The 487871-nt window shown below is 40.6% G+C and overlaps 3 protein-coding genes, 1 long non-coding RNA gene, 1 other non-coding gene and 4 pseudogenes across 13 annotated transcripts; 4 read left to right on the top strand and 5 right to left on the bottom strand.

Annotated features, from left to right (window-relative positions):
- The first annotated feature begins 73684 nt into the window (after window positions 1–73684).
- Window positions 73685–75332, top strand: LOC143682976 (elongation factor 1-alpha 1 pseudogene; annotated as a pseudogene).
- Window positions 75333–127744: 52412 nt separating this feature from the next.
- On the bottom strand, window positions 127745–129304 carry LOC143682975 (SHC-transforming protein 1 pseudogene; annotated as a pseudogene).
- A 15838-nt stretch (window positions 129305–145142) lies between these two features.
- Window positions 145143–358819, top strand: CIT (citron rho-interacting serine/threonine kinase). Of its 9 annotated transcripts, none has more exons than XM_077159980.1 (49): window positions 145143–145351; window positions 146875–146983; window positions 150801–150942; window positions 164678–164853; window positions 170061–170162; window positions 182375–182517; window positions 183331–183424; window positions 187324–187527; window positions 188967–189120; window positions 242057–242240; window positions 257989–258094; window positions 258990–259133; window positions 260382–260501; window positions 267364–267534; window positions 267825–267875; window positions 268388–268441; window positions 270095–270235; window positions 272041–272166; window positions 275569–275664; window positions 279661–279777; window positions 280663–280772; window positions 281828–282002; window positions 285880–286077; window positions 295474–295527; window positions 301931–302128; window positions 302570–302790; window positions 304950–305085; window positions 306925–307029; window positions 311438–311578; window positions 312035–312142; window positions 313753–313870; window positions 314151–314315; window positions 316905–317042; window positions 317587–317767; window positions 317947–318038; window positions 318531–318635; window positions 318873–319042; window positions 319738–319782; window positions 320233–320313; window positions 320468–320603; window positions 321911–322050; window positions 330919–331011; window positions 332901–333009; window positions 333102–333230; window positions 333956–334036; window positions 347037–347115; window positions 347234–347413; window positions 355084–355387; window positions 356452–358819. In XM_077159980.1, exons 2-49 carry the CDS (start codon window positions 146888–146890, stop codon window positions 356473–356475), a joined length of 6237 nt encoding a protein of 2078 aa, XP_077016095.1. In that variant the 5' UTR covers window positions 145143–145351; window positions 146875–146887; the 3' UTR covers window positions 356476–358819. The 9 variants fall into 9 exon arrangements, with proteins under 9 accessions (XP_077016095.1, XP_077016102.1, XP_077016097.1 ...); XM_077159987.1 differs by lacking the exon at window positions 145143–145351 and adding an exon at window positions 145700–145794 and having other exon boundaries at window positions 302597–302790; window positions 355087–355387; XM_077159982.1 differs by lacking the exon at window positions 145143–145351 and adding an exon at window positions 145700–145794 and having other exon boundaries at window positions 302597–302790.
- Window positions 177020–177126, bottom strand: LOC143685274 (U6 spliceosomal RNA). The gene has a single exon (XR_013176522.1). It is a non-coding gene; the product is annotated as a U6 spliceosomal RNA (small nuclear RNA).
- Window positions 292949–311705, bottom strand: LOC143683712 (uncharacterized). Its single transcript, XR_013175623.1, has 5 exons — window positions 311435–311705; window positions 310502–310626; window positions 295467–295525; window positions 293847–293986; window positions 292949–293136 (listed from the first exon to the last, which is right to left on the bottom strand). It is a non-coding gene; the product is annotated as an uncharacterized LOC143683712 (long non-coding RNA).
- Window positions 358820–364479: 5660 nt separating the features above from the next.
- On the bottom strand, window positions 364480–393622 carry PRKAB1 (protein kinase AMP-activated non-catalytic subunit beta 1). Its single transcript, XM_077159988.1, has 7 exons — window positions 393145–393622; window positions 390763–390926; window positions 389745–389838; window positions 389387–389501; window positions 384852–384985; window positions 365419–365487; window positions 364480–364693 (listed from the first exon to the last, which is right to left on the bottom strand). Exons 1-7 carry the CDS (start codon window positions 393301–393303, stop codon window positions 364616–364618), a joined length of 813 nt encoding a protein of 270 aa, XP_077016103.1. The 5' UTR covers window positions 393304–393622; the 3' UTR covers window positions 364480–364615.
- Window positions 373010–374989, top strand: LOC143682134 (2-iminobutanoate/2-iminopropanoate deaminase pseudogene; annotated as a pseudogene).
- Window positions 385115–387457, top strand: LOC143683710 (NACHT, LRR and PYD domains-containing protein 9 pseudogene; annotated as a pseudogene).
- A 23349-nt stretch (window positions 393623–416971) lies between the features above and the next one.
- On the bottom strand, window positions 416972–454763 carry TMEM233 (transmembrane protein 233). The gene is made up of 3 exons (XM_077159978.1): window positions 454479–454763; window positions 427454–427590; window positions 416972–419649 (listed from the first exon to the last, which is right to left on the bottom strand). The coding sequence occupies exons 1-3, from the start codon at window positions 454662–454664 to the stop codon at window positions 419643–419645; spliced, it is 330 nt and encodes a 109-aa protein (XP_077016093.1). The 5' UTR covers window positions 454665–454763; the 3' UTR covers window positions 416972–419642.
- Window positions 454764–487871: the final 33108 nt, after the last annotated feature.

The raw sequence follows: 487871 nt of genomic DNA, 5'->3' as shown, positions 1-487871 counted from the left end.
TGTTGTATCTATAGAGAAGAGTGGTATATTGAAGACTCTTACTATTATCGCTGAAACATCTATTGCTCCCTTCAGTTTTGCCAATGTCTGTCTTCATGTACTTTGGCGCTCCTTGATTGGGAGCATAAACATTTATGATTGTTATATCTTCTTGATTAATTGACCCTTTAATTTAATATAATGTCCTTCTTTGTCTTTTATGATGTCTTTACATTTAAAGTCTATTTTGTCCAATATTAGCATAGCTACTCCTACTTTCTTTTGGTTACAACTTGCATGGAAAATCTTTTTCCTCTTTTCACTTTCAATCTATTTGTATCCTTGTGTCTAAGAGGAGTCTCTTATAAACAGCATATAGCTGGATTATGTTTCTTAATCCATTGTGCCAATCTGTATCTTTTAATTGGTAAATTTAGTCTATTAACATACAAAGTTATTACAAAAGGCATTTCTTGAATCCCCCATCTTATCTTTTTTTTTTTATTTGTCAGATCTATATATTCTTTTCCCTCTTTCTCTTTGTATTCTTTAAATTACCTTTGGTGGTACTCTTCAATTCTGTGCCCACTCCAGACCTCCCTCTCCTGTCTCTTTTTTTTTTTTTTTTTTTTTCCAGCTGGCAGAACTCCTTTTAGTATTTCTTGTAGAGCCAATCTCTTGTTAACAAATTCTTTCAGGACCTCTTTGTCTGTGAAAACTTTAATCTCTCCCTCAGTTTTGAAGGATAATTTGACTGGGTACAGAATTCTTGGCTAGAAGTCTTTCTCTTTCAGAATCTTGAATCTATCATACCACTGCCTTCTCGCCTCCAGGGTGCTAGTTAAGTAGTCTGAACTCAGTCTTATTTGGTTTCCTTTGTATGTAGTAGATTGTTTTTCTCTTGCCACTTTCAGGATTTTCTGTTTCTCATCAACATTGGACAGACTGATTAGTATGTGTCTTGGGGAAGGCCTATTTGGATTTATTCTGCTTGGAGTGCATTAGACTTCTTTGACTTGTAAATTTATGTCCTTTATGAGGGTTGGTAAGTTTTCCTCCATTATATCCTCGATGACTCTTCCTAACCCTTTACTCCTCTCTTTCCTTCTGGGATACCGATGATTCTGATATTTGTACACTTTGTTTTGTCTACTGTTTCCCTGAGATCCAATTCAAATTTTCCTCTTTTTTGCTATTTGCTGTTTTTAGTCTTCAAAGTCAATTTTCCTGCCCTCTATATCACTTATTCTTTTTCCTGTCTCTTCAAATCTGGTGTTTTGTGTGCCTCTAGTATGTTTTTGGTCAACAGAGTCTTTAATCTCTGTGATATGTGCTAGTTTTTCACTTATTCTTTCAAATTCCTCTTTATGCTCTTTTACTGTCTTATTAATCCCCTTTATATTATTTGCTATCCAACTTATTTTATTAATTAGAGTTGTATGAACATCTTTGATTAGTTGTTCCAACATCTGTGTCTCCTCAGATGTTTTAATTTGGTCATGAGGCAGGGCTATATCTGTCTTCATTGTGATATGCTTAATGATCTTCTGCTGTCTTCATGGCATGTAAATATCTTGATTGATATAGTTTGGGAGTTGATTTCTTTCAGTGGTCTAAGGCCTTGTGTTTGCAGGCTGGTTGTACAGTAGGGAGTAGGGTAGGCGTGGGCATTCAGTGTAGTGATTTGCTTCAGGGCAGGTACAGGCACAGGTTCAGGATGTTATGCTGATATTTGTGAACATGGGTACCCAGTGGCCAGGGAGGATGTAGCTGTGTGGGTGTACCAGTCTGGGGGGCATAACCCTAGTGTGCATTGGCCTAAGGCATGCGGCCCTTTGTGCACATGTGTAGAGCTGTAGCAGCAGGTTGGCATTATGCCTTCATGGATTGGGGGCTGAGCACTTTCTCAGAGCTGGGAAGTGTGGCTGAGGGCCATGCACATGCATAGTTCTAGGACTGTTCCCAATCCCCAGTTCCCATCTGTGCACTCTTGGGGCTCCATGCGTCTATGCCAGACTCCAGCTTTCTGCCTCTCAGTTCATTGGCCTCTACAACTAGGGCTGCCCTATGTGGTGTTGAAGGCTCTCCCAGGTCAGCTGCACTCCTGAAATGCCACCTCAGTCACCCTCCTTTTCTGTGGAGCAGGGCTAATCTTGAGCTACTCTATTTGGCCATCTTCCCAGAAGTTCCCTTGGAGTTTTGACTACTGTGGCTTTATAGTAAGCTTTAAAGTCAGGAAGTGACAGACCTTCCAGTTTGCTCTTCTTTTTTAGGATATCTTTAACTGTTCGAGGTCTCTTTCTGTTCCGTATAAATTTGATTACTAGCTTTTCCAAGTCTTTAAAGTAGGTTGTTGGGATTTTTATTGGTATTGCATTGAATTTGTAGATTAGTTTGGGTAGGATTGACGTCTAGATGATATTCAACCTTCCTATCCATGAGCTTGGAACATCTTTCCATCTATTTAGGTCATTTTTAATTTATTTTAGCATTTTTTTGTAATTTTCTGTGTATAAGTCCTTAACATCCCTGGTTAGACTTATTCCTAGATACCTAATTCTTCTGGTTGCTATTCTGAATGGAATTTTATTCTTAGTTGCCACCTCAGATAGGTCATTGCTTGTGTATAAAAACATTACTGATTTTTGTACATCAATCATGTATCCTGCCACTTTGCTGAATTTGTTTATTAGCTCAAGTAGTTTTAGTAGATTTCTCAGGACTTTCTAAATATAGGATCATGTCATCTGCAAATAATGAAGGTGTACTTCCTCCTTTCCTATTTGGATGCCTTTTATTTCTCTCCCCTGTCTAATTACTAGTACTTCTATACTATTGAATAATAGTGGTGACAATGGGCATCCTTGTCTCATTCCCAGTCTCAGGGGAATGCTTTCAATTTTTCACTTTTAGGTATGATGCTGGCTATGATTTTTTCACAGATGCTCTTTATGATATTGAGAAGGTTTCCTTTGATGCCTAACTTTTGAAGTGTTTTTAACAGGAAAGGATGCTGGATTTTGTTGAATGCTTTTTCAGCATCAATTGATGTGATCATGTGATCTTTCCATTTCTATTTGTTAATGCACTGTATTACGTTGACTGATTCTCTTATGTTGAACCACCCTTGCATTCCTGGAATGACTCTCACTTGATCATGATGTGTAATTCTTTTAATGTGTTTTTGGATATGATGTGCTAGTATTTTGTTAAGAATTTTTGCGCATCTTTATCCAATTTTGGTATTAGAGTTATATTAGCTTCCTAATATGAGTTAGGTAGTGTTCCTTTTTCTTCATTTTTTGGGAAGAGTTTGAGCAGAACTGGTGTCAATTTTTTTTTTTGAAAAGTTTGTTAAAATTCTCCTGTGAAGCCATCAGATTCTGGGCTTTTTTTTTTTTTTTTTTTTTTTTGGTTAATGACTGATTGGATCTCTACTTGCAATTGGTTTGTTGAGATCTTCTATTTCTTCTCGAATTAGTATAGGTAACTCATGTGTTTCTAGGAATTTGTCCATTTCATCTAAGTTATCTAGTTTGTTGGCATATAGTTGTTCATAGTATTCTCTTATTATTTTTTAATTTCTTCATGATCTGTGGTAACAACTGCCCTCTCATTTCTAATTTTATTTCTTTGTAACCTCTCTCTTTTCTTCTATGTTAGTCTGACTAGGGGACCATCAATTTTATTAATTTTCTCAAAGAACCAACTTTAATTTTGTTGATTCTTTCTATTGTTTTATTGTTCTCCAGTTTGCTTATTTCTGCTTTAGTCTTTATTATTTATCTTCTTTTATTTGCTTTGGGGATTAGTTTGCTGCTCTTTCTCTAAATTCTCCAGGTGAGCTGTTAATCCTCAAGTTTTGCTTGTTCTTGTTTTTTAATATAGGCATTTAGGGCAATAAATTTCCCTTGCATCATTGCCTTTGCCACATCCCATAAGTTTTGATATGTTGTATTTTCACTATTATTCATCTCCAGATATTTACTCATTTCTCTAGCAATTTCTTCCTTGACCCATTGATTATTTATGAGTGTATTGTTTAATCTCCTTATATTTGTGAAAGCTCTTAATTGTTCATCATTTCCCTAAGATCGAATGACATTTTTCCCCATCTTTCTTGCCATTTGTGCTTTTGTGCACTTAGTTCTACTGTTCTGTCTTCTAGCTCACTTATTCTTCCTTCTACTTCTTTGAGTCTGCTATTGTGTGTCTCCAGTATATTTTTTATCTGTTCTACTATATCTTTCATTTCTGTGAGATCTGCCATTTCTCTATTTAACCTCCTGAATTCTTCTTTATGCTCTTCTAGTGTCTTCATGATATCCTTTATTTCTTTACAAATATCCTTGGGTAGTTATTCCATATTCTGTGTCCCCTCTGGAATTTTGATTTGGTCATTTGACTGGGCAATTTCTGCTTGAATCTTCATGTGTTTTGTGATTTTCTGTTGTGTTCAGGGCATTTGATTTTCTTTTTCCCCCCCAGCTTTTAAAAAGGGAATTTAATAAGTTACACATTTACAGTTCTAGTACCAAGGTGTCCAAACTAAGGCAGCAAGAAGAGATTACCTTCACTCAAGAAGGCTGATGCCATCTGGAAAGCCTCTGTCAGCTGGGAAGGCACATGGCTGGTATCTGCTGGTCCCTTGCTCCTGAGCTCCATTGTTTTCAGCCTCTGTTTCTTGTGGGGTTTCCTCACTTGGTGTCTGTGGGCCTTCATTTAGCTCCTCCAGGACACCACTCTGCATTCTGGCTTGCTTAGCATCTCATGAGAAGGCACATGGCAATGTCTGCTGAGCCCTACATCTCCAGATGTCTGGGTCTTGTGTTGACTCTGTCAGCTCTGCAGCAGCTGTTCTCCAAGCATCTGTATTGACTCTGAGGTTTCTTCAAAATCTTTCTCCTTTTTTTTTTTTTTTTTTTTTTTTTTTTTTTTTTTTTAAAGGAAAGACAGAGAGAAGGAAGGAAGGAAGGAAGAAAGGGAAACATTTTTAAACATTTTCTTGTTTTATTGTATTCTGTTTCTCCGTTTTTGTTACATGGGCTGGGGCCGGGAATCGAACCGAGGTCCTCCGGCATAGCAGGCAAGCACTTTGCCCGCTGAGCCACCGCGGCCCACCCCAAAATCTTTCTCCTTTTAAAGGACTCCTGTAAACTAACCAGATCCACCTTGAATGGGTGAAGTCACATCTTCATCTGATCAAAATGTCACACCTACCCCTAGAATGAGCTGAGACCCAGCATCAAGGGATTGAGAAAACCTTCCCGACCAAAAGGGGGAAGAGTAAAATGAGACAAAGTGGCAATGGCTGAGAGATTCCAAACAGAGTCGAGAGGTTATCCTGGAGGTTATTCTTACGCATTAAGTAGATATCACCTTGTTATTCAAGATGTAATGGAGAGGCTGGAGGGAACTGCCTGAAAATGTAGAGCTGTGTTCCAGTAGCCATGTTTCTTGAGGATGATTGAATAATGGTATAGCTTTCACAATGTGACTGTGTGATTGTGAAAACCTTGTGTCTGATGCTCCTTTTATCTACCTTGTCAATAGACAAGTAGAACATATGGAATAAAAATAAAGAACAGGGGGAACAAATGTTAAAATAAATTTAGTATGAAATGCTAATGAAAGCGAGGGGTAAGGAGTATGGTATGTATAATCTTTTTTTTTCTGTTTTCGTTTTATTTCTTTTTCTATTGTCTTTTTATTTCTTTTTCTGAATTAATGCAAGTGTTCTAAGAAATGTTGAATATGCAACTAAGTGATGATATTGTGAATTACTGATTATATATGTTGATGTTTTAGTTCATTTGTTAAATTTTTTAATTAATAAATAAATTTAAAACAAAAACAAACAAACAAAAAAAGTCACACCCACAATTTGGTATGCCTCATCTCTGTAGAGATAGTCTAATCAAAAGTTTCCACACTACAGTATTGAATCAGAATTAAAAGAAATGGCTGCCCCCACAAGATTGGATCAGGATTAAAACATGGCTTTTCTGGGGGTACATAATAGCTTCAAACTGGTATACCGCCAAACTGCCTTCCAGAGTGGTTGCATCATTTTACATTCCCACCAACAGTGGATTAGTGTGCCACTTTCTCCATAGCCTCTCCAGCACTTGTTGTTTAACTGTTTTTTTGATAATGACTGTTCTTGTGGATATAAGATGATATCTTGTTGTGGTTTTGATTTGCATTTACCTAATAGCGAAATTGAGCATCTTTTCATGTGCAACATGTCGACATCTGCTAGCTTTTTCCCCAGGCTTATTTCATGAAGTTCCCCATGGGCGTTTTCCTTCTTCATTTCCAAGGTCTCTGGCTATGTGGGCTCCCATGGTTCTCGTGGCTCTAAATCTTTTTCCAAAATGTTTCCTCTTTTAAAGGATTCCAGTAAATTAATCAAGACCCACCTGGAATGAGTGACATCATATCTCCTTTAATCAAAGGTTAATACCCACAGTTGGGCACATCACATCTCCATGGAGATAATCTAATCAAGTTTCCAACCTACAGTACTGAAGAGAGATTAAAAGAAACAACTGCCTCCACAAAATGGATCAGGATTAAAACATGCCTTTTCTAGGGTTCATAAACCTTTCAAACCAGCACAGGTACCATGAAAATGGAAAAAAGATGTCAGAGAGGATATGAAGAAATAATTACTAGGATTTGAAAACTGTATGTTAGGGAGTGGAATTGAGAAAAAGGGAGGATGCAAAGATGGCTCTGAGATTACTAACCTGAATGACAGAATGTGGTGCTATTACCACAAATGGGAAAGCCAGAAAATGAGAGATAATCAGACAGGCCCTTTGAGTGGCTGTAGCCAAGGACATCTGGCCTATATAGAGAAATAAGACTAGCTTGTAATCAGTATAAATATAGCAATTGTAAGAGTCAGTTGAAGAGATGTTGGTCAGGAAATGTATCAATGGGCTTGAAAATGGAAAAAAAAATGTTTTTTCCTCATCTAGAAGAAAGCTTCCCAAAGAAAGCTACAGTTTATGGAGTAGAATGGAATAGGGAGATTACTGTCTGTGTGTGGAAAGGCATTGGTGAAGGCTTGCAGGTGAGAGATAGAGAGCTAAACATGGCTCTGTGCCTGCTGGAATGGTAGTACCTCTCCTTTATGGGACTGACTACAGGTGAAGAGACCCATTTTCCCATCTTCTTTAAGTCCCCTCTGCAGCTGAGAGCTTTGAGTTTCTCTCTGTGACAGCCCACTCCCCCCCACCCCCCACTCCCAATCTCATTAAAAAAGGGATTAGGGAGAGAAGCAGGTCTTACTGATGGGTTTGGAAAATATTTGCTAGAAGAGAACTGTATGTATGTTATATTATACATTTGCATTTTCACATATCAAGAATTTGAATTTATATTCAAGTAGACCTAAAAAATTTCCCAATTAAAAGAGGAAACGATGGCAAGGGCTCAAAAACTGGTTACAGCATTTAATTTAATTGAAGTAAAACTAAGCAGTGCATCAAAGGTATAAATCTGCATCCCTCTGGGGTCTCTGAGTGATTCATCTTTTTTTAGTAAGTGGGTCAGAAAACTGCTAATCCTGTAATGATTTTGTTCAACTGCACTCAGCTGGTAGATTTGTTTCTTGCAGATGTAAGAAAACATGTTAAGATTGTTGAGTTGATGTCACTTCAGTATCAAATTGCTTTGTTTATCAACCATGAATACTGCATTTAGTAAGTCTGAATTTAGAAAGTCTATCTTTCTAATTATTGAGTAGTGATTATATTCCTTGTGATTTTGTGTTGAAATGCAGTATTCTATACAGTACAACTCTGGTATTGCTGATTCAGTGACACCATAAGATGAGAAGTCTCAGACAGAATGAAGTTCAATGGGAAAAACCCGTTGCATTACAATATTGGGAGCTGATATATTGGGTTTGTGAAAACAGAACTCAAGTTTAAAAACACAGCCATGAAGCAGCATGGAAGACTATTTTTAAGTCAACTGACATTGGGATGCATTTACTTATTCATTTCTTCTTTCAACGAATGTTATCAAGGATTTGCCTTGTCCAATGACTGTGCTAGAGCTGCGGAGTTTATAGATAAGGCTAATTTGGTGATACAAAACGTTGAGATCTATAAAATAAATAGATTACATATCAAAATAGAGAGATTCAGTCAGTTCTACACCAGAGCAAGGCTTGAACTCAGGGGTTGAACATAATTTTTAAAAAATTTGTCTATTAGAAGGGGAGTTGGTCTATTTTGGAAGCATAGAGAAAGAAGTATCACAGAGGCAAATATTGGGAACTCTATTAAAACACAGTCTAGGGCGGGCAATGGTGGCACAGGGACAGAGTTCTTGCCTGCCATTCTGGAGACCTGGGTTCGATTCCTAGTGCCTGCCCATGTAAAAAAGAAATTAAAACACAGTCTATGCGATAATGATATATTCACATAGAAAAAAAATGAAACGTGACCGCCCCCCCCACCGCACAGTATACAAAAAAAAAAAAGCCCAACACACCCTAGAAATGAACTTCTTTTATTATTGTTACCCCAAGAAGAGCAGAGTGTCTCTAAAAAGTTAAGCCGAGGGATGCCTTTTTAGCTTATTCATCTAACTCTCCTTATTCTAATTATATGCTCCTTATGCTGTACTCTGATTGCAATTTAGCATCTCTGCCTACAAAGAAAGAATGCTTTTAGTTGTGCTAACTTCAGCAATGTAGTCTTCAAGAGCTTAAATTTCTCATCATAAATTAATAGTTTGGCATTATAGTCTTAAACATTGGACTTAGTAACCTCTAATTAATGTGTATTATAAAGCAAAATGAGAGAAATTAAATTTCTATGACTTTCTGCTCATAGATCAGGGCCAGACATAGACCTGTCTGAGCCTCAGTTTCCTGATCTACAATATGGAAATAAAATTAGTGCCTACCTTATAAGTGTTGTGATGATTAAATAAATAAATCCATGCGAAGTATTTAGAACAGTGTCTGGCACATAATAAGCGCTATATAAGCATTAAATCTCATTGGTGGGAAAACAATCTCCTAGGTAATATTACATTATGAAACCTCTTGGTAGACAAAGCCTGAATTCAGAGTACAGATACCTCCTTTCTTTTCATATCTGCAAACTGTTGTTCTCAAAGTGCCGTCAAAGTTGTGAAGGTTTTATCTTGTTTGTGTTCTTTGGTGCTCTTCCCCCTGCTTCCAAGCACCCCACTCCCTCAGGACTTTCTACTGTGCTGGCATCCCACTGCTAGAACCCTCAGCTCTGACCCAGCTTGTGCGTTTTCAGGCATTGACAGAGTCACTGTAGTCAGTATGAGAAATTTACTGATGCCAGCACAGTCATAGTTGATGATGGCTGTAGATTACCTTCCTGGAAATTCACTGCCAACATCCAAAGAAACACTCAAATTGTAGAATTTAATTGAATGAGAAAGGTTAATAGGGAACAAACTTTTGGGTCACATAAGGCCCATTTGATACCAAATCTTCCAGGTCTATTGTTTTATCTACTGGCCCTTTTAAGAATTCTGGACCCATTAGGTAATGAGAACTTCTGGTCTTATGTGACCTCAACGGGTTTTATGAGACCTGCAGGGGTTTCAGGTAAGACTGGAGAAGTTCTGGGCTAAATTCAGGATTCAGGTTTGAGTGCGTGACTATATAGTAAGTATAAGGAAATTCAGGGTGGGGGGGGCGCAGAAAAAGAACATGAAATACTACAGATCCGGCTCTCAGGCAGACTGTCTTTCTTTTACAGCAAAACAAAGCTTGGCTCAGGAGAGCTGAAACAAGATGAGCTAGTCACCATTTACTTTGTTACTTCACAATTGAGAGTTAGTATACGATGCAGAAACTTGTTCATAGAATCACAAAATATGATTGAGCAATTGATAAATAGAACTTACAAAGAAAATATGAGTGAATAGAATTATTTAACCTGAGATAAGTGATAATATGCCCTGTGTTATTATATTGAAGTTCAGAGAATTACAAAATATGATTAAACAATTGATAAATAGAACTTTCAAAAAAAAGTGAGTGGATAGAATTATTTAAACTGAGGTAAATGATAATATACCCTGTGTTATTATACTGGAGGAGGTGGTCAACTACTCTTTAATTGCACTGAAACATTTTATTATATATTAAAGAAAACTGTCTGAAAATGCTGGCTGCTGGACTCTGGAATCACTTCTGATTTTACAGATTCTGGACAGGCTTAAAAAATTTGGGTGGGGAGATAGGATGCAGTTTATGTAGGATGGCTTGTGTGTGGTCCTGGTGAACATCTAAATATTGAGTGATACACAATGATGTTTTCATTCATCTCCTCTGCTTTAACATTCTATAATAATTAACCTTAGAAACTGAAATTAATCTATGTTAAACTAAACTCATTCACTGTTTTGGTCATTTATGTCAAAATGGAGCAACGACCTTCTCAGAAAGTTCTTGCCCTCAATTCAACACTTAGGTTGTTATGGTGACTGAGCTTCTTTGAGGTGTCTAAAAACAGATCTGATGGCTTGTTTCAGCTCTAGGAAGTTTTGAAAGTGAAAAATGAAGGCTACAATTTTATATCAAAGACAGCTGCAACTTCCATGATAAAAATTACTTTTCTTTTCATACAATAGAATTTGACTTTAAGACTAAGATTAAATCTCCAGGGCTTGAGCTGGGTTATGGAAGCTTATTGGACTTTTATATAATAGATATTTCAAATTAGGTCCGGCCACAAACAAGCCCTTAAACATTTCCTAGGAGCTTGAAGCTACCTGGGGAATTATGAAAAATGCATTGTTTAAACAGGTTCAGGCCATGAACCACACTTCACTTCCATTTACTTTTTACTTTGAAGTTCTGGGTGACTGGAATACTATTCTAGAAGGGAGAACGCAACTATACAAGCCAGAGAGCAAAGAGTAGAATTAAAATGAGGAAACTGTGCAGGTTGTCAGATCAGGGCCAGCTGACTCCATAAGCTAGTAAGCTTTTATAGAATCAGAAACTCCAATTTACATTTTTTCAATTTAGCTTTTTCCTTTTCTTACTTTTGTTACTTCCTTTGCTTATCAGTGAAATTTCTTTTGAAAGCTACGGATGATCTCATCTTTGCTAAAGGAAATACTTTAAATTAGTCCATGTTTAAAACAAGGTTTATGGGGGAATTGTGGAGAAAAGTCAGAGTTTTATGTTTGTTTTGTGTTTTGCCAATTTCTTTTTCTTGTTGTAATGAGCACCAGGCAAATCATTTTAAGGTTTAGAATCATGGTACAAAACTGAGAACATATACAGTATCACATATAATTGCCCTCACAAAAATGGATATGCCTAGAGGATAAAGTTACAGCTCACTAAAAATTGACCTCAACAATGTAACTTTCAGGGTTGATTAATCTTTTCAGAACACATTCATGGGAGTGTCCAGCATAGTTGTCTAATATTCTTTCAATTATGAATTTTTTTTCATAATTAAATGAAAAAAATCATTTTTTTTCTTTCAAATGATTTTAAATAAGTCTTTTGTGGTGTGAAATACATTCTGTTATTTATTTTTTACCTTCTTCTCAACCACCGTGGTTCTGCTTATGTTAGGAAGTATGCACACAGTTTTGCCATTAATGTATTCAGTATCAATTATCCACTTGCACACAGCTCTGTGTGGGTGAATTTCAGAGTTGAGAATTGCCTTAAGAAAATGAAGTCTGTGTTTTAAATTTCCTTTTATCATTTTCCCATTTCAGCTTGCTACCTGGGGCGAAGTAAAGCTCAAAAGACATATGATATGGCTTTTAACTTTCAGTTTGAGCCATGCAGATTGAGTTTAACTTTAATAAAAACAGCAGAAATAAACCCTAAAGTATATGTGTTTATCCCAATTTATGGGCCCTAGACAAGAAGCCTGAGCTGCTTTTAAAACTTCTAAAGGAAGACAGTTTTCATTCTTGATCTTTGAAATCACAGATACTGTTTAGCCTAAGTCTACAACCAGGTCAACAACATAATGTACTGTTAAGTTCTTAGCAAAATTTTCTTCAACTCTGCCCAACCTCCCTTCCCAGTTTCTCCCTCTGCCATGTTAGCCTTCAATTTCCCCTTCATCACCACGAAGATATCCTTATCAACTTCAGGGTTATGAAATGAGCTGCCCCACTGCCCCCTGCACCCCCTTCCACTTAGCCTTATTTTCTGTCATTGTAGAGACTATTTCTCAAAGTCCTGTTTGTGATTAACTAACCTTGGAGGCCGGGATAACAAAAGGTGAAGCAGGTTCAACGAGTGAGTGGGAAATTTCCTATACAGATGGTTTCTTCCCTTTTGGTGGAAAAACAGAAACTATTGGCAGCCTATGTTGGTTTAAAATTAATCATGAACCAGGCTTCATATCTATCAATTTTACCCCATCAGCATGTTCTGACTTATCAGACTTGCCTCCCTAATGTGACAATAGGTAGTCCACCCTCATGTCTGTCTGGGCCTAGAAAGAATGAAGCCAATGAGACATAAACCCATCTTGGAAAATATCTTGGACAAAAACGTTCTGGAAGGAGTCAGTGAGAAACAGCTTGAAGGGCTGGTATTGAAGAGGCAGGGAGAAACAAGCATGGGTTCCCAGACACAGATGGGGCAATTGTGGTTGGTATCACCCAGATCCTCCCTTCAGGACTGAAGGACACTTTCCCTAGCTGCTGGGGAAACTGACACACTACAGTTGCTAGCCCTCAACTGTTAGCCCTTTTTGGAAATTGCCCTGTGCTGAAGAAGCCATCTTACCCAGTATCTCACCTCCCTTCCCCAAGGAATAACAGATAGATGCAGGGGCCAGCCTCCTCAACTCAACTGAGGACGGCTCTGAAGAGGAAGCTGTAGTTGTGAATGGATTGCAACTTCCAATCTGTCCAGTCCTCCTTTCTTCACTTTCCCCACAGGTGTTGATCCCCAGAACTCTTCTTGATAAACTTTCTACTGCTAGACTCTAGAGATGAGGGTCTGAATCATATCACCAGGTAAGATACCCAGAGCCAGCAGAGGTGGTAAGTGAGGCTGAGGGCAATCTAGAATGGATAGTGGAAAAGGGAAGGGATAAGTATCAAGTGTGGCTTTGAGACCAACTGAAGCAGTGGGGCCTCTTCATCCCACTATTCTCCTTCTCTGAGTTTTCCCTCAGGAAGAGAGGCCCACTAAAACCACAGAGAAGCTGGTCACTGCTTGTGTATGGACACATAGATCTGAGCAGTACAAGAGGTGGACTCTGGTAGACCCTGAGGTAAACCACTGATCCCTCTTGAAGAGAGGGATCTTCAGCCAGGCTGACAGAATGAGCCCACGAGCTCCCTGCCAGGCTGCCAAGACTTTGTCAGGCTTCCATTGCAGATGGACATTTTCCTCTGCCCAACCCTGCTTCCTCCTTTATTCCTTAAATATCTTGCCTCCCACACTCTATCTCCATCTCTGCTTCCAGAGAACCCAACTGACAACACAGGACTGTGCACAGTGGCCTTGGTGGCAGGATGGAGACCATGCATGGCCCAAGAATATAGACTTCCCCTCACCTAGGACACTCTAGCTATGCCGATGCCAATTATCCAGTTGTTAGCAGGAAAAAACCAATTGACACCATTCCTCATGGGGATTAGTCACAGCCACTGGGTGGCAGTTTCAGGATGTCAGTCAGAGCTCTTCCATATTGGTGAAATTAGAAATTCATCCTTATAAATTCAAGGTATGGGTTTGCTTCCTCCTTCCAAGTGGTGCTAATGGCACTACCATTGAATGGGTTGCAGATGTCATATGTTGGCGTAATATTCCACACAACCTTTTCTTTTACCAAGGGACCCATTTTATAGCAAAGGAAGTATGAGCATGAGCTTTACTGGTTTTACCATGTACCCCATCACCCAGAAATAGCTGGTCCTATAGAATGAAGGAATGGCCTGTTGAAAGCCCAGGTGATGTGTTGGCTGGTAACAAGATATTGCAGGGTTGCATACTATCTTGAAGGATGTGGTACATATCTTGAACTAACAACTGATATGTTGTTCTGTATCCCTATAGAATTGGGACTGGGAATCAAGGAGTGGAAATGGAGGTGGTTTTACCTCCCAATTACACAAAGTGATCCACTTACAGATCTTGTGCTTCTCATCCCTGTAAACTTGGGCTCTGGATAAGAGATCTTAATTCCTGGAGAAATACTAAAGGCAGGGGGCACAAAAAGGGTTCCACTGAATTGTACATTGTAACTTTGTCTGGCCAGTTTGAGCTGCTCATGTCATTGAAGCAACAGGCAGAGAAGAGATTTACTGAACTGCCTGGGTTAATCAGTTCTGATTGACAAGGGAAATTAGAGTTGCTGCACCCAGCAAGGGCAGGAAAGGGAATGTCTGGTTCCCAGAGGATTCATTAGTGCATCCCTTGATACTTCAAAGTTTGGGATGACTGTTAATGCATGGTTACAACAATTGCAACCTGGAAAAGGCATATAAATGCTCACACCCTTTGGAGATGAATATCTGGGTCAGCTCACCTGGGAAATTACCCAGACTGATGACAGCGCTGGCTAAAGATGATAGAAATCTATATGGGGAGTGAAGAAGGGAGATGGTAATTTACAATTATGTCTTCAGGATTAGTTATAGCAGTAGAGGCTATATATTAGTTTCCTGCTATAAAAGATGACCACAAACAGTGTATTAGAACAACACAAATGTATTCTTTTTCGGTTCTATACATCAGAACTCAATTCAGCAGGGCTGCATTCTTTTCTGAAGTTTTTAGGGAAGGATATATGTCCTTGCCTTTTCCAGCTACTAGAGGCTGCCCACACTCCTTGGCTAGTGGCTGCTTTCTCAAGCTGCAAGGCCAACAATGTAGCATCACTCTGACCCTTCTGTTTTGTTGCTCTGTTTCTCTCTAACCACAGTTGAGAAAGGTTCTCTGATTTTAAGGACTCATATGATTAGTTTGGGCTGACCTAGATAATCTCCCTAGCTCATAGTCCTTAACCTTAAATCACTTATGCAAAGTCCCTTTTGCCATGTAAGGTAGAATAGTCACAGGTTCCAGGGATTAGGACGTGGACATGGGAACTGGAGGTGGTCATTATTCTGCCTACCAAAGTCCGTTACTTGTTCCATTAACCCTCTTGCTTCAACCTGGAGTTGGTGATTCGTCATTGTATTAGTTTGCTAATGCTGCTGGAATGCAATATACCAGAAATACGATGGCTTTTAAAAAGGGAATTTATTAAGTTACAAATTTACATTTCTAAGGCCATAAAAATATCCAAACTAAAACATCCAGAGAAAGATAACTTGACTTAAGAAAGGCCAGTGTCTGTCACATGGGAAGGCACATGGCTGGCATCTGCTCATCCTGTTCCCAGGTCCATTGCTTCCAGCTTCCGATGCTGATGGTTTCCTCTGTAAGCATCTGTGGGCCTTCACTCAGTTCCTCTGGGACACAGCTCTGGGTTCTGCATTGCTTAGCAACTCATGGGAAGGCACATGGTGACGTCTGCTGGACTCAGCATCTCCATTTGTCTGTGTCTAGATATCTGCTCTCTCTGTCAGCATTCCAAGCATCTCCAAGTGCCTGTGTCTCTGTTAGCTCTGAGGTAACTGTTCTCCAAGCATCTGACCTTCCTCAAAAATGTTTCCACTTTTAAAGGACTTCAGTAAATTAATCCAGACCCACCTTGAATGGGTGGAGTCATATTTCCATCTAATCAAAAGGTCACATCCACAATTGGGTGTGTCACATCTCCATGGAAACAATCCAATTAAAGCTTCCATCCCACAATACTGAAACAGGATTAAATGAAACATGGATGCCCCTATAAGATTGGATAGGAAAAAGGATGTGGCTTTTCTGGGGTACATAACAGTTTCAAACTGGCATAGCCATCTTTTTGAGACAGCCTCTATTACTGACTGGACTTGTCCCTCCCCTCTTTGGGAAAGAGTGGAGACGATTTTGTTCTTGCTGGTAAAATGAGACCCAATATTGTCCTATTGGAAGGCATGAATGGACCTAAGTAGTGCAAGGGGATTGTATTGTTCATACACCTTATAAACCTTCCCAGATTCCCTTGGCCACCTTCTTCTTTCTCTCTCCAGGGCAGCTCCCCACCCACACTGAGTTACCTTTCTACTTTTGGAATTGATGCTATGCCATGCCATGGGAATTTTCCAGCCTGAGATGGCTGCCCAGATGCCAGGTCACACAACCGGGAAGTGGAGGGGAGCTAGTTTATGGAGGGATGAATTTTGACCAAAGGGAAGTGAGCAATGGGAGATAGCTGACCAGATACATTCCCTCTCCTTTCTCCCCACCATGGACCATTCCTAGATATAGTTTCTCCTTATGGCCACTTTGGAAAAGATCTGTGTGCCAAGCAAACAAGACTGCTGAGCAACCTGCTGTGGTTGGTTAGGATCAGTGATCAGAGTGGTAATACATCATGTTGCTTTGCATCTTCCCTTGTCTCCTGTTTTAGTTTCCTTACTCCTAAAACAACTACCACACAATGTGATGACCTTAACAATGGGAATTTATTGATTCATGGTTTTGAGACTAGTCAAAATCCAAAGTTGAGGTGTGTGTCAGTAGGACAAAGCTTTCTCCCTCAAAACTGTGGTATTCTGGGGCTAACTCCCCAAGATCCTTGGTCCTTGGCTTTTCCAGCACATGGTAATGCACATTGCAGCATTTTCTTATTTCTCTTCTGAGTATTATTGATTTACATCTTTTGGTGGCTCCTTGTGGTTTTTTTAGTGTGTCCAATTTCCTTTGCTTATAAGGTCTTCAGCCTTATTGTACTGAGCCCCAACCTCATTCAGTTTGGGCATACCTTAACTAATTGCATCTTCAAACTTCCTGTTTACAAATGGATTCACATCCACAGGACCAGGGATTGGGAACAGAACATGCCTTTTGTGGGGTACATAATCCACTCCCCAACAGCTCCTTTCTAATCTTCCGTTGTCATCATTTCTGTTGGCTTTTACTTCTCCATAAAGTTGTTTAGCACTTTAATCCTTGTTTCAGGCTTTATTTTTTAGAGGACTTGGGCTAAAAAAGAAAGACCCAGGAAAGGAATTATTTGATTATGATAAAGGAAATACCTACAGTATCAGGCATCTAGATATTTAGGAAGAGGGTGATAAGATTGGAGAGAACATTAAGGAGGAAAGTCCTAAAGACATTTCCTCTCCTCCCCTCCCCAGCTTAACATCTCTATTGAGTCATACCACTATAATGGGGGATAAATAATGGAAGGTAGCTGAAATGGTTCAGTTCATGTATCAGCTCAGTCAGGTTATGGTGTCCAATTGTGTGGTCAGCAACCACAGGGCTAATTGTTATTGTGTAGGACATTTCGTGGACCTAAGCCATCAGTACATTGATTGCATTTATGGCTGATTACATCTACAATCAACTGGGGAGACTGCCTATAACAATGAGAAAAATCTCATACAATCAGTTGAAGGCTTTAAAAGGAGAAGTGATGCTTTCAGCAGTCAGAAGATAGAATTTCTATTTCTATTTCAACCAGCCAGTTTCTCCTAGGGAGTTCATTGAAAACCATCATTGGAGTTCCCAGCTTATATCCTGCCCTGTGGAATTTGGACTTGCCCATTCCTGCAGGCGTGTGAGACAGTTCTTATAAAAATTTCACAATATTTACAAATATCTCCTATCAGTTTTATCTCCCTAGATTACCCTGATTAATACAGTGGCCCATTCAAAGCCACAGTGACACAGAGAATGTCAGGACCATAGGAATTCAAAGCTTAGGAGAGGGGCACTCCATGAAGTCTTTCCTCCTGTAAGCTACGATCTAGTTTTCCTTCCTTCCTTCCTTCCTTCTTTCCTTCCTTCCTTCCTTCCTTCCTTCCTTCCTTCCTTCCTTCCTTCTTTCATTCCTTCCTTCCTTCCTTCCTTTCTTCCTTCCTTCCTTCCTTCCTTCCTTCCTTCCTTCCTTCCTTCCTTCCTTCCTTCCATCCATCCCCTATTTATTGAGCATTACCTATGTGGCAGGTACCATTCAGAGGAGACAGCAGTGAAGAGATAGATAATTGTCTTGATCCTCACAGAGCTCATTGTTTAGCAGTGAAGACAGAAAGGAAAAATCTAGAACAGAAAAGTTTAATGAGAAGTGCAGGGTGTTGGGAAATAATTTGTTCTAGGAGCTTTTGGTGTCAAGAAACCTATTGTCACAACAAGCAATCTCACCACCCTCCCCTATCTACGTGGGACATGACTCCCAGGGGTGTGGACCTTCCTGGCAACATGGGACAGAAATCCTAGAATGAGCTGAGACTCAGCATCAAGGGATTCATAAAAACCCTAGACTGAGCTGAAACTCAGCATCAAGAGATTGAGAAAACCTTCTCGACCAAAAGGGGGAAGAGGGAAATGAGACAAAGTGGCAATGGCTGAGAGATCCCAAACAGAATCGAGAGGTTATCCTAGAGGTTATTCTTACGCATTAAGTAGACATCACCTTGTTAGTCAAGATGTAATGGAGAAGCTGTAGGGAACTGCCTGAAAATGTAGAGCTGTGTTCCAGTAGCCATGTTTCTTGAGGATGATTGAATAATGATATAGCTTTTACAATGTGACTGTGTGATTGTGAAAACCTTGTGTCTGATGCTCCTTTTATCTACCTTGTCAACAAACGAGTAGAACATATGGAATAAAAATAAATAATAGGGGGAACAAATGCTAAAATAAATTTAGTTTGAAATGCTAGTGATCAATGAAAGTAAGGAGTAAGGGGTATGGTAGGTACAATCTAATTTTTTCTGTTTTTGTTTTATTTCTTTTTATATTGTCTTTTTATTTCTTTTTCTGAACTGATGCAAATGTTCTAAGAAATGATGAATATGCAACTAAGTGATAATATTGTGAATTACTGATTATATATGTTAATGTTTTATTTCATTTGTTAAATTTTTTTTAATTAATAAATAAATTTAAAAAAAATAAGAGGAAACATTTTGGAGAATGAAAGATTCAGAGAGAGCAAAGCAGAAAGACATAGCCACGAGAAGCAGAGTCCACCAGCCAGCAACCTTTGGAGATGAAGAAGGAACATGCCTCCCAGGGAGCTTCCTGAAACAGGAAGCCAGGAGAAGAAGCTAGCAGATGATGCTGTGTTCACCATGTGCCCTTCCAGATGAGAGAGGAACCCTGTGTTCACCATATGCCTTCTCACTTCAGATAGAAACCCTGAACTTCATCGGCCTTCTTGAACCAAGGTATCTTTCCCTGGATGCCTTAGATTGAACATTTCTACAGACTTATTTTAATTGGGACATTTTCTCGGCCTTAGAACTGTAAACTAGCAACTTATTAAATTCCCCCTTTAAAAAGCCATTCTATTTCTGGTATTTTGCATTCCTGCAGCTAGCAAACTAGAACAATGGCCAAAGCCCAAATACCCCTAAAGAGTGGGATAGAAAGATCAATGGTGATGGTGTTATACAGAGAAGGTTAACAAGTGAATATGACTGCTGAATTATTAAGTTGATATTTTTTTGTCTCCAGTATCTTGGAGAAACTAGAAGTAAAAACCTAAAATTGTGGAATTGTAACCCATACCAAACTCTGAAGTCTATTCTACAACTAACTGTTGTGCTTTGAAATTCATTGCTTTATTGTATATGTTATTTTTCACAAAAAAAATTTTAAAAAGTCAATTGTGATTAAAAAAAAGAAAAGAAACCTATTGTCTCCTATTATCATAAGGATGGATAGGAATAAGAAAGGCACAAATCACAGAGAATCCAGGTGAGCACATTCAGCTCAACCTCCCTGGATGAACTGAAGCCAGATCTTCCTGGATTTCCAAATGGTTAGATCCTAGACAGGAGCTGTAAGGCCCTCAGGATCCAGTGCAGTGATTCCAATTCTATTATTTCATGAGTAAGCTACTGTATTAGCTAGGGTTCTCTAGAGAAACAGAATCAGCAGGAGATATCTGTAGATATAACATTTGTAAAAGTGTCTAATGTAACTGGGAATGTAGAGTCCAAGGTCTGTAGGGCAGGCTGCAAGCTGGTAACTCTGATGAAGTTCCTCAACAAACGCGCAGGGGAGGCTGGCCGAACAACCGTGGGGATGGAAGAGTCCAAAATTTGTAGGGCAAGCTGTAAAACTGAGTACTCCGATGAAGGATCTGGATGAACTCCACAGGAGAGGCTCACCGGCTGACACAGGAAGAGTGACTGTCTCTTCTGGATCTTCCTTAAAAGCCTTCCAGTGACTAGATTAAGCATCACTCATTGCAGAAGACACTCCTCTTAGCTGATTACAAATGCAATCAGCTGTGGATACAGCCAACATAATCATGATTTACGTCCATGAAATGTCCTCATAGTAACAGACAGGCCAGCACTTGCCTGACCAGATGACTGGGCACCACCACCTAGCCAAATTGACACATGAATCTGACCATGATAGCTACCATAACAGACCCCAAAACACAGGGACTTAAACAAGTTAGAAATTTCTTTCTTATGTTCTAGTGCATAGGTGGGAGTTGGTCTAAGGAGATTAGGCAGCTCTGCTCCATGAAGCTGAATGGAAACCAAGGTTCCTTCAGTGTCGTTTCTCTGCCATCCCCTGGACAGATGCTGTTTTCATCTGCATAGTCCAAGCTGGCCCACCAGCACCACATCAGCATTCAAGCCTGTGTGAAGGGGGAAAAGAGAGGAATTGAAAGGGCATACTATTAAAGTGGCATGTTTTGCTTCAACTCACATTCCGCTATTAAGAACCTAGTCACATGGTCTCACCCAGTACAAGGGAAACAAGGAAATATGGTTTCTAACTGAGCAGCCATGTCATTTCCTAAAACTATTTTTGGGAGGTACTATTATTAAAGGGGAAAAAGAGAGAATGAACACCAGGGTTGCTGCATTTAGCAAACAAAGATACAGGACATTCAGTTAAATTTGAATTTCAGATAAACGACAAATAATTTTTTAGTATATGGTTGTGACATACTTATACTAAAAATTATTTGTCGTTTATCTGAAATTCAAATTTGGGTATCTATAGTTTATCTGTCAAGGTATCATTGTTGTCACATTAAACTGGTGTGTTAGTTAGATTCAGTTGTCAACTTGGTTAGGTGAAGGTGCCTAGTTATATTGTTGTGGACATGAGCCAATGGTACGTGAACCTCATCTGTGGCTTGTTACATCTGCAGTTGGCTAGGAGGCGTGCCTGCTGCAATGAATGATATTTGATTTAATTGGCTGGTGCTTAAATGAGAGAGCTCAACATTGCACAGCCCAAGCAACTCAATATACCTCATCTCAGCACTCGCAGCTCAGCCCAGGCCTTTGGAGAATTAGAAAGGAATCACCCCAGGGAAAGTTGCTGGAACCCAGAAGCCTGGAGAGAAGGCTAGCAGAGATCACCCTGTGCCTTCCCACGTAAGAAAGAACCTCAGTTGAAAGTTAGCTGCCTTTCCTCTGAAGAACTAATGAAATAAATCCCCTTTTATTAAAAGCCATTCCGTCTCTGGTGTGCTGCATTCCGGCAGCTAGCAAACTAGAACAGTTGGTTATGAGTAAGTTGTTAAGGCAACTCAGATTCAAGGGAGGGCATGGGAGACCCCTCCTGATATGGATGTGCCAAGGCCACATTGTAGAAAAGCATGTGAGATGGGAGACATGGTTGCTACCAGCTTTGGAAAATATAATTTGCCACATACACTATTATCTCATTTAAGCAATAAAATGTCTTTTCTCTTAAACATTTCATCTTTCTCTTGCACCAAGTCTCTTAAAGATTTCCTAAGAATGTGAAAAATGCCATTGGATAAAGTTACATTGCTCTTTTTTGGGAATGTCCCCTTTACACAGACTATTGCATGACCACTTTTTTCCCCCTTAAGATAGCCATAGGGAATTTCTATTATTTTTCAATTAGAAGTTTGCCAACAGTACTTTGTATAAAGCCAGGTTTAATCTTGAAAGAGGCATAAATGGCAGCAACTCTTTGGGGAATATTTGTCATTTCCCTTGAAGAATCTATAAAAAAGCCATCACTTTCGTCAGCAACAGGATTGAGTGTGTCACCATGGTTTGGATTTTATTGTTGCATTTAAAAAAGAAACTACCTGGGGACTTCTGGGGAAGATGGGGGAGGAGGGGGCTCCAGGACTCCTACTTCCCACCAAAACAATTGAACAGGCAGGAACTTTCTGAAGCAGCTATTTGGACCTCCAGGGTCCAGAAGAACACTATACAGCATCCAGGGAAGAGCAGAAGGAAGAGGCTGATAAATTACAGGAAAGAACTGTAAATTGCTCATTCCACATGGTGGCTTCCAGCACCCATCCTCCACTGTCTTGGCATGGCGCTATGGGGTCTAGTCTCTGGATAGCTACTTCTAACAGAAAGGGGCATAAAAAATCCTCTTTCTCAAGAGCTGGGGTGTATAAGGTTGGTCACTGGTCATGGCTTTTATTAGTGAATTTGGGTCACTGGGTCCCAGCTCTGAGGGCCACTATTGTTTCAGTCCACCTTGGAGAGGGGCAGAGGTGGTGGGGAGTTCAAGATGCAGAGTTCCCTCAGAGCTACAGGGGAGGTTACCTGAAGGGTTGTATTTCTGGGCAAGCCAGGAAAGCTCAGCTTTGGGGAGGAATCAGAACTGATTTTGGGGGACCCTTCCTGATCCCTACACAGGGAGCTTTGGAGCCAGTCTACACTGCTTTTGTGGGTCTCTGGCCACGTTTTAGCTTGGAAAGACTGATTTGGGAAAGTTCTTTCTATTATGCCCTCTTTCCAGAATTTGCCCTTCAGACAAAAGTAGCTTGAGACAATGAGAAGAGAGTAAAAACTATAGAGGCAGACCATCTGGGACAAAAGCCTGCCAGTTTTGGATACCTGGGAAGGGGGATTTGTTCCCTGGGAAACAGAGGAGACAACCAAGCACCTATAAACGGGAACTCCAAAACAACCAACAAGTGAAAGCCCAGTGGAAGATGGAGGCCCAGTAAGACACTGAAAACCCCCCATGCTGCGTTCACCTTGGGCAGACCTTCCTGATAGGAGGGCTGAAGCTCAAGAAAATCTGTCTTATCACCACCTTGTTACAAAACCAGGAACAGACAACCCAGGGAGTAAATCTCAGAGTTAAAATGTCAAAATATTAAAATGGTTAGTGTGCAAATAGAAGAGTACAAGACAGCAGGGAGCAGGAAATGATGGCTTATCCAAAGGAAGAGGATAGCAATACAGAAAACACCAATGAAGAAGATGAGAATGTGTACATACCAAACAAAGCCTTAAAAAAAAAATAGATCCTAAAAATGCTTAAGGAAATGAAGGAAAGTACAAAGAAAGAACTACAAGATATCAGAAAAATAATGAATGAACAATATGAGAGTGTAAATAAAGAGATATAAAATGTTAAAATGAACCAAAAAGAACTCCTTTCATGATAACTGAAATGAAAAATGGCCAGGAAAGTTTAAAGAGCAGAATGGAGCTGGCAGAAGAGAGAATCAGCGAACTTGAAGACAAGACCCTTGAAATGAGTCAGGAAGAGCAACAGAAAGTAAAAAGAAATATTAGAAGTGAAAATAGCCTTAGACAACTATGGGGGTATCATCAATGCACAAATATATAGGTTCTGGGAGTCCCAGAGGGAAAAGAAAGAGAAAGGGGGCAGAAGAAATAGTAAAATAGTAGTAATAATAATTGCAGAGAACTTCGCAGACTTAGCAAAAGACATGAATATGCACACCAAGCAGCTCAGAAAACACCAAAAGGACAAACATGAAGGAAAATACACCTCACCATATATTGCTACACTATCAAATGCAAAAGACAAGGAGAGAATTCTGAAAGCTGCAAGAGAAAAGCAATGTATTACATACAAGGGAATTCCAGTAAATTTGAGTGCCAATTTCTAATCAGAAACCATGGAGGCAAGAAGGCAGTGGGTTGAAATATTTCAAGTGATGAAAGAAAACAACTGCCAGTCAAGAACTATATATCCAGCAAGACTTTCTTTCAAAAATGAGGGGGACAACTTTGCAAGTGAAACCATTGCCCTCCCCCCTACGTGGGACATGACATCCAGGGGTGAAGGTCTCCCTAGTGGCATGGGAGAGCCCCCCAGGGATGAGCCAGGCCCTGGAACTGTAGGATCAACAATGCCATCCTGACCAGAAGGGGGAAAAGAAGTGTAACAAATAAGGTATCAGTGTCTGAGTGAGTTCATATAGAGTCAAGAGCCTACTCCGGAGGTCACTCTTACTCACACTTCAGCTAGACATTGCTACCTACCATAATTTGCCAACCCCCAACTAAAACCATTCCTGACAATCCTAAAGAACACCTAGGGCATTCTATAAGATTCTAAAGGTTCCATGCACTAGGGTATCTTTCCAGAAACCTACAACCTCCAGATGGGACCCTGGACCAGATAAATTCTGAAATCCAGAGGGGCCATCCTCTCCAGAACATAAACTAGTTCCATCCCCATATCCCATATTATTGACAACCCCTTCCAACATGAAAAAGTTAGAATTTGCATAGTCCAAATACCTTAAAGAGTGGGAGAAAGACCAAAGGTGATGGTGGAGTTACAGAGAAGGTAGGGTTTAACAAACGAGTATGATTGTTGAATCATTACATTGATATTTCTTTTAGTCTCCAGTATCTTGGAGTAGCTAGAAGTAAAAACCTAAAATTTGGAACTGTAACCTATACCAAACTCTGAAATCTGTTCTACGACTAATTGTTGTGATGTACTTTGAAATTTATTTCTTCTATGTATATATGTTATTTAAAGAGAAGGAGTGTAACAGAGAAGGTAGGATTTAACAAATGAGTATGAATGCTGAATCATTATTTTGATAATTCTGTTGGTCTCCAGTGTCTTGGAGCAGCTAGAAGAAAAAATGAAAAAATCATGGAACTGTAACTCATACAAACTTTAAAATCTATTCTATAACTACTTGGTAAAGGGTACTTGGGAATTTATTACTTATTCTGTATATATGTTATATTTCACAATAAAAAAAGGAAAAAAAAAAGAATTAAGAAGTGTAGTAAAGGTAGCCATTTGGGTAACTATAAATTCCAGTATTTTGTAGTGTATTTTATGGTATATAACTCCACTTCTTACTTTCTACATGTGCTAAAATACAAATACATAAAAAATATTGATAAATCTACATTTTAGGGGGTATACAATGCACAAAGATACAGGTGGTAATAAATTTTTAAAATGTTGGGGGGACAGAGGGTATAGTAAAATTTTATGTGCATGCTATTGAAGGTAAGTTGGTATCAAACCAAATATAATTGTTATATATTTAGTGTTAAATTTTAACACTATGGTAACCACAAGGAAGATAGATGAAAAATATATACAGATAGAAATGAGAAGGCACTCAATATGGTACAACACAAATAATCAAATAAATATAAAAGTAGGTATTAATGGAAGACTTGAGGGACAAAAAGTTATGACACAAAGGCTAAGTAGCAATATGGCAGAAGAAAATCTTGGATTATCAGTAGTAACTTTAAACATAAATGGAATAAATTCTCTAGTCAAAAGGCAGAGATTGGTAGAATGGATAAAAAAGCAGGACCCAAGTATATGCTGACTGCAAGAGACTCACCTTAAAGTCAAAGATACGAGTAGGTTGAGATTGACAGTGAAAGATATAAAAAAAAACATATATTCAAGTAGTAACCAAAAATAACAAATTCCATATGCTGGGCACAAAAAATGTCTCAACAAATATAAAAAATGTTGAAGTCACACAATGCATATTCTCTAACTACATAACAGAGGGTGAAATGGAAAATTCACAAATATGTGGAAATTAAACAGTGTACCTTTTAAATAATGGTTAAAAAGGAAATCAGAAATGAAATTAGGAAATATCTTGAGACAGATGAAAATGAAAATACAACATGCAAAACTTATGGGTTGCAGCAAAGGCAGTGCTGAAAGGGAAAGTTATAGCTGTAAATGCTTACATTAAAAAAGAAAAAAGACTTCAAATGTGACACCTAACTTGAAAAGTGGAAGAACTAGAAAATGAAGAGCTAACTAAACCAAAAGCAAGGAAAATGAAGGAAATGACAACGATTAAAGCAGAGAAAAAATGAAATAGAAAGCAAAAAGCAATAGAGAGAATCAATAAAACCAAAAATTGATTCTTTGAAAAGATCAATAAAATTGACTAACTTTAGCTTTAGCTTTGTTAGTCTACAAAGAAAAAAGAGGATACATATAACAAAAATCAGAAATAAAAAGGAAGACATTACTCCCACCCCTGCTGAAATAAAAAGGATTATAAGTGGATACTATAAACAACTATATGCCAATAAATAAGATAGCCTAGATGAAATGTGCAGATTCCAAACACATAAACTACCTACATGACTCAAGAAGAAATAGAAGAGCTCAACAAATTAATAATAAAGAGCATGAATCAGTCATCAAAAACCTCCCAACAAGGAAAAGCCCAGGACCAGATGGCCTCACAGGGGAACTCTCCCAAAAATTCCAAGAAGATTTAACTCCAATTCAGCTCAAACTCTTCCAAAAATGCAAAGAGGAGAGAACATTTCCAAATTCATTCTCTGAGGCCAACATCATCTTCATATCAAAGCTACAGACCAATATCTCTTAAGTATATAGATGCAAAATCCTCAACAAAATACTAGCATACTGAATCCAAAAGCATATTAAAAGAATTATACACAATGACCAAGTGGGAGTTATCCCTATTATAAGGGTGGTTCAACATTAACAAAATCTGTTAATGTAATACACCACATTAACTGAATGAAAGGAAAAAAATCACATGACAATTTCAGTTGATGCAGAAAAAGCATTTCATGAAATATATACCCTTTCTCAATATAAACACTTAGAATACTAAGAATAGAATGAAACTTCCTCAACATGTTGAAGGGCACATATGAAAGCCCACAGCTGACATCTTACTTACTGGTGAAAGACTAAGATCCCACTAAGATTAGGAATGAAATAAGGATGCCTACTGTCACCACTGTTATTCAACATTGTATTTGATGTTCTTGCAGAATAATTAGGCAAGAGAAAGAAATAAAAGGCATCCAAATTGGAAAGGAAGAAGTAAAACTTTCATTGTTTGCATATGATATGATTCTATAAACAGAAAATCCTGAAAATCCACAACAAAGCTCCTAGCGCTAACAAATGAATTCAGCACAGCAGTATAGTACAAAATCAACACCCCAAATCAGTAGTTTCTATATATAAGCAATAAGCAATTGGAAGAAGAAATCAAGAAAAAAATCCATTCACAACAGCAACTAAAAGAATCAAATATCTAGGAATAAATCTAATCAAAGCTATAAAGGACTTATACACAGAAAACTACAAAACATTGCTAAAAGAAATAAAAGGAGACCTCAATAAATGGAAGGACATTCCCTGTTCATGGATTGGAGGACTAAATATAATTAAGATGTCAATTCTACCCAAAACAATTTATAGATTCAGTGCAATCTCAATCAAAATTTTAACAGCCTTCTTTGAAGAAATGGAAAGGCCAATCATCAAATTTATATAGAAAGTTAAATGGCCCTGAATAGCTAAAGCCATTTTAAAAAGTTGGACTCACACTTCCCAATCTTAAAACATATTACAAAGTCATAGGAATTAAAACAGCACAGCACAAGGACAGACATAAAGAATAACAAGATAGAATTGAGAACTCAATAATCAACCTCACATTTATGGCCAACTGATTTTTGACAAGATGGCAAAGACTACTCAATTGGAAAGAATAATCTTTTCAGCAAATGTTGCTGAGAAAACAGGATCTCCATTTGCAAAAAAAAGAGAAGGAAGGCACCTACCTTACACCATATATGACAATCAACTCAAAATGGATCAAAGACCTAAATATAAAAGTTAGAACTTTCAAACTCCTAGAAGAAAATGTACAGAAGCATCTTCAGGACCTAGTGTTAGGTAATGGTTTTTAGACTTTATACCCAAAGCACAAGCAACCAAAGTAAAAATAGGTAAATGGGACCTCATCAAAATTTTTTAAAACCCCTTTTATTCCTCAAAGAACATTATCATGAAAGTAAAAAGACAACCTACACAATGGTAGAAAATATTTGGAAACCACATATTCGATAAAAGATTAAAATCTAGTATACATAAAGAAATCTTTCAACTTCACAACAACCCAATTTAAAAATGGACAGAAGACTTGAATAGTCATCTCTCCAAAGAAAATATACAAATGACCAGAAAGTACATGAAAAGATGATCAGCATCATTAGTCATCAGGGAAATGCAAATCAAAACCACAATGAGATACCTTTTCACAACCATTAGAATGGCTACCGTTTAAAAAAAAAAGGAAAATAACAAGTGTTGGAGAGGATGCAGAGAAATAGGAACTTCTTCATTGCTGGTGGCAATGTAAAGTGATGCAGCCACTGGAAGACAGTGGCAGTTCCTCAGAGCTGCCATAAGGAATACCATATGACCTGGCAATCCATCTACTAGCTATATACTCCAAAATATTGAAAGCAGGGGCTTGAACAGATATTTGCACATCGATGTTCATTGCAGCATTATTTGCAATTGCCAATAGATGGGAGCAACCAAAGTGTCCATCAACCTGTGAATGGTTAAATAAAATGTAGAATGTATACAATGGAGTATTATTCAGCCATAAAAGGAATGAAGTCCTGATATATGAGACAACATGGATGAACCCAGAAGACATCAGGTTGAGTGAAAAAAGCCAGACACAAAAGAATGAATATTGTACGATCTTACTGATTTGAAACAATTAGAATATGCAAACTCTAAGAGTCAGAATCTAGTATATAGGTAACCAGGGGATGGGAATGGAAGGTGGGGCATAGGGAATGGGAATTTAAGGCTTAAAATTTATTGGGTTCCTGTTTGGAATGATGGAAATGTTTTGGTAATGGAGTGGGATGATGGTAGCACAACATTGTGAATGAAGCTGACAGCGCTGAAATATGTATCTGGTTGTAATTAAAAGGGAAAATGTTAGATGCTATATATGGTAACAGAATTTTTTTAAATTTCAAATCCATAGAACTACACTAAAAAAGAGTAAACCCCTAAATAAACCATGGACTTTAATTAATAGTACAATTATAAAAATGTGCCATTATCAATTGTAACAAATGTTCCCCACCAATGCAGCATGTTAGTGGTGGAGTGGTATATGGGAATCCTGTATATTATGCATGATTGTTCTGTAAACCTACAACTTCTCTAACAAAGGGGAAAAAAGTTAAAAAAGAAAGTAAAAGAAATGACACAAGTCCTGTGATATAAATAAATAAGGGAGGTATAGGTTTATGGCTATAGTTATTACCTCAATATTTAAAAAATAGAGTTTGAAAAACTTCCACTATTGGACTAGCCAAGAACAAACTGGCCAATGGAAATTTCATTTTACTTGTTCTCTCCAATTTGATATGGGATAAAAAAAAACAAAATAAAAATCCAACAGTGGGCAGAGGGAAAGAAGAAACAGCCCAGACAATCTACAAACTAAATAATCATATTGGAATGTAGAAACATTAAAAGCAAGAAAAGCCAAAGAGATAATTCCAGATAAAGAAGAGTCTTGGTATTCAGGGGATAGTTCTGGGCATTAAGTGACATCAAACCTAGCAGTGAGGTTTAAAAGATAAACAAATAGGAGAGGTTTAGATAAGACTTAGGGGATTTAGGGAAACACTATATCTGTGGGGTATGATTCCCTGCAAGGAGTAAAGTGGTTGTGGGTCTTTTTTCTCTGGGGAATTGAAAGAAAAGCACAAATTGCTCTAATTTATCTGGGATGGACTAGGTGGGCTCATAAGGTTCCTTTGAGTCCTATCCTTGGGGTTTCCTAAGGTTTCTGCCCCTAATCATTTTAGCTGTTCTTTTAATACGTCTTAGTTACTAGGAGCTCAGTGACTGGTGTGCGTGAGCTCATGCCTCCTCAGCTCCTCTCCAACTCCCAGAACTGGTAGAGGGCTGATGGAATCATCAAGTCAGTTCTTGAACTTCAGACCACATTCTTCTGGATTGTCTCACTCCCTTCAGAAACACTATTAAAGTATCACAGTATGCTCAAAAGCATGGTGAACCCAACTATCATCCACAGCATGCTAATCATATGAAACAGTAGCAATCAGATTCATGGCCACCTCTCGTGAAATAGAAATGTGACAGTTAAATAAACAGGGACACTTCACCTTGAAAGCTTCCAGGAAGTGTGGGGAAGCCATGACCTATAGAAACAGAAGCAAATGATAAAAAATGTCACAGCCTCTTTGCCTATGAATGGTGCAGTCCTGTGTCATCCAATGCCATAACCTAGTGCTGTTAAGCACTTGGCTTGTGGCTAGTGGGACTGAGGAACCAAAGCTGTAATTTTATTTAACTTTAATTTCAATTTTTTAATGTGGTGTAATTTCACTTAACATAAAATAGCCAATTTAAAGTGAACAGTTGCATGGCATTTAGTGCATTCACAATGTTGTACAACTATCGCCATTAGTTCCAAAACATTTTTTATCACCCCACAAGAAAACCTGTACCCATTAATTGGTCACTCCCATTTGTCCCTCCTCCCAGTCCCATATATCCACCAGTCTCTATTTTGTTTCTATGATTTATCTGTTCTGGCTGTCTCATATAAATGGAATCATACAATATGTGACATTTTGTGTCTGGCTTCTTTCATTTAGGATAATGTAATTCCATTTTAAAATTTAAAACTTATACTCAATTCTAGATTCAGTTATTGAAAAACTTTTAAGTATGTTTGGAACCATTTGAATATATAAATCTCTTTTTTCAACTATAAATCTTATGAAATCTAAATACAGATTTTTACAACCTAGCTCAGTCTTAAGACCAAAGAATATTCCTGACACAGAGTTAGGCATGAATTTATTAGGACTTATGAACAGGAGGAGATTTTCTGTGGTGGTGGCTGGCCATAGAAAATGAAGGTTAGCATTCTACAAAGGGAGGGAAGGGCAGGTTATAAGACTTCAGGGCAAAGAAATTTCATAGGGCATAACAGCAGTTTCAGCAGGATCTCGTGACACAGGGGTTTGGAGGTTTGTTGGCAGCAGTGATCAAGGAAGGAGAGTTTCAATGCCTTTTATGATACCATTTATATATTCCCCCCAACCCGAGGAAGTCTGATGACCTTTAATATCAAAGACTGGTCAGGTAGGTGTCTATGTGCAATGAGCTGCTCTCAGTATGGAGGGGAATACTCTCAATATGGAGAGGGATCTGGCCCGGGACTCTACAATCTATCCCCATGGAGCAGACTCTCTTGACCATAGGACAGATGTTGCATCCATATTCCACAACCAAAACAGTATAAGATACAGAAGTACACTAGGAGTCCCCCATACTGAGAAACCAACCTGACAAAGAGATGCTTCCATGGACAAGAAAGGGAATTAAACCATTTAGACAAGGGGTCTACTGTTAATTGATCAATATTATGTATATGTTCTTGCATATCATTTAAAACTTTTGAAACATTGAACAATCAGAAAAATATACGCAGCACTGCACATTAATTAAGGCACAGGTGCCTCCCTTTGCTGCAGTGAGGATGTCTAAGGCCATTCTGTTTTGTAAAACTACATTTCTAAGCTGTGTGGTTTCTTCCTTTAGCAAGGATATAGCCATTTTGGAATCATTAAGAGCATGGGCAGTGTGACTGCCTAAAGCTGCCCCATGTTTTTCAGGAACTGTTGCAGCTCCACCTGGTGCAAGAATGGCTAACGGATACCACCAGGGATTGTATTTTATTCTATATCTTGCTTTAACCATTTCCCAGTTTCTAGGAGTACGGGGTAAAGAGTCATATAAGGTAGTGGGTACATAGGGCTCTCCCCATGTACAACGTCCTGTCCAGTTATAGGGTAAATAGTGCAAACTCTATTGTCCACAGGTCCATAGCCATCCCTTAGAGGAAGGATATGCTCCATGTTGGTTGGAGATATCTTGTCAGTGGAAAAGACTATTATTTTGTAGCTTAACAGTAAAACTTCATAATTTGGGGGATAATCACCCCACATCATGAATTCCATCATGTCATTTCATACAGACAGGGAAATGTGGTCTACTTGTTCAGTTTCTGCCATCAGTCATCCTAAACCATCATATAATGCATACCCCAGTACAGGTTGGGGCTTGTTCACCTGTTATTGTACAAGGGAGAAGGTGTAAGCCTTGGTTTTGTTATAGGATAGTAGTTGGATTTCAGTCTTAAATGAGAACATTCTTAACTAGTTTTTCCAATGTACTAAACTCTGCCAGGCCAGCAAGGTATTTCATGCAGTCCAATTCGTAGGGATCACAGTCCAAGGAAAGCCAGTAGCACCTGAAGATGACAAGTCCGTACAAACCCAACATTGGGTTCCATTGTGGCCATGAGTTACTGCTGAAGCCCACTGTAGGAAGGTGTTTGCTAGGGAACTATGGACAAAAAAAGATGTTTATGGAGAACAATAAAATGTAATTCTGGTTGATTTAACAATATACATGCTACAGTTCCATTGGTTGATAACAAGGTACCAGGCAGAGAAATATTACAGGGGGGTTTTAAATACCAGATATTTTCCCCTGCAAAAGTCCTCCACCATTACATCAATTGTTAATCTGGGCATAGGAAGGAGCCACATAGTCATACATAAAGATCCTGTCAGAATAGGAGGCCCCAGATTGGTGACAAAGATTTTAACAGATATTTTCTGAATAAATTGATGTCTTATTACAATACTTTGAATAACTCTATTCCCCAGGGAGTTAGGATTCCTAACCAATGCAGCCGCATAGCCTAGCATCAAAGCCAATTGACCTCGTTTTCCCTATTTTGTATGGTCTGAGGAAAAGACAACAAATTATTACTATTTCCCCGCTTAGACTGTAAAGTGACTGTATTTTCAGTGTCTACATCAGAGAAAGGGGGCAGGGGTGGCAGCCTGTGCCTTGCATTCAAGAAAGTTAAAGCCCTGGTAGAACCTGTTAGTCTACTGCGCAAGAACCTCTTAACATCTTTTAGCTGTTCCTTTAACAAAACTATTCAGTCTTTCAATAAGGCACACACCTGTGGGCTTGTAGAGCAGATGGAATGTCCCCATGATATCCTGATCAATGGCCCAGGATTGGGCTATCTGCCCAGGAAAGGGTCCCCCAATCATTGTCTATCTGTACAGTGTTCATCTTTTCCAAGCGTCTGATGGTGGCCCTCTGGTTAGCCTTACCCACTGGGAGAGCTAACAAAAGTCCTGTAGCTGTGCCTATAGCAGTAAAAGCATACCTTGCCCCCTCCAAGAGCAGAAGGGGATCGATGTAGTACACTTACTACTGGGTCACCCAGATTTGTGACCAGCCAATGTGTCCCATCTGATGTGGTAGCCTATGTGGTCAATGCAGGGAGCATGAAGGGCATTCTCTAGTGATGCCCATCAGCTGTTGGGATGTGATTGGCAGCTGGAGCTGCTGGGCCAGACACGACAGGGTTTGATACCTTTGGTGTCCACTTTTCCAGTGAAACCATTCCATTGCTTCCCTGGTTTTAGCTGTGCTGCTCCAAACCCATGTGAGTGCATCTTCTACATTTTTGGGTATCGTGTTGGGAGTGTGGGCAGTGATGTGACAAACAGTTACCTTTTGTCATTGGCAGGCATCCCAGATGTCTTTCCACAATTCTTGTCCCCAGAAAGGGTAACCTATGACTGTCCATTGCTCCTGTTTCCAGGTTTCCTCCAGTTTGTAAGGCCTTTGTAAACAGCCCAGCCATCAATACAGATAGTTAGTGTGTCTCCTGGTTCATGCACTATTACCGTCCACACTGCTCTTAACTCAGTCCATCGACTGCTTTGTGTAGTGCCAATCTCCCACCATACAGTGTCAGTACTGGGTTATACTGCCACAGCTATCCAGGTGGGAAGCTGTCTACTAGCAGAACCATCAGTGTACCAAGCAGACTTGGGAATGGTAATTTCTATAGAAGGCATTTCAACAGCTATTTCTGTAGAAAGCATTTCAACAGCTATTTCAGCAGTGACTTTACCTGTTGAATCTTCTACGTGTGTCTAAGAATTTCATGTATTTCTGCACTCAGAGGGCTGGTATTGAAAATGATGCATTGTAGCAGGTAGACTTTCCATTTGGTCAGCATGCTCAGTTGGACACTGCCAGAACATAGCTTAGAAGCCATGTCAGTTATCCACCCCTTAATAGGGATGGTCAATTTCAAGGTGACCGGGCATCTATGTCAGTCCCTCCACTTGTAGTAAGGCATTATATGCAGCGCACGATTGCTTTTCTGGGGGCTGTATCTCAGTTTGGTCCCTTTCCATAATTGTGACCAAAAGCCACGGGGTATTTGTTTAGAATGTTTCTCTGCCACAGATCCTACCCAAAGCCAGTATCACTGCTGGCTACATCCAACTCAAAGGGTAGGTCTGAATTCACTCACCAGTGCTTGTGGCTGTGCTATTGCTTTTTTTCTTTTTTTCTGTCTTTCCAAAAGCAGCCTATTGGGAGGTATCCCATTCCTAGGGCTGGCCTTTCCTAATCAAAACATACAAAGGTTTTAACCTTTGCGCTACTGACGAACAAAAGGTCACCAATACTCCAACAACCCCAAGAAGGCCATTAATTGTTATGGCATTTGTGGTGTGGGGAAACATTGCACCTCATCAATTACAGCAGAAGGTATAGTTTTTGTCCTACCCAAACATACAACACTCAAGAATTTGACATAACAGCCAAAGCCTTGTAGCTTGTTACAATTAACTGCCCATCCCCAACTCTCAAGGTAAGATAGCAATGAGCCTGAGGCTCCTTTTTTTTTTTTTTTAGCTTTCTTTATTGTATAGTTTAACATATATAGGAAGCAAAGAAATAAAAAAGCAATAGTTTTCAAAGTACTCTTCAAAAACTAGTTACGGGATAGATCCCAGAGTTTGTCATGGGCCACCATACAATCCTCTCATATTTTTCCTTCTAGCTGTTCCAGAATATAGGAGGCTAGAGGGCTTAAATACTTTTTATCCTCACAATTGACTTTTTTTTTCTTCTTTCTTTGTGAATAACAACATATATACAAAAAAGCTATAAATTTCCAAGCACAGCACCACAATTAGTTGTAGAACATATTTCAGACTTTGACATGGGTTACAGTTTCACAATTTTAGGTTTTTACTTCTAGCTGCTCTAAGATACTGGAGACTCAAAGAGATATCAATCTAATGATTCAGCGTTCATGTTCATTTGTTAAGTCCTATCTTCTGTGTATAATTCACCCATCACCTTTGATCTTTCCATACCCATCATTGGGGTTGTTTGGGTAGTGGCAATTCTAAATTTTTGATATTGGAAAGGTCTATCACTAATGTGGGGTAGGGAGATGGAACTATCTGATGTTCTGGAGAGGCTGGGCTAGGTTTCAGGACTTATCTGGACCAGGGACCCATCTTGAGGTTGTAGGTTTCTGGCAAGTTATTCTAGTGCCTGGAACCCTTATGGAATCTTATAAATTGCCCTAGGTGTTCTTTAGAACACCTATTTGGGGATTGGCAGGTTATGATAGGTAGCAAGGTCTACCTGAAGCTTGCGTAAGAGCAACCTCCAGAGTAGCCTCTTGACTCTATTTGAACTCTCTCTGCCACTGATACTTCAGTAATTACACTTCTTTCCCCCCATTTGGTCAGGATGGAATTGTTGATCCCACAGTGCCAGGTCCGGATTCATCCCTGGGAGTCCTCTCCCACGTCACCAGGGAGACTTTCATCCCTGGATGTCATGTCTCATGTAGGAGGGAGGGCAATGATTTCACTTGCAGAGTTGAGCTTAGAGAGACTGAGGCCACATCTGAGCAGCAACAGAGGTCCTCCAGAAGTAACTCTTAGGCATGCCTACAGTAGTCTAAGCTTCTATGCTACTTACATAAGCTTCACAAGAGTAATTCTCATGATCGAAGGCATGGCCTATTGATTTGGGTGTCCCTCAAGTTTGACACAGTATCAGATTCCCTGATGTTAAGGTTTAATAGTTTCATATTCTTTCTCCCCTCTCTCAGAGGACTTTGCCAATACTTTTTGATAATCTCCTTAATATACTCTAAGATGTTTCCAGGCATTACAATAATCTATACAGGATTAAGGGAACTCTTTCTCATTCTGTGCTGTCCGTGTTTCAGTTGTTCAAATGAGCCATACAGGTAGGTTGAATTAGATTATGCACTACAGGAAATTTCAGTTCCAGATCAAATAGACCTTTCTTCCACTGGTCTTGAAGGGTATGTGTGGTTCTAAAATATAGACACTGTCTTCCTTACCCTTATGTTCTGTATTACTTTAACCCCAACCTGTTCGGCTTCTTTCTTATCTCTAAATATCAGGTTATATATATAAAATAGCCTCTCAAAATCCAGAAATAATAATCACCACTCCGGACTTAATGTTTCTGCTCTAAAAACTTACAATCTAGGCCCCTGTTTTATCATAAGCATTTTCTAAAGGCGACCATACCATTTTTGTTTTTTTGTTTCTGGCTTATTTTGTCTCACCAACTATCCCACATGTTCATTCACATCGTTGCATGCCTCACGACAATGTTCCTTTTTGTAGCAGCACAGCCTTCGTTCATAAGGACACACCATCGTTCGCTGTTCTACTTCTCCGTCAGTGCATCCTACAGCCACCTGCATTCATCGGGCATCATGTAAAGGACCCAAAGTCCACAGTCCATCAACATTCTCCATTTTAGATAATTTCATTGTTCCCGAGAGACAGAAAACCAATAAACACACTAAGATTCCTTTTAATTCTGAAAGAGAGTTACTGGTTAATATGACATATAATGAAATGTTATCATGAAATATAATATATCTTGAAAAATATATTGAAATTAAATGTATACAATGAATATCTATATAATCAATAGCAATATAGATATTCATTATTTATAAAATGAAATGGAGTTATACATGTGAGATATTTCCATGTAGCCAACTTCTTTGCCATAAGATGGGACATATGGTTGGGCTATGTACATAGCTTTGGGGAAGTGCAGTAAAAGTCCATTGTTGGCCTCCCCAAGTGAAGGTGAATGCAGACTGGTTTGATTTTTCTAGAGAGATACTAAAGAAAGCATTAACAAGATCCAATACAAAGTGATAGTTACACAATTGGGTGCAATTTCGTATAATACACTAGTGATATTTGGGATGCTGCATACAAGGTGGTGTTACTTTAACTCCTAGTAATCTACTGTCATAAACCACATCCCATCAGGCTTTCCTACTGGTCATATAGGACTATTGAAAGGGCTCTGGGTGGGTGTTAGTATCCCCACCTGCTCCAACTCTTTGATAGTGGCTGACATGTTTTGGTGCTCTCCTGGAAGTGTATATTGTTTTGTAGCCATGACCTTCCCAGGTGGGAGTATTTTTGCAGGGGACCATTTTGCCGCCCTTTTAAGACCGCTTCGATCACTTTATACCAGAGGTGGAATTCCCTTATAGTGGTCCGCATTGTGGCATTTCGTAGAAGATCAATTACTAAAATGTATTCCAGTATAGGAAAAATATATATCCTATACATGACAGGGAAGGGGAAAGTCTCCCAATATACAAGATCACATTATGCCATTTGTTTCCAATTGTCTTTCCCCTATAGCCATCTATGGCCAGCACAGGTCCATTAAATTGGGCTACATTTTCATAAATTAAAGTACATTTGGCTCCTATGTCTACCAGCACTAACACTTGCTGTTGGTTGGTAGGGGACCAGGAAATGGTTAATTCTATGTGTGGCCTCCAATCCAGGTGTCCCTGGCTATTGTTTGCATCTGGGGATCTTGACTTCCCCTCAACAGAAGAGAGAAAGGGGCTTGCCAACCCTCTTCCAGGGGGGCGGAAGGCTCCCCAGCTCAGTTGTCGACCCATGGCTTCTTTCGTGGCTTCCTTTCTCCCTCAGAGGCTTGGGAGCTTACTTCATTAAATCTTTGGTCCTTTGGCAGTTTGCTCCATCGTTTTACCAGGACTGCATTAGGCTGCCTATCTGTAGTCCCTATTTCTTTGCCTGCAGTGAAGAGATCTGCCCACATTTGCTTGCGAGGATACCCAAATAGGGCTATCGTGCCCCTCAGGGAGTTTTTCCCATTGCTGTTACCCCTGCCCTGTCTTTTCACAGCCTCTCCTCCTCCCTGAGCAGCAAGGGAGACGGGCTGTCCTGCTAGCGGGCTTAGGATAGACATATGAGGTACATTGTAATGGTTGGAGGCAGAATTTAATACCGTGTTTTTCATTGTTAGGGTAAAAGCTTCACTGTCAGGACCTATGAAGGTCACGGTATAAATGGTGTGTTTCATTCCCAGACCTTTTAAAACATCTTGTAGCTCCTCTATATTTTGCCAGTGGGGGATATCATGTGGTCTATCATTAGGCCGTACAGCCTTGTACCTGTCAATGAGCCATACCAACAAGGAGATGGTTTTTGCATCAGCTGACGTAGTGTACAAGCATTGTCAATGCCATAGCAAAAGGTGGGTTGTGATAGACCCCCGTTTACTCATCTCTACTCAAGAAAGCACTATCCGCTCTGCTCCAGTGTCCCATAACATCAGAAGCCAATTGGGTAGGGACTCCCTGTTGTTTTGTCTATACCACTGCCCCAAACTCCTCCATTTGGCAGGGTAAAATCTCTCATAGTAACATGTAATTTCTGTTCGGGAGATTCTAATTACTAAATCCCAGGGGGCTGATCTCCTCCACCTCCCATTCTTCTTCTCCTCTTCTTCTGAGGAAGACTCTATGGATTCCCACATTTTGGGGTCCCATCCTGGAGTAGCTAAAATCCTCCAGACTTGAGCCTAAGGCAATTTACAGCCTCTGACTCAGGCATATCTGCATGACAGAATCTCTAACTGACCATCCACTGGCACAGGCGGTCACCAAGAGAGTCCTTTTTTTTTTTTCCCCACCCAGGAGAGGTGCATATCTCTTTCTAGTTTAATCTTTTTCCAGTTAATTCCTTCTCTAAATGGTGCGCGGTAACTTCTGCCATTTGTTCTGCCTCGGTAGCGTTCGCAGGGATCCTAATGGGCCATGCTACAGCTGCTGCTACTTGGTCATCCCTTTACTTCTTACTCAAATTTAATTGTCCTGCCATCTGTTGCAAAATAGTTAGCAACCCCGCCGGAGTTTTCAGGGCATCCTCATACTCTTGTGGCAGTCTCCATTCATCTGGGAGGGCAGCCACACCTTCCCACCTGGACGATAGAGGCTAATTTGGGATTTCCCCCATGGATTCTCCCTTCCCAGAACTCATGCTTACTATGGCCTGTGGGTCCCTGGTCTCCTAACTGACTCTCAAATTGTTGTAACCCAGATCAGTCCTAAGACCAAAGGATATACCTGGCATGGAGTTAGGCATGAGTTTATTAGGACCTATGGACAGGAAAAGATCTTCCATGGTGGCTGCCTGTGAAAAATGAAGGTTAGCACACCGCCAAGGGCAGGGAATGCCAGAGGGCGGCTTATAAGGGCTTAGGAAAGAAATTTCATATGGTGTGACAACATGGTCCCGTAACATAGAGGTTTGAAGGTTTGTTATCAGCAGTGATCAGGTGAGGAGAGTTTCAATGCCTTCTTTGTGATACCATTTGTTCATTCTCCCCACCGTGAGGAGGTCTGATGACCTTTAATGTCTGTCCCAATCATGTAGGCAGCCACATGCAATGACTTGCTTTCAGTGCAGATGAAAATACTCTGAATATCGAGGGAAATCCTGGGCTCTGTATTCCCACCAGATCAATTATTTCAAATTCAGAAAGGAAGCCACATGATGAGGCTATGGTGAGCAAAAGTGAAAGGGATAAGAGATGAGTTTGGCAAGGTAGGCAGGTGCCAACTCATGCAGTACCTGGTAGGTCATGTTAAAAAGTCTGGGTTTTATTCTAAGGATAATGGGAGTCATTGAAAGTTTTAAAACACAGAAGTAACCAGGTATGCTTTTTTATGCAGAAGATCCATGAGTGGCTTTAATGGATAGCTCGCCCTGTTCTCTAATTATTGCCAGAGAGAAGACCTAAGAATGTATTCATTTTGGTAGATGTCCTCCAATATTCAACAGAATTTTAGTTAATAATCCTTTATGCCAAAACACTTTGTACATTTTGCATGGATCTCATTTGCATGAGAGACCCAGCAACTTCCCAGGAGATAGCTCCTCAAAAGGAAACACAAGGGTCAGTCAGACAAGCTCGACTCAAGACAAGGGATATTTTGGCATCCAAAAACCGTTTGGATGGCTGTTTTTGAGGACAGTGGGATGACTGTCACTCATTAGTTCTCAGGATCGGTTCCTACCATGTCTAAGTTATATATGGATGTGATTGTAAGTAAAAATTAAAGGGGTGTTTAATGTAAGCCTGTTTTTGGTCTCCAAGCAACATTGTTCTAGCATCTTGTCCACATGGTAGAACACATTGTGAACAGGAGGAAAACCCCTTTACTGAACATCATCACTGAACACCAAACAGCTTTGACACCTTGAGCCATTTTGTAACAAATAGGGGACAGCAGTGCTTGGTAGGAAAGGTGGTACCCAGTAGTACAAGATGGGGAATAAAGTGGAAGTCAACCAAGATAGTGGTGAACAGTAGAAAGGACAGTATGCCTTGTATGGAAACCAGAACGAGAGAAAAGGAGGTAACTGACTAAGCTTGTTTCTGAACATGTGTAACTCTTCTTAGGCACTCTCAGAAATTTTAACAGGAAGAGAACTTTGCAGGAGAAAACCTGGAGTTCTGCCATAAACAGCAATTAAGGCTTAGAGAGTTGTCCTGTATTGGTTTCTGTATTAGTCAGGGTTCTCTAGGGAAACAGAACCAACAGGAGAGATTTTTAAATATGAGTTTTATAAAGGTGCCTCACATAGCTGTGGGAATGGAAGAGTCCAAAATCCACAGGGCAGACTGTGAAACTGGAGCTCTGATGAAAGGTCTGGATGAACTCCACAGGAGAGTCTTGCTGGCTGAAGAAGCAATGAAAAAGTCTCTCTTTTTTCTTAAGCCTTCAATTGGTTGGATTATCTCATTGGTGGGAGACACGCCTTAGTTGAGTGTAGATGTGATCAGCCACAGGTGCAATTAACTAACTGATAACTTAATACACCAGCCTTCCAGTTTATCAACCAGTCATGAAATATCCTTGCAGCAATGCTCAGGCCAGTGCTCACCTGACCAGACAACTGGGCATCATCACTTGGCTAAGTTGACACCAGAACCTAACCATCACAGCCCACCACTTGTCAACTTGGCAACTATACACATCACCTTGAAACATGCTTAACTTCCAAACAGAACACAATAACAGACATATGTTTCACCTAACAATACTCAACTGTCCTGCATACAACTGGGGATACACCACAGTTTTCCAGAACAGGGTGCAAGTCCTTAGGTAACATTCACTCTTAGACTTCATATCCGATGACTTATATACTATAACATGAACAATACAACTTATGTCATAGATAAAAGGAAAATAAGATATTTGCTTATGTAAAAATGCAAACATACTCATAACAAAATAGGGAGGAAATATTTATACAATCATTGTCCTCATTTCTATAACTGGTCATGTGGTTGTAGTTCATATTTATCACTACCTTCTTCTATGACCTATTCCATGTTCCCTTTACCCTCAGCAAGCACTTCAGCTGGCCATAGTTCTTTGCAAGGTGAGGTGACCCAATCCTTCATTCCTGATGTTTCTAAGCCATTGGTAGTCCTGCCTGGATTGGGTTGTTGCAGTTTTCCATTTACTTTAATCACAGGGCATGGTAGTACTAAGAAATGCCTCAAGTGATCTCCTGTATTCCAGGAAAACTTTACTTTACCTTCATTGTGTAGTTGCAGTCCTATTTCCCCTTGATAGTCAGGATCAATCACCCCAGACAGAAGAGTAATCCCCTTTCATGCCTATTGATTCAGTGGCATGAGAAGCCCAAAGTGGCCAGGTGGTATTCTTTTTTTTTTTTTTTTTTTAACATGGGCAGGCACCGGGAATCGAACCTGGGTCCTCTGGCATCGCAGGCAAGCATTCCTGCCTGCTGAGCCACCATGGCCCGCCCAGGTGGTATTCTTAACTATAGTTCAATGGAATCATTGCTGTGTCTTTTGGTAGGAGCCCTCTCCTTTTGGAACTAAGACCTGTAGAGGAGCAGAGCTTAAGGTTTCGGGAACAGGAAGCAAAAGTTCTCCTAGTGGATCACTAGGGATGATAGTGAGTTACTCCCATTTCCATGGCTGGATTCCTGGAGCCATGAATCCTGGCTATGGGAGAAACAGCGCCATACAGTGGATGCTGATTCAGAGCATATAGAGCCTCCTGGAGAACATTGCTCCAGCTCTGCAAGGTATTTCCACCTAGTTGCCACCATAATTGGGTCTTCAAAATGCCATTCCACTGTTCTAGCAATCCAGCTGTCTCTGGATGATGGGGAACATGGTAAGACCAGAGAATTCCATGAGCATGTGCCTATTCCCGTACTTCATTTGCTGTGAAGTGGGTACCTTGATCAGAAGCAAAACTGTGCTGAATACCATGAAGGTGGATAAGGCATTCCATAAGCCCACAGATGGTAGTTTTTGCTGAAGCATTGCTGGCAGGGAAGGCAAACCCATATCTGGAGAACATGTCTATTCCAGCTAAAACAAATCACTGCCCCTTCCATGATGGAAGTAGTCCAATGTAATCAACCTACCACAAGGTAGCAGGCTGATTACCTTGGGGAATGGTGCCATATCAGAGACTGAGTGTAAGTCTCTGCTGCTGGCAGATTGGGCACTCAGCAGTGGCTGTATCCAGGCCAGCCTTTGTAGGTGGAAGTCCATGTTGCTGAGCCCATGGATAACCTCCATCCCTGCCACCATACACACTTTGTTCATGAGCCCATTGGGCAATGACAGGAGTGGCTGAGCAAAAAGGATGACTTGTATCCACAGAATGGGTCACTTACTCACTTGATTATTAAAAACTTCTTTTGCTGAAGTCACCCTCTGGTGAGCATTCACATGGGACACAAATATCTTCATGTTCTTTGCCCACTCAGAAAGGTCTGTCCATATACCTGTTCCCCAGACCTCTTTATCACCAATTTTCAATCATGCTTCTTCCATCCAGCCAAACCATTAGCAACAGCCAGTCAGTATACAAATACACTTCTGGCCAGTTCTCCTTCTAAGCAAAATGAGCAACCAGGTGCACTGCTGAAAGTTCCAGCCAGTGGGAGGATTTCCCCTCAACACTGTCCTTTAAGGACATCCCAGAATGGGGTTGTAGTGCTGCAGCTGTCCACTTTTGGGTGGTCTCTGCATTTTGCAGAACCATCTGTAAACCAGGCCCAGGTTTTCCCTTCCTCTGTCAACCGACTATAAGGAACTCCCCAAGAGGCCTTAGATCTGGTCTGGGAAAGAGAAGGTAATGTGGCAGGAGTTGGGGCCATGGGCGTTTGGGCCACTTTCTCATGTGACTTACTTGTGCCTTCAGGACCTGCTCTGGACCTGTCTCTTATATATTATTTCCATTTTATGATGTAATGCTGCTGTGCATGCCTAACTTTATGGTTTGGTGGTCAGACAACACCCAGCTCATGATAGGCAACTCAGGTCTCATGGTAACTTGGTGGCTGATGGTTAAACATTTAGTCTCTATTAAGGCCCAGTATCAGGCTAAAAGCTGTTTCTCAAAAGGAGAGTAATTATATGCAGCAGATGGTAAGACTTTGCTCCAAAATCCTAAGGGTCTGCACTGTGATTCTCCTATAGGGGCCTGCCAAAGGCTCCAGAAAGCATCCCTATTTGCCACTGACACTTCCAGCACCATCAGATCTGCTGGATCATATGGTCCAAGTGGCAGAGCAGCTTGCACAGCAGCCTGGGCCTGTCACAGAGCCTCCTCTTGTTCCGGTCCCCACTCAAAACTAGCAGCTTTTCTGGTCACTTGGTAAATGGGCTGGAGTAGCACACCCAAATGAGGAATATGTTGTATCCAAAATCCAAAGAGGCCGACTAGGCATTGTTCTTCTTTTTTGGTCATAGGAGGAGCCAGATGCAACAGCTTATCCTTCACTTTAGAAGGGATATCTCAGCATGCCCCACACCATTGGATTCCTAGAAATTTCACTGAGGTGAAATACCCCTGTATTTTTGTTAGATGTATCTCCCATCCCCTGACCCACAATTGCCTTACCAGTAAATCTAGAGTAGTGCTATTTCTTGCTCACTAGGTCCAATCAACATGATATCATAAATATAATGAACCAGTGTGAGGTCTTGAGGAGGAGAGAAATGATCAAGGTCCCTGCGGACAAGAATGTGACATCGGGCTGGAGAGTTGATAAACCCCTGAGGCAGGACAGTGAAAGTATACAGCTGAATGCAAACCGTTTCTGGTGGTCCTTATTGACAGCTATTGAGAAAAAAGCATATGCCAGATCAATAGCTGTATCCCATATACCAGATGATTTGTTGATTTGCTCAAGCAATGATACCACATCTGGAATGGCAGCTGTAACTGGAGTCACCACCTGGTTAAGTTTATGATAATCCACTGTCATCCTCTAATACCAATTTGTTTTCTGCACAAACCAAATAGAGTTGAATGGGGATGTGGTGGGAATCAGCACCCCTGCATCCTTCAAGTCCTTAAGAGTGGTACTAATTTTCTGCAATACCTCCAGGAATAGGGTATTGCATCTGATTCACTATTTTGTTAGGTAGGGGAAGTTGTAGTGGCTTCCACTTGGCCTTTCCAACCATAATAGCTCTTATTCCACAAGTCAGAAAACAAATTGTGGAGAATCTGCCAGTTGCTGAGTATGTCGATTATAATTATGCATTCTGGAACTGGGGATGACCACAGAATGGGTCTGGGGACTCACTGGACCCACCATGAGATGGACCTGTGCTAAAACTCCATTGATCACCTGGCCTTCATAAGCCCCTACTCTGACCAGTGGGCCAGAGTCATGTTTTGGGTCTCCTGAATTAGTGTCATTTCTGAGCCAGTGTCTAATAGTCCCTTCAATATCTGATCATTTCTTTTTTCCCAATGCACAGTCATACTGGTAAAAGGCTATAGGTCTCCTTGGGAAAGGCTGGGAGGAAGGTTAACAGTGTAAGTTTGGGGCAGTGTTAACGGGTCCTTCCCCAAGGGTACCTGGCCCATCCCTCATTCAAGGGGCTCTGGGTCTATAAACCATATCAAGTCTGTGAATTGAATAAGGGGCTGTGACTCTCTGTTTTGTAATTTGTTAGGCTTTGTTCACTTGACCTATAATTCTTCTGCTTATACTGCTCAAACAAAAGTTTAGTAGACTGCCCATCTATTTTACTTCTAGGTGCCCCATGATCTATTAGCCAACACCACAAGTCTCTGCAAGTCAGATTATTTTGACTGCTGCTTTGAGTCTGCTGTACAAAAGGCCATGCTCACCTTGTCTTAGGTGATTAACTGTTGCCACATGGCTTCTGCAAACTCAGGATCTGATCATCCCCATTGTGTTTAAGGATTTCACTTCAGTAACAGCAGTTCTCACAGTAATATCTGAACTTCAGAGGAGGTTACAGATGTAATCACCCACAAATGCAATCAACTGACTGATGATTTAATACACCAACCTTCTGGTTTATCAACCAGCCATGAATTATCCTTGCAGCAACAGTTAGGCCAGTGCTTGCCTGACCAGGTAACTGGGCATAATCACTTGGCCAAGTTGACACTAGAAACTAACCATCACGGGTTCCCCAAGAAGCTGACGTTGAGATATTGGGAGGCAATCTCTGGAAACTGCATTATGGAGCATGGGGAAAGGAAGACAGACAATAACTCATGTTGCCAAGTGAGTTACCACTATGGACAACTGGAGCTCAGTCTTATTGGGGAGCTTTGAGAGATTGCATGGGACATGCTTCAGTGATAGCTCAGTGGAAATGAGAGGAAGCTAAGTGCCCTAATTTACTAGTTGCCAGAATGCAATATAACAGAAACGGAATTGTTTTTAAAAAGGGGAATTTAATAAGTTGCAAGTCTACAGCTCTAAGACTGAGAAAAATGTCCCAATTAAAACAAGTCTATAGAAATGTCCAATCTAAGGCATCCGGGGAAAGATACCTTGGTTCAAGAAGACCGATGAAGTTCAGGGTTTCTCTCTCAAGTGAGACAGCACACAGCACACACAGTCAGGGAGTCTCTCTCATCTGGAAAGTCACATGACGAACACGGCATCATCTGCTAGCTTTCTCTCCTGGCTTCCCGTTTCATGAAGCTCCCTGGGAGACATTTTCCTTCTTCATCTCCAAAGGTCGCTGGCTGGTGGACTGTCTTGCTTCTCGTGGCTATGTCATTCTCTGCTCTCTCAGAATCTTCTGCATTCTCCAAAATGTTTCCTCTTTTATAGGATTCCATTAAACTAATCGAGACGTCTCCACCTAACCCAGTTTAACAACCACTCCTGATTGAATTACATCTCCAGGGAGATGACCTAATTATAGTTTCAAACATACAGACGGAATAGGAATTAGAAGAAATGGCTGCCTTTACAAAATGGGATTAAGATGGAAACATGGCTTCTCTAGGGTACATACATCCTTTCACACCAGCACACTGGGGCATTCATCTCCCAATTCCCATCTTTTATGGGGTGGAGGCTATTTCTAGGGACATGAACTCACTGACACTTCTGGGCCATTCTCTTGCTGAGCAAGTGGCTTCCTCATCCAGAACAAAGCCCTCATTCAGACTCCCAGGGTTACAGTGAATAGGCTTCAGTGTATAGAGTTGAGTATTGGGAGGCTCTGGGCAGAGCCCCAACAGCATCTACTCACCAGCATCTAGGCCAAGCTATCAGCCTACAGCAATGTATTGTATCTATCTCTCTGTTAGTCTCATTTCTGGCTCCATTTAAGTTCTTTTCCCTACCTCCTTCTCTCCTACCTGTAATTTATACTCTTTAGCTATATTTTATGTGTCTTTGTATGCCGGTTTGAAAGTATTATGTACCCCAGAAAAGCCATGTTTTAATCCTGATTCCATCTTGTGGGGGCAGCCGTTTCTTTTAATCCTTATTTAATAATGTAGGTGAGAATCTTTTGATTAGATTATCTCCATGGAGCTGTGACACACTCAATTTTCAGTGTTGACTTTTGTTTAGATGGAGATGTGACTCCATCCATTCCAGGCGGGTCTTGATTATTACTGAAGTCCTTTAAAAGAGGAATAATTTTGGAGAGAGCTCAGAGCAGACAGAGCCTATAGAAATGACAGAAGCCTCGGAGCCAACAGAGAGAGCAGTTATAGACACTTGGAGAACACTTGCTTCAGAGAAGAAACACAGATGTTTGGAGATGCTTGGAGCCCAGCAGCCATCACCATGAGACATTAAGCAAGCCAGAACCTGGAGAGAGCCAGGGAAGCCAAGAGATGAATGCCAGCCCCAGAGAAGCAAAGTGAGGAACCCCCACAGGAACAGAAGCTGAAAGGAATGGAACCCAAGAGCAAGGGAGCAGTAGATGCCAGCCACGAGGCTCCTAGCCGACAGAGGTGTCCTAGACCCATAGGCCTTTCTTGATTGAAGATAACCTCACTTCCTTAGAACTACAAATTTGTAACTTATTAAATTTCCCTTTTTAAAAGCCTTTCTAGTTCTCGTATGTTGTATTCCAGCAGCTTGCAAACTAACACACTTTGTAATGTTTTAATCTTTTCTGGAATATGGCAGGGTATAAATAAGTAAGTGCTAGTGAAGTTTAACATTTTTCATTTATTTATTGACCATTGTCCCCTTTCTGTAAACTTCTTGGAATAGAGCCTTACTAATCTGTGTCTAGCATTGAGCTGGGCGCATCAAAGGTATTTGGTTGATGGTCTGTGGAGTGATGCATAGCATTAAGATACACAGACTTTTTTTTAAAGCAGTTTTATTCAGATAGGGTTCACATACAATACAATCCATCTAAGGTGTTCAATCAATGGTTTTTAGTATAATGATAGAATTGTCCATTCATCACTACAGTGAATTTTAGAACATTTTCATTACTCCAAAAAGTATAACCCCATACCCCTTAGCAGTCACTTCTCAATCCCTCTAGACTTCCCTATCACTACGTAGCCACTAATCTTATTGTCTCTATATTTGTTTATATTTACATTTTATACAAATGGAATCAGACCAAATGTAGTACTTTGCTTCTGGTTTCTTTCACTTAGCACAATGATTTAAAATTATTATTACTTTTCAATTAGGGAAGTTATAAGTTTACATAAAAGTCACAAAAAAAATACAACATTTTCATATATCCCCTACTGTTACCACTTTGCATTGATGTGGTACCTTTGTTTCAATTGATGAAAGAATATTAACATATTACTGCTAACTATAGTTCATAGCTTGCATTAGGTGTATTTTCCCATATATCACCCTATTACTATTCCTTGTAATAGTATGTTTGTTATAATTCATGGAAAAGCATTCTTATATTCAGGCTATTAACCAGTCTTCATCCACAACAGGGTTGACTGTGCTCTACAGGCGCATGTTTTATCCTCTGACTTTCCTCCTAGTAATATACACCACCCAAAAGTTCCCCTTTCAATCAAATTCACAAACGATTCAGTGCTATTACACTGACAATAAAATACTACCGTCACCACTATACATTTTCAAACATTTACAATCAACCTAATTAGAAAGTCTGCACAAATTAAGCATCAGCTCCTGATTCTTTTCTCTGATTCTATCTCCTGGTAACCTATATTCTATATTCTAACTCTGAGTTTGCTTATTATAATTAGTTCCTATCAGTGAGATCATACAATATTTGTTCTTTTGTGTCTGGCTTATTCCATTCAATATGTTGTCTTCAAGGTTCATCCATGTTGTCACATGTATTAGGAAATTATTTTTTTGGACTCAATATTACTTCATTTTGTGTATATACCACATTCCTCAATTGATGGACACAGGTTGCTTCCACCTTTCGGCAACTATGAATAATGCTGTTATGAACATGAGTGGGCAAATGTCTAAGTCCCTGCTTTCAGTTCTTCTGGGCATATACCAAGTAGTGGGATTGCTGGATTATTAGGCAACTCTATACTTAGCTTCCTGAGGAACTGCTAAACTGTCTTCCATGGCAGCTGCACTGTTTAGCATTCTCACCAGTAGTAAATAAGTATTCTATTTCCCCACATCCTCTCCAACACTTGTAGTTTTCTGTTTGTTTAATAGTGGCCATTCTAGTAGGTATGAAATGATATCTCATTGTGGTTTTGATTTGCATTTCCCTGAATAGCTAGTGATGGTGATGATCTTTTCATGTGCTTTTTAGCCATTTGTTATTTCTGCTTTGGAAAAATGTCTATTCAAGTCTTTTTTGCCCATTTTTAAATTGGGTTGTTTGTCTTTTTATTGTTGAGTTATAGGATTTCTTTATATATTTTGGATATTAAACCCCTATTGGATATGTGGTTTTACATATTTTCCCCCACTGAGTAGGCTGCCTTTTCACTTTCTTGACAAAGTGCTTTGAAGGCCAAATATTTTGAATTTTGGGGAGGTCCCATTTATCTATTTTTTGTTTTCTTGCTTGTGCTTTGGATATAAAGTTTAAGAAATGGTTGCCTGCCACAAGATGTAAAGATGCTTCCCTACATTTTCTTCTAGCAGTTTTATGGTACCTAGGTCTTTGGTGTATTTTGAATTAATTTTTGTGTATGGTGTGGGATGGGGTACCCTTTCATTCTTTTGCATATGGATATCCTGTTCTCGCAGCACCATTTTTTGAAGAAACCATGCTGTCCCAGTTAAGTGGATTTGGCAACCTTGTAAAATATCAATTGGCCATAGATATGAAGGTCTATTTCTAAACGCAATTCAGTTCCATTGGTATATCTATATCTATCTATCCTTATGCCAGTACCATGCTATTTTAACCACTGTAGCTTTGTAGTGTGCTTTAAAGTCAGAAAATGTGAGTCCTCCAACTTTGTTCTTCTTTGACCAGATGTTTCTGGCTATTTGGGGTCCTTTGCTCTTCCAGATAAATTGGCTTTTCCATTTCTGAAATGGAATTTTGATTGGGATTGCATTGAATCTGTAGATCAATTTGGGTAGAATTGACATCTTAATGATATTTTTCTTTTAGTCCAGGAACATAGAATGTCCTTTCATTTATTTAGGTCTTCTCTGATTTCTTTTAGTAAAGTTTTGCATATTTCTGTGTACAAGTCCTTTACATCCTTAGTTAAATTCCTAGGTATTTTATTCTTTTAGTTGCTATTGTAAATGAATTTTTTTTTTTTTACTTTATTTCTTCCTCAGATAGTGCTTTATGAGTGTATGGAAACACTATTGGTTTTTGCCTATTGATCTTGTATCCTGCCACTTTGCTGAACTCATTTATTAGCTCTAGTGGCTTTGTTGTGGATTTTTTTTTGGACTGTCTATATATAGGATCATGCCATTTGCAAACAGAGAAAGTTTTCTTCCTTTGCAATTTGCAACTTCTAGCACAATGTTAATTAACAGTGGTGACAGCAGACATCCTTGTCTTATTCCCAATCTTAGAAGGAAAGCTTTCAAACTTTAACCATTGAGTATGATATTAGCTGTGGATTTTTCATATATGCTGTTTATCGTGTTGAGGCTGTTTCCTTCTATACATATATTTTAAAGTGTTTTTATCAAGAAAATTTGTCAAATGCCCTTTCTGCATCAATCGAGATAATCAGGTGTTTTTTCCTCTTTGTTTTGTTAATCTGGTGTATTATACTAATTGCTTTTCTTGTGTTGAACTACAATTGCATACCTGGGATAAAACCCATTTGTTCATGGCATATAATTCTTTTAATGTGCTATTGGACTTGGTTTGCTAGTATTTTGTTGAGGATTTTTGTGCCTATATTCATAAGAGAGATTGGTCTGTAGTTTTCCTGTGGTATCTTTTCTAGCTTTGGTATTTGGGTGATGTTTGGCACAAGGAATGAGTTAAGTAGTCTTCTCTCTTCAATTTTTTTGGAAGAGCTCCAGCAGGATTGGTATTCATTCTTCTTGGAATGATTGGTAGAATTCACCTGGAAACCATCTGGTCCTGGGATTTTCTTTTGGAGGAGGTTTTTGATGACTGATTCAATCTCTTGTAATAGGTCTGTTGATGTCTTCAGTTTCTTGTGTCAGTGTAGGATGTTCATGTGTTTCAAGGAATTTTTCCATTTCATCTAGATGATATAATTTGTTGGCATACAATTTTTCATAGTATCCTCTTATGATCTTTTTAAAAATTATTTGTGTGGGGTCAATAGTAATGTCCTCCCTCTCTCTTTTTTTTGTATGCCATATGGCGGAGTCACATTTCACTATTTTCCATGTGAGTATCCCATTATTGCAGCACTATTTCTTGAATTTTTGTTTCTTTGGTTGGTTTTTGTTTGTTTGTTTGTTTTGCTTGTTTATTTGTTTTTTGGGAAGTGCACAGACCAGGAATTGAACCTGGGTCTCCTGCATGGCAGGTGAAAATTCTACCACTGAACTACCCTTGCACATCCCCTCCACTCCACATTTATGATTTTATTTCTTTACATCTTCTTTCAATTTTTCTTTATCAGTCTAGCTAAAGGTTTGTCAGTTTTATTGACGTTCTCAAAGAACCAACTTTTGGTTAATTCTCTCTTGGTCTTTTATTCTTAATTTATTTCTGCTCTAGTTTTTGCCGTATCTTTCTTCCTGCCTGCTTTGGGATTAATTTGCTGTTCTTTTTCTAGTTCGTCCAGGTGTGCAGTTAGATCTTTGATCTCAGCTCTTTCTTTCTTTCTTTTTTTTTTTTTTAATATAAATGCTTACGGCTATTAATTCCCTCTCAGCACTGCCTTCACTGCATCTCATAAGTTTGATATGTCATGTTCTCGTTTTCATTCTTCTTGAGATATTTACTGATTTCTTTTGCAGTTTCTTCTCTGACACACTGATTGTTTAAGATTGTGTTGTTTAAATTCCATACATGTCTAAATTTCCCAGTTTGCCACCTGTTGTTGATTTCCAGCTATATTCCATTATGATCAAAGAAAGTGCTTTGTATAATTTCAGTATTTTAAAAGTTATTGAAATAGGGCCATGGGGGCTCAGTGGCAGAGTTCTCGCCTGCTATGCCAGAGACCTGGGTTCGATTCCCAATGCCTGCCCATGCAAAAAAAAAAAATATATATTGAAATAAAAAGCAAACACTATAAACAAAATAAAAAAAGTCATCGAGACTTGTTTTGTGATCCAGCATGTGGTCTATCCCAGAGAATGATTCATGAGCACTTGAGAAGAATGTACATCCTGCTGTTTGGGGGTGCAGTGTTTTGTATATGTCTATTAGGTCTAATGCATATTATGGATGTCTCTACAATAATAATTAGAGACTTCAATGCACTACTCTCATCAATGATAGAACATCTAGACAGAGGACCATTAAGGAAACAGAGATCTTGAATAATACTAATCAGAATGTCAAGTGTGAAAGATAAAGAGAGAATTCTAAAAGCAGCATGTATTTTTCATGTATTTTGAGGCACCGTGGTTAGGTGCATAAATATTTCCCTTTTGAGTATTTGCAGTGTATGCCTCACGTATTTTGGGGCATTCTGGTTCGGTGCATAAATATTTATGATTGTTATGTCTTCTTGTTGAATTGTTCCTTTTATTAGTAGATAGTATCCTTCTTTGTCTCTTTTAACTGTTTTACATTTGAAGTCTAATTTGTTGGATATTAGTATAGCTACTCCTGCTCTTTTCTGGTTGTTATTTGCATGAAATATCTTTTCCCAACCTTTCACTTTCAACCAATGTTTATCTTTGGGTCTAAGATGTGTTTCCTGTAGACAGCATATAGAAGGATCCTATTTTTTAATCCATTCTGCCAGTCTATGTCTTTTGATTGGGGAGTTCAGTCCATTAACATTTAGTGTTATTACTGTTTGGGTAGTACTTTCCTCTACCATTTTGCCTTTTGTATTTTATATATCATATCTAATTTTCCTTCTTTCTACACTCTTCTCCACATCTCTCTCTTCCGTCTTTTCGTATCTGTCTCTAGGGCTCCCTTTAGTATTTCTTGCAGAGCTGGTCTCTTGGTCACAAATTCTCTCAGTGACTTTTTGTCTGAAAATGTTTTACTTTCTCCCTCATTTTTGAAGGACAATTTTGCTGGATATAGAAGTCTTGGTTGTCAGTTTTTCTCTTTTAGTAATTTAAATATATCATCCCACTGTCTTCTAGCTTCCATGGTTTCTGCTGAGAAATCTACACATAGTCTTACTGGGTTTCCCTTGTATGTGATGGACTGTTTTTCTCTTGCTGCTTTCAGGATCCTCTCTTTCTCTTTGACCTCTGACATTCTGACTAGTAAGTGTCTTGGAGAACGTCTATTTGGATCTATTCTCTTTGGGGTGTGCTGCACTTCTTGGATCTGTAATTTTAGATCTTTCATAAGAGTTGGGAAATTTTCAGTGATAATTTCTTCCATTAGTTTTTCTCCTCCTTTTCCCTTCTCTTCTCCTTCTGGGACACCCACAACATATATGTTTGTGTGCTTCATATTATCATTCAATTCCCTGAGCCCCTGCACATATTTTTCCATTCTTTTCCCTATAGTTTCTGTTTCTTTTTGGATTTCAGATGTTCCATTTTCCAGTTCACTAATTCTAAGCTCTGTCTCTTGAAATCTACCATTGTAGGTTTCCATTGTTTTTTTCGTCTCTTCTACTGTATCTTTCATTCCCATAAGTTCTGTGATTTGTTTTTTCAGACTTTTCCATTTCTTCTTTTTGTTTGTTCCTTGCCTTCTTCATGTCCTCCTTCAATTCATTGATTTGGTTTTTGATGAGGTTTTCTATTTCTGTTCATATATTCTGAATTAATTGTTTCAGCTCCTGTATCTCATTTGAACTATTGGTTTGTTCCTTTGACTGGGCCATATCTTCAATTTTCCTGGTGTGATTTGTTATTTTTTGCTGATGTCTGGACATTTAATTTCCTTAATTAGTTTCTTCTGGAGATTGCTTTCACTTATCTTACCTAGGGTTTTCTTGCTAGATGAGTTTGTTGTCTATCTGTTCTTTGACCTTCAGTTCAGCTTTTTCTGGGCCTCTAGCTTAAGTTTTGTTTAACAGAGGGTAATTTTTCAGTTGTTGTTTTCTTGTTTCTTGTCCTGCTTGTAAGGTGCCTTTTCCCTCCCCACCCTTAGGAGGGTCTACATGGGTATTACAGACTCCAGCTGGGTTTTCCCGGACTAAACTGGCCTCCTTTGGGGGGTGGGAGAAGGAGTCACCTGCGTCAGTTTTCCCTGAGTGTGAGACCCAGGAGGTTGAAAGACTTTCCTGTGAAGTCTCTGGACTCTGTTTTTCTTATCCTGCCCAGTATGTGGCGTTTGTCTGTCTGTGGGTCCCACCAGCAAAAGATGTTGTGGCTCCTTTAACTTTGGAAGACTCTCCCTGCTGGGGGCGTGGTGGAGACAGAGGAAAGGTTGTAGACTGGTTTTAATGGTTTCAAATTGCGAAGCCCTGGGGTCTGAATTCCTTGAGAGAGGGATTCCACCTGAGTTATGTTTCACCCCTCCCCTGGGGAAGGCTCAGGTGGGAGACAGCCCTGAAAGCAGCCCATTTCTGCGTATGCCTGGGGCGGTTGCAGCCTGTGTAATCCCGCCGCTGAATCCAGAGGCAGCCAAGCCTCCGTAGAAACAGCCACAAAAGGCTCTGTTTCATCCCCTTTCCTCTTTTTCGGTTAGTCAATAGGCGACCTCTGCCTTGACCAGTTTTGCCTGAGCTGGGGGCCTATTTTTAGTAGTCAGAATTTGTTTATTAATGCCACAATTGGTGTTTGGTTGGACTCAGTCCCTGCTACTGTTAGAGTCTCTTTCCTTTCCCTCTGGGAAGCTGCCTGTGGGGGAGGGCCGCCAGCCGCTGGCCACCGTGGCTTGGGGAAATGCCGCGGCTTAGGGAACTCACTGTTCCAGAGACTCGCAGTCGGTCCAGCTGGTCCAGACTGGGGTACGCTGTGTGTCCGGTCACTATCGTGGTTCCGGGAGCTGTTCTGTACTGTTTCTGGTTATTTAGTAGTTGTTCTGGAGGACGGGCTAAAACGCGCACATTACTAAGCCGCCATCTTGGCCCCTACTTTTCAGGTGCATAAATATTTATGATTGTTTTTTCTTCTTCATGAATTGCTCCTTTTATTAATATGTTGTGTCCTTCTTTGTCCCCTAACAGTTTTGCATTTAAAGTCTATTTTGTCTGATATTAGTACAGCTACCCAAGCTCTTTTTGGTTACTATTTACATCTTTTTCTAATATTTTGCTTTCGTCTATTTTTGTCTTTGAGTCTAAGGCAAGTCACTTGTAAACTACACATAGTTGGATCATATTTTTAAATCCATTTTTAGAATCTTTGTCTTTTAATATGGGAGTTTAATCCATTAACATTCAGTGTTATTAGTGTAGAGGCAATACTTGCTTCAGGCATTTTATCCTTTGATTTTTATATATCATATCTTTTTGTTTGCTTGTTTTTATCTCTCTTTTTACCCGTTTAGTTACCCTTACTGATAATGTTCATTTCTTCATACTACTCCAAGCCATGCTTTCCTGTCTTTTCTTTCAGCCTGCAGAACTCCCTTTAGTATTTCTTGTAGGTCAGTATCTTGGTGATGAACCCTCTTAGCTTCTGTTTATCTCTGAATATTTTAAACTCTCCCTTGTTTTTGAAGGACAGTTTTGCCAAATAAAGAATTATTGATTGGCAGATTTTTCTCTTTCAGTACTTTAAATATATAATATCATTGCCTTCTTAACTCCATGGTTTCTGATGAGGAACGGACACTTAGTCTTATTGTGGATCCCTTGTATGTGACTATTTTTCTCTTGCTTTTAGAATTATCTCTTTATCTTTCACATCTGACATTCTGATTAGTATATGTCTCAGAGTAGGTCTGTCAGGATTATTCTGTTTAGAGTTCATTGTGCTTCTTGTACATGTACATTTATGTCTTTCACAAGAGTTGAGACATTTTTAGCCATTATTTCCTCATATATTCTTTCTGCCCCTTTTCCCTCCTCTTCATCTGAGATGCACATGCCATGTATGTTTGTGCACATCATGATGTCATTCAGATCCCTGAGACTCGGCTCAGTTTTTTCCATTCTTTTCTCTGTTATTCTGTCTGACAGATTTGATTGTCATATCTTCAAGTTCACTGATTCTTTCTTCTGTCTGTTCAAGTCTGCTGTTGTAGGCCTCTAGTGTATTTTTAATCTCTTCTACTGTGTCTTTCATCCCCATAAGTTCTGTTATGTTACTTTTCATACTTTCAAATTCTTCTTTATGTCCGCACAGTATCTTTTTAATATCCTTTATCTCTTTGGCTATATCTTCTTTCATCTCCTTGAATTGATTTAGGAGATTTGTTTGAAAAGCTTTGATTAGTTGGTCTAAAGTTTTAAGTTGTTCCTCTGACTGGGTCACACCTTCCTTTTTCTTAATAGGGCTTGCAATGTTTGGCTGCTATCTAGGCATCTGATTATCTTAATGAGTTTACTCTGTTCAGTTTCTCTTGCCTTGGGTTTTACTGTTGATTAGCTTGGTGTTAAGGCTTTCTTTGCACCTGGTCAACTTATTCTTAACATGGATTTCCTATACTTAACTGATCAGATTTTTTTCAGCTCTTCTTTATCTGATTCTTGCCCTAGGTATTATGTATAATTAAAAAATTGCACTATTTGTAGCAATTGTTTCACCCCCAGGAGAAAGCTTCCTCTCCTCTGTTCCATCTCCAGTAATCTTGATCTGTTATGTTTGTTTTTGTTTTGCCTCTATAGTTTTTTTTTTAATTATTATTCTTTTTCATTGCTTCTAGCTGCTTTTTCCTGGAGGGCAAATTCTGGAAGGAGGGTCACCCCAAAGAGAACTTTCCCAAGTCAGTATTTCCCAGCCAGAACAGAGCCAGAGAGCCACAAAGGAGGTGCAGACCAGTTCCAAAGAGCCTTGGGGAGAGAGTCAGGAAAGACATTGAAAAGTCTTTTTGATGGCTCCCTTAAGCTGCACTCTACTAGCCTGACCAATAGATGGCATTCTTCAATAAATTGTTCCCGCAGCCCTAAGGAGGACCTGTGTCTTTAAACCTCTACTGTCTTCACCTCTGTCAGGGGCGGGGTGAAACAAAGGTTGTGGTGGTCCCTGTCCAGAGCTAAAATAGCGGTTTAGAGCCAGGACCAGTGATCTAAATTTACCCATCAAAAGCCATGGTCAGCACTCAGCCAAGCTCCAACCTCTACCCCATACTTGGGGAAGAGGGCTTCCACATCCCTCTCCATCCACAGCAGCCAGCCAGTGACTGGACCCAAAGCAGCTTGCCTCGAGAGTGGGGAATGGGTACCGGGAGCTGTTGCAGAGTGATATGCTCACAGTTCTTTTCTGAAGTTTCTCAGCCTCTTCATCCCACTCTTCCTTGGATATTGTACAGTGTTCCTCTGGCCTCCAGGGCCCAAGAACAGTTGTTTCAGACAGTTTCTTCCTGTCTACTAGCTGTTTTTGGAGGAAGAGTGGGTCCTGGAGCTCCCTACTCCATCATCTTCCCTGGAACTTCCTCCGCAGACTCTTTATAAACTGACTCTGTGACCAGACACAGACGCAGAGGCACATTCCTCTCTGGTCTCTTTATTCTGAACCCAGTGCCCAGAACACTGCCTGCCACATAGTAGGCGTGCAGTAATTATTTGTTAAGTGAATGAATGAGGTGGATAGGACCTAAATACAGTAAAACCTTTTGTAGGCCACAAGTTAGAAATCCAGCAACATACTGGAATCATGTGTTTCATAAAGTCAAGTTTGCCCTTGAAACTACTGTAGTGTGAATATGCTTAGTTTCACAGGCAAAGCTGGGAGGTAGGGATTAAAGATAGATCTAGTGATGGCATTTTAAAATGTATGCCCAGCAGGCTATGCACATCTAAGAATATCCAATGGCAATTCAAATGCAGCCTGTTCATGAACCTAATCTTTGCTGGTGGGTGTCCTGGAAAACTGTTCTTGATAACACTCCTATTGAGAAAAGAATTACCAGCGATGCTGCAAACTGGGCTCATTTACAGATGCTAGAAGTTCATCCATGTTGTAGCATGTAACAGAACTTCATTCCTTTTTATGGTTGAAAACAATTCTATTGTATGGCTATACCACATGTTGTTTTTCTATTCATCAATTGATGGAATTTGGTTTGTTTCCACTTTTTAGCTATTATGAAAATGCTGCTATGAACATTTATGTACAAGTTTTTCTGTGAACATATGTTTTCAGTTCTCTTGGATATATACCTAAGAATGGAATTGCTGGGTCATGTGATAAGTCTATGTTTAACTTTTTGAGGAACTGCCAAACTGGTTTCCAAAGTGGCTGCACCATTTTACATTCCCTCCAGCAATGTGTAAGGTTTCCAATTTCTCCACATCTTCACCCACACTTATCATTATGGGTTCTTTTGATTATAGCCATCCTACTGAGGTGTGAAATGATATTTCATTGTGGTTTATTTCTGTTATTTTTGAAAGATGTAATTTCCTTCTGTCCTATCTGAGCCCATCTGAAGCATTCTGTCCTAAAGCATCCCATTCACTAGTTTTTTTTTTCCATTTTTCCTCTTTCATATATTTTAAAAATAGTTGTAACTTTTAAAAAATGATTGATTAAAATTAATTCAGGTTCATTGTAGACAATTTGCAAAATTACCTTAGTTTGGATTCCCCCAAAACAAACCTGGGATAAGAACTTGGGTGCAGGTGGTTTATTTGGGAGGTGAGTCCAAAAAAGTACATGAAGCATAGGGAAGAGTGATACAGGGAAAGAATAAATGTCATTGATGTTTGCATTTGTGGGTTGTTTATAACTGAGGGCAATGAGCTCATCTTGCTGGGGACCCTTTAGGAACCATGTAGAACACACCCCAGAATTGCCTGTCTAGAGAATGGGGAGGGTTGGGCATTTATCTACCAACTCCCAGCCTCCTTTGGTTGAGAGGTGCCCCCAGGGACATTTCATGACCTCCCCCTTCTGCATCATACCTGCTTGTGGGTATAAGGTAGACTTGAGGGGAAAAGCTGTCAGCATTGAAAAACTGTACTGCCACTGTAAATGAGCTCAGGTGGGCTGTTTGCTATGAGATAGGGCATCGACAGTATCTAATTATATGTACTGAGATGAAGAAAGTAGATCACCCATAATTCCACCACTCAGGATAAATAAGGTTAACATTTTGGTTATATTCTCACTCATCTTTTTTTCCCAGTCAACAAGCATTTATCGAAAACTGAACTATGTAGTATCAGTGCTCGTAACATAGTATACACTCAAACAATATTTGTAGACTGCCTGATTAATTCTAGCAGGGGGAAGAGTGGATGAATTCTTGCTTCTGGCTGCTAATAGTCTAGATGGGGAGACAAGATTACCTGGAAGAGTTATTCATATAGGACCTTTCATTTTTACTGAACTGCTATAAGGCTTGAAACACAGAGTATGAATTATAAGGGGGGAGGTCACCATGAGTTCTAAAAGTCATTGAAGATGAGGAGACCCTTTGGCTTGACCTTGAAAAGTAGGTAGAATTTAGGTAGCCGCATCTTTTCCCTATATACAACCCCTCAGAACACCTTGATCCTGTTAAGTGCTAGCAACCTTTCTTCTACTGTGCATCTTAAGGCATTTTAGGACACATGTTCGGGGATGGGAGAGGAAAGATATGAATTATCTGGCAACACTGAAGGAGATGAGAAAAATTTGGAACTGGGAAGGAAGGAGTGAAAATAAGAGAGGGGAGGGCAGAGTTGGTGAGATAGAAGAAAGCCTCTTGTAATTAGTTTTGATCCCCTAAATGATCAATACATTCTATTTAAATTCTTGAGGAAATGGTCCAAGGATGAGTTTTGTGTCTGGGTTCATGGGGAGAGCAGCATCATGTTCGGAATAGATACTGGAAGACAACAGGTGGTCTTTGCCACTCTCACAATCAACTGGTGGCAAGATAGGTATGATGGTTAATTTTATGTGTCAGTTTGGCAGGCTATAGTACCTGTTATATAATTGAACATGAATCTGGATGTTGCTGTGAAGGTATTCTGTAGATGTGGCTAACATCTACAATCAGTTGACTTGAAGTAAAGGAGATCATCCTTGATAATGTGGATGGGCCTCATCCAATCAGTTGAAGGCCTTAAGAGAAAAATTTGAGACACCACAGAGAAGAAGAGAAGCTGTCTCAATATGGCAGCATGAATTCCTGCCCTTTGGATTTTGGACTCAGAACTACACGACCAACTCCTGCCTGTGTCTCCAACCTGTTGGCCTGTCTTGCAGATTTCAGACTTGCCAGTCCCCACAATTGCATGAGCCAATACCTTAAAATAAACAATATATTTTATTGATTCTGTTTCTTTGAAATATCCTGAGTGACACAGTAGGGACAGAGGAGGCCTTATTGGGGACTGAAGCCAGGCCTGACTTGCTCTATGTGGTGGCTTCATTTTCTCAGGCTGTCCCCAAGAGGGTGGCTTTGTCAACATGCAAAGGCCATCCACTCTATTTACCAAAAATTCTGGATAACAACTGTGGTTGGCTGTGCCTGGACGGGTCCCTCCCTGGACAAATTGCTGTGTCTGGGAGGGAGGTACATGACTGGCAAAGCACATGGTTGGAGTGGGAGAATGACCATTTCTCCCAAAGGATCTTGATGAGCAGAGCAGATGTGGCCATTAGGGAAGAAAAGAGGATCATTGTGTACAAGGCAGTTGCCTAAGTGTGTGTCTGATATGGTCTATGATTCTAAAAAAAGGTGGGGGATGTACTACCAAGAGGCTAAGTCGGAAGTTTTGAATCTTGAATTAGGTCACTTCTTTAGACCACACTCCCTGCAGCTGTACAGCAAGGACTTCAATCATGGCAGATGTGGCTGCATGTCCCTGTGACCACTGCGTGAGCAAGGTCCAGTTGCCCATTTAGGAGCTGGCTTGATAACACATTCTTTTTGGCTGCCTTCTTTGTTCTGCTTTTTTTTTTTTTTTAAAGACAATTCAACCCATAAAGTCATGTTATTGGAGTCCATATTATTCAGTTCATATTTGTCAGGACTCCATGGTTGCAAGAGACAGACATCCAAGATGAATTTATTTGAGTGAAAAGGGGAAATAAAAGCTGTCTCTTCACCTCTTGTATGAACTACCTACATTCACATTCTTATCTCATGGTATGCTTCCGGGGAAAAACTGAAACCAAGACATGCCCAACTCACCTTCAGATTTCCTAGGGTCAGGTCTGTTGGTTTCCAGTTATGTAAGTTCACCATTCTTGAGTCACATTTACTTAGGTGTGACTTAAGTCCTTGTTTTCTCAACACAATTCCTGTTTCATCTGTTGCCCTGGTGTTCTATTCAGTTAGTGTCACTTTTTCTCTTGAAAACATACTGGGTTGGATGATACATTTCGTGATCACTCAACCATTCTTTGACGTGAGTGATCCTTAATAAGATACATGGGCAGGAAAAAGTGTTTAGTTTTGATCTTGAATATCATCACCTCATTGCTTATTTCGATGAATCGTCAGAGCGTAGAGCTGGAAGCAACTTTCGGGATTAGCTGATCCGTTGACTCTCAACCTTTTTTCTGTTCTGATACACATGGTCGAGTGTTCAATGGATAACAAACACTCCCGTGGGAATTCTCAACATGCCAGTTGCAACTTGACTTCTTTTGCTTCCCCTGGGAAAGCATATTGAATGCTGGTGAGAATGAGATCGTTATAGAGATAATGTATTATTTTTAAAAAAGACTAATCATTCTCAAGAACTGACTCAAACCTTTGGCATCAAATCACTCACCACACAGCTCATGACTGATTGAGAGATGGCTGATCTTGTTCCAAACCTCTGCATTACATTAAAAAAAAAAGTCACTTAGCCTCCTGGGACTCCCATTTTCTCACCTGGAAATACGGATGGTAAAATCTCCTTTCCTGTCTGACCTGAGTTGTGGTGCTAGGCAAGGAAGATAATGAACATGAAAGTTTTGAGAAGTAGAAAACCTTTGAACAAACGGGGGTCATTGTAATGGTTATCTGTAATATGCTAAGAGTCAGGCTGGAAGCTTTCGACAGCCACACCAGGATTTACAAAATAGGCCCACAGGTGAATATGCATCTATTTAATTTGCACTGAGATTCCTTCCTAAGGACTCTTAAAAGTAAAAAATTTACTAGAGATGCTGGTAATAATATGAGTTCTCTACATCTTTGCTAAGGCCTTGTCTTCAGCTTCTTAGTGTTGCTACAACAAATCACTGCAAACAGGATACCTTAAAACAACAGAAATTTATTGTCTCACAGTTGTGGAGGCTAAAGTCCAAAATCAGCTTGTCAGCAGCACCATGCTCCCTCTGAAAGCTGTAGGTGAGAATCTGTCCTTGCCTCTTCCTAACTTCTAAGAAATTTCTCACAATCTTTGGTGCTTCTTGTCTTGCAGCTGTAGCACTTCAGTCTCTCCCTCTGTCTCCCTTTTTCAGGTCTGTCTTCTTGTCCAAATTTCTCTCTTATCAGGACACCAGTCATGTTGGATTAGGGCCCACCACAATCCAGTTTGGCCTCATCGTAACTAATTACATCTTCAAAGACTCTGTTTCCAAATAAGTTGTCATTCAAAGGACTGAGGGTTAATTTTAGGAAGACAACTCAACCCATAACAGACATATCACTGGAGTTCATCATATGCACTCTATATTCGTCAGGACTCCATGGTTGCAAGAGACAGAAATCCGGTATGAATTAATTTGAGTGTGAGGGGAATTATTTTGGCTCACAGAATGAAACCATGGGTCTGCCCTGGGTGGGGGTGGCCACAGGGATGCCCAGAATCTGAGGCTCGTACATCAAAGGATTCTCTGTGTTTCTCACCAGTGCTACTCTATGCGTATTGGCTTCCTTTGCTCAAAATAGCTTATTCACTAAGTGGGGGCATGGCTTCATTGGATGGTGGGCTTCCATCTTCACAGCCTTGTAAACTGGTAGGGAAGAGACCTTCTTACCCCTCCTCTCTCCACCCCCATCCAGTTAGAAGAATCCTGGGGAAGTACTCGAGCTCATCTTTGGACCAATCACTGTAGTTCAGGGAATAATGAGTAGATGAAGTCAGTTAAGACAAATTTCCACACATTGGATCAGTTACCCAAGGGCTTCCCATGTACATGGTTACTGCGGGGCTTGTTAGAGACTGGCAGCCATCGGATCTGTGTCTATTGCTCAGGGAAAACACTCTTATACATTGTCAAAGCTTTATTCCTAATGAATCCATTACATTTCCATGGCTATAAATAGTAAATCTTTTCCCTCTCCTTCCAAATGCAAATATTTTGAGCATTTTAATGATCGCTTTCCAACGCTCACTTTCAAAATTATCTTTCAAAAGGTTTGTGCCAACGTTTACTCTCACAAACAGATGGTGGTGGTCATTTTTGTTTTGTAAGTTGTCATTGCTCTATACTGACAATTCTCAATTGAGGGTGATTTTGTGTGCCCAGAGGACAATTGCTGATGTCCAAATGGAGACATTTCTAATTATTGCAACTTGGGTGTGTGTGTTTGCACGTGCACCATAGGCATCTAGTGTGCAGAGGCTAGGAATGCTGCTAATCATTCTGCAATGCATAGGACAACCACACACAACAAAGAATTAGCTGGCTTGAAATATTAATAGTGCCAAGTTGGAAAAACCCTGGGCCTTTACAAACATGGTCCTTATCTTTGGATATAAAGTAACCTCAAGTGTCTGGACAAGAAGATTTTGCAGCATGCCTTATGACTGGTCTTGGCATATTGAGGTACACTTGAGGTTCTGTTTTCTAGTTTTGGGGGGAGGGCATTGAACATGGCAGGTTAAAGTTTCCAAGGTATCCATTTGAACTGCTCAAAAAACTCACTCTTCCAAGCACTGCTAGACCCTTTCTGTTAGGGGTAGCATTTAGCAAAAGAAGGCTAGATCAGGTTTCAATTTTTTTCAAAGCTAAATATATATATACAAAGTGTTATAATTTTTTGAGATATATTTCATATGCCATAAAATTCACCCATTTGAAGTGTGCAGTTGAATAGTTCTAATATGTTCACACAATTGTGCTCCATTACCATGCCTAACTTTTGAATACTTTCAACACCCCAAGAAGAAACCCTGTACTCATTAGCAGTCACTCTCCATTTCTGTGCCCTGCCTCCACACCCCAGCCTTAGGAACCCACAAATCTACTTTCTGTTTTTATGAATTTGCCTATTCTGGACATTTCACATAAATTGAATCATACTATACATGGCCTTCTGTGACTGCCTTCTTCAATTAAAGCTAGTATATTTTTATTCCACTTTATATTAATTTTAGTGATATTCTCTCAGTTGTAATAATGGAAAGTTGGAGCATTGCAGAAGAAAACTGAAACTCTTCCAATACCTTACCTTTACTTCATGACTCTATTGCTCTATCAGCTGTGGCTTGATGAGGGGTTTCTAGTTATGGGTAGCAGCCATATTATATTAACGAGGTGGTTATAATTTAGTAGTTGGGGAAAATGATCAGTAATAAATAAAGTAATTTCAGTGATTTATTTATAGATCAGGTTATAGTTTAATGTGAGAATTACCAATGTTTGGTTTCTTTCTATTCTGACCCTTAAGGGCATTTAGTGCAGAACAAAATAGACCCCCCCAAATAAAACAAAACCAAAAACCTCCCACTATGAACATGGTTTGGTCTCAGCAAATTCATACAACAGAATAATTTCTCTTTAACTTTAAAATTCCTTATTTTGCATCTTTCTCCACTCAACTAACTGCTTCCCCTCACGTGACAACCCCAACTAAGGGTAATATAGTAGATTGGATAGTGTTACCCCCAAAGTCATGTCCACTTGTAATCTCAGAACATGACCTTATTTAGAAATAGGGTCGTTCCAGATGTAGTTAGTTAAAGATCAAGATGAGATCAGACTGGATTATGGTGGATCCTAAATTCAAAGCCTGGTGTCCTCATAAGAAGAGGAGAGGACAAAGAAAGACACACAGACACAGAAAAGATGGAGACACAGAGACGAAACCCATGTGGAGATGGAGGCAGGAACTGGAGTTAGGCTGCCACAAGCCAAGGCTCGCCAAGGACTGCCAGGTGCCACCAGAAAGCTTCAGAGGGAGCACAGCCCTGTGGGCACCTTGATTTTGGACTTCTGACCTCCAGAACTGTCAGAAAATAAGTTTCCTGTTGTTTTAAGCTGTATTAGTTATTAAAGCTGCCGGAATGCAATATACCAGAAATGGAACAGCTTTTAGAAAGGGAAATTAATAAGCTGCAAGTTACAACTCTAAGACTATGAAAATGTCCAAATTAAGGCACCAAAGGAGGTTACCTTCACTCAAGAAAGGCCGATGCCATCCAGAATACCTCAGTCAGCTGGGAAGGCACGTGGCTGGCATCTGCTGGTTTCTTTCTTCTGGGATCCATTGATTTCAACCTCTGTTTCCTGTAGTTTTCTCTCTGAGCATCTGTGGGCCTTCACTTAGCTCCTCCAGTACACTACTCTGGGTTCTGGCTTGTTTAGCATCTTATGGGAAGGCACATGGTGACATCTGCTGGGATCTGCCCATGTCTTGGCATCTGCTTTCTCTGTTGGCACTCTAAGCATCTCTAGTATCTGTGTCTCTGTCAGCTCTGAAGCAACTAAGTGTCTGCATCTGAGGTTTCTTCAAAATGTTTCTCCTTTTAAATGACCCTAGTAAACTAATCAAGACCCACCTTGAATGGGTAGAGTCACATCTCCATCTAATCAAAAGGTCACACCCACAATTGGGCATGTGATATGCTCTGCAAAGATATTCTGATCAAAAGTTTCCACCCTACATTACTGACTCAGGATTAAAAGAAACATCTGCCCCCCGCAAAGATGGGGTCAAGATTAAAACATGGGGGTGGGCCATGGTGGCTCAGCAGGCAAGAATGCTTGCCTGCCATGCCAGAGGACCCGGGTTCGATTCCTGGTGCCTGCCCAGGTGAAAAGAAAGAAAAGAAAAAAAGGATTAAAACATGGCTTTTCTGGGGCACATAATAGTTTCAAACTAGCACACAAGCTATCCAATTTGTGGCATTTTGCTATGGCAGTCCTAGGAAATTAACACAGGGGCCACTATCTTCTCATTTAGAAGTACTATAATGAGGGAATAAAGAGCAGGGATTTTGGTTTCTTCCTACCTGAATTTAAATCCTGACTCTTTGTGTGACTTTGGGCAAATTACTTAAGTAACCTTAGCATCCTCCTATGTCAAATGGAGGTAATAAAATAACTCCTTATAGGGTTGTTGTGAGGCTTCAATAGTTAATATACATAAAGAACTTAGAATAGTGCCTAGAATATAGCAAATGCTATGTAAGTGTCAATAATATTATTTTCAATGCTGTTTTCAGTTCAGTGATTAAATATGACCATCATTTTCCAAGGCTCTGAATAGAAATAAACTAAACATTGGTAATTCTCACACTAATTTGTAATCTAATCTAGCCCTCTTTTGCTAGAGTACTTCAAATACCATCCTTAAGGCAAAGAATTCAACTTTACCACTTGATCAAACCCTTATATCACACCTATAAGCAATATTATGTATATAGGTTATATAGTCTTATGAATAATAGCAGCCTAGTATGGGATGGTGGAGAGCATCTCTGGGTTTAAGAACTTGAGGTCTCAACCAGGACAGTACTTCGCATATAATTCAACCAACACATTTTCAGTATATACAGAAAGTTTATCCAGTAATAGAAATACTGTCTAGAGCAGGGGATAGATGGCCTGCAGGCCAAATCCTACCAGCTTCCGTTTTTGTAAATGAAGTTTTATATGAACACTGCCACATCCATTCATTTACATTTTAGCTACGGCTGTTTTCATGCCAAGGGCAGAGTTGAGTAGCAGCAACAGAGACTGTATGCATGCCAAGTCTAAAATAGTTAACTATCTAGACCTTTACAGAAAGTTTGCTGACCCCTGCTCTCAACCCTTTGTACTCACTGACTGAGCAGCATCATCAGCATTACCTGGGAGCTATTAGAAAGGCAGAATCTCAAGCTTCACCCAGGCTTACTGCATCAGAATTTGCATTTTAACACAATCTCTAGGGGATTTATGTGCACACACACACGCAAAAAAAAAAAAAATTGGAGAAACTCTGGTGTAAAGGACTCTCATTTTGGTAGGGAGAGTAATTATGTGACTTTGGTAGCTTGGAGCTTATGTACCCCAGAAAAGCACGCTCTTAATCTTAACCTATTCCTGTGGGTGTGAACCCATTATTAATAGGACCTTTTGATGAGGTTAGTTCAGTTAAGGTATGGCCCAATTGAATGAGCGTGGGTCTTAATCCTATGACTGCAGTCCTTTAAAAGCAGAATGAAATTCAGACACAAAGAGAAAAAGGTGCAGGGAGCAGCCAGAAGTTGGAAGTCAAAAGAATCTGTGTTCTAGTTTGCTAGCTGCCAGAATGCAACACACCAGAGACAGATTGGCTTTTAATAAAAGGGGATTTATTTTGTTAGTTCTTCATAGGAAAGGCAGCTAACTTTCCACTGAGGTTCTTTCTTACGTGGAAGGCACAGGATGGTCTCTGCTGGTCTTCTCTTCAGGCCCCTGGGTTCCAACAACTTTCCCGGGGGTGACTTCTTTCTTCATCTCCAAAGGCCTGGGCTGAGCTGCAAGTGCTGAGGTGAGGAATGCCAAGCTGCCTGGCTGTGCTACGTTGTGGTCTCTCGTTTAAGCACCAGCCAATTAAGTCAAACGTCCTTCATTGCAGCAGGCACGCCTCCTAACCGACTGCAGATGTAAATCAGCAACAGATGAGGTTCACGTACCATTAGCTCATGTCCGCAGCAACAGAACTAGGTATGCTCACCTGGCCAAGTTGACAACTGAATATAACTAACACAACCTGGAAGAGAAAAGAGAAGTTAGGAGGAGCTGTCATGGACACTGCCTCATGTGATGGCTAAGTTCATGTGTCAACTTGGCCAGGTTTTGTGTCCAGCTGTTTGGTCAAGCGAGCATTGACCTGATTGTTACTGTGAGGACATTTTGGAAACTTAAATTGTCACTAAATTGATTGCATCTATGGCTGATTACATCTATAATCAACTGAGGAGATTGCCTTCAACAAGGAGAGAAGTCTCATACAATCAGTTGAAGGTTTTAGAAGGAGAAGTTATGATTTCAGCAGGCAGAGGAGAGAATTTCCATTTCTGTTTCAACCAGCCAGCCTTTCCTGGGGAGTCATTGAAAACTGTCATCAGAGTTCCCAGGTTGCAGCCTGCTCTGGAATTTGGGAGTGACCATCCCCACAGTCGTGTGAGTCAGTTCTTATAAAAATCTCATAATATTTACAGTTATCTATTATTGGTTCTATTTCCCTAGAGAACCCCAACTAATACATTATGTGACAGCCAAGGACCAAGGCTCACTGGCTGCCAGCCACAGAATACTACAGTCTTCTGGGAGAAAGTATTGCCTTTTTGATGCCTTGATTTTGAACTTCTCCTAGCCTTGAAACCATGAACTAATACGTTCCCGTTGTTTAAACCAATCCATTGCATGGTATTTGTTCCATCAACCAGGAAACTAAAACAGTGCCTTTCAGGGTTCCTTCAATGCCAACATTCAAGTGAAGAACTTAGTTGATCTTTTTTTTTTTCTTAGTTGATCTTTAATTTGTCTTTCACTGATGTTAAAAATTGGAGCTATAACTTGAAATTGATAAGTTTAGAACTGGAAAGAAATTTAGAGATTGCCATTTCTTTCTTCTCTCCCGTTTAGGACTATTTCCCCATTATTTTTCATTTCATCAGGGTCTGTGAGCTTGCAGTGCTGGAGAACTTAGCACCTGAGTAAAACCAAGTAAGACCTGTTTAGTTGTAGTCAGTGAACTAGGAATCAGAAAACCTGGGTTCCAGCCTCATCTACACTCTACTCTTGACCAAATACCAGACGAGAGTCCTAGCATCCTCATCTGTAAAATGGAAACAATTTTACCTGCTTGGAGTTTCTTTTGAGGATGAGTTGGAATACTATATGTGAAAATGCTTCATCATTCATAGAGGAGTATAAAAGTATAAGAAATTATGCAGCAATTGCATGGCACAGAACTTGAACATAGAAATTGCTGCCTAATTGTCATTGGGTGGCTATTTTTTCCTGTGGGAGCTAGTCCAATTATAGCCACTAGATGTCAGCAAAGAGTAAGCTTCCCCTCAGAGACTACCCTGGCTGAGAATGAAAAGCTTTCCCTGATTTCAAGTTAATTCCCCTTCAAGCACATATCACCCCACCCAACACTTCTCTACTCCAGACCCATCCAAATGTCTTTTGTGTCTGTCCAATTCCTACCATAAGAACAATACAAACAAAATGCTTTGAGTTGCAAATTGAAAGTGACAGCAATTTCCATGTTCAAAGGCTGAAGTTTACAAATAGAGATTAAACCTGGGGGGGTTTATGAAACATGGAAAAATGAGTGAAAATTGATGAGGTAATGGGAAAATGAAAATATTTAAACAGATTACTTGCTCTCTAAGCCCCTGTCCAAACTAGGCCATCCATCCACCCATTGTCCATTCAACAAGACATATATATTCGTGGCTTGGGAATATAGATAGATACACTCCCAACTCTCTTGGAGAATCCAGAAAAGCATTAATTATACATGTGTTGAGAGCTAAGATATCTAGGGAACCATGTAATGGGAGTGATGTAATTTTTGGAGTGGATTAGGAAAGGCCTCCCAGAAAATGATGTCCTCCTTGGAGGTGAGACCCAAGGATGAGTCAGGGTTGGCAAAGGGAAGGGGGCACATGAGGGAGCAGGCTGCTTGATGGTTCACTGACCGCCATATAATTTTAGAGCACTCAGATCAAGGAAAGGCGTAACGACCCCAAATTACTGTGATTCAAAGACACAGCTGAATTCTATGGTACTTATTACAACATCCTCTCCGTACATTTGCAAACTTCTCATCCATGTACATGGAAGGCAATATCTACTCAGTTTACACAGGGGCAACTGGTTGTCCAGATTTCATAGAGTCCTCATGATAACTCAGTGACCTCCAGGATTACACAGGGCACAATCTCTGTCCTCAAAGAGCTTATAGTTCAATTACAGCAGTAGTTGTCTCTGCAGTCCCCTCCCTGCCACTACACACATTATCTTTAACAGTTCAAGGGGTCGCTTATATTGAAACATTTCCACGTTTTGTTCATGTGTTTCCTGGATCTGTTTCTGTTTCTCTAATCATATTTCTTCCACCTCTTCTCCAACACTCATCAGAATGGAAGTTTCAAATTGGGGTTCATGAGCCCCTAAGGGGACTCTGGCTACAATTAGACATCTGTGAACTTGGATGAGGTGGGGAAATTACTTTGTTTTTAAAGAATTAAAAAAGCTATCCATTTTCTGCCTGCAATTTAGTATTTCTCCTTCCATTATTAATGAGGGCAATAAACCAGAATTGTTTTAGTGGTCCCTGTGGTTTTGTCACCAGTAGAAGCCACTTATGTTTGCATATCATGTGTAAGGTTGTTACTGATATCTCAGAATTAATGCTCATCATGGTCATTGCTATATCTTATTATTAGTGCATTAATAAACACATATATTGCTATATCCCAAATTGGTTTTTCAAATTATTTTGATAACGATTTCAATATAATTGGTTCCTTTGTAATCCTATGTGTTTTATTGTAGGCATTTACAAATATAGTTCTGAAAGGGGCCCTTCAGCTTCATATAGCTGCCAAAAGGAATCCATGGCACAGGGAAGGTGAGAACCTCCATGTGAAGTGTTGATTGATGTTCTTCGTCTTGATCTGCATTCTTGTAGGTATGAACCCATTGTACTTGGGATCTCTTTTTTTAAAAAATTTATTTATTAATTTAAAAAATTTGACAAACGAACTAAAACATTAACATATATAATCAGTAATTCACAATACCATCACTTAGTTGCATATTCATCATTTCTTAGAACATTTGTATCAATTCAGAGAAAGAAATAAAAAGACAACAGAAAAAGAAATAAAATGAAAACAGAAAAAACAAAAGATTATAATACCCCTTACCCCTCGCTTTCATTGATCACTAGCATTTCAAACTAAATTTATTTTAATATTTGTTCCCCCTATTATTTATTTTTATTCCATATGTTCCTCTCATCTGTTGACAAGGTAGATAAAAGGAGCATCAGACACAAGGTTTTTGCAATCACACAGTCACATTGTGAAAGCTCTATCATTATTCAATCATCCTCAAGAAACATGGCTACTGGAACCCAGCTCTACATTTTCAGGCAGTTCCCTCCAGCCTCTCCACTACATCTTGGATAACAAGGTGATATCTACTTAATGCATAAGAATAACCTCCAGGATAACCTCTCGACTCTGTTTGGAATCTCTCAGCCATTGACACTTTGTCTCATTTCTCTCTTACCCCTTTTGGTCGAGAAGGCTTTCTCAATCCCTTGATGCTGAGTCTCAGCTCATTCCAAGATCTCTGTCCCACGTTGCCAGGAAGGTCCACACCCCTGGGAGTCATGTCCCATGCAGAGAGGGGGAGGGTGGTAAAACTGCTTGTCGTGTTGGCTGGAGAGAGAGGCCACATCTGAGCAACAGAAGAGGCTCTCTTGGGGGTTACTCTTAGGCCTAAATTTTAAGTAGACTTGACCTATCCTTTGTGAGGTTATGTACTTGCGATCTCTTGAAGATTTTTTTTAGTTAAGGTATGGCCCAACTGAATGAAGTTGGGCCTTAATCCAGGTTACTAGAGTCCTTTATATACAGAAGAAATTCAGACATAGAGAGAGAAGGCCACAGGAGAAAGCCAGAAGTCAGAGGGAACATTGCCATGTGACGGGAAAGCCAAGGAACCCAAGGATTGCCAGCCAACCAGAATGCTACCGACCCTGGGAGAAAGCAAGCCTTCCAGCCTCCCAAACTATGAGATAATAAATGTAAGTCAACCCATTTGTATTGTATTTGTCTCAGCAGCTGGGAACCAAGACATTCTGAAGACTTCAGAGTTCCTTAACTTGACTTGAACTCAGCTCCCCTCCATCTGGGTGGACTCACAGGACACATCATGACTCACTTTGCCTTTGTGGGCCCCTTCCTCCATAAAAGATACTAATTTTTTTTACATCTATGTTGGTATAAAGATGAATATAATCCAGGCTGGATTTCATCATATATATTCATTATTATTATTATTACATATTTTTTCTTCTGGTTTTAAAAGCAATTAAAAGACTTTTTTTCTGGACCCTGGGCACTGTGCCTACTGTGCTTAATGGAGAAGTCAACCCTGAGTGAACTTGTCCATTTCCATTTCTTCAGCTATTACCTATGTCCTAAGGACATTTTTGTTCTCTCTCCAGCATCGTAATCTTTCTTGAATGGCAGACCTAACTGTACAGTCACTCAGTGAATATCCCTACTGGCTGTCCCAGAGATTTCTTAAATGCATCAAGTCCAAAACTGAATGCACTGCCTTTCCATCCAAACCTGCTGTTGTACCAGAATCCTTATTTGCACTACCATCCAATTAGTCCCAAAATGAGAAACTTCGGAGTCCTCTGTGACTCCTTCCTTTCCTTTCATTCTTTAAAATTATTTTTTTATTTTGGGATAATTTCAAACTTACAGGCAAGTTGCAAAATAATACAAACTACATACATAGAATTCCAGCATACCCCCACCTAGATACCCTGACTCACCAATTTTAACATTTTGCCCCCTTTGCCATATATCATTCTATCTACCCATCTATCTATCTGTATTTCTATCTATCTATTTTCTGAACACCTGAGTGCAGGTTGTATGTCATGCTCCTTGAATACTTAATCTGCCCATGTACATTTCTTAAGAACAAGGGTATTCACTGATGTAACTAACTTAAGTTCAATGATCAGGTTCAAGAAATTGAACACTGATATAAAGGTCACAATTTATATCCCATTTCCCAATAATGTCCTTTGTCCTTTCCTTCATTCTTCATATCCAATCACTTATAAAATCCTTTGAACACCACTTCCCGCATCTGTCACAAGTCTAATTCCTATCATCTATTCATGATATCAGTGACCTACACTGGGGTTGAATCTTGTGCCTGGAATTCTCCCACAGCTCCTAACTAGTTTTCCTGTGTCTCCAGAGTCCTCGCTGTCTAGAGAAATCTTACTGTGAACGCTGGTCTGATCATCTCCTACCATTGCTCAGTCTTTGTACTATTTCCTTAATCTGCCCTAAATTAGCAGTGGCTCTCAACCCAGGGAGTGTGATAAAAGTGCAGATTTCTAGGTCACAGTGCAGAGATGAGCTTCCAATTCATCTACTGGTGGATGGAGACCTGGCATCTGCATTAAAAAAAAAACAAGTACCCAGGGTGGGCCATGGTGGCTCAGGAGGCAGAGTTCTCACTTGCCATGTCGGAGATACGGGTTCGCTTCCCAGTTCCTACCCATGAAAAAAAAAAAAGGCACCCAGCTTATTCTTTTGTGGGGCAGTTCTTGGATCATGTTTTGAGAAACACAGTAATACCAGCTAAGTATAGCATGGCAGTCAATTTCCTTTCTGACCCGCCTCCAAACTATCTTCGTTGTTGTTTTATTTTTTCATTTTGAATTAATTTCAAACTTACAGGACAGTTGCAAAAATAATACAAAACCCAGATTTTCACAATGGGTTTGCCACCAGAACCCAGATATTTTGAAAAACATTGCTAAATCTTAAGCCAAAATGGGAAAGGAAAAGATTCATATCAGTCAGAATTGCCATCATTAGACGTGTAGATTCAGGCATGTCCACCAGATCTACAAATGTGATAGAATCAACAAAAGAATCACGGAAAAACTTGAAAAGGTAGCTGCTGAGATGGGAAAGAGTTCCTTCAAGTATGCCTGGGTGTTGGACAAACTGAAAAGTTGAATGTGAACGTGGTATCCCCATTGATATCTCCCTGTGGAGATTTGAGGCCAGCGAGTATTATGTGACCATCACTGATGCCCCGGGACATAGATACTTTATTTTAAAAACATGATTACAGACACATCTCAGACTGCTGTCCTGGTGGTTCCTGCCGGTGTGGGTGAATTTGAAGCAGATCCATGGGCACATCCTTCTGGCTTAGACATGGGTGTAAAACAACTAATTGTTGGTACTACAAAGTGGATTCCATGGAGCCACCCACAGCCAGCAGAGATATGAGGAAATCGCTAAGGAAGTCATTACCTGCCTTGAGAAAATTGGCTACAACCCCATCACAGTAGCATTTTTGCCAATTTCTGGTTGGAATGGTGACAACATGCTGGAGCCAGGTGCTAAAATGCTTTGATTCAAGGTATGGGAATTCACTCCTTAGGATGGCAATGCCAGTGGAACCATATTGCTTGAAGCTCTGGATAGCATCCTGCCACCTACTCATCCTGCTAACAAGTCCCTGCGTCTGCCCCTCCAAAACTGGTGGCATTGGTACTGTTCCCATAGCCAGAGTAGAGACCGGAATCCTCAAACTGGGCCTGGTGGGCACCTTTACTCCAGTCACTAGTACAACTGAAGTAAAAGCTGTTGAGATGAACCGTGACACTTCGAATGAAACTTTTCCTGGGAACATCATGGGCTTCAATGTCAAGAGTGTGTCTGTAAAAGACGTTCATCATGACGATGTGGCTGGTGACAGCAAAAATGACCCACCAAGGGAAGCAGCTGGTTTCACTGCATGGGTGAACCAACTTAGCCAAATTATCGCTGGGTGTGCACCTGTGATGGATTGCCACACCGCTCACATTGCTTTGCAAGTTTGCTAAGCTGACGGAGGAGATTGATTGCTGTTTTGGTAAGAAGGTGGAAAATGGCCTCCCCCAGTACTGAAATCTGCTGGTGCTGTCATCAATGCTATGACTCCTGGAAAGCTCATATGTACTGAGAGTGTCTCTGACTCTCCTCCTTTGAATCATTTTGCTGTTTCTTATGGGAGGCAGACTGTTGCTGTGGTGTCATTAAGGCAGTGGACAAGAAGCTGCTGGGGTTGGCCACTTCACCAAGTCTGCCCAGAAAGCTCAGGAGGCTGAGTGAATATTATCCATAACACCTGTCACTCCCTCTTAGTGGTGGGAGAACAGTCTCAGAAGTGTTTGTCTCAATTGGCCATCTAAGTTTAACAGTAAAAGACTGGCTAATGATAACAATGCATTGAAAAACCTTTGAAGGAAAGGAATGTCTTATGGACCATTTATTTATTCTGTATGGCAGTTGTAAGTTATTAGCTTTTTAAAATCAGTGCTTTTTAAATTGGAAACAACTTGGTCAAAAATCTGTCACAAAAAGTCCCTTGAGGGACAGGAGAGAAAAAAAATGAGACTATTAAGCTTTACCACTAGGGAAACCCCTGATATTGTTTCAAGCATTAGGGACTCCCAAGCGAATAGGCCAAGCCTATTGAGGCTTGCTCTTGTGAAGCTTATTTCTGTAGCGGAGAAGCTAAGTTGATCTATAATTATGGCTAAGAGTTGCTTCCAGAAAACTTCTTTTGTTGCTCAGATGTGGCCTCTCTCTCTAAGCCCAACTCTGCAAGTAAAATCAGTACCCTCCCCCCTATGTGGGACATGACATCCAGGGCGAAATTCTCCCTGGAAAAGTGGGACATGACTCTCAGGGATGAGCCTGGCTTTTATACCATGGGACTGACAGTGCCTTCATGACCAAAACGGGGAAAATAAATGTAACAAAATAAGTTATCAGTGGCTAAGAGAGTTCAAATAGAGCTGAGAGGCTATTCTGGAGGTTTCCCTCACTGGCTTCAGCTAGATATTGCTAATTACCAGGGTTTACCACACCCCAACCAAAACCATTCTTGTAAACCTTAAAGAACACCCAGGGCTTTATCTGAGATCCTATAACAGTTTCATACACTGAGATTACTTTCCAGAAACCCACAACTTCAAGATCAGTTCCGAGGCCAGATAAGTCCTGAAACCCAGACAGACCAGCCTTTCCAAGAACAGCAAGTAGTTCCATCCCCTATCCTATATTATTACTACCTCCTTTCCAACATGAAAAAGCTAGAATGGGCATAACCCAAATGACCCTAAAGATTGGGAGAAGGATCAAAGGAGAAGGAGGAGTTATAACAGAGAGATAGGATTTAACAAATGAGTATGACTGCTGAATCATTACATTGATATTTCTTTTAGTCTCCAGAGTCTTGGAGCAGTTAGAAGGAAAAACCTAAAATTGTGGAACTGTAACCCATGCCAAACTCTGAAATCTGTTCTAATAACTACTTGTTACAATGTACTTTGAAATATATTGCTTTTTTGTACATATGTTATATTTTGCAATAAAAAAGTTTGAAAAAATCTGCCACAGAATGTTGAGACCCATTATAACAAAGTTTAATGAGAAACCTGACTTATTTTAAAAGGTCAACCCTGAATTACTTAGGCAAAAGATTTAATATTGCCCATAAAAATCTATTTCTGGGGACTTCCGGAGAAGATGGCGGCTTAGTAAGATGCGCGGGTCTTAGTTCCTCCTCCAGAACAGCAACTAAAGAAACAGAAACAATACGAAACAGCTCCCAGAGCCACGACAGAGACCAAAAAGACAGTGTACCCCATTTTGGAACGACTGAACGGGCAGGGAGAATCTGCTGCGGTGAGATACCCGAGGGGCGCCCGCTTTCCCGGGCCGGGGAGGCGGGCGAACAGGGTCCCTTCCACACACGTGGCTTCCCGGTCCGACTGGTAACGTTGGATAGTGGGGCCCTCCCGCCACACTTGGTGTCTCGGGCCAGCTGGGCAATTTGGACCGGCACTCCCCCAGGCCGCAGTGGCCGGCGACCCCCCCTCCATGCGCGGTTTCCCGGGCCGACTGCGAGATTCGGATTGGCAAGTTAAAGGAGCCACAGCATCTTTTACTGGTGGGACCCACAGACAGACAAGCGCCACGAGCACCACCTACTGGGCAGGAAAAGAAATATAGAGCCCAGAGATTACACAGAAAAACCTTTCAACCAGCCAGGTCCCACACCCAGGGAAATCTGATCAAATGCCCAGACACCAGCAGAAAATAACGGATCACGCTCGGAAAATTGAAGATATGGCCCAGTCAAAGGAACAAACCAATAGTTCAAATGAGATACAGGAGCTGAGACAACTAATGCTGAATATACGAACAGAAATGGAAAACCTCTTCAAAAACCAAATCAATAAATTGAGGGAGGACATGAAGAAGACATGGGCTGAACAAAAAGAAGAAATAGAAAATCTGAAAAAACAAATCACAGAACTTATGGGAGTGAAGGACAAAGTAGAAAAGATGGAAAAAACAATGGATACCTACAATGGTAGATTTAAAGAGACAGAAGCTACAATTAGCATCTGGAGGATGCTACTGGAGGATGGAACATCTGAATTCCAAAAAGAAACAGAAACTATAGGGAAAAGAATGGAAAAACTTGAGCAGGGGATCAGGGAACTGAATGACAATATGAAGCGCACAAATATACGTGTTGTGGGTGTCCCAGAAGGAGAAGAGAAGGGAAAAGGAGGAGAAAAACTAATGGAAGAAATTATCACTGAAAATTTCCCAACTCTTATGAAAGACCTAAAATTACAGATCCAAGAAGTGCAGTGCACCCCAAAGAGAATAGACTCAAATAGGCATTCTCCAAGACACTTACTAGTTAGAATGTCAGAGGTCAAAGAGAAAGAGAAGATCTTGAAAGCAGCAAGAGAAAAACAATCTGTCACATACAAGGGAAACCCAATAAGACTATGTGTAGATTTCTCAGCAGAAACCATGGAAGCTAGAAGACAGTGGGATGATATATTTAAATTACTAAAAGAGAAAAACTGCCAACCAAGACTTCTATATCCAGCAAAATTGTCCTTCAAAAATGAAGGAGAAATTAAAACATTTATAGACAAAAAGTCACTGAGAGAATTTGTGACCAAGAGACCAGCTCTGCAAGAAATACTAAAGGGAGCACTAGAGTCAGATACGAAAAGACAAAAGAGAGAGGTATGGAGTAAAGTGTAGAAAGAAGGAAAATCAGATATGATATATATAATACAAAAGCCAAAATGGTAGAGGAAAATATTATCCAAACAGTAATAACACTAAAAGGTAATGGACTGAATTCCCCAATCAAAAGACATAGACTGGCAGAATGGATTATGACCCAGCAATACCACTGCTAGGTATCTACTCAAAGGCCTTAAGGGCAAAGACACAGACGGACATTTGCACACCAGTGTTTATAGCAGCATTATTTACAATTGCAAGGAGATGGAAACAGCCAAAATGTCCATCAACAGACGAGTGGCTAAAAAAACTGTGGTGTATACCTACAATGGAATATTATGCAGCTTTAAGACAGACTAAACTTATGAAGCATATAAGAACATGGATGGACCTAGAGAACATTATGTTGAGTGAGTCTAGCCAAAAATTAAAGGACAAATACTGTATGGTCCCACTAATGTGAACCGACATTCGAGAATCAGCTTGGACTATATCATTGGTAACAGAGACCAGCAGGAGTTAGAAACAGGGTAAGATAATGGGTAATTGGAGCTGAAGGGATACAGACTGTGCAACAGGACTAGATACAAAAACTCAAAAATGGACAGCACAATAATACCTAATTGTAATGTAACTATGTTAAAACACTGAATGAAGCTGCACCTGAACTATAGTTTTTTGTTTGTTTGTTTGTTTGTATCTTTTGTTTTTGTTTTTTCTTTTTTCTTTTTTTATATATATATATTTTTTATTATTATTATTATTTTAATTTTCTTCTCTATATTAACATTCTATATCTTTTTCTGCTGTTTTGCTAGTTCTTTTCCTAAATCGATGCAAATGTACTAAGAAATGATGATCATACATCTATGTGATGATACTAAGAATTACTGAGTGCATATGTAGAATGGAATGATTTATAAATGTTGTGTTAATTTCTTTTCTTTTTTTTAATTAATAAAAAAAGTTAAAAAAAATCTATTTCTGGTATTTCATCTGCTGAAATCTGATAAGAATTTGATAGTTCAGGGATACCCGATTTTCTTAAGAACAGGAATTGAGGGTTGTTATGTTTTTTAGAGATCATCTCTAAAAGTGATTTAAATACTTACTAAAAAGCTTATGAGAGTGGTTTGCCAGTTGTAATGCTTATTTAGGACAGAAAAGCAAAGGGCATCTTGTAATGTTTTAAGCTCCCTTATAAGAAGCCAAGTTCTGTAGTAAAAGCCAGTGTTGCATATAGATTTTAATTTTGTTGTAGTTATATTAATTAATATTGAGTGAATTTGAGTGTTAATTGTTTCTAGGTTTCAGGAAAGATAAATATACTGGAAGTTGAAAAAAAGCAAAATCTATACAAAGAACTACAACATACATCCCACCCAGATACCAGATCCACCAACTTTTAAGATTTTGCCACATTAACATTCCATCCATCCATCCATCTATCCATCCATCCACCTTTATTTCTCTCTCTATTTTCTAAAAATTCGAGAGTAAGTCGTATACATCATGTTCCTTGAACACTTAATACTTCAATGTACATTTCATAAGAACAAGGATATTCACTTATGTAATCATCTTAAGTACACTATTATGATGTCATGCTGCCTACCACTTCTCAATACTATTTCTGCCTCTGTCCCTTTGCTCATTCTGCTCCCCTTTCTGTTTAAATGCCTTTCTATCCCTATCTGATGAAACCACCTTATCTTTTGGGTTCATGTCAAAGGCTACATTTTTTCAATTCCTTCTTTGATGCCTCCAGGTAGAATTCGTCATGTTCTTCTCTGACCTTCCATGTCACTTCGTACAGACTTTTAGGATCACAATGTCATGCCTAGGTGGGGGAGTGATATTCAAAATAGCTAACAGTAGTATGGCATATTGACCACACCAATCACAACTCAGAATATTGAGATCCTCTAGTATCTGGTTTGTGGGGAGAGTCCTGCCCAAGAGGGGCTCTGGGTAGTTGTAGCAGAGGGTGGAGGGGAGGAATAAGTTTTGAAAAGAGCAGTTACTTACTAATTGGTAGGGACATGTTTCAACATTTTAACAATCAGTATAGGCATAGTAGTTGTATTAGCTTGGGTTCTCTATAGAAACAGAATCAGCAGGTGATATCCATAAATATAAAAATTTATAAAAGTGTCTCATAAAACCATGGGGATGTAGAGTCCAAGGTCTGTAGGGCAGGCCACAAGCTGGCAGCTCTGACAAAGGTCTTCAGTGAACTCTTGGGAGAGGCTGGCTGGGCAACCTTGGGAACGCAAGGGTCCAAGATCTGTAGAGCAGGCTGCAAGTTGGCAGCTCCAATGAAGGTCCTCCACTCTCAGGAGAGGCTGGCTGGCTGAAGCAGGAAGAGTGACTGTCTCTTCTGAATACTCCTTAAAAACCTGCGGGTGATTAGAGTAAGCACCACTCATTGCAGAAGACACTCCCCTTAGCTGATTACAAAGGCAATCAACTGTGGATGCAGCCAACGTGATCATGATTTAAGTCCATGAAATGTCCTCATAGCAGCAGACAGGCCGGCACTTGCCAGACCAGACAACCAGGCACCACCACCTGGCCAAGTTGACACATGAACCTGACCATGACACTAGTGAATAGTAGTGGCTAAGTAGTAGCTGTTTGTATGAAGCGTGTGTGTGTGTGTGTGTGTATGTGTGTGTAATCCCAAACCTCTTCATTTAGCTCACTCAATGAGCTTTGGACTGACTGCTAGGAAATAGCAACACTGATGGATTTGTGTCTTGACTCCTTTCCCTTTTTTTTTCTATCTCTTGCAAATATGACTGGGCACCTTTAAAAAAAAATGAAGAACAAAACTTAAATTAACAGAGGAAGAGGGCATCAGAATTCCTTGGATTGCTAGTTAAAAATGCAGAGTCCAGAATCCCACCCTAAGCCCATCAAATTAGAACTTCTGGGATGGAAACCAGGACTCTGAATTGCTTTAAAAATTCCTCTAAGTGGTTATGATGCATGCTAAAGTTTAGGAACCATTGGTTTATGATGTTTTTCAGATCTCGTTGCATGTTAGAATTATCCAGAGAGTTAAAAAAATGCAAATGACCAGATGCCATCCTAAACCAATTAAATCAGGATTGATGTGTATAGGGCCCAGACATCTATATATTTTAACATGCCCCTGATTATGGTTTGCAGTTAGAATTGGGAACTACCGGTTTAGGAAATTCTGAAACTGGATAAACAGCTCCCGAACAAAGGACTTTTATGTTTGTTGTAGTTAATAAATAATTTTCTCTCTGGAATTTGTTCTTATATCTTGCTTTTTTTGTTGCAATGGAGGAAAACTCATTCCTATTTGACTGCTGTCAGTGGGGAACTGCTCAGTAAGTCATACATTTCTATTCCATGCTAGGCACGATGATTATTAAAGTCTGGAGATTGTCTTGAGTGTGGGCAGAGATGGAGTCTGCCTACTTGTCATTCAGTGGCTTCATGTTAATCAGTGGGGCAGATGACTTTGAGCCTTTCTGCAGTATCTGATGATTACAGACTGCTTTGCACAGCCCCCTTGTGAAATAACAGACTTCTTTTCCTCCCCAGTTCATGGAAGAAAAATAAGATGCAGAAACTTAAGGGAGATGCTCCAAGCCTATTATTATCTTACAAGCATCAAAGTCAAGATTAGAGTCTCTGAAGCCAGGTTATACAACACAAAGTGGTGATCTGATAATATTCTAGTCAACTGGGCATTGAGAACAAGTATTTTGGATGACTTAGACCCCTGCCTTCACCCACTATCCTTGCACCTTTTCAAAATTGTCATTAAACGAGCTGAAAGCACAGGCCAAATTTATTACTTAATTGCTTATTATCCAGTTTGCTAATGTAGACCTGATCTAACAGAATAGGTTAAGTTCTCACTATCAGAAGTAGGACCTGGGCCTGAATTACATAGTTGTTTCAACAATGGGAGCCAGCAAGAGTTAATCGTGTGCATTTCTTCCGAATTCCATGTTCAGTGGCCTCAGGTTGGTAGCTTGAAATTAGCCATGATGGGAATATTTACACCACAGAAGTTGGGAAACACAACAAATCAGGTTGTTGGCTTTGTGTTTTTGTTTTTGTTTTTTTACTTGAAGAGAGCCAATTGTTAAACATTTACCAGCATGCCACTGAAACAAGGTCAGCATAGAAATTTATTCAAGCCCTATAGGTTTTCACAAGTGGTAGAGTCAACGAGCAGATATGAGGAGAAAGACAGATCTGATTTAACCTACTTTAGGTTTTCTCTTTAATGCAGACTACCATGTAACAGTTTTCGATGTGAGATTATTCCTCACCTATCAGATTGGTTTAAATGAATGATGATAAGCCTCAAAATTGGCAAGGGTGAGGGGAAAAGGAGACTCTAACTCACTGGTGATGGGAGCATAAATAGCACAATCTTTCTGAAGGGCAACTGACAAAGTCATAACCAAAGCCCTAAGATGTGCCTGCCTTTGGAATTTATCCTAAGGAAATATTTAGAGAAGTATTCAATATGTTCACTGCAGCATTATTTACACCAGTGGTTCTTAATCCTGGTTGCATGTTGCATATTTGACTCACCTGGGGAATTAAACATAGTATAATCAGAGCAGTGAAGGTGGGGAGGGAGGAAGCCCATTTTGTCTCCAGGGGTTATTTGGCAATATTTGGGCATATTTTTTGTTGTCACATGTCAGGGAGAGGGTGCTACTGACACTGAGTGGGTAGAGGCCAGGGATTTTGCTAAACATCCTATAATGCATGGATGGTCTGTCCCCCCACAACAAGGACAGGTCCAAAATGCCAATAGTGCTGAGACTGTGCACTGCTGTTTACTGATGTCTGGGCCCTGCCTGAGATCCAATTACATTAGAATGGATCTTTGGGGAGAGCACCAGTATCTAAATAATGACAGCCTCTGAGGTGATTCTTTTTGCAATGAGAATTGAGACCACTGATTTTCATTTTCAGGAATTTGAAAATAACTTATGTAATCAATAGTAAGATACCAATTTCATAAATTCTGGCACACCTTTATAGTAGAATACTACACAGCTGTAGTAGTTAGGTTCAGGTGTCAACTTGGCCAGCTGATGGTGCCCAGTTGGTCTGTTGCTCGGGCCTTAAATCATCAGCATGCGTGTTCTAGTTTGCTAGCTGCCAGAATGCAATACACCAGAAATGAATGGCTTAAAAAGGGGAATTTAAGAAGTTGCTAGTGTACAGTTCTAAGGCCAAGAAAATGTCCCAATTAAACAAGTCTATAGAAATGTCCAATCAGAGGCATCCAGGGAAAGATACCTTGATTCAAGAAGGCCAGTGAAGTTCAGGGTTTCTCTCTCAAGTGGAAAGGCACATGGCAAACATGGTCAGGTTTTCTCTCTCCTCTGGAAAGGCACGTGGCAAACACAGCGTCATCTGCTAGCTTTCTCTCCTGGCTTCCTGTTTCATGAAACTCCCTGTGAGGCGTATTTCCTTTTTCATTTCCAAAAGTCTCAGGTTGGAAGACTCTCTGCTTCTCGTGGCTATGTCATCTCTGCTCTTTCAGAAATCTTTCTCCAAAATGTTTCCTCTTTTATAGGATTCCAGTAAACTAATCAAGACCCACCCAAATGGGTGGAGACGCACCTCTACCCAACCCAGTTTAATAACTACTCTTGATTAAACCACATCTCCAGGGAGATGATCTAATTACAGTTTCAAACATACAATACTGAATGGGGTTAGAAGAAGCGGCTGCCTTTACAAAATGGGATTAGGATTAAAACATGGTTTTTCTAGGGTACATACATCATTTCAAACCAGCACAGTGTGAAACTCATCCATGGCTTATTACATCAGCAGTCAGCTAAGGGGAGTGCCTTGGCAATGAGTGACATTTAACTTAATTAGCCGGAGGCTTAAAAAGAAAGCTCAGCAGAGCTCAGCACGGCCGAGCACAAGCAGCTCAGCTCAGCAGCTCAGAGCCCAGCAGCTCAGACCCAGATATTTAGTGATGCAGAAAGTGAATCGCTCTGGGGAAAGCAGTTTGAACCCAGAAGCCTTGCAGAGAGGCCAGCGGAAATCCGCTGCATGTCATCCCACATCAGTAAATGTGTACATAAATAAATCCCCTTTATAAAAGCCATTCCAGTAACCTCAGCAAACTAAAATAACAGGCTAAAAAAATTCTTATATTTTTTTAGAACATGATTTCTTTAGTAAACAAAGAGATTAAATATCAATAAGAAAACTGTAACCCAGTGGAAAACTGTGCAAAGGACATGGAAAGGCATCTCAGAAAAAGAAATGCAAATATATCCAGCTTTCTAGCATTTGGGGAGATAGAAATTCAAACAATAGTGAAATACAATTTTTTACCTATCAGATTAACAAACAGTAAAAATTTGATCATACACAGCATTGGTAAAAGGATTGAGAAGTAGGCACTCTTATAAACTCAGTGAAAGTGAAAGTTGGTATTTCTTTTTGGTGGGCAGTTTTGTAGTAACTACTGACATTTAAAATGCATTATTAATTCTGTACCTGTTTTAGTTTCTCGGCTGCTAAAACAAATACCATGTAATGGGTTGGCTTAAACAACGGACATTTATTGGCTAGGAGAAGTTCAAAACAAGGCATCAGCAAGGCAGTGCTTCTCCCCAAAGACTGGCATTCTGCGACTGGCTGCAGGCATTCCTTGGCCCTTGGCTTTCCTTGGCCCTTGGCTTTTCCATCACATGGCAATGCACATGGCAGTATCTTCTCCTTTCTCTTCTGGGTTCCATTGACATCCAGCTTCTGGCTTCCCCCTGCGGCTTCTCTCTCTAAATTGCACTCTGCTTATAAAGGACTTCAACCACAGTGGATTAAGGCCCACCCTTATTCACTTTGGGCACACTTTAATAACATCTCCAAAGATCCTATATATAAATGGGTTCATGCCAACCGAATATGCCTTTCATGGGGGATACAATTAAATCCCCTATAGTACCTTATTAACTTACTAAATCTGTACCTGGAAATGTGTAGATTTCATAGTATACAGACTTAATGTCTGTACTTTAAATTTTATTAGATATTGCCAATTGGACTTCCATATATGTGGATGGATGGATATATATATATATATATATATATAAATAATAGAGAACATTGAATCGTTGTTTGTAATTCAGTATCCTTCAAGAGGAAACTGGTTTAAAAATATTTCATACGTATACAATAGAATACCATGCAGCCATAGAAAGATGTCTGAAATAAATTGTTACAAGTAAATAATAAGTTGCTGAATAACAATATAGTGTTTTTCTATTATATAGAATATTTTCTAATATTCCAGTCCAGAATAAATGGAATATTCTGGAAGTATTCCCAAGAAAAATTTAGCAGTAGGAATAGGATGAAGTTTTTTCCCCTTTCTCTTCTGTACTGTTTGGAATTTTTACCATGAGCACATAATTTTATATAACTAGAAATTATTTAAATTGATTATAATATGTGAACATTCTTGTAGAAGAATATTAAACAAATGACAATATCCTTGATACACCGCTAAGGGGAAACTGCAGCTCCAAAACAGTTCATTTGGCATAGACTCATTTTAAAAACATTCCTAGAGAAAAGACTAGAAAGTCCATACATCAAAAAGTTCCACTGTTAGGAAGATGGGTGTTTTCTTTATAGTTTTTTTTCTCTATTTTCTGAATTTTCTGCCATGAGCTTGTGATTCTTCTGAGATTAGATAATTTAAAAACCTACAATCAATGTTATTTTCTCCAGGAAGTGCATCAACCCATAACCACTAGGACATTGTGCATAGTTCTAGCATAGTAAGTGCAAAATTAATTTGACTGTTAGTACAATATTTTGCCAGGCATCTGTGGCGAGGCTGGGAAGTAGATCAGCTGGAATGCTGACCCTGAGAGCCCTTCGTTAAAAATGGCTACTTCCTCCACACATGCCTACCAGATGCATTGCAGTTTTGGATCCATTTACGTAATGTGAAAAATGTTTCTGCTGTAGAAATTCATTGTTATCTCATGTTTATAGAGAAGATATTTTCTTCTCAGGGAGCAGCCTGCCAATATCTCAAAAGGGAAGCAGAATCTTGAGTCCTTCATTCGGTGTATATTTTTAGGATGCCAACTTAGACTTTAGATATTGTTCTAGGTGCTTAAATTCTGGTGCCTAAGGAGACAGACAAGGTGCCTGCTCTTAGGAAGATGATATTCTAGAGGTGGTGAGAAAGCTGATAAACTAGTGAACAAGGTGGTCACAGAGAGTAAAAACTGCCAGGGTGATGGTAGAGCATACATAAGTTGGGGTGGCCAATTTTGGTTTGTGTGGTCACCCAGAGAAGGGCATATTTGAACCAAGAAATGAATTATAAGATGGAACTAGTAATCTGCGAGGCTAGTGGATGAGTGCTTCAGGCTGTGAGAATAGCAAGTGCAAAGGCCCTGAGGCAGGAACGAGTTCGGAAATAGAAAGAAGGCTAATATGGCTTTGGAGTGGTGAGTGAGTGAGGAAGGGAGGAGAAGATGAGGTGGGGGGTAATGGGCAATGTTCAAGCCGGGTCTTGTAGGTCACTGTTAAATAGTTTGGATTTTATTCTAAGTTTAAACTTCTATGCTAAGTTGCAACAATGCAGTAGCTTACACTTACTGAATACCTACTTGTTGTAGGTATTTGTCTAAGCATTTTAATAGCATTATCTCATTTAATCACTACAACAACCCTATAAAGTGGGAATTACTATTATCCTGATTTTTCAGATAAGATAATAGATGTATAGAGAACCTAACTTACTTCATATTACACATATAATAAGTGGCTGAACAGGAATTTGAACTCTGACATTTGGACTCTGAAACCCACACTGCCTACCTCTGAATATGTCCAATAAGCCTATCAGATGAACCCTACACCTAATTTAGCCTGCAACAAAAAGCTTGCTACAAATTGTCCAATCTTTACAACAGGGTTTACTTTCCTGCTTTCCTAGAGTTAGATGGGACCATGTGACTTGCTTTGGATAATGATTTCAGAATGAAAGAGATATCAGATCTGGTGGGACCTTTCAGAACCAGCTCATGATTCATCACTCCTTTTTTTCTCTTTGGCATGGCAACCAACATCTTTCAAGGCAGTGGCTGTTCCATCAGCCTGAATCCCTGAGTAACCATAAAGATCAGAGTGGCTTGTCAACAGAACTTGGACATTTTATATAAGCAAGAAATAAACTTTTGTAGTATCAAAACATTGAAACTTTGAGATTGCTACCTTGGTATAATCTACCCCAGTGGTTCTAAAACTTGTGCATGTTTGGAATCTGCTGGAGGGCTGGTTAAAGCACAGGATGCTGGACCCCTCCCAAAGAGTTTCTGATTCAGAACGTCCGGGATGGGGCCCAATAATTTTGCATTTTTAACATGTTCCCAGGTGATGCTGATGATGCTGGTCCAGCACTTTGGGAATCACTGACCTAGTGTCCTTACCAATTCAATTTGATCCCAAGGAAACTGTAGCTCAGGCAAAGTTCATTCATTCTTCTACTAATTCATTCATTTATGCTCAGGGAATAGTTACTAAAGTCTACTATATGCCAGGCACTATTCTAGATTATTAGTGTTAAATAAAGCAGACATTGGTTCTTGCTCTGAAGTTCCATAGACTAGTGATTTGCTTGATGATATGCAGTTAATGGTAAAGCCAAGACTAGAATCTCTGTCTTATTCCCAATCTAGTTTTCATCCCACTATGCAACAAAGCAAAATTAACAAACACCTTAGTTACAATTTATTATCCCTCTCAATACCTTCTAAGGAGGTAACATTTGCAGTAACTCACTGACTCTTTTTTTCACGGATGGGTTTGTATTTGCAAGTTTGGGGAGAGATATTACAAAGGGGAAAGGAATTTGATGGGCCCTCAACACTGTGAGGAGGCAACAGATAAAAGGAGCATGCCTAGTGGCAGCTGGGGGAAGAAGGAAATGACTGAGGAAGTATGGTAGACAATGTGATGGATTGTCCAGAACTCCTTCTAGAATGAAGTACTTACTCCTCCAGTTGCTGGGAGTTCTGTTGATTGACAGTCCTCAGCTGCCACCTCCTTAAGGGGACTGTCTCTCCTAAAGGAATGTGCTCTCCTAATGACTGATTTTTAGGGGCCACAAGGGCCGGGCTCCTTGGGACTACTCTGAAGGACCATTGCAACTCCAGAGCAACCCCCCTGGGGTTGGCTGAGGCCTTTGATGGGATTGCATCACAGCTCAACTCCAATCCTGCTTTCTTCTCCTGCCTTCCACAGTTTTGATGCCAAGATGATTCTCTAATAAATGTCCTGCAAGTTTATCTCCATCTCAGAGTCTGCTTCCTGGGAACCCAATCTGTGACAGGGGATTTTAAATTGTGTGCTGTGGGATGAATAATTTAAACCTCCTCCTCCTCCTCTCTTTCAAAAGCTTGGATAAAATTTGCATTGCTCACTAATGCTTTTGTGAGACAGTATTCTTATCTGGAAGAACTAAAAGGGGAAAATGAGGCAACAGCTGACCACTGTAAGAATGGAAATGAAATCCCCAGTGCTGAGAATGTAGTAGACATTTCATAAATGCTTGTTGAACTAAACTTAACTGAATGCTACTAAAAGGGAAAGGCAAAGTTTACTATGAGTTACCTTAGGAGAGTTGTTGTTTTCTTTGGACCCTGGGTACATGGGCACTTAGGAATTTGCATATTTATTCATGATATTTGATTCTGCTTATGGAGCTATGGGAACAGCTCTATTCATTTTTGGATAATTTTAATAATTCTTTAAAAGTCAGCCACTAATGAGGTCCCTGCATTATTTTAATATATTGCATGTCCAGATCTTTTAACTAGATTTATAATTTTAAAATGCCCTTTTACGCCCAACCTCGTTTTTTAGCTGCTTATCCTGGTCTCTCAGGAGCCTCTGGTTCTATTTTTAGGTGTCTAGGCAGGTTGATAGTATATCACATTATCATGTGAAAATAAATCACAAAGATGATTTAAGATCTCAGTGCAGCATCCAATGAGTGATTGCGCTTGCTAATGCTAGAAAAGTAGCAGGTAATCCTTATAAGAGAAAAGTTACCAGTGAGGATGTTTTTTATTGCATTCTAACTCCAGATGGCTTAAACAATATAAGGAGCTTCTTATTTATTTGCTTACATAACTGGGAGTATGTAATAGGCACCAGGTAAGGCTTGGTCCAGTATCTCCTAGAATATTATCAAGAACTTCTTTCTTGCTGGCTCTCCTCTCTAACTCCCATAGTGTTGGCATCATTCTCAGATTCCACCCAGAAGTTTAGAGGCTCTCTCCTTTTTAGTTTATCTTCTTCATACTGTACCATCCAGGGAAAGACAGAATATATCTTGACATCTCTTACATAAGTTCTGGGATTCATCCTTCTTTAGTGACCTGAACCCAGCCATTTTCCAATTCCCAAACTAATCACTGTTGCCAGGAGATGAGAATCAGGGACCAAGAAGCTCTCAGGAGTCAAACTTCTTTCCTCAGGGTTTCTTTTTCAGATGCTATGCGGTCTCTCATTTCATTCCCCTCAGCATTTCTACTTTGTTCTTTCTTTCTGCCCATCAACTTTCTCTATTTTTCTCTGTGTATTGTGGAAGGTGATGATCCTCATTTCTTGAGTTTACATGGCTTCATTTGAAGGCTAGAGAAGACTAACAGATTCTCATGTCCCAATTTCAAGTCCTGGAACTAAAAATCTGATTTGGCTCAGTGGGGTCAAGAAGTTAGAATCACATGGTCTAGACATGGTCAAAGAGGCCACCACTGGGGTTGGGGGTGGGGACAGGACGGTTGTCAAGAGCTTGGCAGACATCCCAATAAAAGTCTACTCCACTCTAACCAGTGCAGAAAAGTGAGCATACACCCTTATACCCCTAGGTTTGGGAAATGTCACCACCTCAGTGACCCAATACATGTATCAATGAGGATTCTTCTGTTGCAAGTGACAGGAATCAACTTCAGTAAAAGGGGTTGGGGAAAAAGATAAATCTCCTCCTCTCTCTCCTTTTTTTTCTTCTTTCCTTCCTTCCTTTCATCCATCTGTCTCTCTGTCTGTCTGTCTGTTTGCCTATCTATCTTTCTTTCAGTACTTATTTATCTGTAGAGCATATGGAGATCCATGAGAGTTTTTAATTAGAGCCGCTGGGTCACATACTGTGGTGCATCATTGTAACAATGTTCCTCAATGGCTCACACTTTCCTCAGCCCATCTCACTTTGCAATGTGATGTTGCTGTTCCTCCCATTGAGAGATGGAGTTTGTTTATCCAATCCTTTGCATTGGAGTCAGCTTTATGACTTCCTTAACCAATAGTCGTGGCAGAAATGATGTGTTGTGGGCTCCAGAGTCCAGGAATTAGGAGGCCTTGCCTCTTTTGCTATTGCCCTTCTGGAGACTAGCCCTGCTGTGAGAAAGCAGGTCTAGCCTATTGGAGGATGAGAGGAGAACTGAGGCTCGCTGACTGCCCGTACCCCCTACCAGATGTTGAGCAAGACCATCTCAGGCCTTCTAGCCAAGCTGACACCAGCTGAATGCAGCTATTTGAATGAACCCAGGTGAAGCCAGCAGATCTGCTCAGATGGTTAACCCACAGAATTGCAAAAAATTATAAATCATTGTTTTAAGCCTCTAAGTTTAGGGTTGTTTGTTACACAACAATAAATGAATGAAACACATGTCCACCTCCTGGAGCTAAAGAGGAGGGGCCTCCCTAAGCTCCTTTTGGCTTCCACAGTGCAAGGGCTGCATACATAGATACTGTCCCACCTACTGCCCACAGTAAAGGATATGATCATCTCCACTGATCCAGAAATGGTCTTTTGCAAAATCCAACACCTTTTCAGGGAAAACAAAAACAAAAACATGCACACATTAAAAAATAGGAATAAAAGGGAACTTTCTTAACACAATAAAGGATATTTATGAAAAGCCCAAAGAAAATGTTATATTCAATGTTGAAAGACTGAAAGCTTTCTCCTTAAGATCATGAACAAGACAAGGATGCCTGCTTTCACCACTGCTATTCAGCATTATACTGGAAGTTCTCGCCTGAGCAATTAGGCAAGGTAAAGAAATAAAAGACATCCAAATTGAAAATGAAGAAGTAAAACTATCTTTGTTCACAGGCGACATGATCCTATATATACGAAATCCCAAAGAACATACCAGAAAGCTATGAGAACTAATAAATGAATTCAACAAAGTTACAGGATAAACTATCAGCATGCAAAAAATCAGTTGTGCTTCTATACACCAACAATGAACAATTTGAAGATATCAAGAAAACAATTCCATTTATAATAGCATCTAAAAGAACAAACTATCTAGGAATAAATTTAATCAAAGAGGTGAAAGATGTTACACTGAAAACTGCAAAACATTGCTGAAAGAAATTAAAGAAGATTTAAATAAATGGCAAATCATCCTGCATCCATGGATTTGAAGATTTAATATTGTTAAGATGTCAATACTCAACAAAATTTTAGGAAATTGAATCCAATGATATGTTAAAAGAATTACACCTCACGACCAAGTGGGATTTATATCAGGAATGCAAGGGGGTTCAACACAGGAAAATCAGTCAATAACATAATATAGCACATTAACAAATCAAAAGGGAAAAATCACATAATTGTATTGATTAATGCTGAAAAAGCATTCAACAAAATTCAGCATCTTTTTCTGATAAAAATACTTCAAAAGGTAGAATCAAAGGAAACTTCCTCAATATCATAAAAGGAATATATGAAAAATCCACAGCCAGCATCATTCTCAATGGTGAGAGATTGAAGAATTCCCCCTACGATTGGAAACGAGGCAAGGATGCCCACTGTCACTACTATTATTCAACATTGTACTGGAAGTTCTAGCTAGAGTGATAAGGTAGGAGAAAGGAATAAAAGGCATCCAAATAGGAAAGGACAGAGTAAAAATTCCATTATTTTCAGATGACATGGTCCTATGCATGGAAAATCCTGAGTAATCTACAATAAAGCTACTTGAGCTAATAAACAAATTCAGCAAAGTAGTGGGATAGAAGATTAAAATACAAAACTTAGTAATGTTTCTATATATAAGTAATGACCTCACAATTAAGGAAAAAAATCCATTTAAAATAGCCACTAAAAGAATCAAGTATTTAGGAATAAAGTTTATTAGGAATGTAAAGGATCTGCACACAGAAAACTACAAAACATTGCTAAAAGAAATCAAAGAAGATCTTAACAGATGGAAAGATATTCTGTACTCATGAATAGGAAGGTTGAATGTTATTAAGATGTCAGTTCTACCCAAATTGATTTACAAATTCAATGAAATACCAATCGAAATATTAAGAACTCATTTTGAAGACTTGGGAAACCTAGTTCTTAAGTTTATTTGGAAGGGAAAGAAACCTCCAATAGCTAAAGATATCCTAAAAATGAAGAGCGAGGTGGGAGGTCTAATACTTCTTGACTTTAAAACTTACTGTAAAGTCACAGTGGTCAAAATAGCATGGTACTGGCACAAAGAAGTATTGGCCAATAAAACGGAATCGAGAACATGGAGAGCTACAATCAAATCTGTGGTCAATTAATCTTTGGCAAGGCCTCCAAATCCACCAAATTCGGACAGAATGGTCTTTTCAGTAAATCAGCTTGGGAGAATTGGATGTCAATAGCCAAAACAATGAAAGAGGACCTTTAGCTTATACCCTATACAAAAATTAACTCAAAATGGATCAAAGATCTAAATATAAAAGCTAGTACCATAACACACCTAGAAGAAAATATAGGAAACATCTTCAAGACTTAGTTGTAGGAAACAGATCTTTTGACCTTCAGGCTAAACCTCGAGATGGTGACCCTGAACACTGGGTCCCGTAGCTCTTGCGGAACACTGCAGGTGGCTCGTCTCCTACAAGGAAGCTTTGAAAGATAAAAGGGCTGGGGGCTGGAATGTGCTTTACTTTGAAGAGATTTCACAGATAAACAACTTAGCTTAAAAAGTTTTGCATTTTCTTGTATTTTACATATTGGCATAATTGTAACTAACATTGAAGATTAACTTGGTGTTATTTCCTCCTGCCTTTGGAAGGAACCACTAATAAATAGCTGGAGCAAAACTAGTAAAGGGCTCTTGGCTCTAGAAGTTCAAGAGTCTCCTGCTCCCATTTTCGGAAATCTGTGTCTGTCTTAATTCTCGCGTCGCCCTGTCAGCAACACCTAGTGATAAGAGGTTTCTTCTTGAACTTTACACCTGAAGCACAAGCTATGAAAGAAAAGCATGATATATAGGAACTCCTCAGAATCAAAAGCTTCTGTGCCTCAAAAGAGTTTCTCAAAAAGATGAAGACGCAGCTAACTCAATGGGAGAAAATATTTGGTAACCATATATTGGGTAAAATCTTGATATCCTGAGTTATATAAGGAAATTATATAACCAAACAATAACAAAAAAACAAATAATTCAACTACAAAGTGGGCAAAAGATATGAATAGACATTTTTCTGAAAAGCAATACAAATGGCTAAAAAAGCACATGAAGAGATATCCATCTTCATTAGCTATAAGGGAAATGCAAATCAAAACTACAGTGAGATATCTCACACCTATAACAATGACTGCTATTAAACAAACAGAGAACTACAAATGTTGGAGTGGATGTGGAGAAACTGGAACAATTATTCGCTGTTGGTGGGAATGTATAATGGGTCAGCTGCTATGGAAGACAGTTTGGTGATTCCTTAGAACATTAAATATCGAGTTGCGCTGTGAGCTGGCAATATCACTACTTGGTATATACCCAAAAAACCTGAAAGCAGTGTCACAAACAGACATTTGCACACCAGTGGTCATAGCAGCATTAGTTACAATTGGCAAAAGATGGAGACAATCCAAGTGCCCATCAACAGACAAGTGGATAAACAAAATGTGGTATATACATATGATAGAATACTATGCCGTAATAAGATGAAATGCGTTCCTGAAGCATATGACAACATGGATGAACCTTGAGGACATAATGCTGAATGAAATAAACTAGACATAAAAAGGTAGATACAGTATGATTTGACTATTATGACTCTGGTAAAGACAGCAAACTCCAAATCATATGGCTCAGGAAGAAAATCTGTACTCACATATCGCAATGAACTTGATGTTACATGTCTGCAGCTAGAGTATGCAAATGACTTCACAAGTAATGGCTTCCATATGTGTCACATTTTTAACATTGACCATTCATAATAAAGATTCTATAAAAGAGAAAAAAAGAAGCCATATATAAATGAGTATGTATTATATACTTTTATAAAAAGAAAAACTACCATCCAAAATTAGACTCAATTTAATCCCATCAAGATTCCAGCAGCCTTTTTTTGCAGAGATGGAAAAGCTGATCCTCAGATTCTTATGAAATTGAAAGGGGTTTTGAATAGTCAAAACCATCTGGAAAAAGAAGAAGTTGGAGATATCACACGTTGATTTCAAAACTAGTACAAAAACTATGTGGAATTAGAATAAGGACAGACATATAGACTAATGGAATAGAACTAAGAATTCATAAATAAACTCATACATCTGCTGCCAGGTAATTTTCAATAAGGGTGATAAGTACATGCAATGCAATGAGATAAGAATAATCTCTTCAACAAATGGTGCTAGGAAAATTAGACATCCACCTATAAAAGAATGCAGTTGGACTCTTATGGCATACTCAAAATGGATCAAAACCTTAACATAATGCTAGTGGTACATGAAAGCGAGGGATAAGGGGTATGGTATGTATAGTCTTTTTTTTCTCTATTATCATTTTATTTCTTTTTCTAAATTGATGCAAATGTACTAAGAAATGATGAATATGCAACTATGTGATGATATTAAGAATTATTGATTGTATATGTAGAATGGAATGATATCTTAATGTTTTGTTTGTTAATTTTTTTTAATTAATAAAAAAAGTTAAAAAAAACACAGAACCTTAACGTAAGAGCTTAAATATAAAACTCTTAGTCTCTTGGTAGTTACCTTTGATGCCCAATTTTTGTGTGTGTGAAGTCCAATTTGTGTATTTTTGTGATGTTGCTTGTGCTAGTAAATCTTCATGACCTTGGATTTGGCAATGGTTTTATAGAATTGACACCAAAGCATAAGCAACAACAACAAAAATACGCAAATTGGACTTCACACACAAAAATATAATTGTGCATCAAAGGAAACTACCAAGAGAGTGAAAAGACAATCCACAGAATGGGAGAAAATATTTGCAAATCATATATCTGATAAAGTTCTATATCCAGAATATATAAGGAACTACCACAACTCAATAATAAAAATTCAAATAACCCAATTAAAAAAACGGGCAAAGGATTTGAATAGACATTTTCCCAAGAATATATAAAATAGCTACCAGGCATACAAAAAGATGCTCAATGTCATTTGTCATTAGGGAAATGCAAATCAAAACCGCAATGAGGGGTGGTACAACGATGGCTCAGTGGCAGAATTCTTGCCTGCCATGCTGGAGACCTGGGTTCATTTCCCGGAGCCTGCCTATGTAAAAAACAAAATAAAAGAAGCAAAATACCTCAATGAGATACTACTTCACACTCATTAGGTTGTCCATGATCAAAAACAAAAAACAAAGAAGAAGTGTTGGTGAGGATGTGGAGACATTGGAACCTTCATATATTGCTGGTGGAAATGTAAAACAGTGCAGCCACTTTAGAAAACAACTTGGCAGTTCCTCAAAGATTTGCCATATAATCCACCAATTCCACTCTGATGTACATATTCCATAGAACTGAAAACAAGTATTCCCACAATTACTTGTACACAAATGTTGATAGCAGCACTATTTATGAAAGCCAGAAGGTTTAAACAACCCAAATGTTCATCAACAGATGAATGGATAAATAAAATGTGTTATAGCCATATAATGGAATATTATTCAGCCATAGAAAGGAATGAAGTACTGATACATGTGACAGCATGGATGAACCATGAAACCATTATTATTCTAAGTGAAAGAAGCCAGACACAAAAGGCCACACATTGTATGATTTCACTTTTATGAAAGGTTCATAATAGGCCAAACCAAAAAGACAGAAAGTAGATTAGTGGTTTCTATGGGATGAGTGGAGGAGGAGAATGGGAAATGACTGCCTAATGGGTATGATGTTTCCTTTTGGGGTAACAAAGTGTCCTGGAACTAGATAGAGGTGGTGGTTGCATAATACTGTGAATGCGCTAGATATCATATTGAATTGTACACTTTCAAATGGCTAATGGTTAATTTTATGTTAATTTTAACTAAGCTAAAAAAAAAAAAAGCAAGGTGCTGTTAGGGAGAGAGAAATATATACCTGGCAGTAAAAAACAACAAATATCCACTCTGTTTTCCTTTGTGCTTCTTGGAAGTAGAGCTGTATAAATGCTCCAAGTACCTATTTCATGTTGTCTTAAACCCATAGTTTTGAAATAAATACCATTGGGACATTGGTATTTATTGAATTAAGTAGAAGAGATAAAGTCTGTGACATCTGCAATTCTCCACTTCTTCTTGGCCCAATTTGAGAACACACACACACCAAATCACAAGCGAATTGCTGATTTAGGATGCCTTAAGTAAAGCAACCTGTAAGGTGTCAATACTGAGCACTCTAAGACAAGATCCAGCACAACTTCTCTACGTGTAGACTAGGCATGTGCTCAGCCACTAAATACTCCCAGAAGCAGGCTCAGCATAACTTCTCTTTATTAAGTAAACTCTAACACAGTGGTTCTGGTCCCGTGATGATTTTGACACCCTCCCCCCTCCCCAGGGACATTTGGCCATATCTGGAGACACTTTTGGTTCTCAAAATTGGTGGAAAGGGGAGTGGTGCTACTGAAGCCAGAGGTGCTGCTGAACATCCTACAATGCACAAGGAGGGACACTCGTAACAAAGAATTATCCAACCCAAAATGTCAATGGCACTGAGTTTAAGAAACCCTATGCTAATAGAGAAATAATTGCCAGGTAGGACAAGAGTCATAAGCACATCCCTCCCACTGGACCTTAGAACAGTCATGAATAACAACTCTAAAACCTTGCTGCTCACCAGTGATTCCACTCCTAATTATTAATCCAAGAGAAATGAAAACGTATCTCTGGACAAAGAGTTTGCACATGACAGTTTGTACCAGCGTTATTCATAAAAATCAAAACATGGAAGCAATCCAAATGTCTGTCAACTGGTGAATGGCAAACAAAATGTGGTCTACCATACTATTCAGCAATAAAGAGGAATGAAGTACTAGTCTATGCTATAACATGGAAGAACTTCAAAAAATTAACCATTATGCTCAGCGAAAAAAGGGAAGGAGAAATCATTTGCAGAGACTACAATGATATCATCATCATCATTCACCATCACTATCATTATTACTCTCTGATCACACACACACCTCTACCTACTCACAGTCTGTGTAGTTCGGGAAAGTTGACTTCCTCTCCCTGTCTCCAAATATGAGCACACAACTCCGACTTGAATAACCATTGGATTCTGCCCCCTGACCACTGTGATGGGTTCAGAGACGAGCATGTGAACCATTTTGTCTCCAATGAGACCCAATCTTGTATCTTCTGTGGGACCATTGGAAAAGCAGGCCTTCTTTTTCTACTGTGGTTACTAACTTGGTTAAATGGCAGCTGATAGCTACCTTTGTCAGCCTGTGAGGAAACCTCACCTGTGGATGAATCCTGGGCAGAGGAAAGAATAGCTGAGATAGGGAGGGACAGATTCTTGATGTTATCTGAGCACCCGGATCCATCCATGCCTGAAGACCCAATGTGGACTTCTCAGTGACATAAGCCAATTTATTTCCTATTAGTATTTAAGCCTATATAAATTAGTTTCCTTTACTTATGACCAAGAAGGTATTGAATAATACACGTGAAGGAGCTAGCTAAGGGTCATGATAGTGCATTCAGTATACACTAAATTTTAGGGTTACACAATATAAGTTCTATGAGAAATCAGAGGGAATGACGAATGCATATTGAAGTAAAGGGGAGATTCTACATGAAGGGGGCAAAATGGAAACTGAGTCTTCAAAGGGTGAGAAGAAATTGGACAGGTGGTCGGTAGCCAGTACTGTTTTCTTTCTCTTGACCTAGCTGCCTGGATTTGAATCCAGGGAAACTGATTAGCATCCATAATTTTACTGTCTAATCTGGCTCTCCGTGAAAAAAGGCATGGCTATTTAAATAAGGCACATTATTTAAAACCAACCACTTCTTGTGATGGTAGCACAACATTGTGAACATAATTAACTGCTCTGAATTACATGTTTGAATGTGGAAAGGGGGACATTTTAGGTTGAATGTATGTTACGAAAAAAATTTTTTTAAAAAACAAAAAGACTGTACAACCATTGAACCGTAATGAAAAGAATGGACTATAGTTAATAGTACAATTATAATAATATTCTTTCATGAATTGTAACCAAGTTAATGCAGAGTTTTAATAGGAGGGGTACATGGGAACTGTGTATTTTCTGCATGATTTTTCTGTAAAGTACAACTTCTCATATATATATTAGAAGAAAGCCAAAAACAAAGCAATCACTTCTCTCTCCACCCCCGGCTCCCCAGCCCCTTACTGCCACTTTCTTGTTCCCAGCCTTGGGCCTTGGCTTTCCTACTGGGGTAGCCATAGGAAGCCATATTTATATCCCATTCGAGGACCATTTCCAAGTCCACACGATCAGCACTAGCTCAGAAAGGAACCCCGGGGCATGTTGGAGCTAATGGTGTTCTTTTTATACAGCCCATGTGGGGAAGTGAAGCAGTATGTTTGAGGTTTCTGGTCAAATGTAGAAAAGTGCTGTCAAAGGTCTGAAATAAAAGCACAGTTGAAGGAAATAAGCAGTCTTAGGGAGCTTACTTTCCATAACAAAAGAGTCTTTTCATAACAGGCCCAACTGGTTCATATTATGCTCAGGGACACGTCCCTCCTTTAAGCCCAGGAAGTCTCTGCACCATGTTCTACTCTCAGGTCAGGTAATTAAAAAAATAAAAAACAAGAAATAGCTTTTGCTTATTACTCAAATAATGAATGCTCATTATTAAAAAGTCCAAACATTACTGAACTATGTATAGCCTAAACATGGCAAAGCACTCAAGGGTAGCCACAGCTCTCACCTGGGCCCACCTTGAAGCTGCATTCAGCACTTAATTTGGATGCTAGGAAACCAGGTCCTATCTGCCACACATGAGCAAGAAATGCAGCTTTTGCAAGAGATTTTTTGAGATGGCTGGGAAGACGGATTGCATTACATATGACATGGCAAAACCCTACAGCAGATTTATAGGAAACATCATCGCTTGGCTGAAATCTCCTCTCTAAGTGGCAGCTTCCTCTCTTCCTTCCTTGCTGTCTCTGCACAGCTCAAAATCCCCCTATTGTCTAGAACAACTCAGTTTGAGCTCACATATTGCCTATCCCACTCAAAAAGACAAAAAGTCCAGTAAATGATCTTTTGGGGGATGCTTTTTAAACAAAGTAGCTCATTATCTGTTGCATCTCACTGAACCAACAGCGGAACTCTCCTCAAAAGGAGAAATAGAGGGAGACCCAGAGGGACTGCCCTGAATCTGCCCCACAGAGGAGCCTGTTGAGATTCCCAAGAGGCACTGAACATCAAGGTGGTCAGTCCCCTAACTTGCCACAGACAGCAAGATGGCAAGAGGTTCTCTCAGGTGTGTCCACACGTTTGGCAACCACTCTTTAGGTAAGGCTGGGGGACAGAGATGGCTGAATCCCAGAGGCTTGCGTGTGCAAGTTCTGGGAAAACATCTGAGTAGGTGCTCTGTTCTCAGAAAAAGATGCCTTTGGGGCAGGCAGTGTTTAGGGGTTTAGCAGTTAAAGCTCAGCCAGCTTCCAGGGAGTTCCCAGGAGGGATGCCAGAAGAGGGGGACGGAAGGAGGAATGACGACAGTCCTCGTTCAGGTAGGAGATGCTACATATACCGGCCAATATCTATCAATTATTTCTCGAGAATGGTTGGGGTGGGTGCTGGCGTGGCTCTCACAGGCTGGGAAGACCTAATTGTGTCCTACTCTTCCCAGTTCTGCTTACAGTGACATCATGTTGGTGGCTTGAAATTGACTGTGATGGGAGTATTTACACCATAGAAATCCACAAATGGTATAAATCAGGGCTCAAACACCCCTCCCCCCTCCAAGAAAACTACTTCTTAAATATTTACTGGACCCTCTAATATGCATATCAAAGTTTTTAACAAATGAAAATGGGTTTTGTTCTGCCAAGGGCAATGGGGGTTGTTAGGTCGGGGGAACGGGGAAGGGCACTGCAACTGGAGCTGCGGAGGCTGTGTCACCCCTCCCAACCTGACTTCCGGAACTAATGAACCGCCCCTTCCGGACGTCACCTGACCTCCATCCTTAAAAGCTGCCCGCGTCAACGCTCATGTGTGCACTCACTTCCCTCCATCTTGGATTTGGTGAGCTTTACCCGGGAGCCCAGAAATAACCGACCCCCCCCCCCCCCACTTTAAATTTCCCAGTCTACCTTCCTTCTTTCTCACCCTTCTGCCTCCTTTTACCACGGGTGGGGGTGGTAAATTTTGATGCCAAGAAAACAAAAGTTTCTCCATATTGTTATACATTTAATATAGGAAGTATAATTCTCATTTCTCTCCCCTCCCACATCACATATTCCCTCTAAGGTAGTAATTTTTTGTATATATTTCTCTCATTTTCCCCAAGTATATACTCACAGATGTTCACGTCATGTGTATGCCGTTGTACTGTACATCCTGTTTGGTATCTTCTTTCAGGGTGTGTCTTGGATATTTTTCAATGTTAACACAATCACTTAAAAAAAACCGGTAGATGCATAGTATTCTATTGTGTGAATGTACCTCAATTAATTTAGCCAAGTTCCTGTTAAAGGATGTGTGACTTTTTTACAGTTATTTCTTTTCTCCTGTAAAAAAAAATGTTCCATTTTTTCTGTAGGGTAAATTTCTAGAGGTATAATTGCTGGGACAAAGGGTATATGATTTTTCATTTTAATAGATATTGACAAATTCTGTCCAAAACACATGTGCTGATTTAAGTTCCCACTACCAATATAGGATAGTTTTTTTTTGTTGTTGTTGTTGCTGTTTTTTTTTTTGTTTTTTTTAATTTTTATTTTTTTATTAACGGAAAGAAAAAAAAAATTAACACAACATTTAGAAATCATACCATTCTACATATGCACTCAGTAATTCTTAACATCATCACATAGATGCATGATCATCGTTTCTTAGTACATTTGCATCGGTTTAGAGGAACTAGCAACAAAACAGAAAAAGATATAAAATGTTAATATAGAGAAAAGAAATAAAAGTAGTAATAATAGTAAAAAAAAACAAAAAAAACAAAAAAAAACCCTATAGCTCAGATGCAGCTTCATTCAGTGTTTTAACATGATTACTTTACAATTATGTATTATTGTGCTGTCCATTTTTGAGTTTTTGTATCTAGTCCTGTTGCACAGTCTGTATCCCTTCACCTTCAATTACCCATTGTCTTACCCTGTTTCTAACTCCTGATGGTCTCTGTTACCAATGACATATTTCAAGTTTATTCTCGAATGTCCGTTCACATCAGTGGGACCATACAGTATTTGTCCTTTAGTTTTTGGCTGGACTCACTCAGCATAATATTCTCTAGGTCCATCCATGTTATTACATGTTTCATAAGTTTATCTTGTCTTAAAGCTGCATAATATTCCATCGTATGTATATACCACAGTTTGTTTAGCCATTCTTCTGTTGATGGACATTTTGGTTGTTTCCATCTCTTTGCAATTGTAAATAACGCTGCTATAAACATTGGTGTGCAAATGTCCGTTTGTGTCTTTGCCCTTAAGTCCTTTGAGTAGATACCTAGCAATGGTATTGCTGGGTCATATGGCAATTCTATATTCAGCTTTTTGAGGAACCGCCAAACTGCCTTCCACAGTGGTTGCACCATTTGACATTCCCACCAACAGTGGATAAGTGTGCCTCTTTCTCCGCATCTTCTCCAGCACTTGTCATTTTCTGTTTTGTTGCTAATGGCCATTCTGGTGGGTGTGAGATGATATCTCATTGTGGTTTTGATTTGCATTTCTCTAATGGCCAGGGACATTGAGCATCTCTTCATGTGCCTCTTGGCCATCTGTATTTCCTCTTCTGGTAGGTGTCTCTTCAAGCCTTTTTCCCATTTTGTAATTGGGTTGGCTGTCTTTTTGTTGTTGAGTTGAACAATCTCTTTATAAATTCTGGATACTAGACCTTTATCTGATATGTCATTTCCAAATATTATCTCCCATTGTGTAGACTGTCTTTCTACTTTCTTGATGAAGTTCTTTGATGCACAAAAGTGTTTAATTTTGAGGAGCTCCCATTTCTTTCTTTCTTTCTTCAGTGCACTTGCTTTAGGTTTAAGGTCCATAAAACCGCCTCCAGTTGTAAGATTCATAAGATATCTCCCTACATTTTCCTCTAACTGTTTTATGGTCTTAGACCTAATGTTTACATCTTTGATCCATTTTGAGTTAACTTTTGTATAAGGTGTGAGATACGGGTCTTCTTTCATTCTTTTACATATGGATATCCAGTTCTCTAGGCACCATTTATTGAAGAGATTGTTCTGTCCCAGGTGAGTTGGCTTGACTGCCTTATCAAAGATCAAATGTCCATAGATGAGAGGATCTATATCTGAGCACTCTATTCGATTCCATTGGTCGATATATCTATCTTTATGCCAATACCATGCTGTTTTGACCACTGTGGCTTCATAATATGCCTTAAAGTCCGGCATCGCTAGACCTCCAGTTTCCTTTTTTGTTCCTCAAGATGTTTTTAGCAATTCGGGGCAACCTGCCCTTCCAGATAAATTTGCTTATTGGTTTTTCTAATTCTGAAAAATAAGTTGTTGGGATTTTGATTGGTATTGCATTGAATCTGTAGATCAGTTTAGGTAGGATTGACATCTTAATTATATTTAGTCTTCCAATCCATGAACACGGTATGCCCTTCCATCTATTTAGGTCTTCTGTGATTTCTTTTAGCAGTTTTTTGTAGTTTTCTTTATATAGGTTTTTTGTCTCTTTAGTTAAATTTATTCCTAGGTATTTTATTCTTTTAGTTGCGATTGTAAACGGGATTCGTTTCTTGATTTCCCCCTCAGCTTGTTCATTACTAGTGTATAGAAAAGCTACAGATTTTTGAATGTTGATCTTGTAACCTGCTACTTTGCTGTACTCATTTATTAGCTCTAGTAATTTTGTTGTGGATTTTTCTGGGTTTTCTACGTATAGTATCATATCGTCTGCAAACAGTGATAGTTTTACTTCTTCCTTTCCAATTTTGATGCCTTGTATTTCTTTTTCTTGTCTAATTGCTCTGGCTAAAACTTCCAACACAATGTTGAATAATAGTGGTGATAGTGGACATCCTTGTCTTGTTCCTGATCTTAGGGGGAAAGTTTTCAATTTTTCCCCATTGAGGATGATATTAGCTGTGGGTTTTTCATATATTCCCTCTATCATTTTAAGGAAGTTCCCTTGTATTCCTATCTTTTGAAGTGTTTTCAACAGGAAAGGATGTTGAATCTTGTCAAATGCCTTCTCTGCATCAATTGAGATGATCATGTGATTTTTCTGCTTTGATTTGTTGATGTGGTGTATTACATTAATTGATTTTCTTATGTTGAACCATCCTTGCATACCTGGGATGAATCCTACTTGGTCATGATGTATAATTCTTTTAATGTGTTGTTGGATACGATTTGCTAGAATTTTATTGAGGATTTTTGCATCTGTATTCATTAGAGAGATTGGCCTGTAGTTTTCTTTTTTTGTAATATCTTTGCCTGGTTTTGGTATGAGGGTGATGTTGGCTTCATAGAATGAATTAGATAGTTTTCCCTCCACTTTGATTATGTTGAAGAGTTTGAGGAGAGTTGGTACTAATTCTTTCTGGAATGTTTGATAGAATTCACATGTGAAGCCGTCTGGTCCTGGACTTTTCTTTTTAGGGAGCTTTTGAATGACTAATTCAATCTCTTTACTTGTGATTGGTTTGTTGAGGTCATCTATTTCTTCTTGAGTCAAAGCTGGTTGTTCATGTCTTTCCAGGAACCCGTCCATTTCATCTAAATTGTTGTATTTATTAGCCTAAAGTTGTTCATAGTATCCTGTTATTACCTCCTTTATTTCTGTGAGGTCAGTAGTTATGTCTCCTCTTCCATTTCTGATCTTATTTATTTGCATCCTCTCTCTTCTTCTTTTTGTCAATCTTGATAGGGGCCCATCAATCTTATTGATTTTCTCATAGAACCAACTTCTGGTCTTATTGATTTTCTCTATTGTTTTCATGTTTTCAATTTCATTTATTTCTGCTCTAATCTTTGTTATTTCTTTCCTTTTGCTTGCTTTGGGATTTGTTTGCTGTTCTTTCTCCAGTTCTTCCAAGTGGACAGTTAATTCCTGCATTTTTGCCTTTTCTTCTTTTCTGATAAAGGCATTTAGGGCAATAAATTTCCCTCTTAGCACTGCCTTTGCTGCATCCCATAAGTTTTGATATGTTGTGTCTTCATTTTCATTTGCCTCTAGGTATTTACTAATTTCTCTTGCAATTTCTTCTTTGACCCACTTGTTGTTTAAGAGTGTGTTGTTGAGCCGCCATGTATTTGTGAATTTTCTGGCACTCTGCCTATTATTGATTTCCAACTTCATTCCTTTATGATCCGAGAAAGTGTTGTGTATGATTTCAATCTTTTTAAATTTGTTAAGAGTTGCTTTGTGACCCAGCATATGGTCTATCTTTGAGAATGATCCATGAGCACTTGAAAAAAAGGTGTATCCTGCTGTTGTGGGATGTAATGTCCTATAAATGTCTGTTAAGTCTAGCTCATTTATAGTAATATTCAGATTCTCTATTTCTTTATTGATCCTCTGTGTAGATGTTCTGTCCATTGATGAGAGTGGTGAATTGAAGTCTCCAACTATTATGGTATATGTGTCTATTTCCCTTTTCAGTGTTTGCAGTGTATTCCTCACATATTTTGGGGCATTCTGGTTCGGTGCGTAAATATTTATGATTGTTATGTCTTCTTGTTTAATTGTTCCTTTTATTAGTAGATAGTGTCCTTCTTTGTCTCTTTTAACTGTTTTACATTTGAAGTCTAATTTGTCGGATATTAGTATAGCCACTCCTGCTCTTTTCTGGTTGTTATTTGCATGAAATATCTTTTCCCAACCTTTCACTTTCAACCTATATTTATCTTTGGGTCTAAGATGTGTTTCCTGTAGACAGCATATAGAAGGATCCTGTTTTTTAATCCATTCTGCCAGTCTATGTCTTTTGATTTGGGAATTCAGTCCATTAACATTTAGAGTTATTACTGTTTGGATAATATTTTCCTCTACCATTTTGCCTTTTGTATTATATATATCATATCTGATTTTCCTTCTTTCTACACTCTTCTCCATGCCTCTCTCTTCTGTCTTTTTGTATCTGACTCTAGTGCTTCCTTTAGTATTTCTTGCAGAGCTGGTCTCTTGGCCACAAATTCTCTCAGTGACTTTTTGTCTGAGAATGTTTTAATTTCTCCCTCATTTTTGAAGGACAATTTTGCTGGATATAGGAGTCTTGGTTGGCAGTTTTTCTCTTTTAGTAACTTAAATATATCATCCCACTGTCTTCTAGCTTCCATGGTTTCTGCTGAGAAATCTACACATAGTCTTATTAGGTTTCCCTTGTATGTGACAGATTGTTTTTCTCTCGCTGCTTTCAAGATCCTCTCTTTCTCTTTGACCTCTGACATTCTAACTAGTAAGTGTCTTGGAGAACGCCTATTTGGGTCTGTTCTCTTTGGGGTGCACTGCACTTCTTGGATCTGTAATTTTAGGTCTTTCATAAGAGTTGGGAAATTTTCAGTGATAATTTCTTCCATTAGTTTTTCTCCTCCTTTTCCCTTCTCTTCTCCTTCTGGGACACCCACAACACGTATATTTGTGCGGTTCACATTGTCCTTGAGTTCCCTGATACCCTGTTCAAATTTTTCCATTCTTTTCCGGATTGTTTCTGTTTCTTTTTGGAATTCAGATGTTCCATCCTCCAAATCACTAATTCTATCTTCTGTCTCTTTAAATCCGTCATTGTAGGTATCCATTGTTTTTTCCATCTTTTCTACTTTATCCTTCACTTCCATAAGCTCTGTGATTTGTTTTTTCAGTTTTTCTATTTCTTCTTTTTGATCAGCCCATGTCTTCTTCATGTCCTCCCTCAATTTATCGATTTCGTTTTTGAAGAGGTTTTCCATTTCTGTTCGTATATTCAGCATTAATTGTTTCAGCTCCTGTATCTCATTTGAACTATTGGTTTGTTCCTTTGACTGGGCCATATTTTCAATTTTCTGAGCGTGATCCCCTTATCTTCTGCTGGCGTCTGGGCATTTAGTCATATTTCCCTGGGTGTTGGATCCAAAAGTTTGGAAGATTTTTCTGTGAAATCTCTGGGTTCTGTTTTTCTTATCCTGCCCAGTAGGTGGCACTCGTGGCACACGTTTGTCTACGGGTTCCACCAGTGAAAGTTGCTGTAGGTCCTTTAACTCTGGAAAATTCTCGCCGTAGGGGAGGTTCGGCAGCCGAAGCATCTTGGAAGAGTGCCAGCCGGCCGGGGGTTCCGAACGCGGGGAGGGTCGCCCGCCACTGCAGCACGGGAGAGCGTCCGGCCGAGTTACCTAGTCGGCCTGGGGCACCAAGCGTGGCGGGAGGGCACCAGCTGTCTCAGCCCGGGAGAGTGCACTGTTCCCAGCCGGGCCGGGGAGTCACGTGTTTGTAAGGGACCCCCCGGTCACTGTTCTCCGCAGTCTGGGGATTTCCGACCCAACTCTCTCAGTTGGTCTGGGGGGCCTCGCGTGGTGGGGTCGCCAGCCGCCGCAGCCCAAGGGGACCGCCTGTCCAATTCTGCCAGCTGGCCTGGGAAGGAGGAAGGGAGGGACTCCGGCCGTTTGCCGTCCCACCCAGGAAAGCCCGCGCCCCTCGGTGATCTCACCGGAGCTGGTTCTCCCAGACATTCAGCCGTTCCAGGATGGGGTACGCCGTCCCTTTGATCTCCGTCGTGGCTCCGGGAGCTGCTCTGTATTGTCTCCACTCCCCCAGTAGCTGTTCTGGAGGAGGAACGGTGAGGGTGGCAAGGCTGTCGAGGCCGGTGGCGGAGGAGCCGGTGAAGGCGGAAGGGGGGAGAGGAGGGCTGGCGGGTCGGCTGCTGCGGGGTGTGGGCGCCGCGCGGCGGGCCGGTGGACAAAGAGCTTGTTTTGTTTTTTAAATGACTTTCCAGATAAGATTTCATGTTCTGATCTTAGTTGCAACCATACTGGGGACTTACCAGTGATGACTTGATTGATTTTCCCATTTGCTTTTTGTTTTGTCTTCCCTGGGCCCTTATTTGAGCCATTACCCAAAGTGGAGACTCTTTCCCCACAGAACTACATCCCACCCATTCTTCCAGATTTATCTTAAATCCCTTTTTAATCCACAGGTTCTTAAGTAGGGGGTGATTTTTCATGCCACCCCCGGCAACATTTGCCAAACAGCTTTTGGTTGTCATAATTGGGGGGTGGGGTTGGGTGCTTCTAGCATATAGTGGGTAGAGACCAGGGATGCCACTAAACATCCTGCAATGAGCAGGATAGCATCCCTCTGCCCTAACAAAGAATTGTCTGGCTCAAAATATCAAAAGTGTCAAGGCTGAGAATCTCTGCCCTAGCCGAATAGATTTCTCCCTTTTTGGAATACTTGAGGCACTTTGACACTTAATAGTTTGCTTTATTTTATTAATTACCCTCTGTATCAGTTAAGATTCTTGGAAAAGAGAGAAATTTCAGCTTGTATTAATTTAAATAGTAAAGGGGACTTATTAGCTCACGTAAGTCAAATGTTCTGTGATCATGCTGATTTTAGGTGGTATTTGGTCTGGTGGCTCCAATGAGGTCATCAAGGACTCAATTTATTTCCATTTCTCCTGCTATTCTTTAGATGTGGTCAGTTTCATCCTGAATTTCCTGTCCTCTGTAGACTTGTGTTATCACTTATCACAAAGTCTATAGCAGATCCAGTCCTCACACTACAGTGACCAGGCTGCACTAGCCAAATAAAACTCTTTGAGAAATGTGGCTAGGCTGAATCAAGATGCGCTGTTATGAATGAAGCTGATCTGGATAGGATTAAGGTAAATCAGACTGAAGGGTAAAGGATGATATGGTCTATATTTTAAAACTTCGATTTCATGTGGGACTAAAGGAAGAGATGTTTAATTGGTGCAAAATTTATATCTTCGATAGCACACTATCTAATTTAACTGGTATGGTCAGTTTATTCAAACACCATAATGGCATGGAATCTTGAATAGCAAGTGAGATCTTATTGGTTTGTACAGATAGTGTGATGCCCTGATATATTGCAGAGTAATGTGGGCAGAGAATGAAAATGTATTTGCAAAGTCCCCTTGCGGGGCTGGTGAGAAAGGAGGAAAATATTAAACTTCAGTTAGATGGCCAAAACCATTCCAGCCAATCATAAAGAACACCCAGGGCATTATCTAAGATTCTACAAAGGCTCCATGAACTAGGGTAACTTTCCAGAAACCTACAGCCTCCAGATGGGTCCCTGGACCAGATAAGTCCTGAAACCTAGAGGGTCCAGCCTCTCCAGATTTCTGCTGTACTGAAGGACAAATACAAAGATTTGAAACAGTTGGTATGGAGGCTGCAATTGATGCAGGAATACCTAGAAGTTACTTACCTAGGACTGTAAGACCTGCTTCAGGGAAAGACTCATTCTGCTACAACTTCAGGTGATTTCAGGTGAAAATAATCTCACTCACTGAAGATGATCATTTGCTCTCCAGGACAAAACTTGGGCTATTTCCATTCCAGAATAGCTGGGGACCTACTATAAGCACTGCATAAACTACTTTATCCCTTGAATAGCTGCCTGACTTTGTGCTGTTTCAGGATATGTGCACTGAAGAAAAACAGAAAGTTTGTCTGAAATGAATAAAGCTTTTCATTTTTGTTTTTCTACATAGAAAACAGGTGTTTAAAAAATAAGCATTGATATGCTTAGCACAGCTATACTGATTCTAATCAGAGTAATCAAATAAAGTGACTTAGGAAGAGTTAATATTTAAAAATTAGAGGAAAAAGGATCAAGTTTCTTTACTTCAATTGACAACATAAAATTAAAAAGAGGGCCATACGACATAACTGTGAACCCGACTTTTGAAAGCAAAAAAATTGGGCTCATTTATAATTATACCATCATACAAAATAATTCTTGGTTCCCTTCCATTGGTAATGGTGCTGTTGGTTGTTAATGGAGAAATGGAATTTCAGAAAACTTAGCGGATTGAAAATATTAAATTTTTAAATATGATATAATGTCTCACTAAATTTTCAAAAATTTAGTTTTTGTCATTATTGACAACCTCTTCAAGGATCCATTTCCATAAATTCAGAATGCCCAGATATAAGCTGGGAATACAGGCCACAAACTGTCTTGAGCATATTAAAACTTGTCTACCACTTATAAAAGCTTACATTTTAACATTTTTCAGTACATGTATATAAATACCATTGTCTTCATGATAAGTCTTTAGAGAATTTAACTGACAAAGAACTTTAATACTACATGTCTTCTGCTGAAAATATGTTTCAATATACTTTGTTTATGTTCTTTAAAAATGTTTCAATATAAGAACAAAACAAAAACTGTATATGAGGTTCACATGGCATTTGTCTCAAGCAGCGCTGGTCCAAGGGAAGAGACTCTTCTTGTCCCTTCCTCAAGAGGGAGGGGGCATTTCATTTCTTGCCCCAGAGACCACAGTAAACGTTTCCTTGCCTGTCGTTGGCTTTTGTTGCTTTTTTCTTTCTTTGCTTTGCATGTATGTTATATTATACAATAAAAAAAAATCCAAACACAGTGGACAAAGGGCTCATGTGAACAGTAAACAGGAGAATCCTGCCTCGCTGTTCTTTGTGTCACCAGTAATGTCTGATACTGCTGTGCCCACCAGAGCCACTGAGCAGCTGGGGTGATGAAGGGGACGTCCAAGTTCACTTAGTGACACTCCTGAAGATGCTGGGCCATCTCTGGGCAGTGTGCAGGCGTAGCGGGCAGGGAGACGTGCCATAGAGCAGCGTGGGTCCTCGGTATTTGGAGGGGAGGTAGATGGGGAGACTGTTTTCATCATTCCGAACTAAAACTCATTCTCTGGTAACCAAGTGTGCTGGTTTGAAATGATGTATGTACCCTAGGTAAACCATGTTTTAATCCTAATCCCATTTTGTAAAGGCAGCCGTTTCTTCTAATCCCTATTCGGTATTGTATGTTTGAAACTGTAATTAGATCACCCCCCTGGAGATGTGATTGAATCAAGAGTGGTTGTTAAACTGGATTAGGTGGAGATGTGTCTCCACCCATTTGGGGAGGTCTTGATTAGTTTGCTGGAATCCTATAAAAGAGGAAACATTTTGGAGAAAGCTAGAGATTCAGAGAGAGCAGAGCAGAATGACATAGTCACAAGAAGCAGGGTCCATCAGCCAGCGACCTTTGAAGATGAAGAAGGAAAACGTCTCCCAGGGAGCTTCATGAAACAGGAAGCCAGGAGAGGAAGCTAGCAGTCGATGCCATGTTTGCCATGTGCCCTTCCAGATGAGAGAGAAACCCTGACCGTGTTTACCATTTGCCTTTCCAGATGAGGGAGGAACTCTGCGTTTGCCATGTGCCTTTCCACTTGAGAGAGAAACCCTGAACTTCATCAGCTTTCTTGAACCAAGGTATCTTTCCCTGGATGCTTTAGATTGGACATATCTACAGACTTGTTTTAATTGGGACATTTTCTTAGCCTTAGAACTTGTAAACTAGCAACTTAGTAAATTCCCTTTTTAAAAAGCCATTCTGTTTCTGGTATATTGTATTCTGGCAGCCAGCAAACTAGAACACCAAGATTCTGCTTTGTCTCTATGAATTTGCTTAATCTAAGTACTTCATATAAGAGAAATGATATGATATTTGTCCTTTTGTGTCTAGTTGCTTTATCAACATGATATCTTCAAGTTTCATTCATGTCATAGCATGTGCCAGCACATCTCTTCTTTTTATGACTGAATAATATTCCATTATTTGAATATGCCACATTTTGTTTATCCATTCATCTGTTGATGGATACTTCTATTGGCAATTTTGCATCATCTCACTATGAACATTGGTGTGTGAATGTCTGTTTGATTATTTTAGTATGTACTGACTGAGGAGTGGAAATCTTTTAGGTATATACTGAGGAGTAGAATTGCAGGGTCATAACACGATTCTATGTTTAATTTTCTGGGGAACCACCAAACTGTTTTTCACAGTGGCTGCACCATCTTACATTCCACCAACAATGTACGAGGGTTCCTATTTCTTGGCATCCTACCAATATTCATTATTTTCAATTTTTTAAATAACAGGCATCCTAGTGGGTGTGTGAGATTTAACCCGTTGTGGTTTTGATTTGCGTTTCCCGTGTGGCACCTTTTTATATATTTATTGACCATTTGGATCTCATCTTTGAAGAAATGTCTATCTAAATCCCTGGCCCATTTTTTAAATTGGGTTGTTTGTCTTTTTGCTTTTGAGTTGTGTAAATTCTATTCTCGGACCAAAGGGTGCATGGCAGTGGATGGTGTCTCTCAATCATGGGGAAGGAGATCTTGGCATTTAAACTAAGGTGATGTTGGCAGCTAGCCTGCATAGTGTGGGGGACAGACTCTAAGGCAGTCCCCATGATCCCTGACTTCTGCTATTCAAATCTTTGTGTGATCCCCTCCCACTGAGTGGGGGCCAGACCTGTGACCTGTAACATGACAAGATGTCAGTGCCGTGATTACATTACATGAGATTATAATGTCTGTCTTGCTGAGAGATGACTGCTGGCAGCATTCAGTTCCTGAAATCTGTAGGATCGAGGGTCTCAGTTCTTGCTGGCTGTCAGCTGAAGGCCACCCTCAGTTCTTGCCACAAGGTCCTCTCCACTGGACAGTGCACGGCATGGAGGCTTGCATCCAGAAGCCAGCAAGGGAGAGAGTATCTCAGCAAGACAGACATTATAATCACATGTAATGTAATCATGGCACTGACATCTTGTCATCTGTTACAGGTCACAGATCTGGCCCCCACTCAATGGGAGGGGATCACACAAAGATTTGAATAGCAGAAGTCAGGGATCATGGGGACTGCCTTAGAGTCTGCCCCTCACACTGTGCAGAGTGGCTGCCAAGATTCTTCAGGTGGTTCAGTGGCAGAATGCTTGCCTTCCAAGCCAGAGACCCGGGCTCAATTCCCGGACTATGCACCCTTACCCACCCCCCACCTAAAAAAAAAAGCAGACCCTTTGCCAGCTGAGCCTTGAGATAAGCTTGAATCCCTGGCAACACCTTGATGGCACCCTTTAAATAACCCAGCTAAACCCGGCCTGGACTTCTGACTCACAGACACTGGTGAGATAATAAATGCATGATGTTTTATGCAGTTTAAGTGGTGATATTGGTATGTAGCAAAAGGTAACCAATATAGTTAGGCCTGGGTGACTGCTATATCCAATTCGCAACAGGAGTCCAAAAATCTATAGGGTTGTCCTCATTTTATTTACTAGTATTAGTGAATACAGAGACACTCTAGTGAAAACTAAAAACTATCTCTATAAGTTACCATAGAAACATAGGCCCTGATTTCTGTTATTGATTGGCAGTAATGAAAATTTCTAATACATTTCAACTCTTAATGCTTTCTTGTTCCTTAAGGAATCTTAGCTATACAGCATGAAAAAATTGGCGGAGAATCTCAGACACATTGGCTATTTGTTAGTGCTAGAAACAGTTTTTACTTGGCAAAGGAAAGTGGGCTGGAAATTGTGCCCTTGAAAGAACCAGAGTATTTCCACAGTCTGCTTTTTTAGCCCCTGCTAATGGGGAATGGAGAGACAGCAGCCTTGGAAGAGTTTTCATCTTTGAACTACATTATCTTTTGATGAGAAATTTTAATCCTAAAAATATACCACTATGTACATCAATTGAAAGAGAAATGTCTTAATGGTTGTGGGAAATTCTTTTTGCCCAGAAAATTGGTCACATTAAGGCATGCTCTTGCTTTTGTTTGCAGTGAGCACAAAGTATGTGGATGCATCAATCCATTGTACTTCCTTTTTAAGTGTTTCATCCTAAATAACAGCAGACTGCAAGAGTTTAAAAAAAATCAATTCATCTCTATTCTCCTGTTTCCTACTTAGTGTGTATCGGAGTCTACCATTTAATGTTTGTACATGCCCCCTCTTAAATATTTACAATTTATTTTGGCTTATAGGTCACCTTTTTTTTTTTTTTTAACATTTTTAATTGTGAAATATATATGTTAAAAAACAATAAATTTCAAAGTACATTTTAACAAGTAGTTATAGAACAAATTTCAAAGTATGGTATGGATTATAGTGCTACCATTTCAGGTATTTCCTTCTAGCTGCTCTAAGATGCTGGACACTAAAAAGAAATATCACTATAATAATTCATTTGTTAAATCGTATCTTCTCTTTTACAACTCCTCCTTCTCCTGTGATTTTTCTTCCACTCTTTAGGGCTATTTGGGCAATGACCATTCTAACTACTTCATGTTGAAAAGGAGTGTGGACTTGATGGGAGAGGGGGATGCAACGGGTTGATACTCTTGGAGAGACTGGTAACTGTGGCTTTCAAGACTTATCTGGCCTAGGAACCATCAGGAGATTTTAGGTTTCTAAAAAATAAATGCAGTGAATGAAACTTTGATAGATTCTCAGATAGAGCCCTGGGTATTCCTTAGGGTTTATAGGAATACTGTTGGTTGGGCCTTGGCATACCATTAGGCATCCCTTGTTCTTATGCCAAAATATAATGTATTCTCGGAGACCCCCATGATATAAAGAGTATCTTAAAATAGTTTGAGCTTCTTGATTGCCTTTTGTAACAGAAGGAGGCAGCAGGGCTCAAAGCTGAGGACTAAGAATCTTCAATGACCCTATGATTCAAAGAGAGAAGAAAACAATTGGAGTCTCTCTGTTCTCTTAAGAAGGAACAAACTCAGGGTATAGTAAACAGATAATAAAAAAATATTGACAAAGTCCCTTGAGGGATGGAAGAAAATATATTGAACTATTAAGCTTTACCACAAGGGAAACCCCTGATACTATGTCAAACATTAGGGATACCCAAATCAACAGGCCAAGCCCTTGATCTTGAGGCTTGCTTTTGTGAAGCTTATTCTATGTAGTGGAGAAGTTTAGCCTGTCTATAGGTATACCTAAGAGTTACTTCTGGAGGACCTCTTTGTTGCTCAGATGTGGTCTCACTCTAAGCCCAACTCTGCAAGTGAAATCATTGCCCTCCCCGCTATGTGGGACATGACTTCCAGGGGTGAAAGTCTCCTCTGGTGTGGGAAATGACTCCCAGGAATGAGCCTGGCCCTGGCACTGTGGGATCAACAATGCCATCCTAACCAAAAGGGGAAAAAGAAGTGTAACAAATAAGGTATCAGTGGTGGAGAGAGTTCACATAGAGATAAGAGGTTACTCTGGAGGTCACTCTATGTTAACATTACTACCTACCATATCTTGCCAAACTCCAACCAAACCATTCCTGCCAATCCTAAAGAACACCTAGGGTGTTATATAATATTCTACAAAGGTTCCATGCACTAGGGTAACTTTCCAGAAACCTACAACCTCTAGATGGTTCCTGGACCAGATGGGTCCTGAGACCTGGAGGGGCCAGCCTTTTCAGAACATCAGCTAGTTCTCTCCCCCTATTCCATATTATCGACAGCTCCTTCCAACATGGAAAAGTTAGAATGGGCATAGCCCAAATACCCCTGTGGAATAGAAAGCTCAAAGGTGATGGTTGAGTTATACAGAGAAGGTATGGTTTAACAAACAAGTATGATTGCTGAATCATAATATTGATATTTCTTTTAGTCTCCAGTATCTTACAGCAGCTAGAAGTAAAAACCTAAAATTGTGAATTGTAACCCATACCAAACTCTGAAATCTGTTCTACAACTAATTGTTGTGATGTGCTTTGAAACTTATTGCTTTTTTGTATTTTATTTTTCACACTCAGAAAATTCCTTATAGCCTCCAGTGTTTTGGAGCAGCTAAGAGGAAAAATCTGGAATAGTGGAATAGTTACCCGTAACAAACTCTGAACTCTGTTCTGTAACTACTCATTGAAATGTACTTTGAAATTATTGTTTTTTCTTTCTTTTCTTTGTATATATGTCATATTTAACAATAAAAACATTAAAAAAAAAAAAAAGGAACAAACTGCTGTGGTTTACCCAGTAAAGAATCTCTTTTAGAGATGGAAGGTGCCTGCCAGAAGGGAGAACTGCTGGCATCTTGTTCCCTGAGGCTTGCCATGGGTTCTTGGGCTTATTTTATTTCTTGGCCGTTCTCCTGCATTTTTTCTTCCCAAAGAATATTATTTTCAATTTCTTAATTCTTTTCCTCACCTCACCCCCAAAACTCAAAAGTTCGGGGGTTTGGAATTGCATTTCAATTTGACTTACATTTCATTTTTCCAACTTTATTGAGGCATAACTTACATACAACGAAATGAGCCATTTTAAGGATACATATAGATGAGTTTTGACAAATGTATATACTCATGTAACCCATCAATGCAGGCAAAGTCTGGAACGTTCTCATTAGTCCCCAAAAGGTCCCTCATGTCCTTTTGCAGTTATTCCCCATTGACATCCTAATTGCCATCACTTTTCTTCCTTTCTAGAATTCCGTATCAGTGGAATCATACAGTATATACTCTCTTGTGTTTAACATCTTTCATTAAGCAGAATGATTTTGAGATTCCTATGTTTTGTCATGTGTTATCAATAGTTCATTCCTTCTTACTGCTGAGTAGAATTCCATTGTATGGATAGAACACTATTTATCCTGCTTTGCATTTTTATGTTAATTTGGAAAGAAAGGGAAATGTTGACTCTCCCTATTAAGGGATAAGCCATGTCTCCCTATTTTCTTATTCAAGTCTTATTCTTATGTTTGTAGTCAAGCTTATTTATAGCTTCTTTATATGTTCCTACTCTTTTTTTGTTGAGTGTATTTATAGGAATTTTATAGTTTGCTGTTATTGGAATGGAATCTTTTCTTCCTTGGTTCAATGGCTGTTGCTAGTATATTGCAAAGCTACTGATACTTTTATATAGTCATATGGGGCCATCTTTTGAAACTGTTGTGGTTCTGATTTCTTAGTTGAGTCTTTTAAATTTTTTTAGGTTTATAGTCATCACTTATGAATAATGATAATGTTATCTCCTTTTAAAAAAAGACATACCTATTCCATTTTCTTACTTTTGTGATCCCTGATACTTTTTAAAAATTTATTTATTAATTAAAAAATTAAGAAACCAGATAAAACATCAACATATATAATCAGTAATTCACAATATCATCACTTAGTTGCATATTTATCATTTCTTAGAACATTTGCATTAATTCAGAAAAAGAAATAAAAAACAACAGAAAAAGAAATAAAACGAACACAGGAAAGGAAAAAAAAAAAAAGATTATACCTACCATACCTGTTACCCCTCGCTTTCATTGAGTACTAGCATTTCAAACTAAATTTATTTTAACATTTGTTCCCCCTATTATTTATTTTTATTCCATATGTTCTACTCCTTTGTTGATAAGGTAGATAAAAGAAGCATCAGACACAAGGTTTTCACAATCACACAGTCACACTGTGAAAGCTATATCATTATTCAATCATCCTCAAGAAACATGGCTACTGGAACACAGCTCTACATTTTCAGGCAGTTCCCTCCAGCCTCTCCATTACATCTTGAACAACAAGGTGATATCTACTTGATGCATAAGAATAACCTCCAGGATAACCTCTCGACTCTGTTTGGAATCTCTCAGCCATTGCCACTTTGTCTCATTTCCCTCTTCCCCCTTTTGGTCGAGAAGGTTTTCTCAATCCCTTGATGCTAAGTCTCAGCTCATTCTAGGGTTTTTCTGAATCCCCTGATGCTGAGTCCCAGCTCATTCTAGGATTTCTGTCCCATGTAGCCAGGAAGGTCCACACCCCTGGGAGTCATGTCCCACGTAGAGAGGGGTAGGGTGATGATAGAGAGGGGTAGGGTGGTGAGACTGCTCATCGTGTTGGCTGGAGGGAGGAGCCACATCTGAGCAACAAAAGAGGCTCTCTTGGGGGTGACTCTTAGGCCTAAATTTTAAGTAGACTTGACCTATCCTTTGTGGGGTTAAGTTTCACATGAACAAACCCCAAGACTGGGGGCTCAGCCTATAGCTTTGGTTGTGATCCCTGATACTTTTTGAGGAAAGGGAAAGGAAAACAGGAGGGAGATGACAAAGGGAAGAGAGGTGGAGAGAGGGGTGCAAAAATGAAGCAGCCTGGACTTGTGGTACATGGCAGGGCAGGTGTGGAATTGAGTGGACACCTTAGAACTTAGAACTTGAGAAGGGATGGCTAGAAAAGTTCACTCGGGAGCCCATTTCCCATTTCAGGAAACTGTGTAGGGTGTAACGCTTCTTAAATTCTGGTCTTGCTCCAAAAAGATGAAAGGAGGGAGGTGACATGAAAGAGCAGATCACTCTCCCTCTCCCCTCCAAAGCCCAGCCTGTTTGTGGGTAAGAGGTTGGGGGTGGGGTGGGGTGGGGGAGGTAGTTTATCAGATGGAGTTACATAGGACTTTGTAAAAACTGAAGGTACCTGAAAGCTCTGGGGTTTGCCAAGAATGTCTTTTAAAGGACAGAAAAGGGAGATTTGATGGGGAAGGTTTGAAGGGAGACACTGCAAGACAAGGAAATTGTTTCTTTTGTACATTTTGCTTAACAAACAGTTGCATTTAAAATGTCAGCTGTGTTTCTATTATTGCTATTTTAGGAAGGGGTATAATTATGAGCAGACTGGAGACGGCATTCTTATTTGGGGTGTGAACCCCATTTGGGGTTTTTAATATTTATAAAAACATGCCAAACTGAATCAAACTTGAGCCTTGCCTTTCATGGGACTACCTGAGGGCCATCACCAGGTAATAAAATATCCTCAACGTCGGTGTTGGGAGAGGCACGATGAAAATAGGGGCGGCACCTGCCTGCAGTTACTCGATTTAGCCACTAGATAGCGCTTCTGCTTCGGTGAGGCGAAATGCAAACCAAACAAAGGTGCTTTTTAGGTGGTTTAAAGATAAAGAAAGCAGGATGGAAATAATTTTGAATGTAGGTGCCTCAAGTCTATTGAAAGTGAAGTATAGGTATTCATTAGGGAGTGTAAAATAAGCATAATCTGGCTAAATGCCTGCATTCCATATAAAATTTTTCTATTGCTACATGAGGACATGAAAATTGGATAAGGTATTGATTGCCCTCTGGTATTTTTCCTTGAATAAGAAAGTTGCTCCTGTTATTTTGCCTTAAAGACATACGACCAAGAAGACAAATGGATTTTTAACAAAAAATTTTTATGGTGTAATATGACATACATGGAAAGAAAAAAGCAATAGTTTTCAAAGTACTCTTCAACGAGTAGTTACAGGACAGATCCCAGAATCTGTCATGGGGTACCATACCATTATCTGAGTTTTCCTTCTAGCTGCTCCAGAGCATTGGAGGCTAGACGGAAGATCGATATGTAGCGCGAAAACCAGGAACGAGGCCACAGGCCTCCAGGAACGTTCCGCGAAGTTAGAACAGGCTGAGACTAAGGATCCACAGTTTCGGGAAGTAGACTTTATTAGCTCCTGCGCACGAGGGCCCAGCTAAGTCACCTCAAAAGTCTGAGCCCCAAACAAAAGGCAACCGTAGCTTTTATAGACTTTTTGACATGATAAAGACAAGGTACACAATTGGCTGATTTAAGTTGAGAATGGCCCAGAGCTGAACCACTGATGGGCCCCCACCCCAGGAATGTCTTCTTTTGCCTATGTGCATTTTTACCAGTTCCTGAAGGCTAGGGGAGGGGGTTTCTATACCAGGAAATGAACATTATCTCACTTGCCTGCAAGGAGAGGGGGTTTGGGGATTTTTCACAGAGAGCACAGCTAAACCAGAAAGACGGAAAGGCCTGCCTGCTACAGATATATTTTATCATCACTTTTTTTTCTTTTTTTGTGAAAAATAACATATATACTAAAAAACAACACATTTCAAAGCACAGCACAACAATTTGTTGTAGAACTGATTTCAGAGTTTGGATGGGTTACAGTTCCGTAATTTTAGGTTTTTACTCCTAGCTGCTCTAAGATACTGGAGACTAAAGGAAATATCAATACAATGATTCGGCAACCATACTCATTTGTTAAACCTGACCTCTGTATAACTCCATCATCACCTTTGATCTTTCTATTCCAGTCTTTAGCAGGTAACAAATGGCTTTAAAATGTGTGAAAAGACACTCAGCTAAAACTCTCCTGAGATAGTACTTACCAGGTTGGCAAAAGCAACATATTTCAACCACATGCTATGTGGGCGAAGGTGAAGGTGAAGGAAAAGGCAGCATTGCACGTTGCTAGTAGAACTGTAAAATAGCATGGCCACTCTGGAGGAAAATTTAATGATTTCTGTAAAACTAAAGTTTTGACCCAGCAGATATCACTTCTAAAAAATTTATCCTAGAAATTTATAAACTTGAATATGTGTGAGACGGGATATATAAAGGTTAATCTTCGCAACATTATCTGAAATAGCAATAAATTAGAGATAATCTAAAGGTCCATCAATTGGGCCTAGTTAAATGAAATTTGATAGAACCATACAAAGCACTATGTAGCATTAAAAAGGGAATAAGGAAGCTCTTTATGTAGTAATATGATTATCGTATTTTAAGTGCAAAAAAGCAAATTGTGGAGGTGTGTACATCACACTATGCTATCGTTTGTGTAAAAAAATGTTCTAAAAACCCAGAATATATAAATTTATGATTGTATTTGCAAAAAATGTCTCTGGGAGGAATTATATGAAACCTCCTCATTGGTTGCCTCTGGGAAAAGGAACAGGATTCTGGGCAGCAACAGGAAGGGATACTCTGTTGTATTTCAATCTCTTTGGAATTTTGTATTACGCAAACGTATACTTTGTTCACAAATAACTACATAAATGTAAACCATGTGACAAATCCCTAAGATTTCATCCATGGCTAGTTGCATGGAGTTATAAGAAAAGGGGGAGACGTGAACAAAGTATTTTAGAAAGTAATGATTTTGACATTGATCAGAATAATTGAGCCAGTATTTAAGTGCTCTTGGTATGGAGGGCTTTGATTGTAAAACAGTGTGCTCACTATGTAATAGGCTGAAAAAACAGCCTCCCTCCAAAATATATCCACATCCTAACCCTGGAACCTATAAATGTTATCATATTTGGCAAAAAGTTTTCTGTATGTTTAATTAACGTTGGGGTCTTGAGAAAGGAAGACTATCCTGGATTATCTGGGTGGAACCTAAATGAAATAACATGTATCCTTATAAAAGAGAGAGGGAGGTTGGAAACCCACAGAGGAGAAGGCAATGTGAAGACAGAGCAGAGAGAGATTTGAAGATGCTGGCCCTGCAGATTGGAGTGATGTGGCCACAAGCCAAGGAATGCCAGCTGCCACCAGAGCTGGAAGAAGCAAGGAACAGATTCTCCCACAGAGTCTGAGGAGGTAGCACAGCCCTGCTGACACCTTGATTTGATTTAGCCCATTGACACGGACTTCAGACTTGTAGCTTTCTGAACTGTGAGAGAATAAATTTCAGTTGTCACCTCATTTGTGGTAATTCTTTACAGCAGCCATAGGAAACTAATAGACATTTCAAACCAAAACATTTAACATAACCCCCACTTACGTCTCTCAGCTCACCCCTCACCATGTTTCCCTTGCACTCTGAGCTCTAGGGACACTGTCTTCTTTCAGTTTCTTGATGCCCATACTCCTTTTTGCTACTGAGTTTCCTCATGGGCTGTTCCGTCATTTAAAACATTTTCCTTACCCCTGGAAACAGGGGTACATCTGGAACATTTTCCTTACCACCATTCCTTCAGATGGCAGCTCAGAGGGTACCTGTGTAGGGAGCATTTCCCAGCTACATTTCAGCTTTGTATATCCAGATGAGCATTCTCTATGCCAGAGAACTCTGAAAGAGGCCAGGCTTGGGGTGGGGGTAAATTATCTAATATATACCTTACAACATCACTGTGAGATAGGTATTATTATCTCACTTTGTAGATGAGGAAATTGAGACAAAGAGAGGGTAAGTCATTTGTCTAAGAGCACACAGAGAGTAAGTGGCAGAGTTGGTATTTGAACCCAAATCTGCTAACTCCAGTGCTTATCATAAACACCAGCCTCTACTACTGAGAAACAAAATGCTCAGAGATTGAGCTGGGAGTGGACTCAAAGTTTTAGTCACGAAAGGACTTTGTTTAGGACTCTAAGGACCTTGGGAGGCAGGTAAGATTTCCGATGTCAGGGTTCCTCTCTTTCTAGATCCCTTGCATGGTTCATGGTAATCTCCACTTCTGCAGAAAAATAGCTTCATGGGCTGAGGTCCAGGGCACAAAGCCTGTGTGGATTTAAACTACAGTGGGGTTATTAAAGATCACCAGAAAATCCCCAAATCAGACCTGGGAACTTGCCCTCTCACAAGAACAGATGAGATGAACAGTTTGAGGCAGAAAGAGTAACATTCACTTATCTCTTGTTTATAGTCCCTTTGTTTAGGAATCCAGCTTCAACTCTCTTTGGTATGTTGGTCAATGGTCCGTAATGAACCATAGCCCCTGCCTGTGTCCCCAGCCCTTTGCCCCTTCCCTCAAGGGTGATCCCTCTTTCTCCCCTCCCTGGACCTGGACTGGCCTTTTGACTTTGTTTCACCAATAGAACTAGATGGAAGTGACACTGCAGGAGTTCCAGAGCCTCCGCCTCCTGTGGCCTGACAGCTTCTACTCTGGGAATCCTGACAGCACTGTGCCAGGAAGATGTCCAGTGTAGCCTGCAGGAGGCTGGAAAGCCAATGGAGAGCTGTGGTGTGCCAGTGACAGCCAGGGCAGACTAGGAAGTCCCCCTGAACCCTCCAGCGCCAGCCTAGCTGCCTGTTGAGAACAGATGCATGAGTGGTCCCAGGAGAGGCCAGCAGCAGATCCGCCCCAATTGCCACTTAAGTTTAGGGTAGTTTTCTGCCCAGCAATAGATACTTGAAACACCTGCCAGAGGTTAGAACAAAAAAAGAGGCGGGTGCAGGAGTAGTTGAATGGTTAGAATGCTCGCCCTCCATGTGGGAGACCCGGGTTTGATTCCCGGACCATGCACCCAATTACAAAAAAAAAAAAAGAGAGGAGATTGTAATTAGGTTTCCCCTACAAAACCTGCTCCAGGGGAAGTCATGAAATAATCAGAACACCCCAGGCCTGGCTAGAAGGGTTACAGCTGGAGGTAAGGATCCTCTTCACCCATCCCTCCAACCACACTGGCCCCAGGCCCAGGACTTTCCCGATGATTGAAGAATGCTGCCTTCATGGGGGCGGAGGCTGATGCAGCGAGGGTACCCCCCATCCCCAGTACTGTCCAGTCCAGGCAGTGTTAGAAGGGAAGAAAGAGTACGTGAGACCTTTGGACTACCCTGTGTCTTGGCGTCTTGGAATCTACATCTCACTGCTACTGAAAAGGAATTGAGTTTTGGCAATAGATGGTGGCCGAACATCGTGAATGTGGTTAATAGTACTGGATGTACACTTCAAAAATGGTTAAAATGACAATTTTTTGTTATATATGTGTTACTATAATAAAATAAAATAATGTTTTAGAAAAAAAAAGAATTAATATATTATCTGACCCATAGAAGGGGGACATTCCCCCAGTGGGTAAGTTCCTAAAATGCAATGATTCAATGGATGGTGGTGGAATTGGATCCCACACCAATTTCTCTTCTAAATAATTACATCCCAAACCATGGCGGGATCTGAACCAAGTCAACAGATTGGTTGGCTCTCCATACTTGCCAGACAATTGCTTAACTCATTGTTTCTAAAAACTTTGTTTGGGACCAAACCACTCTGTGACAAACTGAAAAATAAGGATAATGTGTATAACTGATATGAGAAGTTAAATGTCCTTTATTGAGAGAGAGTGTCCCAGATGCAGAGTTTACTATTGGGCTCTTTTTGTTGTTAAAAGTCATTTCCTTTATGAAACGATGATGAAAGATGTTCTTTTATAGAAAAAACAATGTTCTTATTTTTTTACTTAATTGCCAATAAGTTATTGTAATTATTTGTTGTTAAATGTATTTATACATATGCGTTCAATATGTGCGGTCCATAGTTTGGGAACTACTGGCTTAACCATCTATTTGCTTTAGTTTATTTTTGGGGGAGCATGACTCATTCTGTTTCTATCTGGTTCCCCCTTGACAGATCAGGGGCCTTGGGAGCAATTCCAGGGGGGCTGAACTGGAGGCCATGTGTTTCGCAGAATGTGCTACCCAAAATATAAATTTTGCACCAAATAAACATCTCTCCCTTTGGTCTTGCACAGAGGTTAAAGTTTGAAAATATGGGCTATATTATCCTTTACCTTAGATTTCTTCAGATCAGCTTCATTCATATCTTTAGTAGAAGTCTGATCACTTTTTTAGCTTTTTTAACAGTTGCTGAGTTGCATAGCTTCAAAGCTCTAACTCTGAGTCTCAGGTGTCACATAAATACCCAAAGTTTCAGGGAACAACCAGATTATATACAAATAGCTCAATATCTCAGAATTTAGAAATATCGGCTACAACTCCAGAATAGATGTGACTGCTATAAGAGCTTACAATCTAGGAAACTTTTAATAGACCTCAACCTGAAAACCCATGCTCTCGACTTCAATTCTCTGAGTCTGTATATTATAGTTAGTCCATAGGATTTTGAGCCATGATAATATTTGTCTTTTTGTTCCTGACATTTCATTCAACATATAGTCCTTAAGGTTCATGCACCTAGTTGCATGCCTCACAACTTCATTCCTTCTTGTGGCTGTTCAGTAGTCCATTGTATGTGTACACCACAGTGTCCCCTTCCATTCCTCAGTCATTGTACCCTTAGGCCACCTCCATCCATTGTGAGTCACAAACACTGCAGTCATAAACACCACTGTGCAAATGTCCATTTGTGTCCCCACACTCGGTTCCTCCAGGTATATACTGAACAACAGCGTTTCAGGAGAATATGGCAACCCCACTCCCAGCCTCCTGTTGAACCACCACACTGCTCTCCAAGGGGCTGCAACTCTCTTTCCCTACCAACAGTGAATAGGTACATCTCTTTCTCTGCATTTTCTCTAGCACTTATTTCTGTCCATTTTTAAATAGTTTTATTCACACATCATACAATCCAATGTAAGTATATAGGCATCCACCATAATCTAAATGAAGACATTTCCTTTTCTTCCACAAAGAATCCATATGCCTTCCCCATGCACCCTGCTTGTTGACATCTATTTTTGGCATAATGCCTGTGTTACATACAGTGGAGGCATATTACAATATTACTGTTGACTATAGACCCCAGTTTGAATTGACTGTATTTTTTTCCCATACCATCAATTTTCAGCACCCTGCAATATTGACATTCATTTGCTTTCCCTCTTGCAAAAACAATTTAATTGAGTTTTGAAAATTTATCTTTCCTTGTTAGAAGATTTGTTTAAGGTCAAAGAAGGAACAAAAAACATGTTTGTTAAATGCTGCTGGAATGCGAGATACTGGAAATTGAATGGCTTTTAAAAAGGGAATGTACTAAGTTACAAGTTTACAGTTTTAAGGCCATAAAAATGTCCAACTAAGGCATCCAGAGAAAGATACCATGATTCAAGAAAGGCTTATCTGGGAAGGCATGTGGCTGGCTGGTGCCTGTGGACCTTTGGCTTCTGGTTTCAAACAGCTTCCCCAGGGGCGTTTTCTTTCTGCATCTCCAAACATCTCTGTGTAGGCTCTGAAGAAACTGCTCTGCAAACATCTGAGCTTCCTCCAAAGTGTTTCCTGTTATAACAGACTGCAGTAAACTGCTCAAGACCCACCTTCAATGGGCGGAGTTACATCTCCATCTAATCAAAAGGTCACACCCACAATAGGGTGTGTCACACCTTCATGGAAACAATTCAATCGAAGTTTCCACCCTAAACAATTGGTCTGTCCCCACAAGATTGGATTAAGAAAGAAAACATGGCATTTCTGGGGTACATAACAATTTCAAAGCAGCATACATAGATAGGAAATCATTTTGAAGTTGGAGACAACATTTGGAACGTAGTGGTGTTGGAATGAAAGTTCCAACCATCGGTTAAAATTGTCATGACTTTTAATATCTGAGAAAAGGTATTTTTTTATGCGCTCCATTGGCTTAATAAAGCGCATTAATGAATTCATTGAGAATTTTCACATCATACAGTTACAATAGTGGTTCTCAACTGGTGACAAATGTCTTCCCAGGGAACATGGGCCATATCTAAAGACATTTTTGGTTGTCGCAACTGGGTTGTCTGCTATGCAGGAGCATCTAGCGAGTAAAGGCCAAGGATGTTGCTAAATATCCTTTAAGGCACAAGCCAGTGACCCCCACAAGAAAGAATTATCCAGCCCCAAATGACAACAGTGTTAGGGATGAAAGACCCTGAGTTACATTTCTATACAGTTTTAGTTTTCTTTTTTTTTACATTAAAAAAGCTATACTTCACAAACCATAAAGCCCACCCTTTAAAAGTGAACAATTCAGTGGATTTTGGTATATTCCTGAGGTTGTGCAGCCATGACCATTTTCTAATTTCAGAACACTGTCATCACCCCCAAAAGAAACTCAGTACCCATCAATAGTCATTTCCCATCCCCTCCTCCTTCCCTCTCCTTGGCAACCACTCATCTACTTTCTGTCTCTATGGATTTGCCTGTTCTGACATTTCAATACAATTTGTAGTGCTTTGTGCCTGGATTCTTTCATAATGCGGAATGTTTTCAAGGTTCATCAATGTTGTAGCATGTATCAGCACTTTATTTCTTTTTTTTAAGAAGAAATATGGACCTTAATGAGGATAATTTCCCTTTGGTTTAAGTAAGACCTGTGAAAACATCCATGCACAAAAAGAAGGAGACAAGAATTAAAAGTTAACTCTCCCTTGTCCACAAGGCCTAAACAAAGAGTCGGGCCTCTTCGTGGCCACACTGGGCAGCACCGGGCATGTAAAAGGTGCTCAATAAATAACTGCAGGATTTAATGTTCCCTTTCGTGAAACATTTCTTCAGCCAAACGTCTACCTTCTGGCTTCGGTATAAGAGGCTCAGGTCTTCCTAGTCCTGGCCCTTAATTTCTCTTCTGTAAAAAAAAAAACGAATACTGCTGATTCCAATTCCCTCATGGGCCAGGGTGAGGGAAATGCTGATGGCTGTAGAAGGCCTTTGAAAAGCTGAAGAGGTGAAATAAAAACGTAATCGACTATCATTCTGTTCTCAAGAACAAGCCATAGAAAATAAAATCAGAAAGTAAATCTATAGCCCTAAAATACATGTATATGAAATAAAAAATAAAAGCATTTTCACATCTAGAGATGGTACTTGGGGATTTCCTACTTTAGAGTCTCAAAAGCCTTGTTCTCTCCTCTATAAAATCCTCCTGAGAAGAGTTAAGTGTACAGGGGACCTAAATTCAGTCCTCCTCTCCCTAGCAGGGAGAAGAGGCAAGGCAGGGGCCACCGAGAGGAAGGGCTGCACTCTGACTGTAGAGTAGAGCATGCACGCAACACATTGGAGCAGGGCCCGTGAAGCTTATATATAGACCGCTTCCGTGTGTAGTCCCAGTCAGGAGACCTAAGCAAGGGAGGGGTCCATTTCCACTCTGACAGGGAGGGGAGCTCTGGGATGGTCTCTAAGGGTTATACATCCCCCATGGAAAGGGGATAGCTGGCACTCCTGCCTCTATTCTCCCAATCCAAATTGGGGAAGGTTCTGAGCAGGGAGACGATAGGGTCCCAGAAGCCAAGGTGTCAGGACCCCTGTTCTTGACGTCAGGGGCCCTAGGGGAACTCCTTGGATAAAATATCTTCAGACTGAGAAGATGGTCAAGGAACAAAGTTTAAACACCGGGCGGGAGTGGCGACGGGCAGTGGTGATGGTGGGGGGTTGTTGAGAGGGATCTGGGTGGTATCTTGAGCCCTGGGGTAAGACCAAAGTTGTGATTTGTTCCCTCTTCCCTGGAAGGCCCTGCTTCCTCCTCTATACAATCCTCCTGGGAAGAGTTAACTGTGCGTATCACCACAGGATGTTCTCCATTACAAGGAGGTACTGCCCAGGCCTCAAGCATCCACTTTCTTGGGAAGAGGGAATCAGGGTGGCTCAGGCAAGATCCAGGGAAGGGGCTACTCTTGACAGTATTACTTTGGTGAGGTTTAGGGAGAAACAGGATTCCACCCCAGTCTCCCGATTAAAATCCTCTTACTCAGTGGGATGCTGAACCCAGTGTCCACACCACTTCTAGCTCCTACACAAGGCCAAGCCTACAGAATGCTCCCGAGAAGTCCTGAGAGCCAGGGATAAGAGCTGATGTGGCTGGAGGGTATCTTCTGGGAGGATGCACTGAGATGGATTGCAGTTTCTGCTCTAGAGGCTGTTGGAGACAGTTTGCCACCCTCAGAGATGATGGACAAGTGATGTACACGTGGTAGCTGATGAGGTGACTGATGCTCTTAAAATGGTGACCCTTTGCCTGAACCACAACTTCAGGGTCCACCAGTAGCAGGTACTCAGGTTGCCCATTCTGCAGGCCTCTGAGCACACATTGGCTAGGTGTGCCCATCTCTCCTGTACCAGGAAGTCCCCTTTGGGCTGCAACAGAGACTTGGCCTCCTGCCAGTTCAGCTTCCTGTGGAACAAGGGCTCAGCCAGGGACAATGACTTGGGAGGTGGAGGCACCCAAAGAGTATCTTCAAAGGACTGCATGTCAAAGAGGTCATGGGACATGTCGCCACTGATGGCAGGATTGAGGGGCCTACCTCTGCTCCCCACTTCCCTAGCCTTGTCTAGGTTCTGGACATTGACATAGGAGGGATCATCAAAGAACTCTCAGTCTGGGCAGGGTGCAGAGGTGGCATCTGTTTGCAGACTTTGGGTCTCTCCCCATAGGCTGCCCCATGGCAGTGTAGCCTCCAGGTGGCTAGGGGTTTGGGCACGGGGTGGAGTGGGTTGAGCAGCTCTGGGTGGCTCCTTCCAATAGGGAATTCCTTCTCTGGAAGTTCATAGGATCTGGTAGCTCTTGCCCTTCCTCATCCCAGGCTGAGCCATCATAGCCGGCCATCCTGTGATGGGGGATGACTAGCTTGGGTTGATTTCTGAGGTTTTGTTTAAATGCAACTCAAAAGCCTGGCCAGTGGCACTGATGACGTTCTGTGCAAGCCCTTCAGGGCACTGTAGGATGTGGCAGGTTCTCTGATTCAAGGGATTTTTTAGCAGCATAGGTGACATACTCAGCTGTGTCCAAGTCCCTGCCAGATGTAAATGAGACGGATTTCATGAGGTGGTTGGTGATGATGTGTTTGCAATCTGCAGCTAAGAGGTTGAGGCTGCTAGTGGAGATGGTAAGAGTGATTGGCATTCCAGGTTACTCCTCCCCAGGGTGGAGCTGAGCAGACTTTCTCCTCCTTGCTGACCCCTTAGTACCAGCACTGCCTCAAACACCAGACTGATGGCCTCCTTGGTGACCTGAGTCCAGGTTTTGAAGTCCAGGACATGCACTGACTGCAGAACCTCCCCACAGCTCATGTACCCAACCAAGTAGGAAACCCAGGTCCCATGTCTTTGTTGTTGGAATACAGCCAGCCCCACATGGTCTTACTGATAGGGTTCACTCTGCACTCCCAGTGTGTCCCCCTTCCATCAGAGTCCTGCAATTGCCACCCTCTTAGCTTGTTAATGTCCAGGACCTATAGAGTCTCCGTACCACACTGCAGGCCGATGTGGTTCTAGATTACGCTGCTGTCTCCCTAGGTCGCTGCACCAACTTTCTCCCTAGGCCTGGCCTCCCTGGAAAAACTTTATTGCACTTACTTCCAGTCTCACTAAACCTCACTTCATTTCTTTTTATGGCCAAATAATATTCCATTGCATAGTTATAGCACATTTTGTTTATCCATTCATCGATTGATGGACATTGGGTTCTCCATTTTTTGTCTATTATGAATAATGTTGTCATGAATACTTGTGTGCAAGTTTCTGCATGAACACATGTTTTCAGTTCTCATGGTGTTAAATGTAGGAGTGAAATTGCTGGGTCATATGGTAACTCTGAACAGCCAGACTGTTTTCCAGAGTGGTTATATCATTTTGCATTCCCACCAGCAACGAACAAGTGTTCCTATTCTCCACATCCTCTCCAACACTTGTTAATTTTTGTTTTTTCAATAATCATTCTAGTGGATGTGAAATGGTATTGCAATGTGGTTTTGATTTGTATTTCCCTAGTGGCTAATGACATTGAACATCTTTTGATGTGCTTTTTTGGCCACATGTATGTCTTCTTTGGAGAAATGTTTATTAAAGCCTTTTGCCCATTTTTAAATTTGGTTAATATTAAACCCTTATCAGACATGTGGTTTCTAAATATTTTTCCAATTCTGTAAGTTGTCTCTTTACTTTCATAATGAAGTCCTTTTTTGCACAAAAGCTTTGAATTTTGTTGAGGTCCCATTCATCTATTTTTTCTGTTGTTGCTCACACTTTTGGTGTAAGGTTTAAAGAAACCGTTGCTTAGCAGCAGGTCCTCAAGATGCTTTCCCATATTTTCTTCTAGGAATGTAATAGTCCTGGTTCTTATATTCAGGTCTTTGATCCATTTTGAGTTAATTTTTGTGTATGGTGTGAGGGTCTGTCTTCATTCTTTTCCATAAGGATATCCAATTTTCCCAGCACCATTTGTTGAAGAGACTATTCTTTCCCAATAGATTGAACATGACACCCTTGTCCAACATCAATTGGCATGTTTAATTGTGATGTTTAACAGACATACATGCTGTTTAAGATGACACTTTAAAAATAAAATTCCCGGGCGGGCCGCGGTGGCTCAGCGGGCAAAGTGCTTGCCTGCTATGCCGGAGGACCTCGGTTCGATTCCCGGCCCCAGCCCATGTAACAAAAACGGAGAAACAGAATACAATAAAAAACAAGAAAATGTTTAAAAGATGTTTCCCTTTCTTCCTTCCTTCCTTCCTTCTATCCTTCCTTCCTTCTCTCTGTCTTTCCTTTAAAAAAAAAAAAAAAAAAAAAAATAAAATTCCCTCCTAATGATGACTTGAGCCCTGCCACTTGATGGGAGAATCAGCAGAACCTGTAGGATCTTATTTGGAATTGACATTTTCTCTTGTAATTTTGTTCCTATTTATTTTTATTTTTATTTTATTTTATTATTTTTTTTATTAATTACAGAAAAAAAAGAAATTAACCCAACATTTAGAAATCATTCCATTCTACATATGCAATCAGTAATTCTTAAAATCATCACATAGATGCATGATCATCATTTCTTAGTACATTTGCATCGATTTAGGAAAAGAACTAGCAAAACAACAGAAAAAGATATAGAATGTTAATATAGAGAAAAAAAACAATAATAGTAAAAAAAAGAAAAGGAAAAAGAAAAAAAGACAAACAAACAGATCGAAAAAAAAAAAAAACCTATAGCTCAGATGCAGCTTCATTCAGTATTTTAACATGATTACTTTACAATTAGGTATTATTGTGCTGTCCATTTTTGAGTTTTTGTATCTAGTCCTGTTGCAAAGTCTGTATCCCTTCAGCTCCAATTACCCACTATCTTACCCTGTTTCTAACTCCTGCTGGACTCTGTTACCAATGACATATTCCAAGTTTATTCTCAAATGTCGGTTCACATCAGTGGGACCATACAGTATTTGTCCTTTAGTTTTTGACTAGACTCACTCAGCATAATGTTCTCTAGGTCCATCCATGTTATTACATGCTTAATAAGTTTATTCTGTCTTAAAGTTGCATAACATTCCATCGTATGTATATACCACAGTTTGTTTAGCCACTCGTCTGTTGATGGACATTTTGGCTGTTTCTATCTCTTTGCAATTGTAAATAACGCTGCTATAAACATTGGTGTGCAAATGTCCGTTTGTGTCTTTGCCCTTAAGTCCTTTGAGTAGATACCTAGCAATGGTATTGCTGGGTCGTATGGCAATTCTATATTCAGCTTTTTGAGGAACCGCCAAACTGCCTTCCACAGTGATTGCACCATTTGACATTCCCACCAACAGTGGATAAGTGTGCCTCTTTCTCCGCATCCTCTCCAGCACTTGTCATTTTCTGTTTTGTTGATAATGGCCATTCTGGTGGGTGTGAGATGATATCTCATTGTGGTTTTGATTTGCATTTCTCTAATGGCCAGGGACATTGAGCATCTCTTCATGTGCCTTTTGGCCATTTGTATTTCCTCTTCTGAGAGGTGTCTGTTCAAGTCTTTTTCCCATTTTGTAATTGGGTTAGCTGTCTTTTTGTTGTTGAGTTGGACAATCTCTTTATAAATTCTGGATACTAGACCTTTATCTGATATGTCGTTTCCAAATATTGTCTCCCATTGTGTAGGCTGTCTTTCTACTTTCTTGATGAAGTTCTTTGATGCACAAAAGTGTTTAATTTTGAGGAGCTCCCATTTATTTATTTCCTTCTTCAGTGCTCTTGCTTTAGGTTTAAGGTCCATAAAACCGCCTCCAATTGTAAGTTTCATAAGATATCTCCCTACATTTTTCTCTAACTGTTTTATGGTCTTAGACCTAATGTTTAGATCTTCGATCCATTTTGAGTTAACTTTTGTATAGGGTGTGAGATATGGGTCTTCTTTCATTCTTTTGCATATGGATATCCAGTTCTCTAGGCACCATTTATTGAAGAGACTGTTCTGTCCCAGGTGAGTTGGCTTGACTGCCTCATCAAAGATCAAATGTCCATAGATGAGAGGGTCTATATCTGAGCACTCTATTCGATTCCATTGGTCAATATATCTATCTTTATGCCAATACCATGCTGTTTTGACCACTGTGGCTTCATAATATGCCTTAAAGTCAGGCAGCGCGAGACCTCCAGCTTCGTTTTTTTTCCTCAAGATGTTTTTAGCAATTCGGGGCACCCTGCCCTTCCAGATAAATTTGCTTATTGGTTTTTCTATTTCTGAAAAATAAGTTGTTGGGATTTTGATTGGTATTGCATTGAATCTGTATATCAATTTAGGTAGGATTGACATCTTAACTATATTTAGTCTTCCAATCCATGAACACGGTATGCCCTTCCATCTATTTAGGTCTTCTGTGATTTCTTTTAACAGTTTTTTGTAGTTTTCTTTGTACAGGTTTTTTGTCTCTTTAGTTAAATTTATTCCTAGGTATTTTATTCTTTTAGTTGCAATTGTAAATGGGATTCGTTTCTTGATTTCCCCCTCAGCTTGTTCATTGCTAGTGTATAGAAATGCTACAGATTTTTGAATGTTGATCTTGTAATCTGCTACTTTTCTGTACTCATTTATTAGCTCTAGTAGTTTCGTTGTGGATTTTTCCGGGTTTTCTACGTATAGTATCATATCGTCTGCAAACAGTGATAGTTTTACTTCTTCCTTTCCAATTTTGATGCCTTGTATTTCTTTTTCTTGTCTAATTGCTCTGGCTAGAACCTCCAACACAATGTTGAATAATAGTGGTGATAATGGACATCCTTGTCTTGTTCCTAATCTTAGGGGGAAAGTTTTCAATTTTTCCCCATTGAGGATGATATTAGCTGTGGGTTTTTCATATATTCCCTCTACCATTTTAAGGAAGTTCCCTTGTATTCCTATCTTTTGAAGTGTTTTCAACAGGAAAGGATGTTGAATCTTGTCAAATGCCTTCTCTGCATCAATTGAGATGATCATGTGATTTTTCTGCTTTGATTTGTTGATATGGTGTATTGCATTAATTGATTTTCTTATGTTGAACCATCCTTGCATACCTGGGATGAATCCTACTTGGTCATGATGTATAATTCTTTTAATGTGTTGTTGGATACGATTTGCTAGAATTTTGTTGAAGATTTTTGCATCTATATTCATTAGAGAGATTGGTCTGTAGTTTTCTTTTTTTATAATATCTTTGCCTGGTTTTGGTATGAGGGTGATGTTGGCTTCATAGAATGAATTAGGTAGTTTTCACGCCACTTCGATTTTTTTGAAGAGTTTGAGGAGAGCTGGTACTACTTCTTTCTGGAATGTTTGATAGAATTCACATGTGAAGCCGTCTGGTCCTGGACTTTTCTTTTTAGGAAACTTTTGAATGACTAATTCAATTTCTTTACTTGTGATTGGTTTGTTGAGGTCATCTATGTCTTCTTGAGTCAAAGTTGGTTGTTCGTGTCTTTCCAGGAACCCGTCCATTTCCTCTAAATTGTTGTATTTATTAGCGTAAAGTTGTTCATAGTATCCTGTTATTACCTCCTTTATTTCTGTGAGGTCAGTAGTTATGTCTCCTCTTCCATTTCTGATCTTATTTATTTGCATCCTCTCTCTTCTTCTTTTTGTCAGTCTTGCTAAGGGTCCATCAATCTTATTGATTTTCTCATAGAACCAACTTCTGGTCTTATTGATTTTCTCTATTGTTTTCATGTTTTCAATTCATTTATTTCTGCTCTAATCTTTGTTATTTCTTTCCTTTTGCTTGCTATGGGATTAGTTTGCGGTTCTTTCTCCAGTTCTTCCAAGTGGACAGTTAATTCCTGAATTTTTGCCCTTTCTTCTTTTTTGATATAGGCATTTAGGGCAATAAATTTCCCTCTTAGCACTGCCTTTGCTGCGTCCCATAAGTTTTGATATGTTGTGTTTTCGTTTTCATTCACCTCGAGGTATTTACTAATTTCTCTTGCAATTTCTTCTTTGACCCACTCGTTGTTTAAGAGTGTGTTGTTGAGCCTCCACGTATTTGTGAATTTTCTGGCACTCTGCCTATTATTGCTTTCCAACTTCATTCCTTTATGATCTGAGAAAGTGTTGTGTATGATTTCAATCTTTTTAAATTTGTTGAGACTTGATTTGTGACCCAGCATATGGTCTATCTTTGAGAATGATCCATGAGCACTTGAGAAAAAGTTGTATCCTGCTGTTGTGGGATGTAATGTCCTATAAATGTCTGTTAAGTCAAGCTCATTTATAGTAATATTCAGATTCTCTATTTTTTATTGATCCTCTGTCTAGATGTTCTGTCCATTGATGAGAGTGGTGAATTGAAGTCTCCAACTATTATGGTATATGTGTCTATTTCCCTTTTCAGTGTTTGCAGTGTATTCCTCACATATTTAGGGGCATTCCGGTTCGGTTCATAAATATTTATGATTGTTATGTCTTCTTGTTTAATTGTTCCTTTTATTAGTAGATAGTGTCCTTCTTTGTCTCTTTTAACTGTTTTACATTTGAAGTTTAATTTGTTGGATATTAGTATAGCCACTCCTGCTCTTTTCTGGTTGTTATTTGCATGAAATATCTTTTCCCAACCTTTCACTTTCAACATATGTTTATCTTTGGGTCTAAGATGTGTTTCCTGTAGACAGCATAGAGAAGGATCCTGTTTTTTAATCCATTCTGCCAGTCTATGTCTTTTGATTGGGGAATTCAGTCCATTAACATTTAGTGCTATTACTGTTTGGATAATATTTTCCTCTACCATTTTGTCTTTTGTATTATGTACATCATATCTGATTTTCCTTCTTTCTACACTCTTCTCCATACCTCTCTCTTCTGTCTTTTCATATCTGACTCTAGTGCTCCCTTCAGTATTTCTTGCAGAGCTGGTCTCTTGGTCACAAATTCTCTCAGTGACTTTTTGTCTGAGAATATTTTAATTTCTCCCTCATTTTTGAAGGACAATTTTGCTGGATATAGGAGTCTTGGTTGGCAGTTTTTCTCTTTTAGTAATTTAAATATATCATCCCACTGTCTTCTAGCTTTCATGGTTTCTGCTGAGAAATCTACACATAGTCTTATTGGGTTTCCCTTGTATGTGATGGATTGTTTTTCTCTTGCTGCTTTCCAGATCCTCTCTTTCTCTTTGACCTCTGACATTCTAACTAGTAAGTGTCTTGGAGAATGCCTATTTGGGTCTATTCTCTGGGGTGCGCTGCACTTCTTGGATTGTAATTTTAGGTGTTTCATAAGAGTTGGGAAATTTTCAGTGATAATTTCTTCCATTAGTTTTTCTCCTCCTTTTCCCTTCTCTTCTCCTTCTGGGACACCCACAACACGTATATTTGTGCGCTTCATATTGTCCTTCAGTTCCCTGATCCCCTGTTCAAATTTTTCCATTCTTTTCCCTATAGTTTCTGTTTCTTTTTGGAATTCAGATGTTCCATCCTCCAAATCACTAATTCTATCTTCTCTTTCTTTAAATCTATCATTGTAGGTATCCATTCTTTTTTCCATCTTTTCTACTTTATCCTTCACTTCCATAAGTTCTGTGATTTGTTTTTTCAGTTTTTCTATTTCTTCTTTTTGTTCAGCCCATGTCTTCTTCATGTCCTCCCTCAATTTATCAATTTCGTTTTTGAAGAGGTTTTCCATTTCTGTTCGTATATTCAGCATTAGTTGTCTCAGCTCCTGTATCTCATTTGAACTATTGGTTTGTTCCTTTGACTGGGCCATATTTTCAATTTTCTGAGCATGATCCATTATCTTCTGCTGGCATCTGGGCATTTAGTCAGATTTCCCTGGGTGTTGGACCCAACAGGTTGAAAGATTTTTCTGTGAAATCTCTGGGTTATGTTTTTCTTATCCTGCCCAGTAGGTGGCGCTCATGGGACTCGTTTGTCTGCGGGTCCCACCAGTAAAAGGTGCTGTGGGTCCTTTAACTTTGGAAAACTCTTGCTGTCTGGGAGGTTCGCCAGCCGAAGCGGCTTGGAAGAGTGCCAGCCGGCCCGGGGATCCGAACGCGGGGAGGGTCGCTGGCCGCCACAGCCCGGGAAAGCGCCCGTCCGAATCTCCTAGCCGGCCCAGGGCGCCAAGCGTGGTGGGAGGGCGCCAGACGCCGCAGCCCAGGAGAGTGCACCGTTCCTAGCCGGACTGGGAAGCCACGTGTTTGGAAAGGACCCCGGTCACCGTTCTCCGCGGCCTGGGATCTCCGATCCAATTCTCCCAGTTGTTCTGGCGGGCCGCGCGTGGTGGGGCGGGCACTAGCCACCACGGCTTGAGGGGACCGCCTGCCCAATCCTCCCAGCTGGCCCGGGAAGGAGGAAGGGAGGGACTCTGGCTGCTTGCCGCCCCGGCCCGGGGAAGCCCATGCCCCTCGGCGAACTCACCAGAGCGGGTTCTCCCAGCCAGTCAGCCGTTCCAGAATGGGGTACGCTGTCCTCCCGATCCCTGTCGTGGCTCCAGGAGCTATTCTGTATCATTTCCACTCCCCTAGTAGCTGTTCTGGAGGAGTAACCAAGACCCGCGCGTCTTACTAAGCCACCATCTTCTCCGGAAGTCTTATTTTTATTTTTTAAAAATTTGTATTTATTTATTTATTTTAACCATAATCATTTTTTAAATTTATGAAACAAGCACATACAAACACAAACATTTTTACCATATGATCATTCTATTCTTGTTATATAATCAATAACTCACATCACCACATAGTTGTAAATTCATCATCATGATCATTTCTTAGAATATTTACATCAATTCAGAAAAAGAAATAAAAACAGAAAAAAAATTCATACATATCATACCCCTTACCCCTCCCTTTCATTGATCACTAGCATTTCAATCTACTAAATTTATTTTAACATTTGTTCCCCCTATTTTTTATTTATTTTTAATTCATATGTTCTACTTGTCTGTTGATAAGGCAGGTAAAAGGAGCATCAGACACAAGGTTTTCACAATTACACAGTCACACTGCAAAAGCTATATTATACAATCATCTTCAAGAAACATGGTTATTGGAACACAGTTCTACATTTTCAGGCAGTTCCTTCCAGCCTCTCCATTACATCTTAACTAACAAGGTGATATCTATATAATGCATAAGAATAACCTCCAGGATAACCTCTCGACTCTAGAATCTCTCTAGGATTTCTGTCCCACGTTGCTAGGAAGGTTCACACCCCTGGGAGTCATGTCCCATGTAGAGAGGGGGATGACAGTGAGTTTGCTTGTCATGTTGGCTGAGAGAGAGAGGCCACATCTGAGCAACAGAAGAGGTTCTCTTGGAGGTGACTCTTAGGCCTAAATTTAAGTAGGCTTAGCCTATCCTTTGTGGGGTTAAGTTTCTTTTGAACAAACCCCAAGATTTTGGGAGGCTCAGCCTATTGCTTTGGTTATCCCCATTGCTTGTGAGAATATCAAGAATTCTCCACTTGGGGAAGTTGAATTTTCCCCCTTTCTCACCATTCCTCCAAGGGGACTTTGCGAATACTTTTTAATTCATTGTTTAAATCACTCTGGGATTTATCAGGGCATCACTCTGGACAAACCTACAAAATCTCATCCCCTACTCAAGGTTCCAAGTATTATGATGTTCAATTAAGCTGTTCACATAAGTTATATTAGGAAATGCACTAAAAAAAATATAAAATTGTACCAAATAAACAATTTTTCTTTAGTCTCACACATAAGTTAAAGTTTTAAAATATTAATTACCATCTATTTTCAACACCATCCAGTTTTGACATTCCTTTGTGCTTCCTCATGCAAAAACATTTTTAAATTTGTACATTTAGCCACTATCCTTATACACTCTAGGCATTCCTAGATTATACCATCTCAGTCTTTATCGTCTATCTTTCCTTCTGATTTCATTTGTGCCCCCAGGCCTCCTCCCTCTATCATTCTCGCATTCAGCTTCATTCAGTGTTCTAACATTATTGCATTACAGTTAGGTAGTATTGTGAATTTTTATAATCAGTCCTGTTGCACAATCTGTATTCCTTCCACTCCAATTACCCAAAATCTACCCTATTTCTATCTCCTGGTGGTCTGTGTTACCAACTGAAATTCTCCAAGTTCTTTCACTAATGTCAGTTCATATCAGTGGGACCATACAGTATTTGTCCTTTTGTTTCTGGCTAATCTCACTCAGCATAATGTCCTTAAGGTCCATCCATGTTGTTACATGCTTCATAACTTTATTCTGTCTTACAGCTGCATAATATTCCATTGTTTGTATATACTACAAAATATTTTTGTTTCACTGGACATGAAAGATGATACTCAGTTTTATTTTTTATGCTTTTAATATTTTTATTGATAAAACTTAACATACAAACACACAAACATTTTTGACATAAAAACACCTCATACATAGTGTACAATCAATGGCTCATTATATCATCACAAAGTTGTATACTTATCACCATGATCATTTTTTTGAACATTTCCATCACTTCAGCAAAATAAAAAAGAAAAAAAAAAAAGCCTCATACATCCTATGCCCCTTACCCCTCCTTCTCACTGACCACTAGTATTTCAATCTACTCAATTTATTTTAATCTTTGTTCCCCCCATTTTTTAAAACTTTTTTTATTGTATAGAATAACATGTATATAAAGCAAAGAAATAAAAAAGCAATAGTTTTCAAAGCATTCTTCAACAAGTGGTTACAGGAAAGATCCCAGAGTGTGTCATGGGCTACCATACGATACTCTCATATTTTTCCTTTTAGCTGCTCCAGAATATAGGAGGCTAGAGGGCTTGAATACTTTATCATCATAATCTACTTTTTTTTCTTCATTTTTTGTGAACAATAACATATATACTAAAGAAGCTATAAATTTCCAAGGAGAGCACCACAATTAGTTGTAGAACGTACCTCAGACTTTGACATGGGTTACAATTTCACAATTTTAGGTTTTTACTTCTAGCTGCTGTAAAATACTGGAGACTCAAAAACATATCAATTTAATGATTCAGCATTCATATTCATTTGTTAAGTCCTATCTTCTATGTATAGTTCCACCATCACCTTTGATCTTTCCGTACCTTTCTTTGGGTAATACTCCAAAGTATTAATACCCAGTTTTAAATATTAAATGTATACAAGTTGCTTTGTTACAACAAAACTAAATGTGTAAAAAAAAAAAAAAAAAAGGGTTTCTGAACTCTCAATTTGATTCCATTGGTCTGTATTTCTGTCTTGCCAGTACCATGCTGTTTGGACCACTGTAGCTTTGTAATAAGTTTTTAATTCAGTATGAGTCCTTCAACTTTGTTCTTCATTTTAAAGATGGTTTTGGCTGTTTGGGGCTGTTTGGGGCTGCTTTACTAGCTCCTGTAGCTTTGTTGTAGATTTTTTTGGACTTTCTATACATAAGATTATATCATCTCCTTTGCCCATTAAAAAAATTAGTGTTCTTATTGTTGAATTGTAAGAGTTCTTTATATATTCTGTAAACTAGTTCCTTTTTACATACATGATTTACAAATATTTCTTTAAGCCTGTGGGTTGCTGGCTTTGGATTTTAGATAGCATTTTCACAACTCTAAATTTCACAATGACTAGGCTTAAATTTAGGCATCAAAAATTTTTGATGACAGGTTTTTCCATTTCTGCAAAGAAGGCATTGAAATTTTGATTGGGATTGCATTGAATCTGTAAATTACTTTGGGTAGAATTGACATCTTGATAATGCTAATTTTCCAACCTATGAGAATTGGAATGTCCATCCATTTGTTTAGGTCTTCTTTAATTCATTTCAGTGGTGTTAATGTTTTGTAGTTTTCCATGCTTAATTTTGTTATATCCTTGGTTAAATTTATTCCTAGATATGATCCTTTCAGCTGTTATTTTAAATGGATTTTATTTCCTCTTCAGATTGTTCATTAGTACAGTGTTTAGAAACACTACTGATTTTTGCATGTCGATCTTGTACCCCGTCTTTCATGGTTTGGAGGTTTTATGGACTCCAGAAAAGATCATGGTCTTAAAGCTCAACCATTCCTGTGGGTATGGACTATTGTGGGTGGGAACGTTTGATTAGGTTATTGCAGTTGAGGCATTTCCCAGGTGAGTCTTAATCCTCTTATTGAGCCGTTTTTAAGAGCATGAAAAGGAGAGAACTGAGAGTAGGCAGAGAAGCTAAGAGAGGTAGAAGTTGAGAGAGAATGACATGAATAAAAGCTCAGAAAGAAAGCCACAGGCAGCAGAAAGAGGCTGAAAGCAAAGAAACCTGGAAGAAAAGAAAGAGACCAGCAGATCTGCCATGTGCCTTGTCATGTAACAGAGGAATCCCAGATCGCCAGCAGCCTCTTTAGGAAGAAGGTATTGCCCTGTTGATGCCTTGATTTGGATATTTTCATGGCCTCAGAAATGTAAACTAGTAAGTTAATAAATCCCCATTGTAAAAGCCAACCCATTTCTGGTTCATTTTATTTTGGAAACTTTGACTAACACTGCCATTTTGCTGGATTTGTTTATTAGCTCCTGTAGCTTTGTTGTAGATTTTTTTGGACTTTCTATACATAAGATTATATCATCTCCTTTGCCCATTAAAAAAATTAATTTGTGTTCTTATTGTTGAATTGTGTTCTTTATATATTCTGTAAACTAGTTCCTTTTTACATAAGTGATTTACAAATATTTCTTTAAGCCTGTGGGTTGCTGGCTTTGGATTTTAGAAAGCATTTTCACAACTCTAAATTTCACAATGACTAGGCTTAAATTTAGGCTTAAAGATGTTAGATGGTATATGTAAAATGAGAAGCCAGTTCATTTATGAATTCGATAAATTTTTATTGAGGGCCTACAAAGTTAATTGTTGGCAGGCTAGAAAGAAGTGGGAACAAGTCTCTAGGATTTGATTTACATTTAAGTTTAAACTCTCTACTTAATAGGGCATCATTAGAGTGAAAGATAGAGAGGAAGGAGAAAAGAAGAAAAAAGATGCAAGATTGAACCTTATGCCCCTTACTTGTGTGTATTGCTTGGGAATCTCTCCCTTTTGTATACTCATCTTCACTCCAGGCTCTAAATGTTGAAAAAAAAATTTCAGGTCAATTGCTAATTTAAGCTGAGTATAACCTATTTTTCGTTTTCCTTCTGTTAAATTTCTTGGCTATCACCCTCTTTGCTTTCATCATGGTGCATCATAGAACTAAGGCTTGGAAGGCCCATCCCAAGATCTTCAGGTAACTGCAACTTAAGAGAGTATGAGAGCTGGTTCCCTCTCTCAGGGACTTATCTTGTTAACAAAGACTGATCGGTAAAGCCATATTGCTGGCTTATTACAATGTAAAGTATTATTTGACATTTGTTAGTAGGTATCTGCTCTCTCTAGGTAAGAAGTTACTGATGTTGGCTGTACCTTGGGGCTACCTGGGGAGCTTTTAAAACTTCCAATGCCCAGGCTTCACCCCAGAACAATGAAATGTGAATCTCTGGTGGCAGAGCCTGGACATTAGCATTTTTTAAAGCTTCCCAGGTGATTCCAATGCTGAGGATCACAACTCCGGGAAAAGATATATGAGCCATCAAATTACAATAAGCTGAGCATGGAATTAGACTTCATTTATTCAGCAAACCTAAACAAATATTTAGGAGAATCTATTATGAGCTAGGTGCTGGATAAACATGAAGGCAGTACAATTTGGTGGCTGTCAAAATGGGCCTTAGAGCAAAAGTTCAAGTCCTGGTTCCATCATTGATTAGTATAACATCTCTAAATTTCAGTTTCCCCACTGGTAAAATGGAGATGCTAATAATACTGCCTCTCTCAGGGGTTTGAGATTATGCCAAATAACGCACCGTCTCTTTTCAAGATTTTTTTTTTTTTTTGCTATAACTGTGTACCACTTGCACTACTGATTAACATTTTATTTGTTTTTCCTTCTTTAGCCTTACTCAAAAGTGAGATCCTCTATGAAATACCTGGTTTGATGGACCAAGCTATAGGTTTTCCTAATACACAGTAATTATACAATTTTAGGAATTATAGCATTTGTATACTACCCAAAAGCATCTCTCATATAGCGGTGCGCTACATATCTGTGGGAAACTGGTAATGCCTAGGATATGCCTAGCACCTAAGAAAGTACTCAGTTAATAGTGACTTTCATTATGTAGAAGTTACCTTTGGCTAAAATTGCTTGAGGCATTCTTCCTGGCAAAGGAGACCAGAACGGCTTTGTCTTTTCATATCTCAGATGGGATCAGCTTCTCAGATTCCTTTTCTGTTGTGTGTGAGGTGGGGTTGGGGTGGGGGAGGGGAGCAGGGAACGTGTATATGATTCTGAAGATCCTGCTAAGCCTAGTTTGAGACTCTCATTCGTTCCTTCTGTCTCTTTAAGGTGCCTTGGTATATCTCTTTGTTATCTCCCAGTTGAACACTCCAAGGGCTATGACATTTCCTAGTTTGGGGTGGGGGTTTTTGCTGTCACATACCACCTGCCCTTTCCTTTAAGGCCAGAGCCCTTTGTATCCTCCACTGTTACAGGAAATTATCACACTCTTACCCAATTGTTAATTTGCAGGTCAGTTTCCACACCAGACTGGGCTCTTTAAGAACAGACAAGGAGGGTGTCTTTTTATTTTTGACCCCAGTGCTTGGCACCATAAATATTTGTTGAATGAATGACTGGATGCAAGAACATCTGAATGTTCTTCATTGTGACTCATTTATGATGAAGTTCTTTCAGAATCCCCATTGCAGTCATCACCATCATGTTCTGCCAGGGTCTGATCGTTGATTTATTTTGTGTAAGAACAAAGTTTCAGGTTTCCTGTTATCTAGCTTTAATATTTCATTCTGTTTGGCAGCATCATATCCTTTTAGTATCAGCACAACCACTATTGCTCCCTCCTAATTCTCTTTCCTCATAAACTTTCTGTGCAGTTACTTATACCTGAAAGTAAATTGATGGAATTGATGTGGTTTCTGCTTTATGGTTATTTTTAATTTTTATCTTGATTTTTTTTTTTTAATTTATTTTACATGGGCAGGCACCGGGAACTGAACCCGGGTCCTCGGGCTTGACAGGCAAGCATTTTTACCTGCTGAGCCACCGTGGCCTGCCCGTTATTTTTAATTTTATTACCTTATTTACTGTTTATTTCTTGTCTTGTTCCACAAAGGATTTGTGGAGGCCAGAAAGTGTTCTAATGGGAAATTAGTAGGATATCTAGGCTGGGTTCAGGGCAGTGCAAAATGGTGCTGTTAACATGGCATTCTAATTATGATGAGCAAGTCCTAAGATTCTGGTAAGGCTTTTATTAGTGACACCTGGAAACTAACAGGTTTGGATGGACTAGAGAAATTAGCAGAAGCATTGACAAGTTCCATATTCATGGTTTCTCTGAGATTCCTTATATCAAGCCAACAGCTGGTTCCAACAGCCTACAACTTACTTTGCCTCACCACTCACCTTCTCCAAACTTTAGCTAATGTCCTCACTGTATGTCATTGGGGGCATTTCTGACTAGTATACATTTTTCTGGACTGGGCGAGCCATTGCAACCCAACAGAAGTCACTGGAAGAAATACCAATACCTCCTGAGCAGGTTTTGTGTAGAGGAAAAGATTTTGAAGTAAGATTGTCCAGGAATTTCAAACCCAGCTCTATAACCTAAAGCAGCATGACCCAGAATTAGTCACTTTACCTCTCCTGGCTTCAGTTTTCCCATCTGTAGAATGTGGACGATATTTCCTTCCTCTCAGGGTTATGGTAAAGATTAAATGAGATAAGGTGTTTGATTACAAAAAAAAAAAAACAAAAACAACAACAACAACAAAATGGGATGCAGCTTGGATAAATAGTAGCCAACATTATTATTCCAGGAATAAAGAGCAAGTTTTGTCTGGAAAAAAAGGAAACAAACCATGTATTATGCAAGTTTTTAGGCTTGAGTTTGTACTGATGCTTCTGTGTGGTAACACATCTCCAATTCTAACTTGGTTAGGGGTTAAAAGAATACAAAAAGGACCGCACCCTTAGTTTTTTAAATATACAGAAGAATCTCTCAATAAATATATGATTTAATAATTATAACTCAAACATACATATAATCACTGTTAAGAAGTTATAGCAGCATCCTGAAGGGCCCCCACCCTCACCCCAGGTAACCACTATCCTGATTTGTGCTTTGTAGCTTTAGCTCAGTATGTACATCCCTAAACATCACAGACATCTTGTCTGTTTTTGAAATTAATACATGGAGTCATACTTGATTCTACTGTCTTTGCTCAGCATTGTTTTGAGACTCCTCACGTCACTGTGTTTAGGTATATAGTCCATTCCTTTTCATTTCTATATGAAAACACCGCAAATAAAAAATGTATCCTGTCTACCGCTGATTGACATTTGGGTTGCTTCCATTTTTTTTTTCTTTTTGCTATTTTGTAGTGCAATACTATGTGTACATTCTTCTACACACCTCCCGGTGTCCATAGTGAGACGTTTCTCTGGAGTGTATGTCAAAGACTGTATCATAGAGTGTGCATATTTTCAACTTTAGAAAATAGTGTTAAGCTTTTTTCAAAGAGATTGTACCAGTTTACACTCATCAGCTAGGTATGAGTGTGCGTAGCTCTACATCCTCACACCAACGTCAGACCTTTTCTCTCTTTTTTTGGCCATTCTGAGGGTGTGCGGGTTACTGTAAACCACTGGGTTTAAATTTTCGTATTTCCTGATTACTACTGAGCTTGAGCACCTTTTCACACGTTTGTTGACCATTTGGATTTCCTCTTTAGTGAGGTACCCGTTTAAATCACTTGCCGTCAATTTCTTTCTAAAGAAAGTCTTTTCAGACGTGTCAGTGACCTTCACCACCTCGCCGTTGGATAATCGCCCTGGAGATGCAGTCGCAGAGGCAAGGCGAAGTTTCCAGCGCCAACAACCTGCAGCCGCAGCTCTAGCAGATAACTGCCAGGTAGTCCCACGCGACAGGTGACTTTAGCTGGGTTAAAGGTCAGAAAGACCAGGTAGAGCAACCTGGCTGCCATCCTCCTCCCAGGAGGCCAGGAGAGGAGGGCGAGGCTCTCTGGCGACCTCCCCAGGGACCAGAAACACAAAACAGACGCGTCCCTAAGCTCCGCATCCTCAACCGTCAGTTTCAAATTTCCGCGACTAACCCTGCCGGTTTGCCTGTGCCCTTCTCCCATTGGCCACGAGTCAAAGGAAGAAGCAATTAGATTGGCTCTTCCCTGAAGGGATTGGGCGGGGCCTGGCAGAGACGCAGTCATCCGTCCTAGGATCGGGCACTCTGATTGGTCCAGGCACGGCTAAGCCCCACCTGCGCCGTTCCCCGGGTTCAAACGCGGCGGCGGGAGGCGCTGGGCGGAGCAGCGTGCGGACTCGTAGGGGCGGCGGAGCGTGAGTCTGACCCCCCACCCCTCACCCCCCGGCCCTCCGATCCCGAATTCTCCCCGCATCCCGCTCGCCTCTCACCTTCAATCCAAGTTTCCTCTCCCCCCCAGGGCTGCCAGACGGCGGGGGAATCCTCTCCGTGTCCGCTGCGCGCGCGCCCACACTCCCCGGGAGCCCAAGGGTCCGCCGGGTGGCGCCTGGGGCGGGCGGGGTTGTTGGGACCCCACCCAGCTCGAGAAACTGGGTGTGTCGTGCTCTGCCGCCTGTCAACATCACCTGCATTCCGTCGACCCCTCCTTTATATTATAAACAACTTTATGAGCAAGATAGTGTGCCCTGTGCCCTTATCAAGTTGCTTAGTTCACCTCCCTGTGCTTCAGCTCCTTCGTACTCTCGGTCCCCTCCTCATTATCTCACCTCCTCCTGTCTCACGCCCTTCTCACCCTGCTCCAGGCCCTCTGCCCTCCCTGCTGTTGTTTGACAAGGCCAGGTTCTACCTAGGGACCAGTGCCCTGGCTGTTCTCCCTGCCAGGCTTACCTTTCTTTTCCCAGATATCACCAAAAGCTTGGTACTCGCTTCAGGTTCAGGTGTTTCTTTCCTAGCGAAGTCTACTCTGACTATACTGTGATTGCACACACACCTGTCATCGCCCTTACCCTGCTCTATTTTTTTTTTTTAACTCCTTCCAACATACAGATCATTTGCTTATGTCATCCATCCAATAATTATTTACTGGTACCTACTATGTGTCAGGTTAGGTGTTTCTCCACTATTTGGGAACAACAACAACAACAAAATCCCTGCCCTTTTAGAGCTTACATTCCGAAGAGGGCATATAATAAGCAGCTCTATAAGTAAGGTAGTATGTCAGATAAGTGTATCACCTCTTGTTCCAGTGAGTTACAACCTGGTTTTTACTCTCCATCATCAGACTGAGCCACCCAAGGCCAGCCCATGTCTGATTTTTCACTTCTCTATTCCTGATTTCTTTGAGGGAGTTCAGGGTTGAGAGACCCTCTTGCTCAAAATGGCAGGTGCCCTAGGGATTGTCGGTACACACCTGATGTTTCTCAATTTTCCTTCAGCACCTGTGCAGAGATGTTGAAGTTCAAATATGGAGCACGGAGTCTGCTGGATGCTGGTGCTGCTGAGCCCATTGCCAGCCGGGCCTCCAGGCTGAATCTTTTCTTTCAGGTAACTGGCTTCCCTGTTGCCTTTGTTCAACTATGTTGACATTTGAAAACTCCTTGATACTCACCTTTTTTTTTTTTTTTGTATTTGGGTGCATGGTACAGGAACCTTTAATTTTATTATAGTGTAGAGACTGATATTCGAAGAGAATTCCTGTTTAGTGCTTTGTGTGACTGATCACATTGGAGGAAAGGAGCCACCATGCAGGCAGGAATAGATAGCTAAACTTGTCCTTGAAGGGAGATCTTTTTATTCTCACACTTCACACTTTTGTCCTTTTATTAAAAGAAGAATAAAGATAGTCTCTGAACAAAAATGTCTGTAAGTGTAATCCTATTTCTTTTTCATTTAAGAGATGTTTACTTTTTAGCTCTTTTTACAAAAATGATTTTTATGAGTGTACACACCTGTGTAACCCACAGCTCTGCCAAGTTATAAAACATTTCCTTTGTTATGGAAGTGTAATACTATGCTAAACCCTCATGCCATGAGATTATTTCCAAATAGAATTCTAACCATTTGTTTCTGATATATAGGAAACACTGTTGAAGTAGAGATCCTCGTTTATGTATTCATAAGTCATGGGCCAATATAGACTGTTGTAAAGATTTTGATTCAAATCCTGGCTCCAGCACTTGTTAACTGTATTACCTTGGCTGAGTCATTAGCCTTCTCTGAACTCATTTATTATTCTTTAAAATAGAGGTTATAACACCTAATTTGCAGGATTGTGAGGATAAAGTGAGAAAATCCATATAGAAACTTAGCATGTTGCTTGGCAGTGGCAGCTATTGTTAATACTAAGTGTATAAATAGTATTAATTATAATACTAAATTTCTGTTCACTTAGCTGTAACTATATTTAGGAGCATATTTAGGTAGTATACCTGTGGTGATAAATAGTAATATATTTTTGATAAAATATCTTTTAAAATACTGGTGTTAGGGAATGTACAAACAGATCAGAGTGGAAACAAATTGGAAAGCTTAGGTCACAAGTTTAACTCATGGGCTGTTTTTTACAAATAAGCTGTCTCTAACCTGCCTAAAGTTCTTGCACTTTTTAGCCCCTTGATCATTTTACTGCCAAACTGCTGCAACTTATTACAGCAGCTCATTGCTACTGTTTCTTAAGTGCTTAAAATGTGTTGATTATATCATGGTTATTGATGGCTCTCAGTGTGCCAGGCACAGAGGTAGGCATGTGCTTCTGATTATCTCACTTCAGCCTCTTAACAAGGTAAAGACTATTCTTATTTTAAATAGGACACTGAGGTAAAGAGGGAGGCAAGGACTTGCCCAGGATCATAGATCCTGTAAATGGCAGAGCCAGGTTTCCCTTTAGGTCTGTGTGACTCCAAAGCCTGGGTCAGAGTTTATTAAATATATCTTTCAATTTCATCATAGCAGTAGGGATTGTAGATGAACCCTAGTACATCTCTTTTTAGTGATGTGTTTCCCCTGGCTTCCAGGAAAAGTGTGATGCATGCTTAACAGTTGGAACAGCTGAGGATACTGTTCCTTTCTCATACAATGCCTTTTTAATCAGGTTTAGAAACAGTAGCAATTTGGTTTTTCATTTAAGCAAGTGCTTCCACCTGGGTCATAGTATCTTTTTCTCTCATCTACTTAACAGTACTTTCCAACAAGTTCTAGGCCAGTGTTGGCACACTTTTGGATTTTTGAGCCAGCAAAATTTCACAGATTTGCCAGGCTGACATAGGTTTGCCAACTTTTCATTTTGCTGAGTAAGAATACAAAAAACAGACAGAAAAAGAAAAACCTGTTATCTCCTGGCCCTTTTATTTAATAAAGAAAGGCCATTTTGAGAAACGCCCAGAGAAGAAGGAGATCATAGAATAAAGGACCATGTTTTCATTTGAATACCTTTAACTTTATAAGCAAGTGATCAAGTGCTGCTCATTTTCTCTCATTTTACTGCAGGCTGTTGAAATCTGGTTAAGAATCAGTACTGTATTTGGGAACCACTGCTGGTTGGTCTGAACTCACTGAAGGAACAGAATAAACATCTTATTTTTCTGAGTTAGTGGCGGAACTGTGACACTTTAGTGATAGATAAGGGCCCCTTGTGACCTAGTGCTTCCCAAATCTGGCCAAGTTCTAAATCTCTTGAGCTTGGTAATAAAACAGAGTCTACTGGCTGGAAAATTTTAATCCAGTAGATTTGGGGATAGGACCACAAAATTTGCTTTTTTAAAAAATAATTTGTCCAGGTTTTTCAAATGTATATTTCTATTATCAGACTCCCAAACTCAGTGGTTGAAGGTAAGTATTTTTTTCTAATGATTCTGTGGGTTGACTAAACTCAAGTACACGGTTCTGTCCTACTTTCTAACATCAGCTGGCATCACTCAGGGGTTCCAATTCAGCTGGGACCTTGGTTGGGGCTAGAACATCTGGGTGCTGACTGCCAGAAAGGGTGCCCCAGGGCTCTTTGATGTGACTCTCCATGAAATTTTCATAACTCAGTAGTCTATTCCAGGAGTTGTAAATTTTTTCTGTAAATAGTGAATATTTTAGGCTTTGTGGGCTCTGTGATCTCTGTTAGAACTATTCACCTGTGCAGATGAAAACAGTCATGGATAATATGTAACTGAATGAGCATGGCTGTGTTCCAATAAAACTTTATTTATAGAAATGGGTGGTGGGCTAGACTAATCCTATGAGGCATACCATGCTGACCCCTGGTGTAGGCCAAGCTTTTTTATATGGCCTCTGGCTTCCCTAAAGAGTAAAATCAGAAGCTGCCAGGCTTCTTTAGAACCCAAGCCTGTACTGGCCCAGTGTCACTTATGACACGTTCTGTTAGTTGAAGTGAGTTGCAGGGGCAGCACAGATGCATGGGAAGGGGAAATAGTTTCCAACTTTTGACAGAGGAGCAGCATGCACATACAGGGATGAAGGTTGTTGGCAGCTCTCTGCAGACGGACCTCTATACAGTCCATGGACTGGCACATGGGAACCGCTGGTGTAGACCAGAGGCTGTAAGCTCATGCCCTTGGGGGCAGGTAATGAGTATGAATGAGTCAAGTGAGACCAGGTGGAAGACTGGGAGTCAGGTCAGCTGTGAACTGTAGAATACATCCCCCATCAAGAGAGGGCAGTGTTATTTAGCGCCTGCTCTCTCTCTGATGAGGCAGAAATGTGGGCCCAATGTTGGCAGTTCTACCAGTTTTCCAAGAGAAGCCAGAAACCCCAAATTTTATGTGAAATTCCCTGATTTATAAATATTGGCAGATAATTCAAATTATTTTAGACACTACAGGCCAAACAAAACATGTCTGTGGGCTAGATACAGCCTGTCAGTTTGTAACTGTTTCTCTAGATCATGAATAAATTCGGCTTTAATCATAGTCGGTACACTCACACAACTCTGGATGGTCCAAATGATGAATTGAAGGAACTGAAATTGTATTAACAAACCTCTGGATACACAGGAAAAAAGAGACAATCTGCATCCTTTTGTGAAAACATGAAACAGAAGCAGCAGGGTCCAGAATAAATATTCAAGTCTCAGAACCACAAGAATAAAGGGCCTTTTCTTATTAATGGCATGCTTGTGAAGTTTTTTTTTTCCAGGTGCTGGTAAAAGAAACCCATAGAAATGAATCGTGCAAGTGATAACTTAATGACTCTCAGTTGATGTTGCTTTAAAGAACTGAAGCCAGAGAATCATGCTGATAGCATGCGTCGTGAACAGTTACTCAAGTTGGTGGCTTGTAATTTACTCTGTGCGGATGTTATTGATCAAAGCTTTTCATTATTGACAGTGTCTCCATCTGCTGTTTGCTGTTTTCAGGGGAAACCACCCTTTATGACTCAACAGCAGATGTCTCCTCTTTCCCGAGAAGGGATATTAGATGCCCTCTTTGTTCTCTTTGAAGAATGCAGTCAGCCTGCTCTGATGAAAATTAAGCATGTGAGCAACTTTGTCCGGAAGTGTAAGTTTGGGGAACTTTTTCTTGAACACTCTATTCGTTAAAGGAAACTAGATGGATGCTGTAGTCAGAATGAGTTAGTTGCTGGTGGTAGCGGGTAGGAACTCTGTTCTGGAGTAAGAAAGACTCAGGTGCAAGTTTAGGTTCTAAGTTGGAAGAACAGGTAAGTCAGGTCTCTTGGTTGCAAGTGACAGAAATTCAACTCAGACTAACTTAGGCCAAAAAATGAATTAAAGAAGTCATGAAACTGGGATATCTAGGGTTGGATCAAGCTTCGAACCTGGCTGGTTCCAGGGGCTTAAATAATATCTTCTGGCTTCCATCCCTGCCCTCACCCAGGGTTGACTTATCCATTAGACAAAGTATTCATGATATTCAATTTTTATTAATTTAAAATTGACCGTGTTTATGCACAGGCAAGTTATCATGTTGCCTGGCACATAGTAGACACTCAGTAACTGTTTGAATTAATTTAATTTTAATTTGTTTTAAAAGTATAAGAAAAAATGAATATAATATGTAATAAATCCAGCCTAGATTATGTGCCTTCTTACTCCATTGCAGTAATAAATGGTAATTCTGGCATTTTTTTATGGAAGAAGGGACCCATAAGGGTAAAAGTGCTGAGGGCCTATGAAAGTCATAATATGGCCCTGCCTTCATCCTATTCTTTGCTTTGCTTGACTTCTACATGGGATTGGATGATGCTGGGGAGTTGGCTGCTGATGCCTTAGTTTCCTTCTCTCTCACCTTACACCAGCGTTTTTCACCTGGAGGCAGTTTTAGTCCCCAGTGGACATTTGGCAGCTTCCAGAGACATTTTTGGTTATCACATCTATGGAGGGAGTGCTACCGGCATCTAGTGGGTGGATCCCAGAGATGCCGCTCGACATTTTGCACTATACTGGACAGCCCCTCACAACACAGAATTATCAAGTCCTAAATGTCCGTAGTGCTGAGGTTGAGAAGCCCTGCCTTATTCAACCTTGCTATACAACCAACCACCCTAAACTTTAAGGTGCTTAAAATAACAGTCACTGTAGCAACTCTCATGATTCCTTGCTTTGCCTGGAACCCCTTCTCCTCTCTTCCCTCTCCACCCCCACCCCAGCCATGTGGTCTTAGGGTCCTTTGCTTTCTATATGGCTTCCCTAGGTGGTCCTTGTACATCTGGGGTCAGCAAGCTGTGTAACCACCTGTTACGTAAATAAAGTTTGCTGGAACACAGCCATAGCCGTTTCTTTTTGTGCTGTCTATGACTGCTTTTGGGTTGCAGTGGCAGGACTTGTAACAGAAACCACACGCCCCAGAAAGCCTAAATACTTACTCTGGCCATGTGTAGAAAAGGTTTCTCAGCCTTTTCTCAGACCATGGTTTACATGGTCTGTGCAGCAAGGTTGCTGGACTCCTAGAATGGATATAGCATTTCTTCAGCTGTATTTTTTTGTTTGAGGTGAGACATAGCGATCAGATTCTGTATGGAAGGAAACTACAAGGACATGAATTCCAGGAGGCATGGTTCAGTGGGCGCCTTATTTGGAGACCATTTGCCATACCTAGTACAACTTTTATCTTCAATTATTCATCCCAGGGCCGATTCTGACAGGCTCTACTTTGTGTTATTTGCCTGCCTTTTGACCAGGCCCTGGTGGGGACATGAAGTACTTTGATTGTTATCTTCGGGGTACCCAAGGGAGTTAGGATACCATGAATACCAGGACCTCATGGAATGGGGAGACATGCAGTTACCCAAAGGAGCTAGGTTGCTGAGTAGGTAAAATCAGAATTATGCCCACTACAGTGGCTTTGAGTATTTTACATGTACTATGTCTGTCCTCAGTTTCTCCATCTGTAAAATGGGTATAATACAACTCTAATCAGGCTGTGAGGGGATTGAAGGAGTTAATGCCCAGGCTGGCTTCTCATGTTGCCTGGCACATAGTAGACACTCAATAAAAGTTACTCAGTTATGGTAAGAATAAATCTCCAAGTTTAACCTCAAAATTATCTTTAATTTGAGATGTATTTGGGGTAGTTGTTCATTATTCCATTATTTGAATAAACTTATTTTCTTGAATATTTAAATCTAAGTGGGGGGTGGAAGAGAAGGGAAGTTATGGGATAGACTCAGTTTTCTGAGCCATCAACAGGTACTTTTGTAAGTTTTGAGACTGCCTTTTATTTTCTTAAGGTCATTGAATCTTCTGGAATCATTCAGTAACCAAGGGGCAGGCCTAACAGAATGTAGATTTTTCTAACAGAACATCCAGAGAACAATTTCATACTTTTTAAGAGACTTCGCAGAAGTATGGTTGAGAGGCTACAGTTGAAAAAAAAAAAATTATATCCATTATTTCCCCTTTTCTCTTTTGAGATTCTGTTTTGGAACATAAGTTTTGAAGGGTCCACAAGCTGCTACTGCCCAAGTTTCTTGAGTCTCCCTGTAGGGATGGAGAGTTTCTTTGGAGATAGTTGAAGGGAATGGGACAAAAACCATGGTCCAGAAGCAGAACCTCCAGCAGAAATGTTCCCAAGTATGGGCTGAGGATGGGGAGAGAATTAGCATCTGGGGACCAAGAAAGGGATTTTTGTCTTTCTTAATTGCTGTTATGTCCCTGGTGCCTAAAACGTCTGGTACATAGTAGGTACTGAATGAATATTTGTCGAATGCATATATTGCTGAATGAACAAAATAGATGGTAAAACATTACGCAGGGGATGATATAGTTTATGTACCAGCAGCAAGTATGATACTAGAATATGCATGGAAAAGTGTTAATTGTTGAGATTGGGCTCTTCTGCCTTATTTAACAGAATAGCTGAAATTCTACCCTCTTTCAACTATATTCATTGAAGACAAAAGCTTCTGTATGTTCACTACTTTATTAATTATGGGCAAATGACAACTTTAGGAAGTTTTATATATATATCTGCAAACATAATACAAAAGTAAATAGAAGAGTGGTTCAGTGGTAGAATGCTGGCCTGCCATGTGGGAGACCCGGGTTCGATTCCTGGGTCATGCAAACCCTTCTCTCCTCCCCCACAAAAATACATGTAAGAGGTAAACTATAACATAGTAATGAGAGAAGATCCCTCAGAATCCTACCTGCCAGAGATAACCACTGTCAGTGGTTTGGTGTATAGTATTCCATTTTTATTCTGTGCTTAAAAAAAATTCTTTTCTACAAAAACTTGAAAAATGATGTCATTTCTAAATTAAGATTATGACAACAGAGATAAAGAGAATGGTAAAGTTTAAGTGAAGTAAAAATTAAATTAAAAAAGTAGAAAGGTCAGAAACTGATGATCGATAGGACATAGGTGAGGGAAAGTGAGTAATCAAGAAAGATCACCAGATTTGGGGCTTGTGTTTAGCTAGTTTACTTTTCTCCTATTCTTGTTAGTTCTGTTTTATCAATAAAACAAAAATGGTATGTTCTACATATTGCTATCATATGAACATCTTTCCATTCTAATAAATATGGTTCATGTACATAAATATCAATTTCAATAAAAACTATGGAAAAATTCCAAACATACCCAAAGGTAAAGATAATTAGTATAATAACCTCTTGATACCCATCAACTAGCTCCAGCAATTATCAACCTCCTTCTGTGCATTTTTAACATTACTCTTGTTGAATTTTTTTAATGTAAACTTTTACTGAGAATATCTCTTAAAAGGGTTTTCCCCTTTATTTTTATTTTCTATTTTTAAAATAGACATTAAAAAAAAGAAAACAAAACTTGTTCATAAACTAAGTAGATGAGAATAGAAATAACTTTGCTCTAATCCTGTTACTAAATTCTTTCAATTCCTGAGTAATATTGTAAAAAAGCACAGTTATCTGTGATCAAAAATGAATTAATTTGGGTGGGCCACGGTGGCTTAGTGGCAGAGTTCTTGCCTGCCATGCCAGAGACCTGGGTTCGATTCCTGGTGCCTGCCCATACAAAAAATAATAATTAATTTATCGACAAACAACTCGATTTGATTCTGCTTTAATTTTAATGCAAGTAAGAATTGACTCGAATTTTAAAATGGAGCATGTATGCCTATTATTTTGCCATTAGCTTTGCTCACTTCACAATAAATTTGTGCATTATTTCTTCAGCACTCAGTGTGTACTCGGTTCTGTTCTTTCTAGCATGAGCCTAATCTTTTACATGGGTGGACATTGAAATTGTTTCTAACTCTTGTTCATGGACTTTTAGGTTGTTCTGATTATTATTCTATTAAAATGCTTATCATAAGCATCTTTGTACATATTTTTTTGAGCACGCGTGTGTGTTTCTGTGAATGGTGAATTCCTAGAAGTTGAAATGTTGGATTACTGAGTTTCAAAAAAGAAAGCAATAGAATCAGCTGTGTTGGCTTTTGTCCTGTAGGTCCAAGTGTAAATTATTTGACAAAGCCGTTCTTTGATTGCAGTTTCATTATTGTGCTTTGGGTCTTTATGTCCACTTCAATATTAGCTGTCTATTGGGCCCTTAAATGCTACAAACTAAAAATGCACAGGGATGAAGGGTGATGTGCCTTTAGGGACACAGAAGCTTCTAGTGTGTAGAGAAGTTGTGAAGTTGTTTTTTTTTTTTTTTAGTTTAGTATCTCATCTGTTCACATTAATAATCAAAAACCTTTGCTCAAATACCCAATAAAAAAAAAGGCAAAGGATTTAAATAGATCTTTCTCCAAAGAAGATATTCAGATGGCCAGTAAGCACATGAAAGGCTGTTCATCGTCATTAGCCATCAAGAAAATGCAAATCAAAACCACAATGAAATATCTCTCCATATCCACTAGGATGGCTTTTATTAAAAATATGGTGAGCATGTGCAGAAATTGGAGCCCTCATACATTGCTGGTGGGAATGTAAAATGCTGTACATGCTGCGGAAAATGGTTAGGTTATTCCTCAGAAAGTTAAACATTAAAATTACATATAATCCAGCAATTGCATTTAGGTATAAACTCAAAAGAATTAAGAACAGGGACTTGAAGTGGCACTAGTACCCACTGATGTTTGTAGCAGCATTATTCACAATACTGAAAAGTTGGAAATTACCGAAGTATCTGTCTACAGATGAATGGAAAAAACAAAATGTGACATAGCCACACAAAGGAATACTTTGTAGCTGTTAAAAGGAGGGAAGTAGTAATACATGCTACAACATGGGTGAACCTTGAAATATGCCTAGTGAAGTAAGCCCTGCCAAAAAAAGGACAAGTGTATGATTCTACCTATAAGAAATATGTAGAATAAATAAATTCGTAGAGACAAAGTATATTAGAGGTTACAAGGGGATGGTGGGAGGGAGAGTGGGGAGTTATTTCTTAATGGTACAGAATTTCTGTTTGGGGTGACAAAAAAAATTTTGGTAGTGAATGTTTTAATTGGAAATTTAATTGTGAATATGTTTAATACCATACTTAATGCCACTTAAAATGTGAAATTCAAACTTAAAATAACTTAAATAACAAATTTTATGTGATATATATATTACCACAATAAAAGAAAAACAAAAAATAGTCTTTTAATAAAGAAACAGATTTAGAATGGTATCTCAGAATTCTGAGAGGGTAGGTAGTATGGTGGTTCTGCCTGCAGAGCAGTTTGTCTACTCTTGTGCGTGGTTAAGATGCCAGATAGCAGCTAGTGACAGATCCAGGGTTGTTTAATTGGACAACACAATAAACAACGTTGGGGCTCAGGATCTAATAGAGAATTAAGAGAGGTTGTCCTTGTGTGTAAGCAATAATGAAATCGGGTCCAACCCAGAAAAGTTGCAAGCCAGTGTTGTGGGGGAATTATGATTCAAAACTCAAATACTTGATCTGAAAGAAACTTGGAAAGGGACAGAGAAGAGAGATAGGGCTTGGCACAGCGCTGTTGGGCAAGAGGAAAATATCATGCAGCTTTCAATTTTGTTTCTTCTTTTTTTTAATTTATTTATTAAAAAAATAAAACAACATCCATAATCAGTAATTCACAATATCATCACTTAGTTGCATATTCATCATTTCTTAGAACATTTGCATCGATTTAGAAAAAGAAATAAAAAGATAACAGAAAAAGAAATAAAACGATAACAGAGAAAAAAAAGTTATACATACCATACCCCATACCCCTCGCTGTCATTGATCACTAGCATTTAAGCTCAATTTATTTTAGCATTTGTTCCCCCTATTATTTATTTTTATTCCATATGTTCTACTCCTTTGTTGACAAGGTAGATAAAAGGAGCATCAGACACAAGGTTTTCACAATCACACAGTCACATTGTGACAGCTGTATCATTATTCAATCATCCTCAAGAAACATGGCTACTGGAACACAGCTCTACATTTTCAGGCAGTTCCCTCCAGCCTCTCCATAACATCTTGAACAACAAGGTGATATCTACTTGATGCATAAGAGTAACCTCCAGGATAACCTCTCGACTCTGTTTGGAATCTCTCAGCCGCTGAAACTTTGTCTCATTTCCCTCTTCCCCCTTTTGGTCGAGAAGGTTTTCTAAATCCCTTGATGCTGAGTCTCAGCTCATTCAAGGGTTTTTCTCAATCCCTTGATGCTGAGTCTCCGTTCATTCCAAGATATCTGTCCCACGTTGCCAGGAAGGTCCACACCCCTGGGAGTCATGTAGTCATGTCCCATGTAGAGGGGGTAGGGTGGTGAGATTGCTCGTTGTGTTGGCTGGAGAGAGGGGCCACATCTGAGTAACAAAAGAGGCTCTCTTGGGGGTGACTCTTAGGCCTAAATTTTAAGTAGACTTGACCTATCCTTTCTGGGGTTAAGTTTCATATGAACAAACCCCAAGACTGGGGGCTCTGCCTATAGCTTTGGTTGTCTACACTGTTTGTGAGAATATCAAGAATTCAACTTGGGGAAGCTGAATTTCTCCCCGTTCTCAACACTCCCCGAAGGGGTCTTTGCAGATACTTTTCCACTCACTGATCGAATCACTCTGGGATTCATCGGGGCATCACTCTGGACAAACCAGCAAAATCTCATGTCCTACCTGAGATTCCAAGTACTTATGGCGTTCAATCAAACTATCTACAGAAGTTATATTAGGAACTGCACTAGTCAAAATATAAATTTTGTAACAAATAAACATTTTTTGCTTTAGTCTCACACAGAAGGTGACATTTTAAAATATCTATTTTCAGTACCCTGCAATAATGACGTTCCTTTGTTCTTCCTCATGCAAAGACATTTTTAAAACTGTACCTTGTACATTTCAGTATTATTATACACTCTAGGCATTCCTAGATTATACCATCTCAATCTTTAACATCTATCTTTCTTTCTGATTTCATTTATGTCCTCAACCCTCCTCCCTCTATCATTCTCACATGCAGCTTCATTCAGTGTTTTTACATAATTAGGGTTTTCGGCATATAGTATCATATCATCTGCAAACAGTGATAGTTTTACTTCTTCCTTTCCAATTTTGATGCCTTGTATTTCTTTTTCTTGTCTAATTGCTTGGCTAGAACTTCCAACACAATGTTGAATAACGGTGGTGATAGTGGACATCCTTGTCTTGTTCATGATCTTAGGGGGAAAGTTTTCAGTTTTTCCCCATTGAGGATGAGATTAGCTGTGGGTTTTTCATATATTCCCTTTATTATTTTAAGGAAATTCCATTGTATTCCTATCCTTTGAAGTGTTTTCAACAGGAAAGGATGTTGAATCTTGTCAAATGCCTTCTCTGCATCAATTGAGATGATCATGTGATTTTTCTGCTTTGATTTGTTGATATGGTGTATTACATTAATAGATTTTCTTATGTTGAACCATCCTTGCATACCTGGGATGAATCCTACTTGGTCATGATGTATAATTCTTTTAATGTGTTGCTGGATTCGATTTGCTAGAATTTTGTTGAGGATTTTTGCATCTATATTCATTAGAGAGATTGGTCTGTAGTTTTCTTTTTTCGTAATATCTTTGCCTGGTTTTGGTATGAGGGTGATGTTGGCTTCATAGAATGAATTAGGTAGCTTTCCCTCCACTTCAATTTTTTTGAAGAGTTTGAGCAGGATTGGTACTAATTCTTTCTGGAATGGTTGGTAGAATTCACATGTGAAGCCGTCTGGTCCTGGACTTTTCTTTTTGGGGAGCTTTTGAATGACTGATTCAATTTCTTTACTTGTGATTGGTTTGTTGAGGTCATCTATTTCTTCTTGAGTCAAAGTTGGTTGTTCGTGCCTTTCTAGGAAGTTGTCCATTTCATCTACATTGTTGTATTTATCGGCATAAAGTTGTTCATGGTATCCTGTTATTACCTCCTTTATTTCTGTGGAGTCAGTGGTTATGTCTCCTCTTCCGTTTCTGATCTTATTTATTTGCATCCTCTCTCTTCTTCTTTTTGTCAGTCTTGCTAAGGGCCCATCAATCTTATTGATTTTCTCATAGAACCAACTTCTGGCCTTATTGATTTTCTCTATTGTTTTCATGTTCTCAATTTCATTTATTTCTGCTCTAATCTTTGTTATTTCTTCCTTTTGCTTGCTTTGGGGTTAGTTTGCTGTTCTTTCTCCAGTTTTCCAAGTGGACAGTTAATTCCTGAATTTTTGCCCTTTCTTCTTTTTTGATATAGGCATTTAGGGCAATAAATTTCCCTCTTAGCACTGCCTTTGCTGCATCCCATAAGTTTTGGTATGTTGTGTTTTCATTTTCATTTGCCTTGAGATATTTACTAATTTCTCTTATAATGTCTTTCTTGACCCACTGGTTGTTTAAGAGTGTGTTGTTGATCCTCCACATATTTGTGAATTTTCTTGTGCTTTGCCTATTATTGATTTCCAACTTCATTCCCTTATGATCTGAGAAAGTGTTTTGTATGACTGAGAAAGTGTTTTGTATGATTTCAATCTTTTTAAATTTGTTGAGACTTGCTTTGTGACCCAGCATATGGTCTATCTTTGAGAATGATCCATGGGCACTTGAGAAAAAGGTGTATCCTGCTGTTGTGGGGTGTAATGTCCTATAAATGTCTGTTAAGTCTAGCTCATTTATTGTAATATTCAAATTCTCTGTTTCTTTATTGATCCTCTGTCTAGATGTTCTGTCCATTGATGAGAGTGGTGAATTGAAGTCTCCAACTATTATGGTAGATGTGTCTATTTCTCTTTTCAGTGTTTGCCTCATGTATTTTGGGGCATTCTGGTTCGGTGCATAAATATTTATGATTGTTATGTCTTCTTGTTGAATTGTTCCTTTTGTTAGTACATAGTATCCTTCTTTGTCTCTTTTAACTGTTTTACATTTCAAGTCTAATTTGTTGGATGTTAGTATAGCTACTCCTGCTCTTTTCTGGTTGTTATTTGCATGAAATATCTTTTCCCAACCTTTCACTTTCAACCTGTGTTTATCTTGTGTCTAAGATGTGTTTCCTGTAGACAACATATAGAAGGATCCTGTTTTTTAATCCATTCTGCCAGTCTATGTCTTTTTATTGGTTAGTTCAATCCATTAACATTTAGTGTTATTACTGTTTGGGTAGTACTTTCCTCTACCATTTTGCCTTTTGTATTATATATGTCATATCTAATTTTCCTTCTTTCTGCACTCTTCTCCACACCTCTCTCTTCTGTCTTTTTGTATCTGTCTCTAGTGCTCCCTTTAGTATTTCTTGCAGAGCTGGTCTCTTGGTCACAAATTCTCTCAGTGATTTTTTGTCTGAAAATGTTTTAATTTCTCCCTCATTTTTGAAGGGCAATTTTGCTGGCTATAGAATTCTTGGTTGGCAGTTTTTCTCTTTTAGTAATTTAAATATGTCATCCCACTGTCTTCTCGCCTCCATGGTTTCTGCTGAGAAATTTACACATAGTCTTATTGGGTTTCCCTTGTATGTGATGGATTGCTTTTCTCTTGCTGCTTTCAAGATCCTCTCTTTCTCTTTGATCTCTGACATTCTGACTAGTGAGTGTCTTGGAGAACGTCTATTTGGATCTATTCTCTTTGGGGTATGCTGCACTTCTTGGATCTGTAATTTTAGGTGTTTCATAAGAGTTGGGAAATTTTCAGTGATAATTTCTTCCATTAGTTTTTCTCCTCCTTTTCCCTTCTCTTCTCCTTCTGGGACACCCACAACACGTATATTTGTGCGCTTCATATTATCATTCAGTTCCCTGAGTCCCTGCTCATATTTTTCCATTTTTTTCCCCTGTAGTTTCTGTATCTTGTCGGATTTCAGATGTTCCGTCCTCCAGTTCACTAATCCTAACCTCTGTCTCTTGAAATCTACCATTGTAAGTTTCTATTGTTTTTTTCATCTCTTCTACTGTACCTTTTATCCCCATAAGTTCCGTGATTTGTTTTTTCAGACTTTCCATTTCTTCTTTTTGCTCATTCCTTGCCTTCTTCATGTCCTCTCTCAATTCATTGATTTGGTTTTTGATGAGGTTTTCCATGTCTGTTCATACATTCTCAATTAGTTGTTTCAGCTATTGTATCTCATTTGAACTATTGGTTTGTTCCTTTGACTGGGCCATATCTTCAGTTTTCTTGGTGTGATTTGTTATTTTTTGCTGGCATGTAGACATTTAATTACCTTAATTAGTTTATTCTGGAGATTGCTTTCACTTCTCTTACCTAGGGTTTTCTTGCTAGATGAATTTGTTGTCTGTCTGTTCTTTGACCTTCAGTTCAGCTTTTTCCGGACCTCTAGCTTAGGTTTTATTTAACAGAGGATAATTTTTCAGTTCTTGTTTTCTTGTTTTGTGCCCTGCTTGAATGGTGCCTTTTCCCTCCTCACCCTTAGGAGGGTCTACGTAGGTGTTACAGACTCCAGTCGGGTTTTCTTGGACTAAACTGGCCTCCTATCAGGGGGAAGGAGTCACCTGCATCAGTTTTCCCTGAGGGTGAGACCCAGCAGGTTGAAAGACTTTCCTGTGAAGTCTCTGGGCTCTTTTTTTCTTATCCTGCCCAGTATGTGGTGTGTCTGCCTGTGGGTCGCACCAGCAAAAGATGTTGCGGCACTTTTAACTTTGGAAGACTCTCCCTGCTGGGGGCATGGTGGAGACAGAGGAGAGGTTATAGGCTGGTTTTAATGGCTTCAAATTGCCAAGCCCTGGGGTCTGAATTTCTTGAGACAGGGATTCTACCTGAGTTGGGCTTCACTCCTCCCCTGGGGAAGGCACATGTGGGAGACCGCCCTGAAAGCAGTCAGTTTCTGCCTATGCCTGGGGCAGTTGCAGCTCGAGAAGTCCCACCGCTGAATCCAGAGGGTGCCAAGTCTCCATAGAAACACAGCCACTAAAACCTCTGTTTCCTCCCCCTTTCCTCTTTTTCCATGAGCCCAATGAGCAGACTCTGCTTGACCAGGTTTAGAGTCTTTTTCCTTTCCCTCTGGGAAGCCTCCTGTGGGGAAGGGGCGCTGGGCGCCGGCCGCGGTGGCTTGGGGAACTCACGGTTTTGGGGAGGCTTGAAGTCTGTCCAGCTGGTCCAGACTGGGGTACGCTGTGTGTCCGGTCACTGACATGGCTCCGGGAGCTGTTCTGTACTGTTTCTGGTTATTTAGTAGTTGTTCTGGAGGATGAACTAAAACGCGCGCATTGCTAAGCTGCCATCTTGACCAATTTTGATTCTTCTTGAAACTCTCTACCTAGACACATGAGATTTATTTTTTACAGAGGTCACCATGAATCCATGTGGTTCCACCTGTCTCTCCTGCCTGATTTCCAAAGAGACTAAGGGAGGGTGTTTTCAGGATGACTGGCTGAAGTGAGAGGTGTTCTCTGTGGTTGGAAAGACAGTACAGTGGAGACCATCATGTGTGCCTTTAATCCAAGTGTGTTCACCTCCACCCATGCAACAAAGAAGTGGGGGGTGGATAACAAAATCACATTGGCTAACTCATCACTGTTCCACCTATGGCTGTGGGTATGAATGGCTTTTCCCTTTGGCCTTGGTCCCTCTCATTGTGTGACTTGAGAATGTAGCTCCTAACTTTCCCTCCTGAAGGGTTATGTGCTCTAGTACAGAAGGGTTCCAGTGTCCATGTGGGTTTGCAAGACAGTCTCTTGAATGCCTCTTTTTGAGCCATTCTCCAGATAAGTATGATTATCTGTGTTTCTTGCCTTCCTTTGGAGTTACCCTCTTATAAGATGTAATTCCCCTGTAATGTACAGGATCACATTTTTATGTTAATCACTGCTGCCCACTTTCATTCTATTTTTTTAATTTTAGTAATGTATATAATATAAAAATTTACATTGTAACCACTTTTACGTGTACATTTCAGTGATGCTACATCAACATTTTCCACCACCAAAACTTTTTCATCACCTAAAGAGGAAACTCTGCACCTATTAAGCAATAATTCCTCATTCTTCCCATTTCTGCCCTTAGTAATCTCAAATTTTCTTTCTCTCTGTGAATTTGCTTAGTTTAGATATTTCCTATAGGTGGAATCAAACAATATTTGTGCTTTTTTGTCTGGCTTATTTCACTTAGCATAGTGTTTTCAAGGTTCATCCATGTTGCAGCATGTCTCAGAACGTTATTCCTTTTTGTAACTGAATAATATTCCATTGCGTGAATATACTACATTGTGTTTATCCATTCATCTGTTGATGAGTACTTGGTTTATTTTCACCTTTTGACTACTGTGAATAATGTTGCTATGAATGTTGGTGTGTATCTGTTTGAGTCCCTGCTGTCAGTTCTTTCAGGTATGTACTTAAGAGTGCAATTGCTGGGTCATATAATAATTCTATGTTTAACTTTTTGAGGGGTCACCAAGCTGTTTTCCACAGTAACTGTACCACTTTATGTTCCCACCAGCAATGCATGATAATTTCTAATTTCTCCATATCCTCAACGATGCTTATTTTATTTTTCAAATAATAGCCATCCAGTTGGGTATCAAATGGTATATTACAGTTTTGATTTTCATTTCTGTGGTAATTACTGATGCTGAGCATCTTTTTGCTCCCCTCCATTCTTGACAGTCAGTAGAGTAATGTTACATATAGTGAAGCCCCAGCTTAGTGTACTGTGCTAAACTCTGTTAGATTCCAAATATAGTATCCATTTAGTTCATATTTCATATATTGAGGGTCTCTGAGAGATTGTACTTGGATAAAAAATGAGATTCTATGCTAAGAAAAGAATAATAGAGAACCTTTCTAGAGGTGTAGCATGACAAACCTGCAGAGCAAATGTCAAGGCACCGATTGGTTCCTTGGGCTAAGGCTCCCCCCCCTTTATTGTTTTTAAGCACTGCCAAATATTAAGGCAAGGAAGGCGTTACTGTTACTGGCACAATCAAAGGAAGATAACACTTGGACCAGTGGGATAAAACTGATCACAACACATGGAGTCAGAATGGAATAATTTGGAAGTCATCTCCAAAGTCAATTGAAATGGGAATCGTCTTGCTTACATCACATCATAAGTCTGTTTTAGTACTGTCCTGCAGCCTTCAGAGGGTAATAAGAAAAGTTTGATTTTTGTCTTTCCCCCAATTTTCTAGGTCTATGGGATTCAAATCATAGCTACCATGGAAACTGTACTTTGGAATTTCTGGAGCCCTTAATTATAACATATAAAAACATTTTTGTGCTTATTTTATAATTATGCATGACAGATGAGGAAGTGACTAAACGTCTTTTGACAGTGAAGAAAGACATAAGAACACTTTCTTTCTTTTTTGGTTTTCATAAAGATGCATGTATTTGAAGTGCTTTCTTTATCTGGGTGTAACTCTTCCATCTTTTGCAGATTCCGACACCATAGCTGAGCTACAGGCACTCCAGCCTTCAGCAAAGGACTTTGAGGTCAGAAGTCTTGTAGGCTGTGGTCACTTTGCTGAAGTGCAGGTGGTCAGAGAGCGAGCAACTGGGAATGTGTATGCCATGAAAGTGATGAAGAAGAAGGCGTTGTTGGCCCAGGAGCAGGTAGGAGCATTTGAACAATCACGCCCTTTCCCCTTTTTGTACTGGTATTTTCACTGCAGAAATGATAACCGGCTGATTGGTGTTAAGACTGAGTTTGCAGGCTTTCCTCTGTGATCCTATAGTTAATTACGGTTGTGTGGGCAAAATGACCTCGTGTTCTTGGCTCTTCTTGAACTGCCACTGGCTAATTTTGAAGGGTCGCAAGTTCCTCTTGATTTCTTTATTGTATTTCTAGCGTTGCATTTTATTTCACAACCAACTTGGCCTTTTAAGTAATGAATTTAAGATGATCTCTCATGACTGTCAGTTGGGAATTCAGGGATCTGCATATTGTAGGGTGAGTTCGAATAGTGTTTGCTTTTATACATACTTGATATATTTGTGTTGTGAGTTTGTGTATTTGATTTTAAAACAGGCCTTTGGGGAAGTTAAATATAATTGTTATGTGACTGGGTGCTTGTTTAGAGCAGGTAAGAAATTATCTTTTCAGTCATAGTATTTGTCTTTATTTTAAACAAGTCTCTGTCTTGGGCATATTGATTCATTTGCTGTGTTTCTAGAGAGACGGCCATTGGCCTGGCAGTTCAAGGGTAATTTATTGGTTACAGATGTTGGAGTGCACGTTGTGTGCCTGACAGTGTACCTGGCCCTGTGGGAAGCCTGCAAAAGGAGTTTTGAAGCTCCAGGACTGTTACTCTCAGAACTTAGAAACAACCTTGGGAAGCAAAAGAAAAATGCAGATATATAAAGCAGCTGCTTACCAGCTAAAGCATCACAGAAGGGAGGAACAATTAGCAAATGCACAAACAATGGTGGAAGAAGAGATATGTGAATATACAGGTTGTCGGTGAGTCAGGGACGGTTAGGAAAGGTTCACAGAGCTGAGTGAGAAAACAGGTTCCGGGCAGAGAAAAGTGGCAAGAGTGTGCCAGGTTAGACATGTGGTACGTGTGAAGCTTTCAAGGTTTGAGTGATAGAACTCTATACAGGGGATATGCATTTTTTTGTCCCAATGTTTTAGAACAACTAGACTGGGAAAAAGGGAGAAAGGAGGACATTTCCATGGTGTGTTATGGGTCCCCAAAACGCTAGGTGCAGTGATTTGCTAGGAAGCCTCACATATAATGGTACTCAGAGCTCTGATGTTTGACAGTCAAAGAATACAAAGTGAAACTAGCAAAGGTAAGAGGCATGGGTCAAGTCAGGAGGAAGCCAGGCACAAGTTTCCAAGAGTCCTCTCCCATTGGTGTTACTTGGGATGTGCTCAGTTTCCCCAGGGAGGAGTTATTATGTATATGAAATGCTGTCAGCCAGGGATGCTTATTAGAGACTCAGTGCCCAGGAATATTTTTGGGCACTGGTCACAAAGGCACCCCTAACTATGTGTGGTACCCAAATTTTAGGCTCCTAGAAGGAAAGCAGGTGTGCAGCATAAATTCACATTGTTTGTACAAACTGTTTGGGAACCATGAGCTGCTCTTCTCCTTTCTGGGAATGGAACTCTCCTGAAACCCAAGTTCTCAGATGCCAACCAATGGCCAGCCTAGTAAGCAGACCTTTCTAAGGAGAGCAGTCAGGCCTGCTATGTTAACTCCATTCTGCACAGATATGGACGGAATACTTGTTGGGTTATCTCAAGAACTGTGGTTTTGAATTCTTGTTTAGTTTGTGAGGTGGTTGGGGATGACTTAGGTTTTTGGACGAAGGAGGTTGGGATCAGAGTCTGGTTCCTGAGGGCTCCATTGAGTTTGTGTGGCCTGGATTAGAGACACAGTAGAGGGCAGGCAGCTTCTTGTCAGGGTCCAAGATTAATGTGGACTGCATTTAGGAATGAAAAGTGAGCAGCATCACAGAAAACAAAAAGAATTGGACATCACAATAATTTGGAAGAGAGGAGTGAAATATGCTCACTCAGACTCCTAAAACCTAAAAAAGAACCATCTTTCCTTTGTTCACACTTACTGAGCATCTGTTGGGTTTGGCATGCTTTTAGGTCATTGGAAAGATACATTAATTAGATGGAGCCCCTGACCTTGAGATGCTTATGGTTTAGATGGGAACTAGTGCCTATACAAAGAAAATAATCCAGCACACTACCCTGCAAGGGAGCTGTAGGGATGCTCAAATAGGTTTGCCTACCTACAGGTGAATGACCTGAGCTGTGATCCTCTGTGAGATACGAGCTGGGGGAATAGATTTCAAAACGATACACACAACAGAAGTCAGTTAAAACCACCCATTCATTCCTTACAAGGGAAAATAAAAAAGAGAGAGGTATGGTCCTTAACTGAGGATTTGGAATTTAAGGACATGAGAGAGAGAAGCCAGCACAGGGAGTGAATGAAAGGAAATGTCAGGAAGTAGGAGAGAAGGTGGTGTCCTGCAAACAAGGACTGTCCCCTAGGAGAGGCCAGCATGCCTGCCCAGATTTCTGAGGGAACCGAAGACGTCCAGAGAGACCCTTTCCTTTGACGGAAGCTTCTGGGGTCAGATAGGGAGGTAGTGGTGAACAAGTGAAGGGGTAAACTGTTCAGACTGGCCAACCTGAATTGAATGCATTTTATGTACCAGCAAATCAGGTAGGGTTTGAGTTGATATTTCCCATATGTGTTAGGTGTATCATTGGTGGTATGTGAGATGGTTTTAAATAGTATATGGACAAACTGTTTTAAAATATTTAATAATTTAATAGTAACTAGCATACGAATTTGGAAACTGAACATAGGGCCAGGCTTTTACGGCGCTCCATGTGCCTCATCCCAGTCTGCGTTTCAGGCTCCTCGTCTGTAAGATGAAGATAGTGTCTGCCTGCTGGTGCTGCAGTGAGGGTTAGCTCACAGAGCTTCTCTCAGAGGACTGGGCACATAGTGAGAGCTCGAAGAATGGTCTCTGCTAACTACAGTGGCAATAGAGGGCATGCATAATTCAAAATGGAATTAAAACAAATATATAAAATGATGTAATAACAGTACACTGATTTATCTTGAATGGTTGCAAAGGAGATACAAGCATTATACATATTTTCGAATAATTTAACATAAAGCGGTAACCAATTTCTAAGCTATTAAAGCAAATTAATTCAGTGATTAAAAACAGTGCTAACGAGCATATCCAAACCTGTGACTTTCACAGATGTTAGAATAAATAAAAGGTGAATTTTAAATGCATTTTTAAAAAGTGTTGAAACAATTATGAACTTAAAGAAAAGCTGCAAGTACAGTATACAATTTTTTCCCCAAACCATTCAAAAGTAAGCTGCCAATCTGAGTCCCACTGCCTCTGAATACTGTAGTGTGCATTTCTTACAATAAGAATGTGCTCCCACAAAGCTACAGTATAACCATTAAAATCAGAAAATTAACAAATATACTTCATTATCATTTAATCCCTCGACCCCATTCAGGCTTTACCAGTTGTCCCAGTAATGTCTTTTATTTATTTATTTATTTTGCATGGGCAGGCACTGGGAATCGAACCCGGGTCTCTGGCATGGCAGGTGAGAACTCTACCTGCTGAGCCACCGTGGCCCGCCCTCCAATAATGTCTTTGAGAACAGAGGCATCTAGATCAGGATCATGCATGGCATTCACTTGTCCAGAATTTTCAGTCTCATTCTATCTGGAACAAGTGCTCAGTCTTTCCTTGGCTCTTGTGACTTTGATGGCTTTGAAGATCACAGGGCAGTTATTTTATAAAACTTGGATTTGTCTGGTGTTGCCTCATGTCAAGATTCCTCTTTGACAGGAGCATCATAGATGTGATTCTGTGTCCTTCTCATTGCGTCACAGCAGGTGACTCCCAATTTCAGTGTACTGCATTTATGATGATGTTCACTCTGAGCAACATGATTAAAGTGGTGTCTGCCAGGCTTCTCCCCTTTCATAATTGTATATTTTGTTGGGAGATACTTTAAGGAACTATCCCATTCCTCATGTGACTTTCAATTTATTCACTTATTTATTTATATCTGAATGGACCTGTCTTTTCTTATTTGAGTCGGTAATTACAATCTGTCACTGTATTTATTTTGATACACAAATTGTCCCCAGGTTGGTCAATGGGAACCCCTCAAGGGGCGCCTGTGTTCTCTTGACGTATCACTGGCATTCTTTGAGTATTTTCTTGTTTTCTGACATAAAATGTTCCAGATTTTTTTTTTTGTCCATGCCCTGGAAGCAGTCATTTTTCCAAGGAGCCCTGGTTCCTTTTGTTGGAAGAGGCATTTAGTGTCCAAGATCTGGGTCCCAGGTGTTCCTTAGGTGTTCTTGCTGTTCCTGGGCCCCCTTCAGTGGACAGAGTTAGGGAGGACATGTGTGTGTATACAGTATACCTGCACACACATGTGCACCCCTACACACACACACATCTGTATTTATCTCTCACTCTAAAAACTGGAAGCCATGAGATCACACCAGTACTCCAATTCCACTCCAGCTTCACATGGTTCATTCTCAAGTTTTCACCTTTTCCATGTATGGAACGCTCTTTTCTGACATTGCCCTTAATGTTTTTACATATTTTTTCAATCCCCCTGGTATATAGCTAATCTATCTTTCTTGCCATCCCCACTCCTGCATGGGTTCAGGTACACCTCGCTCCAGGCCATTCTGACACGTGGCTGCTTCCCCATCCTGCTTGGGCCCTGTGATGGATTGTCCTTCCCTCAGTCATGGTGCTGCCCTCCTCACTGTCCTTGGGCTCTGTTGCCCCACACTTAGCTGCCCTTCCATGCTTTTCCTTGCTGAACTTGGCCTCTGAGCCCCCAAGGTGCTTTTTCCCTCTCACCCCCCACCCCTAGCCTGGCACCCTGTCCTGGGCCATGGGGCTCCCTTTCCCTACTACCATTTCCCCACCACCAGCATGGATTTCTACGTTGTTTTACTCATCTTAATGAAATGAGTTTAGTAATGAATTCATTGTCCAGGAAAGGAAAATATTTAAATTAAAAAAATATGAGTTGACTCTAGAGAAAGATGCTAAGTAAATAATTGGACAGGTACTGTGTGGATTTGGCAAAATTTTTGAGCAAAATGGTGAATGACTGAGATTTGTAGAATGCCAGGCTAAGTGATGGCTTTAAAAAACACACACACACCAAAGCTAGAGATACCAGTTTAGGCTTAAAAAGTGAAGAAGGAGCATTTTTTCATGTTTTGTTCTTTTTTTGTTATAATTGTCTAAACGGCATCATCTTTTTTCTCCCCTAGGTTTCATTTTATGAGGAAGAACAGAACATATTATCTCAAAGCACAAGTCCTTGGATCCCCCGATTACAGTATGCCTTTCAGGACAAAAATAACCTTTATCTGGTGAGTCTTAATGTTGATCTCTATGGAATTAGTCTAGTGCTGTGATACACAGATATCATAGTCATCAAATGGAATGTGGTTTTTTGCCCTAGCGCTCCGTGTCATCTGGTGTTCATTCAGTTTCTCTCCTGACTTTGAGATGTGCCCTTTTTCTCCTCGTTCTGAAGATTAGAGAAATCTAGATGAGTTAGAGAAAGATTTCTCTAATCTTCAGAACGAGGAGAAGATTTAGAAACACGTCCATTTAATGTTGGGAATCATAGCTTGCTTAAAGGGCAATAATGAGAAGGCATTTATTTGGAAATAGTCCATTATTGCCTTAATTAGAATATTGCTTTAATCTTCAAAAATTGAGATGATAATATATGCTGATTATAAAGAAGTACAAAGGCTGTAGAAATATACCCGGTAGAAAGGAAAGTCCTCTGTCTTCCTTTCCTAAGGAAACAGATGTTATGTATCTTCTTTCTGAAACTTTACTGTGCCTAGTAGAAAATATCTGTCTGTATGTGTAATACATCTATATAATTTGCTCTACAAAAATTGCATGTTACTCTCTACTCTACTTGCTTTTTATCTTTGTAGAGTATGGGCATAGGTATGGGCATCCTTCTGTGTTAGTTTATACACGCCTGTCTCATTCTTTAGAAAGTTGACATCACTTTCTCTGATGTGCATATAACAGAACTTGCAGAATGCTGAAGGTTCATTTTGGGGCCTCGTTTGGTCTCTGGGTGGTTTACATTCCTCAGAAGTAGAAACAAGTTTTATGCTTAATTCAGCTCTTAAGATAACTATCCCATTGCCTTGGATGGAGATAGACGTCTATCTCCTGAGCTTACGCAGAAGAGAAAGGGCAACAGAGAGACAGACTCCCACCTGTCTTGAACTTCCTTGGGGCATTTTTTGGGGCATCTTCACTGTCTTTATTTCTGACCTAGAATGAATAGTTTATATGCCTTGATTTCCTATTTTTGAGAAGCCCAGCTGCCTGGAGAAATATTACCCAGCTCTGCCTAAGCCTTCTGAGCAAGGATGTTCCCGTGCACATGCAGAGGGACACTGGCCTTGCACTGACCACGTGCTGCTTTCAGAATGTCTACACCACATGTGTGAAACACTCCTTTCCTCGAATATCATCTTAGAGTCTTTGCTTCCTTGAGACATGGGTCATCAAGCCCTCATCTTCACAAATGACCTAGGACCGTTGTTGCATAGTGTGACTTGTGCCCTGTGCTCTCTGTATCCTTTGAAGTCCCGCATGTTTGGATATAGTAACAAGCCTCTTCATGATCCCTTAGAAAAGTTCCCTTGAATCATCAGGGTTTTTTGTTTTGTTTGCTTATTTTTTGTTGTTTTGGGTATTTTAATTGGAGCTCTTGAAGAGATTTAGAACACTAGTTTTTTTTTTTTTTTTTTGGTATGCTGTATGGTGGGGGTCATGTTTCAATCTTTTCCCATGTGAGTATCCCATTATTGCAGCACCATTTGCTGAATACTTTGTTTTTTCTTTCTTTTCCTGTTTGTTTGTTTTGGGAAGTGCGTGGGTCAGGGATTGAGCCTGGGTCTCTTGAGTGGCAGGCGAGAATTTTACCACTGAACCACCCTTGTGCCCCTAGAACACCAGTTTTTAAGGATAAACTTCATTCTATGATCTATATCACAGGCAGTTCTAGAGTTAGGAAGGGCATTGACTTTTGGCAAAAGCTGACAGTCCATGGTTTTCTGGTCTATCTTGCACCTGGTTTTGTAGGTATATATTTCTCTTCCTCTGGGTTGAAGAGCTCATCTTCTGAATATCTAGTCTTACACATCTTCTTCTTGAAAATAAGCATTGTTAAGATGATCCAGGATTTTCACACCATCAAGCTCAATTTTGGTAGAGGAGACAGTGACAAACTTTGGGTGTGCTGTTTGTAAAGGAGCTCAGTTGAGGGTGAGCGATGCAGCTCATGTGGCAAGCTACTGCTCAGTTCCTTTGGGGAAACTACCTGCTTGCCTCCATGGTGGCCAATGAGGATGAACAGACTGACCTTGGAAATGATACTCATGCACAGTTCCTGCTATGTTGTGATTGTAGTTGTGTGTGTGTGTGTGTTAATGGTTCAGGAGGATAGTACTTGGGCAATTTGAGAATTTTAATCGCTTTGGGATCCCCATTCTTCTCACTCCCAACCAACCTTGTTACAACTTTCCCTTCTTTTTGTTGAATCATGGATTTAGCTGCTGTGAACTTCCAATTAGACATAGCCTTCCTGGAATACCTTGTGGATTGGGAACACCTATTGATTCCTCTGATCAGGACAAGTTCCCAGCTGCAGGGCCTTCCTTTTATTGGACGTTTTTGAATGTGGGGCTTCCATCTTGATTTTGCCAAAAGTATCAGCATCCTTGTTTCGTGGCTGTTTTCTCCATTTTTTTTTTTTATCTGCCATGTTGCAAGATGGGAAAAATCTTGAAATGACTGTTTTCTGGAGTTCTGATTGCCTCAGCACATGAATACCTGGGTGCAATGACATTTGGGCACCTTTCTTTTAGTGACTCTGTTGGGTATGACTGATGGTATCTTGTACTATTTTCTTGTTTGTATTCTCTTCTTAGGTATTTTTGGTATTTTGGAGTAAAATGTTTACTGAGGGCAGAATTTTCATATAAAAATCCAAAATTAACATAGTAATTAAGATATGCCTATAGATCCACCCTCCCCTTTCTCCATTTCTGAAATAGCTAACACTCTGAAAAACCTGAAGTTGACAGCAAAACTTGACTTGAACGCAGCTTGTGGCAAAACATGACCCTAACTGACTTGAAGCTATTTGCAGTAATTATTCATTTCCCTTGGTGTGACCATTCTTATATTTTGCTGCAAAATTATGAATATGTTTGACTATGAGGTGTTGTCCCAGATCCTGCTGAGGGTGTTACAGAATAAATAGTAAATGCACCATTTTACCTTTCTAAAATCTGAAAAACTCTGAATCCAGAAATGCACTGTGCTGTAAGATAAGGGGATTGTCGCTCAATAGTGGCATTGTAAAGTTCTGAAATTCCATTGTACCCATTGGCAATTTAAAGGTTGCTAAGTCTGTGAAGTTTCGAGTAACTTATGAATCACATATACTCTTTTGGTAGTTGAAGATTATTTGTAATGCAACGGCAGTTTAATTGGAGATAATAATTTAAATCAACCAGGGAGAAAAAAGGATTCCACCTTTTCTGTCTCACCAAGCTGCCTGTTCTCCCCAGCCCTGCTTCTTCTGTGTGGGTTCAGGCCTTTACCCTCTCTTGCCTGCATTATTGAGATAATCTCCTAAGTGTTCTCGCTGCCGTCTGTCTTGCCCACCTCCAGGTCTTCTACAATTGCAGCCGAAGTCATCTCCCTATTAAAACCCTTCAAGACTCCCTACTGCATTATGGGTGGTGTCCAGATTATTCTACATGGCTTACAAGGACTATCTCATACATGCCTCCAGCCTCGAGGTCTGCCATTTCTCTCCTCACTTTACATTTGTCCTGACCTTCCCTTTAGTGCTTGGAATTTGCCTCTCATGTTTTTGCATGGTGTTCACTCTTTTACCCCTTATCTGGGTAACTCCCATTCCACCTTTTGGGCTTGGGTCAGATGTCACTGCTTGTAGAAACCTTTCCTGGACCTTCTAAATTCTAGGATGGGTGTCCTCTGCTGTATGTTCATAATGCTCTACTCTTCTCCTTCATGGGTGGGTGGTGTTCTCCACTAGGTACTTCCTCCACGAGGGGAGCAATTAATGTCTCCTTTGCTCCCAGTAGAGCTTCAGCAAGTAAATGCTTAAGAAATATTTATTAGATGAATACATGATTAATTTCATAGACATTGATTTACATACAAATATACTTACCATGTTAAGGAAATCATAACATGTTAGTAACATGAGCTTTGCTCTCTTAAGTATATAATTCAGGGTCATCTCTGAGATTTTAAAATTTTGGAATGTAGTGGAAGGAAATTGGACTTTGAGTCCTTGTGAATTTTGATGGTTAAAAAATTTTCATTTGTGGTTCTTACTAATGAATGTGGCTTATCATTTTCTGATATATCAAAAATTGTAGCAAACTCTGTTGTAGTGTCTGGTTCTATATAACAAGGCTAGTACTATGTTCTGGCAGGCAGCCCATGGAAACAGTGCTTTGTTGAATAGGTTCATGATGAAATATGTTCACCAATGTCCTGCCACGAAGGAGCTGATCTTTACAAAGAAAGCATTATTTTGCAACTCAGCGCTTGTAGTATTGTTATCTCTAAATTCTTGGTGAGAATCTTAAAGCTTGCAGACTTTGTATTGATGTTTTTCATACTATAGGTCTTTTCAGTCTACCCTAACTTAAAGCCCATAATTGATCTCTAAACCTTCTTCCCTGCTGTGACTTTACATTGACTTCTCTCTGTGCTTTCCATTGTTTTCCCCCAGTTGCACATAGAGATGTATTAGTTAAGACTAAGCTACTATAACAAAGAGACCAAAGTACAGTCTGAGCTGGTGGGGTGGCTCTGTTGTTTGCAATAATTTAGGGACCCAGGTTCTTTCCATCTTGTGGCTCCCCCATCCTTTTGGATATTTTCCTCCTTTGCATGATTGGGCCATGTACATGAAGTTGAGCCATTTCATATCTTTGTTCTAGCTGTGGATAGGAGGAAGGAGCAGAAATTCAGGGCAAACAAAATTCCTTTTACACAAAATGACATGAAAAAGTTGGATGCATCATTTCCTCTCACATTTTGTTGGCCAGAACTTAGTCACATGACCATGTGTAGCTGCTAGGGAGGCTAGGAAATGTACTGTCTAGCTAGCTGTGTGGTCTATATGTAGCTGAAATTCTATTACCATGGAAGAAGGAAAGAATGGATTTGGGGGTATAATTAACCATCTGCCACAGAGATTACACCACCTACTTTTGTAAGTAGTAAAAGGCAGAGTTGGGATTCAAAGTTAGGCCCTCTAGTCCAGTGCACATATGCTTACTAAATGCATCATATTGCCTTATCCCGAACCACTTCTAACAGGATCCTGGTTCTGGTGTCCTGCTTGGGATTAATTCTTTATATTTCTGGTCTCAGTTTCAACTCACAGCTGGACAATTTTGTGGGCAGTATTTCCTTTCTATGTAGGAAAAAATTGCAAGTGGGCTGCTTCCAGGCACTGACCCCATGGCCCATATGATCACCAACCTGTGCCATTGTTGGGAATCTGCATAGCATTAATGAATACAACTTCATCATTTATTTTAGTGAAATGTGGCAGTTTATGATAGTTTTGACAATGAGACATGTGCTGTTTTGATCTTTTGGGTAAGATTATCTGGTTTTCCAGCATGTCTCAAAACCTGCCAGCGTGTCATGTGTTGCTGCTACAGAAGCCAGGTTTGGAAGCTGGCTAGCCATCATAAGGAGGCTTCTGCTTGGCATTTTGTTCCTCGTTTGATTACTGCTCTTTGTTTGGTATCACCAGAGTCACTGGCTTTTTCAGTGTCAGTTTTCTCATTGGTGAGATGATATATTAAGACTTTTTATTGACCCCAATTCAATTGCTAAGTGTACTGTCACCACTGGTGGCAGGGGTGGGAGTGAGGTTCTGTAAGTTCCCCACACCTTCTAAATAGTTGTTCTGTGTCTTGATCTTTTGAGGAACCATATTTCAAGTGAGTACATTTAGAATTTTATCATTTTAGGAACCACATTTTTGTTATGTCCTGGTTTGCTGGACCCCATCCTCAGAGATTCTGATTCTGTGGGTCTGGGATGGGGCCCAAGAATTTGTGTTTCTAAGTCCCAAATGATGCATCCCCAGAGTGCAGCAGCATCACTTGGGACTTAGTTAGAAATCCATTGTCCTGTGGCTGTAGTGATGGTTTGATTTCTGGTTCCTGGTTCTTCCTTTGCCCCTTCCCACACCGGAGATCCCTTCCCTTGTCCCTTCAGGCCAAGGAATGGTAGCTGCTGCCTTGCTGTTACTTGGCCCTGAATAAATACCTAGTTTATTTCCTTTGATCCTGCCTAGGCCTTTGTAAATAGTCCCTTAATGAATATCCTCAACTACCTAGTTTGAGTGGCTGTTGGTTTCTTGCCAAGACCCTAGCCAATTCAGTGCTCAGTAAGGATTTTTTGAATGGAATGAATGAATCAGTCTAGGATTCATATATTCTAAAATAAAGGGACATCTCTCTTTTTGTTTTGGTTACCTTATTTTTTGAGAAGAGTAACTTAGGGTCTCTTCCAGGAGTCCCTTTGCTTAGAGGATTCCTTCCCTCCTCCATATCAAAGATCAGAAACACTGGGCCCAGCGGATAATGATGCCAATAGCATTTTACATTTTTATGACTCTCTTAGCTAAGCTGATCATAGTGCAAGCATTTCAAGGAGACATTTTCAAGAGGTTGCCAGCATGGTGTGCTTCTAATGATGCCATATGCAAATTGGAATAGAGTACTATAGAACTATTAAATATTCATAGCCCATGAATGCATGTATGTGCATAGAAGCATAGGTGTGCATGGGTGTGTGGACGCACTAGCATACTCGCAGTCCTGCCCTTCATTTCACATGTAGCACAACTGATGGAAATTGCCAATCCTGTTGGTTGGGGGTATAGATGCAAATACCAACAGAGAAGCAGCCGATCTTTCCAAACTGAACACATGTAAGATTTGCCCTTTAATTAGCATCTGCAGCTGCTGCCATCGTAAGGGTCTGTCCCTGTTTCCCTGAAAGCCTAACTTTTAAAAGAGCAAGTTCATTTTAGCTCCAAGCCAGTCTCATCTGTCAATTGCTGTGCTTTCTCTGCCATCACAGTGATGCCACATTATTTAAATTTTTTTTTTTTTTAAATATGGAGTGCTTCACGAATTTGCATGTCATCCTTGCACAGGGGCCATGCTAATCTTCTCTGTATCCTTCCAATTTTAGTATATGTGCTGCCGAAGCGAGCACAATGCCACATTATTTAGGGCTCTTTCACTGTAGGTCTTTTTTTTCTTCCCCCTTTGATTACCTTGCCTCCATGGTCACCATTTGGGTGATCTTGAGCTGTCCATTGTGTGCAGGATATCTGAATCCTGTCCTTGCAAGGATGAAGGGTCGTTGCCTCAGTGCTGATGGGCTGGGTATTTTCAGGCCCTTTGTTGATCAGTGACCTTCTCTTGACATATAAAAAGGCTTCAGGTAGTCACTGAAAAAATGTAAGCAGCAGAAGCAGTGGCTGTACAAGGGAAACACTGATGTAGATACGTTTAATCTTGGTTGGCCTTGAGAGGCACATTGGCTCCATAACCTCATCAACAGTGGGTCCTGGTACAGTGCTGGGCTAGTTGCACCGGAATCACCCTGGGAACATTCTTTTAAAAATGTCTGGACTCCACCATGAAGCTCGAGCTGTGAATTCAGGAGTAAGTATATAAGTATATATTTATATATTTAATATATTTATGTATTTTTAGTACAATTTTATTGAGATATATTCACATACCATATAATCATCCAAAGTGTACAATCAGTGGTTCGCAGTATCATCATGTAATTGTGCATTCATCACTACACTCAGTTATGGAACATTTTCATTACTCCAAAAAAAAAAAGAATAAAAATAAAAAAAGAACACCCAGAACATCCCATTCCCTATCCCACCCTATTATGTATTTTTTGTCTTTATTTTCTTACTCATCTGTCCATACACTGGACAAAGGGAGAGTCAGTCAGAAGGTTTTCACAATTACATGGTCACATCATAAAAGCTATATAATTAAATAGTCATTTTCAAGAATCAAGGCTGCTGGAATACAGTTCAAGTTTTAGGTATTTCCTTCTAGCTATTCAAATACACTAAAAACTAAAAAGAAATACCTATAAAATGCATAAGAATTATCTCCAGAATGACCTCTCATCTCTCTTTGAAATCTCTTAGTCACTGAAACTTTATTTTGCTTCATTTCTCTTTCCCCTTTTGGTCAAGAAGTCTTTCTCAATCCCCCTATGCCAGGTCTATGCTCATCCCCAGGAGTCAGGTCCCATTTTGCCAGGGAGATTTACACCTTTGAGAGTCATGTTCCACAAAATTGGGAGGGCAGTCAGTTTATCTGCAGAGTTGACTTTCAGAGAGAATTCACATTAGAGCAATGAAAGAGGTTCCCTGGAAGTGACTCATCGGCATAGTTATAAGTAGGCTTACCTTCTCCTTTGCAGGAGTGCATTTCGTAAGGGCAGGCACCAAGATTGAGGGCTCAGCCTGTTAAATGGGTAGTTCCCAATGCTTGTGAGAATGTCAGGAATTCCCTAGGTGGGGAAGTTTAATATTTCCACATTTTCCCCCAGCTCCTCAAGGGGACTTTGCAAATACTTTTTTATTTTCTGCCCAGATTACTCTGGGATGTGTCAGTGCCTCACACTAACCTGTACAAACCAACAAGATCTCACTCCTATTCAAGATGGAACCCATATTTGTAACAAGCTCTCTAAGTGGTTGTGATGAGAAGGACACATACTGCTTAATTAAAAAAATATGTATTTTTCATTTCATTAGAATGTTAGCTCTCTGATGGCAGGGATATTCATCTGTTTTCTTCACTGCTGTGTTCCTAATAATTTAGGATAATGCTTGGCAAAAAGTAGGCACTCAAATATTTGTTCGAATGAATATGTGTCTTTCCCATTTTTTTTTTTTTTGTTATGCTATATGGTAGGGTCACATTTCATTATTTTTCCCTATGAGTATCCCATCATTGCAGCACCATTTTTGAATTTTTGTTTTGTTTGTTTGCTTTGCTTGTTTGGTTTTTGGGAAGTGCATGAAACAGGAATTGAACCTGGGTCTTCTGCATGGCAGGTGAGAATTCTCCCACTGAACTACCCTTGCACCCCCTCCCATTTTGAATAAGTGTTCCCCAGTGATTTTGTTGGGGAGGTAGGCTTGGAAAGCCCATCCCCAGAAGAATTCTCAGTCTTATTGGGCTAGATGCCACATTTTGGGGGTGATCAGTGCCTCACTGGGCATCTTTGAGTAGTGGAATTCAGGGACAGTGTCACACTTTTGGACAAAACCAGATGTAGTAAATGGACTGTAGCACAGACTGGCTGGTGTCCTAATATCTGTTCATTTGTGCTGTACTTATTCTGGTCTTTGGTTCACAGCAAGTCTTGGGATACAAAGACTTGAGGACCTTTGTTTTGTGACTTTTGTTAATGCTTTTGAAGCCTCTTGATTTGGCTTTTTAAAAAGTCCAAAAGTGTTTCCTGAAGAGTCCTGGTTCTTTAATAGTTTTTAAGCTGAACAACATGATGATCAATCAGTCCTGGGTCAGCCATGAACGAGGCATCTTTCCCAGGGCTCCATTCACACCAGAGTGAGCAACCACCCTACAGGAAGAAAATTTTGGGATATGAATAACACCTTTACTTACTCACTGTCTAATCTCCCTTCATCTAATGGTCTATAATTGGAATATTCAGTGGGGTAGCTTGGATCATGTTGGTGAGTCAAGCTTGGTGAGTTTATTTGATAAGGATTCAATTTATTTAGAACCTTGTCATTTAGTATGTATTTTGACCTCATGTTGTGGGGCATGCTGCCTAGCAGCTGCTATAATTTTTGTTGCTTATTTTTTCCATCAACTCTGGTTTTTGAAGAGTGATGCATCCATGGAAAGTTGCTTGTAAAATGATTAATTTAGGTGCTGATTTTTAACTCAGGAACTTGGATTTTCTAAATAGGAGCAAAGAACACATACCTTTTTGTCTTTTCAAGAGGTTATTCTTATTTTCTGAACTTTTTTACTGGTCATTACAAATAGAATTTTCCAGATTAGCTGCTATGTACAAAATAATAATGGTCAGTTTGTAAGCTCTTAAAACTTGCCAGCGTTTCCTATGCATTAAACTTTGTCAACCTTAAACTTAGAAGCAGTCCTGTTTTTTTTCACATCTTTAATAGAATCAGATTAGAAAATTTGTAACTACATTTGGCGTCATAAATATGCATTGTTCTCATTTTAAGACATTTCAGTTCTAAAAGCGGAGTACTTTTGTTATTATCTGTGAAATTCTCTTTTTCTGTTGGGTGGTGAAGACACTTTAAGTGGAAATATATATTTAAAACATGTGCAATGTGACATTCACCCACATAACTAGGGCCGGTAGAGAACCAAGTTGGGGTGAGGGGGTGAGGTTTAGGCAGCCAGGTGGTTCCTGTGGGTTCCTACTGGGCAGGGACAAGTAGCCTACATGTGCTGCAAATTTTGGAAATAAATGTGCATTTTTAGCTATCACCCTTCTTAGGTGTTGCTATTCTTATTAGTTCGTACATCAAAATTTTTTGGCAAATACAAATAAAAAAGGTATTTCTGTTATCAGTAATGAAACCTTACTCTTCAAATGAAATTGTCAGGTGTCTGATTGAGTGTTTGCCAGGAGTAAGGTGTCAGGTGAATGGGGTGTACTATGAAGTTACATGGGGTCCTCAGAGAGCATGGGCAAGGCACTGTCTCCTCCAGGGGTGTCTGATATGGGGATGACTCGGTGTTAGGCAGTCTTCGTGGAGTCTTCATGGGACCAGGCTGGGGTCTTAAGAGATGTGTGCAGATGTTCCAGTTCTGGCTTGTCTAGAGCTTCCTTCCAATTCTAGACTAAAAGCAGCATGAGGTTGGAAGATGATACTGAGATTTAACATCCCAGAGTTGGCTTCTGGAATGCAGTAATGTGAAAGATGATGTTTTTTAAAGACATTTATTTGGATCTTGCTGTTTTCCAGAAAGGACTTGAGCCAACTTAAAAGATGTTTATAGCATGGCTAATAAAATTCAGCACGAAGGGCGGGGGGGAGAACACCATCAGGGTTAGCGTGGTTGCCTGGTGGTCAGAGTGGACCCTGCTTCTTGGCAGCCGGAGCAGAAGCGCGTGTGCAGCCAGGGTGGAAGGAAAGGAACTGAGTGGCAGCCCAGGACCACCCCTGTGGACCTGGTCCTGTGTGGTCTCCACATAGTGCTGTGAGCGGGTATCTTATTGCCATTCTATGGAAGATGGCATTGAAAAAGCCAGAGAGGGAGAGTCACTGAGTTGGAGTTTGAAGCCCCCCAACAACCAGCCTCCAAAATGGGTGTGGACTCAGTACTATCACTCCCACTTATCATCGAAAGAAGGAAGAATTTTAGCTCTTTGCGTCAGGGTTTTTGCTAATCAATTTTTTTTTTTTTTACCTGAGGTTTCACTCTATCTACTTCTACGTTTTTCCCCTATATGTGCCAACAATTGTAATAGGATTTTTCCTGACAAAAAGAGTTCATACTTTATCCTATATAGGATGTCACTTTATGTTATCATGAACAGATTTCCATGGTGGTATGAATGGATGGAAACCATCCTTTTTTTTTTTTTTTAACCCTAACTCTTACGTATATATAGAGGTAATCTGCATAGTGTTTACAAGATTTACAAGTGAAACATAGCTTTCATTGTGGCACTCAGTTAATGTTTGTACCTAGAAAATAAGTAAACAAACCATTCATTTTTAATATCTGCTTCATATTCCATCATTTGGCTATATCATGTTTTCATTGGTCAAATGTTGAATATTTATGTGATTTTTTAGATTTTCTTTTCCTGTTAAAGCAATGCTGCAGTGACTATTTATGTACTTAATTATGTGCAGACTATTTTAAGTACCTATAAAATAAATTGTTAGAAGTGAAATTATGTGGTCAAAGTGTGTATAGTCACATTTAAATTTTTAACAGACTCTGACTTGCCTTCCACACTGACTGTTAAAATAAATGATTGTATCACATTTATTGTTTGCTTCCTAATATCTGCTGGCTGCTGAGAATGCAAGAGAGTTTGGTACCCTCCAGGAATTTCCATCTATGATGTATACCTCATCTGAGAGAATGTCTGGGGTGTCAGCTGGTGTGGGTGGATGAGTGGGTAGATTTAATTCAACTTTTCAAGCTTGCCTTGCAAACATTGTACATGGTGTCTGGGAATAGTCTTTCATTATGTTGATTCTCTTGGGTAATGGATGTAATTTCCTTTGGGCAGAGACCTCATCCTTGGTGACTTAGAGTATGTCTCACACATTTTCACTGCGTTCTGAAGGCATTGCAATTACAACACGTCAGGCGGTATTTGAGGATCTAATCGAGGTGTTCCCTTTTTTCGTTTTGTTAAGAACTAATCACTTTTGTGTTCTATACAGGTCATGGAGTATCAGCCTGGCGGGGACTTGCTGTCACTTTTGAATAGATACGAGGAACAATTAGATGAAGCTATGATTCAGTTTTACCTGGCTGAACTGGTTTTGGCTGTTCACAGTGTTCATCAGATGGGATATGTACATCGGTAAGTGAGGCCCTAGCAGTACACTGCGAATTTATCCATATCACATAAGAGTACCTGCAATACAGTGACTGGGTAGATGATTTCAGATCAAAATAAGGCCTCATCCAGTTTTTACTCAGTCTTACCTGTAACTGGTTGAAAGTCAACTTTGAAAATAACGGATATTTCAGCTTGTCCCTTCAACTGTGTAATAGATCTAGAATTGTAATATTGTCAAGTTTGCTAGTAAGATCTGTTAATATAGCTAATACAATCAGGCACCCTTGCATGGATTCTTGGGTTATGTGATAGAATGATAAAATGTGATTTGCAGAAGGAAATGGAAAAACATGTAGAAATGGAAGACTCTGGAGTTGTAATTAATTGTACCCATAATTTACAAAGTTGTTCCATAAAATCCTCACTCAATAAGTGTTTCTTCACATCCTCACTCATCTGATGTTTTAGGTGTATTTGAGAATGTTATGGTAATGGAATGATGGCTAGACCAGGAATCATGAAATCTGGAATAGAGTCTTATCTTTCCTACTGACCAGCCACATGACATTGGGCAAGTCCCTTAGCTTTTTTGGCCTTAGTTTTTATAATATAAAATGTGTGTCTGTAGAAGAAATAATTCATCTAATACCATGTTTTTTTTAAAACTTAAATCTGTTCTGAAAATTTATGCTAATTTATATCAATCAATACAGAGTCTATATAGCAGAACATATAAACTAAGATTCTTGGCAGAATTGATATGCTGCATTAGCAGTTGCCCGCTGATTGGCTTAGAGAAAACCATACTAATTTGCGGCCCCAATTTTCTTGCAGAGACATTAAGCCTGAGAACATACTCATTGACCGAACAGGGCACATCAAGCTGGTGGATTTCGGATCCGTTGCTAAAATGAACACAAATATGATGGTAATGAGATGGAATGAGATAGCTTAATAGAGCATATACTGAATAGGTTTCTGTGGTCCCAATAAGTTTGGGAAATATTGAATTAAAGCTGAATGATGTCTTAAAACCTTCTTCTGCCAATGTATGAAATTATTCCATGAAAGATGGAGATGGGAGTATAGACTTGTTTCTCAGATTTATTTGACCTTGGAGTCCTTTTATGTGTAGTACTTGTCAATACCCTGTAAAATATTTTTAGAAACACTCTTATAATTTGGTTAAAAAAGAAAAATGCTTGTTTTGTTTTTCCTTAATTTTTTTTTGCTTGTCATTGGCTATCTTTGGTTATATTACTTGAAGTTATTTTGGTGAAAAAAAATACCTTTTGATAAAATGTAACCTTCTTTATCTTAAATCCTCTATTTCCCATGCAGCAAAATTGAAAGTGGTCACTGAAGCGTTCAAACTGAATATTCCTAAGTGTTAGGAACCGAATGCTCAAAATGTCATATGTATATTCTGGACCTTTGATAAAAATTAAACTGTATTCCACATGCTAATTAGGAAAACAGGAGGATAGCTGTTGAGACTAAGAGTGTGAGTGCTTTAGAAAATAGCAGGGTTAAAAAAAAAGATTTAAAAAAAATCTAAAAAAAAATCTTATAAAATTGGTACATACTAAAATGTGAATTTTGACGTCAACTACACAAAAACTGCTGAGTCTAAGAGAAAGACAACTTAGGTTTTAAGACTAATTTCACAATGGAGTCGTTTAGTGACCTAGACATATCCTTAGGAATTTGGCTATAACTTTCTCTAGAAAATGCTGATTCTAGTTAAAATGCATAAATTAAGAGGTTAGAGAAGCTGATCTTCAAGATTCCCTACCTTCGCCCTATCCCCCTTCAAGTTCCTTGGAAGAAAGATGGTTATTGCTAGTTTGATGTTAGAAGAAAGCCTGTGGTTGTGTAGCTCTTTGTACTCCAGTGTCTAGCTTCCCTGTTTTGCAGATCTGATATATACCTGAGATCATTTACGTGATGTTCAGGCCCTTGGAAAAACAAGCTCTCTATGCTGCCTAAAGTCTGAGTTTTTCAAGCTCAGCATGATAATTTTTTTCTTTCATGTTATGTTCTTATAATCAATTCATTTGATTATTATACTAGGAATTATGTTACCCAAAGTGCCTTATGTATAAAAATTTTTATGTATAAATCAGACAGTCATAAAAACTTAGGTATTGCATTTAGTGGAATAAATTCAATTAAATTTATTCAGAAGACATAAAGCTAGACCATGCAAAGATTTATCATCTGAGATTCAAAAACGTGTGTTACGTTAGTGACATTGATAAACTCATGCATCTAGAAATATATTGAAGCATAAGAACATAGTCTAATAATACAACCTCAGCACTATGACATTTTAGCTGGGCTGATTCTGTCGTGCAGGCTGTGCTGTGCACAGTAGGATGTTCAGCAGCACCCCTGGCCTCTCCCCAGTTCATGCTTGTAGCATCCCCCCCTCAAGCTGGGACAACCAAAAATGTCTCTAGATATTGTCACATGTCCCCTGGGGGATAAAATCACCTCTGGTTGAGAATCACTGCAGTAGACTGAGAAGCATCAAAAAGCCAGTTAATTTATAGCTGGCAACATGCATTTACAATAAGAAAACCTACTCAGAAAACTAGTTTCAGATCCACAAACACTGTTTTGTAAACAAATGGGAGGTGAGAGTAAAGCCCCATATCCATGCCTGGAGCCACTGTTAACAACTTTTGGTGGAGAGACAGAGTCCCTATACGTCTCAGGGTTTTATTTGTTAGTGATTCAAACCACCCTTTCCAATTTTGTAATCGTAGCAACCTTCACTCCAGGCAGGGAGCCTCCTGAAGGTACTCGGGTGTATTTGCACTCAAGCCTTGACCCCTGATTATTTTGGTCAAGGAGATATGACCTACAGTTCCACACACTTAACAATATTGCACCTTCTCTCCCCTGGGATAGAGAATTGTCTCTCTAGAATCTTGTGCTATTAGAGCCGGTATGCTGCTTTGCAGCTAAGAAAGAACTTTTAACATTGTTTTAAGAGAAAAGGTCTTTTTACGAAGAAGACCGTCACATAGTCAAATCAGGATTTTAGAATTATTCTATTGTTTTGTTATTTAAAAAATAGCTATTCTCATTTTTACAAAATCCTTGTAGTTTCATCCTGTGCTGAACTTGATAATGTTTACACACACAGTAAAAGAGAAAAGTCTTCTTAGACTTCCCAACATGAAGACTTCCCCTCAACTTAAGCTTTTTCTTAGTTCCTCGAGGTTAAGACACTCTGCTTCTGCCTTCGACCATGTTTTCCCTCTTTGTGCCCACTTTTCTCCATCAACACAGGCCTGCCTGTGGGTTTCTTGCATGGCGTGACCATCTGGTTTCCTTGGACTGCTTTCTGGGTTTAGGGTTTAGAAAAACCTATCCTGGAGTATAGGCCTGAGAAATGGATGAAAAGAGAGGGATTAGGCTGAATGGAACTATATAGGGCATCAAAAACTTCGATTGCTTCTACAACAACTTCCACAGTAGCTTCTGACACCAACTGCAAATATTGCCAGTAACTTGATCCAAAAAGATACTTGCAGGGTCTGTTTCCTATTTTGAGGGGATCTCATAATAGGGATGGCAAAGTTAAAGTTACAGGCTAGACGAGCTCTGTCTTCTTCGTGGGGAAAGAAGGCCTCATATTGTCCTCTCTAAACATTCACTTTCCCCCCCTCCCCAATTAAAACAAAAACTTACAGTCTGGATATAAAGCTCAGCCTGGAGAATGTGTGGTTGCACCCGCAAAATCTTTTGGTTCACATCTTTTAGTGGGAGAAGGTTCTTTTGTTCCATGTAACTACTGACCCGAGAGAAGTCCATTTGTGATGTAGGATTTACAGACCACTGGTTGCTATAGAATATTACTGTCAGGCCCTCTCGTTTGTTTTGATGGGGAAGAAGGTTAGAGAGGTGATCATTAGACTTCAGATTTCATGTCTCAGTAAAACTTCAAGGCAGTTTTGAGGACTGACACGTTTTCCAGCTTACTAGGTTGCCTGGTGTGTGAGGGGATGCAGAAAACCTACTCCATCCAGTATCGTTTCTAAAACAAGGAACATTTAATTACTAAAGTAATCAGAAGCACAAATTCTCAGGAAAAAAGGGCAATCCTTTAATTGGAATACATTTAGCTTTATAGAAAGACTTCATCTCCCTTGTCATGGTCAGGTGCTTGGTGCATTTGGGTTGGAAGGCCCTGGGTTTCTGAACCGGGGGGTGGGGGTGGGGGTGGGGGGGGTGCAGGAACAGCAGTGGGAGGGCTAAGGAAAATGGAGTCATTAACATTTGGCTCTTGATAGAAGTTGTTTAAGATGTCTTGTCCTGTGGGTGGGCTGGTTAAGTAAGAATGTTGATTCCAAATGCAGTTTTCCAGACTTTTTAAACTTAAGATATAATACATGTCTGTAACACTGTGTTGCCAGCTCACTGCCAGTTTTTCAGTAATGGGTAGCTTGATCTAATATATTCATCTTTAGAGTTTATTATAATTTTGCTGCTGTCATGAGTAAGAGACGTTCTGTCATATTGGTAACTGGTATCGCGAAAGACATTTATCAATCCAAAGATATTCCAGATCCCATTTGTGTAACCAAAGGGTGAATATCATCAACAACTCTTGCCCTTACTTGCAGACTCTATTATGTGATTTTTTTTCAACTAGTTAATCATTTGAGCGTTTGCATTTCCTGACAGTTGTACCACTCGACAGAAGGTTTGAGTGCCTGGGAGAAAAGTAATCAGTGGCAAATCAGTTTGTGTCTGAAATGTAGCTGTTGAGGGTAATTGAAGTTTTGCCATATTCATTTACTGATGGGTTTCTAGGTGAATGCTAAACTCCCGATTGGAACCCCAGATTACATGGCCCCTGAAGTGCTGACTGTAATGAATGGGGACGGGAAAGGCACCTATGGCCCGGAGTGTGACTGGTGGTCCGTGGGAGTGATTGCTTATGAGATGGTTTATGGGAGATCCCCATTCACTGAAGGAACCTCAGCCAGAACCTTCAACAACATCATGAATTTCCAGGTAAAGAACTATTACTAGATTTTGAAGTAATATCGAGAAATGTAGTTTTAAAAATTGTCTGAGTGGAAGTTGATATACGGACCAGCAGTACTGAATAATAATAATAGCGTATACTTACTTAGCACTTACTTTGTGCTAAAAGCTGTTCTAAATACTTTATTGATTGTAATTCATTGAATCTCAGCTGCCAGTAATTATGACTATGCCATTATTTTAGGTACCACTAGGAAAGAAAAATTGCTGCCAATTCATCTATATTTCGTTGACAATAAAATGCATCTTAATTTCAAAGCTGTTAAATGGGAATAAATGTGATTCTTAAAACTCATGAAACATAGTTTAACTTAGTAAATTCTCAAACGACACTATAAGGCGGGTTTTAAAATTTTCATTTTACAGACAAGGAAACAGAGGCAAAGAGAGGTTAAATAACTAGCCCAAAATAACAACCAGTCTGGCTTTGAAGTCTATTCTCTTGACACTTTGCTATACTGCTTGTTAGTACTATCAGATGTGATAGTAAAATTGAATGAGGAAATGAATTAAAAAGAAATACTGTCACATACATATATAGATAGAATTAAAGCTATTTTCAGATATCTCTACTTTCCTCTACATTAAGCCCATGTCTTAAGGATATTATAATAAATATATATTTGTTAGTTTCAACTAGAAAGCAAAAAGAAAACTTACTGATAGGTTTTTGTATCTCACCCAGTTTTCATCTTTGTGGAATGCTTAATACATTTATTTTAATGCACATGCAGAATTTGTTATTCTTGAGTTCCCTCTTGAATTAAAGCTTCCTTTTAAGTGAACTATTCGGGCTAATTTGTTTCCTCCATTTCAGTTTATGCATTCTATAAAAACTTATTAAGTACTTGCTATGTGCCAGATATATTTAGTTGCCAGGTTGAAAGTGGTGAGCAAAGAAGAGAAGGTTCTGTACCATCTTTCTTCATCATCACAAATAAATCACAATGCAGTGTAATGTCTCAAAACAGAATTCAGGGGGAGCATGCAGAAGAGAGGGATAGGATAGAAGAGGTGCCTAGGGAAGGCAAGGTAGGAACTTGGGGTGGTGTGAGCATTCCAGCCAGAGAGAACTGTATGATTTGTTCAGGAGCTTTAAATAGTGCATCACTGTCAGACATCAAAGGTGAGAGGGGAGTGTGGCAAGATGAGATGGAGAGAGGAGCAGGGGTCAAATCATAAAGGATATTGAACCCCTGTGGAGGAACAAGGCCTACTGATGTGAACGGGAATTTATTTTGGGAATATGCCTCAGTTCCAAAGTTAAGAGGGCATAAGACTTCCTTCTTTAAAAACAGCATAAAAAAAAAAACTTTCATTGATGAGGAATGCTGTCCTAACTTTGGGACACAAGAAGGTGAGTCATTGTTAAGGAAATCATTATTTTCTTTTTTGTTTTGGAATAGCGGTTTTTGAAGTTTCCGGATGACCCCAAAGTTAGCAGTGGATTTCTTGATCTAATTCAAAGTCTGTTGTGTGGCCAGAAAGAGAGACTGAACTTCGAAGGCCTTTGCTGCCATCCTTTCTTCTCTAAAATCGACTGGGATGACCTTCGTGACTGTAAGTAGAGCCCTGTTTCTTAAATGCGGGTGTTGGTATTAAGAAATACTTAAGAGCGCTCTGAAATTATTGTGGCCCTAAGTAAGTGGCATAAATTACACGAATAAAAGCTTCAGTTATCTATGAGAGATAATTAAATCTTTGAGTAATAATTCTGCTTTAAAATTGCTGTCATAGAACTGGGTCATTCATCAAACTGTATGTTTATGGGGCTTTCAGAATTTTATCCCTCAATAAGTTTGAGGCACAGATTAATGGAATTTGAAATTTGTTCCTTAATTTAACAGTTTCTTCCCAAAAGAGTAGTAGACCTAGGTATTTCATTTACTCAAATATACGTAGTCGAAGAATGGGATGAAGAGCTGAGAGACACCTTAGATTCAACCTCCTCATTTACAGATGAGGAAGAAGATTCAAAGAGGTCAGAAAATAAGCCCAGTGTTGCTCTGCTCATGGGCAAACCTGCCGTGAGACATAAATGCCTTGCTGTGTTCATTTGCTTCCTTCTGTGCTATTTGTCTTTACTCATAAACATGTAAAATTCACAAGGTGGACTCACTCATATCACTTTGTAGTCAATTAGTGCAAACCAAATTAATCTATTGAAAGCAAAACCTTATTTACTATCAACAAAACCAAAATAATTGTTTTTTTTTCTTTTTTTTACAGATTAGTTATTATTTTTTTAAATCTTGTTTTTAATTCTTGGATGTGTCATGATAGAGTGTGATCTAATGTTCTGACAGAATGATTAGCGTGGATTAGAGTGAGTAGGAAAGCATGTTTGAATGTTTGTTTTATTTTTGGTGAGAAATGGAACACATTTCTAAGTGTCAAAACTAGGCTTCTAATTGGAACTGTGTTGTAATTACAACCTCTGTTCTAGTTTGCTAGCTGCTGGAATGCAATATACCAGAAACGGAATGGCTTTTAAAAAGGGGAATTTAATGAGTTGCTAGTTTACAGTTCCAAGGCCGAGAAAATGTCCCAATCAAAACAAGTATATAGAAATGTCCAATTTAAGGCATCTGGGAAAGATACCTTGGTTTAAGAAGGCCAGCGACGTCTAGCTTTCTCTCCTGGCTTCTGGTTTCATGAAGCTCCCCGGCCAGCGTTTTCCTTCTTCATCTCCAAAGGTTGCTGGCTCGTGGACTCTGCATCTCATGGCTACATCGTTCTGCTGTCTCTGAAATCTCTCATTCTCCAAAATGTTTCCTCTTTTATAGGACTTCAGAAACTAATCAAGACCCACTCAAATGGGTGGAGACATGTCATCCCCTAATCCAGTTTAACAACCACTCTTGACTAAATCACATCATCCAGGGGGATAATCTCATTACAGTTTCAAACATAGAGTATTGAATAGAGATTATTCTACCTTTATGAAATGGGATTTATATTAAAACATGGCTTTTCTTAGGGGGCATACTTCCTTTCAAACCAGCACAACCTCTATGACTTCAGTGAAGGAGTATGAGCCATTCAGATTCAGTATTGTCCATTTGAAAGCCAATTTGATAGTTTCTTTAACCTCCTGCCAAAATGTTTAAGGAGGCAACGTTTCCATGAATCTATCTTGGTGGATTTTCCTTTTAAAAGCCACATGGCTTTATTTTTCAAATTTCTTGGCATCACCCCACAAATTTCCAAGGTTCAGACCTTTGAATCAGTTATATATTCTCTACATAGTCCTTTTTCATTTTCCAAAATACTTGATACGTTTCTTTTAGATGTTGTTCAAGTACTTAATATTTTCTTGTCTTGCCTTTTTATCTCTGTAATCTTCTTGAATAAGCAGTTAATTTTTTCATGTAAGCACCTGCTGATTATGTCTTAACGACGTATCTCTACTAAAGTCAGTCAGTGAAGGGTGTTAAATTACCGAGTAGTTGTATTTTGTGTTTCAGGGAACCCTGATGTTATTTTTGGTATTATGCCATAATTCCTAGGTATTGTTCTCATCTCTTCCTTTAGGCTGTTTACAGGTTTTCGGCTGATTTTGCTGATCAGTGTAACTGCTGTTCTTTAAATTATATGGCGCGTGCACAGGACACAAGCCAGTGTAGGACATGGTTCATGCTGTCCGTCATGAGGCCCAGTCTTCCTTTTGGGGTGAGATAACTTTCCGCTGGGTCACTGTCGTCTTTGGAAATCGTCACACACGCTGCTCTCATATATGATCCCTCCTGTCTACAGTGACCATCTGCCTAACTTTTCCTTATCAGAATAAATGCCCACTTAATTTTTCCTTATTTCTAGCATGTGTTTTCCCCCCATTAGCAACAGGGAATTCTCACCCATCTGATTCTTGATTCTTAAAATCTCAAACTTTTCATTTTTATGGGCCCCAGAACAGTGTTTCTAAAAAGTCAAGAAATCTGTTTGCCTTCTTAGAAAAATTTCTTTAAAAATTTTTAATAAACTTTTAATTTGCAAATAAAATTAGATTGATAGAAAAGTTACAAAAATAGTAGAGTATCCACATGCCCTTTACCCAGTTTTCCCAGATTTTAATGTCTTATGTAACTGTCATATTTGTCAAAACTAAAATTAATATTGGTACATTACTATTAACTAAACTTCAGACCTTATTCAGATGTCACAGGTTTTCCCACTAATGACCCTTTTCTGTTCTAGGATCCAACTAACAGTACCATATTGCAATTAAGAGTGTTAGCTTTCGACAGGACTGTCCCTTGCTTAGAGACTTAGTGCAGGTAGAAGATGGGACTTTTATACTCACTGAGGATTGGTTGGGTCTTTCCTGAAAGTTCTAGGACATTCCTGATTACACAGGTAGAGTGGTATTAATTTCAGTATCTCTGACCAACCTCTGATCCCTGCATATTTGCAGTCAATTCAGGATTTGGGGATTGAAACATCACTGAACTCCATGCCATTTGAGCAGTTTTCTAATGAGGTAATGCTAACATAAATTATGCCTTTGTCCACTTGATTTTCATAAGCATATGTTGAATGATTTCTGTCAACCAAAGCACCTGAAGTCATTAGGTTTTCATTGTTATTTAAGTGTCTCATGGTTTCAGGTTGGCCAGTATTTCCACTTTCCACTACACAAGAATGTCCCTTGATTTAAAACAACATTAGCCTCTCTGCTGTTTCGCTCCTAATTTTTCTTTTTCTTGTTCTAACCAGTGAAGGCAAGTACTGCTTAACACAGCACGTAGTAATCTTCTGAAACTTGTTTTCTCAAGAGGTGGTCCTGGCAGGATATATAAATGTGATTTAAGAAAGGGTTGGATGAATTTATGAATGATGGAACTGGATGTGTCTACTTAGAGAAACGAGGGCATGCTTTGGCTTTACATGAGGTCAGACAGAACATCTGAGCCCTCCTGGGCCCTGCCTGTTGGGAGTGCCGTGGGCAATGCCACATGAACCCTGGATCTGACCCAGTTCAGGGCTGCTTTTTTCCAAGCAAGTCATCAGGCACCCATTACCCAGCCTCAAATGATTGGATGTAAGTCTGGGTTTTTAGCCACTTATTATTTCAAGACCGCTTTCCATGTTTCAGTAGGGGGTTCCTTACATGTACCAGCTGCCCTGGGTTTGTGTAATTCTGGTGATGTTCCAAATGCTGAGCAGAACTCTGCCTGCACCAAGGCTGATTCTCTGGACTCTGAATAGCTGTTGCCAAGCAGAACCCTTCTTTCATGCTTTGCGGGTGACACCTGAGTTTCCTGAAATTGTACCTGCTCGTGTCAAGGGAAAGGTTTGGCTGCTGGTGTTCTCCTAGTATGCCTTTTAAAGTATCTTTCCCAAAGGTGTAATGATGTCAGTGAAATCAGAATGCGTCCATCTTTCATCCAAGACCGCTCTTCCTTGACAGTGAGAAATGTATAATGAGTGGTGATCGTGAATTATTTCCTTGAACATTTATGGCAGTGCTTTAGAGAACTGTACTGTCACAACACGGGATCTTTCTTTTGAGTTGTCCTATTATTTCCCTAAAGGCACAGTTCTTGCAAAATTATTCTGATTTTTCAGCCCTTGGCATTTGTTAGCGGAAAGCATATTTCATTTGATCCTGTATTGATTCAATATTGGTCTTGTATTGCTGATGCACTGAGGTTGTCCCCTTCCAAATACGTCTTGTTTTTGTTGTTCATCATTGCTTACTACTTGGCCCTGAATGACTAAAGCAAAACCTCAAAAGTAGAATTGTGTATTTGCTCAATATACCTGACAGATGACCACCTTTGGTTTAAAGAAGAAGGATGCTATAGCTTCCTAACCTCAGGTGAAATTCTAACATGTTGTTGCATGTAGAAATGAGCACTTTGTAACTCACTGGGTTTTTCATTCTGGTCCTGTAGTATGAAAGGAAATATCATTTAGGTAGTATTTTAGTTTCCTTTTGCTAAAACAAATACCATGCAATGGGTTGGCTTACACAATGGGAATTTGTTGGCTCACAGTTTTGAGGCTAGAAGAAGTCCAAATCAAAGCATCATCAAAGGCTGGTGATCCTTGGTCCTTTGTTCCTCTGTCATGTGGCAGTGCACATGGCGGCCTCTCTTGGCCTCTTCCTTCTCTTCTGGGTTTTGTTGACTTTCAGTTTCTTGCTTACTGTGGCTTCCTCTCTCTCTCTCTGAATTTTATTCTGCTTATAAAGGACTCCAATAATACGGTTAAGACTCATCCTGATTGAGTTGTTTGGACTACATCTTAATTGAAGTGGTCTCATCAAAAGGTCCTACTTACATTGGGTTCACACGCACAAGAATTAAGTTTAAGAACATTTTTTTTGGGTAAGTGCAGCTCCAAACCACCATAAGGAGCATCTATTCTGTTTTAACCACTCAGTATTTAAGTGTAAAACACTATATTTCTTCCCAGCAATTCTGTGAAATGTATGGATTATGATACCCATTCTATAGATGTGGAACTGAGGTTACAGAGAAGTAATTTCTCAAAGTCATATAACAAGTAATTGAGAGAATCCAGATTTGAGTTACGGTGTCTGTGCTTCCAAAGCTTGTCGTCTTTCTTTTTTAAGGCAGTGTCATGGCTGCCTTAAGTAACCGTTATTAATAATAATGTTTGTGGTGACAACAAATAATAAACTGTGCCACAGTGGAAAGTGACTTGAACTCTGGATCTGCTTAAGTACTCTGGATCTGGAATTGAAATTACTTCTGAGTCTACTAGGATTTATTGCAGTATTTGAGTATCTACAATGTGCTAAATGCCATGTTAGGTTAATGGCCTCTGGTGATAAACAAATATGGACATGGCCCTGCTTTCTTGGAGCTTATAGTCTAAGATCCTAACTGGTCCTTTTGCTTAAATAGAGCTGTGGTTGTTTTAAATTGTGTTGCCTCAAAATTGTTGAAAGTTTAATGCTCAGTCGAGAGTTCCTTGGTTTACTAAAAGCCACATATGCTTGATATTAAAATACAGACTATGACCCAGTGACTCCTTCCCCATAAATAGCATCTGATCTTTTTTGTTTAACTGTTAGCTTCCCTACCTGCCAGATAGCCCAAGAACAGACAACGTGGGGTGGATGGTCCACTTCCAAAATTGGAATTTCTATTCTTGAGCTGAATTGAGAGGACTCAGAATGTGGGTTTTCAGTTTATTTAGAACAGGGTTTTTCTAGCTTGGCACTATTGACATCTAGGACTGGATAATTCTTTTTTATGAGGCTTATGAATGGGATGTTTAACAGCATCTCTTGGCCTTTACCCACTAGATATGAAGACTACTCCTCTCCCAGTCATGACACCAAATATGCTTCCAGATATGGCACAATTGACCCTTGTTGAGCACCTCTGATTTAGAAGAATTGCCTGAGTTCTTAACAGAGAGAGTATAGAGGAATCTGAATCCACTTGAGTTTGCTATTGCTAACAAGGGATGGGACAGTTGACTAGAGCCAGTAGGACTTTGCTACTTAGAGTGTGGTCCATGGACCAGCAGATGTTCCCTGAACATCTCCTGTGAACTTGCTAAAGATGCAGAGACTCAAGCCCCATTCGAGACCAGCTGAGTCAGAAGCTGAATTTTAACGATTCCCAGGAGATCTGTGTGCACAGTGAAGTTTGTGAAGCCCCGTAAGAGGAGAGAACTACATCTGCCAGCCTTAAAAGTTTCTTATTCATCTTTGTGAAGTCTTCCTTATTTCTTCCTCTAGACTCAGGGTGAAGGGAAACTACTTTTTGGCTGTGAATTCCCACGGGTAGATAGAACTGCCTGGAATTGCCTGCTAATAGGTTCTGATTTTGAGGAATTTAAAGCTGATCTCTCAGACTATACATCCTTCATATCCTTCAAGATAACTGAACATGAACTAGTTTAACTAGTTCCGACTAGACTGAACATCAACTTGTTCCATCCCCCTACCCCATTATATAGACAGCCCATTCCAACATGAAAAAGTTAGATTGGCTGTAGCCCAAATATCTTTAAAGAATGGGAGAAAATTCAGAGGTGATGGTAGAGTTATACAGAGAAGTTCGGGTTTAGCAAATGAATATGACTGCTGAATCATTATGCTGATATTTCTTTTAAACTCCAGTGTCTTGGAGCAGCTAGAAGGAAAAACCTAAAATTGTGGAATTGTAACCCATACCAAACTCTGAAATCTGTTCTACAGCTAAATGTTGTGATGTACTTTTGCTTTTATGTATATATGTTATTTAAAGAGAAGGTGGAGTATAACAGAAGCTAGGATTTAACAAGTGACTATGACTGCTGAATCATTATTTTGATATTTCTGTTGGCCTCCAGTGTCTGGCACAGCTAGAAGAAAAAAACGAAAAATCGTGGAACAGTAACCTATACCAAACTTTAAAATCTGTTCTTATGATTACTTGTTAAAATGTACTTGGAAATTTATTGCATTTTTAAATATATGTTATATTTCACACACAAAAGAAGAAGATGGCTATTTAACCTAACCTCTTTTTATGTTCTTTCGTAAACAAATGAAGTGATATAGACGGTCAATCCAGTGAAAAATGTGTCCCTCCCACCCCAAGTTCAGTCCCTTTCCCTAAAGGGAACCACAGTTATCAGTTTCTTATAAACATTCCAGAATAGTCCTCCAACTTTTTCATGTTAAAAGGGGCTGTTGATAATAGGGGATGGGGGAATAGAACTAACTGATGTTCAGTCTCATTGGAACTAGTTGAACTAGTTGATGTTCAGCCATCTTGAAGGATATGCTAATATAAATATGCTATGCTAATATAGATACTAGTGCAGCCTGTATTCTTAACAGCATCCTTATAGTGGCTCCCAAGAACTCCGCAGTTTTATTGGCCATTTATTTTCCTGCATCATTGTAATAAATGAAGGAGGAATCTTTATTAAGACACTACTGTATTTACTCTTTGAATTTGCCACTCTGCCATCACTTTCTTCATCCCAAGTGAAAACCCCTTCTGGATTTAACATGAGAATATAATTTGTTTTAGTATTCTGCCTTTAGAATAGCACTATCTCAATGGCTTGAGCGTTTGTGTGTGTGTTTATTTGTTTGGGGTTTCTCCTCATTTGAGCAGGTATCTGATCATGTTTTGTTTCTAAGCTAGTTTGAGGAGGATTGGTTGATATACCTACCTGTTAGCTTTGCTTGATCCTTAAATATATCTATCTGTCAGATACCTGATTACTTCAGGGGCTGGGAGGAAGTGAGAAGAGGAGCTAGGGCTGTTTGGGGTATCAATATGGGGGAGGAAGGAGGATAGCAAAAAGAAAGGTGCTGTAACAGTGATGGTAGAAATTCACCTTTTTTAGACCAGCAGCATGTGGTGCTACCTACTAAAAAAAGGAATATTGAAGAGTTGTAGTCTATAGCTCTGACAGGCAAATCTTTATGTGTCTCCTATTGGCTATTCTTATTTTAGAGGGGAAAGTTATTGATAAGACAACACGGGGTAAAAAAAGCTAAATGCTTATGAATTAGTGTTATAGATTTCCCTCCTCTAGTCTGAATTTAAAAGCTACATCCAGAGATGTTAAAAGAATATGTAATATTCTATGAGATTACCTTTACCAGAGTCATAATAATGAAATCATACAGTATCTGTCCTTTTGTGTCTGATTTATTTCACTCAGCATTACGTCCTCAAGGTTCATCCACATTGTCATAGGTTTCGGAATATCGTTTTGTCTTACTGCTACATAATATTCCGCTGTATGTTGTACATCATATTTTGTTTATCCACTTGTCTGTTGATGGGCACTTGGATTGTTTCCATCTCTTGGCAATTGTGAAAAGTGCCGCTGTAAACATCGCTGTGCAAATGTCTGTTCATGTCGCTGCCATCAGCTTTTCTGGGTATATATTGGGTATTGGTATTGGTGGGTCATAGAGCAACTCAATATTTAGTTTTTTGAGGAATCCCCGAACTTTCTTCCACAGCAGCTGCATCTTTATACTTTCCCACCAGCAGTGACTGAGTGTTCCAATTTCTCCACATCCTCTCCAACATTTATAGTTTCCTGTTTATGAATATATATATATGTATATTATTTGCATGGGCAGGCACTGGGAATTGAACCCGGGTCTCTGGCATGGCAGGCAAGAACTCTGCTTGCTGAGCCACAGTGGCCCACCCTCCTGTTTGTTTAATAGCAGCCATTCTTATAGGTGTGAGGTGATACCTCATTGTAGTCTTAATTTGCAGCTCCCTTATAGCCAGTGAAGATGAGCAGCTCTTCATGTGCTTTTTAGCCATCTGTATTTGTTCTTCAGAACAGTGTCTATTATATCCTCTTTTATAATTGGCTTGATTGTTCTTTTGTTGTTGAGCTGTATAATTTCTTTACCTATAGGATATTACACATATTATGCAATTTTACACACATAGGATAAAGATATAACCAAGCCATTATCCTATATGTATAATGTTGCTGAGGCTCTTAGCCTCCAAGTGACCAAAGAAAATAAGAAATATGAACAAGTACAAGAACCTTAGTGTCCCATGGTGGGGGGAGGGGGGAAATACAGAATGCTTGCTGAGAAAAGGCCCAGCTTTTCTGGATACTGAGTCCTGAGGAATTTCACCATTGTGTTCCACATAAAAGAGACCTCCTGTGATGTGGTAGACCACGTCCATAGCAACATCCTCCAAAATGTGCCATGATAATATCCTTTTGACTGCTTGTTATAGTACCTCTCAGTCTCAGCCAATGGTACAGTGCCAACCGTCAGCTTAGTAAATCAATTCTAAATGGGTATATTCAAGTCTTTCCTTTGGGAAGATGGGAAAGTGGGGAAGATGTTTGTTGGAGAGCCCAGAAATTGGAGTTCTCAACCCTTAAATTCTCAATTGCTGAAAAACCTTTCACAACTGAGCAAGCATAGAAATGATTTGGCCAAGCATTCAAAATTATATTAAACATCTGGGACCGTATTTAGCAGCCAACTTTCTAGTTAATTCTGTGAAGTGTGGTGATTGCATTTGTGCTCATTTTCTGCAGGCAAAATGTGGATAGAGCAAAAGAGGGTGGTTGGCAGATGCCAAAAGATATTAAAGCCTAAGGACAAAGAATAGGAGGTCCAGGTGGTTCATGACTGAGGGTTTGGAAATGATTTTCAGAGTATTACTTCAGAGGAAATAAATATGGTCTTCTCTGTTGATCCCCGTGATAGAAAATATATGATGACATTCAGCTACAGCATTGGCAGTTTGGGGTGTAAGACTCACCCCTTCTGTCCTTCAAAATTCTGACTTATAAAGAGCATGCACAAATAACTGATAGCCATATAGGAGTCAAAATTATCTGCTTTATTCTTGGCTTAGTAACCTTTGATGCAGGGTTCTAGCAAATTTACCCACCCTAAGGAACAGAGAAGAGTGGTGGGCTTCCCTCCTGGACTGGAAGACTTTGTCAAGGTGGACTTGGTCTAATAAGGAGGACAAGGGTGGGACAGTAGGTGTCAGTGCCTGCCAGGCTGAAAATACACTGTGAAAGAAGTGTCAAGCCTGGTTCTTGCTTTCAAGGCATAGTAACTTGAAACTCTGCCTTCTAGTAAAACATGGCCCAGCGAATCCTCAATTCTGATGAATCAGATGAGCTCCTCCTTTCTTGGCAAAGAAATGAGTAAAAAGGTGAAACTATTAAATGCTTTTCCCTAATGGGGTGGGATGGAGGAGCCTGAGTGGAAGCTCTTTAGACCAGGAGAGGATTGAGGACAGAGTATTCTCCCTTCTCAGCAGTTGGAAAAGGCTGGCTTGAGGAATAATAGATATCCAATAAACCATACATATTTAAGTGTACAATTTGATAATGGTTGTCATCAAAGACTCAAGATAATGAATATATCCATTAAGCCCAAAAGTTTCCTTGTTTTCCTTTGTCCCCTTTCCTTCCACCCGTTCTTTTTTCACAGGTAACAGCTGATCTGCTTTCTGTCATTGTAGATTAGTTTACATTCTATAAACTTTATATAAATGGAATTAAACAGTATGTACTTTTTTTTTTGTCTGACTTCTTTCACTCAACGATTCTGAGATTTATCCATGTTGAGGTATCAGTAGTTCGTTGCTTTTATTGCCAAGTAGTATTCAATTATATGGGCATACCACAAGTTGTTTTTGTTCATTCACCTGCTGACAGGCATTTGGGTTGTTGCCGGTTTTGGGCTGTTGCAGATGAAGCTGCTGTGCACATTTGTGTCAAGTCTATGAACATATGCTTTCACTTCTCTTGGGTAAATATCTAGAAATGGAATGACTGGCTCATATGTTAGGCATGTGTCTAACTTTTTAAGCAATTGTCAAATTATTTTCCCGTATGGTTGTATTGTTTTACATTCTTACTAGCAGTGTGTGAGAGTTTTGGTTGCTCCACATTCTCGCCAATGCTACAGTTGAATTTAAAGTCATTTGTATCTTAGAATAGAGTGAGCTGTGGAGATAGGCTTAAAAAATTTTTTTTAATAAAAAAAGTAAGCATCCATTCACATATTTTTTTATGCCATTGACTTGTTGCATGAGCTGGGTCACTTCTTGTAGAATATCACGTGTTTTGGATTTGTCTCTGTCTCCTTGGGGTGGTTTTGTAGTTGTTTTCCAAACTCTGTAAACTGGAAGGTAGTTCCAAAGGTTCAAATGGATTCTGGCTTGACCTTTTCTAACAAGAAGGTGTCATGGTGGGGCTTTCACTGGCTTAAGATGGGACACTTTATGTATAAAAATACTGCTGTGGATTGAAAAATATCAAATATTTAAAAATTCCTAAGTTTGTAATGATAATGACAAAAAAATTCTCATTGGACTCTCCTGAAGTTGCTAAAGCCCCAATTTATTACTCTGAACATTGGTAAATATAGGAAAAGAACAAAGTATTTATCCTGCCTTCCTATTTGAACAGTATTACAGAGTAAGTAAATTGTTGATGTGCTAAGAAATATAGAAGGAAGAATGGAAATAGAAAACCAACACTTTACAGCCCTTAATAAAATAATGACTGTGGATAATGATTGTCAGTAGCTGCTGAAACCATTAGATGAAAGACTGAAAGGAGCTTTATGGTGGAGGGCTCAAGCTGGTATCATTGGAACCCATAGATCTTTAACATCATAAGAAGTGATACAGGCAGACTTTACATATCCTCTTACTGTCATACAATGGGAAGTAGACAACCCAAAATACTAAACAGTATTCTTGCCCAAAGAGTTGAATATGAATGTGTACCCAAGCCTCTGGATCTAATTTCCAGTTTGCATGAACATGTGGGACACAGCAATGAGTTAGATAGCAACACAGAGATACAGTCAACCAAGTCCAGAATGTGGGAAGTTCTACAAAGTCACATGATCCAATTTCTTCGACCAATAAATGGCCTTAAGAAAAAAGGGAGGGGCAGTGTTATAGATTAAAAGAGACTGAGGCAGTTCCCTCCTAGGTATATAATCCAAAGAATTGCAAGCATGGGACTCCAGCAGATATTTGTGCACCAGTGCTCACTGAAGCATATTGTTCTATTTACAATGGAACAAAAGATGGAAGCGATCTGTGACCATCAACAGATGAATGGGTAAGTGAAATGTAGTATATATATATAATGGATTATTATTTAGCCATAAAGAGAAATGACATTCCTGTACATTTGACAACATGGGTAAACCTTGAAAAACATTATGCCAAAGGAATGTCAGTCAAAAAAAAGGGCAAATATTGCATGATTCTATTTATATGAAATATTTAATTTAAGCAAATTCATAGAGATATAAAGTAGATTGGTGGTTATCAGAAGTTGGGGGGAGGGGAGAATGGTGTGCTATTTCTTAACCAATACAGAATTTGTGTTTGGGGAAATGAAAAATTTTGCTAATGGATGGTGGTGTTGATAGTACAACTCTGTAAATGTAATTAATACCATTGAGTTTACACTTAAAGATAGTTAAAATGGGAAATTTTGTATATATAATGATAACCCAATAAAATTTAAGACACAAAAAGAGAGAGACTGAAGAAAAACCCCAATCAAATCAATGTTGAACCTGTGTTGGATCCTGATTTAAATAAACCAATTTTGGGGCAATTGGAGATAATTGAATATAAGTATGTTATTTGCCAATGTTAGTAAGTCACTGTTAATTTGTCTTTTAGTATGATGAGAGTATTGTGATGATGTATATTTTATGGTTTTTTTAAAATTTATTAATTAAAAAAATTTTAACGAACCAAATGAAACATTAATATATTTTGTTTTTTAAAATGCAATTTTATTGAGATATATACTTATGCACCATACAGTTCATCCTTAGAATACAATTGATAGCTCACAGTATCATACATAGTTGTGCATTCATCATCCACAATCAGTGTTTTCTAAAAAACATTTTCATTACTCCAATAAAAACCCCAAACAACCAAAAAACCCTAATACACCCCATATCCATTATCTCCCCCTATTATTGAGCCCTAGCATTTGTGTGGTACGGTGGTTGCTGTTGATGAAAGAATATTAAAATTCTACTGTTAATTATAGTCCACAGTTTTCAATAGGTACATTTCCCTCCATATACCTTACTATTATTAGGTCCTTATAGTGACATACATTTGCTCTGTTCATGAAAGAACTTTTGTACTGTTAATCACAGTCATCTTCTTCCTCCGTATTCACTGTGTCTACAAACTCTTGTTTTAACCTCTAGATTTCCTTCTAGTGCTGTGTATAAGTCTAAACTTCCCCTTCCAACCACATTCACACGCAATTCAGCACTGGTAATTATACTTACAATAATGTGCTATCATCTTTCTCCATTTCCAAAAATTTAAATTCAACCTACTTAAAAATTCTGCATATTAAGCAACCGCTCCCTATTTTCTAGCCTCCTTCTATCTCCTGGTAACATGTATTCTAGATTTTATGTCTGTGAGTTTGTATGTACTTATATATAATTAGTTCATATTAGTAAGATCTTACAATATTTGTCCTTTTATGTCTGATTTATTTCCCTCAGTATTCTCAAAGTCCATCCATGTTGTTGCATGTATTAGGACTTCATTCCTTCTAACAGCTGCATAATATTCCACCATATGTATAAACTACATTTTGTTTATCCATTCATCGCTTAATGGACATTTGAGTTGTTTCCATTTTTTGGCAATTGTGAATAATGTTGCTATATGACCATCTGTGTATCAATGTCTATTTACATCTCTGCTTTCAGTTCTTATGGGTATATACCAAGTAGCAGGGTTGCCAGATTATAAGGCAACTCTATACTTAGCTTTATGAGGAAGAACCAAACTGTCTTCCACAGTGGCTGTACCATTTTACATTCAGTACAGCAGTGAATGAGTGTTCCTATTTCTTTGCATCCTTTCCAGCACTTGTAGTTTCCTGTTTGTTTACTAGCTGTGTTTTTTATAGGTGTGAAATGAAATCTCATTGTGGTCTTGATTTGGATTTCCCTTAGCTAGTGAAGATGAGTGTCTTTTCATGTGCTTTTTAGCTATTTGGATTTCTTCGTTGGAAAAATGTCTCATGTCTTTTGTCCATTCTAAAATTGGATTATTTATCTTTTTGTTGAGTTGTAGGATTTCTTTGTATATTCTGGATAGCAAACCCTTATCCGAAAAGTGTTTTTCAAATATTTTCTCTCATTGAGTCGGCTGCCTTTTCACCCTTTTGACAATGTCCTTTAAGTACAGAAATATTCAGTTTTGAGGAGGACCCATTTATCTATTTTTTTCTTTTGTTGCTTGTCTTTTGGCTGTAAGGTGTAGGAAACTGCCACCTATCGCTAGATCTTGAAGATTTTTCCCTACATTTTCTTCTAGGAGATTTATAGTACTGGCTGTTGGTTTTAGTTGATTAAAGCTGTTGCAATGCAGTATACCAGAAATGAATCGAGTTTTATAAAAGCGATTCATTAAGTTACACATTTACAGTTCTAGGACCTTAGAAACGTCCAAACTAAGGCATCCATAGAAAGGTTCCTTGACTCTGAAGAAAGGCTGTTGTCTGTCTTATGAAAAGGCATGTGGCTGGCATCTATCTACCGGTCCTTGTTCCTGATTCTATTGCCTTTAGCTTCTGATTTCTGTGGCTTTCTGTTTAGACTTCTGTGGGTCCTGATTTAGCTGCTCTCAGGCAAAACTCTGGGTTTCATTTCTTAACTTAGTATCTCATGGAAAAGGCACATGGCAATGTCTGCTGGGCTTTGATTTCTGTCTCACTTCTGTTGGCTCTCTCAGCTCCTGGCCTCTCCTGGGGCTCCTGCATTTCCAAATGTTGGTATCTAAGCTTTCTCCAAAATGTTTTCCCTTTTTTTTTTTTTAAATTTTTTTTTTATTAATTAAAAAAAAGAAAAGAAACTAACACAACATTTAGAAATCATTCCATTCTACATATGCACTCAGTAATTCTTAGTATCATCACATAGATGTATGATCATCATTTCTTAGTACATTTGCATCGATTTAGGAAAAGAACTAGCAAAACAGCAGAAAAAGATATAGAATGTTAATATAGAGAAGCAAATTAAAATAATAATAATAATAAAAAATATATATATAAAAAGGAAAAAGAAAAACAAAAACAAAAGATACAAACAAACAAACAAAAAACTATAGTTCAGGTGCAGCTTCATTCAGTGTTTTAACATAGTTACATTACAATTAGGTATTATTGTGCTGTCCATTTTTGAGTTTTTGTATCTAGTCCTGTTGCACAGTCTGTATCCCTTCAGCTCCAATTACCCATTATCTTACCCTGTTTCTAACTCCTGCTGGTCTCTGTTACCAATGATATATTCCAAGTTGATTCTCGAATGTCGGTTCACATCAGTGGGACCATACAGTATTTGTCCTTTAGTTTTTGGCTAGACTCACTCAGCATAATGTTCTCTAGGTCCATCCATGTTATTACATGCTTCATAAGTTTAGTCTGTCTTAAAGCTGCATAATATTCCATCGTAGGTATACACCACAGTTTGTTTAGCCACTCGTCTGTTGATGGACATTTTGGCTGTTTCCATCTCTTTGCAATTGTAAATAATGCTGCTATAAACACTGGTGTGCAAATGTCCGTCTGTGTCTTTGCCCTTAAGTCCTTTGAGTAGATACCTAGCAGTGGTATTGCTGGTCGTAATCCATTCTGCCAGTCTATGTCTTTTGATTGGGGAATTCAGTCCATTTACATTTAGTGTTATTACTGTTTGGATAATATTTTCCTCTACCATTTTGCCTTTTGTATTATATATATCATATCTGATTTTCCTTCTTTCTACACTTTACTCCATACCTCTCTCTTTTGTCTTTTCGTATCTGACTCTAGTGCTCCCTTTAGTATTTCTTGCAGAGCTGGTCTCTTGGTCACAAATTCTCTCAGTGACTTTTTGTCTATAAATGTTTTAATTTCTCCTTCATTTTTGAAGGACAATTTTGCTGGATATAGAAGTCTTGGTTGGCAGTTTTTCTCTTTTAGTAATTTAAATATATCATCCCAACCATGTCTTCTAGCTTCCATGGTTTCTGCTGAGAAATCTACACATAGTCTTATTGGGTTTCCCTTGTATGTGATGGATTGTTTTTCTCTTGCTGCTTTCAAGATCCTCTCTTTCTCTTTGACCTCTGACATTCTAACTAGTAAGTGTCTTGGAGAACGCCTATTTGGGTCTATTCTCTTTGGGGTGCGCTGCACTTCTTGGATCTGTAATTTTAGGTCTTTCATAAGAGTTGGGAAATTTTCAGTGATAATTTCTTCCATTAGTTTTTCTCCTCCTTTTCCCTTCTCTTCTCCTTCTGGGACACCCACAACACATATATTTGTGCGCTTCATATTGTCTTTCAGTTCCCTGATCCCCTGCTCAAGTTTTTCCATTCTTTTCCCTATAGTTTCTGTTTCTTTTTGGAATTCAGATGTTCCATCCTCCAGTTCACTAATTGTAGCTTCTGTCTCTTTAAATCTACCATTGTAGGTATCCATTGTTTTTTCCATCTTTTCTACTTTGTCCTTCACTCCCATAAGCTCTGTGATTTGTTTTTTCAGATTTTCTATTTCTTCTTTTTGTTCAGCCCGTGTCTTCTTCATGTCCTCCCTCAATTTATTGATTTGATTTTTGAAGAGGTTTTCCATTTCTGTTCGTATATTCAGCATTAGTTGTCTCAGCTCCTGTATCTCATTTGAACTATTGGTTTGTTCCTTTGACTGGGCCATATCTTCAATTTTCCAAGCGTGATCCGTTATTTTCTGCTGGTGTCTGGGCATTTGATCAGGTTTCCCTGGGTGTGGGACCCGGCTGGTTGAAAGGTTTTTCTGTGTAATCTCTGGGCTCTGTTTTTCTTTTCCTGCCCAGTAGGTGGCGCTCGTCTGTCTGTGGGTCCCACCAGTAAAAGATGCTGTGGCTCCTTTAACTTGCCGATCCGAATCTTGCAGTCAGCCCAGGAAACTGCACGTGGAGGGGGGGTCGCCGGCCACCGCGGCTTGGGGGAGTGCCAGTCCAAATTGCCCAGCTGGCCCGAGGCGCCAAGTGTGGCGGGAGCACCCCGCTATCCAACGTTCCCAGTTGGACCGGGAAGCCACGTGTGTGGAAGGGACCCCAGTCGCCAGCCACCCCGGCCCGGGAAAGCGCGTACCCCTCGGTATCTCACCGCAGCGGATTCTCCCTGCCCGTTCAGCCGTTCCAGAATGGGGTACGCTGTCTTTTTGGTCTCTGTCGTGGCTCCGGGAGCTGTTTCGTATTGTTTCTGTTTCTTTAGTTGCTGTTCTGGAGGAGGAACTAAGATCCGCGTGTCTTACTAAGCCACCATCTTCTCCGGAAGCCTGTTTTCCCTTTTAAAGAACTCCAGTAAACTATTCAAGATGCACCTTGGATGGGTGGGGTCACATCTCCATCTACTCAAAAGGTCCAACCCACAACTGGGTGTGTCACATCTCTATGGACATAATCCAGTCAAAACATCACACCCACACCTGGTTGTGTCACATCTCCATGGAAACAATCCAGTCAAAATTTCCGCTCTAAACAATAGATCTACTCACACAAGATTGGATTAAGGGAAAAACATGGCTTTTCTGGGGTACAAAACATCTTCAAACCACAACACTCCATTTTGAGTTAATTTTTATCTGGGATGTAAGATAGGGGTCCTCTTTCATTCTCTTGGATTTGGATATCCAGTTCTCCCAGCACCATTTGTTGAAGAGACTGTTCTGTCTCAGTTGAATGGCCTTTGGAGCCTTGTCAAAAACAATTGACCCTGGATCTGAAGGTCTATTTCTAAACTCTCAACTTGATTTCATTGATCACCGTCTATCTTTATGCCAGTTCTGTGCTATTTTGACCCTGTAGCTTTATAATATACTTTAAAGTCAGGATGTGTGAGTCCTCTCATTTCCTCTTTTTCAAGATTTTTTTTCCCTATTTGAAGCCCCTTATCCTTCCAAATACATTTGACAATTAGTTTTTCCATTTCTGCAAAGTAGGCTGTTGGAATTTTGATTGTATTATATTAAATCTGTAGATTGATGTGAGTAGAATTGACATATTAATGATATTTAATGTTCCAGTCCATGAACACAGAATGTCCTCCCATTTATTTAGGTCTTCTTTTATCTCTTTTAGCAATGTTTTGTAGTTTTCTATATACAGATCCTTTACATCCTTGATTAAATTTATTCCTAGATAATTTGGTTTTTAGTTGCTATTGCAAATGAAATTTTTTTCTTTATTTCCCCCTTGGATGTGCATTACTAGTGTATAGAAACACCACTGATTTTTGGGTGTTAATCTCTATCCTGGCCACTTCGTTAACCTCATTTATTAGCTTTAGTCACTTTGTTGTAGTTTTTTGGGGGGTAGCTTTCTAAATATAGGATCATGCTTCTGCAAATGGTGAAAGTTCTGTTTCTTTTTCTGATTTATATGCCTTTTATTTCTTGCCTGATTGCTGCAGCTAGAACCTCTAGCACGATGTTGAATAACAGTGTGACAGTGGACATCCTTGTCTTGTTCCTGATCTTGGTGGAAAAGCTTTCAGTCTCTCACCAATGAGTACAATGTTAGCTATGGGTTTTTCATAAATGCCCTTTATCATATTGAGAAAGTTTCCTTCAATTCCTACCTTTCAAAGTGTTCCAACAGCACATCAAAAGGATTATTCACCATGATCAAGTGGGTTTTATTCCAGGATTGCATGAGTAGTTTCACACTAGAAAATCAATTATGTAATACAGTACATTAATAAATTGAAAAGGAAAAGCCACAGGATCATCTCAATTGACACAGAAAAGGCATTTGACAAAATCCAGCATGCTTTTTTGATTATAGCACTTTGAAATACTTGCAAGTATTTGCTGAAGATTTTTTGCATCTATAGTCATTAGAGAAATTGGTCTGTAGTTTTCTTGTAGTATCTTTCTCATGCTTTGGTATTAGGGTGATGGTAGCTTCATAGAATGAGTTAGGTAGAGATCCCTCTTCTTCAGTTTTTTTGGAAGAGTGAGCAGGATTTATATTAATTTTTCTTCGAATGTTTGGTAAAATTCACCTCTGAAGCCATTTGGTTCTGGGCTTTTCTTTTTGGGGAGGTTTTTGATGACTGATTTGATCTCTTTATTTGTGATTGGTTTGTTGAGGTCTTCCATTACTTCTCGAGTAAGTGTAGGTTGTTTCTGTATTTCCAGGAATTTGTCCATTTTGTCTAAGTTGTCTAGTTTATTGGCATACTATTTGTATAAGTTAGAGTTCTCTAGAGAAACAGAATCAACAGGAAATATCTGTAAATATAAAATTTATGTAAGTGTCTCATGTAACCATGAAACGTAGAGTCAAAATCTATAGGGCAGCCTGTGAAGCTGACGACTCCAGTGGATGGTCTGTACGAATTCCACAGGAAAGGTTTATCGGCTGAAGCAGAAAGAGAGCCTGTCTCTTCTGACTCCTACTTAAAAGGCTTCCAGTGATTAGATTAAGCATCACTCATTGCAGAAGACTGTCCCCTTGGTTGATTACAAATGGATACAGCTGACGTGATCATGATTTAATTCTATGAAGTGTCCTCATAGCAACAGACAGGCCAGCACTTGCCCAACCAGACAAACAGGTACCACCACCTGGCCAAGTTGACACTTGAACCTGACCACGACACCATTGTTCATAGTATCTTATGATCTTTTTTATTACTATAGTGTCTGTAGTAATGATCCCCTTCTCATTTCTGATTTAATTATTTGCATCTTCTTTTTGTCTTTGTCGGTCTAGCTAAGGTTTTCTCACTTTTATTGATCTTCTCAGAGAACCAACTTTTGGTTTTATTGATTCTCTTTATTGTTTTTTGTTCTCCATGTCATTTATTTCCACTTTAATCTTTGTTATTTATTTCCTTCTGCTTGCTTTGGGATTAGTTTGCTGTTCTTTCTCTAGTTTCTCCAGGTTTTCAGTTAAGTCTTTGATTTTAGCACTTTCTTCCCTTTTAATGTAGGCGTTGGAGCTATAAATTTCCCTCAGCACTGCCTTTGCTACATCCCATAAATTTTAATACTTACTTGTATTCTTTTTCATTTGTGTTGAGATATTATACTGATTTTTCTTACAATTTTTTCTTTGACTCACTGATTATTTAAGAGTGGGTTGTTTAACCTCAATATATTTGTGAATTTTCCAGAGAAGAATATATATCTTGCTGCTATTTTTAGGTATAATGTTCTACATATGACAGTTAGGTCTATCATATTATTGTTTATCATATTATTTAGTTTTTCTGTTTCCTTATTGATCCTGTGTTTAGAAGTTCTCTTGAAGAGATGGCATGTTGAATTCTCACACTATTATTGTAGAGACATCTGTTACTCCCTTTAGTTTTACCACTGTTTGCTTCGTGTAATTTGGGGCACCTTGATTAGGTACATAGATATTTATGATTGTTATTTCTTCTTGATTAATTGCTCCTTTTACTAATACATACTGTTCTTCTTTTTCCCTTATAACTTTTGCATTTAAGGTCTATTTTGTCTGATAATAGTATAGCTATCCCAGATTTTTTTTTTAATTTACTGCTTGTGTAGAATATATTTTTCTGTCCTTTTACTTTCAACCTATTTGTCTCAAATGAGGCTTTTGTCAATAGCATATAGATGGATCATATTTTTTTTCATTCTGCCAATCTAGGTCTTTTAACTGGAGCTTTTAATCTATTAACATTGAATGTTACTACTGTAAAAGCAGTCCTAACGTCAACCACTTTATCCTTTGGTTTTTATTTGTCATCTATTTTTTTTCTCTCTTTTTCTCCTGCTGTTTACCCTTACTGAGGATCTTCATTTCTGTACTCTTCTCTCAGCTTCCTCTCCTGTCTTTTCTTTTCAGCCAGCAACTCCCTTTAGCATTTCTTGTAGGACAGGTCTCTTGTTTATGAGCTCTCTCAACTTCTCTTTATCTGTGAATATTTTAAGCTCTCCCTCATTTTAGAAGATGGCTTTACTGGATAAAGAATTCTTGGCTGGCAATTTTTCTCTTTCAGTTTCTTAATTATTTCATACCTCTGCTTTCTTGCCTCCATGGTTTTTGATGAGCAATCAATACTTAGTGTTATTTGGCTTTTCTGGTATACAGTGAATAGATTTTCTCTTACTCATTGCAGAATTCTCTCTTTCTCTTCAGCATTTGACAGTCTGATTAGTATGTGACTTGGAGTGAGTCTGTTTGGATTTATTCTATTTTGAGTATGTTGGGCTTCTTGGATTTGAATTTTTATGTCTTTTATTAGTGGGAAATTTTCAGCCATTATTTCCTCAGATATTTTTCCTGGCTCATTTACCTTCTTTTCTCCTTCTATGATACCCATGATGTTTATATTTGTGTGCTTCATGTTGTCAATCATTTTCCTGAGAACCCTGCTCAAATTTTTCCATTTTTTTCTCCATTTGTTATTTTGTCTGTTTTAATTTGGTTGCTTTGTCTTCTCGATTGCTGGCCCTTTCTTCTGCCTCTCTTGTTGTGTCTAGTATGTTTTATATATCATCTGTAGTGTCTTTCATTACTATAAGATCTGATAATTTTTATGTATTCTTTCAAATTCTTCTTTATTCTCACCCAGTGTCATCTTAATATCCTTTATCTCTTTAGGTATTTCATTGAATTTGTTTAGATTTGTTTGAACATCTTTGATTAGTTGTTTCAAATTCTTTTTCTCTTCTGACTTTTTAATTTGTCCCTTTGGGTCATATCTTCCTGTGTTTTAGTGTGCCATGTGAATTTTTTGTGTGATATCTGGTCATCTGATTATTTTGATAGATTTATTCTGAAGCTTGGTTTCTCTCTCTTGTCTGGGTTTTTGTTGTGATTGGGTTTGTATTAAGGTTCTTCTTTGACAGTAGGATCATCAGTATTTTCCAGCTGTAACAGAGACAAGTTTCCATGCAGAGACATAGACCAGACCCAGTGGGCCTTGGGAGAATGTCTGGAAAGAGTCCCAAAAAACTTTTTTTCCCTTGCACTTTCCAGCCTTCCCAGCAGATGCCGCTTTTCAGCTACCTATGCTACTCAGCCCTATGAAGGTAGGCTTTTATGGCTTTTTATCAAATATACCCCTGAAGCAGTTGAACCAGTGGTTTCTGGTAGTGTCTTACCAGGAGGTCGCTGAAACTGCAGGGAGTCCATGTTCTCACTTCACTGGGTAATAGCTGGTTTAGTGTTGGGGTGTGTCCCCCAGTACTTGGGGCAGGCTCCCATAGCCATCCCAATCTGCAGCTACCCACCAAACAAGCATTTGGCTGCCTACTGCTGCTTTCCTTGAGGGTAGGGGATGGGCTCCAGGCACTGCATAGGAAATTACTTGGTCTCTGACCACAGTTTTATTTGTCCTTCATGTCCCTAGGCATTGTACTGATCTTCTGTGCTCCCTGGATTCCCAAACTGTTGATTTGGACAGTTTCTTTTTTTTGGGAGAGAGTAGGTTCTGCCATTCCCTCTCTAATCCTCCATTGTAGACATTCTTCCTTGGTGTCCTTTTGTATTAAACACTCCTCAGAAGCTTGGGTTCTGCCCTGGGTATCTGTGGATTTGGGTTCCTGTGTCTGAACATGCGTGGTGATCTAAATCACTCCATGAGTAGTTTTAAACTCTCTGTCCCCGGTGGGAGGTGAGAGGGTTTCCATCTGCTGCCTTTGGACAGTTCCCATACTATGTGGAGCGAGTGAAGGAAGGGAAAAGGACTGGCCATTTCAGGATGGAAGTTTCCTACTTGACGTCTTTCTCCTTCTTTGATTCAGCATTTCTGAAATTCTTCTCAGTCTCTTCCTTCCTCTAGGTTTCTAAGCAAGTGAGATTTGTCCTTGTTTTTTTTTTTTTTTAACTGAATCTCTGGGGAGATTTTTCAGTGGATGTTTTTATGTCATTGTGTTGATGACATTACCTCTTATTATGTTTTTAAAAGTCTTTATCTGTTAGAGCAGTGGCTCTCACATGGGGGTGATATTGTTGCCCCCAGGACATTTGGCAAAGTTTGGAGATATTTCTGATTGCCGTTCCTGAGGGCATGTTACTGGCATCTAGTGGGTATAGGTGGAGGGATGCTGCTAAATGTCCTACAATGCATGCAACTGCTGCCCAGGCAAAGACTTATCTAGTTCCAATATCAGCAGTGCCTTGGTTGAGAAACTTGTGTTAGTGGTACCGAAGTTGTTATGGGTGAAATGATAGGATGTCTGGGATTTGCATTTAAGAACAAACTTACAAACAGGAGTGAGAGATGAGATGAAATATAAATGCTAGTGACTGGTTATTGAAGCTGGGGTATAGGCATGTGGGAATTATTTTACTACCTAATTGCTTTTGTGCGTGTAAAAATTTTCAAAATAAATATTTAAAAGTGAGTTTTAAAAGTGTTGGAGAGAAAGATACTGAAGAGGTGGTGGGGGGAGGGCAACAAAGAATGAACCTCCTCTGATGTGTCCTTGGGGCCTAGGTGTTTCAGAGGCAAAATCCGGAAGGGGGAAGTAGTCTGGGGCTAGAAGGGAGCAGTTCCTTGGGGACAGAAATGATGAACTAGCTCCTTTGCTAGTGTTTCAGTGTGTCCTGAGAGCCCCTACCTGGGTAAAAAAGTGATTGCATCCAAATCCAACTTTATAGAGAAATGCAGTCAGAAAAATGAGATGACTATTTGCAGTCTGTAAGATTCTCTCTTTTGGGTATTTTCATCCTGTGTAGGTGTTCCAGAGATCACTGAGTACCTGGTAGACTGAGACGGAGGGGGAAAAACACTGTAAAGCTAAGTAGAATGTTAAGTAAGAGCTCTGGCTGAAGTTCAATCCAGAATTGAGAGACATCATCTTTGAAAGTTTAAATCTATGGGAAAAATAATTACCCAGAACTTGATTATGAAGCAGCCTTTTAGACCTGGCTTTTGAGTGTATTGAGATTCAGATAAAGCACACAACTCCATTGAGAGCTAAGTGTCTGCCAGTAGAGGAAATCTGCTTAGCGGTTGGCAGCCAGACCCTAGCATTCTGGTGATTGGTTGAATGATTGAAGCATGCTTTTACTAATGCTAACTTCCTTATTCATTTGCTTTGAAGAAACCATTGTAAAAATTGATCATCAGCACAAATCAACAATTTAAAGTCTGTTTGTGACTTTTGGGAAGCAAAGAATTGGGACAATTTTAATTTACTTAAGTTAGTTGGAAGCCGGATCTGATTTGTCATCTCTTTGGATTTCTTATGCAGTGTGCTATTTGAACGAGCCATAGCTGACTGTTTCCAAATGAGAGGGGAGCAAGTGGGAAGCTCACCTGAAGCTCTAGGGAATGTAATCTGTTCTCTTGGACTAAATGGCATGTATTTAGCCACCAGCTCTATTTGCCAGCCCCCTATCTTATTCTCTTGGTTTATTCCTATGGATATCTTGCTCATCTTTGCAGCTTTTTTCTTATAATTGTTCCCATCACAAGAGTTGGTTGTTGATATTTCTACAGTCTCCACTCTTGCATCAGTTGTCGAGGTTTGTCCTTATTTTTGTGGCCCAACTCCTGTTAATCCACATCCTCTCTACTTCTGTTACCACTTCCAAAGTAAAAAATTTGTCATGTTGACTGCTGCAGACTTATACTTTAAGGGTTTCCAGCACTGACCTTTTCTGACCGTCACTGTTGAAATGATTCTGTCCGTCTCTGCCACTGACACAGACCCTGCTGTCTAAAACACTCTGGTAGTACATTGTGCCAGTCCAAACCAGGTTTTCCCGCTTCATGGCCCAGCCAAGATTTCCTTTTCCTTTATTCTCTACCTCATTACCTACAGCTCCTGAGCCACTGATCTGGCTTCTGTGGCTTTTCTAAAGTGCACTCTTCCCACTCTAGCCCACAGAGTTACCTTTTAATCAGCTCTTGAGATTGAGTTGCCTACATGACGTTTTCCTGCAGGAGCACACAAAATTCACTGAATCCATGACCACGAAACTTAACCATCACTGTGGTTATGTATTCTCTGCTTTTCACATCTGCACCCTGATTTCTAAACTATATAAACCTCTTGCTCTTCCCTTGTTTTTCAGTCCTGTCTTCAAAACATAGATAAGGGTGAATACATTGCTGCCTTGGATTTTAAGCAACTGGAGGATAAATATTTTTTGGTAATCTTTCTTTAGTTTTGTACATGGCATCTAGTCAATTACCTACTTCTTTCTGTGGTACAGAAACATCACGGTTGATAGAATGAAGTGAAAATGTTTCTTGATTTAATATTTATGAAATGCCCACTATGTTCCAGGCACAGTCCTGATTCGTGATGTCACACAATATCTATGTGTCTGGCCTTTATGGTATGATGCTGGCAGTAACTCATCTTCTACTACCACACACAGCTTAGCACCAGTGTCTCTAAACCAAAGTGATGATTAAAAGTCTTAGGAATTTTATGAGCTATATCTAGGCGCAGTTTTTTTTTTTTTTAATGTGCCAATTCTTCATAACTAAATTGGGTATTCTGAGGCATCACAATACTTTGTTTCCCGAAAGTGGGTGGCATGTTGCATGGAATAGCCCAATTAGGTCTAAAAAATTGCCTCTCATATAAGGTTTTTGCTATTCATTCATCCCGTTAATAAAATAGATATTGTACAGTTACTAAGGGCAACCAAATACTGTTCTAGGTGTTAGGTGTATAGTGGTAAACATGACAAAGTCCCTCCTTCACAGAGCTTATGTTCCAGTAAAGAAAGCAGACAATCAACACTGTACCAAAATTAGAAAATATTTGGTATTTTTAATATTAATATTTGCCTGGTATGTTGAAAAATGTAAGGTAGGAATAGGGTAAATGGAACGCAACAGAGCGTGTTAGAGAAGAGTAGAGCTTAGAGGACAAATCCATTTGGTATTTCTTTCTTGTTTTTTCTTTTTGTATTTTTTGAAGATGATAAAATTTTTTTTTTTACCCCAAAAGCTTCCAATAAATGTCAGAATGCAAAAAGAGAGAGGAAATTTATAGAAGGGAAATTAACTACAGCTCTTAAAATAGCTCTTTGTTTCTGAAAGCCCGGTTCTGCTGTCTTATCATTGAAAAAAAAATAAAACCCTCAAGAAGTTATTTGTATAGCTCCTGCTATTAAGGAGTATGTGCCCTGATGTTACCTCAAGCATAGACTGATTTATTTTAAAATATGTGCAAGGAAATATGTTTTCTATTTTTTTTAGTTGCTTTTACCAATGAACAATAGTGGCATCATCTACGACTTCTTGTTTGTCTTTGGTGAACGTAGTGGGAGAGTTGGGGGGTGCACATGATCTCATTATACTATATGAGAAAATATTATATAGGCACTTATCAATATATTTTTCTGACAGAGCAATGTAGACTTCAAAAGCTTCTTCATTTAATGTAAACACCAAGTACCTTCTTTGTGGCCTCTTTTGCTAGAAGCTTTCCTTTGTAAGGCCATTTTCTAGTTGTGTAATTATATATTAATTTAGCAAATATTTATTGTGGAACTACTGTGTGCCTAGTGCTATTCTAAGTCCTGGGGTGCCATGCATACCTCCATCAACACTCGCTCAAATAACGGCATTCAATTACCTAGTAACTTTATTTTTAAAAAAACACAAAAAACTTTATTATGAAATAATTTCAAACTTTTAGGACGGTTGTAAAAATAATACATGCCCCATACAAAGAACTCTAGCATATTCCCATCACCCACAGATACCCAAATTCAGCAATTTCAACATTTTACCCCCTTTATCTATATTTCTTCTGAACATTTGAGACAGGTTGCATATCTCATACTCCTTGAACAAATAATACTTCCATGTACATTTCCTACGAACAGTAATATTCTAAGTGCCATTAAAAAGTTCAAGAAATTTATCATTGATATGAAAATTACATTCTAAATTCCGTCTTTTCTTATGTCCTAATAATGTCCTGTTTAGCCTTCCTCCATTCTTAGATCGTATCCAGAGTCTTGTATTGTATTTAATTGCTGTTATCTCTTTAGTTTTTTTTCTCTCTTTCTTTTCTTTTCTTTTTTTTTTTTAAATTATAGAAACATAGGGCGAGCCATGGTGACTCAGTGGCAGAGTTCTTACCTGCCGTGCCAGAGACCTGGGTTCAATTCCTGGTTCCTGCCCATGTAAAAAAAAAAAAAAGGATTATAAATTATAGAAACATATATATAACAAATCTTCCCATTAACTTTACTAACTCCCCTTTGCCCCTGCCCTCCGCCTGTGGTGACCTATACTCTGTCTGTATGAGTTTGCATATGTTCTGCTTTCTTTTGTGGCTACCATGGGTCTTAAATTTAACATTCTAAATCTATAACAATCTTGTTTGCTTTGATACCAACTTAAGTTGTGTGCATAAACTATCTTCCTATACCCCTCTGTCCCACCTTTTTGTGATTCTTGTCACAAATTATGTATTTATACATTATGTGACCCAAACCTTCGATTTATTGTTACATTATACATTAGCCTTTTTGAACCTATAGAAAGTAAAAAGTGAGTTACAGATAAAAAATATGATAGTACTGGCATTTATATTTACCCATGTCATTATCTTTACTGGAGATCTTTATTTTTTCATGTTTCAGTCAGTTGTGTCTTTTCAGTCCAGTGTCTATTCCTTTCAACGTACAAAAATCCCTTTAGCAGTTCTTGTAGGGCTGTTCTAGTGGTGACAGAGTCCCTTAGCATTTATTTATCTGGGACCATCTTAATCCCTATCTCATTTTTGAAAGACGGTTTCATTGCATATAGAATTCTTGGTTGGCAGTTTTTTGCTTTCAGTACTTTAAATGTGTCTACCCAGTGCCATTTGCCCCTGTGATTTCCTATGAAAAATTGACACTTAATCTTAGGCTCCCTATTATATGACACGTTGTCTTACTTGTGGCTTTCAGACTTCTCTTTTAGTTTGGATTTCGACAATTTAATTATAGGATGGAACAATGTGGGCCTGTTTGGGTTAATTCTGTTTGGAGTTAGCTGAGCATCTTTGATGTGTATGTCCATGTCTTTCATTAATGGCTGAATGGATAGAAATGTCCAGCCGTTATTTCTGTGAACACTCTTCCTGCCCCTTTCTCTCATTCTCCTTCTGGGATAACATAGTTTATATATTGGTGTGCCTGTGTCCCGCAGGTTCTTCAGGTTCTTTTCTCTTTTTCTTCAATCTTTCCTCTTTCTGCTCCTCAGACTGGATGATTTCAGTTGACTCATTCTTCTGCCAGCTACAATATGCTGTTGAACCCCTCTAGAGAATTTTAAATTTCTGTTACTGTGGTCTTCAGCTCTGTTTGGTTCTGTTTCATGCTTTCCATCTCTGTATTGATATTCTCTTTGTACTCATCTGTCCTTTTCCTGATTTCCTTTAGTTCTTTGTTTTCCTTTGAGCCATGTTTTCCTCTGAGCCATGTTTTCCTCTGGCTGTTTGAGTATATTTGGGACCATTGTTTAAAGTCTTTGTGTGGAATTTCATATGTCTGATCCTTCTTATTGATCATTTCTAATGCTTTAATTTTCTCCTTTGCCTGGGTCATCACTTTCTGTTTCTTTGTATGTTTTTTAATCTTTTGATGAAACCTTGGGCATTTTGATATTTTAATGTGTTATTGCTAGAATTTAGACTCTGAGTGTGTCCCTTAAGCTTGTGCATCCAGCTAGTGTTATGGCAGAGCACTCCTTGAATGTCAGGCACTAAGGAAAAAGCAAAAGAAGGGAGGAAGGGGACCGGGAAGGGGAAGGAAAAAGAGAAAATACTTTTCCACTCTTGGCAGATTGACCTGTAGAAGAGTTCTCCTTTAGAGCTTTTTTATACAACAAATTTAGAGAAGAGCTCAAGGCCAAAGTATCAGGGGCCTCCCTGTTCCTTTCTGCATATGTGTCTTGTCTTAGGTTTGTGTGTTGGGTCCTCAGAATTTCCCCGTTTACCTAGTTCAGAATGTCTGCTCTTCCCTAGGACATAGTTTCCTCATGGTCCAGGGTACCGCACTGTGTGATGTGTAGTCTCTTGTCCCAGGTAGCCACTTGACTGCTCTCCCACAGTGTTCTGTAGAGCGCTGTGAGCTGCCTTCTGTATGCAGGGCACGTTTTGGGATGGTAAGTTCCTTAGGCCACCACCAGATAGGTGAGGCCAGACATATAATCTCCCAGTTGTGAACACAGGTTATTCTGCTTTCTCTGGAACTGGGACCAGGGACTACACTGATAACACTGGCTGACTCTGCATCGAGTCAGTGAGAGCATGAAATCCTACAGCTTTTAAGTGATCTTTTTTTGTTTGTTTTTTCATTATATTGATATTTATTTTAGTATCTAGTGTCTTGGAGCAGCTAGAAGAAAAAACCTAAAATTGTGGCATTGTAACCCATACCAAACTTTGAAATCTGTTCTGTAAGTAACTGTTGCAGTGTGCTTTCAAATTTACTGCTTTTTTGTACATTTATTTTTCACAATTAAAAAAAAGAAGGTATAAAGCACAACAACAAAAGAACAAACAACCCGATTATAAAATGGACAGAGGATATAGACACTTTTAAAAAAATTTTTAAATTTTTTAAAAAATTAAGTGACCTTTTTCTTGATTTGACGCTTGCCTGTTACTACAATCCTTTAACTGTTTTCTGAAGTTTTGAGAAAGGTGTTTCTGCCACTTCTTGCTGGTTGTTAAAAGCTTCTCTCTCTACTATCTTGATTGGAGCTACCCAATACCTATTTTTTAGGGGGTGGGGAGGGGGAGGAAATTATGTTTCATGAAAATCAAGAGAGACCTTTGAAAACTACAGCTCAATCACCCTAATGAACCTAGATGCAAAGATTTTCAGCAAAATACTAGCAAACAAATCCAATGATATATCACAAATTTCAAGAGGGGTTTATATCAGGAATGCAAGGGTGGTTCGGCACAAGAAAATCAATCAGTGTAATACAGCACATTAACAAATCAAAAGGGAAAAATCACATGATCGTATTGATTGATGCCAAAAAAGCATTTGGCAAAATTCAGTATCCTTTTCTGATAAAAATACTTCAAAAGTAGGAATCGAGGGAAGCTTCCTCACTATCATAAAGGGCATGTATAAAAAACCCACAGCCAGAATCATACTTAATGATAGATTTAAAGCCATCCCCCTAAGATTGGGAATGAGGCAAGGATGCCTGCTGTCACCACTATCATTCAACATTGTACTAGAAATCCTAGCAGGAACCATCAGACAAGAGAAAGGAATAAGAGGCATCCAAATAGAAAAGGAAGAAGTAAAACTTTCTCATTTGCAGATGACATGATCCTATACTTGGAAAACCCTGAGAAATCTATGACAAAGCTACTTGAGCTAATAAAAATTCAGCAAAGTGGCAGGTTACAAGATTAATGTACAAAAATTTCTATTTATAGGTAATGTATTTCTATACACAGGTAATGACCTGAAGAGATAATTAAGGAAAATATTCCATTCAAAATAGAAACCAAAAGAATCAAATATCTCTGAATAAGCTTAACCAAGGATATAAAGGACCTGTACACAAAAATCTACAAGACATTGCTAAAATGACTCAAAGAAGACCTAAGTAGGTGGAAAGACATTCCATGCTCATGGACAGGAAGGCTGAATGTCCTTAAGATGTCAGTTCTATCCAAGTTGGTCTACAGATTCAATGCATTACCAATAAATATTCCAACAACCTACCTCAAAGCCTTGGAAAAACTAGTTATCAAATTTATTTGAAAGGGAAAGAGACCTTGAATAGCTAAAGATATCCTAAAAAAGAAGCGTGAAATGGGAGGACTAACACTTCCTGACTTTAAAGCTTGCTATAAAGCCATAGTAGTCCAAACAGCAAATACTTCTACGAAGATAGAAATATTGACAAATGGAATTGAATTGACAATATGGAGATAGACCACCAAATCAATGACCAATTGATCTTTGATAAGGCCCCCAAATCCACTGAACTGGGTCAGAATACTCTTTTCAATAAATGGGCATGAGAGAACTGGATATCAATAGCCAAAGGAATGAAAGAGGACCCCTACTCACATTCTATACAAAAATCAACTCAAAGTGAATCAAAGAACTAAATATAAGAGCCAGTATCATAAAACTCCTAGAGGAAAATATGTCTTCAAGATGTAGTAATCATAGGTAGCTTCTTAGACTTTACACCCAAAACACAAGCAATGAAAGAAAAAATTGATAAATGGGAACTCCTTAAAATCAAAACTTCTGTGCTTCAAAGGACTTTGACAAACGGTGAAGAGGCAGCCAACTTGATGGGAGAAAATATTTGGAAACCACATACTGGATAAACCTTTGGTATCCTGAGTACATAAATTTTATAACTCAACAGCAAAAGAACAAATAACCCAATTAAAAAACGGGGGAGAGAAGGACTGCCGGAGAAGATGGAGGCTTAGTAAGGCGCATGGGTCTTAGTTCCTCCTCCAGAATAACTACTAAAGAACTAGAAACAGTACAGAACAGCTCCCGGAGCCACGACAGAGACCAGACACACAGCGTACCCCATTCTGGACCGGCTGGACTGGCTAAGAGACTCAGCTGCGGTGAGGTGCCCTAGAGGTGTGCACTTCCCCGGGCCGCGGCGGCTGGCGGCTGGAGTCCCTCCCTTCCTCCTTCCCGGGCTGGCTGGGAGCTTTGGATCTGGTTCCCCAAGATGCGGCAGCCGGCGCCCCTCCCCCATGCGCGGCTTCCCGGGCCAGCTGGGAGCCTTGGAGCGGCGGTTCCCCAAGCCGCGGTGGCCGGTGACTGGAGCCCATTCCACACACGCGGCTTCCCGGGCCGGCTGGGAAACTTGGATCGGCGGTTCCCCAAGCCGCAGCGGCTGGCGACCCTCCCCAACAGGCGACTTCCCGGAGGGAAAGGAAAGAGTCTCCAACAGTAGTAGAGACTGAGCCCAACCTAACACCAATACTGGCATTAGTGAACAACTTCTGACTACTAAAAATAGGCCCTCAGCTCAGGCGAAACTGATCAAGGCAGAAGTCACCTATTGGGCTAACTGAAAAAGAGGAAAGGGGGTGAAACAGAGCCTTCTGCGGCTGTTTCTATGGAGGCTTCGTTGCCTCTGGGCTCAGCGCTGGGATTACACAGGTTGCAACTGCCCCGAACGCAGAAACAGGCTGCTTTCAGGGCTCTCTAGCACCTGAACCTTCCCCGCGGGAGGGGTGAAACGCAACTCAGGGGGAATCCCTCTCTCAAGGAATTAAGGTCCCAGGACCTCACAATTTGAAGCCATTAAAACCAACCTACAACCTTTCCTCTGTCTCCACCACACACTCAGCAGCGAGAGTCTTCCAAAGTTAAAGGAGCCATAACATCTTTTTTTTTTTTTAAAGAAAGACAGAGAAGGAAGGAAGGATGGAAGGAAGGAAGGGAGGAAGAAAGGGAAACATCTTTAAACATTTTCTTATTTTATTATATTTTGTTTGTTTGCTTGTTTTTTACATGGGCTGGGGCCGGGAATCGAACCGGGGTCCTCCGGCATGGCAGGCAAGCACTCTTGCCCGCTGAGCCACCGCGGCCCGCCCCCATAACATCTTTTGCTGGTGGGACCTGCAGACAGACAAGCACCACATACTGGTCAGGATAAGAAAAACAGACCCCAGAGACTTCACAGGAAAGTCTTTCAACCTGCTGGGTCCCACACTCAGGGAAATCTGATTAAATGCCCAGACGCCAGCAAAAAATAACAGATCACACCAGAAAAATTGAAGATATGGCCCAGTCAAAGGAATAAACCAATAGCTCAAATGAGATACAGGAGCTGAGACAACTAATTCTGAATATATGAACAGAAATGGAAAAGCTCTCCAAAAACCAAATCAATAAATTGAGGGAGGACATGAAGAAGACATGGGATGAACAAAAAGAAGAAATGGAAAGTCTGAAAAAACAAATCACAGAACTTATGGGATTGAAAGACACAGTAGAAGGGCTGAAAAAAATAATGGAAACCTACAATGGTAGATTTAAAGAGACAGAAGCTAGAATTAGTGAACTGGAGGATGGAACATCTGAAATCCTAAAAGAAACAGAAACTATAGGGAAAAGAATGGAAAAATTTGAACAGGGGCTCAGGGAATTGAATGATAATATGAAGCGCACAAATGTACGTGTTGTGGGTGTCCCAGAAGGAGAAGAGAAGGGAAAAGGAGGAGAAAACCTAATGGAAGAAATTATCACTGAAAATCTCCCAACTCTTATGAAAGAACTAAAATTACAGATCCAAGAAGTGCAGCGCACCCCAAAGAGAATAGACCCAAATAGGCGTTCTCCAAGACACTTACTAGTTAGAATGTCAGAGGTCAAAGAGAAAGAGAGGATCTTGAAAGCAGCAAGAGAAAAACAATCCATCACATACAAGGGAAACCCAATAAGACTATGTGTAGATTTCTCAGCAGAAACCATGGAAGCTAGAAGACAGTGGGATGATATACTTAAATGACTAAAAGAGAAAAACTGCCAACCAAGAATTCTATATCCAGCAAAATTGTCCTTCAAAAATGAGGGAGAAATTAAAACAGTCTCAGACAAAAAGTCACTGAGAGAATTTGTGACCAAGAGACCAGCTCTGCAAGAAATACTAAAGGGAGCACTAGAGTCAGATACGAAAAGACAAAAGAGAGAGGTATGGAGAAGAGTGTAGAAAGAAGGAAAATCAGATATGATATATATAATACAAAAGGCAAAATGGTAAAAAAAGTATTACCAAAACAGTAATAACACTAAATGTTAATGGACTGAATTCCCCAATCAAAAGACATAGACTGGCAGAATGGATTAAAAAACAGGATCCTTCTATATGCTGTCTACAGGAAACACATCTTAGACCCAAAGGTAAACATAGATTGAAAGTGAAAGGTTGGTAAAAGATATTTCATGCAAATAACAACCAGAAAAGAGCAGGAGTAGCTATACTAATATCCAACAAATTAGACTTCAAATGTAAAACAGTTAAAAGAGACAAAGAAGGATACTATCTAGTAATAAAAGGAACAATTCAACAAGAAGACATAACAATCATAAATATTTATGCACCAAATCAGAATGCCCCAAAATACGTGAGGAATACACTGCAATCACTGAAAAGGAAAATAGACACATCTGCCATAATAGTTGGAGACTTCAATTCGCCACTCTCATCAATGGACAGAACCTCTAGACAGATGATCAATAAAGAAAGAGAGAATTTGAATATTATAATAAATGAGCTAGACTTAACAGACATTTATAGGACATTACACGCCACAACAGCAGGATACACCTTTTTCTCAAGTGCTCATGGATCATTCTCAAAGATAGACCATATGCTGGGTCACAAAGCAAGTCTCAACAAATTTGAAAAGATTGAAATCATACACAACACTTTCTCGGATCATAAAGGAATGAAGTTGGAAATCAATAATAGGCAGAATGCCAGAAAATTCACAAATACGTGGAGGCTCAACAACACACTCTTAAACAACCAGTGGGTCAAGGAAGAAATTACAAGAGAAATTAGTAAATATCTCAAGGCAAATGAAAATGAAAACACAACATATCAAAACCTATGGGATGCAGCAAAGGCAGTGATAAGAGGGAAATTTATTGCCCTAAATGCCTATATCAGAAAAGAAGAAAAGGCAAAAATTCAGGAATTAACTGTCCACTTGGAAGAACTGGAGGAAGAACAGCAAACTAACCCCAAAGCAAGCAAAAGGAAAGAAATAACAAAGATTAGAGCAGAAATAAATGAAATTGCGAAAAGAAAACAATAGAGAAAATCAATAAGGCCAGAAGTTGGTTCTATGAGAAAATCAATAAGATTGATGGGCCCTTAGCAAGACTGACAAAAGGAAGAGAGAAGACGCAAATAAATAAGATCAGAAATGGAAGAGGAGACATAACCACTGACCTCACAGAAATAAAGGAGGTAATAACAGGATACTATGAACAACTTTACGCTAATAAATACAACAATGTAGATGAAATGGACAAGTTCCTAGAAAGCATGAACAACCAACTTTGACTCAAGAAGAAATAGATAACCTCAACAAACCAATCACAAGTAAAGAAATTGAATCAGTCATTCAAAAGCTTCCCAAAAGGAAAAGTCCAGGACCAGACGGCTTCACATGTGAATTCTACCAACCATTCCAGAAAGAATTAGTACCAACTCTGCTCAAACTCTTCCAAAAAATCGAAGTGGAGGGAAAGCTACCTAATTCATTCTATGAAGTCAACATCACCCTCATACCAAAACCAGGCAAAGATATTACAAAAAAAGAAAACTACAGACCAATCTCTAATGAATATAGATGCAAAAATCCTCAACAAAATTCTAGCAAATCGAATCCAGCAACACATTAAAAGAATTATACATCATGACCAAGTAAGATTCATCCCAGGTATGCAAGGATGGTTCAACATAAGAAAATCAATTAATGTAATATACCATATCAACTAAATCAAAGCAGAAAAATCACATGATCATCTCAATTGATGCAGAGAAGGCATTTGACAAGATTCAACATCCTTTCCTGTTGAAAACACTTCAAAGGATAGGAATACAAGGGAACTTCCTTAAAATGATAGAGGGAATATATGAAAAACCCACAGCTAATATCATCCTCAATGGGTAAAAATTGAAAACTTTCCCCCTAAGATCAGGAACAAGACAAGGATGTCCACTATCACCACTATTATTCAACATCGTGTTGGAGGTTCTAGCCAGAGCAATTAGACAAGAAAAAGAAATACAAGGCATCAAAATTGGAAAGGAAGAAGTAAAAGTATCACTGTTGCAGATGATATGATACTATACGTCGAAAACCCAGAAAATCCACAGCAAAACTACTAGAGCTAATAAATGAGTACAGCAAAGTAGCAGGTTACAAGATCAACATTCAAAAATCTGTAGCATTTCTATACACTAGTAATGAACAAGCTGAGGGGGAAATCAAGAAACGAATTCCATTTACAATTGCAACTAAAAGAATAAAATACTTAGGAATAAATTTAACTAAAGAGACAAAAGACCTATACAAAAAAACTACAAGAAACTGTTAAAAGAAATCACAGAAGACCTAAATAGATGGAAAGGCATACCGTGTTCATGGATTGGAAGACTAAATATAGTTAAGATGTCAATTCTACCTAAATTGATTTACAGATTCAATGCAATACCAATCAAAATCCCAACAACTTATTTTTTGGAAATAGAAAAACCAATAAGCAAATTTATCTGGAAGGGCAGGGTGCCCCGAATTGCTAAAAACATCTTGAGGAAAAAAAACGAAGCTGGAGGTCTTGCACTGGCTGACTTTAAGGCATATTATGAAGCTACAGTGGTCAAAACAGCATGGTATTGGCATAAAGATAGATATATCGACCAATGGAATCGAATAGAGAGCTCAGATATAGACCCTCTCATCTTTGGACATTTGATCTTTGATAAGGCAGTCAAGCCAACTCACCTGGGACAGAGCAGTCTCTTCAATAAATGGTGCCTAGAGAACTGGATATCCATATGCAAAAGAATGAAAGAAGACCCATATCTCACACCCTATACAAAAGTTAACTCAAAATGGATCAAAGATCTAAACATTACGTCTAAGACCATAAAACAGTTAGAGGAAAATGTAGGGAGATATCTTATGAATCTTACAATTGGAGGCAGTTTTATAGATCTTAAACCTAAAGCAAGAGCACTGAAGTAGGAAATAAATAAATGGGAACTCCTCAAAATTAAACACTTTTGTGCATCAAAGAACTTCATCAAGAAAGTAGAAAGACAGCCTACACAATGGGAGATAATATTTGGAAATGACATATCAGATAAAGGTCTAGTATCCAGAATTTATAAAGAGATTGTTCAACTCAACAACAAAAAGACAGCTAACCCAATTACAAAATGGGAAAAAGACTTGAACAGACACCTCTCAGAAGAGGAAATACAAATGGCCAAAAAGGCACATGAAGAGATGCTCAATGTCCCTGGCCATTAGAGAAATGCAAATCAAAACCACAATGAGATATCATCACACACCCACCAGAATGGCCATTATCAACAAAACAGAAAATGACAAGTGCTGGAGAGGATGCGGTGAAAGAGGCACACTTATCCACTGTTGGTGGGAATGTCAAATGGTGCAACCACTGTGGAAGGCAGTTTGGTGGTTCCTCAAAAAGCTGAATATAGAATTGCCATACGACCCAGCAATACCATTGCTGGGAATCTACTCAAAGGAATTAAGGGCAAAAACTCAAACGGACATTTGCACACCAATGTTTGTAGCAGTGTTATTTACAATTGCAAAGAGATGGAAACAGCCAAAATGTCCATCAACAGAAGAGTGGCTAAACAAACTGTGGTGTATACATACGATGGAATATTATGCAGCTTTAAGACAGGATAAACTTATGAAGCATGTAATAACATAGATGGGCCTAGAGAACATTATGCTGAGTGAGTCTAGCCAAAAACTAAAAGACAAATACTGTATGGTCCCAATGATGTGAATCGACATTAGAGAATAAACTTGGAATATGTCATTGGTAACAGAGTCCAGCAGGAGTTAGAAACAGGGTAAGATAATGGGTTGGAGCTGAAGGGATATAGACTGTGCAACAGGACTAGATACAAAAACTCAAAAATGGACAGCACAATAATACCTAATTGTAAAGTAATCATGTTAAAATACTGAATGAAGCTGCATCCGAGCTATAGGTTTTTGTTTTGTTTTGTTTTGGTTTTTTTTACTATTATTACTTTTATTTTTTTCTCTATATTAACATTCTATATTCTTTTCAGTTGTGTTGCTAGTTCTTCTAAACCGATGCAAATGTACTAAGAAACGATGATCGTGCATCTATGTGATGATGTTAAGAATTACTGATTGCATATGTAGAATGGCATGATTTCTAAATGTTGGGTTAATTTCTTTTTTTCCGTTAATTAATAATAAAAAAATGGATCAAAGATCTAAACGTTAGGTCTAAGACCATAAAACCGTTAGAGGAAAATGTAGGGAGATATCTTATGGATCTTACAACTGGAGGCGGTTTTATGGACCTTAAACCTAAAGCAAGAGCACTGAAGAAGGAAATAAATAAATGGGAACTCCTCAAAATTAAACACTTTTGTGCATCAAAGAACTTCATCAAGAAAGTAGAAAATCAGCCTACACAATGGGAGACAATATTTGGAAACGACATATCAGATAAAGGTCTAGTATCCAGAATTTATAACGAGATTGTTCAACTCAACAACAAAAAGACAGCCAATCCGATTACAAAATGGGAAAAAGACTTGAACAGACACCTCTCAGAAGAGGAAATACAAATGGCCAAAAGGCACATGAAGAGATGCTCAATGTCCCTGGCCATTAGAGAAATGCAAATCAAAACCACAATGAGATATCATCTCACACCCACCAGAATGGCCATTATCAACAAAACAAAAAATGACAAGTGCTGGAGAGGATGCGGAGAAAGAAGCATACTTATCCACTGTTGGTGGGAATGTCAAATGGTGCAACCACTGTCGAAGGCAGTTTGGTGGTTCCTCAAAAAGCTGAATATAGAATTGCCATACGACCCAGCAATACCATTGCTGGGAATCTACTCAAAGGATTTAAGGGCAAAGACACAAATGGACATTTGCACACCAATGTTTATAGCAGCGTTATTTACAATTGCAAAGAGATGGAAACAGCCAAAATGTCCATCAACAGACGAGTGGCTAAACAAACTGTGGCATATACATATGATGGAATATTATGCAGCTTTAAGACAGAATAAACTTATGAAGCATGTAATAACATGGATGGACCTAGAGAACATTATGCTGAGTGAGACTAGCGAAAAACTAAAGGACAAATACTGTATGGTCCCACTGATGTGAACGGACATTCGAGAATAAACTTGGAATATGTCATTGGTAACAGAGACCATCAGGAGTTAGAAACAGGGTAAGATAATGGGTTGGAGCTGAAGGGATATAGACTGTGCAACAGGACTAGATACAAAAACTCAAAAATGGACAGCACAATACTACCTAATTGTAATGTAATTATGTTAAAACACTGAATGAAGCTGCATCTGAGCTATAGTTTTGTTTGTTTGTTTATATATATTTTTTGTATTTTTTATTTTTTTCTCTATATTATCATTTTATTTCTTTTTCTATTATCTTTCTATTTTTTCTAAATCGATACAAATGTACTAAGAAATGATGATCATACATCTATGTGATGATATTAAGAATTATTGATTGCATATGTAGAATGGAATGATTTCTAAATGTGTTAGTTAATTTTTTTTAATTAATAAAAAAAATTAATTGAAATAGAAAAAAAATGGGGGAAAGATATGAATAGACAGTTTTCCAAAGACAAAAAATACAAATGGCTAAATAGCGCATGAAGAGATGCCCGTCTTCATTTAGCTACAAGGGAAATACAAATCACGACCAAAATGAGATATTAGCCCACACTTATAAAAATCGCTGCCATTAAATAAGAAACAGTGAACTGAAAATGTTGGAGAGGATATGGAGAATTTGGAACACTTATTCAGTACTGATGGGAATGTTAATGTTGCAGCTGCTGTAGAAGACAGTTTCGTGGTTCCTTAGAAAACTAAATATCAAGTTGTCCTACAACCCAACAATATCGATACTCGGTATTTACCCAGAAAAGCTGAAAGCAGTGACACAAACACATTTGCATGCTGATGTTCATAGTGGTACTTTTCACAATTGCCAAAACATGGTTACAATCCAAGTGCTCATCAAGAGATGAGTGGAAACAAAATGTGGTATATACATATGATGGAATATTATGCAGTAATAAGATGAAACCATGTCCCCAAACATATGATAACATGGATGAACCTCAAGGACCTAATGCTGGGTGCAATAAGCCAGACACAAAAGAATAGATACTGTATGATTTTGCTATTATAACTCTGGTAAAGGTAGTCTCAGAGGTTACAGTGTAGAATTTAGCAGACCTAAAGGTAAAAAGGGCTAGAGACAGGGGAAAGGCTACCCAATAAGGCTGAATTTAAATGTAAGAGAACAGTTAGAAGTGGTAAAGCAAATTAGTGAGGTCATAAGTAACATTGCCATATTGAAGATGAATATGATTAAAAGGGAATGTATAGTATAATGTACCCCACCAATTAACTCTACAGTTAATATATAAGTTCTTGCATGAATTCCTTCAAAGGTTTGATCTTGTACAGAGTCAGTAATAGAGGGGTATGGGGGAAAACTAGTATTGCAAGCTATGGTCTGTATTTAACAGGAAGACATCAATAGTACCACACTAAAACCAGGTAATAATTGGGGGAAAGGGACAAGAGATTAGGGGAGGTTCACCCCCCCACCCCATGCTGTATGGTAGTGGTGGTGGGGACACATTTCATTCTTTTTCCATGTGTCTGTCCCATTATTGCAGCACTATTTGTTGATTTTGTGTGTGTGTGGGAGGGGAGAAGTGCACAGGCTGGGAATCGAACCTGGGTCTCCCACATGGCTGTAGGGGAGGTTTTGATTTGATATTTGGTGAGGCTGTGTTTATCAATTCTTTGCTTCTTTGGACCAATGAAAATTGTCTAAAATTGAGAGTGCTGCTGATTGTACAAACAAATGACGACTCTGTAAGACATGGTTTGGTTATTTTGGGCATTATCCATGATGCCCAGTGGATGGAGGGGACTAAAGGATATAATGACTGAGAAGCTGAAAGGTGAATGGATGGAAGACTGTGTAGTTACAAAAAGGAATGACTCCATGAGACATACAGTGAACCGAAAGAACCTCGGGAACAATGTGTTGTGCAAAATAAGCCAGAAACAAAAGAACAAATAGGTCTCTTTCAGCAAATACTTACAAGAAAATTGGAGCCTAGTTTGTAAGCTCTTATAACAGCCATACTTAGTCTGAAATTTTAAGCGTATTTCTAGATTCTGAGATGCTAGCTATATGTGTATAAGCTGGTATTTCCCTGGAACTTTGAGTATTTCTGTGACACCTAAGATTCAGAGCTGGAATTCTGCAGCTCTGAAAGTCAGTATTGCTATATACAATAACAGTTAAAATAACTGAAAAAGAGATCGGGCTTCAATTAGAGATAAAAATGAAGGCGATCTGGTTGGGACTAAGGTAAATCATAATACAGCTCAAAAGATGATAGTGTATCTACTCTAGAGCTTCATCTACTGTAGAAGACCAAAGGCAGAGGGATTTATTGTGTCTAGAACCTAAATTTTCTGTAACACACGATCTAAATCAACCTGCCTGGATAGCTCATTTAAACAGCCCAAACATATGGAGCCCAGAACATGAGCGAGGACTTGTAATTCTGGATGGCTTAATGTAATACCCAGAGACATCCCAGACTATGGTGGGTTGATAATTAAAAATATTGGTAGAGTCCCTTAAGAGATTTTAGAAAAAATATATAGCTATTAAATTTTCCCATCTGGGAAAACCCTTGTATATGCTGAAACATTAGGGGCTCCCAAGAAAATAGGCCAAAGCCTTAATTTTTTATTTTATTTTATTTTTAACTTTCTTTTAATTGTATAGTTGTATTATACAAAGCACAGAAATAAAAAAGCAATAGTTTTCAAAGCACTCTTCAACAGGTACTTACAGGACAGATCCCAGAGTTTGTCATGGGCTACTATGTGGTCCTCTCATTCATTCATTCTAATTGCTCCAGAATATGGGAGGCTAGAGGGCTTAAATATTTTTTTATCATCACAATCAATTTTTTTTCCTTTTTTTTTGTGAAAAATAGCATATATACAAAAAAGCTATAAATTTCAAAGCACAGCGCCATTAGTTGTAGAACATATTTCAGAGTTTGACATGGGTTACAATTTCACAATTTTAGATTTTTACTTCTAGCTGCTCTAAAATGCTGGAGACTAAAAGAGGTATCAGTTTAATGATTCAGCATTCATATTCATTTGTTAAGTCCTGTCTTCTCTGTATAACTCAACTATCACCTTTGATCTTTCCATCCCTCTCTTTAGGGGTGTTTAGGCTGCGGCAATTCTAAGTTTTTGATATTGGAAGGGTCTGTCACCATATGGGGGTAGGGAGATGGAACTGTCTGATGTTCTGGAGAGGCTGGACTAGGTTTCAGGACTTTTTTCTGGACAAGGGGTCCGTCTGGAGCTTGTAGATTTCTGAAAAGTTACCCTAGTGCCTGGAACCCTTGTGGGATCTTATATATTGCCCTAGGTGTTCTTTAGAATTGGCTGAAATGGTCCTGGTCAGGGGTTGGCAGGTTATGATAGGTAGCAAGGTCTATCTGAAGCTTGCGTAAGAGCAACCTCCAGAGTAGCCTCTCGACTCTATTTGAACTTTCTGCCACTGATGCTTTATTAATTACACTTCTTTTCCTCCTTTTGGTCATAATGGAATTGTTGATCCCATGGTGCCAGGTCCAGATTCATCCCCAGAAGTCATCTCCCGCGTTGCCAGGGAGTCTTTGACCCCTGGATGTCATGTTCCACATAGGAGGGGAGGGCAATGGTTTCACTTGCAGAGTTGGGCTTAGAGAGACTGAGGCCGCATCTGAGCAACAAAAGTGGACCTCCAGAAGTAACTCTAAAGCATACCTATAGGTAATCTAAGCAAAGCCTTGATTTTTTTAAAAAAACGTTTTTTATTGTGAAATATAAACATATATACAGCAAAGTGATAAATTTTAAAGTACAATTTAACAAGTAGTTATATAGCAAATGTCAAAGTATAGTATGGGTTTAAGTTCTACAATTTCAGCTATTTCCTTCTCGCTCTTCTAATATACTAGAAACTAAAAAGAAATATGTATATAATGATTTAGTAGTGTCAATCATTTGTTAAATTCTACCTTCTGTGTTACAAATCCTCCCTCTCATTTGATCATTCTCTCAATCTTCAGAGATATTTGCAAGCCCTTGATTTTCAGGCTTGCTCTTATGAAACTTATTTCTATGGTGGAGAAGCTAAGACGACCTATAATTATGCCTCAGAGTTGCTTCCAGAAAACTTATCTGTTGCTCAAATGTGGTCTCTTTTTCTTAGTCTAAGCCCAACTCTGCAAGGAAAATTACTCTCTCCCCTACATGGGACAACATTCAGGGGTGAAAGTCTCCCTGACAACAGGGAAATTACTCCCAGGGTTGACTCTGGCCCTGGCACTGTGGAATCAACAACGCATTCCATACTAAAAGGGGAAAAAGAAATGTAACAAAAGAAGGTATCAGTGGCTAAGAAAATTCAAATGGAGTGAGAGGCTCTTCTGTAGGCTTCTCTTACACAAGCTTCAGTTAGATATTGCTAATTGCCGTGGTTTATCATACCCCAATTAACCCTAAAGAATTCCCAGGGCTCGAACTGAGACTCTTCCAAAGGTTCATGTACTTACTTTACTTTCCTGAAACCTATAACCTCCAGATGGTTCCTAGGCCAGATAAATCCTGAAACCCAGAAAGGCCAGCCTCTCCAAGAACATCAACTAGTTCTACCCCCCTGTTCTATTTTGTTGATGTTTTCATGATGTTTTGTTTCATGTTTTCAACATGAAAAAGTTAGTATGGGCATAGTCCAATGACCCCTATGGATTGGGAGTAGACTCAAAGGAGAAGGAGTTATAACAGAGAAGATAAGATTTAACAAACGAGTTCAACTGCTGAACCACTATAATGATATTTCTTTTAGTGTCCAGTGTTTTGGAGCAGCTAGAAGGAAAAACCTGAAAATGTGGAATGGTAACCCATATCAAACTTTGAAATCTGTTCTGTAATTATTTGTTGATATGCACTTTGAAAATTATTGCCTTTTTTGTAGGTGTGTGTGTGCATATATGCATATATATATATATTTTTTTCCACAATTTAAAAATGTTTAAAAAAACAAAAAGAGAGGGGCTTTTTACTTAAGGTACAAGAAACAGGAGAATTAACCCCCTAGATATATACGGTTATATACTTGGTCGCCTTCGGAATACCTTTTATAATATCTTTTTATAATGTGATCTTCAGATTTTGTGCTAGTTCTCTGTTCTCTTACTGGAGCCCCTCTTAGATGTGCATTGGATCTTTTCCTTCTCTGTTTCCTAACCTCTCTTTCACGTTTTCCACCTCTTTCTCTGTATGGTTATATTCTGCGTGACTACTTCTCAAGCTGTAGCATGCATGAGAGTCACCTGGAGAATTTTTTTAGAATGCAGGCTCTGGTTCGGTGGATATGGAATAGGGCCTGGGAATCTGCATTTCTAACCAGCTCCCTAGTGATGCTAACGCTGCCAGTTCTACAGACCACACTTTGAGTAGTATGTTTCTATTTGACTTCCCCAGATCTAACTGCTAGTTTACTAATTTTGTCTTCAGCTGAATATAATCTGCTGTTTAATATATCCACTGTTATTAACTTTAAATTCAGTAATAATATTTTTCATTTCTAAAAGTTTTGTTCTTTTATTAGAATTTCTACTAATTTACCTTGATAATAAATTAGTTTATTTTATAGTCTCTTTTGAATTATATTATCGGCAAGTTTTTGAAAGCTAATTCTCCCATTTTATATGTCTGCTATTGCTCCTTTGTGTAGTTTACATTCTCATGCAGTTTATTTTCCTTGTTTTGTGTAGTTTTGGTTCTTACTTTTTTGTTGTCTTATTTACAGCAGGGATTGTGTGTGTGTATGTGAGAAAGTCCTGTGTGCTGTGGTCTGTGAGTGAGCCCTTACAAATTATTTTCCACTTGTGTCTGCTAGTACCCTTAGGATTCAGTGATCTCGGACTAGTATTTGTGTTTATTTATTTTAACTTTTTATTTTGAAATAATTTGAAACTTAAAGGATTGTTACAAAAATGATATAAAACCTATACAAAGAACTGCAACATACTGCCTTACCCACATGTCCAGAGGCACCAACTTTTTTTTTTTATTAATTAAAAAAAGAATTAACAAAACAATTAGAAATCATTCCAATCTACATGTACAATCAGTAATTCTTAATAACATCACATAGTTGCATATTCATCATTTCTTAGTACATTTGCATCGATTTAGAAAAAGAAATAAAAAGACAACAGAATAAGAATTAAAACAATAATAGAAAGAAAAAAAAACAAAAAAAAAAACAAAAACAAAAAACCTATACCTCACATGCAGCTTCATTCAGTGTTTTAACATAATTGCATTACAATTGGGTAGTATTGTGCTGTCCATTTCTGAGTTTTTATATCCAGTCCCGTTGTACAGTCTGTATCCCTTCATCTCCAATTATCCCTTCTCTTTTTTTTTTTTTTTTTTAATTAACGGAAAAAAAGAAATTAACCCAACATTTAGAGATCATACCATTCTACACATGCAATCATTAATTCTTAACATCATCACATAGATGCATGATCATCATTTCTTAGTACATTTGCATTGGTTTAGAAGAACTAGCAACATAACCGAAAAAGATATAGAATGTTAATATAGAGAAAAAAATAAAAGTAATAATAGTAAAATCAAAACAAAACAACACAAAACAAAACAAAAACCTATAGCTCAGATGCAGCTTCATTCAGTGTTTTAACATGATTACTTTACAATTAGGTATTATTGTGCTGTCCATTTTTGAGTTTTTGTATCTAGTCCTGTTGCACAGTCTGTATCCCTTCAGCTTCAATTACCCATTGTCTTACCCTGTTTCTAACTCCTGCTGAACTCTGTTACCAATGACATATTTCAAGTTTATTCTCGAATGTCCGTTCACATCAGTGGGACCATACAGTATTTGCCCTTTAGTTTTTGGCTGGATTCACTCAGCATAATATTCTCTAGGTCCATCCATGTTATTACATGGTTCATAAGTTTATCTTGTCTTAAAGCTGCATAATATTCCATCGTATGTATATACCACAGTTTGTTTAGCCACTCTTCTGTTGATGGAGATTTTGGCTGTTTCCATCTCTTTGCAATTGTAAATAATGCTGCTATAAACATTGGTGTGCAAATGTCCGTTTGTGTCTTTGCCCTTAAGTCCTTTGAGTAGATACCTAGCAATGGTATTGCTGGGTCGTATGGCAATTCTATATTCAGCTTTTTGAGGAACCGCCAAACTGCCTTCCACAGTGGTTGCACCCTTTGACATTCCCACCAACAGTGGATAAGTGTGCCTCTTTCTCCGCATCCTCTCCAGCACTTGTCATTTTCTGTTTTGTTGATAATGGCCATTCTGGTGGGTGTGAGATGATATCTCATTGTGGTTTTGATTTGCATTTCTCTAATGGCCAGGGACATTGAGCATCTCTTCATGTGCCTCTTGGCCATCCGTATTTCCTCTTCTGAGAGGTGTCTGTTCAAGTCTTTTTCCCATTTTGTAATTGGGTTGGCTGTCTTTTTGTTGTTGAGATGAACAATCCCTTTATAAATTCTGGATACTAGACCTTTATCTGATATATCATTTCCAAATATTGTCTCCCATTGTGAAGGCTGTCTTTCTACTTTCTTGATGAAGTTCTTTGATGCACAAAAGTGTTTAATTTTGAGGAGTTCCCATTTATTTATTTCCTTCTTCAGTGCTCTTGCTTTAGGTTTAAGGTCCATAAAACCGCCTCCAGTTGTAAGATCCATAAGATATCTCCCAACATTTTCCTCTAACTGTTTTATGGTCTTAGACCTAATGTTTAGATCTTTGATCCATTTTGAGTTAACTTTTGTATAGGGTGTGAGAGATGGGTCTTCTTTCATTCTTTTGCATATGGATATCCAGTTCTCTAGGCACCATTTATTGAAGAGACTGCTCTGTCCCAGGTGAGTTGGCTTGACTGCCTTATCAAAGATCAAATGTCCATAGATGAGAGGGTCTATATCTGAGCACTCTATTCGATTCCATTGGTCGATATATCTATCTTTATGCCAATACCATGCTGTTTTGACCACTGTGGCTTCATAATATGCCTTAAAGTCAGGCAGCGCGAGACCTCCAGCTTCGTTTTTTTTCCTCAAGATGTTTTTAGCAATTCGGGGCACCCTGCCCTTCCAGATAAATTTGCTTATTGGTTTTTCTATTTCTGAAAAATAAGTTGTTGGGATTTTGATTGGTATTGCATTGAATCTGTAAATCAATTTAGGTAGGATTGACATCTTAACTATATTTAGTCTTCCAATCCATGAACACGGTATGCCCTTCCATCTATTTAGGTCTTCTGTGATTTCTTTTAGCAGTTTTTTGTAGTTTTCTTTATATAGGTTTTTTGTCTCTTTAGTTAAATTTATTCCTAGGTATTTTATTCTTTTAGTTGCAATTGTAAATGGGATTCGTTTCTTGATTTCCCCCTCAGCTTGTTCATTACTAGTGTATAGAAATGCTACAGATTTTTGAATGTTGATCTTGTAACCTGCTACTTTGCTGTACTCATTTATTAGCTCTAGTAGTTTTGTTGTGGATTTTTCCGGGTTTTCGACGTATAGTATCATATCGTCTGCAAACAGTGATAGTTTTACTTCTTCCTTTCCAATTTTGATGCCTTGTATTTCTTTTTCTTGTCTAATTGCTCTGGCTAGAACCTCCAACACAATGTTGAATAATAGTGGTGATAGTGGACATCTTTGTCTTGTTCCTGATCTTAGGGGGAAAGTTTTCAATTTTTCCCCATTGAGGACGAGATTAGCTGTGGGTTTTTCATATATTCCCTCTATCATTTTAAGGAAGTTCCCTTGTAAACCTATCTTTTGAAGTGTTTTCAACAGGAAAGGATGTTGAATCTTGTCGAATGCCTTCTCTGCATCAATTGAGATGATCATGTGATTTTTCTGCTTTGATTTGTTGATATGGTGTATTACATTAATTGATTTTCTTATGTTGAACCATCCTTGCATACCTGGGATGAATCCTACTTGGTCATGATGTATAATTCTTTTAATGTGTTGTTGGATACGATTTGCTAGAATTTTATTGAGGATTTTTACATCTGTATTCATTAGAGAGATTGGTCTGTAGTTTTCTTTTTTTGTAATATCTTTGCCTGGTTTTGGTATGAGGGTGATGTTGGCTTCATAGAATGAATTAGGTAGTTTTCCCTCCACTTCGATTTTTTTGAAGAGTTTGAAGAGAATTGGTACTAATTCTTTCTGGAACGTTTGGTAGAATTCACATGTGAAGCCATCTGGTCCTGGACTTTTCTTTTTAGGAAGCTTTTGAATGACTAATTCAATTTCTTTACTTGTGATTGGTTTGTTGAGGTCATCTATGTCTTCTTGAGTCAAAGTTGGTTGTTCATGTCTTTCCAGGAACCCGTCCATTTCCTCTAAATTGTTGTATTTATTAGCGTAAAGTTGTTCATAGTATCCTGTTATTACCTCCTTTATTTCTGTGAGGTCAGTAGTTATGTCTCCTCTTCCATTTCTGATCTTATTTATTTGCATCCTCTCTCTTCTTCTTTTTGTCAATCTTGCTAAGGGCCTATCAATCTTATTGATTTTCTCATAGAACCAACTTCTGGCCTTATTGATTTTCTCTATTGTTTTCATGTTTTCAATTTCATTTATTTCTGCTCTAATCTTTGTTATTTCTTTCCTTTTGCTTGCTTTGGGGTTAGCTTGCTGCTCTTTCTCCAGTTCTTCCAAATGGATAGTTAATTCCTGGATTTTTGCCTTTTCTTCTTTTCTGATATAGGCATTTAGAGCAATAAATTTCCCTCTTAGCACTGCCTTTGCTGCGTCCCATAAGTTTTGATATGTTGTGTTTTCATTTTCATTCGCCTCGAGGTATTTGCTAATTTCCCTTGCAATTTCTTCTTTGACCCAGTCGTTGTTTAGGAGTGTGTTGTTGAGCCTCCACGTATTTGTGAATTTTCTGGCACTCTGCCTATTATTGATTTCCAACATCATTCCTTTATGGTCCGAGAAAGTGTTGTGTAAGATTTCAATCTTTTTAAATTTGTTAAGACTTGCTTTGTGACCCAGCATATGGTCTATCTTTGAGAATGATCCATGAGCACTTGAGAAAAAGGTGTATCCTGCTGTTGTGGGATGTAATGTCCTATAAATGTCTATTAAGTCTAGTTCATTTATAGTAATATTCAGATTCTCTATTTCTTTGTTGATCCTCTGTCTAGATGTTCTGTCCCTTGATGAGAGTGGTGAGTTGAAGTCTCCAACTATTATGGTATATGAGTCTATTTCCCTTTTCAGTGTTTGCAGTATATTCCTCACGTATTTTGGGGCATTCTGATTCGGTGCGTAAATATTTATGATTGTTATGTCTTCTTGTTTAATTGTTCCTTTTATTAGTAGATAGTGTCCTTCTTTGTCTCTTTTAACTGTTTTACATTTGAAGTCTAATTTGTTGGATATTAGTATAGCCACTCCTGCTCTTTTCTGGTTGTTATTTGCATGAAATATCTTTTCCCAACCTTTCACTTTCAACCTATGTTTATCTTTGGGTCTAAGATGTGTTTCCTGTAGACAGCATATAGAAGGATCCTGTTTTTTAATCCATTCTGCCAATCTATGTCTTTTGATTGGGGAATTCAGTCCATTGACATTTAGTGTTATTACTGTTTGGATAATATTTTCCTCTAACATTTTGCCTTTTGTATTATATATATCATATCTGATTTTCCTTCTTTCTACACTCTTTTCCATATCTCTCTCTTCTGTCTTTTTGTATCTGACTCTAGTGCTCCCTTTAGTATTTCTTGCAGAGCTGGTCTCTTGGTCACAAATTCTTTCAGTGACTTTTTGTCTGAGAATGTTTTAATTTCTCCCTCATTGTTGAAGGATAATTTTGCTGGATATAGGAGTCTTGGTTGGCAGTTTTTCTCTTTTAGTATTTTAAATATATCATCCCACTGTCTTCTAGCTTCCATGGTTTCTGCTGAGAAATCTACACAAAGTCTTATTGGGTTTCCCTTGTATATAATGGATTGTTTTTCTCTTGCTGCTTTCAAGATCTTCTCTTTCTCTTTGACAGAGGCACCAACTTTTAACATTTTGTCACATTTGTTGTATTGTTCCACCCACTCACCCATCCATCCATCTTCTAAACATTTGCAATAGATTGTATATATTATGCTCCTTGAACATACTTCCATGTACATTTCTGAGAACAAAGATATTCCTTATGTAACCTCATTAAGTACTGTTCACAAGTTCACACAACTTAACATTGATATAAAGCTAACATCTTATGTTCCAGTTTTTTCCGCTCCTTCATTAGTTTCAGTCCAGGGTCATGGATTGCATTTAAGTGTCATTGTCTCTTTAATTACTCTTTTTTTTTTTTTTTTTAATGTTGCTTTCCTGGTTTGTAGTCCTTGTCCCATGCAGACTACCGTTAAGGTACACCCCATACATGGATTATAATGTTGTACTAGTTGCCCTATTTCTTTCCTCCTAAAGGACCAGGCAGTGGTGAAATGGTGTGCTTCCTTGTCACTTCCTCATGGGTAAAGTGTTGCCAGTTTTCCCACTTCCCTTTTATTGAGGCTCTGGCTCTTTTCCCCACTGATTGTGACCCTTGGCTCCCTTCTTCCTTACAGTTTTCCATTACACTTACTGCCTGTCTAGAGGCTTATATCCTTAACTCTTATTCTGTGCTTCAAGCATCTTATTTGTCCCCAGTTGATGTATTTTACTTTGATTTTTCTTTTCTTTTACCTTGAAGATTATCTGGCCCTTTAAAAAAAATCCTGACCACATTGTGCTAGCTTTGAGCATGATGGAGTTTTATAAAATAATCTTGTTTTATTGTGTGGAATTTCTAAATCATAATTATTTCACTGATGTGTGGCTCCTACTCTTATATTAATCATATTCTTCACCCAGGATTGGGATTCTATTTTTGTTTCCTAAAGTTAAATTAGTATATAGTGGAAAGGGAATTAAATTTCTGCTAGGAGTTTGCTGATATGATATGATTAAGACAAACATCCACATGGGAGTATATGTGCCTTTTATAGGGAAGGAGAGTACAGATTTTGCTGTGTCTTATTAGCTTTCAATAATGGAAAGATTTGTCATAAACATGTATCTCATGTGAGCAATAATAATAATAGTACCTCATAGAGTTTTCTGTGTGCTAAGCCCTTTGAGATACTTACAATCATTATAGTAATGATATAATATCAAAACTTAAGATCAGAGAGATTAAGTGACTTTCTGAAGGTCACAGAGCTAGTAAGTGGTGGAGCTGGGATTTGGGCCCATCCAGTCAGGTTCCAGAACTTGTGCCATTAACTGCTGTGCTTCCGTATTAGTATCATCTGCAAATTTTTCTCCATAAATCTCAGTTTTTATCTGAGTTTCCTTATTTTGGGGTACATTTCCCATTTATAGAATGTAACTTACATATCTTTTTTCTTTTAAAAAGGCATTGGGTAATTGAAATTAGATTGGGTTTGAGCTTATGTTGATGGAGGTATGCATGGGATGTCGGCAGAAACAGTCAATCTGATTTTTCTTTCCATGAGTTAATTTTTTAAGTATTAAGCAAGTAGATCCTGACACAGGGAAGATTTTAATTCTGTTGAGAGAGCTTGGAGTTGTTAAATAATTTTCTGGTAGTGTACATTTTCCATTTTCCAACCTCATCTCACTCTACCTGGGCCTCTGAGAATGTTCTTTTGAACTCCCTAGGAGCAGCCAGACCCCTCGATTCATCTCCTTTCTCCTCTGCCCCTCTTCCCTACTCCAGTTACTCCAACACTGCTTGGATGTTTTCATTTTAGGAACTTTGAAAACATCCAGATTTTTTGAGTCTGTGAGCAAAAAGCAGACCTGGACTTGTGTTTGGCACACAGCTCTGTCCAGACAATGAAGAGTTAAAAAAAAAAAAAAAGAAGCCTGGTCTCTGAGTGGCTGTGATAACTGTCCTAGGGGGAGCTCTAGCCCAGGCGGTGACTCATGCTGCTCTGTCACTCAGATGGACCCTGGCCGCGGCCTCTCAGGGGGCCAGGCGGGGTTATAGCCAGAGCAGGCATGTAGGGAGCAGGGACCATGAAACCTGCACTGCAGGGGCTGTGATGCCGGCGCTGGGCTCCCCAACTTGTTTCAGCCGGCCGGCCACAGGCACTTAGGGGTGCAGCCGTGCAGACGCTTCTGGCAGCTACACCCACGGGAACCCACTGCAATGGGCTACGTCCTGGTGATGGATGGCCGATTGCCCACCTCCCTGACCAAGAGAGCTTAGTAGGTCGGCAGGAAGTGGAGAAGATGTAAGATGCCCCTAGCTGGGAATCATGCCGTAAAGAGGTAGGAACTGTGCCGCAGATGTCTATCGGTGCGTTCCCATTGCCAGCACGCAGGGCTGCTGTAAAGCACTGGGAAGAACTTTAGTTGGCTGGTGTTTCATTATGTTAATTAAACTGCAGTGGAGTCAGTGGGCATGATGGAGCTGGGGAGGAGGGATAACAAACTAAAAAAAAAAAAAAGTGGTTAATAAGATCATCTAGTATACTTAGGAGCATGTGAATGAGCCCGACTGCGGTGCTATCTGAACATGAGTTACAGGTCCTTACAAATCCTCCTGCCCATTAATCCGTGAAGTGTAAAAGTTCCATCTCATTTCAGCAATTATCACTAAATGCTAATCCTTTAGACCTGTCTGCAAGGGGGGATAACTAGGTTTAGGTCCTCTGGCATACTGACATTAGCCAGCTAGGGTTCTGTAGAAGTATTTTGGAAATATCCAGAATGAGCAACTGGCCCAAACGAGTTCCCAAGTGCTTTCACTTGAACAAGTGACCTGTTTGAGTTGATCCGTTAGCTAACCCCAGCAGGAAGGTAGCCTGTCTGCGGGGTGGTGGCCATGTTGGCAGATAAGGGGTTAATCTCTTGTTGCTGGAGGAGCCCTGGCTGGGTCTGCCTGTGTGAGCTAGATTGAAAGCAGGCGCTGCAGTGCCACGGAGAAGGCTGAAGGAGTAAGATGATTTTCTCTGCAACAGTGTTGAATCTGTCTGAATTTTTTTCTCCCCCACCTTCTCCTTGTTTTTCTTTAACCAGCTCCTCCCCCCTTCGTTCCCACCCTCAAGTCTGATGATGACACCTCCAATTTTGATGAACCAGAGAAGAATTCGAGGCTTTCATCCTTTCCTGGCCAGCTGAACCCCTCAGGTTTCTCAGGAGAAGAACTGCCGTTTGTGGGGTTTTCATACAGCAAGGCACTGGGGATTCTTGGTAGATCTGAGTAAGTGGAAATTTGACTTTCTAAGGGATCTGCATGGATGCAAGGCATGCAGAGGCAAAGGGGGTGGCAGTGGGAGGTTTGGGGGGGGTAGTGCAGTGGAGGGAAGCTTTTCATCAGCCTGCATTTGGAAAGCAGTTTACCTGTTTTGGTTGTGGTAGGGTAGACGGTTAATATTCTCATTTTGTTGTGTGGAAGGTACCTTGTTCCTGCCTGTAGCATCATCATAATTGTCTATTGGGTACTTTGGAATAGTTTTCTGTCTTTGATCTTCTTTAGAGAAGAGCCAATAGCGGGAGATTTCTGTCAGTTTAGATCCTTGGTAGAAGGAGCAGTGTACCAGAGTTCAGATGAGCTTTCCATCTATTTCTCCATCTCTGTGTTGCTCTGTCTCTCAGGTGGGTGGATGGGGGTTGCTATCTTTTCTGGATTGAAAGGATCCTAAGAACTGTGTATCCTTATGTTGGGCTTAACTGAGCTGCAAGTGGCTGTAGCAGAGCTCTGACAGGGAGCCGATGCTCAGCTCCCCCTGAAGTGTGCCGTTAGGTCAGGGATCTGGCAGCTGAACCTTTCTGAGCCAGCAGAGCACTGGCGGTCAGAAAAATCCCCGTGACCGCGAACTGCCGGTAGGGAATGTGATGTAGCAGAGTCACTGATTCACAGAAATAGGGCTTCACAGAGGGAAAAAAACCCACAAAACCATGAGCCAAGAAAATGGAGGTATAAATATCACTGTAAACCTCTTAGCCTGGTAGATCTTTGTCCGTTCTGGTTAAAGCTAATGAAAAACACATTAGTGTGGCACCTGGAATTGTAGGGTCCTGGCTTCAGCCTGCTGGAATGTCTCTGAAATGCAGTAGCCTCTGTGATTGAGGGAGCGCAGTGTCTTGCTTCATTCTCTCATGATATGATGACATTCTGTTTTCTGGGGATCAAGATCCCGGGGAAGCTGTTGGACTGGCTGTGCTATTCCCCAGCTGCCCTGGCTGAAGCTGTATGGGTAATGTTGGGTAATGAGTTGCTGCCCACTTAGGAGACCAGCAGAATCTGATTTTCTCCTCAGCAGCATTCAGTCCCTATTTGCTGTGCTTGTAGCTTAGAAATTGATTTGAAGAGATGTTGTGCTGGTTCCTGGATGGTGTCGCCCCATGGGTGCTATCTTGACAGTGCTGTTCCTGAAAAGATTTCAGACTATTGTGGGAATTAGGCATTAGATATTAAATAGTGTTGTGGGCTGTGATTGTATTGGAGAAATCTCGGTTTTTATATTGAAAGATGATGAGGTGGTTCTCCTTTAACTCCTTCCCTGGGGGCTGGGTTTAAAATTTAGATTATTTAAAAAGTGTTGGCTATGCCTTTCTGGCTGATATGCTCCACAACCCCAAAGCGATCTGTATGATGGCAGGAGAGGCAGAGAGCTAACTAGCTGTTGAATGTGCCATCAGATGAAGTTGAAATGGCCCAGCAGGCCTGGGAGGTTTGGCATTGGCTTCAGAGAGCAGGGCAGAAGGAGAGGCCCGTTGTTAAAGGATGCGTGGTTAGTGGTCAGCGTAACCTTGACACAGACGGCGCACTGAAGGTTACACATTGGTTTGGGAGGTGTATGGATTAGTAGAGAGCCGGCCAGGTTAGAATGAGAACCAGGAAGGATCGAGGGAGTTAAATGTCAGGAGCCCAGGCAGAATGATGTGGGGGAATTTTAGGCATTGCAATTAATCCAGAGCAGTATGTGATTAATAGCTTATTTTTCAGGAAGACTGTAATTGCATCTTTCTGCTTCTCACAGAAATCTCAGCTGAGGAGACACTCTGGCATTAAGGCCCAGGCACTGGAGAAATATCTGTCAATTTAATTGACTCATGATTCTTTCCCCCAGATTGTGTTAATCTTGCTTACTGTATTTGAAGAGACGCTTTCTCACCTTTGGTAGTTCAAGAATACATCTCCAGAACATAAAGTGAGCTCCTATTCATGCCCCAACAGAACACTTAATCAAGTTCTCATAAAAAAAGTACTTGTAAACAAAAATGTATATTTCTTATCTAGAAGATGGAATTAGACAATTCCAGTCTTTGGGCAAATTTCAGTATCTTTTCCATGGCAATTTGGGGTTGGGATCAGAAAGGTTTTCTTTCATCTATCTTTTAAGGTAATACTGCTGTCTGATGTGGCTGCTTGCTGTGCCATGGGGCAGTCCTGGGGTGAAACATACAGGGTTGTTTTAGAAATTCACCACAACTTTTGGATGTGGGTCACCCTGGACATGTTGGGTTATGATTATTTAGAAATCCCATAAACAAAAGATGCGGTAGCCAAGTTACTTCGCTTCTCTGTGTTTTTGTTGAAATATATTTATAATACTCATTTGGAAATAGGAGGGAGGCATTTTTCTTGGGCGCCACCTTTGCCACCAGAGACCTGGTGTTTCTTCCTAAGTTTCCTTCTTCTTTCCTTCCTGTTTTCATCATCCAAGGTTTCTGTTTACACACACTGATTACCTGTGCTACTTCCTATTCACACCACTGAGGAAATCGCAGATGCCGCTGCCTTGCTCTGTGTGAATTGACCCCAGATTTGTTACCAGTGAATTGAATGAAATGTTCCAAGGTGGAACTTAATGAATTATGAATGTTTGTGGAGATTCTCACGTTGGAAATGATTTTCATTGTGGTGATCACTTGTTATATGTTAGGATCCCTTTTCAGGACCCCAGATAATTTTGAAGCCAGTCACTGAGAGTGCATCCTTATTTTAAGTTGAACAAGAATCTTGCTGGCCAGCATTTCAATCTGTGAGGCATAAGGGGGAGTTCCTTGCAGCTTGAGTTGGAGGGAGCAGGAGAATTCTAGAGAACTAGGTTTGCTTGTCTTTTGGATTGAGAATCTGGCAAAGTAGTGCGGGAGTGCGAGTGAATATCTGATGCCTTTTTGCTTTTAAGCCAACAGTAACCCAAACCAAATCCCCAAGTCCTCAATGCCTGGGTGTCCCTCTGATCCTCCATTCTCTTGAACTTCATGATAGTAGAACAGTAACAGAAATCACTGTTATATGTTTAAAAATAAAATGGATACCAGCTTTCTTCCCTCCCCTGTCAGCATGGGGTACCTTTTCTTAATTCCTTCCTTCTTCCTCCTAGATCTGCAGTATAGCCCAATTTAAACTCTTATTGAAACACACTGTCAAATGTTCAGTAAAAACTTTAGAAGGAAGACACAGTGGTTTTATATTTTGTTTGTTTTACATTAACTGGTTTCCTAATTTTAGAAAAGTTGGAAATCTCAGGAGAGCCATGAAACCTTGATGAGAATAGAATTTGTAGGAGCACAGTCTCAGGGTAGACTGTTTTTATGAAATCTCTTTGTTTAGACTTAGGGTTTTTTCCTTAGCTTTGGGTGGCTCTGAAAAAAAGTTATGGAGCCAGCCCTTCAAACACCATGGAGGAATAGGAAGTGGCTGTCACCATTGCCTTTCCCAAATTTAAGGAAACCCACTTTTCGGTGCTTCTTTTTAGCTCTGTTGGAGTTTCTTTGCATGTCGTTTTCCGTAACTGCAAAGTAGGATAATAATGACACTTGCACATAGGGTTTTGGAAAGAATAAATGAAATATGGAAAGCACTTAACCCAGTGCCTGGCACATGGAAAAGCTTCCATAAACATTCACTGTTGATATTTTTGCTAATACTAATATGCTAGTGGATTTAGGGGAGTGTCCTCTATACATGCTAAGAGGCTATGGAAAGTATTCGGCAATACTTAGTCCAAAGTCATTCCAGACCAGGAGTCCAGATTGCAGCGATGCTCTTCCTTGGTGTGTCTGTCCATTTCTCTAAATAGATGTGATCTCTAGGGCACGACTGAGTCTTACCCATTCTGATTTTCTTATAACACAGGACATTCGTTGTAAAACCTTAGTAAGTATGTGTTGAAACATTGAACTTAGAAGTGTACTGATGGAAAGTACAATATTTAGCTCATCTTAAAAAAAAAAAAAAGAGATGGATTTGGCTTGGTGGAGGGAGGGATAGAGAGAGAATTTCAGGAGGGCAGAGTGATTTCAGGCTCCAGTCTGATTAATTGCCTATTTTTCAAGAAGACTGTAATTGCATCTTTCTGCTTCTCACAGAAAGCTCAGTTAAGGAGGCTGACATTAAGGCCCAGGCACTTGAGAAATATTTGTTGATTTGATTGACTCATGATTCACACTTATTAATTCATTTAATCTGCAGAACAGCCTGAGAAGGAGGTACTATTATTCCAATTTTATATGCAAGAAAACTGAGGCCAGAGGAGTTAAGGTACTTGTCCAAGGTCACAAAGCCATGAATGGCTCAGCTGAGACTTGAATCCAGGCAGTGTGGCTCTAGGCAGTGCTATGCTGCTATAGGTATAAATGCAATAGAGATGAGAAATTAGGAAATTCGTGTGGAGGCTTGTTGTGGGGGATGGTGGACAATGAGTTTGGGGCAGGGAGTAGAGATGAGAGCTGACAGACTAAACTCTGGGTTTTGTTTTAAATCTTGAGGAGCTAGATGTTTATTGAGTAGGTAGATTGTATAGCTCTCTGATTTCTCTCTCTTTTCACGTAAGAATTCTTACCTGGGGTCTACACACACATCACACCTCTTTCCCTACGAGTTCTCATTTGCTGGAGTGTAGGCTTGATGAAGACAGGGAATTGTATCGGCCTTGTTCTCCACCATGTCTTTGTACTGATTATATACACGCTGCTCAATAAGCATTTGGTGAATAAATGCAAATCATTTTTATTTCTGCAACTCTTGAATTGTTAATGATTCTGTGATCCATTTCTACTCAAATACATGTGTTGTACTTCTAAGTGCCTCTCACTCATCTATCCTGTGATGATTTAATCCAGTGGAAGACGGTTTGACCTTCTCCAATCAGTCCTACTTCCTTTTTCCAGGGGATGGAAGTATCTCCCCCTAAAAATTGTTCTCCTTTCCACATCCAGCCAAAGGTCATTGTGTGTGCCGCCTCCAGATTTCGACAGCAAAGATCCTCATCTGTCTTTTGATTTTTTAAATAGTTGGCAACATTAGTGTACCAGAATCTTCTCTGTACTTCCCCAAAACAAAACAGCAACAACAACCAAAAAAACTCACCTAATTCTTATTCATGGATACTGTCCTCAGACGCCTTATGTTGAGTTTGCACTCTGCCATTATGTGGATCACGTGTTAAACATTTGCCTCTGTGTGTTGGATTCTCTCTTCTCACTCATTCAGTTTTTCCTTTCTTAGTCAAGCATGTATTGTTTTCCTGCTTTCCTTATTTGTTTTCTATTTAGACTGTGTATACTTGCCTTGCAGGCCTGGCAGGACCATTCCGCCGCCTTCTCATTTGTCTTAAAGACACCTTTAGGAAATCTAATCCAAACCATCCTAGCCCAGTCCTGAACATCAGGCTCCAAAAGATCTGTCAAGTGCATTTTTGCTGGCCTACACATGCTAATTTGCATAGTTGCCTTGGATCCCTTAAGAAGACAGTAATTGACCAAATGGTGCTATATGTTCTCAAGCTCTGCGCCAGTTTGGCAACTATTTGTCAAAGTGAATTTCTCTCAGTTCTCTCTGCTTTGCTTGTCTTTAGCATCCTGACCTCTTGCACCTTCTTTTCTCTGACATACTTCCTGGAAGAACAGCTTACACTCAGTGCCTCTTTTTCCACCCCTACAACTCCAATGAAATTCCTGTCTCAGAAGCCACTGGTTACACCTACCCACCAAAACTAGTGATTTCCACCTCACCATGTGATATCAATAATTACGCATTTCTTCTTGAAAGTTTCTGCTTCTGCATTGTAGAGCTTTGTTTTCCTCCTCCCTATCATTCTCACTCTTTCATGATGTCATCCTCTGTTTCAGGCTCTTGAAATGTTGGCACTATCCCCTATCTCATACAGTTGCTTGGCTTTAACTCTTACTTTCCCATGTCCTTCCTCCCAGTGTGTGCTCCGTTCATTGTTGCCAGCATGTTTGACAAGTTTCTCATCATCCCCTGCCAACAGAAGATTCACTCATTTAATAAACCACAAGGTACCAATTTTTACTTTCTCATTTCATTTCAGAAACTACCACTTTCCTACCCATCTTGGCAGGTAAACAGAGTCATCTTAAACCCTTCTACCCCCTTCTCTACCATCCTATCAGTTGCCAAGTCCTCTAAGTTCTGCCTCTGGAATGACACTTGCATCCATGACCGTCTTTCTGTCCTTACCACCACTCCTCATGAGCTCTTGTGGTTTTCCCAGCTCTACTCCATTCCCCACAGAGGGCAGAATTCTTCTAAACCACAGGCTAGATGAGGCCATTTACCTGCTCAGATCTTTAATGGCATCAGAGGGTGCACGGAATGAATGGCTGCTCTTGAGCTTGGTATTCAAGGCCTGGTACACCTTGTCAGTTGTTTCTCCTTCTTGTCTCCTGTGTTCTGGCCAGGCTGCTTAAGGCTCACCGAGGGCCATGACCATGTCTTCTTTCTTTTGCCTGAAATGATGCTTTGCCCCTTGCATATCTTCAAAAAATATTTTCAGAAATGAATTAGTCTGGAGTGGTCAGGGATTTTACCAATTTCTTCTGCATAGTTTATCCAGCTGCTAATGGCACCGGTCATCTATTGAGTACTTGCTATGTGCCCAGAACTATGGTGAATGCTTTACGTATATTATTTCATTAAATCTTCAAAAAGTCTAGGAATAAATGTGGAAGAACTGATTTTCTTGAAAATTCATTCTGAACCAGACACTGTTCTAAGTGCTTGACAAGTATTCTCATTTTTTTAAAGAAAAATTTGGTTATTCATTTATTTCTTTTTGGGGGGGAGTGCATGGGCGGGAAACTGAACCCAGATCTCCCATGCTGCAGGCAAGCATTCTACCACTGAAGCACCCATGCATCCTCCACTATTCTCATTTAATCCCAACAATAACTCATTATTTTACAGATAAAGAAACTGATGATCAAGAAGCTTAGCTTATGTCTTAAAATCATGCAGCTTGTATGTGGCAGAGGGTGGCCAACTTTTCCAACTTTTAACCTTAGAGTTGACATAAGAATTCTTTATTTTTTTGGATAAGTGCTAACACATTCATTAAAAGTCCAGGCTTTGGAATCAAATGGCCCTGGGTTCAATAGTGGGCTCTACCACTTGCTAATTGTGTGAACCAGGCATTTAACTTTGTCAGCCTCAATTTCCTCATCTATAAAGTGGGGTTATAATAGTTTCCACCTGGTTGGTTTGTTGCGGGGCATTAAAGAATCAGAGCAAGTAGTATTAACACCTGCAGTAGAGCAGATGCTTATTTCATATTTGCTATCATTACATAGGGTGAGGATAAGACTAAATATGCTTTCCACTCCCCTTTCTTCTCTGCTCCCACTTTATAAAGACATCTTGTGAGTTTCTGCTTTTTGAGAGAATCGGGCACCATGTGAGTTAGGTGACAGATGTCCTAACATCTCCATCCAGTTTTTTACTCTGAGTAGAGTCTGTGATCTCTCTTTTAGACCATTGCCTTCCATAAAACTTTCTCAAGGCTTCTGTAGGATGTTTGAGAGTGTTTTTCTCCAGTGGAATCTAGAACTCAGACTGGAGAAGGGGCATGTTCACTATACCCAGCTGAGATGTCATGCATTCCCACCCACCTTTGAGGGCCTGAGCCTTCCTTGGGGGAGAGACTGTGTAGGTTGCAGTCACGCTGCTGTCCCACAATGAATGTTGGACATCTCCCGTGTGAGGGACAGAAAGCCATTTTGTGCCAACATTGCTTCAACCTGCTTTTCATTTTGGATTCCTTTGTCCCACTGTGACCTTTAAATTGAGGCTGTTTGGGGCACAGAAGTGCTTGGCACACCATTTATTCATTTATTCAACAAATATCTTATTCCATGCCATAGGGTGTAACTATGAATAAGACAGACAGGGTCCCTGCCCTCAAGAATTTAGCATCCCCTGGCGGGGGGAGGGGAGAGGGATGGAAACAGAGGGCAAGTACACAAATGAAAACATTTCAGATGGTGGTTTGGGGTCTAAAGAAATCAGAACTGTGATGGGCAGTAACTGGGGGTAGTTGCTTAGATTGGGAGCCCAGGGAAGGTCTCCCTGAGTAGATCACGGGGTATTTGTGCAAGGTGGTTGAGTTACTTCCCAGGGTCCCACAGCTCATAAGTCTGTGTTGAGTTCCAGATGCTATTAAAGAAGCTGGAGGATAGCAGTGACTACAAAACAGACAAAAATCCTGTCCTCATAGCACATACATTCTGGTTGGGGCAGGTGTTTGTTCATTTATTCATTCATTCATTTATTCATCCAACAAATATGTGAGAGCCTATATGTGCCAAGTACTTTCTAAGCACTGGGGATGTAGTAGTGAACACAAAAAGACAAAAAAATATCCCTGCCCTCACAGAACTTACATTCTACTGGAATTGACAATAAGGAGGCAGTTATAGAAGATAAATGGAAAGAATATTCTGGGCAGAGGGAAACAGGGCAGCGGCTTTGAGGTGGGACCAGCCTGTGGGTGTTCAGTGGATAGAAAGCACATGAAGGGATCCCCACCAAAACTTCAGGGTTTATCAGGAAAATGGTCTAAGTTGAAATAGGCAGGGCCTTGTAGGTTTGAATTTGGCTTTAATTACAACGAGTGGGAAGGCGTTGCAGGAATTTCATCAGGGATGAGAAATAGCTGGTTCTCATTTACAAAGGACTCTTCTGACCACTGTGTGGAGGGTGGGTCTTAGCAGTGGCAAATTTTGGATTCAGGGAAATGAGTCAAGGAGTTATTACAGTCATCCAGGGAAGAGGTGGAGGTATGTCAATGGGGATTGTATTAGAAATCACGTGAGTAGCTATACTTGTATAAATATATAATCATGTGAGTAGCTATACTTGTATAAATATATAATGGTTTTTAAATAACCATATAAAATAAGTGATTCTTGAGCTACATATTGATCATTCCAAAGCAAATTTCCTAATTCAAATGGAGAACACTACCAGCTGTGTGTGTGTGTGTGAGGGTGTGTGTCACAGATATGTATGTGTGTACTTATGTGCATGTGTGTGTCTATATGTAGGAGGTACACCAAAGCTGATGAGACTCTGAAACTCTTTTTTTTCATGGGCAGGCACGGGGAATCAAACCTGGGTCTCCTGCATGGCAGGCGAGAATTCTGCTACTGAGCCACCATTGCACCACCTGAGAGCAGTGTTTTTGATATTTCCGAGTGCTCATGATAAATATCTCTGTGTATTTTTAAATGGGTTTATAAAAGTTAGTTCATAAATTTCAGAATCTTAAAAGCCAGTATCTTTTTGGAAACAGAATGCCGATGATTTTTTTTTTTTTGAACCATGTTAAATCTTGCAGTTGCAAGTATTTTTAGAGCCCTTGGCCACAATTAAGGTAGGGCCTTCCGCTGAGCTGATTTTGATTCTTTCATTTAAGCCTCAACCACCCTTTCTTGGTTTTCTCAGTAATCTGTGATTTGGTAGCATCTTTTGCAGACATGGGGTCCTCTTCCTAAAAAGAAAAATGGATAACTGGATGCTTAAGCATGACCTTAATCATTATAGTAGTGATTGGAGAGCTTTTAACTTATATACTTGCTTTTAGGGTGGAAATAAAAATTGTATTCTTTTTTGCTATGAAATATTCTGCTAATAGGTTTATTAAAGGATTTTTACAGTTATGTGGCTTATTTATAGGCATATCATTGGAAAAATTCCATTTTATCATTTTTACTTATATGTTCAAGTCACATGTAAATCAATTTTTAGGCTGCATCTAATATATTTTAATAGATCTAGAACACATCCTATCTGTGGTGGCAGTAATGGCCGAACCCTGCCTTCCCTCTGTATCGTGTACCATCACCACTATTCATACTTTTTGGGCCTCTATAATTATAAAACAGATGTGTATATCAGGAAGAAATGTTGATTTCAGAGTAAATTTTTCTAGAAAATAGAAGCTGAAAAAAAAAGGAAAACCCAAACTTGGCTTCGTGCTCGAAGAGACAGTGCTGGTGTGTGGGTGGGTGGCTGCAGGCACCCGCTGCTCAGAAGTGCATTTTCTCTCCATGGGAATAGCTGGCTGTGTGTCAGAGATGTGGCCAGAGTAGGCAAGCAATGTGTGGGCAGGCTGCATGTTCTTTTATTAGCATCTTCTTTGTACTGCATCTCCTCAAGCCTGGAGCATGAACCAGCCTGGGCCTCTGAAATCTGCACTCTTTCCCATTTAATTACCCCCTCTGAAGCACTAAGCAATGGATTGAGCTGTTTCTGGGATGGCTGTGGACTGACCTGGCAGGAGATGTTCTTGATTGTCCTGGGCTCAGGCCTGGAATCACCTTGCCAACATTGAACACAACCAGTCATGGATAGAGGTTACCTTCTGTTGAGTGATCCGTTATGCCTTGCCTCTGTTACCTTGCTCTTCTGAGCCTCTGTAGCATTTTTCTTGGGTTTGTCCAATGCCAGTCAGCTAAGAAGTAGCAGTGTTGAAATTTGAACCCACGATTCTTGGATTGCAACATGTCAACTTTGAACCCCTAGCTCTCCTGCCCTGCACCCACACCCAAATGACCATGTGGTAGGAGGATGTAGAAGGTATGGGGTAAACTGTTCTTTACCTTCAGTGCAATAGGGATGATACCTGCTATATAGGATTGTTGGGAGAATTTAGCAAGGTAACCTATAAAGCACTCAGCACAGCACCTGACACAAGTGCTCAATAGATGGTCACTATGATTGTTGGCAAAATTGTATCACATCAGTTCTGTCTTCTAAATTGTCAGTTCCTTGAGGACAGGAATGGTGGCTTCCTTAACTTTATAGCCTCTGCATCACGGTTCTCAACTTTGGCATTTTTGATGTTTGAAAACAGATAATTCTTACTGTGTATGTAATTATCTCGAGCATTGTAGGATGTTGAGCAGCATCCCTGGCATTTGATACCATTAGCACCTTACCTCCAGTCTTGAAAATCAGAAACTCTCCAGACATTGCCAGGTTATCTCCTGGTGAACAAAATTGCAACCCCTGGTGAGCAGGGGTTGAGAATCACTGGTCTAAAGATATCTCTTGTGGGGGATTTCTCTGCCTCCCCCTGCCTCTCTCTCTCTCTCTCTGGCAGTTTCTCATCACAGACTCTGAGCCTTGGTTTTCCTATTGGAGTGGTCATAGGAAGCCATATTTACATCCCATTCGAGGACCTGTTAGACACATTTCAGTGCCATCCATCTACTTTCCAAGTCCATGGGATCAGTGGGAAGTGAGATTCTCGCTTCTTCTCTCTCCCTTTTTCTTTCTTTCTCACATGCACTCACAGAGGTGGTCAAAAAATATGTCAAAGTGACAAAATATGGAAGACCCTTTTTTCATCAGGTAACCTTATCCTGTTCCAGGATCAATGGAACTTCATAATCACTTTCTTTATTGTAATTCTGCAGTCCCTCACCCACACTTTAAAGTTGTAACCAGCTGTAGAATATTTTGCAAACTTCCCTTAAACCAGTAATAGTACCAGTTCTTTAAATAATACTCCTCTTTACAAAATGACACTTTTTAGAGTGATTCTAGACCAAAAGAGGGATACTGCTTAGAGAGGAGAAAGGCTGTAGTTGGTAATAGTCTACCCAGCCTTGGATTGAATCTCACAAGCTGTGATTTAAATTACCGTCAATTCTAGATTAATGCCAATGTCAGCAATAATTTGCATTGCTTTGAAAGTCAGAAAAAAGGTTAATGAAAATCCTAGAAAAAGACAGTAAGTTGCAATATTTCAGAATATCTTTAAGGAAGGATTTATTCATTCAAAAATACATATTGAGAGCTTACCACTGTCGTTAGGGATTGAATTAGTCTGTCTACATGGAAAAATAAGTAGAATATAAATATTTTAAGATGAGCCATACCTGCAGTTAGTATATTCCTTTTTTAGAAATTCATGGAAATGGTTATTTCAATTGACATTAAAATTGGGAGGAAATGGTTTTTAATCATTGTCTGACACCCTACAAATTGTCTTGAAATTCAGAGCACGCCATGATTGACTCCAAAATTGGGCTCCTGCTCAAAGAGGGACCAAAAGTCCCCAGTGTCAAATGGCCTGGCCAAAGTGCCACATAAACCAAACGCTTGGGCAGTCCTACCATGAATTCTAGATGCCGACAACTCGACCTCACACTTCCTTCCGATGGCCCCACGGTTCTCAGTCCTGTCTGCACATTGGAATCACCTGGGAAGTTAATGCACCTGATGACCAGGGGGGTGAGTGTGCTGATCCCCTTTTCTTTCTGTCTCTGATTCAACTGCTCTGAGTGGGCCCTGAGCTTTAATATTTATTAAAAGCTGCCCAGGTGTTCCAAATATGCAGTTGGGTTGAGAACCACTGAAGTTACAGAAAGCTGGGATAACTTTCCTCCCCTTGAGTTTCCAGCCTCATTGTCCAATCCCATCATTGTTTATGGGGTTGTCGCTACAAGCTGGGTTTAGTCATAGCATCCTTACCAGAGCTTTTTTAGATTGATTTTTATTTTTTTCTAAAAAAAAAAATTATTTAGCACCTTTATTCTGAAGAGCTTTTAATCGCTGTACTTAGAATTTCTAAACAGTGAACATTTGTCAAACATCAAAATAGCAGAATGAGGGAGTTGGACCTAGCGGGTCTAGGAGAGCTGTCTCATCGTTTCCCATGAGTGCTATGGGTGGGGGCTGCATAGCTCCTCCCTTCTGGGTCTCATTAATAATCAGTTTATACCCACAGGAGTGCACATTAAACATTAAGCACTGCTTGTGCCTGCCCTATCTGTGTCAAGGTTTTTGTGAGCAACTTCCCACCCCGCCATCATACTCCCATGTAATCGTTTTTCTTGCTAGTTTTGTGCTTGGGTGCAAAGAGCCGTGGCCTGCCTTGTCATCCCTGACTTGAGCCAGTACATAAGACTTAGTGAATGGTGGGTGACTCTTGATTGCTGAAGAACCAGGGACCCTGTCTGTGGCTCACCTTTCTCATGTTGACTGGCTTAGGTCTTGTTCTCTAGCCAGCCTCCAGAGTAAGCAGAAACAAAGGATAGAGCAAAGGCAACCAAAGTCCATTCCAGGCAGTCCATTTTTTCTTGTATTACAAAGAAAAAAATGTGTACGTGTGTGTTTTGGTAAGGTTTAGGATAGGAAACAGGCTACTGAGGGGTATAGCACTTGTTTGAAATTTTTAGCCCAAAGTGAGAATTTTAAGAAGCTTTATTTCTAGATTTCAGTGGTTTGTGTGATCCCTGTTGCCCATTTCTATGAATAAACAACATTTGTTTTTTTTTTTGTGAATAACAGCGCAAAGCATAGTCAGCCCCCTGAGTTTTACTATTTTAAACAACCAGTTATTCCCATGAGGCATGTGCTTATTCACAAAGCCACCTGGAAAATGGTGATAAAAGTGACAATGACAGTAAAGGTTGACATTTATTCAACCTTCCCATGTGCCAGGCACTGGGCTAAGGGTTTTATTTGTGTTATCTATCATTTAATCCTTTCAAGAACCCTCTGAAGTAGGTCAAGAATTACTCCATCTTACAGATGAAGAAACTGAGGCTCAGAGAGGGGAAATTCCTTGTCCGAGGGCACACAGCTAATGAGTGGAGGGGTCAGATTTTGCATAGAGTGGCATGATTGGCTGTTTACTCACTTGGCTGCCCTTGTGTGTATGTAGAGAGCTGACACTGGTGTAGCAAGCCAGTGCTATACCCCCCAGCCCTTGTCATCAGGCTGGGAGCTGTGGGGAATGTGGCATTCTGCATTGCTGCAGGAACCAGGCCTCTTTTAGGTAGAGAAATAACTCAGGGCACCATGCAGCACATCCGTCACCTTTTGGTCAGACCTCTGTGCTCACAGCTAGTTCCTGCAACTCTGTAAACAAGGCAACAAAGATGGACTGGGCTGGCTGTGATGCCGTCGTGGCTTCCATGTGCCCTTCTGTGCATTCGAGACTTTGTAACCTGTTGCTCGGACCCTGCCACGAATCCCAGTGTTTGACCAAGGTATCACCAAGAGATGCTGCCCGGGATGAGAAACTGAATCTCCACTCATAATGCATTGCTTCCAGAGATGAGGCACAGTGTGTCATTATATATGAGTGTGCTTTCTGTGGGAGAGCATACTTCCAGCCCACTCTCAGGAGGACATGCCACTTATTTCTGTGATATTTTCGTGAGAGTCACACTGACTGCTTCAAGCCAGTCTCTCCGGTCTGGTTCTCTGTTGAGAAACTGTTTATCAATGAGCAGGTTATTTAACCTCTCTGGGCCTCAGTTTCCTCATCTATAAAATGAGTTGTATCTGCCTTGTAAGTTGTTGTGAGGAGTAAAGCATTAAAACTGATCTAGTGTCAGAACAGAACCAGGCCTATAGTTAGGTTAGGACTCAATAAGTGTATTAGTTTCCTCTTGCCTCTGTAACAAATGACCACAAACTTAGCTCAGATTTGTTATCCTGCAGTCCTGGAGGTCAGAAGTCTGAAACAGGTTTCACTGGGCTTAACTTAAGGTCTAGGCAGGGCCATGCTTCCTTTGGAGGCTCTAGGGGAGAATCTGTTCCCTGGCCTTTCCCAGCTTCTGGAGGCTGCCTGCTTTTATTAGCTCATGGCCCCTTCTTCCACCTTCAGAGCCAGCAGTGTACCATCTTTAATCTCTCTCACATCTCTTCCTCTCCTCTCTGTTTCTGTCTTATGAGGATCCTTATGATTACTTGGGCCCACTCAGATTATCCAGAATAATCTCCCTACATCCTTGATTTAATCACACCTGCAAAATCTTTTCACATTTAAGACAGTGTGCTCACAAGTTCTGGGGGTTGGGATGTGGACAGTTTGCGGGGAGGTGAGTGGGGTGTGTGCTACCATAATAAGCATCAGCTTGTTTTTATAAAATGAGACAGAGTCAAACCATCTAGCCTGGGGATGGAATAAACAATTGTTGGAACAGTGTAGTAACTGACAACCTTTATTGTGCACTTGCCATGTTAGCTCTGTCCTACCTGAAGGCTTTTCATCCGTTATTCTCTCTCCTTGAAGCTTTCTTCCTTCCAGCTTTGAATGCCCAGCACCTTCGTATTCTTCAGGTCTCAGTTCAGATGTCACCCTCTCAGGAAGCCCTCTCTGACCAGCCTAGCCAAAGCAGGTGTCCCACTCCATTTCCTCTGTCCCATCTTGTCACTTGTTTACTTATTCCACAGGAGTTATCATCGTCCGGAATTGTTTTATGTGTCTTTCTCAAGCATTCTGTCTGCCCTCTATTGAATGTCAGCTACAGGAGGGCAAGGACTTTATCTTTCAGTCCATTGTGGTATCCCAGAGCCTGGAACAGTGGCTGGAACAGCATAGGTACCCAGAGCATCTCTGTTGAGTGAGTAAGTGAACAAAGTCATGTTAAGCATGATGTCATATGTTTAATGCTCATGCTTGCCTATATAGTAGACACTTATTATAAGGAAGAAACTGAGGCTCAGAGAGCCCAAATCATTGCCCAAGGCCAGTAACAACTGAATTTGCACCCAGGTCCACCTGTCTGCAGAACCCTTCCTTCCAGCCTCCTTCCTGCCTCATGCTAGGTGTCCTTAGAAGCTGCTTGAGCAGCCACAGAAGGCTGGCAGGTGCATCGTCTTTGCTGCTGTCTCTGAGTGCAGCTTCTCCAGCCTACCTGCTGGCCATCCTGATGGTTGCTTTTCCTCTATTTAGGTCTGTTCTGTCGAGTCTGGACTCCCCTGCCAAGACTAGCTCCATGGAAAAGAAACTTCTTATCAAAAGTAAAGAGCTGCAAGACTCTCAGGACAAGTGTCACAAGGTATTTATTTCCGCAGCCGGCCTCTCTCCTTGCTCCAGGACCCTCCCGTCAGTAGATGCCGAGGGACCGGCCCGGGGCCGCTGCCGGTGCTGAGCCACCTGAGCCGTAGAGGGCGAAGTACTCCCTCCCTCGCTGAAGTCGCGCTTCCAGCAGCTCTGAGGGAGATGAATTTGGGCCTTGACGTTGCTGTAGATCCTTTAAATCTTTTCCAGAGGAGGCCCTGGATTTAAAACGGCCCATTTCTCAGCATGACCTGCCCAGATGTCTGCTTCTTCCGGCAGGTGACGTGGGCTCTCACCTGTGGCCGAGTTGCACCCCATCTGCTCTGAGTGACGCGAGGTCTCTCTTCCTAGTCTTTAAAAACTGCTTATGTAACCACGGCCACTGTATTGATTATGCTCAACGGCTTTTAACACTCACTGTTCCTGCCCAGGGCAACTCTCTGGAAGCTATTAAAAGTCACTACTTGCCTGGGACTCCTAAGAGTGCAGACGAATAGATATCTCCTTGCCCTGTCCTGGATTTGTCCTCTAGATCTTTGCAAGGAGATGGGGGGAATCAAGATGGATTTGGGATAAAATTAAAAGTGACATCTGCAAAAACCAAACCAAAGCAACAAACAGGTGAAAAATGATTGTGGCTTCCTTGCTAACGGGGGTAGAGAAGTGAACAAGTGTGAACCCAAGGCTTGAATGAGAAGAGAGACTTAGCATTGGTGACTGTCCCTACGAAGAACTGTGCATTCCTGGGCGAAGAAACAATGGTATTTCCATCCCATCGTTTGGCAAATTAGCGATAGCCCAGACCACAAGGTGGTTTTGGAGACAACTTGAGATTTGATTGCTCCTAAAGAACCTCCTTGGGCCTTTTTAACCTGTTGATGTATTTATTTCAGATGGAGCAGGAAATGACCCGGTTACATCGGAGAGTGTCTGAGGTGGAGGCTGTGCTTAGTCAGAAGGAGGTGGAGCTGAAGGCCTCTGAGACTCAGAGATCCCTCCTGGAGCAGGACCTTGCTACCTACATCACAGAATGCAGTGTGAGCCTTCCCCAAAGTCCCCTTCCCTTGGAGGTGGCACTTCCTGTTGTGTGTGTCTCATCCTGTTTCATGACAGCTTCATGAGGCACATCACAGCCAATGACAGAGAGCAGAGAGAGGCAGGCAGCTCCAACTCAGAAAGTAAGACCTGTGATCTGCAGGGCCAGGTGTGAGGTTCCGGAGCAGTGAAGGTGAATGCCAGTAAGAAGTCCAGGCAGTCCCATGGCACCGCAGAGCCTGCAGGGACAGCAGGTCATCTCTGCAGTGAGTTGTAAAGAAGCCTAACATCTTATACCTCCACCTCTTCACTCTACCTCGAGTCTGATGTAATCAGACTCCCAAATATGTACAAGAAATGGATTTTTATCCTACCCAAAGTCAGTTTTCCATTGCCTAGAACCAGCTTAGCGACGAGGAAACCGTCTTTAAAACACAGACCCTCTGTCATTACTTACCATGTGACATTTTTTTTTCCTTTCCTTCACAAGAGTAGACTGTCTTCTCCATTGTCTTGTTAAATTTTTCATTCAGGTGTTTTTTTAATGTGCCCAGTTAAACAGTCTTAAGAAGTTGGATCACACATCTTAAAAGTTTTTCTTCACAAGGAAAAGGAAATCTATAGAGTGTGGCTGATTAAGAATAACTGCTATGTTTCCATTCCAGGCTTGGCTGCGTTACAGTGGTGGGTGAATTTATTCATCTATGCATTTCAGATGTATTCTTCAGTGCCATTGAAGCACTGAGGGAACCTTATGGGTGAAAGGTGCTCAGGAAACATTGGCCAGGAGGTGGAAATAGCCTAGTTGAGGTCATAAAAGATGGCCAGGCAGAGAATGAAGTCATTTCTACTTGGAAAGAGGGATACATACTTCAGAGTCCTTGAATAATTGATACTGAAGAAAAGACTTTGCCATTATCCAAATGGTGGTTCAAACAGTTGAGAGATTTTTGTCAGTATTTAGTCCGGAACATACAAGTAAGTATCTGCTAGGATAGGTAGATGGTGGTAGGAGATATACAATTTCAGGCTGGATCCATGAGGTCATAAGGTTGAGATGATGTTTTTTGAACCAAGGGGGCCTTTACAGGATGGAAACTGGAATCAGCAACCAACCTGGAAGTTGTAAACTTTGCTCCATCACCTGAAACCATCCTGGTATCCGCGAAGCAACTTGCTCTCTTAATTAATCTTTTCAAACATAGCAGGATCCACAGGGCATTCCCTATTAACGTTTTTGCTTTCTGCAGAGCTTAAAGCGAAGTTTGGAGCAAGCACGGATGGAGGTGTCCCAGGAGGATGACAAAGCACTGCAGCTTCTCCATGATATCAGAGAGCAGAGCCGGAAGCTCCAAGAAATCAAAGAGCAGGTATGACTGCTGGCCCAGGAGCAGAGCAGCTCCTCTGCCCACTCAGACCTCTAATTTTAGGAGAGGCATGCTTCAGAACAGAGGAGAGAACCATATACTGGTCATTTGAAAACTTCCAGTTTCCCATGACTCATATAAGTTGTACAGTGTTTGTTCCAACTGCATTTGAAGTTTAAGACCCTACTCTTTTTAATTGAAAATATAGCTTTTGAGTAGGGGTAGCAAACTGCCCACCACCTGTTTTCGATGGCCTGCAATCTAAGAACGGTTTTCACATTTTTCAGTGGTTGATAAAAAATCCAAATATTTCACAACACATGAAAATTACTTGAAATTCAAATTTCAGTTGTCTACATATAAAGTTTTATGGGAATGTAGCCCTTCCTGTTCATTTCTGTATTGTCTATAGCTGCTTTCCTGCTACAAGGGCACAGGCAAGTCACTGCAAAAGAGACATTGGGGCCCCCATAGCCAAGATAATTTGCCATCTCGCCCTTTACATAAAAAGATTGCCCTCTGCTTTAGAACATTATAAAAATAATAAAAATTTGAGATATTTTTATAGCTTTTCAAATCCACTTTAAGTTCCTGATGGAAGTCAGGATAAGTCATAATTTTACTCATTTAACGAAATTTTCTAGACGATGAATTTGAATAAGGCTAAGTCAGGATTGACATGGCACATCCGAGTGCATAAAGCCTTCTCCTTTGTGTTCAGAAAAGAGACTGAGACCTTCAGAAAGCCTACTTTTGTTTATCCTTTCTAAAAGGGTTTTCTTTCTAGATGGTTCATTTTTATATTGCCTCATTGTTTCCTTTTTAGCATGGATTTTTCTGTCTTTTGAAGACACTGTAAATAGAAACTAATGAAGAGATGGCAGTGAGTAATTGGAGCACTGAATTGTCAGCTGCGAGGCAGCTCTCACTCATTTCAGAAAACCTAATGGAAGTATTGATGGAAATGAACATTTTTTTCCCCTATGGGTAGCACAAATCACTATTTGGGTGGTATAAATGCAAGCAACTCCTGCAAATAATTTAATCCATTAATGATTACTCTTTAAACAAAGAATTATTGTCTCTTGGATTTTGACAGTATAATCTATCACCTTAATATTTAAAAATGATGAGTTAATATCCTCTTGTCAATGAATATAAACATGCATAGGAGACTTTACAATATGGTTATAGTACGACATTATTGATCTTAGAGATTTTTAAGGCCACACCTAACAGTTTTGAAAATCTGCTTTGACGGTTGATTCATGCCCCTTTTATCAACACAGTTTTTCATCCTAAAACTTTGCAGAGGTGGGATTCTTTTTCTCCTGTTAGTATAACATGTTTTGAAGTTGACTTTTGGTGACGTCCTGGGAAAATGGAAGCTGTGTTTGGCCACCAGAGGGAGCAGCTAGTGTCCACAAACTTCATAGAAACAGAATTATCAGGACATTTTGAAAAGGTATATGCTGGTGGTTGAATTGAAAGTAATGTCTTTTGTGATTCCTACCACAGTTCCCCTGCACGTGGCATTTTAGATTTAATGATGGCCAAAAGTTTAATGATAGCTAAAGTTTCCATTGCTGGGTAGAACTCCGTTTCAGATTTTAATTCTCATTGGAGGAAAGATTTATTAAAATGACTTTTGTTAAGTTTTGTGAGAGTGGAATTTTGCAAACCAGGAAAAAGTATTTAATGTTTTCAGCAAAATTCCAGTATTTGGTCTACAGCATATTGGTTTCTCCCAGGTTTGGCATTTCCTGCCCCCCTCCCCCAAAGCTAATTTTCTGTACCATCATTCATTTGCTCACATGGTCTGTCTGTCTCAAGTTGATAGTTTGCTTTCATGTACATTGCTAGCATTTGGGGGTTCCTCTCCAGCCCCTCCTCAGAAAGGAAACAAAAGTGTGGGTAACAGAAATCATTTGTGTTTCAGGATTTCTGATTAGGTAAGACCATATCTGATTGATGCTCCATTCAGAAGACTTGTTTCAGGTGGGCTTCCGGAATTGTCTATGCTCAGCTCCTACGTATGGTTCTTTCTGTGCCGCAGTACCATAGCTCTCTGTCAGCTGCCCGTGGAAATAGGCCTGATTATCTCCTCTCAGGTTTTTCCTGAAGCAGGGTTTTGGGTAGCTTTTGGACTTACAGGATTTCCTTAAAGTATCCAACATAATAATAGAGGATCAGTAAATTAGTTAGAATTCCTTTTGATGCTTGTGGCCGGCTGGCATTCCTCAGGAACCTGACAGGCTGATAGAGTTGTTTCTGTGTCCTTGCCTTCTTCCTCCTTCTTGCTGATAGCTCAGGAAAGAGAGATGCTGGGAGTGGGGTGGGGAGACACATTCACTCTGTTCTCATTCTTGACAAAATACAAAAATTGCATGGCCTTTCTGCTTACAAACCCAAGAAAGAAAAGGGAGTTTGAGGATGAAAACTTCCTAAGCCTCTCCCTAGCTCTTCTTCCCTCCCAGCTGGGTCTTCCTGCTACTGAGGTAGGCCTGACTCTATCAGGAGCAGATCCCCTGATATTCTCAGGAGTTAAATTAAGAGGGAAAAATGAATTTTTAGGTATAAGAATATTTTCGTTATATTTAAGTTATTTTTTTTTTTTTATGGAGGAAGGGATTTATGAAGCCACAAGTGCCTAGGGCCGTGAAAATCATAATGTAGCCCTGACCAAACGGTTTTAAATAACTCCACTGGAAGGACGTGCCATTTTGCATCATCTTTACTTATGTTCTACTCTAAGTTCAGATGATCGTGAGCAGACTCTAAGGTTAATTCATTATATAATCGCTTATCACCTGCTGATTAGATATCACCCAGGAAACCTATGTGCCCTTTTAGTGTTTGTTTTGTTTTTTTGTTTATGTTGTGTGTCCTTTTATCCTTGGGGTTACCCTTCAATAATAATATGCTTTTGGGTAGGAGGGAACGAAATGAGACCCACTCCCCACTTTGGACTAGTTTCTTTCCTTTCCCCTCTACTGATGATACAGGAGGGGTATACTTGCATGAGAATGATCCAATTTTCATAAGTAAATCAGCTCCCCTTTTTTGTATTCTGGGAGATGCTTGTTGCAATAGGGTGAGGGGTTTACTTTATGCCATGTTATTAAAAAATTCATAAATTGTATTTTATTGGTTAAAAAATAGTCCTTGCTCAGTTGATTCCTCACCAGGTATTTCTTGAGAGAAATGTTCAAAGGTGATCTTAATTCGATTCTATTGGGACTTGAACTGTACGCCCCCCCTCCCCCGCAAAAGGCAGGTCACAACCCTTGTCCTGTGGGTGTGAACCCATTTGTAAATAGGACCTTTGAAGATGTTATTAGTTAAGGTGTGCCCATGCTGAATGAGAGTGGATCTTAATCCATCATGGTTGAAGTCCTTGCAAGCAAAGGAAATTGGACATGGAAAGAGGAAGCCACTGGGAGCAGCCTAGAAGCTGAAAGTCAACTGAACTGGAGGATAAAGGAAAAAAAAAAAATGCCACACTATGTTTATTGCCATGTGACAGAAAAGCCAAGAACCAAGGATCACCAGCAGCCAATCCCAGAATGCCGCAGTCTTCAGGGAGAAAGCACTGCCTTTCTGACACCTCAATTTTAGACTTCTCCTAGCCTCACAGCCATGAGCCAAGAAATTCCTGTTGTTTAAGCCAACCCACATATGGTATTTATTTTAGCAACTAGGAAACTAAACCATCTTTGTCACTGGAAAATGGGGTTTTGCCATGACAAATACCTAAAAATGTTGAAACCTCTTTGGAATTGAGTAATGGGTACAGGCTGGGAGAATTTGAGGCACATGATAGAAAAAGCCTAGTTGCTTTGAAGAGAACACATTTGGTAGAAATGTGGATATTATAGGTACCTTCGATGAAGTTTTAGAAGTTGTGTTATTAAAAGGAATTGGGCAGGCCACGGTGGCTCAGCAGACAGAGTTCTCTCTCCTGCCATGTTGGAGACCTGGGCTCGATTTCTGGTGCCTGCCCAGGAAAAGAAAAAAGATATTAGAAGAGAGGTGATCCTTGTTATAGATGAACAGAGAACTTAATGAAATTGTGCTCTGGTGTTGAATGAAGGCAGAACCTGAAAGTGGTGAACTTAGATATTTAGCTAAGATTTCCAAACTGTGGAAGGTGCAGCCTGGTTTCTCCTTGCAGCTTATAGTAAAATGTAAGAGGAAAGGGGTAAGATGAAAATTAAACTATTAAGCACAAAGGAACCAGAAATTGATGATTTAAAAAATTTTCAGCCTATCCAGGTGTAATATGATCTGAGGTTAGAGCCAAAAGCGGTTCTTTCAGGGAAGTGAATCACCAGAAGACAGAGTTCCATGTGAGGGTTTAACTGAAACAAACTGATTGCTAAAGAGGATGTGACTGAACATGGATCCAGTTAGCCATTTCCATGGAAATTAGGTCTGGAAGTGCTGTTATCCAGAAAGAATCTGGAGATTCTGTTGTCTAATTGTTTGGACCCACTTAAAGTGCATATAAAGTCAACAAGGTTTTTGCAAAATTTGTATGAACAGATGCAGTGCTTTAAAAAGACAGTGAAGGGATGAATTGAGGGAATAATGACTTCAAGGGCAGAACTGTGGCAACAGAGGTCCGGATAGAAAAGATCTTTGGCCAAAGCAGCAGGCCCACCCATGTGTCTGGAAAAGGTGGGCCCATCCCTGTACTTGGAGGGGGCAGGCCTTGCAGCCTGTTGTTCAGAGAGAGCACTGCCACCCCAAGCCTCAGTGATAGTGTGGCTTGTGCCCTCATGTTCGAGAAGAGCCTGGCTGCCATCCCATTGCTTGGAGAGTGCAGGGCCTTTGCCCCGGTTTGGGTAGTGCATGACCGCAGTACAAGCACTTGGAAGGAATGGGCTCCATCAGGCCTGGAGAATAAGGAATCAAGCCTTTTTTTTTTCTTTCATAAGAGATATAAGAACAAGGAACTTATGCCTAGTTTTAAGTTTGTTCATACTTAAGTAATATCAACATGAAAATAATTTAAATGATACCAGTGGGAGTCTGTGAGAATTATTCCTTGGGTTTGTTAACCAAGCTTGAGAAAGACACACCATTTTATAATTTTGGAATTAACCTCTCACCTCAAGATCTGGACTTGTTCGGGACCTGTGACCCCTCTTTTCCTTCCACTTACTAGTTTCTGTCATGGGAATTTAGTTCTATGCTTGCCCCACCATTGTATATTGTTTTCTACTTCCATCAGACAGAGGAATTTTGCCCAAGGGTTGACCACACTCATAATGGATTGTGATCACCTTGCTACTGAAATGACTTAAGGCTTTTAGGATGTTGTGATGTAATGAATATATTTTGCATGTGAGAAGAACATGTCTTTTGGGGTACAGAGAGGGGACTGTTGGCAATTGAATCATGTGCTCTCCACAAGAAGCATGTTTAGGTCACAACCCCTGGTCCTGTTGGTCTGAATCCATTTGTAAAAAGACCTTTGGAGATGTTCTTAGTCAAGGTGTTGCCAAACGTGAATGATGGTGGGCCTTCATCCAACTTGGCTGAAGTCCTTGCCAGCAAAGGAAATTGGACATGGAAAGAGGAAGCCACTCGGAGCAGCCAGAAGCTGGAGGTCACCTGAACCAGGAAGAGAAAGGAAAAAATGCCACCAAGTGCCCTGCTGTGTGATGGAAAAGCCAAGGACCAAGGATCACCCGCAGCCAACCTCAGAATGCCAAAGTCTTTGAGGAGAAAGCATCACTTTTCTGACACTTCAATTTTGAACTTCAATTAGCCTTAAAACTGTGAGGCGATAAAATCCTATTATGTTAACCACCCCATTGTAATGTAATTGTTTTAGCAGCTAGGAAAATGAAACATGTCCCTTGTTCTTTTCACTTTGTATCCACCCAATGCATCTGAATTGGATAAACTCTCATTTGTAATCATTATACTGAGGCTTGAATTTGTTAACAGAGTATTTTTATGCTTTGTCTAAAAGTTTTCAAAACTATTGCCCATTTTTTCCTGATAAATCCGATTTTGAAAAACCTCTATTCAAGTGTTCTGGTTTGACATTAGAAATTGATTTTGGAAAAGGTCGGGCTGCTTGGATTACTTTATAGAGTTTGCTCTAGGGAACAAGATAATTCTGTCCTTGGAATTTTTCTCACAAGTTATTTTGACCAGAGCCAGTATTTTCTGACTTGCAAATTTCAGGGTGACTTGAAATTCATGAGCAATGTTAAGTTCATCATTCAGTTTTGGGTCCAGAAAAATAAATGATGAGAAACTGACATGATGAGTTTCACCTTCCAAGATTCTTTCCAATGAGATTTTCAATTACCCTCTCGTGCCATCTGAAAGGTTAATTTTAAAACTAGTACCATATCTAATTGTGTTAGGAGTACATGACTTCTAAAGGACAAATCTATATAAATGATTATCCTTGCAGGAAAAATGCATCTAAGCAGTTTCTCCTCCACGGTTAAAGAGCATGTCCTTTCCACTTTCCTGTCTTACAAAATAATGCTTTAACGTGCAAATGGTATGGTTAAATCATTTGTTTAAAGGATCTTATTACATGTGTTTCAGATGGTTTTACTTATGATACATATTATACAATCAATCAGTTTAAAGATTTAGTATTCTTTTCTCCCCCTTCTTCCTTCCCCACCTCGCCCCTTTGCCCCTGTAGAATCTCTTTGTCCTGTGTCCTGTCTTTCCAAGACTTTCTCTCTGGGTTGTTCTCTGCCAGTCTTTCTTCAGTGTGTGTCTTCCTTCCGTGCTGAGGAATGAATACTCAGTGTCCTTCCATCTTTCCTGCCTGATTTTGCTTTTAGCTGTTTTGAAGTTCACCTTTATCCCATTGCCTGCTCTTTAGGAGTACCAGGCTCAGGTGGAAGAAATGAGGTTGATGATGAATCAGTTGGAAGAGGACCTTGTCTCAGCAAGAAGACGGAGTGATCTCTATGAATCTGAGCTGAGAGAGTCTCGGCTTGCTGCTGAAGAATTCAAGCGGAAAGCAACAGAATGTCAGCACAGACTGATGAAGGTAGCCCACCATCCTCCAGGGGGAGATCACAGTGCTGCTATTTATTTTTAGGGGGTTGGGGGAGAGTCATGAGTGGTCTTAGCAAGAATAAAGGGTATCCTATCTCAATGAGCAAAGTTTGGGAAATAATGGATACCTTGGAAAGCTCTTCATTTGCAGACAATAACTTATTAGTATTTTCTTTATTGCTATTTGGGTCACAGAGACCAAGAAAGTACCACAGGGAATGTAGTCAAGAAGACTTCTGGGTTCCTAAGATTCCCCAATATGTTGTATCTTTTTTGTTGCAGGCTAAGGATCAAGGGAAGCCGGAAGTGGGAGAATATGCCAAACTAGAGAAGGTATTTTTCCATTACTGGTGTCCCTATTTTTGGTAGATATATATATATTTTATGTTACTATCAGTGGCCAGTCATTAAGGAGACACTTGAATAGAGAGAACCTTGTTCCAGATTTACTTAGGCCAATTGGTAACCACTTTCAGTCTCAGCTGTGATTCTAAAAGGGATAAAAGGTACCTCATTTTTGTTGCTATCATGCCTACTCACAGTAACAAATAAATCCAGACACTCTGTTAAATACAAAATGAAAATTTTTATTGTCTTAGGGCACTGGGAGACTTTTGTATGTCGTCATTTGTATGTTGCTGAGCATAGAGAAATAGTAAAGATGAATGAGCCCTGTGAAAGAGGTTTGCCCTAGGACCTTGCAAGATGTCTCTGATAGGCTACCCTTCTTCCTCTCCATTAACAGTTTCTGGAAAACAAACCTCAAGAATATAGAACTACAGTAAATGAAGCAAGTCATTAATGCCTTTTTGCTTTTTGCTTTATGCTTACAATCTTAATTATAGATCAATGCTGAGCAGCAGCTCAAAATTCAGGAGCTTCAAGAGAAGTTGGAAAAGGTAAGCCTGAGGTGATTTTTTTTTTGGAATTTCCAAATACCTTTCTTTGACTTGTCCTGGAGCACTAAAGATGAAAGGAACAAAATTAGTCACTCAGCACTGAGGAAAATGAAGGGGGCGTGAGCTCTTACCTGAAAATATCAGAGTTCTGAATACACTTTTTCTCCTGAGACATGTCAGCAGTGTTTATTTTTAAAAACCAAGCTGTGAGACTCTCACGTAAAAGTTCTAATTATACCATGCTGGGACCCGAGAAGCCACTTTCTCTCTCCCTGGGGGGTCAGGCTTCCCAGTTTGCACGTTCGTAAGAGAAGCATGTGTGTTGTGCATTACCCAGCTCTCTTTCAATCAGAAACTCTGTGGGCAACTTTGAAAAGCCTGTGCATTGGGCGGCTGGAGGTTCCATTGGCATCATGTGACTGGGAAGGTGGGGTGGGTTACAGTGTCCTAAAAAGTTACTGCTGACAGCCTTGCCTGTAGTTGAACGCTGGGGATGCTTAGTGAGAGGGCTGGAATGAATGTAGTCCTGAGACATGCCTTTCACATCAAGAATGTGCTATGCGCATGGTTTAACTGAGGCCCCTCCTCTTGATTCTTGAGTCCACTGCTCTCATTTAGCTAGAAGCTTGTGAAGGGATGCATGTTTTTATTTAGAACTGTGCTGCCCAATAGACATGTGATGTGAGCCGCAAACTGCATGTGTAACTTAACATTTTCTAGTAGCCACATTAAAGAAACAAAAAGAAACAAGTGAAGTAATTTTAATGATATATTTTATTTAGCCTGATATTTAAAAAATATCATTTCAACACGTATCATTATTTTGAAATGTATACTGCTTCAGTTTTGGCATTACTTAAAATTAATATAAAATTAATAATTAATTCCTCAGCCGTACCAGCCTCTTGTCAAGTGTTGAGTAGCCACATACAGCCAGCAGCTTCCAAGTTGGACCGTGCAGGTCTCAACATTGGAGTTTTCTTAGAGTTTCCACTTTTTAAAATTTTAATTTTAGGCAAAGAAGTGTGTTTGTTGACTTTAACTCAGATCTTTATTATAGTGCTATCAGAGCTGTAGATAGTTAAGACCCAGATACAAAAATAACTTCAAGAAGTTTGTTAGTTTCCATGAACACTATGGATGATTACGGTACCCTTTGAAAGGTATTCACTTGAAAAAAAAAGTTTAAATTAAAGCTTTTATTTTTTTCCCTTATATTAGTACAAATTCCCCATAGAAAAATTAGCAAATGAAATAATTAAATAAGAAAATTAGTACTCACAGGTAAAAACTCTTGATACCTGGGCAAAGAAATCCTTTTAGACCTTTTTTATTTGCACTCAGGACAATGCATTGAATTTAAAGTGCCAGTAACTGACAGGTACACCATTATCTTATGTTCCCCAAGCAAGAAAAAATGCTGCCAGTTATAATTGTACGATGCATCCCCAATTGAGGGATGTTAAAATATTAAGAGAAGAAAATGCACCTTAAAATATATGAAATACAGAATAAAATGTTTGCATGTTTTGAAAAATGTACATAGCATATGCTTATTTTGTTTTACCTGCTTTTTTTTGTTTAGGATATCAGCAACATCTTTTTACATCAGTAAATTTGGCCATATTTCTCTCCTTCCTTCTGTCCTCATAGGCTGTAAAAGCCAGCACAGAAGCCACTGAGCTGCTACAGAATATCCGCCAGGCAAAAGAGCGAGCTGAGCGGGAGCTGGAGAAACTGCAGAACCGAGAGGATTCCTCTGAAGGCATTAAAAAGAAGCTGGTTGAAGCCGAGGTGAGCCGGGGACCTTTAGCCCATGTGGACTAACCCTGGCCTCAGTGCAGCCGCCTGTGAGCACCTGTGACTGGCCGTCTGCGATGCCAAGAAGAAACTGCAAAACCATCACTTGCTCATGTTTGACCAAACTGCGTTCCTTCTGGAAAATCCCTTTGAAACCTGAGAGGCTTGGAAATGTTTTCTCCCAGAGGGGCGATAAGCTTGACACAGCAGCTTCAAATAGAAACGTTTTGAGAAAAACTCTTTCTTTCTGTTTGTTTTCCTCTGCCCTACTCATTCATCAGGGAGAACTTTCATTTATGTAGGTTAACTGTAACTCTGTCTCTGATTTGTTCTTTTTCTTCCCTTTGCACCCTTCACCCCCCCCCCTTGTCTTCCCCCACTAGTGTTAATAACAAATTAATTTTCAAGGCTTCTGCTATCACGGGCATGTTGACATCTCCCAGATCGATATTTTTTGGCCTTTTCTCTCCCTTAAATTCTTTGTTGTTGTTGTTGTTGTTAAATCATTTATATAACAATACAGGAAGTACATGGATGTCTTCTCATTATAAGAAACTTAAAACAGTTCTGAAGAATATAGAATAAAAAGTGGTGTTTCTTCTTTACTCCCTGTTCCCTTCCATCCCTCTCCTTAGTCTTTGTCCCATGGAAAGGATTGGCCACCGTTGATTTAGCCACCCTCCCACCCGTGGACCTTCGGCTCTCCCTATCACAGTTGGTGTGAACCGACTTGTACTTGTTTCTTTGGGGCCATTCTCACCTATATCCTAATCCCATATTTCCCACCGCTCCCCTAACATCTCTATTGGATGTCTGAACCATGCATCAAATTCAAAATGAATCAGTATCTTCCTGCACAAGCTGTTTTCCCTTCTCGATTTCCTCATCTTTCTCAGGGCCACCATTGTTCTGGTTAACCCAGACGTGACACTAGGGTGTCATCTGCTTTTTCTCTAACCCTGCCATTCAGTGAGTTACCCAGTCCTCTAAACATAGTCGCACCATCTCGCCCATTGTCTCCTACTTGCCAGTTCTCCTACTTGCCCTCCTGGAGGTCTAGGCCCTCTTCCCCTTCGCTAAGCAGATGTAGTCATCTTTTGGCCATCTTGCTTCTGGTCTCTTCTTCCTGCCATATAGCTCACACATGGTCCCCAAACACAAGGCTCCTTGGCACCCACTTACCCCATCAGGGTTCCATATCCCAATGAGTACCTAAACCTGGTACATGAAACTCAGTGTCACCCTCAAATGCTACCTGTCCACCCTTTCTCTTCCTATTTCTTCTATTTCTCCGCGTACCCTGAAGATACGCTGTGGTTCCTCTGGTGGCTGTACTGGCTCTTGACCACCTCTGTGTTTCTGCTAACACACCTCCCTTTGTGTGAAATACCTTCCCCTCTTCTGCTTTCCCTCCTCCAACACCTCCCATAGCACTTTCTATGTATTTCTTTTATTTTTCTTCTCCTTTTTAACCTATGTGTTGATGATTTATGTTTACCTTATCTTTTCCAAGGGTGGGAATTATGTCTCCTTTCACTCTATTTTCCATGATGCCTAGTGTGGTACTTTGTAGATAGTAGGTGCTTGGTAAATATTTGAATGAATGAATGCACTCTTGTAACCAGCCCAACTGAACATTTGAATTATAGAGATTAATATTCTTTGCTGTTGCATTGGGTGCCTGAGACTTTTCTTTCTGACCAGAGTGTATGCTTACTGAGGGCTCTTTCCCTCAGTGCAGGCACTATGCCCACAGCAGTTACTCCATTAAAACTCTCTGATTGATTCATGATCTACAGGAACGTCGCCATTCTCTGGAGAACAAGGTAAAGAGGCTAGAGACCATGGAGCGTAGAGAAAACAGACTGAAGGATGACATCCAGACAAAATCCCAACAGATCCAGCAGATGGCTGATAAAATTCTGGTGAGCAGGAATGAAAGTTAAAAAGTTAAAAGATAACAGACTAGGGGTTGCAAAGGGAAGGGGGTAAAAAGAAGAATTAAACACCAAAACAGGGGAGGCGTCACCAAGTAGGTAAATTGAGAGAGATGGTTTCAGCGAGCACCATGTTACAGAATAGTATGAATAACCACGTATTGGATATTAGAGCACTGGTAACAGATCCACAGCTTTTTTGCCCTGTTTGCTACTGCCTGGCATTTTTTCATGTGAACATGCATAGTCTTGTCATTTTTGACCCATTTTTTACGAGAGCATTTGTACTTCTATCAGCAGAGCTCTGGATGGCCATTAACTTTGCAATGCCTTTTATGAAGGTGAAGGAATTTAGACCTTTAGGACCGAAACCTAGATTCTTGCTTTTGGTGAAGAAAGAAATTAGTCATGCAGAATTGTTTTTCTTAGAGTAGTATTTGTCATAGATCCATGTTCACCCACTCACTTTCTCTGCTACAGTTGGGTTTTTTTTTTTTTCCTTTCAATTTCCTTAGATGTAGCAGGTCTTTTTTGGGTTTATAATTACCATGATTCTGTTTTAGGCTCTGATGGCCAAATTTACTTAATGAAGTAAGGCTCATGGTACTTACAGTTGGGTTTAAGTTCTGCCCCTGCTAGGGTGGAGGGCAGGTGAACCTTTGAAGGGCTCTCCTTGGATCTTAAGCCAGAAGCCAGAAATTGGATACATTTGAGAGATTTAGTGACTTGGACTCTATTCATAACCCCCTCCCACCCCACCCCCAGCAGAGACTTTGAAGTCAGCTTTTCTTCTCTACCATGAGAAGGCGAGGTGGGGAGCAGGTCCCTTCATCTCTCTCTGCATCCCTTCTGGGAAATGAATCACCAGCAAGTTCAAAATGAAGTTTGAACTTGAGAATGGCCCAGCTTAGTGGCCCACCATACTATAATTAAAAACCAACACTTCAACACTTTATATATCTATGTTCGTATATATTCATAAATATATGGAATGCTTTTGAACAAACAGATCAAAGAGACATTGGTTAAATTGTTTGGCTTTCACACAGTCTTGATATATATATATAAAATGTCTGCACATAAACACAAATGTGACTGTTAGTCTACCCTTTCTGTTCTCTTGTTCCGTCTTCAAAGTTTCTCTTGGCTGTTGTCAAGTGTATGAATTATACTTGTGTTAAAATCAGGTCCCACCAAGATCCCACCGCCACTATCCCTTACTTGGTACAAATGAAATGGTTAACGCTCTGTGGTTTTAAAGTGTTTCTATGTTTAAAGGTGATGTGTTCATTCATTCATTCAACAAATATTTAATGAGCTTCTACTATGTGCTAGGCACTGCTTGCTCTAGGGGCTGGAAATATAGCACAAACAACAGTGTTTGCATAACAGGACTGAAAAGTTGATCTAATGTCTTTATAAATGTAGAGGAAAGATATGTTTAAAAAAATGACAACAACAACAAAAAATGCTAAACCACAAAGAAGTCAGATTTTAGAATATCTGCTTTTCGAAAGGTTCACTTGCTATTAAGAGTTTTGCATTCTTGGATTGTGTGGTAAACTCCCATTCATATTTAGACCAAGAATCTACTCTTAAGCTTGTCAATCTCAGGTGCCTGAGTTTTCTACCTATTTTTAGACCTGATTTTCATTCCTGTGCTATCTTATAAGGACTAAAAATAAGAAAAGGTATTTATCAAGAGATTTCTAACTCTTAAAAGTAAGCAGATTTCTTTGTCCAAGTGTATGTTGTTACCTGCCTGAGTACCTGTGTGGTTGTGACTTTATTTATCTGAAGGTGCCTTTTGCTCAAGAACCCTGTGCTTAGGTTTTGCAGTATCTAGGACATGGACAAAGAGTGGTCCTTAATACTATTACATAATGAATCATGATGCTTGGGAAACAGATCCCAGAATGCCATTTGCTGTAAAACATTTCCCATACTGATAAAAACATTCCAGGCAGATAATTGGGGCTCATATTACAACAAAGTAGTTTGATTTAATAAAAGAAGTCACTACAGAGAATCCTTTGGTGGGTACAAAGCCCTTAAAATATGTTTTCATTAATTAAAATCCTATTTACCCTCAGCTTTTCAAGAACACATCTGTTAGATTGCAGGAGATCTTGTGCACCTGCTCTGAAGATTGAACACTTTAATAGCCCCCAAAGCAAGATCTGGGTTGATAGACTAGAATTTCAAAAGCTTAATCACTAGTATTTCATGTGCATGTGAATCTAAAAGTACTTTTTCCCATTTTTTGGACATATCCTGTATAATTTCTACATTCTTCAAAATTCTCATAATTGCTTCCACTTCAAAGAAAAATTTCATAATAACTTAAAGAGATGAAAGCATGGAGTAATGGCTTTTGATATTAGTGATTAACTAATGGGTCCAGATTCATAAGAATTAATGTAGATGCAGATATATGTGCATCTAGAGAATGTTTCAGTGAATTGGATGTTGTCTTTATAAGATTGACTTAAAATACATTGGTAAATGAATTGGCATAATTTTCAAATAAATTATATTTTTTTTAGAAGGAGAAAATTAAGCAATAAAAGAACAAAGGGAACATTATATTTGGACTATCTGTATTACTCCAAAATTTCTCCCCATCTTTAGTATATATGCATCATTATTAGTGTATTTTTGTTGTTGTTTTGTTTTGCATGGGCAGGCACCAGGAATCAAACTCGGGTCTTGGGCATGGTAGGCGAGAACTCTACCTGCTGAGCCGCCGTGGGCCGCCCTCATTATTACTTTATTTTATGTTCTGTTTTCTTACCCTTAGGATCATATTTCATATGAACCTCTTCAAGTGTTCACATAATCCACACATGAGACAGAATATTCATTCCAAACTAGAAGTATATGAATTGTAATACTGGTTTTCCTTCTTAGCTAGGGTTCTTGAGCAATAATTTTGTTAATCAGGAAAATTCAAAATATTTTTTTCATAATGAATTAAAATTACTTTTCTCATTTAAGGCTGTCATAGCAGTGAAAATGGAGTGAGACTCAAAGATAGTTGTCAGGGGCTTCGTGCAGCACTAAACTTTCAGATGTTGCCTTGTTACACTTACTCTTCTATGGAAAGATGAAGAGCTACCTTTATTTGACCTTGGCATACTGACACATTTCTGATTCCAGCCCTCACAGCCCAGTAGGTGTGTGTGTGTATGTGTTGAACTTGTACTTGGAAAACCCCAGGGCTGAAACTCAGTGGTGGCCTCCTTCTCAAGAGCCTTTGGGGAGGTAATGGAGGAACAGATGCGTGTTACCTGTAGTCCTGTACCAAAGTCATGTTTCCTGCGAAAGTCTGACATACTTTGGTTATGGCCTCCCCTTCACATACCTGACCATTTGTTCTTTTGTATCCAGGAGCTGGAGGAGAAGCACCGGGAAGCCCAGGTCTCAGCCCAGCACCTAGAGGTGCATCTGAAACAGAAAGAGCAGCACTACGAGGAAAAAATTAAAGTAAAGACACTTTCTCATCTTCCCTGGTGTGCCTCTTATAGCCCCATACAGCTTTTCTCTCTTTCTGGGCAGTTTTGGCTCCTTCTTCCTAAGCCAAATGATTCTTTGGAGTAAATGCTGTCCTCAGTCCCCGGTGGGAGGTTGTGGAGTGTTACCCATGCAGGTCTTTAGAAACCTGAAGTACAAAATTTATTTATTTATTTTTAGTTGGTCTTTGTGTATCTTTTAAACTTTTTTTTAAACCCACTGTCATTCATTCTGTGATAGTTTACATTTAACCGTATCTTCACCACATGCTTTGCTTCTAATTTTCTTCCAGCATCTTAGACCTTGGATCTGGTTCATTTTGTTTAGAGAACTTTCTTTAGTGAGGCTCTGCTGGTGACAAGGTCTCTGTTTTGTTTGTCTGAAAATGACTTTATTTTACCCTTATTCTTGAAGATGTTTTACTGGAGAAGAATTCTAGATTGGCAGTTATTTTATTCCAACACTTTTCAAAGATGCCATTCCACTGACTTTTGTTTTTTTATTATGGCTATTGAGAAGTTAGCTGTCTGTCTGCTGCTTTCTTTGAATGTTATCTATCCTTGTCTTTGGCTGCTTTAAAATTTTCCTTAGTTTTTAGCTTTCTGCAGCTTTACTGTGATGTCTAGATGTGAATTTCTTTTTCTTTATTCTGTTTGGGGCTTTGTTGGCTTTTTTTAATAGAATGGCATTTTATCAGTTCTGGAAAATTGTCTTCTATCTCAAATATTGTCTCCTATCCCTTCCCTCTTTCCTTTTGTTTTGAAACTTTGATTAGACATTTCTTAAATCACCTGCAATCTATCCTTTTTATTCTCCCTGTGTTTTCCATTTTCCTTTCTTCATGTGCTACATTCTGGATAAATTCTGACTTATTTTCCAGTATACTAATTCTTTCTTTGCTTGATCTGAACTGCTATTAGAACTATCTACTGACTTTTTAATATCAGTTATTTTTCATTTCCAGCTGTTCTATTTGATACTTTCTCAAATTTAGTGTATTATTTAAGATAATAATTTTCTATTCTCTGCAGTCATTTTCAAACTTGTCTTTTATTTCTTCAAATGCATAAGCATTCTTATTTTATGATCCGTATCTCATAATTCCAGTATCCAATGATTTGAAAATTTGTTTGTGCTCTATTGTTTCTGGTTCTTTTTCATGGTGTTTATCTCCTTGTATTCTTGGTGAGCTGCTTGTTTTCTTTGGAAAATTATTCGTGGCAATTACAAGGTCTGATTTGAAAATGTGTACCCACCGTGGGAGGTAGCTCTGGACTTTGACTTCCCCTCTTACTCTGAGTCTATCAAAACTGAAGTGCACATTTATTTGGTGCAGCAAGTGTCTCAGGTTAAAAGTAGCTTTGTGCCCTTCTTGCCTCTCTGGGTTTCTGCTCTCATTTACATTTTGGTCTGCAACGACTTATTCTCTTGCCAACTTTTAGAAAAATGTTCTTCATATTTTCTATAGCATTCAACATCTTTATCAGTAGGAGGGCTGCCCTAAATAATCTAGCCCATCGTAATGAATGCCTGCCTTTCAATTTCCTTTTAAAATCACGACATGTTTCCATTATGATTTTGGACCAAGTCTTTGACTCATTCTTATGTTCTTGAGAAATCAGACATTGAACGAGGCTCGTCATTTTTCTGACAGTCCTGTTACTGATTTGGTTGGTATTGTCAGAGTCAAATGTCCCTTTTTTGGGGAACCAAACTGAATACGTGCATACCACCGTCACCGTTCTGGTTCATTCTTTCTTTTACCCTTAGTGTTACTTTCGGTTATTTTTCATGAAAAGAAATGTATGAAAATAACCCTGAAATGGTATCAAGGTATTTAAATCTGAGCCCCTACTTTAAATGCTATATACCAATCTTACTGAATTCCAGGCTTTTTTCTTTGTATTATACTAATTTTCAGAAAAATATGAGAATGTATATGGTGGGCCATGGTATATTTGCATAATGAAAATAACCTGTGTAAAATTTATCCTGTGATTTGGGTGATTATATTGAATTTCCTGTTTTTTTTTTTTTTTTTAAAAAAAAACATGTTCTGTTTTAGATTGATAACATGTCTACAGTAAAATCTCCCATTTCAACAAACCTATAGTTTCTCTCCCCTTATATATCTTCTTGTTCATTCTTCTTCCAGTTTAACCTTTTTAGGGTTGAGATGCATACATTTTTTTTTTTAATCTTTTTCTACATGGGCAGGCACCAGGAATCGAACCCGGGTCCTCGGGCATGGCAGGCAAGCACTCTTACCTGCTGAGCCACCGTGGCCCGCCCGAGATGCATACATTTTGATAGAGGTTTCTTCTTCTGGTTCTCACTTACTCCACCACTGCCAAAGCTGAAGTTTTCTTTTGAGTAGGGCCATCTTAAAATGTGTTTTGTTGCGTTAAGACCTTATTCAAAGAAAGAGCATATCCAGTCCAGACGTTACTGGTCTCTGCTACCTTCTAGTTGGAAAGAACTTTGTTTTCTAGGTCCCAGAGAATGTTAGAGAAAGATCTGTTTTATTCTCTCTTCCCTACTGGAATTTTTATAAAAATTTTTTTTTTTTTGCTTTCACTGCTTTGTGTTTCCTATTCCAGCCTCTGTAAGGCCATTTTAGTAATGGTTATGATCATATCCTAGATTCTGTCCTTTTCTTGCTCATAATTTTAGAATCTACCCTGACATCCAAGAGAGTGGGCCTCTTATCCTATTGAGCTTCTTTCCTCCCCCCTGTAACCCCATTCTCCACCTTTTGTTCTCTTCTGCCAACTCCCATTCTACTTTTTTCATCAGGCCATGCTAGATTAAAGTCCTCTTTGAAATCTGTCCTTTCCTTTCTTCATCATATATACCCCTCCCTGCTGTCTGGTTCTTTTTAGGGAAGTGTTCCCATCAACTCTGAAGGCCTCTTCACAGTGAACATCATGGGAAAGGCAGATTCCTATCTCTCCTGTGACCCCAATTCTGTCACCTTTAATTCCCAATATCCTGTTGTCCTTCTTGATGCGTTTGGTGTCATTGGAATAGCAGAGGACTCTCTGGTGAGAAACACAGGGCTGTGGTCAAAGGCTCAGACAAATTACAATGCTGTCTTCCCTTCTCCCTTTGCTTTTCTGCTTGCTGTATGGCATCTGACTTGGCTCTGTGTGCCCTCAGAACATTAGAGCAAACTGGTAGGTGGTGACACCATTGCTGTTTTATTTTTTGCTCTTAGAAACAGTAGGTGCTTTCTGTGCTATTGTCAGCACTAAGAACATGTGGTTTCTCTTCCCCTGGGAAAGGTTTTTCTTCCCATTGACCTTTTTTCCCCATCCCTGCTGGACCTGAGGATAGAAACGGAGGAAAGAGGCATTTTGTTCTTTCTTTTATGTTGTCTAATGGCTGTTCCCCTGCTCTATTGGTGGACAGAGTTCTCTTGTCCCGTCCTGTTTCTCTGAGCATTGGCCTTGGTTGCCAGACCTCCCTGGTGTTCAGCCTTCTCTCCCTCCTCATGTAGCTCAGGGTTATCTAGAATTAGTTTTGTAAAAATTAAGAGTAAGGAATATTCTGAAAGATACTGGTGCATCAGCTAAGAAAAAGATATCCCCAGGGTAATATCTGCAAATTATAGGACTTGATTCTCTAGTTCCATATCTCTAGAGAGATCTTTTCTCCTCCCATTTTGGCGTCCACCTTCATTTTGGATATACTTCTGTAGTCTTTGGGCTGCTGATTTCGAAGTAAGTTTTTAGTTCACTTCCACACCCTGCCTGCCACTTGAGGATAATAATTTGGTTCCTCCGATCCTCATCCTGGCTGTTAGACCCCAATCCCTCCCTCTACCCAGGAGTCTACAGGCATGGTCTCTTCACTGCTTCTTCTCCTTTCCTGGTTTCCTCTGCAGGACCTTAAGCAAGTGCCCTGTTCAGGTGTTCCTGCTCGGCTTTGCTGCTCTAGGACACTAACATCCTTTTTTGTTTCCCATAGGTATTGGACAATCAGATAAAGAAAGACATGGCTGATAAGGAGTCACTGGAGAATCTGATGCAGAGACACGAAGAGGAGGCCCATGAGAAAGGCAAAATTCTCAGTGAGCAGAAGGCGGTAGGTATAACAAATCTCAAAGCTAATTTTCAAAGGAGGGTATGAAAATCAACCATTTTATCTGGTCAGTTATTCTTTCTATTTATTCGTGTGGAGTTTGTTACTAACAGGAAGCTCTTTCTGCAACTACTTCCTCTCTTAAATGCAGGAGATGATGGCTCTGGGCAGCCAGTTTTCTTTCTTTAAGAACTGGTGGTCTGCTTGCCACAGGTAGAATGCTGTCCTTCCAAGTGACCCCCTCCCTGGAAAATGCCCACTGGCTTTTGGTCTCCTATTTTGTCTTCCTTGTACTTTGCTTTTCTAAACCACATGACCTGTTATTTAAGAACCTTGCTGCCTATAAGATTCACCTGTGATACTTGTCAGTCAATGTGTTATCTCAGACCTCTCTGAGATTTTCCACATAGGAATCTCTGAGGGTGGGTCCTGGGAAGTTGTATTTTTAACCAGCATCCCACCTAATTTTTATGATTCATTAAGTTGGGGAAAGTTTGATGTAGAGAATCTAGGGCAGGGGTGGCTGGATGAAGACGAATAACTCAGGAAATGACAACTCCCCAGGTAATGATAACAGAGAACTTCCAGATTGCCTGTTATTGGCCCCACAGGCTCAAGTGGCCCCACAGGTAAATTACATGAGAATTTAACTGATAACTGACCAAGTCCTTTTGCATATTTTTAATGGCAGACACTTAGGTGGCATGGGATCATTTCATCGTTGCTTGTAAAAACAGCTGAGGATATTCGTTTGTGTAGTAACCTTTGTGATCCTCATGGTAAAGACTGAGTCCCTGGTTTCCTCTGGCCACCTTGACCCTGGTCCATGTAACACCCATCCTGGTGTAATATCTGCATGTGATGATTAAAAGGACCCCTTTGTTCCAGATGATCAATGCTATGGATTCCAAGATCAGATCCCTAGAGCAGAGGATTGTGGAATTGTCTGAAGCCAATAAACTGGCAGCAAATAGCAGTCTTTTTACCCAAAGGAACATGTAGGTATTCAAATTCTAACTGCATGTGTAATTGCACTTCGGTCTTCTCTCCTGGGGCATGAACTCTGTTCTTTTACCTGGTCGGGCTGGAGTGGATTTAATTACTTCTGTAGTTCAGCCCACCCTGTATGTACTTTTGTAATTTTGGCCTCTCTTAAGTGGTCTCACTCTACTGTGTCACGGCTTCTCTTTTGAGTTGGATTTTCTTAAATGCCTCAAATTACCTTCAGATTGCAGAGTGTTTTGGTCTCTTTAATGAGGCTATTTATAGTTTGCTTTCCCAAAGCTACAGTTCTTGTTCTCCATGTTTGCCTCTTGTAATTAACCAGAAATGATCTTGTGTGCCCAACTGGACCATCAATTTGTTGTCATGAGGTTAGGCCCTAGGGAGCCCAGCAAGGACTGTCAGATAAGATGAGTTGCAGCGGCACTTTGAGCTTAATCTTTTTTTCCCAAAGCCTTACAATCTCCAGGAATTTTCCTCTTAGGTTTCTCTCTCCAAAGATCTTACAGAATATTCCCATCTTAATTCAAATCAGCTTGGTAGGCTGTTTTTTTTTTTTTTGTCTTCGTTGTTGTTGTTGTTGTTCTGGTTTCTGATTCTTCCAAGCGCTCTCATGGAGAAGTGAAGGAGGCCTGCGGAGAATAAGAAGGCTTTGTGTTCTTTCTCGGCACTGCTCCTCCTTCCCCTGGACCTGCCCTAAAGTGTTATGAGGGTTGGGTCATCAAGCACTCTTGTTCTCTAGGGAGGACCCTTCTCCCCTCCACAGACTCTCAAAAAACATCTACCAAAGGAATGAAATGTTAGTTCTCTCTCACATCCCACCCCCTTGATTATTCCCACAGGGAAGGGGACTCAGAGCAGTGATGGTTAAATGGTCCCCAGGTTCTCCATGCTGGAAGCATGCACACGAGGCCAGATTAAGAAGAGCTAACCTGGGGATGACCATGTCCCTTTAATGAGGATGCATCTCTTTCTTTCTATCTGTCCTTTGGAAGTGACATGCTCACCTCTAACAAAATTCTTTGTTTGGATCCTCCCACTCACCCACTAGGAAGGCCCAGGAGGAGATGATTTCAGAACTCAGGCAACAGAAGTTTTATCTGGAGACACAGGCTGGGAAACTGGAGGCCCAGAATCGAAAGCTGGAGGAGCAGCTGGAAAAAATCAGCCACCAAGACCACAGCGACAAGAATCGGCTGCTGGAGCTGGAGACAAGGCTGAGGGAGGTGAGAGTGCTGGGGCAATCTCCTGAAAGGATTTTTTCGGGGGTTCGGACAAATAAAAACCCATGTGAAAGGCATTGTGCATAACGGTGAAGAGCTTAGATCCAACTGTACAGACCTGGGTCAGAATCCACGTCCATTAGGGCGTCTTCCATAATCTCTTCATGCCTCAGTTTCCTCATCTGTAAAATGGCAATGATAAGGTACCGTTTGGGTCACAGGGGGATTATATTAAGTTGGTGAATCTGTCAGATAGGGGCAGAGCTGTTCTTCCTGTATCGGGATTTAATGAGGATCAAGCAGCATGGCTTAGTGACGGTCTCCTGACGAGACAGCATGGTTTCATCAGGATAGTGGGAAATTAAAAGAAGAAAACAAATTTTGTGTCTCAGTGATCATCAGGGAGGAGGGTTCTCTTAATGGATTTAGGGAAGCTAGGAGGGGCAGCCAGTCCTCTGGGAGGAAAATAACCACAAATATAATTGTGATCTGCTGAGGTTGTAGTAGTCACACACTCACCCACCGTATACTTAAGAAATGCCTGCTCTGGGCCAGTTGGTAGGTTCGGTTTCCAGTGTTCACAAGACAGACCCAGTCCTTGATCTCATGGGATTCCAGCCTAGTGGGCAGGGTTGGCTGGCATTGCAGAAGCAGGGCTGGAGTTCAGAAGCACTGTCACAGCAAGAGCCTGAAGGCTGGGAAAGTCAGGCCTCCAGGTGCTGGGTGGAGACCAGCACACACTAGGTGCTCCTGTGTTGTAAGGGGATTCTTCAAAGAGCAGACAAACTCTCTTGAGGAAAAAGGCTTGTGAGCAAATATGTGAAGACTAACCTTGGGGAATACTCATGAAACTGGAGTATTAAGATACAGCTGGTTCTCCAAAGGAGAATCTTTCACATCTTTCAGGGATTGGCAGGGTGTGGACCCCTCCATCGGCATCACCTGGCTTGCTTGATGAAATGCACATTCCTGGGCCTGGTTCTTGGCTTTTTTGAACCAGAATGAGGAGAGTAGCAGAAATGTACATTTTTAACAAGGTGTTTCTTATGCTCTGGTGTTTTAAGTTTTCCCAAAGCCTTAGGTGATGGTTTAGCTTTTATTATCCAGGCTATATTTTTACTCAGGTAGTTTAACAACAAAATGTCCACATAGCCTCAGTGTTAAAGGTGTAAGTGTAAATAACCAAGATAGATTTCTTTAGGGTGGGAACACTGACAGGCCGGCCGTCTTTTGCCTTCCCTTTGCGCAAACGTCTTGCTTAGGGCGCCTGCCCTGGTCTGCTGCGGCTCCTGCGGCTCCTCTGGGCCATTGAAGTGTCCCAGGTGAAGCTCATTGCTTTTCCTTTTTCTTTTTTGACTCAGTAGAGCTAGCCCCCAGGTGGGTGGGAGATACTTAAAGTGCTTCATTAGAGGCTCAGGGCTTTACATTCTCCCTGGGAGTTTCAGAGGTAAGCTTTAAATATAACAAGGCCAATCCATCTTTCTAGCTGTCCCATTTTTCTAGCTTGAAGATGTTTAAGAAGAAAAAGCTGTGGCAACCCTCCTAGTTTTGCTACATGCTGCTTTTGAAATCAAGAACAGAGGCTTCAACTTGGCATATGAACTCACTGCCCTCTCCTCTACATGGGTCATGACTCCCAGGGATGTAAATTTCCCTGATAGTGTGGGATGTGACTCCTGGGGGTGAGCCAGGACCCTGTGTTATTGGGATGAGAAAACCTTCTTGACCAAAAGTGGGGAGAGAGAAATGAGACGAAATAAAGTCTCAGTGGCTGAGAGATTTCAGAGTTTAGAGGTTCTCCTGGAGGTTATTCTTATGTATTATATAGATATCCCTTTTTAGTTTATGGTGTATTAGAGTAGCTAGAGGAAAGTACTGAAACTGTTGAATTGTGTTCCAGTAGCCTTGATTCTTGAAGACTACTGTAAAATTATACAGCTTTTACGGTATGACCATGTGATTGTGAAAACCTTGTGTCTCATGCTCCTTTTATTTAGGGTATGGATAGATGAGTAAAAAATAATAAAAGGATAAGAGCAGAGGCTTCATCCCTTGGGTTAGATCTACCTTAAAAGGCCCTAGGCTTTCCCACTTTTCTGCCAAAGGTGGAGTGCTCCTGGGTTCTCTTTCCATCTTACAGCATCCTGTTCCCTTCCTCCACTGAGTTGCTGTCATCCTTTTCTCATGGTTTTGCCAGGTGGAATAGGTAATTTTCAGGTTTGCTAGTCAAGTGCAATCCTGCTCTGACTGCTGGCATTTTAACAAGACAGGGCATAGTGCTTATGAGCATGAACCTGCATTTGAATGCCGTTCTGCCATTTTTTAGCTATTTGACATTTGCTCAGCTGCTTAATCTCTTGGTGCCATAGTTTGCTTATCTGTAAAATGGAAGTAATAGCAGTATCTACCTCATTGGGTTGGTATGAAGATGACGGTGCTGGCATGTTGTAAGTACCCCATTTGCTGCTGCTAGATCATTGTCATGGCCACTAGATAGAGATCTCAGCTGTGGGATCAACCACCAATGATCTGTTAGGGACTCCTAGATCTAGACCACCAACCCAGACCATCCTCCTGAGTTCTTGGCCATTGTCCTAAGAGACATTAGACATCTCTACTTGGATGTCTCCTGCACCACTTAAGTTTAACACGTTGAGGCTGAACTTCTCACCTTTCCTTCCAATGTGCCTTTTCCTCTCATGCTCCCTGAGAGCCAGTGGTCTTACCATCTGTCTAGTTCTCTTGCTCAGAAACCTAGGAATCCCCTCTTTCCTTTGTTTTTGGCTCCCACCTGAGTTAGCCACTAAATCCTGTTGGTTTTCCGGGTTAAATATTTCTTCTCTTCCCCTTTATGTTCTTTGGGACTTGAACGTCCTTTTCTCTAGGAAACATTCTTTGGTCCTGTGAATCTGGACTGGATATTTCCTGTGTGTCTCTATGGCCTTTATACTTACCCCATCACCTCTTTTACCTGTCCCCAGTCCTTCTTAGACAGTGAGCACCTATTAATTGTTTGACATCCTCAATGCTCGACACAATGTCTGCTCCCTAGAATGACCTTGTCAGTGTTTGTTAGGTCAGTGAATGGACATGCCATGCTCCCCAGCTCCATACTTCTGGCGTCTTGCTTCTCCTGCCTAGAAGTTTTTCTCTCATACCTGCTTCGTTGACTCCTGTAAATTCTTTAATATACAGATTCAGTATTATCTCCCCGCCCCTCTGCTGTGTTACTACCACATTCCTACATGTCCTGACCTTTGCACTTGACCAGAATATATTTTAATAGTCTTCTCAACTTGAGGGCAGAGACTATCTCCATATTCCCTTTTATACAGAAGTTCCTCAATAAATTTTTCTTAGATAAGTGGATAAAAGGTTGAATAGACAGATGGATAAATGGACAGATAAAGGGAAGAGTGACCAGCTCATAAAGTGCAATTAATGTAGATCAAATTAAAAAATCAGAGCAGGACATTTAAAATAATTGGAGTTTAGTCTGTTCCATTTGCATTCTAGTTGTAAAGGTACCTTTTAGAAATATGATGTTATTTATATCCATTTGCTTTTAACTATTTTTCTAATGAGAGTAATTGTCAAGATTTTCATTTGAAAGTCTTGCTGCGTGGTTTTTCATTTGAACCCTTTCAGGCATTTGAATATTTGTAAGTAAGGGATAGTCTGTATATACAGCCTCTTACATGGTTTCCCTTCCCTTGATTGTTGAGAATTGTGGAAATCAGACCTGTTTCATTCCTCCCCCTTCTGTTGGATGCTGAGAATTTGTTTCTAAGACCAAGTTTAAGATGCAGGTCGCTCAGCAGGTTGTATTAGGACTTTCTCTTCAGTTAAGGTTAACCTAGCGTTTGTCTCTTTTTCTCAGGTCAGTCTAGAGCATGAAGAGCAGAAACTGGAGTTGAAACGCCAGCTCACAGAACTTCAGCTCTCCCTTCAAGAGCGCGAGTCTCAGCTCAGCGCCCTCCAGGCGGCCCGAGCAGCCCTGGAGAGCCAGCTGCGCCAGGCAAAGACGGAGCTGGAAGAGACGACAGCGGAAGCAGAAGAAGAGATCCAGGCACTCACGGTAGGTCCAGAGAGCAGCACCTTTGGGCTGCTGATGGCCTCAGCTCAGATAAGTGTGGTATTGAGAATATTTGCTCATGCTATGAAATTCTAAAGGGGAAAAAATGATCCACAGAGATTTTTAATGGGCAGAAAAAGGCTTATGTAGGCTTCTTCTTCAATGGAATGAGTATCCTAGATCAATTGGTGATATCAGAGGTTTCTTTAATATCTTGTAAAGTTCCTCCTTTATTTATGTAACTTCCTTTTTAAAAAATAATCGTGATATTTTAAATTTCACTTTTAGCTAAGTCCATTTACCTGGGTCTTTGATTTTAGTTTTCAATAATCATGGAAAAAAAAATCCATGTCTTAAAGCAGTCTTTCTACCATATTTGTTTTTTTCTTTAGTTAGCCTCATTTCTTATTTATTTATTTTTTGAAACTGCCAATTCTACTTCATGTCTTTTATATGCATCTGGTACAATTTTGGTGGAAAAGATTCCTCTGAATAAGGTCGTCTTTCTTTGAAAGGGTCTAGAGACCTGCCCTCTCTGAAAGACCAGCTTACTCAGCTGGGGTGTGGTAGTAATCTAGAGGAGTCACTGGATTTAGGTCTGAATTCTTTCTGCAGCTTCTTTTGATCCAATTTCCCAGAGTTGGTCCTTCTCATAGGGACTGATCCATGCTAACAAAACTCATAAGAATGTTATACATAACATGCCAACTTATCACCTTACAGTGGGAAATGTACTGCCAGGTGAACTGGAATAATCCGCTGGCTAATTTCACATTTTTTTCCCTGCAGGGAAGCTCCTTAGAAAATCAGATTACAAGGTTGCTTGGTGGACCCAGACACAGCATAGAAAGCTAATGAGTTTTAATGGCTAACGTTGTCCAAGCACATACATCTCTAATAGTTATATTCTGTACCTGCCAAATGGACAGGTACATTCATGTGTGCTGGTCAGGGTACCCTCTCCTGTGGGCAGGGCACAATGTGCTGATTAGTGGAGTATTTTTTTCTATGGTACCTAAATGGGTACTTCATTCCCAGTGATTCAACTTGGATGCATCCTCATCTCCATCAGGGAACATCTCTAAACATCTCTTAGAGTGCTGTTTTTCTACAGATGGCTAAGCTCTTTCATTGCTTATAATTTTCCCTGTAAAAATTGTTAGCAATTTTTTTTTAAACAACTTTCATTCTTAGAGTGTGGGTTTGGGAATCCTGTTATCTGAACCAAATTAGGAACATGAGCTGATAGTATGAGGGTCCTTATGGGATCAGTCAGGGACACGGTGAAGCCCATGTTTTGGGGGGTACAAAGTAACTCCCATATAGAGGCCACTTGTGCATCCCAGTTTTCCAAGATTTAAGCAGAGTTCAGATATTGACTGCACTGTTACATTTCATTGATTCTCTGAGAATACCCATAATTAAATGGTGTCAAGTGCCCCCAGTATTTGGTTTGGAAAAAACAGTCACAGTATCTCTTTATTTATGCTCTGCTTATTTCAAAATGGATTGAAAGCAGCTTGCTTACAGACAGTGTAGCGGGGTAAAATAAAGAAAAGGCAAAGAGAAAATAAGGCTAGAAAAGAAAAAATGGAGCCAGGAATGAAATTAATATAAAAGAGTATATAGTTGCTGGGAATATGATGGGTGGTGAGATAGACAGATAGCATTTCTTAGTTGTTTATGGGAGACAGTGAAATTTCAACCACTATTATTATTTTTAATGTATTGTGTATTAATATTTTCCCCTTGCAGAAACACCCACGCTCTGAAAGAAAGGGAAAGGGATATCAGTAATTTAATTCCTGCTTAACAAGCCTTTACTCTGTGCCTAATGCTGTGTCCTCAGCCTTTTCTACCCAGGGAATTGGTCTGTAATTCTTTAAATCCTTTTAGTTTGGAGGAGCTGAGAAAAGCACATTTATCTCGCTGCTTCATTGGAATCGGAAGGGAGGAAGGGTGGTTGCTATATATCTTATCCTGCCCCTGTTTGGAAGGAGGAGGGTATAAAATAGAGCATGTATCACAGCTGTTTGTCTGCAGGGGAACTGGTCCTTTAAACCTTGCCTTGCTGCAGGTTGCAATGTGCTGTATCTAATGGCTGCTGGAAGCCTAGCATAGCAGCAAGTCACGACTTAATTTAGTCAGATGAGATCACTGCCTCAAAGCTGCTTCTTAAAAAAAATAAACAAACCTGCCTAGGTCTAGAAGCCAGGGCTTACTGCTTGCACCGATGAAGATGTGGTGGAAAATAGAGCTTGTTCAAAAGGGTGGCAGAAGAGTGCCTTTGTTCAAACAGCTGTTTGTAAACTAAGCACCTGGGAACCCAAGCCCTGTATCAGTTTGCTTTGGTTCAGCTTTGAGGCCGTAGGATTTCCCCTTATTCTTCTCAATTTTGTCCTCTAACTCTGGTTATGGGCAGCATGTGGTTGTTACCTGAATGGGCTTGGTAAATTTGTTCTGAAGAACATGTTCTCCAAGAAAAAAAGAAAATGGTCACAAACGTACTCTCGTTGTTCAAGGCCCAAGTTCAGCCACAACACAAGCGTCAGTTGAATTGTCAGCTGGATCTAAAATGATCTCCTCAGAGGTTTGTGAGCTTCACAGGCTGTTTTATCAATAAAAGGAAATAGTCAGGTGGGCTGTTATTGCTTAATTCTTAAGAGGTGTCCATCTCCTAGCCTGGGAAATGAACAGTTACCCTGTTTGGCCCCCACCCCTGGGCCAAATTAGATGGAGACAGTTAAATTAAAGCATCTTGGCAGGGGAAGCCATTGCTGGCCTTCCTAATGCATTCTCTTTTTTTCCACTCTCATTTTACCTAACTTGTGAATTGCGCTTACACTGCAATTCACTGGCCATTAAAAGCTGAGATTGAATCAAGACAGACAGCAAGAAAGAAGTCAAATTAAAGGGGAAAAGCTATGCTTTTAACATACTTCAGTACTTGAGGTGGAAAAGAGGAGTTTCAGCATGGACTTGATACACAAAACCCCTCGTGCTCCCTTTTGTGGCAGGATGAAAATTTGAATATGTGTACTTGATAGCTTGCAGATAGGAGGTGTGTTATACTCTGAATGAGGCCGCAGAGCAAACGCTTGCTCTGTGGTTACCAGGAAAGAATGAGAAACACATTTTGTGTCCATGCTCTTGTCATCTTTTCCTGATTTGGTTACGTGACTAATGTTTGATACTTGGGTCTAAAGCTGGAGACACTAATGAAAGGAATTCTTTTTCCTTGTGCATAGCTTGATTATGGGATCCAAAAGCCGTTTTCTTTGACTCATTAAAAATTACTAATATGCACTCTCAATTTTTTGCACAAATGTCAAGCCCTTTGTTTAATTAGTAAGCCGTTGGTATTGTAGCCGACATGTGAAACTGAGGCATGTGACGTGATAGTCTTGCTTGGTACCTGCCTTCCTATGGACAGGGATGGATGCTTGGAAGTCTGTGTGTACTGGAATCCCAACCATGGACCTAAGCACTGGTTTATTTTCTTTATCTCTGCAGGTATTTTTGTTCATGAAGGCTGCATTATAATTCTCTTTTTCTTTTTCCCTCTTGTAACTTTCCTTAAAATTACTTGCACAGGTTTAAAACTATTGTGTTCCCCAAAAAGCCATGTCTTTAATCCTGATTTACTGTTGTAGGGTGAGACCTTTTGATTAGGTGGTTTCCATGCAGATGTATCTCCGCCCATTAAAGGTAATCTTCATCCGCTTACTGGAGCCTTTTAAGAGGGAAACATTTTGGAAAAAACTTCATAGCCTACAAGCTGCAGACATTTGTAGCTGCTTGGAGTGCTGATAGAGCAAATGCCTAGGCTCAGATATTTGGAGATGCAGAGTCCAGCTGATGTCGTCATGTGCCTTCCCATGAGATGCTAAGCAAGTCAGGACCCAGAGTTGTGTCCCAGAGGAGCTAAATGAAGGCCCAGATGCTCAGAGAGGAAACCACTGGCATCAGAAGCTAGAAATAATGGAACCGGGAACAAGGATCAGCACATGCCAGCCACGTGCCAGCCACGTGCCTTCCCATGTGACAGACCTTGGCTTTTCTTGAATCAAGGTTATCTTTATCTGGATGCCTTAGCTTGGGCATTTTTATGGCTTTAAAACAGTAAGCTTGTAACTTAATAAATTCCATTTTTAAAAGCTGTTCCATTTTTGGCATATTGCATTCTAGCAGCATTTAGTAAACTAAAACATAAATAATCCCTAAAGGCATAAATAATCCCAGAAGAGAGTGTATCTCTAGAAGAGAGTTTATCTCTGGACTCCAGGGAAGGTTGGTTGCAACCTGCCCATTTTACCTTGTTACCATCCATCCCTTAGGCCCGTCAATCTCAGAGTAGGGTCCACAGACCCCTAAGGGTTCCTGAGATCAAAACTATTTGATTTGAACACTAAGATGTATTTGCTGTTTCTCATTGTATTGACATTTGGACTTGTTTTAGTTTGCTAATGCTGCTGGAATGCAATACACCAGAAATTTGACTGGCTTCTATAAAGGAGATTTTTTGGTTACGAGTTTACAGTTCTTTGGAGGAAAGGCAGCTGGCTTTCCTCTGGCTTTCTCTGTCACATGGGAAGGCACACGGCTGCATCAGCTGGCCTTCCCTCCCAACTTCTAGGTTTAGACGGCTTTCCCCAGGGTAAGTCTGCAGCTCCAAATGTGTGGGTCCAAGCTGCTCTGAGTTGTTTCTCTCTTCTGACTTCTCCTTTTAAGCCTCACTCATTATGGAAGACACTCCTTAGCTAACTGCAGATGTAATCAGCTGTGGATGAAATTTACATGCTGATGATTTAAGGGCCCAGCAACAGAACAACTGTGGACACTTGACTCTAACTACTACAGCAGTGATGATGCAAAAACAATGCTACTGTTATTTTTAAGTAAATAAGAAACAACTATCTGAAAAAAATCTATTTTATAGTGTGATAAATAGATAGCTATATCCCACATAAACAAAAGCTCTTTCTAGTCCTCAGTAATTTATAAGAATGTAAATATGTATCCTCTTTAGCAGCTAATACCTAATTAACACTCAAATATTTGATTAAGAGAATCCAAAGCTTATCTTATATATTTAACTATCTTTATAGTTAAATATTTGTATTTGTTTTACAGCTTATTTCAAAGAAAGCATAAAACCTGTTTCTCACCATTTTCATCCTCAGATGGGTTCAATAATTCTTAATTGTTTATGGTATTTCTAGAAGCCTCAATAGGGTCAGTTTTATACTTTCTGTTTATATTTCACAATCATTAATAAATCAAAAGTCATAATGACTGTAGTTCCTTACCTTACACCTTCAAAGATGATTACCATTTGATTTGTCAAAGTGATCCTAAGGACCCATAATGAATGGTTAATTTTAATGACAATGAATCAGTAATACTGACTGAGATTTCAGACTCCAGTGGAAGACTTAAATGAGTTTTTAATGGTATGGTGTTATTTGTGAACTTTGCTATTAATAAGAAAGTGGAACAGGGCTTTTATCCCCACGTCTAGGACCGTGAGCTTTTTTGTGATCCTCACTTATGCTTTGAAGATATCTTCATCCTCAGCTTACTATTTCTGTCATTAAGAGATTTACACCAAATAGTCATTTAGAGCAGGGGTTGGCAAGATATAGCCAGTAGGTAGATTCTGTCTGCTCCCTGTTTTTTGTAAATACAGTTTTATTGGAACACGGTCACCCCCATTTGTTTACGTTATCATTTGTAGCTGCTTTCACTCTGTGAGAACAGAGTTCAGTAGTTGTGAGACCCACAAAGCCAAAAATATTTACTACCTGACCTTTTAAAGAAAAAGTTAGCTGGGCCTTGATCAAGAGACCTTATTCTTCCTCAAGGAAAATTCCTTGCCCATTGTCCTTGGTGATCATGGAATCCGCTGGAGGAGGTTGGCTGGTCCTTGGGGCCAGACCACAGAGAACAGGCTGCTGCTCAGTCCCAAAGGAAATTTCAGCAGTAGTGCGAATAGCCACATTCTCCCTCAGGATAAATAGTATTCCTATCCCATGAAATTCACAGATCTCTCTTATTCTTGCTGGACAAAAGGAGATTGATTTTTTGGAAAAAAAAATAAATTAGTCCATAAAAATATGGGCTAATTATTTGGGAAGTTGATTTTATTTATGAATCTGTTTGTTTATGGATCTGATTATTTATGAATAACCAGAAATGAGCTGGTTATTTAGGAATCTCTTTGAAAGTCTATCTGTGCAACTCTGTATTGTTTTACCATTTTTCCAGTGCTCTTCATTCCTTTGTATAGATCCTGATTTCTGGTTATTTTCCTTTTGCCTGAAGGACTCCTTAAATGTTACTTAGAGTACAGGCTTGCTGCAGGTGAATCCCTTCAGCTTTTGTAAGGCTTCATTTCACTTTTATTTTTTAAAGATATTTTTGCTGGGCATAGAATTCTAGGTTGATGTCTTTTTTTTTTTTCCTTTCAGTACTTTAAAGATGTTGCTCCACTGTCTTCTAGCTTATATTTTGATGAGAAATCTGCTGTCTCTTTTATCTGTATTTCACCATATGTTACGCCTTTTTCTCTGGCTGATTTTAAGATTTTCTCTTTATTACTGGTTTTATGGAGTTTGATTATGATATACTTCAGTTTAATTTTCTTCATGTTTCTTGTACTTGGATTTAATTGAAATTTTTGGTTCTGTGAGTTTTTGGTTTTCATTAAATTTGGAAAACTTTCGGCTGTTATCTCTTCAAATGTTTTTTCTGTCTTCCTTTCACCTTCTGTTTTGATTTACTAATGCTGCCAGAATGCAATATACCAGAAATGGACTTGCTTTTACAAAGCGGATTCATTAGGCTATGCATTTACAATTCCAAGGCTGTGAAAATGTCCAAATTAAGGCATCCAAAGAAAGATACCTTGACTTTGAAGAAAGGCCGCCAGCATCTGGAAGACCCCTGTCAGCTGGGATGGCACGTGGCTGACATCTTCTGGTCCTTGCTCCCAGTTTGTTGCTTCAAGCTTCTGATTCCAGTGGTTTTCTCTTTCAGCATCTGTGAGTCCTTACGTAGACTCTGTAGGGAAAACACAGGATTTCATCTCTTAATTTAGCATCTTTAAATGTCTGTCTTGATTTCATTTCTTTGCTCTCTGTGTTTGCTCTCTAAGCAGACCCACTCTGAATGGGGAGGTGTCACATCTCCATGGAAACAACCTAATCAAAAGATCCCACCCAATAATAGGTCTGCTCCTACAAGACTGAATTAGAACATGGCTTTTCTGGGTTACATAACAGTTTCAAACTAGCAAACGGAGATTGTAATTACATGTACATCAGGCCACTTGAAGTTGTCTCACAGCTCACTGATGCTCTGTTTTTCTCTTTAGTTTCTTTTTTTCTGTGTTTTAATTTAGATAGTTTCTACTGCTATTTCTTCAAGTTCACTCATCTTTTCTTCTGCATTGTCAGTGCCTAGTCTGCTGTTATAAACTTTTAATATCAATTTATGACAACATAGACATATTAAAGAAAACATCATGGCTCTAAAGCTTTTGATTTAGTTGTTCTGTAGGCCTTTACAGACACCCCCCCCCTTTTTTTTTGTAAGAGGACTTTTGCTTCTGCTTCAGCCTAGCTGCTTCTTTGGGCTTCTATATCTGAACAAATGGCACCACAATCCACATGCTCTCAAGTCAAAAGGCTGTTAGAACCCCCTTTACTCTTCTTTTCCCTCACTCCCCACATATATCCGCAAGTCCTCTTACTTGTGATTCCAAGAGATACCTTAATTTCATCCTTCTCTTCGTCTTTGTTGCCAGCTATTCTCCAAGCCACCAATCACCTCTTTCTTGAACTGATGGCAACTGGTTCCTCAATAGGTTTTCTGCTGTTTTGCACTTTTTCCCTGCTTTAATCTGTTCTTCCTGCAGTATCCACAACGATATGAAAACAGAAAAAGATCGTGTCACTCCCCTTGTTAAAACCTTTATTTTTCTTTCAATTAATTGCATTTTGAATGAAAGGTAAGCTTTTCACTGCACCTACAAGTTTTTTGGTCACTTCCTGCCTCTCTACCATCATCTTGGGTCTGCTTTTCCCTCTCTTGCTGGCCTCTAGCCAAGTAGTCAAACAAAAATTGTTTGACCTCAACCCACGGAAGAATGTATTTTACCTTTCAATATAATACAAAGGGATGTATCTACAGTATTTTGTTGATTCTAAAGGATCTGAGGTCAGGATGCCCCTTATAGTCATAAGACCATAGACATATAGATATAAACATGGCATTGTTTCACTGCATAGTTTTCATAATGTTACATAAAATAACGATAGGTCTTAAAATAGCAACTTAAATTTGATAATGAAATAAATCTACACAGCCACAAGAGTGCTTACCTTTACTTCCCCGGGTATATTCTGATGTAAGACGAACAAAAACCCTGTTTCTTGCAGCTTGCTACTGGGTCACAGCTGGAAGTTTGAAAAACTCTGCTGTAGCCACTCTGATCTTTTTATTTTTCTCATCAAATGCACTGACCCTTTCCCTGCCTTGGGATCTTGGCAAATGCTGTTTCCTGTGCTCTTTTCTGTTCTGGCTCCTACTCATCCTACAGGTTTCAGTTTACATGTCACCTCCTCAGAGAGGCCCTCCTTGACTACCCTATATAAGTAGGTTCCCATCTATCCCCCCCTTTTTTTCCTGGGCCTATTGGTCCTGGTTTATAATCAAGCACTTGCTTATTTTCTGTCTTCCTTCACCAAAGTGAAGGTGGAGGTTATGTGTGCCTATGAAGTATGATGACTGGATAGAACATGCACTCAAGAAATACTGCTGTTTTAGGGCAGTTCTGCCTTGGAGAAAGCCATTATATTAGTTTCATTAGGTCCATGCAGGGTTTCCTTAATCTTGGCAGCTTTTGTTGGAGAAAAAAAAAGCCCCTACTTTGACTTGGCTGTTGTCTTGTATGTGTGTCTGTGTGTGTGTGTCGTGTGTACGTATGTCTCTCTCTCAGGGAGTAAATTAGGGAGTGTTCAGTGAGGGAAGAGAGAAGGACGACTCATCTTCTTAAAATGGGAAATAAGACAAATGAAGGAGAATAAAAATACAGATTTTGCCTTTGTGGTCTGAATAGTTAAATGTTATTAACCCGGCATTACATGTTATTAACCCAGCATTACATGTTATTAACCCGGCATTACATGTTATTAACCCAGCATTAATGGTTTTGTAACTATTTCTGATGTTGGGGGATGGCTTCATTAATTAGTTTTTTTAAAAAACAGATGCTGGGGCCGCTGTGACAGCATTCTTTGCTTTCGAGGCAAATTGCTGTTCTCTGTGTTTGACCTATAGCATGTAAAATTGTATTCTGCCCTATGAAAAATTTATAATCAACTTCTTACCTTTTAGGCACATAGAGATGAAATCCAGCGCAAATTTGATGCCCTTCGTAACAGCTGTACTGTGAGTATGAACCAAAGATGATTAAAATGATATGAAACTAAAACAGAAGTAAATGGGAATGTCTCTTTATGATATATATAAGTGAGTGACTTTTGATTCAGACTTTCCACTGGAAGCAGTTAATGTGATCAAACTGATTTGGAGTTTTTGAGCCCTTAGTTAACCTCAGTTTCACAGGTTTCTGCCAGTTGTTTAAAAATGAAAACCATCCTTCATGTTTTAGGGAGGACAGTGGCTGGGCAAAAGAATTCTCACTGCAGAACCACTAAATAGGTCACGGTAGGTACAATAAAAGTCCCAAGGCAGTTCTGCACTCTTTTCTCAAAGTAGAAGGCTCCAAGGCCAGCCTGAGCGAGAGCTCTGCCCAGATGCCAAGAGGAGGCTCCCCCAGCCTGCTACCCGTGCACGGAAGAGCAGCCAGGGAGTTCTTCCTCCATGGCCTAGAAATTTTAACTTCCTAACATGCAACCTCAAGCTCTAGGATTCTTTGGCTGATGTTATTTTTTTATAGTGAGGGAAGTAAATTCTATGAGCAGATAAGTGTCATTAACAGATTATATAATAGGGTAGAGTCCCTTGAAACTCTATTTTTGGATTTACCAAAGGAACAAAGGACTGGAGTAGGCTTCTTACAGAATATGAGAATATTATCCTCATTTCATGGTTCCACCTCTTTTCTTTGGTCTTTGTCTTTTATTAACTTCCCAGTCAGTTCTGGTACTCCTGCCCCTGTTTGTATTATTTGCATTTGTGAATTTCCAGAAATTCCCCCTCGCCCCACTTTGTACATATTTCTATATATATATATATATATTTTGTAGTGAACTCTTTATTTCCTCTGTAGCTACTATAAGTGGGGACCTTGAATCTTGGGCATTTCAAATTCTTACCTGAATTTAGATATAACATACAGTAAAGTGTATAAAGGCACTAATCCTATGTGTACAGCTCAATGACATCTTTGCATGTATAGACAACTGTGTGGCCATAACCTAGATCAAGATACAGAATATTTTCAGCCCCCAGAAGTCTCCTTCATGGCTGCTTCTCAGCAGGACTCCCCTGCTCCTTAGATGACACCACAGATTAGGTGTGCCTGTTCTTGAACTCCATTCAGATGGAATCATAGAGGATGTATTCTTCTGGGTTCTCCTTCTTATACTTAAAGTATTACCTGTGAGATTCGTCCATGTTATTGTGTCTGTCAGTAATTTGTTCTTTTTTCATTGTTGTGTAGTATTCCAGTGTATATATAGAGAGAGACTGCAGTTTGTTTTTTCACTCTCCTGTTGATGAATCTTGGATTGTTTCCATGTGGGGCAGTAGTGAATAAAGCTGCTACAAAACACCTGTGCACAAGTCTTTTGTGGGTTATAAGCACTTATTTCTGAGGAGCATATGCCTAAGAACAGGATTGCTAGGTCATGCATAGTAAACAGCATTTGAACTGACGATCAGATGGCTGTGTTTGACTCTAGTGGGTGCCTGGCAGACTCTGTGTTCCCTGATGATGTGAGTCGGGGCAGAGACTGCCTTAGCAATGTCTGTTGATTTCTTCTGTGTTTTCTTGCCTTCCCTTAAGGATTTGCTTCATTCTATTCCTGTTTTCCTCTGCCCTAGTTTTTTAGAATCTTACTGTCTTGGTTTCTTATTCTGCATACTGAATAAAACAGATCAGTTTATGTTGATAATTTTTTTTATATTACTAATTGTTCATAAAATAAACTTGGATGTATTTTAAATGTGTACATTAATAATCCTGTTCCGTTCATCTGGAGTTTTATTTTCTCCTCTTTTAGTCTTTTTTGGCATAAGGACTTTTATTTTTACAGTTTCACTGAGGTATAACTGATACACAGTAAACTGAAGAGTTTTGACATGTTATGCACCTGTGAAACCATCAGAACAATCAAAATGACGAACATATCTATCACCCCCAAAACTTTCTTTGTCCTCCTTTGTAATTCACTCCCCATTTTTAAAATTGCAAATCTAGTTCTGATGGAATACACCAGTGTGTCAAATGAATTTGGTTGCTTTCTCAATTTATGAACTTTTATACTCTCAGTATCTCTCAAGTTTGCTTTTTCTGCAATAACAGCCTTTAATCCTTGCTTCACTTAGCTCTGGGGGCCTCCCCAAGTGCGGGGGGGGGGGACCTTGAGAGGGTGACCCCACCCATATTTCGAATAATGCTCTCGAGAACTTAGTGGCCCTAGCCATGTGCACGAGTCATGCAGACTGGATTCAGATTCCAAATTGGCCTCTTAGTAAACTACATGACATTATGCTCTAAGCCTCTGTTTCTTTATCTGTGAGATGGGAATGACATTGTACTTCCCGAATTCCAAAGCACTATTGATGGTAAGATGCATAATTAATTTGATAACTACTCTTTGGGAGTTGAGTGAGGGAAGGGAAACAGCTGCTTAGTTCTAATATACATTCACATTTCAGAAATATTAAAACTTAGAAAAGACTGTATCATAGAATTAGAAATTCGGTAATAGTAGCTGACTCACAGAATTGCTGCAAGAATAAAATGAGGTGAGGTATGCGAAGTGCTTGCACAGGACTGGCACATGTGAAGTATTAAACAATATGATCTTTTCTTTGGGAAATTGTTCTGCTACTTTAAAAAGTTTGAAAACCATTGCTTTAGAAAAATATTAAGCAACAGTAGTCAAAGTTGGTCTTGGTTATACCTTTGCAAGCTCAAAGGTCGCTTTAAAAACACTTCAAAAGCAAGTGGTGGCTGTTCCTTTCTTTTTAGAGCTATCCAGCATTGTCTTTGCTGGGAAATGTCATCTTCATTATTATGGGAACATGCAGAATAACTCAGTTGATAGGATCTCCCAGGAAGCAGCTTTTCCAAAGCTCTGAACAGAAAGATTTTCAAGCTCAGACCATTTCTATATTTTGAAGAGGTTTAAAAAAAGGATTTGATTCAATCTGGCACCTAAAACCCTACCTAAGTCTGTTTTAGAGGGGAGTTGGTGGGCAAACATATGACACAGTTTTAATTATGAATCAATCTGTCAGCTATAAGATTAAAAATAAATAATATGCAAATAGTTGCCTTCAAGAAAGAACTAGACATTAAAATAGGACTTCAGTCTGTATCTTTTTAGCCTGATGCTGATTATCTGACTGGTTTTCACACAATATGCCATTGGACATTTACGGGTAACACTTCCTGTGCTTGGTCTCCCAGGTAGGTGTGAGAGATTGACGTCTACTTCTTAGAATCATGAGGCTTACATGCCAGTCTTGAAAAGGCAACTGATAACCCCAAACAGATATTTCTTTTCTTTTATTTATTTTTTGACACTGACAGTAGATCATTTTTTTATATCCCTGTTCTTTCTTAGAACCGTACTGAGATCTTTATCTCAAAAAAACTGCATGTAAGAAAGCTCTGCTGGCTACCTGCATTATAAAAGCGTCTAGTCTCCCACATCTTTTTTACTGCTGAGATGGAATAGCTTTCAGTTTATCTTTTTTTATCCTCTCTTTGGGGAGTTGGAAGGTTAACAGGTACTTGATATAGTAAACAGATCAGTTGCCCTTGGTGTGGAGAGAATATAACCATGGCCACAAAGAAGACTTAAGAGTTCTCCTGGTACATTACTTGGTCCATGATCAAGGGGTGCTGTCTTGAATGGTAGATGCATCTCTCTCTATCACTTTGAGCTTCAAAGTTCTGAAAGAAACATTGAATAAATACTTCTCTCCTTATGTTCAGGGGATAGTATAATGTAGGGGTATGAGTGAAGGCTGGAGCCAGAGTGCTTGGGTTCAAATTCTGACTTTGTTATTGACTAGCAGTATGACATTGGACAAGTTATTTAGCCTCCTTCTTATGCCAATTTCCCCATCCATAAAATGGGAATAACGCGACCTATATCAAAAGGCGATTGTGAAGAAGGCCTTTTATTGTTGCATTTTTTAACTTACTAGACTTGGTATGTTTAATTTACTGCCTATGCCTCAAATTAATTTCATAACTCAGTAATGTGTGTATGGGTGTCTAACACTTAATACCAGAACCCCAGCAACTCAAAAACCAGGGCACAAGCTAAACATGCTGTGACTTGGGCAGACAAATGGAAAAAGTCTGAAAATATTAAAGTGCTTTAAATCCCTGTATGGGTGCTTCACACAAACAATAATTCTCCTCTTGTGAAAAGGGCCAAATAGGGACCATGACCAAATATGGAAGCAGCAACCACAAACTCAAAATAGAAATCAGAGCATGAGGATCCTCGAAAACCTATGACAATAAGGAAACAGAGCAACCCTTCTATTCTCATAGGCCTATCTCTATTGAAATGAGAAGAAATAATCTTGACACCCCATTGACTTTTCTCAAATGTTTATTCTTTAGTTCTTTATAATCTAAATTTTGGAGAAAGAGAAGAGGTGGCAGAAATGGACTCATAATAAGTTACATTTTTTTCTTCTATGAATCAGAGAAAGGAAGTAGGTACCCAGAGTCTTAAATCTGTCTTTGACTGGCAAGTAAATTATTTTGGCAGTGTATATAGTCTTATGTGAATAGAGTTTCTGTAGAGCTGTGTGGTCCCCAAGAGGCACCATTGTAATCTTTAAGATGAAGCATCATCTTGGTCATCAGTTTTTATACCTTGTATTTTACACGATACATCAAGGTAGAACAGTGGTGTATGCAAGAAAAAAGATAGAAACAGATGAGGTAAGCACAAATCAAAAGCCCAGGTGGGAAAAACAAAACCAAACCCAGATGAGGGAGTAAATACAATATATATCTTCAAGACACAGGTGGAGAAGCCAATCTAGCAAGGTTCAAGATGGCTTATTGGGGTTCTAGAATCCATGGTATCTTCCAGGCCAGTTTGCCTCTGTTTTCTCAGTGCTCCTTGGGGAAGAGGTAGGAGGAAGCACAGCTTTTAAATGGACACGTTAATAATCCAGGTTGGAAAACTATCATAAATTATTGGTTTACTACCTACAAAAAAGGAGACCAAACCACCGGGCACCATTTATTCATCATTTCTGATTTTAAGACATTTACAGATGCCGCAGAAAAGGGAGTTACCAGGATCCCTATGAGGCATAACTAACTGCTAGAAATGACAAATTTGAAATTTCATTCTATTTTCTTCTCTGATAAAGAGTCGTAACTAAGAAACTGACCCCTCATAGCTGACAGTGTACTTCAAACAAGTGCATTAGGAGTTAACATGGCTTTTGACATTAAAAAAACAAATTACTAGCCCACTTACTCCATTAAAAGGTTAGCAACTCAGTTGCTAAAATGAGAAATTGTGTTTTCTGAGCCACATTGAACAAATGTACTTAATTGATTTTCTTTAATTCTGTGTGCTTGGAAAGATTTTTTTAATTGATAATCAAAGGGGGTAAAATAAGGGATTAATTGTGGAAAAAAATGGCAACACGTAAACTAAGTCTCCTTTAGGTTTGGAGATTGGAAACAGTAATCGTAGGTTTAAAAGCATTTCTTTTTAATTTGATCCTCTTTTGTCAAATAAAATTTAATTTACTGCCTGTGCTCCTCATTCCAACTATTATTAGAAAATTGTCCTTAAATTTCTAAAGCATCATATATAAAAGCTCTGGATATATGCTGATGCTGAACCTTCGCAAAGAGAACAGGAGCTGAATACACTGAAATTGAAGTCATTCTGCCATTGAGCAGAGAAGTGATTAACAAAACCAGATTAAATCTCTCTCACTAAAGTGACAATTTCATATACGTGCCTTTCCATTTTCTGATGGGAAACTGTATAGTAAAAACCATTAAAGTGATGTGATACTGTTTTATCAGGACTATTCTGAGCTTTCCTTGAGGTTTTTTTTTTTTCCTTTGTTACACAGAATTAAATTTATTGCCCATGACATTATTAAAATAACTCTTAATGCCCTTCTGTATCAGTCTTTCTTTGAGCCTTGGTAAGAACTTTATTTTGTTTTCTAAGACTGTGGAACCACCTCAAGTTATAAAGTTGTATACATGCTGTCATGGGCATTTTTAGCATAATCAGCTGTTTGTGACACCAATTTCTATTATTCCTCTTTCCTCAATTTGTGCTTCAACACATTATATTATCATTCATTAACTTGATCTCATTCAAAGTTGTCCCTCCCACCCACCAGTTACTTTTGGTTGATTTGCTTTTGCCCTATCTTCCAGATGAACCCTGAGTTAGAGCCTGAGACTTTTCCTAACAGCGCGTGTGTTAGAAATAAGTGGGTGGTAGTGGGAGCTGGGATTTGGCTTGCTGGGATGGATCTAGACACATTAGCTGCACATTGATTGGTTCACATGTCAATGGCTCTGGAAGCAATTTCATACTTAAAAGTGACTTTCTTGGTATTTAGCCAGATTCTTTTCCACTTTTAGGTGATCACTGACCTGGAGGAGCAGCTAAACCAACTGACAGAGGACAACGCTGAGCTCAACAACCAAAACTTCTACTTATCCAAGCAACTTGATGAGGCCTCTGGTGCCAATGATGAGATAGTGCAGCTGCGGAGTGAAGTGGACCATCTCCGCCGTGAAATCACTGAGCGAGAGATGCAGCTCACCAGCCAGAAGCAGGTGAGGAGGGCAGATGTGTCATGGGATCCATGGAGACTTTGAGCCCCTTCAGATTTCGGCGTCTCTCCCAAAGGCTCCTCATGCAGTAATTAGGCTCTTTCTGCTGTCATTTTGTTTGGTGGTAGGCTATGGGGTTTCAAAAACAGCTTTTAAAAGTGTTTGTTGTCTCTTAATTTTGAAGTTGAAAAATTAAGAGTAAGACAGAATGTAATGGGAGGCTAGTATAAGCCATTTTATTTTTAAACTGATCTCTTTCCTCTGGCCTTGCTTTGGTTCTGCCTGTAACATGGTGGCAGAAATGGCCTTTCATGCTTTCTTGTCTATTCCTCTTGAGCATAGAAGAAAAAAGTAAACTGTATCTCAGACTGTAGTTAGAAACTTGTGCTTTTCTGGAACTGATCCGACAAAAGTAACATCCAGGAAATCCTCATTTGATACAAGGCACAACTCAGTGGTACTGATTTGCAGACGATGGAGGCTCTGAAGACCACGTGCACGATGCTGGAGGAGCAGGTCATGGATTTGGAAGCCCTGAATGACGAGCTGCTGGAAAAAGAGCGGCAGTGGGAGGCATGGAGGAGTGTTCTCGGTGATGAGAAGTCTCAGTTTGAGTGTCGAGTTCGAGAGTTACAGAGGATGTTGGACACTGAGAAGCAGAGCAGGTGGGACTTCTTGTTTGTAGAAAGCGAATGACAGATGACTACAGCAGGTTCTGCTTGACAGTTTTAAATAGGGTGATTAGCTATCCCAGCTTGCCTGGGACTGAGAAGTTTCTTGGGACGTGAGACTTTGAGTGCTGAATGTGGGAAAGTCTTGGACAAACCGAGATGAGTTGGTCACCCTAGATGGGAGTATATACAGTGTCATTTGTTTTCTGTGTCAGTAGCTGTGTCCATTTATCCAGCATAGAGGGTTGGGAGTTAGAGCAAAGCAGGTATCCCAATGCTTTCCTTGCAGCGATATTTTTTATCAGGTTTCTTATCATTGTAACCACATAGCAAGACCCTCACCATTTTATTCCTGATCATGGGTAATGCTCATCTTTTCTCTACACCAGAGTTTCTCAACCTAAGCACTGTTGACATTTTGAGCTGGATAATTCTTTGTCGTTGGAGCTGTCCTGTGCATTGTAGAATGTTGAGCAGCATCCTTGGCTTCTACCTGTTACATGCCAGTAGCACACCTCTATCCGGTTGTGACAAGCAAAAATATCTCCAGACTTTCCTAATGTCCACTCAGGGGCAAAATCACCTCCAATTGAGAACAAGAATTATTTATTTTTCTGTTTTTTTTTCCCCCTTTCTTAGTAGGAAATAGTAATAAGGAAGTATCTTCCCTCAACTTTCCCTTTTGTGTTCCCACAGTTCTCTTAGCATAGAACCTTCTTCTTCCCAGGGCCATGATCGTGTAGGTTTATATTACTCTCTGAAGACATTTCAGATTGGAAGATCTTTTGTGACCATTTTACAGTTCATGGCAGGCATGAACTTTTTTGGTTCTAACAAAATCAGTATATTATAATATTTTCCAATACATGGAAATAAATTATCTTGAGGATGGATGCCTTTGCTGGTTCGCACAGAGGCACAATATGGGTTAGTGTCAGCCTTGTGACCCCATGTCTGCACAACTGAACTGTATCCTTCTTTCATGATATTGCCTTCTTCTGAACTTTAACTTCCTATGATACTCTGAACTTGTTAAGCAAGATAAACTGTGCATAGAAATATGTATCACTTAATTGGACGATATTGGACTCATTTTGGGAACTCCACATTTACTTGGCCGTAGTAGGAAAGATTGGAGGCAAAAGACAAAAATCCATAAATTTGAAGAGAAGCTGGTAGGAATCTTCCCTTTTTGGACGTCTTCCCATGAGGTTGTTTGTGGATAAGATTTTTGTTCCCATACCTGCTATGCTTGCGAAGATATTTCATGTCTACTTTGCAGAGTAATTGAGAAAGATGTCGCCTTTTTTTAATTTTTTTTTTTTCAATTTTGGTGCTGGGTGGGATAGCAAGATAAGTAAGATTAAGTCCTTAATCCTAATCCTTAAGAGGCTGAGACTCTAGTGGAGGAGATAAAGTATGCATTCAAATATTTGTCTCTTACAGTGTGGCATGTGCCAGGAGGGAATATATTTATGCTTTGGGAATACAGATCCAGGAGAGATAACTTCTGAAAGGAAAAACTGGGAAAGGCTTTGTGGAGGAGATGGCATTTGAATTAAGCCTCGAAGGCTGAGTAAGATTTGAGTATGTAAAATAGGGAAGGAGAGTATTTCTGGTGGAGGAGAGTAGATAAGCAAAGGTGTGGAAATGGGAAAACATAAAGCATAGATGGGAAAGGGCAGTGATTTTTCCAGTTTCCTTCTTAGTTTTATTTTCTCTAACCTTATTTACAGATACATTCAAGTTTGAGTTTCCTAATGAGCATCCTAAACACTTCTTTTATGTACTTTAGGGAGAAGAAATGTTTCTCAAATGAGGTCTTCCATGTTGCTCTGTGCCCTGTGGTCCCTTAGTGGGAGCAGGATTCCTTCCATTTCTACTCCCATCCTTTTTAGCCCAGCTGCACTAGGAAATGCCCTTTCCCGTTCAGCCTTTCCAAATGAGTACTCACAAGGCCTTTACCTTCTAAATGCATTTTTACCCAAGGACTTAAGCTGGTCAAGTATTTGCTCCATCAACTGTGGGAAAAGAAGACGTAATTTAGAACTAGGAATCACGGTTGGGTGTCTACAGGAATAGAGTTGGGTCAGCATCCTTTCTCCAAGTCAGATGGTGGGGTGTCTGAAAGCAGGCCTGTGTTTCTCTGGCAGGGCAAGAGCTGATCAGCGAATCACTGAGTCACGCCAAGTGGTAGAGCTGGCAGTGAAGGAACACAAGGCTGAGATTCTCGCCCTGCAGCAGGCTCTCAAGGAACAGAAGCTGAAAGCAGAGAGCCTTTCCGACAAGGTTAGCACCTGCTCCTTCTGCCTTTTAGGAAAATGTTTTCACTTCCTTCTTTTAGAGGGCATGCTAGACAGAAAGTCAAATGCAATCCATGGTAAGCATATTTTATAAACATACATTTGCTCACTCGAAAAATGTCACCCAGTGGCGCTTCATCCCAGGGCTTCCTTGATTGGCAGTAACCTTGGGTGGGTACAGGCCTTTCTTATTGGTTAGAGAGTTCTTAACGCTGGCCTGTCTGGGCCTCTGAAGTCTGAATATTGATCTGAGTGCCCAGCTGTCTTGTTTTCTGGCATCTTAGTTCTAGAAGGCTTCGTGGATTTAACGTCAAGCATCCTTGGAAAGTGCTTGGTGACAAGGACTGATAACGTTCACTTCTGTTACTCCACTAATAGGCAACTCACCTTCTCTGTATTTCAAGTTCAGGGGGCAGGTCAGGGTCTGATAATGGATGTGTGTCCTCAGAATTTCACATTAGAAATACACGTTCTAATTATACAACACTCCATGTTATATTTACCAAGCAATGTTCCAGTGTTTTGAAGATTTTATCTAATAGTCTTAAAGGAGCATTTAGAATAGGTATTTCAACTTATCTAAAGTGAAGATCAGAGGAATTATATATATACGCACAGAGAACACACACATATGCTTTCTCACACACATAAAATAAAGTGACAATCTGAATTTTGTATTTTTCATAATTCGTTATTTCCTGATTATAAGAGTAATTATTTGGGTTCATTGTAGATGTGGGAACTAACTGGAGATCCAACACCACTGTGTTTTATTGGTGAATTTATTTGCAGTCTGTCTTTGCACAAATATGTTTATGCATACGTATATGTACATACATACACAAACACACATCTTTTTATAAATGTAAGTTCTTTTTATATATACTGTTTTACATCTTTTTAACATATGTCTGGAGGCTTTCCCTGCATTACTGAATATTCTTTGAATATGTAATTTAAAAAAATCAACCATATAATGTTACATTGTATGGATGTACCTAATTTAATCATTTTACTTGTGTTGGATATTTAGCCTTAATCCAATTTTTTTTTTTTACCATTATAAATGACACCGTGATGAACATAAATATTTATGAACGTTTGTGGTTGTTTTCCTACCTGAAATTCATAGAAGTAGAATTATTGGATTCAGTCAAGGCTATAACTTGCCAGCCTTGAATTCTCTGATAAAAAGGCTTACCTTTTTTTTTTTTTTTAACCATTGGGATAGAAAATTTATTATTTGGAAATAAGATTAACCCTTCTATGTTTAACATGAAGACTGTTGTTTTCTCTTTCACTCTTCTTAAAGGGTTCTGTAGCAAAGTTCTACCTGTCCTTTAAAGCTTCAGACATTCTGATATCATTTTTTCTTGACCTCCTAATCGGGATGAATTTCTCTTCTCCATACCTCTCTTATCAAATAGTCATTCTTTATGTACATGTCTAATTATGGCCACCCTCTGCCGTTCTGACTAGATGCAAGTTGCTTGAGAGAGATTGTCTATCCTTTGATCCCCAAAACATTCAGCTGATGATTAATTAAATTCAGCTGAGGCTTGTCAGTCATCCTCTTAAAACACATTACATCGACATAATGACCCATTCCTTGGAAACCATTCCTTTTCTCATCTAATAACCTCTATAAGATTTAACTATGACACAGACTTTTGTAGTATATTTTTAAAAACAATAATAACATTTATTTTCCAAACTTTAGAACTTGATTATTCTTTATATATGTAAATTTGTGGATATTTATAAAGTTATCAGCATCTAACATTCCCTAACTGTGGTATCATGGCCAATTTTTCCAAATATCCAGCTCAATGACCTGGAAAAGAAGCATGCTATGCTTGAAATGAATGCCCGAAGCTTACAGCAAAAACTGGAGACTGAACGAGAACTCAAACAAAGGCTTCTGGAAGAGGTAAGTGTAAAATACTTGGTAAGTGGAACCAGGTGGAATTTCTAAAGTATATTCAGGTGGAAAATTTGGTATATTCAGGTGGAAAGATCCAAGTTAGACATTCACATTTTGAAGCTGTTATTTTGAGGAAGCGTAAGATAACAATGCATTCTTTTAAGGTATTTAATACATTGAATAATGTGTCATGAAGGCACATTTGTCATCTTTATCCTACGTGGTGCTTAAAATATTATTGAACAAATAGTAATAAGTGCCAAATAAAGTTCATTAAATATATGGGTGAATGAATATTGAATTAAATTGTCCTTTGGAGCTTATTTACAAAGTATATTTTGTTTTTTAGGCTGATAGAATATCCTTGTAAATTATCTGAATGTACAGGGCAGAGACTTGATCAGTTTATGCTAGGTAACAAATTTCATGAAGATGTTGGAACATTTGATTAATTCAATTTAAAAAAATTTGTGTCCTACTTTTGAGTCATAAAATGAAAAGCTCGAATGGATTTCCTAAACCCCATCTCTTTTGCTGTTTCCTGGATTTTAACAGAATTCTGAAAGTTGCTATTTAAATTGATGATTGTTGCCTATCTCCAACAATGCTGCCTGTCTCCAACAAAGCCCTATAAGTTGAATCATTAATGATTTGGTTTTAGACATCACAATGTCATGTCTAAACTATGTAACACCTAGTGAGCCTGACCTTTCAATTAGCCAGAATGTTCTGTTCTGGTTAATTGAGGTCTTCCTGTATGAAACTCATAGCTCCTAAGGTGCTCTGCTGATAGACATAATCTTGCTATGTTACTGTGTTTTAAACAGTAAGTTGAAAATTTCACAGGTCCATATGATGGTTTATAAAGTATGAGTGAGAAGTTTACCAAAGCTGACACCAAGAACCCTATCTATTAATAGGAGTAAAAAAATCAACATGGTGGTCAAGTAGTTAATTTCAGTCTTTAATCTGGGATGAATAGGTGAGTCCCCATTTTAGGCATATGTTGGAAGCAAAAATAAGGGAAATAACCAGTGATCTTGCCTGTCCTATTTCCTTTTGTGGAGGGAGAATTGGCCCTGATGGCTCAGTACTTTGGTCCAAGGTTACTTGGTGAGTCAGTGACAGCACTAGGAATAGAAAGTCACAATCCTGATTCAGTCCCCTCGTTCTCACTTCTAAACTATATGAGAACATTTCCAGTTTCCAGACAGCCTCACAGATAGATTTTGGAGCACAGACATCTGGCTGATAATTGAGTTTGAGGCAGATGTCACATTCAGTTGGAACCATTATGAAAAAAAGAACGACCTTTACTGTCCGAATGTGGTTAGGATCCATGGTTGTGGTGTGTGCTTTATAAACCTGAGCCAAGGGCTCAACTGAGGCGTCCTCTTCATAGGTACAGAGACTTTTAATTATTTTTTCTTGCATGGACAGGCACCAGGAAGTACAGAGACTTTTAAATGGGGCGAGAGGCAGAGTCTCAGAGTTGGGATGAATTTTTGTGTCTTCTGGTATGAATTCCTGAGTTATACTATTGTTCCCTTTAACCCTGCCCATGGCAGACTTTAAATGTCTCATTTGGGGCCCAAAATGGCCTCAGTAGCTTTCTCAACACGACACTTTATAGCCACTCTCAGGTCTTTGGAAGTAATGCCAGAAATTAAAATGTTAAATTAGCACTTACTCTGTGCCTGGTACCTTCCTTAATTCTTGACATGGACCAACTCATCTAGTCCTTGTGACAATTCTATGCGATAACTGCTTTTATAATCTCCATGACAGCCAATTAGATCTCCAAGTAGCCCTCCCACTCCAAATTGTCTTCTCTTTTCTAAATTAAATCAAATCTCTCTGATATTTGAATGCTCTTTTCTTATAGATTTTCTTTTTCAAAGAGACTTTCTAGAAGACCATGAGGTCAGAACACCATCAAATACAGTGGGGACAGCTCCACCTCCATACTGGGCTCTGCTAACCTGTGGCAATCACCTGTTTTGTTTTGTGTTTTTGCATGGGCAGGCACCAGGAATCAAAACTGGGTCTCTGGCATGGCAGGTGGGAACTCTGCCTGCTGAGCCACTGTGGCCCACCCAATCACCTGGCTTTTGAGTAGCTTTATCACCCCCAAGATACCCACCAACCTGTGAAATTACCACCCACTTTGCCGCACAGTTGTTCTTTTTTTTTTTTCTTAATGTCTTTATAATCTGTATGTGTTCACTTTGATTAAAAAATACTGTCCTTGTTGAACTTCTTTTTGTTGGCTTTGATCTACTCTTCCAGCCCATCAGGTTTCCCCTTCTGGTTCTGTCATCCAGCTCCGTCATTCTTTTTCCCAGTCTCCTATCTCCTTACTTCATCTAAGCCAGGAAAATTTAAGCCCATTCTAAAAGCCCTTCCTTTAACATGACACAGACCCATGAATAAGCCTCCATTTTCTTTTGTCTGTGAGGGAGGTGGATGGTTTTGAAAAACATTTCATAGAATGCAAATATCTATCTTACTTGTATAGTAAATAACAGCCTGTTTGTTGGACAGTTAATGGGCAGTTGTGTTTATTCTAGAAAAGTATTTTGGGCCCAGCTGTCACCAGATACTTGTCCCAGCACTTGTTTCTCTGTTTCCTACGTAGTAATTAATGTCCTAAAATAGTGGGAAGAAACTAAAGATAATAATTTGTAGAATAGATCACTTGTGCTTCAGGGGACTGATGGCTCCCTTTAAGAAATTATTTTAGCTTTTTAATTTTTTCCCCAGAATCTTAGGGGATTCTATGGTTTGATTCAGAAATTTTAGGTTGTACACACAGGCCAGGTGAGCTTTCGTTAGTAACAAATATCCTTTGCTTTGTGATAGGACCCCTCATAAGTGAAAATTAACTTAAGTTTTTTTCTATTCTCTCAAATATTCAGTCTACCTACTTTGAAAACTCAAGTTAGAGGGTACAAAATAGGATTCAGCAAATATTGCAGATATTTAACAAAATTAAAATCTTGTGTCATAGCCAATAAAAGGGAGGGGGAAGACTTGTGGAGTTGGATGGAATGGGAAAGATAGAGGGAGAAGTGATGGAGAGCATCTAAACTTGATAGAGGAAAGCAGGGAAAACAAAGGGGATGAAGACTACTAAAATTTATTAAGCACCTTCTGTATGCTGGGCACTCTGCTTGGTATGTCAGCCTGTGGGGAGAGGTATTATACCCACTTTCAGATGAAGAAACTGAGGCTCCGAGAGGCAAAGTGAGCTGCCCATGGTCAGAGTCAGGATTCAACCAGAGTCTGAGATCCCAAAATGCAGGTTCCTCCACTGTACCATGAATCCTCAAGGAACCAAGGTCAAAGGCAGGTGAGGAATAGATACAGAAAGAAAAGTATGGTAGAGAGAGGCAAAGTAAAACAGAGAGGGTCAGCATTATCTGAGGTCATCAGTAGTTCTCCGCCTGCTGGGGCTGTGGGCTTTGAGTTCTATTACCTGTTGAAAATTCTTGTGGCGACATTCATTACTTCTCAGCTGTTCTCTGTCCTTGAGTTTCCAGAGGGTTTAGACCACCAAGGAAGAGAAGATTTGGTCCTCAGTGACTATGGCTATGGTGTAACCTGAAAGTTAGATGAAATCAGACAGTCGCATCAGGATGGTTGCTCTTGCCTACTTTTTAAAAAGAAAGTAATTTTAAATAAGAGAGCCATGAAACCAGCATCTTAATAGCCTGCCCTAATTTGTGGTTGACTTTCATTGTAAAAATTGGAGAGAGATTTTAGGCACGAAACTATTTCCAGTATACTAAATTGAATTTTCTTCCCCTGGGTTTTACCACTACTAGTGAATCAAGGATTTTCCTCTTTCTTTCTCCCCACACTGTAATAATGTCTACTGTGATCAAGGTGTTTGTGCCCTTGTTGGGGTCCCTCACCCTCACAGGGTGCTTACTAAGTTAGCCGTGTTGGGATTTGCCTGTGTGTACGCTACACTGCCTGCGTGATTTCCCATATCAACAGTTGAGATCTTAAAAAATGAAGATGAATCATTGGAGCGTTGTCATGGCACTGAGTTGCACGGCCTTAGATGTCAATTCAGAAGGCTCACCCTCTTAAGGACCAAAACATCCTTAATTATCACTCTCTCTAGGAAGGCAGACTGTCCCTCACCCCCCCCCCCCCCCAGCCTGGACTCCCCATTACTGTGGGGTTCCTGAGACTTGCTGGCCATGGGAGGTTTCTGTGTAAACGCTTTTTAACCATGCAACCAGCATTTTGGAATAGAAGATAATTGGTAATTCTGGAATGAGACCATTTCAAAAGCTGAAGTTCTGGTGCCATGTCTGAAATTAGTTTGGTAAGAGGCACTGTGGGGAAAACAAATTGTGCTGTGTGTGATGTCAAGCCTTTCTCTGGCCCTTCCTCCTACCAGCAAGCCAAATTACAGCAGCAGATGGACCTGCAGAAGAATCACATTTTCCGTTTGACTCAAGGACTCCAAGAAGCTCTAGATCGGGCTGATCTGTTGAAGACAGAAAGGAGTGATCTGGAGTATCAGCTGGAAAACATTCAGGTGAGATCCAGCAAAGAGAAAACATTCAGGTAGGAACATACAGAGAATACACTGAAAAACTGCAGAGACTAAAAGCCATGTGGTGAACTTGTCAGCATCTTTATGTCATATACTCAATTAGGTGTTGTGAATCAATCCTTTTTCCCTCAATAATTTATTATGCAGTTTTTCAGACATTCAGAGAAGTTGGAAGATTTTTATAGTGACTGCTACCTGAATTCTACAGTTAGCTGTTAGCTATTATTTTTATTTTGAATTATTCATCCAACAATCAATCCATCATTCTTTTTTCCAATAATTTTGGTACTAAATAAATAAATGTTGACTCAGTGCAATATGTGGTGAGTTTTCATATGCTAATATCCTAATGACTTTACTTTTGTATTCTTAATTTACCAAATTTAACAGTATGCATCTTTCTGGATCTAAGGTTATTTTCATTTTCATGAATTTTAGGTTCTCTATTCACATGAAAAGGTGAAAATGGAAGGTACTATTTCTCAACAAACCAAACTCATTGATTTTCTGCAAGCCAAAATGGACCAACCTGCTAAAAAGAAAAAGGTGGGTCTAAGCGGGAGTTGAGTTTTGCCCAATCACTCATGGATTCAGTGAATAATACTATGATAGTTAATCATCAGTAGATAAAATTTGCACGTTCCTGTTTTAATTTTGGTTGAAAAATAGGTTTTGAGATGCTTAGAATGGCTCTTATTAGAGGCAATCATTTATCAAGTCAACAAACTATCTTACGTTCGAGGCCTTTAAAATTGCAGATCCTTCTCTGTTAAGGGAGCGATTGTTTTTCTGTGCAAATTGGAAGGGAGCTGGTATACACAGAGAAAGATTTAGGCATAGGTTATGCATACAAGATTCCAGGAGGGTTCTCAGGTCCCTGGATGGAACTCCAGAGAGGACTGCAGAGCTCACCTGGCGCAGTCCTTTGCATTAGCTAAAGAAGAGACTGAACTCCAGGAAGTGGAAGTGGCCTGCATGACTGAGTGGGGATCTGTTCCCATGCTTTGACTGAGTGGGGATCTATTCCCATGCTTTGTACCACACACACCCCTTTTAAGTTCTAAAAGACAAATTTAAAACCATGGGCAGGGTTATATGTGGTGCACAGAGGAAGGCTTATTTGGATAAGTCCAGTACGTGATTTCCTAACCATTAAAGCCCTCATCGTAGGGGCTTTAGTGCTCTCAGGTCGCAGTTCTATGAAGGTTTCTAAGGAGCTTGTGGTTTCCTTCCAATGGCTTTATAACACATGGGAGCAGTGGAGCTGTGGCAGAGGTTTTATAGGAAAGGCTTTGGAAAACCTCACAGTGGAAAACTGGTCAAAATTGACCTAAACATTTCCAGTGCTGTCTTTACCAAAGGGGGATGATAGCAGCATTTAGAGGCAGGTCTCCTTCATAAGGGATGGCTGCAAGAGGATTTTCTTGCATACTCTGTGACTGTTATGTTGTTGTACTGATGCTATTTAATCTTTTTTTGTTTTAGCAGTAGACTATTATGAGGTTATGTTTTTTGATATAGTTAGGGTGTTTCTGTTTTACTATATATTTTTAGTTAAATATTTTTTTACATTATTCTGTGTTTTACTTTTTTCCCCATATACAATGAATGTTTCCATCTGCTTTTTTTTTTTTTTTTTTTTTAAAGTAAGCCCCTTGTTTTGACATCACTTTAGTATTCAATTTCTTGGTTCCTTTTGAAAACATTCACATCCATGTCTTGTAACCAAACGTCATTAGACAAATTCAAAGGCAAGGGTAATTTCTGAACCATCTCTCCTGACTTCATACTCCACTTCCATTTTTTTGAGGGTAAAGACTATCAGGAAATGATTCCCCTGTCTTGGGAATGCTAAAGGAAGAGGTGGTGGCAATTCAAGTGTCTGTTACCCTTTTGGTGAAAACTTCCGCATCCCTATTTTTTTCCGCCGACTGGAACAGGCTGGGGCTCAGCCTAACCTTTTCCCCCTTCACATGCCATTTTTACTAAATATACTTACAGTGAGTATGTGCCTGGCTTTTGTGGTTTGCTCCTTCCAAGTCAGATTTCCTTTAGCTAGTTTAAAGTACCAGTTTCTAGGAGTTAGGAAATATCTCTGTTTCCATTGCTAGGGTTTATTTAGTCGACGGAAAGAGGACCCTGCTTTGCCCACACAGGTTCCTCTGCAGTACAGTGAGCTGAAGGTGGCCCTGGAGAAGGAGAAAGCTCGCTGTGCAGAGCTAGAGGAGGCCCTTCAGAAGACCCGCATTGAGCTCCGGTCTGCCCGGGAGGAAGGTAGGGGCTCTCTCTGCTCAAGGCCGCGGAAAAGGCAGAGGACCGATCTCAATGAGGTTGGTCGAGACTATGTAGCGTCTATATTTATGGCCCATAAGATTTCCATCCAGGCTTCCCAAGTCTGAAAATCTTGTGGCGTCCTTGATGTTGCCCATATGCTGCAATGAGGATCCTTTTGGTCTTGGGTCCTTGAGAGACAGCCCAGGCAGGGGCAGTCCACCTGGTTTAGTTCTCCTGCTGGACCAGCTAACCATCAGGCATCGTACTCATCTCTCTCCAGCTGCCCACCGAAAAGCCACAGACCACCCTCACCCGTCTACGCCGGCCACAGCGAGGCAGCAGATTGCCATGTCCGCCATCGTGCGGTCACCCGAGCACCAGCCCAGTGCCATGAGCCTGCTCGCCCCGCCATCCAGCCGCAGAAAGGAGTCTTCCACTCCGGAGGGTATGTCTTCCAGGGGCTCCTGGATTTTTGTTAGTTGTTTCTTTAATCGAATAAGTAATGCAGGCCTATGGTAAAAATTATAAAAGATACAAAGGGTTGGAGAGTAAAAAAGTCAGTTTCCTCCCTCCCCAATTCCTAGTTCTCTTATCCAGAGTAAACCTTTTTTCCAACATATCTATTCTTCATGGGCATCATATGTCTGTATTACTCATTCATCTTATATACGTATTTTAAAAGTCTGAAGAAATGAGTGTATATATTTTCTGCAGCCCCCTTTTCTCTTTTATAAAAATCCTACCATACTATGCTAAATGCTATAAGACCCTTTTCTTCTTTCATTTAAAATGTTATCTTAAAGGGTCTCACGTTAGCATAGACGGATGCGCCTCATTCTTCCAAGGTCTGCGTAGTATTTCAAATGTGCCAACTTGCCATTCACATGTGTGATAAGGCTCCTCTTGATGGACACTGAAGTCATTTCCACTCCCTTGTTATCCTAAATACCACCCTGGAGTGCATGAGCACCCCGCACCTCTGTGGGTGTTGTGTCTGTAGGGTGAATTCTTAGGAAACAAATTGATGGGTTAAAGGTTATGTGCGTTTTCAGTGTTGTGGCAATTTGTTTCTACCAACGGTGTAAACAAAAGTTTTGTGGTCTCAGAAGTACTCGTGTCCACCTGTAGCGGAAAAGGACTTAAACAAGGCCACAGAAGGTGGTTTAGAAAGCCTTTGGGAGAAAGGAGTAGAGCTCTGGTTTAGCCAGCATGGTGTCACAGCCAAACCTCCTGTCACTGCAAATCTTGATGACACTTTGTTGTTGTTGGTTTTTCCTCAAAGATGAAATCATCTTGTTCCTATCCTTACAGGACATCTTGAATCAAAGAGCTTTGCTCTTAAAGGCTCAAAATGGTGATGGCAATACAGAGGCGATCTGCACGCTTCTAGCCAGGGTGTCTGTCGACAAGGCTGTGGGGGGCAGCTCCCCAAGTCGCTTCTGATACTCAAAGCACCTCCTTCATGCATATCCCATGTCAGCAGTTTTCAAAGTGCACCTATGTCAAGGAAAGGAATGATATTACAAGGGGAACCTACCAGAGTGGGATCAGGAATTTGCATTCTTTTCTCTCTATTAAAGGCTGCCTTTAACTAGGTCACTATTGAGAGGGAGCTTTTGAGTGGAAAAAGCAGTCTTGTTAATTTGAACAGGTTGGAAAATGAATGTAAGAATCAGTTGTCTGAGAATGAAAAGTTGGGGTTTTAACAAAAGGAGGTTAGTCATGAAAGAACTGCACATTAAAGGGAGAATTCAATCAGTTCAATAATTAGACATTCTATGGTTCATATAATGGTTTTTAAACTGGGTTCTGAAAAGCTTTTAGATATTTTATCCAGTAGACAAAGCTTTCACACTAAAATATTTACAATATTAGAAGGTTTTGTGTTTTTTTATTTCCACAAACATCTGTGCCATCCTATAGCCAATCTACTACCAGTAATGTGTTCTTAAATAAAACTTAATTGCTAATAACTGATAATAGAGATTTTAAGTTGATTGACATAAATCTGTGTTCATCTGTTAGTGTTAAAATAGTTTCACAATCTATACTAACCTGTTCTAATGATTTTTAAAGTTTTGAATTCCATACAGTTCACCCATTTAAAGTGTACAATTTAGTGATATTTTAGTAAGTTCACAGGATTGTGTAACTGTCGCCACAATCTAATTTTAGAACATTTTTATCCTCCCAGAAAGAAATTCCATACTCATGAGCAGTCACTCCCCCTTCCCCTCCTTCTAGCTCCTGGCAAGCACCATCTACTTTCTGTCTCAATGGATTTGTCTATTCTGGACATTTATATATGTGGAATTATACACTATTTTGTAACTGGCTCCCTTTAGTTAGCATATGTTTTCAAGGTCCATCCATGTTGTAGCATGTCTCAGAATGTCATTCCTTTTTATGGCTAAAGAATATTCCACTATGTAGATATCTTGCATTTTGTTTATCCATTCATCTGTTGATAGACATTTGGGTTGTTTCCACCCTTTGGTTATCATGAATACTGCTATGAAGATTTATGTACACTTTTTCGTGTAGGGATGTATTTCCATTTGTCTTCAGTATATACCTAGCATTGGAACTAATGGGCCTTACGGTAACTCTTATGTTTCACTTTTTGAGGAACTAGCAAACTCTTCCAAAGCACCTGCACTATTGTAAATTCCCATGAGCACGTTCTCTAGGTCCCTACCAACACTTGTCATTGTCTGTCTTTTTCATTATAGCCATCCTGGTGGATGTGAAGTGGTATTTCACAGTTTTGGTTTGCATGTCCCTAATGATGAATAAGATTGCAGTCATGCTTATTGGCTATTTGTGTATCTCCCTTGAAGAATAGTCTGCTCAGATCCTCTGGCCATTTTAAAAACTGGGTTGTCTTTTTATTGTTGCGCTGTCGGAGCTCTTTATATATTTTAGATACAAGTCCCTTATCAAGGATTCTCTCTCCCATCCTGTGGATTGTCTTTTCACTTGTTTGGTGACATCATTTGCAGCACTCATGATTTTTAAAAAAATTTTCTTCCAGAATTTAGTCGGCGTCTTAAGGAGCGCATGCACCACAATATTCCTCACCGATTTAATGTAGGACTGAATATGCGAGCCACCAAATGTGCCGTGTGTCTGGACACTGTGCACTTCGGACGCCAGGCATCCAAATGTCTCGGTAAGGGCAGTGGCTGTGCATTTGCAGTGGGCCCCTGTGCCTTTTCAGCTAGCAAATCCATCAGGTGGAGGGGTGAGGCATTTTTATTTCTCCTTATATAGCACTTTCATTTTCAAGCTTTTAGCGTCAATGGGAGGAAAGTATTTCTTCCCGTTAAAGGAGTGAGTTTATGCCTGTCTTCGGCTCACAACAGCAGCTCACTCTGCAAAATGCCTTTGGCTTTGGTAATTTCCACCCCCTTTTTTTGTCAGGCTGATCTCTCCCTCCTTTCAGGCTCTGCTGAGATGTGCAGACATGCCCTCTGCACACCTGTTTATGGGCAGTCTGGGGAGAAGCCAGGAAAACTGGGTCAAGAGTGCTTGGCTGGCCTGTTTCCTCTCTGTAGGGGCATAGCACCTGGGAAAGCACAGGGATTGCTTGGATGGCTATGCCAGACTTCTGGGGCCTGGCAGAGGCTAGAAGAGCCTTGGGCTTGGCTGTGGAAGAAGGGGACAGTCCAGGACTGACTGAGTGGGTTTTCAGGTTGCTAACTGCTCTTCCCTAGAATGCCAGGTGATGTGTCATCCCAAGTGCTCCACATGCTTGCCAGCTACCTGCGGCCTACCCGCTGAATATGCCATGCACTTCACTGAGGCCTTCTGTCGTGACAAAATGAACTCCCCAGGTCTCCAGGCCAAGGAGCCCAGCAGCAGCTTGCATCTGGAAGGGTGGATGAAAGTGCCCAGGTATCACTGGAGGGTGGCTCGGGCTGGAGTGGGTGCTGGCATGGAAGTTCACAAGCTACTTAAGTTTCTGGTGTTTCTAGGCATGTATCTTTTCTAGGCTTCCCTCCCCACCCCACTCCTTCCTCCAGCCTGAGTCATCTAACTTTACATGTGTTTCCTTTAAATCTTTATTTTTCCAGGAATAATAAACGAGGGCAGCAAGGCTGGGACAGGAAGTACATTGTCCTGGAAGGATCTAAAGTGCTAATCTATGACAATGAAGCCAGAGAAGGTAAATTAATAATTCAGGGGGACTTTCATTGCACGTGGTTAACCCAGGTCTCCGAGTGTTGGTGTGAAGGCTTTGTTTTTTGGACTGCATTGAAAGCCTTCTACGGTTTTCCAGTTTTGAAAATTAAAAGCCAAATGACTCTCTAAAGGTTATTGGTACGATACTCGCATCTATAGGTCTCCCCTCTGAAGAACCTGCAGGGTGCTGCCCTGAAGATTCTACCTGCTAATACACCTTCAGAGAACTTCTGCCTCAGTCAACTAACCCATAAATCTGCATCGTCATCAGAAAGTTGACTGTGCTACTCATCTGACACATTTTATTTTTTTTATCTTCCCTCTCTGCCTTCTCTGCACACCTTCTCCCCTCTTCTTTGTTCTCGTGTGCCTCACTTTATATGCGTACCCTGTCCCTCTCTCTCTTTCTCTCTTCCCCCCTTGTTCTTGTTCCTGTTCTTTTGTTTTTCTTTCTGCCCTTCCTCTTTAAACCAAGCTGGACAGAGGCCGGTGGAAGAATTTGAGCTGTGCCTTCCCGACGGGGACGTGTCTATTCATGGTGCCGTTGGTGCTTCGGAACTTGCAAATACAGCCAAAGCGGGTGAGAAGGAGCAGGGGGGAGCCCCAGCCTGGAGGGGGCTGGGCTTGATAATTCAGAAAGGGCAGGGGGTTGGGGAGATGGAGCTAGCTCTGCAGAGGAGATCCTTTTCCTCAGCTTCCAGTCCTCCAGTGACTGTGACTCTTGTGGTCTGGTGGGGTTTCTTTCTGAGCGCCATCCCTCCCAGCTGGAGTGGTGGAAATCCACACCCAACCCCCTCGTCTCTGTGAAATCTCCTAGATGTCCCATACGTACTGAAGATGGAATCTCACCCGCACACCACCTGCTGGCCCGGAAGAACCCTGTATTTGCTAGCTCCCAGCTTCCCCGACAAACAGCGCTGGGTCACCGCCTTAGAATCAGTTGTCGCAGGTGGGAGAGTTTCTAGGGAAAAAGCAGAAGCTGATGCGGTAAGTATGAAAACGGGCCCAGGAGCTTGTATCTGTAATGTGGGCTGACTTGAAAGATGGGACTCCATCCAACTGTCCTGATTTCCCTCGGGTTCCTTCTCTGTGCCGGCTCCAGGCTTGTCCTGAGAGGGAGTTTTGTGGTGATGAAGGCTCTGAGGGATGGAATGGGAGAATCGGCACCATTAGCCACCTTTTGGGGCGTAACAGGTCTTGGCTATGGCAATGCTGCAGCAAATGTCCTCAGACAGAAGTCCTCTCTTGTTTACTCTCATGGTTTAAAGGTTTGAGTTATAAGCACTTTGGCCATGAAGCAGCACAAAAGGCTGCCGACAGTGTGACTACTTTAGGAAGGCTTTCTATAAAATTCTCTGAATGTTTGTTCTTCTGATTCGAAATCCTATTTATCTTTAAGATGTTAGAGACGTAGGTGTGGCTTGATTGGCACTGCTCTGCCTGGAACATTCCAGGATACAAACAGCACTCATTCCTCATTGGCCTTTGCTCCACTGCAGATCGAACAGCTCTTTAAGACACTTAGCTCCTAATAAATACTTTAAGTGCCAGCAATCGGAAAATTCTTAACTGTGAACCTACTAATAAGAACTTTGTTCACTGGGTAGACCTGTTTCAATGACCTTTTTTGCAATTACCATGTAAGCCTCTTACTGAAATCTATGTTAATATGTGTACAACAGGCCCATGACTGTGTTTCCTACGAAGTTCTGCCTGTGTGGGTTCAGGTAAAGAGATTCAGAGCCTTGTTGGTTTGCTCCAGATGCTTTGCAACCTGGAGGGGAAGGGGCCTCCCATGTGGCTTATTAACCCTTTGCAGGTGGAATCTCTGTAGCTTTAGCCTATTTCCTATTACAGAATAGCACTCTACGCCTACTACACTCACTTATTTCCACATCCAAGCCAACCTGTAGCTTACATGCCAATTAACAACCACCCCATCCCTGAGATTCCAGTTACGCTCATGTCTTGCCATCTGAGCTCAGTTCAAAATAAGGGGCAAGCCAAGAGCAGATGTGTGTTTCTGGGCATTTTCAGGAGTGACTTGCCTTATTCTTGGCACGAAACTTCTCTTGGTTCTTGCTTGTGTCTTTTTTTAATGGTTTGGTCATGAACTCTGCAATCTGACCTTGCCGTCTTTTCTCCCCCCACACACCATTTTCTTTCACATTGAAAAGAAATTGCTTGGAAACTCCCTGCTGAAACTGGAAGGTGATGACCGTCTGGACATGAACTGCACACTGCCCTTCAGCGACCAGGTAACATTGCCTGGGCACTGCCAGCTGGTGTCCGGCTGTTGCCATGCACAATCAGGCAGAAGAGGGTGTGGCAGGCTTTGCTGCTCTTAGCGTTGGGGATTACGATGGTGTATGATTATGCTTATGTTCTGTCTTTGGACTTCTGCCTTTGCAGGTGGTTTTGGTGGGTACCGAGGAAGGGCTGTATGCACTGAATGTCTTGAAAAACTCCCTAACCCATGTTCCAGGAATTGGAGCTGTCTTCCAAATTTATATCATCAAGGACCTGGAGAAGATACTCATGATAGCAGGTGTTGGGCCAAGGACTTGGCACTTTTTCTTTACTCTTAAGGCAAACAATTTGAAAGCCACTTGCATTTGTGAAGCATTAAGGCTGGTCCTCCTGGCTCTTTCCTCTGTCTCTGTGGACGCCTAACGCTGAGCTGATGGAGCCTTTCAGTGTCCAGTTTAGTGCATTCTCATATCCCCAGGCAGCGTCTCACCATTGTGCCACGTGAGGACTGGTGAGCCTCAAAGACTCATTCAAGTCCAACTCTGTTTTGGCAGTTGCACCCATACCAACGTGGGCTGTGACTTTCCAGGAGCTTGCCTGCTCTGCCAGTGTATCTCTGCTCTTCCTTCTCTAACTCTCATGAACCCTTCATCTAGATTTACCCCCTGTTAACATTGGCCACATTTATTTCCTCTTTCTCCATAAGTGAGCACACACACACACATATGTGCACACACTTGTACATATAGCACACAAGTATTTTTTTTTTTAACCATTTGAAAGTCAGTCGCAGATACCATGACTCCAGTGCTTCAGCGGTTTCACCCTGAGAACAAGAGCATTCTCTCACATAACCGTGGTACAATTTTTTTTTGTATGTTGTGTGGTGGGGGTCACATTTCATTCTTTTGCCATGCCACTATCCCCTTATTATTGCAGCACCATTTGTTGAATTTTTGTTTGGGGGTTGAGAGGGAAGTCCATGGGCTAGGAATCAAACCCAGATTTCCTGCATGGCAGGTGAGAATTCTACCACTGAACTACCTTTGCACCCCTACGGTACACTTTTTGAATTCAGGAAATTTAACCCTTGCCATAATACAATTATCTGATATATAGCCCAAGGTAAGATTTTATCTGTGACCTCAATAATGTCCTTTATAGTATGTATTTCAAGATTTGTGATCCAATTCTGAATCATACATCACATTTAGTTATGTGTCTTTGTTTTCTTTTAATCTTGGAATACTTCCTAGGCCTCTCTTGGTTTTTCATGACATCACCATATTGGAATGGGCACATCGTTGTTTTGTAGAATACCCCCCAATTGCTTTCTAATATATTCCTTCTCTATTTTGGTGTGAGCACATTTGAAAGTACTTTCCTTGATTTTGTATCAGAGAATTTTCTCCCCTAGAATCTCAAAAGGCTGAAGATTTCATTTTAGATTGAAAATTTAGACCTGAAATGTGTTCTGAATTTTGTGGAAAATTCAGTCCGTTGCATTGGCTGCCCACAGCTTTTATTGTTCTCAGAGAACTAGAACCACATCCTTGCGTTAACAGCTTCTCACTGACAACAGAGGCTGTTCCTTTTCCAAAACAGGAGAAGAGCGGGCCCTGTGTCTTGTTGATGTGAAGAAAGTGAAACAGTCTCTAGCGCAGTCTCACCTTCCTGCCCAGCCAGATATCTCACCCAACATTTTCGAAGCTGTCAAGGGCTGCCACTTATTTGCCGCTGGCAAGGTAAGCCTCTCCTCAGGGTCTCGGCTGGTGGAATGTTGTAGAACTCAACCCTGCCTTTGTCCACACAAGGCTTATGATTCAACCTTGAAAACGGCACATCTTCAAACTGGGTTCAATTTTTATTGTTTATTTTAGACACACGAAATAATTTGTGTAGCCATGACGTGCACAGGCTTCTCACTTAAAGGAAATGTCAGAGAGGAAAATGAGAGTAAAATAAGCAAAAAAGAGGATGATCCATAGTTTTACCAAAGCGTGTAGGTATGTAGTGGAGTGTTTTGTTTTGTTTTGTTTTTAATGAAATCTTACTTGGGGATCCCTATATCTGAACTAGATGAAAAATTTTATTACTAGAAATTTGCACTTTGAATTTATGGCATTTACAATAACAAAATCAATAAGACAACTTAATTTTTTTGTAGTTTCCAGCTTGTTAAAATGTGGCACATAAACACATTTGCTTGCCTGCTGCACAGAAAATTTTTTTTCATTAAAAAATTGAGTTTATATGAGTGTGTATGCTCATTTCCAAAAAACTTCTGTGAAATCTGAATCAGGAATTTGTAGACCTCTGAGGCTACTGGACTTCTGCTGGTTGAAAACCACAGCCTTTCATTCCTCAGGAGATAGCTCGCTGGGCGGTTGTTCATTTAGCCCCTCAGTAACTAACATTTGCTGAACATAATTCTGTGTGCTTGACTGAGCTTCAGAGGTGCTTGTTCTGAGTTGGTGGGCGACCATTAGCGTCCTCTGGAGCAGGCACTCTGCCTGCAGTTCTCTGAATGGTTATGGGCTCTGGACCCTCTGGCTATGTGGGAGTCACTTATGTGGGTGATGGGATTATTTCAGTGTGCTGAATGAAAAGAGAGGGAGGACAGAATGTAAAATGAGGGAATGGCTGACCCAGGAAGACTTCTTGGAGAAAGTGCTTCTTAAAGGGCCTGTTAAGTGGACATTGCCAGAGGGAACTGGGAATTTCAGCCAGTGACCAAGTCAGGGGATATCTCTGTGTCCTTCTACATTTTTTTTTTTAATATTTTTATTGACAAAACAACGTACAAGCACAAATATTGTTAACACATGAACATTCCATACTTGGTGTATAATCAATGTGCCCTTGTACATTTTAACAGGTTTTTTGTTTCTTCTGAAAGAGAGCACTTGTTTTCCTCTCCCTCCCCCCACCCTTTATGTTTTCTGTTCTATTCTTTTGTAGTAATTGCATTACCGTATTCATTTCTCATGTTACTTGTGCCAACTCTCTTATTTGTCTTACTTTCATCAGAGGTAGTCCGATTTTATTCATCTTTATGAATAAGGCAGCTTTGGCTTTATTGATTCTTTTATCTTTGCTTTTTCTTCCATTTTCTTTGGTTTTCCTCTGTTATTCTTTTTCTAATTTCTTACTTAGCTCATGAGTTTTTCAGGATTTTTTTTCTCTAATATGAGCATTTTAAGGCTATACATTTTCCTCTAAATACTATTTTAGTTGCACCCTGTCAGTTTTGATAGGTAGACTTTTTATTATCATTCCACATATTTTTGAATTTCTCTTTTATTTTGTTGAACTGTGACTTAGAAATGTACATTTTAGTTTCCAAAAATCTGTTTTAAAAATATATAAATTATTTTCATTACGTTTTAAATGCTTAAAAAATGTGTGGACGGTGCTGAACCTGGCTTAAGGCAAGCGGTGCTGAACCCGGCTTAAGGCAACCGAAGTGGTTTGTGATTGGCTTTCAATGACGCTGATCGCCTAGCTTGGGGTCCTCATATTTTGGTCTGCCTGAGAATCCTCTGCACCCACAAGTCACCTGCAAGAGACGCACTGGGAGGTTGTTTTGCAGACTCCTTTCTGCTAACGTTGTCTGCCTCGGTCAGGGCGCGGGAGCCTGAGTTTCTAACACCGCCAGCGGTTCCCACGCGGGAACCTGCAGACCATCCTTCAAGAAACGGCTGGGACTTCCGGAGAAGATGGCGGCTTAGTAAGACGCGCGGGTCTTAGTTCCTCGTCCAGAACAGCTACTAGGGGGGTAGAAACGATACAGAACAGCTCCCGGAGCCATGACAGAGATCAAGAAGACAGCGTACCCCATTCTGGAACAGCTGACTGGCTGGGAGAACCCGCTCCGGTGAGATCGCCGAGGGGCGCGGGCTTCCCTGGGCCGGGGTGGCAGGCGGCTGGAGTGCCTCCCTCCCTCCTTCCCAGGCCGGCTGGGAGAATTGGACAGGCGGTTCCCTCAAGCCGCGGCAGCTGGCGCCACCCCCCCATGTGCGGCCCCCCGGACCAGCTGGGAGAATTGGATCGGAGATCCCCAGGCCTCGAGGAGTGGTGACCGGGGTCCCTTCCAAACACGTGGCTTCCTGGTCTGGCTGGGAACGGTGCACTCCCCTGGGCCGCGGTGTCTAGCGCCCTCCCGCCATGCTTGGCGCCCCGGGCCGGTTAGGAGATTCGAACGGGTGCTCTCCCAGGCTGCGGCGGCCAGCGACCCTCCCCACGTTCGGATCCCCGGGCCGGCTGGGAGATTCGGATTGGCACTCTTCCAAGCCGCTTCAGCTGGCGAACCTCCCCCACGGCGAGAGTTTTCCAAAGTTAAAGGACCCACAGCACCTTTTACTGGTGAGAACCACAGACAAATGAGTGCCACGAGCACCACCTACTGGGCAGGATAAGAAAAACAGAACCCAGAGATTTCACAGAAAAATCTTTCAACCTGTTGGGTCCAACACCCAGGGAAATCTGACTAAATGCCCAGACATCAGCAGAAGATAACGGATCACGCTCAGAAACTGGAAAATATGGCCCAGTCAAAGGAGCAAACCAATAGTTCAAATGAGATACAGGAGCTGAGACAACTAATGCTGAATATACAAACAGAAATGGAAAACCTCTTCAAAAATGAAATCGATAAATTGAGGGAGGACATGAAGAAGACATGGGCTGAACAAAAAGAAGAAATAGAAAAACTGAAAAAACAAATCACAGAACTTATGGAAGTGAAGGACAAAGTAGAAAAGATGGAAAAAACAATGGATACCTACAATGATAGATTTAAACAGACAGAAGATAGAATTAGTGATTTGGAGGATGGAACATCTGAATTCCAAAAAGAAACAGAAACTATAGGGAAAGAATGGAAAAATTTGAACAGGGGATCAGGGAACTGAAGGACAATATGAGGCGCACAAATATACGTGTTGTGGGTGTCCCAGAAGGAGAAGAGAAGGGAAAAGGAGGAGAAAAACTAATGGAAGAAATTATCACTGAAAATTTCCCAACTCTTATGAAACACCTAAAATTACAGATCCAAGAAGTGCAGCGCACCCCAAAGAGAATAGACCCAAATAGGCGTTCTCCAAGACACTTACTAGTTAGAATGTCAGAGGTCAAAGAGAAAGAGAGGATCTGGAAAGCAGCAAGAGAAAAACAATCCATCACATACAAGGGAAACCCAATAAGACTATGTGTAGATTTCTCAGCAGAAACCATGGAAGCTAGAAGACAGTGGGATGATATATTTAAATTACTAAAAGAGAAAAACTGCCAACCAAGACTCCTATATCCAGCAAAATTGTCCTTCAAAAATGAGGGAGAAATTAAAACATTCTCAGACAAAAAGTCACTGAGAGAATTTGTGACCAAGAGACCAGCTCTGCAAGAAATACTAAAGGGAGCACTAGAGTCAGATATGAAAAGACAGAAGAGAGAGGTATGTAGAAGAGTGTAGAAAGAAGGAAAATCAGATATGATATATATAATACAAAAGGCAAAATGGTAGAGGAAAATATTATCCAAACAGTAATAACACTAAATGTTAATGGACTGAATTCCCCAATCAAAAGACATAGACTGGCAGAATGGATTAAAAAACAGGATCCTTCTATATGCTGTCTACAGGAAACACATCTTAGACCCAAAGATAAACATACGTTGAAAGTGAAAGGTTGGGAAAAGATATTTCATGCAAATATCAACCAGAAAAGAGCAGGAGTAGCTGTACTAATATCCAACAAATTAGACTTCAAATGTAAAACAGTTAAAAGAGACAAAGAAGGACACTATCTACTAACAAAAGGAACAATTAAACAAGAAGACATAACAATCATAAATATTTACGCACCGAACTGGAATGCCCCTAAATATGTGAGGAATACACTGCAAACACTGAAAAGGGAAATAGACACAAATACCATAATAGTTGGAGACTTCAATTCACCACTCTCACCAATGGACAGAACATCTAGACAGAGGATCAATAAAGAAATAGAGAATCTGAATATTACTATAAATGAGCTAGACTTAACAGACATTTATAGGACATTACATTCCACAACAGCAGGATACACCTTTTTCTCAAGTGCTCATGGATCATTCTCAAAGATAGACCATATGCTGGGTCACAAAGCAAGTCTTAACAAATTTAAAAAGATTGAAATCATACACAACACTTTCTCGGACCCTAAAGGAATGAAGTTGGAAATCAATAATAGGCGGAGTGCCAGAAAATTCACAAATACGTGGAGGCTCAACAACACACTCTTAAACAACGAGTGGGTCAAAGAAGAAATTGCAAGAGAAATTAGTAAATACCTCGAGGCGAATGAAAACGAAAACACAACATATCAAAACCAATAGACACAGCAAAGGCAGTGCTAAGAGGGAAATTTATTGCCCTAAATGCCTTTATCAGAAAAGAAGAAAAGGCAAAAATGCAGGAATTAACTGTCCACTTGGAAGAACTGGAGGAAGAACAGCAAACTAACCCCAAAGCAAGCAAAAGGAAAGAAATAACAAAGATTAGAGCAGAAATAAATGAAATTGAAAACATGAAAATGATAGAGAAAATCAATAAGACCAGAAGTTGGTTCTATGAGAAAATCAATAAGATTGATGGGCCCTTAGCAAGATTGACAAAAAGAAGAAGAGAGAGGATGCAAATAAATGAGATCAGAAATGGAAGAGGAGACATAACTACTGACCTCACAGAAATAAAGGAGGTAATAACAGGATACTATGAACAACTTTACGCTAATAAATACAACAATTTAGATGAAATGGACAGGTTCCTGGAAAGACATGAACAACCAACTTTGACTCAAGAAGAAATAGATGACCTCAACAAACCAATCACAAGTAAAGAAATTGAATCAGTCATTCAAAAGCTTCCCAAAAAGAAAAGTCCAGGACCAGACGGCTTCACATGTGAATTCTATCAAACGTTCCAGAAAGAATTAGTACCAACTCTCCTCAAACTCTTTAAAAATATCGAAGTGGAGGGAAAACTACCTAATTCATTCTATGAAGCCAACATCACCCTCATACCAAAACCAGGCGAAGATACTACAAAAAAAGAAAACTACAGACCAGTCTCTCCAATGAATATAGATGCAAAAATCCTCAATAAAATTCTAGCAAATCGTATCCAACAACACGTTAAAAGAATTATACATCATGACCAAGTAGGATTCATCCCAGGTATGCAAGGATGGTTCAACATAAGAAAATCAATTAATGTAATATACCATATCAACAAATCAAAGCAGAAAAATCACATGATCATCTCAATTGATGCAGAGAAGGCATTTCACAAGATTCAACATCCTTTCCTGTTGAAAACACTTCAAAAGATAGGAACACAAGAGAACTTCCTTAAAATGATAGAGGGAATATATCAAAAACCCACAGCTAATATCATCCTCAATGGGGAAAAATTGAAAACTTTCCCCCTAAGATCAGGAACAAGACAAGGATGTCCACTATCACCACTATTATTCAACATTGTGTTGGAGGTTCTAGCCAGAGCAATTAGACAAGAAAAAGAAATACAAGGCATCAAAATTGGAAAGGAAGAAGTAAAACTATCACTGTTTGCAGACGATATGATACTATACGTCGAAAACCCGGAAAAATCCACAACAAAACTACTAGAGCTAATAAATGAGTACAGCAAAGTAGCAGGTTACAAGATCAACATTCAAAAATCTGTAGCATTTCTATACACTAGTAATGAACAAGCTGAGGGGGAAATCAAGAAATGAATTCCATTTACAATTGCAACTAAAAGAATAAAATACCTAGGAATAAATTTAACTAAAGAGACAAAAAACCTATATAAAGAAAACTACAAAAAACTGCTAAAAGAAATCACAGAAGACCTAAATAGATGGAAAGACATACCGTGTTCATGGATTGGAAGACTAAATATAGTTAAGATGTCAATCCTACCTAAATTGATTTACAGATTCAATGCAATAGCAATCAAAATCCCAACAACTTATTTTTCAGAAATAGAAAAACCAATAAGCAAATTTATCTGGAAGGGCAGGGTGCCCCGAATTGCTAAAAACATCTTGAGGAAAAAAAAGGAAGCTGGAGGTCTCGCGCTGCCTGACTTTAAGGCATATTATGAAGCCACAGTGGTCAAAACAGCATGGTATTGGCATAAAGATAGATATATCGACCAATGGAATCGAATAGAGTGCTCAGATATAGACCCTCTCATCTATGGACATTTGATCTTTGATAAGGCAGTCAAGCCAACTCATGTGGGACAGAACAGTCTCTTCAATGAATGGTGCCTAGAGAACTAGATATCCATATGCAAAAGAATGAAAGAAGACCCGTATCTCACACCCTATACAAAAGTTAACTCAAAATGGATCAAAGATCTAAACATTAGGTCTAAGACCATAAAGCAGAGGAAAATGTAGGGAGATATCTTATTAAACTTACAATTGGAGGTGGTTTTATGGACCTTAAACCTAAAGCAAGTGCACTGAAGAAGGAAATAAATAAATGGGAGCTCCTCAAAATTAAACACTTTTGTGCATCAAAGAACTTCATCAAGAAAGTAGAAAGACAGCCTACACAATGGGAGACAATATTTGGAAATGACATATCAGATAAAGGTCTAGTATCCAGAATTTATAAAGAGATTGTGCAACTCAACAACAAAAAGACAGCCAATCCAATTACAAAATGGGAAAAAGACTTGAACAGGCACCTATCAGAAGAGGAAATACAAATGGCCAAAAGGCACATGAAGAGATGCTCAATGTCCCTGGCCATTAGAGAAATGCAAATCAAAACCACAATGAGACATCATCTCACACCCACCAGAATGGCCATTATCAACAAAACAGAAAATGACAAGTGCTGGAGAGGATGCGGTGAAAGAGGCACACTTATCCACTGTTGGTGGGAATGTCAAATGGTGCAATCACTGTGGAAGGCAGTTTGGTGGTTCCTCAAAAAGCTGAATATAGAATTGCCATACGACCCAGCAATACCATTGCTAGGTATCTACTCAAAGGACTTAAGGGCAAAGACACAAATGGACATTTGCACACCAATGTTTATAGCAGCGTTATTTACAATTGCAAAGAGATGGAAACAGCCAAAATGTCCATCAACAGAAGAATGGCTAAACAAACTGTGGTATATACATACGATGGAATGTTATGCAGCTTTAAGACAGAATAAACTTATGAAGCATGTAATAACATGGATGGACCTAGAGAACATTATGCTGAGTGAGTCTAGCCAAAAACTTAAGGACAAATACTGTATGGCCCCACTGATGTGAACCGACATTTGAGAATAAACTTGGAATATGTCATTGGTAACAGAGTCCAGCAGGAGTTAGAAACAGGGTAAGACAATGGGTAATTGAAGCTGAAGGGATACAAACTGTGCAACAGGACTAGATACAAAAACTCAAAAATGGACAGCACAATAATACCTAATTGTTAAGTAATCATGTTAAAACACTGAATGAAGCTGCATCTGAGCTATAGGTTTTTTTTTTGTCTGTCTGTTTGTTTGTTTGTCTTTTTTTTCTTTTTCCTTTTCTTTTTTTTTTACTGTTATTATTATTTTTATTTTTTTCTCTATATTAACATTGTATATCTTTTTCTGTTGTTTTGCTGGTTCTTTTCCTAAATCGATGCAAATGTACTAAGAAATGATGATCATGCATCTATGTGATGATGTTAAGAATTACTGATTGCATATGTAGAATGGAATGATTTCTAATGTTGTGTTAATTTCTTTTTTTTTCTTTAATTTAATAAAAAAAAATGCCTGGAACATGTGTGTGAATTATAAAATTTAATGTGGTAAACATCCACAAACCCACACCCAATCTACCACCCAACCCAAGAAAGAGAATATTAACAATAATTTACATTTTCCAATATATTCCTTCCCTGTCCTGTCCCATGATTCTACACCTATGCTTATAACTTCTCACCTTCAGTTCAAGACCAATTTGAGCAGTAAGCCTTTTTTCAATGTTGGTGAATGTCAAAGACATGATTGTAGGAAGTAAATAAAGAAGGACTGATCTATTCTGGGAAAAGAGAATTTTGTTGTAAGAACTCTTACATATATAGGACTTAGTTAAGAAGTCTCCCTTGCATAAAAATTTTCAGTAAATTTTTACAGCAATTTTTCCTGCCTTTGTCTCCCGTAGGATAATGTTTTCAAAAGAATTTCTCTCCAGCAAAAGACTAATAACATACAATGGATGTAGTGCCAGGTAGATCTATTGAGTTCTTTTCTCGCCCCAGGTTAAAGACCCTTGCTCTGAAGCAGTGGTTCTCTACCAGGGGCATCTGAACATTTCTGGATTTGGTTGTCCCAGCTAGGTGGAGAAGTGTTGCTGGACTCTCGTGGGTGGAGGCCAGGGGGCTGCTTGACCTCAGTGCCCAGGACAGCCCCCACAGCAAAGAATTACCCAGTGCAAAATGTCACTAGTGCCAAGGTTGAGAAGTCCTGCTCTAAATTGATGTTCCTTTCCTCATTTTGCTGTGGGGCCGGTGGACACACTGTTGACCATTCTTTTTCTTCTCCAATTGCTTTTTCAGATTGAGAATGGGCTCTGCATCTGTGCAGCCATGCCCAACAAAGTTGTCATTCTCCGCTACAATGAAAACCTCAGCAAGTACTGCATTCGGAAAGTAAGTCCTTGGCCTGCCGCTGATAAGCACAGGCCAACACATCCTGCTCTTCCTGCAAGCTGGTGTGTGCAAAGTGTGCTACCTGAGGGGGACAGTGTGCGCCTGGTCCCTTCCACCCTGCAACTTGGGCTGACCCTTCTTCTTGGAGGAACCTCCAGAGCTACTAGTACCTCAAGTTTTCCCTTTAACTTTTTTTTCTGTTTGTGAGCTGCCTCACCATCCAGCCCAGCGAATTCAGCCTTTTGTTAAGGGAGGAAGTCGGCTGACAGAGGATGCACATTTTTTGAACTAGTGGAAAAAAGGAAGGCGTTCTCTGAGGAGCTGACAGTCCCTACTGACACTTGGCAGATTCTCTCTCCACTCCTAGGAGTTTCCATTAATAACCTTTTGGAAAAACCCATGCTAGCTCTATTTCGATATGTAATTAGGGAGCTGGTCCTCAGAGCAAATGAGTTGTGATGGTGACTGCAGTGTGGACAAGGTACATATTAGATTGTTAAACGCACCTCAATCCCAGAGAAGGCTGTTTGCTGTCCCTAAATTAAGAATGTGTCATGAACTTGATAACTGTACTTAGGTTGGTTATCCTTGTTCTTAGGAAAAGTACATGGAAGTATTATGTGTTCAAGGAACATGATGTATATAACCTACATTCAAAAGTTTAGAAAATAGAGGATAATGGTTGGATGGATGGAAGGATGGCTGGAGAGATAGAATGATATAGCAAATGTGGAACATTTTTAAATTTTAAAATTTGATGAATCTGGGGATTGAGTTGGGGTGGTGGTGAGTATGTTGGAGTTCTGTGTATGGGTTTTGTTATTTTTGCTCTCCCATAAATTTGCTCTCCCATAAATTTGCAATTATTTCAGTTAAAGAAAAAGGGGAAAAAGGAGGTCCTGACATATTTCAGGTACTTTCTTGATTAGAGTTGCCAAAGTGAAATGAATGAGGGATGACTATATAAGCATCCTCACATGTAAGAGAAACTTTTTTTCTGGACAGGATGTCTTTAGTTTAGTTGGTGTTTGTATTGGTGTCAAGAACCGAGCTAGCTGTTTATAAACTTTTCACAGGAATTCTGAAAAGTAGGGGCTTGGTTATCAGGTAAAACTACTAGAACTTGGAGAGATCCTAAGCTACAAAGTTGAGACCAAAACCAAAGTTCAGTTTCCCCATCTTTTCACTGTCATGCTGCCAAAAAGTTTTCCCATCCCTAATAGTAGGTGATCAGTAACTATTGAAGGATGGCGATGATGCTGATTTGATTAGAATTTCAACTGTTAAACTTCAAGGATATTTGCAGAAACCCTTACTTCTTTATAATCCCTGACCACCATTTTGCATATGCACACCTAGGTTTTTGAAGAGTTTAGGATTGACTGAAAAGCAAGTAGATGGAGACGCAGGTTCGATTTCTGGTGCCTTCCCATGCAAAAAAAGAAAGCAAGTAGAAATAATAAGTAGGGAAAAGATAGTTAAGATATGATGATAATTGTCCAAATTAGAAACTTATGAGCTAGCAAAAAGTAGTAAACTAACCACCTTTGCTGACAGTCTTTTTTCTCTAATAAGAACATTGAATTTTTACTGTTCCATCTTTGGATGTTACCTTTTCATCAAAATGCTGTTTCTGGTCTTTTTGGAATGCAATTCAACCTTATTTTCTTAGTCTGGGATGGCACAAGACGATAGGAAGAAGTAGCAGATGGATCACCAGTCATCATGGGGGGCATGAGAGAGTGAGATGGGTTTTGTGTGACATGTGAATGAGTCTGGTGATAACTGTCTGTGGAGTCTGGCTAGATGCTTCGGGTGGAAACAGAATAGCCGTGGAAACTTGGCTGTTCTGTGTTAACTCTCAGATGCTTCTCTGCCCTCATCTCTAGGAGATTGAGACCTCAGAGCCTTGCAGCTGTATATACTTCACCAATTACAGTATCCTCATCGGAACCAATAAATTCTACGAAATTGACATGAAGCAGTATACACTTGAGGGTAGGGTTTGTATCCTCCTCCCAGCCCTCATTGCTCAGGCCTTGCTGAGGAGAGAGAATCCCTGAAGCCCTGCTTCTCGCCTGCTTTTACAGAATTCCTGGATAAGAATGACCATTCCTTGGCACCTGCGGTGTTCGCCTCCTCCTCTAACAGCTTCCCTGTCTCGATCGTGCAGGTGAACGGCGCGGGGCAGCGGGAGGAGTACCTGCTGTGCTTCCACGGTAAGTCAGAGGACACCACTGCTGGCCACGGGGCTGTCGCCTGGACATTGCGAGTTTGAGTGCTCGCAGGCACCAGGAGACCCGGTCTGAGGCCTTCAGGGTGGGGAGTGGTTGCTGGGGCTCTGGGCCAGATGCTGCTGGGCCTGGAGAGAATGTTGTCCCAGCACCCCTGAGGCTGCTGGGGGTTCCTCACCCCACACCGGGGCACTAGCCGGCTCTAGTTCCATCACATTCTCTCCGAAGACCAGGCGCTTCTTTCCTTCTGTTGCTTGATTTTATTCACTCCCTTTCCTTTTTCCCTTTTACTTTCTTCCTTACCTTCGTTCTCTATCCTTCTTTCTTCCTTTGTCTCTTGGTGTTTCTCTTCTTTCCTTTAATTTTTAATTTAAATCTCCGAGTTTTTCTCTCTCTCCCTGTCTTTTCTGATGTCTCTGTCTCTTCCTATCTGTCTCTTTTTCTTCTTCTTCTTTCTTGTCTCCCTACCCTCCTTCTGTCTACCTTTCTTTTCCAGTTTTCCCCCTCTCTTTCACGTGAACCCTATGTCTTTAAAAAGTCATTTGAGAGACAGTTCAGCTAAAGTCCTCAGGTTTCAACAATCCATTTAAATCTGGCCAGTCATCCGCTGGTCTCTTTTCCTTGTTGTTTTTTTTTTTGTCAAAACATGTCTCATTAATACCCTCTTCTTCTCGCTATGCTAATGCCCCTGAGCTCTTGACTCCCTACAGAGTTTGGGGTGTTCGTGGATTCTTATGGGAGACGTAGCCGCACAGATGATCTCAAGTGGAGCCGCTTACCTTTAGCCTTCGGTAAGTGGGGCAAGCGGCTGGTGCCCTAGGGCAGAGGTATTGGTGGAGTTCTGTCTGGCCTCAGCACTGTATTGTGGATTCCTTTAGACACCAAGTAGCATGTCTGATACTCGCACAAATAAATTTTCAGGGCAGAGATTTTGAGGTTTGTTGAAGAATTACCTGAGCTAAGTTCAGAAAGGTTATTGGGCACAATCTCAGCCCTGTGAAGTATATTAATATATACTCTCATGATACAAGGGAAATCATTGCCTGGGGGCTCACTTAAATCATTTTCCGGAGCAGCAGCCTATCCCATGGCATGGTTGAACACCTATTTATTTGACCAGTTCCCGTTAGCCAGAGCGGTTAGGCCGTGTCTGTTCTTTCTGTTAGTGTAAACAACACCGTGATGAACACCCTTGTACTAATCCTTGAGCACTTGTCAGATAGTCTCCCGATGGTAAGTCCCTAAAAACGAAGATGCTGGGTCAAAGACGTGAACACATATACATGTAAATATGTATGTACATATCTCTGCAAACGTCCTGAAGTGCCATTACGGCCTAAATACTTTTCACGGATACTTTATCTATTGCTGTATAACAAGCCATTCCAAAACTCAGTGAATTAAAACAACGTATTACTGCCCAGGATTTTGTGGGTTGACTGGACAGTTCTGCTTTGTGTGGTATCAGGCAGTTCTGCCTTGTGTGGTACCTGCTGATACCTGTAAAACTGTGCTTTCATCAATTGTAAAAAACGTTCCACACCAATGCAGGGCGGTGGTGGTATATGGGAATCCTGAATGTTATGCATAATTGTTCTGTAAATCTACATCTCTAATAAAAAATAAAATAAATAAAAAGGCTGACTTCATTGATAAGATATTTCTAATCTTAATACTATATCACAGTGTATGACTTGAGGTGATTTCTGCCTTAGAGGAAAAGGACATTATCAGTATTCCTTTTTTTAGGTGCCCTAATAAAAGTGGCAGCCAATCAGTACTGGCCTCAAGCCGTTTGCTCACCTGGGGCTGTTGCTTGGGGGTGGGGGTAGGGCAGTGGCCTCAGTTCTTCTCCACTTGGGCCTCTTCAAAGGGAGCACAAGTGAAAGCTGGCAGGCCTTTTCATTTCCACCCCGTTCCTTCAGTTAAAGCAATCCCAGGGCAGCCCATATTCAAGATGAAGAATCTACAAAATGGCTGAACACTGGAAGGCCTGGGTCTGTCTAATACCAAAGTAATGGTTGACCACAAGGAATATTGATAATGTCCTTTTCCTCTAAGGCAGAAATCACCTCAAGTCATACACTGTGATATAGTATTAAGATTAGAAATATCTTATCAATGAAGTCAGCCTTTTTATTTATTTTATTTTTTATTAGAGATATAGATTTACAGAACAATTATGCATAACATTCAGGATTCCCATATACCACCACCGCCCTGCATTGGTGTGGAACGTTTGTTACAATTGATGAAAGCACAGTTTTACAGTTGCACCAGTAATTGAAGTTCATGGTTTAATTTAGGGCTGTCTGTCTGAGTAGTGATTTACATGGGTTAAAAAAAAAATTTATTCTGTTACCATATATAATATAATATAGTATTTCCCCTGTTAAATCAGATATATATTTCAGTGCTGTTAATTACATTTACAATGTTATGCTATCATCACCTCCCTTCATTACCAAAACATTTCCATCATTCCAAACAAGAACACTGTATATTTTAACTTCCTGTTCCCTATCCCCATTTTGTTCCCTGGTAACCTGTATTCTAGATTCTGACTCTGAGTTTGCTTCTTCTAATTGTCAGAGCGGTGAGAGTAAACAATATTTACCCTTTTGTGTCTGGCTTATTCACTCAACATGATATCTTTTTTTTTTTAACATATAAAAAATTTTATTGTGAAATATAATATATACAAAAAAAGCAATCTATGTCAAAGTACATTTTTACAGGTAGTTATAGAACAGATTTCAGAGTTTGGTATGGGTTACAGTTCCACAATTTTGAGTTTTTCCTTCTATAGTTGCTCCAAGACCACTTCATTTTAATATACTTTTTTTTAACTTTTTTTATTGTATAGTATAACATGTATACAAAGCAAAGAAATTAAAAAGCCATAGTTTTCAAAGCACTCTTCAAAAGTGGTTACAGGATAGATCCCAGAGTTTGTCTTGGGCTACCATACAATCCTCCCATATTTTTCCTTCTAGCTGCTCTAGAATATCGGAGGCTAGAGGCTTAAATACTTTTTTATTATCACAATCAACATTTTTTCCTTCTTTTTTTGTGGATAATAACATATATACAAAAAGCTATAAATTTCCAAGCACAGGACAATTAGTTGTAGAACATATTTCAGACTTTGACATGGGTTACAATTTCACAATTTTAGGTTTTTCTAGCCGCTCTAAAATACTGGAGACTCAGAGATAGCAACTTAATGATTCAGTATTCATATTCATTTAAGTCCTAACTACTATGTATAATTCCACCATTACTTTTGATCTTTCCATACCTCTCATTGGGGTTGTTTGGACTATGGCAATTTTAAATTTTTGATATTGGAAGGGTTTGTCACTAATATGGGGTAGGGAGATGGAACTATCTGATGTTCTGGAGAGGCTGGGCTAGGTTTCAGGACTTATCTGGACCAGGGACCCATCTGGAGTTTGTAGGTTTCTGGCAAGTTACACTAATGCCTGGAAGCCTTGTGGAATTTTATAAATTGCCCTTGGGTTTCTTTCTTTAGGATTGGCTGGAATGGTTCTGGTTTGGGGTTGGCAGGTGATGATAGCTAGCAGAGTCTGCCTGAAGCTTACATAAGAACAACCTTCAGAGTATCCTCTCGACTCTATTTGAACTCTCTCTGCCATTCAACATGATATCTTCGTGGTTCATCCATGTTGTCACATACATCAGGACTGCATTCCTGTTTACATCTGAATAATACTCCAGTGTATGTGTATAACACATTTTATTTCTCCCTTCATCAGTTGTTGGAGGAATCAAAGATGGATGGTTGCTTCCATCTTTTGGCAATTGTGAATAATGCCACTGTGAACATCAGTGTGAAAATACCTGCATCCGGCTTTCAGTTCTTTGTGGTATATACCTAGTAGTGAGATTGCTGTTAGTTCTGTACTTAGTTCCCTGAGGAACCACCAAACTCTTCCACAGTGGCTGCACCGTTTTACATTGCCACCAGCAAAACAGTGTCCCTATTTCTCCACATCCTCTCTAACACTTGTTGTTTTCCATTTTTTAATAGCAACCAATTTAATAGGTGGGAAATGGTCTCTCATTGTGATTTTGATTTGCATTTCCCTGATGGCTCATAATGTTGAGCATCTTTTCATGTGCTTTCTTGCCATGTGTTTATCTTCTTTGGGGAGATGTCTGCTCAACTCTTTTGCCCATTTTTTAATTTGGTTGATTGTCTTTTTGTTGTTAAGTTGGAGAATTGTTTTAATATATTCTGGATATTAATCCTTTATTCGCTGTGTGGTTTCTAAATTTTTTTCCTATTGTGTTGGTTGTTTTACTTTATGGTAAAAGTCCTTTGAGGACCAAAAGTATTTAATTTTTTTGACTCTATTTCTTCTTGAGTCAATGTAGGTTGGTTTTGTTTCTAAGAATTTGTCTATATCATCTAATTAATCTAATATATTTTGGCATACAGTTGTTCAAAGTATCCTTTTATAGTCCTTTTTTATTTCAGCGTGGTTGGTAGTAATGTCCCCGTCTTCATTTCTGATTTTTATTTGTGACCTCTTTTTTCTTTGTCAGTCTAGTTAAAGGTTTGTTGATGTTATTGATCTTTTCAAAAAACCAACTTTTGGTTTTGTTGATTATCTTTTGTTTTTGTTTTCTATTCATTTATCTCTGTTCTAATCTTTCCTTCCTTCTGCTTACTTTGGGTTTAAATTGCTCTTCTTTTTCTAGTTTTTCCAGTTTTAAGGTTTGGTGTCTGGATTTGTAGTCTGTCTTCTTTTTTTTTTTTTTTTTTTTTTTTTTTTTTTTTTTTTTTTTTTTTTTTTTTTTTAGGATGGAAACTTTTTTTTTTTTTTATTAATTAAAAAAAGAATTAACAAAACAATTAGAAATCATTCCAATCTACATGTACAATCAGTAATTCTTAATAACATCACATAGTTGCATATTCATCATTTCTTAGTACATTTGCATCGATTTAGAAAAAGAAATAAAAAGACAACAGAATAAGAATTAAAACAATAATAGAAAGAAAAAAAACAAAAAAAACAAAAACAAAAAACCTATACCTCACATGCAGCTTCATTCAGTGTTTTAACATAATTGCATTACAATTGGGTAGTATTGTGCTGTCCATTTCTGAGTTTTTATATCCAGTCCCGTTGTACAGTCTGTATCCCTTCATCTCCAATTATCCCTTCTCTTTTTTTTTTTTTTTTAATTAACGGAAAAAAAGAAATTAACCCAACATTTAGAGATCATACCATTCTACACATGCAATCATTAATTCTTAACATCATCACATAGATGCATGATCATCATTTCTTAGTACATTTCAATTGGTTTAGAAGAACTAGCAACATAACCGAAAAAGATATAGAATGTTAATATAGAGAAAAAAATGAAAGTAATAATAGTAAAATCAAAACAAAACAACACAAAACAAAACAAAAACCTATAGCTCAGATGCAGCTTCATTCAGTGTTTTAACATGATTACTTTACAATTAGGTATTATTGTGCTGTCCATTTTTGAGTTTTTGTATCTAGTCCTGTTGCACAGTCTGTATCCCTTCAGCTTCAATTACCCATTGTCTTACCCTGTTTCTAACTCCTGCTGAACTCTGTTACCAATGACATATTTCAAGTTTATTCTCGAATGTCCGTTCACATCAGTGGGACCATACAGTATTTGTCCTTTAGTTTTTGGCTGGATTCACTCAGCATAATATTCTCTAGGTCCATCCATGTTATTACATGGTTCATAAGTTTATCTTGTCTTAAAGCTGCATAATATTCCATCGTATGTATATACCACAGTTTGTTTAGCCACTCTTCTGTTGATGGAGATTTTGGCTGTTTCCATCTCTTTGCAATTGTAAATAATGCTGCTATAAACATTGGTGTACAAATGTCCGTTTGTGTCTTTGCCCTTAAGTCCTTTGAGTAGATACCTAGCAATGGTATTGCTGGGTCGTATGGCAATTCTATATTCAGCTTTTTGAGGAACCGCCAAACTGCCTTCCACAGTGGTTGCACCCTTTGACATTCCCACCAACAGTGGATAAGTGTGCCTCTTTCTCCGCATCCTCTCCAGCACTTGTCATTTTCTGTTTTGTTGATAATGGCCATTCTGGTGGGTGTGAGATGATATCTCATTGTGGTTTTGATTTGCATTTCTCTAATGGCCAGGGACATTGAGCATCTCTTCATGTGCCTCTTGGCCATCCGTATTTCCTCTTCTGAGAGGTGTCTGTTCAAGTCTTTTTCCCATTTTGTAATTGGGTTGGCTGTCTTTTTGTTGTTGAGATGAACAATCTCTTTATAAATTCTGGATACTAGACCTTTATCTGATATATCATTTCCAAATATTGTCTCCCATTGTGAAGGCTGTCTTTCTACTTTCTTGATGAAGTTCTTTGATGCACAAAAGTGTTTAATTTTGAGGAGCTCCCATTTATTTATTTCCTTCTTCAGTGCTCTTGCTTTAGGTTTAAGGTCCATAAAACCACCTCCAGTTGTAAGATCCATAAGATATCTCCCAACGTTTTCCTCTAACTGTTTTATGGTCTTAGACCTAATGTTTAGATCTTTGATCCATTTTGAGTTAACTTTTGTATAGGGTGTGAGAGATGGGTCTTCTTTCATTCTTTTGCATATGGATATCCAGTTCTCTAGGCACCATTTATTGAAGAGACTGCTCTGTCCCAGGTGAGTTGGCTTGACTGCCTTATCAAAGATCAAATGTCCATAGATGAGAGGGTCTATATCTGAGCACTCTATTCGATTCCATTGGTCGATATATCTATCTTTATGCCAATACCATGCTGTTTTGACCACTGTGGCTTCATAATATGCCTTAAAGTCAGGCAGCGCGAGACCTCCAGCTTCGTTTTTTTTCCTCAAGATGTTTTTAGCAATTCGGGGCACCCTGCCCTTCCAGATAAATTTGCTTATTGGTTTTTCTATTTCTGAAAAATAAGTTGTTGGGATTTTGATTGGTATTGCATTGAATCTGTAAATCAATTTAGGTAGGATTGACATCTTAACTATATTTAGTCTTCCAATCCATGAACACGGAATGCCCTTCCATCTATTTAGGTCTTCTGTGATTTCTTTTAGCAGTTTTTTGTAGTTTTCTTTATATAGGTTTTTTGTCTCTTTAGTTAAATTTATTCCTAGGTATTTTATTCTTTTAGTTGCAATTGTAAATGGGATTCGTTTCTTGATTTCCCCCTCAGCTTGTTCATTACTAGTGTATAGAAATGCTACAGATTTTTGAATGTTGATCTTGTAACCTGCTACTTTGCTGTACTCATTTATTAGCTCTAGTAGTTTTGTTGTGGATTTTTCCGGGTTTTCGACGTATAGTATCATATCGTCTGCAAACAGTGATAGTTTTACTTCTTCCTTTCCAATTTTGATGCCTTGTATTTCTTTTTCTTGTCTAATTGCTCTGGCTAGAACCTCCAACACAATGTTGAATAATAGTGGTGATAGTGGACATCCTTGTCTTGTTCCTGATTTTAGGGGGAAAGTTTTCAATTTTTCCCCATTGAGGATGATATTAGCTGTGGGTTTTTCATATATTCCCTCTATCATTTTAAGGAAGTTCCCTTGTATTCCTATCTTTTGAAGTGTTTTCAACAGGAAAGGATGTTGAATCTTGTCGAATGCCTTCTCTGCATCAATTGAGATGATCATGTGATTTTTCTGCTTTGATTTGTTGATATGGTGTATTACATTAATTGATTTTCTTATGTTGAACCATCCTTGCATACCTGGGATGAATCCTACTTGGTCATGATGTATAATTCTTTTAATTTGCTGTTGGATACGATTTGCTAGAATTTTATTGAGGATTTTTGCATCTGTATTCATTAGAGAGATTGGTCTGTAGTTTTCTTTTTTTGTAATATCTTTGCCTGGTTTTGGTATGAGGGTGATGTTGGCTTCATAGAATGAATTAGGTAGTTTTCCCTCCACTTCGATTTTTTTGAAGAGTTTGAAGAGAATTGGTACTAATTCTTTCTGGAACGTTTGGTAGAATTCACATGTGAAGCCATCTGGTCCTGGACTTTTCTTTTTAGGAAGCTTTTGAATGACTAATTCAATTTCTTTACTTGTGATTGGTTTGTTGAGGTCATCTATGTCTTCTTGAGTCAAAGTTGGTTGTTCATGTCTTTCCAGGAACCCGTCCATTTCCTCTAAATTGTTGTATTTATTAGCGTAAAGTTGTTCATAGTATCCTGTTATTACCTCCTTTATTTCTGTGAGGTCAGTAGTTATGTCTCCTCTTCCATTTCTGATCTTATTTATTTGCATCCTCTCTCTTGTTCTTTTTGTCAATCTTGCTAAGGGCCCATCAATCTTATTGATTTTCTCATAGAACCAACTTCTGGCCTTATTGATTTTCTCTATTGTTTTCATGTTTTCAATTTCATTTATTTGTGCTCTAATCTTTGTTATTTCTTTCCTTTTGCTTGCTTTGGGGTTAGCTTGCTGTTCTTTCTCCAGTTCTTCCAAATGGATAGTTAATTCCTGAATTTTTGCCTTTTCTTCTTTTCTGATATAGGCATTTAGAGCAATAAATTTCCCTCTTAGCACTGCCTTTGCTGCGTCCCATAAGTTTTGATATGTTGTGTTTTCATTTTCATTCGCCTCGAGGTATTTGCTAATTTCCCTTGCAATTTCTTCTTTGACCCAGTCGTTGTTTAGGAGTGTGTTGTTGAGCCTCCACGTATTTGTGAATTTTCTGGCACTCTGCCTATTATTGATTTCCAACATCATTCCTTTATGGTCCGAGAAAGTGTTGTGTAAGATTTCAATCTTTTTAAATTTGTTAAGACTTGCTTTGTGACCCAGCATATGGTCTATCTTTGAGAATGATCCATGAGCACTTGAGAAAAAGGTGTATCCTGCTGTTGTGGGATGTAATGTCCTATAAATGTCTATTAAGTCTAGTTCATTTATAGTAATATTCAGATTCTCTATTTCTTTGTTGATCCTCTGTCTAGATGTTCTGTCCCTTGATGAGAGTGGTGAGTTGAAGTCTCCAACTATTATGGTATATGAGTCTATTTCCCTTTTCAGTGTTTGCAGTATATTCCTCACGTATTTTGGGGCATTCTGATTCGGTGCGTAAATATTTATGATTGTTATGTCTTCTTGTTTAATTGTTCCTTTTATTAGTATATAGTGTCCTTCTTTGTCTCTTTTAACTGTTTTACATTTGAAGTCTAATTTGTTGGATATTAGTATAGCCACTCCTGCTCTTTTCTGGTTGTTATTTGCATGAAATATCTTTTCCCAACCTTTCACTTTCAACCTATGTTTATCTTTGGGTCTAAGATGTGTTTCCTGTAGACAGCATATAGAAGGATCCTGTTTTTTAATCCATTCTGCCAATCTATGTCTTTTGATTGGGGAATTCAGTCCATTGACATTTAGTGTTATTACTGTTTGGATAATATTTTCCTCTAACATTTTGCCTTTTGTATTATATATATCATATCTGATTTTCCTTCTTTCTACACTCTTTTCCATATCTCTCTCTTCTGTCTTTTTGTATCTGACTCTAGTGCTCCCTTTAGTATTTCTTGCAGAGCTGGTCTCTTGGTCACAAATTCTTTCAGTGACTTTTTGTCTGAGAATGTTTTAATTTCTCCCTCATTTTTGAAGGATAATTTTGCTGGATATAGGAGTCTTGGTTGGCAGTTTTTCTCTTTTAGTATTTTAAATATATCATCCCACTGTCTTCTAGCTTCCATGGTTTCTGCTGAGAAATCTACACAAAATCTTATTGGGTTTCCCTTGTATGTAATGGATTGTTTTTCTCTTGCTGCTTTCAAGATCTTCTCTTTCTCTTTGACCTCTGACATTCTAACTAGTAAGTGTCTTGGAGAACGCCTATTTGGGTCTAATCTCTTTGGGGTGCGCTGCACTTCTTGGATCTGTAATTTTAGGTCTTTCATAAGAGTTGGGAAATTTTCAGTGATAATTTCTTCCATTAGTTTTTCTCCTCCTTTTCCCTTCTCTTCTCCTTCTGGGACACCCACAACACGTATATTTGTGCGGTTCATATTGTCCTTGAGTTCCCTGATACCCTGTTCAAATTTTTCCATTCTTTTCCCTATAGTTTCTGTTTCTTTTTGGAATTCAGATGTTCCATCCTCCAAATCACTAATTCTATCTTCTGTCTCTTTAAATCTATCATTGTAGCTATCCATTATTTTTTCTATGTTTGCTACTTTATCCTTCACTTCCATAAGTTCTGCGATTTGTTTTTTCAGTTTTTCTATTTCTTCTTTATGTTCAGCCCATGTCCTCTTCATGTCCTCCCTCAATTTATCGATTTCATTTTTGAAGAGGTTTTCCATTTCTGTTCGTATATTCAGCATTAGTTGTCTCAGCTCTTGTGTCTCATTTGAGCTATTGGTTTGTTCCTTTGACTGAGCCATATTCTCAATCTTTTGAGCATGGACAGTTATCTTCTGCTGCTGGCGTCTGGGCATTTATTCAGATTTCTCTTGGTGTTGGACCCAGCAAGGTTGTAATATTTTTCTGTGAAATCTCTGGGTTCTGTTTTTCTTATCCTGCCCAGTAGGTGGCGCTCTTGGCACCCGTTTGTCTGCGGGTCCCACCTGTAAAAGGTGCTGTGGGACCTTAAACTTTGGAAAACTCTCGCCGTCCTGGGGGTTCGCTAGCCGAAACGGCTTGAGCCGGCCCGGGGTCCGAACGCAGGGAGGGTTGCTGGTCGCCGCAGCCAGGGAAAGAGCCCGTCCGAATTTCCTAGTCAGCCCTGGGCAACAAGCGTGGCGGGAGGGCGCCAGCGGCAGCGGCCCGCCCGAGAGAGTGCAGTTCCCCGGGAGTCACGGGTTTGGAAGGGGCCTCCCCCACCCGTCACCGTTCTCCGCAGCCTGGGGGTTTCCGATCCAATTCTCTCAGTTGGTCCGGGGGCTGCGCGTGGTGTGGGCGCCAGCCGTCTTTGTTTCAGGGGACCGCCTCTCCAATTCTCCCAGCCGGCCCGGGAAGGGGGAAGGGAGTAACTCCGGCCGCTTGCCACCCCGCCCGGTAAGGCCCGCGCGCCTTGGCGATCTCACCCGAGCTGCTTCTCTCAGCCAGCCAGCCGTTCCAGGATGGGGTACGCTGTCTTTTTTATCTCTGTTGTGGCTTTGGGCGCTTTCTGTATCGTTTCTACTCCCCTAGTAGGTGTCCTGGAGAAGAAACTAAGATCCGCGCGTCTTACTAAGCCGCCATCTTCCAGGAAGTCGTCTGTCTTCTTTTTAATGTAATGTTTAGAGCTGTACATTTCCTTCTTAGTACTGCCTTCACTACATCTCATAAGTTTTGGTGTGTTGTATTTTCATTTTCATTCATCTCGAGGTATTTCCTAATTTTTCTTCTGATTTCCTCTGGTTGTTTAAGACTATGTTGTTTAATTTCCTCATGTTTGCCTTCTTTCATCTCTGGTTTCTGGTAGGAAGTGGAGGCTCTCTGTTTCAAAACTCTCTCCTTGTCCTTTGCATTTGATAGTGTAGTCAATATATGAGAGGGTGTATTTTCCTTCATGTTTATACTGTTTTGTGTTCTCCGAGCTTCTTGGGTATGCATATTTGCATCTTTTGCCAAGTTTGGGAAGTTCTCTTTCATTACTTATTTAACTATTCCTTCTGCCCTGTTCTCTCCTTCTCCTTCTGGAACCTTCATATCATATATATTGGTGTACTTGATGAAGTCCCATAGCTCTCTTAGGCTAGTTTTGCTTTCAAATTTCTTTTTTCTTTCTGTATTTCAGCTTAACTCATTTCAAGTGTCTTGTCTTCAGGGTCACTGATTCAGTCTGCTCTTGAAACCTTCCTGGGCATTTTTCATTTTGGTTATTGTAGTCTTCAACTTCATTAGTTCTGTTTGGTTCCTTTTAAAAATTTCTATCTGCGTAGATCCTCACATTGCTCATTCATTGTTTTCCTGATACTCTTTAGTTTTGTTCTCTGCACTTTAATTAATCTCCTTGAGCATTTTTAAGATCAATTTTTTTAAAGACTTTGCTTGGTATGTCCACATTCTTGTCATCTTCGTGGTATTTCCTGTACTGTTATCCTCTTCCTGTGGTAGGCTATCATTTCCTGTTTCTTTGCTTATCTTGTACTCTTTTGCTGTACAATGTTAGCTCTAGGATTTACTCTCTGGAATGTCTGTTTCCTGGTTTTGTAGCCAGCTGGTGATAAGACGGAGATTTTCTCGAGCTTCAGCCCTCCTGTCCGGAAGGCCTGCCTGAGGCAAACGCAGTGTGCAAGGTTTCCCTTGCCTTTCTTGGCCTCTGTGTTATTCTTTCTTTAGTTATTTTGAAGTTTCTCTGTTTACAAGAGTTTGGTTTTCTCCTCTGCTCTGCTTCCCAGTAGACAGACCTCCCTCTCCTTGGTATTTGAAGCCAATAGGCTTCTTTCCCAGACTGTCCCTCTGTGGGTTTTACATTCTTCTCATTGTCTCATGCTTTTTTTTGCCTGGAGGGCAAATTCTGGGAGGAGGGCACAGCGGAGAGAATTTACCAGGTTGGTCTTTCCCAGCCAAAACAGGGCCAGGAACCCACAAAGGGGATGCCGAAGAGCTCCAGAGTCCCTGGGGGAGGGGATCAGGGAGGACACCAAAATCTCTGGCTGCTCCTCAGTGCAGCCCTTCAGCTGTCGGTCCCCTGCGGCTCTGAGGAAGCACTGTGTCTTTAAATCTCCCCGCCTCCTCTCCTGTCTGGGGAGGGTGGAAACAAAGGCTGCTGCCACCTTTGTCTGGGGTGGGGTTGAAAACAATCGCTGCCCTTAGATCTGTGGCCCAGCTGTCTGAATTTGCTAATCAAGAGCCATGATCAGTGATTGGCTGTGCTCTTCCTCATTCTTGCCAAAGAAGGTTTTTGTGTTCCTGGCTGTTGTCAGCATCTAGCCAGCATCTGATCCCTGTAGTGGCTTTGCCACAATGCCAAGAGAATGGGGGATGGACGCCAGCAGCTGCCTCGCGTGGAGAGAGCAGTTTATAGTTCTGTGCCATAATTTATCAGTGTCTTCCTCCTACTCTTCCCTGAATGCTGTACAGTGTTCCTCTGGTCTCTGGAGATTTACAATAGTCATTTCAGACAGTATCTGTCTGTTTAATGGTTGTTTGGGTGGAATGGAAAGACAGTCCCGGTGTTCCCTACTCTGCCATCTTCCCCGGGAATTGGAGAGGCTTTTTTAAAAATTTCATTTTGGGCAGTGTTATACAGTCAAATAATTTAAACAGGTATATAATGAAAAGTCTCACACATTTTACTCATCTCCCAAATTTCCCCAGAAGAAATCACTTTTATAAGTTTCTTATCCCTCATTTGCACCCTTGTTAATGCAAATAAAAGCACATAAAAATAGGTATTTTGATCCCCTGCCCCTTTATTTTTCAATAAGATAGCACACTTCACACATTATTCTGAACCTTGCTAATGCACTAAGCAACATACCGTGGGTCTTTTTCCATTTTGCTAAATAGGGAGCATCTTCCTGTTTTTATACCTGGCAGCTTTCCATAGATGTAACATAATTTATTTAACCAGTCCCATTATAATGAACTCTTGAGTGATTTCCCTTGTCTGCTATAACAAATATGTCCAAAAATAATCTTGTATGTGTGTTATTATGCTGACAGGTGGGTGTACCTATAGGATAAATTCCTTTGCGTGGGATTGCATAGTCCAGGATGTGTGCAGCCAGGCTTTAATCTTCTCTCTTTACCCTTTGCCCCACGCTCTTCCTTTCTTGTTGTCACGCAGCCTACAGAGAACCTTACCTGTTTGTAACTCACTTCAACTCGCTCGAAGTAATAGAGATCCAGGCACGCTCTTCTCTGGGGTAAGCATTGCCCTTCTGTGCTTTGCAAGCTTGAGCAGTGTTGGGGCATGTATTTCTTCCCAGCCTGCCTAGCAGTGGGGGTAATCTGCAATGTAAACGCTCATCTGGAATTCCACAGGACCCCTGCCCGAGCATATTTGGAAATCCCTAACCCGCGCTATCTGGGCCCTGCGATTTCATCAGGAGCAATTTACTTGGCATCCTCATACCAAGATAAATTAAGGATCATCTGCTGCAAAGGAAACCTGGTGAAGGAGTCCGGCACTGACCACCACCGCCCTCCCTCCACCTCCCGCAGGTACCGTACCACTCATCTTCCTCATGGCAGGAAACAAAATGCTTTCCTGAAAAGTAGAAAGAAATCTTACTAAACTGGTTGTGGGTTTCCCAGTTTTTGCCTGCGAACTCAAAGCACTCATTTCTCTGAGTTCCACAGCTTTGAGTGTCATAGGCCTTGAGAATCAACAGGAGAATCTTCACATGCTCCCTTGTAAAAGTAGGAAGGGCCTCACCTTTCTCGGCGCCTCTGTTCAGAATGGAGCAGGAATTATGCATTGATTACCTTAGCAAATATCTTGCTGTTGGCCTTTCTCTCAGGAAACAACGGTGAATAAGTCAGACTTGGTGCCTCCCTGATGGTGCTCGTAGCCCAGTGGGAGAGAGGTGTGAGCAGTCTGGTGGTTTCAGCCCTGCTCAGAAAGATGAGGCTCCGAGAGGGAAAGTTTAAAGCGCAGGGTACCTCTTGGGGTGGTCAGGGAGGATTTTCCAGAACAAATGGGTGGGAGGAGGGGACGGGGTGGAGTGCTCAGGCAGGGGAGCAAGTCATGAGTGGAGAAGGTCCAGAGTGTGAAACCTTGAGATCAGCCCAGGATTCCGAGATTGCCGATGCATTCTGTGGAATTCCGAGACCTCTTAAACGTGATTGCACCAAGCTCCTTTTAAAATTGTATTTATTAATTAAATAAAAAATGTATTTATTAATTTTTGAATTAGTAATCCAATCAAATCACATGGCATAGGGTTCAAAGGGTATAAAAGGGAATATGGTGCAAAGTCTCTTCTCCTGCCGTCTGCCTCCCATCTCTACCCACTGCCACCTGTTTCCCTGTGTGGGAAGGAAACAATCATTTAAATTTCCCTGTTTCCTTTTAGAGACCCTTGATGTATATATAAGCAAATGTGTGGTCTGTGTGTGTACCTGTATGCTTCCCCTTCTTTTTTTTAAAACAGCTTTATTGAGATATAATTCACATACCATAAAATTCACCCTTTGAAAGTAGACAGTTCAATGAGTTTTAGTATACATTTGCATCATCGCAATCTAATCTTAGAGGAAAAAAGAAACCCTGTATCCTTAGCTGTCGTTCCCCATTCCTCCCTCTTCCCAGCCCCTAAAACCACATATCTACTTTGTCTCTATGGATTTGCCTATTCTGGACATTTCATGTAAATGGAATCGTACAGTCATGGCCTTTTGTGTCTGGCTTCTTTAGCTTAGCGTAATGTTTTCAAAGTTCATCTGTGTCATAGTATGTTATCAGTATGTCATTCTTTTTTATGGCCAAATAATTGATTATATGGATATTTGCCACATTTTGTTTATCCACTCATCAGTTGATGGACTGTAAAATCTGGATTGTTTTTACTTTTTTGCTGTGAACACTCATATTAAAGTGTGTGAACACGTGTTCCCAGTTCTCCTGGGTATACACATAAGAGTAAAATTGCTGGGTCGTATTAGTAATTCTGTGCTCAATATTTTGAGGAGATGCCGAACTGTTCTCCGAATTGGCTACACAGTTTGACATTTCCAGCAGTGGCGATTGAGGACTGCGGCTTCTTCCCGTTCTCCCCAGCCCTTATTGTCTGTCTGTTGATTCTAGTGGGCGTCAAGTATGGGGTCTCATTGTGGTTTCGATTTGCAATTCCTTAACGATGAATGAGATTGCACATCATTTCATTGCTTACTGGCCAGTTGTTGTGTATCTTTTTTTGAAGAACTGTCTGTTCAGATCCTTTGTCCCTTTTTAAAATTGATATGACTTCTGGTTGAGTTGTAGGATTTTTCTGTATATTCTGGATACAAGTCCCTTATCAGTTTTATGATTTACAAATATTTTCTCCTATTCTGTAGGTTATCTTTTCACTTTCTTGAGAGTGTCCTTTGTACAACCAGTTTTAGTTTTTTTAAAGTCTTTTTTATTGTGAAATATAACATATATACAAAAAAGCAGTAAATTTCCAAGTACATTTTAACAAGTAGTTATAGAACAAATTTTAAAGTTTGGTATGGGCATAACCAGTTTTAATTTTGATGAATCCAATTCATCTTTTTTTTCTGTTGTCAGCTGTGCTTTTGGTGTCATATTTAAGAAGCCATTGCCAAATCCAAGGTCATGAAAATTTTCTTCTATGTTTGCTCCTTTTAAGAGTTCATATTTTTAGCTCCTCTATTTAGGTCATTGATTCATTTTGAATTTTTTTTTTTGTATATGGCATGAGGTAAGGGTCTAACTTCAATATTTTCCATGTGGATATCAGTTTTCTCAGTACCATTTATTGAAAAGACTATCTTTTCCTCATTGAATTAGTCATGAGACCCTTGCAAAAATTAGCTGGTCATATATGTGAGAGTGTATTTCTGGGCTGTCTTTTCTGTTCCATGGGGCTATATGTCTATCCTTAAAGCAGTAAAATACAATTTTGGTTACTGTAACTGTGTAGTAAGTTTTGGAATCAGGACACACAAGTCCTCCGGCCGATGAGGTGGCTGCTTTGTGAAGGCAACTGTACTCTTCTTTATCAAGATTGTCCTGGCTCTTCTGGGTCCCTTGAGGTTCCATACGAATTTTAGGGTGTGCTTTTCAATTTCTGCAGGAAAGGCAGCTATGATGTTACATAATTGCCACCAATGTTTTTTGAACAACGGCCTAAGGAATAGGCTTTTCCACTGGGCAAGCCCTGCAAGTGGGATTTTTCAGAGAGTAGCAGATGCGTCATACAGTGACCATTCCCTATGAATGGCCCCTACTGGACAGCTCCAAACTTGATCTTTCCTCTCTAGTGGCTGTGAGGCTACTGGTTTTCATACCTAGTGTGGTCACGAGGCCTTTTTTTCTTGACCAAATGCCCCTCGGATTCTTGCAAGCCTTTGGTTAATGTCCAGAATTCTGAAAAAGCTGATTTTGTGGAGTTTTTGCCAGTGTGGAGGAAAGGGCTCCAGAGGGCCTTGTCCCACCACTCTGTAGGTGCGCCTTCCTCGTCATTTTTAGCAGAAGTGACAGCACGATGCCTTAGTGTCCTTGGGTGGCTCTAACAAAATACGCAAAATGGGTTTATCAAAGCACCAGAAATGTATTATCTCACAGTTGTAGAGGCTAGAAATCCAAAATCAAGGTGTCTGTAGGGCCCTTCTCCCTCTGAAACCTGTAGGGAGAATCCTTCCTTGCCTCTTCTAGCTTCTGGTGTTTGCCAGCAGTCCTTAGTGCTCCTTTCTTTGTAGGTGCATCACTCCAGTCTCTGCCCCACCTTCACCTGCCCGTCCTCCCCGTGTCTGTCCTCTTTCTGTAAGAACACCAGTCATGTGGGATTAGGACCCACCCTAAGTCAGTATGACCTTGTTTTTACTTGAATGTATCTGCAAAGATTCTATTTCCAAATCAGGTCACATTCACAGGTACTGGGGCTTAGAAATTCAGCTTGTCTTTTGGGGGGGGGAGGGACACAATTCAACCCATAATATCTAGTATACACATGATTCTGTACCATAATATAGTTTGGAGATTGAGCCATGTCAGTATAATGAATATTTCTCCATTCTTTTTTTTTTCCCCTTTAATGCAATTTTACTGAGATATATTCACACAGCATAGAAACCATCCAGAGTGTACAGTCACTGGTTCACAGTATCGTCACATGGTTGGGCATATAGCCCCTGATAAATTTAAAACATTTTCATTACTCTAGAAAAGAAATAAAAGAAAAAAGAAAACCCTAATCTTCCCATACTCCTTATCCCTCATATTATTCACCCATAGTGTTAGTATAGTACATTTGTCACTCTTGGTGAAAGAGTATTAAAATATTACTATTACCTATAGTTCATGGTTTGCAGTAGGTGCCTTTTTTCCCCATACACCTTTTATTAACTCCATATAATTGTGTCCTACATCTGTTCTAGTTGATGAAAGCACTTTTTTATATTTGTAGTTAATTGTGGACATTGTTCTTCAATCTTTTTTTTTAATACCTGCACAGCATTCCTTCATATAGCTGTACCTTAATTTATTTAATCACTCTTTATCAGTTGATGTTGGGTTATTTCCAGTCTGTTGCTGTAGTAAATGATCTTGTCCATATTTCATTTTGCATGTTTTGCATCTGTAGAAGAAATACCTAGAAAAGGAACACGTGGGCAACAGGGAAATGAATGCCTGACATTCTGACAGATGTTGCTGAGTTTTACTTCCTGGAGGTTGTACCCATTTTTCCTCTCTCCCGCATTCTGTGGAAATAGGACTGGCCTCATCTTGACCCAGTGGGCTAGAAAGGAGTGGGAGCCAGGTTTGTGTGTATGGGAAGGCTGAGACCTTGGACCACAAAGAAGGTCTGAAATTATTTTACCCAGAAGAATATGTAATCAACCTAGGATTTCAGTTTTCTGGATGGGTTTATCAGCCCTCATGTCCACCCTACATTGCTAAAATGGTCACCAGCCTGGGGCTGGAGAGGCAGAGTTGAAGTATAAACTGTGCTTGCTCTCAAGGAGCCCACAACTCGGTGGCGGGACCACCTCTAATATTATCCAATTCTTATGCCCTGGAAAAGGCAGTCATCACTGTAATGTTCTGAGTTCCTAGTGAATATTCTTTCTTTTGTAGATGTAGAAGAGCTAATTAGTCTGAAATGTTGGGTCACATAGTTTTAATCCTAGGAACTTGCGGAAAAACCAGAAATGCTAAATAGCCAGGCACTCCTAATTCTTCTGGCCTGACCCTGCCTCAGGAGTGGCTGTTAAAAGGGCTACAGTCCTCCCCTGAAGATGTCTAGGTTTTCTTTAAGTAGTTTCTACATTGTACCAAAAGCAGTTTTAGTTAAAACACACACAGTAATGCACACACATATATACGTACACACAACAAAGTATAGAAATTAGATTTTTTTCCCCCTTGCCTTAATAGTTAGATGGCCAGGCACCTTCCTTTTGAGGCTGTATGGTCTCCCTGCAAGGAGTTGCTCATTCTGTGGTTGAAAGTGATTCCGATACCTGTGTATCCAAAGGGCAGGAATGATGTCTTTGCTTTCCTGCTGTTGTCAGGCATGACTGAAAAATCAGCAGTTAGTCTCCAGTTGTTTCTTGGCTTATGGAACAGTCTTTTGGCTGCTCTCCCTTGCTTGGGCAAGTGAGAATGTAGAAGGCCAGCTTTGCGGGGCATGATTCATGGCAGCGCTCATGGCTGTGGTCTGTTGAGCAGAGCAGAAAATGTAACTCTTTGCGAGAAATACAAAATTGACGTGGTAGATCATCGGTCATTAATGGATATGGCAATGGAAGGCTGCCCACTTGGTTTAAATGATGGGTGTTTTCTTTCTTCCCATTAATCTAAGCTGATGTCTGGAATGGCCTTCCTTGAGCCATCCGTCTTCCCCTGGGCAGCGAACACCCTCTCACTTGCATTATGATGGGCCCCAGTGGACACACTTTATAATTTCCCTTATGTTACAAACAGGCTTATTGTAGGGCACCTACATGTAATTTATTGTTTTTTAACAATAAATTTTATTTATTTTGTTTAACAATAAATTTTGTTTTCCATATCTCAAAGCCGTATGGCTAGAGATACAAATAAACCTCAGTTTTTTTTTAAACCTCAATTTTAACATGTGGAAATCTGAAGTATCACAAATTTTACTGCTGTACAGACAACGTGGGGGGTTCTAGCTTTCTGAGCATTTGTCATCTGGATCTCCATAGTCACAATTTCTTGGGGAAATGAGAATTACATGAAAATATTCATTAACAGGCTGACTACTTATAAAATTATCTCTGCTTACCAGCTTCTCTGCTTCACTGTAGGCAGGGATGGGCAAACTTCTTCTGGAAAAGGCTCAGATGGCAAATACTTTAGGTTTTGTGAACCATGAAGGCTCTGCCACAATCACTCAACTCTGTGTTTGTCGGGCGAAAGCTGCCATAGACAACATATAAATACATGGACATGGCTGTGTTCTAACAAAGCCTTATTTACAAAATCAGGCATTGGTCTGCAATTTCCCCACAAGCCGGCTCTGGTGTCTCTCTTCCCCACTGGGCCAACACCTGTGCTAGTCAGTTGCTTCCTAATTACGGGCATTGACTTAAGAAGTTCTGTCAGACCAATATTTCCAGAAAAAATTCAACAAGTTCATGAAATGATAGCTTCTTCCAAAGGAAAGAGTCAAATAACAAGAATTAGGATAGGTCTTTGGGAATATCAATGATGCTCTCAAATAATTTTTGAAGAAATGACCTTCTTATGATCTTGGTGCATAAATCCAATATGATACAGTTTTGCTGGGAAAATGAGAGCAAAATAAATAAACATTGATTCATACTTTGTTCATTTTTAGAATCAGCCTGTAATTGCAATTATAACTCAGACTTGAAAGATCTACAGGCTGGGGCGGGCCATGGTGGCTCAGCAGGCAGAGTTCTTGCCTGCCGTGCTGAAGGCCCGGGTTCATGTACTGGTATGTACCCATGCCAAAAAAAAACATATTTATATACGGGCTAAAATAAATTTATTTTCCCGATTTTTAATTTCATTTTCCTAAATAAAGCCCCAGTCAATGAAAAATGTGCTTTTCAAGTATTCTTCACTATAAAAGTTTGTCTCCATTTAAAGTAGATTGCCTTTTTCCAGCATTAGTTACACTCAGATAACAAGAACCCCAGTACTTTTTCTGCTGATCAGGGGTGGGAAGAAATGGACTTTCAAGACCTGCCCTTCAGTTCTTTCTGTGTTACTGGGTCCTGCTTCTTCAAGGATGTGGTTAGGGCCATGTCTGCCAAAGACTGCATTTGAAGAAATCCAGGCCACAATGGGGTGGAGGTATAAAAAGTCCTACGACTTCCATTTGTTTTTTTATTAACCTTCAACCTTTGGGGACAGGAACATTTTTCGAGCCATTTATCTTGTTTTTGTCTTGTCTACTCAGTTTCCTCATTATATCAGGCTTGTTCCCTGCACCTCTCTGTCTTCCTGTTGCAGTTGATCGACTTTCTGAGCATGAGCATCAGTGTTGGGTGCCAGAGAGACTCTTGCAAAGCCACGTTGAAGGAGCAGTGACCGATGCCGGGCCCCTGAGTAGGACAGATAGGGCAGCTGACCAGTAGGAAGACAGACTTTCTCAAAGCGCTGCCTGGCATCAGGGGCTCTGCGGGTCACCAGCTCCTGGGTTGGAGGCTTAATCCCTAAATGAAGATTAAATTCTGTGCCTCCCAGACTCTTGGAAAATACTACGTCAGCAGGAGATAGCGTAGGGGTTTTGAAGTCAGACTGACCTGTACTGGAAGCCCAGTGCTGCCCCTCAGTAGCTTGGGGGAGTCATCTCACCCCTCTCTCTTTCCATTTTTCTGTCTGTCCTGTGAAGGTCCTGTTTGTTGCTATCTCTAGAGGTGCTGTGTGTGGATTTAATGAGATATAAAGTGTGCAGAAGCTTAGCACAGGGACTGACAGAGCAGCAGCTCTGTAAAAAAAACAAAACAAAAAAAAAAAAACGCCTGCATCGAAACCGTGGAAGCTTGATTATCTTGTCATTTCTGCTTTCCTCCCTGTCCTCACCACCAAAATAAAACAAACAGAAAGACCAAAGAGCTCCAGGTCAAATACTATTTCCAATAATTAGCAGGGGGTGCTGCTCAGAGAAGAGGGGCAGTGCCTGTTGGGGTGTGAGGGCTCAGCGGGCACCTCCCTCTCTCACTGTCAGCAGCCCCAACAAGCGCGGCCCGCCAACCTACAACGAGCACATCACCAAGCGTGTGGCTTCCAGCCCGGCACCGCCCGAAGTTCCCAGCCACCCCCGAGAGCCAAGCACACCCCACCGCTACCGAGAGGGGCGCACGGAGCTGCGCAGGGATAAGTCTCCGGGCCGCCCCCTGGAGCGAGAGAAATCCCCGGGCCGGATGCTCAGCACGCGGAGGGAGCGCTCCCCCGGAAGGCTGTTTGATGACAGCAGCAGGGGTCGGCTGCCCGTGGGAGCCGTGCGGACCCCACTGTCCCAGGTCAACAAGGTGGGCCTGCGCGTTCGTCATCGGTGGGGGGCGGAGTAGGGTTGGCTTTGGAGTCCAGGCCCCCTCGGGGCCACCATTGTCAAAGAGGAACTCCATTACTGCAATTCACGGTCTGAGATTTAAAATGAGTTTAGGAATAAGATATACTTTAAGAAGAGATTCCTTAAGCAAGTGGATGGTATGTGTGAGGTTAAAAAGGGAAATGTGCATGTGAGGTTAAAAAGGGGAGTGTGCATTTGTGTGCATGTTTCTCAGAATGTAAAAGCTGCTGCAGGGTATGGCCTTCCCTTCCACGATCAAACACTTGCTGTCCCCAGAGGCAACCAGTGTTACCAGTTTCTAGAGATAGTCTGAGCACATCAAACAAATACGTATGTATATTTTCCCTTTTCCAACACATGATAACATACAATTGGAGATGTTGGGTAGCTTATTTTTGAAAAACACATAAACACACCCACACAGAATTTTCTGGTTGGCTGGTAACAGTGGTTACCTTTTAGGAGAAATTTAAAACTTTTTGAGATGTTAAAGTCACATGCCTGTATTATCTGTTCTATTTTAAGTTAGCAATTGACGAGACAGATGGATACGGAACAGGTGAGAGGCTCCCACGAGGTGGGGGAGGGCCCAAGAGCGAGATGCCCCCTCAGCAGGCTTGCCAGTTCCTGGAGCTGGGACAGAAGACGTACCTTTCTGGGACCTGGGGCAGATTTTCTGAATCACATATTCCTTCTAATGCCATCTACAGGGCATTGTCAGCACCTCTGCCAGTAGAGAGAGGACAAGCCATCCAGGGCTTCTTCTCATCCCCTCTGAGTTAGTGTGTGTGTGTGTATGACAGAAGTACATACAGGGCACAAAAGAAGTTTGGGGATTTTCAGTAAATGTTATGTGACTGATCTCAAACTTTCAGACTGGCTGTTGGCGGTGCTGCCCTACAGAGCACTGCTGAGGCCAGAAGGGATGGGCAGGGGGGCTGCACAACTGGTTTGATTGCGCAAGCAAGCACAGCAGTTTCCAGGTTCAGACTGCTAAAACTTACCTTCCTTCTTTGCTCCTAGGTCTGGGACCAGTCTTCAGTATAAAACTCAGCCAGAAAAAACGACTCCTCATCTCAGTCTCCAGGAGAATACCTACCAAACTATGGAACTCTGCTGAAGGGGACTCCAGCGCCCATCTGCTCGGCCCCCACACGGCACAGCTGGGCTCAGACCCGCCTCGGACGGACACTCCCGTCTCCAGGAGGCGCAGGTGGCTGAGGCTTTCCGGGGGCCGTCAGCTTCCTGCGGACACCTTCCTGCAGTCATTCTCTTTGCACTTTGTTACTCTTTCAAAGCTTTCATAAACTTTTGTATCTAGCTTAAGCCTGTACAAGTTCATCAGAGGAAACCAACCAAGTCGCTAACTACAAAGTTGGTTAGAATCTTAATTCATAGCTACTTTAAGATCCTAGGACTGGTTGGCTTTTCTTTTTTTTTTTTTCCCCCTCCGTTTTTTTTTTTTTTCCTTTTCAGACAACAGCATTCTTAATAGATTTGAATAGTATTTCCTCTTGTAGTCATTTTTAGCTGGACCACACCATCGGGTCTTTGCTACTAAAACGTATTGTAGAAGAGTCCCTGTCAATTTGCTAACCTCTTACACTTCATAGGTTCATTCTCATTTGCGTCCGTCCTCACCGATGGCCCTGATTTACCCAGGGTGGTATCGTAGCCAAATGTTTACTGTTCTCATTGCCTTTTATGGCCTTGACGACTTCCCTTTCCACCAGCTGAGAATGTACAGAGGTCATCAGAGGTCACCAGGCCTCAGCTCGGAGGCAGTGACTTGGGGCCAAGGAACCTCATGGCGCTTTCCCTCCCCACCCCTCAGCGTCATCTCTTGAGCCTGCTGTCCCTGCTTCCCATATAGCTTTGGCCAGGAAAGCATGCAATAGCTCTGAGCCCAGCATTAATGGGTCTCTGGGTCAGGGAGAGGACCGGGGGCACCTCCCTCCGGTCCATGACAGTGTTCTGTTCCCCACTCTGGGATGGGGTGGAGACCCTGTCCAGGAGTTCTGCATGGCGGTTCTCTGCATGTGCTGCCTACCCGTCCCCCCCCCCCCCCGCCCCCAACCTGGCTTGACCCCCTTGGGTTGCTCTGCCAATGTATTAATACCATCCCATAGTTCCCGTCAAATTGATACCCTTTGACGATTTGCCAAATCACTGGCCACTGTAACAAGCTGCAGTCTGTAGCACTGAAAAAACAAAAAACCAAACGCTCAAGCCTTACGACCAGAGAAGGATTTCAGCAAACTACCACCTCAAAACTCAGTTTCCCTTCAGACCTCCACGCTTCCCTGCCGACTGACTCCCTTGTGTTCACACAGAATCCAGGCCGGTTCTACCCTATGAAACTGTGACTTCCCAAATGAGCCTTTCCCTGGGACTAGCTCTAAGACCAGGAAGTTTTTGAGAAAGAAGCTGCAGCTCAACTCTTTCAGCTCTGCAGAGCGTGGGGAGCCCTCCTTAGGTACAGTGCGGCTCATGCTGTTTCTCTTCGCCCTCTACCAAAGTGCGGGATTCCTGGCAACTGGTTTAGAACCAACTTAGAGGTTTTGCAGTTGGCAAGCTAACTAGCGGCCTTATTTCTGCCTTTAAATCTCCCACAAGGCATCTCTTACTTTGGGTTCTCCATGACTCTTAGGTACGCCTCGAACCACCAAGGCACATCTTAGGTAGGCTTAGAGGAGACCTGTTTCCACCACAGCAAGTGAAGATAACCATGTTTTCAACCCATGCACTCCCAGATCAGATCACTTTCCAGATTGCAACCTGACCCAAATCCTGGCTCCTTCCTGCTCGTCTCTTAACCTAAGTGCTTTCTTGTTGAAGCTCCCGCAAACCTCCATGTCGTAGCACCTTTGGCAAGTGTCACGCCCTTGTGTTTTATGTGTCGCTTGGAGTCTTTGGAGTCATCCTCCATACCTCCTTCCCCCAGGGCAGATCTGACTGAATGTTTGCTGAAGTTTGTGTCTCTTGGTCCACAAGTATTTGGAAAGCTCACTGAAAATTGGTCTTTCAGTCTTGGCATTTCATTTAGGATCTCCACGAGAAAGGGGCTTCTTCCGCCCTGAAAATGTGTATCATGTGTCTCATTTGTGAAATGCTTCCTGCTTTAGAACTAGCTCAAAAGACTGTACATATTTACAAGAAACTTTATATTCGTAAAAAAAAAAAGGAAATTGAATTGGTTTCTACTTTTTTATTGTAAAAGGTGCATTTTTCAACATTTACTTTCGGTTTTGACGGTAGTAGTGATGGACAGCCGTCCTCACTGGAGGGTGGGGAGCTCTGCGTGACCCCAAGATCCCAGCAGGAAATAGTGTAACATGAAATTGCAGTCAGAAGCTTATTAGCATAAATAAAATTTAGGTCTCCAAAAGTACAGGCTTTTTCTCCATTACTTTTTTATTCAGAATACAGAAGAGAAAAAAGGAATAGTTAAATATCCACCTTGAGAAGAATGAACTTTGTCATTGAATAATAGTGAAATAAAGCAATGATCTAAAATGTTTGCTTTAGTGCAATGACCTTTTCTTTTATGGAGAAAGACCATAAAAAAACTTTTGCCAAGGGTCAGCATTGGGTTATTACAATGGCTTGGGTCCTTCTGTACTTGGTGGGGAGGCCTCTGCTCTACAGTGGGATGGGGGCCGCCCTGTGGTGGTGACAGCACGCTTCTGTCCGGGGATCAGCCTCTTCCAAAAAGGTGGCACAGTCTAAGATAGGTCATTTCTTCCAGTCAATCAGCTACATAGGCCGTTTTCTAGGACTACAGAACTGGAAAGCATCTTGAGCAAGCAAGCTGTTTTGAAAGGATGTTACTCAAGAATGGATTACTCAGTTCTCCTACAATGCAGGTAATCGGGAAACCAGGTCAACCTACAATTTCTCTCATCCGTTAAGAAAAGGCCACAGGGAGTTAAAATATGTACATTTATTTGGAGACAGGAATTCAGATCAAGGTAATTTAAAACACAAATACTTATGTTTTTAACCAAATGCATTTTTATGCCTGCAAGGTAAATTTTCTCTGGTTTTTTTTTTAGTTCGTTAGTACAAACTTTGATCAAAACCAAAGTTGCTTTGGTTTTGACAAATGGTGCTTTTCTCATGGTTCCTGTTGCTTTTATTTTCCAGTGACAGTACCTGATCACAGTTGGAATTTAACTTGTAGAATTTAATACTGCTTGTGACAGGAAACAGTAGTTGCAGCTCTTTCCTCTTTTCCATTGTACTGCTAGGTGTTAAGAGTCTGCCACAAGTGATAAATAGATGAATGAAAAGATGAAACATTGAACCTTTCTTTCCTTGTAAGTGAGGAGAAGGCCGTTCAATGCCCAAACATTTCAATTATTGTCGTGAGGATTCTTGGGAGCCATAGAATACTGCAAAAGCCTAAGTAAAGATTTTGTTTGGTTTCAAAAAGAACACTCCAAGAAAAGTTCTTTGGTTCCTAAGGAGAGCCCTCAAAGAAACAACCAATAAATTGCTCAGCCACTCCATAAAATGGGGCCTAATTATGCTGCTATGCCTGTTTCCTAAGCATAATATACATCATGTTTTCTGTACCTACAACTTAATTTTCACCAGACTAAGGATGAATGCATAGCAAATCTAATAACCACAAACCTTTACAATTTGGAGCCTTAGGCCAAAAAGAGATGATTTGTTTAAAATGATGTTGTCTTTAGGAAACATTTCATGTAGCTTTAAATTAATAAAGGGATAAGCTAGTCCTACTGGGGTGGGGCCTACTGAGCTTTGGCTCTCATATATAGCATTTTAATTGGCCTGTTCAACGGTTCTAAATCAGGGGCGATTTTGCCCCCCTTCCTCCGGGCAACATGGGGCAGTGTCTGGAGACACTTTTGGTTATCACAAGTCCGGGACTGTGCTCCTGGCATCTGGTGGGTAGAGGCCAGGGATGCTGCTCAACACCCCGTAATTCACAGGATGGACTCCTGACTCCCCAGCCAAGAATTATCTGGCCCAAAGTTAATAGCACTACGGATGAGAGACTCGGGCCTGTTCTAGCCCAATTTCTTGCTGTTTCAATATTGCTTATGATGCCTAAAGCATGCGATTTGTGGCACTAGACAGTATTTGCGTGAGATTTTGTCACATATCTGATCAGGAAATACCGAAGCTTGTTTTCTTGAAGTTGGGTGTGGGGTGGGGAGAGCAGTGAAAATGTGGTACTGTGTTGATCATCTTGTCTTCCCTCGAGTGTACTAAAATTCATAGAGCTCGAATTGCCCTGAAAGGGTTATAAAGAGGTAGAGGAAAGAACCTGGACTATGACTTTGTGTACATAACTTAAGCTGTCTTTCAGAGGACCATAAAAAGGAAAAATAAAACCGACCCAGATTAGCGCGCATGTGGAGCTGTCTCCTGTGTTCTCACTTGGCTGCTTTCTCTCGAGTGTTGCAGGTAGGCTAGGTGAGTTCACTCTAGGGAGATATCAGTGTAGCAGTGAGGTCTGGTATCCTTACCAGGCAAAGCAGCCAACGTTGAGAGCAGAACCCACTGGTTCATCCCAGAGACAGTGACCAGACCCCCTGCATTGGGCTCCTGTTGCTGCTCGTTTTTAGGATCCTCTGCACAATTTCAGTGACGGTTCTTAGGAGGACCCAGTGAATGTTTTTTACAATTAGTTGGGATGATTTGGGTTTTAGAAGAAAATACATGTATGTTCATAACTCCTTTTGTTTTCTCCTGAAGACAATTACAGTTGGCTTTCCAAAGCAGAAGGCACTAGATACTGTTTCTCCACTATGTGTTGATGGAGGAGTTCAGGAGTTTTTCCAGAAGCTGGACGGAGAGTCCATGAGAGGGCCATATCCAGGGTCTTCAACAAGACCACGCTAGTGGAGGGTCAGATGTCAGGGGAGAAAGCAGTGCATGTTTGGAAATGAAATCCTGCACGTCTAGAATAACTGAGTAAGACAAAAATGAAATTTTGATTTTCGCTCTAAGTGGTTTATCCCTGACCCCAACCAAGGAGGGCGTTACACTGACGGCGCAGCGTTTGTCTTGAGCTTTGGAGTCCTGGAGTTCTCCTAATTGAGCTGGTTGAGTTGGGTGCTGGCAACTTTTGTGTCCCTACTTGCCCTTGGTTTTGTGGCTCTGGTGTGAAGTGAAAGGAGCCCACGGGATTATGCAGTGCTGGCCTAGTCCTTCTCATCTTCCAGGGGAGGAAACGAGGGTACGAGTGGCCCAAGGGCACAATGAGTTGGTGGCTGAGTAGGATCGAGAAACCTGATCCCAGTCCAGTGTCCCCTCTGTGGTAGAGGAATGGCTGCGGCAAAGGGGGCCTGGCCTCAGCTCTCTGGACTAACTCACCCACGGGAATTAGAGCCTGAGGGAGGCAGTAGCCTGGCCCGACTCCATTGATCTTTGGTTTTGGTATTTTGATATATGGTTCTTACCCTGAAGTATTGTTTTTATGTGTCAAGACCTTAACTTTTGGCTCTAAAGCTTCATTTGTATATAAATTTCCAGAGGGAAAAATATATCTTCATTAAAAAGCAATTTGAGCTTAGTTTTTAACTGTAACCTTATCCATAATGAGAATGCTAATGGAAAAAGATTGCCTAGGTTGTAAACCCCCCCTCCCCCCCATCTACATTTGGGCAAAGCAGGGATATTTTTCCACAGTCATAAAATAATCTCCATTACCTTTAGCATCTTGGGGAGTAAAGCCTTCCATCTGAGTCTGTGGGCACTCTTTGTGGACTGTGGACTTCCTTAAGTATTGCTTTTTAAAGAAAGAGAAATTTTTAATCTAAGAAAATTGTGGAAAAGGTGACACTGAACCCCCACGCCCACGTCCTTCGTGGTCTGTGCCTGGAGAGCCTCCTCAACCTCAGTTGTTTTCCCCGGGAGTCTCCATGTTCCCTCATCTGTGGAGGCCTTTCATAGGGTTTACTGACTCCAAACTAGTTTTCATATTTCCAGCTGGGGTTTCTGTGTACTTTGTGGGGAGAACTAATTGGCACACTGGATTTTCCAACTTTTTGCTGTTTCTACCTGCACCCTGGTGGCTTCCCTGAGGCCGACAGCACTGTTCCTAATTCAGGCAGGGTTTGAGGCCGACGCACACCTGAACCCCATTCCTGTCCCCAACGCCCCTCTGGGCTGACCAGCCAGACTCACAGCTCACCAAGAGGGCCATGGTTGCTTTTTTCCAGTGCTTGAATGTATCCCTTTTATGTGTTTAAGCTTAGCTATGTATTTTAAATTGTTTTACAAATACTTTATCCAGTTTTGGAAATAGGATTTTTGCATTGATTTCCTTAGTCTACAGTACCTTCTACCTCTAAAAACCCAGTCTCCACATCACTTGGGCCTTTCAAGGTGACAGGTAATTTGCTTTCCAGGCTACTCTCCATCTCAAGTGGAATCAGATGACCCAGAGAGCCACTTTTCTGCTAAGTTTGTTTCATAATGCCTGGGACGAAGACTTAAAGGTACCACTCATACCTCCCATCTTTATGTTTACTACTCACTGAGATGCTTTCAGCTAGAGAACACAGCTTTAACTCCAGACATGCCCTGATGTGTTCCAAGCAGGTGCCATTCTCACAGGCCCTCCCCAGCAGTGCTTGTAAACAAGCAAGAAGGAGCAAAGCCTCTGACCTGGGAGTGGAGGCAACCTGTCCCATCAGGAAGGTTCCTTACCATCGGAGTGTCTCTAAGGGGCTCAGTTTTAGAGGCCTCTTAATAGGCTTCCAAACTCTGTATGGGGAACAGGTGGATTGAGGGGCTGGCCCCTCAGCTCTCAGGGCAGCTGTAGTAGTCCTGTTCATTCACCTCTGAGTGCCACACAGTGCCATTTTCATGTGAAAGGACTGAAAAGCACAGCACTGAATAAATCTCTAGGAGCATTCTAGGTGGCTAAATAAAATCAGACAGGTCGATTATCTTTGAAACGCTTTATTGAAACCTGTATGACAAGGTGACAGTAATTCAGTGGTTTAAAACAAAAAAGGATACCCCAAATTCAGGATTACCAAATCAGCTGTGGAAACCAGGGACCTCAATGTGCCTGCTCCCAAGAGGCATGCAGGGTTAGGACTACAGCTCAGGCTCCTGGTGCCCAGTCAGAAGAAGCTAACGGGCACATGTGCGGGAAATCTCCCTGGAAACCGAGTCCAGAGAAAGAAACCCAGTTTTCTGCTTTGGTCCAAAGGACATCTTGCCTTAAACTAAGGCTGCCGTCAAGTTCTGAATTCCTTTCAGAACAAGCATTAGCAGAAGCCACAGCCTTCTTTGCTATTTAAGTAAAGATCTTGGGCAAGATGATATAGGTTGTAATTAAAAGTAGGATGGGGAGTGTCCCCAAAGTTTGCATGGTAATACTGTCACCTTATTATGACTGGAATAAAAAGCTGGAGAACATTCCAGCTAATGGTCAGTTCTTGGCATCATCCAGCTTAATGGAGAAAATCCAACAGCAGTTTAAAAAGTCTGTTCGAGAACAGATTATTGCTGAGCACATTTCACATGATCTATATTCTAGTTGTGGTGATTTAAAAGTTGCCTGAAGGCTGCACATCAGCCCCTTTTGGTTATGAAAAACAATGGTAAAACTTTGTCTGGAAATTAGACAGGTTATAATTTCTATAGAAATTTCACCTCCCTGGAAGAGAGACTGGGAGACAATTTATTGCATTGATTGCAAAGGACAGGCAAGACCAACACTGTCAGCCCCATAGGTGGGCCTCAAAAGGGACAAGTCTTTGGCCTCAAAAATGCACACACAATTAGAAAGTTGTGTGACCTCAGTGCTTCCCAGATTTTTACTAGCAAAGTAGCTGGGATTCCTTTGTGGTTTAAGAAAAATCTCCACAACCAGTTTAGAGGATGTATATTTAGAATGATGCTGTCCAGATGCACTATAATACAGGCGCTGCAGCTCTTCCAGTTTCCCTTCTTCCTTTCTCGACCTTGATGACCCCCCCCCAGGCTCAGCCACTGGGTGATATGAGGACTGTTACAGACTGTGGCTCTTCAGGACCTGCAGTACCTGAAACAACCCGAGTAGGGCAGGTGGAAATGTCTTTTAAAGAGTGTGAAATGAGAAATGTACAGTCCATTCCCTCTAGCATAGAACATGCACGCATGAAGCCTGGGAGTCCAAACTGTTCCCCGGGGCCCACCGTCAGCTTTCTGCTCTTCATATGGGCTTGTACAGCAAGGTGGTGACGTACTTTTTCTTGTACCGGTGGGTTGCGCTGAGCACCATCACCCCATCCTAAGGAAGACAGAAATTATCAAAGGCAGTGTATGCTGGTTTGAAAATGTTACGGATCCCAGAAAAGCCTTGTTCTTCTAATCCAGATTCAACATTGTAGGCTGGAACCTTTGATTAGACTATTTCCCTGGACACTGACCCACTCAATTGTGGGTGTGGCCTTTTGACTGGATGGAGATGTGACTCTCCCATTCAAGGTGGGTCTTGATTAGTTTACTGAAGTCCTTTAAAATGGGAAACACTGTGAAGGTATCGCAGACACTTGGAGAGCAGCTACTTCAGAACCCACGCAGAAAGAAAATTCCCCTGGGGAAGCTGTTTGAAACCAGAAGCCAAAGGACCAGGAGATGCCAACCATGTGCCTCTCTGGGGTCAAGGTATCTTTCTCTGAGTGCCTTAACTGGACATTTTTATGGCCTTAGAACTGTAAACTTGTCATTTAGTACATACCCTTTTTCAGAGCCATTCCATTCCTGGTATAGTATTGCATTCTGGGACCATTTAACAAACCAATACAGGCAGAAACTTGCTTAAGTGAGGAAGTCAAGGGTCTCTAATTTTACAGCACATAAAGCTCAACCACACTTTCAAAACTTGAGCCTGGAGGTCTGTGTCAGGCCCTGGAAACTGTCTTTTAAAGTAAGTACCCAGATAGTTCTGATGTTCAGGGTCCTCAGAAGATACTTGGAGAAGTACAGTTCTCACAACAATAAGCATTTCATTACCTTGATAGAAAGTGCATAAAGGTGGTTCAACATGACATGATTGGGCTCTGGGAGCAAAGCAGGATCGCACTGTGGGAATACAAAAGCAGATGTGAGCATTTAGGATTTGGAAAACAAGATGGTCCCTTTTGTACTCAGCACCAGATACCAAAGGAAAGGAGATGGGTTCTTATACCTGTCCCTGTTCCTCAGTCATCCTGTGAAAGGCTTGTTCAGGAGATAGTCAAGGACAGGGAGAAAGCCTTCCTACCCAGAGGATGGGCCTCAGCTCTGCTTTTACAGAAGGAAAGGCATGAAAGGAGGTGTCTAATGAAAGCATGTTTAAAGTAGGTGGAGAACAGGCCACGGTGGCTCAGCAGTCAGAGTTCTCGCCTGCCGTGCCGGAGACTGGGGTTCAATTCCCACTGCCTGCCCATGCAAAAAATATATATATACTTATATAAAGCAGGTGGAAAGACAATCTATACAACCACTCCTGAGCAACAGATTTCAAACTTATGCCTACAAGGCTTAGCCAGGGAACATGTTTGAAATGAGTTTATAGGGTGTGGTAATTGGTGTCTGCTATACCTTAAAAGTTGACCTTTCTCACACACAGCTGGTATCCAATGTCACACCTAACTAAAATTCTGCATTTCCCACTTTATAAATGCCAATTCAAATTTTTTTAAAAGTATAGGCAAAGAAGCAGACTCCCTGGCTGGGCTCTGGTGCCACAAAGGTTCAGAAAACACAGAAAGGACCTTGTACTTTCCATTTGCTCGGCCTGATACACTTGATGAGAGGGCTGAGCTGTGAAGGAGGCCACCAGCTAAAGCAGGCTTAATTTGCACAGAGAGTGAAAGGTGGTTTTCACCTTGCTTTGTCCATCTTAATTAGCTTCAGGCATTCAAGAGAATCTATCACAGCACCAGCTGTAAACAAGGTCTAAATCCCATCATCACTTTAAAACGTACCATGTAAAAAAAGACAAGAAACCAGAAATGATGACCCATCAACAAAGGACAAGACTTTGGACTTACCCTTCAGAGACGTCAAAATAATAACCCTCAATATGCTCAAGGAGAAAAAGGAAAAACAGAGAAAGAACTAAAGGATACAAAGAAAGCAATGAATGAATAATATGCGAATCTCTCCAGAGAAATAGGGAAGTTGAAAAATGTAACTGAAATGAAAAACTCCCTAGATGATTTCAACAGCAGACTGGAGATGACAACAAATCTGAAGACAAACTAAAATGATTCAGGAACAGAAAGATAAAAGAAAAAAACAGCCTAAGAGAACTGTGAGACCCCCATTGAGCATACCAATATATACATAGTGGGACTCCCTGAAGGAGAAGAAAGGGACAAAATTCAAGGAAATAAGAGCAGAAAACTTACTAAATTTAATGAGCTGTGAATATGCACATTTAAGAAGCTCAACAAACTCCAAATTGTTCAGTGCCAAGAACAGGGAGAGAGTTCTGGAAGCTACAAGAGAAGGTCAATGACTTATGTACAAAGGAGTCCCATTAAGATTAAGTTCCGATTTCTCATCAGAAACCACAGAGACTAGAAGGCAGTGGTATGAAATCTTTAAAGGACTGAAAGAAAACAACCATTAACCAAAAATTTAATATCCGGAAAGATTAACACATTCTCCAGATAAACAAGCTGAGGAAATCTGCCCTTCAAGCAATGCTAACAGAATTTCTTAAGGCTGGAAGGACAATAGATAATTGATTAAAGCAGCATAAAGACGGACCTTGGGTAAAGGTAAATATAAACGCCAGGACTACTCTATTGTGTTGTTTGTTATGTAACTACACTTCATACTTCATACAGTTGCTAAAATGCAAATGGTAAAAAGTCTGTTGAACTGATGGTTTTGGATCTATGAAGTACAAAGATATTTATTGTAACTACAAAAAAAAAGGTGGGGGGTGGAAGACAGTATATATCTTACTGATAAGTTGGTATAAATCAAGTATGATAATTAGATTTAGGATGTTAAATTTTAACCCTGTGCTGGTTTGAAAGGAAGTGTGCCCCCTAAGAAAAGCCATGTTTTAATATAAATCCCATTTCATAAAGGTAGAATAATCTCTACTCAATGCTGTATGTTTGAAACTGTAATGAGATCATCTCCCTGCATGATGTGATCTAGTCAAGAGTGGTTGTTAAACTGGATTAAAGGACGATATGTCTCCACCCATTTGGGTGGGTCTTGATTGGTTTATTGGAGTCTTATAAAAGAGGAAATATTTTGGAGAATGAGAGATTCAGAGAGAGCAGAACGATGTAGCCATGAGATGCAGAGAGTCCACGAGCCAGCAACCTTTGGAGATGAAGAAGGAAAATGCCTCCCAGGGAGCTTCATGAAACAGGAAGCCAGGAGAGAAAGCTAGCAGATGACGCCGTGCTTGCCATGGGTCCTTCCAGCTGAGAGAGAAACCCTGAACTTCATCAGCCTTCTTGAACCAAGGTATCTTTCTGATGGGACATTTCTTTAGTCTTGTTTTAATTGGAACATTTTCTCGGCCTTAGAACTGTAAACCAGCAACTCATTAAATTCCCCTTGTTAAAAGCCGTTCCGTTTCTGGTATATTGCATTCCAGCAGCTAGCAAACTAGAACAACCCCATTCACAGAGAAAATACATGAAAAATATACTGAGAAAGAAATTAGAAGGGTCTCAAAATGGATACAAAAATCTAAATAAATATGGAAAAACTGAGGGTCAAAGAGTTTAAGATTGCCCTAATACATGCAACAACAAGGATGAACCTGGAAAACATCATGTGGAGTGGAATAAGGAAACTCATACTCAGAATCTAGGATACAGGTTACCAGGGGACAGAGTAGGACAGGGAATGGGAAATTAAGGCTTAAAATGTATAGAGCTCCTTTTTGGGATGATGGAAATGTGGCGATGGTAGTAATAGAACAATGAGAACATAATTAACAGCACTGAAGTATGTATCTGAATGTGACTAAAAGGGGAATTGTTAGATGGTATACATAGTAAAAATAAAAATTTAAACAACAATCCAGGAACTACACTACACAAACAGTGGGTCCTAAATTAAACCTTGGAGTTTAATTAACAGTATAATTTGTAAAATGAGCGAACAATTATAATTAAATGTTCCACAACAATGTGAGGTGTTGATGGTGGTGGGGTGGGGATATGGAAATCCTGTATTTTATGCATAATTGTTCTGTAAACCCAAAACTTATCTAATAAAAATGAAGTTGTAAAACTTATAAAAATAAAACCGCAAAAGAAAGTCCTACATTATGAATCTAAACGGATAACACCTCAGTCAAAAGACACAGACTGGCAGAATGGATAAAAAAGCATGACTCACCAAAATGCTGTTTACAAGAAGCTCAAAGAAATATACTATGCAGGTAGTAACCAACACACAGCTGGGGAACAACAGACTAAGCCAAAAATAGATGCAAGGGACAAAGAATCATTATATACTGATCAAGGGGACAATTTGACAAGAAGACATATCACTTATAAGTACATATGCCCTAAAATATATGAAACAAATATTCACAAGTTTCAAGGGAGAAAAAGACAGCTCTACATTCATACATTTCAATGCCCCACTTTCACCCACTAGACCATCCAGGCAGAAGACCAATAAGCAAGCCCATGACTTGAATGGTACCAGCTGGACCCGCCAGACGCTACACACAACACCGCGCCCAGCAGCAGGACACACGTGCCGCTCTAGTGCACGAGCCATTCTCCAGGACAGGCCACACGCTGGGTCATGAGAGGAGTCACAAAAATGCTGAACTCATAGAATGTATCTTTTCTGACCACAATGGATTGAAATTAGACATAACTAACAGAAATAGAAAATTCACAAATATGTGGAAATGAAACAATGTACTCTTAAACCTACGGGTCAAAGAAGAAATCACAACGGAAATTAGGAAATATCTTGAGACAAATGAACAAACATACAACATACCAAAACATGGAATGCAATGAAAGCAGAGCCATGAGGGAAATTTATAGCTCTAAATGCTCACATTAAAAAAGAAAGATCTAAAATTCGAGACCTTAACGCAAAACTAGAGGCTCATGGGGGGGAAAAAAACACAACAAGGAGAAGGAAGGGAATAAAAATCAGAGGGGAGAGAAATGAGATAGAGGAGCATTACTAAATGGCATACAAATAAACAGCACCATATAAGAGAACACTATGACCACCTGTACACCAACAAATTACGTACCCTGAACCAAGAAACAGAAGAGCTCCATGAGCAAACAAGTAGTAAAGAGATTATGGGGAGGTCTTTTTTTTTCAAATTGCTATATATTATATATTCATATACCTTGTAATCATCCAAAGTATACAATCAATGGTTCACAATATCATCATATAGCTGTGCATTTATCATCACAATCAACTTTTTCCTGTTTTTGTGAAAAATAACATACACACAAAGCAATAAATTTCAAAGTACATTGCAACAATTAGTTATAGAAAGATTTCAGGGTTTGGTATGCTTACAATTCCAAAATTTTAGGTTTTTCCTTCTAGCTGCTCTTACGATACTGGAGACTAAAAAATATCAATAAAATGATTCAGCAATCACACTCATTTGTTAAATCCTACTTCTCTGTATAACTTTGGAGAGGTTTCTGATTACTGTTCCAAAGAAAAGCCCAAGATCAGACAGCTTCATGGGTGAGTTCTACCAAACCCTCCAAGAAGAAATAACACCTATCCCACTCAAGCTCTTCCAAAAAACTGAAACTCATTCTGTAAGGTCAACTACACCTTCATACTAAGCCACATGAAAATACCACAAAAAAACTACAGACTCCTATTCCTTATGAATACAGATGCAAAAATCCCAACAAAATACTACCAAACCGAATCCAACAACAAATCTATACAATCGTACACCGTGATCAAGTAGGATTTATCAGGTAAACAAGGGTAGTTCGACAGAAAACTACAAGTGTTGGAAAGGATGTGTACAAACAGGAAAACTTATTCTTTGCTGGTGGCAATTTGTGGAAACACCAAACTGTGGAAGACAGTTTGATATTTCCTCGGAAAGCTAAGCACAGACTTGCCCTATGACCCATTTCTAGGTATACACCCCAAAGATTTGAAAGCAGGGACTCAGATATTTGCACACGGATGTTCATGGTGGCATTATTCACAACTGCTGAAAGATAGCAGCAGCCAGCGTGCCCATCAACGAATGAATGGATAAAGAATATGTGCTATATATACAACAGAATATCATTCAGCCATGTCACAGTATATATGACAACATGGATAAAGAATATCCACACTATACAAAAAAACCCTTCAACTTAAATAACCCAGTTAAAAAATGGACAAAAGACGTGAGTAGACACTTCTCCAAAGAAGATAGACTAATAGCCAAAAACAAAAAAGCACATTAAAGATGTTCAGCATCACCAGCCATAAGGGTAAAGTAAATGAAAACTGCAATGAGACACCATTTCACACTCACAGAATGGCTATTAAATGAAAAAACGAGGACTCTTGTACAAAGAGTGTATAATTTGGGGGTAAAGGGGGAAAAAATACTATTGCATATTATGCGTTATGTGTTAATAAGAAAACATCAACAGTACTACAGCAATACTCATATAATGTATGGGGTACATACTGGAGGTAGGGACAAGAGTTAGGGGGAGATCAGGATTTTCTACTTGGTGAAGGGATGTTTGTTGGCTATCTTTCTCTTGGGAACAATGAAATTATCTAAAATTGATGGACTACTGACTTTGGATGTTATACATGAGGCCCACCAGATAGAGGCGGCTGAAAGGCACACCGATTGAGAAGTAGATGGGTGAACGATGGTATATGCATATGATCGAACATTGTGCTACGACAAAAAGGAATGAATTGTGAGGCATGCAACGATGTAAATGAACACGTGGGACATTTGGCGAGGCAAAAGAAGCCACAAACAAAAGAACAATTATTGTATGATCTTATTTAATAAGATCATACTAACTATTTATAAGTATTTAAAATACTTATAAAACTGAGAGCCTTTAATCTTCAATAGCTTAATGTAATGCCTGGATACATCCCAGAGTATATTAAGCAGATGATCAAGACATATTGGCCAAAACAAAACAAAAAACAAGTACCAGCAAAGACCCCTGAGGGAGAGAAGAAAAACTACTGAACTATTAAACTTGACCACCAAGGAAATCCCGGATATTGTGTCAAACATTTGAGACACCAAATCAATAGGCCAAGCCCGTGATCTTGAGGCTTGCTCATGTGAAGCTGATGTATGTAGTGGAAAAGCTTAGCCTACCTATAGGTGTGATTGAGAGTCACCTCCAGGAGACCTTTTTTATTGCTCAGATATGGCCTCTTTCTAAGCCCAACTCTGCAACTGAAACCATTACCTGTAGGACAAGACCTCCAGGACTGAAAGTCACCCTGGCAGCGTTGGAGAGGACCCCCAGGGATGAGTCTGGCCCTGGCACTGTGGGATCAAAAATGTCATCCTGACCAAAAGAGGGGAAAGAAGTGTAACAACTAAGGAAGCAGTGACTGAGAGAGTTCAAATAGAGTCAAGAGGCTACTCTGGAGGTCACTCCTACACAAGCTTCAGTTAGACGATGCTACTACCATAACTTGCCAAACCCCAACCAAAACCATTTCCACCAATCCTAAAGAACACTTACAGCAATATATAAGATTCTACAAAGGTTCCATGCACTAGTAACTTTCCAGAAACCTACAACCTCCAGAAGGGTTCCTGGACCAGATACGTTCTAAAATGCAGAGGAGCCAGCCTTTCCAGAATATCAGCTAGTTCTATCTCCCTATCCCATATTATCCACAGCCTCTTCCAACATGAAAAAGTTAGAATGGCCATGGCGCAAATACCCCTAAAGAGAAAAATATCAAAGGTGATGGTGGAATTATACAGAGAAGGTCGGGTTTTAACAAATGAGTATGACTACCAAATCACCATATGGATATTTCTTTTAGTCTCCAGTACCTTAGAGCAGCTAGAAATAAAAACCTAAAATTGTGGAATTGTAATCCATACCAAACTCTGAAATCTGTACTGCAACTAATTGTTGCGATGTATTTTGAAATTTATTGCTTTTATGCATATACGTTATTTAAACAGAAGGGGGAGCATAACAGAGAAGACAGGATTTAACAAATGAATATGAGTGCTGAAATCATTATACTGCTATTTCTGTCTGTCTCCAGTGTCTTGGAGCAGCTAGAAGAAAAAAATGAAAAATCGTGGAACTGTAACCCATACCAAACTTTAAAATTTGTTCTATAACTAATTGTTAAAATGTACTTGGAAATTTATTGCTTTTTTGTATATATGTTATATTTCACAATAAAACAAATGAACAAAAAAAGATACCTAATAAGTCATCAGTGGCCAAGAGAGAGCAAGTGGAGTCGAGGCTATTGTGGAAGCAACTCTTACACAAGCTTCAATTAGATAGTGCTGACTGCCATGGTTTGCTAAACCCAACCAGCATCACTCCTGTTGACTCTTGACAATACCTAGCTAGGGCTTGAACTGAAACCCAATAAAGGTTTCATGCAGTAAGTCTGCTTTCTTGGGACAGAGGATTCCTGGGTCAGATAAGTCCTGAAACCCAGAGACACTAGCCTCTCCAAGAGTCTCAATTAATTACACCCCTGTCCTTTAGTGTCAACACCCCTTCTCAACATGAAAAAGTCAGAACAGACGTTGCCCAGACATTGGGAGAAGGATCAGGACGGATCAGGGGAGAAGGAAGAGTTATAACAGAGACAATGGGATTTAACAGACAACGGTGATTGCTGAATCACTCTATTAATATTCTACCTGGCCTCCAGTGTTTAGGAGGCTAGAAGAAAAAATCTGAGATGGTAGAATAGTGCCCATGACAGACTCTGAGATCTGTTCTGTAACTATTTGTTGAAGTGTGCTTTGAAAATTATTGCTCTGGATATATGTGATATTTTACAATAAAAAAATGTTAGAAAAAATTTAATAAACAGAAATCAGAAAGGTTTTAGTCAGATACATCACAAAAGATGAACTATACAGAAAGGACGCTTTGCAATAAACGAATAGAGACAAAAAAGATATGATATAAAAACCAAAGGACAAAATGGCTGAAGTACTGCCTTTCCAGTAAAGATACTGAATGTTAATGGATTAAACCCTCTAATCAAAAGAGACAGATCAGTAAAATGGATAAAAAAAAGCACAATCCAACTATACGTTGATTATAAGAGACTCACCGTAGACCCAAAGACAAAATACTTTGAAAGTAAAAGGATGGAAAAAGATAATCCATGCAAATAGTAACCAAAAGACAGCTGGGGTAGTTCCACTAATATTGGACAAAGTCAACTTTAAGTCAAAAGATGTTACAAGAGACAAACAAGGACACCATAAATTAAAAAAAGGGGCAAATCCACCAGGAAGAAATAACAACCATATATATGTATGCACCTAAGTAAGGTGCCCCAAAACACGAGACAAACACTTGCAAAACTGAAGCGAGAATAGTTCTATACTAACAGATGAAAATTATAATACACCACTCTCTCTAGACAGAAAATCAATAAGGAAACAGAGAACTTGAATAATATGATAAACGAACTAGGCCTAACAGACATATGAGAACACTGAACCACCAAACAGAGCATGCATGTTCTTCTCAAATGCACATGGATGGCTCTTCATGGTACAGCATATATTGGTCACAAAACCTCATTAAATTTATAAACATTAAATTATACACAATGAATGAAGCTGGAAATCAAAAATAAGAGGAGAACTGGAAAATCCACCAATATATGGAATTTAAACATGCTCTTATACAATCAGTGGGTCAAAGAAAAAAAATCACAAAGTAAACTGCATATATCTTGAGACAAATGGGACACAGCGAAGGCAGCACTGAGAGGGAAATTTATAGCCCTAAATGCTACCATTAAAAAAAGAAGGCGGGAAAAGAATTAAAAAAAAAAAAAAAAAGGCGGCAGAGCGATCTAATGCAGGTGGAGCCGCCTGTGGGTTGTGCATGAATCTGCTTATACGAGGGACCGCCAGAGAAAAGGGTTAGCCGTGTCGTCCTTGATCAGAAAAGTGATCAGCACCACGAAAGCCCCAGGAGCCGCTGGTCCCTACAGCCAAGCCGTGCTAGTCGACAGGACTGTTTGTATTTCAGGACAGTGAGGCATAGACCCTTCCAGTGGCAGCTGTGTCAGGAGGGGTGACGGAAGAAGCTAAACAAGCTCTTAAAAACATGAGAGAAATTCTGAAAGCTGCAGGCTGTGACTTTGCTAATGTGGTAAAAACAACTGTCCTGCTGACTGACACCAATGATGTCAACGCTGTCAATGAGATGTGCAAACAGTATTCCAAGAGTGATTTTCCTGCTGAGCTGCTCGCCAGGTTGCTGCCCTGCCCACAGTGGGCTATGCTGAGACTGAAGCAATAGCTGTTCAAGGACCTCTCATAACAGCGTCACTATAAATGGACCCAGTACTGTTTAGCCTGGAATTTTCATAATAATTTTAAATTAACACCTTAATTTTTATAATTAATGTTGGAAATGATAAGTTTGACTAAAGGATTTGAAGTTGATTATGTAAGTACCATGTAACAGGGGAACTTGAACATGAATTTGAGATTAGATGATGAATCCAATTATGGATGTTCTAAATTACATTTATGCACACTGATTACTGAATGTGAAAGAAAGTACATTCATTGCATAGTTTCTCAAACCAACAGAAGTAAAACGAAACATGTAGCAAAGATGAATTACTGTATCTGATAAATAAAAAAGCATGCCTGATTTAATTAATATTATTAATTTAATGGTGTGAAATGTATTCAGTTCTCATGTCAGATATATGATTCTGCTTTTGAGTAAAATTAAACTTCAAGTTTGAATGGTAGAGATAAAGGAGAAATGGACCAAAATCTTAGAAAAATATTATGTATATAATGGAAATAAAATGACATGCAGATTAAAAAAAAAAAGGAGGAGGAGCTAAAATGAAAGAATTAACTGCACACCTGAAGGAACTGGAAAAAGAATGAGAATGGCAAATTAAACCCAAAGCAAGTAGAAGGAAAGAGCAGAGCAGAAATAAATAAAATAGAAAAAAAAAAGAGAGCATTAACAAAGCCAAAAGTTGGTTCTCTGAAAAGACCAAGATAATTGGCAAAACTGTAGCTTGACTGACCAAGAAAAAAAGAGGACACAAATAACGAAAATTAGAAATGAGAGGGGGACATTACTGCTGACCCCACAAAAATTAAAGGATGGTAAGACAGTATGAACTGTACGCCAAGAGATTTGACAGCCTCAACAGAATGGAAAAATTCCTAGAAACATACAAACAACCAACAACAATCTAGAAGAAACAGAAGATCTCAACAAACCAATTAAAAGTGACTGAACTGGTCATCAAAAACCTTCCAACGAAGAAAAGCCCAGATGGTTTCACAGGGGAAATCTACCAAACACTCCAAGTAAACTTAACTCTAATTCTGCTCAAACTCTTCCAAAAACCTGAAGAGGAAGGAACACTCCATAATTCATCCTATGAAGCCAATTCTCCCTCATACCAAACCTAGATGAAGACACTACAGGAACACAACATGATCAAAGGCATCTACGAAAACCCAGTGCTAACATCATACCCGATGGTTAAAGACTGAAAGCTTTCTTTCTAAGACAGGGAAGAAGCTAAAGATTCCCACTGTGATCACTGTTATTCAATACTGTACTGGAAATTTTTCTTGCCAATTAGGCAAAAAAAGAAATGAAAGGTATCCAACTTGGAAAGGAAGAAATAAACCCTTCACTATTTGCAGACGACATGATCCTACATATACAGTCCTGAAAAATCTACAAGTGACTACAGCTAATAACTGAACTCAGAAAAGTGGCAGAGTAAACAATCAATATGCAAAAATCAGTAGTGTTTCTATACACTAATAGTGAACAATCTGAAGAGCAAATCAAGAAAAAATTTCATTTATACTAGCAACTAATACAATAAAATATTTAGGAAGAAATCTAACAAAGGATGTAAAGGAGTTGTGCACAGAAAACTAAAAGCACTGCTAAAACAAATAAAGGAAAACCTAAACAAATGGAAAGACACTGCACGTTCATGGACTGGAAGGCTAAACATTGTTAAGATGTCAATTCTATCCTAAGAGATACAGATTCAACTCAATCCCACTCAAAATTCCAACAGCCTTCCTGGCAGAAATGGAAAAGCCAATCATCAAATTTATATGGAATAAATAGCAAGGAACCCAAAATAGCCAGTCATCTTCAAAAGATGAAGTTGGAGTTCTCACACTTCCTGACCTTAAAACTTATACCAAGCCATAGTAATCAAAACAACATAGGGCAGTGCGACCATGGCTCAGTGGCAGAATTCCCACCTGCCATGCCAGAGGTTAGCTTCCCAGTGCCTGCCCATGCAAAACAACCAAAAAAACCCCAAGCAACCAACCAAACAAAAGCCAACATGATACTGGTACAAGGACAGACATAAAACAATGGAATCAAACTGACACCTCAGAAATCAACCCTATATATAACAAGAAGGCAAAGACCACTTATTTAGGAAAACATAGTCTCTTTAACAAATAGTGGTATGAAAACTGGACCTCCATTTGCAAAAGAAAGGAGGTTCCACATCCTCAGAATGTTAAGTATAAAATGACCCAGCTATCCCACTCTTATGGATCTACCCACAAGATTTGAAAGTAGGGATTCAAACAGCTGTACACTGATGTTCATAGGAGCAATTCACAAAAGCCAAAGGCTGGAAGCAACAAAAGTGTCTGTCAGCTGATGAATGGATAAATAAACATAAATGAAGCTCAAAAGACATCATGTTGAGTAAAATAAGCCAGACCTGAAACAACAAATACTGTGTGATTCCACTGGTATCACTAGAATAAGCAAACTATTAGAGAAAGAGTAAAGAATACATATCACCAAGGGACAGGGGGGCAGTAGTGAACAGGGAGTTAATGATTAAATAATACAGAATTTCTCTATGGGTGGACAGTAAAGCTTTGGTAATGGATGGTGTGTTGGTAGCACACTGTGACCTTAACTAACAGTACTGAATTATGATTTCTCTGGAAACCTTCTACAAGAAAGAAAGAAAGAAAGAAGGCAGGCAGGAGAGAGGAAAGAGAAAGAATTAAAGAACGAACAAAAAAAGAAAAGTATAGAGCAGCGAAGCCCTCTGGTGGCATGCATCTGGCAGGCCTCCAATCTGTGGTCCCTGCTTTAACAGAAAGGTGGTGTTCAGTCCCTAAACGCCAGTAAAAAGCTCTGTAGCCGTGGTCTTGTAACACCTCAAGGTCTCATGGCCACCTCTAAGGGTGTCTCCCATGACAAAACTGATGATGGAAAATCAAATGTTCCAGATCTACCTTGTGTTCTTCTGGATTGCGGTGGATGGCAGGATCAACATCTTTATAAATGGAGAGGTCAGAGCCCTCCTCCTTAGCACAGCTTTGTTTTAAACTCTTGGGCGTCTGCTTGGAGTTTCAGAGGTGGGGTGGTGGTACACAAGCTAAAGAAGCTGTATCTTAATGACCATGGTGACTCTGAATTTGGTTTTGGGAAGCTCTCCCTATGGACAGAAAGCCTGCAATCCCACATAAGTAAATCTAAGTCAGAATGGTTATTTTTCTCAAAAGGGAAGGTGGTGCTGATGTGGAGATGGGCAGTCAGAAAAGCCAGATTATAGTTCCAGCTATGCCGCCAGCTGCCTAGGAGACTTTGAGCAAAGTATGTGACCTCACTCTACACCGAGGGTCTTAAAGAAAGGTGGAACCAACAATGTTCCCACAGATACCTACTGAGCACCCACTGGAGAAACCATGTAGTCTACCTGGTTAGAACACAGGCTCTGGCACCAACATGCCTTAATGTGAAGGCTGGCTCGATCATTTACTTTGTGACTTTGGAATGTTACTCAACTTCTCTGTCTTGGTTTCCTCATCTATAAAATGGGAGTAATAATAGTACCTACTTTATGGGGCTGTTTTGAGGTTTAAATGAGAACATATGAAAAGCACTTACAACAGACCAGGGCACGATAAATGTTGGCCATTTAGTATCATAACTATAAAGTTGGCATTCAAGCTTGGTGCTGCCTTGCACAGAGGGGTCTTGATGTTCTTTCATCACACCCTGGCCCACGTGGCTATTCTCGGCTGGTTTTTATCAGAAGCAGTCCTCCACCAGAGAAGCCAACTACTGATGCCTCCCTTTTCCAGTGGGAGAATAACAGTAACAACAATTTATCAGCTTAAGAGGGCATTTAAAAGGGGCCATAGGGAATTGGCTGCCAAAGAATGCCATCTGCAGGGCAGGCTGGGAAAATAGAGTCTTTGGAAGTTGCCTTCCTGACACCACCCCAGGGCCCACTGGAACTGGTCTGCAACCCCTGCACGGGACTTTAGCCCAGTTTTGGCGGGGAAATACTGGCCAACCAAGTGCCAAAGACGACTTCTAACACAAACCCAATCAACAACAAAATCTTAGATGAGGGAGGGAAACCAACCTTCAAAATAGTCATATCAAGATAATCAGAAACAACAAAAAATTACAAGAGATACTAAGAAACGAGAAGATATGGCCAAACCAAATGATTAAATTAAAAAGTCAGAGGAGATGCAGAATTAGGAAAAACTAATCAAAGATATTCAAACAAGTCTCCTATACAAATTAAGTGAAATGGCTGAAGAGATAAAGGATATTAAGAAGACACTGGTGTTTATTGCAGCAGTTGGATAGAGGTGGCCTAAGGAGACATCAACTGATGAACAGAAGGGCAAACTGTGGTGTATACATACAATGGAATATTGAGTGGTTGCAAGAAGGAATGTAGGTGTGAGACATGCAATTAGGTGAAGGAATGTTGAGTGAAATAAACCAGAAATGAAGAGACAAATACAACATCTCACTAATATGAACTAACTATAGAGCCTAGGTTACCAGGGGAAGGCTTACTCTAAGCATTCCAAGATCCTGTATCTTACTCCTAAATTCTGAGATACAGAGTACTTTGTATATAACCTGGTTGTTCCCTGGATCTTTGATACATGAGATTTGGAGCTACAGTTCTACAGCTATGAAACTCAGCATTACTCCATACAGTAATTGTTGAAAAATCTGAAAAAGAGATCCGATTTCAGTCAGAGATATGAATGAAGCTGATCAACTTAGGACTAAAGTAAACCAGAATAACAGGTGAAGGATGATACTGATCGTATTTTAAAACTTCAACGCCTGTGTGAGACCAAAGGAAGAGATGTTTATTTGGTGCAAAATTTTTATTTTCTGTAGCAAACTAATTTAACCTGTATGGTCAGTTTATTTGAATACCACATTTACATGGAACCTTGAATAAGGAGAACCGGTTGGTTTGCACAGGTTAGTGTGATGCCCCAATATATCCCAGAGTAATCCGGGCAGGAAATAAAATAGTGTTAACAAAGTCACCTAGAGGGACTGCAGAAAAATGTGGAAATACTAAACCTCCATATATGGGGAATTCCTGATATTCTTGCAAGCATTGGTAACTACCAATTTAATAGGTCAAGCCCTTGATCTTAGGGCTTGCCTTTATTAAACTTATTCCTGCAAAGGTAACACTAACCCTACTTATGATTATGTCTAAGTATCACCACCCCCCACCCCCCACCCCCAGAGAATTTCTTTTGTTACTCTGATGTGTGGCCTCTCTCTCTAAGCCAATTCTGCTGGTAAACTCACTGCCCTCCCCGCTACATGGAACATGATTCCCAGGGGTGAAAATCTCTCTGGCAACATGGGATATGACTCCCGGGGATGAGCTTGGCCTTGACATCATAATATCAAGAAAGCCTTCTTGACCAGAAGGGGGAAGAGAAATAAAATAAAGTTTCAGTGGTTGAGAGATTTCAAATAGAGTTGAGAGGTCATTCTGAAGGTTATTCTTATGCATTGTAAAGATAGCCCCTTTTAGTTTTTAGTGTATTCGAACAGCTAGAAGGAAATACCTGAAACTGTTGAACTGTAATCCAGTAGCCCTGATTCTTGAAGTTGATTGGGTAATTATATAGATTTTATGGTGTGACCGTATGATTGGGAAAACCTTGTGACTGACACTCCCTTTATCCAGCATATGGACAAATGGGTAAAAAAATAAAGACAAAAATAAATAAATATAAGGGGGAGATAAGGGTCATGGGATGTTTTGGGTATTCTTTTTAATTTTTATTTTTTTGAGTAATGAAAATGTTCAAAAATTGATTGTGGTGTTGAATGCACAACTATATAATAATACTGTGAACCACTGATTGTATACTTTGGATGACTATATGGTATGTAAATGTATCTCAAAATCGCAATAAAAGTGACCATAAAGAAGAATCTGAAAGAATACACAGAAAGATACCAGACTGTATGGAAATGAAAAACACGGTAGATGAAATAAAGAACACACTAGAGCCATACAACAGCAGATTTAAAGAGGAAGAAGAAAAGAGCAGTGAGCCAGAAGACAAAGCAACCAAATTTGAACAGGCCAAAGAACAAATGGAAGAAAAACGGGAAAATTTTGAACAGGGCCTCAGGGAAATGACTGACAACATGAAGCACACAAATATACACATCACAGGTGTCTCAGGAGGAGAAGAGAAGGGAAAAGGGCCAGGATGACTATCTGACAAAATATTTGCTGAGAATTTCCCAACCCTTATAACACATAAATATGCAAACTGAAGAAGCCCAATATACTCCAAAAAGAATAAATCTGTACAAACGTGCTTTAAGACACAAACTAATCAGACTGCTAAATGCCAAGGAGAAGGAAGAATTCCGAAGGCAGCAAGAGAAACACCAATTCATCACATACAGTGGAAGCCACATAAGATTAACTGCTGATTTCTCATCAGATACCATGAAGGCAAGAAGTCAGTGGTATGATATAGTTAAGATAGTTAAGATATAGTTAAGAAAAAGAAAAACTGCCAGTCCAAAATTCTTTATCCAACAAAGCTGTCCTTCTAAAATGAGGGATATAAGTATCCACAAATAAGCAAAAACAGAGAGCATTTGTCAGCAAGAGACCTGCCCTACAAGAAATACTAAAGGGAGTTATGCCAGCTGAAAAGAGGAAATAAAATGGCTAAATAGCACATGAAAATACTCATCTTTACTAGCTATTAGGAAAATGCAAATCTAAACTATGAGGTATCACCTCACACCTGTTAGAATGACCCCTATTAAACAAACAGGAAACTAAAAGTGTTGGAGAGAGTATGTGGAGAAATAGGAACACTCATTCACTGCTGGTGGAAATGTAAAATGGCACAGCCACTGTTGGAAGATGGTTTGGCAGTTCCTTAAAAAGCTAAGTATAGTGCTGCTCCTCAATCCAGCAATCCCACTGCACAGTACATACCCACAAAAACTGAAAGCAGGGACATGACCAGACATTTGTACACCAATATTCATAGCGGCGTTATTCACAATCACCGAAAGACAGAAACACCCTAAATGTCCATCAGCTGATGAATGGATAAACAAAATGTGGTTTATACATACAGTGGAATATTATTCAGCATTAAGAAGGAATTAAGTCCTGAAGCATGCAACCACACGGCTGAATCATGAGAACATTATGCTGAGTGAAATAAGTCACACATAAAAGGACAAATATTTTATGATCTCACTAACATGAAATAATAATATGTAAATTCAGAGACATAGAATGTAGAATATAGATAAACAGTAGAAAGAATGGAGCTAGAGAAGGGGGAGCAGCTGCTTAAGAGGTCAGAATTTTTTTTTAGCATTTTTTTTAATTAATTAAAGAAAAAAAAGAAATTAACACACCATTTAGAAATCATTCCATTCTACATATGCAATCAGTAATTCTTAACATCATCACATAGATGCATGATCATCATTTCTTAGTACATTTGCATCGATTTAGGAAAAGAACCAACAAAACAACAGAAAAAGATATAGAAGGTTAATATAGAGAAAAAAATAATAATAATAGTAAAAAAAAAAAGACACAAACAAAAAAACCCTATAGCTCAGATGCAGCTTCATTCAGTGCTTTAACATGATCACTTTACACTTAGGTATTATTGTGCTGTCCATTTTTGAGTTTTTGTATCTAGTCCTGTTGCACAGTCTGTATCCCTTCAGCTCCAATTACCCATTATCTTACCCTGTTTCTAATTCCTGCTGGTCTCTGTTACCAATGACATATTCCAAGTTTATTCTCGAATGTTGGTTCACATCAGTGGGACCATACAGTATTTGTCCTTTAGTTTTTGGCTAGTCTCACTCAGCATAATGTTCTCTGGGTCCATCCATGTTATTACATGCTTCATAAGTTTATTCTGTCTTAAAGAGGTCAGAATTTTTAACCAGAGAAAATTTAAATATGTAGAAACGGATAGAGGGGATGGCAGCACACTACTGAGTATAATTAACAATGCTGCATTGGTGTGAATGTGGTTGGCAGAGCAAGATAAGAGTCACATATGTCACAAGAAGGAAAGCCAGAGGTTAAAACACGGGACTGTATAGAACACTGAATCTTATGGTGAAAAGAGACTGTAATAACAATGGAACTGTAAATTTCTTCCATGAACTACAACAAATGTACAAAATTATTACTAGGAGTTAATAATAGTGTGGTATATTGGACAAAAACACACTTATTACAAACTATGGACTACAGTTAACAGTAATATCCTAATATCCTTTCATCAACAGTAACAATGTACCACACCAGTGAGTGCTAGGGGTCAATGATGGGGGCAGGGGTATGCTCTCTTTTTTTCTTTTTTTTTTTTTATGGTGTAATGAAAATGATTGTGGTGAAGAACGCACAACTACGTGAAGATACTCGGAACCACCGGTTGTCCTCTCTGGATGGACTATATAGTATGTCAATATATCTCAACAAATTTGCATTTAAAAAATTCTAACAATAAACAATGTCCTTACAAAAAAAAAGGTCATCTAGCCTGCAAACCCCTTAAGGAAAGGAGTCTTACTAAAGTACTTCCAAGACAGAAAACAAATGTCCTTTCATTTCTTTACTTGATGCCCGTTTCTGAGATGTTGCCAACTGAGCACTGGCGACATGGTCAACCCGTACCACGCTAAGGCTCACTGATTCTTCCCAGTAGCCTTAAGAACCTACCGCTGGCCTTCTATCTGATGCTCCTCTTATCCAGGGTATGAACAGATGAGTAAAAAAATTATGGATAATAGGGGGAATAAGGGATAAAATAAATTGGGTAGATAGAAATACTAGTAGTTGATGAGAGGGAGGGATAAAGGGCATGGGATGTAAGAGTTTTTTCTTTTTATTTCTTTTTCTGGAGTGATGCAAATATTATAAAAAATGATCATGATGCTAAATACACAACTATATGATGATATTGTGAGCCACTGACTGTACACCAAGTATGGACCGTATGTGTGTGAAGATATGTCAAAAAAAAATTAAAAACAGAAACAGAACCTACAGCTGGAACAGCCAATCCAGTTGTCAGGTAGGCGCTTGGGAAAGGGGCATTCCATCGGGCTGGGGTGACCAATGCTGACACTCTCTCCCGGCAGCCCCGCCAGAGACTGCTGTGGAGGGCAGGCTGCATGTAGGTGTCCCTCCGCATCTCAGCCCACTCCTCCTCTTCTAGTAGGGTCCTGAGCAGTAGTATTACTATTTTCTTTTTATCACCTTATAAACATGTACCTCTAAGGTGGGAGCCTGGTCTAGGCTGAAAGGGATGTAGATTCCCCAGACCTCACAGCTATGCCATGCATTCCAGAGCTAGGCAGACCTGACAATCCAAGTTAAATGGAATGGAAAAGTCATTCCATTTAACTCAGTTATCTTCAGGATCAAGGAACGTACCATGCTTCTTTTTGTATGTGACATCAATTTCCCAGGAGAAATGTGTATCATCCGGATACCCCAAATATTGACTAGAGAGCACTGGTGTTTCTGAAAGTACTGTGGTGATTAAAACTTGAGATTCTAAACTTGGGGGGACCAAGAGAGATAGGTTCCACTATATAGCTTATGAAAAATGTGTGTTTTTCATATTTTATCATAAAATTACAATGGAACAATCTGATGCAGGGATGAAACCCAAGGGAAAAAAAATCAGAAAGATTGTGTGAGGCAGGGGAGGCAGACCACATATTCAGGGAACATCTAACTAGCAGTCTGTTGCCACGTCTGAGGTGGCTCCCAGCAGTTAACACTGGTAGGTGACACTGAGCATTTTCACCAACTACTTTGCAAGACTAGAGAAAAAGGCGGCTGAACACGAGCCCAGAGTATGGTTGGGCAGAAGGCTATGTACTCACAGAAATCCCTGTGTCCTTGTTTAGGATGACCTGGAGCAGATGTGGCGGGAGAATGGGTGGTGCTTTAAACCGCTCTTCTGGTTTGGAGATGTAAGGCTCCTGATGATAGGGTCCTGGAGGTGAACTGGACAGCTCTGGTGGGGAGAGTGACGGACAAGGATTTTTGAAAAGTGGAGCTCCAGAAACAACTTCACTTAATTTATGACTTTGTCATCTCATTTTCCTTGTCTCTTGTTCCCTCCAAACATGTATATTCTCTCTATATAAGAGCAGAGGCAATGAGAAAAACCTTTTCAAATTTGTTTGGCATAAAATTCAGTAGTAACAAAGACAACCCTAACCCAGCCATTGGGAGTGTGACCCAGCTTGTAGCAGCAGGAGTGTGTCAAGCACAAGATCACTTGTCTCAAATGGGGCTATTCGTGTTCGGGTTTTCAACAGAAAAAGTAACCAAAATTCTGGAGACAAGCCTTGGTTTTCGACTGTTACGAGATATAAGGCAGGAAATAACCCAATTCTTAAAAACTTTAAGACAATGTGGACACCATAAGAGAGAGGTAGATTTCCAGGAATTGTTTATTGATATATTTGAGACTCAGGATAAAGAATTTATAGCACAAGTAATGGATTTCTTTGAAGAAGTTAACATTCATATAACTAATATGGAGGAATTGATGATATCTTCATTTTGCCTGGAACAGTGCCATAATTTGCAGAAGTTTAGGCTGTGTGTAGAAAACGTCTTTTCAGATGACTCTGAATTCACCTCAAGTCAAGAGAGTCTCCTCTCATGGCAGAAACTCTGTTCAGTGTTCAGAACCAACAAGAACCTGCAAGATGTGGAATTGGACAACTGGAGCCTAGACGATGCCTCCCTGACGATTGTTTGTAAAGCACTGGCACAGCCCATGAGTCAACTCCAAAGGCTCGAGATTCATTTTGTTTCTAACCTTGGAAATGGTCCACACTTCTTTAAGGCCATTCTTCATAATGCTCACCTGAAACACCTGATCCTGCAGGGCACAAACCTCTCCTATGTTGCAGTCAGGCAGCTGTGTGAGACACTGAAAAACCCCATGTGCAACATAGAACAGTTGATATTGAAATAATGTGACATCACGAGTGACGCTTGTGAAGAAATCGCCTCTGCTCTCCTCTGCAACAACAAGCTGAAGCATCTCTCCCTGTTAGAAAATCCCCTGATGAACGAAGGAGTGATGTTACTGTGCGATGCATTGAAGCAGCCAAATTGTGTGCTGGATTCACTTGTGTTAATGCACTGTTGTATTACTTCCAACTCCTGTAACTACATCTCCCAACTCCTTTTGTGCAACACATCACTGACCTTTTTGGATCTGGGGTTCAATTTCCTGGAAGATAATGGAATCAAGACTCTATGTGAAAGCTTGAAGCACCCAAACTGTAACATACAGAATTTGTGGTTGGTGGGTTGTTACCTCACTTCAGATTGCTGTAGGGACATTTCTTCTGTTCTTATTAGTAATGAAAAACTAAAAACCCTGAAACTTGGGCATAATGAAATACGAGATGATGCTGTCAAACAGTTGTGCGAAGCTTTGAAGCATCCTAACTGTAAATTAGAGGATCTTGGGCTGGACAGGTGTAGGCTCACCAGTGCCTGTTGTGAGGACTTTGCCTCTGCTCTCACCATCTGCAAAACACTGAGGCATCTGAGTCTACACTCCATCCCCTTGGACCACGATGGGGCTCTGGTGCTATGTGAGGCCTTGAACCACCCAGACTGTTCCCTGCAGGTGCTCGGGCTGGACATGTCTTCCTTTGATGAGGAAACTCAGATGCTGCTGGCATCTTCTGAAGAGAAAAATCCCCAACTGATCATTTTACATGATCCTTGGATTGATAATGAGTGCAAGATGAAGGATGTGCCCTTCTGATGGGGAATGCACTGGAGTAATCCTCTCACAAGGGCTTCTTACAGGTCACAGTGGGTGTTTCTCCTTCCAGCACATCCTGTCCTACAGTCACGCAGCATGGCCTTGGGATGGTGATTTCAGGACTACCCCATACAGTGTCCTTGTAATATGATTGGGGAATGTGATTCAGTGTCCGTCTGAGATTTTCTTTTTGCCTAAGTCTTCTATGCGCTTATCTTTAGAATTCCCATCCTACTTCACAAAGACATTTAGAAGGACAAAGAAATGAATATCAAACACTTTGGAAATCCTACATTTTATTAATGAATGTACTGGAGGATAGGTTCTTGGATTGAAGAAACTACAGTCCTCCAACACTTCCGATTTGGAAGTGATGCTAGAATGCCTTTAGACTGTATTGAAATCTACTCGATCTAACATTCACCTGAATTTCCTATTTCTAATTTGACTGTCAAAGTTTAGGTTTATCAGTTTTCTGGTCTAAAAATATGTCTTCCCAAAACTTGATTTGTCTTTAGTAAATGCTACTCCAATAACCTTTAAGTTGAATATCTTATTTTTCAAATGTATCTAAGCTACCTAATTCAATATCACTTTCAAATGTACATAAACAGTTCATTACCATAATTTTCATTCTCTTGTTCCCCATATCCTTTAGAATAAAGTATGCATGGATTTTTGGCAAAAAAAAAAAAAAATTCAGTAGTAAATTCAGATGCCCTAGTGGACCACAGCAATTGTGGCAAAGCCAGTGAGTCTGGATCAGACTAACAAAAAGGCTGTTAAAATAACCTAACCTTACATGCCACTGCATAATAACGCTTCCGTCTCACTTCAGGCTGGACTGGCAAATACCACAAAGAAGCTCAAGACTTTCAGAGAGGATTAGGCAGGTAAGCTCAAGTTATGTATACCAGCTGCCAGAATAAAACAGACCAAAAAAGGCAGCCAGTTTAGACAGTGGCAGTGGAGAAAACAGGTTATACAAGGCATCAGTGCAGTCCAAAATTAAAAAAAAAAAATTAAAACCCTATTTCCAAAGGCTTTTTGACTCCATCGCATCCAGGTTTCTTTCAGACTTTTGCCTGAGTACCTCAATTATAGAGATACACGAAGGAGCTAAGACCACAGTGTTTCCCAGGGTTGGGAGACAGTCACATGGTGACATCTGGCCAGCTGGAAGAGGCTAAGCCACTATCCAAGATGGGTCCAAGTCTCCTGGTCTTTGGGCTGGTTCAGAAAAAATCTGATATATCCCGCCTCTACCAAGTCCCTCAGCATCATTTGCCAGGGGCCAGGCCTCCTTTACATAGCCCAACTAGTTCACAGTAGGAAAGTGAAAAAAGCATTAAGTGCAGAAAACTGAGTCATCAGGACTAAAAACATGATATTTTAAGAAAGTATCTAAATACAAGAAGTTGATAGAGAGTCTAAAGTTGGTTTACTAGCAGTGGGGAACAACTTTTCTTTCCTCAGGTGATCTATACTGTGGAAACCTGATTAACATGCTTTGCCATATGGCCTACAAGTACATTTATCAACAAGCAGAGGGACACTTAGGCTTTTTCTCCATCTCCTGGATTCCCATCTATACGAAAAAGAAATAAACGATTTCTCTAAAAGGCTGGCTAACCAGACAGAAAAACACTATTTTTAGATTTTCAATTCCTACTCAACAGCCTGGCTTGTCAACCCCACTAAGCCCACCATGGCCAATTCACCACTGCACCTGCTGAGTGGTTAAGACCAGGAGACCCTGGGGCAGACCTCTGGGCCCAGCCAGGCGTCCCGGAGGAATGGTGCTGTAAACTAAGCTGAATCTGTTTACTTAGAGGTAGATGTACTCCTGAGGAATCCTTTCACTGTTCTCTACCCCACCCCCCATCCCATATACACAAGTTTCCAGAATTGTTTAACCCCAAGCAAGAAGGGGAAGGGAATTCGGCATGGACACTTCAGATTACAGAACACCTTTTCCCCATAATTGTATATATTATCGGCTTCCAGGTAGATTTCTTCTGGGGGTGGGGGGGTTAGATGGAGCAATTCATTGAAACCTCAATGACCGAAAGACTCTTGGAAGATGGGAAAGTTTTACTAAGACTATACAAGAGAGTTATGTTGTGCAGTCTATTTCATGAGTAAGCCTCTCTGTCCCCTCAAGGTATTCTGACAAGCTGCTAATGTACCATGCAAGTAACAGCCAAGGTCACTGAAGCATCTGCTTATCACTTGTTAAACTGAAATTCTCTAGGCCCCCAACGGGAAGTGAACTGGCAGCTTTCCCAGTGCTGACTCATTACTGACCGAGAGCAAGTCTCCAGGGCCCATTCAGTCCTTCCCTGGCACAAGATTAAGCTCTGCTTCTGTTTCCATTATTTGCCTTTTGTGCCAAGCAGACCTACCAAATAGCAGAGGTGACCAGGAAAAGGACAGGTGGTTCTCTTGGGGCTAAATTCCAGGAACCTGACCTAACAGAGTTAGGAATTAATTTTGTGGCTCTTAAGGGAGATACAAGCATCCAACTAATTGGGCAGCTTGAGCTCAAGAGCAACAAGAGTATTCCTAGACTGTACAGCCCCTACCTGCACACACGTGGTATAAAGTAACTGTTCATACCAGACACATCGGAGCACTTCTGGGAATCCACCATTAAGGCATCAAAGACTTCAAAGTCAGTTTTCTTCACTTGAATGATGTTGTTAACTGTACCAAGCTGGCTGGTTACTATTGGCTGGAAAGAGAGAGAGAGGAAGAAATCATAATGTGGAGGGTCCCATCTCCTGGCTAGCCACCCTGTTCACCTTGGTCAAGTACTTCAATTAGTCGAGGATAGACAATTAGCACTGCTCCCTAGCTCAGTCACACAGAGGGACTTTGGTGGCAGGTGAAGGGACCTGGCAACAATCTCTATGGGGAAAGGGATTCATTTAGATTGTGCAGACACTCAGAGGACAAAGGGTAGGAGGAAGAATACCTCGGAAGGGTCATGCGTCCACTGACCATCCACAAAGAACTTGTACTGATGCTCTCCTTCAGGCAGATCCAGGATGGCTACAAAGTTATTGTGGCTGCAAGGCAAAAGGAAGCAGAGGACCTTAGCTGGGTAGGCTGCCTTCTTGGCATATTTGCAAAACCAGTGATGGAACAAAACAAACATGCACATGTAAAAACCAAGAGGGTAGCTGCAGCATAAACATTTTTAACCAATTTAGACAAGTTGGTATAATGATCTAAATCTAGAAAAGCTCTAAGAAAGTAGCAATGGAAAAGGTTTTCCTGAAAAGTCACTTTGCTCAAATACTGGGGATCCCCATTTCTAATGCTAAAACTTCATCTAACAAGCATTCGTCCTTATCATGCTCGGAAAATAATACATGGCAGCACCAGATGCCAAGGAAAATGACAATACAAAACAAACAGTAACCTGCCTGTTTTACTCTTTGTCAGCCTGCCTTGGGCAGGGAGAGAGATCAGTTTAACAGGACACACAAATGTTCTCTAAAGAAACTAGCAAAACTACTGAAAAGAGATAACGGGAAACCTCTTTCACTTTGTTTTGTTCCTCTGACTCGTGACTGTGCCGAACCGCCCCTTCCTTCTCCAATGTTGCCATCTAAAAGGAGGCAGCCCACAGTAAACAAGCAGGCCTGCCTAGCAGGACACAACTTCTCCCTTCATTTTCATCAAGATTCCCAGGCCAGTGTTCTCTCCCCTGCACTAGGAGAATTCTCTCTGACAGAGAAGTTCTGCCTGACAAATATATAGCTGAATATGTGAAGTGAAAGATGTCCATGAAACAGAAACATTCTCAACAGAGAGATACTTTCTTCTAGGAAAGGGGTAACCTAAAGACAGCTTGGGTGTGAATGCTGAACCCTATGAATTATGACACAAGATTACTTTCCCATTCAACATCTATTAATAGAAACACCCTTTAGGAATAAGAATATCCGTGGATAAAACAAATACATAAACACTCCCCAGGCAATTACCTTCTTGTGAGGGGAAGTTTGCTCCAGTTATTGAAGGAACCAGATAAGTAAACTTCCTTTCCTCCCCCTGTCCATCGAAATACAGTTGGCCTAGCCTGAGTGGGAGCTTTATCATTCACTTCCAGATCATGCTGCCAGGCCAGGAATTCCTCCTTCTCTGGAGCCTGGAAACAAAGCAGTTTACTTAGGGACAGGAAGCCATGAGTGAGTTCCTTGCGGTAGACAATTACCCTAAATATTGAGAATTCATTTTAGAGAGGTAGCTATTACTACCCAGAATTACATTCAGACTCCATAACTGACTAGTCACGCCTCAGTTTCCCCATCTGCAAAATGGAAATAACAAAAATAACTATGTCCTGCAGTTGTTAGGAAAAGTGAGACAGCCCATGCAAAGTCCTCTGTACATGGTATCTGACACATGGCAGGTCTTTAATAATTGTTGGTTAAACTGCTGTTGTGATTAAAGAGGCATACATCAAAATGCTGGGGCAAGCTGAAAACACGCTTGGAAGAAGACTGCAATGAATCCAAAGCCAGCTTAATAAATGTCAGTTTCCTCTCAACTTAATTAAGCAAGATTTGCAGTGCAGGACAATTTATGAGGGACAATCCCAGAGCTGTCAATATGAAAACTGGCAAATCCAAATTCTGGGTAGGAAGGGAAAAGCCATTCCCTGAGTGCTGTCCAGGCAGTGGGGAGAAAAAGATGAGTAAGACCAAGACAGACCCCTCAAGAGTTATGCTAAACTATAATTTCATTGTGATCAGTACTATGTAACTGAGGTATGCACAAATTATTCTGGGATGAGGGAGAACAAAACACTTCTGACTCTGTTTGGGTTAAACAGATGTGATAACGGATCTTATTCTCCTAGTGAGAGGCCAAAGATTTTTAAAAAACAGGAGTTCCAGGCTGGGAGACTAATATGGAAGTCCTGCAGGTTTCCGGCACTTAAACTTATCTAAAAGATGGCTGCAATTGTTTGAGCTCTGATGAGATCTACAGATTAAAGAATACAGACTGGAATCACTTTATTACCAGGAAGGGATAAGTAACTGCAGCCAAAATGGTGGAATGGTGTAATTAAAAGAATCCATGACTTTTTTGGTACTTGGGGCACGCAACCCAGTGTGCCCACTACACGATTTAAGTAACTCCTGATGAAATGAGAACGAATAGTACTAAAAATCATTTTCCAAAGGTAATCTGTAGGCTAAACATTTTTTGCCGGAGTTGTGGGAGCAGCAAAAACTTGAAGAAAATAGTTATGGTACCTTAAATTCGCTTTTTGAAGCCAAAATTAGTTCTATGGGAAGGGATGTTAAGTTAGTGGAGAAATATGATTCCAAAGTTTGCTTTACACAAAGCTTTTCAGAAATGCAACGGATTCAGAAACTCAAGCCACAGGATGTAGGGCCAAATAAAAGTGCTTTATAGTTAGACTCAAAGCTAAGATCCATGTGAGGATATGAGGTAATTTTAACATGGTCCTCCAGCCCAATATCCAAGAAAAGACATGAATAAAATTGGAATGAGTTGCCCAGCAACTGGCCTTACGAACGACGATGATTAAAGTGCAGCCAGATACTAACAGAATATGTTGGGTGGGACGCCTTCACCCTTCCCAACTTTTTTTAAGGAACTAGTTTTTTGTTAATAGGCCATACCACACCAGTGATTAGCAGTAATGTAGCTGAAGCAGGACCGAGTCCTCTTGGGGGTGTTTAATAAATGAGAGCAATCGGCAGGAGGGAATCTAAGTTTGGTCTGCAAAATGTTTGCTTTGGCCTGTTTAAAATATTAAGTCTTGTTTAAACAAGCGAGAGAAGCTGAGCAGCTAGCTACCTCCCTCCTGCCCTTCAGAAGTCACATTATTTTTCTATGCTCACAGTACAACTAAACACCTCTAGCAACTGCAGTGAGTGGTTCAACCCTACTTTCCAATTTACTTGTGTGCTCTGGTTTACCTCCAAAATATACAATAAACTGCCAAACTTTTGCAGAAGCGCCAGTCCGCAAAAAGGCGAGGGAAGATTTTTCAAAGCTGTAAAATTAAACATACCTAGGAGAAAAGCGGACACTGGAGTTCAGTTACAGCTAGCCAGGCTCTTTTAATTAAGAATCTGAAACTGTCCCAGAGTTTGCCACTTAATGAGTTCCTCCTCCCTCGGGGTGACTTTTTAATATCGGTAATTAGACACAGGTTCCTAGATTGCCAAGAGCGCTCTCAGAGGACCATTTCACTTTTAGGTGCACAGGCTGAAGTACTTAACCTCCTCCCAGCCCATTACCCATCCGTCGGCGAGTTTCGGCGGGGCTGTGGGAAAGGGGGTCTGGTAGAGCGTCAAAGGAAACCTCATTTCCCCCAACCCTCGCACCTTAATTTCCTCGGAGTGGTAGATGTAGGCATCCTCAGGGCTGTCCATTAGGATCTTGGGCCTGTCCCCGTCCTTGGCCCCCCCCGAGCTGTCCCTCCGGTGCGTCTTATGGCCGCCCTGCCTTTCCAGGGCGGCGCGCTCGCTGCTCGTGTTGCCCATTGCTGGGCTCTGAGGGGGGCACCGGGGAAGCCGGGCGGAGCTTCACTCCAGGGAAGGAACGCGGCCAGGGGTCCCAAGGACCCTGGGGAAGGATTCCGGAGTCCCGCGGTACCACCAGCCCTCAGGAGAGGGTTCGGGGCTGGGGGCAGGTTCCGCTGGGTCAGCAGGGCTGGCGAGGTCTCGCACTCGCGCTTCCCCCTGCTCCGGGAACGGCGCAGCAAGCCCGCAAACCTACAAAACTTGACCACAAAGCACCAACACGATCCGAAACTTACCCAACAACTCCCCCACCTTCCTACTACTTCCGCTTCCGGCGCCTCCGCGACTCAGCCGGTCCGCGGGGTGGGGCCGACCGCGGCCGGCAGAGCGCGCGAGGCTAGCTTGACCTCACTTCCGCTTGTAGTTCCGTACTATGCGGCCGCGGGCGCCCTGAGGCGGCCTCCGCGGGCTTCGGAGGGCGCAGTCGCAGTCAGCCGCTCGGGGTCGGGTCTAGGATGAGGCTGCTGAGGGCCGGCAGGGGGCGCCCTAGTGCCCGGGCCTTTCGGGCTCCTCTCCCGGCGCCCAGTAGGGAGGCATTCTGTCTGCCCAGCTCCAATTAATTCGCCTCTACAGCCAAAGGGATCTTTTAAAAGTGCAAATCTAGTTGAGACCCTCTCCTTAAAGCCCTTTAAAGGCAATAACTCTCACTCTTAGGAGTGCATTAGAAGCACCTGATGTGCGTGTTTAAAATGCAAATTCCCTGGACGCTAATCCCCGGAAATTATGATTCAGCAGATCTGAAGTGGGGTCTGCATTTAATAAGCACTCCAGGTGGCACTGATGCAGGTCGCCCTGCAGTTGCTTAAGAAAAAGGGCAGATCATAAGATCTCTGGAAATTTCTTGTCTTGTGTCTCGGAAGTTGTCAAAAGCTGTAGTCAATATTGTATTTTTAACGAACTGATTGAGCAACCTTTTCAGTAATTTTAAAAGATATCTTGCAATCAATTTGGACACATCATTCTGCATAAAATGCATTCATTTATTAACATTTATAATTTACTGTGACCACTAAATGTGTGCACAAATTTAGTATTAACTTTGTAATCTTTTCAGTCACTCCCTCCCTTGTGGTAGGGTTTTGTTTAGTTTGTTTGCATGTATCTCGAAATGTTTTATAGTTGCTAGGCCTGACTGTGCAGTTGTAACTGAGAAGTTAGAATTTAAGGGATGATTACAATTACTGAATCATTATATAGATGTTCCCTTTTACTTTCTAGTATGTTAGACAGCAGAGGGAAATACCTCATATCTCTGACCTCTATGTAATCCAGCTGCCTTGATCTCTGATAATGATTTTATGACCTTTATCTTGTGCCCTTGTGATTGTAAAAATCTTGTGACTAACCTTCACTTGTACCCACTTTATTCAGTTATTGGACTTTAGAGTCTTGTGATCACTGACCACAGCTCCAAATGTTTACTAATGAAAAGTCTAGCGTCAGCCCAGAGCTAACCCACCCTAAATCCAAAGTTATCTTGATAACTGAAGCTGGATCTACCCAAAATAGGCCCACCTGACATGCGCAGTTGCTTAGACTTTAACTTGTAAGTCACTTAAACCTCATCATAATACTAAAAGTCACCCCCATCATATCAAGGCCACCTTTTCTTACATTCTGTGACTAAGCATGTAATCAATCTGTGCATGCTTAACAATCAGATCCCTTCTAATTACATCATCTGGAGCCATTGTGCTCATTATCCTAAAATTTGCCCATCTTTTAATGCTATAACACTATCAGAATTACTAAAGTCAGGGAGACAGATTTTTGGGCCAACAGGCCATCTGACTTCCTGCTTCGTGCCTTGCAATAATCTCTCTCTTTGAAACCCTGGTGTCTCAGGAAGTGGCTACTGAGCGCATAGGGCAGAGAACTCACCACCTTTCAATGGATAGAAAGGGGACTTTCACTTCTTAACACACAGTATCCACTGAATCGACATCTATTTAATATCTATAAAGTGCCAGGCATTGTGCGAAGTAAATGGGAACACAAAAGACAATACATGGTTCCCAGGAGGGGAATCTGACAGTATCTACCAAAATAAAAATGCACCTTCATTTTGACTCCTAACTTTACTTCTAGGAGACCTCTACAGACATGCATGCATGAAAATTATATTCAAGCAAGTGCATTTACAGCATCATCTGTAAGCCATATTACATAAGTCTAATTTGCACACTTTTTTCACATTTTAATATCCCTGATATTGGGTATTTCTTACAATTAACAGAATCTTAGATTTGATAAAATAAGGGAACGAAAAATTGCAAAATCTTAAAATTTTATCAGTAGAATGGCTAAATGTGCTAAATACAATCAATCATTTTATAGACTACTAAGCAACTTTTAAAAAGGAAAAATAGAGGAGGAGAGCCAAGATGGCGGCTTAGTGAGGTGTGGGATTTAGTTCGTCCTCCAGAGCAGCTAGTAAATAGCCGGAAAAAGTACAGAACAACTGTTGGGGCCACATCAGTGCCCAGACACACGCGTACCCCAGTCTGCACCATCTGGACCAGCTGCGAACCCCCCCAGAACCATGAGTCCCCAAAGCCGTGCCCCTCCCCCACATGCTGCTTCCCAGAGGGGAAAGGAAGGGGACTTTACTAGCAGCAGGGGCTGTCCACTTGAAAGAACCAGAGAAAGAACAGCAAACTGACCCCAAAGCAAGCAAAAGGAAAGAAGTAAATGAAATCGAGATCATGAAAACAATTGAGAAACAACAAAACCAGAAGTTGGTTCTATGAGAAAATCAGTAAGATTGACGGACCCTTAGCGAGGTTGACAAAAAGAAGAGAGAGGATGCAAATAAATAAAATCAGAAATGGAAGAGGAGACATAACCACTGACCTCACAGAAATAAAGGAAGTAATGAGAGGATACTATGAACAACTTTATGCTAATAAACTCGACAATGTAGATGAAATGGACAACTTCCTAGAAAGGCATGAACAACTAACACTGACTCGAGAAGAAATTGACGACTTCAACAAACAAATCGCAAGTAAAGAAACTGAATCAGTCACCAAGAAGCTCCCCCAGAAGAAAAGTCCAGGACCAGATGGCTTCACATGTGAATTCTACTAAACATTTCAGAAAGAATTAGTACCAATTCTGCTCAAACTATTCAAAAAAATTGAAGAGGAAGGAAAGCTACCTAACTCATTCTATGAAGCCAACATCACCCTCATACCAAAGCCAGACAAAGATATTACAAAAAAAGAAAACTACAGACCAAACTCTCTAATGAATATAGATGCAAAAATCCTCAGCAAAATTCTAGCAAATTGAATCCAGAAGCATATTAAAAGAATTATACACCATGACCAAGTAGGATTCATCCTAGGTATGTAAGGATGGTTCAACATAAGAAAATCAATTAATGTAATACACCATATCAACAAATCAAAGCAGAAAAACCACATGATCATCTTAATTGATGCAGAAAAGGCATCTGACAAAATTCAACATCCTTTCCTGTTGAAAACACTTCAAAGGATAGGAATAGAAAGGAACTTCCTCAACACGATAAAGGGAATATATGAAAAACCCACAGCTAACATCATCCTCAATGGGGGAAAAACTGAAAACTTTTCCCCTAAGATCAGGAACAAGACAAGGATGTCTTCTGTCACCACTGTTATTCAACATTGTGTTGGAAGTTCTAGCCAGAGCAATTAGACAAGAAAAAGAAATACAAGTCATCAAAATTGGAAAGGAAGAAGTAAAAACTCTCACTGTTTGCAGATGATATGATTCTATGTGTCAAAAACCCGGAAAAACCCACAGCAAAACTACTAGAGCTAATAAATGAGTACAGCAAAGTGGCAGATTACAAATCAACACTCAAAAATCTATAGTGTTTCTATACACTAGTAATGAACAATCTGAGAGGGGAATCAAGAAAAAAATTCCATTTATAATTGCAATCAAAAGAATAAAATATTTAGGAATAAATTTAACTAAAGAGACAAAAGACCTATACAGAGAAAATTGTAAGAAATTGTTAAAAGAAATCACAGAAGACCTAAATAAATGGAAGGGCATACCGTGTTCATGGATGGGAAGACTAAATATAAACATGTCAATTCTTCCTAAATTGGTTTACAGATTCAATGCAATACCAATTAAAATCCCCAAAACTTACTTTTCAGAAATAGAAAAACCAAATAACCAAATTTATCTTGAAGGGCAGGGTGTCCTGAATAACTAAAAGTATCCTGGGAAAGAAAAATGAAGTCGGAGGTCTCATGCCACCTGACTTTAAGGCGTATTATGAAGCTACAGTGGTCAAAACAGCATGGTACTGGCATAAAGACAGATATACTGACCAATGGAATAGAATAGAGTGTTCAGATAGAGACCCTCTCATCTATGGACAATTGATCTTTGATAAGGCAGTCAAGCTAACTTACCTGGGAAAGAATAGTCTCTTCAATAAATGGTGCCCAGAGAACTGGATAGCCACATGTGAAAGAATGAAAGAGGCTCCATATCTCACACCCTATACAAAAATGAACTCAAAATGGATCAAAGACCTAAACATTAAATCTAAGACCATAAAACTGTTAGAAGAAAATGTAGGGAGATATCTTATAAATCTTATAATAGGAGGTGGTTTCCTAGACCTTACACCCAAAGCACGAGCATAAATAAATGGAAACTCCTCAAAATTAAATACTTTTGTGCATCAAAGAACTTCAACAAGAAAGTAAAAAGACAGCCTACAAAATGGGAGACAATATTTGGAAACGATATATCAGATAAAGGTCTAGTATTATATAAAGAGATTGTTCAATTCAACAACAAAAAAACAGACAAACCAATTACAAAATGGGCAAAAGACTTGAACAGACATTTCTCAGAAGAGGAAAAACAAATGGCCAAAAGGCACATGAAAGGATGCTCAACTTCCCTGGCTATTAGGGAAATACAAATCAAATGCACAATGAGATATCATCTGACACCCACCAGAATGGCCATTATCAATAAAACAGAAAACAGCAAGTGCTGGAGAGGATATGGAGAAAGAGGCACACTTACCCACTGTTGGTGGGAATGTCAAATGGTACAACAACTGTGGAAGGCAGTTGGGCAGATCCTCAGGAAGCTAAGTATAGAATTGCCATATGACCCAGCAATACCATTGCTAGGTATCTACTCAGAGTACATGAGGGCAAGGACACAAACGGATATTTGCACACCAATGTTTATAGCAGCATTATTTACAATTGTCAAGAGATGGAAACAGCCCAAATGTCCACCAACAGGTGAGTGGCTAAACAAGCTGTACTATATACATACAATGGAATATTATGCAGCTGTAAGACAGAATAAATTTTATGAAGTATGTAACAACATGGATGGACCTTAAGGACATTATGCTGAGTGAGATTAGCCAGGAACAAAAGGACAAACACTATTTGGTTTCACTGATATGAACTAACATTAATGAATGAACTTGGGGAATTTCAGTTAAGAACTGAGACCATCAAGAGATAGAAATAGGGTAGATATTGAGTAATTGGAGCTGAAGGGATACAGATTATGCAACAGGACTGATTGTAAAAATTCAGAAATGGATAGCACAATATTACCTATCTGTAACACAATAATGTTGGAACACTGAATGAAGCTGAATATGAGAATGATAGAGGGAGAAGGCCTGGGGGCACAAATGAAATCAGAAGGAAAGATAAGACGATAAAGACTGAGATGGTATAATCTAGGAATGCCTAGAGTGCATAATGATAGTGACTAAATGTACAAATTTAAAAATGTTTTGCATAAGGAAGAACAAAGGAATGTCAATAATACAAGGTGTTAAAAATAGATGATAATTCATATTTTAAAACTTTAACTTATGTGTGAGACTAAATGTTCTAGTTTGCTAGCTGCCGGAATGCAATATACCAGAAATGGAATGGCTTTTAAAAGGGGGAATTTAATGAGTTGCTAGTTTACAGTTCCAAGGCTGAGAAAATGTCCCAATTGAACCAAGTCCATAGACATGTCCAACTTAAGGCATCTGGGGAACGATACCTTGGTTCAAGAAGGCCAACAACGTTCAACGTTTCTCTCTCAGCTGGAAGGGCACATGGCGAACTTGGCGGCGTCTGCTGGCTTTCATGTGGCTCTACCAAAAGGGACTCTCTCCAAAATGTTTCCTCTTTTAAAGGATTCCAGCAAGCAACTCCACCTTCAGTGGGTGGAGACACGCCTCCATGGAAATGATCCAATCAAAAGTTACCACCCACAATTAGGTGGGTCACATCTTCATGGAATCAAAATGCTCCAACCCAGCAATATTGAATGAGGATCAAAGGGCATGGCTTTTCTGGGGTCCACCACAGATCCAGACTGGCACACTAAAGCAAAAAATGTTTATTTGGTACAAAATTTATATTTTGACTAGTGCATTTCCTAATATAACTTATGTGGATGACTTGATTGAATGCCATGAGTGCTTGGAGCCTTGAGTGGGGCACTGGGATTTTGTGGGTTTGTCCAGAGTGATGCCTTGATGGATTCCAGAAGGATTTGAACAGTGAATAAAAAAATGTTTGCGGAGTCCCCCTGGGGGATGGTGGGAAGGGGGAGGATTCATCGTCCCCAGGTGGAGAATTCTTGATGACTTGCGTGCAGTGGGGACAACCGGGGCAGTGGGCTGAGCCCCCAGTCTTGGGGTTTTTTCATGGGGGACTTGGCCCCGCAGGGGATGGGCACAGCGTGCTTAGAGTTGGGCCTGGGAGTCACCCCCAAGACAACCTCTTTTGTTGCTCGGATGTGGCCTCTGTCTCTCAGCCAGCGCAGCAGGCAAGCTCAATACCCTCCCTCCTGTCTACATGGGACATGACTCCCAGGGGTGTGGACCTTCCTGGCAGTGTGAAAGGGATCCTGGGGTGAGCTGGAACTCAGCAGCAAGGGATTGGGAAGGCCTTCTCGACCGAAAGGGGGAGGAGAGAAATGAAGCAAAGTAGAGTGTCAACAGCTGAGAGATTCCAGGCAGAGTCGAGAGTTTCTCCTGGAGGTTATTCTTATGCATTAAATAGATATCACCTTTTTAGTTGGGGCAGGGCAGAGAGGCTGGAGGGAGCTGCCTGAAGCTGTGGCGCTGTGTTCCAGTGGCCATGTTTCTTGGGGATGGTTGTATAATGGCGTAGCTTTCTCAGCGTGACTGTGTGATTGTGTCTGATGCTTCTTTTATCTGCCTTGTGGACAGACGAGTGACACATATGGATTAAAGATAGACGAATTGTGGGGGGAACAAATGTCAAAATATATCTGGTGGATTGAGATGCTGGTGATAGGTGACGGAGAGGGGTGGGGGGTGTGGTGTGTAGAAATTTTTTTCTGAATTGATGCAGGTGTTCTGGGGGGTGGTCATGGTGGTGAATATACAACTATATGATGAAAAAAGAATGTTCATATTGTAAAAAAAAAAAAAAAAAGAAAAGAAAAATAGAACAATATGGGAAACTACGGGAAGACGTTCCGAGTTCCATAAGCAGGTAGGAAAACAACAGAGGTTACCGGCATGGGCTGTGGAGCTATACTGTATTGGTTCAAGTCCTGACTTTACCATTTTCTAATCACTTTGGCTTCCTCTTTTATGAAGTGGGGAATAAAAAAATAACAACTGGGTGGTGCAACGGTGGCTCAGTGGGAGGATTCTCGCCTGCCACGTCGGAGACCTAGGTTCGATTCCCTGAGCCTGCCCATAGCAAAAAATAATATTAATAATAATAATAAAATAACACCTACTTTCTAGTCGTTTTCTGAAATAATTGAGAACATGCCTAAGAAGTGCTTAGCACAGCACTTGACTCTTAATAAACCATAAATGTTAGCAATTTTATTGATATCATTATGCTGACAAATGGAAAGTTCTAGGATATAGAACATGCCATTAATAGTGGTCATTTCTGGGGAGTGGGATTGGAAATAAAAATGGATAGAAAAGGGACTTTCACTTTTTAACTTATATACTTCTGTTGTTTGAAAGATTTTCTACTAATGGGGATTTATAATTTTAAAAAGGGGTTAAAAAGACAAAAATAAGTAAGGCATGATTCCAGCCACAAAAGACTCATAGACTAGTGGTGGGAATGGACCCACAGAAATGTAAAATAGAGGTAGGCACAGGATTCAGTGTGAGCCCAGGTGAGATTTAAGATAGCCTGGGGAAGGGGAGGGAAGCCAAGGCTCCCCGCAGTTATGAGCTGTCTTAATTTATTCAATTTAATTTGAACTCTTTTTTTAAAAAAAATTTTTATTAATTAAAAAAAATTACAGAAAGAAACACAAACATTCCCAATATGTGATCATTCCATTCTACATATATAATCAGTAATTCACAATATCATCACATAGCTGCAGATTCATCATCCTGATCATTTCTTAGAACATTTGCATCAATTCAGAAAAAGAAACAAAAAGACAATGGAAAAAATAAAAAGAAAACAGAAAAAAAAAAAACCATACACACCATACCCCTTACTCCCTTTCATTGATCACTAGCATTTCAAACTAAATTTATTTTATTTATTTTTTATTTATTTTTATTCCATATGTTCTACTCATCTGTTGACAAGGTAGATAAAAGGAGCATCAGACACAAGGTTTTCACAACCACACAGTCACACTGTGAAAGCTACACCATTATGCAATCATCATCAAGAAACATGGCTACTGGAACACAGCTCTACATTTTCAGGTAGTTCCCTCCAGCTTCTCCATTTCCTCTTAGATAACAAGGTGATATCTACTTAATGCATAAGAATAAGCTCCAGGATAACCTCTCGACTCTGGTTGGAATCTCTCAGCCATTGACACTTTGTCTCCTTTTACTCTTCCTCCTTTTGGTCAAGAGGATTTTCTTAATCCCTTGATGCTGGGTCTCCGCTCCTTCTAGGGTTTTTCTCAATCCCTTGATGCTGAGTCTCAGCTCATTCTCGGATTTCTGTCCCACATTGCCAGGAGGTCCACACCCCTGGGAGTCATGTCCCACATAGACAGGGGGAGGGTGGTGAGTTTGCTTGTTGTGTTGGCTGGAGAGAGAGGCCACATCTGAGCAACAAAAGAGGTTCTCTTGGGGGTGACTCTTAGGCCTAATTTTAAGTAGGCTTGACCTATCCTTTGTGGGGTTAAGTTTCATATGAACAAACCCCAAGATTGGGTTAATTAGAACTCTTGAAACCACTTGCATATATGGATGACCCAGAGCACATTCCTTGAGCTGTTTTTAAAGTAATGGCCTTGACTTGCTCTCACCACACAGTGAGGAAGCTTTAGACATGAAGATATTGAGCTTTGGGTTCTCTCCCAAACAACCCAAGAGATAAGAAAGAAGAGGTGGACTCTTTATCTGAGCTATGCAGATGCTCTGATGCCTGAACAAAGTTTCAGGACTTCTGCTTTGGCTTGGATCAGATAACGGTGAAAGCCCAACTCTTGATTCCAAACAGTCAGTGAAATCCACAGCGTTTTGTCAGTGGATTCAACCAATAGCACCACCCAGGAGCTCGGGTGAATAGGATGAGTGAGTAATAGAGAAGGTTGACTGTGCTCCAGATGGGGATCTAAAAAATCCAAGAGCCATGTAGCTCCCCACTGTACTTCCTTTGGGGTGGCTTGTCTGGAAGGATGGTCCTTCCCAGAGCACTGCGAGTCTTAGCTAATGGGTTCCAGACAGGTCTTCCCCAATCACCTCTACTCTTTCCAAATGATTTCTCCTTCTGGTCCCTCTCAGGACCACTGATGATGGCTGTACAGTGTGCCCTGCATGGTACTGCCTGCCCAAGGAGGTAAGTAGGTGCTGGGATTCTCCCTGAGCTCCACTCCCCAAACAGCAGCTGCCTGGAGGAAGGGGCGCCTTTTCCAAAGGAAACATCCAAGCATAAGAGTCAGAGATAGTGATGCAAGATCTTTTCTTAATGTGTGATTCCTGCCACACAACACAATAGGACATGCAATTGAATTCTGGGAAACGACCCTGAAATTTTAGAAAGGTACATTTTAGCCCATGTGGAACTTTTTTTTTTTTAACCTCTACGTTTTTGCCTATTTGTCATCACATCATGTGAAAGCAGATGGATGAATTTTCACCAGATTTGGAAGAGATGTTTGGAATAGCCTGAGTTGTACTACTAAAGTGTATTCAAAACTGACTTTGGGAGTATACTCAGAAAGATCTCAAAAAGATAAACTGGAAGTAGAAGGCACCTGTGTAACTACTGATAGTGAAAGTCTTGCCATGTTGTATTAAGACTTCATGGATAGAGACACTAACATGGGTATTTGCTTTCAGCCCTATTTATTGAAAACCACAGTTAGCATAGACTCTTCAATTTTAAGTGTCTACTTGGTCCCAGCTGTGATTCTCCCAGGTCATTTTTGGGTTGCTTAGCTCTATCTAACATGGGTCATGGTTCTCTAAAGCATCAAAACTCACCTCTTCCGTCTCTGATTCTCTGCAGGTGTGGGAATCCAACTCCCCTGCCCTCCCTGGGGTTGCGCTGGAGAAATAAATGTTATGGTATCACGCAGCCAGACAGTTCCTCTGCTCACTGGCCTCACTCTGGAATTAGGGCTAACCCCATTGATGAGCTACCATAAATTCTCCAAAAACAAACCAGGGCGATTTCATCACAACCAGTGCCCAGAGCCTGGCTCAGCGCCTTCAAATCTACCCCAGTTCTAAGTCCAGAGAGACGCAGGGTTTCAAGTCCTCAAGTGTCACCCAGAATCAGAGGAAATCTCATTTATCCTTAAAGCTGTGACCAAAGGGCTAAGGATAATATCTGGGGGCCCGACACTCAAAGACAGCTCAGAGTCACCATGGCACTTGCTGGACACACCATCCATTTTCTTTTATAAAGGAGAGCCTGGGGCCCAGAGACCAAACTTATTTGGCTGAAGCCATCAATGTCTTAGTCTTCTGGAAACTGTCTACCTTTTCCTTTTGGATATTCCCGTGTTCTCTCCCCACTGAGTCACCATGGCAGTTCCTTATACAGCATTTGGTCTGCAAATATTTATGTAGAGTCAATATATGCCAGGCATCGTTTTGGGTGCTGGAGATAAAGAAGTAACAGGACAATGTTCATCCTTTTGCAAAGCTGAAGGGCCTCAAACAACAAACAAATAAATAGGTTGGATAATTTCACCTCGTGATTACTTCAATGAAGAAAACAAAATGGAATCATACAATAGAGAGTGACGAAGGATACAACTTTAGATGAGGTGGCCAGAGTGGGAGACTTTTAAGGAGATTACATTTGAGCTGAGATGATAAAGGACAAGGACGCGAGAAGAGTTTGGGGGAGCCTGGCGGGCAGAAGGACAGTGCAAGTGCAAAGGCCCTGTGGTAGATATAAGCTTCGTGTGCTGGGGAAAATAAAGGTGATTTGTGTGGTGTCTGTGGCATACTGGGAAGTGGGTAGAGAGGCGTTTGGGAGCTTGGTCTTCTTGGGCCTTAGCAGTTATGATGAACAGCCTAGATTTTATTCTAAGTCAGTGGGGATTCATAGGTGGGTTTATGCACAGAAATAATGTGATCTGATTCACGTGATGACTGATATTATCAACTTTATTTTGAATTTGGACATTGGGCTGAATCTTTGAGCTCATCCAATCATCGAAGTACAAACTTGCACACTTCAGAAGGCTGGCTCTTGGAGAAGGAACCTTAGTTGGCAAGTAGCTTCATTTCCTGGTTGGCATGGAGCCCAAGGTATCAGGCCAAATTCCATTTCTTGATCTAGGTGGTGATGATAGGGCATTTGGGTTATAAAAATTCATTAAGCCGTATATTTCTCTTGTGTGCTTTATTTCCAATAAGCTTATTTTAAAAGAAATAGCTTCTTTAGAGGAAACTGAGATCTGGAGGGGAATAAGTGCCCGGCTCAAGGTCACACATCTGTCATAATAAAATTCACCCTGAATATATCCTCTTTTAAGAAGCTTCAAAGGAAGGAATGGAGGAGAAAAGGATTCAACTGCCCAACCCTCAAGAGGACAACTGACAAACTAAAGCAGAATTCACACTAAGACTCAGCTAAGGTGAAAAAAAGAAGAACAAGCCTTTATTTATCTCATTTCCTTAAAATATGAGCTCCAAGGGGTCAGGAGGTGATGAATTAACTGACAATCTTTCTAACAAATATTGTTGGTGAACACTGTGCCAGTTTGAAAGTTTTATGTACCCTAGAAAAGGCATGTTTTAATCTTGACCCATCTCGTGGAGGCAGCTGTTTCTTTTAATTCCTATTCAACACTGTAGGCTGGAAACTTAATTAGATTATCTCCACGGAGGTGTGACGCATCCAATTATGGGTATCGACTTTTGATTAGAGGGCGTTGTGTCACCACCCATTCCACGTGGGTCTTGATGAGTTTATTGGAATCTTTTAAAAGACGAAATATTTTGGAGAAAGAGAGAGAGACACAAAAACCATGAGAGCCCATGCAGCCAGAGACCTTTGGAGATGAAGAAGGAAAACGCTTTATCCCGGGGGAGCTTCATGAAACAAGAAGCCTGGGGAGAAAGCTAGCAGATGTTGCCGTGTTCGCCATGCACCCTTCCAGTTGAGAGAGAAACCTTGAACATCATCGGCCTTCTTGAACCAAGGTATCTTTGCCTTAATGCCCTAGATTGGACATTTCTATATCTTTGCTTTAATTTGGACATATTCACCATGGTAGAACTGTAAACTTGTAAGTTAATACATTCCCCTTTTTAAAAGTCATTCTGCTTCTGGTATATCGCATTCCGGCAGCTAGCAAACTAGAGCCACCACCATACCCTGTCTGCCTGCACACCTTTAAGCATGCCTACAGCTCACCGCTGTGAGCATGTGCAGCTCTACCTGAGGGCTTTCTGGAACATGCTTAGACTGCACAAGGGGAGTCCAGAGCAGCCAGAGGGTGGACACCCTAAAAGCAGCCCTCAGCCAGCAGGAGATGGCAGCCAGTGGATAAATAGCCCAGCTTCCTTGCCCCTTGGGTTGGCCAACTCTAAGATGTGTCCCGGGCTGTGTCTAGGAGAGCCTCACTGGGATTGAACCCCAGTTTCCCAAAGCAGTGACGAGGTCATAAATGCACTCTAAATGTATTGGCGTCCTTCCCTTCCTTTTCTTTATCCGACTCCTTTGGATTATCTCCTAAATAAAATACGTGGAACCACCTTCCAAATACCGCTTACACTAGTTCAACCGCTCAGGTTACAAAAGAGGTGATATGGCTTGCTGAATTATATAAGGAGACAGTGCCATAGGGACTCCTAGGATACTGTCTCCTCGTCTCCATCCAGGGCCCTGCTGCATTTCATCCTTCCTGACCTGACACATCACATGGAGGCTTTAAGAAACTGGGCTGTTTAGCGGAGAGGTGGAAGCAATCCAAGTTTCCATCAACGGCTGAACAGACAAACAAAATGTCGTATATGCATATCATGGAATATTATTCAGCCATGAAAAGAAATGAAGCAATGATACATGGTATGATGAGAGTGAATCTTGAAAACATTATGCTAAATGAAAGAAACCAGGCACAAAAAGTAACATGTTATATGATTCCATTTCTACAGACTTAAATAGGTAAGTCCATGGAAAGAGAAATAGAAAGCAAATTAGTGGTTGCCAGGGGGTGGGGGGAAGGGGGAACTGGGAATGATTGCTTTATTGGTAGGGGATTTTCTTTTGGAATGATGAAATGCTTTGGAACTGGATGTAACTGGTGGTTGCATTATATTGTGACTGTACTAAATGCCACTGAACTGTACCGTTTGCAATGGTTAATTTTATGATACGTGAATGTCATCTCAATAAATATAAAACACATGGAAGAGGTATACAGTTTATCCTTTTTCCAACTCATTTTCTGCAAGCCATCTTGAAGAATAACCCCCAGTGGGGCCTCCCCTGCTGTAAATGTCTCACAGCACAGAGCACCCTCCCCACTGGGACCCACTGGTTCTTGGCGATCATTCCAGTGAACATCTGTGGTTTTTTAGAGGCCTTCAGTTTTCTAACTCCATTAATTCATTTTTAAATCAATAATTATTTACACCAAAACTAACATCTGCCAGGCTTTTCAGGAGGCCCTGGGGATAGAATGAAAAGCAAAAGGAGACCGAGGCTCTGTCCACCGATGCTTGTGATTTGGTAGGAAAGAGAGCTGTTAATCAAACAATCATCCAACATTAATCGGTGAAACATGCTAGAAAGGAGAAACGCTGTGAGGTGAGGGAGACGTGATCTAGGCAGGAGGTCAGGGAAGGCTTTCTGGAGGAAGTGATCATTCCATTGAGATTTGAAGGTTGTACGTGTTAAGGATAAAAGTTGTTCATCAAGCTCTCATTATGTGTCTGACATCGTGCTTGACGTATACTATGTAATCTGCCCAACAACACTTTGCATGACCTACTATGATTTTCACTTGTGTTTTACAGATGGAGAAACTGAGGCTCAGAGAGGTGAAGTGACTTTCTCAAGGTCACACAGTGGGGAAGTCTTGGAATCAATGTTTGAAAGCCGGCAACCAGACTGATATAGGAAATTTAGGCACCACGGAGAGATCATTGGAGGGGGTGGGGTGAGATAATCTGGGGCAGGCTAATATAACAGGCTGATGAAGATTGGAAATATAAAGCTGGAATGGTCATTCGGTGAGAGACACCAAACTAAAGTTGTTTCATGTTTGTTTGTTTTTTAATGATAGATCCATGTTTCTGGCTGTTACCAAACTCAATAAAGACATGAAGAGTCAGAAAACTTGATTCAACACTTAGTTCCAGCAGGGGCATGTTCTGGAATAAACACACTATCATAGGAGAGCCAGAATAATGCCTAGGCCAAGGCTGGCTTGGTGTAACATACTAAATTCAGGAGGTGAGGTCATATGACATAACCATGGTAGGAACCGGAAGTCAATACCCACAGCTTTCCCTAGGTGGCAATAAAGAGCAAAGGAAACTTCCCACAGGCTTTCAAAATATTAAATGCATGTATTTTTTTTGCATGTATTTTTAAGTATGAATGAATATGGTAAAAAAAAAGAAAAGCAACACAACAAACTGCAAGCAGTACTGGAGGTACATGTTTTTTCAAAAGTCTTCCTCCCACCTTCTCCTGGTTCCTTGAAAATTTCTTGCATATCTTTCCAGAAAAAGGTTTTGCCTATATATCTCTCCTTTTAAAAAATGGACACATTTCGGACTTTTCCTTACTATTTTTTTCCGCACATCAACACATACAGATCTGCTTCACTTTGGCTGCTTTTTAATTTAATGAATGCAGACTCCATAGCAATAAACAGTTAGCATTTATTGAGTGCTTACTGTATGCCTGGCACTGTTTTGAGCACTTTCTTTGCCTTAACTCATTTCACAATTACAAAGCCCTAAGAGGGGCCCATTTTCATCATCCACATTTAGCACGAGAAAGTTGAGAAATAGTGGTAAATAACTTCCCAGTGCCTTGGTGGAGCCAGGATTTAGATCCAGGAAATCTAACTCCTGAGTCTACGCTCTTAATCACCATACTAAAGGAGCATAGATGTCACATCATTTGCTGACCCCATCATGATATACATGATATATATCATGTATATATATATACATATACAGAACATTTATCATCATACCCAAAAGCTCCCTCTTGTCTTTTTCCAATATACCTCTCTCCTATAAGAACTTGCTGTTCTGATTTCTATCAACAGAGATTAGTTTTGTCCATTCTAGAACTTTATATAAATGGAATCATACACTATTGCACTGGCTTCTTTCGGTTGACCCAGTGTGTATTGGAGACTTATTCATCTTATGTGTACTAGTTCATTCCTTCTGATGACTGAGTTGTATCCCGTTCATTGAATATACCATCTTGATAGTTGGTTTTTATTTGTTCCCTCCATCAGTTCTTTGCTCCTTTATTCCTCCTTTCCTGTCTTCTTTAGGGCTAAATGTATATTTTTTAGTATTTTAGTGTCTCCTCTATTAATAGCTTTTTAGCTCTCACCTCTTTGTATTAATTCTAGGGTCTACAATATACATTCTTTTTTTTTTTTTTTGACTTTTTTTTTTTTATTAATTAAAAAAAGAATTACCAAAACAATTAGAAATCATTCCAATCTACATGTACAATCAGTAATTCTTAATAACATCACATAGTTGCATATTCATCATTTCTTAGTACATTTGCATCAATTTAGAAAAAGAAATAAAAAGACAACAGAATAAGAATTAAAACAATAATAGAAAGAAAAAAAAACAAAAAAAACAAAAACAAAAAACCTATACCTCACATGCAGCTTCATTCAGTGTTTTAACATAATTGCATTACAATTGGGTAGTATTGTGCTGTCCATTTCTGAGTTTTTATATCCAGTCCCGTTGTACAGTCTGTATCCCTTCATCTCCAATTATCCCTTCTCTTTTTTTTTTTTTTTTATAATTAACGGAAAAAAAGAAATTAACCCAACATTTAGAGATCATACCATTCTACACATGCAATCATTAATTCTTAACATCATCACATAGATGCATGATCATCATTTCTTAGTACATTTGCATTGGTTTAGAAGAACTAGCAACATAACCGAAAAAGATATAGAATGTTAATATAGAAAAAAAAATAAAAGTAATAATAGTAAAATCAAAACAAAACAAAACAAAACAAAACAAAAACCTATAGCTCAGATGCAGCTTCATTCAGTGTTTTAACATGATTACTTTACAATTAGGTATTATTGTGCTGTCCATTTTTGAGTTTTTGTATCTAGTCCTGTTGCACAGTCTGTATCCCTTCAGCTTCAATTACCCATTGTCTTACCCTGTTTCTAACTCCTGCTGAACTCTGTTACCAATGACATATTTCAAGTTTATTCTCGAATGTCCGTTCACATCAGTGGGACCATACAGTATTTGTCCTTTAGTTTTTGGCTGGATTCACTCAGCATAATATTCTCTAGGTCCATCCATGTTATTACATGGTTCATAAGTTTATCTTGTCTTAAAGCTGCATAATATTCCATCGTATGTATATACCACAGTTTGTTTAGCCACTCTTCTGTTGATGGAGATTTTGGCTGTTTCCATCTCTTTGCAATTGTAAATAATGCTGCTATAAACATTGGTGTGCAAATGTCCGTTTGTGTCTTTGCCCTTAAGTCCTTTGAGTAGATACCTAGCAATGGTATTGCTGGGTCGTATGGCAATTCTATATTCAGCTTTTTGAGGAACCGCCAAACTGCCTTCCACAGTGGTTGCACCCTTTGACATTCCCACCAACAGTGGATAAGTGTGCCTTTTTCTCCGCATCCTCTCCAGCACTTGTCATTTTCTGTTTTGTTGATACAATATACATTCTTAATGTATCACAGTCTACTTTTGAATAATATTATATTACTTTATGTATAATGTTCACTTCTTACTACAGTGTATTTCCATTTATCTTCCTCCTATACGTTGTACTTTGTGGCTATGTATTTTACTTCTATACATACAATAAACGCTGCAATGTATTGTTATTATTTTTGCTTTTAACAGTCACTTTTTTAACGAATTTAGGAAAAGAAACAAAAGGTGAGGTTCTATACATTTTTTAATTGAGGAAAAATTCACCGTTTTTGGTAGATGGGCCTGTGAGTTTTGCAAAACACATACGGTGGTGTAACCACGACCACAGTCAACATGTAGAACAGTTCCACCATCCCCCGAGGGCCCCCAAATTCCTTGTACCCCTTTGTTATAAATACCCCCCGTCCCCAGAGCTCGACAACCACTGACCCATTTTCCATCCCTATAGTTTTGCCTTTTCTGGAATGTCATATAAGTGGAATCATACAGTATGTAACCTTTTGAATCTGGCTATTTTTACTTAGCACAAATGCTTTTTTAACTCACTCATGTTATTGCATGTATCTGCAGTTTGCTCCTTTTTATCACTATTCAACTATACAGATGTACCCCAGTTTGTTTATCCACTTGCTAGCCGAAGTATATTTGTGTTGTTTCCAGTTTTAGGTTATTATGTGTAAAGCCAGTGAAAACATTTGTGCACAAGTTTTGCGTGAATATAAGTTTGCATTTCTCCTGTGTAAATACTTAAGAGTGTGATTGCTTTGTCACACGGTTAGTGCACGTGCAACCTCACAAGAAGCTTCTTTACAAGAAATTGTTTTCCAAAGCGGTTGCCTCATACTGCAGCCCCTCTGGGAATGTATGGAAGTTCAGTTTCTCCTTATTTTTGCTTGCACTTGGTATTTTCAGCTTTAAAATATATATATTTTCAGGGAGTACTTTAATTTCAACAAGTTTAATGGTGTCTCACTGTGGAATTAATGTTTGTTTTGCAAATGACAACTGGTATTAAGCTTCTTTGCTTTTCAAGTGTTTTGCCCATTTTTAAAAATTGGATTGTTTGTTTTCTTGGATTTTAGAATCAACCTGCCTGGATTCAAATCCTTAATATTTTCTAATTGTGAGACCTTGGGCAAGTGGTTTAACCTCTCCCTGTGCCCCAGTTTCCTTGGAAGCAAAGAGGAGTTATTAGCAGTACTTCAATCTTGGGTTGCTAATGAAAATTAAGTGAGAGAGTACACATAAAGAGAGCACAAAGTTTGACAGACAATAAGCTGTAATGTTTGCCATCATATTATTATTATAGTTATCCACTATTGTAAAAAATGGTTCAACAACTCCTTTGGAGCAAAAAGTATGGAATTGCAGAATATAAATGCTTAAGGACAAGCCTGGCTAAGCCAGCCATTGCCTTCCAAGGGTCAGTAGGCATTTTACTGCCCTAAACACGTTTGGCATTTCTAAGGCTCAGAGACGTGAAGATTGTGTCTATATCACTTTTAAGAAATCCCAAATCAGAACTGAATCCTAAACTAAGCCACCCAGAAAATCACCCCAAGAATCTGGGACAAAAGCAATAGACTCTACTTAACACACTTTGCTTTTAGCAGCTATTGGCAAGTACTGGTTAGGATCTGAAGCTCTGGAATCCAAATCCTGTTTCTACTGCTTCCTAGCTGTGGGCCGTTAGATAATTAATTAACCTTCCCTTGCCTCAGTTCCCTTGTTTATCAAAAGTGCATAATAAACATTACCTTTCTCAATTGCTTCTTGTATACTGCCTAGCACAAAGCAGGAACTCAGAAAGCATTAACTCGTTTTTGGTGTTTTAAAAGGTGGTTACTCTGGGACCTGTGGCTTCTTTCCTTTAAGTTGTGTGATTTCCCTCCAGGTTGTTTCTGGATCTCATTACACAAACAAAGAACATACTTATGACCAAAGGAGGCACCGTTCATCAAAAGGGACACTCCAAAGTGTCTTTGCCTATTGTTCCCACTAGAGGGCAGCCCGGCTTTAAAGAAGGCCCTGGGAAAGCCCACCCAGGAAGGCTGGCGTTCATTTGAGTGGGTAGTGTCTTAAAATGACTTTCAGATTTAGGTGGATTTTTATGAGTTCCTTTTTCTAAACCATCCCGATAAACGGTAAATACGTGAGAATGGTTTTGGGACAGGATTTTCAGGCAATGCCTCGTAAGTGGTGTCTTGCTTCAAAATCCAGGTTTAAGTCTGCACAGAAACTATTGTAAAAATGAAGTGAGGGTGATGGGAGCCACCTTTGTCTTTCTCCTTTACCATTCCTCCCTGCCTTTACATCTTCATTCATTCATTCATTGTTACATTCATTTTGAAAACCTTCTACATGCTGGGCACTAACCTAGGAATCAGGAATACAGAGCTGAAAAAAAAAAAAAATGAACCTGGTCCTGGGGTTTCATAGTCAGACAGGGGAGACAGATGTTAAATGGTGTGCAACAGGACTAGATACAAAAACTCAAAAATGGACAGCACAATACTACCTAATTGCAATGTAATTATGTTAAAACACTGAATGAAGCTGCATCTGAGCTATAGGGTTTTTTTTGTTGTTGTTTGTTTGTACTGTTTTTTTATATATATTTTTTGTATTTTTTAGTTTTATTTTTTCTCTATCTTATCATTTTATTTCTTTTTCTGTTGTCTTGCTATTTCTTTTTCTAAATCGATGCAAATGTACTAAGAAATGATGATCATACATCTATGTGATGATATTAAGAGTTACTGATTGCATATGTAGAATGGAATGATTTCTAAATGCTGCGTTAGTTAATTTTTTTTAATTAATAAAAAAAAAAATGAAAACCCCACGATTGGTTACCGACTGTAATTACCATCGCGATTGAGACACTGGAGTGAAACTACAGGACCGTGCAAGCACACGTAAGGGAGATGTTGGTGCTTTTGAAGAGTTGGAGAATCCAAGAAGCCTTCCCTAAGGAAGAGGAAGATAATCTGAGACAAAGGAGAATGAGTGGACGTCAGCTGAGGGAAGGGCACCTGGGGAGAAGCGCTTTTCACTCATTCCACAAATATTTACAGAGCATCTGTCATGCGCTTCTCCTTATTGTAGGTGCTAGGTGGGGATCAGTGAACAAGACAGATGAGGCCACTGCTCTATGATGAAGACACGTTAGCAGTAGGAGATGGACAATGAACAAGTAAATCGAAAAATAAAGAGGAAAATTACAGGTCCCATGCAGGAAATGGATCAGGGTGATGTGAGAGCGAGTGACTGGGGTGGGGCAGCTCCCTGGGATGGGGTGGTGGTGTGGGGTCTCTGAGGAACTGAGGCCTGGGGGATGAAGTGGAGCCAGCCCCATGAATCAGCATTAAGAGGGAAACAAGCTGCACATAATGAAAGACCCTTAAGAAGGATTGATCTTGGCATGTTGGCAGCACAGTGAGAAGGCCGGCATGTGGATGCAGCAGAGAAGGAGAGAAGGCCAGCATGTGGATGACATCAGCAAGGCAGCCAGAGGTCTGACGATGTGTAGCTGCGTGGGCCATGGTTAAGAGTTTAGATTTTAATTGCATCTGGAGGCCATTGGAAGGGTGGGTTGGGTTTAAGCAGAGGAATGATGCGTTTCAAGGTAAGTTTTGAGATCACCCTGGCTGCTGTGTGTGTGCTGGAGCCAGGTGAATGTGAAATCAGGGTGTGGCAGGCTGACTACTGGCCCCAAAGAGGTCTCTATCCCGATCCCTGGAACCTGTGAATATGCTGTTATGTGGCAAAAGGGCATCAAGGTAGTAGATAGAATTAAAGTTGCTAATGAGCTGACGTTAATATAAAGAGATTTTGCTGCATCATCCAAGTGGGCCCAATGTAACCACAAGGGTCCTCAAGTGGGGGAAGAGAGAGGCAGAAGAGCAAGAGTCAGAGGGATGTCACTCTGGAAAAGGCAGGAAAATTGGTTTTCCCTTGGAACCTCCAGAAGGAAGCGGCCCTGTTGACACCATGAATTTAGCCCAGAGAGACTCATTTTGGAATTCCTACCTCCAGAACGCTAAGGTAATAAATTTGGGTTGTCACTAGGTTTGTGGTAATTTGCTACAGCAGCAACTGGAAACTAATACACAGGAAGAGCTTTAAGAAGGCTATCAGAATTCTTTTGACAGGTAAGCAACAGAGCCAAGGAAGCACTGGTACCGGCCCAACAAATAGTGATGGGATAGCTACAGATGTTGGGAGTTAGATGCAGTCCTCTTTCATGCTACCCTTCAGATCATTTGTTACCAGGAACTTTCACAAGTTTCTCTAAAGCACAATTAGGCCCCATAAAAGGGATTCCACATCACTCTGGGGAATAAACATTTGGCGGAGGTGTCAGGAGCAGATGGTCTGGGGAAACCAAAATGGCAGGACACTTCCATGAACCAGTGCGTGAGTGTGAACTGGGCAAGTCTACACTCGACAGGAAGAAGGATAGAAGTTGTGAGTGAACCTCTGAAGATTCATGAAGCTCATCTGAGGTTTAGAGCAGAACATAAAATGAAACTCAGATGCCAAACACACACACACACACACACACACACACACACTACAAAGGCAACTTTGTCCTTCCCTTTCCTAACCACTGATAACAAAATCCCTATCGGAAAGGAAACTGATTCTTTTATGTGGCTTCTCCAGCAATGTGGGATGATGTGTCTCTCTTTTTCCGTCAAAGCCACAATTCTACAGGTCTGGGTTCTGGAACCTATTTTTATAGGGTAACTCCCCAGGCTGGCTCCCTATTCAACGTCCATTGGTATTTTTTCAATTCTGATAGTAACCAATGGATATGGACACTGTCTTAGAAAAAAAAGACTTCTCTTCTTTCCTTTTTTTTCTTATTATCAGTGGCCCCAAACCATTTCTTATATTTAGAAGCCTGGGTCTAGAGTTACGTATCAAGATACATGCACAGTGCTGTTTTGCTGAATGCAGCTGTCATGGTGTAAGCCAGAGATAATTTGCTGATCCAGGAGCTGAGGCCAGCGAGTTTACGTCTGCATCTGCTTCTGCCCATAACTTGCGGGCAAAGACAGGACAAATTCAAGAGCTGTAGTGATATCGGTCTTAGCAATGGAAAAAAGTGTGGGACATGGGCACTTGCTCCCTGAGCTTTCTTCCCTCTGATGCAGCCAGCACTGCTTCTCTGTCATCCTGTAACACTTTATTTATGCCTCAGTCTTAGGACTCCCACCTTTCCTTCTAATTGCTTGTGTGCATACTTGTTTCCCCCAATAGAACCCTGCGTCTCTCAATCATATTTGAACTTGCAAAGCCTAGACTGGTTCTGATGGTAGACCAGGTGTTTGCTAAGTATTGGTCAACTGAGGAAATGGCTGAGAGCAACAACATAATGGGGAAATTACTCAAAAAGCTATTAGATTACGTTTGTCCTGCTTGTGAAAGGAAGAGTAAGAAGCAACATCATGTGGACAGTGGTTATTTTTTTCTGTCCAGCTTCTGTTTCTTCTTCTGATAAAAGCACTTTGGGAACCACTCTTTCCACACCCTCAATCCATTACGTTTGGGTGGAGGTGACTTCAACCTCAGCTCCAGTGGCTGGATCATGACTCAGGCCTGGCCAAAGAGGGAACCACCACCACCCTGCCACAGTATCCATTCATCCTGGTAGGATGGTTTGTTGGTGGCCGGTCTCCATTCTATGGGTCTGTTTCTGTTCCGAATCAATTGTGCATTATTTTCAAGTTTTTCTTTTCTCCAGGAGCTATTAAGGGAGAGGCAGTTCATTTTCACAGGCACTGCTAAATTGGTAGGAGGAAGGTGGGGCTGCTGCGAGCCATCTTGCAACTATGAAGCCAAAACTAGCTCCGAGAAAAGGAGGCTGAAAAAAGAAGAGGGTCTGAGTACCACGATCCAGCTACATCTGAAGCTATTCCTGGAATTCTCAGTTATATGAGCCAGTAACCTCTGCTTTTTGCTCCAGCCAGTTTTTGACACAGGCTACCGAAGGTGTCCCTCATCCCCCTTCCTCTAATTGTGCTTTTCTGGAGAGGAGCAGAAGCAAGTTCAGCTTTGCAGAAAGCCCTGGGGAAGATCTTCATCTCATTTTGCCAAGTTTCAAGGTCTTTGCTAGACCCCCTCTCTACTTGGAAGATGTACACAGTGACAGATTTTCCTTCCTCATTTTAGTTGGACTTTGGTGGGGCCGACATTTTTAAGGGCCGGAAGAAGACCGCTTCAAGCCGGAAGTTAGTTCAGAGTTGATGCCTCTCTAGCCACCCCATCCTCGCCAACTCCCTTTCCCAACCACCTCTCTAGCCACGCGACCGCTCTATGGTCGGCTGGGATGGGTGAGCTCCGGTGGTTATGGGAACATTGGACAGGTCGGGCAGCCCGAGAAAACACACTTTACACACCATGGTCAGCAGGCTTGCTTCATTTTTATTCTGCCTCTCAGCAACACTTTCATTTGATTTGGGTAAAAGACCACAGACAAACACCACAAACACAAAACAAGATGTCAGAAACAGACATCAGTGTCCAACGTGCAGGGCCAACGCTGGAACCTGTGTGAGCTGAGAACCTACGTGTCTGACTCAGATGTCCCCCCCCCCCCCCCCCCCAGCTGGCTCATGCTGGACATCTAGGTGAAGCGACAGGTGGAATCTGATGCCCATCTCCTTTTTTGGGGAGTGGGGTGGGGATTAGGTTCCAGTGTTTTAACAAATTGAGATTCACAATAGTACCAAGAACAAGGCTTTGCATTTTGCACAGCACTTAGAGTTTGCCCCCGGGGCGTTCTCATCTACTCTGGCAATTCTCACAGCTATACGGGGAGGTAAGTAGGCGGCTGTCCTTGTCTCCAGTTGCCAGTGAAGACATTTGAGGCAAAGAGAGGCTGAAACATTTGCCTAAAATCGGCCTGCATGGTTAGTTAGTGGCAAAAAAGGGATTGGAACCCAGGTATCCTGGCTCGTAGCCTCTGGTTCATTCAATTAGAATAAGCTGCCTTCTCTTTCTGCTTAAAAGAGTCAGTTACATTGTCATGGGTCTCTCCAAAGTTATTTCTTAGGGTGACTGATTTTTGCCGTACACATATATATCACCAGTCAGCCTCATTTTTTCTTCTTTGAGTCCACTTACTTTTCTTAAAGAAGTTTATTTGAAAAGGAAATCTCTATCACTTCCATAAGTGGAAAGCCAGACGTAGAAGGTAATATATAAAAAAACAAATACGTGAAAACAATGTGATTAAATTCTGTTTAGACAGAAGGCTGTCAACCTGAGGCCTGCTCTTTCTTTGTTAAAAAGGGAAATGAGGGTGGGCCACAGTGGCTCAGCAGGCAAGAATGCTCACCTGATATGCCAGAGGACCCGGGTTCGATTCCCGGTGCCTGCCCATGTTAAAAAAAAAAAAAAAAAAACAGGGAAATGAGCCCTAATGTCAGAAAGGCGCTAAGGAACTGCTAGCATTGAACAGAGCCTTTCTTCTTCCTGTGATCAAGATTGCAAACTAATAGAAAACAGGGAAACTTTCTTCAGGATTGGGTCTATGTAAAATTATCTTGTATACCACCAGTGGTACACGCCTCGCAGGCTGGGAGTTGCGGGGTTAGCATGCGCTGGCAGCATTGAACCAATACATTCACACCTAAAGGGTTTACATTTGACAGGAAAAAAATACAATGGGTAGCATCCAGGAAAATCAAAGCTCTTGCCTGAGACTTGATTAAAAAAAAGAGGTTGATAAAAGCACATTCCATAATCACAGCCAGTTTATTCTCTAAAATGGGATGGAAAAGGTGCTCCTGTGTCTACAGTTGACCACTAAATACATTTCCGGGGTGTGCTGGAAGAGTGAGGTGTGGTCAAGTTGAGCAATGATGGATGCAAGCAAAGGGGCAGTGCATTTAGGAAAAGTCAAGACCAAGACAAAGGCAGGGAGCCCCTTGGCTTGAGTTTTTTTTTTTTTTTTTTTTAAAGGAAAGACAGAGAGAAGGAAGGAAGGAAGGAAGAAAGGGAAACATTTTTAAACATTTTCTTGTTTTATTGTATTCTGTTTCTCCGTTTTTGTTACATGGGCTGGGGCCGGGAATCGAACCGAGGTCCTCCGGCATAGCAGGCAAGCACTTTGCCCGCTGAGCCACCGCGGCCCGCCCTTGGCTTGAGTTTTTGATGCCCAGATGGGTGATCTGTAGGGGTGGGGATGGGGGTAGAGGGTGGAGGACTGAAGGAGGATGAGTTACTGACGATTGGGGTGAACCCACAGCATGTAAAAATAAAAAGGGGGAAAATCCACAAATTCACAACTATTTTAGAGAACTTTAAACATCCTGCAATTGTTTGCCCTCAGCATCATAAACACCAGGACCCAGTAACTCTTCCTAGAAACCTCCCTTGTTCCCCAAATAGGTATAGTCCCCTCTCCCCCCATTTAAAAGCAATGATGGGGGCAGGGTGCAAGGGAGCTCAGTGGTAGGATTCTCACCTGCTATGCACCAGACCCGGGTTCGATTCCCAGCCCATGCACTTCCCCCAAAAACAAACAAACAAAAAATTCAACAGATGGTGCTGCAACAACAGGATACTCGCACGGAGAAAGAACGAAATGTGACCCTGCCATAGAGCATACAAAAAAGTAATAATAGTAATAAATAAAAGCAATGGGATTTTTTGAGGCTCATCACTGGAGAAGAGGAGTGGAGCAATGGAAACACTGAGATTTCTTTTCTTATTTTTTTCCCTTCATTTACAAATCAGACTGGCTGATCTGGCTATGATGCTTGGTTTTCCCAAATGTTGGACTTTTTTTAAAGTTAATTTGCCAGGGACCTGCCTCTGGAGAAAAGATTTCACAGTCTGAAGTCAAGGATCCATTCCTCAGAAACGCCTTTGGGGTGTGTTTGGACGAGGTCCACCCTGCACGCTCTCACCAGCCGCTGGCTTCTCAAGCTCTGTGTGGTACAAAAACAGAGAGAGAAAGAGGCAAGGGTAGTGTGACAGCCGCTCTGTGGCTCACTTTCTTGGCTTAAAGACAGCCTTCTTTTTAATGACCATCACTCCGTTTAAACAAGTGCTAAATTGGACTAGCAGGTGGGTCTACTTACTTTTGACTCAAAGCACTGACTTCATTTGGAGCCATATATTCTGTCTGGAAAATATATTAGGTTCACATGGCACATGCAAAAAATGTCAAATGATACAGATGCAGCAAAAAATGCCTCTTGAGCATCTCTGAATCTCATTCTCCTCGCCAAGGGTTAGTAGCATGATGAGCGGTTTGGCATGCATCCTTCCAGGCATTTTTCTCTCCATTTAAATGCATGAATATGCACTTAGAGGTTATATACTTGTGTGTGTGTGTGTGTGTGCAATTTTTATGTAAATGGGATCATGCTGTCCATACTGTTCTGAAATTTTAAGATACTTACTCGTTCATCTATGCAACAAATGATTTTAAAGCACTTGCTACATGCTGGGCATTGTTCTAGGTGCTGAAGATAAGAAAAAAATCAAACAGCCAGCAGTTACATAGAGAGTACAGTGTGACAGGCACCGGACTTTACATATATTATCTCAACTTAATCTTCACAAACACCCTATGGGGCAGGTACTATTATCACCCCCACTTTGTAGACGAGAAAACTGAGGCACAGATTGGTTAAATGACTTGCCTAAAGTCACGTAGCTGCTTAGAGGTAGAAGCCTGATATAAATTCCAACAGTCTAGCTTCAGAAGAGGCACTCTTAAATGCCAATGTTGGAGGCAGTGACAGAAATGAGAATGTGCCTGGCGTTTTCAGCCCATTAGGGCCAAACAGACCATAAACATGTAAATAAATGATCTGTCAGGGAGTGATAAGTGCTAATAAGACAAGTAAATTTGGATAAGGGGACAGAGGGAGGGAAGGTGGGTGCTATTCTAGAGAAGGTGGCCAGGGACAGCCTCTCTGCTAAGCTAATATATGAGCCAGCACCTGAAGGAGAGATGGGTGCAAACCATATGGATATCAGGAGGAAAAGAGTTCCAGGTAGAGGGAACAGCACGTGCAAAGGTCCTGAGGCAGGAGCATGCTTGTGCGGCTTATAGAAGAGAGAGGACTCTCTCAGTGTCGCTGCAGTGCAGTGAGTGAGCAGGACAGGGCTGGAGAATGAGGATGGAGAGGTCATAGGAAGGAAGGTATTTCTGTATTTAAGCTGCAGTGTAGGATTCCAACCTACACATAAACCACTGCTGAACCATTCTCCCACTGATGGACATTTAGGTCGTTTCAAGGTTTACCTTATTTCAGACAGAGCTACAGTGAGCATCGGTGCACATCTGTGATTCCAGCCTGGCCCTAAAGATACCAACACCCACCCTATCACTGGACAGTCTAACTTAATTGTCCAGGGTGGGCCCTAGGCATTGGTATTTTTTTTTAAGTTTCCAGGTCATTCTAACATGCACCTGCGTCCAGGGTGAGCCTTAAGAAGTGGAATTGCTGGTCTGGCTGATACACAGGTTTTAAAGTCTATCAGATCCTTCTAAATTGACCTCCCAAAACACTATTCCAAGTTGCTCCTCCCCCAACAGTGTGGTACCCATTTCTTCATATCCTGGCCAACCATCTTTTGGTTGTTTGGTAATTTTTCAAAGTAGTAGACAAAAAAAATTCATTGCTGCTTTAATTTGCATTTCCACAGTTACCAGTGAGGCTGAACATCTTTTTTTTTATGTTTATTTTGATTTCTTAGTCAGTGTCCCACCACCAGCCTCTGTCCTTTCAAAGCAAAAATCTTTCCAGGTTTGGCTGTTGACTTATCTCTACCTCAACCTACCTGACCTTCTGGAAATGGGTATATGTAATCCCCATTTTTCACCATGGACTCATAAAACTTTCCTTGCAAAATAATTACCAGGAAGTCTTACACCAGACAATAATACAGGGATGGATTTGCTTTTAGGTTTTTTGTAAAAAAGCCGTTTTTTCGCTTATTGCCCACCTTGGTAGATATGGTTACTTGCAATCCTAAAACAACTGAAGGTGTTTTGAGGACTGGAAATGACCCATTTCCGGTTGCTTAAAAGAGAGACGCTTTCCTAGGGCAGGTTGGGTTCATGTCTGTTCACCCTGTGCCTGCTCATGGGACATAGTGGTGGGACCCTTAACCGGGTTTAGAGGCCAAACAAACCCTTCCTTAAGGGAAACCCTGGACCATGAATATGCTTATGGGTAAGAATGACCAAGAAGCACTTTTGATATATGATGGGGTGTGCGCCTGACTAATTAGGTACTTGCAAGCCTACTCAGAGATGTAAGTTCAGGGGACCTACGTTGTATGTGTCTGTAACTTAGGACAGATCAACTATTTGCATTCTTCAAAAAGGAAAAACCAACCATTCGGAGGGAGCTGGAGACTCTGGCCACCATGCCACTCAATGCTCATGAGAGAGGGAGAGGTATGTGCCACCTTTTCCTTCTGTGTGAGCCTGGAGCGGGGTACCAGTGTTGAAACACGTGCCATGAGCTCTGAACGGCCAACTACTTCAGCCGATGCTCAACTCAAGCAGCAGCAACTTCTTCTGACACTGGAAGGCATGCTTATGTGCTGGACTCATCAAAGACATGACGTGCGAGTGTCCAATATGGCGCCTTCCTAAGGTTTCCCCCAAGTAGTTTTGATTTTACTCAATGTTTGCCTTCTGCCCTGACATTAGAATCTAACCCCCAAATAAGATGAAGCTCACCATATCTCCACAGTCACCTGAGAATGTCATTCGTCATGTTTGCAGTAGAGAACATGTGTCTCCCTCACACCCAGTGTCAGGGTCCATTGGGTGTGTGGCTACCAAAGTTCCACTAAATTCCATGGAGCCAAGAAATCCCACCTGGGCATCAGATACGTGACCATGAACCTGATCATGATGGAGGGGGGCGTGGAATGAGGAAACTTGGGGTGTATGTTAACTTTCCAGGGAGTAGGGGAAATAGCTGAAGCTTCAACTGGGTATCTTAGGGATATGCAAAAGGTCTTTTTGTGGTGCGTGCCCACACAAATGAGAATGCTGAATAAATGCAAAGCCCTAGAACAGTGGTTCTGCAACATTAGAATACTTCAGTTTTTTTTTTGCTGGCGCAGTGTGTTTGTGAAAATGCCTATTCCAGGGCCCCACTTCCTGTGATTCTGACAGGGCAGGTCTTGAGTAGGGTCCAGGAATCTGCATGTTTATAAGCATTCCAAATGATTCGTTTGCATGTGACCCTGAGACCCAGGCTGTGAGAAACACTGAGTAAAAGAGTTGACCTCGTCTGAAGTTTCAAGGCACTAGAAGAAAGTAAAAGTCTGCAGACAAGTTGGTTTAGCCTAGAGACTTGAATGATTAGGATTGATAAATGGATTGCTGTGGTATTTAAACATTTCACTTCTCTGTGCTCCATTTCTCCACCTTCCGTAGAAACTTGAAGGCAGAGGATTTTCTGACATTGAGAGACTCCACATTTCTGATTCCTCCTGCACAGAACAGTTCTGTCAATGCAGCACTCAACCCAAAGCTGCTGAATTTTTTAGTTTGGAAATCCCCGGCTCTTATGGATTTGATGCCATGAGATCCCATCTTTCTTTGCCCCACCCACCAAGGGGGTTACATCTATCCTGTAAAATTAGGACACATGAGACCTTTTTATGAGCTAGGGTATTGACTACCATGATCTAAGGCTTTTTCAAGAAAATAAAATGTCTGGGATTTCAACCATTTGGGGAAGAAGAGATCGGTTGCAGTTTTCTTGCTAAGGGTGAAGAAAAACTTTTTAAAAGGCAGGCACTTCATTTTTAAAAGGCAACAGTTTCCTTTTGGCATTATTTTTGAATGACTTGTAACTTAGAAAACTCAAGGCTTTTTTTTTTTTTTTTTTTTTGCCACCTCCTGGCTTTTCTCCTTTCAAGTCAAACTTTTTCCAGCCTCTCAGTGGAAGTCCTTGCTGCGTTTTGGATTTTTACAGAAAAGTCTCCCTGTGTGTACATCTGCCATGTGGTCACTTTATTCCCCTCCTTGGCTTCAAGTTCAATCAAACAAATCAGGATGTTTGCTGATGGAAATGAAAACTGACCACTCTGTTAGTGGCACCCTTAGAACAGTCTTCCTTTTGCACTTTGGAGGGAAGAGGTTGTATATTCTGTCATCTACCTGCATCCCATCTCCAGGTGGGATGGGTGGGTGGGAGCTGGGAAAATTCAGATTCTTGGGCCTCACACTGACCTAGCTACGTGCTTGGGATTCTTCTGGTCAGGACTCAGAAGTAACTTTTTTTTTTTTTCGTGCATGGGCAGGCACCGGGAATCAACCCCGGGTCTCCGGCCTGGCAGGCGAGAACTCTGCCTCTGAGCCACCGTGGCCCACCCAGATGTCAACTGCTTTTAAACTCCCAGGTAATTGGTATGCAGCCCAAAGTCTGGAAACCTCTCTTTTTAGAACTTCCCCTTTTGCCATTCCATTCCTTCAGTAAGCTAGGGCTGGGAGTGTGTATTTCAAAGGATTACTGAGGAATGGGCCTTCTTGTTATTTGTCTTAACAGAAAGATGGAATTGATTTAGTTCTCTAAAGGCTGGTTCTAATCTCTCTTTCACACACACACACACACACACACACACACACACACACACACACGACACAATCTTTAAATCTTGAATTTCTCTGTGGGATTCCAATTCTGGAAAACTTTTTGTTTTCTTTGATGATATGGAAGAAAGGATATGTAAAAGGAAACCGAGCGCACAGATGGGGAGATAACTGTATCCTCATTTTACAGCTGGGCCATGGAGGTGCAGATAGTTTAATAACTTGCCCAGGTAGAGCTAGGATCTGAGTCCTGTTAGAACTGGTGCTGAAATCCAGGCTCTAACCACTGCAGACAGCGCCAGCTCCCATTCACATCTTTTATTGCTGTGAATAAAACCCCAACCACAAGCACACGTACATAAATACTTCCTCCCCAGAGAGAAACATTTACATCTAGAGTGGAGAAAGGGCCATGTATAAAGACTTTTGGGTCCCTTGAAAAGCTTCTTCGATGGTGTTCTCATGTGAAACTGATCTTTGGAAAGCCACACTGTCCATATGAGAAAGCCAAGTGGGAAGTAACCAGGCTGCAGATGTGCTTTTAGTTTTTGTTTTGTTTGGGGCCCTCACATGTGTTAAAGCGATGTGAAATGGTTGCCAATGTCTAAAAATCAGGAGATTGACCTAAAAACTCAGCCTTCCAATTTTTCTTGATAAATGGGCTATACAGGTTATGCGTTTTAAACGGTTTCTGATTTGACCTGGAACAGAGTGGCCACTGCCCTCTATGAACTGTGCTCTCCAATTTACCACAGTCCCCGCCATTCCCTATTGTCCTACAGCCGGGATACTTTGTTCATGTATGTTACTTGGCTGACCCCTTCAGTCCTGTGACTTTGTGACTCCTGGCTCTGACTTACACGCTTCTGGGGATTGAAAATATACCATACTACCCCGTCGATAAATTCTAGGGTTTTCCAGAAGGCGAACACCATCTACTGACTTTTGCTACTGGGGGTACTAGAAGAGACACAATGGCTAAGAGGCAGTGCAGCCTTGTGGTCAAGAATACAGACTCCAGAGCCCATCCATCCCAGGTTTAAATCCCACCTTCACTACTAACTAGCTGGGAGACCTCAGGCAAGTGACTTCACCTCTCTGAGCCTCAGTTTCCTCATCTGTGAAATGGGGGCAGTAATACCTACCTCCTGGAGTTGCTGTGAGTGTTCAAAGAATTAATTTCACATAAAGAGTTCAGGACAGCACCTTGCATATAGCAGGGTCTAAGTCAGGTGCCAGCACCTATTATTTTAACCCACTTAGTTCCAACACTGATCTGGGTGGTACACCTTTTCACGAGGTCCTTTGCACTTGGTTCATGAAAAGACTTGGACTGTGTTTACTGGCTTCTTCCTAAATTTTGAGGTCTTTTCCTAGTAATGGTGATAACAATGGTAATAATAGTCTTAATCAATGGTTTACGTTTTCAAGCACAGACTAAAGAACAGCCACAAAGCTGGACACATTCTTTGTCATCTAAATTAGTCTTTGCAATAGCTTTATGAGGTGGTTACTGCTCCATTTCACAGCTAAGGAAACTGAGCTTGAGGGAGGTTAAGCAATGAGCTGATGGTCTCTCGATGAATAAGTGGTAGAGGGAGGTTTTGAGCTCAGGCAGTCTAGTGCCAAAACATGCACCGTGAACACCCATATACTCTGTGGCCCTGTCTTTAAACACACCTGAGCACTTCATTCCTTGTTGAAAGACTAAAATCAGATGCATTCACCCCTATTCTTTCACCATCTTCCCCTTCACCGGCCAACATCACCGATGTGACATCTTGCAAGCAAGAATCTTTGCTGTTTCTTTGCTGTTTCAGGATCCCTTTCTCTTCTTTTTGGACAAAGCTACCTGCTTTTCCCTTTGTGCCATCCCCTATTTCAACGTCTCCCCTTCTCTCTAACTGCCTCTGATTTCTCCTGGATCTGGCTTGTCTGATAGGAAGTTGATTAGGCTGTACCATCCGTTCCCATCTTGATTCCCAAGGTCGGGGTGGGGGCGCTGATTTGGCTGGCTAGAGGGTGCCCCCTTCCTCCCTCATCCTGCCCGGGTGAGCCCTTCCTGGAACTGAGGGCCTTTGGCCAGAGAGGCTGACCTCATTTAGACACCAAGGGTGTAGGAGGAACTGTGCTTCTCTGGCAGAAGAGCCAAAGGGTTCCTCAAGGTTTTTTTATCTGTCTTGCCGGAAGTTACACAACAGGACAGAGATGGATGTGGATTGTCATTTCTGGGTCTAGGCTGTCCATTGCCACATCTCGCCACCTGTCAATCCCCAGATGGATGGTGTCATCGGTTCTAGCAGATGAATCCCCATCTCAGCTGGTTAGAGATGTCAGAGTAAACCTGCCCAAACCCAGAGGGAAGCATCAATAGCGTCCATCTCCTTAGGTGATGAGAGCTCATTGGCAATATTAAAAATATGAGCTGACCTTCCTGCCTTTAAACTTAGAACAAACTAGGTTAGTTTAATGCAAAACCACATAGGAAATCTTTTAGCAAGTCAGATGGTAAGGCAGAGCAAGCCATGATTCCAGATACCCTGTTTACTCATCCACACGTCCTACCCTCTCACTGTTAGATAGGACTATGTGGCTGGTTTTAGCCAGTATGTAGTGAGCAAAAGTGACACCTGTCACTCCAGGGCTGAGGCAGTGAAAGCCCTGTGAGATGATTCTCTGGTCTTCTGCATCCCCTGCAGAAGGAAGCCTCAAGTTCTAGATCAAGGGTTGGCAAACTACAGCCCATGGGCCAACCACCTGTTTTTGTAAACAAAGTTTTATTGGAACATAGCCATGCTGTTCATTTACGTATTGCCCATGGCTGTGTATATGCTAAAATGACAGAGTTGAGTAGTTGTGACAGAGACTAGATGGCCTGCCAGGCTTAAATATTTATTACCTGGCCCTCGATGGAAACTCTTCATTGAGGCTTTTCTGGTGAAGGCAGCTCCAAGATGGCGGAACTTCCTATAGCCTGGGACCCTGAATGACTGTGTGGAGGAGAGACCTCCTACTGACCCCTGCAGGCCATGAACGGGCTGACGACCGACCCTTTCGTTTGGGATTATTTACTACCAGAGTGCAACTTCACCTATCCTAACAGACTGGCCACTCAAGAAAAGGCATTTGAGATTGGGAGATTAAAAAAGTCTACTTACTTCCTTGTGAAGTGAACTACGCAAGAAATGCCAATGATGAGAAGGCCAATGATGATGGAGGCGATGGCCACCCACTTGGCATTCCGCCCAAGGCGCATGGCTCCTTCGACATCTCCGTTGTTGTAGCTGTTTAGAGACTGTGGGACACAAGGAAAGAACGGGTGATGACAGACAACCCACAAGGAAAGACCTCTTGTTTCACCAGGCCCTGAGAGGCACCTGGTAGCTTTCTTCTTGACGTCACACTGCTGAGCCTTCCCTGATCTCCTTGTCCCCCTTCTATCTCTGGATAGCTCTCATCTTCACATCTACCCATAGCACATTAAAATGATTATGCCTCCCCCACTTGAGTGCGGGTGCTATGTGGACAGGGACCATTCTCAGTCTCAATTGGCACAGTCTACCAGAGCCCAGTGCAATGCTGGTCAGGTAGGAACTGCTTGACAGATATCTGTAGGATGACGGAACGACTGGGCATATCTGTCTCATCCCCTAGAACATGGGTTGGCAAACTATTGCCCACGGGCCAATCCAGCTCGCTGCCTGTTTCTGTACATAAAGTTGAACTGGAACATAGCCGGGCTCATTTTGTTGAAATATTGTCTGAGGTTACTGTGGCATGACAATGACAGAGTTGAGCTGTGGGGACAGAGCATGCACAGCCCACAAAGCGTAAAATAGTTACAATTTGGTCCTTTACAGAAAAAGCTTGCCCACCCCTGCACTAGAAGGTGAGTCTGTGGGGTCAGGGACCTTGGCTGACTTTTTTCACCTCTGTGCCCAGTCAAGGCTGACATTCAACGGGCATCTCTTTATATGGTTTCATCAGCTGTTCAAATAGTGAACAACTTCTGAACTGGCCGGTAAAATGGCAACTGTCCTGAGACCCATCCCTTCCCTTTGTCCTGGCCATCCTGATCCCTCCACGGCCTCTGCCCAGAGTTCCCCATCATCCAGCAACATAAGGGTTAACACTGCCCCCAGCAGAGCATCCCTCTGGGTTCCATGCCCATGTCATACTTGTTAAACATCTTAACCGTTGCTCTTGTGGCCAGTACTTTGAACAATGTCTGGTCCACTGTAGGAGCTGCTCAAGAAACATGTGGGGGCCGCATCGATGAGTGAACATGTCTGTCTTCCCTACAGAATGTGAGTTCATTGACAGACAGCACCTTGGAGTCCCCCAGGCCCAACCCTAGTACCAGGGAGAAGAGGAAGTTCTCAGAGCCTTGCTGTTGGGCCAAAGGCCAGCTGCTGTTCTTCTCCCTTATCTTCAGCCTTCTTTATCCTCCCACTGCTGGCAATCACCCAAAAGTTGGGCTTCAGCCCAAAGAAGACTGGAAGTATGGATTCATGTTACTCCATGAAGACTGGAAGTATGGATTCATGTTACTCCATGAAGACTGGAAGTATGGATTCACGTTACTGTCAGAGGGACTCTATCAGCACCATGAATTGTGACTTCAATGGGAATCTCTAGTCTTGATCCGTAAATCACAGCACTTCAATAATAACTGCTCCTTGTCCTGGACTGTTAGGCAGGACTAGGCGTTGGCAGACAATTAGAAGTCAGAGAAAGAGCCGGGAGACTGCAGAACTTTCTGCTTCTGGGGCCTTCCATTAATTCTTGGATTGGGGCCACCTTTCGTCAGCAGCAGGCTGGGAGACTCAGCAATGAAGACGACTTGCTCTCAGGTTCCTCGTGCGAATGGGAGAGCCGGAATCTGCAGTGACATCAGGGGCTTCCAGCCAGAAAGTTCTGGAATTCTGAGCCCTGAATTCTGGAGTTCTCCACCCTGATTGCACATTAGCACCACCTGGGTAATTATAAAAAACATATAGATGACTGGGCCCCATCCTGGACAGGCTCTGATTTAATTGGTGTGGGGCTCAGGCACCAGTATTTGTTTATAAAGCTCCCCAGGACTGGAAACCTTTGGTCTCGACAGCTATTCTTCAATGTTCTGAAACGTATCAAGACACTCTCCATTTTTGCAGTTATCGCAAGGAAGTAACAGAGCACGAGCTCTAAACTCAGAGACCTGAGTTCAGATTCCATCTCTTACCAGGTGTGAGAAGCAGGCAAGTTATTCAGCTTTCTGAGCCTCAGTTTCCTGTTCTGTAAATTGGAGGCAGTGTTAATAGCACTGATGTCACATTGCAGGATCCAACAAATGAATACATGTAAACAGGTTCATTAGGGCCAAACATATACTCTATGCTTAATAAATGTTAGCTTTTCTGTGAATTGTCACTACCTGCCCCTATTCTTCCTTTAACGCTGAGGTCCTAGGGGAGCAATTGAATCACCTGGGCTGCTTATCAGAATTATAGATAATCAGGCTCCACCCCTTGCCGGGTCAGAATTTCTAAGGACCCAAATCTGAGAAACTGGGCTTTAGAGACTTCATGTTCCAAGTCACTCTGTAGACACTTAAGAATCCCAAATTCTGAGCTTGTGATCCATTTTAGAATTATGTAGACCCTCCCAAACACATCACCATTTTATTGTGCTACCTTGGAAACCGGCAATTCTGAGGCTAGTAATGGTGATGGCTTTGTGTTGCTATAACCGGAGGGGAAATGAGTGTCTCCCTCCCCCCACTTCAGCCCACCCTCTGCAGACACTAACAATCTCCTGGCTGTTTGGAGGAAAACCAATTTTGTGTCCTTAGCAGCAGTGACTGACAAAAGTGGCGAGAACAGCCCGTGTGTGCCCTGCTGAAGGGTACATCTATTGTCCGTGTGCTGTCCAGGTGGGCAGGTGAGATGAGGGCTGGTCCCCGGGCCACCTGAGTTGCTCGCTGTAGGTCATCAGGGTCACGCTGGTGATCTGTCCGAGGGGCATTTGGGAGGAAGCCACGGCAGACCTGCCCAACTTTCATTAGCGGCTGCCAAGCCTGGCGCCATGTTCTCAGTCCTTCTCTCTGCAAACCATCCAATCTTTAGGGCTCATAATGGAGAGGTTGAGTCCATCCAGGAATGGGGTGTGACTGTTGGCTTGAAAAGCAGATGAAAACTCCCTAAGGATTGGGTGTGGACTCTCCTTTCCCTCTGAGTCCTCTTAGGAAGGGAAAGAAGAACCAGAGGGTTTTCTCTGGTTCTTGGAGAAGCTGCCACTGAGGAAATCAGCTGGGGAAATCGGAGGATATGGGGGTGAGGGTGGGAGACTGGAGAGCTTTCAGATTTCACTCTGCAGGAGTTCCATGGGCTGGAGTTCTCAGGCTTAAAGAATGGAGACCTAACATGAAGCAGGAAGGAATTAATCTCCCATCCCCAATCCATTGGCTGTGATTATTTTTGTCTTTCAATTGGAATTGCACACTAAGGGTCTCCTGGCAGATAGATAGGCTGAAATGGCAGAAATGCATTTTAGAGAAAATGCATGGTTTTAAAATCTTTTTCTCAAGAGCTTAAAAAGCAAACTATCCCATCTGGCTTGGTTGAGCTAGTAAGAAACAGGGGATGGCTTAGATATTTAAATGTATATGATCATATAAATTCTTTCAAACATTACAAATGTAATTTATGAACATATAAAATACTAAATGCTATAGAAAAAAAATACAGTAAATAGTGAGCTCTCCTCTTAATCACACTTCCCAGAGACAACCATTGTTAGCAATTTGGTATAGTTGCTTCTAGATTTTTTCCCCATGAATAATATGGAGGGGAAGCAGGGATACATATCTCTGCTTCCATTCTGACTAAGCACATCACATATCACCTTCAGGAGGTAAAAAAAGCAGTTTGCATGCTGAGATAAACCAAGAATAAAAGGGTCAGCCTGTCTAGCCTGGACCCCTTGAATATTGCAACCTCGAGCATTTCCCATAAATCTTGGCAAAGACAATTTCACCCTTGCCTTTTGCAATGCTGGTGCATAAACATAGGTTGTTTCCTTTGTAGCTATTGTAATCTTGTGAGAAGGATGCTACTTTTTTGAATAGACTAATATAAAATTGGGTATCATTGGAAATTTTAAATGTGTTTCTTTTAGATGCTTGTTGTGCTTTTTATCTGGTCAGCCAGTTCTTCTGAAGTTGGATTCCCTTGCATCTCTTTGTCAAGTAAAATTTTTCTTTTCCTTTTAAAATGCACTGGCCTCTGAGTCTTTCTTTGCCAAAGAATAAAGGTAATAGATAGCATTTATTGCCAGGCACTGTGCCAAATACTTTTCAAGCATTATCTCATTAATCTTCATAACAACCCTATGAGAGAGGTGCTTTATTGTTTCCATTTTATTGACGGGAAATTGAGGTACATGGAGGTTAAAGTGATTTTCTCAGTCACATAGTTAGTTTGGTTTTGTACTTACATACACGCACACATAAGCACACACACTTTCTGCAGTTGTTTTCCCTTTCTCTTTCTTCCAAAAATATAAATAATATAATATCTTACTGAACTTATTATTCTGCAGCTTGCTTCTTTCCAGTTAATAAAGGGTGGGCAATTTTTCCAAGCCAGGGCTTCAAGTCTATCTTGTTCCCATTTTCTTTCTCCATTAATGATTTAATGTAATGCGTTTCAATTGTAACTTCCTATTATTGAATCATTCTTTTATTCTTGGGAAAAATCTCATTTGGTCAGGGTGCAATCTTGTTTTGTAACTGTTTATTCTGAAATAACTTCATACGCAGGAAACCTGTGAGTATAGTTATCTTGTTCTTTTTAATAGCTTTGTAGTCATCAATTAAATGGTCATTGTGATTGACAGACACAGTTCAGTAACTTAAGTTTGTTGCAGTTACATAATACATGGTAATGGACATCCATATTTTGATATCTTTGCACACATTTGGGCTTCTCCTTAGGATGGATTTCTAGAAAGGCGACTGCTGAGTTACAGGGTATATGCATTTACATTTGAGGAGAGGGAAATTTATACTTCCACCAACAGTAGTAGTTCAATGCCCTTTCCCCCATTTGCATGCCCAAATTGAATATTATCAATCTATTTTTGCCATACTGATAGGTGAAAAAGGAACCTCAAAATAAACATTTCTTTGATTAATGATGAGGTTGAGCCATCTTTTCATCTTTCAGATTCTGGCTCATATATCATCTCCTCAAAGAGGCCTTTTCAGACCAGATTATCTAAAACTGGTCATCTCTCTCTGGTGACTAACACTGTGCCTGGAACATTGAAAAAAGTGTTTATTCAATGAATAAATATATGTATGAAAGAATGTTTATTAATGAAATGAATCTCTTCTTGGAGAATTTAATACTCATGTCCTTTGTCCAGTTTTCTATTGGTTTTTCTTTCTTATTGATTTGCAGGAACTTTTTATATATGATAGACAATACCATACAATATAAAATATAATGGGAGCCACATGAGTAATTTAAAAGTTTCTGGTAATCACATTAAAAATATAAAAATAAACAGGTGAAATTAATTTTAATAATTTTTTTTACATAGCCCAACACATCCAAAATATCATGTCAACCTGTTACACCAGCCACATTTCAAGTGCTCAGTAGTTACACACAGCAGTGACTACTGTACCGAATAGCACAGCAGATAATATCCATTAATCTGTTATATATGTTACAAAATTTTCTCCTAGCTTTCCATTGCCTTTTTAATTTTAGCTTTTTATTTTGATCTGTTTTAAGGCTCACAAGAGGTTGCAAAAAATACCACAGATTTTTTCTTTTTATTACTTTCTCTGAAGTGATGCAAACGTTCTAAAAATGATGATGGTGATGAATGCAGAACTATGAGATGATATTGTGAGCCACTGATTGTATACTATGTCTGGGCTGTATGTGTGTGGAGATTTCTCAATAACAATATTGAAAAAAAAATACTATAGAGAGTTCCTGCGTATCCTTCACCCAGTTTCACCCACTGGTGAGATCTTACATAAACACAGTAAAAACTTGGTCAAAATCAGAAAATTGACATTAGTATAATAGTATTAACTTAGGTTCACACCATATTTGTATTTCAACAGTTTTTTCTCTTTTGTGTGTGTGTGTATGTGTGTGTAGTTCTATGAAATTTTAATACATTTGTAGATTCTACCAGGATAGAGAAATGCTCCATCACCACAAAGATGTCCCCTCAGGTTGTCCTTTATAAACCACACCCTTGCCCATTGTCTTTTAAAATATATTTGTGGTGCTTGGATACGTCCTAGAGTTCCTTTCCAAGTTGTAGGTCTCATAATTTCATGAACCAATCACCCTTCTATTAAGGCACTGAGTGGCCTGTTGCTGCAAAGTATATTAAAAAGGAAGGACCTTTTGCCTCTTTCCAGTTTTTCCCTCCTCCATGATGGCAAAGGGACCTTCGTAAGAAATGTAGAACAGGCTTTCATCACACATTTTTATAAAGCACTCAAGAGTCTCCAGCAGTGTCTTTTCCCTTCCCTCGGGGCCTGGGGTCCTGCTGGCAGGTGTCACAGTCATTATAAAACCTACCGAGAGGGGCCAGGTTTGGAGTGAGCAGAGGTCACACTTCCGAAAGAAAAGCCGGCAAGTTCCTTTCTCCAGGAGTAACTACTAATGACGTGACTGTCACCGCATCTGGTTATTTCAAGCTTATTTATACACCTCTTCCCTGGATGGACGCATGATACTCAAATACCTATGGAAGGAAAGTTGCTCAGGAGCCAGAAATGAGGGTAAGTGTTTCTATGCTGAACTGAAAAAGGTGGTAGAGGGAGCAGCAAGCTCTCAGAGTGAGAACGTGCAGCAAGGACTTCCCACTACGTGTCCGAAGCTCCAGGCAGCTCCTGGTACCCCCACTTCAAACAAGGGGAGACCCCAAGATACTCTCATGAATTTTGGTAACTAGAGTTGAACGCCAGTAAGTCCAATGGTCTAGGAATTTATGACGCTTCACACCACACGGTTAAGCTGCTCCACTGTCCTGATCTGGAAAATTACAGAAATTCTGTCCCTTCCCTCTGGTTCTTAGAGCAGAATTCTTTGCATCCCACGTAGTACCAGATACATACAGCACCGTCTATTGGGTTGCAGTCAAGTGTAGACCTAAGATGAAATTCTCTAAAGTTATACTTTTTATATTCCCCTATTATTAATGGTTCCCAACCCTGGCTGAACACCAGAGTTACTGGGGGGAGGGGGGAGGCTTTTTAAAAAATCCTATGTCCAAACCTCACTCAGATCAGTGACTCAGCATCTCTGGGGGTGGTGGGACCTGAGATCAGCATTTAAAAAATAAAATCTTCCCAGGTCCTTCTGAGGGGCAGCCAGAGCTGAAAAGCCATTGTCCTGGGTAGAAGTCCAGTTATCCATCCATCCACCCACCCACCCATCTACTCAACCATTTAAGAACTACTAACTGAACACCAGCTACATGCCAGGCATTATTCCCTGTCCTCATGGACCTTACATTCCAGTGGGAATAGGAAAAAAAAAACAACTCAATGTGCAAACAAACCAGGTCATACAGAATATTCCTAAGCCAAGAAACAGGATGACGTGTTGCTGAAGAGTGGGTGAGGATGGGAGATGTAAGGTGGTGGGGCGCTCTCTCTGAGGATGGAGCCATTAGACTGAGACCTGAAAACTTGGGAAGAAGCCAGACCTGCAAGAAGCCAGGGCAACAGCATTGCCTGGCAGAGAGAACAGCACCTGTGCACGTGCAAAGGCCCAGAGGCAGAGAGTACTTCTTTGTTGAAGGGACCTAAAGAAAGTCAGAGTCGCTGAAATGTAGAAGCAAAAGAAGAGAGAGAAAGAGAAATGAGAAGAGGCTGGAGGGGTAGCCAGGGGCTCTATTTATAATAATAATTACTTTCATCACATGAAAGTAATAGTTAACATTACTTGAGCATCTGGTGTGTACCAGGCTGTGGGTTAGGGACTTTATGTGTTTCATATAACTGAATCTTCACAGTAACTCTTATGGGGGCTAGAAGCGATTTTATTTCCCATTTTACAGGTGAGAAAACTGAGACTCAGTGGGAAGCACATGAGATTTCTTCTTTCCAAGGCAACTTACAAAGGGGGCTACCAACTTAAGCAAAAGATAGTGAGTTCACTGAGGAAGTCCCTACTTACTATTTCATTATGTCCAAAGAACCTAGCAACTTGATTTGAAATACTGTTGACAACTAGTCCCAGACGGCAGACTTAACCTCTAATTTAATAAAAATCTGAAGACCGATAAAGGAAATTGAGCAAAAAAAGAAAAAAATTTCTAATCTTTGCTGCTCATCTCCCTGTCAAAAAATCATTCATTTTAATTGTTCTTGACTGTTGCCAAACATTAGTTACGGTTTTATTTCTGCCTCCTGATTTAGATTTATCATGGAGATAATACATGCAATGTACTTAGAGCAGTGCCTAGGAAATATTATCAACATGCAATACCCATGATGATGATGATGACATGCTGACTGATGAAGAAGAAAATAAATGAGATATTAAGCGCACTTTTGTATGTTCCACATTCTCCTTGCCTGACTGCTCCCCTTCATGATTGTGCCCCAGAGTTAAGGAAAAAGGACCTCAAGGAAAACCAAGAGCTCCGCCACTGAATCTCCTTTGTTGAGAGGGCACAGAGAGCACATGGGATAGGTGGCAGAGCTGGTAGCAGAGCAAAGCCTTGGCAACCAGTAACACTTTAGTATGAAGTAGCTTTTCTGGAAAGCATCTCTGATAATGTCTTATGAGAACAGAACACAAGTCCCTGGTAGGTGGTTGGATGGGAGCCCTGAGTAGCCTCAGCCAACAACACATCCCTGGTGTCCCCTTGCCCTCGGACAGAAATGGACATTCTTCATTATGGCCTTCCAAACCCTGCAGGGTCCGGCTCCTGCCTCTCTCTCTGGCCTCATCCTCTTGCTCACCCTCTCCTTCTTTCCCAGGATGTTTCTTCTGCTTGCAGCCCTCTTCCCTTCCGCCTCGCCTGGCCAGTGCCTGCTCATTCTTTGGGTCCTGGCTTACGTAGCCAACTTCTCAGCCACCCCACCCTAAGGAGGTGCCCTGATTGTGCTCCCATGGCTGCTGATGTGACTGCAGTCATTTTATTCAGTTTAGTCATTTTATCCAACTGCCTTTACTCATTCCTCGTTGAATGCTTGCCTCTCCAACTTGACCGTATGCTCCATGAGTGCACGGACCACGTCTTTGTTTACTCACCAAGCTACAACCAGTGCCCAGCAGAAGGCCTGATGCCTGACATTATCTTAACATATATTTCTAATAAAAAAAGGGAAAATAATTCATATCGCTGGCTTTTTGCTTTTCAACTTATAGTCACGCTTTGTTAGGAAAACAGCTTTCTTAAGGGCATATTTCCCTGAATACTAGCCATTTGGAGGGTTGCTGTTGTGCAGAAAGAAGGCTTGGTTGACTAAACAGATGAAATCTATGTTACCCCAGAATGAACAAAGAGAGAACAGTAAGTTCAGAGGGGCAGAGGCCTGGAGGTGAGCAGGTACTTATTTGTTGGAGGTATCCGAAGAAGGCCAGTGTGGTTGAAATGGAGAAGGAAACGAGAGAGGAGAGAAACAGAGTTTATATAGATATTTTTTTTCTCCACACTAGTAAAAATCAGCCTATCGAAAGCTCTGGAAGATGAGACTGATTTTAGTTTTTACATAGAGTCATGTGAAAGCCCTATAAACAGGACTTCCTTTGGATCTTAGGTTTCTCAAGGACAAGGGCTATTCGTCTTCCCCAGTTGTTTTACAAAGTGGAGAATCTTCTCTGGGACTGCAGTTTGTGGAGCGTTAACTTCATGCTGAGCTCTGAAGACCTGGAGAGCATTCCAGAGTCCTGGGGGGCAAATGAGCTTGATGTGTTTGGGAACAGAGGAGAAAACTGAGATCATGAAGCTGCGGGGAAGAGGGTAGGCCATGAAGACCTCGGAGGGCACAGTGAGGAGTTAGGAATGTAGAGCGCACAGGAGAAGGCGTTGGAGAACTGAGCTGGTCGGACCTACAGAAAAGAGAGAACTTAAAGACACAAAGTGATACATAGTAAATCCCCATATGATAAGGAAGCACCATAAATATCACAGGAATGCAGGGAGGGGGTGGTGGGGTGGTCTCAAGGGGCTTTATGGAGAAGAGGGGCTTTACCTGGCTCCTGGATGAGGGTGCAGGATCCCTGGAACTTACTAGGTGCTCTGGTAGTCACGTGTGGAGGGAAAGGTGGGTGGACGGCATCCGTGTATCTTATGAGGAACGTTAGGGCTTACAAGGAATGCAAATGCATTTACTTAGTTCATCTGACCAGCGAATATACATCAGTGCTTTGTCAGATGGATCAAAAAAGCAAATGCAGTGTGGGCCACTGTGGCTCAGCAGGCAGAGTTCTCGCCTGCCATGCTGGAGACCCAGGTTCGATTCCTGGTGCCTGCCCATGAAAAAAAAAAAAAAGCAAATGCATTCTGCAGTTAGTTCCCAGGGGAGGGAAGGGTTCCCTCTCACCCACATGAGGCTCGGTTACAAGGCTCGGTCTGACCAAGGCATTGGGTTATTTTGACCATGGCAGAACAGAGGGTGAACTGAGTCAGGGTTTCTGAAGGTGGGTTTCTGCCTTAGAATGACATAACAGGGCTTTGCTGTCTGTTTGACCAGAAGAAGGAATTTTGGCCGGAGGTCAGGGGCTCATGAAGGAATTCCACCCCTTTTGTTTCATGAGCCAGTTATTTATATTTATTTATTTTAAATAGAAACTTCCCCTCTCCCCATATTATGTCTGTATATATGAACTGGGCTATGCCCTAATTTATTAGACAATGTTATAACACAGACATTTGGATCTTTAATATGGAAATGACTGAACCCAAAGGAAAATAAGGCCTGGTAGGGATGGCCCTGACTCTCCCCTTTTCCTCTTCCCTAAAACAAAATCTCCAGCACAGGTGGGTTGTGAGGCTTCAGTGAGGCAGTGCATGGAAAAGGACCCAGCATTTAATCTTGACAGCGACACAGACGGGTGGGCACTGATACTCCTACTGCTCGGGTCAGGAAACCTAGGCTCAGAGAGGGTAGGCACAGGGGCAGAGCTGGGATCCAACCCAGGGGTTGAGTCCAGAACCTGAACCGGCCTGGCCCAGTGCTTGGGAGAGGCTGCCAGCTGAGAGGAGCTGTTTCACTGAAAACTCAGCCACCCGGGAGAATAAACAGCACTATTCTGGCAGAATTCACAAAGCAGAGAAACAAGCAAGGTCCGGGGGGGTACAGCCTCTGCACCTGAGAGCTCAGGTGCTCTCAGGGTGGTGCCTGGCAAGAGGTGGCTGCAGGGCAGGAAGCCACTCAGAGGTGGCCTGTGGGCTTTACAGGTGGCTGGTTTGACATTAGTGTGAGCACGGGAAATTCGCTCTGCTCAGATCTTCCCCACCACTGCCTTCTTCTCCTCCTGCAGCCTTCCCCACCACTGCTTTTTACAGTAGGCTCTCCTCTCCACCTGCCTGCCTCCACTACCCCTAGCCCCCTGCAGCCCCGTTTTATCTCTCTGCAGCACTAATTGCTCTCTGAAGGATCCTTATTTGCTAACTTGTTGCAGAATGGCTTCCCCAACTTGGATTCCCCTTATGCCCTGGAAATGGAGAAGGAAGTTTTGCAGGATTGAGTTTGGGATTCACAGCAGGAGAAAGCAGAGGGTTCAGTGAAACCCTGACTATTGTTTACTAACTTTAACCCTATTTAAACTCAAAGGTCTTTGAGGATAAAAATAGACCCTTCTTCCTCAGAGACCAAATTAGCTCTGAGTAACTGTTCTAGTTTGAAATGAGAGTTGAAATAAGAGTAAACCAAGAATCCGTGCCATGTGGTAGCAGGTTGGCATGATTCCAGGATAAAGTAATGGCTCCCTGTCTACCCTACTGGGAAGAGAAGCCTAGTTCTCTATTACGTGGTCTTGCCTGGGATTCCTTCCGGGGGGGGGGGGGGGGGGGGGAGTTAAATGTATTTTAAACGGGTGATACAGATGACACAGCAGGTGTCCCTGGAACACACCAACCTTGTTTCCACCCCAGGGCCTTTGCACTCTCTGACCACCCCACACAGAAACTCCCATGGCTGGCTCCTTCTCATCCTTCACTCTTTCAGCAGCCACCCTTTCCAAGGTTCCTCTCCATCCACCCCCATCCACTAGTCCATCTTGCTCAGTTTTCCCTATTTTCATAGCCGCGTTAATCCCTTTCTGAAACGATCTTGTTTATGTATTTAGTCAGTCTCTATGTTGGAATTTATATCCATTTCCAGTTTTTCACATTTCTAACAACAATAACACTACTGATTAAACAGTTATTCTGTGAAGCACAGCACTTCATGTGTGCTAACTCATTTTATAATTCGCTTCCTAATTAATCCTGGGATGAACACCTTATGTATTTTATGCCCCTCTGTTTAATTAACTTCAAACTTTTTAAATCTCTTGGTGAAGTTTTCTTTGTGAAGATCTTGCATGTTTCCCAAGTTTATTTCTGGCATTTTTGAGTATTCTAATCTAATAAGCTCTCAATACTGAGGTCCTAATTTTAGAATGTGTTCCCTTTTCTTCAAAGACCTCTTCCCTCCCTCAGAGCCGTCTTCACCTACCTTCTTTATCCCTTTCTCTCTCACACCTGTTTGACTACTGAGACGAGCCTGAGGTTCTCTCCCTGCTCCCTCTAATGTGCATACACTGCACACGCTCACACACCTGTGGCTTATTTCAATTCCTGAGCATAGTTCCAGATACTTTCGTCCGTGTGTAAGGACTTACTTTATTTAGATCAGTATTGTCTTGCATTCCCACCTCCTGGATAGTAGGCGACATTAAAGTAGCTCGACCTATGCGGGCACTTAAGTGAATATTTTTAGTAATAATGTCTGAGTTTTCAGATGACTTCGGGATTTCTTGTTTAGATTTTGCTTGCTCTGAAGTTTCTGCGCCTAAAGGGAGTGCTGGGAATTCCGAGACTGGACTTCCGTATTACAAGCTGCATTCCCTCCTCATCACCGTTAATGCATTCATGCTTCTCTCTCTCCTTCTTGGGCTTTTGGGCTATTTCTCTCCACAGATATCTTCAAGGACAAGAGAAAATTGTCCTTTTGCCTGTCTTTCGTTAAAGCCAAAAAGCTAGAAAGGAATTCTGCCAACCTTGATTGAGAGTATTTGATGATGCTTTTTATATTGATGGGGTAAGTCTTTTAAAAAGAGAATACTTTCTGAACATCAGGACCATGTCACTATCAAAGGATCAAGATGAGAGTAAGAACTGGGCAAGGTGAAGCTCCCTGATGACAGCTTCAAGAGGCTGGACTCCAAATTCCACGGGGTCAAGAACGCTTGGGTTTGATTTTTTTTTTTTTTGCATGGGCAGGCACCGGGAGTCCAGCCCGGGTCTCCCGCGTGGCAGGTGAGAACTCTGCCACTGAGCCCCCGTCGCACCGCCCCCCACCCCCCTTTTTTTCTTTCGGGTTTGATTTTGTTTGCTAGAATGATCACCTTTCTAATCTTCACTTTCCCTGTGGATGAACAGGAAGAGCACGTTTCTTGCGTGCCCTGCTGAGCACTGCCAGAACAGGCGATACTGTGTCGATATGAAAATGATTGGAAACCTAGAGACCAGTGCAAATGCAAGGGCAACGGCTGCAGAACCCCACCGCGATGGGAATTATCCAGAACAAAGAACGACGAGAGTTATCAGAAGAGGGAGTTACATACAGGTGGTCTTCAGTTTGGGAAAGAGGAGCATGATATAGAGGGTGGAGGAGATTGAAAGACAAGTCCCTAAATTTCACCCGTAGGAAAAAAGAATAAGAGAGGAGGAAAAAAAAAAATCAGCCAAAGTTTGACTAAGGAGACTCATTACGAACACCTGTGTTGGAGAGCGGAGAGGCTGGGAGGTGGCCTACATGACAATACTAGGGATGGGACACCTGCAGCATCCCCGTATCGACAGAGGCTCTACTCATTAACAGTGAGAACAAATGCACTGAGAACAGTATTTCTCAAAGTATGTTCTGCAGAATATAAGCCTTAGGGTAAACGGATCTTGGGAAACACACTTGGCCTGTGCTGCATTGGCCCAGGGAAGAGTCACAGGTGCAGTGGCTTACAGCAGGCGCCAAGAAACCCCAAATGGAAAGAAGCCAGTTCATCTTTGTTCAACCCTTGACTACTCAATGTCATCCACACGTTTGTTTTTTTATTTGTTTTTTGGTAAAATTTGTTAATGTCAGGCTGAACCAGTTTTCTGAGAAGCATGGATTTAGAAAGTCCGGTTTAATTCTCGAACATGCTAAACCGGAGCTTTTCAGGTATGTTTAGGTTCATGCTTTGAAGGCATTTTGGATGAGGGACTTTGAAATGAGCCCCTGCACCAGCAAGTTGAGAATAAAGACCAGTTTCCAAATGCGGACTGTGGGGAAGCGGTGTGAGGATAACTGTGAGCTCCAGAACAGCCAGGAAAATTATCTTTGGGAACTACACCTTGGCCAGCTGCTCAGAAACCCCCGGTGTTAGCCTAGGTCTTCTGGGTATTTTCTGAAAAAGTTCTGGCAGAAATGCAGAACACGGACAGGGAACGGAATTCACCGAGTTAAAGGTCAAAGCAGGCTTAGGCCTCAGAAGACAGTCATTCATTCATCAAACATTTGTTACCTGCTAACCGTGTAACTAGCCTTGTGCTGAGTGCTGGGGCTAAGAGGGCATCCCCAAGGGGCTCACAGGCAGATACATATATTTTTTAATTTTTTCAATTTTATTTTTTTAAATACCAAAAAACACGTAACAAATGCAAACATTCCTCTTTTGATCATTCTGTTCTACATATATAATCAGTAATTCACAATATCATCACATAGTTGCATAGTCATCATCATGATCATTTCTTGGAACATTTGCATCTATTCAGGAAAAGAAGTAAAACGAAAACGGAAAAAAAAAAATTTATACAGACCATACCCCTTACCCCTCCCTTTCACTGATCACTAGCATTTCAAACTAAATTTATTTTAACATCTGTTCCCCCTATTATTTATTTTTATTCTATATGTTCTACTCATCTGTTGACAAGGCAGATAAAAGGAGCATCAGACACAAGGTTTTCACAATCACAGAGTCACACTGTGAAAGCTATATCATTATACAATCATCTTCAAGAAACATGCATGGCTACTGGATCACAGCTCTACCCTTTCAAGCAGTTTCACAGGCAGATCTTGATGCAAGGATGTAAAAGTGCAATCAAGAAAGGCTTCATGGAGGAGGTGATTTCCCAGCTGAGCCATGAAAAAGAAGTGGGGTGCTCACCAGGTGAAGAGGATGGTGCAAAAAAGCAAAAGCTCAGAGGTCAAAAAGACCTGGGCTCCATTTTGGCTCTTGCACTAACTAGCTGTGTGACCTTAGACAAACCATTTCACCACTCTGAGCCCCACTGTTCTTATCTGAAATAAGATCAAACATGTAAATCACTTAGCACAGTGTTGGAGAGATAAGTGGTTAATTCACTGCACCTCTTATTATTATTTTACAGAACTGTAAGCTTCACGGGGCCAAGGGCCATGTATGTCTGTCTTTTTCATTCCTTTACCTTCAGTGCTTACCATGGTCCGTTATCCAACCATCCAACCATCCAACCAACCTTATCCATCCATCCATCCATCCATCCATCCATCCATCCATCCATCCATCCATCGAGTTCATTTTATGTGCCAGGCACTGTTGTAGGCCTTTAGAGATACAACTGATAACAAAGAAAGTGTCTACTCCCTGGGGACTATATTACAATTGAAGGAGAAAGAAAAGAAGAAAGTGAAGAAATTAAGCAAAAAAGAAATCTGAGAGTAATATGTGCACTGCAGAGAATTAAAAGAAGGTAGTGGGTTAGAGAGCTCTGTAGGTTGGGTAATGAAAGGTTTCTGAGAGGGAATGACAAGAAGGAACCAGCCATGTGAAAGTCTTGGGAGAGAACATTCCAGGCAGAAGAAACTGCTGCTATCCACAGGCAGGAATGAGCTTGACCTGTTTGTGGTCTGGCGAAGAGGCCAGCATGGTTGGGGTCGAGAGTGTGGGTGGGGAGTGTGCAAAAGGTAAGGTCAGCAGCGGGCAGGGAGAGATCTTGCCGGGTTTTGCAGGCCATGGCAAAGGGCTTGGAATTTATCCTAAGTACAGGGGATGCACTGGATGGTTTTGAGCACAGGAGGGACATTTTCTGATTTCCATTTTTAAGGGATCCCTCTGGCTGTTGCATGGCAAAAGTGGAAGCAGGCAGTGCAGTCGGGAGCCTGTGGTCATGAAAATACATGACAATGACTTGGGACAGCAAGATGGCAGTGAAAGTAGAGAGAAAGAGAGAAGAAATTCAGAATATATGCTGGTGGAAGCATCAACAGGAATTGCTCATGGATTAGATGTGGGGGACGAGACAAAGAGATAAGTTATGTAAGAGGATTGGCTACTCATTTCTTGTCATCCTGTAGGACCGCCACTGCCCCTTCCAACCTTGCAGCTGTGGCCATTTTCTCTGAATTCCAAACTGGGACACGTCTTCTATGTGCAATGGTCAGTGGAGCACCGGCCTTTGTAGATTCAATACGATGATTCCAAAGTATTGCAGTGTGTGGCATATACTACAAGCTCAATAAATGCTAATTATTATTGTTGTTTTTGTTATAATTATGATGTGACCCATAAGCCTAATGGGGCAAATTAGAGCTGGTTCTTTCTAGAAATAAGATGATGGCTGTAAGGCTCTCAAGGTAGAGCTTGGTACCTGGTAGAGGTCCAAAAAATATTAGCTATTATCATTGCTGTTATTTTGGAGATTCTGCTGCTGTCACCACATCTCTGGGCACAGTGTGTCATGGAGAGCAAGAGACGTTTTGAGGGTCTTACGTTGAACAATTATTTCTTATTTTGGGGGGCCTTGCTTGGCTTCTTTGGAGCACTGGGTCCACGTGAACTCCATCACTTGGATTTTGGCCTGCGTGAAATTTTCTGTTCAGTTACAAAGTGCTGCTTTCTGGGGCTCTTCTGCTCAAAGTGGAGACCTCCTATCCACAGCATGGGCCTGGAACTGGTTAAAAATGCAGAACCCCAGGCTCCACCCAGACCTGCAGATTCAAGAATCTGCATTTTGAGAAGATCCTCGGGTGATTCAAGTTTGAGAAGTGGCTCTAGGATGTGAGTCCTACCTGGCTTCCCCTTGGTTGCCCGAAACCATCGCTCAAGTTTACACGTTAGAAGTCAGATGTAATTTGCTTACTAATTGATGACAAACCACCTCAATCATGACCCGTTTTGCCGACTCTTTTAATAGCTGCCATTTAGTTATCTTAATAAATAATAGTTCTGAAGCAGATAACAAGTATTGGCAAAAGTTCCTTGAGGGGTGGGAGAAAAAATATGGAAGAATGAAACTTTATTACCGGGGAAATCCCCAATACTATGTCAAATATTAGGGACACGCGAATCGATAGGTGTGGCGTATTTCTCAGGGACTGGAGCCTAGCCAAACTTAAAATTTTTTAATGTTTCTCTCCCTCTCTATGTTCACTCCCGGCCCCCATATCGGTAACCTAGTTCACTGTTCCCCCTTCCCCCTCTTGTTGTAGACCGCCCATTTCCATAGCTCATCTCAAAGCCTGCAACCCTTCCTGTTATGCTCAACTCGTTCCATACCCCTAATTTCTACCCTCTGCCTGGCAACTGCCTACTACCTTGCATGATTGGCTGCCTCAGTGTGACGTTAAACCCTTAGCTCCACCCCTCCTCCGAGTATATTTAAGCCTGTTGCTCGCCCAGCCCCGCGTCGTCGATAGAGCCCCGGGGTCTTCGGACCCCAGACGTCTCACTCTTCGGGTTTCCGGGTGACCCATCCCGGAGTGTAACAATAAAGACTTAAAACCCGCATCTGGCCTGAGTGACGACTTCTTCGCGACCGCCGGCAGGGGAAAGACGCCGGCTTCGGCTTACCCAGGTTAATTTCCGCGAGCTCGCTCCCCAACCCCACCCGGTGTGCCAGCCGGCCTGACCGACTGGAGCTCTCCGACGGCAGATAGGCCAAGCCCTTGATCTTGAGGCCTGCTCTCGTGAAGCTTATGTATGTTGTTGAAGAGCTTAGCCTACCCCTTGGTGTGCCTAAGAGTTGGGCTTCGAGAGAGTAAGGCCACATCTCTTGTTGTGAGAACCTCTTTTGTTGTTCAGATGTGGCCTCATTCTTTCTAAACCCAACTCTGCAAGTGAAACCATTGCCCTCACCCCTACATGGGACATGACATCCAGGGGTGAAAGTCTCCCTGGCAGTGTGGGAGAGGACTCCCAAGGATGAGTCTGACCCTGGCACCGTGGGATCAACAATTCCATCCTGACCAAAAGGGGGTTAAGAAGTGAAACAAATAAGGTATCAGTGGCTGAGACAGTTCAAATAGAGTTTAGAGGCTACTCTGGAGGTCACTCTTATGCAAATTTCTTTTAGACAACCAAAACCATTCCAGACAATCATAAAGAACACCTAGGGCGTTATCTAAGATTCTACAAAGGTTCCATGCACTAGGGTAACTTTCCAGAAACCTACAACCTCCAGATGGACCAGATAAATCCTGAAACTAGAGGGGCCAGCCTCTCTAGAACATCGGCTCTATCCATCTCTCTATTATTATTATCTCTCCCTATTATTATTTCTCCCTTATTATTGACAGCCCCTTCCAACATGAAAAAGTTTGAGTGGCCATAGCTCAAATACCCCTAAAGAGTGGGATAGAAAGATCAAAGGTGCTGGTGGAGTTATACAGAGAAGGTAGGGTTTAACAAACGAGTATGATTGCTGAATCATTATAGTGATATATCTTTTAGTCTCCAGTATCTTAGAGCAGCTAGAAGTAAAAATCTAAAATTGTGGAATTAATCCATGCCAAACTTGGAAATCTATTCTACAACTAATTGTTGTGTTGTGCCTGGAAAGTTATTGCTTTTTTTTTGGGAGATATGTTATTTTGCACAAAAAGAAAAAAAGTCATGATTAAAAATACATATATTCCTTCCAGCCTCCAACGTTCTGGAGCAGCTAGAAGGAAAAATCTGAGAGGATGGTATGGTGGCCCATGGCAAACTCTGGGGTCTGTCCTGTAACTACTTGTCAAAGAGTGCTTTGAAAACTATTGCTTTTTTCTTTCTTTGCTTTGTATATATGTTATATTATACAATTAAAAAGTTTAAAAAAATAAATAATAGATCTGGGCACTGTTTATTGACTTGGGGAGGGAAGTTCTAGCTGGATTTACTTTTTTTTTTTTTTACTTTTTATTATGGAACATTTCAAAAAGTGCACAAAAATTGACAGAATGATATAATAAATCCCCGTGTTCCTCTAACCAGTTTCAAGAGCCATTTATTAGTGCTCTACTTTGTTTGATTTATACTCCCCCCCACCCCCGTGCACATTACATTGTGACAAATGCAACCTTTCCATCCTTTCATCTGTAAACTAGAATGGCATTTAAATGTTTTCTTTTGTGGGAACAACCAGATTAACACCTTAAAATAGATGCAGTCTGTACTTCCAAGGACCTAGTTTCCCAAATAGCAAGTGTCAGTGATTCCCCACCCAGACATAATGGTGCAACTTGAGAAAGCAACCAACAAAGTAGGGGCTGCTTGGGGAACATGCATATTGATAAAATCTACAGGTATCCATAAAAAAAGCTTCAACAATGACACACCTCAGACAAGGTCTTTATCATCCCAAACCATTGTAATGCTCTTCAGAGGTGCAATGGCAGAAATTTCTAAGAAATCAAAGGGCCCATACTATGAATACCCCATTTCTCAGTTGACAAATATGAGAAACAAGTGGATAGAGCCAGAGAGGGTTGAGAGAAGTCACACGGAGTGATCCAACAAACGACACTCAGCGTTCAGAGCCCTAATTTGTGGGTGGTGGTAAACCCTCTGGGTCAGCCACCAAGTTCTGCCCAGACCAAAAAAGCAAACCAAAACCAAAACCAAAACCAAAACCAAAACCAAAACCAAAAACCTCCCCTCCAAACTAGATTGAAATCTCTTTGAAACATTGTTTGGATGGTAGAGGTGCTCCTGGTGGAGCCAAGGTCAGGCAGAAGGGATACCCAGGCTGGCAATACTTTCAGATGAATTGTCTGTTATCACCTGCATCTTCTGTGAGTTTAAGAGCCCAGTAGCCTTATTTTGAGGAAGATTTCTCTTTGCCTTTTTTTCTGTGCTGGATCCCTTTTTCAGGGGAGTCCATGTGTACTGGTTTGAAAACGCTGTGTACTCCAGAAAAGTCATATTCCCTTAATCCTCATTTGATACTGTTGGGTGGGACCTTTTTGATTATATTGTTTCTGTAGCGATGTTTCCCACCTAATTGTGGGTTGGAACTTTTGATTGGGTGGTTTCCATGGAGATGCCAATTGCGGGTGGGACCTTTCGATTAGGTAGTTTCCATGGAGATGTGTCTTCACCCATTCAAGGTGGTTTGCTTTCTCTTTAAGAGGGAATCATTTGTGCAAAACATCAGAAGCAATAGAGCCAACAGGTGACCCAGATATTTGGAGATACCAAAAGTAAATGCCCCCAGGGAAGGTGTTTGAAACCAGAAGCCCAAGATCCCAACAGATGCCAGCCATGTACCTTCTCAGATGACAGAGGTGTTCTGGACCCATTGGGCCCTTCTTCAGTCAAGGCACCTTTCCCTGGATGCCTTAGTTTGGACATTTTTATAGCCTTAGAACTGTAAACTTGCAACTTAATAAATTTCCCTTTTTAAGGCCATTTCATTTCTGGTATATTACATTCCAGCAGCTTTAGCAAACCAAAATGCCATGTCTTTCTCTTTCTTGGTTTATTCCCTAGTTTTGGTGGAGCATATCCTCCCATAGCTTCCCGAGAAAAGGTAATATGACAGGTCAATTTTTGAGACCTTGAATTTCTGAAAATGGTTTTCTTCTTCTCTGTTCCTTGAATGAGAGTTTGGCTGGGTCCAGAATTGAGATTGGAAATCATTCTCCTTCCAGATCTTGAAATCATTTCTTCACCATTGTTTAGCTTTCCTCATCGCCAACGAGAATTCTGACTCTAGACGTGACATGCTTCTGCTCTTTGGAAGCTTGTAAAATCAGAGAGAAATTTTATCCTTACCATTTCTGAAATTTCATAATGGTGTGCCTTAGTGTAGCTGTCATTTCATTCATTTATTCAGTATTGGGGGACTCAATCTGGAAACTTATGAATTCAGTTCTGGGAATTTTTCTTCTATTATTTCTTCACTAATTTCCTTCTCCCCATTTTCTTTGTTCTCTTTTTTCTGGAATTCTTATTGGTTAGAGGCTAGATTTCCTGGAATAGTTCTCAAGTTTTCTGACATTTTCTTGGACATTTTTCATCTGTTCTTGAAGTTTTCTTCCGTATCTCACATTATTTATTTCCCTTCACTTTCTTTCTCCTGTGGCTTGTTTTGGCCTCATTTCAGGTACTTTTCCTCAAATGTCTGATGATCTTTGGCTGCCTCTTCATATTTAAAAGTGAGACATTAAAAAACTGCTTGGAATTTTTGCATGTGATGGACAATGGGACTTGTCAACTGGTGGACATCGTGTGGGACAAATTGTCGGGTCAATCACTTCTTTGGAGCATTCCTAAATGTCTGAATCTGTACATTTTACGTCTGTGGCTGGTCACATTTTTGGAGAGTAATTCTCCAATCTTAGGACTCAATGTCAAGGTAAGGAGCCCAGTGGGCAGGGAGGAAAGAACTTCAGTGTTCAATATTCAGACTTTCCATTTTCTATCCCTTCTTCTTCTGTGCCACCTGCTCTGCTCTCTGCTGTGCCCGTGAATAGGACATTTTGTTTAATTTTAACAAAGAGCAAATCTTCCAACTTCTGCCAGGGTTATGCGGGCATAGGTTCCTGGTTTCATGGGGTGGGAGATAATCTCTGGTAGTCTAATGACTTTTTAAACAGATTTTCAAAGTTTCCTTCTCTTATTAGCTCTAACCTCCATTCCTACCTTCAATGGCAATAGCTTCAGTTGGCACCTCCAAAGCCTGAGCCTTTCTAGAGTTTTGCAGAGAAAATGGACTTTCTTCTTGCTGGCTCTTCACCCCGCCGCGGTGGGATTTAAATTTCAGTACTATCTTCTCCATAAAGTTAGGCAAAGCTCAACCATCCATTTTCCATCTTCTAAGATTTTGGGATCTCTCACATCTCTTCTCCTGCTCTCCTATTTTGTCCTTGGGTGCTTATACCCTTTTTAATTCACTGACTATTGTTTGAAGGGGTTTTAGGAGGGTGTGGAGAAAAACAGGCGTGTCCAATCCTCTATGCTCAACCCGAGGTCCTCCTTGTTGATTTTGCTTGTGCTTCAGTTCAGCATTGATATTCACCCTTTGGCTGCACATTGATTGATTCCAGTGACGTGTTTACTGGTTATTGCTTTTATTTTTTAAATCAAATTGACTAGTCTCCATAAAATCAGAAAACTGCTATTGGAAAAGGTAATGGTTTGCAGCCTCAAAATATACGCATCTTATCACCACCACCACCACCATCATCAATACTTCGAGTTCTGTGTTCTAGGCAAGGAGCTGAGAACTTTTAATATGTATCACTTTATCTCCAAACAGCACTTGGGGGAGGTATTATCACGACTCCCATTTCACAGATGGGGGGAAAAAAAAGCCAACCTGCAGAATAGTTGAGATACTTGAATGGAGGCATAGGCTTAATAAGCAGCAGAAAAGAATTTGAATCTCAGAGATTGTTCTCTAGGCAGGTTCTGTAGGTGTGAGGGGAAAGAGGTTCTGATTAAAGAAGACTCAATCAAAGATCCTTGGCTATTTTGTAACCACATGTAGAGTGGCAAAACTGGGTTAACTGTCCAAATGATTGTGCCATAGACTCCTCAAGAACGTAGGCACAGCATGGACTCAACTCCAGTCACCAAGGAGAGACTGGTGCCCGAGTCAGATAACAAATTCTAGCGAAAAACCAATGGACTCACCCTAAATTTGTCCAGATCCTGGAAGGCAGAGGATTTGCCTACCTTGCTTTCTTCTCAGCATGGATAAAGGAGTGTGCCAAGGCCTGGCCCAGCGTCTTTATAGAATTTATTGTTGAATGAATAAATATTCTTCCTCCTGGGTCAAGAGCCTTATTTGAAAATTTGGGGGGTCCTTTCAGAGCAAACAGAAATAGCCTGGGATGAGGGGGGGTGCAAAGAGTGAGCCCTGAAAATTCCATTTACCAAGGTGTGTGGCCCAGGGCAGGACTGCGTCTACATGACGGGAGGGGACCATTTTCAGTGCACACAAAGGGGCAGCTGGGGCCAGCAGTGGCCTTGTCTGGAGGAAAATCTTGGTATAGGTGTCCCTGAAATTGAGTACAGAAGTTCTGGTTTGCTAGCTGCCAGAATGTGATATGCCAGAAATGCAATGATTTTTTAAAAGGGGAATTTAATAAGTTGCTGGTTTACAGTTCTAAGGCTTGAAAATGTCTCAGTTAAAGCAAGTCTATAAAAATGTCCAAGCTAAGGTGCCAACAAGAGGTTACCTTCACTAAAAAAAAAGGCCAAAGAAGTTCGGGGTTTCTCTCTCTCAACTGGAAAGGCACATGGCAAACATGGTGATGTCCACTAGCTTTCTCTCCAGGCTTCTTGTTTCATGAAGCTCCCCTAGGAGCATTTTCCTTCTCCATCTCCAAAGGTCTCTGGCTACGTAGGCTCTGTAGTACTCTTGGATTTCTCCTGGCTCTGAGGCTCTCTCCAAAATGCTTCCTCTTTTAAAGGTTTCCAGCAAAGTAATCAAGACCCACCTGGAATGGGTGGAGCCACATCTCCATGGAGATAGCCTAATCAAAAGATCCCAACCTACATTATTGAACAGGGATTAAAAGAAACGGTTGCTCCCACAGGATTGGATCAGGATTAAAACAGGGCCTTTCTAGGGCACATCCTCCTTTCAGACCCGCACAACAGGTTAAATGCATTTTCAATAAATACACTTTTTTTCGGGGAGTGCATGGTCCCAGAATTGAACCTGGGTCTCCTGCATGGAAGGAAAGCATTCTACCACTGAACCACCCGTGCACCCTCAACAAATACCCTTTTGATACCTAGAAAAGCTAAGACTTCCATGACCTCATCACTGGAGATGCCTGACGCGCTGATCTTCCAATACAAGACGTGCTGCAGAGCACGGGGCTGTGATGAGCTTCTGAAAAGCCCCAGGACTCATCCGGCTCAGCGAGGGGTGGCAGGAAGAACAAGGTCCCCCAAATCCTGACCAGCGCCCTTTCCCCATGTGCATTTCATCACGGCAGCTTTATTCTCCGGCCCCTACCCTCGTTTTATAATTTTATAGGAGACTTCACAGAATTTGGTTCAATACATAACTGTATTGATTGTTTTATGATTACTGGCTCCTGTTACAGTTCCGAGAACTTCATCCTCAAGACAGCTTGGCACAACTTAAAATATTTTTCCAGTTCCCATTTTATAGATGCAACCACCAAGCCTTGAAAACGGTAGGTAACTTGCTCATAGTCAACTTTCTATTCCTGTGTCTTTTTTCCGGCCACAGAAAGTCTCCGTGGCTATAAAGCTAAAGAAAAAGGCTTGAGGGGAGGGACTAGGGATGAGGGAGTCAGGAAAAGAGGTTTCTATTCAAAGCATGTTCAAACTTTGTTCCCCAGGACACACCATAGGGTAGCCTGATCAGTATCCAACCTGTCACCACCAGCTGGAATGTCAGCTTATTTCAGACTTTGCAGGCATATTCTTAAATGGTGCTGGGGTGGGTGGGGTGCAGGGATTGGTGGGGGAGGAGGGATTGGCTACCTCATTACTAAACCTTCATGGAGGGTGGGCACCTGTGCCGGACACAGCCTGCTGCCGCCTGCAGAATTTGGCTGCTGGAGGCTTCCTAGCTTCTCTGCCAAGAAACAAAAACAAAACACCAAAACAAAAAACCCAGGCCGGATATCTGAGGAGAGGAAGGAAGGGAGGAAACTGGCTGGTTGTCCTAAGGAACCCTATGCCTTGGCTTCCGCAACCCCAGTATAGGGAAAGCAGTGCAGATGCAAAGCAGACATCATCATTCATTCACACTATTTATTCATTCATGCCTTCATTTCGTAATTTTTATTGAGCATCTTCCGCCTGCCGGGTTGTGTTCTAGCTGCGGAATATACACAGCAGACCACACCAACAAACGGCACTGCCTTGCCTTTGACTGCTTATATTCTAAGGAGGAGAGAGGCAATTCGCATATTAATAAGGAGACTAGGACAGAAGGTGGAAGAGAGACGCTATAGACAAAACACAGGAGGGGTGTGGGATAGGGCTTGTGGGGAGGGGGATTCAAGTTTTAAACAGTGATCACAGAGAAGTCTTTATGAAGTGGGGGCGGAAGTGATAAAGATCCAATGATAACACCTGTGTGAGGCACTGTGCTAAGCTGGGACTTTACAATTATTATCTCATTAGTGCTCAGGACACCAAGAAATGTGAATACGATTATTCCTATTTTGCAGACAAAGGGACACTGGGGTTCTGAGAGATGCAGTGAGGAGCTGGAGATCATGCAGCTAGTTCGTGGGGGGACTGGGATTTGAACCCACGCTGTTGGGCTTTAAGCTGCAGCATCGTTGGTCCAGGTACGGTTCTACGAACTGCTGGGGAAAGGGCATGCTGAGGGGTACACCCCGGGTCTTTGTGGGTTCGCAAGAAGCGAACATGGTGCCACACATGGGCAAGTGAGAGCATACCTGGGGCGGCAAGGCTGGGGTGATGGTGCCCTGGGGATCCTCACTGGGTTGAACCCGGATTCCCCCTATCTGTGGCCGGGCTGTGCCGCCGCCGCCGAGCGGCACGCGTGGTAGGCAGGTCGCCGCGGAAGGGGCGCACTGCAGGGTTGTCCCGGGACAGCCCCGGCCGGAGTCTCACCCCGCCGCCACTGCCGGCCAGCTGCTGCAGTCAGTAAGGCGAGGATCTCCTGGGCAGGAGGGGTTCTCCCCAGAGCTCCTACGAGGACTAAGGGGGGTCGCGGGGCCGGGCTCCGGTAGGGTGGGCTAGAAGAGGCACCAGCGACTTGGAAAAGGGGTGGCCAGTTCGCGAGCCAGGCACACAGAGGACGCGGGGAATGTACTGCGCCTGTTGTCCCCAGTGCACTCCTGGGGGCGCCCGGGGCGCGGGAGACAGCAGTGGGAAGGGCGCCTGGGGGCCCTCGGGGGATGCCCAGAGAGGCGGGGGTAGGGCCCATGCGCCCCAAACGGAGGGAGGATCTCCGATGGGTCTGGGGTGGAAAGAAACTGAGAATAAGGGTAATGCGCACTTGATAAGTGAGAGGGGCACAGGGGGAGCCCAAGAACGCCCTGGAGAGACCAGGTGTGAAACAGTTTCCGAAAGAGGGCCCAGAATGTGCGGAAAAGAGAGGCAAGGGGAGGGAGCAAGAAAGAAGCGCTGCCTCCTGGAGAGGGCGCACCAAAGCACCCGGCCAGAGGTCAACGGGGCGCCAGGGATGGCCTGGGGGGTCCTTGGAGAAGGGCCGTGGCGGCGCCTGGGGCACAGGACAAAAGAGGAAGAACTAAATGAAGAAAGACACAGTCCCTGGTGCTGGGGAGGGGGCCGGGGGCAAACAGAGGGCGCGGCAAGAAGGGGACACAGAGCTGAGCGGAAACGGCTCCCTGTTGCGCTCTACGGTGTGCGCCCTATGGGGTGCTGGAAAAGCGTGCCGAGGAGGCCCCGAAAAGTGCCTTAGGAATGCGGGAGGAGGCAGGGACGGGAGCAGCAAAGTTCATGGAAAAACTTCCCCGAGTTGGAGAGCCCCCGCGCCACGGGGGGGTGGAGAGAAGCAGCAAACCGGCCTGGGGGAGGCTCAACACGGGCTGTGCGCACCCCAGGGAGCGCTCCGAGGGGCTGCAGAGGCGCGGGGGCGGCACGGAGGGGGCGAGGAGGGACAAAAGACTCCAGGCGCGGGGCGCAGACAGGCAGGGAAAGGCCGGGGTGCGCCGGTCTCCGGCCGGAGGCTGCGCAGGGCCACCGGAGTCTCCCTTCCTGGCTCCTGGTGGCCGAGCCCACTCACCATGATGGAGAAGACAAAAGCCACGATGTTGATGGGGTATGCGGGGCAGAAGCACGAGACGATGCTGAGCCACAAGTAGTTCTTGAGCGCGGGCACGTCCTCCTCGGTCTTGTCATCCTCGGTGTTGACTTCGGGACTACTGTCCCAAGCCCTCTGGCAGTCCGAGGCGGGAGGGGGCTGAGACATGGACTCTCCGGGGCTGCGGCCGGCGGCTCGTGGCGAGGCTCTGAACAGCTGGCGGCAGCGCAGGGCTCGCGGAGCCGCGACCTCACCCTCCCGCGTCCTCAGCCGGCGCCCGCCCCGGGCTCAGGTCCCAAGAGCCTCCCCACGGGGAGGGGGGAGGGGAAGGGAGGAGGGGGGGAAGAGAAGGCGCTTGCAGCCCGAGAAACAGCTTGGAAAGACCGACGAAGACGCTGCACTGTGCGACGGACACACTCAATACAGCACCAGGAGCAGCAGACTCGGGCTGAGAAATCCGAAATAAGAAGAGGCGCAGGGGAGGGGAAGAGCCAAGGCCCTTTAAGTTGCAAACTGGCCAGCGCGCATCAGCACGTAATTTTCTTATAATCAATCTTTTGACTGTGAATATATTTATACGAGACCTACCCTAGCTAGGTCGCTACAGTTTTCACCACTTCCTCTTGACTTCATCGTCTTACCTGAGGCGTTTAATTGGCCTCCCCTGCCTCGGATCCCTCTTCTACTCACTCCTGGAACTTCCAGCACCCCCCCCCCCAAACTCTCTTTCCCCAAAGGCGCGCAGGGAGCCAGGCGCCCCGCTGTGCGTGCACCCTTCCCTCACTGCGCTGGGGCCTCTGGAGACCAGAGTGCCCTGTACCCTGGCGCAGGGGCATGGCAGGCACCCCCGAGTCGGGGCCTGCCCTGGAGCCCTCCACTTCTCCCCACGTGGGGAAACAGGGAGTTCTTCTCTTTTGCATCTCTCCACCTATGGGGCCCCTGGGGAGAGCGTAGGAATTTCTAGCTGGCGTAGACAACCCAATGGATAATTGGGTTAGGAGGAAGAGAGAGGGACCCGCGTTGGGAACTGGGCTGAGTTCCCAAACATAATTGCTCCAGTACCTAAGCAAGTCTTGAGCAGTGCTATGGCCCAGAACTGAGGCTCCCAATCCAGACAGAGATCAGAGATTGCCATGTCTTGGTTGAGCGACTTCAAAAACGCCCTTTCACCTCTCTGAGCCCTAGTTTCTTCATCTGTAACAAGGGAATCATAGTAGTCGATGCTTCACAGCAGTCTTGTTAGAACTGCATGACATTGCATGTCAAGCCAGGTGAATCTAAGTGCTCAATAAATGTTAGGCATTATTAGCTATTGATCCCCCAAATATAGTTGATTAAAGAGCATCTCAAAACTAACTTACATTGTTGCGTATAGTTCGCCCAAAATCCAGATATTCTGAGCTGTGAGGGCTGCAAAGAATTGAAAATGATTTATCATGCAGTCTCAAAAACAATGGCTCACATCATCCTCAAAAGTATTAATCATCCATTTGGCTTTCTCAGAACATGAACTGATTGTCCGGGATGTTCTCTCTTACCTCATGGAACCATATTTACCTGCCTCCCTCATCTGACTGTAGATTGGCCAAGAGAGTGGACTGTTTTCCTCATCTCTGTGTCAGCACCTGGCACAGTGCCTGGCAGAAGGTGGGTGCTTAGGATAGCTCGCTTTGTGAACACATAAAAAGTGAAATAGGGTCCACTCGCTCCTTCCCCATCTTGGTTTGTTCCTCATCAACTGGGAAGAAACCAAAAGGTTAAATTTGTCTACTGGCTTCTAAAATAACCCTTTGCATTGGCTGAGCCCTCTGCCTGGAATGGTGTTCCAGGCAGATGCCATGTGCTTCTACTTATTTCTCATCTGTCAGTTCAAATATCATTTCCTCAAAGAGAGCCTTCTCTCTCTCTCTCTCTCTTTTTAATCTAACATAGGTTCCCACAATTACTCTATATTTTACCATATTTTTTTCCTTGGTGGCATGTCTCGCAATTGCAAATTATTTGTGCATAGTCTGTTTTTTCCTTCAGCTTGTAAGTTTTCTAGCCTATTCAAAGCTGCATCTCCGGCACTTAGAATTTCCTGGCACATAGTAGGAACACAAGAAATATTTCTTGAATGAATGAATTGGAATTACCTGTAAGCATTGAAAAAAAAAATCATTTGCAGGTCTTCACCAAGACCTCCTGAATTAGAATTTGTCAGAGCGGCACTCCAGAAACCCATATTTTTGATGCCTGAGAAATGTGTATTTTTAGAACACCTTTTGGTGATTCTGATTCAGCGAAACAATTCCTCAAATCTCAATGCTGCCTTTAGTTCTTAGGATGTAGCCCTTTTGGAGACCTTCACCCCCACTCCAAATGTCTCTACCTCAACAGGTCAAACGTGAGCTCAGTGTCTTTCCCAAGAACTTGCTTCTTAAGGCTTATCCCTTGGCTCATTTCCTCCCGAGTTTCTCACAATGCTCCAGCGACATAAGCCATTTTTTCTTCTTTCTCACACACACTCTGTCATCACTGTACTGTACCAGCTGTTCTTTTTTACTGGAATTTAATTTACAATGAAATTCACCTCTTAGCTTCTCATCTTTCAGGACCCACTCATCTCACGTGTTAGCATGAGAGAGCTTCCCTGACCTATCATATCCAAAGTAGCTTTCCATTCTGTTATTCTGTATCCCATTATCCTGTTTATTTCCTTCATCACAGTTATCAATATCAGAAATTCTCTCGTTTATTTGTTTCCTTATATATTGTCTGTCTCTCCTACCAGAAGGTAAGCTCCACAAGGCAGAGATTTTTTTTTTCTATTTAGTTCACTGGGGCATCACCTGAGCTGAGAACAGTGTCTCCCTTGGTAGCTGCTCCATAAATATTCGTTGAATGAACAAACCAACTGTTGATTTTGTCATCCAATTAGGAACTTGAGAGCATTGATCGTCTCTTTTCTTCAGCCTCTACCTGAACTAGTCATCACACCCTGTTGATTCAATCACAAATGTTACTCTTGACTTACTCTTTTTCCCATTTCCATAGGCAGTGTTCCAATTCTGGTGCTTAGTGACAGTGGAAAGGCTCATTGGGTGTTGTAACTGGTTAATTTGGTTGGTGTGACTTAAGTCCAAGATTTGGGTACTAAAGGAAGTTTTTCTATTTCAAGGCCATAAAATCCACTGCCCACGCCAACCCACTTGTGTCATCCATGGAAACACAAAAGAAAGCGTGGTTGGCTCGGGAGAGCCTGTCTCCTCTGCTTGTTAAACACTGGTCCAAGCATTTTACAGAACAACCAAACATCTACCGAGCACCTCCTGTATGCAACCAATGCAGTCTTCACAAGCAGCATCTTATTTAGTCTCTACAGCAACCCTTGTGAGGTAGGTAGAGAGGTTTCTTTTTTATGAAAGTTATCTAGGATCAGATAGATAAATGGATTTGTGTAAAATGTCACAGCTAAACGGAAGTAGCAGGATTTGAACCAGGTCTAAGACACTTGTTCAGCCCGCAGGTCTAGGCAACAGACTTAGAAGGACATCTCTGAAGATTGCTGCAGTTACTATATTCTCAGTGAAGATGGATTAATAGCTTGTTGACTGGGCTAAGACGCAGCAGAGAAAGTGCAATCACTTGAAACATTTACAATTAAATTGAAAAGAGAGTGCCCATACCAGAAAGTGTAATGTATATGGCGTTGACTCTTAAGGGATGCATTACATCACTCAGTCGGAGTTTCCAGCTCTGATTTCTTGAGCTTCACTAATTTTTCTCTTGAGAGGTCAATTTATTGCTCTTGGATGAACCCTACTGGCTGATTGCTTGCTAGTGTGGCAATACTTTGCTTCTGTAGAATGAGGCAGAGGAAAAAGTGACTTCCTAGCAGCTAGTCTAGAAGAGGGGAAAGGTTTATTGTGGCTTTCTGGATCTCAATATAGCAACTCATCTCTTTGACCTTTCAAAAACATTCTGTTTACGAATGTAAAAGTAAGTTGGAGAATGAAGAAAAGTGTAAACAAGAAGAGATATCACCTGTAATTCCCCCATCCATGTCCTTGTAACTCGTGATCTTACAGTGTGGATGGCAGTTTTTCGTGGGCCAGAGTAGACTCTGATTGGCTGCTTGACAGGTTGTTTTAAAAAATATGGATCAGATGAAAATTTAGGCCAAAGAAATAACCACATATTCAATGCACTGGAGAGTAGCTGAAAATGAGATGGATTCAAAGGACACCTTCCCAATGCCAAATGGACCCCTAAATCTATAATATGCATTGGGGTGATGTAGAATTTATGCATGTGTGCTGGAGAGCTACACTTTTCTATTTTAGCCATGTCTAGTATTCCCAAATAAAAGGGGGGGGGAGAGAGACTGATTCTGCTGATGTCTGAAAATGTAAGAGAAAGATTCTAGATCTTTAGGAAATGGTAAGAGGTCGAAGCATTTGCTGCCAAATTCGCCATTAGTCTCAAGTACCAGCCTTTAGTAGTCATAAAGTAATGCTATGATCTCAGGGGTTTGTTACAAAAGAACAGTGTCTTTTTTGGCTAATATTAATAGAAAACCATTTCCCTTTCTAATGTCCAACAACTTTAATCCTCTTACCAGGAAAAAGGCAGAAACAGGGGACAGGAGGATATAGGGAAAAACACATTTAATACTGTTAATTTCTTAAGGCACGCCTTTTAATGAAATCATTTCAGGACAGAGGACCATAAAACACAAACCCTCTCAGACATAAAATGCAATCCTTTCCCCATTCTTTCTGCAGGGTGCCAGGGGATGAGAACAGCATTTACCCTGCCACTTTTCAGGCTGGTTGGATGATATAAAATGCTGTCTTGGATGAAACTCTGTAGGTGACGTAGGCAGAGACCTCATAAAAATTCACAAATATTATTACAGTGATAATGGAAATCAGAAAGCAATCGTCCACACCTCAACATACCAGCCATTGACATCTTTCACACTCCCTTCTAGTCCTTGAGTTTGTCCAGGTACCAGTTACACACGCTTGCATTGAAAATATGTGCACACTTTTATCTCTTGATATGTTAACTTAACGTGCTGTACTAAATCTTTTCTCACCTTGTGATCCTCTGCCTAATTGTTTTTTTCAACTTTTTTTTTTTTACTTGTGAAATATAACATATATACAAAAAGCAATAAATTTCAAAGTACATCATAATAATTAGTTGGAGCACAGACTGCAGAGTTTGGAATGGGCTACAATTTCACAATTTTAGGTTTTTATTTCTAGCTGCTCTAAGGTACTGGAGACTAAATGAAATATCAATAAAATTATTCAGCACTCACACGCATTTGTTAACCCCCTACCTTCTCTACCATCACCTTTGATCTTTCTCCCACTCTTTAGGGGTATTTGGACTATGCTCATTCTAACTTTTTCATGTTGGATTGTTTGATTGTTTGGCATGGGCAGGCACCGGGAATCGAACCCGGCTCTCCAGCATGGCAGGCGAGAATTCTGCCTGCTGAACCATTGTGGCCCTCCCGGATTAATTGTTTTTTTAAAGAGTGATTTTATTGGTAACATACACAACACAAAATTTCCCATTTTATCCATTTTCATGTCAGTAGTGTTCATCGCATTTACAATATTGTGCTACCGTCTCCCGTTTCCATCACCAAAACTTTTGCATCACCCCAAACTCTGTGCCTATTAAGCAATAGTTTCCCAAAAACCCATACCTACTCCCACACTCTCCCTATCTCTAGTGACCTTTTATTAACTTTCTATCTCTATAAATTTGATTATTCTAGGTATTTCATATAAGTGAAACCATACAAATTTGTCTTTTTGTGTCTGGCTTATTTCATACATGATGTTGTTGAAGTTCATCCATGTTGTGGCATTTCTTTCCTTTCTACGGCTGCATAATATTCCATTGTATGGATGTACCGCATTTTGTTTACCCATTCAGCTGCTGATGGACATTTGGGTTGCTTCCACCTTCTGGCTATTATGAATAATGCTACTGTGAACACTGGTGTGCAAATATTTGTTTGAGCACCTGCTTTCAATTCTTGGGGTATATGCGAAGAAGTGGCATTGCCATATCTGGTAATTCTGTTTGACTTTATGAGGAACCGCTAAGCTGTTTTCCACCATGGCTGCATCATATTACATCCCCACCAACAATGCATATGTGTTTCCTATTTTCTCTGCATCCTCACCAATACTTATGTCTTTTTTTTCCCCTCCATTTTAAACATAATAGCTATCTTAATGGGTGTCACATGATATTTCAATATGATTTTGAGTTGCATTTCCCTACTGGCTAATGATGCTGAGCATTTTTTCCTGTGCTCATTGGTCATTTGTATGTCTACTTTGGAGAAATGTCTATTCAAGTCTTTTGCCCAGTTTTTAATTGGGTTGTTTGTCTTTTTGTTGATTTGTAGAAGTTCTTCATATATTTTGATAATAAACTCTTAACAACCATATGACTTGCAACTATTTTCTCCCTCTTTGTAGGTTGTCTTTTCACTTTCTTGATGATGTCTTTTTTTTTTTTAACTTTTTTTATTAATTAAAAAAATTAACAAACAAAACATTAAGATATCATTCCATTCTACATATACAATCAGTAATTTGTAATATCATCACATAGTTGCATATTCATCATTTCTTAGTACATTTGCATCGATTTAGAAAAAGAAATAAAAAGACAACAGAAAAAGAAATAAAATGATAATAGAGAAAAAAAAGATTATACATACCATACCCCTTACCCCTCACTTTCATTTACCACTAGCATTTCAAACTGAATTTATTTTAACATTTGCTCCCCCTATTATTTATTTTTATTCCATATGTTCTACTCTTCTGTTGATATAGTAGCAAAAAGGAGCATCAGACACAAGGTTTTCACATTCACAGAGTCTCATTGTGAAAGCTATATCATTGTTCAATCAGATGATGTCCTTTTTGATGCACAAATCTGCTTAATCATTTCTGATGACTTCAATTAAATTTTATGAGAACCTTAACTGTTTTCCTCTTGTTGGTTATTTATGGGGATCTGTTATCTTTGTGATAAAAAGATGGAAGCAGACAATTTTAGAGATGCCCACAAGCCCTATTCCTTTTCTTTCTTCCCTTACCACCCTGCCAAGGAAAGTGCCCTGTCCTCAATGGATGAGATGGGGACATTCAAAGCAGGTCTTCTCTAACTGGCCACACTGGTAGAAGTCTCAGGGAGTGGGACCATTTCTAAAGGAGCTGGATTCCACACAATTTAGGTTGACAACTGACTTGTGGAATTGCAACACAGGGTAATTCATGGTGGAGGCACCAGGGGTGATGGATGAGCAGGCTTGGTCCAGAGAGAGTGTTAGCAAGACTGAATGGAAGAGAACTCTGAAGTTCTGAGTGTGAGCCAGAGAAGGAGTGCTGAGTTTCTGTGTTTGGAGGGTATGCTGGTTTAAATCTGCTGTGTACCCCACAAAAAGCCATGTTCTTTAATCCTAATTCAATATTGTTCAGGTGGGATCTTTTTTATTGTTTCCATGGAGATGTGGCCCACCCAATTGTGGGTGGTACCTTTTGATTAGGTGGTTACTATGGAGATGTGTCTCTACCCATTCAAACTGAGGTTGCTTACTGGAGTCCTTTAAGAGGAAACCATTTTGGAAAAAGCTTCGGAGACCTTTGGAGATGCAGAGGGAAAACGCCCCTAGGGAAGCCTTATGAAATGAGAAATCTGGAGAGAAAGGTACCAATCATCGCCATGTGCCTTCCCAGCTAACAAAGGGGTTCTGGATGGCATCAGCCTTTCTTGAGTAAGGGTAAACTCCTGTTGGCGCCTTAATTTGGATATTTTCATGGCCTTAGGACTGTAAACTTGCAATGCTATAAATTCTCCTTTTTTGACAGCACAATAATACCTAATTGTAAAGTAATCATGTTAAAACACTGAATGAAGCTGCATCTGAGCTATAGGGTTTTTTTTTTTTGTCTGTCTGTTTGTTTGTCTTTTTTTTTGTACTATTATTATTATTTTTATTTTTTCTCTATATTAACATTCTTTATCTTTTTCTGTTGTTTTGCTAGTTCTTCTTCTAAATCGATGCAAATGTACTGAGAAATGATGATCATGCATCTATGTGATGATATTAAGAATTACTGATTGCATATGTAGAATGGAATGATTTCTAAATGTTAGGTTAATTTCTTTTTTTTTAAATTAATAATAAAGAAAAGAAATAGAGAATAGAAAACAATAGAAAGAATCAACGAGACCAAATAAAATGAACAAATCTTCAAGGACTGTGAAAGAAAAAAAAGAAAGGGTACCCAAATACCTGTAATCAGGAAGGAGTGGGGCATTACTGCTGAATTAATAGAAATATAAAGGATTATAAGAGGGTACTATGAGCAATTATTCACCAACAAATTTAAAACCCTAGATGAAATGTTCAAATTTCTACAAACATACAAATTGCCTAATTGGTATACATTCTAATCCGATACAAGAAGAAAATCTCAACAGAGATGTAACAAGTACAGAGATTGAATCAGTGATCAAAAACCTCCCAACAAAAAATAGTCAGGAGAGGATTCTTTACTGCTGAATTCTACCGAACATTTACAGAAGAATGGGTACATGATAGATCACTATACTGATCACTGTGCTTTTTCATTTGGTATATGTTTGAAACTTTACAGGATTCTGGGATTAAAATTTGGGGGGGGAAAGATACTGAATATAAAACATTAGAGGCCATCCAACACATTGGAAGTATTCAGCTAGTTATTATTAATTAGATATTAATATTTAGTTACTTTATAGATAAGACACCCTAAGTTTATTTTTCCCAAGGATGTTTGCTTCCTTTTTAAGTAATATGTGTGTGTGTGCGTGTGTGTTTCTATCCTGGACTTTTCAGAAGTTTGAGACTGCCAAACTATTTAATACAATTGCTTTTTAAAAAAAAAAATTCTCCTTTTTTGGCGGGGAGGGGGGAGTGCGGGGGAAATACATGGGCTGGGAATCGAACCCAGGTCTCCCACATGGCAGGTGAGAATTCTACCACTGAACTACCCTAGCACCCCCCCCCCCCCAATAAATTTTCTTTTTAAAAGCTGTTTTGTTTTTGGTATATTGCATTCTGGCAGTTTTAGAAAACTAAACAGAGGGTATCATTTTGTGTGTTAAGGAGAGCAGATATTTTGGATTTTTGTCAACCTGTATCAGATTTTATTAATTAAGCTTATTATTCATTTGGACAATTTCATTTGAGGGGCTACCATGTGCAGGGGTATGGTGACAAAAAAGATGGCCATGATCTTTGCGCTTATGGACAAATAAACAAATAAGATACTTATCCTTTGGGATGAAGGAAATAAAAAAATATGATAGTGACTCGGGGGAGGCAGGTATTATAGATGGGGTGGCCAGGACACTATGCTCCACCTTTGTCCACTCTGTCCTGGGCCCTGGAAAATTATCTTCAATGTCTTACATAAGGGCCAACAAACTACAGCCCATAGTCTGCTTTTGTAAATAAAGTTTTATTGGAACAGAGCCACAGCCGTTCATTATGCATTGCCTGTGGCTTTTCTTGGGCTACAAGGGCAGCCTTGAATAGTTGTGACACAGACTGTATGGTCCATAAAGCTGAAGATATTTACCATCTGGTCCTTTACAGAAAAAGTTTGCCAATCGCTGGTTTACATCGATGGGTTTCCTTGTCCCCTGGTTCCAGATGGGTTTAGCCATCAAAGAGCAAGAGCAGGAGAACATGTGGAGGGAGCACAGTGAAGCTGGGCTGTTTTCTCCATTGTCTCCCCTCCTTGCTGAGCTGCCTTGCACTGGGCGGGTCACTGGGTTGAAGGTCACAGCTCCTCCTCCTTCCATAGAGCTCTCCTTCTGGCCTCCTGCCCTAAGAGTGGTAACACCCCCTCCGTTGCTACCTTTTCTAGTTCCTCATGCCTTTGTAAATGGCCCTTCCTCTATTTACCTGGTTTGAATTTGCCAATTGAGGCCTGCTGGGACCATAACTAGCTCACATGTTGTCCTTGGGGAAGTGATACTTGAGAGGTGATCTGGAGGCTAAAGAGGAGCTGGCCATCTGAAGTCCTGAGCAAAGGGCATTGCAGGCAATGAAAACGGCAAGTGCAAAGGCCCTGCAGTGGAATGAATTCAGGGTGCTTGAGAAACAGAAAGAAGGTCAGTGATGGAGGTAAGGCAGAGAGGGCAGGAGAGGCAGGCGGTACCAAACCAGGTAGGACCTCTGCTTTAGTTTCCCAATGCCATATAATGGGTTGGTTTAATGATAGGAATTTATTGGTTCACAGTTTCAGAGACTAAGAGGCTTGCTTTCTCCTGGGGAATGGCTGGCTGGGTCAGCAATCTTTGGGGTTCCTTCACTTTTCCATCACATGGCAGTGCACGTGGTGATGTATTCTCCTTTCTCTTCTGCGTTCAGTTGACTTCCAGCTTCTGGCTGCTCTCTGTGGCTTCTCTTTCTCTCTGAATTGCTTTTTGTTTATAAAGGACTCCAGTGCATCTGGAATGAAGCCCAACCTGATTCAGCTGGACCACACTTTAACTGAAGTAACATCTTCAAGAGATCCTGTTTACACACCCATGGGGGCAGGGGTTGTATGAACATGCCTTTTGTGAGGGCCCTGATTCAATCCCCTGCAGCCTCCTACGGTAAAGACTCTATTCAGTACTTATTGTAAGTGATTCAAAGTTTTTATTTTAGGAACGAAAGGAAGCCATCGAAGCATTTTAAACCAGATTTCCATGGGATCTCATGAATGTTCTTTTATGCTAATCAGTTGCATTAATTGGTTGAAAAATATGGAAAGATAAAAAATGACTTTGGAAAATGTATTGGAAAGATGATTTATTTCCTGAGCTCCAGGATGTGTTGTGCAACCAGGTCGTGGGGCAGGCAGGACCGAGGACCTCACCATGGAGCTCGTCTCTTCTCATCTGGCTCCCAGCTCCCTGCTTCCGTAACTGTGGATCAAACTGCAAACGCTCTGGAGAGAGAACACTGCCTAATTTGGGTCTAACTGGCTTAATGCAGGCTCCAGTCAATTAGTGGCCAGTAGAGTGAACCGAAGGAATTATCTATTCCTTGATTCATTCACAAATACTGTGCCAAATGCATCCCGTGTACTGTCCCAGGTGCTGGGGGTACATACAGTGATGAGCCAAGAAGTTCTTGTCCATGCTTTCATTTTATTCGTCTCTATTCTAGGAGGAAGAGACCCTGTCTCTCCTCCTTCCATAAAAAAGCCAACAAATAAATTGTTTCGTAATGATCTTGAGACCAAATAGTGCCTGGTACACAGTAGGTATTCAGTAAATATTCGTGTCTCAGACTGACAGTCTGAGACAGATAATAACAGTGATATACATCTTACAGAAAGATGAATTGATATGAACTGTTTACATTCCCTCCAAAGGGATGTAATTCAATAGGCATATCAGGAAATGGATGTGACAGATTTTATTTCAGGGACTCAAGTGGACTAACTGTAAAGTGCTTTTGTTGCCTTGTGAAGTACCAAATCTCAGGAACCTTAGAAATGGGCCATTCAGTACTTCTATTAAGTGATTCAAAGTTTTGAAAAGGTGGAACTTTTCCTTCGCATAGTCACGCTTGTGGTTTCTGAAGTGTTTTGAAGCAAAAACACTCAAACTCGGGGGTCATATCAGGTCCAGGAACCCTGTTGAGCTGGATCTTTGTTACCCTGTAACCAGAGTATGTTCTGACATACCTTCTGACTGGTTCTTCACTTGGATTTTTCTGATACCTCTTCTTCTTGTCCTCTTGTCTCTTTACCTCTGAGCTCCTGTTCCGTCTTTCACTGGTTGGAATAATGATGGACACTTGCCTAAAGCACCAACTGATTTCCCCCAGAGGTTGTAGCTTGTGTGCTATCATTCAAAGCTCTACACTTATCTTATATTTTCCCCTTTATCTTCATATTCTCTGTCTCCTTCCTTGTCTTGCCCACCTGTTGCCCACATTTGCACACACTTCACATATGTTCAATATGTGTCTGGATTCATATATAGCATTATAAAAATATATTCTTATTTTGTGGATATATTTGTGAAAAGATACAAACAGTATCGTGCAGCTGATCTCACTGTTTCTTACTTCTTAAAAGCACCATCATGATATTTCAGATGTATTTATGATGCTATATGTACATCTAGATAATTCTGTTTAACAGTTGCATACTATTTCAAAGAATGCATCTATTGCATTTTGCTTTTCCATTCACCCTGGAGATAGACATCTGATGGTCTCTAGCTCCCTAATCCACAAATACTGTTGCAGTGTACATCCTCATATTTGCTACGTTATGGTTCAAGGTATAGGTGAGTAGATACTAGAGCTTAGTTAAACTTGCTTTCACTTAACACTGCCAGATTGTTCTCTGAAATGGCTGTACCAGTTTACACACCCACCAGTAGTGAATGGAAATCCTTATTATTATTTGTCCAGTTTTTGAAAGTCTGATGGGGGCAAACTGTATTTCATTATCTTAATTTGCATTTCTTTGATTACTAGTGAGATTGGGTGTTTCTTCATTTATTTGTTACCTCCCGGGTTTCTCCATCTGCAAATTGTCTGTATATATCCTTTTCTGATTATTTTATATTGGAATTTTAGATCCTTTCTTGTTGAGTTTAAGGGTTTCCTTTATTTCCTAGATGTTAATCTCTTGTCAGTTTTATATGTTGCAAATGTCTTCTCCTAGGCTGTCATTATCTATCTGTCAACTATATGATGGTTTTCTCTGAACAGAGATCCTTAATTTTAATGTACTCAAAACATCAGTTTTCTACTTATGGTGTGAGCGTTTGAATGTTATTTAACAAGCCCTTCTCCAGTTAGAGGTCATGAAAAATATTCTCTGACAATTCCTTCTATTAGATTTCTGTTTTCACTCCTCATGGGCTTTGGAGTTCACTTTTGTGAAGCTGTTAGGTAGGGGTCTGCTCTAGTTTGCCAGCTGCCCGAATGCAATATACCAGAAACAGGATGGCTTTTAAAAAGGGAACTTTATAAGTTGCAAGTTTATAGTGCTAAGGCCAAGAAAATGTCCCAATTAAAGCAAGTCTATGAAATGTCCAAATTAAAGCTATAGAAATGTCCAATCTAAGGCATCCAGGGAAAGACGCTTTGGTTCCAGAACGCTGATGAAGTTCAATTGAGGTCTCTGCTTCAATTGGAAGGGCACATGGTGAACACGATGACGTCTGTTAGCTTTCTCTCCAGGCATCTTACCTCATGTAGCTCCCCAGGGGACATATTCATTCTTTACCTCCAAAGGTCTCTGGCTGGTGGACTCTGTAGTTTTTGTGTTTCTGTTCCTCCTGTCATTCTCCAACTTTCTCCAAAATGCTCCCTCTTTCAAAGGACTCCAGTTAAGTAATCAAGACCCACCTGGAATGGGTGGAGTCACATCTTACTTTACTCAAAAGTTCATACCCCTAGAATGCTCGCCTTCCATGTGGGAGACCCAGGTTCGATTCCCGGACCATGCACCCGCCCCTCAAAATAAAAAAAATTCATGCCCACAATTGGGTAAGTCACATCTCCGTGGATAACCTAATCAAGTTTCCAACCTATAGTCCTGAGTAGGGATTAGAAGAAACGGTTTCTCCCACAAGACTGATTAGGATTAGAACATGGCTTTTCTAGGGCACCTAAATCCTTCCAAACTGGCACAGGGTCCAACTTCAATTTTGTCCAATTAAGAAACTAGTTTCCCACAAACCGTCCATGATTGTGCCTTAGTTTGGTAATTAGCTGCAGCACTAATATGGTACCATTTGTGTCACTATATCATATAGTATGTTAATATCTGGGAGGGTGACCCCTCCTCATTGCTTGTATTTGTAAAATTGGCTCAGCCATTTCTGGGTCTTTATTCTTCCAAATGTGTTTTCAAATAAATTTCCTAAAACACAATAAACATCTCATGGATGAGGACAAAAGAATTGTAAAGTTAGCAAGACTCCCCCAATTCTGGTTCTTCTATTAGAAGAATTTTGGATCTCTTAGATTGTTCCTTTATATCTCTTAGCTTTTCTAGCATATTTTGTATCTTTGTTTTCTCTTTATATTCTGGAAGTTTTTCAACTTTTTTTCAGGCTGTCTACTAAATTTAAAATTTTAGGTAATAAAAGTTTTAATTTCCAAGGGCCCTATCTTATTTTCTGAGAGTTTCTTTTTCATTAGAGTCTATAATTAGAATAATTCATATTAACTCTTATTTAAAAATTAATATTCTCTTGACTCTTTCTGAAGACACCAATTATAATTTTTAAAAAGTTTTCTATTTCCTTTCTCTTTTGTTGAAGATCAGTTGTATTGTTTGTTTATTTATTTTATTTCTCGAATCTATGGGGAATCCTTGATTGTCTATTCAGTTATAAAGGAATTGATTAGTTAATCCTAGCAGCTGTTATGGATTTCTTCCACATTGTATAAGACAGTTTATAGCAGTACTTCTTTTCTGAATGGGAGCGCATTATCTTGTCTAACCTTTCATAGTAACCCTATGCATAACAAAGTACACCCAAATTTAGCAGCTTAAAATAGCACATATGTAATATCTCGCAGTTTCTGTAGGTCAGGAATCTGGGCACACCTTAGTGATGTGCCCCTGACTCAGGCTCTCTCATTAGGCTGTGATGGAGTTGGGGCTGGGCTCATTCATCCCAGGCTTGACTGGTTGGGAGTTCCGAGTTCATTCTCCTGGCTGTTGGCAGGCTTCAGGTCCTCACGGGCCATTGGCTGGGGACATCAGTTCCTGGCCATGTGGACTTCTCCCTAAGGCTACTCACAACATGGCAACCTGATTCCCCAGAGTAAGAGTTCATGGGGATACCTTATCTCAACACTCAGAACTCGGACCCAGACATTTGAAGAGGCAGAAAGGAATCACCCCAGAGAAAGCTGTTTGAACCCAGGAGCCGGGAGGGAAGCCCAGCAGATATCTGCCATGTGCCTTCCCGTGTGACATAGAAAGCCAGAGGAAAACCAGCTGCCTTTGCTCTGAAGAATGATAAATGTGTGATGAAATGAATCCCCTTACTAAAAGTTTAAAAAAGAAAAGAAGCAATCTAGTTTTCAAAAAAATGGACATGCGATTTCAAAGATACATGTGTGGCAAATAAGCATATGAAAAGATCCTCAACATTATTAGGCATTAGGGAAATTCAAATTAGAACTACAGTGAGATACCCCCCCTCACTATGCATGTATTAGAATGGTTAACATTCAAAAGACTGACTATACCAAGTATTGGTGAGGGGGTGCAGAACTCTTGTATACTGCTGTTGGAAATGTAAAATGGCACATCCAATTTGGGAAGAATTTTGCAGTTTCTTAAGAGGGCAAACACACTCCTATCATATGATGTAGCCATTCTACTCCTAAATATGGACCAAAGTAAACTGTCTATGCTCATACAAAAATGTGTACAAAAATATTCCTAGCAGCTTGTTTTGTAATAGCCCCAAATTGGAATCAAATGTCAGCAGGTGAAAGAATAAAGAATGGTATGTACATACTATTGTATTTTATTCAGCAATTAAAAGGAGGGATGTATTGGTACATCTATAATATGGATGGATTTCGAAATATGTAGATTGAAAAAAAAAAAGCCAGACTAAAAGAGAACACAGTATGTAATTCCATTTAAAATTTTAGAAAATACAAACTAACATATAGTGACAGCACATCAGTGGATTCCTGGGGGTGGGGGAAGTGGGCAGGGAGGGGTGGGAGAGAGATGATAAAGGGAGGCATGAGGAGAGTTTTGGTGGTGACAAATGTGTTCATTATTTTAATTGTTGTGATGGTTACATAGGCGTTTACATATGTAAGAGCACGCATTCTGTAAACAGATGTAGATTATTTGATGCCAAGTATACTTCAATAAAGCTATTTTTTAAAAGTAAAAATAAAGCTCATGGGGGAGGGGAGGGAGAGAAGGAGAAAGTCACAACAGTCTTTTTGTAATATAACCTTGGAAGTGACATCCCATCACTTCTGCCATATTCTGTTGGCTAGAAGCTAGTCACTAGGTCAAGTGCACACTGAAGGGGAGGGATTTTACAGAGGGAATGAATGCCCCGAGGCTGCGTAGGTCCCAATTACTAATCTCCAATGTGGAAATGGGGCTTAGCAAGGTTAAATCATCTGTCCACAGCCTGAGAATGGTGGAGTTGAGTCTGGAACCCAAACGGATCTACCTGCAAAACTTCAAACTCTCATCATATGCCATGATCTTTTTCAAAGTGGAGATGCATCCCTCTGATGGAATGTAAGATCACTTTAAGTGGTCCAGAAAGTCTCAGGTTGGTGCTAAATGCCTTTAACTCCTCTAGCACTCATTAATCTCCCACTTACCTAGGAGAGAGCTGGCCTCAGGCTCAGAGTCCGGGGAAGACAATGATTTCTAGTTAAAAGGTAATAACACTGCTTTGTTTTAATGGTGTTTACTGGCAGTTATGTCAAGCAGGAGTAAGCTTTGAACTAATGGCCGTGACATAAGTTTCTCTTTTAAGACAAATTTTAAAAATATACAATATGCTGATGAAAGTAACAACTTAAATAATAAAGCTGGCGTGTGTCAGATGTGACAAGAATAGTGGATGACTCAGGTTTGGGATGAACTGCCTAAGTGTTAACATAGCTGTGCTGGAAGAACCTTCAATATAGTAGGCCCATCCTTTTGGTCATTTTATACCTTCCATTCATTGTATAGATGTGATAAATGAAAACCAGAGAGGGTAGGTGATTTTCCTAAGGGTGCACAGCACTCTTGATCACAGGCCCACGTTCTATGACTCTCACCAATGTTTTAATTTCTTTTTCTTCCCTGCCTTTTTTTTTCAAACCTCTATTATTTATCAGTTTGAAACAACTTCTTTTTAACTCTCTATACCCCACCCCACTATTTTCAATATTACTTTCCTCTAAAGCAGAGTTCTTCAAACTCGACACTATTGATATTTTGGACCAAATAATCCCTTGTTGCAGGAGTGGGAAGGGCTCACCTGTGCCCTGTAAGGTGTTTAGCAGCAGCCCTGGCCTCCCTCAATTCGATGCCTAGAGCACCACAACCCCCGGTTGTGACAACTGAAAATGTCTCCAGACCTGGCCAAATTTCCTTGGGAACCCCTGCTCTGAAGCACTGGTCTGCATTGCTACAGGCTCCAGGTGAGGCCGGTGCAGCCCGTGTGTGGGCTAAACATGGAGAAACGCAACTTAAAACCACAGAGCCCAAGAAAGTAGGTTTTGTTTTTCTTTCCATGTCTTCTATGAAGACATCGCACATATAATGCAAAATAACACTCCATTCAGTATTTCCTATGAGATAAATGAGGTCTCCTAGGTGGCAGATGGGGATTCCAGCATTAAACTTCCAGAAGCACTGTGTTGCCTTAGGGTAGGGACCACGCTCAATATAGTTTCACCACTAGCACTTGGAACATCAGAAATCACCTGGATAAGGGAAAAGGAAACGCTTACCAAAAATGATCATTTCCTTATTTGTACTATTTTGGAAAAGAGCACAGTGAGCCTCACCAACCTAGGTAGTGAGCACAGTCTGAGAGAAGTTAGTAGAATGGACACTGTGGAAGCGAAGGATTCCTGGGTGAGGTGTTGCAATTCGCCCAGACGCCGGAATGAGCCCAACCTCTTGTTCCGCAACAGAATTAACCATTTTTAATTGCTTAAGAGAGCTTCCAGGGAGAGCTGCACTTTAGCGAGGGTTTGGAGGCGGTTCCTAAGCAGGAGGGGTTGTTATGCTGTCCTAAATGTCTTCAATTATACAGGAAGGAGTGTACATTCTATCACAATCCAGCAAGAGAACTCGTCTTGAGCTCCTGGGGCGCCTTTTTGTGCATTAAGGATGAAAACTTTCCTGGATCTTTTTGGCCAGCGAAGGTACAACAGGCTCTTGTTGAGTTAAGAAACTCTCTTGTTTTTCCCAGTAAGATTGGAAGTGAGTTTTTCAAAGTCAGAGTTGCAGCCGGCAGCGCTTCCTTCCCCCGCCAACACCTCCTTTCCCACCCTCAGCCCCTCTTCCACCTCTTTCTTTTCTTTCTTTGATCTTTTTGCAAAATGGATAAAATAAGGTGCAAGTGCTTTTGCTCCGTTTCATGATGTGCACACCGGGATGCTGTGTGTGTTTGTTTCTTTACAAAGAAGCAGAACAAAGTCAGCCCAGTTCCAGGGGTTAGGATGTGAAGTTGTTTATCATCTCTAAGAATTTTTGACCACCGGGCATTGGTTGGCACTGAGTGACTCCTGTTTCTCTAGGCAGCCAGAGTTGGGGAAGACCGGAGTTAAGACAACGAGGTAAGAAGGTTCCAACCAATAGAACTCACCAAACTGGGATGTCGCACATTCCCCATCCCTGAAATCTTCTCAGCAAAGCTGCAGATGTCAGGGGCCCCGGAGACGTGTGAGGTCAGCTGCATGAGCCAGCCCTCTTCCTGGCCCTTCAGTAGAGTCACCTGGAGGAGAAAAAAAAAGCAGATGTACTTTCTGCTTTGAATTCAAATTGTGCCATCTCGCCTTTTAAAAATCCTCCCTTGAGACTCAGCTGGAGCCAGCCTGGCTCTGATCCCCAGGACATCTTTTGGGAAGCAGTTGAGTACTCCCTGAGACCCTCCATGGTTTTAGGAGCTGATTAAGGTCCAGGGTTATGAGCATCCCCAATTGTTAATAATGTGGTGTGACACACACTTGGGGGAGTCAAATCCTTGCTCCCCTGCTTGCTGTTTGGGTGACCTCGGACAAGGCACCCCGTATCTCTGAGCATCAGTTTCTTGCAGTAGAATGAGGGATAATCCCTATGGTGTTGTGAGGATTGAAGGAGAAGATACATGTAAAGTGATTAGAGAGCACCTGGTGCAAGATAAGTGCTCTGTCTGTTAAGTATTGGGGTCTCACAAAAGGACAAAGTTATCCTTAATAGAGAACTTGAGGTGTCACGAGATAGAGTTAAAGGATGGAAGCTTGAGAGCAAGTTGTGAACCAAATCTAAACTCATGAAAGAGATAATGGAGAAGATGTCATTTGCAAGAACGAATGTCCTCTTCTAATTCCCAAACGTGCTGGAGAGACGTCAGCCTCAACCAAGTAATAGAATGTTATCGTTCTGGACACTTCAGGAACTTTTGGGAGCCGCACTGGCCTTTCTTTCTGCTCCTCTAAATACTCCTGCATAGACTGTCCCTTCCGATCTATATAACATGGTTGGCTGGTTCTTGTCATCCAGGTCTCAGGTCACATGTTACCTCCTTAGACAAGTCTCCTCTTAGCACATGAACTAAATTAGCAAGTGTGTCACCATCACATCTTATTTTGTTTTCTCCTTGCGCTTGGCGGTATTTGAAATTTTTTTTATATTATTATTATGATTACTTAGCTAACATATCAGCTTCATGGCAGCAGCAAAAAATTCCTTCACAGTTGTATCCCAGGTCCTAGAACATGGTAAACTCTCACTCAATATTGGTCAAATAAATGAATGATCAAGTGACACAACTGTTTCTAAAGAAACCAGTGTGATGAGAAATGAGCAATGTCCAGCCTTGAAGGGACCACCGAGATGTTTTATTTCAAAGCGTTTGTTTTTCTAAGTCATGGTATCTTTGGAGATTAGGGCCAGGTTTAATATTTTGGTACCCAAGGTTTTACCAAAATCGGATGACCAAAATTTGAGTACATGTTCCAATAAATGCAAGGGCCAACATTTGGGTGTGTTCTGATAAATGCAGTGTCTCATGAAGACAAGGGAGCTAAATATTTGAAACTAGCAATAACTGTTGTATCGAACCTGGAAACGTAATTTGAATCAGCCAGACTCTCTTCCCACCACATAGCCTGACAATGACAGTCTTCCCTAGGGCAGAGGCTATGTGTGCTCGGAGACTTTATTTATTCAGCACTGGAGGTTCAGCAAAGGTTAATTCCAATAGGTAACTTTAGCTTGACTCCAGTGAGTCTCCTTGGCATTGGAGAATTGGCCATGATGCTTAGTGCTGGGAAATTGAAGACAGCAAAACAGTAGTAACAACAATGAGGTGGCTTTAGCACTTAGCTCGGCTCCCTGGTGTTGCACAGGAGATGGCTGAACTCTACACCTTGTGTCACTGGCTGAAGGGGTGGGATTCAGGACAATCATAAGTGCCCCAAATCTTCAGCGCAGGCAGCCGGGATTAAAACTGGCCCCTCCTAAAGAGATGCTGAACTGGATGCTTCTACCATTCACCCACTTCTCCATCATTTACTCAGCAGAGAGTCATTGAATGCCTGTCCTATACCAGGCAGGGAGGAAATAGAGGTAGATGAGACCTAGTTCATTCATTAGAGGAGAACTCACAGGTTTGGATTCCTGTGAGCTCAGTTGGAGACACTTTAACAGTACTGACCCTTTGGCTTCTGCCTCTACTTGCGCACCCTGAACTCCCAACCTCCTGCAGGGAGTCTCCTTCCCGGGGCCGGGGGGGGGGGGGGGGGGGGGGCAGACCCTCGGCCTGTGTCTCCAATGCGTGCGCCCGCGAGCTGGGCACCCTGCAGCTGCTGCCTGCAGTTTCTCTGCACAGCTGTCTGTGGTCACTTCGTTGCTGCCAGCCTCTCCTCTGAAACCCCGGCTTCTGGGTCAAAGGGATGACATTCGCATGCTGCCAACGGTGAAGTGGCATGGAAGTCGTCTATGCTCCCCGAGGAAGTCTCTTCCTGGTGAATCCAGGACCCACAGAGTCCTTTGTGAAGACTGGGCATTGAGGGTCCGCCTGAAGCCCCGACCTCCTCCTGGGTTAAGACAGGCTGCGGTACGAGAGACCCCTCACCACGCGTCATCGCCGCTGGCTTCTCATTAGCTCTTTTCGAGCCCATTCCGGAAAAAGAGAGGCGCAGGACCCTGACTGTGTCTGTCCGCCACCCACGCCCAGCTGTCTGAAAGCCACTGCCGGACGCAGCTGAGGTGGGTGTGGTTAGAAACGCACGCTGATGCGCTGCGGCCCGGCACCTGGGCGGTGCTCAAGAAATAGTTCTTAAATAAATGCAAGATGCAATTTCATGGGTCACCCCTCTCCATCTTATTTTGAATTTGACTTTTTTTTCTTTTTTTTCCCAAAGTATCTTGGCTTTATGTTTTTTATTTCCTTATACTCTTGATCATTTGACACACTTATTTTATGGTTTTTTTTAATTTTTCCGTTATCCAAAGTTCTTGATTGTGTGATACCATTTTTTCTTTTCTTTTTTTTTTTATTGTGTCTGCTGATCTCACGCAGGCTTGATTGTTTCTTTGTGTGTTCCGTCATTTTGGGTTGTGGGGTCATCTTCATCAGGGTTTATTGTTGGGAATCTTTTGTCTGGTGGAGTGAGGGCTTGTTTTTTTGCCGCATCTGTTTTATATTTCCTTCTGCCAGACACCCTAAGAATAGCAACGGGTTGGGCCCATTCTTTTTTTTTTAATGTGTCTCCCTACATATATGTATTTCTATATCTATACCATTATGAATGGTGTACCTTGTGCACACCATAAGGAATTTTGTTCACAATTTTTTTTGGGGGTGGTGGTGGTGCAGGAATTGAACCTGTGTCTATAGCATGGCTGGTGAGAGTTCTACCACTGAGCTATTTGTGCGCCCTGGCACCCTGGCTGAGACCGTCCTACCTAAGAGGTAGACTATTACCAACAGTGCTGAGGCCTCCTGTGTGTCCCTCCCTAATTGTTTTCGTTCCCTCTCCTCCTGGGATAACTCCTAATCTTTTTATTATTCCTCTTTGCTTTGTAATAATTTCACTACAGATATGAAATTATGTATACACGTTTACTACAAATATGCACGCATATAACACACACGCTTATGTAAACTTTAGAGCACACTGTTCAGTCTATTTCTGAGTTTAAATGGTAGTATGCTCTGTGTTCTGCTACATGCTTCTCTTACTTGTTGCGCATTGTTTCTGAGATTTATCCATGTTCGTGCATGTGGAATAGTTAATTCACTTACACTGGTGCCTGGTGTTCAATGACATAAATCTACCCCTATTTAATTATGTGGGCTTCCATTGCTAGACATTTTGTGTGGCTTTACTTATTTTTATTATTGCAATCCATTCTGCTACGAAGTTCTTGTGCCTGCCTCCTGGTATTCCTGGGCGAGAGTTTCCTAAGGGTAAAAGTCCAGGAGAGAAGTTGCTGGGTCATAGGGTCTGTTCACTCTTATAAGAACACTGAAGAATCATTTCCAAAACAATTGTGCCAATATATGCTCCCACTGGCAGAGTATACAATTCTCACTGCTTCACAATCTTGCCAAACTTGATATTCCCAGATTTTCAATTTTTGCCTGGGGTGGGTGCAAAATTGTATCTCCTTATGGGCTTAATGTTTTGCTAGCTGATTATTACTGAGCTAGAGTTTCTTTCCCATGTTTCCTCTCCCTTGAAATGATGCTTCAAATTTTTGCCCAGTTTAAAATATTGATTTGTGGAAGACCTTTATATATTCTGGATGCTAATCCTTTGGCAATTTATGTTGCAAATATCTTCCTAATCTGTGGATTGTCTTTTTACTTTCTTTATGGTGCCTTAAAAAAAAAAAATAAAAACATTGGGCGTGCAATGGGGGCTCAGTGGCAGAATTCTGGCCTGCTGGGCTGGAGAGCTGTGTTCGGTCCCTTGAACCTGCCCATGCAAAAATAAATAAATAAAATAAAAATATTTATTGAACTATAATATACAAATAGAAAACATACATACATCATATGCGTTTGCGTACTGCTTTATGGATTTTCACAAAATGAACACATCCATGGAACCAGCGACCAGAACAAAGGACAGAACAGCCCTCCAGAAGCTCCTTATGTTCCCCTCTCTCAGGCATGGTTTTTTATTCCCCTAAAGCAATTGATTATCCCAGCTGCTAAAACTGTAGCAATCTTTTCTACTTTGCGTGCATGTTCATTATCTGCTTTCTGATGTCATGTTAGGCGGTTTGTCCATGCTGTTGCATGGAGCGGAACTTCATTTCTTTTTATGGCTGAATAATAGTCCACTGTGTATATATACCACACTTAATTTATCCATTCATTGGCTGATGGACACTTGGGTTTCTATGCTTCTTTTTTGCCATCCTTTTTCTTTTTTCTTGCCTTCTATTAAATTGAAATATTTTTCCTTTTTCTATTGTTTTCCCTTTACAATTTGGAAGTTGTACATACTATTTGTGTTATTTTACCCTTGAAATTTTAAAGGGCGTGCTTAACTTTGTGAAATCTAAAGTTAACAAGATTCTCCTAAATAATATAAGAATCTTAGAATGATTTAGCTTTAATCACTCCCCTTCTTACCTAGAATTTTTGCTTTCAATAGTTGAGTCTATTTTGAGACCCCACAAATAAAGTATTGCCATTATGTTTATTATTTTATATAGCTGCTATTTGTTTACATGTACCCCACGTTTACCAATGCTTTTGTCACTATTCCTTCTTTTACTTAAGATTTTCTTTATGGGATCATTTTTCTTCCTTTTGACTATATATATTTTAGAAGCTATATTAGTAGGGTCTGTTGATAGTTGGCTACTCCAAGTTTTGCTTTCATGAGAATGTCTTTTTGTATCCCACATTCTTGTAACTTGATTTCTGTGCATACACAATACTCGTTTGACAGTTATTTTCACTCAGCATTTTAAGAACATTATTTCATTGTCAGCTGGCTTTTGATGTTAATGCTGAGATGTGTGCCGTCCGTTTGCTTATCATTCCTTTATAAATGATCTATCTTTGCTTTCTGGCTGCTTTTAAGAGCTCTGCTTTTGCGATTTGTTGTTTTAGGATGGTGCATCTCATCTGGGAATGGATTGATATTTATTTATTCAGCTTGGGATTTGTTGGATTCCTAACCTGCAGATTCATATCTTTCATCAATTCTGGAAAAGAACAGCCATTATATTTTCAAATATTATCTGCTTCCCATTCTCTCTATTCTCTACATCTGGAACTTTGATTAGACATTTGTAGTTCGTTTTATATATCTTCCATGTCACGTAATATTTATTTCATGTGCTCTATTTCCATATCCCTGTGGGGGGGTATCTGTGATTTCTTTAGATCTTTTTTGGTTTACTGATTTTCTATTTAGCCAGCTCTAAAGCACTCTTAAACTTACCCAATGTGTTTCAAATGATAAGATCTTAAAAAATGTCCTAGTAATTCCATTTCAACATTTTCTGATTTTGTGAGGAGAGTTTTGTTGCTTGCTCACTTCTTTTCTTTCTTGCATTGTGATGTATTTTTAAATTTTAGGTTTTCAATTACCATCGAGAAAAATGGACTTGTTAGGGCTGCTCAGTTCTACGAATTTTCACCCCTGTGTAAGTTTGGGTAATTGCCACCAACGCAAGGGGATACGGGACACGTTCATCACCCCCGGAAACTCCCTCTTCTCTCCATTTGCAGCCACACCCTCCTCTCACCCTTCCCACCCACTCACAACCTCCAGTCCACCCACATCTCTCTGTGATGCCAGTGGCCTCTTCGTAGCAGCAGCTGGCTGCAGGATTCTCTGCCCATAGGAACCTTGTCAGCCTGCACACTGGGTGGGCTGCACATCCTGGGTAGTCAGCACCCCTGAGAGCAGCCCTCCGTGGGGATGGAGGGCCAAGAGTGAGAAACATCCAGTTTGCTTGCCCGTTATGAAAGACTGAGGCTTGCTCTGCACAGTCTCCCCGTGGGCCCCGGTGGGAACGCGCCCATGGCGCGCTCAGGAGGACACTGCCAACGCCCACTTGGCACCGACCACCTTGCCCAGGTCACCTTCTCATGCCCTTTCTGGTGCTTCCCTGGGACCAGCTCCCAAATTTAACTCCTTGCATGCAAATGCTTGCCTCAGGGTCTGTTTCTGGGGGGACCCCAAGCTAAGACCTTAGGGTATCAGAGAAGTCCCTGGGGATGGAGGTGCAGCCAGGGTGAGACACACGCTGTCTGGGAGTAATGGGTCCGAGTCTGCATGGAACAGTAGCTGGGGTGGCTGCAGTGTGATGAGGGAGTCCGAAATTCATGCGCGGCACCCTACACCCCTTTTTGGGTCCATCCTTCCCACGACTTGGGGAGAGCAGGGCTGAGAGATGGCGAGAGACCCCCAGTTATTTCTCATGCACCCCTCTTTGGATATGTGTGTGTGTGTGTGTGTGTGTGATATAACCAGTAACTTTTCTGTTTTGATTATGTAGGCCTGTGGTGGATTTTGTTCCTCATAGCTAAAAGTGTCCCAAGTTGTGCTCTTCGATTCTTTAACAGATTTTCATTGTATGTCTGGCACTGCCCTGGTACCATGCCGTAAACAGCTTTATAGAACTTAGAGGCATATGGGTAAAAAAAAAAAGATTAAACAAATAACCGATTCAATTGTGCTGATTGCTCCAAAGGAGAAGTTATGAGGCCAGGGTGGGGGGCCTGGCCTGCTCCTGGAGGACTTGGCCATCTCCAAAAGAAAGGCATGGCAGCTCACTCCCATGCAGCCACCTTGGCTGGAGAAATTCTTCCTGCTGCTGCCTTAATAGGTTTCTGGGGAGCTAACCTTTTGTCTGCTCAGTTTTCAGAGGCTCCCGGGCCCTGTCTCAGCACGCAGCAGCTTTGGGACTGGGGCTTGCCAGAGAACTTCAGAGGTCCCCAAAGAGCTCTTACTCTGGCACACGGTTTCCCATCAATAAATAGGGCAGTCCTTGCCCAGATGCCTGTTAAATGTACCTCTCCCCCTGCAGCGGGGGACAACCTTCGCCAAATATTGCCTTGTTGGGCAGGATGCTCTGTGATCCCTTTGACTAACTTGTGACCAGAAATTGGACACTTACTAAGGGTGGGGGAAGGTTGGTGACTAATGGGGCCAGCACTGGTGGCTGCTGTGCTTGGGTGCATTTTCTGCAATTCCCTCTGAGCCTCAGTTTTCTCTTATGTAGTGGGAAGATTGGACCTTATGATTTCTTATGGATTGACACTGGTTGCATTTGGGATGCAGTGGCTAGGGCAATTGAGAATTTCTTTCAAGAGAGCTGAACGTGACGGAGGATGTCCACATGGGTAACGCCATCTGGACTTACGTCAGTTCCTGGAAAATTAGCTGCAATGCCATTCCTTCCTTTCCCACTCAAGAAAATCCAGCAGAACGTCAGATTATAAATATTATTATAGCTGAAGCATGCTTAGTATACATTTGACATTTTTCAAGTGTCCCAAACCATATGCTATTTTTAGTTATTATTCATATGTTAGGTTTAAATCCACCAGACCAGGGGTAGCCAGACTATACCCCGAGGGCCAAATCTGGCCTGTTGCCTGTTTTTATATGGCCCGTGAGCTCAGAATGGTTATGAAATTCAAATTTCAGTGTCTATCAATAAAGTTTCATTGGAATACAGCTGTGCCTATTTGCTTTTGCATCATCTGAGGTTGCCTTCACACTGCAAAGGCAGAGTTGATTAGTTGCCAGCGAGACCCAATGGCCCGCAAAGCCTGAAATACTTACTATCCGCCCCTTTACGGAAGTTTGCTGACACTTGCAGTAGACTATAACCTCTGTGGGAATCAACAAGTATGCACCAGTGGGATACTGGTTGAACCTGTGAAGGTTAAGACTGCGTCTGTCTTACTTTCCGCTGTTTTCCTAGTTCCGGAGGCAGAATTGATACTTGGTCAATTCTGCTGATTTTTTTTTGTAACTCAGATGTCCTGGGGTTCTCCAGCTTTCACGGGTCAGCCTTAATGATGGCGTAACGATGGGTGGAGCTCTCCTCCCAGCGGATCCACTGGAATGCCCTCCTGTGCCAGGCTGCCCTCCCCAGGTATGCCTGGGTGATGCGCCCACGTCCTCCCCATCTGTTCCAGGGTCTGCCCTCTGCGCTTCTGCTCCTAAGTGCTCCGCTGGTCATCTCTTATTGCCTTTTACTGGTGGCCTGGAGATAAAGAGCAGGAAACTGCATCATACGAAGGGAAAGCTGCATCCTGAATTCTGGACATCCCAAATCCCACAGATCCCAGAGCTTAGGACTTTGCTTCCTCTTTGCTCAATTCGAAAGCCTCAGATAGTGATTCTCCTAAAGCAAAACCAGGTCTTGTCTCCTCTTCTTTCAGCCCCCTGTGATGACCTTTACCTCTTTCTGAACAGCACCTGAAAAAAGGCTTCGATTCCTGGAGACTACCCATGCAAAAAAAAAAGTATATAAAATAGGCGTTTGTCACCCACTTTGAGCCTAAGGGCACTACAAAATGCTGGGGTCCTGTTGCACAGAAGAAATGAATCGATGAATGATTAAATTCACACACATACATATATATGGTAGATATCATAATCTGTATAATTTGTACATGTGTATTTTTGTTTATATAATTTGATACATGTTTATTTTATATAACCTATATAGTATATAAATATATGCATGTATATTTGCTATACAACAAATTATATGCTAACTTACTGCGAATATCACTCAGAACCTTAGGCACCTTATTGGTTGTGACCTCCTTACTTATCACATAGGGACCCGCACCAGGGGCCTTTAGCCTCTGGTTTAGAACAGCTCGTTCTAAGAGCCCGCTGCTGCTGCCCGAAGTAGTATGGATGAAAATCCGAGGGGGCCACTTGTTTTCGGTTTGATTTTATCCTGCCCGCAGCCAGGACGCCTCCTCCCACTTTAGCCAGCGCTGGTGATTAAAAATGATCTCCGGAGTCACCCAGACTGGGGTCAGGGTTGGCGGGGAGGTGGGAGTGGGTCAGGCCTGGGTACAGGCCGGCCCCTTCCTCCTCCTGGAGAGGCGTTCCAAGCGCCTGCCTTACCGGCCGCAGGTGACGCTGGGTTCCTGCACCTACGGGGCTGTCATGGGCCCGGGTGGGCCCAGATGGAGGATACGGATAGTCTGGAAGCCAGGGGAGGGCAGGAGAGGCTGTGGTGGGTTCCCACGCCGAGGGAAGCACTTTGAGGTGTCCTCAGTGGTGTCTGAAGTCAGCCTCTGGCTGCCAAGTCCCTCTGGGGACAACAGCCATGATGGAAGGGACCAGTGGCATCAGTTGTGCCACCGCCGCTGGTGATGCTGGTGAAGAGAAGGATGCCTGCTTGCGTCTTTCTTCTTTGCTGTTCTTTTCTCTTATGACAAAAGTCATAAATTCATTGTAAGAATTTTTTTTTTAAATTAGGGATAAGGGAAAATAAAACCTTTGGATCCCATGACAGAGATGTAGTAAAAAAAATACCTATGGGGCTTCTCCTGCAGCTTAGGTTATGGTTTCTAGGAACAGAGGGAGAACAAAACAGTCTTTTCTTCATAGAATTGAGGAATAAATGACCAAATGCAGAAGGTATTTCTCATATGGTGTTGAGTGATGAAAAAAAATAAAACAGAGCCTGAAGAGGAACTTGGCAGGAGGCTAGCTGAGCAGGCAGTCATCATTATTCACATTTTCATTTGTGGTTTTTCAAGGTTTTTTTTCTCTCATTATATTCCTTTCTTTCTCCTCTGATCTAGTTATGTTCCGTCTATCTAGAAAGGGGATTGTGATGTACATTCTGCCTTGTAACCTGACTTTTCCACTTAATATGTTGTGAACATCTCTCTGTTTCATCACTTATTCAGCCACATCGTTATTTTTACAGATGCAGAGCAATTCGTCACATAGGCGGTACCATCGTAATGCAGCCAGCTCCAAGTGGCTGAGCATAGGTTGCTTCCAGTGTGTGGATGGGGCGATGTCTCTTGAACGTGTCCCTTGCCTTCCATTGTCACCGCCACCTCTTTGGTCCCAGCTTATACTCTGTCCCTCACTTGGACCATTGAAAGAGCATCCTAACAAGTCCCCTGGCTTCATCTTACACTCTTCTGCCCAGATTTTATCTTTCTGATAATTTCACTCTTCTGCTTCCAAAGTATCACTGGTTCCCTACTTCCTATGCAATAAAACCTTTACCGCTCTTGGGCTGTACCACTAAACCTGGATGGCTTGTCCACCCGTCTCCATGCCCACAGCTTCCTCTTCCTGGCGCAGGCTTTCCTTCCACCTCTGCCTTTGAAACCCTTTCCTTTCTCAAGGTCCGTGTCAAATGGTACCGCCTTCCCTGAAGTCTCCTGACTCATCACTCTCCATCTCTTCTGGAAGCATCGTGACCTTTCATTCGTGTGAGCCCTCGGAGTACTTTATACATTCCTTTCGAGTTACATTTCTTTGCCTTAATCCTCTACCAGGATGTAGATGTTTGGGCAGAAGGAATTTGTTGTTGCATTATTCACTCAACTCTGCATTATTCATTCAACAACTATTTATTGAACCCATGCTATGTGCCAGCCTGGAACATAATACCAGTACACAGTGAAAAATTAATTAATGGTAAACTAAATTGAAAGGTCATAGGTGGCCTGAATCCCAAATATGCCAGGGAATTTCAGAGTGGTATAATTTTAGGGAGGAGTTACTTTTCTCCCTACTTAATAGCTCTGCTGGCTCCCATTCTTGAAGCAGAGGGCCGTGATAGGGTTGTCTTTCCTTTATTTTGGCCATGTGTATCAGCCTTCTTTGGGGGAAACAGTTTTCCTTTCCCCTTGCCCTTGTGATTGGAATGAGCTGCCATGTTACTACATGATCTTCTCTTGGTCTCTGTTGATGGGTCCAGGAGAGACACCCGAACTGAGCTGGGCCAATCAGTGCTTTTCCCTCTTTTGAAGCCAGAACAGAGGAGGAGAGACGCGAGAGTCCGTAAGGCGCATCTGTCAGCTGTGGAAGGGGCTGGCCTGCTGCAGGAAACGGTATGGCAGCAGAAGCGATTCAGAGGAAAGAGCCCTTCTGGCCAGTTGCATCAACGAACCAGATGCATCTTTGCCCACCCCCTACCTTGCTGTTTCAACTCTTCACTCTGCTCCTCGACAGCAACAAATTCTCCTCGAGTCCCAGTTAGTATGAATCAGCTTTCTGTTGCTTGCAACCAAATTGCTGCACCTCTCTGAGCCAGTTTCCTCATTATAAAGTGACGCTGATAACTCCTTCTTCACCAACTTGCTATGAATATTAAAAAAGATAATGCATATAAAGTGCTGACGATGGTGACTGTTAATATTAACTATTATCAAATATTCGAAGCAGCACTCCCAGGGCTTGGGGCAGGACCTGGGACAACTTGGGTGATTACCATAAGTCTATCGGATAAGAAAAGAGCTGTGGCTTAGAGCGTGCTTTTGGCTCTAAGAGAGAAAGGCTGTTCTTATGACCTCAGGGCAGCTCTTTCTTCTGTCCTTTTTAGGGCCAGCACTTGCCTCCTTCTCTGATGACAGAGTTGTGTGCTGGAGGTCCCTAACCATTTTCATTGAAGCGTCTCCCCCCACGGGGGCCTGAGGCACAGAGGAGCTTGTTCCATGCTCCAAATGCGCCCCCCCCCCACTATATTCCCATTTGGCTCCAGCTGGCGGCTCCAAGGCTTAATTGCCGTCTGCTTTTATTTTGCCAATTGCTAAAGCCTTGTTGTCGAAGTTAAGTGTTTTGGGAAATGGGCTTTATTATTTCACCGACTGGGGCTTGGAAACGTTGGAACTGCTGAACTGAGCTGCCGGAGCCAGCGCTCATCTCCGGTTGGCCCGCCTGTGTGCACAGAGGAGGGCTCGTTGCGACGTGCGCCGAGGGCTCTGTGAGGTCATTTGGGAGGTGGCCTGTGCCCATGGTGGCATTTGGTGGCACACAGTAGGAGCGCCAGTGTGCACTTTACATATACGGTGACTCATTCAAGGCATGAAAAGCATGAGAACATTTAAATCGTGGCTACACTCTGCCAGATACTGTTACGTACTCGGCAGGTATAACTCAAGGGCTCTCAATTGCTGCACATTAGAATCACCTGGGTGACTGGACAAAGTTCTGATGCCCCGACACACCCGATGCCCATTAAATTAAACTCTGGGCCACAGGAGTTTTTAAAACTCTGCAGGTAAACTGTTGACAATAGTCAACAATAATATTTTAAAATTCTTTTATCAACAGTAACAAATATACTACACCAGTTCTACAGGTCAATAATAAGGGGCAAAAAGGGGTTATGGGAGGATTTGGATTTCCTTTTTAATTTTTATTTATTTTCTGGAGGAATGAAAATGTTCTAAAATTGATCACGGGGATATACGCACAACTATATGATGACACTGTGAGCCAGTGATTGTCTACTTTGGATGGTTTGTGTGGTGTGTGACTATATCTCAATAAGATAGCATTTAAAAAAAATCAAAAAATTGAAAAACTCTTCAGGTGATTCAAATGTGCAATCAAGTTTGAGACTCAGTGAACGAACTTGTTTAATTCTCTGGGCAAGTCTACAAAGCAGGTGTAGTGACCACCTACAGTGTACAGATTGAGGCACAACAGACAGGTTCGGTTATTTGCCCAAGGTCACACAGCTGGTAAGTGTTGGTTCCAGGTGTGGAACCAGGCAAAATCTGATTCAGAGCCTAAGCGCTTAATCACTACATTATACAACAAAAGTCTGCATCTTCCCATCCCGCCTCCTTCGTCTCTGTCCTCCTCCCCCTGCCTGGTTCGGACTGTCATCCTTCCATGCTCTCCCATGCTCATTTCCAAAGCCTCCCCTCAGCCTGCTTGCCTCCAGTCTCAGACCCTGTAATCTGTCTCTAATAGAATTATGACATAAGCCACATATGTATATTAAAATTTTCCAGTGGCTATGTGAAAAAAGTAAAAAGTAACAGGTGAAATTAATACTATATTCATTTAACCCATTGTGCCCTAAATATTATCTTTTTGATTCACTAGCAGAACTATTAATGATTACGGTGATGAATGCACAGCTACACGATGGCACTGGGAGCCTCTGAGTGCATACTTTGGATGGACTGTATGGATTGATGTATGCATGAATATATCTCTAAAATTGCATTGACAATCTGTTAATGAGATATTCCTTTTTTCACACTTACTGTTCAAAATCTGGTGTGCATTTTCCACTTACAGCACGCCTCAGTTTTGATTAGCTGTGTTTCAAGGGCTTAGTACCAATGGCCACATATTTCTAGTGGCTACGATATTGGACCGTGAAGTTCTGACCCATTCTCCCTCCACCCTGCAGGCAGAGAGAACTTTCTGAAATGCAAACGTTGCCAGCTCTATGACATTTTAAACTACACTCCTGGTTCCCCATTATACTCAAGATGAAGTCCACAAGGCCCCTGGTGATTGGGCTCCAATTCACCCTTTTAGATGGTTTGCTCACCATCTCTTCTTGCACAGAACCTCCAGCCTTCATCGTTGTTCGTGTCTTTCTACCTGGACTGCCGTATCTCTTTCTCTTTCCTCTTCTCCATCCAGGAGATGCTTTCTTTTCTACCACCCAACTCAAATACCTGCTCCTTTAAAAAACTTCCGGGATTCATACTGGAAGTGAAGCCAACCCTCCTGGGTTCATGTGGTGTTTGGAACGTGGCTTTGGTCATATTTTGGTGCCAACAGTTCATGTGTTTGTTTCTCTTCCAAGACCATTTTCTTCACCAGAGCAGGGACCAAGGCTAACCCAACGTCCGTCATGTAGGAGACTTAGTCTCTGACACTCAATCTGCTTCATGTGCCTAGTTCCTTGCCCGGCTTTTTTCGTAATTTAGGTTTGGGATGCTTACTTAGTTCTCTCACTTTACAGATGGGGAAAGTGGGGCCCCCAGAAGACAAGAGCCCAAAATCTGTGGCCATCTGTTTCACTTCCTAGGAGGCCCTACTCAGACTCCCTATTGGTGAGTTCTCTGAGAATGTAAAATACCAACTTTCCTTGAGGAGGAAAGTGACTCTGCTTTCTGTCCTCAGTGGTTCATGAAACAATAAGGTGTAAATAACATGTTTGTAAACGAGACCACATTTCAAATGCCCTAGAGTGGCTGGGTATGCAATGGAATCCGCTTATGAGCTCTGGATTAAAGAGCAGAAGGTCATCAAATTTGTTGGTTGTGTAAATTTTTACCCTTTCTGCCCAGTAGGGATTGCTGAAAAGTGAGATGCAGGTGCTGTCCTAGCAAAGTCAACTGGTGGTGTTTCTCTGTCACCCAAGTAAAAATGGTTTGGGGTGGATTATCTGATCCTCTGATGCCGCAGCCCTCTGTGCCATCACTGAGAAAGTGATAATTAGAAAGTGCAAAGAAGAGCCAATGTGCAGTGGAGCAGAAGCATGGGGGAGAGGACTGAAGGGTACTGCAGAGCAAGTTTAGCCACGTGGCCAACTGATTCCTGGTTGGAAATGTGGCCTCCAAAATGGGACTTGGGTATTCAAAGCTATAACGAGAACAACAAAACCAAACCTCTATGTAAAG

The sequence above is a fragment of the Tamandua tetradactyla genome, chromosome 5 (genome assembly GCF_023851605.1).
Source record: "Tamandua tetradactyla isolate mTamTet1 chromosome 5, mTamTet1.pri, whole genome shotgun sequence".
NCBI classification, from domain to species: domain Eukaryota; kingdom Metazoa; phylum Chordata; class Mammalia; order Pilosa; family Myrmecophagidae; genus Tamandua; species Tamandua tetradactyla.
Note: the sequence above shows the minus strand (reverse complement) of the source record. Positions and strands in the feature narration are given on the sequence as shown.

What these genes read in the sequence shown, in the direction of transcription:
- TMEM233 (XM_077159978.1), bottom strand. Translation starts at nt 454,664, where the DNA reads ATGTCTCAGCCCCCTCCCGCCTCGGACTGCCAGAGGGCTTGGGACAGT. An exon ending in CTTTTGTCTTCTCCATCATG is followed by an intron (nt 427,591 to 454,478) that starts GTGAGTGGGCTC and finishes TGTGTCCCACAG; the next exon opens with TCTCTAAACAGCTACAACAA.
- CIT (XM_077159980.1), top strand. Translation starts at nt 146,888, where the DNA reads ATGTTGAAGTTCAAATATGGAGCACGGAGTCTGCTGGATGCTGGTGCT. An exon ending in TTCTCAGTGAGCAGAAGGCG is followed by an intron (nt 279,778 to 280,662) that starts GTAGGTATAACA and finishes CCTTTGTTCCAG; the next exon opens with ATGATCAATGCTATGGATTC. An exon ending in AAAAAGCAGAAGCTGATGCG is followed by an intron (nt 319,043 to 319,737) that starts GTAAGTATGAAA and finishes TGTGTACAACAG; the next exon opens with GCCCATGACTGTGTTTCCTA.
- PRKAB1 (XM_077159988.1), bottom strand. Translation starts at nt 393,303, where the DNA reads ATGGGCAACACGAGCAGCGAGCGCGCCGCCCTGGAAAGGCAGGGCGGC. An exon ending in GAAGTGCTCCGATGTGTCTG is followed by an intron (nt 384,986 to 389,386) that starts GTATGAACAGTT and finishes TCTCCCCACCAG; the next exon opens with AGCTGTCCAGTTCACCTCCA. An exon ending in TTTATGCACTTTCTATCAAG is followed by an intron (nt 364,694 to 365,418) that starts GTAATGAAATGC and finishes TGTCTTCCTTAG; the next exon opens with GATGGGGTGATGGTGCTCAG.